We start from the raw sequence: 566,245 nt of genomic DNA on the forward strand, positions 1-566,245 counted from the left end.
CACGTTCATCAGGGATGTATGGGAGTGCATTTCCTCACATCCTCAGCCACAAGGTATATTATCCTGCTTTTTTTTTTTTTTTGAGATGGAGTCTTGCTCTGTTGCCCAGGCTGGAGTGCAGTAGCGTGATCTTGGTTCACTGCAAGCTCTGCCTCCCGGGTTCACACCATTCTCCTGCCTCAGCCTCCTGAGTAGCTGGGACTACAGGCATCTGCCACCAGGCCCGGCTAATTTTTGTTTTTTTTTTTGTATTTTTAGTAGAGATGGGGTTTCACCATGTTAGCCAGGATGGTCTCGATCTCCTGACCTCGTGATCCACCCACCTCGGCCTCCCAAGGTGCGGGGATTACAGGCGTGAGCCACCGCACCCGGCCCCTTACCTTGTTTTTTGATTATTGCCAATCTAACGAGTGGAAAATTATAATTTTATATGTACTTTTTAATTTAATTTAATTAATTAATTTTTTTTTTTTAGAGACGGAGTCTCTCACCCAGGCTGAAGTGCAGTGGCGCAATCTTGGCTCACTGCAAGCTCCACCTCCTGGGTTCACGCCATTCTCCTGCCTCAGCCTCCCGAGTAGCTGGGACTACAGGCGCCTGCCACCACGCCTGGCTAATTTTTGTATTTTTAGTAGAGGCGGGGTTTCACCGTATTAGCCAGGATGGTCTCGATCTCCTGACCTCGTGATCTGCCCGCCTTGGCCTCCCAAAGTGCTGGGATCACAGGCGTGAGCCACCACACCTGGCCTTACATGTACTTTTTTAATGGTTGAGGTGGAGCCATCTTTCTTATATTTAGGAGCGTTTCATGATTTGTTTTTGTTCATTGCTTCCTTTGCCTTTTTTTTTTTTTTTCCCTGAGACAGGGGTCTCACTTTGTCTCCCTGGCTGGAGTGCAGTGGCAGTAATCTTGGCTCACTGGACCCTCGACTTCCCAGGCTCAAGGGATCCTCCCACCTCAGCCTCCTGAGTAGCTGGGACTACAGGCGCCCACCACCACACCAGGCTAATTTTTGTGTTTCACTAGAGACAGGATTTCACCATGTTGCCCACGCTGGTCTCGAACTCTTTGCCTCAAGAGATCCACCCACCTCGGCCTCCCAAAGTGCTGGGATTACAGACGTGTGCCACTGGACCCAGCCTCCTTTGCCAGTCTTAATACTAAGTTATTTTATTATTTTGGGAGAATTGCTACATCGAATATCAGCCCTTTGTCATATGTTTCGAGTATTTTTCTGAATTTGTACCTTGTCTTTGATTTTTTTTCTTTTTTGAGACAGGGTCTTGCTCTGTCCTCCAGGCTGGAGTGCAGTGGCGGGATCACAGCTCACTGCAGCCTCGACCTCCCGGCCTCAAGTGATCCTCCCACCTCAGCCTGAGTAGCTGGCATCACGCCCAGCTAATTTTATTTTTTGTAGAGATGGGGGTCGCACCATGCTGGCCAGGCTGGTCTCTAACTCCCGAGCTCAAGCCATCCTCCCGCCTCGGTCTTCCAAAGTGCTGAGATTGCAGGCGTGAGACACCGTGCCCAGCCGTCTTTAATATTTTTCACCAGGCGGATAGTTCACATTTTTGTGTAGTCTTTTTTTTTTTTTTTTTGGTGCCTTCTAATTCTAATTCTTCCCATTTCTGGGTGTGTACTTAGTCTCTCTGAGCCACAGTTTTCTGCTCTATAAAGTGGGGTGATAATGCTCAGTACACGGTTTGCTTTGGCTCGATGAGAAATCCAGGTCTGAAAGCTTCAGGTACAGCGGCCGGCGCTGAGGAAAACAGCGTTAAGTGAGGCGCGTCAGCGGACACCACCTGCCTGCACATCTGGCTGGCCTCAACTTCCCGCTGTTCGAGCCCACGTGAGTGGCTCCGCCCCATCTGGCTTCTGACCAATGGACGAGCTTCCTAAGGCGTACCGTCCCGACTCCAAGGCGCCTGGCTTTGAGGCGGGCTGCGTCTTGCTCGGAGTCCCGCCCCTTGCCGGGTCGAGCAATGGGCGCCTTCCGTTTGGCGCAGGCCCCGCCCCTGTCGCTCTCCGGCCTGCGGGCCGCAGGGCTCGTTCCGGAGGGCGGGCGCCACGGAGGCCGGAGTGGTCGCAGTTCGGGCGGAGGCCGGGCCAGGCGGGGCTGTAGGGCTGGGGCAGGCGGCGGGCTGCCCGGCGGGACAGCTGCGGCAGCCGGCGGGGGGCGTCCTGAGTTGGCGGTCGAGGGCGCTGCCAGCTCCCGAGGGGCCGCTCGGGCCCCTTCCGGCCCGGGTCTGGTTGGGCCGCAGGAGCAGGGCGGGCTGCGGCGCCCGGGTCTGGCCCTGGCCTACGGGCTAAGCGCCCGGCCCCGGGGCCGCGGATCCGGCAGCCATGTGTGGATCTTGAAGCGCCATGTGGTCTTCTGAAGCGCTTGACAGTTCTAAAGGGCTTTATATTGCAAACTGATCAAAGCGCTTCGTAGCCCCGGAAGCGCTTAGGCATCTCCGAAGTAGCGCTGGGCAAAGTGAAGGCTTCCTGATCTCAGAAGCACGTTGTGGGCTTGGAAACCGACGGCAGCCTTTAGTCAATTTTGGATCGCTTTGACTTCTCCAACACGGTTTGGCATCTCTGAAACCTTGAGAACTGTGATGGGCAGTGGAAAGAAGAGGGAAAGGTCAGTGAGGCTAGCCCCTGGCTCTGCCCTTATGTCTTGCCGTCCTCCTGGGCCCGGGGTGGCGGGAATCTGAGGTGGGGTCGCCAGGAAGGGTGGTGTTGGAATCCAGGCCCCCTGTACCTTGCAGGTGCCCATGGCGTCCGAGCGGGGCAAGGTCAAGCACAACTGGAGCAGCACGTCGGAAGGGTGTCCCCGCAAGCGCAGCTGCCTCCGGGAGCCCTGTGATGTGGCCCCCTCCAGCCGGCCAGCTCAGAGGTCTGCGTCGCGTTCTGGAGGGCCCAGCAGCCCCAAGCGCCTGAAAGCCCAGAAGGAGGACGATGTGGCTTGCTCGCGGAGGTTATCCTGGGGCTCATCCCGCCGCAGAAATAACTCCTCCTCCTCCTTCTCCCCACATTTCTTGGGCCCTGGTGTGGGCGGGGCCGCCTCCAAAGGCTGCCTGATTCGGAACACTCGGGGGTTCCTGTCTTCAGGGGGATCCCCTCTGCGTCCTGCCAACGCCTCTTTGGAAGAAATGGCTTCTCTAGAGGAGGAAGCCTGCAGCCTTAAGGTAGGTGGCTGCCACGCTTTGCAATCGGTGAAGCCCCTTCCACATGGCTTGAGAGGTTGGGGATGGGAATTTTGGTGGAAGGAGACTACAAAACATTACATCCTTGAAGGTCTGGAAGGTCTTTCTAGAAGTCCACTCCCCCCAAACTCGAAGACCTAGCAGTCTTCCAGGCGCGTGGCCTGAAGTTAAGTAGAGAGGTAATTTTCAAACTCGGCAGCACTTTGGAACTACTTGGAAAGCTTTAAAATACTTGGGCCTGCCTCCTACTCCAGAGAAACTGATTTATTGGGCTGAGGTGTGGTCTGGGCTTCCAGATTTTTCAGTGCTCCCCAGGTTATTGTAAACGTGCAGCCCCGTTGGAGAATCACTGCAGTAGAAGGTGGATTATGTGCTCAAGAGAAGAATGTATTTATTTTAGTTGTCAGTTTAAAGAATTGTGTGCCCTTGTACTTTGAACCACTCTGAATCACAGAACCAAGAATTGCGGTTCTTGGTGTAGCTTTTCTCCAAAGTCATAGTTTCCAGCATGTTGGGGTTTTGCTTGGTGGTGCTAGTTTTTTTTTTTTTTCTTTTTTTTTTGGAGGTTAAATTGTTAATTCCCTAATGGAAACATGCAAGAGGGTTTCATAAGTACTTTGAGCAGACCAAGGAGTGCTTCACAGAGAAGATACATTTCGCTCATCTACTCAATCAAGGCTTTGAACAAATATGTGTTGAGGGTTTAGTTTGTGCCAGGCAATGTTCTAGGTGTTTGGGATTCTTTACTAACAAAACAGATCACTTTCCCCTTAGAGTTTGCATCCTAGATTTTGAAGGTCTGAGTCTTAAGAAGTGAGAAGTTCTGCCTGTGGAGGAGTGGAGAAACAGTCTTATTTGGGATCAGATGGGCTGCCTCTAGAGAAAATTACTTTACAAAAGCAATTAAAACAGGCCCTAAGGAATATGTGTTTGTTTTTAAGCCTAGCCTTGGTGGTTTCTTTTGTGTAGCTGAGAAAGGAGGCTGTATTTGACTGTTTGTCTTGGGGACTCATAGGCTAAGTGCCCCTGGTTTTTTCAATGTGGACCTCACTGTCTGAACTCTTGTGTGGGCACGTGGATTTTTTCTTTTTAAATTCACAAATAACAGTGAGTTGAAAAGCCCTGTCTCTAGCGTAGGAATGCTGAATTTGTCTCAAATCAGGTAAGTATGGGACTTTGCTCATACAAGTTAATCTTGCCATTAATCCTTGATACAATTTCAGTAGACTTGGGTACAGCATAAAATAATACCAGTTGATTCAATTTAGCTTCACTGACAATTTGTAGATAGAGTGAAACCTGTTACTGGGAGAGGCAGGAAATTTACTTTACATAGTCTTTCAGGTGTGCTGAATCCCTGGCTGTCCTAAAGACCTGGAACTCAGGTTTGAGGGTGTGGTCTCTAATCTGGGTGGGTCTAATTGTAGGTGGACCCACCTTTCTCTCATTAAGGCTAAAGGGGCCTTGTTTTGCAAGAACCCAATTTAATGGTTTCAGTAGAAGCACTTGAGGGTTATTGTGGGCCACGCACTGTTGGGTCTGGGAGTGATGAGCTTCTAGGGAGCAGTCTGGTGGGAGGGCTGGAGGAGTGGTCGCATGACTGCCCACAATGTGGTATGATGGAGTAGTGAGCCCAGAATGGAGGCTGGAGAGCGAGGTAGGGGGTGGATTGCAGCAAGGTTTTAGTAGCCAAGGGAATTTGGATTTTATCCTAAGGACAATGGATTTTATTCTAAGGGACAATTCCCTTAGAATTGTATTCTCTTTTTTTGAGACAGATTCTTACTGTGTCACCCAAGGTAGACTGCAGTGGCATGATCTCTGCTCACTGCAGCCTCCACCTCCTGGGTTCAAACAATTCTCCTGCCTCAGCCTCCCAAGTAGCTAGGACTACAGGTGTGCGCTACCGTGCCCAGCTGATCTTTGTATTTTTAGTGGAGATGGGGTTTCGCCTTGTTGGCCAGGCTGGTCTCTAACTCCTGACTGCAAGTGATCTGACCGCCTCAGCCTCCCAAAGTGCTGGGATTACAGGTGTGAGCCACCATGCCCGGCCAATTGTATTCTTATTTTAAAAAAATTATTTTATTTTTTTGAAACGATTTCCCAGGCTGAAGTGCAGTGGCGCAATCATGTCTCACTGTAGCCTCAAACTCCTGGGGTCAAGCAATCTTCTTAAATAGGTGAGAATATGGGCATGTGCCACCACACCCTGCAGATTAAAAATTTTTTTTTTGGGCTGGGCGTGGTGGCTCACGCCTGTAATCCCAGCACTTTGGGAGGCCGAGGTGGGCAGATCACGAGGTCAGGAGATTGAGACTACCCTGGCTAACACGGTGAAACCCTTTCTCTACTAAAAATACAAAAAGTTAGCCGGGCATGGTGGCGGGTGCCTGTAGTCCCAGCCACTTGGGAGGCTGAGGCAGGAGAATGGCATGAACCCAGGAGGCAGAGCTTGCAGTGAACCGAGATCAAGGCACTGCACTCCAGCCTGGGCAACAGAGTGAGACTCAGTCTCAAAAAAAAAAAAAAAAAAAAATTTTTTTTTTTGTAGAGATGAAGATCTCACTGTGTTGCCCAGGCTGGTCTCAAACTCCTGGGCTCAAGCTGTCCTCTTGCCTTGTCCTCCCAAAGCGCTGGGATTAGAGGCATGAGCCACTGTGCCAGCTGGATTGTCTTCTAAGCAATTAGAGAATTTATACAGGGCTCTACACAGAAAAGGAAATTGCATTGTAGAAAGATCACTCTTGTCGAGTGAGGGTTTTTATATTACCCTGATTGTCCATCTCTAGGACTGCTGAAGTCTCTTCCTGGAGTATATGTTTGTCAGTTTAAAAACCAAGTGTACAGTACTTGACTCATCTTGATGAATTACAAAACACCTCTTACCTTCCACCTTCATCTGTACCTCTTCCTCCCTTGCTCTGTGGTCATCTGTGAACTTATCTGTCCTGGTCCTAAGTCCTTCAGCAAGCACAGCCGAGGGGTACTCACAAAAATGGCATGTTCATCCTCAGGTCCTTCTAGAGTCCTCTCACTGCTCTCCTGTGTCTGCTCTGTAAACTTTTTTTTTTTGTTTGAGACAGGGTCTTGCTCTGTCACCCAGGCTGGAGTGCACTGGCATGATCATAGCTCACTGCATCTCAACCTCCTGGGCTCAAGCGATCCTCCTGCCTCAGCCTCCCAAGTAGGTGGAACTCAGGCGTGTGCCAACCTGCCTGGCTAATTTTTTTTTTTTTTTTTTTGAGACAGAATCTTGCTCTGTCACCCAGGCTGGAGTGCAGTGGTGCAATCTCGGCTCACTGCAAGCTCCGCCTCCCGGGTTCACGCCATTCTCCTTCCTCAGCCTCCCCAGCAGCTGGGACTACAGGTGCACGCCACCATGTCCGGCTAATTTTTTTGTATTTTTAGTAGAGATGGGGTTTCACCATGTTAGCCAGGATGGTCTCGATCTCTTGACCTCGTGATCCGCCTGCATAGGCCTCCCAAAGTGCTGGGATTACAGGCGTGAACCACCGCGCCTGGCCTGCCTGGCTAATTTTTTGTGTTTTGTAAAGACAAGAGTCTCCCTATGTTGACCAGGCTGGTCTCAATCTCCTGGGGTCAGGCAGTCCTCCCACCTTGGCCTCCCAAAGTGCTGGGATCACAGGCATGAGCTACTGTGCCTGGCCTTGCTCTGTAAACTTTGAGGGTTACACAGTTGACTTTGTTCCCTTCTCCCACCAGCCTTTAACACATCTTTCTCTGTGCCAGGTCACAGAATATTCTGAGGGGAAGGTGTTAGACTGGTCATTTTAGAATCGGTAGAGATCCCTGCTGGCTGACCTCACATCGTTCCCTTCTTACCTCCAGGACAGTTGGAGATGTTTCATGTTAGCTGATGATCTTCATTTACTCTTCACAGAGGAGACTAACTGTGTGACGAGCACCTTCATGTAGTAAAGATTATTTTTACTATGACATCTAAATGTCTACATTCAATTTAGAGTTGAAAGAATGGAAGGGAAAATTTGAGCATGTATGATAAGGCTTGGTCAACTATGATTCTCGATGTTTGATCTATAGACTATCACATAATCCCAAAAGTGTCGTGAAGTAGGTGGTATTATCTCCACATATCCATTAGTAAATACCTTCATATCAATTAACAAATATTTAAGCACCTACTCTGTGTAGGCACTGGGCAGATGAGATTCAGAAAGGTTAAATAAGCTGACCAAGGCCATGCAGCTGGTAAATGGCCGAGCTGTGGGGTAATATCAGATTAGTCCAACTTCAAAGCCAGTGTTCTCTGCACTGCTGCCTCTGGGAGCACCTGCTCTGTTCTAGCCTGGCATCAGATGTAGGGGTGGCAAGACGAAGGTGCCAGGGTCCCTCCCTTGCGGAGCTCTCTGCAGGGTGAGTTAGCCCAGGCACAGTAAAGCACTGGGTATTGAGGCTCTTGAGTGATAGAGCTTTTGCACATCCCCTTTCCTGCATCTCCACTTGGCACATGTCTAGTGCACACGTGGAACACCAGGCTTGGGGCTGTTGTTGCCAAGGACAATCGGGCCATGCTTCACAGACTGAGAAGTCACTCACCACGGGGCAGTGAGTGGAGAGCTGTAACAGGGATGGGTTTGGAGTACCCAAGGGTCAGGGGAATGAGCGACTGACCATCAGGAAGGTCCTCACAGAAGAGGTGACATCTGAGTCTTACTGATGGACAAGGAGGGGGACAGGACATTTCGGGCATAGGGAGCAATACATGCCCAAAATGTCAGGAAATGCTGCTTGTCTGGAGTGCTTGGGGCACTGCTGGCCCTCCCTTCTCTCATCCGTGCTCTCCTGCGTTCCCTGGACACTTGCGTGTTTGGAGGAAGGCAGGAGATGAGGCTAGACAGGAAGGCTGGGGCCAGTCTGTGAAGGGTTCCTGATGAGCTCAGGGGTAGGGATTATTCTGTAGGCAAATGTGGAGCCCTGGAAGGGTTCTAAACTAAGGCTGAAGTGGTGGGGTTTGCATTTTAGAGCTCCTCTGGCACGCTGCAGAGAAAGGGTAGGAGGGAGAAGACAGGGAGCTGGTGAGGAGCTGTTGAAATCCTTCAGGCTACTGGTGATAGGGCTGGAGCAACATCTCCACTTATCTTTCCTTCTTTCCTTTGGAGATGCACAGTTCACCAAGCAGTGCTTCCAGGAAGAACGAACTCTCCCCTTTATGAAGTCAGGTGGTTTGTCTCTTACCTTCTGCCCATGGTCTACCTACTTCTTACCTTTAGAGCCAACTGTCACCTGCTGAAACTCATCCTCGGTGTCGTTGATCCATCTTAGGTCCTCCAGCCTAGGAGAGTGTTTCTCACTTTCTCTCTTTTTTTCCCCCTTCCCCCTTCCTCCTTCCCACTTCCCACTCCCCCTCCCCCTCCCCCTCCCTCCTTTCCTGTCTGTCACCCAGGCTGAAGTGCAGTGGTGCAATTGGCTCACTGCATCCTTGACCTCCTGGCTCAGGTGATCTTCCTGCCTCAGCCTCCCAAGTAGCTGGGACTACAGGCGTGCACCACCATGCCCAGCTAATTTTTCTGTATTTTTTGTAGAGAGGGGTTTTTTTGCCATGTTGCCCAGGCTGGTGTTGAACTTGTGGGCTCGAGTGATCTGCCTGCCTCAGCCTCCCAAAGTTCTGAGATTATAGGCAGGAGCCACCATGCCCAGCCAACAGTGTTTCTCACTTTCATATTTCATTACTCCTTTCCCTTGGCTTCCAGGATGTTAGGGAGAACTTGAGTTTGAATCCCGGTTCTGCCACTTACAAGCCATGTAGCAGTTTCACTTTCTGTAAAAGAAGTATGACGGCTGTAGCACTTCTGTAAATTGTAAATCTGTATGAAAATATAAGGTATATTATTATACTCCTAATTTTTTTTTTTCTCCCCCAACTCCAGTCTTGGTCTTCACAACCAGAGGTGGCAAAACTGCTGGTCTGTGGACTGGATGTAGCCTGCTAGGTCCTTAACAGTATTTACATTTTGAGACAATTCACATTAAGAATTTATGACTCCAGGCTGGGTGCGGTGGCTCATGCCTGTAATCCCAGCACTTTGGGAGGCTCAGGTGGGCTGATCACTTGAGGCTGGGAGTTTAAAACCAGCTTGGCCAACATGGAGAAACCTCGTCTCTACCAAAAATACGAAATGTAGCTGGGTGTGGTAGCACATGCCTGTAATCCCAACTACTCAGGAGGCTGAGGCAGGAGAATCACTTGAACCTGAGAGGCGGAGGTTGTAAGTGAGCTGAGATGGCGCCACTGTACTCCGGCCTGGGCGACAGAGTGAGACTGTCTCAGAAAATAGAATTTATGACTCCAGTCTAAGTCCCTACCTTGAACTGAAGAATTGAATGACATCACCTCCCCATTTTATGTCCTCTTTTCTTATTTTGTTTTTCTCCTTGGCAGTTATCACTCTCTAACATACATATTTCACTTGTCTTACCTTTCTCCTGGTTTTCCCTTCCCTTACCAGCTAAAATGTGAGCTCCAGGAGGCAGACGTTCTTGTGTGTTATTACTATTATTTTTTTTTTTGAGACAGCGTCTCCAAAAGTTTGGAGCGTCTCCACAGGCTGGAGTGCAGTGGCACAAGCTCGGCTTACTGTGACCTTGACCTTCCACACTCAAGCAATCCTTCTGTCTCAGCTCCTGGAGTAGCTGGGACTACAGGTGTGGGTCACTGCACCCAGCTAATTTTTGTATTTTTCTTGTACAGATGGGGTCTTGCTATGTTGCCCAGACTGGTCTTGAACTCCTAGGCTCAAATGATCCTCCTGCCTTGGCCTCCCAAAGTGCTGGAATTGCAGGCATGAGCCACCACACCCAGCCTTGTTTTTTTTTTTATTGAACGCTAAACCCACAGGTCCAGAACCGTGCCTGCTGGCACAGAGTAAGTGCTTAGTAAGTGCTTGCTTAATGGTTGAAAAGTGCACTAAATTCAATATTTCTGGTTTTACTTGAAAGAAACAGAATCTCTAACTCTGATTCTCTACTCTCAAATGGCACCAGTTAGAGGTGAGGAGCAGCTGCCCGTCTGAGGGTGCAGATACTCCTCAGTTTGTTGCAGATCTCACCCTCTGTGTTGTATATGTGGCTACAGCGGGAGCAGAGGGCAGGGGTGGAGAAGCAGTCAGTGGAGATGGGGCCTTAACAGACAGGTGGGAACACAAAATGGGACGGAGGCAAGGACATGGCAAGCAGAGGAGATAAGATGTGCTAGCAAATGTGTAAGAGGGTGTGATGGGCCAAGGGTGGCAGGTGGTTGGTGGCAGGCAGAAGAGGGCACTAGAGAAGTGGGCTGGGAAGTTGGGGCTGTGTCTCACAGGGCAGGCCCTGGGAGTCATCAAATTTATTATTAGTATTAGAGGCCAGGCACGGTGGCTCATGCCTGTAATCCCAGCACTTTGGGAGGCCAAGGCGGGCAGATCACTTGAGGTTAGGCCAACATGGTGAAACCCCATCTCTACTAAAAATACCAAAAAAAAATTAGCCAGGTGTGGTGGCAGATGCCTGTAATCCCAGCTACTTGGGAGGGAGGCTAAAGCACAAGAATTGCTTGAACCTCAGAGGCGGAGGTTGCAGCGAGCTGAGGTTACACCCCGCACTCCAGCCTGGACAACAGAGTGAGATTTTGCCTCAAAAAAAAATTATATATATATATATATATGAATTCCTTAAATATAAAAAGATACAAAGAAAACAGGCTGAGCGCGGTGGCTCACACCTGTAATCCCAGCACTTTGGGAGGCCGAGGTGGGTGGATCACCAGAGGTCAGGAGTTCAAGACCAGCCTGGCCAACATGGCGAAACCCCGTCTACTAAAAATACAAAAATTAGCCAGGTGTGATTGCACATGCCTGTAATCCCAGGTACTTGGGAGGCTGAGGCAGGAGAATCTGTTGAACCTGGGGGACGGAGGTTGCAGTGAGCTGAGATCGCACCACTGTCTCCAAAAAAAAAAAAAACAAAAAAAAAAAACAAAAATGACCCGTAACCTCCTTTAACAAATAATCTCTGTAGACACGTTAGAAAATACAGAAAGTAAGAAAATTTACTAAGTCCACAGAGGTTCAAAATGATAGCAAACACCACCTTTCCTATTCATCTTCGTGAAGTTAGCAGCTGCCAACAGTTTGAGTACTTTCAGGAAAATAGATGTCTATATTAACAAGTATAGATTTCTAAAGGTTTATGATTTTTTTTTTTTTTTTTTTTTTTTTTTTTTTTTTTGGGAGATGGAGTCTTACTCTGTAGCCCAGGCTGGAGTGCAGTGGCACGATCTTGGCTCACTGCAAGCTCCGCCTCCCGGGTTCACGCCATTCTCCTGCCTCACCCTCCCGAGTAGCTGGGACTACAGGCGCCCGCCACCACGCACGGCTAATTTTTTGTATTTTTAGTAGAGACGGGGTTTCACTGTGTTAGCCAGGATGGTCTCGATGGGCCCGCCTCGGCCTCCCAAAGTGCTGGGATTACAGACATTAGCCACCGCGCCCAGCTAGGTTTATGATTGTTTTAAGTTTTATTTTCCTTTGGCCCTTGATTCAGGATAATGATTAAAAAAAAATATGATGTGCTCTTCGGAAAAAAATTTCAAATGATACAAGAAGCTTATAATATAAGCACCTAAGCCTTTGTTTGTTTGTTTGTTTGAGACAGAGTCTCATTCTCTCACCCAGGCTGGAGTGCAGTGGCATGATCTCGGCTTACTGCATCCTCCGCCTCCTGGGTTCAAGTGATTCTCCTGCCTCAGCCTCTTGAGTAGCTGGGACTATAGGCATGTGCCACCACGCCTGGCTAATTTTTGTAATTTTATTTTTATTTTGCTTCTTTTTTTTTTTTTTGAGACAGAGTTTTGCTCTTGTTGCCTGGGCTGGAGGGCAGTGGCACGATCTTGCCTCACTGCAACCTCTGCCTTCCGATTCAAGCGATTCTTTGCCTCAGCCTCCTGAGTAAGTGGGATTACAGGTGCCCGCCACCATGCCTGGCTTAAGTTTTGTATTTTCAGTAGACACAGTGTTTTGCCATGTTGGCCAGGCTGGTCTCGAACTCCTGATGTCAGGTGATCCACTTGCCTCGGCCTCCCAAAGTGCTGGGATTACAGGTGTGAGGCACTGCTCCCAGCCGAGCCTAAGTCTCTTTCTACTTCCCTGCATTCCCCAAAGAGATCCATTATAAACAGTTTAGCTTTTTAGACTTGTTTGCGAATATATACATATAAAGCAATTTTGCCTTTTTTTTTTTGAGATAGGGTCTCACTGTATTGCCTAGGCTGGAGTGCAGTGGTGCCGTCACGGCTCACTGAAACCTCTGCCTCCCAGGTTCAAGCGATTCTTGTGCCTTAGCCTCCCGTGTAGCTGGGATCACAGGCGTGTGCCACCATGGCCCAGCTAATTTTTGTAATTTTTAGTAGAGACAGAGTTTTGACACCTTGCCCAAGCTGGTCTTGAACTCCTGAGCCTAAGTGATCTTCCTGTCTTGGCCTCCCAAAGTGTTGGGATTACAGGCATGAGCCACCGCGCCCCGTGTGTTTTATAGAGATGGGGTTTCGCCATGTTGGCCAGGCTTGTCTCGACCTCCTGGGTTCAAGCAGTCCACCTGCCTCGGCTTCCCAAAGTGCTGGATTACAGGCATGAGCCACTGTACCTGGTCTGTATTTACTTTTGAGAGGAATTTAATAGAAATGACTTAGGAATGCAAATGGGATAATGGTTTACTGCTTATGGAATGGCCTTAGGAGGACATTTGTGGAGAGTTCTTACACCCGGCAGGGATTAGACTGGATTAGAATTTCACATCAAAATAGTCTGGCAAACAAAGTCTAGCTTTTTCTGTGTGGAGTCCTGGAGTGAGTGGGTGCAAGAGGGGGCTGAGGCTTCACTTCCGTCTTGGAGGAGGTTTGTTGTTGGGAGCAGTCTATCTTGACTGACCCTGGTGCAGTCACTGAGAAACTGAGGTATTTTCCAAAACCAAGTTGATTATTTGAGGGGAAGTGTTTGCAGAGAACTTTCAGGAGGCTTTGGGTATGGTGGGAAAAACACTGCACTCAGAACTGGGGGATTGGAGTTCCTGGGGCTAGCCCTTCCCCTCACTGGGTCCTCAGGTTTCCTTTACCCTTAGATATGGGATTGGGCTAGCTGGTTTCTAGGGCCCTTTCCAGTGGGAAGAGCTTGAGCTGCTGTTTTGCCTGAAGTGTAGTCCTTGCCTTCCAGGAGCTTGCAGTCTGGTTTAATGAGAGTGTTCATTTCAGCTCCTTCCGTCCCCTTGCAGTGAAAGGATATCATCTGCTGAGCATGAGAAGGCGAATGCTAAGAAATGGCAGCAATCAGCCCCTCTTACAGTGCCACTTCACCACCCGGAGAGAACCTTTGCCTTAGCCACAGTCACTTTCCCTTTGACTGGTAGAACCACCACTGATTTATAATTTGCCAAATGCTTCATGTACGAAAGTGCCCTTGGAACAGCCCTTTCAATTCTGTTTTTTTTTTCCCAGGTTGATTCCAAAGATAGTTCTCATAACTCCACAAACTCTGAATTTGCAGCTGAAGCTGAGGGTCAGAATGATACAATTGAGGAACCCAACAAGGTCCAGAAAAGGAAGAGGGATAGACTTCGAGACCAGGGCTCCACAATGATCTACCTGAAGGCTATCCAGGGCATCCTGGGGAAATCGATGCCAAAAAGGAAGGGAGAGGCTGCCACTCGGGCAAAACCAAGCGCAGCAGAGCATCCCAGCCATGGAGAAGGACCAGCCAGGAGTGAAGGACCAGCCAAGACTGCAGAAGGAGCAGCCAGGAGTGTCACAGTCACTGCTGCTCAGAAGGAGAAAGACGCAACCCCAGAGGTCAGCATGGAGGAGGATAAGACAGTGCCAGAGAGGAGCAGCTTCTATGACAGGAGAGTAGTTATAGACCCTCAAGAGAAACCCAGTGAGGAGCCCCTTGGGGACCGAAGGACTGTCATTGACAAATGCTCTCCACCCCTAGAGTTCTTGGATGACTCTGACTCTCATTTAGAAATCCAAAAGGTGAGTAAAGCTTGTACCAGGCATCTGACTTTTTAGTTCTGTTGATGAAATGTGTTCCATCTTTCTAGTTTGATCCTAAGTGTTACTAATTAAAAATAGTACTTTACTTAACCAGGCCTCCAGGGAACAAACTGATGGTTTTCTTCTAACATACTTTTCAGATTTTCAGAGTTATTAATAAACCTAAACTAAGTGCTTTTTTTTTTTTTTGAAGGATTTATATGTTAGGATATGGGTTTAGCTGCTGTGTAAAAGGCCAAAATCACAGTGGCTTAAACAGAATATAAGTTTGGCTTAAGAAGGATGGCTCCATCATGTCAGAGATACTGGTACCTTTTGTCTTGATTCTCTATCACCCCTCAACACAGTGTCCATCTCTTGGTGTGAAATGGATACTCTGATAGGACTCAGGGTTTGTTATCTGGGCATTCTGGCCAGTGGGAAGGGGAGAAGAGGAGAGTGCATTCCTTCCCTGTTAAGAGCTTGGCTCAAGAGTTGCACATGTTGTATCTGCTGTTGACAAGAGCGGGGAAACCCGGCTGACACCTGGCTGCAAGGGAGTCTGGAAAATCAGCCTTTATCTAGGCAGACTTGTACCTGGATAACCAGAGAAGAAGGGAAGGATGTCATTGGACGGAAACTAGTGATTTTTAACATAGCTTATAATTGAGGGGAAGCATTCCTCCATCTTTTTCTTTTTTTTTTTTTTTTTGTTGTTGGGACAGAGTCTTGCTCTGTTGCCCAGGCTGGAGTGCGATGGTGCAATCTTGGCTCACTGCAACCTCCACCTCCTGGGTTCAAGCAATTCTCCTGCCTCAGCCTCCTGAGTAGCTGGGATTACAGGTGTGCGCCACCAAACCGGCTAATTTTTGTATTTTTAGTAGATATGGGATTTCTCCATGTTGGCCAGGCTGGTCTCGAACTCCTGACCTCGTGATCCACCTGCCTTGGCCTCCCAAAGTGCCGGGATTACAGGCATGAGCCACTGTGCCAGGCCACATTCCTCCATCTTACTCGTCTCCACCCATCCTTTACTACTGCTCTGCAGGCAGCTTCTCTCATCTTTAGCTCTTTCTTCTAGTACTTACCCCATGTTTCTAAATAATCTTTACTGTTGATCAGTTTTTCAGTTTTAGATGTCTGAGGACTTCTTGCTTGGGCGATGAGAATTTAGTTCTCTATACCTCCTTCAGAAGCACCCACACCCAGGGACACATTAGCTTCCCCTTTCTGCAGCCTCCCTGTGTGGCTTGAATACCTTTTGGGTTAAGTCTGTGTAAGATTTGTTACTGCCATGTTCACAGCTGAGTCGCCTTGTATACTCTGATCACATTTTCTTTCTTGTAAAACTTCATTTTCCTTAAAGTTCATCATTACTTTGTTTTTCCTTTGGTTTTCCTGGTACCTTTCACTAATTAATCCCCAAACTGCGAGAGCTGTAAAATCCTTCTCAATACTGTCAAAATAAGGAATCTGTTTCTTTTTTTTCTCTCTTGGAGGTATACGTCCTCAGCCCTCTGTTGTCCTGCTCTGGTCTGGACTGCCTGCCGTCAGGCCAGCTGGCAGCTGTCTCTCTGGAGCCTCCTTCACATTTCTCCCGGATTGAGTCTTCTGCTACCTATACTCTGTGTCTTCTCATGTTCTTCTTCCTTGGTTTACTCTCACATTTTGGTGGAATACTTTTTCTAGTAGCTTCTTGAGAAAGGGTACATGGAGAAACTTTTTTTGGTAAACATGTGTCTGAGATTGCCTTTATTTTACCTTTAACCTTGATTACAAGCTTGGTTGGTTTTGGAATTCCAGGTTGGAAATTGTTTTGTTTGGGATTTTGAAGGCATTGCTCCTTTTCTTCTGGGCTTTTTTTTTTTTTTTTTTTTTTTTGAGGTGGAGTCTCGTTCTGTCTTGCCCAGGCTGGAGTGCACTGGTGTGATCTTGGCTCACTGCAGCCTCCACTTCCTGGGTTCAAGTGATTCTCCTGTCTCAGCCTCCCGAGTAGCTGGGATTACAGGCACACGCCACCACACCTGGCTAATTTTGTATTTTTGGTAGAGACAGAGTTTCATCATGTTGGCCAGGCTGGTCTCAAACTTCTGACCTGAGGTGATCCACCTGCCTAGGCTTCCCAAAGTACTGAGATTACAGGTGTAAGCCACTTCGCCTGGCCTCTTCTGGTTTTCTTGATGTCTGAAGCTATGCTGGTTCCTGAACCTTGGTATATGATTTTTTATTTTTTATTTTCTTTTGCTTTGAGACAGAGTTTTGCTCTGTCACCCAGGTTGGAGTCCAGTGGCGTGATCTCAGCTCACTGCAATCTTCACCTCCCAGGTTCAAGCGATTCTCCTGCCTCAGCCTTGTGAGTAGCTGGGATTACAGGCATGTGCCACCACACCCGGCTAATTTTTGTATTTTTAGTAGAGATGGGGTTTCACCATTTTGGTGAGGCTGGTGTCGAACTCCTGACCTCATGATCCGCCCGGCTCAGCCTCCCAAAGTGCTGGGATTACAGGTGTGAGCCACCGTGCCCAACCTGTATTTTTTTTTTTTTTCCCTCTGTGGAATCTTGTAGAATATATTTTGATCTCAGGGCTCTGAAATTTCATGGTGGTGGTGTCTACTTTGCTTAGCATGGGACATTCCCTTTCAATCTAGAAACCCTTGTACTTTAGCTGTGGGAAAAGTTCGTGAATTACTGTACTTCGCTGATGTTTTCTTTCCGTATTTTTCTTCTCTCTTTCTCTCTCTAGCTTCTCTACCTTCTTTCTCTTATTTGGATGTTGGATTTTTCAGGACTGGTCCTGTAATTTTATTGCCTTTCTCCCTTGTTTCTAGCCAATTTCTTGCTTTACTTTGTAGGATATTTCCTTTTCTTTATCTTCCAACCCAGCTGTTTATTTAGTTTTACTTTTCTACTGTCATGCTTTTTATTATCCAAGAGCTCTTTTGTTTTTTAATAACATCTCTGTTCTTGTTTCATCTTCTGTTATCTCTTTTAGGGAGTTCATGGTAGTTTTTTGGCTTGGTTTTAGTTTTCTTTAAGTTGCTTCTTTCCGTTTCTTTTGATCTCTTCTGTGTTAGAGGCTGCCTTCACATGTCTGGTAATCTTTGGTTGTCTGTTTATGATCAAGAATGGGAGGATTAAAAAGCTGTTTGGAAGCTCTGAGCGTAAAGACTTTGAGCTTTGCTTTGGGATGATCGGGAGAATATAACCCTCTTCCCCTTGCCATGTCACTGCTTTTAGGAAAGCCTCGAGACTGGTCACCTTGCCCAGAGGAGTGTTTTTCAGCCTGCTTAGGAGGAAAGGTGGCTGGGAGCTGGGTAGCGAAAGGGGCGGCTGCGGGGGCGGCGTCAGCATTCACTTAATCTTTGTCTTTTTGGTGCAGTACCAGTGCCCTCCACTGAGCTGACCAGGCCTTATTCTAGAGATCCTCTTGTTTTACTGTCTTCAAACAACTCACCTTCTCTGAGTATGAGGAGGGAATCTGGGATCTAACTCATTGGAAACCAGATTTCACCCTGTCCTCCTCCTTTTAATGTTCTTCTGTAACTCCAGTTCCTCCAGTTCCCAAGGTGCCCAGTACCGCGAGTGCCTGCTCTGTTCTAAGCTTTCCTGGTGCCTAGCTTAGGTCTCAGCCTTCTCTTGGTCTGCCAGTGAGGTGTTATTTGGCCATCTGCTTTCTAGCCTCCAGTGCGTGATCACTGTAGTCTCTTGTTCTTCCTGTTCTGGTGTTTTTGTTATTGTAGAGGGGTTTTATTTGTTTTTTGTTTGGTTTTTAGATTCTTTAGTTTTAGTGAGGTTTCAGGAAAGAGTAAAATAAGTCGAATTTGTTCAGTACATCCTTAGCCTAGAAAAGTTCTGGGAAAATTTCTTGATTATTTGATTTCTTGTCTGTTTCTTCTTTTTCTGGACCATCTATTTTATGCTTGGTCTTTCGGATGGAAATTCCAATTTTCTTTTCTTCCCAGTGAATCCTTTTTAAAAAATTTTTCTGGATGGTTTCTTCAACTTTATCTTCTTTTTTTTTTTTTGAGATAGAGTCTCACTCTGCCACCCAGGCTGGAGTGCAATGGCTTGGTCTTGGTTCACTGCAACCCCTGCCTCCCAGGTTCAAGCGATTCTCCCGCCTCAGACCCCTGAATTGCTGGGACTATAGGCGCATGCCACCATGCCTGTCTAATTTTTGTATTTTTAGAAGGGACGGGGTTTCATTTTGGCCAGGCTGGTCTCGAACTCCTGACCTCAGGTGATCTATCCGCCTCGGCCTCCCAAAGTGCTGGGATTACAGGCGTGAGCCACCGCGCCTGGCTCAAGTTTATCTTCTAACGTTTATGTTGATTTTTTTTTTTTGGTCTTTTTTTTTTTTTTCCTGTGCGTGGTTTTTTTTTTTTTTTATTGCTGCCAATTTTTTTTTCTTTTTTGTCTTTTTGAGACAGAGTCTCACTCTGTGGCCCAGGCTGAAATACAGTGGTGTGATCTCAGCTCACTGCCACCTCTGCCTCCTGGGTTCAAGCAATTCTCCTGTTTCAGCCTCCTGAGCAGCTGGGATTACAGGCATGGACCACCATGCCTGGCTAATTTTTGTATGTTTAGCAGAGACAGGATTTCACCATGCTGGTCAGGCTGGTCTTGAACTCCTGACCTCAGGTGATCCACCTGCCTCGGCCTCCCAAAGTGCTAGGATTACAGGCATGAGCTACCACGCCCGGCCAGAACTTTAAAAATTAAAAATTTTAGCTGGGCGTGGGGCTCATGCCTGTAATCCCAGCACTTTGGGAGGCTGAGGCAGGTGGATCATGAAGTCAGGAGATCGAGACCATCCTGGCTAACACGGTGAAACCCCGTCTCTACTAAAAATCCAAAAAAATTAGCCAGGTATGGTGGCGTGCACCTGTAGTCCCAGGTGCTGGGGAGGCTGAGGCAGGATAATGGCGTGAACCTGAGAGGTGGAGCTTGCAGTGAGCTGAGATTGCACCACTGCACTCCAGCCTGGGCAACAGAGCAAGACTCCGTCTCAAAAAAAAAAAAAAAAAAAAAAAAGTTTTTGTCATCCAGGTTGGAGTGCAGTGGCATGGTCATAGCTCATTGCACCTTTATTTTTCTGTGGTCCCCTTGGTTTAACTTTTCCAAGCATCAACTTTTGTCCTTTGCTGGGTGGGGAAAGGGCAGGCCATCTGCACAGGGTGGGAGCAGGGGTCTGGAGATCTTGACAGACTTCAGCTAATTCCTATTTTCATCTGCGGCTTCACCCTCACTTTGGAAGTCTGGCACCTCCAATTCCTGAGTCTTTCTGGGGTCCTGTAGTCTGGTTCTGGGTTTTTCCTCACTGAAGGCTTAGGTTTTGGCCATCTGATCTTCTTGGCTGATAATCATTAACCCATCTGTTTTCTATGCTCTGTTATCTGTGAATAGCATCCAATGCTTATTTAATTTGCTTTGCTGTTCATTTTGTGTGCTTTCCCCTTGTAGGTTTATACCTTTTCGGATATATTTCCTGTAACTTTAGAAGGGTTTTTGGGTGGGAAGGACAAAAACTATATGCTATATATATAATTGGAAATTCCCACATAAAGTAGGTTTGTAAGATATTTTCCTCCCAAATATGTAATGGGTGTGTTTTCTGTCTAATGTAGATCATCTTACTTGGTTGCCTCTAATTCCATTGTGTGGATGAATTTTCTAAAGTTATACCCAAACTTCTATTTATGAGACTGGACGACAATTAGGTTTTCTCTTACGTATCTATTTGGAGACAGCACAGTATGGTAGGTGAGCATGTGAGTGTTGGGATCAGACCATTTGGGTTTAAATCCTGGCCCTGCCACTCGAATTAGGATCTTGAGAAAGTCAGCCTCTTTGAACCCCAGTTTCTTCCTGTGTGTAAAATGGGCTAGCTCTTCAAATGTTACCACTTGTAAAAAGCTAATACAGGGTCAGATGCATTTTTGGGTTTACAGCCTCTGTTGCAGCTTTTCAACTCTGCATGAAAATGGCCATAGACAACGTACAAGTGAATGGGCCTGACTGTATTCCAATGAAACCTTATTTACACCATCAGGCATGGTGTTGTTCAGTGAGGTTTCAGGAAAGAGTAAAATAAGATGAATTTGTTCAATCCATCTTTAGCCTAGAAATGTTCTTGTGGGCTGCAGCATGTGGAACTCTGAATTCATACGTGATTACTCTTTGCTCAGTGCCCAGTAGTAGGTGCTCAATAAATGTAACTTTAAATTTTACCATACAGGCTTAAACTAACTAAGGCAGTCTTTTTTTTTTTTTTTTTGAGACAGAGTCTTGCTCTATCACCCAGGTTGGAGTACAGTGGCTCACTGCAACTTCTGCCTCCCAGGTTCAAGTGATTCTCATGTCTCAGCCTCCCGAGCAGCTGGGGTTACAGGCGTGCACAACCGCATTTGGCTAGTTTTTTGTATCTTTAGTAGAGATGGGGTTTTGCCATGTTGCCCAGGCTGGTCTGGAATTCCTCAGCTCAAGTGGTCTGCCTGCTTTGGCCTCCCAAAGTGCTGGGATTACAGGCGTGAGCCCCCTTGCCCGGCTGAGACAGTCTTGAATATCGGCAGTCTCCTCCTATTTCCCCCACACCCCCCGACAAAAAAAAAAAATCTGAAAACATTTTCTTGGCCAACTTGACTCTAGAAACCTTTCAAGGATTTAGATGACATAATTATTATGTCTGTTTATGGTGTATGTTTCTAGTTACATGTGCATTTTTGAAACTGCTTTTTTCCTTACTTTGACATTTTCCTATCCAGTCTGATTAAATTTCCCTGTTTGTTTGATGATTGTTTTGGTTCATTTGAAAGAGGATCCAAATGAGAACTGTATGTGGCAATTTTTAAATGTGTCAAGTCTCTTCGTCTCTATAGATTCATCCTTTTCTCCCTCCAAAATGTTGTAATTTATTTGTTGTAAAAAATGGGGTCATATGTCTCGTTTTTGCTGATGAGAATATAGTACTTTTTGAATCTGTGTATTGTTCTTGGAAATTTTATTCCAAGTTGCAAATAGTCATCATATCACATTGAGGCAGTCTGTTTCCGTTTTTCCTCGAGGTGTGTTTTTGGGATTGCCATAATGTGACCACCTCCAATTATTTTGCAGACATGTTAATGATGTGTTACTGTATATGATAAACATTTTAACTTTCAGGTGCACCTATACAAAAGTAGACTTGTAGTTCCAATATGTTTCACTAGAAAATTCAGCAGGGAAAAAAAACAAAACAGAACACAAAAGCCTTGTCAAACTTAGGCAAGACTGTAATTTTTTATTGTCTGGGTTGATGGAAATTTTCTGTTATAACCGAGATAGTTTTTGAAGGATTGTTCTCCCTTATAGATAAGTTTTTAAAGGTTTTAGGGGAAATTGCAAACATTCAAAGTAAACAGAATAGTGTATTGAATCACCAGATGCCCATCACCCAGCTTCAAGAGTTCAGATTAAATTAAAAATGTGCTACATTTAAGTTAGCTTGCATTTTAGAAAAGATTCTTGTTTGGATATTTCTGCCATTCAAGCAGTAGCTGTGAGAAGTCTAAGGCAGGAAAGTATAAAATGGGAAATGGGTAATTCATTTAAGTGTTGGTTACTAATACTTGTTTCCTGTTAGAGTGTAGTTAGGGGTATGAAATATTAGTACAGCCAACATAAACAGTTTTGTTCCATTTTAATCAGGTAATTCAGCTAGAATGCTCTTTCATTGTGAATGTTTGTTTTATTATGTGAATTACATATACTCATAAAAGTATTAAGAGAACTTTGTAAGGCCTCTTGCTCATCAAGCCTTCTGTCATTGGCAGGTATAGATGGCTGCTTTAAGAAGAAATGATGGCACTTAAATTTTGTTTCCAGCATGAATTGATATTGATGTGCTTACTGTATTTCTCAAACCTGGTCTGCATCACAATTCCGGGGAGAGTTAAATGCAGATTCCTTGGCCCCACCTTGGACCTATTGAATCACAATATCTCAGGGTGGAATGGGCCTTAAAAATCTGTTTTTAAAATGCTACCCAGTTGATGGAGATGTGATGCTAAGTTGAGGCACCATTTATTCTAAAAATTAATTCAGCAGATATTCATGAGCACTCAGTATCTGCCAGGCACTGTTCTAGGTGTTGGGGAGACATCAGTGGAAAAAAAATAAAAATTCCTGATCTCGTGGCGCTTACCTTCTCTAGTAGGACTAAGCCGATTTAATGCAAGGGATGGTTGTTTCAGTCACTATTACTAGTTAGTAGCTTAAAATAACTTTTCTTTTGCTCTCAGTACTGTGGGTCAGGAATTTGGAAAGGCCTAGACTGGGGCAGGTGTTTCTTGGGGAGCCCCATGTAGTTCCTTTCAGATTTTGGCGAGGGCTGTCGTCATCTGAGAGTGTGACTGGGCTGGACATCCGAGATGTTCACTTACATGGTGGACAGATGTTGGCTGTCAGCCAGTAAGTCAGCCAGGCTGTAAACTGGCACACCTACATGTGGCCTCTCTAGCAGGATGTCATTTGGGTTGCCGGACTTCTTACATGGTGCTTGGCTTGCTCCAGAGTGAGCAAGTGGAGTGAACCAGATGGAAGCTACAAGGCCCTTCTGACCTGGCCTTGGAAGTTACACAGCTTCGCTTCTGTTGCATTCTTTTGGCTATAAGTAAGTCTCTAGGTAGGTCCAGATTAAGGGGAGGGGTCATAGACCCCACTCTCAATGGGGAGAAGGGTTAAATAATTCGGGGACACGTTTAAAAACTGTCACAATGGCCAGGTGTGGTGGCTTATGCCTGTAATTTCAGCATTTTGGGAGGCCAAGGCAGGAGGATTGCTTGAGTCCAGGAGTTTGAGACCAGCCTGGGCAATATAGGGAGACCCCCTACCTACAAGAAATTAGCCAGATGTGGTGGTGCGTGCCTGTAGTCCCAGCTACTTGGATGGCTGAGGCAAGAGGATTACTTGAGCCCAGTAGTTCAAGGTTTCAGTGAGTCGAGATCTCACCACCGCATTCCAGCCTGGGCAACAGAGCAAGACCCTGTCTGAAAAAAAAATACAACTGCCACAGCTGTTGTAATTTTACATTTTGAATATATTGACGACAGTGTCAGAGAGGAAAAGCTGGGCACTGCTTTTCTCTAAAATCTCCAATCCGGAGTGTGTTCTAGAGAGCAGTTTTTCTCAAGAGAAAGGGATGCAGGTAGAGCACCACCTTTAGGAGTAGCATGATGAGGCCATGGTCACAGGCCTATTCCCTGAACCCAATACAGCTGTTCACAGCAGTAACTTGGCTCAGTTCTGGACATTTCTGGAAATTGTAAGGAAACCAGGTGACAGGGTGAGCTAATGAGCCAATGCAAAGCCATCACCATGGCCAGAAGAACAAGCCAGGGTTTATGTTCAGCTGATGACAGCCTGGGAGGCCATCTTCACATCGGAAGGCTAACCCACTGTTGTATGCCTTCTTTTCTGCAGCATAAAGATAGGGAGGTGGTGATGGAGCACCCCTCTTCTGGAAGTGACTGGTCTGATGTTGAGGAGATCTCCACAGTCAGATTCTCTCAGGAGGAACCTGTCTCCCTGAAACCTTCAGCCGTTCCGGAGCCTTCTTCCTTCACCACCGACTATGTCATGTACCCTCCTCATTTGTACAGTAGTCCTTGGTGTGACTACGCCAGCTATTGGACCAGCAGCCCCAAGCCTTCTAGCTACCCCTCCACAGGCAGCAGCAGCAACGATGCAGCCCAGGTTGGGAAGAGCAGCCGGAGCCGCATGAGTGATTATTCCCCCAACTCTACAGGGAGTGTCCAAAACACCTCCAGAGACATGGAGGCCTCAGAGGAAGGCTGGTCCCAGAATTCTCGTTCATTTCGCTTCTCCAGAAGCTCAGAAGAAAGAGAGGTGAAGGAGAAAAGAACATTCCAAGAGGAGATGCCTCCGCGTCCTTGTGGAGGACACGCATCCAGCTCCCTGCCAAAGAGCCACCTGGAGCCAAGCCTAGAGGAGGGCTTCATTGACACTCATTGTCACCTGGACATGCTCTATTCCAAGCTATCTTTCCAAGGGACCTTTACAAAGTTCAGAAAAATTTACAGCAGCTCCTTCCCTAAGGAATTTCAGGGCTGCATCTCTGACTTCTGTGATCCCCGCACCCTGACAGATTGCCTATGGGAGGAGCTGTTGAAAGAGGATCTGGTCTGGGGGGCCTTTGGCTGTCACCCTCATTTTGCACGTTACTACAGTGAGAGTCAAGAAAGAAATCTTTTGCAAGCCTTAAGGCACCCTAAGGCTGTGGCATTTGGAGAAATGGGCTTGGATTACTCTTACAAGTGCACCACGCCTGTCCCAGAACAGCACAAGGTAACAAGGCTCTCTTTAGTCTGCTTATAGTTTTAATTTTTCTTTTAGTTGTTGAAGCCTGACAATAAGGGTTTATCTAATTTTAGAAGTAAATAATTGAGAATCCCTGAAAACGCAGTGTGCTTGCTCTCATCCAGACCATCTAGATGCCATTTGTCAAATGCTTTACAAGCTATTTCTTACTGTTCAGCTTTATTATGGAAGATGAGGGAGAAGTACTTTGTGACTTCTTATGGATGATATCAATGTCAAAACATTTGTTTTCTTTCTTTCTTGGGAAGCAATAAACTTTAGGTTTTCTTAATTGATTTTTTGAGAGGGAGTCTTGCTCTTTTGCCCAGGCTTTGGAGTGCAGTGGTGCGATCTCAGCTCGCTGCAACCTCCGCCTCCTGGGTTCAAACTGTTTTCCTGCCTCAGCCTCCCAAGTAGCTGGGATTACAGGCGTGCATCACTACACCCGGCTAATTTTTGTATTTTTAATAGAGACCATGTTGGCCAGGTTGGTATTGAACTCCTGACCTCAGGTGATCCACCCGCCTTGGCCTCCGAAAGTGCTGTGATTACAGGCATGAGCCACTGCGCCTGGCCTGCATTGTTTTTTTTAAATATACCCATTGCAGAATATTTGAAAAAATATGAAAAAATGCATAATTTCCCATTCAACCAGAGATCATGGCTAATACTCTGTTAATATTTTTTTCTTTTTCTTTTTGGAGACAGAATCTCACTCTGTCACCCAGGCTGGAGGGCAGTGGCACGATCTCGGCTCACTGCGGCCTCCACCTCCGCCTCCGCCTCCGCCTCCTGGGTTCAAGCGATTCTCCTGCCTCAGCCTCCCGAGTAGCTGAGACTGCAGGTGTGTGCCACCTTGCGTGGCTAATTTTTGTATTTTTAGTAGAGGTGGGGTTTCACCATGTTTGTTAGACTAGTCTCGAGCTCCTGACCTCAAGTAATCCACCTGCCTCGGCGTCCGAAAAGTGCTGGGATTACAGACCTGAGCCACTGCGCCCGCCCCCTGTTAATATTTTTTTTCCTCCCAATATTTTTTGAGCATAGTGCTTTGGCAGGGTAAGAGTTGTAGTATTTTAGAATTTCTTTTCTTTTTTTTTCAGAGATAAGGTCTTTGTCGCCCACACTGGAGTTCAGTGGTGCAGCCACAGCTCACTGCAGCCTTGACCTCCTGGGCTCAAGTGATCCTCCCACCTCAGCCTCCCAAGTAGCTGGGACTGCAGGTGCACACCACCACGCCTGGCTAATTAAAAATAAAAATTTTTTTGAGATGGAGTCTTGCTGTGTCACCCAGGCTGGAGGGCAGCGGTACGATCTCAGCTCACTGCTACCTCCACCTCCCCAGTTCAAGTGATTCTCCTGGCTCAGCCTCCTGAGTAGCTGGGATTACAGGTGCCTGCCACCACACCCGGCTAATTTTTTTTTTTTTTTAAGGCAGAGTTTCACTCTTGTTGGCCAGGCTGGAGTGCAATCGCATGATATTGGCTCACTGCAGCCTCCAGTTCCCAGGTTCAAGCGATTCTCTTGCCTCAGCCTCCTGAGTAGCTGGGATTATAGACTCCCGCCACCACGCCCAGCTAATTTTTTGTATTTACAGGATCACACCTGTAATCCCAGTATTTTGGGAGGCCGAGGCAGGCGGATCACCTGAGGCCAGGAGTTGGAGACCAGCCTGGCCAACGTGGCGAAACCCCGTCTCTATTAAAAATACAAAAATTAGCTGGGTATAGCTGGGTGTGGTGACTCATGCCTGTAATCCCAGCACTTTGGGAGGCCAAGGCGAGCGGATCACCTGAGGCCAGGAGTTGGAGACCAGCCTGGCCAACATGGTGAAACCCTATCTCTACCAAAAAAAAAAAAAAAAATTAGCTGGGTGTGATGGTACATGCCTGGGGTCCCAGCTACTCAGGAGGCTGAGGCAGGAGGATTGCTTGAGCCTGGGAGGTTGAGCTGCAGTGACCCATGATTATGCTCCAGCCTGGGTGACAGAGTGAGACCCTGTCTCAAGACAAAATTATCAGGGTCTCAGGTCTGCACTTAAAGGTCCATGGGGCGACCTGCACAACAAACTGAACTAGAAGCGATAGGCATAGGGGGATAAACACAGTCTTGAAGATGTCATTTGGCTTGGTGAGATTTGACTCAAGACTGGAAGATAATGAGTCTGAGGAGTTGCTGGCTGGGAGAGGGCTAAGCTGCCTGTAAAGGGGAGGAAGACTAGAAAATATTTGTCAACACCAGAGACTCCTAGGCTGGGTGGGGGATATGGACACTGTTTTGATGTAAATAAAAAATTTGGCACCCAAATGAGGTGAATGGTGGTGACTGGCAACTGCACCTAGTTGGATGTCAGTGCTGAGTTGCATTTACCTAAAAGAGCAGTTAGCAAGTTCTGGATGTGTCCTGCTGAATGTTTTATCTTGTGAAGGGAAGAAGAAGAACCTATAGAGGGCTGGGCGAGGTGGCTCACGCCTGTAATCCCAACACTTTGGGAGTCTGAGGCAGGAGATTGCTTGAGCCTAGGAGTTCAAGATGAGCCAAGGCAACATAGTGAGACCCCATCTTTATTACATTAAAAAAAAAAAAGAGCCTGTGGAAGGTCTGTATCTGGGCAAGATGATAGGGTGACAGACCCTGCTCATTATAGGAGAGTTTGGTTGATGTACCTAAAATTTTCTGGAAGGATTGGAAAATAGAGAAAAGCAAAACAATTGGGGAAAGAATGGGTAGTTATAGTTATTCTGCTGGTTAGAGCAAATTACTGTTAACGTTTTCTTTGTTGATCTGTGGTGTTTACAGATTAACTATGTAACTCATAAGAGTTAGATCCTGAATAGTTTGTGTGTAAGTTGCACATGTCAGCATCTGGGAGGGATGCCAGGGAGAGTAGACTGTCCTTCCCTACCCAGGCTGTATCTCTTTACTTGTGTTAAAGAGGAATTAATTAATTATTAAAGTAATAAATATGCAAGAGATGCCTGGGGCAACTCCCAGGAGAGACTAACTCTGGAATCCCTGGAAATAATGGATCAGTTAGGAAGCCAACCTTATGCAGGTAGAAGTGAGTAATTATACTGGGTAATAACTCATCTGTACTTCCTTCACTCCTGTTGTTTTTCAGCTGGGTTCCTGGTGAGGACAAATGCTGCAAATAGCTCCTGTCCAACCACAAGTTCCTGCATTCTAATGAGTTCTTCTTCCTTCTTAACATTTTTGAAATCTGGATGTGTTTCATGAAACATTATAAATGTAATGTTATTGTTCCTTGGAAAATTGCAAGGTACAATACAATTGCAAGGAACAGTTGCACAGTGGCTTGTCTTCCATGCACCTGTCGTAGGTTGGATGTGTGTGCTTGTGTTAAAGAAAGAAATTAGGAAATTAAATAGTTTTAAGTGTCTTTTCTACTCGTGAAATTTTCCCATTCATCAGCTATACTTTGAAAAATGTTTAACAGCTGTGTAATATTCTATCCTAAAGCTCTAATAGTTTATTTCACTACTCTGAGGGATAATTTTTTAGAGGCAGGAATGAAATGTTGGAATTGGAATCTCTTGAAACCTCTGCTGCCTGTGTGTAGGGGTCGGGGAGGGCAGATGAACAGCTTAGCAGATGCAAATAGGAGGGGCTCCAGCCACCTATTGATAGTGGAACTGGCCAGGCTTTAGATAAAGCCTCTGTCAAGCAGTCTATAATTTTGATGTCTGTGGTCATTTTCCTTTCTTTGAAAACACAGATTAAACAAAAGTTACATCAGAATTGGTATTGGCTTAGTGTTGCTATTTTGAGAAGAGGCAGTACAGGTGTTAGACTTGTAAATATTCTCAAGTGAATATCACCTGACTCAAATTACAAAAAGTATCTCATTGTTTGATGCTGAAAACATAAACACAAATTATGTTCCACAGTTGTAGAAACTACTCATGGAAACATTAATATGAGGTAATTTGCTTATAATGAATTAATTTTTTTTTTTTTTTTTTGGAGACAGTCTTGCTCTGTCCAGGCTGGAGTGCAGTGGCATGATCTCAGCTCACTGCAGCCTTTGCCTCCCAGGTTCAGGGGATTCTCCTGCCTCAGCCACCCAAGTAGCTGGGATTATAGGCACCTGCCACCACACCCAGCTAATTTTTGTATTTTTAGTAGAGACAGGGTTTCACCATGTTGGCCAGGCTTGTCTTGAACACCTGACCTCAAACCCGACTTGGCCTCCCAAAGTGCTGGGATTACAGGTGTGAGCCACCACGCCTGGTGAATTAATACTTTTCTTTGTTCTAAACCTGGGCTCGTTAGAGGAAAGAACAGGTCCTAACTCTACTTTTTTCATTTAAATTAACAATAGTGAAGATTTAAAAGTGGGTAGTGTTATAAAGAGTAAAGTATATTTGTAGTTATTGACCTGCGAGGATACGCGATTTTGATTGAGTAAAGGAAGCAAATTGGCCGGGCATGGCGGCTCATGCCTGTAATCCCAGCACTTTGGGAGGCTGAGGCGGGCAGATCAGTTGAGGTTAGTTTGAGACCAGCCTGACCAACATGGCGAAACCCCATCTCTACAAACAAATACAGAAATTAGCCAGGCAAGGTGGTGCCTGCCTGTAATACCAGCTACGCGGGAGGCTGAGGCAGGAGAATCGCTTGAACCCAGGAGGTGGAGGCTGAAGTGAGCTGCAATTGCACCACTACACTCCAGCCTGGGCGACAGAGCAAGATTCGGTCTCAAAAAAACAAAACAAAACAAAACAAAAAAAAACAAAGCAAGTTGTAGAAAATAAGTGTAGTATTTGTTTCTTTAACAAATATTTGAGTACCTTCTGAGAGCCAGGCACCTTGCTGGAGATGCACACAAACACCACGCCCTGCCGTCCCCAACAGCTCTGCATAGGAGAGGTCTGGAAGTTGGTATCTCTTGAGAGCGGAGGTGGGGACAGTGAGGTGAGGGACATTAACTTTGCGCTTTATGTTCTTGATCCCTGCCCTGCCCCTGCCACCCCAGGTCGGCATCATATAGTGGTTACTGTGTGGAATGCCAGGGTTCAAGTTTGGATCCTGGTGCTATAGCTGCTGGCTGCAAGTTAACTTGCCCTCACTGCATGCTGCGCAGACAGCAGCACCTGCCTCAGGGTGGTTGTGAGGACTGCAGGTTATGATAGACGTGCAGTGCTTTGGGCACTACCTGGCTCTATTGTAAGTGACCAATAATCATTAGCTATTATTACATTATATAGTTAAAAAAAGAGAGACACAGGGGGTGCCTGCTGGACTGGGCGTTCCAGAGGTGATGGACTTCTGAAGTGCTGCTAACCAACAGGGGTTGTCGCTGTGTCCTCTCCTAGGTATTTGAGAGACAGCTGCAGCTGGCTGTGTCTCTAAAGAAGCCCTTGGTGATCCACTGCCGAGAAGCTGATGAAGATCTGCTAGAAATCATGAAAAAGTTTGTGCCCCCTGACTACAAGATCCATAGGTTAGAAGACTGGAACTTCAGCGGGCAAATGAAAGAAACACTTCCTCTGTCAAGTTGATGAGGACAGCAATGATCGTATTCTGTCATTATACACTATCTATTCTTTTTTTTTTTTTTCGAGACGGAATCTCACCCTGTCGCCCAGGCTGGAGTGTAGTAGTGCAATTTCAGCTCACTGCAACCTCTGCCTCCCGGGTTCAAACAATTCTCCTGCCTCAGCCTCCTGAGTAGCTGGGATTACCGGCACATGCCACCACGCCCAGCTAGTTTTTGTATTTTAAGTAGAGACGGGGTTTTGCCATGTTGGCCAGGCTGGTCCCGAACTCCTGACCTCGTGATCTGCCTGCCTCGGCCTCCCAAAGTGCTGGGATTATAGGCGTGAGCCACCGTGCCCGGCCTATACACTATCTTTTCTAAAGAATTAACTATTAGGTTAAACCACTTGAAATTTCTCATATTTGACCTTTTTTTTTTTTTTTGCTCACAAAATAGTAACTTCGTATGGTTTGAACTAATAACCCTAAATCACCAGTGAGCACAAGGGGCCTTTTGTGCCCCCATCCTGGGGATGGGCAGAAATGGAGTTTCAGTTCTCAGCAGTGAGGATTGCTGATCTTGAGAGGTTGCTGTGGGGTGTGGTGGCTTAGCACACAGAGCATCTTAGGGTACTTGAAAGGACATTTTCTTTCCTCTTTTGAACTTGAAAGCTCCTTTCTCCCCAGTTATGAAAATCAAGGTCATGTTTTATCAGAATGGCATCTATGGGTGCTTAAGTTCAGTTTGGTAAACTCTCTGAACTTCTGAACTCTTGCCACGTGTAGGTCCTGGGCTTTGGCTTGCCTCTGGGGACATCTGGAGGTGCTGCCAGGAGACAGGTTGGATGGTGGCTTCTGCCTACATAGCATGTGGGACTGGGTGGTCATAGGTGCTGTGGGAGCCACAGCAGGGGCCCATTATCATAGCCCAGCCAGAAGACTCAGGAGGTGATGCCTGGCCGGCTCCTTAAAGATGGTTGAGAGGGGTTGGCTGAATAACAAGGACTCTAGCACCCAAATCGGGTCTTGTCAGATGGCAGAAAAAGGAGGATGGGGCTGTCAGGGCCTTTGGGTACCTAAGCAGAATGAGTGAAGCCTCTGACCCCTGGCTGCTGCACACACCAATGATGAGGCAGTCAGTTGGCTTTTCTGGGTCGGTTGGTTTTTCATTACTTCATTTTGGGCTAACTTTGAAGGAAATGTAATGGTGGCTGGTAGGCCAGGGCTAAGGTGACCCAACGAGGTGGTATTGCAGGAGGAGGCCCTAAATTTACAGATTGGTAACTATATATATGGCACCAAGAACATGAACAGGTATCAGATTAAGAAAATCCACCTGTAGTTCGACTCCCCAGTATTTTGTTAGATTTCCTTTCAGTTCATTTGACTACTTGGGCATAGTTTTTATATGCTGTCGTTGTCATCATAGGGGCCACAGTTGTTGATTTTGCTCCTCTTCAGTGTTAGAAGCATTTCCTATCCCAGTGTGTTCTCTGTGGTGGTCATCTCAGGGGACTGCAGAGCACTCTGTGGTGTGCGTGGTATCTCTGAGTGATCTCTGATCACTCACCAAGTGCCATCTCGGGGCTTCCTGTGTTGGAGCCAGCCCTTGTCTGTGTTTACTGTGGAGTCCTTCCCTAGGATGCAGTCTTTCCATTTCTGGGAATCATTGAAAAGGGGTGATGGGTGTGGGGGGAGCTGGGGGCTGCTGCAGAGGGGACTGTGAGCAGCCCTGATGTGGAGTTCTGTCTCCAGGCATTGCTTCACCGGCAGCTACCCGGTCATTGAGCCCCTGCTGAAGTACTTTCCCAACATGTCTGTGGGCTTCACGGCAGTGCTGACATACTCCTCTGCCTGGGAGGCCCGGGAAGCCTTGAGGCAGATCCCACTGGAGAGAATCATCGTGGAAACGGATGCTCCCTATTTCCTCCCTCGCCAGGTAAGGGGGTCTTCAGGCTGAGTGGAGGCACCGGAGGGAGAGGGTGGGGAGGTGGGTGGTCACCCTTACAAGGTTGGCAGGGCCAGAGCCCCAGTGACTTCCAGGTCCCATCCTGGGCTGTGTAGATGCCTCCTTGCTGTTACTCTGCAGAACCAAAAGTCTAGGGGGCTGAGAAGCTGAAGGGTAACCACTCTCTTCCAGGCAGTGCAAAGCCCTACCCTGTAGAGGGTAGTCCAAGGAAGCGTGGGACCCTGCTCACCCAGAGCCCCCATGACTAGGACTCTCCCTGCACCTGCAGGTAAAGGGGTCTCTACAGGGCAGCCCCAAAGAGGTCCTTGCTGGGGAAGGGACAGGGAGGGAGTTCTAGATTATGACTGTGCACACATGGCACAATGATGTTATGACCACTTGATGTCTTCCAGGTTCCCAAAAGCCTTTGCCAGTATGCCCACCCGGGCCTGGCCTTGCATACGGTCCGAGAGATTGCCAGAGTCAAAGATCAGCCACTCTCCCTCACCTTGGCTGCCTTGCGTGAGAACACCAGTCGCCTCTACAGTCTTTAAGCAGAGAAGGTACAGTCCTCGGGAGTCTCCTAGAAAAGGTCGTAAAACTCACATTCTGTATTTTTTAAAAACCAGGACAAGTCTTTTGTTGCATTTTGTTAATGTAAAGAATATAAACATAGTATGAGCATTAAGCCTGATTTGTTTTGAGTGACATGGTTTGGAACCTTCTTCTTTTTCTCTTCCACCCTCCAGGGCGACCAGCAGCCTGACAGAACACAGGCTGGCTTGAAGTCTGTGTCTCAGGTCGAGGATGTGTTTAGAGAGCTGATTGGAACACAGAAAACCAGGACAGGATGTTTTCCTCCAAGCGGGTCATAAGGCTTCAGCTTCTGGGTGGTGGGTGGGGTGGGGTGGGCATGGAATGAGGGGTATGGGGACTGCCTGTAATAGCACTGGGATTTTGCCTCCCAGCCAAAATGCTCCAGGGTAGGCAGCAAAGAAGAAAGAGTGCGATATGAGGGTACAGTGAGTTTGGCAGTCCAAATTCTGTTCTCTGCAGCCTGTTTTTGAGTAGTTGGTGAATAAAGTCACCCGCCTACTTGTCTAAGCACATGTGGGTGTGTAACTCAGTTCCTGGTTCTCGGTTCTAAAAACAGACTTCCAACTGGGAAACTTTTTGGGGGAAATTAACTGGACACCTATCTCGGAGGTTTATTTTCTTGCAACCAGTGAAGTCGTCCTCCTCCCTTCCCTGGATAACTCTTCAGTTTGACTGTCACTGTTCTGGTGTCAACTCCAGCGTCGGCACAGGCAGAAGGACTTCAGCTGCTGGTCTCATTGGTTCCACTGCCATTGATATGGGGGGGTGCAGAGGAGCACTCATTGTCCATGATGGAGATCCAGGACAGACTGGGGGACTCCGGGAAGAGGCTTTCTTGGGGAAGAGGACCCCAAAGGAGGTACTTCCTCCTCACTGATGCCCTCAGGGCTGCTGTGTGGGTGTGTTAAGCTGATAAGGTTCAGTTTGCGGCGGAAACTACCTGCTAGTCTTGTGTCAGGGGCTGCCAGCCTCCTTTTGTTTCACTTTTGCCCCCTTCTTGGGAACATTTGACCAAAAATAATCCTCATTTCATCTTGTGTACAGTCCTTTGTGTACCCCGCCCAGGTTGAGAGGTGAATCAGCGTAATTCTCCGAAGCTCTGCTGGGCAGCTCAGCCATGTTACATTGTCTATGCAGAATAAGCAGGCCTGGTGTCTGCAAATGTACCAGTCCTTCTCCCGCATCTCCTGGGTGCCCCCTTGGCTTTGCCTCTCCTGTGTCCTGTCTTTCTGCGTTTTAGAAGTGAGAGCCTCTCCTTCACCTTTTGAGCAACTGAGTCATCTCAAGTCCTGAGCTCTGCTCTGCCGCCTGCTGGTGCCTTGTAAAGGTATACTCGTTACAGGCCCTAGAGGTTCTAATGGTCCAGGGTTAAGTGAGAGGAGACTGTACTTTGTTTCAAAGGATCCTTCACCCTGATCTGCAGTGAGGTGGATAGATCACCTGGAGTCCCTCGTCTGTGGTCTTGGAGGCTTAAATTGTAAAATACATCCCTTATGGAATCCTAAATTCCTCTAGGTGTTTTTGGAAGGCGCATTTGAGCCTTGTGAGCTAAAATGGAATGGATTTAATATTTCCTATCTGGCATTTCCATCTTGCCCCTGGTACACAAGTCACTGGCCTGGAACTCAGCCTTGATTCACTGTCCGTCTTCACGGATTAGCTGTGCTGTTATGTTGTCTGTGCTGCAGATTGGCCCATGTGGGAAGTCGGGGGGGACCTGATTTCCTGCTTGGAAGACTTGGGGGACTGCCGAGCATATCAAAGTGTTTATAGTCACCAAGTGAACTGCAGCACAACCATCTCCTCTCCAGCAAGCCCTGAAGTCAGTAGTGCCTGCAGGTGAAACCAACCAGCCCTGTGTTAGAGGAGGAAAAGCGGAGATGACATGGAAGTCTCCAAGCCTGTGCCATCCACCTGCCAAGGAAAAGCACAAGGTGCTATCTACTTTTCTCTCTAGGATTTAGATTATCATTTATGTGCTGTTGCACAGTGAAACCTCACCTGTGTGGGCGTGAAAGCTGATTGGCATTGTTTTTGATTCAGCTTTTTGGATGGCTAATTGTTTTCACTGTGCTGTGGGAATGCCTCTGTATTTTTTCCCCTCTTTGGCCATCTTTTTCTGAAAATAAAGTGATGGATCCTCTAGCCAACCCAGTCTCTCCGTGTTTGTATAGACTTACCTGAGTGATGCAGTGGTTTAGTCTGGTTGTTGGCCAGCATTGTAACCCAAGAATCCAGGTAGCTGGAGACTTTTTTTCTTTCTTTTTTTTTTTTTTTTGAGAAGGAGTCTTGCTCTTTTGCCCAGGCCAGACTGCAGTGGCACTATCTCGGCTCACTGCAAGCTCCGCCTCCTGGGTTCACGCCATTCTCATGCCTCAGCCTCCCAAGTAGCTGGGATTACAGGTGCCTGCCACCGTGCCCGGCTAATTTTTTGTATTTTTAGTAGAGACGGGGTTTCACCGTGTTAACCAAGATGGTCTCGATCTCCTGACCTCGTGATCCACCTGCCTCGGCCTCCCAAAGTGCTAGGATTACAGGCGTGAGCCACCGCGCCCGGCCAGCTGGAGACTTTCTTGAGTATCTATGTGGCTCTCTGTAAAATTAAACTGCATATAAGAATTCTTAAAGTTCGGCCGGGCATGGTGGCTCACTTCTGTAATCCCAGCACTTTGGGAGGCCAGGGCGGACAGATCACTTGAGGTTAGGAGTTCGAGACCAAGCTGGCCAACATGGTGAAACCCTATTTCTACTAAAAATACAAAAACTAGCTGGGTGGGGTGGCACGCGCCTGTAGTCCCAGCTATTCGGGAGGCTTAAGCTGAAGAATCACTTGAACCCGGGAGGTGGAGGTTGCAGTGAGCCAAGATCGCAGCACTGTACCCCAGCCTGGGTGACAGAGCGAGACTCTGTCTTTCCCCTCCCCCCGCCTCCCCCCAGAAAAGAATTCTTAAAGTTCTACAGCCTTAGAGTGTTAAGTAATTTTACTGTCTGGGAACTCAGATGCACTGCTTCTTTCTGACCTATGTAGGTACTTTCTTTTCTTTTTTTTTTGTTTTTTTTTTGTTTCCAGCTCAAGGCTGTAGGAGGAAGAAAAATCTAGTCCCTGGGGGTACTGATGAATCAGTTGGATGGTGGGCGTTGGACTGTGAATTCCTGATGCCTCTGGGTAAACTCTGGAGGAAATTCTGTTTCATTACTTGCACTCAGCCCTCCTATTTTGTACTAAGGTATTCTTGAATACAAGTGCACCGGCCAAAAAAGTAAACTTACGCATAAAAAGAAAGGCTCTCTTCCTTCCAAGAATGCTGAACACCTTTGAAGTCTCTGTTGCTGCCTCATCTTTTAGATACAATCATTGATTATGTATTTTTGGCATCGTCCTGAACTTTGTTTCATTTCCTTCACAGTTGAATGTGCAGTTGGCTTTGTCCACTCAGTGATGGTCCTTGTGACTGTTCTTGGCTTTTCTGTTGTTTTTCCATCTTTCTATAGGAAGCTTGAGACCGATACTCATCGTTTGCTTTCAGCACCTTAATTTTGCTTTGTTCATTTTTGTAAAGTAAGGGCAAATGGCCACCGGAATGTACAGTGATTAAAGAAGCAAACTCTGTCAAAGATGGTGATTAGTGGCCAGCCAGTCCCTCTCAGGATCACTGTATTAAAAAGTGCTCATTTGCCAGTGACATTTTTTTTTGGTTTTGGTTTTTTTTTTTTTTTTTTTTTTTGAGACTGAGTGTCACTCTGTCGCCCAGGCTGGAATGCAGTGGCCTGATCTCAGCTCACTGCAACCTCCACCTCCCAGGTTCAAGTGATTCTCGTGCCTCAGCCTTCTGAGTAGCTGGGACTACAGGCGCCCAATACCATGACTGGCTAATTTTTTTTTTTTTAAATTTTAAGTAGAGATGAGATTTTGCCATGTTGGCCTGTTTGGCCTTATACTCCTCATCTCAGGTGATCCACCTGCCTCGGCCCCCCAAATGCCAGTGACATTTGTAGGTGGATTCAGATTAAGGTGGGTAGCTTAGTTGAGGCGTCTCAACCCTTTTCTGTGCACTCTCTCAAGATGATTTCTGAACACACAACTATAAGTGCATGAGAACTTAAATACGTGTGCTCTTATGCTAATTATACACAAAGTAAAAGTTTTTTCACAAGGAGAATTTTTTTCTCCAGCAAATAGCTCGCTCACCCTAGGGGTACATACACCCCACTTTAGAGACCCTCAAGTTACAGTGGTATCATTAAACGATCCATAAAGGAGTGGGTTTAAGAAAGCTGATACAGGAACATGTTTGAAATAATACATTTTCTCAAGGGTGTCCTCCAACCATTTTCTTTGATAAATTATATTTCTGCCCATTGTTGACTTGAAATTGTCCTCACCCCTCTACCAAGTTCACCCAGTGTATTCTGAAGGAAAATGAATGAATATGGAAACCTCTCTCATCCTAGGCAGTAGAGCGAGGGAAGCTGCACTGGCTGAGAGGCTGTGGAACCGGATGAAAAAGCAGCCCCTGAGTCCTGTGGCGTTGGCTGTGAGTCGGCCACGTGCTTGCTGTGTGCTTTAGGAAAGTTACTTAATTTCTCTGAGCTTTAGTTTTCTCCCTCATAAGTAGGCTTGCTGTGAAAATGAAGTGAAATCACATTAATCTGCATGAGCATTTAACACGGTGCCTGGTGTACATCAGGGGTGTGACAGTGAGTGCTGGCTGCTGTAGTAATTGAATGCTTAGCTACGTGCCGGGCCCTTTGCCAGCTACAGCTCATGTGAGACCTCATGTTCAGTCTTGGCAGTAACCCAGCAAGGTAGGCATTTTACATGTGAGGAGCCTGAGAAATTCAGTCTTGGCCTGGATCACAGAGCTGGTATCCAAATTCAGGTCCGAGGCCAAAGCCCAGATCTTTGCACTACACCTTGTTGCCTGGCACAGGTGAGAGTGCCCAGCCCATAGTGGGTGCGCAATATCTGTTTCTATTTGAATGACCCAGGCAGGCGGTTAATAATGCTTGTGATTTCTTTGAGAGAGAAGTAAGTTCTTGTCTTTGGTGGGGGAAGCATCAGGTGACCAGCATTTGTCCAGAGCCTGGTACCCATCCTCTCCCAAGCCCAATCAGTGGTGCTTTCTCAAAAAGAAACCATCTCCTGACCACTTTGGCCATATTGGGCCTTTGCTCCTCTTCTGTAGCTATTGATAAGAGGGCTGTGGGCAGTTAGTGATAATCAAGGTCGTATCCCAACTAAGTGACAGAGCTGAGACAGTTAAGTTCCAGGACAAGTGTGTTGATCTCTGTACCCACTTGTGCCAGGTGCCTGGGGAGGTAGGGGCATGGCTGTCTGAGGGTGGAGGGGTGAGTAGGGGGCCTGCAGTGTGCTGTGACGCCTGGGAAGGGGATTCTAAGCCATTTCCCATCAGCCGTTTACTAAGTAGCCTGGGGATCTTGTTAAAATGCAGATCCTGATAGATTAGGGCTGGGGTGCTGCCCAAGATTCTACATTTCTAAGAGTCCCTGGATGACGGTGGCATTCACAGACCACAGCTTCTATGTGAGGGAGAGCAGTTGGGTTTCTGTCTGCCTGCCGCACCTGATCAGTAGTTAGTGCCTGCATGTGTGGCGGCCAGAATTTTACTTGGGGAGACGCTCGGCTCCTAGCACCCTCTGTGGTAGGGGTTTTCCAGAGTGTGGGCATTACCCCAACTGTCTCTGCAGACGGCTTCCTGCATGTTTCCCACAAGCGCTCAGATGGCTGAATTGGCAAGTCTGTGGTGCTGCTCTTTGGGGCCACCTCGTTCTTTGCCTTTCCCTCCCCTTAGCGATGTGTCCCATCCGTTGCCTACAGTCAAGTCAGTCCACATGTTTAGGCTAAGGTGGGCATGACCGAGTGGCCTTCCCCCGGGAAGACCAGTGTCGTAACTGGAATTAAGTTGTGGAACATAAGAGTCAAGGCTCGTGTCTGCTGTGAACTGGAGTTGAGGGAATGTTTGGGGATCCCACCTGGTATCAGTAAGGGAACCATGGCGACGGCCAGCCTTGCCCATGTGAGGCATTTGCTTTGTCAGGCCTTCTCAGTAGTGGAGAAGGGAGGAAGGAGAATGCAGCTCTTTCAGTGCTGTCTAGCAGTGCCCAAGAGCCGTGATTGGGCACCTCACTTAACGTCTAACTTCAGATTCACTCTTGGGCATTCCTGTCTTCCTCTCCAATCTTGAATGGATGTTGGCTTCGATAATGTCATCCTGAAGTTTCTTTGTCCACACAGCCCTGGCTGGTTGTTAATAAGCTGTTAATGCAGCCTTGCACTCAGGAAGCCCTGATGTTTAAAGGAACTGTGTCTTTGTTCTTCCTCTCTTCCCTCTTTCTCTTAGTCCCACTTTATCTCTTCTTTCTCTTCCTCTCCCTCCTCCTTTTCCCCTCTCCCTCCTACTCTCCCCCTTTCTCTCCTCCTTCTCTAAGAAACCCAGTCTTAATTCCACACAATGCATGCACATGCAGTAGCTTCTCTGCTTGAGTGAGCTGGTGTGATTAGGTTTTCTAAACATGCACATTGGCCTTGCTACTTGTCCTTTTATTCCCTTCCCACAGACCATAAACCAAGAATTATTTTTATTTGTATTATTTTGATTTTTTTAAAGTAAAATATTAACTTTTCCTCTTTGAAATAAATTCCCATTTGGAACATCAGCATACAGTTTGAACATTTATTCGCCTCCTGAGCTTGTACAACAGTCGTGGGAGTTGCTGCAGAAGCAAGCGAAAAGCCAGATGAGCGCTTCTAAACTTAGAGAGAGGTGAGTAAGGCTTGTGGGCGATCACTTGTCGGCTGGGGCCTCTGGAAAGCAAGAGGTTGAGTAAGAATGCTGGGTGCACCGTCCTGCTAGTGCTTTTCTTCCACGGTGGTGAGATTGGAGGTGGGATGTAATGGTGGGGGTTGTGGGGAAGCACTGGCCTTGGAGTCAGAGGGCGGCACTCAAGTGTGGACTGTTGTGCCCTGGGCAAGTCACCTCAAAGCTCTGAGTCTTGGTTTCCTCGTTTGCACAGCGGGGTGAATGCTACCCCTGCTGTTCCCCAGGGGTGACGGGTCACCGCCTTGGTGAGGACAGTGCTTTGCAGATGTGCAGGTGTTTCTGCCACCTCAATCAGTTGGGCGGTTTCTTTTTTTTCTTTTACAAGGTGAGGGGATTCAAAGCAAACCCTTTGCTTAACTCAGGAAGCTCTAATATTTGAAGGAACTGCTTAACAGGCTGCAGAACCTGTTCTGAGTGCTATTTTGGCACCAATTCCTTTTTGTTTGTGGAGTAAAGTTACGCAGTGAAGACGGTGTAACACCAAATAATTGTAGACTCTCACAATAGGTAAAATAGCTCCATTTTACAGTTAAGGAAGCTGAGGTTCAACTGAGGCCCCAAAGCTAGTTAATGTACTAGTTCTTAGAACATTCTTTGAACACAAAGACTATGATGAACTCCCTTCTGAGCCACTCACAAATACTAGCCAACCACTATCCTGCAGATCTTTGGGAAAGGGAAATTAGAAGTTCTTTTGGAGAGGCAGAGGTTGGGGAAAACTCATCACCCACAGAGTGAACTCCCATGTGGGGCTGCAAGGAAACCGAGCAAACCCAGTCCAGGCAGGACTCACCTTTGGCCTCTTCCCAGAGGATGTCCTGAAGAAACTTCCCCAGGGCCTGGCTGTGCTGCTGGTACTGAACCCCTGACAGCTTGATTCCAACATCAAAGGGGGCGTTGAACTAGGAGGCAGGGCAGGGAGGACCCAGGAGATGTCAGAGGTCATGCCCATCCCCATCTCAAAGGGGGCTCTGGGCTCTCTGCCTCTCTTCAGGAGTGGAGAGGGAGAATGGCCTTTGGGCCCCAGCAGGGACTGCTGAGTGACACCTCAGCCAGGTTCTCTTCCTTTCTCAGGACCACAGCTCACCTTCCCACTCACCATCTTTCAGACACTTACCTTGCACTCTCATGCCTCTCAGCCTTAGCCTCTAATGGGATTGCTGATAAAAGCTGTGGTGCCCCCTAGTGTGAGATTTTTTTTCTCCCTTGCAGTTTTGAAGACAAAAGGTTGAGTCACCAATGGCAGCATTTCAGGCCCTGGCAGGGGGTCTGCCCAGCATTCTCAGCACTGGCCTGCTGGCCTTCTATTCCTTCCCTGCTCCCAGCTCTTTCTCCTTTCTCTCTTGTCTGTTTCTTCTCCTTTTTCTCCTTCCCTAGGTATTTTTTCTCTCATATGCATAGACCTTTCTTTGATGCCTGGAAAATCAAAAGGAAGTTGATGTTTTCCTAGAAAGAGGCTCTGAGCCAAGTCCTTTCTGTGCTTCCATTTCTTCCCCTCTACAGGGAGAGCGCCTCATCTCTTCCATTTTCCAGGTATTCCTGAGATGATTTATTGGAGCTCAAAGCTTTGGGTAAGTGGGAAGGAGCTCTGCTGCAGCCACATGGCAGACTTTCCTTGAGAGCAGAGATTGTCTCTGCCAGTGGCTACCTCGGTGCCTGGCCATATTGGGCACTGACTTATCTGAGTCAGGGAAGGATCTTAGTGCTGGGTCATTTGGTCCTCACAGTAGAAGCCCAAGGAGTTGGAGGCCAAGGACTAGAATGCAGGACTTTTAAACCCACTTGGCCCTGAAAACTGCTTTAGTCCTATTGCCCTTCCTCTGTGTGAGGCCAGGCGTCCTCAGTGCCTCCCTGTGGGGTAGGCGCTACCACTGTGCCCATTTTACAGGTGAGGACAGAGGCGCAGAGAAGCTATTAACCAATAGCTATGCGTTCCCTTTTCGAAATCTCCCTCCCCTTAACTCCACCATGAAGGTGGACCCAGTGGGGAATGACATGATTGAATTTTTTTTTTTTTTTTTTTTTTTTTTTAAGGAGAGTTGGGGCCTTCCATTCCCTCCAGTAAATACTTGTTTTTCTTCCACCGCTGAGGCAAATGCGGGGTGGCTGATCACCTGGCAGACATCTTAGGAAACAGGAGCACCGGTCTGGGAAACTGCTGGCCTGGCCTAACACCTGGCGCTGTGGTGCAGGCAAGTGAGTGGTGACACAGTGCTGGCTGGTGGGGGGCAGCTTCCCTCCTGGCCTCAGTGGCCCATCTGTTCAATGGGAGTGGGACTTGGTCTCCAAAGTCTTCTACTCTGAAACTTGATTTTGGGAGGGAAACGTTTGGGGGGAGGTAGAGGGGCCTGAGATGAGAGAGGTGGGTGGGACACTCGGTTGTGAGGGGTTTGGTAGTGGGGCGCTCCAGGTCTCTGCAGCCACTCCTCTTCTGGCAGCCCCAACACCCCCCAGGCGTTTGACTTCTGGTTCCAGCCAAGGCAGTGTGGGTCACATGCTCCAAGGCTAGCTTTCACAGAAACTGCAAAGTTCCCGCTGTACCAGCCCCACCTTGCGTCGTCAGCCACCAAGACCTCTTTCTCATCTGGGTACTGGGCAGCTCCTCTGGCTGGGATGACCATGTGTGGAGCTAGCCGTCTCACCAGCAAAATATCCTGGTTTTGGCCTAAGGGTATGCAGCTCTTTCAGATGAGAATCTAGTGGATCCCACCGTGTAGAGGAAAGGTCTGAACACCGCCAGGTGCTGGTGAGGATGAAAGCGAGCAGGGGCTGGGGGAGCTTCCGACGGCTTTATTCCTCGACTGGAGAAGAGTATGGTAAACAGGCAGGCAGAGGCCAAGGCGGGCACATTTCACTCCTCTGGAAGGAAGAGGCCTCCCCTGGGCCACTGTGCGCTGTCTCTGTCCATCAGACCAGTGAGGAGGAAGAGGGCTTGGGGACTGGAGTCAGCCCTGACCTTGTGTCGCGTCCCTTCCACACACCGCTGTGGTACCTTGGGCAAGTGAGTTCACCTCTGAACTGTTCCTTGGCTCTAAAGTGGGAGTAATGCCAGCCCTGCTTACCTCACAGGTTGTCGTAGGGAGGAGGTGGGGCAGTTAGAGGTGAAGTTGGTATCCTCGGGCACAGCGTCTAATAGCTGCCATTATTAAGTGCTACCTTGGGGGAATCCTGCCTTAGCTGCGAAATGGTGTCACCAACCAAATATTTAGAAGAAACCATTCCCTGAACCACAGCCACAGGAAGGTTGCATAGAAAACCCCGTAAAATCCTTTACTCCCTCCTCCTCTCCATCCTTGGGTTGTCTTAACTTTCTCCTTGCCCCACGCACGATTTGTCAGAGCACATCACCCACACCTGCCCCCTCCTTGCCTCCAGGCGAGGTGAGTGGGTGCCGGAGCCTGGGCTGGCGCCAGCCCTCCCATCCAGGGTGCTGTTCGGAAGCACTCCACCCCACAGTCCAGGCCCTGGAAGCCCCTGAGTAAAACATGGTTTTCTGCAGAGCAACATCTTCAGTCTGGGCCTGCCGTTTATTTCTGGGTGTCTTTGTCTCTGGGCACTGTATTTTCTGTCCCCTTTGAGTCGCCTGGAGGCTCTGGCACCCTCTCTCCTCTGCCCAGGCTCCTTCCGTCCCTATTCTGTTGTAGCAAAGTTACTTCTTCTAGATATTTTTCTCTTAATGGGTAAAGACCTCACAGAGCCCAGGGCAGAGCTCAACTCCTGTGGTACTGGTTTTATAGTTCTGGGGAGCTTGTAGTTGGGACCCTGTTCACTGCCACCTCTCCCTGCCCTCCCTCTCCCCTGACCCCACCCTCCTCGCTGCCACAGAAGCATAAAACTGCAGAGGTACCGACCCGGACTTCCAGTTCATCCTCTGCCCCTTCTGCTTGACCTCCATCTTCCGGGCGGAGCCAGCCTGCTAGAGCTCGGGGCTGCAGCTTGGCTGGTGGCTTCTTCGACTCCTTTCTCTGCTGGAAGGGGGAAACAGTCTGTTTAGGACTCTAAGCCCCCATGTCCTTCCAGAAACAGTGAGGTCAGACCCAGAGTCCTTTGTGCTCTGGGAGAAGACTGAAGCCCAGAGATGGCGCTGCTGCTCCAGGTCACAGAGCTGGTTGCTAAGTGGCAGGGCTGGAACAACATGTGGGGCTTTGTGGGGAGGTCTCACCTGGACTCTCTGGTGTTCAGGGCTCAGGAAGCTGGAGCCTGCCATGGCCAAGTCCAGCCAGAGCATGCCGAGGAGCAGGAGGCTGCAGACGGTCCCTGGGGAGGGCATGGCCTCAGCTGGGTTGCAGACAGGTGGGCCTGGGGGAGAGAGGGTCTCCAGGCAGCTGCCTCCCCTTCTCATGTGCCTCTGAGCTTGCTCAGGTAGGAGCCCAGCAGATGGCGTGAAGGGCTTTACCATCTGGGGTCCTGACTGCTGTGTAGAGAGGACCCCCGCTTCCACCTCCCAAGGTAGAAGATGATGGATGTGTGTTCTCTTCTCCAAGGCCGTTCAGGGCAGAACACCTGGCAGCAGGACTTGATAGGGGCTGGGGGTCCTCCCCGGTGCCTTTTGTCCCAGGCTCTGAGAGCTCATGGCGAGTCTTTTCATGAGGAGGGAGGAAGCTGAACCAGCAAGGGCCCCAGGGCACTCAGCAGGGAGGGGGTTAGAGGTAGCTCCTAAATGAAGCTCTGTCTTCCAGCCAGACAGTCCGACATCCCCCGTGTTTAGAGGGGACTCCTGAGGCCCAGAGAGGTTAAACGGACGGGCAGCAGTCACGGACAATAAACCTGTCAGCAAACGCACACGGAGAGTAGAGAGAGCTTACCTGCAGTTCCTGGCGGAGGTGGTGCCTGGTGGCTGTCAGGTCCTTATATAGGATGACTGGCGTTTGTTCTAAACCAGCAACCCCATCCCAGAGGTGGCCTAGCTTCCGTGGGGCTGATGTACATTCCTTGGGAACTAAAAATGTTCTTGTCCTCTGGGTAGAAGTCAACAGTGGAGGTCAGATGCCCTGCGGAATTGCTGGGTTGGCGAGGGAAGAAGCATGTGCTCCAGCTGTCCCTGGAACACGGTGGCGGGGTGCCCCAAGTGGGCATGGCCCTGGTGGAGGAGGGAGGGAGGAGAGTGGCTCTGGGGTCTGGGTGCAGCTTTGTTGCTGTGTGACCTTAGCTTACTCGCCCTTTCTCCCTGGGTAAAATGAGGCTGTCATCACTAGGAGAGCTCTGAGACCTCCCCAGTCCAGCGCCCCGTTGTTTCCCATGTGCTGTTGCTGCTCTGGCCTCTGTGAGCCCCGGGAGTCCGCAGGGAGCCAGGCTGGTGATTCTACACCTTCCCGAGGAGGAGTCCCACCTCCCGGTTGAGCAGACTGCTCCTGATCATCCTCTCCAGAGAGTGGGTGTGGGGATAACTTCAGCCAGTGGCTATGCTTCAGTCATTTCTGCCAGGTGTGACATGACTGCCTGGCCTGGCGTTTTTTCACATAGCAGCTTGCCTTGCCTCCCTCCAGCAGCTTTGGTCCCTATTTTAGCGGATGCCTCTTCTGAGAGGGAAGTGCATTGGACCTGGAGGTGGAAGATCTACGCTTAGCACGGGCCTGGCTCCTCTCTCATTGACTGGCCTTACGCCGACCACAAATAATTCCCCTTACCCAGAGTCTTTGAGGGTGAAATGAGGCGATGGGGGGAAAGTGGCTTCTAACCTGTGAAACACCCTGCAGATGACAATGGTTTCATACCAGGCCCATAGGACTTCCCAGCATAGGCCAAGGCCACTGCCTCATTTCCCTCGGCCCCAGGAATTTCTTCCTTTCTGGAGTGCTTCATCCAACTGGGTGCCCAGGCAGGAACCCCTAAGGGCCAATGAGTTGTCTGCAGAGAAGTTCTAGCAGTTCAGGAGAGGAGCTCACCTTAGGCTGGGGCTTGCGGCAGGGATGTTAGCAAAGGCTCCAGGAAAGAGGCCTGTGGTGAACTCGGGGCAGGGCTTTGGAGGGAGGGCTTTGCGGCAAGCAGAGGGGAGGTGAAGGCGTGGGTAGAGTACATCAGGGCAGCATGGAGAAGGCTGGGTGGCTTGGGGGAGGGTGGCGATGGGGTCATAACAAAAACATAAGAAGGTGGTTTGGGGCCAGGTGATGGATGCCTTGGGAACTGCTAGCCCAAGAAGTTTGGGCTTTTTTTGCAGGAGGGCAGCCACTGAGGATTCTTGAGGAGAGAGAGACCATAGAATGAATGAAAGAGTTGGAAAGACTTTAAAGCTCTGGGAGGCTGAATCCTTTATTTCGCTGGAAGAAAAACTGAATGCCAAGAGGGCCTCACTTTCCCCAAAGCTATACAGCCATCAGGGGCAATGCTGGGATTCCCCCATGGATCTCTTGACTCCTAATACAGTGCTCTTTCTGATATGCCATCTGGCTCCATAATGAACATTGTGTTCCAGGAAAATCAGTCTGCGCTGAACAGGATGGAATTGGGGCAGGACGTCCAGTGAGGAGGACATTGAGGCAGTAGAGCAGTTGATTGCCGAATGACCACCTACCCTGACTTAAAAGATCAACCTCAGGGAGGATTGGAGCTTTCTAGAGTCTCTTGGGACAGCAGAAGCACAGGCCGGGTTGGACTGAATCTTTAAGTGGACATGAGGGACAAAGTACCTCCTGTTGGTAAACATCTCACCACCAACCCACTGTGGTGGCTAAAATCCCACCTTTAGTCCCAGCAACATATGAGCATGTCACCAGGAGGTCTTCACAGGCCTGTCTGCCACCTGAGTGTAGACATCTTTTGGCCCTGGAGCCCAGAGAGGCTGAATGTGGAGAGGGTGGAGAGAGGTCTGTAGTCCTCAGAGAAGACTTGCAGCTTTTTCAGAGCCACCAACCCATAAAAAAAAAAATCCCCAAACAGAAAAATCCTAACTGTGGTGACCAGGTACCTCCTGAGACATGAAGCCTCCACTTACCTGGACCCTGGAGGCCTCTCCGGGCACAGCTGCCAATGTTGATCTTAGATAAGACCACCAGCAAGTAAACATCCACTGTGCAAAGCTGTGTTATCTTTGGGGAACTGAAATGTCCCCTGGGAGTTGGAAACTCCCCTAGCCACATACCACAGAGTTGAGGAAGGAAGAGCTGATGGACGGAAGAACCATGGCGGGAGGAGTCATCCGGAAGCTACCTCGCTGCCCTGTCAGTTACGGAACAGAGGAGAGATGCCGGCTGGAGGACACAGCAAATTTGAACCAAGAGGAGCTTGGAGGAAGCCCGAGCGACCTGGAGGGGACTGGCTGACCTTCCTCATTCTTTTCAAGTGTGAATAATAACCAAGCCCAGTTTGGCAACTCCTTGAGGGTGAGGACGAAGCCCCATTCTCCTTTTTGGAACTTGGTGGGGCTCAGGAAGCAGGTTCTCTCCAGTCGGTGGCTTTCCTTTCTGTTGCGGGTCTCTTGAGGGCCTGCCTTCATGAAGGCACATGAGTGACTCATCATTTGTGAATTAATTGCTATATGTGAAGGGCATCTGAGAACAAATTATCTTCATAGACTTTTCATTATAATTTTATTTGTACTGATAATTAGTTGGTTTAGCAAGCTCTTTTTTCATAGATTTGGCTAAACTTCAGTCTGAAAGAGGCAAATTCTGGGGTTCTAGAAAGAGATTTTATTCTTTGATATAGGGCTATTTGGTGGGGTTGCTTTTTGTCCTAGTTGTAGCTTTTATAATTTCGAGATTCACATTTTGCAATAGAAATATACAGGCATACCTTGGAGGCATTACAGCTTTGGTCCCAGACCACAATGAAGCAAGTCACACGAATTTTGTTGGTTTCCCAGTAAATATAAAACGTATGCTGATACCATACTATAGTCTAAGTGTGCAACAGCATATGTCTAAATGAATATACATATATATTTTTTTGAGACAGGTTCTTGCTCTGTCACCCAGGCTGGAGTGCAGTGGCACTATCATGGCTCACTGCAGCCTCCACCTCCCTGGACTAAGATGATCCTCCCACCTCAGGCTCCCAAGTAGCTGGGACTACAGGTCACACCACCACACCCAGTTAATTTTTGTATTTTTTGTAGAGACAGAGTCTTGACATGTTGCCTAGGCTGGTCTTGAACTCCTGGCTTAAGTGATCTGCCTGACTTTGCCTCCCAAAGTGCTGGGATTACAGATGTGTAGTCTTTGAAATCCAGTGTGTGTTCTTACAGTGCATTTCAATTTGGACTAGCCATGTTTCAAATGCTCAGCAGCCACATGCGGCTCATTCTAGATAGGCGGCCATCGCTCTTAAATCCTCCCTGACCTTAGCCATGCTCTCTCATCCCTCCTCTTCGCCAAGCTCTGCCTCTCTCACTGGGGCTTCCCTAGCCTCCGGCCATCTTGGGGCCAAAGCTCTAACACTTTGCCTCTCTCGTGTCTTCTGTTCCCCTCCAGTGGCTTCTGCTTTCTGCCTTAAAATACACCCAGGTTCCTAATCCTGAAAACGTCTGTTGTGCACCGATCCCACCCTCCCCTCGTGTTACCATCTCCATTTCCTTCCCCTTTCCTTGTGTCCTCTTCTTTGCTGTGTCCTGGCCCCTCAAAACTTGACCTTGCCTCTCATCCCCACTGCTGTACTGAAACTGTTGTCTCAGCGTTGCTGATCATCCAGCCTTTTAGTCTATGGACCGCTAAGAGCCATAGGACGACCTCAGGGTGGGACGTGGCTTGGAGGGCCATCTCGTCTCAATTTCCAGATACAGACCTGTGTTGGGTTGTGTTGGATTCATGAGGAAAGCTTCATAAGTTTTATGCACGTTTATAAGACTCCATCCTTGGATTCTGATCCAGTAGCTCTGGCGTGGGGGCTTTAGAATCTGTTTCAAGTATCTCAGGTAATTTTGATTATAAATTACCAAGTATCCCAGGTAAATTTTGATTATAAATGCTTGCTTCCAGCAGAAAATATAAACATATGGAAGATGAAATCTTTCTCTCTGAATAACCCAATTCAGTTTCCACTCGTGAATATCTTATATAACCGTAGTACATTTATCAAAATTAAAACACCAGTGTTAGCACATTACTGTTAATCTCCAGACTATTTGTAAGTCACCAATTTTTCCATTGTCCCATCTGTTCTTCCTTTTCTTTCTCTTGTCATAACCACTTTTAGAGGGTTTTGAATGGTATCATTTTGTCTTCACCGTCGGCTTATTAGCTATACTGTACTGTTCTATTCTTTGAGTGGTTGCTCTAGGATTTACAAATATGACTTCAACATATTGCAGAATACCTTCAACAACTACGATATCCTTTCACAGATAGTGTAAGAACTGCACCACAGAATGCTTTCATTTCCCCACTTCTATTCTTTGTGATATTATTGTCACACATTTTATTTTTACTTAAGGTATGAGCCCCACAATGCATGTTAAATAGCCAAAGTTTTTAGACAGATTAAAGAAATTAAGAAAAAGTCTTATGAACTCAGGTATTTACTATCGTGTTGCTCCTTATTCCTTAGTGCAGATCCATTTTTCTTTTCTTTTTTATTTGAGACAGGGTCTCACTGTGTCACCTGTGGTTGAATGCAATGGCGTGATCTCAACTCACTGCAGCCTCCACCTTCTGGGCTCAACTGATCCTCCCACCTCAGCCTGTAAAGGGATATTTGCAAAGGGATATCGGAGTTGTTGAAGGTATTTGCAATATGTTGAAGTCATATTTGTTTTTTTTTTTTTTTTTTTTTTTTTTTTGAGATGGAGTCTTGCTCTGTTGTCCAGGTTAGAGTGCAGTGGCGTGATCTTGGCTCACTGCAACCCATACCTCCTGGGTTCAAGCAATTCTCCTGCCTCAGCCTCCTGAATAGCTGGGACTACAGGCATGCGCCACCACACCCAGCTAATTTTTGTATTTTTGCTAGAGATGGGGTTTTGCCATGTTGGCCAGGCTGGTCTTGAACTCCTGACCTCAAGTGATCCATCTGCCTTGGCCTCCCAAAGTGCTGGGATCACAGGCATGAGCCACCGCGCTGGGCCTGAAGTCGTATTTGTAAATCCTAATTTTTGTATTTTTTTTTGTAGAGACAAGGTCTCACCATGTCGGTCAGGCTGGCCTCACACTCCTGGGCTTAAGCAATCCTGCTGCCTCAGCATCCCAAAGTGCTGGGATTACAGGTGTGAGCCGCTGTGCCCAGCCTGTTTTTCATCTAGTATTTTCCTTCTGCCTGAAGGAAACTTCTTTGACATTTCTTGTAATGGCAGCTCTGCTGGTGATTAATTCTTTCAGCTTTTATTTGAAAGAGTCTGTATTAAAATATATATATATTTTCACTAGGTATAGAATTTGAGGCTGACAGGTTTTTTTTTTTTTAATTTTTTCAGTACTTTAAAGATGTTAATTTTCTTATGGTTTGCCTACTTTCTGATGAGAAGTTGGCTGCTGCTCCTTTTTTTTTTTTTTTTTTTTTGAGACAGAGTCTTGCTCTGTCGCCCAGGCTGGGGTGCAGTGGCGTGATTTCGGCTCACTGCAACCTCCACCTCCCGGGTTCAAGCAATTCTCCTGCCTCAGCCTCCCGAGTAGCTGGGATTACAGGCACCTACCACCATGTCTGGCTAATTTTAGTAGGGATGGGGTTTCACCATCTTGGTCAGGCTGATCTCGGACTTCTGACCTCGTGATCCACCCGCCTCAGCCTTCCAAAGTGTTGGGATTATAGGCGTGAGCCACGGCGCCTGGCCTGCTGCCACTCTTATATTTGTTCTTCTGGATGGAATGTCTCTTTTTTTTCTGGTTGCTGGGAACATGGGCTATTCCCACCCCTATGTGAGCTCCAGCTGCTTGGTCTATTGGTTTCACCCTTCATATATGAAGGTTAGTACTTGTCCAAAGACTCCAGGAGACTCTTCAGCTCTCAGGAGCTTGCTCTGTGCAGCTTCCTCCTCTCGTCCTCTTCTGCCTTCAGTTCTGCCTTGGTCTTTTTTGTTTGTTTGTTTGTTTTTTGAGACAGAGCCTTGCTCTTTCGCCCAGGGCAGAGTGCAGTGGTGTAATCTTTGCTCACTGCAACCTCCGCCTCCCTGGTTCAAGCAATTCTCCTGCCTCAGCCTCCCGAGTAGTTGGGATTACAGGGGTGCAACACCACGCCCGGCTAATTTTTGTATTTTTAGTAGAGACAGGGTTTCACCATGTTGGCCAGGCTGGTCTCGAACTCTTGATCTCAGGTGATCTGCCCGCCTTGGCCTCCCAAAGTGCTGGGATTACAAGCGTGAGCCACCGCGCCCGGCCTGCCTTGGTCTTCCTGAACTCTGACTTCTGTCTCTTCAACTCCTGGAGACTACTAGACTCTGGAGTCTCTCTTTACCTTTTGGCCCAGAAACTGCTTCTGGGTAGTAGTAACCTGGTGCATTTGTTGTGCTTACCTGTTTCCCTTTTCCCAAACACTGCCTGTTGTCCTATGTCTGAAAGCAGTAGTTGTTTCATGTACTTTTCATGATTTCCTAGTTGTTGTTTTTTTTTTAAATTTATTATTTTATTTTATTTTATTTTTTTATTTTATTATTGTTATACTTTAAGTTTTAGGGTACATGCGCACAATATGTGGGTTAGTTACATATGTATACATGTGACATGCTGGTGTGCTGCACCCATTAACTCGTCATTTAGCATTAGGTATATCTCCTAATGCTATCCCTCCCCCGTCCCCTCCCCCCACAACAGTCCCCAGAGTGTGATGTTCCCCTTCCTGTGTCCATGTGTTCTCATTGTTCAATTCCCATCTATGAGTGAGAATATGCGGTGTTTGGTTTTTTGTTCTTGCGATAGTTTACTGAGAATGATGATTTCCAATTTCATCCATGTCCCTACAAAGGACATGAACTCATCATTTTTTATGGCTGCATAGTATTCCATGGTGTATATGTGCCACATTTTCTTAATCCAGTCTATCATTGTTGGACATTTGGGTTGGTTCCAAGTCTTTGCTATTGTGAATAGTGCCGCAGTAAACATACGTGTGCATGTGTCTTTATAGCAGCATGATTTATAGTCCTTTGGGTATATACCCAGTAATGGGATGGCTGGGTCAAATGGTATTTCTAGTTCTAGATCCCTGAGGAATCGCCACACTGACTTCCACAATGGTTGAACTAGTTTACAGTCCCACCAACAGTGTAAAAGTGTTCCTATTTCTCCACATCCTCTCCAGCACCTGTTGTTTCCTGACTTTTTAATGACTGCCATTCTAACTGGTGTGAGATGGTATCTCATTGTGGTTTTGATTTGCATTTCTCTGATGGCCAGTGATGATGAGCATTTTTTCATGTGTTTTTTGGCTGCATAAATGTCTTCTTTTGAGAAGTGTCTGTTCATGTCCTTCGCCCACTTTTTGATGGGGTTGTTTTTTTCTTGTAAATTTGTTTGAGTTCTTTGTAGATTCTGGATATTAGCCCTTTGTCAGATGAGTAGGTTGTGAAAATTTTCTCCCATTTTGTAGGTTGCCTGTTCACTCTGATGGTAGTTTCTTTTGCTGTGCAGAAGCTCTTTAGTTTAATTAGATCCCATTTGTCAATTCTGGCTTTTGTTGCCATTGCTTTTGGTGTTTTAGACATGAAGTCCTTGCCCATGCCTATGTCCTGAATGGTAATGCCTAGGTTTTCTTCTAGGGTTTTTATGGTTTTAGGTCTAACGTTTAAGTCTTTAATCCATCTTGAATTAATTTCCTAGTTGTCTATAGTGTGAGGGAAATTCTTATTTATTATTAAAGAGACAGGCTCTTGCTGTGTTGCCCAGGCTGATCTCAAACTCCTGGGCTCAAGAGATCCTCCTCCCTCAACCTTCCAAAGTGCTGGCCACTGCGCCCAGCCAGGGAAATTTTTTTTTTTTTAGACAGAGTCTCACTCTCTTGCCCAGGCTGGAGTGCAGTGGTGCAATCTCGGCTCACTGCAACCTCCACCTCCTGGGCTCAAGCGATTCTTGTGCCTCAGCCTCCTGAGTAGCTGGCACTACAGAGGCACACACCACTGCACCTAATTTTTGTATTTTTAGTAGAGATGGGGTTTTGCCATGTTGGCAGGCTGGTCTTGAATTTCTGGGCTCAAACATTCCGCCCGTCTTGGCCTTTCGAAGTGTGGGATTACAGTTGTGAGCCACCATGTTGGCTGGGAAATTCTTACAATCGTTAATCCTTTATATGCAGAAGTGGAAGGTCTCCCCTTAGTGTTTCTGGGCTCACTTGTAAATGGAAGCCTGTGAATCTTCTAGTTTTGGGAGTTGTTTTCACAGTGGCTTGCTGAGTTTTGCACTCAGAATGGATGAGTATTTGATGGCAATTTTTGGGGTCTCTGGCTTATAGCACCATAAAAACTCCCTTTTCTTCACCCTGCTGATCTCTCAGAGGTATTGTGTCTATGAAGGCTTTGGCCTGCTCCATGTTCTAGGGTCTGTGGGTTTCTTTTGCTGTCCCAGTTGCTTTGTTTTTGCAAAAGGATTAAAAACATATGGCTGCTAGCGCCATCTGGCCCTAACCAGAGCTCTATGCCTTTTAAATTTCCCTTACTTTTATCTCATTTGGGCTTGACAACTGCCCGGCAAGTTTTACAGATAGTATTTCTATTTGACTAGGCTATTTTGTGGTAATAAATTTTGGGGTCTCCTCTTACCCAGGAATGGTTAATGTGTTGCCACTCTAAGTATAAACAACTATTATGGTGCCAACTTCATAATTATCTTAACCAATCCTTGGTGGTGGGAGTTAAAATAGAGCACACAGTCAGGGACCCATTAACCTACCACCAACCCAGAGTGACACGGGACTAGTTCCTTCTCGGTATTTTCTTGGCGACAGCAGCTGGCACCATAGGAAGCCCAGGCCCAGGCTTGAGGAGCACAGAGCGTATCAGGGAGGCAGACGTGGATATGGTTCAAGGATTCACTGTAGAACTCGACACTCAGTAGTGCACGTGAAGGTGCCTTCCTGGGCTTTGCTTTTCTGAGTAAGGGAAGGAAGGAAGCAGCTGTTTTCATGTTGGTCTCAGAAGGCTTGGGCTTTGTGGACTGACTGGAGGCTGACTGGGCCAGGCCATGGCCTCTCTGTCCTCACCTTTAACCAAAGCAGTTTCACTTTCTTCTATGTTACATAGTATGATCAAAGATTTTTTTTTTTTTTTAAAGGGGATTTTGCTGCTGAAAAAGGAGGGAAGGACAAGAAGTAGGCAGACTAGGGGGCCTGAGGCAAGTGGGCTGACCTTTTATCTGAATCTATTCATACAAAGGTTTGGTGTGAGAAACATCCTTGTATTACAGCTGAGGAGAGCCCCCCAGCTCCCACCCTGATTCTACAGTGGGGAGTAACTGTTGAGATGGGCCAGGCCCTGACGCTGGCTTTACGTTTGCACAGTCCTGGGCAGGGCTTCTACCTTCTGAGCGCTTCCTCATCAGTGAACTGGGTACACCCACACGGGGTTCTCGTGTTGCTTAAATTAGCGAATGTGTGAAAGATCCAGTGTAGGGTCTGGCTCACCGCAGGCTCACTGATGGCTATGGCGATTGTCAGGGTCACAGGGCCTCCGCTGAAAGGTGATACCTGGTTCAGGGTCAGTTAGGTCTCCCATCATGGGGCCCTCCTTTTCCTGACAGGGTCAATAAACTAAATGAATCGTGCCCACTTTCTGGGCCAGCATCTTAACTATTGGTGTTTGGTTAATACCACGTTGCACCTGCGTGGCATTTTGTAGGTCACCAGATGCACTAGCGTGTTTGAATCTTGCAGCCATCCTGTAGGGCAGACTGTATTAGTCCCATTCTGCAGAACAGGATGTGTACCGAGAGGGTAAGTAGCAGACCCAGGGCTACAGTCCTTGTCACCAAAGGCTGAGTCCAGTGCTCTGTATGGTGCTTTCAGTATAAACTGAATCAGAGATGCTCATGCAGTGACAAGCCACCTTTGTGCGTGGGGTTAAGCCAGGCCATCACAGCCGTGGCCTTTGTGAATAGTTTGTTCTAGTGCGTGGACCGACAAGAGTCAAACTGAGCTGGTGGGGTGGGGTGGTTAGGATAACGCAGCAGGAATTATAAGCAATATGACTTTATTTAGTTCCTTTGGAAACAAAACCCCCCAAATAATGCCTGAACCCAAAGGTACATAAAAATGACCCAAAATAGATTTGAACATCACTTGTAGTTTCTTCCTCGTAACATGAGTGCTTTCAGCTGGACAGTAGATTACAAAGCATCTCCGATCACGTTAAGGCAGATGATCAATCTGTGGCTGCATCTGTAACTCCTCCTGGGAAAATAATCCTGTTGGAGTTGGGGGCTCTTCCCAGTTGTCTGGTTAGTTGGCCCAGGAAGGGGCAGTCCTGGAGCTGGCGGGTGGGGAGCCAGGCCCCACCTGTCTTGTCACTGCTCGTTCTGCTGGCCCTCTGTCACTGATGCTGATACGGAGCCCTGGCCCTTGTTGACATCACTGATGCACACCCACTGCCCATCAACTGACTCCTTCCACAGGGTCACCTGCGAGTCAGTGCACAAGCAGATTATCACGGGTCTGTGCCCTTCCCTCTGCTGTCCCCTAAATATGAGCCTCATCCTCATCAAGAACCACTGCCCAGAGGCTTGTGGGTGAACAGAGCATGTCCCTCCTCCACTGAAATCTCACCAAAATGAGAGTCCAGGAATAAAAACTCACAGAAAAAAAGGAGTAACAATAACAGCAGCTGTGGATGATGATGTCAACACAGGATACTGTTTTCAGCAAACTGTGACAGAGCTACAGCGAGAGGATATGGGGTGGCGGGGAGCAGGGTTCGCAAAGTGTGGTCCCCAGACCAGAGCAGAGCATCGGTCACCTGGGAGCTTGCTACAACTGCAGATTCTTGGGGCCTGGAACAACTGATTAGGAAGCTCTGGGGGTGGGGCTGGCAATCTGTTTTAACAGGTTTAACAACACTGCAGTTTGAAAACTACTGTGGTAGAGGAAGGTAACAGTTCAATATGTTGTTTCTACACTGAAGTAAACTGTATAAGAAATAGCTAAGAGCTGAAAAGGTTTGCCCCTGGAGAGAAAATTAGGAGGCTGCATTAAAAAAAATCAGTCTAGGTCGGGCATGGTGGCTCACGCCTGTAATCTCAGCACTTTGGGAGGCTGAGATGGGTGGATCACCTGAGGCCAGGAGTTCGCGACCAGCCTGAACTGGTGAAACCCCATCTCATCTCTACTAAAAATACACACAAAAAAACTAGCAGCCACCTGTAATCTCCCAGCTACTGGGGAGGCTGAGGCAGGAGAATCGCTTGAACCCAGGAGGCGGAGGTTGCAGTGAGCCGAGACTGCGCCACTGCACTCCAGCCTGGACGACAGAGCGAGACTCGATCTCAAAAAACAAAACAAAAAACAAAAACAATCTAAACCTATGTACATATATTAGTTTGATTAAAAATGAAAATAACGATTTTGATTTTAAGAACTCTTGCTTTAGGGACAAACTATTCACTCAACACACTGCAGAATGCTCTGGGATTGAAAACATACTAAGTCCTTTAGGTAAGGGTGCTATGGAGACAGCGAAAGGAAACAGGCTTGTAAAGAAGAGCAAGAAGCCTAAATGCACAGTGACGGGCCCCACAACACTGCGTGCACAGCCAGGCACTTGCTTACAGCCTTGTAAAAAAGTCACTGGGGGCCTGCTTGAGGCAATCTGGGTCCCTTGGTCTGCCCTGAGTGCCATCAACCTGGGTTCTGGTCCTGACTCTGGCACTCACTAGAAATATGGCTTTGAGAGGGGGCCTGCTAGATCTTTCTGGGACCACTGTAGATGAAAGGGACCCTCGGCCAGAAAAGCCGCCTGCAGAGGCTCTCAAGATCTGCACACCCATGTTCACAGCCACACTATTCGCAATAGCTAAGAGGTGGCAGCAGCCCAGGTGCCCTTTGGTGGAGGAATAAGTGTAGAAACAGGGTGTGGGCTGTCTATACAATGCAACACTACTTAGCTTTACAAAGGAAGGAATTCTGACACATGCTACGTACAGCATGGAGGAACCTTAAGGGCATACTGCTAGTGACATAGTCGCAAAAGGACAAATACTGTATGATTCCACTTAGATAGGTCGCTAGAGCAGTCACATTCACATAGACAGAAAGGAGAAGGGTGGCTGCCAGGGCTGGGGAGGGGCAATGGGGAAGGGAGTTATTTAATGGGTACAGAGTTTCAATTTTGCAGCTGAAAAGAGTTCTGGAGACCAGCTGCTTCTCTGCCTTGCCTGTGTTGGTTGTGCCGTGAGCCACACAAATGAAAGGTAAGACATGGAGCCAAAGTGGCCACTGGGAAACAGTAAAAGACCAACATAGGCAAGGGAGAGAAGCAGCAAGGGCTGGCAGGATCCAGACCAACTCGCACTTCAGGCGCAGAGCAGATGTGCCTGAAAACGCAGCACAGCCACTCCACGTGGAACTGACCCTGCGGCGTTAGAGATCCTCTGTCTTATAGGGGAATTCAGCTGGGCAGATGGCTATGGCTTGTTACTGCTTCCTTTCTGCGGGTAGCTTTTTTCCTTCTAATTGTAAAATACACGTCACATAAAATGACCTTGGCCACTTTTAACTGCACAGTCCAGTTGTGTGAAGTACATTTGGGTCCCTGAGCAGCTGGTCTCCAGAACTCTTTCAGCTGCAAAATGCAAACTCTTCCAGTGCACCCACTGTGTACCTGCCTCTTACCAGCATAACAAGTATTCATAAACTCTAAAGGTTTTTAAAAAGCCTTTTCAGTGTTATGGACAAAAAATATCCCCAATCTTCTTCTGTTTATGGGTTCTTATACACTTGCCTTTTTGGCACAGCTAACTGAACATCACCATGAGGTGACCAAATGCTTAGTAGGGTGATGGGCCTGACTGGCTCTGCCACCTCATAGTTTTGGGACCCCCATGCAAGTCAAATCGCCTCTGTCAGCTTCTTTCCTCATCTGTGAAAGGGGGACGTGTTAATACTACCTCAGGGGCTGTGACATTAATGATGTAACTAAGAGGCACACTCAAAACGCAGTCCTGGCTAAGGCTCCTGCCCAGCCTGCAGTCAGATGGGAATGTCAAGTGCCCTCTCTAGTGGGCGGGGTGAAGACCAACAGGCTGTGTCCACCATGCCACGGGGAATGGGTATGTACCTTATTGTCTCCACCAGAGACAGCCAGGATGTTGGCTGTGATGGACCAGCTCACATGCCACACCACATCGTTGAACTTGTGCAACAATTTAGGGGACCACGTATTGCTTGAGGCATCATCACAGGTCCAAATGAACACACGACCATCCTAGGAAGAAACAGGATAGAGTCAGGAGGTGGAGTCAAGACTCCTGCGTTTGTGATGTGATGTCCTCCCAGTCTAGAGCCACCCGGCACCTCTCTGCAGGAACAGGGTGGGGGATTCAAAGGGGAGCCGAGGACCTCTGGGGCGTCCACAGCTTTGTTTCTGTCTCTTCACACTGGTTAAGAGTCTCCCGGATTCCTTTTCTCATCCGGGTTTCGGAGGTGGACTCTGTCTGCATTGCTAACTCAGATTTTCTCTGGGGTTTTCCTCATGCCTGCCAAGTCACTTCCACTGGCCGTCTATACCTTCTCAACTGAATGGGCAGAGCTCTCCAAAAACCAAGCTCCAAGAATGAGAAGGCACAAGTAAAAAAGCACAAAAATCCCAAGTTTAGAACCAAACCAAACAGGTTCCCATGATGTGAAAGGCCTAGCTGGCTCCCTCTAGGGTGGTGGTGTATAACTGAAGGCTCACCCTTGGCCGTCCTTGCTGTCTGGGAAGGGTGGCTTGGTAGCTAAGCGTATAATTCCCATCCAACCCCATCGTTGCTTGGGAACACTTGGAACTGCACCTGGGCACCTCGGCGCCCTAGTCTCACATGGGTCAGAAGGGAAAATTCATCCCGAATCCGCCTCCTTCTTGGTGCCGGTTCTGTTGTAGCTGTCTCATCTCAGTGGAGGCAGGCCACTTGTGGCTTCTGACCAAGACTTCCCCACACAATGACCTGACTCCCTGTGCTCTGGGCCAAAGGTGCCTGTTGCTCTCCCTTTACCTTCCCAGAGGACTTTCTGCTAAGGAGACTAAGAGCTGATGGGCCTGACTCGAGACTAAATGACAAGGGATACTCATGGCCCTGGGCTGACCTGGGAGCAGCTGGCGATGGTGCTGGTGGGCAGGCCGATGGAGGGGGCCCAGGCCACATCTCGAACCCAGTCACTGTGCGCTTCTAGCTTCTGCTCCTCCTTCCACTGGCCGTCCTCCTCCTCCCTAACAGTGGGGACAGAAAGAGAATCAGCAGGGGGCCGTTCCCACACCTCAACTCCTCCCCAACCCAACAGGCTCTGCCTGGGGTGGAGAAGCGATTCCATCTTTCTTCTTTCATTCATGGAGTTTGTGGCATTTTATTCCCTTCACCCCAGCTGTAAAAAAAACCCTCCAGAAAATGCTCTGCTTCCACAGCCAAAGAGTCAGCTCCAACAGTTGGGAATTAGGTGAACAGGTGTTGTGTTGTTTTTCAAGGATGTCCTCCAACAGATTGAAAACAGTATTTTACTGGCAGGAGGGAGAAAGAAAGGTGACCTTGTTTCTTGTGAGTGTGGCTGAGTCATGGTGAGTAGGGTAAAGGGTAGAAGTGTCCCCTCAAAGAGAAGGCCACACATCCCTACTTACTTCCACAGCTTGATGAGGTTGTCACAGCCACCTGATGCAAACCTCTTGATGTAATTGGGTTTCTGCCCCGATGGGTGGTCTATGAGGCTTCCAGGTACAACAGCAGGGGCCCAGCTGACGGCATTGCAGCCAATCTGTAAAGATGGGACACATGGTGACTCTGCCTTGCAAGAGAACACTGCTTCTGCAGACCCAAGCCTGCTGTCCCTCTCCCCTCCGCTTCTCAGGACTGGAGTGTGTGTGAAGGCTGACATGAAGCACTCATCATGGGGTCCACTGCTCAGAATTCTCCCTCAAGGATCCCAACAGTGTGTGCATTTTTCTGCAGTGTGCGCTAAAAGTAGAAATTAAGAACTCCCACAAGTTTAAGAAACAGGACATTTTCTAAACACATGAAAGAATGGTACATTGGAGCTTTTTTTTAAGAAAAATCTTTTATTATAAAGTAATAGATCAAGAAACAAGAATTCTGCCACCTGCCTGAAAAGCCCTGTCATTATGCCCTTCCTAATCACAGCTCCCTCTTCCACTATAAGTAACCACTGCCCTAACTTCTAACCCATTTTCCCCCCATTTTATCACCCAAATGTGCACCCCTAGATACTATAGTTTAGTCTTGTCCATTAAACATTTTTTTGGATGTTTTTTACATCTCCTACTTTGCAGATTCCTCCTCTGATTTTTTTCCTTACAATTTTTCTGCTGAAGAGAGCCTAGTCTCTCGGTCTGGGTTTTGCTGCTTCATATGCAGTTCAATATGTTCCTCTGAATTCCTGAAAACTGTCAGCTGGAGCCAAGACTGGACAGACTCAGGTGTGATCCCTTTGGCAAGACTAGAGCTGGTGCGTTCTCTCATCAGGAGGCACGTTAGATTGTCTCTTATATTAACAGCTGTCAATAACTCAGGCCTCTCTTAATTCACTGGGGCTTGTAAAATGGTGATACTCTAATTCCATCCTTTCTTTGTCATTTATTCCATGGAATGCTCCAGATAGGGACACTTCTTCTCATTAACTATTCAGTTACCCAGGGATAGAGGTCTGATATGGTTTGGCTGTGTCCCTACTCAAATCTCATCTTGAATTCCCACGTGTTGTGGGAGGGACCTGGTAGGAGGTAATTGTATCACAGGGGCAAGTCTTTCCCATGCTGTTCTCATGATAGTGAATAAGTCTCGCTAGATCTGACGATTTTAAAAATGGGAGTTTTTCTGCACAAGCTCTCTCTTTTGCCTGCTGCCATCCACGTAAGCTGTGACTTGTTCCTCCTTGCCTTCTGCCATGACTGTGAGGTTTCCCCAGCTACGTGGAACTGTGAGTTCTCCATCCTCTTTCCTTTGTAAATTGCTCAGTCTTGGGTATGTCTTTGCCAGCAGCGAGAAAACAGACTAATACAAGGTCAAAAAGGAAAGGCTGGATAAACGCTTGATTCTTTCTGAACTGGTTCTATCACTTTCCAAAGATGACTGATTCTCCTCTTTATTTATTATTAACAATTTTTTTTTTTAAAAATTGAGACAGGGTCTCACTGTCACCCAGGCTAGAGTGCAGGCTGGTAAGATCATGGTTCACTGCAGCCTCAAACTTCGTAGGCTCAAGTGATCCTCCCACCTCAGACTCCCAAAGTACTGGGATTATAGGTGTGAGCCACTGCCTTTTTTTTTTTTTTGAGACAGAGTCTGGCTCTGTTGCCCAGGATGGAGTGCAGAGGCGCGATTTTGACTCACTGCAACCTCCACCTCCCAGGTTCAAGTGATTCTCCTGCCTCAGCCTCCCGTGTAGCTGGGACTGCAGGTGTGTGCCACCACGCCTGGCTAATTTTTGTATTTTTAGTAGCGTCGGGGTGTGTTAGTCCATTTTCACGCTGCTGATAAAGACATACCTGAGACTGGGCAGTTTACAAAAAAAAGAGAGGTTTAATGGACTTACAGCTCCATGTAGCTGGGGAGGCCTCACAATCATGGCAGAAGGCAAGGGAGGAGCAAGTGACATCTCACATGGATGGCAGCAAAAAGGGAGAGAGAGCCTGTGCAGGTGAACTCCCCTTCATAAAACCATCAGATCTTGTGAGACTTATTCACTATCAAGAGAACAGCATGGAAAAGACCTCCTCCCATGACTCAACTCCCACTGGTTACCCCCTACAACACATGGGCATTCAAAATGAGATTTGGGTGGGGACACAGCCAAACCACATCATGGGGCTTTGCCATGTTGGCCAGGCTGGTCTTGAACTCCTGAGCTCAGGTGATCCGCCTGCCTCAGCCTCCCAAAGTGCTGGGATTACAGGTGTGAGCCACTGTGCCTGCCCTGGGCCCAGCCTTTTAACCCTCATTTCGTCTTAGTTCTCTACAAGTAACTATATATTTATGCTGAAGTCTTTGTAGTCATTTTAGTTGTGTGACTTGTATCCTCTAGTAGATTTCTCAGGAAGGGCTCCTAGAAACAATAGTCCCTGAATTCTTGCATATTGATAATAGTTCATATCCTTTACACTCAAAAGCTAATTTTAAAAACAGCTTTGATATAGTATAATTGACATAAACTGCATATCAAGTGCATGATTTGGTGAATTTTGACAAAAATATATCCTGTAGGATCATCACATCACCTCAATCAAGATAAGGAACATGCCCATCATTCCCAAAAGTTTCCTCGGATCCCCTGGTAATCCATCTCCCCATCCTGCAGCCCCCAATCGTGGTGACCATGGGCCTGCTCAGCTGCATTTCCTAGATATTACAGCAGTGGAATCACAGTGTGTCCTTTTTCTTCTTTTTTTCACTCAGCATAATTATTTTGAAATTTATTCTTCATCTTATTTTGTTAAGTCATTTCTTTTTATTGCAGTCATTTCTTTTTATTGCTCGCAGTATTTCCAAAGTATGGATATATCACAACTTATCATTTACCTGTTGATGGACATGTGGACTATTTCCAGTTTTTGGCTATTAAAGCTGCTATAACCTTTTGTGTATAAGTCTTTGTGTGAACTTCAAAGTCAATTTTCCTGGTTATAAATCCTTGGCTCACACTTTCTTTCCTGGAGTATTTTAAACATGTTATTCTTTTTTCTTCTGCACCAATCCTTACTATTGAAGAGTCTGACAATAATCTAATTGTCTTTCCCCTTTAAGTCACAAGGTTCCTTTTCTCTAGAACCCCCCAAAATTTTCTTTAAAGTCTAATAATTTTACTAGAATTATATCTTTTTGTTGGTGATGCTGAGTTGAATTTTTTTTTTTTTTTTTTTTTTTAGAGACGGGGTCTCACTATGTTGGCCAGGTTGGTCTTGAACTCCTGGCCTCAAACAGGAGTTCACCTCGATCTCCCAAAGTGCTAGGATTACAGGCTGAGCCATCACGCCTGGCCTTGATTTTTTTTTTTTTTTTTTTTTTTGAGACAAGTCTTGCTTTGTCGCCCAGGCTGGATTATAATGGCGTGATCTTGGCTCTCTGCAACCTCTGACTCCCGGGTTCAAGCAATTCTCTTGCCTCAGCCTTCCGAGTAGCTGAGATTACAGGTGTGCGCCACCACGTCTGGCTAATTTTTGTATTTTTAGTAGAGACGGGGTTTCGCCATGTTGGTCAGGCTGGTCTTAAACTCCTGACTTCAGGTGATCCGCCCACCTCAGCATCCCAAAGTGCTGGGATTACAGGCTGAGCCACTGCGCCCGGCTGATATTGTTAAGTGTGGGGTATGATCTCTCAATCTCAAGTTTCAAATCTTTGTTTTTTAATTTTAAGAAAGTTTTCTGGATTACTTTTTGGTATTCTGTTTTCCTTTCCAGGGACTCCTGGTATTCGTATGTCTGACCTTTCTGCCTGTCTTTACTTTTGGTCAAAACCTTTTTACCTCTTCATTTTTTTGCTCTTGAAATGTTTCCTTTTTCACACTGTTTATCCTTTTCAGGCAGGATCTGCTGTGTTCATCGACACTTGCATTTCGTCTTAGTCTTTCTTTACTTCTGAAATGATTTTTAATTCTAATTCTTTCCTGAGTTCTGTCACCTTATTTCTGATTTTTAAAAAGTTGATTTACACTATTCTCTCTTGTTTTGTATTGTTAGAATGTCACCTGGCTTGATTTGAAATAGCAGGTTACAGCTTGGCTCGGTTATGTGGGCATGTCTTTCTAATGTGCTCTCATTGTCCGCAGGGAGGTTATTTTGCATATTCTTGTTTCTTATATAACAACTGTATGCAATTTCACTTCAAATACTTTTCTGTTATTTTTAGGTGAGATGAGTTTTCCTGATAAGAAAGGCTCAGGAAAGTCTAAGCTCAGAACTCTCCCTTGTTTCTGTGTGGTGTTAAAAAACGTGGGAGATGGCTTTCAGGAGTTCCTGTCTTTGTTCCTCTTCCCCACATTGGTCTACATCTCATCCTTCCTTTCCTGTGTCCCTATCCAGCTCAACTGTGATTTCATTTCCTGCAGTTCTTCCTCCTGAGGGGCCCTGTCCCAGAGGCTTGCTCTGGAGGATCACAGAGCTCAGATTTCTTCCCGCCCCTTCAGCCTTTCTTATTGTGGGCCGCTTCCACTCACTCGGTGTTACAGAGTGCAAACCCCTCCTGGTCATTTCTCCAAAGGCCCCCAGAAGATGCTCACCATCATCTTTGATTAGCAAAATGCAAATAAAAATCACAATAAGGGCCGGGTGTGGTGGCTTACACCTGTAATCCCAGCACTTTGGGAGGCTGAGGTGGGCGGATCACTTGAGGCCAGGAGTTTGAGACCAACCTGGGCAAAATGGTGAAACCCTGTCTCTACTACAAATACAAAAATTAGCCGGGTGTTGTGGCGTGTGCCTGTAATTCCAGCTGCTCAAGAGGCTGAGGCATGAGAATTGCTTGAACCTGGGAGGCGGGGGTTGCAGTGAGCCGAGATCATGTCACTGCACTCCAGCCTGGGTGACAGAGCAAGCCTCCGTCTCAAAAAAACAGAACAAAACAAACCCAAAAAATCACAATAAGATACCACCTCACATTCACTAGGACAGCTGTAACCAAAATGACAGACATATGTTAGTGAGGATGTGGAGAAATTAGAACCCTCATACACTGCTGATGGGAATGTAAAAGGGTACAGTTACTTTGCAAAACAGTTTAGCAATTCCTCAAAAAGTTAAACACAGAATTACCATATGACTCAGCAATTTCACACCTAGGTATAGACCCAAGAGAATTAAAAACATATGTTCATGCAAAAACTTATCTGCAAATGTTCATAGCAGCATTATTCATAAGGCCGAGAACATCCATCATCTGATGAATGGATAAACAAAATGTCTATATTCACAATGGAGTATTATCCAGCCATAAAAAGGAATGGAGTGCTGATACACGCTATGATATGGATGAAACTTGAACTCATTATAGTAAGTAGGAGAAGCCAGTCACAAAAGACCACAGATTGTCTCATTCTATGTACAACTGATCCTCAATTTCATTTCATTATAATGCTGACAAGATTAAAAAAAAAAAAACAACTCCCAGCGGGGGCCCCTGCCTGTGTGGAGTCTGTGTGTTCTCCCTGTGTCTGCGTGGGCTCTCTCCTGGTACTCTGGTTTCCTTTCACACAATAAAGATGTGCATGTTCACTTCAATGGTACGTCTGCATTGTCCCAGTGTGAGTGTGGGGGTGTGTGTGAGTGCTCCTCTGGTGGAATGGTATCCTGTCCAGGGCTGGCTTCTGCCTCATGCCCTAAGCTGCCAGGACAGGCTCCAACCACCTGTGACCCTGAACTGGAATGAGTAGATTAGAAAAAGAATAGATACAAATTATTGTAGAATTAAACTCATAAAATATCCAATAATCATACAGATGCATGACAGCAAACGATGTGGCATTAGTCATATGAGCCCCCCACATTGGTTATTGTTGGTTTTTGAACTGTGTGGTGGTAGGAGGTAGGACATTGATGTTCGCTTTGCAAACATTTATTCCTTGATTGAACCACCAACATCACGACCACTGTCACTCGCTGATTCACCAAAAGTTGGGTAAAGAATGACCTTGTTTATATTAATCTTTCTTAAATGTATGCATAGCTCACATACTTTTTAAAAGTTTTAATAACACCACTCCATTCTACAGGGTCCCAATGACTACTGCAGGGCATGTCACCTGGAGGCAACCATAGCTAAGGTGGCAGTGAGCAGGCTGCTGCTGCACCAGCCCTCCCCTGCTTGGGAGCACACAACAAGGAAGCAGTGCCAAGCCCTGCCTGGTCTGGCTTCAGGGCAGAGAGGCTCAAAGCTGCTCTAGAGCAATCATGTCTGGTCAGCTGACCACTCCCCGGCCCACTGTCCAGCGGGGACCCTCCCGTGCCACCCTCTAGGGAGGCTGCAGCAGACACGGGGCAAGGCAGGCGCTCTCACTGCACGAAAGGCAGGGGATGGACTCACGGTGTGAGCGTTGTTGATCTTCTTTACTTCCCATTGGCCTTCCCCGGTGTAAGTCAGCAGGGAGATGGCCCCATCCGAGCTCCCACAGGCCAGGATCAGGCCGTAGTCATGGGGGGCCCAGCACACCGAGTTCACTGCGGGAAGAGGGAGAGTGCAGTGAGCAAAGCAGGGAGACCGCGGCCCCAGGTCCCGCCTTCCACAGATTTACTGTTTTACTAAATGTCTACAACAAACAACTGTAGGAGTCACCGGGGGAAGCTGTAACTTGGTCAACTGAGGACACAAAAAAACCCCATCACCTACTAATACCACGATTTCATAACCTACAGTCTATCTAACAAAAAAGTGGGTAGGAAAACAATCTGAGAATGAAGGGTAGTCCTTGCAATGAATAATCCTGAAGAGAAACTCACCTGTCTTTTCTTATTTGCTTTGGACTGGCTTTAGGTCTTAGGGCCTTACTCAGCTGAGGACAGAGTAGCAGAAAAGCCAACCAAAGCTCAAGAGACAGACAAGAGGCACCACGAGGGGCAGGGAGCCAGGGCTCCAGCCGGGACAGAGTCCTTTTTTACCCAGTGGTCCCCTTGCCCGCTCTGCTGCCAAGCTCAGCATACCTGAGGAGTCGTGTCCCGCATGCTCGTGGCTCTTCTCCCAGGTGCCGTTTTCCTCTCTCCAGATAATGACTTTCCGGTCATAGGAGCACGATGCCAGGATGTTGCCGTACATGGGGTGAGCCCAGGCCACTTGCCACACAGGACCCTCATGACTACAAAGGGAGAGATAGGCCAGAGGAACCCACAGTGCCTCTGCAGGCACTACTTTGGACAGAACTAAATGGCTCCCTGAGACGATATATCAGGGCAGAATTGCTTAAGAACTTCAAAGGGAGAACTATACAATGCCATTGCAAAAGGGGTGCTCAGTGGACAGTGAGGAGCCTGAGGTCCTAAGAGGTTAAGCAACCTAAGGTCACAGAGCCTTTGAGAGAGAGTTGAGCCTCTGGGTCAGCCTTCCTGTCCTGGCCAGGCAGGAGCCTCACTTGCCCAGACTGCAGCCAGCACTGTCTGTATGTGCTGTCTACAGCATAGTCATTAATTGGTCCAAGGTTTCCAGCCAGAAGTGTTCAGGAAATATTTGTAGACTGAATTGCTATTCATCCTTCCCGACGGTCAGCTTCCTGAGGAGGCATTATTGGTTTCATTTTGATGTTTTCCACTACTCTTTTAATTTGTTCGAAAGGCATGTCTTTCCCTTCTCTTCTGATCTTTATCCATTCACCTGATAACAGGTGCTATCTGAGCACATGCTCTGTGCCAGGCTTTGTACGGTGACCATTTCTCTGGCCCAGGGAAGGTTTTGCACCTTAGCACTCAAGAGGTAGAGTAGCATGGTAGAGTTAGTGGTTAGGAGACCAGACCCATTCTCCCATTCACTAGCTCTTGACTTTAGGCAAGGATATCTTTGTCTCTTTACCTGAAAATGGAGACATCAATAAGAATTCTTTCATAAAGTTTGGAACAATGCTTGGTAGAAGGAAAGAAAAAAGCCACTCAATACCCATTAGCTATTAGTGCTGCTCCTGGTTTACTCCTTCACCGTGGGCTGCACACACTCAAGTCTCCTCCTCCCTCTGGCTGGGACAACAGGACATTCCCAGTCCCTACAAAGCTGCTGCTAATGAAACTGAGTAGACTCAATCTTCCAACAACTAGCACAGTTTTTACTAAGGGGAAAAAAGAATGGGGTGGGAATTTTTTTTATCCCTCCAATATTTCACATCCTTTGAATGTAAGAAAAACAGCAGAAAGGACAGAGTCACAGCAAACATAACTGCCTTGGCCAACACGCTGCACTGCAGCAGCTCTCTGCCTGCCTGGGGGGCTCCTGCATAGAGAAGCTTGATTTGGCTCCTCAGTCACTTGATCATTTGACACTCAGACAGAGGGGAGCTTCTAGGCCCATTTCCCCAAATGGACACTGACTTAGTTTATGCTTTTTAATTCAGTGAACAAACACATGCTGAGCACCCACCTGTCATGGCTCTTAATCTTTTCTGTGCATTCTGGGGAAGGTTATGGACCCTCATCAGACTAATGTACAAAACACACAGAACTAGGCTTATAAAGAAAATTCAATTATAAATTATACAGTAATCAACTTTTTTTTTTTGAGAAGGGTTTCACCCTGTCATCCAGGCTGCAGTGCAGTGGCACCATCGTGGCTCACTGCAGCCTCAAACTCCTAGGCTCAGGCCATCCTCCCACCTCAGCCTCCCAAAGTGTTAAGGATTACAGGCGTGAGCCACCTTGCCCAGCCTGTTATCAAAATATTATAAAGCAATTTATGAGATAGTGATGCATGTACTTCTTTGTTAACACTTCAAGCAACAAACCCTAGCGGCAGGTCTAATAACCACTGTAATTTCAAAGTTGTGATGAGCATAAGTGGTATTTTGAGGTAGCTAAGTAACCGTGATGTGTGATGACAATATCTGTGAATTCTACTGGTGACAAAGTGACAGGCACTACAAATACTACTGAAGTTTCTGGCCTACATCCATAATTGAAGGAAATGCTAAATATCAGAGTCACTGAAAATGCATTTTTTTCCCCCTGTCCCAATTCATCAACCCCTGAACTCTATTCACAGAACCCTTGGAGATCCACGGCACCCAGGCAAACCCACAAATACGTGAAAGGCAGTGAGCTGAGGGAAAGCAGTAGAGATGTGGCCATAAAAATGAGCCAGGACTTCCTCAAGAATCTCAGTAGGGAGCAGGGCAGGTCAAACATTTGTAAATAATCACTGAACACGTGCCACGGGCATATAGGCAGAACAATGGGATTTATAAAATGATAGCATTCTTACATTATTCTTACGGTGATGCTTTTGTGACACTTTAGGTCATACTGGCTAAACTTGAACGAAATGGTACTGTTTACCACTTTTAAAAGTAGCAGTAGCTGCCTGCACTAAAGACTTACTGTGTCCTGGGCCCTGTGTCAGGGCCTTGCATACACTAGCTGGATAGGAGGTAGCATTGGCCCAATTTTGAGGATGAGCAGATGAAGGCTCTGAGAGAGAAACTGAGTCACTTGCCCAAGGTCTTCTGGTGGGTACACATAAAGTGGCAGAGCTGAGATTCACACCTGTATCCACCTGTGCCCTTAACAGCATCATCCCTGGGGACGTCCGCTGAGGACAGCCAGGCTGGCTGGGATCCCAGCGTCCTCTCCGCTAAATGTGCTTTGGGGTTGCTCTGAATCTGGGCTCCCATGCTTTGCTCCCACGCTTGAAGCAGGGCCTGAGAACCCACACCATTCCTGGAGCCCTTCCCTGGGCTCGCCAGCACTTACCCCCTGAGGTCGGCGATAAGGATCTGCCCTCCATTGCGCACATCAAAGATTTTGACGGACCTGTCTGATGAGCAGGTTGCCAGGCGGGTGCCATAGTAGTCCATCTGGGCGTCGTGCTGCAAAGGGAGGACAGCTCGGGAAGCCTGCAGGCTGGGTGGGTGGGTGGGTGGGGTGAGGGCTGTCACTACACAGAGTCTAGTTTGGACCAGAATCTCCCTGAAATCAATCTGATCTCAAAGTATCATCACCCTCAGGCAGGAAGCTAGCATGTGGACATTCTCACTTCACCTATGGGCAGTGTCTCTCTGAAATGGACAAAGCAAGCCATGCCCAGCTGGTGTCACAGACCCTTTACATACCTCAGGGAAGGGCTCTTCCATTCCTGTTCCGCAGGGTGGGTATGGGAGAAAAAAAGTTGGCCTAGCTGCCCTCTTCTTCCTCCATCCTCTCAGGCCCTATTCAGTTCTTAGGCTCTGTGGGCTAAAGGGGAATACCCCTGGGTTCAGCTCAGCCCTAGCACCTGATGCTAATGCATGGGAGCAGGCCAAAGGAGTGGGCCTCTGACTGCCTGGAGTCCCCAGTCAGGTCTTCTGTGATGCAGCTCTGGCCTGCACACAGGGTTCCATTCAGATATTTGGGCTCTTTCCAGCCCTGGCCCTGGATCCTTTGTGGACCTTTGTTTTGGGGCTTCTGCTCGACCTTTTCCCTAGTAGTGTGCCCAGAGCTTCCCAGACTTTCCACCCAAGGAACACAATGCCTTAAGTGTCGCTGCTCTCACCACTTGTGAACCGAATTCCTTGATGCTGACTGAGCATGCAGAACTAGGCCTGGCCCCTACCTGCAGATCCTTGTCCGCAGGGTGATGGTCTCTGAGGCACCATGCCTCCTGCACCACTGAACACCCTGGTCCCTTCTGCTTGCTGGCCCTGCCTATTCCAATGGATGTCCCTTTCCCCAGCTGTCCCACCCTGGGAGTTTCAGGACTATCAGCTGCACTCCCATGGCCACCAGGGGCAATTATGCCCATTCAAAGGCACTCATTCTGTCTGGCTCAGATGGGAATTCTCACCTCCCTACGCAAGGAACACATCCTGATTTTTCTTTGGGAACTCCCTCCACTGTATCAGGCCTTGGTTTCTTGGAGGGCAGGCAGTAGAGGAGTGTTTCTGAAGCACTTCTCATGCTTCTCAGTGGAAGGAGGCAGGACATAGTACCTTTCAGATCTAAATCCTATCTCCTTAGTTTACCTGCTGTGCAAACTTTGAAAACACTTCATCTCCTTGAGCTTCAGTTTCCTTATCTTTATTATTTACCAACATCCTATGGGCCTTAGTTCCCTTATCTTTAAATAAGGCTAAAGATAGCATCTGTCTCAACAGTTGTTATGAAGGTTAAACAAGATATTGAATGAAAACTCACGCCTGTAATCCCAGCACTTTGGGAAGCTGAGGCGGGCGGATCACCTGAGGTCGGGAGTTCGAGACTAGCCTGACCAACATGGAGAAAACTTGCCTCTACTAAAAATACAAAATTAGCTGGGAGTGGTGGCGCACGCCTGTAATCCCAGCTACTCGGGAGTCTGGGGCAGGAGAATTACTTGAACCCGGGAGGCGTAGGTTGCGGTGAGCTGAGATCACGCCACTGCATGCCAGCCTGGGCTACAAGAGCGAAACTCCATCTCAAAAAAAAAAAAAAAAAAAAAGAAAAGTACTTAGCATGGGGCCTGACACTCAGTGAGCATGCAAATGTTTGTCATTACTACTTGGCCTCATCTAGTTCTCAAACCAAACTCATACGAGTAGGTAGCATATCCATTATTTTTCCCGTAAGTAAATTGAGGCTGGCTCAGAAAAGTTAAGATATTGGCTAGGGAGTCTCAGACTGGGTCTTCCTGCCCATGATTCCATGCTATCTCCAAGGAGGTGTGGTCTTACAGCTAGACCACTCATGACTGAATCCAGAGAACATATACAACTCTGGGACCAGACAACCTCTCAGAAACCCAAAAGCAACTGTTGGTGGACAGGTTGTGAGGGCAAGAACCCTGACATGAAACACTGTCAGCCAGCTGTCCTGGGTCTTGCTCAAAGGCTGCTTGGCCCTGAATGAAGCAGAGTCTGTGTTTTTCCTGCGGTAGACTTTAACCTCTGGACCTTCTCCTGCAGCCCTGTCCTCTTATACTGAGCCTTGTGTTTACCTCTCAGGAAATGCCCTGAGTGTGGACTTCTGGTTCAAAGGGCCTTGTCTGGCCTATTGTCTTGGTGGTTTGACTGGGCTCTGCCTGGGGCTTTCACTGTGGCTGCCCTCTGCCTTTGTATTGAGTCATCTTTCTACACTCTCTTCTTTTCACCCCCCTTTCCAGTGGGGCTAAGAAGTGACAGCAGGAGGAAGACAGGTGGGAAGACTATTGTCAAGCCTCCGTACCCACTCAGCCTTCATCCGAGAGCAGGTTATTGTATTGGCTGGAAGACTGACAGCCTAGAACTACAAATTATTCCCAGGTTCCTCCCAGCAGAGAGTGATTAGACTGCCACAGTCCTGACAACTCAGAGGGCACTGCTAGGGAGCCTGCCATACCCCGAGATTACAGGCTGATAGGCAACCACTGCAAAGCCACCCTGGATCCATGAATGATCAACAGAAAGGGGTAATGAAAACCCCAAATTGCTTCCCTCCCACAAAAATGCCCATGTCCACACCCCTCCAGGGAGGGTGATATTAATACTTACAATCATGTCCTCATGGGAGGTATCCACAGTGTTAATTACTGACACCTAGAACCAAAGATATCACTGGTAAATTAACTCATGGCAGTTAGAATACAACCATCTCAAGTTCTTGACTGCATTTGTTTGTTCACTCACTCATTCATTCATTCATTCAGTAAGCATTCATTCTAAGTACCTTCTTTCTGCCAAGCACTGTGCTAGGAACTGGATATACAGACACAAATAAGAGGAACTTTTTGCCCTTGAGAAGCTCGCGAATAATGCTAGTGTCGCAAGATAAATTATTTAATGGTGGTTTGTGTGTCCTGTAGGAGCCTGAGGGGCTGGGGTGGTAGACACGAATTGAGCCCTAGATGATGGGTAGGAATTTGCAGGTGGCACAGGGGAAAATACCAGTCCAAGCAGCCAAGCAGAGGGAATACACGAGTAGAGACAAAGAGGTCTGAGAGAGCCTGATGTGTGTGGGGAAACGGCAAGCAGTCCTGGCTACCCTTAAGGTTGAGGAGAGACCCCAAGGGAGCTACAGCTGGTGTTCCTTTCCTGGATGACAGAGCCTCTGATGTTCCAGGCAGTTTATGCATAACGGGGTTATTACTTCAGACTGGGAGACTTGATTCGAGTGTTTCCTGAGGCTGCTCCCTGGTCCGTCACGTAGTGGGATCCAGAGTTGAACAGTTTGTAGGGCTGGAACATGGTGTCATGGTCATCTCCCTCCTATCTATTCTTTGAGGTCCAGCTCAAAAAGGGCCATCCATCACCTTTCTTGAAGATTCTCAGACCCTCAAATGGCTGGACTCTCTTGCATATCTTCAGCAAGGAACACATACAACACTTTATGCTGTTTCTTCTCCCCACTAGAAGGTGAGCTCCTTGGAGCCATGGTCTGAGCCATCTGCAGTTTCAAATCCCCTCAAATCATCCAGCACAGTGCTTTGCAAATAGAAGGAACTCAGCGACTATTTGCTGAATGAATAAGTAAATGAACAAAAGCTGTTATTTTTTTTCTTTGCTCAACCACTCTTCTCTTAAATTCTTGGGATAGAAAAGAGGACTTAAAAGAAGTTTCAGTGTGGAACAGACATTTCTTACCATTTTCCCCATTTCATCTTTTCCAGCACAAGCCCTGTAGGTATAAAGTTTGACTTGTGATTTCAGAAAGGCAGACAGTGGAAGAGGATGGCTGCAAAGCAGTTCAAGAGGTACACACCAAGTAAGCACAGGTTCTCTCATCAGATTCTAGACTCTCTAAAAACCAGGTCCCCGAAGTCTGCAAAGGCAAGTAAGGACAATAAGGAGTTTCCTCCATGTGCCGAGCTGTATAGGTTACAAAGTGCACAGGAAGGCGGGGAGGGCAGGGTACCAAGGGCACAGTCAATCAGAGACCTGCGACAGACTAAGGAAATGAAGAAGCCCAGAGAAGAGAAAGCACTTGCCAAAGTCACAGAGCTAGTTCAAGGCAGACCTGGGAAAAGAGCCCCATCCCCTAACCTTCTAATGCTGAGTCCACAAAACTTCACTCCACCAGGCTGCCTGTCTAGAATGTAAAGCAGTTGTTACACTGAGTTCTGTAAAGCTGCGGTTAAGTAGGTTCACGAAGAAAGTTTACTGAGAGGTAGTTTCAACCAGGTTACCAAAGGACCTTAGAAATAATCAGCATTTAATTCTAACCACTCTCACCCACCAGTCAGGGTTGATGAACCACACTTCTGAATGAGAGAGAGAGAGAGAGAGAGAGAGAGAGAGAGAAGGCGGGGGGGGGGGGGGGGGAGGAAAGAGGGAGGGGGAGAGAAAAGGACGGAAGGAAGGAGGAAGGGCGGGAGAGAAAGGGAGAGGGAGAGGAAGGGGGGAGGAAGAGGGAGCGGGGAGAGAGAGAGAGAAGAGAGGGAGGGGGAGAGAGAGAAAGGGAGAGGGAGAGGAAGGGGGGAGGGAGAGGGAGTGGGGAGAGAGGGAGGGTGGGGAGAGAGAGAGAGAGAGAGAGAACTTCTTAGAGTACTTCTTCCCAGGGACCTGGTATTATCTGGTCCCTGTTAACACCTGCACTCAAAATAATTCACCTCTTTGAGATCAGATAATGAGTTAAAAATTCATTTAGGATGAGCTGAATGTCAGAGCATAAAAGCCTCAACTCTAACCTGCAGTGGAAGAGCCAGAGGTGAGTGATTTACACCTAACCCTCTGCAGAACAAGAACACAGTGTTCTGATTTCTAGGTTCCTGCAGGTTCCCTCAAACCTGCTGCTGAGACACACCCATGTTTCTAAAAGAATGCATGTACTAGATATTCCAGGCTCAGCCCAGATACTTCCATTCTTTAGTTCTCCTTCAGTCATTCATTCACTCAAGGAGTAAGTGTGGAGTGAATGTACACTGCAGATGCCACAGAGACTTAAAAAACCCTGAGCCCCTGCCTTCGGAGGGTCGTTCAGGCCATCTTTACGTTTCCCGAGGTGCCCATCCTACCTGGGGGCCCTACCCCGAGCAACAGTTCAATCATCTCTGCTGGGAGCTGCAGTAGGCGGCAGAAAGGAATGGTTAGGAGGGTTCAAATCTCGGCTCTACTACCACTTAAGCAGCTGTGCAAGAGGCTCCACGTCTCCGAACCTCAAGTGTCCTCATCTGTAAAGTGTTGAGAAGAATAGCACCTTCTTCACAAGGCTGTTAGCAGGCGGAGATTACGAACAATGCTGAGGGCTCGGTATACAGTAGCTCCTCTGCTGTTCCTCGTTTTGTTTTCAATTGTTGACCGAAAAGAAGGAAGGGAGACTGGCAGGAGACGCAGGAGCGGCGCGCCCCGCAAAGTCAGGGAGGTTCCTCGGCCTCACCTCTGGACTCCCCTCGGAATGGTCCGCAAGGACGGGGCCAGAGCCCCCCAAATCTCTAAGCGGTGGAGGGGAGCTGAACGGCTCCAGCTTGGGATTTGGGACTCAGGACGGCCGAGGAACCCGTGAAGGCCGCGACCGTGGCCTTCACCCTGCTAGGCCTCCTCAGTACCAACACTCACCATGATTGCGGCGGTGGCTGCTCCAGGTCTCGGACGTGGCAGCTCCCGGCGGCGCCTCGGAACAGCTCACTTCCGGCGCCGGGCCCGACGGGCCGTGGCGTAGGAGCCTCCGGGCAGCAACGCGCTCGGCTCGCACAGCAGTTCCGCGCCTTCCAGAGGGCGCGCCCCGCCCTCCCGTGGCCCAGCCCCTATCCTCCAGTGACGTGCGAGACCAGAGGGCTGGGGCTCTGGTTGCCGCAGTTACCCTGACCCGGAGGGCTTTGGAATCTGAAGCTCTGGTGGGTCTACTCTCCCGACCAAGTCTGCCCTTTTCCTGAGATCCATAAATGAAAGAAAGGATTAATATAACTATCGGCCGGGCGCGGTGGCTCATGCCTGTAATCCCAGAACTTTGGGAGGCTGAGCTGGGGGGTGGATCACCTGAGGTCAGGAGTTCGAGACCAGCCTGGCCAACATGGTGAAACCCCGTCTCTACCAAAAATACAAAAATTAGCCGGGCATAGTGGCGCGCGCCTGTAGTCCCAGCTACAGGCTGAGGCAGGAGAATCGCTGGAACCCGGGAGGTGGAGGTTACAGTGAGCCGTGACTGCACCATTGCACTCCAGCCTGGGCAACAGAGAGACACTCTTGTAAAAAAGAAAAAAATCTATCTATCTATCTATCTATCTATCTATCTATCTATCTATCTATCTATCATCTATCTATCTGCAGCTTCACCCGCCTCACTACGGCTCTGGGTGCGACTGGTCTTATGATGAATGTTGTAGGATGAGTGACATCTTAGGAGTAAGTAGACTGTCCTAGTGCTTCCTTGTTGTAGTCTCCCTCTCAGTACCCAAGGACTGGGACCAGGGCAGAGGAGGCCAGGGAATGCCCCTCGCCAGAGGCTGGGACCTCTGGCCCTGCCATCCCTAACCCCTATATAGGACTGCCCCTTCCAAACCGATCCCCTGGGGTCCTGAGTAAGTCCCATCAAGGAGACCCCCCTAGGCAATGAAGGATCTCAGCCAGGCTCCTGCAGCTAGAGCCCCAGACCTAATCCTCAGGGTCCCCAACCCCAGGTCTCTGGCTTCACAAGGTAGGGCAGCTGAAGGCTCCCCACAAGCGCAGTGAGAATGCCACACTGGAGGACAGAGCCTGGGCTCCCCGCCTCAGCCACATATGGTCTAGCCCTGGGCCCCTTGTGACATTAAGGAGGCAGATGAGCTGGGGGAGGCCTTGGCTCCCCTTGGGCAAGTCACAGTCCTTCAGTTTCCTCTGCTGAAACTGGGAGTAAGGACCCTAGCTGGAGATGGTCACTGCTTGAAGGAAGATGTTAAGGCTCAGAGAATGTGATAGACCCAAACTGTCAAGGAGCTTTGGAGGGGAGGCCAGGGGAGTAGGGTGTTAGAATTAAGGGCCAGGCCTCTGGGCAACTCTTCTACCCCACTGCAGCTTTCAAGATTTTTTATTGCCCTCTAGTGGAGAAATTGTTGCAGGGGTGTGAGGGGGTGGTGGTTAGGTTAGAGCAGGGAACAAAGGCAGGTTTCAGGGGATCTCTTGGATCTCCTGTTGTTTTTTTTGTTTTTTTTTTTTTGGAGATGGACTCTAGCTCTGTTGCCCAGGCTGGAGTCCAGTGGTATGATCTTGGCTCACTGCAACCTCTACCTCCCGGGTTCAAGCAATTCTCCTGCCTCAGCCTCCTGAGTAGCTGGGATTACAGGCATGTGCCACCATGCCTGGCTAATTTTTGTAGTTTTAGTAGAGATGGGGTTTCACCATGTTGGCCAGGCTGGTCTCAAACTCCTGACCTCTGGTGATCTACTCTCCTCGGCCTCTCAAAGTGCTGGGATTACAGGTGTGAGCCGCTGCGTCCTGCCAGATCTCCTGTTCTTCAAGGAACAGGCTCTGGCCTTGGCTCTATAGCTGCACCACTGACTTTCTAGGTGATAAGGCCAAGTCACTTTTCTCTGAGCCTCACTTTCTTTGAGTGGAAAATGAGGACAAGGGCATATTAGATGTAAATATAATGCATCAGGCATAATTGTGATTAAAAGAATTTCCTTGTGTAGACACTGATGTTGAAGAGATTGGGGATTTGTGACAAGCAACAGAACTGTATCTTATTCATTAAGGTATTTGCTGTAAGGTATTTGGCCCATAAGGCGCTGTAATATGGCAGTTTAGAGTACAGATGCTGGCATCAAGACTGCTAGGTATCAGTGCTGGATCTCCTGCTTACCAGGTGGGCATGCTCTTCACCTCTTTGAGATGCTGTCTCCTGCTCTTTTGAGTGAGAATTATAATAATACCTCCTCTGAAGGTTGATATTGGGATTAAATGAACCCTTGGATATGAAACTGCGTATGGAAGTCAGATGGGCCTATGGCGCTTGATTTGGGGATCAGTTCAACCTAAGAAGAGCTGTGTGAGTGTGTGAGTGTGTGTGTAACTCTCAACCCTTGGGCCAACCTTAGGGATTACTTGTTGGTCTGGGCATATTCTCTTTCTCTGCCAATGTTCAGCAGAGGTTTGTGAAGTCCAGACTCCTCAGGTGCCAGGCTTCCCTCTGCCTTACCCCTCTCCCCAGTAGGGGGGTGCCACCTAGATCCAGTGTCTGTATTCCGCATCTCCTCCCTCTGGTTAATCCAGACCCCAAATCAGGCCAACTTTCCCTGATTTTTGCCCCCCCACCCCTTGCCCCCAAACCTCCTCCGCTTCGTCCTGAGGCCCCGTTCCCCAGTCTTCTTCTATGAGATGGTCAACCATTCCTCATAGGTTAATGGCTCATGGCAGGGTGAGCCTGTCTCCCTCAAATGGTGGGTGTTCAAAAGGTGTGATCTAGTGGAAGGAGAGAGACTGCCCGCTGAGCTGTGGGCCCTTGGGCAAAGTGCATTTCCCTCCCAGGGACTCAGTTTCCCCCTGAGTTCAACTCCACGAAGGGCGGGGACCCAGCTGTCCTTCAGAAAAAGGCCTTGTGATGTGTACCGTGTCTGCATTTCCACGTGTGCATTTATTGTTATTGCTCAGTATAGTGTTGAAAAGGCAGACAAATCCCATTAATTACAAAGAGCACAAGCCAAAGATACAGAGAAATAAAGAGTGTACAATAAGAGCACAGTCACTTCCCAGCCCCGATTGTCCCAGAGCCCCCCAGAGCCCGGGCAGCTTACGGAAGCTGGAGGCGGCACCATTCCCTCGCTACTCTATTATAAAATATGTGCACACAAGAGTTAGCAAAGTGTGGTGACCCCCGAGAGGAAAGGTCCAGGAGGGAGAGCACCACAGGCATTACAAAACAGACTTAGGGGGCTGAGAAGGGCAGTCCCAAAGCAGCCTCCAATATTGTTTTCAGTGGAGGGGGTGATGGCTGCTGCCTGGGGCTGGGGACCCTCCTCCCCCACCTGGGTTGGTATGATCTCTACATTAAAATCAGGAGAGCTTGGTTTGGAACTTTGAAAAGGCCTGGGGACTTCCTGCTATTGTCTGACTTCCCTCCTGGCTCTGGAAGGCCTAAAAGCCTTCAAGAAACGCTCTTCCCTACAAGAGCCTCTAATGGTGGGATTTTGGACACAATGGCAGGAGAGAGATTTGGGTGGGAGGCTTGTCAGAATGCACCAGGTTGGCAGCCTCCTGCAGGTAGCGCAAGAGTGGGCTAGGGGAGTGAGGGTTCCGAGAAGGCCCAGGCAAGAACTGCCTGCATCCCAAAGGTACTGGAGACTCCAAATTAAAGAGCAAGAAACTATCCCCCCAAAACAAAATGAAACAAAAACAACAAAAAACCAGTTCAGGAAAGGGAGATAGGAATAAAGGTTTCTCCATGATGAGAATTAGAAGTGCAGACAACTGGGCCACACATTCTTTCCCAGCTCCAGGCCTAGGAGAGACTCCTCTTTCTCGTCTGGACCAGGGACAGATGGCGGGTCCACCCCAACACAACCAAGGTGGGTGACTTTGGTTCCCAAGCTGAGATTGAGTGGGGGCCTGGTGACCTCTCATGACAACTCCTGGGCTTAGGGGGCAGGTGAAATGATGGGAGGAACAGCAGGCTTCTCTCAAGATCAGGATGCCCTTTTTGTCCCTCTTTACAGAACATAGTCTATTTCACAGCCCTGAGTGGACAGTAATTACAATGGGGGGAAGATGATGGCACAGGGAATGACAGAGCCCAGAATTTGGGGGTGGGAATGGGACAGGGGGTGGAGGACTGGGCACAATTTAAAGTTTATGTGGAAGAATAGATGTGAGAGAATAACTAGGAAATTTTGTAAAAGAAGAGTGAAGGGACTCATCCCACCACATAATAAGACATTAGAAATTGACAATAGTTAAAATTGTATGGCTGGTGCCAGATGAGACACCCAAGTAAGCGAAGAGAAGAGAAGTTCCAGAAATAGATCTAAGTCTATGTAAGACATCAGTGTGTGGTAAAGGTGGCATTTCAGCATGGTTGGGGAAAAGAGTGGCTTCCAACAACTGGAGGACCCAGGACAAGACAGGTTCAGAGTCCTTTGAGCCAGTGCAGTCATTTTAATTGGTCCAGTCTCAGAAATAGGACTGCCTCTCTCTTGTCATCTCTATGCTATGGTTGGGACAAGGGGACAAGGGGCCATGGTGAGGGGTTGGCGGGAGCAATGGAGGCTGCTCCTGAGTTAAAGAAAGCTCCGCCTGAGTTGCAAGAAGGAAACTCCTCAGAGCTCTCTCTGCTCACCTCCAAAGATGAGTGATTCTGCAGCGCCAGGAGTCACTGAACGGGCTCCCTGCCCTTCCCTCATCTGTTGAGGGGGAGACAAGTTGGTGAGCTTAGCTCTCAGAACCAAATCTGCCACTTACTCCTGGAGCCCTTGTCTAGAGGACAGAAAAGAAGCTATGTGGATGATGCAGTCCCAAAGTAGAAAAAAGTATACATTACAGATATATTTACTATGTTCTGTTTGATGTTGTTTTTTGCTTTTTTTTTTAAACCACAAACATTTCAGAACCACACTGCACGAGTCAGAAGAGCCAGCGATTGAAAGCATAACCATTGCATAGTATTAAATGAACAGAGATGGTGAGTTCTTTATTTACATTATTGTCTAGATAAAAAAATTCATAAAAACAGATGAATGGTCATAAATTATTTACCCCCTAATGGAGTGAACTGCCAAACGTACCCCATGCTGCTAGATATAGGACGCAGAGTGCAAGCTTTATGTACTACAGTGAGTTTTGACAAACCAACCATTTCGTGTGTGTGTGTGTGTATGTGTGCAAGTGTGAGAGTGAGGGGGTGCATGTGTGCAAGCATCCTTCATTCCTGACAAGAGAAGACCAACGCTAATGTTGGCATTCTTCCATCGCTCCCTGTTCCCTAAGCCAGGCTCCACTGAGAACCCCTCCTGGCTCCGAATGAACATGGAGCATGGTGTGCAAACACAGCTATCCTGATGTCATGGAACGAGGTCACGGACACATGACTGATCAAAGAAGTGGGGAGATGGAAAACTGTGAGAAAGGAAACTCCAAAAAACACCATGTTCCAAGGCTGCCCCATGTTTTACACGTGCAGATCTTTCCTTCCTTGTAGGAGAGCAGTGGGCTGGCTTTGGTGGCGTTTGTACTGGAATCCAATAAGCACATCTGAGGGCTGGTCACCCCTTTGGTTATGCAGTTCCTCTCCTGGATACATTCAGAGATACTTCTTCACGACATTCAGGTGATGCGCTCTTGAAGGTCCTCCTTCCAGGAGGATTTTGCCAGGTGGGATGGGCTGACTTTGAACCCCAAACCCTCAAGTTTTTCCACCGCCATCCAGATGTAGGCCCTCCCAGTTGACTATGGCTCTTTTCCCGAGTGGCTCTCATCTTGTTTGTGGAAGAGTTCTCTGGGCCTGGAGAAGGGAAGGGGCTGGGCTGACACAGCCATCGTGAGGAGGGTCAGCATGAGGAATGGATTTTGCAAGAGAGGCGGAAAGTGTTTGGTTTTCCTCGAAGCATGGGACATCATCGATCATGGTATTCAAAATGTCTTTTGCACTGTACAAGTTTATGGAAAAAAGATCATATGCTGAAAAGTCTCAAAGCAAACTTTGTATTAAATACAAAAGTTCTTTTATGAAAAACGCTGAGACCCACAAAGTGCTTAGCAGTTAAGAGGCTGACATCCAATTAAATAAGCTCTTATTAAGTGGGATTACTAGTGCTGTTGTCTTGGGGAAAAAATAACCACCTTTTCTCACCTGTGATACTGTAGGGTTTCAGAATGGCTTTCTGTTTGGGAAAGCAAGACTTGCTGTTAAAAGGCTACAGTATATATTGTGACTACAGGAAGACAATTTGGTTTAAAATCACACTGAGTACATCTCAATATACACATCATAAGGTTCATTCGGATCTAAATAGTGCAGAGAAAAAGGCTATTCTTCTTCAAAAATAAAAATAAAAGCAGCAAGCCATACTGATCCTCATCCAATATGCCAACAGCTCAGATGCTGCCATTAATAAGGAAACAAACCTGTAAGTTACTAAATAAAAAAAAAAATCAACACAATACCATTTATAATATTTCAACACTACCTCAATCTCTGTACAGACAGTGCCAAAGAGAACCTATTTTTGAAATGCTCTTAGTAAACTCAAGCGAGTTTCATTGAGAGAAAAGTCTTCGAGCAGTGCTTTGCAGATCCTGGCATCCTTGGGCCGGATGGCCGTTAGTGTTGCAAACCCAGGAAGCCTTCTCTCCTCCTCTCCCTTCGTCTACGGAGCATGTTGTTAAACCCCTCAGGATGGCAACTCGGTAGCATTTGGCTTCTGCCTGAGCCTCTCACGGTAGTGACATTATTGAACGGAAATAGCAGGCAAAAATCAGAGCATGGCTATCATAAAACATCCAGGATGCAACCCAGGGGAAGTGTCTGTTGGGCCGAGCTGTTTTTATAGCATCTCAGCCACCAGTGTTCTTAAACCATACAAATAGCCAAAGACGTTATCTACAGGTTTGTAAACAAATTACATTCTTCTTTTAGGACATAAATAAGTTAAAATAGAGCAATTTAAGCGGAAACAAGGCAACATGCCGGCAAAGAAACTTTATATATCCATGTATATATATTTATATATATATATATATATCTACCTATCTATATGGACGTATACAGTCTCGGAAAAGTATACGTTGATATAGATACAAAGAAATGGATATAACCTTGTGAGTGTCTATGAAGTTCTTCGGTTCCATTGGTGCAAATCTACTAGGCGAGTTAAGCTCTGCAATTTCAAAAAGTTATTAAATTAATCTATACAACTGAGACCATGCTGTGCAAGCATTTCAAAAACTCACAGACCAGTGGATTGGATAAATAGTCTCAGAAAAGAGTCTGTTTGCAGTTCCCGCCTAAGAAAACAAACAAACAAACAAAAACCCCTCCCCAACCCCCAAAAACCAAACAAGGGGAGGATTGAAAGTGTACAGTACATTCATGCGGGGGACGTGGTGGCTGGGCGGGTGCATGGCTGGTCCATGTCTGGGTGGGAGCCAGGAAGGGCTTGTTTTGGGAAAACCGCTCACTCCCGTAAGCCCCCAGTGGAGATCCCGCCCCTTGCCTTGAAGTGAAAAAGAGTTCAAACAGCATCGCAGCCAGAGAAAGGGTCTGTGGGTGGAAACGTTGGTTTTCTCTCCAGTATTTGGTTTCCGATTGTTGCTCGTTGCTGCTTGGGTGAGTTGGGTGCCTGGATGGATGGGTGCCCGGAAAGCGGGTGGCAGCGGGGTCCATGAGGGCGGGCGGGCAGGCGAGAGGGTCCTCAGCTAAAGCGACGTCTCCAGGCTGTGGATGGGGCTCCCTGGACTTGAAGAGGTAGCTGATTTGCTTGTGTCGGTCGTCAGGTTGATCCCACTGTCGATGGCGCTGTTGTTCTTGTTGAGGGATGACGGCGGGCTCGAGTTCTGCTTGAGCGCGGCATCTTCTTCCAGGTCGGTGTCATCAATGAGGGGGATGTGGGGCTGGGAATCTTCGATCCGGAATTCAGGATGAGCCATGAAGTTATGGATGGAGGTTCGAGATTCAGGCTTTTCTAAACCTTCATAGAGAGAGCTACGGAACGCCTTCACGACGCGGATCTGCAAGGGAAGCACAGGGGTCAGGAGCACTGCCCAGGGACCACAGCCAGGCTCGGGGGGCTCACAGGAGGGGCGGGTGGGAGAAGGGTTAGGGCAAAGCAGGTGGCTGGAATCCATAGTCGCTGGGTGTTATTAGCATTGACAGGATGGGGGAGAGTGAAAAAGGGGGCTCAGGTTATAGGCATCCTTGAGCTGGTTTTTAAAAATCTCTTTGGTTTTGGTAGAAACTAGTGTTAGGACAGGAGGAATCACCAAGCACCATCAAAGAGATGATGGGGAACAGTGGTTAAAGGAAGCACAGTCGACTCCTGCGGGCACCCACACCTAGTGAGAGACTGAGCCTTGTTCACTTTAAAGCAGAGGTTCAACCATGCAGACAGGGAGGAGGACCAGGTGGGAATCAAGTAGGAAAGAGGAGAGGCTATTAAAAAAATTCATCTTAGGAAAACCACACACAGTTAAGAAACCATACAACATGGAACATGTTACGTGTCACAAACAGAAAAGGCACAGAAAGGAGAGACGGTTGGATGAGTTGGGATGAGAGAGACACATGAGGGCCAAACAGAACGGGAACATCAAACCAAAGGCAGCAAAGCAAACCAAAGCCAACCCAGGGCTTTCTGAGGTGCAGAGCAGAGGCAGCCAGAAAGCACATGGGAGCTGGCGGACAGATGACATTCGGGGGCGGGCTGCATGCCACGGGGAGGCCGGGAGCCACATGGCACACACAGACAGACACACGGCTACACTTGGAAGCCTGGACAATGTGAACGGAGGTCGTTTGTACCCAGCGTTTCTTTCCTTCATGCATTTGGGAGGTAAACACTCGAGTATAGACTCAAAGCCCTGGCCGGCCAGTTATTGGAGCTTGCTTTGGGGTCTCTTATTTCCTGGGGGATTTTGTTTATTTCTTTATTTGTGCTTTGAAAACACAAAACCAAAAAACGAGGCTGGAATCAGATGGCCAAACCCAGCCCCAGTGGGATTCTGGGGTGTGTGGAACTGAGTCACAAAACAGCAAGTTCTTTCATTTTCTGTCTCAGTTGTGAACCACACGTCCTGGGGCCTCAGTTTCCTCCGCTGAAGAATGGGAGGAGGCTGGTCATTGAGTCTTCAAGGCTAGTGGAAAGAGCACTGGACTTGGAGGCAGAAAGACCCAACTTGCATCCTGGCTCTGCCACATCTGGTGCCTTGACTGTGGACAAGCCACACTAGCTCTCTGGTTGTCCTCTGTCCTGCCTCACAGGGTGCAGAGGGACGGGACCCTCACTTGGAAGAGAGGTGTCCCTTCTCTGGACTCCTGGGAGGGGCAGCAGTGCCTGTCATCTCAAGAGTCTGATGGGACTTGGGACAAAGGTGCCTCCTCCTCTCGTCCCAGCCCCAACTCGGAGTGGAGTCAGAGGTGGAGAAAACAAGGCGGCGTTGGCGCCTCCAGGACAGAGCCTTAGTCGGCTGCTGTGTGCAGGCCAAGTGGCACCCACCTGCAGAGCAGTGGCTGCCCTGCACCACAGGCCTGCGGGGAGGCAGGGGACTGGACGAGACGGTCGTGGGGAGGCCCCTGAAGTCCCAGGACTTGAGCTCTCAGCGGAACCCAGGGGTAGCTCCTTTGTGAAACCCTGGTGGGGAAAGCCCTCTTTTATGGAAGTGGAGTTTCTAGGTGACTGTGGTTGATGATTTTAAGTGTCATCGCTGAAGGTTTGTTTTACTGTTGCAGAGGGAATTCTTTCTAAAGCATGTCATACGCTCCTCTGACTTCTAATTTAGAGTGCACAGAGAAGAATTTAACATAAGCTTTGTCAATTATCCTTCTTGGTCTTAGGTAAGACCCCATGGATTGTCTTGTTTTTTCTCCCTTGCTGTCAGTCATCGCTTACTAGTTAGTGCTGACTTTTCTGTTTTCTGAAAAGCACCTCTGTCCTTTCACCTTGCATACTGTGAGCTGGGACTCCAGGGTACCCCACTTGCTGGAATTGTGCTTTAAATAAGAGGCAACAAGTGCCAAATAAGAGCCAGCCAGACACGGCCTTTATGCTGGTGCTCCATCATGGCCACTGTGGCTGCTCTGAGCTCTTTCCCCCTGGAGTCCCTCTTTGTGGCTCTGCAGAGATGGTTCATATTCTGATCTCCTGAAAAGTGAGCCGTTACACCTTGATTAACTGAAAACAAAGAAGGCGCTGCAGGCCTCAGCTTTCTTGTTTGTAGAATGGGAATAGCATCAAGGCTGTAGCTGCCTAGCCTGGTGCTCAGTGTGTTCTGAGGTTGAAGTGCAATTCAGATGCTGACTGGAACACCTAGTGTATGTGTGGGGCAGGGGGATGGTGGCAGGACCCTGTCATGTGACTGACAACGCAGAGGGGATGACACACAATGAGATGAGGCCCCTCCGCCCTCCCCGTGGCATGGAGACAACAGAAAAAATGAACTGCTCTGGACAAGACTGTGGGGACGAGACTTTTTGGGACACCCCGCCACGGCCATCTCAAGTCTCCACTTCGGTTCTCTCCGAGGCTGAAATGGAAAAAACTATGGGAAAAAAAAAAAAGGCTCTTCCATCTCCCCTCCCTGCCTACCCTAAAGGTAGGAATTTTTTTTTTTTTGGCATAAGCTGCATTTGGGCGTGGGGGTGAGGGGAAGGAGAGGAAGGGACCTGGTGAGCGGGGTTTCAGATGTTTTGGTTTCGTCAGCACAAAGGGAACAGGGAGACCCATGCCCGTTGTCAGAGGGCTCTGAGAAAACGCACAGGCCCTGGTCTGAGATGGGTTCTACATACTCGAATGTTTACCCGGCTTCAAGGAAGCCAAGAGTCTGGGATTGATTCACATTCATTTCAGGCTCAAGGTTAAAGACTCACAACCTCTTTTAATTTCACTCTCTCTTGCTGAACTCTGTGTCCAGGGTTCTCTAGCCCTCTAGGGAAACAAACACATGGAATATTCAGACAGTGGAGAGGTCTAGGGTTCCCCCCACAAAGCAAGCCATTTTCTCGCCAACCCAAGGTTGCACTAAATTAGTTACCAAAACGCTAATGAGAAGTCCAGCTTTCTTCCCTTTTTGTTGTCTTCATTTCTCCCCCTAACAGTGCAAACTCCTTGCCCTAGGAGTCGTCAGAACCAGGAATCTGCAGGGGAAGTGGGAGCAGGAGGTGCCTTATCTGTCTAGCAAGGTACGGCGTCCAGAATGTGGCTTGGACCTGGCTTATGGGGCTGGCTCTTGGCTTGGGTGGTTTGAAAGAGCAGGACTTCCACTGATAAACACGGAGCCTGCTACAGACTTGCTAAGCACAAAGATGGTTTGAGATGAGTTAGGAATTTGAGGCAATGAGAAAGAGAGGCTGTGCGGCTTTGCCTTGGATCGAAGTGTGGGATGCTAATCTTGTCCTTGACCACCAGTGGGAAGGTGCCCTTCTCCCCAGTCTTGGCCACGCTGGTAGAAGTTCAAGCTGAGAAACAGCTTCCCTGGCCTTCCCTGGAGGACTGACTCCTTTTCACGATATGAGGCTGTGGGCGTGGGCACTGGTTCCGGAATGGAAGTTCAGCCTCTGTGGCTCCAGGTCTGTGGGCCTCCTGGGAAGCGGTGTGACTAGTGGGAAGAATGAGGGACTCCGGAGTCTGACCTCTTGCCACGCCCTTGCTGTGGTCACCCTGGCCTCATCAGTGTCTTTCTCTGCGAAATGGATGTGTTGGCAGGTCCTCCCCTCCCACAATTCAGTGGTGAGGCATCTGTGAAGTAAAGGGAGTGGGGAACTGCTCTGGAAATGTTGAGTGGGGCTCAGGTATAAGGCAATAGGGACGTGCCATTAAGTTTCCGGGGCAAAAACAACCTCGTTTTTGAGTTAGTCAGAAGAGTGCACCAATTCATTCCCTCCCGAGCATCCTCGTGCCATGTGCCTTGTGACTGCGGTCAGGCTTACCATGTGCGTCTGTCTGCTGAGGCCTTCATCTTGCGGTGGTGCCGTGGGGAGGGGAGGGCCTGCGATGTGTTCAGGGGTTTTCCTCACTCCAGTGTCCCAGGTCAGAAGTCAGGCCCTGTCCCAGGCCTTTGTGGTCAACTCTTCATAACCCAGGGGACAGTGGATTGACTCCTTCCAGGGCACACTGGCTGCAGGTGTTTTTGCCTCAGCAGGCACATGGGCAGCCTCCTCTGCTGGGGAGTCCCCAGGAAGCAGATCCCCCTCAGAAGGCTGGTGGGGTGCGGTGGGGGTGAAGGAGTTGTGGGGTAGTGGGGCGGCCCACTTCCTCATCCCATCAAATTGGGGCCCTTCTGTCACTTCCTGGCCACCTGTTTAAACCTCCCTGTGGGAGGAAAGCACACTGGCTTCTGCAGGGACCTTGGCTGGTGTTTAGAGGGTCCTCAGAGTCCTTGGAGACCAGAGGAGGCAGCACTGTTGTAGACACTACTCAAGCAAAGGAGGCACGAGGCTGTGTTGTCCAAATGTGTGTACTGAAACCACAGAGGCTGTGATCCTGTCTGGGAACCAGTGCCCTCAGGCAGGGGTTTGGTCAGGCTCTTTTTAAGACTATAGGCTCAGGAAGGGTCTCAGGAGGCACCCAGAATTACAGGCTGGATTCTGTCACAGAGGGGGAATGCGAGATTCTCCAGGAGGCATGAAGAGGGAGAGGCAAGATGGTGAGCAGGGTGGGGAGGCCCTGGCCAACCCTGCCGGGTCCCCTGAGAGAATGAGGGGTCAGGGCAAGGACTGTCAAGTTGGCTTTGGCTGAGCCTCTGCCTGGGCTTCTTTTCCAAGACTGTTCCAAAGTTGGGGTAACCACGGGCTACAGGGGACTGATCTGGCCTCGAAGGAGGTCAGTGTAGACACATTCCTGTCTAAGCATTTCTGCAGAAATGAAGAAAAGGGCATTTCTGCAAAGAAGTGTTGTTCCCGGACGGGCCCTATTGAATGGCTTTGCAAATGAGGCAGAAGAAAAGCTGAGAAAGAAGTGGCTGAGGTTTGAGCGGACAGCTCTAGCTTCCAGGCTGTGAAAGCTAAGATGAGGGGCTGACTCGGGGACGACTTCCAAAGGCAGTGGGCCTGCCCAGCGATGTCAGGTGTGCTCCGTCGTGGCCAGGGTGAAGTGCTGCCCTTCAAGAAAGAGGCTCAACTGGGATGGACAAAGAACTGGGCCTTCACCCAGAAGCCAGACTGCTAGCAGGCAGCCCCAGCCGGAGGGCCGCAGGAGTCATCGGGAGGGGTGGCAGAACAGAAGTGGATTCTTCCCCATGTAGCTCTCCCTGCCGGGACACTTGGTTACCGCACCTCAGGATAGGTGGGGGTGCTGAGCAAGGCCAGAGCTGAGTTGGTGCAGAAAGGAGCTGGGAGGTCAGCTGGCTAGGCTGCTGCTAAGGTGAGAGCTCTCTGGTCTAAAGGGGAGGAGGATGGGACCGGTGTTGCCTTCCCCGAGAAATCCTGGCAGTGACTGCCTAGTGACGGTATCTCATGGAAATGTGACTCAGCCACCATCTGCTGAAATGCATCTCCATTTCATCTTGGCTCCCCGGTCCTCCCCAGCACTGCGTTTCTGTGCTGACGAATGAGCACTGAGAGGCTCCTTCCCTGCTTTCTGCTTCTGTCCTGCCGCTATGGGTCGTGGACATTTGCCATCAACAGGCTCCCTGTGGCCCGCGCCTCCTACTGGAGGCACTGAGGGAGGCGCTCCCACCAGCACACCGGGTTACCTGCTTGGCTGCAGGGGTTGTGTTGTGGGTGTTCTGGTTTTGGATGGGGGTAGAGGCCCTTTATAAAGTTTCAAGGGGTGAGCTGGAGTCTACTTCTCATCAAAGAAGCTGGAGGCTAAGACTGACACTATGCCAATTGGAGAAGACCAGAACCAGGGGCTCCCCTGCAGATCAGAAGCGCCTGACTGGAAACATAGCAGGGCGATGGGAGGAAAGACAGACTTGTTCCCTATGGGGCCCGAAGCCATGGGTCCGGGAAAGAGCTAGACAAAGCCAGCAATGAGTGATCTAGATCAGAAGTGGTGGCATGAGGAGATGAGCTTGGCAGGAGGGAGATGAAGGAGGGGCCACAGTCCCAGGCTATCTCTCAGATAAAGGAGGGCAGGATGCTGAAGGGCATATCAGGTCCCTCTGGGCCTGCTGGCACCCAGGCAAGATGTGAGGCTCGACCCACCATTTTCTACCAGGGGTCAAGCTGAATGGGCCAGGGACCTTGTCCTTTCCAGGAAGGGCTTAGAACTTCAGCAAGTTCCAAGCTCAGCCACAGGGAAAGGTGTCTGCAGGGCAGCTGATGCAGTCAAAAGTGCAAGGGGAGGAGTGACAGGAAGCGGGCAGAGACTCTGAACTGCTGGGGTGCAGCGTCTAGGCTGTGAGCTCCTAGGTGGCCTGGGGATCCCTGGCTGACTATGACCTCTGACCTGCAGTGACCTCTTGGCTCAACTGTCCCCCTTGACCATGACCCTCATTACTGTGGGTGCCCCCTGACCAACTGGGAAAGTCTGGTTGACGTGACCCTCTCCTGGGTGGATCCCAATGTGACTGACTGGGACCCTAAGGGGCTTGCTCCCCTTGACCCACAGTGACCCTTCTGCTGACTTTGACTGCAAGACTGGGACCTCTTGTCCAACTCCAACCCTTGCCTTGGTGGTCCAGGCTTTTCCTGACCACATATGACCCTAGGCCAGTGGGACACTCTGTGTCCCCTCCATGTCTGTCCCCCTCTGGCTGCCGGGACCCTGTGGTGGGTTGGGACCATTTGGTCACTGATGTCCTCTTGACCAAGGGTGACCCCTTGACTGAACCAGACTTTTTGGCCACTTGGGACCCTAATGACCCTCTGACTGACCCTGGTCCACTGAGTGACTGCCACCGCATGACTGGCTACGCTCTCCTGACCAACGGGACCCTCTTCGGTGGCTGGGACCCTTCATCCCCCTGGGCCTGATTGTGACCGGCTGCCCCCCATGTCCTCTGGTGCCCCAGCCCCTGCCCGCCTGGGAGCTGGCGTGGGCAGTGCCAGCCGGAGGCAGTAAGGAGTCACACTCACGCCCGGCTGCAGCAGGAGGAAGGCTGGTCGGAGAGGAAAGAGCATTGGACAACGACACGCGACTAGGGCTAGAGAGATTGGCTACATCCTGGCTCTGGCTGGTGACCGAGGACTGTCTCCGCAGGGCCCCCTGAAAGGAGGCCCCGCTCTTGAAAGTATTGACTACTTCAATCTGCAACGGAGGAGAGAACGAGACAAGTTGCGAGAAGAACGAGCACAACGGCTACATGACTGACAGGGCAACGTCACAAGAACAGCCGCAGCCACGGCAACAACGACAATGTCACTTAAATCAAAACAAAAATACCAGACACACTCCAAGGCTCTGAAAAACGTCTGCTCAGCTCTGGGCCCACCTGCAGGCCCCAGGGTCCCCGGGAGGACACAGGGGGTCCGGCCTTTGTCCTGTGCTAGTGGCTCAGGGGCCAGTGGGCTGGCCAGTGGGGGAGGCAGTGATTAAACATGGTATCTGGAGGGAAGAGAGCAGTGTTCAGCCTCCCTCAGGTACAGGCGTGGAGGTAGAGGGTGTGGTGGGGGTCCTGAGGTGGACAGAGCTTGGCCTAAATTCCAGCTCTGTCACTTACTAGCTAGCTGACCTTGGGCAAGCCACCTCTCTGAGTCGAGTTTCTTGTTCTTAAGAAGGGTCAATGCCACCTGCCTGGCAGGGTTATCTGTAAGTGGCAAAGCACCTGACCCGTGTTAGCATTCCGCAAGAGGCAGGCAAGACAGGCGCCCCTGCCCACTCAAGAAATCGCAGTCCTTGCTTCCTCCCGTAATCTGGAGACCCCTGCGTGGCTTTGCCGCCAGGGCAGTGACAGCACCAGGGACATATTCACTGAGTTGTCCTGGACCTCCCAGGAGGTGGGGGCAGGCTGGGAGGGGTGGCTGCGGGGCCCTAACCAGGGAGGGTGAGCCCAGGCCCGTGTCAGGCACCTCCGGGTCTGAAACCGGCTTCCAGTCCCCACCCCAGCTGTGCCAGCTCAGTAGAAGGGGCCATCTCCTGGACCTTGGTAACCTCTAAAACTGGGGGAGTCACATCTACCTCCCAGGGCTGTGAAGGTCACATGAGGTGAGGTTTGGGACAGGGTACAGAGGGGTGGGAGGTGACCCAGGTGAGCTCTCTGCTACATCGGATGGAAATGAGGTGCTGGGCCACAGCTGGCAGGATGGTGGCCAGGTGGCTGCTTCTACACTGCACTTCGCCCAAGCATGCTGGGGCATGGAGGAGCTCCCACTCCAGCTCCCCAGATGGTCTGGGCAAGAGACCCACAGAGTCCCTTCTGACCCTCCCCTCGCAGGGCTGTGACAGCACTTGTGAGCTACAACACCTGCTCCAGGCATAAGGGGACCATGTGAGAGCATGTGGTATGTGTGTGGGGGGGTCGGGGGAGGCGCGCAGGTGTGTCGTGTGCCACGTGGCAGCCATGCTCTCTCTGCTCTGGGGAAGAAACCTGCTTCTGGCTGGCTACGCCCTGCACCTGTGCTCCCCTGGTGTGCTTGGTGTGTGCATGTGTGTCTGTGTGTGCTTGAGGATGACTGACCTTTGCTCCCCAGAGCCTCTCCACCCCCTAGGGGAAGCTGGGGAGAGCAACTGAAGCCCCCGTGGAGGCGGCGGACCCCCTGACCACCACGCCCTGGGGGACCCTGGGCGACCTGGCCTGCAGCTTCTGTCCAGCCTCACACGGCCCCTGTGGGTGGGTGCCCCCAGCCCTGAGCGACAGTCCCCTCACTCACCTCTGCCCTCAGAGCCACCCTTCCCCACCCTCTCAGGGAAATCCCCCTGGAGACCATGGTGGGTGTGACCCCTACCACTTCCCCGTGCTGCCCTGAGAGGGCACAATGGGACCTCTCTGAGGAGGCCGTGCTGTTCCTTAGCAGCCACAGGAGTGGGTGTGCAAGTGGCTGGTGAGAGCTGGCCGGGACCCCTCTGTAGCCACCCTCCCTCAGCACCAGAGCTGGGCCCTGGGGGGCAGCACAAGCACACTCACCTCCATCCCCTGGCCCGCCCCGGCCAGGCCTGGGCCCAGCCCCCAAGAGCCTCCTGTACCTGTGTCTGGATCCGATTCAGGCCTCGGAACCACAGGATCTGGCCCCGCCGCAGCTCCCGCTCCGCGTGGTCGATCTCCTCCACGTCCTCGTTGAGCTCCTCCTCCGGGATCTCCTCCTTCTGTGTGAGCCTGCCTGCCTCCTTGAGGAACTTGAGTCTGCTGGTCGGGATGGTGGCGATGACCTGCAAGGGACCCTGTCTGTCAGGACGGTGGGGCTGTCCTTCCCAGTGGCCTTCTCTCCCTGACACCCGCTCCTCTACCTCCCTCCTCCTACCCGCTCACCCAGGCATGTGATCAATCTACTCCTTCACCCACCTCACCTGTTCCTCAGCCCAGTCTTTGACAATGTCTTTTTTTTTTTTTTTTTTTTTTTTGAGATGGAGTTTCACTCTTGTTGCCCAGGCTGGAGTGCAATTTGCTTTTTAATTCATTCATTCAGAGTCAGGGTACATAGTGGACAATCTTGGCCTCTAGGAGTTGGACAGATGTGGCTTTGAATACCCCAGACAACCCTGGTCCTGTGGCCTCGGGCAAGTCATTTAACCTCACCGAGCTTTGGTTTTCCTAGCTGTAAAGTGGGGGCCGCTCTGGGCATGGTGAGAACTGGGCACGGTGGAGGGTCTAACTCGTCCTGCATGAGCCTGGCCCGTGGCTGGCCCTCGGTTCTCCTGGGGTTACTTATTCCTCTGTCCCTTATTCCTCCTGAGGTCACTGGACCCTGAAGGCAGCCAATCCTGGACTGGGAAGGCAGAATGGGAAAGAGCTATGCCTTCATTCCTAATCTTCCCCAAAAGGCTTGTCCATGGGGCTGAGGACCCAGACGCAGGCCCTACAGGAAAGCTGCGGTGGCAGATATCAGAGGCCCCTTCCATTTCCTGTAGGAGCAGTCAGGCGCTGGCATGAATGCAGCCTCAGGGGGCTCCCTGGGAGTGTAAAGTCAGCACTGCCCGCTGGCATTAACCTTTGTCCTCTGAATCCTTCCCTCAGTTACTGGGCCCAGCCCCCAAGAGCCTCCTGTAGGGGGTGGGCCCCAGTGGGATAAAGATGGCCTGGCCCCCAGGGTGCCCAGGGGTTTATCACTCTCCAAAGCAGCCCCAAAGGTTACAGGAAGTCCTTTTGGATGAAACTAAACTTTCTTATTTATCTTTTAGTTAATTTTTGCCCCCGTAGCTTCTCACTCTAGCCTGCAGACAGCTTGAAGGCAAGAAAAATGCCTCCCACCCATGGGGTCCCACTGCCTGGATGTGTGAGCACCTTGGGAATCAGGCCCCTTAGGCCCTGAGTTGGTTCTGGGCCCTCCTCCCAAGCCCTGTGTCCTGGGTCAGGAGCCTTTGGGCTGCATGCTCTCAGAGCTGTGACAGGGTCTGGAACTTGGGCAAACGTAGAAAAACGAATTGGTGGGAGAATATTCTGGGACAAAGCTGGAAGGGCCCCTAAAGAGCATCCAGCCCAAGGAGCCCCAGAGCTGGGGCAGGCACAGCACTGAGGCCACAGATGGCCACAGGCACAGCACTGAGTAACACCGCAATGTGGCAGAGTGTGTCCTGCTTGCGTTCCCTCTGAGTGCTCTAAAGGATCCTGATTGACGCCAGCCGGCCACCAGCGCCCGCAGACCACTGATTCATCTCCCTTCCTAACAAGCTGCTCCAGCCTTGAATCCCTGGCAGGCCATGGCTTCTAGCTGGAGTTTAATAATGTCATTCTCATTACATTAATGTTTTTGTTAGCTTCCATTTATGACAAGTGATACTGATTTTTCAGTTGTCTTAGTAACAGGACGTTGCCTTTAAAAACAAATTTAAGTTAAAAAAGCTGACGTGATTGAGAGAAAATATTACATAAACAACAGGAGCAGTGGTAGATAGATATAAGGCAAAAATCAGAGCAGTAGTACCCAGACGACCAGTATAGGACCTGGGACAAACCCCCTTGCTCAGATGTCCAGAGATAGGGAGGAGCTTGCCTGGGGTCTGGCAGCCCATTCCTGGGGGTCCTGGATTCTCCATCCAGTGCTGTCTCCCTTGCCCTGCTAACAGGCACCTCCTGCGACCTACCAGGAACTTACCTGGCCCCAAACGAGCTCTCCTAACCCAATGAATATGCACCACATCCACTGGTCCAGCTGCAGTGGAGAGCAGCTGAATGGCTTCCCTCCAAACTGCACGATCACTATCTGGAGGTCACAGGGGAGCAGAGAAAGAGAGAGAGAGAGGCCATCAGGGACCAGCACAGAGGGCTGGGCTCTCAGGGTCCTGCCCAGGGGCTCCAGCCGCTTGCTGCCCACCCCGGGCCTGGTTAGGGTGGGGGCCTCACTACCTGGATGGCAAAGGTGCCCAGCACGATGGTGCAGAAGATGGGGTTCCGGAAGATGCCGTCAAAGACATTGCGCTCGCCGTGGATCTTGCGGGCGTTGATCTCGTTGAAGAGCTGCATCATGACGAAGGTGTTGAAGATGATGGTGTAATGTTCTGAGGGTGGCGAATGCAGGGGCGCGTTCCTCCCGCTGTCGATCTGGAACATCTTCTCGCCTGCCAAGTGAGAGAGTGGGGCTGGGCTGAAGGCAGTGGTGGGGGAATCAGAGGGGAGATGCCTGGCCTTTCGTGGGGGCCTCTTCTGAGCAGTGACGTGAATCCCCAAGACATCAAGGCATGCTTGGACAGTGGGGGGCCAGGGCTGTGCTGTCAGCTGGTCAGAGACTAGGACTGAAGGGTCAGCAAAGCCCTTTCTCCTCTGGGGAAGAAAGGCCTTGGGCAACTGTCTTCCACTTTTTCTGTGGAAACCCGATAAAGGTGGACGGCCGGCTGTGTTAAAGGTGGGCGACATGGCTTCTAAAAAGTGACCTCAGACTGGAAAACTCATTCTGGACTGCGAGGACAGGATACCTGCGGGAGGTTTTGCGCTGCCCCGAGAGTGCTGCTTCTTGTTCCTGAGCATGTCCCTTGCTGAGACCTCTACAAGCTCATGGGGCTGTTACTAGAGATGCCAATTCCTATATGGAGCCCAGGACTTCTGGGCTAGGCTGGCTCTGGACCCTCCCATGTGGCTTCATTCTAACACCTGAGCTGTCACATGGCAGGGCACTGCTGTGTAGACGCTGCTGATAGGGTGTCTGATGCAGTCCTGTATCCTTTTTGTTTTGTTTTGTTTTGTTTTTGAGATGGAGTCTCGTTGTTGCCCAGGCTGGAGGACAGTGGCGTGATCTCAGCTCACTGCAACACCCGCCTCCTGGGTTCAAGTGATTCTCCTGCTTTAGCCTCTCAAGTAGCTGGGATTACAGGTGCGCACCATCACGCCCGGCTAATTTTTGTATTTTTAGTAGAGATGGGGTTTCTCCATGTTGGCCATGCTGGTCTCGAATTCCTGACCTCAAGTGATCCACCCGCCTCGGCCTCCCAAAGTGCTGGGATTACAGGCATGAGCCACTGCACCTGGCCAAGTCCTGTGTCCTTTTGCACAGCTGAGTAAAGTGGTGCCAGGAGGCTTGTGGAGTTTTCTGGGTGTGAGATGTCCCAAGACTACCCAGGGTAGGTGCTGCTCAAGTGGTCAAGCCAGCAAGCCGACCAGGACCCCCGCTCTCCTCTCCTCTCCAACCCCTCCACCTCCTCTGAGTCTCTTCTAGTTCTGCATATAAGTGGCTTCCTCTAAGCTTTTTCATGATAAGTTTTACAACAGTAAAATGTGTCCTGACAACACACTACTTTCAAAATTTATAAAAGGCAACTAACTGCCTTTGAGGAATGGATCCATGCCCACCTCCATCACACTCTGGGCTTTGAGGACAAGTGAAAGGCCAGCTCCGGGAGGCTCCTGTAAGGAGAGAACTGGCCCTGATTCCATGTGGGACTGCGGGCCAGACCCTTCCCCTCTCTGGGCCTCTGTTTCCCCATCTGTGACCTGGGGATAGGCTTTGTTGGGATTGCCTCCGAAGCATCTGTGGAAACCAGGCCAGTCTTGGCCCCAGCCAGACCTGGTTCTGTGCCCAGACTCTTCCTCAGACTGGCTGTGTGCCCTTGGGCAAGTCACCTCACCTCTCTGAGCCTTGGTGCCCTCGTTTGTAATGTGGGGTGGAGGCAAATGTGCTTGCCTCACTGAGTGGAAGACCCAACCAGGCAGCCCAAGTGGAAGCATTGTGAGAGTCGGTGGTGGTGTGAGCGTGTATGCCCTGCCCCAGGAAGCCTTGCTGAGGGTCCCTTCCACGGGGCCAGGATAAGGTGCTGGAATGGGTCAGAGAAGGGGTGAGTCACTCCCCTCCCAGCCTCAGGTGCCTCTGGGGCTGCCATGCAGTGCTTCAGCACCCGGTCAGGGCCTTGCACGGTCTGTACTTGTTGCCAGGAGCTGTCACCAGTGGAGAAAGCCACTGATGGCTTTAGGGTTAGCCAGAGCTGGGACAGGGCCAGGCCCTGTTCAAGACTTGCTGGTGTGACCTTGGGCAACTTACTTGACCTCCCTGGGCCTCAATTTCCCCATTAGCAAAACAGGAGGGGGTTGTGACTCGAGAATGCTGGGTGAGAGCCATGGTGCACCCAGAAGGTGATGACCCCGCCTGGGAGAGGCGTGGGTGGGCGAGGCGCTCACCAACAAAGAGCAGGGTGAAGATGAGGGCAAGCTGGTAGACAGCATGGCCCAGGATGTTCTTCATCATGGTCCTGGAGATGAGCGGCTTGTTGCGGCCGTACGGCTTCCTCAGCAGCAGGGTCTCCGTGGGCGGCTCAGTGGCCAGTGCCAGCGAGGCAAACGTGTCCATGATGAGGTTCACCCAGAGCATCTGCACGGCCTTCAGAGGGGAGTCCTGGGGACGGGCAGGAGAGGGCTGTCACCTGTGCGCCCACCTGCTGCTGTGAAGTGCTGGGCGGGCTCATGGTGTAGTGTCCGCAGGCTCCTGCTGGAGGCTGGAGTCCGACCTGCCCCTTGGCTCCCCAGCAGGCATGGAGTTGTTCTCTGATGCCTTCTCTGGAGAACAGTGCAGACCTGCCCACCTCAGCCACATCTTCCCTGCCAGGAGATAAGTGAGTCCCCCCAGGCCCAATGGCCACCAGCTCCCTGCCTTCTGGTAAATTCAGCTGCATCTCACCATCTTCCCCTCTCCCCTCCAGCCCCCGAGGAGGGGGTCTCTCCTGGCTGAGGCCAAGACCATTCCCACCGCCTCCGGCATGGGCTCCTACCTCCTCCCCCCACTGCCTCCTCCCCCTCGGGCTTTCTATCCTACAAACAGTGCCCGTCCCCCACCCCCCCAATGTCTCCTCCCCTCTTATCCCGCCTTACCTTAAAAAATTATTGTGCGTATCTATGACTCAAAAATTAATACATTTCAAGGTAGGAAATATGGCAAATGAGGAATAGCAAAAGCAACTAAAACTGTCAAGGACCTCACCACTTTTAGGTCACCACTGTCCAGGTTCTGGGAGGGACCCTTTCAGACCTGTCTCTTTGGCTGAGAGGAGCTGGTTCTTCTGTCCCCATCCTTCCTCACACCCCCACGTATCTTGTCCACAGCAGCCAGACTTTGGCCCCTCCACGTTCCCAGAATGCCCTCCGCCCACGTCACCAGCACCTTCTGTGCCACGAGTTGCAGGACCTCTTCTCGGCCAGATGTCACTGACCTCGCCCCTGCACTCCCACTTGTAATCCTGACCCCACTCTCCTGGTCGTCGTCCTCCCTTCCTTTTAAATCTGTGTTCCTGCCTCAGCCCCATTCTCCTCCTCGTCCTGTGGCTTTAGTTACATCCGTCTAGTGGCCTGTGGAACACCTCCTCCAGGAAGCCCCCAGACCCTGTAAGCTCAACAGCCCAAACCCGATGCTCTTCCCACCTCTGTTCTCTCCCAAAGCCCCATATACCTGCATCCCTTCCACTCATCACCTCCCAGGTTTCATCACAGCCCCTGCTCCTGGCTTTCTCTCTCACCTCCTCCTTGCCTCAGCCTCGCTCCCCTTGCCCCCGTCCTCCCCACCCCGGGCTTTCTCTAATTCCATATACCTCAGGGTCAAGTGTGCCCGTCTTCTTATCAATGCTGCATGGCCTCGCCACCAACTCAATCAAAGACCTCAGGCAAACTGATAGTGGTCTCAGAATCTCAGTTTCCCTATCTGGCATCAAGACCTTCTGGTTTCCAAGTTGCTGGGGCCGCAGGAGTGTTCCTCAAGCTGCCACTAGAGGGAGTGTCTCATCCACAGGCCAGGAAAGAGGGCCCTTCTGAGCAAAAGGAAGCCCCCAGCCACCCTCCCAAGGCTCCGATTCTCAGGGCTGGGGTAGCCGGAGCTGCCACCTATATTCCCCCAGCGCAGGAAGCAACAGAGGGGAGCAGTGTTCCAGCGCCACACAGCTCTTGGGGCAGTGCTGCACTCTGGGCCTCTGGGGGCTCCTGTGGGCATGGGCTTGTCTGCCCAGGTGGCTACTGGGAGTGTTGGGCCTTGGGGATCCCCTGGGGCTAAGGGAGACCCATTCTTGCCTCCCTGGCCAGGCTGGTCAGCCCCTGTGGGGAGTATCAGGAGACTGCAAGAACAATGGCAGGTCCCTGGCCAGTCCATCCTCTGAGCCTCAGTTTCTGCCTCTGTAAAATGAGGATCATCACAGTTCCCACCTCATGGAGCTGCATGAAGAAGCAGTCAGTCTGCAGACATCTGGGGCCTGCCTGCCAGGCTCAGTGCATAGGGCTGCTCCAGACCCAGTCGTGGTATCTGGCCAGACTCCTCTGTGACCTTCCCAGTGAGCAAGATCCCCGACTCCCTCCAGTTATCCCCACCTAGCACCTCCTAAGGCACTCCACACTCCAGTCCAGAGCCAGGGCCCCAGGGCCCCCACTGGCTCTTTGTCCTCACCTGGATGCCTGATCCCCCTTGGGCCCTGGCCTGCCCCTCCCTGCCTCCCTCTGCCCTCGTGGTGGCCAAGGGCCCTGCCTTCTCTTGAGGATTCCCTCTCCTGCCTCCTGCAGTGAGGGCCAGGCTGTGAGCCTGACAGCTCCCATTTGCTGGGTGACCTTGAACAAGTCACGCCACCTCTCTGAGCCTCATGTCCTCGACTCCCCTGGGGCCAGTGCCTGCACCTGAGCTCTGTGATGCAGTTCCTGGCCCCCAGCAGGTGCTCCATCGATGGGTGCCTCATCCCCGGCTGTTCTGACAGGGACAACCTGGAGTACCCTAAGGCCCCCGAGCCTCTGTGGGGGGTCTCCGCCCTCCCCCAGGCTTTGGTGTGGTCTCCTGCGGACCCACCTGCGTGATGCAGGCGCCTGTGAAGGCCACAATCACGGCCACCACGTTGACGGTGAGCTGGAACTGCAAGAATTTGGAGATGCTGTCATAGACGTTGCGGCCCCACATCACTGCCTTGACGATGCTGCTGAAATTGTCGTCTGTCAGGATGATGTCTGAGGCCTCCTTGGCCACGTCAGTGCCTGCGATGCCCTGTGGGGACAGGGACAGGAGGCTGGGTGGGGTGGCCGGGGGAGGTGACCACTTCTAGCATCACCATCCTCACTCCCTCCACTTCCTCAGTCCTACACAACTCCCAGTGGGCCCAGCACAGCCAGACCACACAGGGACACCCCACTCTTCACGCTCCTCACAGACCCAGCTCCCTTCACCCTCAGGAAGCCTCACCCTGGCCCCCTCTCCCCCTCTGTTATCTTCCTCCTCAGCCTGCAAGTGCCCCCCTTCACACAGCTCCCCCAGAGCAAGAAGCATCCTATGCCTTTCCAGGAAGACCTCGGGGTCAGGCTGAGTCTCGAGAAGGGTGGGCACCCACGGCAGATGGCGGGTGGGCCAAGTGTGAACTGGGGCTCCTGAGTAGCCAGCCCAAGGTTGTGTAGTCCAATCTCCCCAGCCCCCACCACCCCAGGCCCTCTGTGGGCCGTTCCTACCATGGCGAAGCCCACGTCGGCCTTCTTGAGTGCAGGCCCGTCGTTGGTCCCGTCCCCCGTCACGGCCACCACCTGCCGCTGCTCAGTGTGTGTGCTGTCGATGATGCCTGTTGGGGCAGGAGTGTGCTCAGGCCCTGGGCCACTCAGGTGGGAGGCAGCCTGGGCCAGCCCTGGTCCTCGGGAGGGGCCTGGCTGGGCATGGCTTCCTCTCTGGTCCCTGTCCAGCCGCCCCCTCCATCCAGGCTCTTCCCAGCTCCAGGCTGGCCTATAGCTGCCAGCAGGTTACAGTGGGCTCCTTACTGGGCTGGTGCCGACTTGGGGCCCCCTGTGGCCCGGGCCCTGCTCACCTCTCCAGCCCCCTCTTTGCTGTCTGCAACCTGTGGCCACATTGGCATCCATCCTAACCAGAAACACTGTATCCTCTAACTGTGCTCAGGGCCCCCTCTGCCTCAGCAGGGCTCCCAGGGTTTCAGCAGGACCTCACCATCTGTTCCTCCCGACACCACTAGCCAGCACTTTCTCCCTGGGGAGTCCAGGCTTGCTGAGGAGGCCTTGGCTTTGTCATTTGCCAGTGACCTCTGCCCCACCATTCTGGCCCTGACCTCCCTCCAGACATTCATCTTCAATAAAACATTCAACGAATAACAGAATGAACAAATGACATGTGGCCCCAGTCACTGAGCTGGGGCCAGTGGAAAAGGGTGGGTGAAGGATGTCATCGGTGGGGACCTGTGGAGTTTGTGGGACTCCTCATTCATGGGGCTTGCGAGCAGGGATGTCCATGGGCACGACAGGAATTTGGGTATCAGCATCCATGGGTCTCTCATTCTGCACATTGAATGTATCACCAAGGCCTGCCAATTCTGGCTCCAAAATCCCACTGAAACCCTTCCTTTTCTCTGTCTCCACCCTCTGCCACCAGCATCACTTTGTTTCCTCTCACTGACTCTGGACTCCCCCTCCAACTTGCTTCCCCACAGCAACCTCAGGATCTCTCTAACACCCATGTCTGAACCAGTTCCGTCCCCCAGCCATCCCCGGAATGTCGTTTTCCTGCTTCCCCCCTTGGTCTCAGGATAACATCCATGTTCTTAGCTCCACTTATGAAGTCCTCTGTGACCAGGCCTCACTCACATCCTGACCTCTTCTCTTCTCTCATCCCCTGGCCACCCCCAATCTGTGCTTACGGTCCCACAGAGCTAGCTCTCACTGGCCCTGTGTCTGGGCAGGCTGTTCCCTTGGCTGGAGGTACTCCTGTCACCCACCTGTACTGTATTTTTGGCTCAGAGGCTGCTTTTCCCAGGAAGCCTTTCTGACCCTCTGAGGATCCCTGCCTGCCCTTAATCAGATCCATGTAACTCTATGTGCTGCTCCATCCTTGCGCATCTCTCTGCTCTGTGCCTAGCAGACGGCAGCAGCCTGTGGAATGAGGCGCTGAGTTCCATAACCTGGGGCACTGTGCCCCCAACCTGCTCCCTTGCAGCTCTACCCTCTTTCAGGCCCAGCTGCAGTGCCGTGTGTTCTGGGAATCGTTCTGGGCTGCTCCCACCCAGCTGTCGGTGACCCCTCAGTTCCACCGTCCTGGACTCAGCCTCCCCAAGCTTGTCCCCTTGGGACATTAGGCCTGAGTTTCCATAGTTCCCTCAGTCAGCCTGGGGGCTCCTCCAAGGCAGGGACGGGTCAAATTTCTGCCCTGTGGCTCCCAGGTGGTGCGGACCGTTGCGTAGCTCAAGCTGTGCGGAAAGCTGGGAGGAAACCTCTCCCTAGACGCCTCCCTGCCTCCAGTCCTGGGGTGGCCTGACTGTGTGCAGTCACCAGGGGCCTCCCTGTGGCTGCTTCCTATGGTCACATTTCTGTTCTGTCCCCGCAGACCTCTCAGCAACTATTTCCACCATGGACCACACCTTCCTCCTCCACAGGCCTCCTTCCTTGTCTTCCCGGCACCACTCCCCACTGACCATCCTCCTGCCCCTCTAGCCTCCTCCCCTTGGCCTCCTCTGTAGGTTCTCAGCCTGCACCATCACTCGGGCAGCTCTTGGCTTCTGCAGCTCCTCTCTCCCCACCCACATGTGCCACCCAGGACTCTGTCTCAGGCCTGCTCTCCCTCCTCGCTCGATGTCCAATGCTCTTCTCCAACAGGTATAGACTGATGGGATCCCAGACCCTCCTGCTCCTCATCCCTCCATGACATGCAAACCACCACCCAGCCCAGACCCCTCCACTACCCAAACTTTCTCAGACCCGCACCTGGCAGCTCCACTTGAGGTGTCACCACTGTGGGCAGGTGACAACTCTTAAGCAGGACAATCCTACAGGTCCCTCCACTGCCAGGCCGTGCTCTGCACTGCAGGGTAAGTTTTCTAAAATGATGCTTCTACCCTCTAAACCCTCCCATGTTCCTGTGCCTGGTGACACGGTGCAGGCCATGACGGGGTGCTCGTGGTGGGCATTGGCGGCCCTGCAGGATCTGCTGCCCTCCCACCTGCTCCAGTCTCCTGTAGCTTCCCTCTCCCACCCCGAGGTCCTGGCCCAGATCCTTGAAGGCATCTGGGGATCTTCTGCCTCTAGCCCTTTGCAGAGCAGTTCCCTGCCTTGCCTCAAGCACAGGCCCTACCAACCCTGGAGCCCATCCCACCTTCCATGGCCTGTGACCTAAAGCCTCCCTAGTCCAAGTTAGAGGCAGTGTTGGGTCCAGAGCACCCCATGCCAGCAGTGCAGCCTTTTGCTCTATGCAGGGACCACTTATTCAATGCCTGCTGCGTGCAGCCTGGCCCATGAATTCCACGTGGGCAGGACCAGGCCTGTCCTGAGCAGGGCTGGCACCTGGCAGGACCTCAGTAAACAGTTATGGAGAGAATGAGTGAATGAATAAGAATAAGGATGGGCTGGGCGCCTTCTGCTCCCTTGTGGTTCTGGGGTTCTGGGTTTCTCTCCCCAGGCCAGATCTGCTTCCATTAATGTCCTTGGGCAGCACCTTTGAAAGAGGAATCCAAGATGTTCTAGGGCTGATCTCCAGTGGAGCCCTGCTCCCATAGCCATTTTACAAATGAGGAAACTGAGTCCCAGAGTGGGATTTGCCCAAGGCCACAGAGCAGGTCAGTGGCAAAGCCAGGACCACGTGACTCTAAAAATACCCAGTTGGCTGGGCACAGTGGCTCCTACCTGTAATCCCAGCACTTTGGGATGCCAAGGCAGGAGGACTGCTTGAGGCCAGGAGTTTGCAACCAGCCTGGGCAATATAGTGAGACCCTGTCTCTATAAAGAATTAAAAAAAATTATCCAGGCACGTTGACACATGCCTGTAGTCCTAGCTACTTGGGAGGCTGAGGCAGGAGGATGGCTTGAGCCTAGGTGTTTGAGGTTGCAGTGAGCTATGATCACACCACTGCACTCTAGCTTGGGTGACAGAGGGAGACCCTGTCTCAAATAAAATAAAATAAAAATAAAAATAAAAAGTGCCCAGGACCTGGCCACCTAGGCTCAGCAAGTGGTGTGCCCTCCCTCTGGAGGGAGGAGCAAGACTTTGGCTTTTGGTCTCATCCCTCAGGTGGCTATTCCCAGGAGAGCGCATCCCTGAGGTCCTGGTCACAAACGTTGGTTGGGGGCCTCAGGGACCAGACAGACCAAGAGACTTAAAGCTCTGAGACCAGACTGAGAACGAGTGAAGTAGGCTGAGTATCAGACAACAAGCAGCAGTAAGGACTATGTCAAAGGTGAGAGAGCAGGGTCTGCGTAGTCTTTCAAATCCATCATTTAAAAAGGCGCTGTACCGGCCACATAGAACACGTCTGTGGGCCCCATTCAGCGCTGAGCCAGGAGTTTGGGACCCCACACAGGCCCAGGTCCATTGCTTCCTAGGGGAGTTGGAGGCCCACAGAGAAGACTTAGCCCCATCTCCTTCTGGCCCCTTGCAGGCTCCTGGGGCTGAAAAGGGGGTGACATAAGGCTGTGCCCAGGTGTGGAGAGTCAGGGGCGAGGGGCCCTTCCCTTCTGGGAAGAAGCTGCAAGTGCCAGGAGAGGAGGGCCCAGCTTCTGGCCTGGTGCTGGGCTTCAGGATTGCCCGTGCCCGCCCAAGTCTTACCTTTAACCAGGGTATGCTTGTCCGTTGGGGAGGAGCGAGCCAGCACCCGCAGCTTTGGCCAGATCTTGTCAATTCGCTCCTGCTCAATCTGGAGAGGGATGGGGAAGGGGGCGGGTCGGTGGGGTCGGGGAGAGAAACTGAGGCCTGGAGAAGGGAGGGGACATGCCCAGAGTCACTGGGCTCTTAGCAGCACACTGGCTGGCTTCTGTACAATCATGCAGCACCCTACCTCCCAGCTCCCATCTGAGCGCGTTCCCCTGAGGATGCTTTACGTTGGGACACGCACCTCCCCCTTCTCGTTGCGGATCCTCCTGTTGAACTCCTTGCCCTCGAGGCACAGAAAGTCCTCCCCAGGATGGATGATGCCACACTTGATGGCGATGGCCCGAGCCGTGTTGATATTGTCGCCAGTGACCATGCGGACCGTGATGCCTGCCCGCTGGCACTTGCGGATGGCTTCTGGGACCTGGGCAGGAGGGCAGGGGCCATGGGGGAGGGCACCACCTCAGGCAGACTCCCCCTGCCTTCATGGATTCCAGAGGAGCCCTTCTCACAGGCAGCTCTACTGAAAGGGGACTAGATGACTATGAGATGCTGATGACGCACATGGCATATGGGCCACAGCCTCCCTTCCTGTGCCAACGGCAGGCATTGTTAATCAATCACACATCCTTTGATTAAACCCTGATGTGGTTCTCATCACAGAGTCCCAGGTCGCTACCACCTATTGACCATGACGGTCCATCCTGAGACAGAACCATTGGCTGTCTCGACCTGGGCGAAGACTTTGGAAAGACTTCCATGAACGCCTCCTCAGATCTGGCCCCAGGTAAGCTTGGCCAGGTGAACTTCTCTTTGCCTCATCCACATACATAGTTCCTGCAAACTTGACAGATCTATTTGTGTATTTTCAGTTTCTTGGGGGGACATTTGCATTTGGGGGCATTTTACTTACAGAATGTGACACGGATTTAGAATATGTATAAAGGATTATGCTTCAGGTAAAATACGCCATTTCTCTGCAATAATAAGGATAGGTTCTGTCCTCTCTGACTGTAATGACAGACGGATATCTGGGACAATCAGGCCGGATCAGAGCCAGCCAATCAGAAGGCACAAGGCTTCCCAGCCCCGCCCCACCCTACCCCAGCAGCTGGCCCTGAGCAGAGCTGAGGGTTTCCCCGAGGAAACCAGCCTGGAGCTGGGGCACCCCTTTATACACAACAGAAATCAATGGAACGAGTGATTCTTACCCGAGGGCAGTGACAAATAATAAAATAATATTTGCTGCAGAACGTCTTTCAGTGGGAGAGAACATGTCAAGGGCAGGAAATCCAGTTGTTTGGGAGGACCACAGCCTGTTAGAATCTCCAGCCTGGAAGGGCTCAGTCTGACGTTCCCTCCCTGCACACCCCACAGTGACCAGGAGCGCACTCCAGCATCCACCTGCCAAGCCACTGCTGAGGGAGTTGGAAGACTATGGATTGAGTTGTATTCCCCCCAAAAGACAGACTGGAGCCCTAAGCCCCAGTACCTGTGTATGTGACCTTGCTTAGAGATAGGGTCATTATAGTGGTAAATCCAGCTAAAATGAGCGCATCACGGTAAGCCCTAATCCAACAGGAATGGTGTCCTTATAAAGAGGAAATTTCGACACAAAGATATGCAAAGGAGATGCCATGCAGAAATCGGGGTGCTGCTTCTACACTCCAAGGAGGCCAAAGGTGGCCAGCAAGCCACTGGAAGCTGAGAGAGAGGCAGAGACAGCTCCTCCCTATCGTCACTGGAAAGAGCCAGCCCTGCTGACACCTTGGTCTCAAACAGATGTACAGCCTTCAGGACTGTGAGACAGCAAACTGCTCTTGAGCCACTCAGTTTGTGTGACTTTGATACGGCAGCCCTAGAAAACTAGTACAAAGAGTTAGAAGGTGGGGCCAAGCCTGACTGGGACAGCTCCTGCCTGGGGTCTCCTTTCTGCCTTCAGCAATGGTAAAAACAAGGAATCGGCCTTGACTATCTCGCCTGTATCCACCCCATTCACAGCACCTGCCACTCCTTCAGCCCCCACCACCATCGTCTCAAGCTGGGTCATTGCCCAGCCTGCCTCTGGGCAGGAGGGCAGGGGCCATGGGGAGGGCACTACCCTCCCTGTGTACCCTGTGCAGAGGGCACTGCCTGGCCCCTCTTTCCTTACCCTGGCCACCAGTGACCTGCCTGAGTGTCAGCCTGTGGGGCTGCTCTCTTTCAGGGGTTCCACCCTGATGCCTTCAAGAGGAAACCCGCAGTTCTGAGCGTGGCTGTCTTGTGGCGTGAGGAACGGATGCTCTAGAGGGGCAGGGTCCCAGTAAGGAGGCCTCTCTAGCTACTGGAGTTGTCTAAGAGACCGGCTCTGTGGTGGCAGGTAGTGATCTCCCCGTTGTTGAAGGGTTAGAGCAGGGCCAGCTGACCACCAGCCTCCTCTGGGGCTTACTTCCAGGGCCTGGGGAGAAGCCTTCCAGTGCCCACTCGGGGTTTGGGGGCCACGTGAGCAAGGCCCCTGCCTCGTGCCACAGCGGCTAATCACATAAGCAAACGTGACCTCATTCTTACAGGGCTGGAGGGAGTGGGAATGTGGAATGTCCAAGATCTTGTTTATATAACTTACTAACATCCTCATGATGGCTGTAAACTGGGCTGTGGCCCCCTGCTGTCTCCTGCCCCTGAGAACAGCAAAGAGCTGCTGTTTCCTGGGAACGCACACCTTATCTGGCTCCTGCCTCCAAAAGGAGGAATTTAGGTTCTTGGTTTCAAAGACGCTGGAGGACTTGGAGTTGGAAAGGGTTTTGGGTCATTGACTTTGACCCTCTGCCCATTCCCTAGATCCGTTCCCAGGTGTCCTCAACAGATGGGCTGGTCAGCCTCTGCTTGCACACCCGATGACAGGGTGCTCCCTCCCTCTAATGCCCACTGCTCCACTGTGGAACAAGTCTAGCTGATTTTTTAACACAACCTTTCTTTTTTCAGATAGCAGAGCATCACCCTGTGTCAGACCTGTACTCTGTTTGGAGGCAGGGTCTTTGGCACAGGTCTATACAAAAGACTCTGGGAACACAGAAGGGGGTTTTGTGCTGCTGAGTATAAGGGGGTTTTGTGCTGCTTCAGTGCCCTTTGTGCTACTGAAGGAGCACAGAGGGCACTGTTGCTTTAGAAGAAAGTGGGTGGGGAGGAGAAATCAAGGAGGACTTCCTGGGGGAGGGGATGTTTGAGCTGCCAACTGAGGCTCTGGTTCCTGGCATTGTGCCAGGGCTGAGGCTACACAGATGAACACAGATTAGTCCTGGCCGCAGGGAACTGTCCACTCTGCACTGGCAGAGAAGGCCTGAGGTATGAACGGGCCTGAGGGCCACGCTGCAGGTGATCTGGAGGGGCTGAGGGAAGATGTGGGGTAGGGACTGGAGACCATGAATTTGGAGAGGGGCAGAAGGTTCTGGACCAGGGATATGCTCCTTCAGGCACTGGGAACTGTGGGAAGTTCTGAGCCAGGAATGAGGTGATTGGTGCTGCGTTTTAGAAATACTCTCACTTTCAAGACTGTCTCCCAGAGCCAAAATCAGCCATCTTCTGGGCCTCTCCAAGCAAGCTGGCTTCATGAGAAAAATGAAGCTAATTTTTACGGACCCTATACTTTCTTCTGTGCAGTGGAGAGAGGGCTTGGGGACCAACGGGCTGGGCTGGGCTCTGCTCTAGGGTCTCACATGAGCCCTGGTTTCCTCATCTGTAAAATGGGTACAATAGTATCCACCCTTCAGCAAGGCTGGGAGGAACTCTATGACAGGGCACACAGAGCCCACGCACAGGATGGGCACGTGCACACCTTTTCCAATTCCCTTTTCTCTCATAAATGCAACAGGGCATTCACGAGGCCCCAGCCACTCTGCATCCCTTCCTGCCTTCTTGCCCTGCTCATTCTGTCCCCTCTGCCTGGAATGCCCTTCCTCCCTTAGCCTCTGTGTGTCAAGTCTTTCCCATCTTATAAATGAAATGCTCTCTATTCCTGAAGCCATTCCTGATTCCTGCACCCCAACAGGATGTTTTCTTAAGCTGCTCTCAGGACTTAATTTTGTTGCTCACTCATTTACTTATTGGACAAACAGCTCTGGCGCATCTAACTGCTCTGGACACTGAGGATCCGGAGATGATTACGACTCAAACCCCAGAGGCATCGATCCAGTTGAAATATGCTTCCCACATCGATAAAATTACTGTGAAATTAAAAATAAATAAATAAGTTTGGGAAAAAATGACTTCTCTCGCTAAAATTATCCTAGATATTTCTCACTGAGGGAAAGCAGCCAGGAAATGGGTGCTTCCTGTTTTCATTAAATAAAGGCTTTTAAACATCTGTTGTTTCTGGTGACAGCCGTTGTCTGTGACTCCGAGGGCTTCAAACACCCCCGGATAACCCGGCAAATCCCAGACCGCTGCTCTCCTGATGGCTTTATCAGCACTGACTTCAATCAGCCTTGGAAAATGTACCCACTGTAAGGGCTGGCAGTGGGGTGCTCTGGCAAGGGTGTCTTGATCTGTTCTACCCTTTGGGCTTCTCGTGGGAGGAAGGCAATGTGGAGATTCAACCCCTTGACAGCCAGGGAAACCGAGGGAGGTAAAGATTGTTTTCTTGCAGTTGCAAAATGAATCTTAATGTGTCTGCAGGACCCTAGAGATGGCCCGGGCTGAGGTTTTCCCTCTGGCTGAGCCTCCTAGGCTGGAGGCACCAGGAAGGGAGTTCACCTGTGAGATTTACAGAGGGTGACAAATAATTCTGCATAAAGGGACGAGTCCAGGAGGACAGAGCTCTGGGGTGCTTGACAAAAACACGGCCACCATAAGCACACACGTTCCCTGAAGGTCGCCCCTAAAATCTGGGGATAGTGGTTACCTCTGAGGTGGGAACCAGGGGGCTAGAGGGGGCAGGAATGACCTACCTAAAAAACAAACAAATAAACAAAGCCATACCCACCCGTCTCCTTGGGTCCTGCATCCATCCCGCCCCACTCGGAGGTGCTGAATCAACACGTCTGAGCTCTTATGCTTGCACGTGGTGTCACCTGTAACCCTGCTGTGTCCCTCACTGTGAATGCTGGACAGTCTGATTCTCTCAGTTTTCAAGTGGGGAAACTGAGGCCATCTGTGAGGGAGTGGCAGGGGCAGAATTAGAACCCATGTCCCTTGAGTCTGCTGTGTCACTTGAGTAAGTTGCTGCTGTGAGACAGTTTATGACTCCTATATAGACATCCCAGGGGTGAGCCAACAGGAGAGAGCGTGGCCCATGTGGATGCCCTGACTGAAGGAAGTGAGGGAAGATGGGAGGGTAAGTCTTCCAGTCAACTATCGCTCTCTCTGGGGACGTCAGAGCTTGGGAGGGACCCAAGGGGCACCTGGGCTGACCTCCCATTTCATAGCTGAGAACACTGAGGCTCAGAGAGGGAAGTGGCTCGTTAGCGGCAAAGTCGGGGTTGGGGGTTGGCTCCAGGCCCCCCTTTCCCAGAGTCTGTGCCTGCAGCTAACTTCTCTGGATGACCATGCTGTCAACAGAAAATGCCAGGAACCCAGCTCTGCCCCCTCAGGCCCTGGGCATGGGGAGCTCTCATCCTTGTCCTCGTCTGCTCATCCTCTTGACTTAGAACTACTTGTCCTTTCCGGCCGGGCGCGGTGGCTCACGCCTGTAATCCCAGCACTTTGGGAGGCCGAGGCGGGCGGATCACGAGGTCAGGAGATCGAGACCATCCTGGCTAACACGGTGAAACCCCGTCTCTACTAAAAAAATACAAAAAATTAGCCGGGCGTGGTAGCGGGCGCCTGTAGTCCCAGCTACTCGGGAGGCTGAGGCAGGGGAATGGCGTGAACCCGGGAGGCGGAGCTTGCAGTGAGCCGAGATCGCGCCACTGCACTCCAGCCTGGGCGACAGAGCGAGACTCCGTCTCAAAAAAAAAAAAAAAAAAAAAAAAAAAAAAAAAAAAAAAAAAAAAAAAGAACTACTTGTCCTTTCCTTTGTGCGTGTGTGCGTGTGTGTGTGTGTGTGTGTGTGTGTGTGTGTGGCAACCAGGCAAAGGCCCTGAGGCAGGGAGGCAGAAAACCTGTTCTAATCTGGGTTCACTCAGCCACTTTGGGCACATCACTGTCCCCCTTTGGGCTTCGGTGTTTTCTTCTGGAAATTGGGGTTTGTGCGGGAAGGTGTTTGGACTAGATCAGTCACTCAAACCTCAAGTCATGCCCTGTTAGTGACGTGAAATTTGTTTAGTGGGTGGTGACCAACATTTTAAAAAAGAAACAAAGAAATAGAAGAACAGAAAATAGGTAAGTGCATCCCATTATTTTGTGAAATTCTTGCTTTGGTGAAATGTGTGTGTTTACTGAGTCATGACATAAAATACATTTCTTATTGTGCGTCATGGTCAAATAACAGTTTGGGCCTGCCTGTGTCTTCCATTCACCTAAGGGATGTTTCCAAGGCAGGGTGGTGAGCCAGGAGCTCTGGGAGGGCCCGGGAAGGGGGAGGCTGTGGGGTTGGGAAGGACAGGGGAGCCACAGGGTGTAGGCAGGCCAGCCTCAAGTGCTGTGCAAGGATGAAGAGTTTTCAGTAACGAGATAACACATCACAGTGAGGCCTGAACCCATTAGTGGCTGGTAATGAGCAGGTGTCCCACAGGGAGGCTGATAAACGGCCTGTCTGTCCATGGAGAGAGAGGTTTGCAGGAAAGCACGTGTGGGCTCCACTGCCAAGCTCCAGGGGCATTAATTGTCTTTGCTGTTTTAGGATCTTGATAGGAGTGAGGAAGCCACAATGACACCCCCAAGGAGGGTGTGTGTGTATGAGAGAGAGAGAGAGAGAGAGAGAGAGAGAGAGGAGCACTAGGCATGGTGTGGAAGATTGGGGTTCCAGTCCCATTCATTCTTATTCATTCATTCCGCAAACACTCATTGAACACCTTTGGCAGGCTAGGCTGTATGTCTAGGGCTGTTACGTGTCCCTGGATCTAGGGTAATGAAATCTACTGAAGAGGGCATGAAGGAAGGGGACCCACGTATGTAGGCCGCCTATCTTGTACCAGATACTCTGCTTGTTGCTCGTAGATGCATGATCTGAGCCTTCATGATATCCCAGAGGGGGTGTGTGTGATACTATTATTATCCCCAGTATGCAGATGAGGCTCAGAGAGGTTATGTAACTGGTTCAACGTCACACAGCCAGCTGTGCCGGCACTCAGGATCACAGATCTGTCTGATGTCTGAGCTCACACTTTGAACCCTCTCCCTGCTGCCTAAAATGTGAAATGCCTGTGACCTCCTAGTTTCATTTTTCTTTGGAATGCAGAATCTTATAACATCAGGGCCAGGAACTTGGAGGTCATCTTGTCTATCCCTTTTACCTTAAAGAGAGGGAAACTGAGGCTCAGAGAGGAGTAGCAAATGGCCAGAGACCCCCAGAGAACAGTGTCAGGGTAGGTCCATTAAGGAGTGGAGGAGGTGGGCCCTCAAAGCATCAGCACCAAATCTTACAGCCAAGGCCAATCTGGACCCAGCCAGGGCCTGGCCAGGGCATCCGGTCTGGACCTAGCAGCTGAGTGAGTCCTGGGAGGAAGTGGAAGCCAGCCCCTCCTGCACGCTGCCTCATGCCCATGGTGCTCCCCTGGGGCCTCACAGTGTGAGCTGACTCACTCCGCCTGCCATGCACCGTTTTGGAGATTCAGGACAGCTTCCTCTGTTCCCCACAGCCTTTCTTCAGCCTGGGAAGCACCACAGACCACACACATCCCATCCTCCCCTGACCCCGGCAGCTCCAGCACTGAGTTCTTGGTCTTCCCCCTTCAGGTGCAGATTCAGCTAAAGGAGAATGAAGACCTACTGTGTGCTGAGCACCCCACTAGGTGTACTGATAGGCATCGCCTCCCTTGATCCTTGTGAAGTGGGTGCTGTCAGCCCCCTTCCCTTCTGCTGGAGAATGTGACCTTAACTTTCTAGCTCTGTTCCCCTGGGAATCTGATAAAAGTAGACTCTCAGCTGTGTTCCTAGGCCAGCTTGCTGGGGTAAACTGGCTGGTAAACTGCATCTGCACTGGGAGAACTATAAATACTGACAGGGACACCACACTTCGGGTTCTCCTGAGTGCAATGCCCTTGCTATTGGGTGTGTCCTTTGTAGGGACCCTGGAATCCATGTTTGTGGATTTGTTACAGGAGATCCTGGCTCCTGCAGGGCAAGAGGTTTCTAAGGCAGGGCAGCCCCTACACCTGTCCCTTGGGGGACCAGAGGGAAGAGCTCATGGTGGCTGGCTGGACAGCTCGAGGACTGCCCCCATGGCAGAGCAATACCTGCTGGCAACCTGTGGGTTCTGTGTCCTTCTGGGCCGACCCATGCCACATGTGGTCTACACTGTTTCTCATGGGCAATCCTCTTATGAGGATCAAGGAAGGAAATCCCCATGGGCATTATGTGGAAACTGAGACTCAAAGAGGTGAAGTGACTTACTCCAGGTCACCCTGGTGGCTGGCCTCCCAGCCTCATCCCCTTTCCCTGAGCTCGCTGGCCCTGGGGCCTACCTCTGGCCGCACCGGGTCCTCGATGCCCACCACGCAGATGCAGGTGAGTTCGTTGAGGATGTCATTCTCATTGTCCCAGTCCGGCTCCGGGCTGCTGGGGAAGTCGCGGTAGGCCACGCAGATAGTGCGGAGCCCATCGCAAGCCATGGGCTCAATCACCTTCTTTACCATCTCGTCCCGGTCGCGGGGCCGGAAGACACGAGGCTCTCCCGCCCCATTGAGGATTTTGCAGCACCTAGGGGAGGATGGAAGGGAGATGGGGAGCCCAGGGAATGCTCCTTCTGAAAGGCTTAGAGACCACCTCCCCACCCTCGTGATGCCCAGCTAGCTGTGGCTGGTCATCCAGTGCCCATCTAGTTCATCCCCCAGGCAGGGTGAAATCAAGCATTCGTCCTGCAATTTTTGCCCAGGCCACTCAGCAAGCGGAGCCCCACTTTGATGTATTATATACTCACAAGATTCATCTGAAATAACACTCCCACAGCTGAAATGGTTTACAAAGCACATAAAACTCAGGCTAGTAGTTCTTGACCCTGCCTGCACATTAGAATTGCTTGGAGGAGCCTTTAATAAATACCCACGTGCGAGCCTTGCCCCAGAGGTTCCAGTTCAATTTGTCTGGGGTGAATCCAGGAATCAATGTTTTTTTAAACACTCCTCAGAGTGATTCCAATGTGTACCCAGGGCTGAGAACCACTGGGGGCTAGACTAATTGCCTCAATGTACAAGTGGGGAAACTGAGGCCAGAGAGGGGAAGGGATTTGCTTAGTTCACCAGGCTTATTTCCAGCACTCCTCTGGAGTCAGAGGAGTGTGGCTAATAATGAAAATAGCTACCATCAACCAACTCTACGCTAAAGGAAATGAAATAAGAGAGATCTAAGTGTGACAATGAGTAGAACTTCCTGATGAACCAGCGGCTTAGGGAGGAGAAGGGGGAGGACTCTGGCTATAGAAATGTTTAAGAGGATATAGTGGAAAACACAGTGGCCAAGGGGCATGCAAGTGAAGATGAGTCTTGCTGGGTGACCTTGGGCAGGGCCCTCTGTGGCTCTGGGTGCTAGACGGCCACTCCAGCCGGGCAGGCTGCTGAGCCTGGCCTGGATGGCGGCCAGTGCTATATGACCCTGACATCCCCAGCTCCCTGCACCAGGGCACAGCCCTCAGCCCCGGTGCCCTGCCCAGCGCTTACTTCTTGAGCACGATCTCAGAAGCCCCCTTGCTGTACATGCGGAAGCTCTCGTCGGGCAGCTTGATGACAGTGCTCATGGACTTGCGCACGGAGTTGAAGGTGTACACTTTGTACAACTTCTCCTCTGGCATCTGGCTGCGCACGGGCTCGTAGTCCTGCTTCAGGTCCAGCACGAAGCCCAGCAGGCCGCACTCCGTCTTGTTGCCCACCTGCCGAGGCAGGGCGCCCTCCTTCTCTGGGGGCTGCAGAGAGAGGAAGGAGCGGCTGGCACCTGGTGGGGCCTGTGTCGGGAGCCTCTGCCCTGGCTGCCACTGAGGCTCTGGGACTGCCACTTAGGTGGTCTCTGGGCTGGGGGCTGAGCCCTCAGGGAGCCCTTGGCCCATCCCCTGCACCCTCAGGGCTCTGCATCCCAGGTCCAGTCCTGACTCCGGGTGAAAGGAGTGAAGCAAGATTAGCTTTTAAAAAAATTATGAATTATTTCAAACATGAAAAAGAGAATGATGTAACAAAGTTACGTGCCTATCATCCAGCTTTGTAGCATCTTAACATTATGCCGTACTTGCCTCAGATTTTTCTATTTTAAGAAGTAAAACATTACAGATAAAGTTGAATCCCCTCCGCAAACCTCTCCCCATCTGCATAATTCACTCCTTGTCCCAGAAACAACTTCTGTCTTAAATTTAGCATTAATCATTACCATGTGTGTATTTAACTGTTAATTCCGAGATAATTGTAATTCACATGCAATAAGAAACAATACAGAGATGCCGTATACCCTTCATCCAGTTTCCCCCAATGTCATCACCATAGTATTAACACAAGTACCACAACTGAGATGGAGATGCTGACGCAAGGAAGCCGAACTTGTGGAGAGTTCACCGGCTTTACATGAGCTTGTGTGTGGGTGTGCGTGTGTATTTTCTATGCAATGGCACCACATGTGAGTTAATGTGGCCACCACCACTGTCAAGATTCAGGACAGTTCATCACAAGGGTCCTTGTACTACCCTTTTTTTAAAGCTATGGTCACCTCTCTCTTCCCCCGACTCCCTGGCCATGGCAACCACTAATCTGTTCCCCGTTTCCAAGCTTTCATCATTTCCAGCCTGTTATATAAATGGAATCATACAGTCTGTAACTTTCGGAGCTTGGCTTCTTTGCTCAGCAGAATCCCCCTGAGATCCAAGCAAGCTGCTGTACGTGCTGATAATCTGTTCCTTTTGATTGCTGAGTGGTATTTCATGGGACAGACAGACTGTCCCTCATGAGTTCAATTAGGTTGAACCAATGGAAACTGCTATTTTTGAATGTCAAAAATGGTCAAATATGGGCAAGTTCATGCAGTTTAACCTAATGAGACTCCTGACCTCAAGTAATCCACCTGCCTTGGCCTCCCACAGTGCTGGGATTACAGGTGTAAGCCACCATGCCCGGCTGTAACTGCGCCCGGTTGTAACACTGTTTCTGAGATTCATTCATGTTTATGGCTCTAGTGTGTTCCTTTTTAACTGCTCTATAGATGCCATGATATGAATATGCTGCAAAGACTTATCCCTTCCCTGAGTGCCTCCCTTATTTCCTTCTCCCCTTCACACATTAGACACACAGTCTTTGGCACCTGCTTCATGCTGGCCCTGTGCCCGCCGCAGGGCCGTGTGAACACCATTAGCTCCTGTCCTGGAGACTCCCAGAACACCAGCTGCATCTCCCCAGCACCTGTCACTTCCTCACATGGCTGCCCGAACACGGGCTGTTTCATGCCTCTGTGCCTTCACCTCTGCTGCTCCTCCCAGGTGGGTCCCTCTCCCTTCCCTGCCAGGCAAACTTCCTCTTGTCCTTTAAGGACCAGCTCAAATATCTCCTTGTTTTTGAAAACTGCCATGTGGGTCTTTCTTCCCCTGTGTAAACAAGCTGAATTCTATTCCTCTCTGGGTTCTCAGGGTCAGTGCAAAGCCCAGCACACAGCAGGTGCTTATTAACTGTTTGCTAGATGGCTTAATGCAGACCAGAGTGGTGGGGGAGACTGGTTAATGGTAAGGACGAGATGCCTCCATATGGGCACTGATGTTGGATTCACAGGAGGCTGTGAAAGTGCAGATTTGCAGGTGGCTCCCATGTGCACCCCCCAACCCCAATGCACACACCCACTCATGCCACTTAATAACATTGAGACAGGTGACTCAGGTGGAGCTGGCTTCAGGGGTGCTGAAAGACAACAGAGATAAACCCAAACTCTAGAGAGATTCTGAAGACGAAATAGCTATGAACACGCCTGTGTCCCCCTGAAGTACCAGATGAACCTCTCACAAGGAGCCCTCTGCATCCTCGTCCTCAGTCTCCCTCATATTACCCAAAAGAGCAGCCCAGACAGGAAGAAGGTGGACTCAGGAAGATGTCAGCATGGACTGGCTGTGCAGGGACAGGGAGGACCCTCTGTCAGCAACTGGATGTATCCCTGGCCTATTCTTCCCTCTTCTGCAGCTAGGGCTCGGGCCCAAAGAGCAGACCCGATTCACATGGGGGGAATACAGGCATTGACACGCAGTGGTCCTGAGACCTGGGGATGCATAGGAAAAAAAAGAGCCTTTGAACCTAAACCAGGTCCTCAGTTTCCCCATCTGTAAGATGGAGAGGCTGGAGCACATGCTTTCTAGCTCAGAGAAATATCAACCCTCTCCTTAAAGTGGATGTGGTGAGGGAGGGTAGAGTGAGGAAGAACTGCAGGTCCCTTGGTGGATGGTACGGGGGCCGTGGATAGGGAGCAAGGCTCAGAGCACCTCCCCGGCTCCCATGGCCATACTGACCTAAGGCATCCTGTGCCTTGAAAAATGCCCCACTCCCAAGCTCTTTGATAGGTTTTACTAAGAAGCAGAGGAATATTTGACACAGCTTCCCATGTCTGAAGTTTGGGAAAATAAGTTCTAAGATCTTCCCTTTCTCTCTGCAGTATGCTGTTATTGTGTGCTATACATATATATACATATACATATATATATATATCTCACACACACATATATATTTGCAATTTTATAATTAACTTTCTGTTGATTTCCAGAGTTTTATGTATTTTCCATAACAGTTTTTTCTCCCTCTACTAATGAAAGAAAATGACGACACAGAGGACTTAAATAAAAATGCCTAATTACTTATTTGCCCAAGAGAGCTGAGCAGTCCTGCCTGCAAAACACTCAGGATTTTATTACCCTCTGTGAAATATTTTAATTTTCCTCTAAAAGGATTTCAAACAATCCGTGGTTGCAAATGGCAGAGCTGCCTCCTCCGTAATTCAGTTTGTTTCCATGAACTTGAGCTCTGAAATTGCCTACGTGCATTACTAAGAATCAGGGACCCTCCCCTTTTCTCTTCTGGCTTTTTGAGATCCTGACAAACCCAGAAGTTTTGCTCCTGCTGTAAAATTTCCACGAGCCTTTTTATCTCCAGGGCTCCAACTCTGTAAGGGAGTTAAGGCATTGGTATTGTTCCTGTTTTGAGGGACGGAGAACAGGCCCTGGGGAGAAAAGGCACTTGCTCCTAGTCAGGGACCTGCAGAGGGTCAGGCCTGGGACTGCCCCAGAGCCCCTGATTCCAGTTCCAGCTTGGTCCAGCACATTTCTTGGCATGGTGTTGGGCCTTTAGGGAATGCTGGGTGCAGCCATGGTCGTACCTTTGAGAGGACAATTCGTGCTCTTGTTTTGGGATGCTGGGAAGTGAATGGAGCTAAGATCAATGAATGATGACTTGAAGAGCTACACGTTACGGATAACATTTGCAAAAATGGGATTAAGAAAAACCATAGCATATATCACCCATTAAGATGGCTACTGTTAAAAAAAAAAGAAACAAAAAATAATGTTGGTGAGGATGTGGAGAAACAGGAACTCCTGTGCACTATTGGTGGGAATCTAAAATGGTACAGCCACTATGGAAAACAGTATGGTAGTTCCTCAAAAAATTAAACATGAAATTACTATATGATCCAGAAAGTCTGATTCTGGGGAATATGCCCCAAATAATTGAAAACAGGTACTCAAAGAAATATTTGTATACTCATGTTCAAAGCAGCATTAATCACAAAGTCTAAGAGTTGGACACAACCAACGTGTCCATCAACAGATGAATGGATAAACAAAATGTCATTTATCCATACAATGGACTATTACTCAACCTTAAAAAGGAGGGAAATTCTGATACATGCTACCACATGAAGGAATCTTGAGGACATTATGCTAAGTGAAATAAACCAGTCACAAAAGGACAGAAACTGTATGACTCAACTTTTATGAGTTACTGGAGCAGTCAGATTTACAGACAGAAAGGAGAATGGTGGGTGCCAGACATGGGAGGAGAGGGGAATGGAAACTTACCATTTAATGGGTACAGAGTTTTAGTTTTGCAACCTGAAAAGAGTTCTGGAGATGAGTTGTACAACAATGTGAATGTACTTAATACTACTATATACTTGAAAATGGTCAAGTTTGTAAATTTTATGGTATATATATTTTATGCAAATTTTTAAAATAAAAAATAACTTAAAAAGCTCCTAAACAGGCCAGGTGTGGTGGCTCACATCTGTAATCCCAGCACTTTGGGAAGCTGAGGTGGGAGGATCACTTGAGGTTGGGAGTTTGAGACCAGTCTGGCCAAGATGTCAAAACCCCGTCTCTACTAAAAATACAAAAATTAGCCAGGAGTGGTGGCAGGCCCCTGTAATCCCAGTTACTCGAGAAGCTGAGGCAGGAGAATCACACAAACCCGGGAGGCGGAGGTTGCAGTGAGCCAAAATTGTGCCACTGCACTCCAGCCTGGGCGTCAGAGCAAGACTCCATCTTGGGGAAAAAAAATAATAATAATAAAAATAAAAAAATAAAAAAGCTCCCAAACGAACCCCATAGCATGGTAAACGGCAGTAACTGCAATGTGATGATTTTTCTAAGAGGCCATTAGAAAACAACTTTATGCTAATTGGCTGTCTCTGGTGACCTAGCCAGTATCCTTTAAGGACAGGCATCAGCAATGACGTCTCCCCTGATGCCTGGAGGCCCAACCTCAACAGCTGTAGCCATGCCCGTTTCCCCAAATGCCTTCTCTGCGCTCACCACTCTGCTGAGTTCTTCACGTGCATCACCTTATCATAGGCTCACAGCTGCCTACAAGGCAGGGGCTGCTCTTTCTCTCATTTTAGAGTCATGCACAACTGAGGCCGGGAGAGGCAAGGCTGCATGGCAAGGAAAGGTCTACTTGGCTAGGAGCCGAAGCAGGGGGTCTGGGCCCTGAGCCCGCAGAGCACCTCTCCCAGAAGCCTGCCTCTCTCCCTGGCAGAGACCACTGGCTCAGAGTCACCAGGGCAGGGCAGTTGGCCTCATTCATGCCCACATCCCCACCCCACCAATGCCATAGGGCCTCCAGTGAACATCTGTCCAGTGAATCAATGAATAATTTTGTGTTTGTGTGTGGGGTGCTGCCAACAGGACCCCAGGTGGCACGAAATTTTGGCAGAACTTGGTTCCCAGAATCATCCTCTAAAGGCCTGGCTTTTGAGGAGAGTGAGGTGGCTGTGCAGGGCCAGTGAGCCCTGGGGTCTTCCCCAGAGTGGGGGAGGGCAGGAGGTGGGTGCGGGTGTCCGGGACGACAGAAGCCCCCTGGAATGCAGAGGCGCTGCACTCCGGGAGAGTAGACCCCAGGAGCCTTCCCCAGCTCACCAGTGCAGAGTGTGTGTGTGTGTGTGTGATGCATGGGGTGTGTGTCTGTGGTGTGTGTATATGTGTAGTGTACTTGGTATGTGTGTGGTGTGTGTGTGTGTATATGATGTGTTTGGTCTGTGTGTCTGTGGTATGTTTGGTGTGTGTGTGGTGCATGGTGTGCGTTTGTGTGGCAGGTGTGTTGTGCGCTGTATGTGTATGGTACGTACTGTGTATAGTGTATGTGTTGTATGTGCTGTGTGTGTGTTGTATGTGCATGATGGGTGGTGTATGTGTGGTGTGTGTGTATGTGTCACTGTGTGCATATCAGGGTGAAAGGACTAACAGCTCTGTTCAAAACTGGAATTCCCCATCTGGAGTGATTTCCTTTAAACTCTTCTTCCAGAGACGGTGTTCGCCAAAAAAACCAAAAGCAAAACCCTTGTTGAATTCGACACCCAGGCCCCTGCTGTTTCACATACCCCAGGGCCCACCTCCGGACCTCAGTGCCCTGCTAAGTCCCTTCCAGTATCTTCCACACCTTCTGACCCTCTTGGCTTGGCAGGAGCCCAGTCTCAGGGTATGGCCTGGCTTAGGGGGACTTTGAGGCTCACTCGAATATTAGATCGAGCCCTGGGTTTGGTCTCAGGAGATCTGAATTCAAGGGCTGTCTCTGCTTCCCCCCTTCCCCTTTCTCCTCGGCCCTCCCTACTATCTGCTAGGTTTTAAGATTTATGGGAAATACAGCACAGCCAACCCTCCTCCCTTCTGGGGTTATTGGCCTCGTGGCCACCTCCATGTAGAATGGGGTGTACTGGGGACCTGGGGCTTCACCAGGCGAAGCTTGGCTTATCTATTCAGGAAAACCATCCTGCAGGGGGAATCCTTCCTTCAGAACCACTTCGGGGGCTCCAGGGAGATTTGTTTTTCTCTCAATAGCTTATGTTTCAGAAATACGCCATAAACTCCCAACAGTTCAGCTCCGCAAGTGCCCATCCTCAGTTTAATAGTTCAAATGTCAACTGCAGTATCAACCTCCTCTAAAAGAGGTCTAGTGAAGTAGAAAATGTAAGTCCGCTCGGGTGGTTCCAGTACACAGAACAGACATGGGCAGAACAGGGGGATGTTTTCCCAAGGAAGCGTGGTGCCTCCAGAGGTCGAGGAAAGAGCTATTTCCATCTGAAAGCTCAGCTGTGGCTCGGAGGAGCAGCAGGACAGCCAGAGCTGCTAGTGGAAGTCTTGACGTACAAAGCACCGCAGACCACAAAGGGAATCTGAGGGTGTGCCAGGGTTTCTGAGGCAGGGAAGCAATTTCTGACTAAAAGATGATTCACACAGCTTCCCTCAGAGGGCAAGTTTAGTTACTGATGATTAGAAATAAGAATGGAAAGAAAAAAGGCTCTGCCATTCTCAGAAAGGATGGGGCACAGGGTGGGGCTGGGCCCCTGAGAGGCCTCCCAGCCTGCAGCCTCAGCCCTCACACCACCCTCCTCCACCCGTGCCTGGGGTGGTTCTTCTGAGCGCTGGGAGGAGAAAGCCCATTAGGGGCTTATTTGCTACCACTGGCTCCCCCCATTTCTCCCAGCCTCACCTCTTGTCATTCTGGCCCTGCAGAAATGCCCAGGCCACAAATCACCATGTTTCCTAAGTGAGCTACACATCTTAAGATCTCTGGGCCTTTGCAGGGTTGTGCCCCCTGCCTGGAATACTCTTGCCCCCTGCCTGCTTGGTGAATTCCTCCAGAATTCTCTGGGCCCAGCTCTGCCACTTGGTGGTGAGCAGCGACCCTGGTAGGTTCCCTTCTGTTTCTGCAGCGCGGTTTTCCTAGCTGCGAGATGGGAATGGTCCTATTTGGCCAGCTGATCTGAAGGGGATGTTGAGGGTCAAGAAAGACAGTGGCTGGCATAGCAAACTACAGAGGGGAAAGCTCAGAAAGAGCAGCAGAGGGAAACAGAGTAATGACTGCCATGGATGAGCACCTGCCTGCTCTGTGTCAAGTACTGTGCAGGGTGCTGTACACACCTCAGTTCGTCTAAGCTTCACAACAGCCCTCGGACAAACAGCCTCATGGCAGAGGTGTGGCTCTGCCCTGAGTGGCAGGGACCTGGGCCTGGGCTTGGGATTGTACAGATCTGGGTTCCAATCCTGGCTTGGCCTCAGATCTGCTCGGGTACTCTCGGCATGTGGCTTAACTGCTCCAACTGCAGGGTCCTTATCTACGCATTGGGGTGTGGTGTCACCCACTCTGTGGGTTGTCATACAAAGCAAGGTAGGGAAAGCACTCAGCATTGAGCCTAGCTAAGTAAATGTTAGCAATAATGATATGCTCACTTTATAGACTGAAAAACAGAGGCTCAGAGAGGTTAAGTAACTGGCTCAGGATCACACAGGTGATGAGTGTTGGGGCTGGGATATGAACCTGGTCTGTCGGACTTTAGAGCCAAACCTCTTAACCATTGCTTCCTGAGCTAGGTATTGGAACACCTGGATTCTAACGTCACTAACCCATGGGGTGACTTGGGACAAATCCCTTCCCATTTCTCAGAGTAAACTGAGGGGGCTGAACTAGGTGGTCTCTACGGTTTGTGAGTCTTGTAGACCTTGCAATCTATCCTTGCAAATACTCTTTTTTTTTTTCAGTAAAAGACATCGGCTAATTGGGAGGTCTATGGATCAATGCTGCCTGGATGGCTGAGGGTAGTTGTGGAAGAGACCAGCTCAACAAGCTGGAGGTAGTGAGAGAGCACTGGTATGGGCCATGGGACTGGATCCAAGGCCAACTTCCTGCCTCTTGCTGCCATACAAGAACAAAAAATTAGAAGGTAGAGACATCAGTCCTGCCTTAAGACTCCTATAAATTCATAGTCACCCATCCACCCATTCACATATTCATCCATCCATTCGTCCATTCATCCATCCATCTATTCATCCACCATTCCATTCCATCAAGCAATCAACACATCTACCCATCCCATCCCATCCATCCACCCATCCACCTACCAGCCAATATATCCATGCATCCACTCATCCATCCGCCAATGAACACATCCATCCATCCATTTACCAACCATCACATCCACCCATCCATCCATCTATTCATCCATCCACCCATCCATCCACCTAACCGCCATCCATCTGTCCATCCACCCATCCACCCATCTATTCATCCACCCACTCATCCATACACCCATCCATGCATTCATCCATCAATCCATCCATCCACTCATTCATCCATCCACCCATCCATCTACCTACCCACCACTCATCCATCCATCCCCCCTTCTCCCTACCTATCCCTCATCTCATTGATTGCTCATCAACACATTTATCCATCAGTCCATTCACTTACATCACCCATCCACCCAGCACTTCCCAAAAGTCTATCCAAGGGGGATGAGAGAAGACTCAGCTGTCTCCTGCTCTTAAAAAGCCCACAGCCTGGCATCAGACAGCAAGAAGACACAGAGGAACTGGCCTCCTTGTGGAGGGGGAAATACAGCATATGGGAGCCCAGCCCTGCCCAGGGTCTTATTTTCCCAGTCTAGGCTCATTTCCCAATTAAAGCTGATGGGTAGTGAAGCTGGTGGACATTGCATGCCCTTCCTGCCCTGTCTCCTCTTGTATGGGTTCAGAATGTCCTGCAATCTAGATTTCCTGTCCTGGTTTGGAGGGTGGCCGGATGTCTGCCCTGAGCAGAGCAGCTTGGGCCTCTTCTCAGTCTTCATCTGAACCTAGAAAGGGGAGCCCCTGAGAGGCTTTTTGCCCCACATGGCTGGCAGGCCCTGGCTGTGAATCTCACCTTCTGGACCCCAGACCTTTCTTCCCAAGCAGACCGTAGGCTAGAGGTGCTGCAGGGTTGGTATCTATGACCAAAAACCTAGTCTGGACATCAGACTCAGCAGCTAGCTTTAGGGCATCCATGGGTCAGTTTTGCTGCTAATTGGCTGAATGGTTTTGGGCAATAGCCTTTCCCTCTCTAGCCCTGATGTCTCTGCTCTCTTTATTTGTTAACCTCTGCATTGCTACAAATGGAATCCTCTTTCGGTGGGTGATTTTATTGCTGAATAACAACAATACTAGTCATACTGAGTGCTGTGTGCCGAGCACTTTCCATTAACTAACTCACTTTATCCTCACAACAATCCAAGATTCTCCCCCTCCCCTAGGAAACTGAGGCACCAAGAGGTTAAATAATTTGTTTATATTCATACAGCTGGTGAGGGATTTGAACGAAGGCAGTCTGGCTCCAGAGTCCAAGTTTTAACCACTACCCAGTCACACAGAGGCTCTGCTGTCCTTCCCACATCGACGGCTGTCAGCTCCCAGCAAAGAGAATAATGTGGCCAGGGAACTTACAAGAAAGACCCAGAAAGACAGGCGCAGGTATCTATGATGCCAGGGTTCCAGGCACAGAGGGGACTCTGGTGTCTGAGAGGTAAGGGATCTGGCCTGGGTTACAAACCAAGGACCCCAGTTCCCAGGTCCCTGACCTCCTCAGATGGACCGACTGACCCCTGTCCTTTATGCCACCTGAAAAGACTCAATCCACCAACATCTGGAAATGACATTTCAGCTTTGCCTCCGGTGCTAAAAAGCACTGCTTAATTGAGACTCATCACTGTGGAGAGGTTTCCTCAGCCTTCCTGGCAGATCCCAAGAATTCTTTTTGACTATAATTGCATTACACACATCTCAATCCAAGCCCACCCCACAGGGCTGTGCCCACATGGCTGAAGCCCGTTCTGGGAATCGCCCTGTTCCCCTCTCTGCCAGGTCTGCAGGAGGAGATCATTATCAGCATCCCAGTTATTTTAGGAAGTCCTGGGGAGCAGAATAAAGCATCGCTGATCTCCCTTGATTCCCAAATTGGGTGGGGTGGGGGAAGAAGACAAAAACGTCGTCATGTTTGGCATCACCGCCAGGGTTCTCTATCACTGTCTGCATGGGTCCTCTGACCTACTTTCCCCGTTGTCAGTTCTGCCTCCCTTAGCCTGCTGCTCCAGGATGATGCGGGTGGCTGCTCAGCTGCTGTGGAGGGTGCAGGAGCCGCCTCCTCCTCCTTCCCCTACCAGCCCTTGGCTCTTTGCTGCTGACTCACGCTCTCTTCCCCATTTCGATAAAGCTGCTAGCAGCTCCTACAAACCCAGCCTGATCGAGAAGGTTGCAGCTGGCTCAGGGGCAGAAGGAGGAGGAGGTCAGGGCTCAGCACATTGGGAGGGTAAACAAAAAAGCTTAGCTGATCACCCAGATGCTCTCAAGGCAGAAACGTTCTACATCTGGGAGCTGATGGACATCTGGATGGATGAAGTTTGGGTTTCTCTTCATCTAGTGCTGAGGCAACCTGTGCTTCTAAACCAGATAGGGTTTACAGCATGGTGAGTCTAGACAGCTTAGCTGAGACAGTAGGTTGAGAGTTTTTCTTATCAAAATGAATAATATTACTACTATTAGCAACAACAACATCATCAGTGGTAGACTGTGAAAATGGCCACAATTATTCTCCTTTCTGAATCCATGTCCTTACAGCACCTCTCATCAAGAGGTGAAGTTTATTTTACCACTGTGTGAATCTGGGCTGGCCTCCTGACTTACACTGGCCAAGAGAATGCAGCAAAAAGTGATAACGTGGCGGTTCAGGCCTCAAGAGACTTGCACACTTCTGTCCTCTCTCAAAGGCCTGTTGTCGCCATGTGAACAAGCCCAGGCTAGCCTGCTGGAGGAGGTGAGACCACACAGGGCAGGGATGAGCCAGCCCAGCTGAGGCCATGCCAAGTCAGCCTACAGTTCTGCCAAGATCAGAGGAGATGTCCACATGAACCCCCACAGATGCAGGAGGAAGCCTAGCTGAGACCAGAAGAACCATCCAGCTGAACCCAGCTTGAATTGCTGACTCACAGGACTTTGAGTGAAATACACAGGTTTGTTTCAAGCCACTAAGTTTTGGAGTAGTTTGCTATGCAGCAAAAGCACACTAATGAATGTTTGTCTGTGTGTGGGCAGGGGGAGTGGGGGTTCAACGACAGGATTTAAAAAGCATAATTAACAATAAAGGTTTCTTTGTCACACAAACATTGTAGCAATATTAATAGTATATTAACTCAAACAGAAACATGTTGCTTACTATCTGACCATACCAAAATATATTAGCAGGATTTGAGACTATGAATCACATTGCTCAACCTGCCCAGTACCTCTGTACCATCCCATGGATGTTGCTCCAGGTGGTGGATGTGCCTGGTCCACACTTACCAGAATCTTGGTGGTGTAGGCGCTGTTGATGGCGATGGCATTGATCAGCAGCTCCATGGTCTTGGTGTTGATGGAGCTGGGGTCGGGGATCTCTTTATAGTGGACGTCGCCGACATAGGCCTGTACCACTGTCATGCGATTGGTGGTCAGCGTGCCTGTCTTGTCTGAGCAGATGGCTGTGGCATTGCCCATGGTCTCACAGGCATCCAGGTGGCGTACCAGGTTGTTGTCCTTCATCATTTTCTGGGAGAAGGGGCAGGTGAGAGGGCAACAGTGAGGAGAGGGGCTGGGGAGCATGGGGTGCCTGGAGGCACTGGGTAAACATGCAGTAAATAAGGCAGAGCCACCACAGCCTGCCCCTTTGCTTCCGGCACTTGTAAAGGATCTTGGTTGCTGCTGCCTCCTATACCTGGGCTTCTTTTGTCTGCGCGTGGCCCTTTCCTTTCTCTGTTAGTATCTGAACCATTTAAAGGACTCAGTTAATTGAATTTATTAATTTGGATTACAGAAGTAATCTACATTCTTTACGGGAAGAAGGGGGAAAGATAAATAAGGTTGGTTCCCTCTCTGAGTACTTTAAGTATTTTTCTCTTATAGACTAACATAAGTAACTATTCCTTATTTGGTCATGAATTTTCTCAAACCTATTATCTTTCACTGGCGCCTGGCTTTCATTCTCATTTTAATTTTACCAAAAGTAAATAAATTAGGATACAGGAAAATATCTGGAAAAATATCAAAGTATTAATGTCATTATTGCTAAGTGATAGAATTACAGATTTTTGTCTTTTCTATGACTAACATATATCACTTGCATAATAAAAACCACACATTTCTTTAAAAAAATACACAAAAGGGAAAAAGAAAACATATCAACTATTAGCTACCATCCAGAACTAGGTACATCTTGTATATCAACATCCTTTTTTTTTGAAATTTATAACAAAAATGGAATATTCCTATACACAATATTTTCTTCTATCTGCCTTCTTTTCTCTCTGGCCCAACTCCACACTCATACCTTCTTCTAGGCTCTCAAACAAGTAATGCAAATGAAGTAATTCTCAAGGAAATACTGTTCTTCATGCAGGCCCTCCTGACATAGTAGCTGAATCAGATGGAGTTCTAGGCTGTGCCTAGGAATTTGATTTCCTTTATTTTTGCTCCTCATTATAACTCTTTATAACCAGGGTAAAAAAGAATAATAATTTTAATAGAGCTTTATGTTACTAAAAATGAGTATTAGTAGGATTATATTCTCTGGCAGTTTCTCCTACTATAACTTGTGATAATAGTAATAATAAACGCACGTTGAATGATCAACAGCAACTTGAATTTGCAACATGTTACAGTTTGCAAAGCCTTGTTGTGAATTACTTCTTGTCCGATGTTTTAAGAATTCTGTGGCACAGGAAAGGATTCTGGTAATCCATTTTGGCAACTGAAGAAATCTAGGCAAAGTGACCTGACCAGGATCACACACCCGGAGGGGTTTAAAGCTGGGATTTGAACCTACCTCCGTTTAACCTCACAGCCTGGACCTTTCTATTGGGCCTCAGCCCACCTGTACTCTTTGAAGAGGGTTTGTCTGTTGGGCTCAAGAATCTTTAAGTCCTTACTATCCAATACGGTAGTCACATGTATTGTGACTACACCTATAGGGTACTGAGCACTTGAAATGTGGCTATTCTGAAGTGAAATGTGCTGTGAGTGCAAAATATACATCAGATTTAGAGGATATTTTGAAAAAATGTAAAAGTAGTAGTTCATTTATAATTTTTATAGTGATCACACATTGGATTGATAATAAGTTGGATAATAGTGTTGGATTTGACATACTGGGTTAAGTACATTATTAAAATTAACTTCACTGGTTTCTTTTTCCTTTTTTAAAATAATGTAGCTACTAGGAATTTTTTCTTCTTTTTTAAAAAATTATTTTATTTTGTAGAGATGGGGTCTCACTATTTGCCCAAGCTGATCTTGAACTTCCGGGCTCAAGCGATCCTCTTGCCTCGGCCTCTGAAAGTGCTGGGGATTACAGGCATGAGTCACCACGTCTGGCTGCTACTAGGAAACTTAAAATTGCACACGTGGCTCACATTCTGTCTCTTTTTGGGCAGTGCTGATCTAAGTGGTCAGTCATCTCTGTGCTCTTGATGGTGGCTCCCAGGTCCAGGCTCAGAGAGGGCACAGTCTGCCTCTCCTGTGTTGGGGTGCTCTCCTAAGTTTATCAAGTGACTGTAAAAGTACCTAACTTTAACACTACCTAAGATGAGCGAAGGTAGCGGGTGCCAGAGATACGAACTGCAGAAGGCGCAGAGGCCTAAAAGCATCTGTATATGATTCTCCCAAACCAGCTCTGTGCAACTTTCAAGGACATCCCCGGGCTCAGTGAAGTGGCTGTGGAGGCCCCCTACTCGTGGCTCTATAACAGTCACCCTCTGCTGGCCCTGGGTCCCAAAGTAGCCTCTTGTTGTGGCCTGTTTGGGCTTTGGTTTGTGGGGATGGAGTTTCCTCAAGAACCTTAAAACAGGAAGACGATAAGGGCCGTATTTGTTACACAGAACTGCCACTTTCTGGCGTCTGTCTAGAGATCTCTTTTCTGTATGAAATTACATCGGAGAGCCCAGCCCAAATTCCAGCTTGGAAACTGATGCTCACCATGCCCTCTGGAGGCTCTGCCAATTTCTCAGAGTGAATGCCTCGTTTATAAACATGGCCACGCCTCCACCCTTGCAGGGACATTCTGGCATGGGGCACTGGGAAACAGAAGCCCTACGCCCGGCCCTTCGAGGTGGAGAAAACATGGGGCAAAGGGAAGAAAATGAGACCCGGGTGTGAGAACCTGGGGGTGACCCAGTAGGGTCAGACTCGCAGTGACTGGGCACTGCAGACAGTCATGGCCTGGGTGCAGGTGGAGGTGCAGCTCTGCCATCAGGGTAGCGCTTAGAAAGGTCCCAGACCAAGCTTCCCCGGAAAACATTCATGACCCCAGCTCTTCATTTAACTGCTTTAAAATTTCTTATATTTTTAGCCTCTTTCCCAAGGGGAGGAGGCTTCTATGAAATCAGACTTCCTTTTTGTTTTTGGCTTACCCCTCACACTTCAGGGAGCCACCTCTGTGATGAGTTTTACAAGCGCTACAGTTGCCCGCGGGGCCTACGACTGAGACCGCCAGACTTCTACGTAAATTTGGTGGGGTAAGGATGAATTCTGGCTTGCACGGTGATGTCTTTATTATTTTTTTAAAATTTTTGAGTTGATTATCAATGTCTAAAAATCACGAGAGTCTACATTAAGTCCAGATTTCTGGCTTCTCTTGGAAAAAGGTGACAATGTGGCAATGCTGGGCCTGCACCCCTGCAAGGCGGCGTGTGGCTGGGCTGAATAACAGCTGCCTCTTCAGCCAGGGTATGGCTCTCTGGTTTGCTACAGGCCCCTGGACTCTATGAAAGCGTCAGAGTTTTGGGGTCCTGCATACATTCTTCTTCCAAGCTCCTAGGGGGTCTATGGGGCTTCTTCGTTCATCTCCCAACCCCAGCACCAGCCCCAGTGATTCCCCCAGGCCCTCAGCTGCAGCTGCATCAGCCGGCTGGTCCTGCTCTCCTCCCCTCTCACCTTCACCGAATAGGCCAACGAGATGGTGACGGCCAGAGGGAGCCCCTCGGGCACGGCGACCACCAGCACCGTCACGCCAATGATGAAGAACTTGACAAAGTACTGCACGTAGACGGGCGTGCACTCAGGCAGCCACGGCTTCTTGTTGACCACGAAGGTGTCCACAGTGAAGTAGAGCACCAGGATGATCACCGTGATGGCTGACATCACCAAGCCTGCAATGTGAGGGACACATGCTTGGGGGGTTCCAGGAAGTGGAGGCTGGGGGTGGTGTGGACCAAATCTTTGGCTGAAAGAGCTCCGGGTCAGGCTGACCCCAGCTCACCTCCCAGCTCTGCCACTCCTTGCTTTATGACCTGTGGCAAGTTCTTGAGACCTTGATCCTCACCGAGCCTCAGTCTCCTGCTCTGTACAATGGGGATGCATACTTCCTCCCCAAGATTTTGTAAGGCTCAAATGTGGTAATAACGCATGCAAAGTGCCCAGCATAGTGCTCGGCAATAGTATGTGCTCGACACATAGTAGGTGCTCAAGAGATGTGTGCCGAGTGACTGTGTGAATAAAGGAGGAATGGTTTGCATTGAGCTTTCACACAATAATGACGTGAAGTTGGTATCATTTATTTATTCATTTATTCGACAAATACCTTTTGAGCACCTATGACACGCCAGGCACATCTTAGTTCCTAGTTTGGGAACTAGGACACAGCAGTAAAGAAGACAAGAGTTCCTGCCCTTGAGGAGCAGACATTCTAGAGGAGGAGGAAGACAAGAAACAAAAAAACGAATACATGAACAAGACAGTTTCAGATATGGTGACACATTGTGAAGAAAAAGGCCAGGATGATGTGATAGAAAGTGACATGGGGGACAGGGGTAGGGAGTGGTTACTTTAGCTAGGGTGGCCAGGGAAGGCTTCTTGGAGGAGGTGGTATTTGAGCAGACACCAGTCGCATGGTGACCTAGGGAAGAACATTCCATGTAGAGGAAACAGCAGGTGGCTTTTTTTTGGATGAGGAAACTGAGGCTCAGATAGGGGAAGTGACTTGCTTGCAGCCACAGGCAAGAGAAATGCTGTAACGGTAGGAACGCAGCTGGGGACCCATCCTGATCCCCTGGGGCTTCCTCTTCAGTTTAGCATGCCCATCCCCCATCTGCTACAGGTGCTACTGCAGGTGCTGCGGAGACTGCTCACACCCGCAGACTCTGACAGAGGAAGAGCCTGCTCAGGTGACTGGGTCCCCTTGTTGGGAAGTGCCTGGGAATGCACTCCCATCTTAACCTGATGGCCAACATCCAGTGGCTGACGTGTTAGTCCCAAAGCCCAGCCATCTGCTTTGAGGTAGGACAGACCCTAGAGTTCTGGGCAGCCATGGACTTTATCCTGAAGACAGTGGGAGTCACGGAGGAGGTTTGAGCAGAGGAGGGCAGGATGGATTTGGGTTGCTCCAGAGCTCCCATGGGATCGGGAGAGGCTGGGAGTTCTCTGGAAATCTCAGCTGCCCCCGGCTTCTTCCCTAGCGTGGACCTGTGCCCCTTGCAGGTCTCACCTGAGAGCACCCTGTCAATAGATCCCCTGCCTACCCATCTCAGGGAATTCAGCCAAAGAGAGAGGCAGAGATGGGCTGTGAACCCAGGAGTGCTTGACTGTGAACTCCATTCTTGGCAGGGCCGAGGTGCAGGAGGGAGAGGAGTGAGGACTTTGAAGGCCATGGGGTTGTTCTCATCGCTTCGTTCCCGGCCCTGTCAGTGCCATGTTTCCATAGAGTCTTCTGCCTGTGGCGGTGGCGATGGCGGTATAGAGGATAGAGGAAATCCCTGGGCCCATAGCTCTCCACCCCCACCTCCAGCTGCGGAGCCTCAGAGCCGGCTCCATCCCTGTCTGACAGTCGGAGGGGCTGGAAGCCAAGCTCCCAGCTAGCCGGGAGCTGTCACCAGGCCCCCAAGTTTAAATTTAGACAGCCAAGCCTGTAATCTGCTTCCCTTCCCCATGCTGTGGTGTCTATAATTAGAGCTGGGGAGACAGCCACAAAGGATCGAGCAGCCAGGTGGGAAGGCCTTGGCATTTGCTACCTCCTTACCCGGGAGGGGAAGCCTAGGCCGTGCCAGAGGGTCGGGGGCTCACTTTGCAGCTGGGCCAGCGGGGCTGTCACCAGCCATCACCTGCAGTTACCACTTTAGTTGGGATGCCCAGTTTGTTGTGCGGGGGCTCAGACCATGGGTTTCTCCCTGGGCTCTTGGCAATGTCCTTCAACCTCTTCAGTTTTTCCTCTGCACTGTGGCCAGGGTGGTCATGATAAAGCCCAAACCCATTCTTGTCTTCCTCTGCTCAAGTCTCTTCCATGGCTCCCACTGTCCTCAGGATAAAGTCTGTGTTGCTTGGAACTTCAGGCCCTGCACCCTCTCCAGCTGCTGCACCTGCCAAGTGCTAATGCTTTGTATGCAGAGTCTCCTTTAACTCCCACAGCAGTCTGTGAAGTGGGGACAACTATTATCCTCATTTTACAGATGAGGATACAGAGGCTCAGAGCTAGAAGTTACTTTCCCAAGTTCTCACAGCCATTGCCGGACAAGAAGGCAGGCCGTCTGCTACCAGAGCCTTGGATTTGCTCGAGCTTCACTCTTCTGTATCACTGAGTGCTAATGGAGTGCCTTCTGTACACAGGACTCAGACTGGGTGCTGTGGTAGAGAAAGGTGGGCTTCAGGCACTCATTCAAGCCCCCCACTTTGCAGATGAGGTAACTGAGGCCGAGCATGGGGCAGGGCTCTGCCTGGGGTCCCCCTGTGAGCCCTGTCCCCTGCCTCCCACCTGCTGCACTCACCCGCCTTCCCGATCTGCACAGCCAGCTTGGTGAGCTTGCCCTGCAGCACGGACTTCTCCTTCTTGTGCATGCTGGCCTTCTTCCTGTCGTCAGCGTCGCCGCCCTCGGCACTCTTGAGGGGCTGCATCTCCATGGCGGCTGCCCCGTCCTGTTGTTTGGCTGCAGGGGGCAGATCACGCACGTGCATACACACAGACACATAGACACACATGCAGGTCAGCCCACAGGGTGGAGACGCTGGCACCCACCCCTGCCTGCCCAGGGTAGGTGCTGACTGCCTGGACTGAGCCCCGCATGGCTGGTGCAGAAGTCCTGTGATGGGGGCCTGCCTCTTCCAGCCGGAGCTATGGATCCCAGTGGTACTCGCTGCCTCAGACCTGGAATCTGGGACACAGCAGGGACTGATGCTGTTACCCTGGATCCCCCTCTCGGCCTGAACAAGCCTGTGAGTCCTACCCTAGGTGGTCCCTTGTCCTTTCCCACATTCAGACAAGACAGACAGGCTTGGGCTCTACCCAGCTGGTCCTTGGGACCTGTTGTGGGATATTAAGTAGCCACTCGACAGGAGGGACAAAAAAGGAGGCTTAGAACGTAAAAGAGGGCAGCCATGGGAGCCAAGTCACTATCCCAGTTGGCGTGGCCTCTTCATGCAGGATGGACTGGAGGGCCCGTGACCCTTTTGGACAGAGACTGAGCCAAACTCCCTACCCCTCAACCTCTAAGGATCTCAAAGTCTTCAGCTGAATGGGGCGCAGAGTTCAAAGGCTAGGGAGATGCTGGCCCATGGGTATCCCCCTCCTCACCGGTGGACACCTCTTTATTTGGCCTGGCACCATGCAAATCACAGCTACACCCCCAAGGTCGTCAGACACCTGTAGGAGTGGATGTGTCTGCCTCTGGCCCTTGCCAGTCTCTGTCTCTGGTGTGACTGTCAGAGCCGGTGGGGAGGGGCCTCAGGGACGACAAACGCCGGTTAAAACAAAAGGGTTACCTTTGCTCTGGCTGGCGTCCACATTGCCATCCTGCATTTTACCTACACGACAAAGAATTTTAACAGACAACAGAGAACAGACAACACATGGTCGGTCATCACGAAGACGCAACAGGCCACAGACATTAATGTCACAGATGAAGGGCGGGCCGTGCTGACTGCATCCCTCTGTGTGGGGATACGGGTTGGGGAGGGCCCTGAAGCAGGAGCAGGCCTGGCCGCACCTTAGCTGTGGGGCCTGCCAGCCGGGCAACTCTTGATTCTCCAGGGGACTCAGGAGGGAGGTTTCTGCTGGAATACTTTTGGCCTTGAGCGTGTTACAGATCAAAGGGAAGTATCAGAGGGTGCAGGGGATTAGAGTCTGCTGGAGGAGGCAGCAGAGAAGCACTCAGGCCCCCACACCAAGCTTTTTGTGACCGATTTGGTGTTTTCTGGGTTGAGAGAAGGCAAAGGGAAGCTTGTTCAGTTACGTCCTTTTCATTTTCCCACAAAAGAAAACATGCAGTAGAGAGAGGGGAGAGGGGGAGAGAGAGAGAAAGAGAGACAGAGAGAGAGGAGAGAGTGTTTCTAGAATGGAGAGGAGTTTGGACAAGGCACTGAGGTCAATGTGTTCCTTAGTTTTGGCCTTCAAGAGGGATGATCTTTCTCCTTCACACTCTGAAGAGTGTGAAGCCACCCAAGGATGACCCCTTGCCCAATGCCCCTGAGAGTGACCAGAACAAAGAGTGATCAGGGGTCCCCATGGTGGTATACGAGGGACCTCAAGTGTGGCCGGGTTCTTGATGAAGTGCTCTGGTCCCCAATGGGGGTGCTGACCCCTTGGTAGGGGTATGGCTCAGGCTACAGCAGCAGGCTAAGTAGTGTCCGTGGGCATCCCCTTCCATACCAGGGCCTGGTGCTGCATCTGGCTGCCCCCCACCGACTCATCAGAGCTGCCTGGGAGGCCCCCACTCCAGCCTTGGCCAGGAGCTTGTGGGCTGGGTGTGCAATGTGGGCAATGGAGGCCTCTGTCTCTTGCCTAGCACACCTGCCTTCGCCAGCACCCTCCCATCTACTGGGCCTGCACGCTCACCCAGAGCTCTGCCTGCTCTGCCAACAGGCCTCGCCCCCTTGGGAGGGGTCTGAGAAGGTTGGCCACCCTTGGATGATGGCTGCAATGGTGATTCTCACAGCTCACATTCCAGGACAGTCCACCACCATGTGCTGGGCACACACATAAGCTCTGAGATTCCATCTAATCCTCGCCACAGCCTCACCTATGAAGGGTGTGCTTGTATTATACCCATTTATGGATGAGAAACTGAGGCTCAGAGAGGGAGATGAGCTGCTTGGGTCTCAATGGGTAAATGGAGAGCTGGCCCCAAAGTGCGTGCCTACTTCCGTCCTGCCATTGCTTCTCCAGAAGCTGCCGTCAGGGAGACCATGGACACCCCTCAGCCCCTCTGAGCCCAGGGGAGGGAAGTTGAGGTGGCACTGCTGCGACAGGGTTCCTGAAGTCTTCATTTCACCACCAACTAGCTGCTGGCTTTCTATCTCCCAATCTCATCAAGCTTCCACTTTCATAAAACAGGATGAGACATTCACCTCCCAGAGTGTCCCAGTTACCTTCATCATAATCACTTGCACGGTTCAGCCTTTTGCAGTTTCAAAGGGCTTTTGCAAGTGTCATCTCTTGTCAGTCTTCCCAGTATCCCTGCAAGGTGGGGCAGGAGGGATTTTCATCACTCTCATTTTATAGATGGGGAAACTGAGGCCAAGGGAAGTTCAGAGGCAGCCTGAATTTAGGAGCATCCTCGGAATAGCCCCATGGCTGCAGGATTAGTTCATCACTGTCACTGTGCCCACTTTCTGGGTGACTCAGAGGGGAGAAGTGGCTTCCCCGAACCTCGCCCAGCACTGTCTGTTCAAGGGTAAGTGCAGAGCTGTCCCCATGGCCTCCCATGGCAAAGGATCAGTTGCCCATCCTGGGCTTTAAAGTGAAAGACCCCCTGTGTCTCTACTGTAAAATTCTTTCTACTGGATTAAAAAACACAAGAGAAAAAAGCTTTTTAGAGTAAGCAGGAATGAATAACAACAATTATTTTTATTTTCTAAAATAATTTTACTGACTGGGCTCAGGGGCACCAGGGGACTCCACTTCAATAGTTGGTTTTAGAAGGCTCAAAGGGGCCTTTATTTGCATTGCATATTATCAGATGCAATAGCCGGTGTGTGCACTCATTAAGCCCAGCTAGCACTTTCCTCTTTTATTTCCAGAGTGAACACGTGATCAGAAAAATAATCACCAATGCATATGCTGGAGGAAGGGAAGGATGTTCTGGGAGTGCTGAGGCACAGATGGCCTGGTTTCTCAGAAGCGAGGGACTTATTTGGGGCTCTCCTGGCCAAACTGGTGCTCGCCTGGCCCTGAACTATGGTGGAACAGCCAGCTTTGGCCCCATGTGGGATCTGGAGATGGGCTGTATTTCAGGAGAGCTAGGAATGGGGTCCAAGACTGAGCCCTCAGGTGGGGTCTCAGAGGCCCTTCTCTGTATCTGGAGTCAGATGCACCTTTTCCAAATGGGTCTATTCTCTCTGTGCATCACAAAGGGCATGGGTGTGAAGTGCATGGATTGGGAGGATTCCTGGTAAGCTGACCTGATACACAAGCTCTGGGGAGAGAGACCACTACCTGGGAGACTTGGGAAATACCACTTCTCTTCCCTGTGCCTCCATTTTCTCCTCTGTGAAATGGATATCAACTAAGGTGATGTTTATGAAAGGCACTGGAAAATCACTGTGTAAACGTTGGGAGTTAGTAGTAATGTGTTATTATTATTGTTGCCCAGGCTGGAGTGCAGTGGCGTGATCTTGGTTCACTGCAACGTTGAACTCCTGGGCTCAAGCAATCCTCCTACTTCAGCTTCCTGAGTTGCTGGGAATATAGATGTGTGCCACTATACCCAGCTAATTAAATTTTTTTTTTTTTTTTTTTGTAGAGATGTGGTCTCACTATGATGTCTAGGCTGGTCTCAAACTCTTGACCTCAAGTGATTCTCCTGCTTCGGCCTCCCAAAGTGTTGGGATTATAGGCATGAAGCACTGTACCCAGCCCATGATGTATAATTTTTTTTTTCTTTTTTGAGACAGAGTCTCACTCTGTCTCCTAGGCTGGAGTGCAGTGGCATGATCTCAGCTCACTGCAACCTCCACTTCCTGGGTTCAAGCAATTCTCCTGCCTCATCCTCCTAAGTAGCTGGGATTACAGGTGCCCACTACCATGACCGGCTAATTTTTTTTTTTTTTTGTATTTTTAGTAGAGACAGAGTTTCACCATGTTGCCCAGGCTGGTCTCCAACTCCTGACCTCAAGCAATCCACCTGCCTTGGCCTCCCAAAGTGCTGGGATTTCAGGCATGAGTCATTGCGCCCGGCCTCATGATGTATAATTAACTGTGATTATAACCATGATTACAGGTCATGTATTACATAGTGACACACTAGTAATGTAAAAGAAAAATAACTAAATAATAATGGCAATCATAATGCTTCCAAGATGAATGGACCACACCCATTTTTCAGTTGGGGGCTTGGGGGAGCAGGGTCAAAGGGAAAAATTATCACCCTAATTTTTTTTTTCCATATCCAAGTCATTGTGATCTGGCTCAGAGGAAGGAGGGGAAAGAACACTTAATTCTCTCTCAATCGGCAAGGTTCCACCTTGTGCCTCTCCACCTGTAATGTGCTCTCACCTGGAGTCTGGAAAGCCTGTTAAAATGCAGATTCTCCTTCAGTTGGTCTGGGGTGGGGTCTGAGATTCTGCATTTCTTTTTTTTTAATTTTTTAATTTTAATTTTTATTTTATTATTATTATACTTTAAGTTTTAGGGTACGTGTGCACCCTAAAACTTAAAGTATAATAATAATAAAATAAAAAACTGAGATTCTGCATTTCTAAGGAGCTCCCAGGTGATGTGCAGGCTTTGGGTCCTGTGATCACATTTTGAATAGCAATGGCTTAGAGCATTATTTCCCAGAGTATATTATGGGGCAGACCAATTCCACAGGATTCAGCCAGGAAAGGTCTTGCAGTCAAATCAGCCTAGGAAACTCTATGTGACTCTGTAACTCTCCGCTACACACCAGCATATTCAAGGCTCTGAGCAGTCCTGTAACCAGGACTAATTCTGTAACCAGGAAGAGATCAATTCAATCCAGTGGTTCTCAAACATCTTTGACCACAGAATCCTTTTCTTGGGGTAAAGCCCTCTTAACATCCTTGTGAAACTTACAAGACACACTCCACTGGGAAATCCTGGATCAGGAGGAGAAGCACACACTTTAGAGCCAGCCAGGTCTGGGTTCTGGGTTCAAATCCCAGCTCTGCTACTTTCTAGCTCTGTGACCTTAGGCTAGTGTCTTGGTCTCCTTGAGCCTCAGTCTCCTCATCTTTAAAGTGGGGACAATAAAACCTGTATCATGGGGGTGTCATGAGGATTAAATGAGATGGTGAATATGAAATGCTTTCAGCAGTGCCTGGTATACAGTAGGTGGTCAAGAAATGAACGTTTCCTACAGTTTCTCTTGGGATATTTGGGGTTTTCTGCTGCAGTCTGGAAGTAAAGCTGCCCTTTTTTCTGAGACTGGCCAGCCTGGATGGGGTCTGTATGTTCACAAAGCTCAGCAGGCTCACTGCCGGGGTGAAGTGGGTGCCCCCTCTAGGTTCCTTCTCTCTCAGCCATGGGTTTGCCCACATGGGTTCTCCTTGTCACCCTCAGCCACCCCTCCCTGAGGCATGACACCTCCCACTCCCCAAGCTGTCATCCTTCCTCCTCCTGTGCCTGAAATAGAGCCATACCAGAATTAGTCCTTCTTGGCAAGGCACTGCTCGCAGAAGTGCCTTACTCAGCCCCGACACCTACTAGGTGCTTCCATCTTTGGGCACTTTGAATGCAGGTGGCTTGGGGAGAGGTCTAGGGCAGGGGATGGGAGGCTGCGGGGAACAAGTCTCCATATTTTGCAGGAGTGGTGAGAAGTGAATGATATGATATAATGGATGAGAAACCCACAGCCCAGTGCCTGGTATGCAGAGACGGTGGGAAAAAGATTTTCCCCTGCCCTCAGCTCCTCTGGGGCAATGTTTTCATGATGGAGCCCTAATGGCTCTCAACAGTTCAGGAGTAGCCTGGGGGACTATTATGTCACTTTATTTGGGGATAGGGGTGGTATCTGAGTAAACAAAAGCCTTGTCTGTTGCTCTGAAGCCAGAAGGGGATAGAAATCCGAAATCTTCTAAAGGCTTTGGGGGCAAGTGAATGGAACTCCTTCTTGCTTGCGTGTAAGGAGATTAAGATGCAGACACCAGTACACAGTGCCAGCCCCTCTCCCCCACCCTCCACCCCTGTGACCCAGGACAAACGCTCCAGCACAGGCAACAGCAAGAAACACCAGTCCACATCCGAAGGACAGAACCAGGCCCGAGCCCAAGCGAACCCCCTGCCCGTTGGCTCCGTGAAAGAGAAGAGGAAAAACTGTTTACTGCTGGCTCAGCCATGCTACAGGACAGGGCCAAGGAGCTGAATCCCGGCCTGGGTCCCCTTGCCTCGAGGAAATTTTAGAGTCGAGGACTAGAGCCTTTGCTGGGGACCCAGATGCCAGCTTCAGCCCAAGCCCTGATCCCAGGCCTTCTTCCCAAAGCCAGGGCCAGGAATACACTTAGGAGAGGGCCATGCCAGGTGGGACGCTCCTTCTTGGGAGCCAATCTGAAGCCAAAGTCTCGTCTCTTATCTGGGCTCCATGGGGAGTCAAGGGCTCGACAGGAGCCAGCACCTTTTTGGCAGCTGTGAGGCTGACAGGTTGCAGAGCTGACTCCCCCGGCTGTGGCTCCTGTCTTAAGCGCCTGCCCCATGTGAGAAGGTGACTGTCCCAGCGGCCCATGCACATCCGAGATCTGTGCAGTCCAGAACAAGGAAAGAAAGCCCAAAGTTGGGGTGGGGGTGAGAGACGCCCATCCAACCATGACCAGGAGCTCGCCGTGGGAGACATACCATTGACTAGGCTGGCATTCGCACTATCTGCAGCATTTGAAGCTGCCGCACCGTCTGCTGCTGCAGGGGGGTGGGAGGGATGGAAAATGCAGTGTCACAATGGAGAAAAGCAACAACGACAAAGACATGAACCAACTTGTGGGGAGATAACATGACTCTATTCTTAAAAAAAAAAATTATCCTTTGGAAACCAAGAAACTCAAATTTGGGGTGGGGGTGAAATGTTCCATAGAGATGCCGCAGAGGTTGAGGGGAGAAACTCAGACATGGAGGGTCTTTCAAATAAAGCATGGTGGATGACCAGGGTGGTTAGCTGGGATGGTGCTGGTCTGTGCTGAGGTCTGGACCCTGCTGGTCCAACCAGTCAAGAGAGTCCCCTGGAAGAGAGGGCTCCATGAAATGAGGAGATCTGGCTGCCCATTGGGGGCCAGGAGTGGAAAAATATTCACTAGGCAGTGCAGCGTGGGCACGGACCACTCAGAATGAGTATTCTCCATGACCACCATCTCTGTGCATCAGGGTGTTCTGGAAGAACATTTGCTAATGGTGATGACTTTGACTTAACTGGATTCATGCCCTTGATTCAGGCCATTGCCTCCTTCCTTAACTGGCATTCCAGAGACTGCTTTGGGAACTCCCATGTGAGATGCCCCCCAAATTTAAAAGGTGACATCAAGCATGTTGCATTTTGTATATGGGATGGAAAAGGCACTAGTGAATTTTTCTTAATTTAGAAATTAAAAGTGATATGAGATGGCTAAATTCACACCTTTTGCTCTTTCTTGTGGGTAGGGAATAGTGTTCTATGGGCAGGAAGAGGCCCCACTGGGTGAAGCACACTGTTGCGTGAGGGCATGGGCTCCCCAGGGGTGCTGGTGGGGAGAGCAGGGCCTGAGGGGAGGGTCCTATGATGGTGAGCAAGCTTTGCATGCTGGTACGCAGGGCTAAGGGTGGTGTAGAGATGGGGGTGGTACCACTTGGCATTGGCTGGTAGGGTGAGGCACTGTAAGGGCAAGAGGGTGGAGTGGGGTGTTGGCTTGTCCCACAGGGCTGGCATCACAGGAGGGCACAAAGGAGGGTCTGGGGGGTGGAGCCACCCACAGGCATGTGGCCTCCTCCAGCTGTGTGCTGGTGGTCTAGGGGCAGGGCCCAATGACCAAAGCCTGCTGCTATTTCTAAAAGCCCATCTACCCTGAGGGTGTCTTACTGTACCTGGTAGCTGAAGGCCATCCCCCTTCTTCACACCTGTGTGATGATTTTTGAGACATGTTAATGAAGGAGAAGCACACAGCCTCATCTGCCCATGCGCACGCGCACACACACAAACACACATGTGCATACACACATGGCCATACACCTAGGGTCATCCTGAAATGGGGACATGTGGCGGGCTCTAAGCAATGTTCCTAGTGGAGGTGATGGGATGGGAGGGCAGAGGGGGCCCAGCTGAGGCCATGCTGCTCATGGTGGCCTGAGATGCTGGACTGCTCCCCCAGGCTTCCTCTGCCACATCCCTTCCACATTCCCCATCTTCCTTCTACATGAGGCTATTTTTCTGACATCTCCATCTCACAGGAGTGCAGGTGCATGCTCAGCGAAGGACCCTGAACTGTGCTTCTGGGGCAGTTGACACTTGTCTTCCTACTGGCATTTAAAAACCACAGATCTGGCCCTGCTAGCATTTTAAAAACCACAGATCTGGCCCATAGAAGAGTCTGGGGGCGTCTTCCCCTCACTCAAGCCTCAGTGAGGTGAAGACAATGAGTACAGGCTGCTGCATCCTGCCTACCTGCTTAGATCTGCCTAACTGCTATCATTGTGGAATAGGGCTCAGCCATCCTACCACAGATTCAAACCCAGCATGTGCACACTCTCCTTATGTCCTCTGGGACTCTTAGTCACGACTCTTTCCTCAGTTTCAGCCTCAGCACCCCTTTACTCTCTCCAGCCTTCTAATTTCCCAGAACACAGCTCAGCCCCATTGTCCTGCTGGAGGGGCCACCATAATCTTAGGGGACCCCCTAGAAAATGGATTTTGCCTTCAGGAACAAGTAATCTTCAGTCTCGACCTAAGCTCTGTGCCTGATTAGCCTCTGAGAGCTGGAGGGAGCAGGGCTGCCCCTAAAACTCAGTGGGGGAGGCATCTGTCCTCTCATCTCCCTTCTGGGGTTCTAGAAGTTCTGAATGTCACAGATCCTCCCTTTGTGCTTGAGGAAGGAGACAAAAGACTGAAAATGTGAAAGGGGGGCTATCTTTGAGATCAAGTGTGGGGACAGGTAAGGAGTCAGCTGTGCTGGGACCAGAAGCCTGGGCCTTTGGATTTGGGCCTGGCCTGAAGAGACTTGAGCTTTTTGTTTGAGCATCTTTCCCTCTGTTCTGAGAGACAGTTTTAGCCTGGGTGGTCAGCTCGCTGCATTGAGGAGAGCCCAGTGAATAAGGAATCTTATTTTCAAGGAGGAGGAAGAATCAGAACTCAGACAAGATGGTAGGTCTGGGAGCACTGGAGAGTAAACTCATAATGGTTGATTTGGAGCCATGCATCTGGCTACCTTTCCCAGAATCTCCTCTGCCCATGTCTTGGATGAATCTATGCTGGGTGGATTTTCATTTCTGCTCAGTGGAGTTGACAATATTGGAAGGAATATGCTTCCAATGGGTGGGGATTTCTACTCAATACTGGAGTGATGATGGGACCAATTGATGCTGGCTGTTTCCACCACTTGAGGCTGGAGACTCAACAACATGGTCAGCATCCTTGGCCTGGCCCGGAGGGGAAGGAGGGGCCTCCATGACATGATTGGACAAGACAGAGACTGGGACAAGACCTGGAGATGGAACAGACAGAGCCTACCTGGCCCATGCAGGCCTTAAGGATGCAGGAGGTGGCTGTCAGCACAGGGTGCGGACGTAGAAGGCACTCAATAACTATTTTGTTGAGTGAACAAATAAACAAAAAAAAAATGTGGCCTTAAGAGCTCCTCTCCTGGTCTGCAAGGGGATTAGGCTTACCTTTTTTGTCTTTCTTCTCTTCCTCTTCACCACCAGCCCCCAGGAGGGTAAAGATGATGCCAGTCTGAGAGTTCACACCCACAGCAGTCACCAACATCCGTCCTGAGCCCTCCATCACGTGGGTTCCTGGGAAAGGGGACAAAAGCCAAGTTACCATTGCATGGTTGAAGCCGTCTCCCCAAAGGAGTGAAAAAATGTGGTCTCAGTCAGCTCCTGGCTCTTTGCCTGCAGAGGTCATGGGGCATCACCTATGGTTAAGATTCACACTGTGTGTGTGGTGGGCTCTTTCAAGATGCTTTCACCTCAGGACAGTGCTGGGGTGGAAACACTGCTACCTATCAGTTCTCAGGTACCCCAAACATCTCCAGGCCCACCACCTACTACCTGCCCTGGAGGGTCACTTCCTCCTTCTGTCTCCTTCTCCCCACTCCTCTACCACCCTTACAGATGTAGACATCAAACTCCAGGAGTGTTATCAGTGTCCATGATGCCACTACACACATTACAAAAATCACAGATTTTTTCATATCACTTTACAGCTATTGCAGCATTGTTGGTGCTCATCTCTATTTTATAAATAAAGTGGTTATGCAACTGCTTGCTAGATCTTGTTATTCAGTGTTCTAATAAAGTACACTCATTACTATACCACATATTTTTTTTCTACTTTATGCCAATATAATTGGTTTCCTTTGTGACCTCAGTGGGATCTTGTGGGACCTCATGCATTTCATTTTATGCATTTCAAGGCTTTATTTGGAATAGGTGTGGCACATGATGATACCAGACTACTCCAGGGGTCTATGCTGCAAGAAAGGTTAAGAACCACTTTCCTAGAACTTTAGATTTCTCAAACTGGGTTCCAAAGGACCCTGACATTCTTTCCAGGGGCTGGAAGTGTAGCTATGGTGGGTGAAGGAGGCCTTTGGTCAGGATGGCTCTACTTTTATTTGTTTTATCTTTGGGGCTTCAGTGTCAGCTATTGTTTCATGAGAGAGCCTTGTTGCTGCTTGCAGGCAGCCTCTCCACCATGCAGGCTCAGAGAGCAACTTGTCCAACAGCAAGCAAGGGCTTCAGAGGGAGGATAAGCTGAAGAGAGGGGAGAAATATGGTCTATACACTCAATGGAATATTATTCAGCCTTAAAGAGAAAGAAACTTGAACACAGGCTACAACATGGATGAACCTTGAGGATACTGCAGTAAGTAAGTGAGCCAGCCAGCCACAAAAGGACCATAAATACTATATGATTCCACCTGCATGAGGTCCCCTGAGTCATCAGCTTCAGAGATAGAAAGTAGAATGGTGGGTGCCAGGGGCTGGGGAAGGGAAATGAAAGTTAGTGTTTAATGGGTGCAGAGCTTCAGTTTGGGAATATGAAAAGAGTTCTGTGGATGGATGGTGGTGATGGTTGCACAAAAACGTGAAGGTGCTTAATGCCATTGAACTGTACACTTACAAGTGGTTAAAATGGTAAATTCTATGTTATGTGTATTTTACTATTAATATAATTTTAAAAATTGGAAAAAAAAGCCCCCTGAAGCCATGGCCTCACTGGGGAAGCAAAGGTGACCCCAGGAGGACAGCTGGGACCCAGTCTGGGAAGTAGACAGCAGCTATGCCCACCCAGTTCTAGCAGCGAGGGAATGCGGCACTGCTGGTCCTTTGTCCTTTGATTGGTGCTGGAAGAATCTGGATGCTGGAAGGTTGGCTCTCCAGGCACACATTTTTTTTTCCTGTTTTTATTTTTTTGCTACTCTGGGTAGAAAGCTGTATATGATGCAGGACACACTACCTTCTCAGATGGGGGAGTAAGAATTCCACCCTGGCCTGGCTGGACAGTGTCACAGAGGCCTTGACAGCCATGACAGTGACTCTCCGACATGCCATGCCTTGCTTCTGGAACTCACTTCTGCTTTTCAGAGTTCTCTTTTCTGTCCCCTCGAGACTAGGTGCCACTTCTTCCTGTTTTCAGCATAACTTATCTCTCACTGTGTTTTGGTTTGCCTCAGATTTGAAGTCTATGTCAGGAAACTCATTAGAATTGTATCTAAAATAAGGGTTGAGGGGTTCTGGGTCAGACCTAAAGAGCTTGCCTTAAGCAAGGTATCTGTTTTCACTTTTTAAGTGGTATCACCCACCTTGTCCCTTTCCTTGTAGGATCTGAGTGATATCCCGATGTTGTGTGTGTGTGTGCCTGTGTGTGTGTGCGTGCATGCTTTTGTGTGTGTGTGTGTGTGTGTGTGTGCGCTTGCAACAATCTAGCCTCTTGGTCTCTGGGGTCTCAGGATCTCAAAGTGCTTTACAGAGAGACAGACACTCTCCAGTGATTCCTTTCAGGCACGTAAATGCCAGCCTCTCCCTGCACAGATGCAGAAACCAAGTCATGAAGGCTCACAGAGGGGGTGTGCGGAACCCAGATTCTCAGATGGCAAGCTCTTTGGCCATTCCCAGGACAGAAGGACAGTGCTTTTTTTCCCCCTTGGCAGGGCACAGTGGGGACCACAGAATGAGCTCAGACATTGGCTCTAGGCTGAGCAGCCCAGGCCTGGTGGCTTCTCATCACAGGCAGACCCTGGAGCACCCCACCCTGCTCTGTCACCCTGCTGAGGGCCAGTAACAGGGCCTTGTTCATTATAATAACTTGCTGACAAGATGCCTCCGTGGGCACCAGCTCGGCTTGTTAGGGTGCTAGGAGGAGGGGCTGTTACATATCAGCATTAGACAGATAAGAAACTGGGGTCTCATGGCGGGTATCACTGGAGACTCTTCAAAGGAGAGGAAGGAACACTACGCTGCATTCATAGGGCACAGAAAGCAGTAACAGCCACCCAAGCTGACCTCTGTAGAACACCTACTGTGTGCAGGGCACATGCTGCCCTCCACGCTCAATGATCTCATCTAGTCCTCAAACTGGAGGAAACTGAGGCTCAGAGTGGAGGGGTGGACTGCCGAGTCACTCTGCAGGTGAGGGGCAGAGCCTGGACTTGAACTCTCTGCTGTCCCTGAGCCTGTTGTCTTTGTTACCTTCCACTTAGCCTCCAGGGGCAAGGCCCTCACATTCTGGTCTGAGACACATTCTGCTCTGAGTAGAAAGGTTCGCTGGAAATGAAGGCATTGGTTCTCTGGCTTAGGTGGCAACCAAGAGGCTGCTCCCCACCTCCCAACCCAAGACAGGATGGAAAAAGATGCAGGGGGCCAATTTCCACCCACGATAATCAGACTCCCAAATCACCTTCTAATCTAATCACTCCCATCGCAGCAGGGAGCTGGCAGCTCTACACCCACATCCGGAGGCAGGGAGGTGGCAGGAGGACGTCAGGGAGGGGCTTAGGCATAGTGCGCTCCCCGCCCAGACCTGGAGATGCCCCAGGGTGTCCTCCAGAGCTGAGCAATAGCCAGGGCAGGGGAGACGGGGCATCTACAATCCCCAGTCCTCCCTCCCTCTGTCCTCCGGTATCCCCAAGCCTCTGCTCTTACCTGTCTCCCTCCAGTTCCAATCCCTTCTTCGAGGGTTTGGAGGGCTCCCTGAGGTCCAAACCACTCAGTCAGTGTCCCCTGGATGAGACCTCTGCCTTCTTGGCCCTGGACACTGAGTCCTGTCTCGTGGCCTCTGCCTTTGGAGTGTGCACAGTTCACTGGGCCTTGGTGTCTACCTCCCTGGCCTTTGCTCACAGTGATCACCTGAATGCCTTTCCCTCACCTCTTGCTCACAACCTCCTCCACAGGATGAATGCCCTTCTCCTTGGGTAGCCCTCCTGACTCCCACTAGGGGACTTCATCTGTCTCCTCTGAATCACCTGAAGTCTCCTCTGGGGGTGCTTCCAGGCCTGGCTCCTCAACCTGACCATGAGCCCCTTGAAGGCAGTGTCTGAGTGGGAGTGTCCTCTGGGCCTCCCCCGCACAGCCTGGTTTGGAGCTGCAACTCCAGCACAATTTTTTGTACTATTTTGAACTTTCCAGGGTGGGTATGTATTACATTTATAATTGGGAATACCAATGTCCCTAATAAATCATCTTTATGTTTTGCAGAGGGTCACATTCATCCCAGCTGTGCCCCCTCCTGCCACACCTCACTGGGCTGTGCCCTGTCCTCTCCCAGGCCCTCCTGCCAGGGGAAGACTCCAAAGGACTGGGGCATTCCCTAGACCGTTCCCCTTCAGCTCCACGAGTCCCCTGCAGAGGGCAATGCTTAACACCATGGCAGAAGCAATTAATGGCAGAGCAACAGACATCCAAGTCAAAGCGCAGTGGGCTAAACCTCTCAAAGGACGACCACAGGGGCAGAGGTGGGAACCTCTTGGGGATGGAGGCCCTGATAGGGCCTTGTGGGACCTCACTGTCCACAGTCCCTTGGGCAGCACTCTGTAGCCCCCACCTCCTCTAACTGCCCACAGAGCCCTTCAGAATACAAGCACGGGGAGGGGTAGAGAGAGAGCCCTGGACCCAGAAGAGGGCACCTGGGACATGGTGTCTAATTCTGATTGCTATGTGACCTTGGGGCCAGCCCCTCTCCTCTCTGGACCTCAGTTTTGTCATCTGTAGAGTGGGGAGGGAGCTGGCTTAGGCCCCATATCTCAGCAATAGTGTCTTGACACTGTCTAAGGGAGACCAGCCTAGGGCATGTCCTGGGTAGGGTGGACAGCTACATCTCGGGAAGAAGAGGGTGTGGAGAGGCCGGCAGAGGCCCGTGTGGACAGAATGACCAGATGGCGCCCCCCTTCCCCAGCTCCACAGTCCTTCACTTGACGGACAGACATGGTGGGGTGTCAACTCCATGCCAGGCTCTCGGGTCTGAGAGAGGTCCCCCTGTGGTCCCTGCCCTCCAGGAGCTCACAGTCTAGCTGGGGTCAAGGAGAGCAGATAGGCACACAGATCCAGAGCAATGCAAGACAAAACCAAGCCAAGGACATGGCGGGCCGGAAGGGACACAGCCAGGCAAAGGTGGGAGGTGGTCCAGTGTGATGGTAGCGGGCGGGCCGGGCCAAAGCTCAGCGCCCACGAAGGGAGAAGGTGCCTGAGTGGAGGGTGACAGAGTGGAGTCTTTGCTTGGTGTTCAATAGGAAGCCGCTGAGAGTATTTTTGGGTGGAGGGGGAGGAAGGAAGAGAATATCTTTTGAGCATTCATGATGTGCCAAGTTCCATCTGAGCCACTTTTCGCTCAGCTGTCACAGTCTGTGAGGTGGTCAGCCTCACCCCATTTCACAGATAGGGCATCAGCTCAGGGGGTCACCTCTGCATTCAGCCCAGGAAGGCAGAGCTGGGATGGGAGCTGGTCTGTGGCTCCAATCTTGTGCTTTTTCCACCTTGTGGACAAAGTTGGTGGGAGAGCTGTCTGGGGCAGCCCCAAGGAGAGAAAGGGGGGCCAGAGCGTGGTGGGGAGCTGCCAGCTATCCCATGAGTGGGAGGAAATGGGAGCCCAGGCTCAGGGAACACTGTGGTTTCCGTGGATGGTACTGTCTGTCCTGTCCTGCCCAAGCTTCTGTCCTGTCCTGGTCCTGTGGAGGGGATGTTCCTTGGTCTCTGACCTGGCAGCAGAGAGTGGCCAGGACCTTCCCAGCTGCAGGCTCAAAGCCCATCCTGGCCTTGGGCCTGTCCTGAACAGCAGGAGGTGGCTTTCCCTTGCCCTGAGCTGGTCTAGATGGTGGCAGTCTCGGAGTCAAAGCCTTCTGCTGTGGCTTGTGGGGTATGCTGAGCCATAGGTAGCAGAACTGGGAAGCCTCCTTTTACAAAATGGGGTTTCTGAGCCCAGATAAGGCGAATGACTGAAGTTGCAGAGGGTGTAGGACAGTAGGGGCTGGACCTAGGGTTCCTTGATCTCTTGCGTGTGACCTTTTAGGCCTCTCCCTGGATAGGGAGAGGGGAGAGTTCATCTCTTCTAAAAGGGTTCCTTCAGTGGGGAGAGGCTGTGAAGAAGGGATGGAGGCTATTTCTGGGGGCTATTATCTGCCTCCAGGCACAAGCACTAAACAAAGCCAAAACGATTCCCAGCCCAGACACAGTCCTTCCATTATTATTGTTATTAATGCAGTTAATAACACACGCTCACAGAGCACGAGGCAGTAGGCAAAGTGTCCCCCTCACAACAGCCCCCTGAGGTAGGTTTTGGCGCAAGTTCAATCCCCAGCCCCTCCACCCACCACTTTCTGGCTCAGAGAGCTTGAGTGATGGCCCAGGGTCACACAGCTGTGAGTGGTGGAGCCGGGACTTGAACCCGTGCTCTATCCACTACACCCCGCTGCCTCTCATGGAGAAGAGGCAGGGTAGTGTAATGGAGAGAGTGCGGGCCGAGTAGCAGACTGGGCCTTCTGCAGTCACGGTGTCGTCCTAGGCTCCCTGGAGACGGTGGCAGTGGTGGCAGGTCCGGCTCTCCCATGCCTGGCCTTCTGCTTGGTGGGGTGGGCAGCAGGTCCTGGGATGTGGGCAGAGTCCCAAGAGGGTTTACCGATGTCCTGCATGACCTCATGCTGTTAGTGCTCTGGCTGGCAGGGGGAAGGGAGGAGGGTGTGTCGGGGTCTCGCGGGGGTTGAGCCATCGGGCCTGCTGGAGCCAGGCCTTGCTGTTTTTTGAAGACAGCCCCGCCATCCTGGCCCCCTGGCTCCAGCCCCTTCCACTGCCACATTGATGGCATCTAGTCTAGTCCTGCATTTCCCAGTGGAAGTTACTACAAGGAGGCAGGCTCCTGCATGGGGGCTACAGGAAGAGCCCAGAGCTGGGGTCTGGCTTCCGCCCTGCCCCTGCCCTCTGTGGGGCCTTACACTTCTGCTCTGGGTCTCAGTTTCCCCAGCTGCAAATTGGGATAGGACCAGGGTCCTCTAGGGATCATTGAATCCCCTGAAATGTTGCAAGATGAGGAGTCTGGGCATCTGTTCCTTATAAGAGGGGTCACTGCTTTAGTGGAACTCTCACGGAAGTTCATGACCTAGGAGGGTTTAAAAAACACTGGCTTTCCATGAAGACAATGAAAAGATGAGGCGCTGCTCCATGCAGGAGACCAAAGAGGCAGGACATCCAAGTGGCATGCAGGACCCCACATGGATCCTGGCCTGGAGAACGCTGCAGGCACAATTGGCAGAATGTGAATATGGATGGCACAGCAGGTAACAGTACCGAATCAATGTCAAGTTTCCTGAATTGATGGCTGTGTTGTGGTTATGCATGAGAATACCCTTGCTCTTGGGAGACACACCTGCAGTGTCTAGCGGGAGAAGGCCATCACATCTGCATGATGAGGAGGAGAGTGAGATTTGTCAGAGAGCAAAGACGGCAAAAGGTTAGCAACAGCCGAATCAGAGTGAAGGGCATGCCCGTATTCTTTGTGCCATCCTTGCAACTTTTCTGAAAGTTTGAAATTATCTTAAAATACAAAGCTAAAAAATAGGCCTAGGTCAGAGTTTGCACTCTAGGTCCCACCCATATGTGGCTTGACCCATAGGGACCTTAAAATGTGGGAATTTCTTGCCAATACTTAAACATTGAGAGCTGGTACAGGGAAATCTGGATTTCTGGCTCCTCTTGCAAAGTGAGCACTGAGGTCAGATTGGGCTGGCGCTTCTGCAGGCAGCAACAGGAAGCAGCTGTGGTTTGGGTTTGGCACCTGTGCTCTCCCTACCTGGCCCTGCAGACATATGAGTTTGCAATTTCTGAATATTTTTACTCTGTCCCGTTTGAAGATACACCAGACATGGGCTCGTGTCTGCCTGTCCGTCCCTGGAGGGTAGGAAGGTAGGGGAAACCTGCCTGGTTTTGATGATTTCCTTGGTGCCCTGAGTGTTGAGGTCATTTGAGTCTTTCTGAAGGCTGGTCTGCCCTCACTTGTCAGATGGGGAAACTGAGGTTCTGAGGGGCAGAGGCCACAGTGGGAGCTGTTGGAGGGCTGGAACCTGGGCATTCTGCCTCCAGATGCCACATTCCTTCCACACCATACAGCACCTCACAACCGCAGGGTTTGTTTGCAAAGGACAGTCACACGTGTGCATGCCTGTGGTCCCCACAACAGCCCTGTGGGGCAGGCAGTGGAGGCCTCACCAGCTTCCCCATTGCACTGACACAGACACAGAGGCTCAGAGAGGTGAAGGGACCTGTCCAGGGTCACAGGCCAAGCATGGTTGGACCAACTGACCAGAGCGGAGTGTTTCCTGCCCTCTTCTAAGCTGAAACAGTGCATGAGATGACACTAGGGCTTTCTCAACCACCATAACGACACCACAAATGCCCCCAGCCTGGTCTCTCTGTGTTGTTCCTCAAGGATCATCAGACTGGAAGGCCCAGCAAGGCCTCCCCGCTGATGTAAAGGGCCCATGGTGTCTGGTTGTGCATAAAAATGAGCATCCAAATGGCTGTTATGCAGGGAGTTCAGAACACTGGGGAAGAAACTAATCAAGGAACACCCCCTGGGGGAGGCAGGCTGCTGCAGGCTGAAGGTAGGGAGGAGTTGGATGATGAAGAGGAAGGGGGTAGCCCAGAGAGGTGGGAAAGGGGAGACATTTGAGATGAAGGATGAGAGGGCGAAATGGACATTTCTGGAGGTTCCAGATTTCAACACAACCTCATGAGCTGGGGCTATAATCAGAAAGGGGGGGAAGCTTGTTGGGGGTCCCTGGCTAAGGAGTAGAGTTGGGATTGGAACCCAGTCTGTTTCACCCCCAAGTCCAGGCCTCACCCAAGGAATGGGGAAGGGAACCAACTTATGTTGAGCCTCCCTGTGCAGCACTGTGCTAGGGGATCCACTTACATCATATCATGAATGACACTCCTATTGTCCTCCCAGGGAAATGGGCTCAGAGAAGTGAAGCCATGTGCCTGAGGCCACACAGCAAGTTCGCTTGAGAGCTCAGGTCCTGTTCAGCTCAGCCTGACACTCTGCTCAGCTTCTCCCCACTGCCTCTGGAGGACAGAGCCTAAGGTCTGCAGGGCCCAGGGGTGAGCTGGGCACAACCTCCTGAGAGCTTCCAGTTCAGAGCTCCCGGCTGCTCAGACCTGCGTGGGCAAGAGGATTGTTGCAGAAATGACACTACATAGTAGTGTCGTCTATCTGCATGTGGCCAAGGACAGCAGGGCCTATAAAAGTGAGACCAGTGAGATCCGGTTGGGTGGTGGGATGGTCGACAAATTTTGTTCTTCATTTTATTTGAGATGGTTTGTGCAGTGCAAAACTCAAACACCATGACGAGGCTGTGTCTGTTTGGGTCAAGCACAAAGTGGAGTGTCACAGGCTAAAAGTGGGTCCCAGGTGGTCAGGGGGTGACTGCCACAGGGCAGTGGTGGTCAGGGAAGCCTTCATGGAGGAGGTGGGGCTTGAGCAGATGGAAAAAAGTTAAGTGGGCAAAGAGGAAGAAATGAGACTGGGAAGAGAGGACAGCCTCAGCAGAGGCAGATTGAAGGGAGCAAGACAAGGTGGATCAGTAGATGGTGGGGGCAGAGTGGCAGACAGGGCATGGTGAATGTACTCTCAGGGCTGGGAGGGGCGCTGAATGCGGTGCCCATTCAGTAGGTCACCCTCCAACATCCCCACCTGCAGCCTGTCTACATCCTGCTCATAGACAGTCGGTGACGGGGAACTCACTCTCTTACAGGCAGCCTCTTTTGTCTGATAATGGTCCCAACTGTTACAGAATTCTCTTTCCAATTATACTGCTTTCTATGGAGCCAGCTATGCCCCTTTATCACTTTCTCCCTATGAGTTTGAGCTGAGCCACACTCCTTTGCCCTGCTGACTCCCACGCAATTGCATTTCTGATGCCAGGGCTTCAGGCTTGCCAAGGAGCTTCACTTTCTTCCATCTGGTTCATCCTGTGTCCTGTGATCATCTTTCTGGATCCTGACACTTGCTTTCTTTTTGCCACTCCCTTGTGCTTGTGGGCTCTGAGAGACTGATGGGAACACTTTGCACATTGCAACAGGATAGAGCTCCAGGGAAGGCCACTAGAAACCATCCACCAGATTACCAGCGACCCAAGAACCAGCACGAACCCACTGAGATCTCCAGGTTCCCGCATGCCCCTCTCCTTCCTGCCCACAAGGACATCCTGGAGACCTTGGCTGATGTCTCCTGACATCTAGACGCCCCAGGCGTCTTCCATCAACCCAGGCTTCCAGCCAGATGGAGACCAAGGCCGCTGGTTCAGCTTGGGCTCAGAGGGCCTGTAGTGGCTTTTTGCAGTCACCCCTTTCTCATCTCAGTGCTCACAGGCCACCATTCCAAGATGACTGGGAATCCTGCCAAAACCAATGCTGACCCCAGCAGCCCAGGCTTCACGGGACTCACTGGGATCCCTGCTGAGACATGGAATGCCTTCTGTCTGTCCCCAGTCCCCTTGTCCTTCCCCACTAAGGGGTGAGCTCCCTTCTGAGTCTCCAAGGGCCTGCAGGCCTCAGCTCTCCTGGAGGATCTCTTGGTCTCCTGGGACTTCTGGCCTCCCTGGAGACACACCGGCCTCTCCAAGTTTTGAGGCTTCTTGACAGAGAGTTGGCACACACAGCCAGAGAGCTCCCCAAGCTCCCCAAAGCACCTCCTCACTCTCCCCTTATGCTTCTTGTCCTGAAATCTCCTGCTCCCATCCTCTGCCTTCAGCATCGTCTTATTTTTGGCACCTCTGTTCCCTCTGGGCCCTCCTGCCCCTGCTCCGAGACCCGGCCACCCTATGACTCACTCCAGGCTGGCTGGTTGGCTTCCCATCCATCTCTGCCCGTCGTATCTTTTCCAGGGTCTCTCTGCACCTGTGCCCTCCTCCTTGGCTGGTTTGTGATGCTGTCAGGCCAGTGATTCTGAACATTCTCTCTCCAGCTTCCTGCCAGCATCCTCCCCTTTTCCCTCTTCCCCAAACTGTCTGAAGTTTCCATCTTCTTAGGCCCATGCCTGCCCCGGGCTTCCACATATCCAGAGGACATACCTGGCCACTGCCCCCAAGGATGCTCTGTCTGTCAACCACTTCATCCCGGAGGGCAGGACCAGGGCCACAGGGCTGTAACAATTTATTGAAATCTCATGTGGCCCTATGTTCTAAGAGGTCATTTGGGGCATTCCACGGTCTCTCAGTGAGACCCCGGGGGCTTTGCACTTGCTATCTCTCTGCCTGGAATACTTTTTTCTTCTCACTGTTCTGATTTTAGGTCAAATGCAACCTTTTCAGACAGGGCTTCCCTGATGAACTCAGATTCCTGTGCCTTTCCTGCAGGTCTCTATACCTCACTACAATGGTGGAACATCTTCATCTGACTTACCATTATCTGAAGTTACCTTGCATATTTGCTTGCTTATTACTTTATTGGTTCTCTCCTTTACTAAATTCTAAGCTCCAGGACAGCAGGGACCTTGTTTGTTTCCTTAACCAGTGGCACACAGTATGTGCTTAACAATTGTTGGTTGAATAAATGCTGGATAAATAAATGCCCCCACCTCTATTCTCACTCCTACCATCCTGTCCTGCAGACCTGTTTGTATTTCCAGGACATTGCACACTCCTTCAGACCTCTGTGCCTTTGTACATGGTTCCCTCTGCTAGGAGGGCCCGTTCTCTACAATTGGACTTGGAAAGCTCCTATTCATCCTTCAAAACCCAGCTCAACGCCACCTCCTCCAGGGAGCTCTGCTCCTTCCTTGGCTTTCTCACAACACCTTCCTCACACGTCTACTGTGGGATTAGCTGTTGGTAGGCCTGAATCCCCAAGGACATTCAGGCTAGGGGCTCCCATGGGCAGGGGCTGGGCCTGAATCACTGGTGGGTTGGGGGTGGAGATAGTCCCAGCACTTGGCCTGAGCACCCAGAGTAGCTTTGCAGAGGGTGTTTGCTGAGCACTGCTGGACAATAAGGCCTTTTGGGCGTCCCTGTGAAAAGGGGCCTCACCTGGCTAGTGTCTCACCCCTGCAGGGTTTCCCCACCTCTTCTCTGCCCCTGTAGCTGAGTGAGCTTGTAAAAATGTAAACATGATCAGCTCACTGCTTAAAACCGTTTCAGAGAATCCTCATCACACTGGGAGTAATTTCCAAATGCTGACCATGGCCCATGAGGCCTGACCTGTGGCCTCTCCACTCTCTCTATTTCACTGCAGCCTCCAGCCAGTCCTGCTTCTGGGCTTTTGCCCCTGCTGTTTCCTCTGCCTGGTGTGTTCTTCCTCAGATAGTCACAAGGCCAGCTCCTCCTCATCACCCACACTCAGCACACCTTTGCCCTGTTTGTTTTCTTCACACACTTCTCTGCTCAGGAATTTTCACATCGCCTCCCTGCTCCTCACTCCGCCACAAGCTCCTCAGGGCTGGGCCTTCCCTGCCTCACTCACTGCTGCAGCCTTAGTGCCGGGCCCAGTACCTGGCACACAGCTGGTGGCCAGAATGCTTATCACCTGACTGATTCTTTCTCATCTCTGATGAGAGTGGGCTTCGGTGTTCAGCTTTTTAGTAAACCAAGTCACTAGAAGGCCAATGCCATGAGGGCAGGGATGCTTTGTCTATTTTATTCGCCGCAGTCTCCCCAGGGCTGGGGTTGCTGAGTGCACAGTAGGCTCAATGTGTGTTTGTGAGAGAAAAGGAAGGGAGTTCTCACTTGGGGCTGAGCTGGCTGGAGATACCAGAGCCAAGGATCAAAGTCTCTGAGTCCCTTCAGCCTCATGAAGGGGACACACAGGCATCCCCTGTGCATGGCGACGGGAATGGGCCCAACATCAGGCTGAAGCTCACCTGACAGCAGCATGGGGTCCTTGTCCACGGACTTGCGCACCTGGTCAGACTCTCCAGTTAGGGAGCTTTCATCAATCTTGAGGTCATTGCCCTGGATGAAGAGGCCGTCGGCAGGGAGGAGGTCACCTGGCAAGAGGAAGGGCAGGGGAGTCAGCAGGCTCTCAGGTGACTAGAGGGCTGGAACATTCCCTTAAAGGTGCGATTACCAGGGAAGGTTTGCCATCAGGGACAGAATGCCTAGAGCTCCCAGGGTGTAGGAACCAAGATGGTGCCCATAGAAGGCCCATGTACAGCTCAACACTGGAGCTAAGGTACACAGCACAAGGCCTGGAGGGCTGAGGTTGGGGCCCTGCAACCCTCGCTCAAGTGGGCATGTACTTTACAAAGTGTTTCTCTTGACCTCGCCTGAACTTGGAGTGCAGGTCTCCCAACAATTCGTTCTTCTGTAGTCTCAGTTATGGTTTAGGGGAAATATTTTGGAAGGAACCAGTCTCTCTTGGCTAGGTTTAGAAGACCGCAACCAAGTCACATCGTCAAGGGGATGTGTGCCTTTTAGGGCAGAGTGAGGAGGGGCACTCCAATCTCTCCCCTACCTTCTGCCTCACCTTACCTAGGACATATCTGGCTCAAACTCCCTTTGGTGCCAGCCTGCCCGTTTTCTCCATGGCAGTAGCACAGGCCCAGAATATTCACTTATCCACCTACACACTTTCTAACATCTCCTCTAGCCCAACAAGCATCCATTAACAGTCAAATCAGGGATGGGAAATAGGTTTCATCTAATAAACCCATTCTGAGTATTAGTGATTGTTGGAGTGCTGTGCTGAGAAGGCTTCTGCGGCTGTATCCAGGCTCTGAGCTGTGACTGATTAGTAATGTCTGCTATGGGTGGAAGTTTGGAGAGTGGTAGCACATGTGCCATGTACTTGTCATTTCTGATTTAAATGGATTCTGGGATTGTACCCCCTCCAGGAAGTACCCTTCCACCTCCTAAAGGATCTCAGAAGACATCTTGGTTTGGGATCAGCCTTCAGGAATGCATCCCCTTCCTTGAGCCAATCTCTTTGCATCAGCCTGGCCTGTCCCACCTCTGCCGGAATCCAGCTTTAGAACCTGGCTCTGTGGCTGGGACACTTACCATATTTGACCTGGGCTATGTCCCCAACCACGATCTCAGCCACAGGGATCTGGACCACCTGGCCAGCCCGGACCACGGTAAATTTCTGTTCCTGCTCGATGCGGCTCTGCAGGCCCCGGAACTGTTTCTCTTTGCTCCAGTCATTGAAGGCCGTGACCAGGACCACACAGATAACTGAGAGGAGAATGGCGGCCCCCTCGATCCAACCTGCCTCTGCCTCTCCTTCATCCTCTGCCCCACCCTGGGCCGTCGCACATCCTGAAAGACCAGATAGAAGCAGGCAGAGTGAGGTCAACCAGACAGGAGAGGCCTCATGGGCCTGGATTTACAGCTCAGCTCTGCAAAGTAACAAGTGTTAAGAATCAGATGATAATTATCCACTTACTCAGTGTGTCTGGGTACCAAGCCCTGTGGAAAGTGCTTCACGCAGATCATCTCACAGGGTATTCCCGCTGCCCATTTCACAGATGTGGAAGCTGAGGTTTCTCAGAGAGGTCAGGTGACTTGCCCAAGCAATGAAGGGCAAGTAGGAAGCTGGAATGTGAACCCAGGCAGTCTGGCTTCAGAGCCCACCATCTTAGCCCCTTCAGTTTTCTGCCTTGGTTCTAGCTGTGAGATCTTGGGCAAATGACTCCCTTTCTGAAACTCATTTTTTCTCATCTGGGTAAGAATATTCTCTATCTCGGGGACCTATTGTCAGAGTTGAAATTTAATGTGGTAAAGTTCACAGACTCTACAGCACAGACAAGGCACAGAGGAGAGAAAAGAGAATTTTCTCTAATTGATGAGAAAAGACAAGGAATTTTCTCTAATTCATGAGAAAAGAGAGTAAGTGAGGTATTTTTCTTTTTTTCCAGAACAAAGGCAGCCAATATTACACTTGCTTTAGGGTCTGAAAAGGCAGTTTGCCGCTGTCCTCTTCTTCTGTTGGAGTCTCATTACATTGCCCAGGCAGGTTGGGAAGATGAGCTGGTTCTAATCCTGCTGCTGCCTCTGCATGATTTTGGGTAAGTCATTGCCCTTCCCCGGCTTCAGTGGCCTCATCTGCAAAATAGGGATCACTGAGACCACCTTCCAGGACTCAGGGAGAGGAAGGTGGAAGCTCCTGGCCAGAGCTCAGCACACAGGAGGTTCTCTAACTCCGTCCTTGTCAGACGTCAGCTGAGGAGTGAGCCGCCCTCCACAGTGAGGACACTGAGGCTTGAGCTGCAGGCCGCTTGTCTGACTTACAGTGACCCTGCATCCCAACCGTTGCACCACTGAGCCTCCCAGTCTAGGCCCCAAAAACTCTCGAGGTCTGCCAGGCCCACGGGGTGAACAGAAAAGGAAGAACCTAGGCACATCTGATCTGAAGGCATCAGACCCAAAGGCAGATCCTACTCATGCAGTGCTGGGCCTAAGGCCCTTCCACGCCCCTCTCTCATCCCCACAAGGGTCCTGAGAGCAAGAGGTGGAGGCCCAGGAGGTGAGGTGCCACAGCCAGGACGCACCCAGGCCTTCATTTCCTCTGGGACCTGGGGAGCGGCCATTTCCATGGAAAGGAATCTCCAGCAGCATCGGATCATCCTTCCTGCAAAACTCAGAGCAGTTCCCCTCCACGGGGGCCAGGTGGGGCACTGGATACCCTGCAAGGCCTGCTGTGCACCCAGCATCCACTTTAACCCTCAAGCTGGCTGAGAGAAGGGTACCTGTTCAGAGAGAAGCAGAGACTCACCTGGGGTCACATGGCAGATAATGGGGTTTGGATCCAGATCTGGGATCTGACACCAGACCTGGCCTGTTCACTCTCCCTGAGCCTAGCAGCCCCCTCTGCCATGTGTTTGCCAAAGATTCATGGCTGAGCATCTGGAAATCCAGTCTGTCTCAAGGAACAGAGAACAGAAGCTTCAAGAGACCCCAGTGGAAGCTTCTGGAAAGCCAGGGGTCAGAAGCAACATGACAAGAAGTCCAAGTGACACTCAAGGAATGTTTATGGGCATTGGGCTCCTGGAAGGGTGGGGCCCAAGCCTGGGGAGATATGGAATCACTGTGGCCCAGCTGCATGCACCCCTGGAAAATTCCAGGTCTGGAATCACTGTGGCCCAGCTGCATGCACCCCTGGAAAATTCCAGGTCTTGCACTGAACCAGCCGTTCCCTTCGGGCCAGTAAACAATGCCATCATGTGGGGTTCCCAAAGCCACCTTTCTCCCCATCTTGGGAGTTTCAGACTTCCAGTAATTTTAAACTGTTTAGCAGGACCAGCCTTGGAGTAATGGTAATCATAGCTGTCCTAATGGTAACCAAGTTTGAATCCCAGCTGCGCTAACTGCTGTGTGCCCATGAACTTGCTATGTAACCACTGTGCCTGCCTTGTTTTGGTTTTTCTCATCTGCAAAATGGCAGGTGCTCTCTCATAAGGTGGTTGAGAGGATTAAGAGAGAGCCTTCGGGTAAAACACCCACTGCAGTGAGCACACAGTAAATGCTCAGTTAAAGCTGGTGATTCTTACTTTCCAGTGTGTGGGTGAGCATTATTGCATTCAAGTTCCACAGCCTGGCTTTATGAAGCCCTGAGGCCCACATTACAGAAGGAGCTCCTGCTGGATTTGAGTGACATATGATGACGGGAGGAGAGGAAATGGTGAACGGTGCCTCCTGTACCACCATGAATGACACCAATAGAGACTCCAAAGACTGGGAGACACAGGTGAACCTTGCTAAACAGAAACCCAGTATATGGAAACGCATTTTCTTGGGGCTTAGAGGCATGGAGGGGGAAGGAGTGGGATTACAGAGCCCCATGCTGCATTTTACAAGACTTTTGTTATCCCCTGCCCCTTGCTATGTGCTCTGGAAATGGGAAGGCTGTTATTTCCCCTGCTGTGTGCTTCCTCAATGGGGCCCCCATTAGAGCAGTTACTGGAGCATTTGGACACTTAGAGCAATGACAAGCTTTCGGGTTCTGGAATCGGAAAGACCTAGTTCAAGTCCAACCTCTGCTGTGTGACTTTAGGTAAGTGACTTGGCCTCTCTGAGCCTCAGATTAGACAGCTGTGAAGTGGGATAACCCAACGGATTTGTGAGCTAAGGGCCTGGCACATGATAGATACATGGTAAAAGTTAGACCTCTCCCCTTTTCATGAGCTTTTTTCCTTGGACTGGCCTCTGAAAGCCAAGGGCACAGTGACTGAGTGGGATATGCACCCTATTCCAACTCCCAGCCCTACCTGCTGCCCTTGCTGACTCAATACCAAGGAACCCTCTGGGCCTTGGAGGGCACTCACTCTGCCAGCAAAAGCCGATTAGCTATTGTCTCCAGAGAACTGTCTGCTCGTCACGCGGTGCCAAGGGATGACTAGAAAGTGGGAGTGCAGATCGCTGGGGTAGGGATTCGGCCACCTGGAAGCTGTCCGACCCTAGGAACAACTCCTGCTGCCCCTGGAGCAATTAGGGAGAAGAGAATAGGAAGGGGAGGGAAGAGGGGAGTGGGTGGGTCCTGCTGAGGTCTCCTCTGGGGCTCCCTTGGACTGGGGCAGGGACAGGATCTGGAGACAGTGGCCATAGGGTCCAGGGAACTGCAACTGCTCTTCCTGGACCTGCGGCTATAGAGGGTGTGGCCTCTCCCTGTCTGTGTAAGCTTGGGGAATCCGCTTGGCCTCTTCGGGCCTGTCTGCATGTTCACCAGTACAATGGTGAACCTGCCTCCCAGATGGCTACCAGGGCCTGGTATCCAACAAAGATCCTCAAAACTGGTTGAGCCATAAACATTTTCTAAACACCTACTATGTGCCTATCACTCTTTTGGCACTCTGGCACTGGGGGAGCTGTCACCAGCAGGGGGTTAGGGGCACTGAGTGTGCCAATCCTAGCCCTGCCATGAACATGCTGTGTGACCTAGGACAAGTGCCTAGAGGTCTCTGAGCCAGGTAATCCTTCATGTACAAAATGATGTTGGTAGAGGACTAACAGGCTGCAGAGTTCTGCAGCACCCATAGCCCTGCCCCAACTGCTTTCTCAGTGATGAGTATGAGATAAGACCTTCCCAAGGTTACACACCAGGAAGTGATATAGCCAGGACTCAAACGAGGGCTCCTGGCTTTAAGTTTGGGGATGCTTTTATACCCCCTCACTCCTGTTCATCAGGGGGCATCCAGCCCAGGCTGGCCCAGCTTGGCCCAGTGGTTTTAGGGAAAAGAATGAGATGAAGTGTGGGGCAGAGCCCCAGGAGTTAGGCATTAGGTAAAACTAGACACTGTGTACAGATAGCAACAGTGTCACGGCTGGACAAGGTCCCTGTGGTCACTCAGCAAACATAGTCATGAGCCATGCAAGGCCGTTTCTGTCAGTGACAGACTGCATTTACCGCAGTGGTCTCATAATATTATAATACTGCATTTCTACTGTACCTTCTCTATGTTTAGATACACAAATACCATTGTGTTACAGCTACCTACAGGATTCAGTCTGGTCACATGCTGTGTAGGTGTGTAGCCTAGGAGCAACGGGCTGCACCATACAGCTCAGGTATGTAGCGGGCTGTGCCATCTAGGTATGTGTAAGCACACTCTACAATGTTGGTATGATGATGAAATTGCCTTAGAACATGACATGTCCCTGTCGTTAAGCGACACATGACTGTATCTACTAACCATCTACAATGGGCCAGGCACAGTGAGAAACTCATACACTCATTGCGTGTGTGACTCTAATTCCACCCATCAACATTGCCACTGACCAGCCCTGTCTTACAGAGGGAGAAGGTAAGGCCTGGGCAGGGGCAGTCACTTGCTGGGAGTTGCTGAGCCTGGATTTGAACCCACATCCCACTGGGTCCCGAGCCCCTGCTTTGTCATCTGCTAAGAGCAGGCCTCCCTCTCGGGAAGACGTGTCTTCTGGTGGGGGTGGTCAGCCCTGTAGTGCTGCCACCATGTTGTATTTCTTGCCTGCCCCCAGACCTGACCCTGGAAGGAGTCCAGTTGCGGGTCTTTCATCCCTGGCTCTTGAGTTTCTCCCCAGTGCGGGAAGCCTGAGGCCTGACTTGGGGTCCTAGGCCACAACTCTGGGTGAGTCCCCACCCTCCCCTCTTGGAGCTCCAGTTCCCTCACCTGCCAGATGGGGTGGGGGTGGGGATGCTGTGTACCTGGCTAGCATCAGAGCTCAGGGCTGAGGATGTCCATTCCAAGGCACTTAAGAAAATGGCAAGTGATAAATAAAACTGAATGAGTTCAAACACAATGTGAGCACCAGGGATCTGGTGAAGCCGGTGGTGGAAGTCGTCCATCTTTCCTATGGGTGCCAGGTTATAAATAAGTCCCTCCCTGCCTTCCTTCTTCCTTTCCTTTTCCTCCTTCCCTCTGGCCTGCGCTCCCTCCTTCCTTCCTTCTGCTGACAGGGCCGGCGTTGCTCCTTCTGTAGAACTTCCTGAGTCTGTTCTGTGCACAGGGCTGCCCGCCCTCTCAGAAGCAAGGCTCTCTGCCTGGCTCAGGCCTTAACTCCTGGATCTTTAGACCTGGGGCGGAGGCGGGCAGTGGACCTCTGAGGACTCAACATGGCAGGGGCTGGAGGCAAGAGTGACAGGTGCTGGGGCTTTGGAACCTGTGGCTCTAATATGCTCACACTGTCCACCCCTGCGTTGCTGTAGAGGATACTAGAATTGTGGGGTGTTGAACGTGGCCACTTTTCCAGAAACCAGGAGCGATCGGCCACGTGGGGAGTGACACCTGCTTCCTGAGGTTTGCTCAGGGCTCCATGATAAGCGCTTTGCATTATTTCCTTCAATCATCACAAGATCTCCACAGGGCAAGTGCTATCATTCACCCCCTTTTATGGATGAAGACACTGAAGCTGAGCACATGGAGGGCCGGCCTGGGTCCAGGGCCAGACAGGCAGATCCAGGCCCTGTGCCTAGGCTCTGATCACTGGACTCTGGTGCCTTCCAAGATGTGGCAGCTGTTGTCAAAAAGAAATTGGGTGCATTTCATGATTTCAAACAAAACTCACTAGCACCATAGCAATGGCACAATTTCAACACTGGCTGCTCAGGGAGGGCCCTGTTGGGGATCTTTGACCGAAAGTTCCTGGTCTGTGAAATGGGTGTGAGGGTTCACTGAGAACCCGGACATAAAGTGCCACGTGTGCTGGGTGCTCAGTCACAGCTGGGCCCCAGTCTCTGGAAGGCTGTGTGCAGGGAGAAGGGAGCCAAGAAGGCCACATAACTGTCCCTGTCAACTTCCCTGGTGAAACTGATGTCTGTCTCAGGGTTTTTTGTTTGTTTGTTTGTTTGTTTTTGCACTTGGTGGCTGGGGATTGATGGAGCCCCAGCCTGACTTGGGGCACAGGAGCCCTGGAAACATGGAAGGCCCAGAGCTCAGATCTCAGGCCAGGGCGTGGGCTTCCGGAGAAGGAGTTAGGATGGTCACAAAGCCCAAGAACTTTTGATCCCAGTGAAGCTGGACTGTGTGAAGCTGCCTTGGACCAGGGGCGGCCTGAGCTAGTGCCCCAGCCAGAGGCAGGGAAGAGCCTTGGAAAGGGCCAGACAGACTCGGGTTGAAAATCCTGCCCTACAGTCTAACGTAGCTTTGTGACCGCAGGCAAGTCCTTCCCCTCTCTGGGCCTTGGTTTCTGAATCTCTAAGATGGAACATCGCAGCCATCTGTCTAGAGGGTGAGAAGCTCCTCCTGGCACACATGAGGCGCTCGGTCCATGTTACCCCTCCACCCCCTCCACCACCTGCTATCTGAGTTCTAATCTTGTACTGAATTGGGTTGCATGAGGCCATGTATCCGAGCTGATTCAGTCCTGTCCCTCTCTGAGGAAACGCAGCTGAGGGACAGGACCGAGGAGCCAGAATGCTTTGGTCTGAGTCATGGTTTTGCTACTTTCTAGCTGTGTGCCCTTAGCAAGCGATTTGCTGTCTCAGGGCCTTGGTTTCGTGGATAATAATAGCACCTATCTATAGGGTTGTTGTGAGGACTGATAATTAAATGGACTTCTATCATAATAGCTCCCAACTAGTGGTAGCTATAAAAATAGTAAGAAGTATTATCATTATGCATTTGTGTTACACTCTTAGCTTTGTTCAAGGCTTATTCAAGTCGTCATGTACTACCTTCTTTCATATTTGGTATAAAACTTCTTCAAAGAAGGCTGCCTATTGTGCATTTCTTATAATGTCCTATGTGAAAGTTGATCCCAGAATTCTCGTAAAGAGAAATGTCATCTTCCTAAATATTTTTCCTCCTTGTTGATAATTTGAGCTATGCAAATCTACCTTTTAGTTTTTAATTTTATTTTTCATTTTAAAATTTTTGTTTTATTATTATTATTTTTTAAATTCAGTACTCTTTAGTATATTCCAGCAAATCACCCTAATTCCCTTTCTGTCTTGGCTGCCAGGAACCTCAAGTCAGATTTAAATCTCAATCATGGCAGCAATTACAGCTGGTTTCTTTGCTTCCATTCCTTTTCTGGCTGGCTTTCTGTTTGACCGCATCCTGTGAGATGTATCTCTTGTGTCTTTAAACCCTCTATGGGAAGAGGTCATGTAAGAAATCAACTTATTATGTGTAAAATTGAGGTAGTTGGCCTAATAGACTTGGTTATTCAGTTTCTTGGGCAACTTTGGCTTGGGAGGGGGCAGGACAACAGATATTCAAGGGACCTCAGAGACCACCTTCTTATTTAGGGAAAATGAGGCCCATAATGTTATTTCTTATGTGCTATTAACTTTTAATTTGCTTGTCTGAAGGTGTAGTAGGGTTATCTATTTATGCAGCACATTCATTAGGAAATGTTGAATCACAATGAATCACAAAAAAGTATTTACAATATCCTACTGACTGAAAAAGCAGATTATAAAACAGATCAGCCTGCACAGATGTCAGGGTCGCCCTCACCTGTGTGCTTATTAAAATCCAGCCATCCCTGGACTCTGGAGAGAAAGAACCAGGCTCTCTTAGGATGGGGCCTGACAACGATGTTTTCAAAAGGCTCCACAGCAAAATCTGAGGACTCTTTATTAGCTGGTGACCTCGAGCAGATTAACCCCCTTTTCTGTGCCTTGGTTTCCTCATCTTTTTTTTATATTTTTTATTTCCATAGGTTTTTGGGGAACAGGTGGTACTTAGTTACATGAGTAAGTTCTTTAGTGGTGATTTGTGGGAATTTGGTACACCCATCACCCAAGCAGTATATACTGAACCCAGGGTTTCCTCATCTTTAAAATGGGCATTACCATGGCAGCTACCTCAGGGGGTTGTCAGGGCGACATCTCAGCCCAGGGCTTAGCACACTGTAAGTGCTCAAAAATGCTCACTAAAGTGATTACTGTCACCAGTCCAACCCTTGTGCATTTCACACAGGGAAAACGGGGCTGAGGCCTGGCTCGGCCACCCTTTGGCTGTGTTGGCTATGGGTGGGGCCCTGCCCCTTGGACCTCGGTTTCTTCCCCTGGGAGGAGAGGATTATTTGTGTGAGCCGTGAGTGCCCCCCAGCGTGGATGCGGTGGCCAGGTGTGCGGGGCGGTTCGTGGGTCTGAGGCCCATCTTACCTTCGTTGCCCTCGCCGGGCGGGTGGTAGAAGGACAGCCCCAGGGAGATGATGGCGGCAATCTCCAGGATGATGAGCGTCACGTCCTGCAGCGCCTCCCACACGAGCTGCAGGAAGGTTTTTGGCTTCTTTGGAGGTATAAAGTTTTGCCCAAAAATTTGCTTTCTCTTTTCCAGGTCTGGAGCGGTGCCCGGCAAACCTGTGGACAGAGAACAGAGAGGTTGGCTGGGGGCCTGGGAGAGATGCAGGCATGTTCTGGGAATCTAGGGGCAGAAAAGGAGAAACAGAGCAAGAAACTTGCTGGTGGCTGGCCCAGGAGCCCAACATCTCTTCATGCTTTGGGCCCTAAGTTGGTTCCTGCCAAAAGCCAGAGACACCGTGCAGTGGGTTGAATGGCAGCCTCCAAAATATATATCCACATCATGATCCCCGGAACCTGTGAATGTGACCTCATTTGGGAAAATAGTCCTGTTGTTGTACTTAAGTTAAGGATATCACGATGAGAGCATCCAGGATTATCTGTCTGGGCCCTAAATGCAATGACAGGTGTCCTTACAAGAGACACAGACACAGAAGGATGATGGCCACGCAAAAACAGAGGCAGAGTTTGGAGTGATGCAGCCATAAGCCAGGAAATGTCTGGGGGCACCAGACGCTGGAAGAGGCAAGGAAGGATTGTTCCCTGGTCTTCAGAGGGAGGTGGCCCTGCTGACACCTGATTTCTGACCTCTGGCCTCGAGTCATGAGAGAATAAAATTCCCTTGTTTTAAGCCACAATCAGTCTGTGGTCATTTGCTGTGGCAGCCATGGGAAGCGAATCCACACTCCTACAGCCGCCTTGCGCTGGTACCCTCCTTCCGCTCTCCCTCCTGTCGAATGCCGCGCAGTGGTTAGAGAAGAATCAGAAGCCACTGCCTGGATTAAAATCCCAGCGTGATGGCCCTCGCTCTCTGAGCCTCAGTACCCTCTACTGTAATGCGGATGGTGATTGTACTTAACCCATGGGTGGTTGTGAATATCACATGAGGTGATTCATGTGGTCCATGAGCATTTATTGAGCACCTACCAAGTGCCTGGCACTGTTGCAGACACTGGAACAGAGCAGCTCACCAGACAGAAGAGTGCCCACTTAGGAGTGGCCCTCACCGTGGATGCCTTGCAACGTGCTCGGAGCGTGCCTGGTGGACATGCAGCTGACACTGGTACTTTCTCCTCTTCTGGACAAGGGAGTGAGGTGTAGCCAGGTGCACCCCTCATCATGTGGGGACCGGACAGAGTGGTAAGGGCCCACTTCCACCCACCATCTGCATTTCCAGATAATTCTTCCAGACTTGCAAGTCCACTCTCACGCACCTGCTCAAAGGCCTTGGGAGGCTGCTCACTGTCTTTGGAATAAAGCCCGTGTTTCCCAGCCTGGCACCCTGGCCCTCTCTTCTGACCCGCAACCTGTGTCTGCAGCCTTGGCTTTTGCCATGTGGCTTCCACCCAGCAGAGCCAGGCCAGCACTTTGCCTTCCTCCTGCCACACTGTGCCCATGCTGTGCCCTTCCCTGCTCTGGCACTGGCCACTGTTTGCCTGTCTATACATCCCCTCCTAAACTCCCTGGTACTGGGGTATGGATGACCCACAGTTGACAAACCCCAGGTGTATTTGTACCTTGGAAGAGGGGCCTGGAAGGGTGAACCTCTCATGGAGGAAATTCAGGCGTGTGACCAGGAGGTGCGTGGCTCTGGTGGGGAAGACTCCCTCTGTCCACTGTCTGCTGTGCCCCTCAGAGGCCGGTGCTTCTCCTTGCTTCAGCCTTCCTTTCAAGCTGCCCCATGTCGCCCCAAGTAGCTGGTGTGCCACTTTATTTTTCCATGACAAGTGTCCTGTCACACCCCCAGGCCTTTGCTCCTGCTGTTCAGCAAACCGGGAACAGCCTTTCCTCCACTCAGCACTGTGAGCCCCTCTCAAGGGCTGAGCAGCCTCCCCTCCACCCCAGGAGGACAGTGGCCCTCTGCCTTTACTTGCCACAGTCTTCCCCGCAGCAGGCTTACCACTTCCCCAGACCCCTGTCCTACTTGGGCCGTGGACCTTGGGGACAAAGACCAGTCTGATTCCTGTCCCTCAGGGCCTGGCACCTGAAGCCTTACAATTGTCCCACCCACTAAATGCAGGTCCGAGTGTTACGAGCCTGGCCCGAGGTGTGCAGCCTGGCCCAAACAGTACAGCAAAAATGGGCCCCGCAGCGGGGCAACGACAGTCCTGTCATTGACCCAGCAAACCCTAGCTCTTCTTGTGTCTTAGTGAGGACAGATGGGGGTGGACAGGGAGGGGCACACACCCCTCATCAAACCTATGGCCTTCAGTCTACTCCTGTGAACAGCACTAGCAGCACACTGGGGTTGCAGGACTGGACCATGTGGCTGATGGGACCTCATGGTCTAATATATGGTTTTAGGGTTCTAACAGTCTGTTGTTCATTGCCTCTTCACCCATTCATTCATTCAGTTTGCATTCCTGGAGCCCCCACTGTGGGCCTAGCCTGGTGCCAGGTTCTGGGGAGTGTGATGTGCATGCAACAGACCTGGCTGCCCGTGGATGTCAGAGCTCAGTGGTTCCGGGAGTCCAGCAGCCTGTGGTTTGGGAGTCTGTCTTGGGTTCTAGATGCGGAGTCTCCTCAGATGCTGACCATGAGATCTCCATCAGGAGCCTCCAAGGGCCAGGCTGGCTGAGACACTCCCACTGGGGGAGCCCAGGGATGGCTCCCTCCCTAGGAGACCTCACGCCAGCCTGCTTGTTGGTGCAGGCAAGCTCTTGGGATCCCATGTCCTGCATGCAGTGAGAACGAATGAACCCAGAGCCAGGTTAGGCTCATTTCACAGATGGGGAGACAGGCTGCCCTGAGACCAAGCTGCTGCTGTGGGGCAGCTCCTAGGCCCTGAGAGCCCAGGGTAGCCTTGATCTAAGTGCGTGGGAACACTTCCTCCACTGTTCTGTGCTGGGCTGGCCATCTGGGAGATCCATGTACAGAGCGTGCAGGCACGGCACACTGTAGCACGATTCCAGGAACCGCAGGAAGCTTCCCTGTCTTCCTCCTTTTGTCCAATTCTACCCATAGCCAACACCTGGAATTCCTCTACTTGACCTTTATTCCTTTAATTAAAAGCTCCAATTCCTTTAGACTTTCTGGGAGGGGAAGCCATCATCAGTTCTGGATGCCATGGTGTGAATGAGTTTCATTCAGGCTTTTTCCTGGGAATGAGTTTTGACAAGGGAGAAGGGAGAGTTCAAGAGGGCCGTGGGCCTCTGAGGGAGGGGCTATGACCAGCCAACACTGGCCTGTTATGGCAGTTTGCTGTGGCTTTGGCCAGCCAATTCCCTTCTCTGAGCTACAGTTTCCCCATTTCAACAATGGGAGTGTTCAATAAGATGGGTAGGTCCTGAGAATCCCAGGGGATCTGAGGTCTGCAGGCCCTGAAATGGTTTTCCTGGGGTCTGTTTTCACATTTTGGAGCTCCTCATAAGATTTGGTGCAAATTAAGGTTTTTGCCAAGAAAAAGTAGGTGAGGCCAGCCAAACTTCTGGGCCCTGCCTGATTGATTCCAAGAGAGGGGGAGTCTCTGAACCTTCTGAGTTCTGCGATTCAGAAGTTCCGGAGTCCACAGTGTAAATAGTTGATAATGTGGGTGTTCCATTTTGGAAGTCAGGCCATATCATGCTGGGGCTCTGTCATGCTGGGAATCCACAGGCCAGGCATTGAGATCCTGAGTCCCAGGACAGCAGACAGAGCAGGGGCTGCAAATTTGAATAGGTGTGGGGGTTGGGTGGGTTTTGTGAATGAGTGAAGTAGGTGAGTGGGAGACATTAGGGAGTGGTAGAAACTGGAGCAAACTGAAGAACCTTGGCCCTTCTGAAGAGGACAGCTGCTTCTCAGCTCCTGTGGGGGAATGTGGGCCCAGTGTGGCAGATCTTCCAATCTTCTAAGAGAAGCTGGACATCTGGAATTTGATGTAAAATCTCCCCATTAAAAACATGCCAGGGCCAAGAACAACATATCTGTGGGCTGGATTCAGCCCCTAAGTTGCTAGTTTGAGACCCCCAAGGCTATGGATTGGGACAGGGCGATGTGGCTGGAAGGGTGAGGGGTCGGCACAGAGCAGCTTCTCTGTCCCTCCCTCCCTCTTCCAGGCAGCTCCTTCCCCAGCCCCCGCCCTTGCCCACTCCCCACAGACTTCCGAGAGGCCCTCTGTTCTTCAGAAATAACAACTCAGGGCATAAACACATTTGTGTGCTCTGCTAGGACTGTTCCCATGGCAGTTTCCACTACGAGCATCCCAGAATCAAAGTCCAAGGTGGGAACCCTGGGCACTGAGGCTCACATGGGGCCTCTGAGAAGGTGGAGGTGGTCATGACGTCTCGCTCACTCCCCTCTTCTCAGTGGAAGAACAGCCAAGCCGGAGCTGAGGAAACCAAGCCCCAAGAACACAGGTGGGGTTTGAACTTGGATGGCCTGCGTTCAAATCCCAGCTCTGGGTGACCTTGGTTAAGTGCTTCACCTCTCACTGCCTTCATTTCTCCTTTTGCAGGCAACAGCAGTGTCTATTTTACAGGGTTAGGGTGAGGCTTCAACACGATGTCTCACGTAAGGAGTGTAGTGCTGTGCCTGGCACCGGGTAGATGTACTGTGTCATTATTACCGCCCAGTTTTTAGGCCAGGTGGGAGATTAAGCCAGACGTTCTGGAGAGGAAGACTTTGAACTGGCAGGATTTTGACAAGATAGGAAGGGGTCAGTCAAGGTGAGGAGAGGCACAGTGGAAGGGCCTTGTGACTGCAGACAAGCCACTTCTCTTCTCTGGGCCTCAGTTTCCCCACATGTGACATGAAGGATTGGTCTGGTGGAAGGCTAGGGCTGGTGGCTCTGGTACTTGGTATCCAAAGACAGGGGTTTTGAGGACCTGCAGGTGGAACAGCTTGCCTGGTCCAGCCTACCTGTCATGCCCTTCCCAGGAGCTGAATCTTGTGGTCTCCTTTCCTTTCTGCTGAAAATTAACACACATATTTTTGGGAGCAGAAACAACAGAGGCTGGTGTGAGAGATGAATGGCGTTCGAGATTCAATTTAGATTAGAGAGCATCTCACCATTTCGCATATTAAAAATTAATACAGTGTGTCAAAGATTACCGGACAAAGGCAGCGAGGCCCTGAAAATTCAGAAACACAAATGTCCAGACAGATGCTATGTGGGGTTGTAGGCTTTCAAATGTCAATTTTCTTTCTGTGTAATTATAAGCAGAGGTCAGAGCACTAGAGGAGGAGCCAGGTTTTGGTCTTTGTTCTACCACTGACTTGTGAGTGAGCTTGGGCCAGTTTCACCCCTCGGAGACTCAGTTTTCTCATTCATAAAATGGGAACAAAATAACCTCTAGGCTGGGGAAACCCAAGCACAGAAGAATGTGTGTGAAGCTCTCTAAACTGTAAAGGCATGCACTTTTACTGTGAAGGTAAAAAAACACTCCAACACTCTCCCAGATTTTTCAACTGTGGGCAGAATCTGTGTGTCCTACCATGTATGTAAAAGAAGACAGCCACGGCGCAAAGTGAGGGACTGGCTGTATAGGAACTCCCTGCTGTCACGGCTGCTTGCTGTCAGTGGGTATTTGAGGAGCCTTGGCCTCAAAGTGCATCTGTATCCAGCTGTCCTGGATACAAACTGGGCTCTTCCCCAGCCTCTAAACCTCTGCCCTGGCCATTCCCATTCCTTTGCTTGGGGTACCTTCCTCTCTCTTTTTAGCCAATTCTGGCTCCTGCAAACTGCAGTCTCAGGCCATTAAAGAGGTTTCATTTGGTCTGCCCGGTGTTTTTAAAAAAATGGAAATTTGTTACAAACATTAAAAAGTCAATTCCCATATAGAAATCTTGACATCTAGCTCACCAAGGGCATGTGCCCAGACCTATTAGAGTTGGAACTCATGTTTGAGAGCCGTCTGACAAACTCCAGCCCCACCTCAGCTCTGTTAAGCAAAGCTCGAGGGACAGTGGTTCTCTTGGGGGCAAAGGGAGCCTGTGCTTTGGCCCCAGAGCACAGAGCTGGCGACCTGGAGGAAGAGGTACAAGGAGGGGCCTCTGGCTTTATGAGAGGGAAGGACTTTCTTTTTCTTTTTCTTTTTTTTTTTTTTAATTAGAAAGTAAACTTTAATGTCGAAAATGCAAACGGGGAGGGCAGAAAGATCACACAAAAGGCTGTGATTTCACACTTGGAGAGTTGCACAGCGGCCAGGCAGAGGCGCTCCTCACTTCCCAGATGGGGCGGCAGCCGGGCAGAGGCACTTCTCACTTCCCAGATGGTGGGTGGCGGGGCAGAGCGGCTCCTCACTTCCCAGATGGTGAGTGGCCAGGCAGAGGGGCTCCTCACTTCCCAGATAGGGCGGCAGCCAGGCAGAGGTGCTCCTCACTTCCCAGACGGCGGCGGGGGGGGGCGGGCAGAGGGGCTCCTCATTTCCCAGAAGGTGGGTGGCCGGGCAGAGGGACCCCTCACTTCCCAGATGGGGCGGTGGCCAGGCAGAGGGACTCCTCACTTCCCAGAGGGGGCAAAAGCTGGGCAGAGGCGCTTCTAATTTCCCAGACAGTGGGGCGGCCGGGCAGAGGGACTCCTCACTTCCCAGAGAGTGTGGGGGCCGAGCAGAGGTGCTCCTCACTTCCCAGACAGTGGCAGGGGCTGGGCAGAGGGGCTCCTCATATCCCAGATGGTGCAGCAGCCGGGCAGAGGCGCTCCTCACTATGAGAGGGAAGGACTTTCTAATGGGTGAGCTGAGGATGGATGGATTATTCTGGGAAGGAGGGAGGGAGCATGTTTACACAGAAGCTGGACGGCCCACAATGGGTGTCCTGCACCAGATGCCAGGCCCCACTCAAGACTCAAGATCCTCCTATCTTAAGGAGGTCTGAGTTCCCCCACCCTTCTCAGGCCCTCTGAAGCTAGAAAAGGTACCTAGGGTCATACTAAATAGTGCACATCCAGTCATTCATTTACTCATTCAATCAATCACCGAATTTTGATTGAGCACCTACTATAAGCCAGACTTTGTTCTATATGTTGGGGACACTACTGTAAGGAAGACAGGAGTGTCAGGAAGGATCGCCTGGCAGAAGTGTAGTTGTAATTGGGTGAGCTTGGAAGGAGTGAGGGTTGATCAGATGAAGGGATATGGGTGGGGAGAAGGGCTGTGAAAAGGCAAGAGAAACTCCAAAGGTCTTGGGAAAGGCTAGAGTGGCTGAAGCATTCCTGGTTTGCTCCTCAGAAGAGGGGTCAGATGGTCCTCAAGGAAGAGGACACATCTATTGTACCCTTTGTCCCCAGTGGCCAGGAAAGGCTGGGAATAGAAACTGAATTTATAGCATGCCACATGGGGTCAGGCTTACACAGGCCTTTGGGGTGAGAGTGAGAGTGTTCTCTAATGGAGACTCTGGCTCTTGTAACTCATCTTTTTGCCATCTTCCCCTTGCCTGCTTGGTAGCTCAGTACTGAATACGCAGTTCACCTCTGTGAGCTACACCAGAGGACTCAGCAGCATGCATCGAGCTGTCAAATCTCCATCCTATTTCTCCTCTCCTCTCTTTGTCTGGATTTCCTAACTTAGGGCATTTAAAGTCATTTTGTATGAGACAACTTTTATAAGCTACTTATAAAGTGGAACATGGTTAATTAATCAGAATAAAGAAAAGGCTATTGAGGTAGGTAAAGGAGCAGGGGCTGGGTTAGAGGTCAGAATGAAGGGGCGAGATGAAGGAATGCAGACATTTAACATATGGCTTACTTTCTGCTCTAGTGCTGTACTTGAGGGCAGGGCAGGGTTCTGCTCTTCCCATGTGTGGGGCACCTCACACTGAGAGGCTGGGCTGTATCAAAAGTAGAGCCCAACTGGGAGGGACTCAAGGTGAGTTTTCCAGGCCATCCAGGTGACCACTGACCTCTTCTCCCCTGTTCTGAGGCCCCATGGGGCTGCACGTCTTTATTTCCAGCAAAGTGACCCCAGAGATTGTTTTCGCCCCTGGTGAGAGCAGGAATACACTAACTGCCCTCTGAGGCTGGCTGATATTCAGGGGCACTGTCTGGCTGAGCGGACCTGCCTGCAGCCTCAGCAAATGATTTCAAGAAAAAAACCCAACAATAATCACGTCCCCCAAACTCTCCATCCACTGCTCAGAGCTAGTGTGAAAACAGATTGCTCCCCCAGAGTCACCCAGGCCACCGGGGTAGCAGTGAGGGGGTGGAATTCAGTCGAGGGCAGAACTGTTTCCAGGAGTGGGGGGCTGGGAGCTGGGCGCCTTGTCTGCAGGGCCGGGGGCCATCAGCTGGGATGAGCTGCATGGTGTGTGACAGCAGCAGGCTAATGGGTAACCTCAGCCCTGGGTTCAAATCCCAGCAGCTCTTTGGTTCAGTGCTGGTGACTTGGGCAAATCATTTCCCTTCTCAGAGCCACAGTGTTCACCTCTGTGAAATGGGAATAAATGTGCACCAGCACACAGCAGTCCCTCAAGAAACCTCCCTCCCCTCCTGCCTTTCTGGGGACCAGAGATGGGGATGTGTGTGCTGAGGTTGTCCAGAAGCCCCTCCCACCACGGGTGGCCACGTGCCCCCTGTAAGAGCCACTTAATGGACTTGGGACAGACAGACAATGCCTCTGTGGGAAAAAAGCCCTGTCTCTGGCATCCCCTGCAGTCTGGGGTTGACAGAGGATTGGGAATATGATGTGTGGAAATAGTGCTTGGCATATACTGGCCTTCACAAAGGATAGATGCAGCTGTCACTACCACCACCGTACACCACTAATGTTACTCTGGGCCTGGAATATGCATTGCAGGAATTTCTGTCTGTGTTGCCGCTGTCTTAGCTTGTGTCACAGAACACCACCACAGCCATAACATGCCCCTACCTAGATCGGGAGACCTGGTTGGCATCTACCTTTCCTTCCTATGTGACCTTGAGTGGATCACTCAGCCTCTCCGAGGGGCCTTGGGCTGTCTCACTTGAGGATCACACAGAACCAAGGCTCTGACAGTGCTTTGTAGATGGTAAAGTTGCTCTATGTTGAGCACCCATTATGCAGATGCACACACTGAGGCACAGGGTTCTTCTGCTGGGAAGGCAGCCGAGCCAGGCCTCTTGCCACAGAGCTCAGCGGCCACCCTGCCCTGTTCCAGCCTGATCTAGTTGGGGGTAGGCTGTGTCTTTCTGCAAATGCCCCACAGTGACCCTATCTGGTGAAGCCAATGTGAATGCTGATTCACTCCAGCTTGATCCCTGCGACAATGGGGTGCTCAGGAAATTTCAGATAAAACGAATGGTGAGTGCTTTCTGGGGAAAAACCACAAGGGTGACCTCGTGGCCCTGCTTCGTATATTTAAAATGTAGCCTGAGAGGCACCCAGAAGGCAGGCATGGGCCTTAGTGCCTGTGAGAGGCTGTCAGTGCATGCATGCGTGCCCGAGGATGTGGCTGAGTCAGTGTGCAGACGCGGGCACACAAAGGTGTGTGGCACAGGCTGAGTGGGGGAGGGCACCACGTGCTTCATATCCTGTCAGAGGTCAGACAGAGTGGGTAGCTTGCACAGGCATCACTGCTGGGACTGTGGGAAGCCATACCGCTTCAAGACAAAGCAATGAAATGGGACAGCGGATCTAGGTCTGGGCCTCACTAGAGACTCCTTCCAGCTCTGTGACCTTGGGCGGGTAACTTCCCCTCTCTGTGTCTTGGTTTCACTTTTTTTTTTTTTTTTTGAGACGAAGTCTCGCTCTTGTCCTCCAGGCTGGAGTGCGATGGTGTGATCTTGGCTCACTGCAACCTCCGCCTCCCGGCTTCAAGTGATTCTCCTGCCTCGGCCCCCCGAGTAGCTGGGGTTACAGGTGCCTGCCACCATGCCTGGCTAATTTTTGTATTTTTAGTTGAGATGGGGTTTCACCATGTTGGCCATGCTGGTCTAGAACTCCTGACCTCAGGTGATCCACCCGCCTTGGCCTCCCAAAGTGCTGGGATTACAGGTATGAGCCACCACGCCCGGCCTGGGCCTTGGTTTTTTCACGTGCAGCCTGAGAATAATGATAGTGCCTGCCATACAGAGTTAAACGAGGTCGCATCTGGGCACCTGGCACATGGGAAGGCCTTGACTAATATTAGCTGCTATTGTTGTTGCTATCACTGAGCTTTCTCCAAGGCACTAGTTCCTAACTTGGTTGTACACTGGAGGCACCAGGGAGCTTTAAAAAATATGAATGCCTAAGCCCCAAACTAGAGATTCTAGTTGAATTGGGCTGGGGCATGGCCCGGACCTTGGGAGTTAGAAGAGCTCCCCAGGGATTGCAATGTGCAGCAGGGGATGAAAACTTAGTGGTCCCTGGAGCGGCGGCTTCAGCATCACCTGGGGACTTGTTAGAAATGCACATTCTCAGGGCCCACCCAGACCTACTGAGTCACACACTCTTGGATGGGGCAGGGCCAGCTGCATTGTCCTTGGCAATGGGGATACAGGCTCAGGTTGAAGAGCCACCAGCCTGAGGGAGGAGGGTGAGGAGGAAGCCTAATACTTGCCAGGTGCTTTCGGCACAGCATCACCTTTGAGCCTCGCCAACAACCCTGAGACATGGGGCTTATTGCTGAGGCCTGTCCAGGTCACACAGTGGGGTGGTGACAGAGCCTGCACTCAGCCTGGGTCGACTGTTCCTTTTCTTCTGTAGGGGCTGCCAGCTCCCACAGGGCCCTTCTCCTTCCCTGAAAGCTGCCAACAGTCAGGCTCACAACCTCTCTTCCTGCAGCAGAGGAGGTCATGAGTGCTGTGGCTGACAGACCCAGACTTGAGTCCCCAGGTACACAGAACACTCTGACCCTTTGTCTCCTACTGGTGGCTGCAGAAGGCTGGAGAAGGAGAAACTAGAAGCTGAGTGGCGAGAAAAAGGAGACTGGAAGAGGAGATGAGGCAGTGTGGGGCCAGGAGCTGGTCTTCAAGTTCGGCTGTCACAGCATCCCTGCCCTGATCCGCAACCTTCCATGGCTCCCCATGTCCTCACAATCATCCAGTTCCTGGGCTCACAGTGGCCTCTCTGTGAGGTTGTCCCAAAGGACTCCTCCTGCCTCACCTCTAGCCATGCCACATTTATCCCACTCTCCTACCAAGCCACGGGTCTGCATGTGCCGGGCATTTGCCTCTGACTTGGCACATCTGGCTTCGAACCCAGGATGCCCAACCCTCTGTCGACTTATTTAGTTAGTCTTGAGAGACCCAGAAGAACATTTACTATCACTTCCTGAAAGGCTTCCTTGATTTATTCAGCAAGAACAATCTGTCCTCATCCTCCCCTGACAGCATTTGTCACCTGGCTCATTTATTCACTAACACACATTTACTGTGCATCTCTCCTGTGCTGGGTTTTGGCCCTGGGGGTCAAACACCAACTGAGACCCACCCTTTGCCACTACTGTCTTCTGGTTTCTGATTCCACCATCCCCTAGAGGGAGGCTGCTTCCACCAGCACACAGCAGGTCCTTAGGAAACCTCCCCTGGCTCCTGCCTCTCTGGGGACTAGAGATGGGGATGTAAGTGCTGAGGTTGCCCAGATGCTCCTGCACACATGGGTGGCCACGTGCCCCCTGTAAGAGCCACTTAACAGACTTGGGGCAGAGAGACAACGCCTCTGTGGGAAAACAGCTTGTGTTGCGGGCATCTGCTGTGATATCGGTCTGTATGGGCTGTCAAGGTAAGTTCAGAACCAGTCTGATGGTCTGCTATCGTCTGGTGTGCATTGCAGGCATGTATGCAATGCCTAGAGTTTATGATCACATCACGGTGTTGACGGTTCCTGATGGGCAAGGTGCAGGGTAAGGGGTGTCTCTCTGATACCTAGTGGTCCTAGGTGGGGTTTCCTATGAATCCAGTCTCTGTCATGTGGAGGGGGCAGCATTTACCTGATCCTCCCTGATAGCATTTGTCACCCAGCTCATTCACAGTTATGTGCTCATAGCAGACCTGACATCTAGACGTGCACATGCACACACAGATGTGGCACACAACTGTGGATGTGGCACTAGATTGTGGATTTGAATGTGCATAGTGCAGCGCTGGGTGGTTTCTTTGCAAGCATGTGGACGCAATGTCCATTCGCTTATGTGCACCCATGTGGACATGGCACAGAACGGGCACACAGAGGCTGTGTTCCTGTAATTCAACACACGTGTGGACACAAGTTTCCACTGATTTAAACCTATCACCTGCCTTTTCTCCAAGTCAGGCTGAGTTCCCACTCTTCTCTCCACTGTGGGAATTCTTTACTAAACTTCTCCACTCAGGGCTCCAGACTTCCCACATGGGCAGGGAAGTGGGTGTGGGGGCTGGGGATCTGAGTGGAAGGTGGTGACCAGGACTCATCTAGAAGCTGTGAAAACATCAATGATCTGTACCAAAGAATGGGGGGATCTAGTGAAGCTGGGGCCCCTGAGAAAGGTTTACTGGATAAAATATAGGATACCCAGAGAAATCTGAATTTTAGATAAACAGCAAATCATTTACTACTAATTAAAAAATTAACAAACTTATTGTTTATTTGCAATTCCAATGTCCCTGGATGCCCTGTATTTTTCTTTGTTAATCTGGCCACCCATCCCTAAGGCTCCCTGTCCCCTCTCCTCCACATCCGGTGGCCAGCCTCTCTTACCCTCCCATTTGACGGTTGGGAAAATGGAGGCCCAGAGACGCGGAAGCGACTTGATCCAGGTCCAGGGAGGTTCAGCTCCCTGGGGCTGGACCCTGACCCCTGGCCCAGGCCCTCTCAGCACCCCACAGACACGAGGGAAGGGAACAACGGCTCGGCTTGCTTGAATGGAGCCTTACTACACACACAAATGACGGCCATTTCATATTCCCTCTGTATCAACCTCACTGAAGAGATCTGGTTCAGCATGCCCAGAGGTGATCTCTGAGAGGTCTTTGTCTCAGCCCTTTGGGAAAATGGAGGCCAGAAAAGCCCCTTATTCCTCCTTCTGGGGAGGGGCCTCCATGGTTGAGCGCAGACAAGAAGCACTTCCCTGTCCCTCCAGGTGGGGACGCTTTGCAGAGCTGCTACCTGTAGCCTCCCAGGACGCCTTTCAGAGGCAGTGGATGCAGAGTTCCAGTCTCCACCCTGACACTTAGTGAGAGCTTCTGCACGTGGTGCCCCTTCCCTGAGCCTCAGTTTCTTTATCCACAAACTGGGGGAGAGGGACAACCTAGCTTCGCCTGCTGAGGTAGATGAAAGAAAGTGCAAAGGGCAGTGGTGGTGGGCACACAGCTGGCGCCCAGAGCCTGGGTGGAATATCCCTCTCCCAATCCCTTTGAGCTCAAATGTTACCCCCCGCAGTGCATCGACAGCAGTGGTGGCATGCTGGTGTCTTCTCACTGTTCTGTGATCTCAAGTGGCTCCTTCAATGATGCAGGACCAATGCCCCTCTCATAGGCCCCACTCGGCTGGGGCTGCAGACAGGCCGGCAAGAAATGAGCACATGTGCTCCTACATGATCATCACTTTATACACGGGCCTTGCATTTCCATTCTCCTGGCCATTCTGTAAGATAGGGATTTTAAACTTCATTTTACGGACAGACGGACTGAGGCACAGAGAGATAAAGAGGCCTGCTCAGGGTCATACGGCTAAAGCTAGGATTTGAACTCAGGTCCCTGAGGCTCCGAACTGTACTGTCTTCACACCCTATCATGTTGTCTGCTTCAGGATGCAGCACTGAAATCAAAGCTGACAACTCTGCCATTTTCCTTGTTACTCTTGAGACAGCCTTTTGCTATAAACAGAGACTTGGCAATAGACAAGAGCTAGTTCCTAGGGATGCCAAGCACCTGAAGGAAATTGGGAAAACTTAGTCACCAGACTGGGTGTTGCTAAATATTTGTGTTGTCACTGTGGTGTGGGTTCCTCCATTAGCATAAATAAAAATCTTATATTTCAAAAGCAAAAAATCCACAAGTCCTTCAAAAGCTACATCATTTATAGAAAAATGCATTTCTGTCTTTGGAAAGCGAGTGGGCTAAATAAACGGTGGTACATCTATTCCAAAGAATACTACACAACAGATTTAAAAAATGAGATCCATTTATATGTACTAACATAGAAGACTCTCCAAGATAAACTGCTGAGTGAAGAAAGCAAGTTGCAGAACAATGTGTATAGTTTTATTCCACTTATGTAAAACAGAAAACTCTACAAAACAATAGTCTATTTTTTATGACTATATATATGTAAATGTGTAGCAAGAGGTCTGTAAGGATCAGCTCAAACTCATGAAGGTGGTATCTCTGGGGAAGGGAAAGGGCACTATGATTAGTTGCAGTGGTTTAGGGGACTCTAGCTGTGACTGAAATATTTTAATTTTGGCTGGGCACGGTGGCTCACACCTGTAATCCCAGCACTTTGGGAGGCTGAGGCAGGTGGATCATCTGGGGCCAGGAGTTTGAGACCAGCCTAGCCAACATGATGAAACTCCGTCTCTACTAAAATATATATATATACGTATATATATATAAATTAGCTGGGCGTGGTTGTGCACGCCTATAGTCCCAGCTACTCAGGAGGCTGAGGAAGGAGAATCACTTGAACCCAGGAGGTGGAGGTTGCAGTGAGTCGAGATCGTGCCACTGTACTCCAGCATGGGTGACAGAGCGAGATGCTGTCTCAAAAAAAAAATTAATTTTAACCAAGAGAATGTTATTTAAATAATTCAGACTTTAAAGGGGAAGTCAATATGAACTATAAGAAAATAAAGGTCTGTTTCCATATAACCTTTGGATGAAGTGGATTTGGGGACAAACATTCCTGGGTTAAAATCTCAGCTGCCTCACTTACTACCTGTGTATCCCTGAGGGAGTCACTTCACCTCCTCTGTACCATAAGCTGTGGTTCCTAACCCACGGCCTGGCTGTGAAGATTAAAATAAGGTAACGAGTGTGACGCGCCGGGCACACGGTAGGTGTTCAATGTGTACCCCCATCATCTCTTCTTTTCCTCCATGTACTGTCTCTGTCTTCCATCAGAGTCCACTCCTGCCTCCTGTACCTGTTACACCATCCAGCAAAATTCAAGAAAAACATCTCAGATATGACCACATCCCTCTGCCATCTGCACACTGGTCCAGGCCACCATCCTTGCTCACCTGGATGGCCTCAGCAGCCACCTTGCCTGTCTCCCTGTTCCCACCACCCTCAATTCGTACTCTACCCTGCAGCCAGAGGGACATTTCAAATGTGTAAAGTGCAGTGTGCTCATGTCAAGCCCTTGCTCAGAATGCTCGAGTGGCTCCCACTGCAGGCAGAGAAAATCCATTAGAGAAGATCCAGAAGGCCCTGCACAGAGGGCCCCTGCTCTCCTCTGCAGTCTCATTCCCCCTTCCCATCATTGTGCTCCAGTGACACCAGCCTCTTTTCTGAGGCTTCAACACAAGTGCTTTCCTGCCTTAGGGCCTTTGCTGTGCTGTTCCCTCTGCTTGGAATGCTCTTCCCCCTGCCTCTGTACCTAATTCAGCACTTCTTTTGGCTGAACCCCCCTCCTAGATAGGTTACACCCCCTTCGGAATGCTCTCATAGCTCCCTGAAAATCCCTTTCCTTTTAATCATTATTTTAATAATTATTAATGAAATTGGTTTTTCTTAATGCTTCATTCCCTTGCTGACTCTAAGCTCCATGAGAACACTCAATAAACATGTGGCCTCTCCTAGACACACCTGCACAGGAAGAAGGAAGGTGAGGAGTGGTCAGTGCTTAACTCCAAAGCAACGTCTGCTCTAAGACAGGCATTTTCAGGCTGAAGACTGGGGAGCTGGAGAGATACTCAGGGTCTCCTGGAGTCACTCCCTTCTGTGCCAGAGACCACATAGCAAGCGCCTCAGTGGACTCCCGTGTCCTTGCTGTCGACAGGAGGGATGGAGGCGCCTCCAGCCAGACCCCCAAGGCCATGAAGGCCACAGAAGGACTTGGGGAAATGCAATCTCCAGCCTGGGCCTCAGCCTGGGATGTCACTTGAACTTTCCATTTAGGTGCGCGAAGTTACTACTGGGCGAAAAAGCTGTTGGTGAAATCCAGTATCAGAAATAAACGCCAGGAAAGCGGAAGCCTTCATTTCTGTGACAGTGGCTCCTCCCTGCTCTTAAAAAAGAGAGCTTATTTGAGGATCAGGAGCCGTTTCCTAGAAATAGATTCCTCCTCAGGGAGAAAGAATTTTGCGGGGGATAGGAGGGTGGGGTGGGGGTGGGGGGAAGATGGTGATGAGATGGTGATGAAGCAAATCAGAAAACCCACAGAGACCCCATGAGAGAAGGTCCCTCGTGAAAGTTGATTTAGAAACCGCATTCACATCTGTGATTGCATCTGAGTCTCAAGACTGCAGGGCCTGCATTAAGAGGTTCAAATTGCAGATGAGGAAACTGTGGTTTAGGGAGGTTAGGGAACCAACCCAAGGCCGCACATCTAAACTTCAAAACAGATGTGGGTTAAGGAAATAGGGATAAGCAGTGTCTCTCATCCCATCTTCTCTCTCTTTCAATCCCTGGTCCAGGATTTCATGGGATCCACAAGGTAAGCTCCACTTGATTATCTACGTCTCCAACTCAGCAAGTCTAAGACCAAACTAATTGTTTCCTTCAAATCTATTCCTCTTTCAGATTATATTGATCAGCCTCCCCGGGGTTTCTTGGATTTGACCTTTCTTTACTTTTGGGGTCATCACACGAATTCGGACTCTCGGCATCTCCCATCTGGCTATTCCTACAACGGCTCCTTAGTGGGTCTCCCTCTTCTGAGGCTCACTGCCTTCTGACCCACAATATACGCTGTTCTAATCACTCTGAAATGCTTTACTAATAATGTCTAACACCCATTGTGTGACAGTTAAGCCTAACCTTGGTCATTCATTCATTCCCCTTCCTTTTCTTTTTCATTTAATCTTTATTAAACAGGCATTTTGAGATTGCTGCATCCAAAATATCAGGTATGTGGTGTCTCCTCAGGACACAAAGACACAGTCTGGGATGGTGAAGGTGGAGGGAGACACCTAAACAATTAATTCCAATCGATGGCCACAAATTTGTCCATGTTTTCCACCTGAAATACCTCTCCCTCCACCTTCAGTTCTTTTTCCAGGCCTGGTCTGTCACCTCCTCTTGGAATCTGCCTCAATCCATCCTCTCCTAACCATGTTTCCTTCTCTCTCGTGGTGCCTACCACATTGCTAACTGTTATGAAGGCCTGTTTGGGTCTGCCTACCTTCCTGTAACCCCTTTCTGCCAGCTTGAGCGTTCTGCCTCATTTCTATATAAGGTCAGTGGTCCAGCACATGGTAGACCTCCAATAAGAGTAGAATGGATTCAACTCCAGTTTTAAAGTAAATCCTTCATGTGTTCTATTTCTCCTCACTGACACCCAATCCGATTTCCTAGACCTGCCATCCATCCATTTGCCTTGATGCTGGGCTCAGGGCTAGGCTGCCTGGCCTTGCTGCGTATGGCCTGGGCATGTTAACCTCCAGGTGCCTCAGTATTCCCATCTGAAAAAAGGGGATTATACTCGAACCCTAGAACCCATCTCGCTGAGTTATAGTGAGGATGAGATGAGTCAGTAATGCCTGTTAATGTGCTTAGAACAGTGTTTGGCATGTGGTAGAAGGGTGAGCCACAACTATGGTCATAAAAGGCTTTTCCAGTGTTTTTGGAAATAGGCACTTTTTTTCTATTTTTCCTTTAGGGCTGAATTCATTCAGTGTTGGTTTGGAACTATTACCCTCTCCTGCCTTGTATTTCATCCCCGTCCTGTGAGTTCCGGGGATCCTCTTGCCTCCCCAGGTGGCGTTGTGCTATGAGGGGACGAGGGGAGGCAAGGGTGGCTGGACCAACCACTTCTGTCCGGGAAGAATCACCAACCCCTCCCCTCACTGGGCCAACACCTGGTTGCCTAGCAACATCTCCGCAGCCACTTGAAATTTTATGGGGAGACACAATGTTCCCATTGAGCCCTCAAATCACAGTCCATTGAGTTCTGTGTAGCCTGAGGCTCAGTGAAAAAAGCAAGATGAACAGAAGAAAGCACCAAGCTGTTCAGAGGACAGAGCACTGTGTGAGGAGACTGTGCTGGGGTTCCAGCCACGCCTACCCTGGCAGGCTGAGCAACCCAGGGCAGTGTGAGGTGTCACAGAGGCCTTCGCCCAGGTCTGAGTTCCTAAAGCGGACTTGTCACAGCCTCACCGGGCCAGCTGTTTCTCCTCCCAGATCCCTGGCCTCTTCTCAGCTGTGAGAGTGAGGATTTAGCACCTGCTTGGCAGGGCTTTAGCAAAAATGAAACGAGATGATGCATCATGTCTCTCCCTGACTCCCTCACTGTAGAGGAAAAACCCACACAACCCATGGTGCTCCTGCAGCCTCCTGTTGTCCAGCCCCATTCAGTCCCCTGGCTTCGTCTCCCACCCAATCTCCACTCAGGCCCCACCTCCCAGCCTTTGCCCACCTTCTCCACTTTGCATCCTCCGGGTCTCCTCTGTCTCCGGATCCCAGGCTCTGAGAGGCTCCGCTCTGTTATTTCCTACCCAGCCCTTGTCTTATTTCCTCCAGAGTCCTTAAGACAGTGGAAAATCTCCATTATTTTCCCATTTACAGGCACACCTACTTTATTGTGCTTCACAGATAGTGCATTTTTTCACAAATTGAAGGTTTGCGGCAACCCTGCATTGAGCAAGTCTATAGGTGCCATTTTTCCAATAGCACATGCTCACCTCATTTCTCTAAATCACATTTTGTTAATTCTTGCAGTATTTCAAACTTTTTCATGATGATTAAATCTGTTGTGGTGATTTGTGATCTTTCATGTCACTATTGTAACCGTTTTGGGGCACCACAAACCATGCCCATATCAGATGGTGAACTTAATCAGTCAATGTTGCATGCATTCTGACTGCTCCACTAACCGGCTGTTCCCTGTCTCTCCATCTCCTTGGGCCTCCCTATTCCCTGAGACACAACAATACTGAAGTTTGACCAATTAATAACTCTACCATGGCCTCCAAATCACTTTAAATCAAAAGCTAGAAATGATTAAGCTTAGTGAGGAAGGCATGTCTCACTAAGATAGGCTGAAAGCTAGGCCTCTTATGCCAAATGGTTAGCCAAGTTGTGAATGCAAAGGAAAAGTTCTAGAAGGAAATTAAAAGTGCTACTCCCGTGAACACCTGAATGATAAGAAAGTGAAAATGTATTGCTGAAATGGAGAAAGTTTGAGTGGTTTGGATAGAAGATCAAACCAGCCACAACATTCCCTTAAGCCAAAGCCTAATCCAGAAGCCCTAACTCTCTTCAATTCCATGAAGGCTGAGAGAAGTGAGGAAGATGCAGAAGAAAAGTTGGAAGCTAGCAGAGGTTGGTTCATGCGGCTTAAGAAAATAAGCCATTTCTGTAGCATGAAAGTGCCACAGAAGTGATTCCTTTTGAAATATTACTACTCATTGACAATGCACCTGGTCACCCAAGTGCTCTCATGGAGATGTGCAAGGAGATAAGTGCTGTTTTCACACCTGCTAACACAATATCTATTCTGCAGCCCATGAGTCAAGGAGTCATTTAAACTTTCAAGTCTTATTTAAAAAATACACTCATAAGGCGATAGCTGCCATCCATAGTGATTCCTCTGATGGATCTGGGCAGAGTAAACTGAAAGCCTTCTGGAAAGGATTCACCACTCCAGATGCCATTAAGAACATTGGTGGTTCACAAGAGGAGGTGAAAATATCAACATGAAAAGGAGTTTAAAGGAAGTTGATTCCAACCCTCATGGATAACTTTGAGGGGTTCAAGACTTCAGTGGAGGAGGTCACTGCAGATGTGGTGAAAATAGCAAGAGAATGAGAATTCTTAACTTGTTCATTCATAAGAAGCAACTCCTCCTCCATTCAAGTTTGATCATGAGATTGCAGCAATTCACTCACTTCTTCATGCTCCACTTATCTTTGGGTATCCTAACATTCCCAGTCCCATCCCCCTTCTCCCACCTCTTCCTCACTAGGATGCATTTGGAGAAATCACAGTATCAGAAATAGCACCCCCTACTTGGTTAGAACTTGGAGCTGTCAGCTGAGCGAGAGCCAAGTCCCAAGAGGCCACTGAGTGTCCAGTAAAGAAAGGGTTTTAATAAGGCTTTTCTGACATGCCTATTTTCCCTGGGGTTGGCCACAGTTCTGTGACCCCTTTTCTTTACTGGACACTTGGTGGCCTCTTGGGGCTTGGCTCTCACTCAGCTGACAGCTCCAGGTTCTAACAGAGTAGGGGGTGCTATTTCTGATACTGAGATCTCTCCAAATGCATCCCAGTGAGGAAAGAGGTGGGAGAAGGGATATAGGACTGGGAATGTTAGGATACCCAAAGATAAGTGGAGCGTGAAGATATGAGTGAATTGCTGCAATCTTGTGATCAAACTTGAATGGATGAGGAGTTGCTTCTTATGAATGAGCAAAGTGATTTCTTGAGCTGGAATCTATTTTGGGTAAAGATGCTGTGAACATTGTTGAAATGACAACAAAGGACTTAGAATATTCCATACCTTAGTTGATTGAGCAGCGGCAGTGTTTGAGAGGACTGACTCCAATTTTGAAAGTGGTCTACTGTGGGTAAAATGCTATCAAACAGCATCGCATGCTAGAGTAACCTTTCATGAAAAGAGAGTCAATCTACACAGCAAACTTCATGGTTGCCTTATTTTCAGAAATTGCCATTGCCACCCCACCTTTAGCAACTGCCACCCTGATCAGTCAGCAGCCATCAACATCGAGGCAAGACCCTTAACTGGCAAAAAAATGACGACTTGCTGTGGGCTCAGACAATTGGTAGCATTGTGAGTGTGTGACTCACTTTATTGTGATATTTGCCTTATCGCAGTGGTCTGGAACCCCCGTTATCTCCTAGGTGGATGCCTATACTTGCTTTTTTGCTTGTCACACGCACACACAAAGCCAAAATATGCAAGCCCCATGAGGGCAGAGACATTGTTTTGTTGTTTTTGATCACTACCCTTTTATCTCCAGGGCCTAGAACTGTGTCTAGCACATAGTAGGTGCTCAAGAAACATCTACTGAATGAATAACTTAAAAAAAAAAAAAGGATTTCCCAGTGTCTGGCGCTTGGTAGGTATTCAGAGGCCTTAGCTCTCTTGTTTCATTTTAGGTTTTGCTTTTCCAAAAAGGGGGTGGGCTGGCACCCTGAAACCCCACAATGCTTGATCCGGCATCTACTGGAGGCAATTCTTTTAAAGCTATTTATAGCAAAAGATAAAAATAGCTCTTAATGAAAGCATGGTAGAAGAAAATCATCACTCCCGGCACTTTTCAGGGACAAAATTTCAGGACAGAGCTGGAATGACAGGTCCTAGAGGCTCTGAAATTTAAATACATGAAATAGGGAGAGGAAAAAATATCTACAAGCTGAAAGCATCTGGAACACATTCAAAGAGCAGGGGCTTGAGCCAGGCAGGCGCTGGTTTGGATCTCACCTCTGTCACCTGTCAGTGCATGGCCTCGGGCACACTGTGCCTCAGTTTCCTCATCTGTAGGACAGTGATAATACCGGAAGGAGATGCCATAATAAAGGGCATGTCCTTCCTCCTCTAGTGCTCAGAATTAAACCCCAGGGCTGGGACCTGCCCCTGACTCAGGCGAGATCTCCATCAGCCTCCCACATTGAGGCTGCACAGGCCTGAAGCCTGGCAGGCTCCCAGAGATGGTACTTGTTAGACAATTTAGGAAAGCCCTGGGGCAGGTATGGGAGTGGGGGTGACAGAAAAGCTGGCAGTTCTAGATCAAACAGTCAGCAGTTCCAGGAGCCAGAACATGAGAGGGAGAGTTTTGCGGCCTGGCCTCGCATTAACTGCAGCGGTTGAAAAACTGATTATTCTAAACCCCAGCGCTCACTTGCTCAACACTTTCCCCTCGCCTAGGTAATTAGATCTCCCAGGACTTCAAGAGGATGCTGGCGGCTTCACGCCAGAAGCGAATCTCACTCACGTGTCCTTGAGGCTGGCAAGGAGGTGGCAGGGGCATGTCTTCACTAGCTTAGATCATAGCCCCTCTGGGCTTAGGGCTGTCTCCCTGGGACCTGTCTCTTGACAGGGGACAAAGGGACGCGGCTTTCTACATTAGGGACAGAGGGAACGACAGGGAAGCCTGGCCAGGGCGTGTATAAGGAGGCGGTGGAGAGGTTGCTGTTGGCTTTGGCCAGGGTTAGATTCTCTGATGTCTCTGTGGCCCCCAAGTTGAGCTGGACTGGGGGCTCTGGCTGGGGTAGGGGATGGGCTGGGGGAGCTCTCAGTATGCAGACAGGCACCTCCACACACATGCATCTGCTCCTGTTTTCATTTACTTAGAATCCCTGCTAGGGCTGGGGTTTCAGAGGCCAGTGAAGCTGTCTTGGTTCAGGAATCCAAAAGCCCAGGCTGGTGCCTGTCTCCCCACCAGATGTGCTCCAGCTGCCTCTCTCAAGTGGACGGGAAACCCTTTAGCCACTTATGGGCTGAGGCGAAGTGTGGGAATAGAAAAGCTACCCTCTGCATTCTACAGTTTGCCTCTGTAGGAATTTTTTTTTTCTGCAATGGGGCTCACCCAGGGATTTTCCCACATGCCTATTTTCTCAGGGATTGGCCATAGTTATGTGACCCCTTTTCTTTACTGGACACTCAGTGGCCTCTTGGGACTTGGCTTTCGCCCAGCTGACAGCTCTAGGCTCTAACAGAGTAGGGGGTGCTATTTCTGATACTGTGATTTCTCCAAATACATCCCAGTGAGGAAAGAGGTGGGAGAAGGGGGATAGGATTGGGAATGTTAGGATACCCAAAGATAAGTCCTGACTCTGTCACCCCCTCGCTGTGTGACCCTGGACAAGTCACTCTCTCAGCCTCAGTTTCTTTACTATAAATGGGAGGTAAAAAGTGTGTGTCCCCCTGAGCAGCTATGTTACAAGACGAAACCATGAAGGTTATAGGGTCTTGTAGAGTGCCTGGGAGAACCCAAGGAATGGACATAGGGGATTTGAAAATACTGAAGAGCAGAAGCCCCACTGTTACCCACCTTCAGCAATCCATGGAAGGTAGTTCCTAGGCACCCAGCACGTCAGCTGATGCTCAGGATAAATGTCACCTCCACAAGGAAGCCTGTCTTGATTGCCCACCTAAAGCTGCCCCTCCCTCAGTCACTCTCAAAGCACTTATCCACTCGATATTTTGTTATTCATTAATTTATTCTGTATTTTTTTTTCTGGACCCCTGGAAGCTTTGTGAAGAAGAATATCTTTGTTGGTTTTGCTCACTGCTATATACCTAGCTCCTAGGACAGCATCTAGCACCAAGTAGTTACCCAATAAATTGTTCTTTAAAGTGTAAAAAAAAAAATGCAGCAGCTTATTTGAATTAGTAAATGAATGCAGTGATTCTCAGCTAGGGGGTGGGGCATACCCCACTAGGGGATGTGCCAAAATTTCTCAGAGAATAGTAAGAAGCAGAACATCTATACTCTCAGGGCACAACTTAAACATGATCATCATTTATTTTCAGTTACAATCTTTAACTTATTATGGAATCTCAAATGACATTAGCAGACGGGGGAAAGATCTGTAGTTTCAAAGGAAGCTCTGGGTTTCTACAGATTGGGGACTTTGATCTCCTGTGGCCCTGGCAGCCTGTCCCTGAGGCCCTCCTGCAACAGGGTATGGCTGGATCATACCAGGCCTGCAGGCCACAGTGAGGAGTTTTGATTTCATTCTGAGAGCAGTGGGAGCCACAGGGTTTTCAGCAGGTGGTGGCACAACCTGACTTGTATTTAAGTTTACTCTGGCCATAAATGGGAGAGGAAGAAAAAAGGGAGGGGCTTGTAATACATTATTCTCATTTAATTTTCCTAACAACCTTGTAGGTAGGCATATCTGGACCCCTTTTTCAGATGAAGAAACTGAGGCTCAGAGAGGGAAAATGATTCACCTGAGGCCACACAGTGAGTGAGCAGAGGAGCCAATGCTGGACTCCCAGTCTCATGGTGCCCCATGGCCAGGCCCTGTCAAGTAGCTCCAGGGCTGACAGCCTCCAACCCCTGGGTCTGGGACTTTTGATTTATCTACTTATAGCCCATGAGGCCCAGGCCGAGGTGCCCTTGAGGATGTCACTGGCCAGAAGGAGGCAGATGAGTGAGGCCTGGAAATTGGGGTCAAATTCTCAGTTGCCCCATTGGCAGATCAGGTATCTTCCTGGCCCCTCCCCTGGCCCCTCTTCCTCATATTTGGGCCTGAGCCCCAGTGTGGTTTGGAGCAACTGAAAACTTTCAGGCTTCTGAGCCAGCATCCTGTGCCCTCTATGGGGGAAGAGAGTTCTAGGAATGACCCTTCATTCCCTTTGACAAATGGTTAAGAGCACAAGGTCTGGTCTCATCCAGGCCTGCCTTTCACAGCTGTGCGACGTGGGCGAGTCCGTCAACCCCTCTGTGCCTCGGTTTCCTCACATGCAAAATGGGGGTAGGAGTGGCATCTCCCACGTCAGGGCCTGAGCTGTTGACACAAGGTGGTCACCCCCCAACCGGACCATTACCGGAGCATGGGGCAGCACTTTCCCTCCGGCTCCCATCCTAAATCAGATCCCCTGGTCTTCTGCTGGCCACCAGGTGGTCCCAAATAAGGAGGAAGCAGGGGGGTCTGAGGTTCTCATTGAGGGGGTGGTATGGTTCTTCACCCTGGCCACCTGAGCTCCTACATCTTCCTGGAGGGTCCACAGGCCTCGCAGTCAATCATGAATTCACTAGGCTTAGGATGACCACCCTGTCCCCATTTTGAGGTGAGGCCTAAGCCTTCAAGAGCACTTCTCCAGTATCTGGGCCACTCCAGACCTCTGAGGCTCCCATTCACCCTCATCTGCCTTACGGGTATTTGTGAAGACTCTGCCCTAAGATACTTCTCAACTTGGGCTGCCTATGTTCTTTTGGGGGACTTGTAAAGGTGGACTTTCAGGCAGGGTGACAGGTGGGCAGGAGGTTTAGCTCATTTACTTACACTCTGGAGAAGGTGGGAGGGGTTGGGAAGTGAGGAGGTAGAGGTGGGTATGGCTGCTCTGAGCCTCCGTACCTCTCCTGGCTGGGTCCTTCAGTTCACTGTTCTCAGAATTGAGCCCTGGAGCCTTTTTAAAAGACTCTGGGACTTCAAGCACTATGAATTTAAAAAAGAAATAAAAAAGATATTATAAAAGAAAAAACTACAGCTTAAAGAAATTATCAAGAAGAGAAGCAAAGGCCTGTGTTGAGTTTTGGCTGTCCAGTGGCATTCTGCTTTCCTTTAGGGGATTTGGTCTCCCCAACTGGGAAGAGTCTTGGTGACGATCAGTCAAAGTGTCCCCACCTTCCTGGCCTAAGCGTGGGCATGTGATCAAGCTAGGCCAATCACCTCCCAGGGATGCTGTCTCCTGGGACGTAGAATCAGTGATTTGCTGGTGCCAGCTCACACTTGCTTGTGAGAGCTGATGGCTAAAATTTCAGGTATTTTGTGAGCTGGTTGTTAATTATAGCCATCATTAGAAATCAATTATATAAACCTACAATTATATAAATTATATTTTAAAAGGCAACAAATACCCCAAACTTATCACCTCCTAATTATTTTACTACATTTCACTATTATCTATTCTCTCTAGTAGACAGTCTATTGTATCTGCATGGTAGAAATACCGTATAATGGTGTGCGGCTGCGCCTCTCGTCCCAACTCTGTGTTTAATGATGTCACGTGGGTAACGTGGTGGTATTTACACCAAGGAAATCAGCACCCACTGCAAAAGAGGATTCCCTCGCAACTAGAGAGCTGGGGTTAACATTCACCAGCACAGGCTGCTTTGGAATCCTGAGCTATACAAGGACCAAAAGAAGCTTTTGTAGTGGATTTTTCCCAACCTGCAGTTCCCCAAAGGGACATTTACTTAGTGAGTCGTGCCACTGATCCCTGCATGTCCCCGTTTCCTTCTGGAAAATTGAGCTGGGTTTTCCAGCCTTTGCTCCAACTTGGAGAGCCCACTCCTAAGCTGCCCTCTTGCCTCCACTATGCTGCCCAGTCAGCTTCTGTTGTTTACGACCGACGTGCCTTAGTGGAGCGACATCGGCACACAGGCAGAAACAGGCTGAGGAAAGAACCATCACCCCAGTCTCACCCTTCAGCCACAACATGGGGTACATTCTAGATGTTTCCTGCCAGCCCCTTTCCCCTTGCATCTGTCTTCGTGGAGGTGTTGCCATTGTCAGGACATACGATGCTAAACCCACTTTTTCAACATCACATTATTTCTTGAGCCTCATCCACGTGGCTTTGCATTCTCTGTAACAATCTTTTTCCATAATGTCCCAAAGGCACGTGGAGAAGCTAAAAGGTACTTAGTTACTTTCCTAATGTGGGGCACTTAGGAATTACTTGTCTTCTTTTCCCCTTTAGTGTCACATAGAGACGTGGTTGAAAAATCTGGGACTGTGGATTGGGAGACCTGAGTTCTCATTTAGTTTTGTGCCAGATGGCTGTGTGAGGCTGCGCAAGATGCCTCCCTCTCTGGGCCTCAGCTTCTTAACCTATATAATGATGATGATGATAATGATAATAGTAATAGTAATAATAATAATGATGATGGTCTCCACTTCCAGGGGTTTCCTGGGCAGTGCTAAGTGTGTTGACTCACATCAGCTCATTTATTACTTCTCACAGCCCAGGAATAAGAATGATTTCACAGACTGAGTAAACAGATTCTGAGAGGTGATGTCATTTCCTCAGCACAACATAGCTAGTGGGTGGCAAAGCTGGGGTTCAGACCCAGGATGTCTGCCTCTTAACTCTCTCACCACACTGCCACTTCCTAACGCCCACTTCTTAACGCCCACTGAGCATCGGGCTTGGGGGACAGACACATCAGTACAGCAGTGAGCGTGTCCCTCATTACAGTCCGCTTGCTGTCCTGTTCATGTCCCCACTTTACAGAAGCGAAAGCTTCAGTTCTGAGGACTGAAGTGGTTTTCCCATGTCAGAGTGTTCTGGGCTGAATCATGCTCCCCCAAATCCATATGTTGAAGTCCTAACCCTCAGTACCTTAAAATTGTGGTGGTATTTGGAGATAGAGTCATTGTAGAGATAGGGACACTGCAGATACTAAATTAAGATGAGGCCATTAGGGTGGGCCTAATCCATGCTATGATTGACACCCGTATACAAAGAGGAAATTTGGGCAGAGAGACAGATATGCATAGTGGGAAGATAATGTGAACAGACACTGGGAGAAGATGGCCATCTACAAGCCTCCAGAACTGTGAGAGAATGAATTTCTGTCATTTAAGCCACTCAGTCTGTGGTCTTTGGATGGCGTGGCTGAGCTGAGGCTCTGCAGGGAGCCAGGAGGTTGCAGGGGAGAGCAGGGAGGGGGGTGGCGGGTGTCTCTGCCCCCTGGCCCATACCCACTGTGTGCTGGGCAAGTCCCTTCTCTCCTGGGTCTCAGTCTCCCCATGTGCACCCTGGGATTACTGAATCAGATGGTCCTTGAAGGCCCTTCCAGACCTGTTGTCTCATGGGTCCATGAGTCTCTCAGGCTCCTATTCCAGCTGCTCTGACCCCACTGAGCTGGGGTGTGCTGAAGGGGGAGGCCCCAGGGAACACTCCATTCTGCTGTTCTTTCCAGCAGAGCTTTCCCAAGGGCTCACCCAACAGCCTGCCCTCCTCAGTGTGGGCCGTTTCTCCTTCGTCCTACTTCCTGGCGACTGCTCTGTCCAACTGCCTGCCAATCCAGTGTCAGATACTCTCATCACACTGTACCTGCATGTGACACTCTCCTCCGACCTCTGACATCTTCTTTGCCTGCTGCCTGCTCTCTCCCTTTGGGGTGGAGGCTAGGGCAGGTGGGTCCTAGGGAGCCATCGGCTGAGGCACTAATTTCCACTGACTATAAATAACTCTGGGTCTGAAACCACAGCAGGGGCCTGGATTGCACCAGGAGGAGTAAGATAATCGTTGTGGGGTGAGGAGGGCCTGTATAAATAACTTACCCGCCCTGTCTGGGCCTCTCGGATGACAGGCAGGCCTGGAGGCAGAGGATCTCTCCAGCTGAACTCGAGGCGTTTGTGGGACCCAGGCTGGGTGGATGACTCAGGTCCTACTAGCATTCGAGACGGCCCGCCTGCAGTTATACAGCAACATTTCTCACCCCTTAGGCCCGTGTGACAGATGAGGAAACTGAGACCCAGGGAGGAGAAGTAATTGGAAACTGGGGTCTAGGCCCCTGGGCTTCTGGGAGCTAGAGAACTGTTGCCAGGGATGCCCAAATTCTGGTCCCCCGCTAAACCCGACCTTTGGGAGCCAGCGTGGGAGGGCCCTGAAGCTGCTTGGTAGAAAAGGACTGCTGGGCCAAGGCCTGGGGCAAAGGGCCAAGGGCCAAGGGCACTGCCCTGGCCTGGGCACTGATGGGCCAAGGTTTTGAGGTCACGAATTTTCAAGTGAAGAGAGGCCTGGAGTCTGGCTGTGAGTCAGCCACCCTTTGACCCATCTGATGTCTACAGAATGGGGGCATCAAGGCAGACAGTTTCACAGTAGTAGAATGTCTGAGCCTGGACAAGCCTCAGAGACTACTAGACCAACCTTCTTTATTTTCCAGATGGGGAGGCTGAGGCATGGAACAGGGTGGAGGGAGCTTGGAGAGGGTCTCAGTCGATAAGGGCCAAAGTCAGGCTGGTCTCCGCCCCTGCCCAGCATGGGTGGACTGAGCACCCTTTTCCTGCACAGTCACATGCATCCCCTTGGGGCCCCCGCAAAGACCAACTTCGCCTAAGACCCCTGGGCCAGGCACATTGTGTGTTCTCTCATTTAATCCACAGTCAGTGTGGCCCCTGGAAGCCAGACAGTGTCTGCTCCATTTCACAGATTTAACAAATGATGCATTAAGAACTTATGTGATCTGTGCCCCAACCCAGGCTTTTGGATACTCTAGTTTAGCATTTTTCTCCAGTATCAGAGGTTTTCAATTTTTTTTTCTTTTTTTCAACACTTTGTTAAAAAACCAAAGTCTTCAAAGCATTTAAAAAGGAGTATCAGGCCGGGCACAGTGGCTCATGCCTGTAATCCCAGCACTTTGGAAGGCTGAGGCAGGAGGTTCGCTTAAGGCCAGGAGTTCAAGACCAGCTTGGTTCACTGCAATCTTTGCCTCCCGGGTTCAAGTGATTCTTGTGCCTAGCCTCCTGAATAGCTGGGATTACAAGCGTGTACCACCACACCCGGCTAATTTTTGAAACCCTGTTTCTACAAAAAAAAAAATTACCTGGGCATGGTGGCACATGCCTGTAGTCCCAGCTACTTGGGAAGCTGAGGTGGGAGGATCACTGAGCCCAGGAGGTCGAGGCTGCAGTGACCTGTGATCGTGCCACCGCACTCCAGCCTGGGCAACAGAGTGAGACTCTATCTAAAAAAAAAAAAAAAAAAAAAAAAAAAAAAGGAGTGTCTCTGTCTCTGGTTCATGGTGGTGGGTGAGAAGCCCCAGAGTCCCATCCATTCAGCATCCCCTTGTCCTGTAGGGCACTTCTGTGGAACCTCAAGGCACTGGGGAACCCAGTGTGAGAACCATTTCCCCAACCTTCGGTTTCCCTGCATTCAGTGAATTCACTGGCTCTCCATGCACCTGGAGAAGGCTGTACTCAGGGCCTCATCTTATGGAGCTGGAGGCCCATTTCACACTCACAGGGACATAAACACTATTATCCAACCTGACAGTCTACATACACAGCATGAACAAACAGACTAAAAACCAGAGTCTACAAAAATGAATCTGTAGTTCATGGGCTGGAGTCCTCTGTGCTTTGCGATCTGTTCTAGGCTCCAGGCACAGCGAATTCCTCACTGTTCCCTGTACACATCCTGGTTGTCATCACAGGGCCTTTGCTCACGCCCCATTAACTGCGTGTGCTTCCCTCCCCATCTTTGCACACTCAATTCTGCCCTGTCCTTTCAGGCCTCACTCAGAGGAAGCTACTCCTGATTTTGTCCCCAATCAGGTGGGGATCACTCCTCCTTCATCAACCTTTAGAACATTTCCTCTTGCAGTAGTTATTTTTGTCAATAGAAAGCAGCAGACCGAGGAGGTCATGTGTGCACATTTGGGAGCCAGACAGTGTAGGCACCAATCCTGGCCAGGTCACTTGTTAGACGTGGTGCTCTGAGCCTCAATTTCCTCATCTGTAAGCTGGGATGATGACAGTTCCTGTTTCACAGGGGTGATGTGAAGATTATAGGAGAAAATGCCGTGAAGCCTCAGCAGGGAGCCTGGCTGCTGTTAGTGTTCAATGCATGTTAATTATTCTCTAGTATCACAGCTATAACTAGCATCGTGGCTAGTAACTAGTAGCACAGCTAGACTGGGACAGTCTTAAGGCGGGAGCAGTTTACAATCCACCTTTGCACCTCCCTTTCCTGGGAATCTATAGGGAGCTTTGGAGAGTAAGGGGATCTGGAAGGGGTTCCTCCTTCCTCCCCCTGGCTACACTGAGGCCTTGGCTTCCTGCCCTTGGCTGCCATCTTTCCTATTGATTCCTGCCTGCCTCTGTGCCCCTGGAGTTGTTTCCTGTCTTTTTGTTTTTTTTGAGACAGAGTCTCACTCTGTCACCCAGGCTGATCTCGGCTCACTGCAACCTCTGCCTCCCGGGTTCAAGTGATTCTTGTGTCTCAGCCTCCCAAGTAGCTGGGATTACAGGCGTGCGCCATCACACCCAGCTCATTTTTGTATTTTTAGTAGAGATGGGGTTCCACCATGTTGGCCAGGCTGGTCTCGAACTCCTGACCTCAAGTGATCCACCTACCTTGGCCTCCCAAAGTGCTGGGATTACTGGTGCGAGCCACTGCACCCGACATTTCCTGTCTGACATCCTCTGCCCCCTTGAACCAAGAAGGGATATCCTTGAAGGCCGGCCCTGTCCCCATCTGCCCACCTGTCCTGTGTGTAGCCACATCACACAGACACTGCCCCTGAGAAAGCATATGGGAGAGATCTGGGTCTCTTCCCAGAAGAGTACATGTGGCCCAAGCCTGCACATACTAGGTGCATAACATATATTTGTCCAATAAATAAATGTGTGTCCACCTCCATCACTGCTTGGCATATTAGAAGCAGGGGGAAGCAATGGAGATGTTCCATCAGTTCTAGGAGGTGGGTGTTATTATCATATCATTTACAGGTGGGGAAACAGGTTCAGAGTGAGGGGATGACTTAAGGACTTAGAAGGTGAAGCTGGGACTCAAAGTCAATGGTCTCCATATTCCTTCCCTTTTCTGGGCACATAGTAGGCACTTAGTGATTAGTGCATATTGATTCTGCAAAATGATAATGCCTTCATAGTAAGAATCAGGGCCCCCTTCCTCTCCAAGCCTTTGTGTCCTACTCAAGGGGCTGCTGTGAGGATCCCAGGGAACAATGTGTTGGGAAGGCCTGGCTCTTAGTTCGCTCACAGTAAATGAGAGCCAGGGTAGTTTTGGGACTCAGGCCTCTGCATGGTGGGTCTGCCTAATGCTCTGCCTAAAGTGAGGCCCCGTGGAAATGCTGCCCTTACAACCCATCTCTTCTACCACCTCTCTGGGTGCCTGATTACGGGAAGCACCTAGTGAGCCAAGCAGCATCGCTCACGGGACATGAAGACTCCCTAGTCTTGCTGGAATCACCGGGAAGCCCTTCAGTCAGCTGCCGGGCAGGATCTTTATCTATCTGTCCCGTGCTCTCCCTGCCACCCCGTGGCCTGCAGAATTATTTGCCCAGCAGACTCTACCACCCCAGCCTATGACCATCGATAGCATGCATTGATTAACATGTAGGTTTATTTTATTGATGATTCAGAAGGATATGCAGGCAGCATTCTGGAAAGCATCCACACATGATTCATTGGAACTTCACATTAAACTGTGCTTTTGAAGGATTTTTTTTACCCCATGGTAGTGGTGATGGGGGGAGGTGTATAATAAGCATTGCAAATCAAATATGGGGCTGACATTTTTTTTAACCAAGACTCACATGCATTGCTCAAGCCCATTGATCTACCAAACAAGCTGCCTTTCTCTTCTTCACTAATTAAAACCCAACGTCTCCCTTGAAGCCACACAGAGAGTTCCCAGCAGAGAATAATAACAGTAATGCTGAAATAACACCTACCATGTGCCAGGCACTAAGTGCTTTGCACATATTACTTTAATGCTTACAGCGACCCTATGAAAGAGGCACTGTTATGACCTCATGTTACAGATGAAGAAACTGAGGCACAGTTAGATAACTGGTCCAACGTCCCACAGCTGGATAAGAAGTGGTGCCAGGATTTGCACCATGATACCAAGTTGGCCTCTTCCCCACTGTGACACTAGTCATAGACCCAGTCAGCCTGGACGGTCCCAGCTCATGCCTAGCACCCTGGTGTAATTACTAACGGTGCCGTGGTTTGGCTGGTAGAATCTTTAGCCATGTTATATTTCAGGTGGTTCTGAATCCTACCTTCTCTCCTCAGCTGTCTCCTCAATTCTGTTTTCTCCCAATCCAGGCCATGCTCTCCTCAAGAGCAGGGAACCTTTCTGATCTTCCTCCCCAGCACACAGTACAGACCTTCCATTCTGCAGCAGGTCCACAGCCTCTCCTCCATTTTCCTTCCCTCTTCCAATCTCCTTGGGGTCTTGGTGGACTGACCCGTGCCCTCTGGTTGAGCATGTGACCAGGTCTGATCTATCAGCCCACTCCATCTTTAAGCTGCAGGGATTGGCTCAGGAATGGCCATGTGACTATAAGTGGCCCAGTGAGAGCGTAGTCTGGGATTTTTAATGGGGCGGGGCTTATGAGGAAAGGCCTGGCTGCCGCATTGACCGGGATGGGAGGATGTTAACCCGAAGCTGCCGGAGCCCCCATGTGCTAAAACCCGCCTGAAAATGAAGCCAACACAGAGGACAGCGGAAGTGAAAGTAGGAGAGGGAAGGACAGAGTCCTCTTGACAGCATTTGAGGTCCTGGAGCCAGCCGTGCCGGAGGCCAGACCTATCCCTGGAGTTTTCAGTTGCACAAACCAGAAAACTCCTTTTGTGCATAAGCCAGTTCGAGATGGGTTTCTGTCAGATGGAGCCCTCATGGATAAAAATGCTCAGCAAATACTGGGCCTAGATTCTTCTGTAAAAGCACTTTCAACTCACGGTCTACAAAAGGCAGAGAGTGGAAGTAGTACAGTTCTCATTTCACAGATGAGAAAACTGAGGTTGTCGGAGACTAAGTATCTTGCCTGAGGTCTCCCACATACTTAGTGACACAGCTGAGGCTGGGACACCTCACCAGTCATCATGTCTTCCCCTCCACCCCTGCATTTATTTGAGAAGGCAGCTGTGTTTCCTCAGCCTCTTGCATACTCAGGAGTTTTTCTCCTCTCGGCCTCATACCTGACAGAGTCCTGGGCCTTAGAATGGAGCATGGGCCGCTTCACATGAAGGCGCTGGAGTGGGGCAGCAAGGCTTTCCCACTCATCTCTGGCCAGGCAGTGAATTCCCCATGCCGACTCCGTGTCTGGGGAGCCCCCACGCATGACCCTGCCCAGGCTTCCGCCGAGTCTGTGGCTCCCCTGGCTTCCCTGTTGACCTCTCAGGGTCTCAGTGATCCTTGGGTTGACAGAACACAGAGGGAACTAGAATGTGGCAACAACACACGGAAGACCCCTGCCCCTGCCTCCACATCCTCCTGCTGCCCAGCTAGTGGCAGCCCCATGGACGTTCTCGTTCAATATCATATTCACGTGCAGCACAAAGTACCCGCCATCTCCCATGATCTGCTCTCTCGTCCTCCCTCAGCCCCGCTCTCTCCTCCACTTGGGCAGGCTGTGGGATTCATACAAAATTAACCGGAGGTTCCGTTTCACAGCACTCTGCAGTATCCAGTTCCCACTCCACCCTGCTGCCGCCCCATCTTTGTCCCCCTTATCAACCCCGCCAGGAAACATGCTACGTGGCAAACACCCAACAGCAAGCTATCATCGTCACCCTTTCTGACAACCCGAGGTGGGTGCAGGTGTCAGGAAGTGAGCAATGAGGGCTGTGTGTGCAATGGCTCAGGGCAGCGCAACGCTGGGCTCAGGGAACTGGAGCCATCTGCTCCATGGGTGACACAGGGTGTCCTGTGTCTGTCCCCAAGCCTGCAGCCTTCTGTCTCATGAAAGGAGGGGCACTGGGACATCCCCTGCCTCTTCTTTCTTCTTCCTTTTCTTCTTTCCGTGAATATTTCTTGAGCTCCCAGGCAATGCATCAGGTGTTGGAGACATGGTGGAGAATAACACAGAGCTCCTGCCTCTAGGCCTCCCGGACCACCTGGCACTAGTCGCCCATCTTTCCATGTCCTCTGATGGCATGTTAACTCTGCATTGGGCACCGCCAGTGTCTTGTCTGACTGCCTAATTCTTTCAAGGGGATGGGGCCCATGCATGTTTTTAAAAGAAACACTAGAGTATAATAACAATGATAATAAACACCACTCTGTAGGTGTCTAGGGTCTGCCTTGCACAGTGGCTTATCTAATTTAATCCTCACACCATTTGCATGAGGTGGGTACTGTTACTATCCTCACTTCACAGATAAGTTCATTGAGGTTCAGAGAGGTTAAATTGAACTCTCGCAGTGTCCCTTGAAGAGAAAGACACTCAGGAATGGAACTCAGGTTTCTGGGATTTTAATGTCCTTGGCTGAAACAGTGTGGAAGGAAAGGGAACAGTAGAGGTAAGAAGATAAAGGCGTTAATTAGAATGGAACAGAACCAACAGTGGAAGAGGAAAGGAGTGGAGCTTAGATGGGGGTAGAGGCTGCCCTTGGCCTCACAGCCTCACAGGGGGGCAGGTTTACCCAACAGGTGTCAGGAAAGTAGGGTCTCCAGGTGGGACATCCAGTACTGCTGGGCTGTGGGAGCCACACCCTGAGCTGGCTGCCAGCCGTGCCCTGGGTGAGCGCTGATTCCCTGTGGCCTCAAACCCCATTTGTCACTTTCAGAGATCTTTTTGCCTAAAATTAGCTGAACTTGAATGGGAAGGCTAATTTATGCGTGGCCTGGAGCATTTCCTGCAGTGTGACTCAGAGGCCAGCTCCCTACTCGTCAGCAGATTAGGGGTAGGGGGTGTCGGGAATGGTCAAACTGAGTCCCTGTGTCTGGAGCTGGCACAGCCCAGACCACGGAGCTTTTAAACTGGGGCTGGGGCTGTGCCAAGGATTTCTCTAAATCAGAAGATGGCCAAGCAGGGTGGGACAAATGCTCCATATGAGACAGAGTAAAGGAAGTGTCCCTTGGCCCCACCCTATTCAGGCCTTGTCCTACAGTGGATGCCAGAGGATTCTTCCCAGGTGGCCGTGCTTGGCTCAGGTCTGAGCATGGGGCTGAGTTCAAAGCCTGCTCTGACCTGAACTGTGGCAGTGACCTCGAGCCCTCATATCCCCCTCCATAAAATGGGGTAACAGCACCCGTTTCCAGGAACATGTGTCATAGAGATGCATAACAGCCTTGTACAAAGTGTTTCTCATGTGTGGACACTGGCCACCATTCCAACCTTTCCGGAGAACGTGCCCACTTTTTCCCGAGTGATGATACTCATCATGAAAACAATGACAAGAGCTGACATTTATTGAGCACTTCGATGCTGGGCACTTGACCTGATTTTATTCAATATTCACAGCCTATTTTATTGATGGGGAAATGGAGGTGTTTAGTTGCTGGGGCTGAATCCTACCACACAGAACTACCCGTGTGTCAGGGACTGTTCTAAGCTACTTCATTTTGTCCTCCCCCAGCCCTGTGAGGTAGTCACTATTACTATCCATGATTTACAGATGAAGAAACGGGGGCACAAAGAGTTTGAGTAACTTGCCCAGAGTCCCACAGCAGGCAAGTGGCAAAGCTGGGATTTGAACCTGGGATGCCCAAGTTTGGGTCTGTGGCATTATGCTCTTCTGCCTCTCCCCAAATCTCTTCCAGCCTGTACCTCCCAGCCCCCTGGGAGATGCTTCTAGGGACCAATGTGGCAGGAGCTGCAGGAAATCCTATGATGGGCTTCCCTTCTCCTCAGAGATCTTGGCCATCAGAGATCTCATTAGGTTCTCATGAATGACCAGGAGACCAAGGCTCAGAGAGGTCAGACGAAAAGGCCCAAAGGCACACGGCTGGCAGGTGGCAGAGCAATAGAGATGTCATTATTGTTTCCATTTTACAGATGAGAAAACAGAGTTCTTTACTTTTCACCTGAAGCCTCACTTCTTGCAGCATACCAGTTATTCTGTGGGATCCCCTCTAAGAAATGCTGCTGTAGGCCATACTACATGCTTTCCCTTCTCTTTCCTCCATAGCCAAGTCCAAACACCTTCCCTTCCATGAAGCCTTCCCTGACCTTCACTGCCCACCAGCCTCACTAGTGCTGAGTCCTGGGGTCCTTGCTGCACTTGGTCTTGATTATCTGCAGCTTGGGCTACTCAGCTGTCTGAGAGCTCCCCCACCTTAGGCTGGGACTTAGTAGCTGTGTCTCAGGGTTTTACCGGGTCCTCATCTGTGCCAGGCATGAGGTTGGGCATGGGATGTACAGAGAGAGCAGATAGGGTTCCTGTCTCAGCTAGGCAATACTCCCTCTAGCAGTACAGAGCGGGCTCCCAGGAACCAGCCGGAAATGGCCCTGCAAGGTTGCTGGAACTTGGCCGTGAGCTGCTCAACTTCCCAGCTCTGGGGAGCCTTTCTGGTGGGAGTGGTAGGTGGTTTTCTTAACTAGGGTCCACAACCCTGCTTTGAGGGGGTCTAGAAACCCACAAATAGTGTGAGCCACACCTGTTGCGTGTGGTTGGCTGATTTTCTGAGAGAGGGGCCACAGTGCCCATCAGCTTCTCCCCAGGGACTGGGGCTGAGAGACATTTAAGAATTCCTGATTTGAGGCAATCTCCCAGTCCCCAATCAACAGGCAAAGGCCACTTGAACAACCCTGCCTGCCAGCGTCCTCATGTGCCAACCTGATGGTGGAGGGGAGCACGGACCATTCTGCCAGGGATAAGTGAGCACAAGAAGCTGGGACCCAGAAGTCTCCAAGCAAAGCCGATGCCCATTTTACGGCCACAAGCAGCTGTTTTTAAGCCTCGTGCCAGAATCACACTATGAGGAAAGGTTACTTTCTCTATTCCCACCCTCCCTGCCAAAACAAAAAAATAGCACCCAGTGAGAAAAGGTGTTTCTAAACTTCTGCCTGGGCTCAGGCGATGGGCAAAATGTCAGTGAGAACAGTCAATGTGGGAAGAAGAACCAGTTTTAGCTTTTCTTTCTGAACCAGGAGAGCAGACAAAGAGGGACACAGACAGCTGGGAGCTGCTGGGTGTAGTGGAGTGTAGGCACATGTGACCAGTGGACTGCCAGGCAAGCCCTGCAGGAAATGCTGCCAGGGCTAGAGTCCAGCAGGGCCCAGGGCTCAGAGGACTGGACAGAGGAGACAGGCTCCTTTTCTGTCATGAAGGATAACAGTTCAGATGCTGCCTGCCTCCCAGGTGGTGGTAGATATCTGGGGAAGGACTTGACATCCACTTCTCCTTAGAATAATCATGGCTGCCACTTTGAGCACCTACTGTATGCCCAGCCACGCACTAGGCATTGTCAGGTAGGCATTGGCCCATTTTCCAGGAGAAGAAAACTGAGGCTCGGTGCAGCTTTGCACAAATGTTCAGGATTGGGAGTGTCACTGCAGAGCCTCACACACATGCCTGTAGGGTTAACGTAGGGAATGCTTCCTTTCCATGGTGAGCTGAAGGTAACTTGTGGCAGGTAACCCAAACCATGAGGTCTGGTACCCAAGCTGGGCTGACTTCCCTTGTCTCTGTTTTGAGGCAGAGGACCCAGCTTTGGTCCCTTCCAGAAAAGCCCCCAGGAGCTGAAACACACTGTAGAGATTCCAGGCCTGCTCAATTTTGGCAGTTGCAAGAAAGCCCCACTCCACCCTCAAGGCAGGACATACAAGGACATCTGTCACCCTTCCTATCACATCCATCTTCCTACTGCTTTGTCTGCCCAGCAACCCTAGAGCTGTGATGCCCCAGAGCCCCAGCGATCCCCAACCAGAGTCTGGATTTGAGAGACAGACTTGATTCCAGCCCAGTGGCAGGGAATTGGCTGCACATTAGTCATGCTATGGTTCCACACTCAAGCCCACACTAGGGAATTCCTGGGGCCTGGGGAAGGAAGGACCGGGCCTGCATGGTTGGAACCCCCAAATCCATCCACTGTGGGCTAAGCGGGGAAAGCAAAAGCCCCTCCTGGGCCTGGGTGCAGGTTCCATGTTTGTTCTACCCAGTGGCCCTTCTGCCTCTGCCTCAGAAACTAGTGCCTCCCATAGTAACAGAATGTTGAACTCGCCACTCTGCGGCTGTGGGGCTCCTTGTCTCCAGAACACAGTCTTGACCCAGCTTTCTTCCTGCCATTCTCTCTGCAGGTGGCTTGGGTCATGCCCAACCCCTGATGAAGCCCTGCTCCCCAGCCTATCCAGAGGGGCTGATACTCAGCTAGAATGCACTACAATGGCCATTCTGGCATTTCAGCCTTTCTCTGACACATCCCTGCTGTTACATATTATGAATATGGTCCCTGTGGCCAATTCAGATGGTGGCCACCTAGGCTGCAGCCCTGGGTTCAAGTCTTGAACACTTACCTTCAACAGGTGAGGTTTTGAGGCGCCGGCAGATGGCTTCGGTGTCCCCATAAGTCTCCTTGATCTTGACCACAGCCTCAGTGCCCCGCAGCTCCATGAGGGAGCGGAGCTCCTCCATTGTGCACCCGAACTCGCCCCCATGGCTCGACTCATTTCTTTGGTTTTTGGAGTAAAAGTCGCTGTTGGTCATGTCACCCATGTTTGCTGCGGTCCTTGCTCGGGCTGGGCCCAAGGGTCAGCGCTGGACAAGAGGCTGCCGGGTGATGGCTGCTTGTGGCTGTCCTCAGCACACCCTCACTGGTCAGCTGTGGCACCAGGCGGCCGACTCCGGGTCCCGGGGGGTGGGGGTGGCCGAGGCGGGCTGGTGACAGTGGTGGTGAGCTCCAAGAGGTGTCCTCCGGTGTGGGACGAGGTCCAGGGGCCGGAGGGGCTCAGGGCTGTAGACCCAGGAGTCTCCATTCAGTGGGGCCCATGCTGCTCCCTGGAACTGGCATCTACATGGTCAGGGGTGGTGGCTCCTGTGGGACAAGCACAGAGTGAGTGACAAAGGCCAGGCACTGGAGGCCACATGGGACAGGTGCTCAGGAAGGCCCCAGGCACACGCACAGCAACCTAAACAACACTGACTACACCCATGCCCCCTAACACACCAGCTCACACTGTAAATCCAATGCTACTAGCGCCAACCCAGGCACTCCACGATATGCCACCCTCAAGGCATAGCCCCATAACACACTCTAACTCCCTATTTGTGTGTTGTGCTGTGGAACACACTGGCTTCACAACACACACACTGTGTGTACACACATCCCCCGACATATACCTTCTGGCATGTCCTTGTGTCCTGTGCCACTGCCACACACACGTCAACACCCAGGCCCCATGCACCAGCTTTGAGCCATACAACTTAACCTCCCCACCCCTTTCCCTCAAGAATTGCTGTGCTCACAGGCCCTCTGAGCACACCCAGACTCCATTTCCCTCTTTCTCTCACTACCCTTAACATGTTTACACACGCCCCATGCCCAAATAATCTGGGACACTCTCCCCCAAATACACGGTTCCCAGGTTCCCCGCCCCTACAAATCCTCCCTCCACCCATGCCACCTGTGTCCACCAATACACTCTTCTCCCACATCCCTCCCCACTCAGGTCTCATAGGCATGGGGATGGGAGAAAGCCCCCACCTGCACCCACAGGCCCCCACCATATTAATCGAGGCCCTTGGCCTGGCCAAAGAAGCCAGGTCATACATAGTCACAAGAATGTCATTGAGCCCAGAGCTTGGTCCCAGTATGAGTTCAGGTCCATGGAGCCCTCACCTGGCAGGGGGAGGGGGGTCCCTATGGACCAGCACCAGGGACAGCGGCTTCCCGTCCCTCTCTGGAGCCCAGGAGGAGGTGGGAGCTCTGGCTTCTCCCTGCCCGCCCGGCCACCCTTACAGGAGTGCGGCATCTGTGGGGCTGCCAGGAGAGAATCCAATCCACCCCGACACCCAACACCAGAGGCCGAGGCCCCAGCAAGCGTTGGGTGACAAAGGGCCCCAGCTGAGCTCGGTTGGGTCTGGCACAGGGAGTGGCCCTGCCCCGCAGTCATGGACAGCTGGCCATCCTGGGCCCAGGACGGTGAGGGGAAGGGCTGAGAGAAGGAAGGCAGGACTGACCCCCTCCTCAGCTCCAACTCCTCCCCTGCCTTATCACCTTCATAACCTTTTCGTCTTTCACACATTTTAGAGCTGGAGGCATTCTAGGGCTAAGTCACTTTCCCAGCCGGGAACTTGAAGCTCAGAGAGGGAAAAAGCACTCTTCCAGAGCCGCACGGAGTGAGAGTGCTGAGGAGTGCAGAAGGAGATGGTCTCCTGGCTCATAGCCCTGGGCTCCTCCCCTTCCCCTAGGGGGTGCTCCCGCGTTTGTCTCCGAAGAGCCCTGGTGGGTGGGTGGACTGTGCCAGGCAGCCGCTAAGAACACAGTATCTGGCATTGGAGCGATTTGCGTTCAAATCCTGGCTGTGGGACCCTGGGCAAGTTCCTTCAGTTTTTGGAGCCCTGGTTCACTCATCTGCAAATTGGGGGCAAAACAGTCTCTCTTCCTTACCCCTACCCCTGACTACTTCCCAGTTTACTGAGAACTAATTATAAACTGTATTCAAATCCAGTGTGTTTCTGGATTTGGGGCTTCCCAGTCTTGGGTCACTGGGTGCTGGAGCCACAGGAGAAACCTTAAATGTCTTACACAAGGGACGCTTTTACTCAGGGATGCAGTAGGAAGATTATTTTTACACTGGGACTAACAGATCTCTTATGGAATAGAACATAAAATGGATGTGATACCTCAAGAAGAGGCACAGAGACATGAGACACCAAAGAAACTGCACGCTTGGTGCTCCCACCTACAATACTCAAAAGAGGCCATGTTCCTTGGCCATGGATGGAACACACACCATCCACAGAATCCATGAGTTTTGACCCCAACAATGTATTCCTCGGAGAAGCAGGTGAGGCAGGGACCAAGAATGTGAATAAAAACAAACAACAATACTCCCCTGCCATTTCTTAAGCATCTACTATGTACCAGGCACTGTGGGATGAGTTCTGTATCATCCATCCAAGGTAAATTCTATAAGGGTTGACCAGAAAAGCACTTGGCTCCTTGTAGCTACCTAGTAAACAATTGTTAAATGAATAAGTGAATGAATGAAAAGCAAACAGACACTGTCTCATTCTGTGCAACACTGTGAAGTGGATACTAGAATTACCTCCATTTTATAGACCAAGCGAATGAGGTTCAGAGGGGTGAAGTCACTTGCCCAAGGTCACACAGTGGGGAGATGCCACGGAGTGGAAGATCTTTTCAACCTTAGACTTTGGACTCTTGTCCACTACCCTGTAAGAAGGGCCTGGCAGGGGCCTGGTCTAGGATGCTGAACCTCTCTGGGGAGAGTGTTGGCATTTGGGTTTGGGCCGAATGCTCTCCTCCCCCTGCTACAAGCTAGTGCAGAGCCTCAATACGGCTCCCTCCCCAGTCTAGGGCCAGCCACAGGAGGCAAGGAGAGACCTCTGAGAACATGTGGGCCCTTGTTCAGGGTTGGATGAGGCACTAGGTCCGTGCAGGGATGGGGCGGGAGCTTTTACATTAAGCAGTGCTCTTCCTGCTGCCTGCTCAGTGTAAATGTGTTTGGTGTATGTTCAGGAAGCTGGGTAGAGAAAATCCAAATGGCAGGAGTAAGACAAGGATAGAGTGAGGCAAATGGGCTACAATTGGGGCAGAAGGAAGGAAATGAGGTCAGGGGTCCTTCAGGCCAATGCAGTGGCTGGGGCTTGTAGGAGAGATGGGTCTCAGATGCTGGGGGAAGGCTGAACCCCGCTGGAGGGGTGAGCGCTGGGGAGGTGATTTGACTAAGAACTTTCCAGAACAGGCTTTGCTTACTCAGGGAAAAGAATTGAGATGAGGAGATGCAGACCTTCTGTCCAGAAGGAACTTGGGACTGACCTGGAGCCCCAGGAGGCCTCAGTCCTTGACGCTTAAGCAACAAGTCTGGATTGGGTGAAGGCAAAGCTGGTGAACATTTACCACCCACACCTGCACTAAACTTACTGGCAGTAGAAATCACCTGTGATTCTGAGCTAGTCACCTGGATTCTCTGTCTTAGCTTCAGCATCTATAATTTGGGGCTACTGATATATAACATTGCCTGACTGGCACATGATAAGCATTTATTGAGTGCTTATTAGGTGCCAAGCACTCTGAGTGTTTTACAGAAATATCTATCTCAGAGACGCTGCAAGGCGTTATGCATAGGGCTCTGGAAACCACTCATTCTGAGTTCAAATTCTGGCTCCTTCATCTCCCAGCTGAATGGGAAGGAAATTAACTTTGATTTCATTATCTTACAAAAAGCAGAGGGGAATAGGAGTATCTACCTCATAGATGTTATGAGGCTTAAATGAGTTATTTCGTTTAAAATACTTAGAACCAAGCCCAGAACATAGTCAGCACTCAAATTATTGTGATTATTATTGTCAATCCATAAAAGCGCTTTATGAGACCTATTATCCCTAGAACATATGAAGAAACTGAGGCCAAGAGAGATGAAGTAAATTGCTCAAGATCACAAGATTAGTGAGTGGTGGATCTGGGATTTGAACCTAGGCAGTCTGGGTCCAGAGACACATTCCTAATCAGGATGCTTTTCTGCTTCCCCTGGTGAATCTCCCTCATGAGGTTCTTATGACACTTAAATGAAGTGCCATATGTGAATGAAAGTGCTTTGCAATCCACAAGGGACTTTCTAAACCCGAGCTGCTGTTTTCTATCTGTGCCTGTGCTACCTGCGGAGTGGCTTACAGGCACTGATAATTACGTCTCTGACAGTACAAGCAAGCTATGAGAATCGTTAGCAGCAATTATATCTGTGATCACAACAGTAGGCATGAGTTAGTGGGCTACTGTTGATTTTAATGACTACTGTGATAAGATGAAAAATGATCTTCAACCATCTATCCACCCACCCACCCATCAATCCACACACCCACCCATCCACCTGCCCACTCACCCACCCTTCCATTCATTCATCCATCCATCCACCCATCTACCCACCCATCCACTCATCCATCCATCCATCCATGCACTCGCTCACTCACTGACCCTTCCATCCATTCATCCACCCACCCACCACCCACCGACCCATCTACCCATCCACTCATCCATCCATCCATCCACTTACCCATCCAACCATCCATTCAATGATTGTGTTTTGGGTACTACACAGTGCCAGGCACTGAACAATCCAGAGAGGAACTCTGCCCTCTACGAGCCCACAGTGAAGAAGAGAGACAACTAAATTAGTGATTTCTATGACTTGAAGAGTTTGCCATCATGGGGACCCCCAGGTGCTGTGGACACACAAAGCAGGAAGACCTGAACTGGCCCGGGGTAACCAGGAATGCCTTTCCTCTCAGCTCCAAGTAGGGATTTTTTTTTCTTCAGGTAAAGAAGGACTTAATAAAAAGATGAATCATGAAGAAACTGAAATACACAACTGTCTGCTAGTAAAAGGTGCAGAAGGAAAACAGTGTGAGCCAGTATAGAGGGACAGAACTCTGGGATAACAAAATCAATTAAAAATCAGAACTCCACCCTGAAGGCGACTGATCTCATACTTCCTTCTCTACCTCTTCTGATGTGGCTTGTTCCCTAACCCTGCTTCATCTCATGGGTGCAAACATGAGGTCACCCCTTTTCTGGGCATTTTGTTTTTTCATTCCAAGCTGTAGAGCCCACTTTGGTGCTTGCTCTGACAGCAAGATTTGCTGGAAAAATGTGAAGTCCACCAGCACAAAAGCTACTTGTATGATATTATACAAATGATCTTTTCACAGATTGACAGAACTGAGGACCCCATAGTTTGCCTAGAATACCTCAGATGCCTGACTCCTGCAGATGTGCCATGTGTCTGTTCAGAACACTCTTCACTACCTGGGCCTTTGCCTCCCTAACAGCTGCTGTCCTGTTCAGCCTCAGTTTCCCTTCCTTGGAAGCCTTTCCTGACCACCTAGACTGCATAAATGCTCCTGACTCCCAGGTGCCTCCCAGATTGTAGTACACTTCACACTGTATTGCTTGAGCCTGCTTAACTGTTTTCTTTCCCCAGGATTCTGAGAGCATCATGTGGGCAGTTGCTATGTCTCTTCTGTACCTAGTGCAGTGTCTGGCATCCAGAAGGCACTCAATAAATATTTGGTGTTGGGTCTACTGCCTGTGGAAGCTGTGACTTTAGATAGGTCCTCAGACCTCAGTTTGCTCATCTGTAAGATGGGCTAGTGATTCCTACCCTGCCTACCTTAAGAGTTTTCTGGGGGGTCAGGAAAGATAACAAAATCAGCAGTCATAGTTTTTCTTTGAGATGCATGCACTGCCCTCCACTGCCCAGTTTCCCCTCTTTGTAATGAGGCATCAGAGTGAGGGTGAAGCTGGGACGACTTCCCTCAGCCACAACCCCAGAAGATTCTCAGGCTCTTGCTGCCTCATCCAAATATCATGTGACCTACCACTCTATGGCTGAGAGACTAAATGAACTATGTGACCTTGGAGAAGTCATCTAACTTTGCTGGGCTTCCTCTGTAAAGTGGGGATGACCCTGTTTGTCTTACAGGCTGCTGCAAGGACTCAATGAGAGCCAGCTCCTGGCCCAGAGCAGAAAATGAAACACTGGCTTCCTTGAGTCCCCCCTGCTCCCCTCCTCCTAGTTATTAGCAAATGTTCCTCCCTCATGGTTGCAATGAGGTTCACTTGCAGTCAGCTCTCAACACTGCACAGGTGAGCACCCCTGCCCTAAGCAATGGGCACACAGGCCTGGACAGGGCATATAGCCAGACCTGGCCTAAAGAGGTTGAGCAACACACTAGGGGTCACACAGCCAACTGAGACAAAGCCCAGTGAGAATCTCCTCCTTGTTTTCCCAGCTCCAGTGGTGTGACCCTGAGCAAGCCCCTTTCTTCTCTGGGCCTCAGTTTCCCCATGTGGGAAGTGAAGGGATTGGATTAGTGCTCTCTGGAGTCCCTTCAGGCTCTGATGTGCCAGGCCCTTCAGAATCCAGGAGAACATTCTGACAATATTGGATTTATGCATTTCAGTTTCATCTTATTAGCATTTAAATTACTCTGTATTGTTACATTTCAATGACTCAAGAATAGGTTAGGGGTGCCTTAATAAAAAGTCTTTGCCAGAAGGGAGGTTGGGAGAGGAAGGAGCAATATTTTTTTGTTTGTGGAGTTAATTTAACAAAGAAGGAATCTATCTTTCGAAGGAAGAATAAAAAAATAAACAAAACAAATCCCCAAACCAACAGCTTTTCAAATCCTAACTGAAGGATGGTAGCTGGGACAGTCGTACATGAATTATGTGCTAAAAATAACTTCTGGATGCCAAATTCTTCTGTTTTAAGACATGCTGAATTTAAGTGCCACCTTAATATGTATTTTTAAGGTCACTTTTCCATTGAATCATCAATGACTGAGGTGGGGCACAAGTCTGGTCTGAAGATCCCCAGTGATGGAAGCCTAGCTCTGCCAGTCACTAGTTATGTGACTTGGGCAGGGCTCTTAATCCTCTGTGCCTTGGTTGACCCTCCCCAACATGGAGACAACCCTACAGCCTACCTCACAGGGTTTTGTAAGGATTGAGATAGAGCTAGCACAGTTTCTGGCAACGAGGAAACACTTGTTAAATGGTGACTCTCCTATGAAAATTTAACTTACTCCCTGCCTCCAATCGCTCCCAGACCAGCATGTACCCCATAGTGCCATATTTCAAAGGGAACTCAGCTCTGACTTTCCCATGCCCACCAGGCTCCTTGTCACCTCTCAGGTGGCTGGGGAGGCCTCCAGCTTGTTGGCACAGCAAACAAGGCTAGTTTCCCTTCTGTTCTGGTCTTGATGAACTACTTATAGTTCCCATGAGGTAGGATGTTTGCTTTCCTCTCCTGGTTGCAAATTCTGGCCTTTCTGTAGGGGGCCCACTGCCCCAGTGATGGGGAACCCTCTTCCTCCATGCTGAACCCAAGGAAACAGGTGAACTCAGCCTGCAGTTGGGGGTGGAGGGCCAACAGCTCCTCCCTTGTCCTCACCCAGAGAGCCTCAGCCATTCTCTTAGATATCCTCTCTGGGGGAGGCAATTTCCTCTGCACGTGTGTGTAAGGAGGGAGAGCCTGATGGTGAGTGTGGATGTAAGCAGGCATGCCAATGTGAGTGTGCTAGATCAGTGTGTCTGTAGGGTGAGTGTGTGAGTGTAGGGTAAATGTGGGTGTGCAGGGTGGGTGTGGGTGTGTTAGACCAGTGTGAGTGTGCATGGCTAGTGTGACTGTGCAGGTTAAGTGTGGGTGTGTAGGGTGTATGGGCGTACAAGGCATATGTGGGTGCAGGGTTAGTGTGAGTATGCAGGGCTAGTATAGATATGCAAGATGAGTGTGGGTGTGCAGGGTCAGTGGGAGTGCATTATGGTGGTTTTCTTAGTATGAGTGGGACAGGGTCTGGGGGCACACCTGTGTCAGAAGAAGTGTGCAAATGCTGGTCTTAGAGTACGCCTGTAAGTGACCGTGCTTTGTGTGTGGGAAAGAGGGTCTCTATGATGTATCAGTGGACATGTGGTTGGTGTGAGTGACCCCAAAGGACAAGGTGTGCCACACAGGTCTACTGGAGCATGTCAGCATGAGTGTGCGTGTGTGTGTGTGAGAGAGAGAGAGAGCAAGCCCAAGATATCTGTGCCACACCTGTCTCTGGGTGTGCAAGCCCCATGATGTGTGAGTGTCTGTGTATGTGCTCAAAGCTGAAGAAGACAATCTCACAAACTCTCACAGTTGAGAAGAGAGAACAGGGAAAGAGGAAGGGAACTGAAAATGAATACCTCAGAAGCAAATTTAGTGCTATTTTTAGACAACTCCTATTCTGTTAACCAGAAAAGGAAAATCTAAAAAAAAATCCCAAAGAAACCGCCTTGCATCAGCCTTGAAGGCACAGGTGGCAGACGTAGGTCTAAGGGGCAGGCAGTGAGAGGGATCCAGGGCTTCCTGTGGAGCTTCTCACCCTCACGCCTGGCCTGAGGAAGGGGAGGTCCAGCCCTTACCTTCCTACCAGGGTCAACTCACTCCACTGTCCTCTGTTCTCAGAGGAGTTGCCAATGTTAGATGGCAGGAAAAACCTTCCATTTCTGCTCATCCATCCATCCAACCATCCATCCGTCTATCCATCCGTTCGTCCATCCTTCCATCTGTCTGCTTGACCATTAGCTGTCTGTCCATCTGTCAATCCATCAATCTCTCCATCCATCTGTTCATCCACCTACCCAATAAAACTAATGAGCTGCATCACAGGCCCTGCCCCGGGCACTGGGACTATGAGGAGAGCAAGAGAGACACTCAGATCCTTTTTCCTGCTGTTTAACATCTGCTCACTCTGCCACACAGAGCCCCCCAGTAACCTCAACCCCATGGTCAGGATGTGCAGGCTGGGTCAAGTGATTTCTGCACAACTTTTGGTTCGGGTTTTCCCTGGGAATCAGATCCACTCAGTTTTGATCTTGGTGTGATGACTATGATGAACAGCAGGAATCAGATCCACTCAGTTTTGATCTTGGTGTGATGACTATGATGAACAGCAGGAATCAGATCCACTCAGTTTTGATCTTGGTGTGATGACTATGATGAACAGCAGGAATCAGATCCACTCAGTTTTGATCTTGGTGTGATGACTATGATGAACAGCAGGAATCAGATCCACTCAGTTTTGATCTTGGTGTGATGACTATGATGAACAGCAGGAATCAGATCCACTCAGTTTTGATCTTGGTGTGATGACTATGATGAACAGCAATTGCTTAGCAAGTGCCTTCCATGGGCTGTGTGGTGTTGCTGTCCCCACTTTATAGGCAAGGAAGCTGGGGCTCAGAGAGGCCACAATCGCCACGGCCATATGGGTAGGACTTGGCATAGTTTCAGTATGTCTTCTCTGTCCAAAGCCTCTGCCTTTCCTTTGCATCCCCTTGTCCTTCAACAACTTGCACTATGGCCCTTCCTGCCTCAGTTTCCTCTTCTGTAAAATAAGGGTGCAATCTGGACAGAAGCTCAGTGTTGAAGGGTTATTTTAGCCCCACCCTCAAGGATCCTTGCTTCTTGGGTCATGCACAGTTCCCAGGGCTTCCCTGCTGCTGCCTTGTGTCTAGCAGAAATGGACATCCCAGTTGCAGGTCAAGTCGTGCTTGGCTGGAGGCCGAAGGAAGGAGAAATGCCCTAGAATCAGGAAGGCATGACCTGACCGGAATTCACCTTCTATCTGTGACATCCACTGCCCACCCTTGGGCTTCTGACTGCGGTGCCTGCCTTCCAAAATTTGTACCTTTTATGTGTTCCATGTTTAGAAATAATTTCCTTAAAAAATATTTGTGGAGTTTCTAATGAGGCTAAAACAGTAAAGTCACTAGCAGATCCAGACAAGATAGCCTGTTTGAGGCAGAAAAGTGTTGGGGAAGCTTCACTTTGGGCTGCAAGAGAGGGAACATGCCGTGGGAATGCTGGGGATGGTGGCCCTGCCTGGGATGGGCCAGCGGCTCTGGACATTGTACTCTGGTTTCAGCCAAATGCCTCAGCCACATCCCACCATCCTCTCTTGCACTGCCCAACTCTTTCCCTACTGCTGCACTGAAATTCTTGAGGTCTTCTTTGCAGCACTGGCTGCCTCCAGCCTCCAGGTCCTAACTGGCCTAACTGGCCAACATGACACTGTCCTCTTCTGCCCTCATCCCCCTCATTCTCTCCCACTGTCTGCTCCGTCCCTGTGGATTACAAGAAGAGGCTTGGAAGAAGAACAAAAAATGATAACAGCAACACCAACATCATTCCTGCTAGGTGCTCAGCACTGCTTTATGCACTTAGCTTGTTTAATCCTTCACAACGATGCTTTGCACTGGTACTCCAGCCCCGCCATTTATACAGGAGAAGACAGACTGAGTGTGCAGTGATTGGTGTAAGGTCTTATGGTTAAGGGGTGGCAGGGCCAGCCCTCTCTCATACACAGGCACTCTTAACAGCAACCTAGGCTCACACCCTTCTGTCCAGCAGACCAACTTCTTTGCCGTTTTTCCTTTCTGGTTTCTACAGTGAGGCACAGGGTTCTTCTGCGGTCAGTATTCTGACCACACACAACAGGTCACTGGCTGGTTGGTGAGGCCTCAGGCTTCACCTCTGACCATGGAGGGCTGGGGCCTAGGGAGCTGTCTCTGGGAATGAAGTGCTGATGGATGGACGGAGGTCAGTGCTGGGGAGGGATTGGATAGCTGAGGTCAGGGAACCTGATAACTACAGGCCCCCTCTCTCCCCAGCAGGTTGACTAACCTAGGCTGGGAGTGAGAACTGCCCACGTGGTCCTGGTGCTGAAAGACAGTACCCCTGGGGAGGACAAAGCTGGCAGTGGGGAACTGGCTTCCCTGGGAGCTGTCCTCAAGGGCACAGTGCTGATTAGGGAGGTGGAGGTGGGTGTTAAGGACAACATGTGAAGGAGCTGTCCACACACTGAGGTGCTGACACAGAGCAGGATGTTATTAAGTGCCCCTAGGAACTCTCCAGGACAGCAATGCTGACCAATGAAGAGTGGGGTTGGGAAAGCCAAGAGAAAGGTGCAACCCCCTTCCAACACCTAGGGTGCTGGGTGTAGGCGCTGGGGAAGGCACTGGGCCTTTTCCATGAGTTCTGTGAGCAAGCATGGGGAGCTGACCCCATATTTTAGTGCTGATGCTCAAAGCCTGTTTTTTAGGCTTTTAGGGGGCAGGACTGAGCTAACAAAATGATACTGTATAAAAGGTGACTCAGGGTCACTGAAGTGCATGCACTGTGGACCCACTTCAGTCCATCAGTGCCATCTGCCACTGATGCCAGAAATTCCACCATTAGTGATTCATTCTTTTGTACTGTGCGTGGTCCTTTCCTTCTGATTTCTGCCAGAACTGGGAGCATATTTAAGTGGTAGCATCTCAGTCTGACTGAGCTTAGTAAATTATTTCCTCCATGGGGTGAGGGAGGAAAAACTCACCCACAGAGGTGCCAGGGGATGTGTCTAAGTTGGGATATTACTTTTGGATAGTTGAGTGAGTCCTTTGGGGTCCAGATCAGAGAAACAGGAAGCTAAGGCTTGGAGGAAAGTCTTTCTATGTGTTCCAAGAATGCGGATGCTAGGAAATCTAGCTATATTGAGAAAGAGGCATTAAAACAGCAGAAAGTAGGACTCTTGGATTCAAAGGAGTGAGGAAATGAGAATGATGCAGGTACCAGCAGGGATTTGCGTATGTGCATGGGTGGAAGTGTCTTTTAGCTTCTATTTCTCACTACTGTGGCCAGACACTGTTCTACTTCTTCTAGACTAAAGCAGAGGTGCCCCTGGTTTGGTGACTGTGCACTCATCTTCCACACTTGAGCCCTGGTTATCTCCACCCAGAGTCTCCTTGGCAGAAAGCCAGAGATCTCTGTGAGGCTACTGACTTGGCCTCAGATCTGAAGGAGGAAAATCAAAAGGCCAGGAAGCCAGAGGAGCAGCTGAGAGCACGTGGGGATAAGCAGAGGTTTGCACTTGGGTCTGCACCCTCCCTCATGGTAAAGGTGTTCTCTCCTTCCTCTCCTGATAAAGTCTTCTCTGGGTGCGGCTCAAGGACCCCAGAACAGGGCTTCTCAAAGTGGTTCCCTGAGGGCTACCTATGTTGGCATCACTTGAGGGCTGGTTAAAACACAGGTCTGCAGCCCCCACCCTGCAGAGATGAATGAGCGGATGGTGGGGGCTGTGAATTTTAAATGAGCAGAACTCCTGTCCTCGTGCTTTGGGGCTCCTGTTCCTCCATCTCTAGGCTTCCTTCCTCTTGTAGCCCACACTTTCCTGGTTTTGGGTTCTAAAGTCCTGCCTTGCTTTTGTGACTCAGTCTGTGGCTCAAAATAATCTCCAACTCCCTGGCCCTAACCATCCAAATGCCACCTCCTGGTAGGCTAGGCCCTTGGGTGGCTTCTGGTGAGGACCCCCACTGGCAAACTCCAGGGCCCTTTTCAGTCTTCACGTCCCTGCCCACGGCTGATGGCACCTCCCTTCCTTCTTCCCACTCTCCTGTGCTTCTCTGACCATGTCTGCCCAGGCCTCCATGGCTTCTCTGTTTTGGGGTAACTGTAGGTTTCCCCATGGTCCTGCCCTCTTAATGCCTTGCCTCTCCCTGGGCAATGACACCCATCTGGCATCAACTTTCACCCTAACATGGGTGGTTCCCAGACCGACCTTTCCACCACGGCCTTTCTCCCAAGCTCCAGAACCGACCTTCTTGTGGTTGCCAAATGTCCCCTCCAAAGGTCCTCCAGGCCCTCAGGCTCTCCTAAGTCTCCTCATTCTTTTGTGACCCTTGTGTTACTAAGGGCATCCACAGCACTATCTGGGCCACTCTTGACTCTAATCCTTCCCTCATGTCCAGTCCGGTGACCAGACCCAGGAAGCATCAGCATAAAGGCTCAGCCTAACTCCTCTTCCTCCCCTCCCCAGGCTCCCAACTCTGGTTTAGGTTCATCCACAGCCCCTCAGCCCCCTGGCTCTCTAGCCTTACATCCTCCTTCAGTGACCACAGAGTGAAGCTGACAGTGACTGCCATTTAGAGTGGCTTCTGCATGTCAGAGGCTGTGTGAGGCTCTGCTCATACCTTATCCCTCAACAACCCCATGAGGTAGGTATTATTATGCATATTTTACAGATGAGGAGACTGAGGCTCAGAGAGGTAAAATAACATTACGCTCAAGCTCACACAGCTAATGAGGAGTGGCAGATCTGGGAGTAGAACTGGGCTTTTCTGACTCTGAAGCTGCCACATTATGCTGCCTTTTGGATTTGAGCATGGCTGTCTCTGGATTAAAAATTTTCACTGGCTACCAGTGCCTATTTAAGAAAACATATTCGTGACTACAGCTTCCCACATCCCACCTGATTGGCTCTGAGCTGGCCTCTCTGGGGTCTGAGCTGGCCTCCTTGGGGTCCGAGTTGGCCTCTCTGGGGTCTTGTCTAAGTTAACACCCAGTGTTGGGTCCCACTGAGGGACCTTATGGTCCTTGCCATTTTCTGAACAACTAATGCAAGTTCCTGCCTTCCAACTTTTGCATATATGTTCCTTGGATCCAGAATGGTCTACCACCTGCTTTTCCATTAATCCAAACCTCACTCTCCAAGATCTAGTCCTCATGCCAACTTCTCTGTGAAGTTCTCTCCAATTCCTCTGCTCCAAATTCCAACTCTCTTCCCTCTGCCAGCCCGTCGCGTGTGGCTCACTCCTTAAATCCATACTTTGACCCTCCACCCACTGCCTTGGGGTGGGTTTTGCCAGCTTGCCTCCCCAACTAGGCCCTGAGCTCCCCAGGAACAGGGCCTCTCCAGTCCCCAGCACAGAACAGGCCTCCACCAGGTCTGGTTCCATGACCGAGAAAGCAGTTGGACTATGGAATGACATGGGAAGCGAGGAATATTAGGGTGACACCTGCCTTTCAAAGCAGAAACTGGCCAACCAGATGGTAGGAATAACTTATGCCAAATGCATTCTTGCTGAGGGCCGGACACGTGCCACACTTTATAGGCATCAAACCAGCAAATCCACATATGAACCCCAGGAAGGAGCTTCTATTGGTATCCCCTTTCACAGATGAGCAAATGGAGGCTTTGCAAGGTTAAAGAGATTGCGCGGGGTCACGTAATTGTTGGATTGGAGCCCAGGCAGGCTGCTTTCAGAGCCCCTGCTCTGGATCACAGTGTTACACAGTGGCCCCTCAGGCAGTGGAACACACTGCAGCATGTGGGTCAGGAGTGGGGAGATGTCCTAGTCCTCTGGGCTACTCTGGCCAGGCCGGTGTCTTCTGCCACACCCAGTGCTGGGTCCCACTGAGGATCCTTATGGTCCAGCCTTTGTACTTTTCTCCTTTGCCTATTCTCCATTCGTCCCTGAAACCTGGAGGTCAGGGCCAGGACACTCTGATCTGCCAGGAGGCAGCCCTTGGGCCCAGTCCCAGGGACCAGGTGGGGTGTGGGGGGGCACATGCCGCTGCCTACCTCAAACTCATCCTCTGCGTCCGCTCTCCTGGCCCCAGAGCTGCCCCACTGGCAGCCCCAAGCCCCAGACCCCAGACCCCAGACCCTGGAACCCCATGCCCTGTGCGCATGCTGATTAGTGACCATCCTGGCTGAAGTGTGACCATGGGGGGGCCTGACTAGCTCTGTAGCTCTTCCCCTGACTTGGCATGTCTGTCCCTGGCCACTGCGGAGACGAACAGAATCCACCCGGCACCTTGAACAGATGGTGCCACTTCTAAAAATAATGCCGCACCACACTCCCCAGCGCAGCCGAGTCCTCGCGACAGAAGGGGGTGCGGGTGGGGGTGGGGGCTGCTAGCTGTGCTCACCAGCCATCTGCGCGGGGACAGATGCGAATGCAGCCTCCCAGGGGACACAGGCCCAGGGGACCCTAGCCTTGATGAAGCTGCACAGAGCCAAGGGTTTGATGCTGAGGCTCCAAGCCCCCCAAATAAAAGCAAGCCAGGACACGGCAGGGTATAGCTTGGCTCCCTCCATTCCCACAGTCTATGGCCCCCACAGCAGCCCTAGCTCCACACCATAGCATGACCAAGATTGCTATCTGGAATGCCCTCTCCTCTCTTCTCTGCCTGTTACCACCTTATCCATCTCAGGGTCCCTAGATCTGCAACCCCCAGTGCAGTCTCCTCCTGGGAACTTCCTCCATCCCCAGAAGCCTCTACCTTCCATGGAAACCACTTAAGTCGTTCTCTGGCCTTAGTTGTCACTTCTCTGAAATGGAGACAATCACAGCCCCTCCCTCCCAGGGTTGTTGGGAGGAAAATGTGAGTTAATGCAGGGCACAGGGCTCAGCCCAGAGCCTAGCCAGCGAGAGAAACTAGAAACTGGGATGACAGTGATTTCTAGATGGGGAAATGGAGGCCCTCAGGTGGAAGGCTCTGGTGCAAGGCCATGGAGCAGGTGCTGGCAGAGCTGGGCTCAGGCCCAAGGCCAGTCAGAGGACTCACCTTCCTAAGCCTGCCACCCACCTCTACCCCAGGGATGGATGCTCCAGGAATGTGTCCCACCTTCATCCTTGGGCCAAATTTTCCCTGAGTGCCAGGCCCTTCTCCAATCTTGGGCTGCTCTGGGGAGGCCTAAGGGATACCTTGAAGATACCCTGTCCTCATGACTTGCCAAGAACCAGCCCCAAGCCTCCTCTCCCCTGAGCCCTGGTGTGACTCCTTCAGCTTCTCAAGTAGGTTCAAGTCCTGCCCAGATCCCTCAGCCAGAACGTTTAAGAGTTCAAGTGCCAAAGTGCTTTCAAGGCTCCAGGAGACCCCAAACCTCAGACTCTGGAGGTATTCATGTCCAGCAGCCTCTCCTTGTCCCCAGCAATCAGCAATGGCCCTGCCAAGCTCTGCTCCCTTCTGCTTTCTCAGCCTTGCAGTTGCCTTCTTTCTCTGAAGCCCTGGGTCTGATGACAGGCAACTTGGCAGAGAAAGAGTGGGAGGTGCTGTTTGCTTCCCTCTTTCCCAGTGGGGCACAGCCCCAGCTCCTCCAGTACCATCCTTCTGCATTTCAAAATTCTCCTGAATCCCAGGCCTCATGTCATGCTGCCTCTAGGATCTGTCCTCTGTGAGACATGATCTAGGAGAGTTTAGGTTTTGGGTTTAAGATGTGGTTGGAACCTAGGTTCAAATCTTCAAGTCAAAGGATCTTTCTCCAGCCCACCATACTTACTCCCTGCCCCTGTAGATATTTTTGTCCTGAGACCTCCTGCTTTGTAACATTCAAATCAGGTCTTCACTACTTCTGACTCCTTGTTATAAGGGACTGACAAGGCCGGAGCTGCCACCTCTGTTTCTTTCTCCAGGTTTGGGCCTGCTACGAAATGGGTGCTAGGTTGGGGGGCGTGTGCAGGTGTGTGCATCTCTAGTGGCTGACCCAGATCCTGATGGCACCAGGCCTGCACTGAGTTGGTCCCTAACCACCAGGTCCTTTACTGTGATGGTACCGCAGGAAGAAGAGACACTTCTAGAACAGAGGCCACCAAAAGGGAACAGTGTTTACAAAGCTCAGAAGAGGCCCTGACTCCCCAAACCTGCTTGAATCCAGAGATCAGGAGGGACCTCAAAGGTCAACATCCCTGTGATGCCTAAGCCCTTTACAGCATCTCTGTTAAGCCCTGCTTGTGTTTGCATGCCCCCCTTGACAGGGAGTTCACTCTCTTTGTCCAGGATAGTCTGTGTCAATGCTGGTGGTCACAAAGCTTTTTAGGTTGAGCTGAGATTTTCTTCATGCTAACAATTTTTGTTGTTGTATATTTACTGAGTGTTTTATGACCTACTATCAGTGCAGCACAGAATAGTCCTGCTCCCTCTTGTCCACTGAAGTTCATGTCTACGTGTGCATGCATAGATGCGTGTCTGTGCAGGCCAGGATGTGTGTGGTTGTGTATAAGCTAGCCTGCACACGTCTGAGTGGGCTGGGTGTTGAGGTGTGCAGAAAGCATGTGCATTTCGGAAATAAGACTCTGTCTAGACTATGTGTGTGTGGTGGGGTGTGAGGAAGCAATTAGGCCGAACAGTTTTACTACCTGGAGTGGGGGTCTTAGTGTCTCAGTTTGGAAGGTGGATGGGTAGCAAAAAAGGGGGCACCCATGAAGACTCCAGAAGAGAATAAAAGGCTAACCTATAGCAGAAACTTCATCACTGCCTCTGGAGCTGTCTGCAGGGTGGCCCCTGAACCCCCAAACCATGCCAACAGATGACTTTAGCTTGCAGGAAAATCTGCCATTCAGGTTTACCCTGAACCCAATGACAGAACAACAAAATGGAATTATATGAGTGTTCATTAGATGCTTTTCAGTTTTAAGCTCAAAAGGATCCGTTGACCATTTCCATTTCACAAGTAAGAAAACTAAGGCTAGAGATATCAGGGGCCTGCATTGCATCCCAGAGATAGCGACATCTCCAGGGGTGACCGTGCAGCTCACAATCATGAGCAGAGCATGCGGCCCCACAGCTGGTCACACCCACCATGGGTGGGTAGGCATTGGGCAAGCCTGGTAATGAAGTCTGCCATTAGCTGCTCCTGCTCCACCTTCTTCTCTTTTTGGCCTCAGTTTCCCCACCTGAAAACTAAAGAGGTTGGGCTAGATGGCTTCTAAGAGACTTCTACATGCTGACTTGTGATAAGTCTTTGACACTGGATTGGAGCCCAGGGGAGGGGCCTCTCTGGTCATGACACCCTCAACCTCTACTTTGATGGGGTTGTCTGTGTCCTTGGATCAGACAGAGTAATATTCTGGCCACTGAAACATCTACATGGGGAAATTTTCTTGTTTTAATAATAAAAAACCAACTCAGAGCTGCCTTGTGGACCACTGGTTATGCCTTAGCACAGGCTATTCCCTGCCTTCTGCTTCTCTGCTTGGTGGACTCCTATTCACCCTTGAGAGCCCCGCTCCAGGGGCCCCTTCCTGAGTAAATCCTATGCTAACCCCACTCTCCGGGCAGTCAGCTGATCCCTCCATGGGGCTTGACCGCTCATGCCCTTTAGGGTCCAACCATTTTTGAGTTCCCAGCACACCTGGCAGACACAGTTGGCACATGGCAAAAGCTAGCTGAGTGGGCACGTGGAAAAGTGGCCACGGAAACTTGTGGCTGGACCCCAGAAACTGGGAAAGAACAAGATTTCCTGGGTCAGGACTCATCCCCTCCTTCCACGCTTATGTTTGAATAAAAAGGCAGAGGACATGCACTGGGCACCTGCTGTGTACCGAGCCCCAGCCTACAGGTAGGATACCGTTACTGAACCGGAGGAAACGAGGTAACATTTTTGGCGGGGAGATGGCCAATGTTGTAATGGCATTGGAGGAGCAGCGGCAGTCACAGAGATGAGCGTGAGAGCAGCAAAGTTTTATAACCACCCCCTGCTGCTCCTTGTCTCCACCTTTTCCCCAGGCAGTATCTCAATAATCCCGCTCTCCCCTGATCCCAGGAAGGTACCCTTATTTAAGCCGAGGTGCAGGGAGGTGGGATGACTGGCCAAGGTCACAGAGCCAGGGAATGGCCCGACCAGGATTTGCATTAGGCCCTGAGTCCCAAGGCTGTGCACATGACCTCGACACTCAATAGGCTCCTGGATCTGGAAGGAGCACTAATGGGGCTGCCCCTTGGTGGAGATGCCAGGGAAGTGGGAGGCGGGGTTCTGGGGGAGATGGAAAGACAGGGCCACCCTGCTCCCCTCCTCTCTGCCCAGTGTCCATGTGGGCTGTGGGACAGACAGGAGGATGCTTTCAGGGTACCCCCAGCTTCAGCATCCACTAAGGGAACTCCTGGTGGGGCTGACAGGTGCGAGGCCAGGGCCCTTAGTGGGGCACAGTACAGGGGCCATGGCTGGCCCAGCGGGCTGGGTGTGAGGGGTGGGAAGCAGATGGCAGCCCCTTCCTGTTTGGAAGAAGTCAAGGATGAAATTTTGGCACCATCAGCCTGGCCGCATCACCTGCTGTTAGGAACGGCCCTGGGCCAGAGGGCTGGCGGCTACCCAATGTTGATTTGCTGACGCATGGCAGGCCCCAGGGAGGAGCGGCCACCAGCCCAGCCCTCTCCTACAGCACTGTTATCTTGCTATAAATAATTACTGTTATTTGAGGGAGTTCATCATAGTGCAGCCTCCTTTGTCTCACCTGTAACCCTGGAAAGTGGGAGCAAGGTGCCCATTTTACAGATGAGGGGTCTGTGGCTCCAAGGGGACAAGTGACCTGCTTGATACAGGTCACTCAGACGGTGCTGGGACCAGGGTGAGGCCAGTGAGGCGCTGAAGGAGTGAAATGAAAGGCAGGTCTCGTCTTGGGTTCCTATCAGTGCCAAGTCCTGCTTCCTCTGCCATCTGTCTGCCTTGCCATTTAAGTCAGCCTGACGTACTCATGGGCCCACTTGCTCCACCCCACCCCAATCAAAGGGCAGAGACTGAAAACTGACAAAGAGATTTCAAACACACTTCGGTAGTTTTGTGGATGATGAAGCCGTTAAGAGAGCCTGAGGAATACCTGGAGCTATAAAAGGTGTTCAAAGCTAACGTCTCCACACGAGCTGAGTAATGAATTTCAGGGCAAATTGTTCATTTCTTATTTCCACTCATCTCGCAAACTTTTGCTGTGGATCGACTTCGATGTGTAATGCAGTGTGGATGGAGAGGAACCAGATACAGCCCTTGTCCTCAGAAAGCCTGGTACTGCTCCCTCCTAACTTGGCATGGGGCCTGCACATGATAACAACTGAATAAAATTAATGATAATAAGCTAACATTTATGGAGCATTCTCTATGTGCCAAGCCCTGCAAGAGGCACTTTTTACACGTCATCTCATCCGATCCACATCACATCCCTATGAGGCAGGTATTCTTATTATCTCTATTTTATAGAAAAGAAAACTAAGGCAAGTAACTTGCCCAAGGTCACTCAGAACACAGCGGAGCTGGGATGGATACTCAATACAGCATTTGTTAGGTGAAGGAATGAAAATACAAGAGGTCATGCAGGGAGGCTAGGTAAATATAAGGGTGATATGATTTGTTAAGCGTGGCTCAGGGCCCGTGCAAAGAGCCCTGGAAGCTCCAGAAGCCAGCGTCAGGCCCCCTGAGGGGGTCAGGGAATTCTCCATGCTTTTGGGCACACTTAGGCTGCAGACTTCCAGGAAGAGGGTGATGGTGACAGCAGCTGTATCAGATAGCAGTGCAAGGAGACTCCAGTTTCTCTCTCTGAGCCTGACCACGTGCTCCATCTACAAAAATATCCCAGGCCAGCAGCCCCTTTCACCCTGAGAAAGTGGGTTCCAAGAGAGGGTGGACTTGAGCAGGTATGAGAGGAGGGGCAGTCCTTCCTGGGCTAGCCAGGCAAAGATCTGCCCTAAGCCCTCTTGCTCCCTCCAGCCTTTGGGGAGAGGGCTGCTGATGGACACCCTGACACCCAAGCCTCCCAGCTCGCGCCTTGGTTGCCTGGCAACCATGCAGGATGTCACTCACACCAAGCTCAGATTTCAGGAGCCCAGACCCAGGTGAGGGTGTCAGTATATAATAATAGAACAGCGCAGCCCCCGTGGGGGCTGCTTAAGATAGGCAGATCTCAGCGCTGGGCAGGGCCTGAGTGGTCCTGTGGTCATTTTGCAGATGGGAAAACAGACCTGGGAGGGAAAAGGAATCACTTGAAGTGACCCAGGGAGTTATCAAGGAAGGCAGGGCTGTCTCTGACGAGGAGGTTGAAATAGAAATAGCAGTTCGGAAAGTGACAACAATGACAAGTATAGCTGCTACCTTCAGGACCCGGGGCTATGCACCTTCTGCCACTGTTGCCCATCTCACCCTCAAACAACACAGGTGTAGGTGTTGTTTTCATGCCCATTATATAGATGGGGAAACTGAGGCTCAGAGAGATTGAGCAACCTGCTTAAGATCACCTAGCTGGTGAATGGCAGAGGTCAGATCTGAACCCAGGCCAGTGTGATTCCAAAGTCTGTGAGCTTCACCCTGAGCCACACTGTCCCCAGGGACTAATGAGTTAAGTACAGGACTGAGGGACCTGCCTCCCAGCTGGTTGACTTTGATCTCCTCAGTAACACTGGGGCAGGGGGTGAGGGGTATGCTGGGCTCAAGAGGGTTAAATGGTGGTCCCAGGATGAGCTAAGCAATAGGTGAGGATGAAGGATTTCCTGTGTCTCTCTGACTTCAAGGTCTGGGCCTGACCCACTGTGCCAAGTTCACTGGCAGAGTCCTGGGGTTGTGCCCCTCTGCCAGGCCTCGGGGCATCTCTGCCTCAGCTTCCTCCAGCGTGGTGAGATTTCCAGGGGACAGGACCCCACTTCCCAGCCCCCAAGAGAGTCAGCAAGCCCCAGCACAGAGCAGTGACCTTTGATTCCAGGCCACTGGACCTGTCCCTCAGTTCCCCCACCCCCATGTCTCGTAACCTGAGACAGGGACATGCAGGTTGCTATGGCGACAGCACATCGGATACTGACCTGGGACCCACTGACAGCACGGGGGACAACAGGCCTTGCCTCAGAGCGATGGCTGGAGGGGTGGAGAACGGGGGGCCTGGGGGGCCCTGCGGCAGCCCTGGTTGTTCTCTGGGCCAGGCCAGGCACAAGCTGCTATTTATAATTCTGCTGAATGGGCCCAATAACCCGATCCGCAGTCCGACCTGCCCAGTCCAACTTGCCCGGGAAGCACAGCAGCCACACGCAGCAGGGAACCCGCTCAGAAGCCTCCTCCCTGCCCCCAGCACAGTGTCTCCAGCGCGCGGCTGTGAGGGTGCGGGTGAAGGCCAGGGTGCAGGAGACCCCCTCCCTGCCATTAGCCTCAGCACACACCCCTTCGGGCCAATCCCACCCTCTTCCCTGTGTTCCAGGCCACGGGAGTCTACAGCTTGGACTTTGGTTTTAAAAGGGGTTCAGGAAACCTGTGTGTGTGTGTGTGTGTGTGTGTGTGTGTGTGTTTGTGTGCGTGCACGTGTGCGTGCGTGTGCATGTGCAGATGTGTGTGTGTGTGTTCTAGGAAGCCTCTTACTGGAGGGAGTTGAGCAGAGGGAGGGTACGGGAGGAGGGGAAAGAGAAAGGAAAGACACAGTCAGGCAGAGAGGAACTTGAGAGGCTAGGAGTGGGAGGAGAGGGAGGGAGGAAAGGAGGCGGAAGAGGGAGAGGGGAGAGAAACAGAGACTGACTTCAAAAGAGAAATCGATATTACCATAAAAAATGATAGGCAAGGAAGGTGACGAATATGTTAATTAGTGTGATTTGATCATGCCACATTGTGTGTGTCTGTATACATCAAAGCATCATATTGTCCCCCATAAATGTATACAATTATGATTCATTAATTTAAAAAAATTAATAATAATTTTCTTTTAAAAAAATAGATACTAATCCCAGCACTTTGGGAGGCCGAGGCGGGCGGATAACGAGGTCAGGAGATCGAGACCATCCTGGCGAACACGGTGAAACCCCGTCTCTACTAAAAATACAAAAAAATTAGCCGGGTGTGGTGGCGGGCGCCTGTAGTCCCAGCTACTCGGGAGGCTGAGGCAGGAGAATGGCGTGAACCCGGGAGGCGGAACTTGGAGTGAGCCGAGATTGCGCCACTGCACTCCCGCCTGGGCCACAGAGCGAGACTCCGTCTCAAAAAAAAAAAAAAAAAAAAAGAGATACATCAAGACCTAAGAAGGGAGGGAGAGGGAGGGACGCAGAGACAGAGGAAGACACAGAGGAACTGAAGCCAAGACACAGAGACCGAAGCAGGAAGATGGGAGCCGGGAGGCCCGGAGGAAAGAGTGAGGGCAGTGGCCAAGCTCTGAGCCTGCCCTCTTGCCACCTGCTGGTCTTTGGTCAAGGCACTGGTTCAGAAGCCCAAATGCAAAGATGAGTTGGGTCTCAGGAGAGCCCAGTGACCCATGTGCCAGGGGAGAGAGGGCCTGTCTCTGTGGTGCCTGCACTGACTGCCCAGACCTCTTGCTGGGGGGACGCTGCGGGGCAGGGCAAGGACTGTTCCAAGGTCGCAGGAACCTGGCCTGAAATGGCATAGCTCCTGAGGCTTGCGGGGCTGTCCGCCCTCGGATTCGGGTTATTTTGAGAGCTGAGCAGCCAAAACACACCGCTCTTCTCTTGTTCACGGGCCAGTGGCTGCTGACTCAAAATATTCTCTCAAGGAAACTGTCTCCCCGAAATCCAATGTCACTTCTGGGAGGCCTCCCCTGATTCTCCCAGAATTAATTCTCTGCCTGGTTTCTACCTTCTGTACAGTGGATCCTGGGGAACTACAGACAGGTAAACATCTCCCACCAGACTGTGAGCAGGGGTTGGTTCAGGTTCCCCGGGTATCCCCAGCACCAAGTGCAATGTCAGACACACATAAGTTGCTTAAGTGACAACCCTACAGTAGCAGTGTCGGCTAATGTTTATTTCACAAGAACTTGATGTGCACTGCCTCATTTATCATCTCAGTAGCCCCAGTTGTAGGATCTTCAGCAGGTCCCATTTTACAAAGGAGGAAACTGAGGACCCATGTTGGTAAGTTGTTGAACCAAGATCTGATCTAAGCCTGTCTGATTTCAGAGCCCATTTACATGACCACCAGGCATACAGCCTTCCCTGTACTAATGATCATCTCCATGTCTGTGTCTCTGCTCAGGAACCTTCTGTGGCTCCCCAGTGCCCCTAAGATTAAATCCAGACATCTGGCCTGATGCTGGTTCCTTTCCTCTATTTGCATTGTCCTTTCAGGTCTCACTCTCTCTTGCCCAATCTCCTACTTCTAGGTCCCCTTCTCTTATTCTCTGATTTGTTCACTCCACAGTCATTTAATGAGCACCTACTGTATGCCAAGCATACTGTACTTGCCTCTGCACTTGCTTCTGTTAGGGAAGACAGACTGAAAAGTGCTATGAAGAGCAGGCCAGGTGTGGCGGCTCATGCCTGTAATCCCAGCACTTTGGGAGGCGGAGGCAGGTGGATCACTTGAGGCCAGGAGTTTGAGACCAGCCTGGCCAACATGGTGAAACCCTGTCTCTATTAAAAATACAAAAATCAGCTGTGTGCGGCGGTGTACACCTGTAATCCCAGCTACTCAGGAGGCTGAGGCACGAGAATCACTTGAACCCAGGAGGCAAGTTGGCAGTGAGCCAAGATTGCACCACTGCACTCCAGCCTGGGTGACAGAATGAGGCTCTGTCACACAAAAAAAGTGCTATGAAGAGAATAAGGCATTATGACTGAGACTGTCCAGGCATCTGTTTTGCCAGGGGGATGTGCAAAGAGCTGGGGCAGTATGTTCCAGGCAGAGTGAACGGCATAGGCAAAGACCCTGGAGGTGGGAAGGGGCAAGACATGCTTTTAGTAACTCAAAGAAGGCCACGTGGCTGGGGCTTGTGATGAGAGAGAATCAGGCAAAGTGAGTTCAGAGAAGCATAAGGGCCAGATCACACCAGGCTTTGAAGCCGCTGGGAACTTGGATTTTATTCCAGGTAGTGAGAGATGCCTCTAAAGAATTTTAGGTGATAGATTAACGTACTTTTCCCTTTTTCACGGATCTGTCATGCATTGGAGAATGGACTGGCAGGGTGAGATTGAGAGCAGGGAGGAAGTGAGGTGGCTACTGTGTCATCCAGGTGGGTAGGGACAGGTCTTGCCTGCAGGGGCAGCAGTGGTGTTGGAGAGGTGTGGGTGGGTGGGTTAGGAAGTGGAACCAGTAGGCTGATAACCTGAGCTATGCCATTAGGAAGAGGGCGAGTGGATGGTGGCACCATTTACTGCAGTGGGTCGGGGAAGGGAGCAGGCTTTTGGGGGTGGGTGGAGAAGGTTGGGTAGGCATGATGAAGAATCCTGTTTTGGACTTGTTAACTTTGAGATGCTTGTGAGACGTCCAAGTAGAGATGCCAAGTGGGCAGTTGGATGCATGAGTTGGGAGCTCAGAAGAGAGGCCCTGACTACAGATATAAATATGGAAATCAGCAGCTTAAAGATGGTATTTAAAGCCATGGGATGGGATGAGATCATCGAGGGACATAGCTCAGCCAGAGAAGGGAAAAGACTCAGAGCCCAGCCCCAGCCATTAGAGGTCAGGTAGAGGAGGAGACCGGAGCCACGCAGCCACCCTGGCAGACCTGACTAGGTGCCTTGCTTGGCTCCCACTGCCCTCAGAACAAGGTTCAAAATCCTTAGCCTGACACACACGCCTGCCTGCTTCTTCAGGCTCATATCCTTCCACCCGTTCCTTGTAACCTTCCCTCCTGCCATAATAAGCACCTTGTAAGGTTCCACACTTCCAGGCTTTTGCCCAGGCAGTTCCCCTGCCATAAATGCCCTCCCATGGGCAAAGGCAAATGCTTTTCTAAAGTGCTGGCCAGTGAAGCTTTCTCTAACCTCCTGGGCAGACTTTCCATGGCCTTCTGGACACACTACACTATCACTGTCTTTCTGGGAGCCCCTTGTGGGGAGCGGGCTGACCTGTCTCTGTGTCCCTGGCCCAGCATGTCCATGGCTCATGGTGAACCCTCATGCATTCAGTGTCCCCATGTCACCACCCCACGTCTGAAACGTATCATCACAGCTTGGGCTGAGAATGTCCGAATTAACCACTTCCAGTTTCAGCCTGGGCTTCTGCACTGAACAGACTCAGAGGAAGGACGGTTAAGAGAGGGAGGAGGTGAGCGGGCGTCAGCACGAGGGGTGGCCACACTGAACATTTGCTGAGCCTCCCACCTGCCACTGCAGTAGGAGGAGGAAAAAATGAAGAGACAAAAGCAAGAAAAAGAGCAATCAAGTTCATCTTTCTTCACTACTGCTCTGCGCTCATGACAAGAGACTTTATTGTGTAGGAAATCAAGTAGCACATGGGGGAGGTGGGGGACTTGTCCTGCAGGGGTCATGTCAGAGCTCCCCCACCCTCTGGGCTACTATTGCTCTGTCTTGTTTAATGTTACCACCTGCAGGCTCCTGCAGAATGCCTCTCTGGCTGGGGAACAGGTAAGGGGAGAGGGACAACTGGATGATTTATTGAGCACCTACTATGTGTTGGGCACCACACATTTGGTCATGGGCACGGATTGGGGTTAGGCAGATCTGTGCTCTGATTCCAGCTCTACTACTTGCCACATGGCCTTAGACAGGTCACTGCCTTGCTCTGGGACTCAGTTTCTTCATCTTTGTGATGAGGGATCACTACACATGCCTGCCTAGGCTTTTATAGGCCTAACCCTGTTAGAGGAGTTCTGCAGTTCCCATTTTATAGACAGGGAAACTGAGACTCAGAAAGAAAGGCTCAGAGGACAGAGCCAGGGTGGACAGAGCTGATGTCTAAGTGCGTTTCTGCTGCCAAAGCCAAAGCCCCCTTCCCCGTCTGCAATGCCTCATGCTGTCTCCTACTTGGCCCTGCAGTCGGTTGATTCTGAGCCTTGAGTTGGATGCTGGGGACTTGAAGGTGATTCAGACAAAAGCTCTGTCCTCCAGGGGCTGCTTCTCTGGTTAGGGGGTCAGGGTCTTCGACCACTACTTTATAACCCCATCCTCCCACTCAGATCAGCCAGGTGTAGGGAGATGGGGATTCCAGACTGCACAGGAGGAGAAGGTGAGTTTGAGAATTCCTGGTTTATAGGTCCAGTTACTCCTTTAGGGACCAGGCAGGAAGCATGAGTTACCCCGCTAAGCAAGTTTCTCTGTCTGCAAAATTCGCATAATCATATCACCCCCAAAAGATAACCAGCTGGTGAAACTGGGAAGCATTTGCAGGGCCTTGGCATTATGACAGGTTGCCCCAGATCAGGCCATCTTTAGCTGAAGCCGTGGAGAGCTTCAGAAGGGGCCATGAACCTACCAACATTCTTTGTAAGAGGTTGTGTTTTTCTGGGGAGGAAGCCTTTGGCTCTCACTAGCTTCTCAAAGGAATCCCTGAAGCCCTCACCCCACAAGGACTCAAAATCAAGGCCTAGTAGGACCAAGTCAACTCTCTGCTTTTCAATAAAGGCCGTGTAGAAATAGCACCAAGATGGCAGACCCAGAAAGCATGGGAACAACGGGTGCGTGGGGATGGTTAGAGAGAGCAAGGGTCAAGGCTGGGGCCCCATGCTTGGAGACCCCCAGTAAGGTAAAGCACTAGAGAATCACCCCTCACTGTGAGTCTCCACAGCTTTTCTGTGGCTGCATGGCACAGGATCCTGTAGTCAGTAACTCCCCTCCATGCCAGCTTGGCGGGAGGGAGAAAGGATGTGGATGGTGCTCTTTCCCAAGCAAACGCAAAGCTAATTATTCCAGACACCAAGTTCCTTTAACCATAATTGATCAGCCTCTAGTTTAGAGGAAATTAAATTTTTTCTGCCTCCTTCATTAGCCCTGAGGAAGGGGGTGAAGGTATGACAGAGCTGGGCAGAGAGCAGCTAATGCAGATGAGCCCTAAGCCTCGCCAGTGAGGAAGCAGATGGAGGGTCTATGCCACACCCTGGGGGTGCTGGGTCTTAGCAGAACAGGCACCTAGGGAAGTACTCAGAGGCTCATCTGCTTGGGCATCTGCAGCTAGAGCATTCTAGAAGCCACTCAAAGTCACTTAGTCTAGTCTGGTAGGTCATAAGAAGGTGACCTGAGGTAGGCTCCAAATGCAGATTTTGGCTTGAAATGTTAGCTGAAATAAGGAGCCTAATGTGTGGCTTCCTCCAGGCCAGGCCTCACCATGCAGCAGACACCAGTGTCCTGCCTGGCCTCTCCTGCTAGTTGTCCCCACACTTCAGCTTCAACAGATCTCAAGCCCAGTGTTTCAGCTTTCCCTCTTAAGATTGGTGCTTTTGTGTGTGTGTGTTTTCTCTGAAAAATCATTCCCTACTTCTAGATGGGGAAGATGCTCTTCTGCGTTCGCTCTGGAAGTTTCATAGCTGTAGCTTTTACAAGTAGGTCTATGAGCATTCTCAATTTAATTTTTTCATCTACGTTTCTCTTTTTTGTGGTTAAGTCTACATAACATGGGATTTACCATTCTAGCCATTTTTAAGTGCACAGTTCAGTGACATTAAGTGCATCCTCATTGTTGCACAACCATCTCCACAACCCATCTCAGAACGTTTTCCTCTTCCCAAACTGAAGTTCTGTCCCCATCCAACACCAACTCCCTTTTCCTTTCCCATCCACTGGCACATGCACCATTCCATTTTCTGTTTCTATGAGTTTGACTACTGTAGCGACCTCATATAAGTGGAATCATAACAGTATTTGTCCCTTTATGGCTGGCTTATTTCACTTAGCATCTCAAGTTTCATCCATGTTGTAGCATGGCTCAGAGCTTCCTTCCTTTTTATGGCTGAGTAATATTGCATTGTATGAACAGACTACATTTGATTTATCAGTTGATCCATTCATGGACACTTCGATTGTTCCCTCATTTTAGTTATTCCAAAGAATGCTGTTATGAGCATGGGTGAACAAATATCTGAGTCCTTGCTTTCAATTTTTTGGGTATCTACCCAGTAGTGGAATTGCTGGATCGTGGAATAATTCTGTTTGATTTTTTTGAGGGACCACTATATGCTTTTCCACAGCAGCCGCACCATTTTACAGTCCTACTAGAATGCAAGAGTGTTCTAATTTCCCCACGTTCTGGCCAATACCTATTTTCTGTTTTTTGGTGATAGCCATCCTAATTGGTGTGAACTGGCATTTCCCTGTGATTTACATTTCTCTAATAACTAGTGGTGCTGAGCATTTTTCGCATGCTTATTGGCCATTTGTGTATCTTCTTTTCAGAAATGTCAAGTCAAGTCCTTTGCCCATCTTTGAACTGGGTTGTCTTTTTGTTGTTGAGTTGTAGGAGTTCTCGACATATTCTGGATATTAATCTTTATCATATATGTAATTTGAAGATATTTCTTCTCATTCCATGGGTTGTCTTTGTACTCTGTTGATAGTATCTTTTGATGCATTAAAGTTTTTAACTTTGATGAAGTCCAATTTATCTACTTTTTCTTTTGTTGTCTGTGCTTTTGGTGTCATAGCCAATAAATCATTGCTATATTCAGTGTCATGAAGCTTTCCCCTATGTCTTCTGTCTCCATTAAATTTTGTGTGTGGTGTGAGGTAGGGATTTAGACTCAACGTATCTGAAATTCAACCTCTAAGCTTTCCCATCCAACCTCCTGCTCCCCTGGGATTTGCTGTTGCCACCAAAGGCCTCATCTTCTCTCCAGGTGGTCAGCATAGAATCCAGCAGCCACCCCTGCCTCTTTCTTCTCCATCATCAAAGTCCTATTCATTTTCCTCCTTCCTACATTTCTTGAAACCCATAATTTCCCTGCACAGCCCATGTCCTTGTCCTAGTTCTTCTCATCTCTTGCCTAGGTGACTGCTGTGGCCTCTAACTGGCTGATGTGGTTTGGCTCTGTGTCCCCATCCAAATCTCATCTTGAATTGTAATTCCCATGTGTAACCTGGTGGGAGGTGACTGGATCATGGGGGTGGTTTTCTCCATGCTATTCTCATGATAGTGAGTGAGTTCTCACAAGATCTCATGGTTTAAAAGTGGCACTTCCCCCTTTGGGCGCTCTCTCTCTTCTGCCACCATGTAAGATGTGCCTTGCTTCCCCTTTGCCTTCCACCCTGATTGTAAGTTTCCTGAGGCCTCCCCAGCCAAGAGGAACTGTGAGTCAATTAAACCTCTTTTTAAAAATAAAATTACCCAGTTGCAGATAGTTCTTTATATCAGTGTGGAAACAGACTAATACACTGGCCTCTCTGCTGCCACTTGGAAAAGCAGTGCTGATCACATCACAGCATCCTCCTGCCCACTTTGCTTTTGGGATAAAGAAAACACTCCCACATGTGATCTTCAAAGCACTGGGTGGCCTGGCCTTGCTCCTTCAGCCCCCAAGAACCCCATTCTCTCATTTCCTCTGCTTGTCCCCCACCACATGGCCTTTGTCTGTTCTGTTCCTTCTGCCTAGAATGCTGTTCCCTCCCTATCATCACCTAGTAAACTCCTACTCTTCCTCCTGTTCTCAGCTTAATCCCAACTTCTCTGGGAGGCCTTCTCTGATTTACTTACGAAATCACACTCATCCTGGTTGTATTTTAAACATGTTTGTGTGACTGTTGGATTGTTTGATTTTAGATCACTGACTAGATAAGAACCCTTATCACCACCTCCTAGGCCCAGACTCTGCAATAATTTAAAAAATAACAGTTATAGCTATTATGCATATTATATATATACTTACTGTCTGTCTCCTTTCACTAAGGCCTGTGTCTACGTTTTCATCACTACTGTATTCCTAGGGCCTAGCAGTGTCTAGCACATAATAGATTATCTGCAAGTAGTTCAAGGAGGAAAGGAAGAGAGAGAGGGAGGAAAGGCTAATTTGCATTGAATAAAAAGCCTAATTCTGGCTGGGCTTGGTGGCTCATGCCTGTAATCTCAGCACTTTAGGAGGCCAAGGTGATTGCTTGAGCCCAGGAATTTGAGACCAGCCTGGGCAACATGACAAAATCTTGTCTCTCAATACAAAAATTACAAAAATTAGCCAGGCGTGGTGGTGCATGCCTGTAGTCCCAGCTACTCGGGAGGCTGAGATGGGAGGATTGCTTGAGCCCAAGGAGTTTCAGGCTATAGTGAGCCATGATTGTGCCATTGCACTCCAGAGCCTGGGTGACAGAGTGAGACCCTGCCTCACTAATTTGCTTCCCAAGGTGAAGGTTCTCAGATCCCTTGGAACTATAACGTTCTCCAGGGGGAAGGGTGTATTCACTTTCTATAAATTTTGGGTTTTCTGAGAACTTATTATGTAACAAATGCCCAGGCAGGCCCTCTCTCAGAATCAGTTTCCTCATCAGTAAAATGAGGCTAACAACACCGACCGACAGCGTTGCTGGATTAGAAAAGATGATGCATATGAAAGTGTCGAGCACCAAATAGGCGCTCCATAAATGACCTTGACCTTGATCCCAGCCACACTCCCAAATACAGCCAAACCCTCCTGGGGTATCTGGGCCTCAGTCTTCTCTCCATAAGCTGCCAGATCTGGGCAGGGACACATCCCCAGAATGGTACAGGGAGACCTGAGTGTCTCTTCTGAAGCACACAGGCTTTGAGAACTGCCCCGCGCCTATGTGGGACTAGTTCCTGCCTTGTTCCTGGACAGAACTCCCTGTCATATGCCAGTTCCTTCAGGCCCAAGACCCTGTCAAGCTTTTGTCAGCACCCGCAGCCCCAGCCTAGACCCCTAGCTTGGTCCAGACTTTCTCCTAGGTTCCTCCCAAGTCCATCTTGTTCTCGCCATTTCCCCTTCTGCCATCAGTGCCCGCAAGGCCTACTGCATTAGCCTCCTCGCCAAGCCCTTGAGGACCCCTCCCCACTACAACCCCTTCTGCACATGGCAACCAGAATGATCTTCCTAAAACATAAATTGGATCACATCATTGTCCTGCTTAAAACCTCCCAGTGGCTTCCAGTACATGCAGAGCTAAAGTCCTCAGTGGGGTCTGCAAGGCCAGGGCCAGAGGGCCCCGTCACCCCTCCCTCTCTTTATCTCACACCACTATCTGCTCCACCCGCACCAGATCTCAGTTCATCCCGCCTGCCACCTAGTCTCAGAGCAGACCCTCTCTTTTTGTTCAGTTACACACTGGTAGGAAGTCTGCCTGGGGCTACCAGGACATTCCTGAGAATGAAGATAACACAGAGGCAAGCAGAGCTGGGAAATGGAAAGACTTCATTTGAGCACTAGGATCCAGCCATACCTGAAGCCAACAATCCCAATTTTTTTCTGTTAGGTGAGCCAATGCATCTTTTTTGCTATAAGCTAACTTGAGTTGGTATTTATATCACTTGCTTCTAAAGGTAGTCCCAATGAATCCAACTGGCTGATCCTCCCTCACCCCACCCCCTCTCTTTTTCTGTTTCTGCGGCACACCAGCATACTCCACCTCAGGGCTTCTGCCTGCCCTGTTTCCTCTGCATGGAGTGCTCTTCCCCCAGATGTCTGCACGTTTCAGTCCCCCACCTCAGGCAGTGCCCGCTCAAATGGCACCTCCTCAGAGAGCCCTGCCCTGAACACCCCATCAAAAATAAGATGCCTTGTCATCACGCTCTTCCCGCTGACTCTGCTATATTCTATTTTATTTTATTATTTTATTTTATTTTTTTGAGACACAGTCTCGCTCCGTTACCTAGGCTAGAGTGCAATGGCACAATCTCTGCCCACTGCAACCTCCACCTCCTGGGTTCAAGTGATTCTCCTGCCTCAGCCTCCTGAGTAGCTGGGATTACAGGCGCCCGCCACCACGCCCAGCTAATTTTTGTATTTTCAGTAGAGATGGGGTTTCACCATGTTGGCCAGGCTAGTCTCAAACTCCTGACCTCAGGTGATCCTCCCGCCTTGGCCTCCCAAAGTGCTGGGATTACAGGTGTGAGCCACCATGTCCCACCTCTGCTATATTCTAAAAAATAACACTTACACCCACTATGATGTTATATATTTACTTATTGTCTATGTCCCTCCACTAAACTGTAAATCCATGAGGGCAGAGATTGTGTTAGGATGACCAACTGTCCTGGTTTGCCTCGGACTGAGGGGTGTCCTGGGATGTGGGACTTTCAGTGTTAAAATCAGGAATGTCCCAGACAAACCTGGACACGTTAGTCCCCCTAGACTGCTTTCATTTGCTGTAAAATCCCACTGCCCAGCTCAGTGTTGGTGCGCGGTAGGTGCTTAATGTCTAGTTGAGTGGATGAGTGAGCGCAGGCCCTGGGCTGCATTTACGTGCTCTGTCTCATGGCATCCTCATAGCCAGCCTGGGGGTGGGCTTTACTGTTGCCCCCATTTTACTGATAAGAAGCCTGAAGCTTCAGCTGCTTGCCAGGCCACATGGTGAGGGCAGCAGAGCACCAGCACTGGCACCCAGCTCTACCACACTCCAGAGGCCACACCCTAACTGCTCTCCACAGCACACCTCTGTCACTGTCTGCTCTACTCAGCCAACTGATCCTGGGCCCCTGCTGCCTCAATTGCCACCTTTGGGCCATCCCTCCATGCCTCACCTGGGTGTGTGAGCAATGGCCTAAGGCAGCCCTTTCCTGGCCAGGCTGATGGTGAGGAGAAGGGGAGAGAGGGCAGTGCCATGGCTAGGGTCAAGCTGCCCCAAGGCTGGAACCCTAGAGCATGGTGGCCAGCACAGGTGGTCTCCCTGACCTGTGTGTCCCTGGGGCACCTCTGGCTCAGGCCCCACCAGTGCCAGGTCTCCCCCCTGAGGCCTCGCCAGTCACAGCTGCCTTCTCAGCTGGGCCCCACCTGAGCCTTCTGACTGAGAGTGAGGAAGTCTGAATTCTGCTCACCCACAGGAGCCTAAACTGAAGAAGGATATATCCCTCTGCAGTGAAGGAAAGGCCTCCGTCTGCCATCCCAGGCCTGCCACCGCTCCCAGCCCTGTTGAACATGCCTGTGCATGAGGGCCCTGCCCATCCAGGTCAGAACAAGGGGATTTGCACTCGGGGAAGCAATGCTTCCTCCCACTGGACCCTGACAACCAACCCGTGCAGCAGGCACTGTATTTTCTACCCATTTCATGGATGAGGAAACTGAGGCCCAGAGAGGTGAAGTCGCTTACCCAACGTGACACAGCTCATAGGGGCAGGGTTAGGATTCCCAGAGGTGGATTCAGGTCCATCTCCCTCACTCACGTGTCATCTATCCTACCTTCTCTCCCTGGTGAGGGTAATGTCGGGGCCGACAAAACTGCTGCCATTTCTGGAGTCAGACCCTGCACACACATTGCTTCTTATTTCAGGCCAACTGGTAGGATAGGTGTGACAGTCCCCATTTTACAGATGACGAGGCTGTACAGCAGAGGAGTTAATGACTGGCGTAGGTCCCAGGGCAGGGAGGACTCCTAAGGGAACCTGTCTTATTTCGCCTTCCCTCCAATCCTTCCTTCCTGTCAACCTACCTGTGTCCCTACCTATCTAACAACTAATCCACATTTTTTGAATGGCAACAATGGGCAAGGCCCTGGCCTGGTCTGTGCCGACACCACCCCGAGCACTGAGAGCAGAAGGCAATCCTGGCTCCTGGCCCTGAGTGGCTGGAATCCCTTCCTGAGGGGCAGCCTGGATTTCCAAACCAGAATATCCTGAGTCTGATGAGCGATCTACCTGGAAGCCTCTTACTGGGGAATTCTCTGCGGGCTTAATTCTAGGATCTCAGCTGCTCTGTCCCCTGCCTGGCCACCAAGGAGATGTTTTTCAAAACAAAGTGAGGTGGGAGAAGGGCCACGGGAGGTTTTAATAATTCTATGGTAGGAAATTTCCATGGTGATGGAAAAGACCCACTGGCTGGCCTCCAAACGCCTTCCGGAAAAAACTTCCAAAAAGAAACTGTGGGACTGGCCCTCTCCAGTCCAGACAGATGCTGGAGCCACCCACGGAAGGACTTGGGGGCCGGTGCATTGGCGTCAGCCCCCGGCACAGGGCCGGGCACCCAGAGGCCCAGGGATCAAGGCGGTCCAGGGATAAAGGGGTCTCCCCTCGAGGGATTCATGGAAGAACAAAGAAAGATGCCCCCTGGGGAGTGAGTCACAAGCCCAGGCTCCATTTCTCTGCCACCTGCTTGCTTTGTGACCTTGAGCAACGACTAGGCCTCTCTGAGTCCATCTCTGCTGTGACAGGCAGCATTGGCGGGGTGCTGTCTAAGGTCTGAAGCATCGTGATGGTGCTGGCCCTGGCTTTGGGTTTCCCAAGGTCCCTGGGGATGAGTCCAGGAGGGGTGCAGAAAAACTGAGTTCCTGGAAACTCTGGAGGCATCTCCAGGGACCAGAGACTTCCAGGGCAGGAGAGAGTGACCTGAACACCTTGGGGGCAGATCCTAAAGAGCTCACTGAGGGGTGAACACACAGCCCCCTCCCTGCTGGCCACTGTCTGCCTCTCCCGTGGGCACAGGCTCCTCGGGTGAGATTCTAGAAGGGACAGGCTGAGGGGTCTGCATGCAGGTGAGGATCCTGGGGATGCCCTCAGTGTCTCCCCGTACCCCCACAGCCACCTCACTGCTGGCCGCGGGGGTCTCTGTGGCATTTTGAGCTCTCCATGACCCACCTGCTGCTGCCACCACCCCTCTGCCTGTATGAGTTCCTCACGGCCTGTCCCCAGGCTTCCCATGCTGCGTTTTCACTCCACTTGCCAGTGGGCTGGTCTCTGCACGTCCCAGCCCTGTCCCTGCCCTGCCTCACATCCTGCAGGGCCCCCATGGCCCTGGGGGTTGAGCCGTAACTCTGAGGCTGTAGCTGAATTGCGCAGTGCACCAGTACATTGCCTCCAGATGCAGAAAGAAATCTTACACACCAGAGGCCCATGATATAATACAACCTCAACCATCAGCCAGGGAAGAATCCCCTGAAGGAGAAGCAATGAGTCTGTGTCCTACTTAGTTCTGCATCTGGGTACCAGCTCACGTCTGCGCAGATTCCTTCACAGTGCTGAGCCTCAGTTTCCTCAGCTGTGAAATGGGCTGAAGCTGTTTCCTTTGCACTGGAAAAGTGAGAATAAGAAGGCCCTGGGCACAGTGCCTGGCACTGACAGGCCTTAAGCTGACCTGACGCAGACCCCCTCTGTGAAAGGGGCTGGTTGAGGGCTCAGTCTGGGTCTTGTGTGCCTTCAGGAAGGGGTGTGAGAGGAGGGAGACAGAGGCAAGGGGCAGGGGACAAGAGGTGAGGGGGTCTTCAGGAGGCCAGTAGCCAAAGTCATCACCACCACCAGAAGAGTGGCACCTGCTTTTTAAAATCAGCACTTACTATGTGCTAGGCACCAAGGGTGCCTTCCTTCTGTGGTTTTCTCATTGAAGTCCTGTCGGGAAGGTTTATTATCCCTATTTTACAGCTGTGGAAACTGAGGCTCAGAGAGGTGAGGTTGCCGAGCTGGTGGGTGACAGGGCTGGGAGCTTTGCCCCTGAGCTCTGTGCTGGGCGAGGGCACAGGAAGGAACAAAGGGTGAGCAGAGGGATTGGAAAAGGAGGTGGGGGATTGCGGGAGCTCAGGGCAAGCCAGGGCACACCCAGGCACAGCCTCCTCTCGCCTTGGCAGTCCCGCAGCAGGCTCCTCTCCTGCGCCCGCTCCCTCCGCTTCTCCCTGCCTCCGTATGGAGCTTTCTAAAGCAGGCCCCTGTGAATCAGAGCAAAGACACCAAATTTACTCTGCTCACTGCCAGATTTTCTCCAGAGAAGGGGGTGGTGACGCGGGAGTGGAGTGGGGAGAGAGCCTGTCCATCTGCCTACTCACCTCTGCAGAGAATCGCAAAGCCTGGGGTCTGAGGTCTGGATGTTTTGTGCGGTGGGGGCTTCCTGGCTCTGGCTCAGGCCTGCCTTCCCGGCTCAGGTTGGGGCTTCCTGGCTCTGGCTCAGGGCTGTCCCTGAGTAAAGACTGTGCTCTTGGGAGTCAGGAAGGGTTGCTCTGGGAGGGTGCTGTGTGCCAGAACCCTGTGAGATCCATGCTCTGAGCACCCACCCCACAATGGCCCTGAGCGGATGTGGGGGCCAGGGCATCATGAAACTCAGCCAGCGCCATTGCGACATGGGGCCGAGGGGTGGTAAGTGAGGACAGGAGGCCACAAGTGGGCATGGAGGCACCCAAGTCAGGTGCCGGGACTCAGGCATCTCCCCTCAGCCAGTGGCCAGGTCAGCATGCTTCCATCGCACTCATACAACATCATTCTGCTGCCCAGGAGGCTTTGTGGGTGCCCGCTCATCGAGCATAAGATTTGGTCAAACTAACCTTGCTTTGCCACCCACTAGCTGAGCGACTCAGTTTCTCTGTCTGTAGAATGGGGATTTCACCATCAAGTGCCTAGAACTGTTGCAGGGATTTAATGAGATGACAATCTGTTTTTCAAACAGCAGCCAGGTGTGTGTGCGTGCGTGTGTGTGTGTGTGTGTGTGTGTGTGTGTGTGTGTCTCAGCCCTGCATAAGATGCTCCTATGTCAGGATCAGCCCCAAATTCCACAGGGTGATCTACAAAGCACCAAAAGATCAGGCCCCTCTCTACTTCTTCCACATCATCTACCTCTCTCCCCTTCACACATTTTGCTGCAGTCACAACAGCTGGAGTCTTTAAACGTGCCCAGTATGTTCTCACCTCAGGATCTTCGCACTGGCTGACTCCTTTGCTGGGACTGCTCTTCCCCAGATGGTGGCATCTTGAACATCACCTACTAGCAAGGTCCTCCCTGACCACGCTAGTGGCAGGGAGCCCCTTCGATTCTCACTAATTTTCTTTATAATAATCACCCCAGCTGGAATTATTGTTATGATGATGATGGTGATGATGATGATGATAGAGTCTCACTCTGTCGCCCAGGCTGGAGTGCAGTGGCATGATCTTGGCTCACTGTGACCTCCACCTCCTGGGTTCAAGCAATTCTCCTGCCTCAGCCTCCTGAGTAGCTGGGACTACAGGTGCGAGCCACCACACCCAGCTAATTTTTGTATTTTTAGTAGAGATGGGGTTTCATCTCTACTAAATGTAGGCCAGGCTGGTCTCGAACTCCTGACCTCAAGTGATCTGCCTGCCTTGGCCTCCCAAAGTGCTGGGATTACAGGCGTGAGCCATTGCGCCCAGCCCCAGCCAGAATTATTAATCTTAGTTATTAATGAGAACTCCTCTGTCTTGTTTACCACTATGTACCCACTGCCTCAAATGTACCCAGCATGTAGCAAGCATTCAAGAAATGTTTGCTACAGGAACAAATAATATGTACTGAGCCTGAAACATGCTGGTCCCTTCCTTTCCTTTACACATTCCTAGCACAGCCTCTCCCCACAAGCATGTGTGTGCGCACACACACACAGACATGCACATACAGAGAGACACACACACACAGACAAACACAGATATACACCCCAAAACAAATCCCCAGATGAGACCAAAGAACAAAAACCCCAAACAAGAAAGCCCTGTGCTAGAAGGAGGATGCTAGGGGTTACCAGGGTCATGAGTCCAGTTGTCAGGTCCTGCCTGGCTTACCTTAGGATCTCCACTGAGGCTGTGGGAAGTCAAGGTCACTGGCAAGGGCAGAGAGCAACTCATCAATTCTCAGCATGAAGCCAGTGGGCCACAAAGGCCTGTGAGTCTTTAGTTCCACAGCCCTGATGGGGGTTGAAGAATGTGTCCTACAGGCAGGGACTGTGTCTGGTTTATTCACATCATGTCCCCAGTGCCCTCAGCTCAGAGTAAGTACTCAATGAAAACTTGCGAATGAATAAATGAATGAGGATGAGGGGTTAGACAGCGGGAAAGGAAACAGAGAGAATTGGCCGTTAATGTTCATGGGAATCACGAGCTTGGGCCATGGTGCCAGGCACCACTGAAAGCCACTATCTGAAAGTGCCTCCAACAGTACTCGCATCCTGTCATGTCCCTGTACAATAACCTGCAATGGCTCCCACTGCCTCTGAGTAAAATTTTCTACTTATTCTGGCAATCGAAGTCCACTTGTTTTCTTCTCTCTCTGCCTCACTATCTTTTTGCTTCTACCCATTCATCCATTCACCCATATACATATCTTCCTGCCCATCCATCCACTTATTCTTCTGTCCCTCCATCCTTTTGTCCACCCATCTACTCACTCATTCATCCATCTCTCTCTCCACTCCTCCACCAAACCATCCACCTATCCATCTATCCATCCATCCAGCCATCCATCCATCCATCCACCCATCCATCCATCCATCCTCCCACCCACCCACCTATCCATGCATCCATCCATCTACCCACCCATCTATCCATCCACCCATCTATCCATCCATCCATCCATCCACTCATCCACCTATCCATCCATCCATCCATCCATCCATCCATCCATCCATCCATGCATGCATCCATCCACCCACCCACCTATCTATTCATTCACTCACAAATCCATCCATCCATCCATCCATCCATTCACTCACCCACAAATCGATCCATCCATCCACCCATCCATCCATCCATGTGCCCATCCACCCACCCATTCATCTCTTCACCCACCTATCCATCCATCCATCCACCACCCTACAAATTCCTTCCTTCCTTCCTTCCTTCCTTCCTTCCTTCCTTCCTTCGTTCCTTCCTTCCTTCCTTCCTTCTTTCCTTCCTTCCTTCCTTTCCTTCCTTCCTTCCGTGGTTCAATATTTACTGTGTGCTTACCAGGTTCTACCAGGTTCTAGACAATGCGCTAGGTTCTGGGGTCAACCCAACTCTTCAATTCTAAAATAAAAATTATCTCATTAAATACCTCCTTGCAAATCCTGTCTGCTCTACCTCTGAAGCTATCCTGAATGTGACCCTCTTTCTCCACCTCCAGTCTCCACCCTGGTCCCAGCCACCATCCTCTCTCACCACACTCATTGCAGTAGCCTCCTTCCTGCTCTCCTTCCTCTCACCTCACCCCCCACAGTCTGTTTTCCACACACAGTCAGACAAAAATCAAGTCCCTCTTCTGCTCACAAGGCTCCTGTTGCTCCTGTCATTCTTCGAGGAAAAGCCAGGGTCCCTGTGATGGCCCACGAGACCCTGCGTGATCCTGGCCCCCAACTTGTCAGCTCTCTGAATTCATCTCCTACCCCTGCCTCCTCACTTTCCTCCACCCCACTTCTCCCTTGCTGTTTCTCCAACTCACTGAGCATGTCCCCATGTCAGGGCCTTTGCACTGGCCATTCCTTAGTCTGAAACCCTCGCCCCAAACAGCCATGAGGCTCCCTCAGGTCTCTGCTGAAAGGCCACCTTCTTAGGAAAGTCTTCCCTGACCTGATTCAAAACAACCCTCTTCATCTCCCTTCATCTGCTTTATTTTTCTCCTTGACGATCCACTCATTTATGTCTTTGTTTATGGTCTCTCTCCACCTGCTCGAATGCAAGCTCCACAGGGCAGTGAACAGATCTGTTGTGTTCAGTGTGGTATCCCCACTGCCTGGCACACAGTAGGCCCCCAGACAGCGTTTGCTAAATGAGTGAAAGCTCCCCGCCCCTTTAGGTAAGGCTGGTTGCTTTCATTCTATGGAGGACTTGCATATGCCTTTTGCCAGTGGTTCCCAAATGTGTCTGTTCATAACCCTCCTGGCCTCTCATTAAATGGATTTGCAGGCCCTTTCCCAGGATGGGATTCATGGTTTTTTCTGACTACTTCCCTTCTCACCATCTCTGTCCCTTTCTGAATGCCACCAGCTGGGACTCACTGCCTGCTGTGACTCACCATGCCTCCCCTCTCCCTGCCTCCTATCAGTCCCAAAGCCCTGTCAGCCCATCCCATGCCCTGCTCTCCTGGGAACCTGCCTTCAACTCAGCCTCTGCCCTACCCCAGCTGCACCGTGAGCCTCCAGCCTCTAGCCTCCAGCCTCATCCCTCCAACCCATTATCCTCACTAGGATCACTGTCCTTGCAGGATGCTCTTAAAGGGCCAATCTGGCCACATCACTCCTCAACTTACAACCATTTAGCCTGCAGCCCTGGGCTTAGCCGGGCCACCTCTCCTGCCAAGCGCTGGCCACCCCGGCCTGGTGCCTTCTGCCCTGCACTACTGGTGGTGGCCTCAGTGCCTGCTCAAGTGGTGCCTTTGCCTAGAGCACCCCTCCCTGGTCCCCTGTTTTTCCAGCTGGCTGGCTGTTAGCTAGCCTTCCACTTGCCCTCGTGGGGCCCTCTTGAGGTTGCCCCCTGACAGCCCCGACAACAGGCCAGGGCTTCCCCTGGGCTCCTGCATCCCCCTGGCTTCCTCCAGCCTGGCTGTTATTACACTGACTTACAATTACTGGTTTCTCTGCTAGACCCCATGGTCTGAGTCCTAGTGCCCTTGACCTCACGGTCAAACCAGCTGGCTCAGTGCCCATGGACAGGTCACTGTGTATCAATGACCCTCAATTTCCTCATCTGTAAAATGGGAATAATAACTGCTAGAGGGATATTGTAATCAAATAAGTCAAGCAAAACACTTGGAACAATACATGTCAGTCCACGGCATTCTTTTTTTTTTTTTTTTTCTCTGAGATGGAGTCTCTCTCTGTCGCACAGGCTGGAGAGCAGTGATGAAATCTCGGCTCACTGCAACCTCCTCCTGTGTTTAAGCAATTCCTGTATCTCAGCCTCCTGAGTAGCTGGGACTACAGGTGCACGCCACCATGCCTGGCTAATTTTTGTGTTTTTAGTAGAGTTGGCCAGGTTGATCAGGCCTGGCTGGTCTCGAGCTCCTGGCCTCAAGTGATCTGCCCACCTCAGCATCCCAAAGTGCTGGGATTACAGGTGTGAGCCACCGCGCCCAGCAATCCACAGCATTCTTATCCAGAAAATCCTACAGACTGGGAGCTCAGGAGCTGCACCCAGTAGGTGCATGTAGCTGACCTGGGCCTCCTGCAACTGGCAGGGGTGGAGCCAGGGGGACTGGAAGATCACTTTGGCCTCTCTGTGACTTTCTCCTTAGTAAGAAGCCTCTATCTGCTCCTGTTGATATTTAAAAATATCTGTTATTTGATTTGGGGGTGAAGGAAGCAGCTTTTCAGCTTTGTGTTGTTTGCTATGCTGTTTTCTCTTCTAACCTTTGAGCCTGTTTTCTGACTTTGCCTTCTGCTCTTGTTTTTGTGTGGCTGTTTTTAGCTGACCTTTTGCATCTGACCTTTTAATCTGAGCTCAGAGTCCCTGCCCTTGCTCTGGGTCTCAGGGGTGCTTGGTTGGGGAGGGGGCAACAATGCATCCTACTGTGGCACACCTTCCACAGGGAAGCTCTGACTCCGGGCATTCACCTGGAGCCCGCCTGTGTTGGGCACTGCACATGTGCTGGCTCCTTCATTCCATTTTTTTTTTTTTTTTTTGAGACGGTGTTTCACTCTTGTCACCCAGGCTGGAGTGTAGTGGCACCATCTTGGCCCACTGCAACCTCTGCCTCCCAGGTTCAAGCAGTTCTCCTGCCTCAGCCTCCCGAGTAGCTTGGATTACAGGTGCATACCACCATGCCCGGCTAATTTTTGCATTTTTAGTAGAGACGGGGTTTCACCATATTGGCCAGGCTGGTATGGAATTCCTGACCCCAAGTGATCTGCCCACCTTGGCCTCCCAATGTGCTGGGATTACAGGCTTGAGCCAATGCGCCTGGCCTGGCTCTTTCACTCCTTAATGGGGCCCATAGCGGGTATCCTACAGCTGGCAAACAGTAGGGCTGGCAGCAACAAGGTCCTTGTCATCTACACGGGCTTCTGCCACTTCTCATTCCATGACTGCTGAGCCACCAGGATGGCCATGGTACATTGCTAAGTGACAAAATAAAGCTGTGGGCTACACATAAAATGATACCATTAAAAAAAGAAATGAACCCCCTCCAAACTTGTATCTGCCAGTATATGAAAGAACAAACAAGAGAAAGAAACAAGTTACCAGATTTCCTCAGATTTAAGTCCAATGGTAAGTCGAGCCATGATTTTATGTACCATGAAGAAAGAAAAAAGGACTTCCAATAAAACTATGACGTGCTGTCAACTGCAAGACATATCCTGACTTCAGAGATGTTAAAATGCGGGGAAAAAAGTGCATCCCAGAATTGACAAAATAGGGTATCGACAGTGTGGTTACATCAGGTAAATGTGGGATGTGAGGAGAGGAAAATTATTCATTTTGCCATAGATCCTTCTGTATCATTCCATTTGTTGCGACAAGCATGCATTATTTTTGTAATTCAAATGACTGTAGTTTAAAAAAGGAAAATAGGGTTTTCCAAGCTGTTGCTGCCTGGTTTCTTTTCTGGCCACCCTGTGGGTTGGGGACACAGTAATTGCTGGCTTCTCCGGGGTGCTCTGCTGGGGGAGAAGCTGGGGGCTTTTCGGGGGGTGGGGCAGGTAAGCACCAGGCAAGAAGCACCAGTCTCTTTCCAGAGCTTGGCCTGCATGGGTCTAATCAGCAGAAATTTCCCTTTATTAAGGCCTGGCCCCCAAACCCCTCATTAAGGGCTCTTTAAGCTGGAAAGTACACAGTGGAGCCACAAACAATGCGACAAAGCCGAAATTTCCAAAGAACGGGACAGCTGAGTGCTCTTCCTCCCTTGGAGACTCTTTCTCTGAGCCCCACCTCCAATCTAGAGCCTTGCCCTCTTTCTCTGGCCTCCCTCCATGGCTGCTACCTGATGTCAGACTTGTTCCAGATGAGCTTCTGTCTGCACTGGCCCTCTCCCCAGCTAGAATGGATGCCACGGGAGACTGTGAATTGCAGCTGCCTCATTTGCGACTGCACCCCCTTTGCCCATGCTCTCCCTCTCACCCCGCTTCCTTCTCCCTCTGGGGTGTCCAGAGAGACTCAGGAAAGGCAGGTGGATCAAGGCGGGGGTTTCTAGGCAACCTCTCCACTGTCATTTCTCTCCTGTCTTGCAGATACCGGGTCAAGTGTGATGGTGAGGGAGGATACTGGTGTCCCTTTCACAGCTGCGCAAAAGAGAGCAGATGGAACTTGAACTTGGCCGAGGCTGCCACCCAGGATGGCTTTCAAAGGACATTTTCTAGGATGGCGCCTCCTCCTCTGCTCCCACTACCTCCCTCGAGAGAAGGGCTGTTCTGGGTTTATTCTTGCCTCCCCTGTACCACCTCTCCATATCTGGCCAATTCATTTGTTCATTCATTCATTCATTCATTCATTCCACACAAATCTGCTGAGCACCTCCCCTGTCCTAGGCCCTTGAATACAGAAGTGAATGAGACAGATATGCTTCCTGCCCTCAAGCTACTGATTGTCTAGGGAAGACAGACAGACAACAAACAAGGGAATAAATACAGAAAATAATGTCAAGGGTGGTACATGCTATTCGAAAACAAGTGCCATGACAGGGAATATAGGTGAGGGGGTGGGGGAGCTCTTTTAAATAGATCAGGGATGGCCTTAATGAGGAATTACCACTCAGCTTGATGAGAAGGAATCTATGAAATAAACCGAAGGGGAAAGTGTAGTCTAGATGGGGAAATAGCATGTGCAAAGGCCCTGAGACAGGAAAGAGGCTGATGAGTTTGAGGTACAGAAAGAAGGGCAGTAAACGAGAGGAAAGCCAGGAGAGGGGTGGGGAATGAGGGTCAGACCCAGAAGGGCTTACAGGCTGCAGAAAGGAGTCTCGACTTGTTCCTGTACATCAAGGGGAGGACTGTGGAGTTTCAAGCAGGAACACTACTATCTGATATATATTCTTAAAAAAGATTCCTCTGGCCACGCAGGAAGAACAGACGATTGAAAGGGCAAGAGAGGATCTGGGGGACCAGTAGGGAAGGCCCCTCCCTTCATCTATTCTACATGCATGCACTCAACAGTGTTCTAATGAAATCACTGAAAACAAACACAAACACAAAAACAAACAAAACACACTGGCTGGAGATCATGACTCCAGAGGCCCAGAGTGTGTTGCCCAGGAGCTTACAACAAAGAGAGGGGCAGGAAGGCCCTCAGAAGGGGGAGACCCTTAGGTGGGGGTTGAAAGTCAGGCAAAGTCTCAGAGGTGGGGAAAAGGGTCAGTGTGAACAGGGCCTGTGCTCCAGTTCATATCACATGGCCACATTTCTAACTGACCTGACAAAGGAAAAGCGGCATGAAGGTGAAGTGTGGGGCTGGGAAGGTAGGGTGGGGACAGGCACTCCATCACAAATGCACTGGACACAGACCGAGGAGTCTAGGCTTTATCCACTTGGCAACGGGGAGCACTGAAGACTTTGACCAGAGTGACAGGCCTGGTGGACATTCTGAGAAGTTTCTCCTGGTGGCCATGGGGGGTCTATGGGGAAGGCTAGGGTGAGATTAAGGGAGAGATGGTGAAAGGTGCTCCCTCCCTACTCTGATCCCACGACTGCTGCTACCACTGATAGCTGATTTTTTCATAGAGATTCCCTTGCATCAGGCATGGTTCTAGGCTCCTTACATGTAACTCATTTAATCTGCACTAGAATCCCATGAGGTTGGTACTAGTATTTTTGCCCATTTTACAGACGAGGAGACTGAGGCACAGGAAGTTAAGTCATTTGCTCAAGGTCACATAGCTCGGAAGTGTTGGGGAATCATGCCCAGGCCCTCAAGCTCCAGGGGCTGCTCTTAACCACTGCCCTGTGCCTTCTCCTCCAGTTAAGATGCCACAATTCTGCATCCTGGGATTTAATCTCCTTGGCAGAAGAAAACTCTCTTTGGGAAGTGCCCTTGGCTGCCCTCTGAGGCCTCAAGAACACCACAACACACTGCTCAAAGGACACTAACTGACCAGCACCCAATCATGTTCTATTGCTAACCTGCTGTGTGACTGGAGACAAGTCCCTGGACCTCTCTGAGAATCTGTGCAGTGTAATAAGAATGTCTCCTTTACAGAGTGGCCTTCAGCCCCACATGCTGCTACCTGGGGTGATAATCACCACCCTCGGCATTGGGTGGGGGCTACGTACATATCTCGAATCATCTCCACAATGGCTATGGTCATTTCCCCCCAAGACAGAGGTCAAAACCCTGAGGCTCAGAAAGGAACAGTAACTCACTGAGGGGGATACAGCTTGTCAGTGGCAAAGTTGGAATTTGAACCACAGTTTCCTCAATAGCAGCTGGCAGGTGCTTAAGACATGTAAACCACCTCTTCCCCAAATGTGGAGCCAGTGTGGCTCCAAACCTTCAAGAGTCACCTGCTGTCTTGTAGGGAGGCAGGATAAAGACCAAGGACATGGTCAATTCCTGGGGGCCAGGCCTGTTGCTGCTGAAGAGTCAGTCTCAAGGACACCCTGAACTTGTCCCCGTGGGCAGTTGCATTGGGACATGGGCCAGGTATGAATCACCCTATTCCCAGTTTGACGTCTGGCCCAAGCCACGCCTTTTTCCTGGAGGGTTGGGGGAGGGGCTAATACCATGGACAGGGTGCTGGGCTTTGGACTCTACTCTGCAACCTTGGTCAATTCCTCTCCGGCCTCAGTCTCCTCTTAGGTCCAATGCAAAGGGGCAGGAGCAGAGGGGCTATTCAAGAGGCCTTGGACAAGCCATCCCACATCTCTGAGACCATGTTGCTCATCTGTAAATGGATCCAGTCGCAGTGGTGAGAGTAAAGGAAACTTTTGCACACGGAGCCCCTAGCATCGAAATTGCTCGCTAAACGAGAGCTGTCTTGGTTATGACAGGTTACCCGGGGGCTGTAGTGAAGCCCACTGTAGACGTTCCCAGGGCCAGGGAAGCTGATGTCTCCACTCAGCTCAGAATTTCCTTCCCCTGAGGTCATGGGGCAGACTCAGGCCTCTGAGAGGGCAGAGAAGTGCCTAGAAACAGCCCTGGGTCCCAGTGCCAGGTCTCGCTTAATTTTATTGCTACTCCCTGAGTGCAGGAGTGGCCCAGGCCACATACTCTTCACCACACTGACCCCATTTTGTAGATAAGGAAACTGAGGCTCTGGAAGCTCTAAATACTGTGGTGGTGAGGCTGAGTCTTGGTCCTGGAAGTTATTCATGGCCTAGCCCCCAGGCAGGGCACCCGCAGTCGTATACCACCTTCTACCTGGGGCTGCCTCCGCCTCCCAGCAGGAGTTGTTTCTGGAGCTGATTCATCTCTGAGCTCAGCAAGGAGCCCGACAAACAGCCTGGTCCACACCAAATACTTAGCTAATACTGGTTTTATTGATTTGCATTCTATGCCCTCTTCAGGATGCTCTGAGCTCAGAAATCTGAAATTGGCTGGGGGTGGGATGGGGAGAAGGGCTTCATTTTAATCTGAAGTGAGTCATGTAAGTTGATAAATTTAGAAGTGGCCTAAAGAGCTCTTAATCTGCTGCCTTCAGATAGTTGCTAGGAAGAGACTGGCACCCAGCAACCTTTGCATCCCAAATCCACATAACAGAGTGGACACTGTTGGTGCCCACCCTAGTCCTCCTTACCGGTCTGCAGCTTCCACACCCCAGCTGCTGGGAGCTAGAGCTCCCGGCTGCCCCTTCTTTGCAGGCTTGCCCTGGGAAGAACAGGAGCTCCTGCCCGGGCAATTGCACACAGCATCCCACTCAGAAGGCAGCCGTGGCCAATAACTATCTGATATGGGGTATGAAAGGCCAGCTTTTTTGCTTCAAGGCAGAGCCAAACCTGGGGCGCAGTTCATGCCCCACATCCCCCAAGGGATCAGCTGAGGCCACACGCTTGTTTATCTCTTTCTCTCCCTACCTTGTTTCCTTTCAGCCCCTTTCTCCTGAGCGCTGTCTCATGCTTGCTCCTAGTGAGTCCAACCCAAGATCCACACACATTGCACTCCACACGCAGACACTAGCTCCACCCCTCCAACCCCGCCCCTTCCCCCGTGACCTGGACATCAGCAATGTCCAGGCAGCTTCGAATTTTAGACATTTAAAGTCTCAGGGGGCCCATCTGGCTCCAAAAGGCTTGTTTCAAAGATGGGAAACTGATGCTCAGAAAGAGACTGTGACTTGTCCAAGGTCACTTGAAGTGCTTGTCATGGCTGGCTGCACCCAGGTCTTTGTCCTCCCCCCAACTCCAATCCACTTTGTGGCCCTAGCCTGTCTGGTGGCTGGACCAACGGGCCAGCCACGGCTTTTGCTGTCTCCAGGAGGGAATTTTGCTGTGTCAACTCTGCAGAAGCCACTTGGAGGCCAGGAGAGTGCTGGCTGGTGGGCTTGCAGGATGGTTGGCAGGCTCTGCTGACCTTGGGCAGCTGTGGGCAGGGTGGGCATCCCAGTTAGGCCCCTTCCACTGTTTGTGGTGGTCAGGCAGAAAATTGAGGGAAGACAGAAACGACTTCTAATGAGGGCCCTAATTACCCTGTGGATCCCTGAAGCACTGGTGATGTATCTGCTGGTGGCTTCTTCTAGAAACCCTCCTCTCCATGGCAAGAACTGCTTTCTCCATAAGAGAAAGAGTCCTGAACCAACATGGGCAAAGAGGCAGCATTGGGCTGGTGCCTGGACATTGGGCTGTGGTTCCAGTCTGCTGGGAGCTGGCTGTGTGATCCTGGGCAAACCAGCATGCCTCTTGGCCCTTGGTTTTCTCAGCTATAAAGCAAGTGCAGCCTCAACTGCTATTATTTTATTGAGCCTAGTGTTTATTTTAGTATCATTTATTGAACTAGAAGAGACTCATTAAAGTTCATCAAATAATAATTGCTTACACTTCTGCCAAGGGCTGTCCTAAGCACTTTAATTTTACTTAATCCTCACAACAATCCTATGAATTGGACACTTTTGTTATCCCCATTTTACAGATGGTGGGACTAAGGCACAGAGAAATTAAGAAACTTGTGCTGGGTCACACAGCATGGAAATGGTGGAGCAGGAATTAGAATCCCAGAGTCTATGCTTTAAATTCCTCCTTGTACTACGGTCTTTGCTGTTTGTTTTGCACGGCCATTTATTAAGCACCTACTGCATATGGGGACTCTGCTGGTCACGTAATACACACAAAAGTTTGCCGACTTCTCACAGCTGCTCCGGCAAGCAGGTGTTCTTTTGCTGATTGTTTCAGAGTGGACACAAAGGACCCAGTGAGGGACTCACCGCAACTGAGCTGGGGAGGCAGGTGGCAATCCTGGCTTCTTCCCACCAGCCTGGTGGCTCTGTTCTGAGCCCCTTATAAAACTGATCTTATTTATCATATTTTCTTGACTCTAACCTGTATCACTACTTTACGTATATTTAAGAAATAAAAGGCATGGCTGGTTCCACTGTGGTGTAACACCAGTTGTCAGGCACAACCTGGCTTCAGAAATGTCAAAATGTATATCTTGGAATCCGCACAGTTCAGTCTCCGACACAACGGCCTGATGAGGCAGGCAGTGTTGTCATCTCCATTTGACAGTGGAGGGAACGGAGGCTTGGAGATTAAGGACATGCAGCTGGTCAGCGGCCAGGCATTGGATGTGACCCCAAGCAGCCTGGGCCCAGATGTTGTCCTCAACTACTGCGCTACATCAACGCTAAGTCAGGCCCACGTAGGATGGCGTGCCCTGCCCATGGGCACAGATCAAAAAACTTCAGAAGGATCAGTGAGCTGGAGGCCAGCACCCTCTGCTCCGGATGAGCCTGGGGGCCTCACTCAGCGTGGATGCCTCAGGCATGCAGGAGGCACCCCAAATGGCTGCCACAGCATTCCCCGCCCACTGCCTCCACAGCTCCCTTGGGCCTGCAAGGCAGGTGTTTGACAGAGCTGGGCTAGAATGAGTTCATCCAGATGACGCCCCCATGGCTCCCACAAAATGGTCCCGGGGCAGCCAGACATGGCCCGGTAGAGTAGCCCAGCCGGCACAGGAAAGGCACCACTTTATAGGAAACTGCCTTCAGAGGCAGCACAGAAGCTTGCAGAGACCTGCTTTCTTCCTTCAAAGCTACATGGTGCTTGGACCCCAAACGGTGTCATCCATTCACTGCTTCTCCCATAGGCTCCACCAATCCCATATGCTCCACTATGGCACGACTGCTCCCAATTTTCCCAAATCAAATCCACCCTCCTTGGACTAGGATGTGCCCCTTCTGGGGACATCTTTAAGATGCCCACAAGCAGGGCAGAAGCTCAACATATTTCGAATGCCTGGCATGATGAGGGTTCCATTTGAGACATTACCTACCCATCATCTCGTGGCACAATCTTGTGAGGCAGGTTTTTCCCACTCCACTTTGCATATCAGGATGTCAAGCTCAGAGAAGCAAAGCTACCTGCCCAAGGTCACACAGTAGTAAACACTGGCATTAGGATTTATACTCAAATCTTTCTGATGCCACAAAGGAGGCCACTTTCCATCAATTTCTGGCGAGGCCCTGAGCCAAGTGCTTCCTTTGCATTACTTCACCAAATCCTCATACAACAAATAATAGCATCATCATAATACTACCACTATCCCATCTTACAGGCAAGAAAACATCCGCTGAGCCTCTACCTGGACCACACCCGGGCCAAGCCCTGTACTTGGATCCTGTTTGCCTCACGTGACAACCGGGAAGATGGGTGCTCAGCTAACCCTTGGTTTACGGAGGAGCAAACTGAGGCGAAGTCACTGGTTCAACCACACACAACCGAACGCACATGACTGAATAAGCAATTCCCCTCCCACGCATTACATGGGAAAACAAAAAGCATTTGTAAAGTGCTTGCGGACACATTTTAGCGATTAGTACTATTATGATGAACATTTCGGTACTTGGCAATTACCCCATAAAGTCAGTGCTGCTGCCCCTATTCTCCGGAAGAGCACAATGACGTTCACAGAGTCAGTGGCAGAGACAAGGAACTGTGGCTCTCAATCCTCTGCCACATGTTGGTCTCCTGGGACCACGGCTGGGCCCCTTCACACCTTGAAGCTCCCCTGCCTGTCTCCAGCCTCTCTCTGGTGCCCAGGAGCCCCTGCAGACCTGGGGTCTTCATAGGGCTGGCTGGAATTCCTGCCCCATGGATTCCTAGCTGTGGGCCCTAAGGGGTCTCTGGGCATCCCCCAGCCAGCTACAAAAAGGTGGAAAGGTGAAGGAGCACCAGGGACCTGGGTTCAAATCCCAGCTCTGCCCCTCACTTGCTGTGTGACTTGGGCACATTCTTTTTTTTTTTTTTTTTTTTTTGAGATAGAGTCTCACTCTGTCACCCAGGCTAGAGTGCAATGGTTCCATCTTGGCTCACTGCAACCTCCACCTCCCAGGATCAAATGATTCTCCTGTCTCAGCCTCCTGAGTAGCTGGATTACAGGCATGCACCACCAGGCCCGGCTAACTTTTTTTGTATTTTTAGTAGAAACGGGGTTTTGCCATGTTGGCCAGGCTGGTCTCGAACTCCTGACCTCAGGTGATCCACCTGTCTTGGCGTCCCAAAGTGCTTGGATTACAGGTATGAGCCACTGCGCCTGGCCTGACTTGGGCACATTCTTAATGTCTCTGGGCCCTGGTTTCTGTAATCCGGAAAATGGGTGATGGTGAAGAAGAGATAAGACTGTGTGCAGGTCTTATGAGCAATAAACACCTCATAAATCTTAGTGACTGCAGTGGGTTGAACGGTGTCCTATCCAAAGTTCATGCCCACCTGGAACCTCAGAATGTGACCTTGTTTGGAAATAGGATCTTTGCAGATGGAATTAGCTAAGGATTTTGAGATGAAATCATCTTGGGTCTAGGTTGGGCCCTAAATCCAATGACCAATGTCTTTAGAAGCAGAGGAGAGGACACCGAGAGACACACAGGAAGGAGTGAGGTGAAGATGAAAGCAGAGATGGGTGTGACGCAGCCACAAGGTGAGGAAGAGCAAGGGTTGCTGGCCACTGCCCGTAGCTAGGGAGACAAGGGACAGGCTCTTCCTCAGCCTCTCCAGGAAAAGCCAACCCTGCTGGCTCCTGACTCTAGACTTCTGGCTTCCAGAAGTGGGAGACAATACACGTCTGTTGTTTGAAGCCACCTAGCCTGTGGTCATTTGTTATGGCAGCCACAGAAAACAAACACAACGGGCTGTCCCTGCAGTTGCTCTCCTTGCTACTTCCTGAGACTTGCAGTGTTTCTGACCCTTCACCCCAAGGGGCAGTGGGCAGGAGAAGCTGCCCTCACCAAGGACACTGGGGGGCAGGATCACTGACCCCTCTCACAAGGGGAGAGCTTGGGACCAGAGGGCTTACACAGCTTTTCCAAGGTCACTCGCCAGTGATGAGCCGGCCTGGGACCCAGCTCTCCTGACCCTCAGACCAACACACTCTCCCCCATACCCAGGGACCTCTGTTTCTTTAGGAACCTGAGCTGTGGCCCCTGCTCGGGCCTGGTCACTTGCCCTCCTGGTCCTGCCAGCCGTGGTCTCTGGCCACATATCTGGAACTCTCTGACCCTGCAGAGATTTCCTAGACTGTGAATGACACTTCTAAGGCTTTTACCGTCACTCCCGCTTCCCCCTGCCTCCCGCCGCCTCCATCCAGACTGTCAAGTGAAGACCGGGGTGAAGCCGAAGCCACACTGCCCAGCAGGAGGTCCCAGGAGTTTTCCATAGCATAACCCATTTTTTAAACGGTTTTTTTTTTTTTTTGAGACAGGGTCTCGCTCTGTCATCCAGGCTGGAGTGCAGTGGCACAATCACGGCTCACTGCAGCCTTGACCTCCCGGACTCAAGCGATCCTCCCACCTCAGCCTCCTGCATAGCTGGGACGACAGGAGTATGCCACCACACCCTGCTAATTTTTAAATTTTTTGTAGAGATGGGGTCTTGGAGAGTGCCCTTGGAGCATGGCTCCCAGCTGTCTGCTGAGAAGATGGCCTTGTTTTGGATTTGAGGGTTCATCGGTCCTCAGGAGGGCCTGATTTAGCTGTGCAGGGTGAAGCCAGGGGCTAGGGGTTGGTAGGGGACTGGTGGGGAGAGGAAATGAGTTTCAGTCTCATTCAGTCACCCACTAGGCTGGAGACCTCAGTTTCCCCACGTGTGACAGGTACAGGCAGAACAGCATGGTGTCTAGGCCACCCCCAGCTCTGAGCGCCTATGTGCTCCACCAAGCCCACTCTTAAGCACCTCAGCTCCCCAGGGTGCGGAGTGAAATGGGTGAAAACCCAGGGGTACCTGTGGAAATGTAGCCCCTGGGACCTCCTGATTCATCAAGGTAGGGCCCAGAAATCTGCCCCCATCAGGTGATCTTTAGGTTAATTAATGCATTAATGGGTTTCCTGACCCATACCTGTGGCTGGGCAGGGGGAAGGCAGAGGAGGGCAGTGGGACAGCAGGCGGATGGGCCAGTGTTTCAGGCTCTGCACATAGCATAAGCCACAGGCAGCTTTTCTGACCTCCGATCTGCAAACTAGAGATTTCTTTCCTTTTTTCCCTTTCTGATCTCAGAGTTGGCCAGTTGCAGCAGCAAGGTGCTCACCTGCTCCGGCTCCTGATCCTGATGCCAATCACACCTTCGTGCACAGCCCTCTACAGTGTCCAGGGCTCTCTGGCAGCTGTGGCATAAAACAGGGCAGAGATAGGCCTGCCTGGCCACAGATGAGAAGATTGAGGGCAGAGAGAGGAAGTGACTTGGCCAAGATCACACAGCTGGTCAGGAGCAGGGCTGGGCCCAGGGCTCTCATACTTTCCACCCACAGTCAAACACCTGGGGAAAACCAGGGGCCAACACAGGCCTCTGCTGCTTCTTGTCTGGGGCCTGAGAGCACTTGCAAGAAGCCCAGGTCTCTACAGAACACGGTGTGACCTTGGACAAGTCCCTGTGCCTGGCTGGGCCACAGTTTCCTTTTTATAAACGGTCCCAGCTAGGTGGCCTCAGAAGGCATCTGTCTGCTTTGGCTTTCTAGGCATCAGCAACTCCATAGGGTAAAGGGACGACACAGCGGTCCGGCTGCCTAGGTCAGGGCCACGCCCGCCTGGGGAAGGCTCCTCCGCCTTCACCCATAGGAGATCCTCTTCACTCTTTCTCGGAATCTTGCCACAAAATTCTAAGTTCTTGAGCTATAGGTTCCCAAAATTTTGGTACCCCAATTTGAACTGGCCTCATGCCGAAGGGTCAAAGAGGGTAGTTGGGCACCTGGTGGCCTGCCTTCTACCTCCCCTCTGCCACATGCCAGCTGTGTGACCTTGGGTGACACAGCTTCACCTCTCTAGATACAGCGTCCTCATCTGGGACGTGGGGATAACAGGGCTATGGGCGTCCTCACTGAGATGATACGTGCAAAGCAGTTAGCTGGGTGAATGCTAGCTGGATTACTATTATTTACTTGGGTCCCCTGACCCATACCTGCGCCTGAGCTGGGGGAACGCAGAGGAGGGCAGCGGGACAGCACAGGAGGGTGCCAGCATTTCAGGCTCTGCATACAACGTAAGCCACAGCAGCTTCTCTGACCTTCAGTCTGGAGGGGACTTTGGAGTCTGCTGAAGGTGTTCCAGGCCCCAGCTCTCAGAGACCCCATAGCAGCGGGCTGGTTTCCTGATGCCAGGGAGAGGGCTGGTGGGGCCAGTCTGGGCTCCTGGCGGTCTGGGCCACGGGCAGCAGCTGCGTCCCTGGCCGCCTCTGTCTCCTTTCCAACTTTGGGCAGCCTTCTCTGAAGAACATCAATAACCCAAGATGGCCTTGCTGAGTCTAATCACAGCTCCCTGGGAATACGGGCTGGCCCTCCCCCAACGCCTGTGTGAGGCTGTGGCGGGCACTTAGGATCCAGTATCCCTCTGTCCTCATCGGAAGTCCCTTAAGGGGCAAGCTCTCCCTAGCACCCACAGAGCCACCTTGCCTCCTGGAAGCTGAGGGGGCGGGTGTGTGCACGCAGCATCCGCAGAGGTGCTGCATCTGTGTGCCTGTGGCCGTCTTCTTATGTGTGCAACTGACATTCACCTGTGGGCACATTCCAGCATGCCATGTGCCTGCCAATGCACGGGCAGGCACGCAGATGGCATTCAGAGCCCCACATGTGTGTGCCTGTTGTTTTCACACCTGAGCCAGCCCTCAGGTGGGTACACACATTTCTGGCTGTTGCAGGGCACTGTGTGCAGCCTACTGCTTTCCCGTGTTAGTGCTACATGCATGTGTGGGCAAGCTGCATGCACAGGTGTGTATGTGTGTACTGCATTCGTGTGTGTGCTGTGTTTTGCACGTGAGCATGTGGTGTTCAGGAACGTGGGTTGTATTTACAGGTGCTGGGGTGTGGGCATGGGCATTCCATATGTGTATATATGATTTGGACATATATGACGCACTACTTATGGGTACTATATTTGTATCTGTGCATATGTGTGAATTTGTGGGCATGCATATGCCCTGATGTGAATGGGACTAGGGTGTGAAGGTGGCTAAATAATGGTGGCCATCAGCATCTTTCCTGGACCCCCAACCCCCCACAGGACTCCCCAGAGCTGCAGCCCCTTCTTTGCCACTGCTCCTTCAACGAAGTTAACAGGCGGAGGCCCCCAAGGCCTGCGCTCCAAGCCCCCTCCTACTGCACACGTCAAAGGAGAATTTCTCCGGATGGCGCCCGCTGATCCTGGAAATACCCCAAACGTCAGCTCTGCCTCCTCCCAGCGATTCGGAGAGCAATGCAGGAGAGGAGGGAGCCCCTTCCACGCTGGGCTCAGGGCATGCAGCGTCGCACTAAGACCCTCTGCCGGCTGGTCGGGCTTGCCTGCTCACTTACCCTTCTGAAGGTCGAGCCAGGCTGGGCCTCTGCATGGAGGGCCCGAGACCCCCAGGGCCCTTGCCTGATTGGGGCAGGCCAGTCCAGAGCACCCCCCCAACCCCCAACCCCCAACCTGGGTGAGCAGAGGACAGCCGTGGTGTGGAATAGCTACTTGGCTAGAAAGGGGTTGCTGCTGTCCGCAACCCACCCTCAGGGAGTCCTGAGGCCCCCTGCTGCATTTTCCCATCCTGACCCTGCAGGGGGCAGGGAGGAGCCTCAGGTGCCCTATCCCTCAGCTGGAGACCACTGAGGCTGGCCTAGGAAGTGGGCTTCTGGGCAGAGGGTGCCGACTCCACCACCCAGCATGACTGCTGCAAAATGGCCTGGCCACCCGTTCCTGCCACCCTCCTGGCCATGGAGGGGACCCAGGAACACGTCCCTGCCACCACATGACCCGGCTGGCCTGACCCAATGAGTCCCAGCACACAGCTGCCCACCCCACCAAAGGGACGCTTCACAGGGGCCTCCTCCTGCCTCTTTCCTGGGACTCTGACCAGGGTGGGCAACGGGCACCCTCCAGTCCTCTTGGTCTCCCTGGGACCGGCTCAGAGAGAAGAGAACCTTGTCCCCTGCCACCAGCTTGCTGGCCCTTGCATAACATCCTTAGGGGGCATTTGCAGTCCAGAGGCTGCCGGAATCTACCTGAGACCCTGGGCATCCGCTTGTCCGAGGCCCCCCTGTCCTAGTCCCCAGCATCCAGCCGTCCCCCACAACACGCGGACCCTCACACTAGTGTCTCCCTCAGCGGCGGCTCCCAGTGCAGCCTCGGCTGCTGCCAGATAAACAAGCCCTGCTCCCACCCCCCCTCCACGCTGCCACCGCCACCACCATCAGCACTGAGAAAAATCAAATGAAATGAAACAAAATAAAATGGGTGAGGGAGGAAGGGGAGAGTGGAGTGGGGCGCTTTTTATTTTTTATTTTCTCATGCTGGGGGATGCCGGTACTTACTTGGCTATGAAAATCACCACCAATCCTGCACGGTTTCCCGGCGGGCAGCCCCGTAATCGCGGTGCGGCAGCTGGTGCCGCGGCTGAGCCCAGCCAGCGTGCCCGGGCCCCTCTGCAGACTGTACCATCCTGCCCGAGCGGGTGGGGGGCGGGGGGCGGAGGCGCCGGCGCCGGTTCTAGGAGAGCATCTCGCCGGCAAAATGCAATCTCGGGGGAGGCAGAGGCCGCCCCTGCCGCTGCCGGAGGCTGGGGGATGGGGGCGGGAGGAGGGAGGGAGGGAGGGACACAGGGAGGGCCGGTTCTGGAGGGGGCACGGGGGAGGAGAGTGGGGGGCGGGGGGGGTGTGTGGACCGAACCACCACGCTGTTGTTTGCGGTTTTAATTCCTCCCGTGGGATCATGAGGAACCGAAGCTGGCAGAGTCCCAGGAATATGCCCGCTCCCCAGAAGCAGGAGGGAATGTCAAGGGCACGGAGAGGGTAGGGCTGGGCTGTGCTGGAGGGAAGGGGGTCCTGAGAGTGGTGGTGGGGAGAACGGGAGCAGAGAGGGGAGGATTTTGCTCAAATGGCCCCAAGTCGTCCCTTGCTTTCTGGGGGACTTATTTGGTCAGGGGCTCTGGCCCCCCTCTTTGCAGTCAAGGCACCCCCAGACCTGGGGGGCAAAGGGGCAAAGGTCGCAAATGGGGAGAAGTCGACTCAACACATTTTAAACACATCTGTGTTTCCAGGGCCAGTGGAGCTGAGCCCGCAGCAGCTCTCTGCTGCCCTGAAGCGCTACCCCTGCGACCCGCCCTGCCTGTGTGCGACCCCACCTGCCCTCGGGGGGGTGTGGTGGTGGGGGCTGGCTTGGCAGAAGGGCCTGCCTCAAGAAGGTGCCCACCAGCAGGGGTGTCTGCATGTCTGTACACCCACCTAATCTTCAGGACATCTATGATGAGTTGCAGGCCGACTGTGGGCTGACTGACACTTCCACGGGAACCCAGGGACCCCGGGTGAGGAGTCGGTAGGGTTGGAAGCCCCTAGCCAGCTGCTCACCTCTTCCTGCCTAATCTCTGCCAGACTTGCTGCTCTTTCAACTCCAGATGGGTGGGAGGAGAGCCCTAAGAGCAAGGTTAGGAGGTCACCGGGGGCGAGGGGCTTCTCTAGAATTCTGAAGCCTTGGCCTCCACTGCCCTGCCCCCTCCAGGAGGGGTACCCTGCTTGGAGGGAGGGCACTGAAGGTGGAAGGACCTTCAGGACCAGTGTCTCAGGGCACCTGTCAGGGTGGAGGGGTGCATGGGGGACAGGGGCAGGGCTGGAGGCGGCCCCGGGAGGCAGTTCCAGGCAGAAGCTGCCTCTTTCCCCTGCCCCCACCTCCTGCCCACCTCTGAGCTGCCCGCCCGAGCGTCCCGAGCTGCCGCTCCATCCCTGGGCTGGCACAGAATACCAATTTGTCTCGTTAAGCTGAAAGTCTGCACTGCACCAAAATCAGAACCCGGCCGTGCAGAGGGGCCACGGGAGGGAGACAGTTGGGAGCGCCTGAGGTGGGTCTCCCACCAGTAGGCCATGCTGAGACCTCCTTGCTCCTCAGCCCCCAGCCCCATGGAAGGGTGCCCACCTGCCCCTTAGCCCGCAGGGTGGCCTCAACGCAGGGAGGATGCTGCGAAGCTACGATGTCAAGGGCCGGGTGGTCATTCAAGGCCTTGGCCTCCACTGGGGCAAGGGTGTGAGTCAGAGGCCAGGCAAGGCTCCCTGCTGGGGTTCTGACAGAGCAGCCCAGGACACCCCTCAGGGAGGCTCTCGACCCCACACCAATAGCCCAAGACTGGGGGCTTCCAAAGCAGCCTCATCTCTGCTTCATCTTGCGGGTGCAGATGGGAACTCTACCCCTCTTAGGGGTGTAGTTGGGGGGATTCCACTGGCCACCCCTCTAGGTGGTCTTCTAAGTCAGCAGTCCCTAGTCAGCTCCACCCCAGGGACCAGGGCCAAGCATCTGCCCTTCCCCAAGGCCCACAGGCTCTCCGTTCCCCAAAACAGGCCCGTGTAAAGCTGTTCCGAGATGTTGGAGCGAGGGTGGGCAAAGACGGGCAGAGGCGGAAAGGCCCATTGCACCTCCCATCTGTTGCCAGCCTACATGTCTGTGCCAGGAATCCCACCATTATTACTTCAACATCTTTGGCGGTAAACTGCTTTCCCTGCTTACAAAATAGCCCGAGAAGCAGCCTGTTATGAGCCACACATTTCAACAATCACACTGCCTTCTGTGTCCGGCACACTTTACAGTTTGTAAAGGCCACCTACAAAACAGTAAATCATTTGATCCTCCCAACTACCTCTGGGGTGGCTGCCGTGAGCACCCAAGGTACAGATGGGGAAGCTCTGTGTAGTTCAGGGGGATGTGGTGGCCAGGGCAAGGTGGCACAACCAGTAAAGAGTAGACCAAACTTGTGACGGAGGCCTCTGGACTCCAAGCCCAGGGCTGCCTGCATGCGCAGGCCATCATGAGTGTGGGCTCACTGGGAGCCCTGACACTCGTCCGCTCCCAAGTCTTGAGTCTTACCTTCCCGGTGGTCCCTGTCTGAGACGGGCTGGGCTCTCACCAACGCACACTAGCAGCCAAACTCTCAGGCAGTTGTGGATTTTGGTTTTCAGACCCTAAGACTAGAACTGCCACCTGGCCGAGTTCCCATCTCCTTGACATTCCAGATCCCATGTCTTTCAGCGCCTGCATCCACCCCGCAGTGACTGGATGCCCCTATCTCCTGAGGCAGTGCAAATATTGAACAGCAAAGTTTGAAGGTTTTTCCTTGTGGGTATACCCCAGTTCTAGGCCCACCCTACTCATTCTTCGAAGTCCAACTCAAATTCTGCTTCCCCAGACAGTCCTTCCTGATTCCACCAACTGAGTTGGTTCATGCCTCTGTTCTACCTCTGACCACACTGTATTGTGATGGTCTACACGTCTGTCTCCCTCACTGGGCTGTGACCACATCAGACATGTCTCCAGCATTCCAGGTCTCAGGTCCCAGCATGTGTTAGATGGTGCAGTAAAGGCTTGAATGAGTCTGCTGGACCCTTGAGAACTCCTATCCAATTCTCCCATTTTACAGTTCAGCAAACCGAAGCCTCAAGAAAAAGATCAGGGCTTGCCTAAGGTCATTCTTGAGGGTGGAATCTGGCTGCAGACATCTGTCCCTTGCCCCGTCCCCTTTGCCTTCTCTTCCTGCAGCAGATACACCTGGGTCATCTGGCCTGGCCTTCCAGGATGTGTTGGGGGGCAGGGGGTATTGGACAGGCAGAGGTGTTGTGAAATTAGACAAACAATGGCACTAGTGTTGCAACTCCAGGAAGGTTGGAAATGACAGGTCAGGGTCAGCCACAGGGAAGAGGGGGAAAGAGGCAAGAGGCCAGCTGGGAGGATTACTGATAGCTTCTGCCTCCAGCATGATTTGGCTTATGGTGGACACCGATTGAGAGTCAGGGTTAGGGAAAGGTATGAGACATAGGGGAGGGGGACGGAAGGAGGAGCCAGCCAATCTGATTTTTACTCTGTGTTTAGTTGGCCAGACCATGTTTTTCTCCCTTGGGGAGGGGTCCTGGAGCTGAGACACAGGGTGAGTGAATAGGGTCAGTCTGTCTAGGAATGGGGACACAGAACTTGGCCCAGGCTGCTGGAGGCTCTCTGCACAAGGGCAATAGAGGAGGCTCTCTGCACGAAGGCAATAGAGGAGGTAGGTCCAGGCAGGTCTGAGGGGAGAGGACTGAATGTAATTAGAGGCCAGCTGTGTCTTCGGTATGAGACGTGGGCTCTCTGTTTTTGCTCTTCTTTCTGGGAAGCATGGATGAGGGCTACCCCTGCCCTTGCCTTGCCTGGCTCGGGGTCTGTAGACACCTGGGTAGGAGTTCTGGGGCAGCTCTCAGGTCACTGCTGCCCCAAAGAGCTGTCAGCTGGGTTCCCCGGGGGATAAGAAGGTATTTCCAAAGGTCTCTCACATTCCTGTCTCCTCTGACCCCCACAGATCACCCTCAAAGAGCCCAGGCTTCTTCCCATTTTACAGAAAAGAAAATTGAGACCTGGAGACCACAGGGCCTTACGTGAAAGTTACAGAGCCAGTGAGGACCAAAGCAAGATTGAGGGTCCCACTCAAACCCTAGGCCCCTCTCTCTGCGCCTGCCTAAAGTTACCCAAGTTTGAAGCACACAACTCAGGATCTCTAGCCCCAGACCTTGACGGGCCGTGGACTGTGGATCCAGGGGACCACACGGGCTGGCTTGCCCGAAATCTCCTCTCCAGTCACATGGAAGCCTCGCATCCACTCCCCACTCCCACCAAGGCCTGAAACTCCCTCAGCCAACCAGATCTCGAGTGGAGGCTTTGTGGCCACACAGACCTGGGTCCAACTCCCAGCTCTCTCACTTACAGGATGTGTGACCTTGGGCAAGTGACTCGACCTCCCTGAGTCCCAGGTTTTTTTCATCTGCAAAATGGGTATGATAATACCTATTTGGCGGGGTTGCAAGTTAAAGGAGAATGGCAACTGTTATTAGTGGAAGAAACAGAAGGTGAGAGTCTCCAGCAGGCCCCAGGGAAAATGCTGGCGGAGAGTAGGTGGCTTCCAACTCCTCTGGCTGGTAGATAAGGGTTCCCAGATAGCATCTGCAGGGCTGAGGCTGGTCTGGTCTCTAGTCTATTGAGATTTGAACGCAGGTCACCAATTCTCCCCTCCTCCTACTGGTCCTTGCTCCCTCAGGGAGGAGGTTGTAGGCCTGGCTTCTGGCGAATTCTGGCCAGCCACCATTCACACTGACATCCTACTATGTGCCAGGCATTCTGTGCACACACCTCGTGTGTTCCTCACAAAACCCTGGGAGGTGGATCCTATTTTTATTCCCATTTTACCGATGAGGAAACTGAGGTACAGGTAAAACATTGTAGCGCAAGGTCACAGAGTGAGTAGGGGAATTGGAGCTTGAAATAGGAACTGCAGGAGGCCCTGTGGCGAGCCCAGAAACGCTGTGGGAGGTGGGGTGAATCTGGGTCCTGGAACTGCTTGGGACCTAGGTTTCCCAAAGCAGTGGGCATATCTTCCCGGCCACACAGCTTAGAAAACCTTAGCCCCGTGAGGGTCCACCCTAGGCTCCCACCTGTGTGGGGCAGGTGAGTGGTGATGGCTGACCCTGCCTCCCTTCTGCAAGGCCAGAGGCCAAGGTCAGAGCCATGAGCTCACAGTGTTACTGTGGAAACAATGAGGGATCTGGTGCCTTTCCTCCTGGAAGAACGCAGAGCTTGGGGAAGCAGGAGCTACTCTCAGAGGACTCTCTGGGGCAGACTGCCTTTCCCAGGCACAAGGCCATGGTCTCATCTGCGCTGCCCCTCAGAGCTAATACCTCCTTGGTAATGCGGAGTCATACATGCTGCCCACTCCCGCCCATCAATCCTGACTCCTAACTGTCCTCCCCCCTCCTCCCCTGCCATCCCCTGGCCATTTCCTAACTCCCTGCAGCCTTGGGGAGCTGCCTACATTCCTCCAAACCCTTCTTTGGCTCCTTTGTGCTCTCAGCATCAAATCCAAACTCCTCACTGTGGCTCATGAGGCCCAAATAACCACTCCAGACTGCTCCCATTACCCTCAGACCCCACAGTGGGTCTTTGTTGCTCCCAAAGACACTCTTGCATTTCCGTGCCTCTGCGTCTTTGCATGTGCCACCCCCTCTGCCAGGGATGCCTTCCCTTTCCACTTCTCTGCCTGGAGAACTCCTACTGATCCTTCAAGACTCAGCTCCAGCAGCCCCTCCTCCATGAAGCCTTCCTTGATTTTCCCTCCGTCCCCCTTTTCCCCATGCCCCAAGAAGAGTTTTTTGCAATTAACCTTTTTATATGCATCTGTGTTGTCCATCTGGCTGGGGTACTCCCCAGGGACAGGAAACTGGGTCTCATTTGCCTGAGTTATCCCTAGCACTGGGAAAAGATCCTCAATAAATATTGATTGAACTGATAAATGCAGGTTTGTTGAATGAAAAAGCAATTCTGCTAGTAGTTTTGGATGGTGTTTGCATCTCTTTAGGCTCTGGAAATATTCTTTGGACGCATTTAGGGGTCCTGGCTTAGGAGTTGCTATTTCCTGAGCTGTCAATGAATGGGGCTCCCTCCCCATGCCCAGCTTGGGAAGGGTAAAAGGAGACCCCAACTCCACTCAGATCCCACTGCCCAGAGATGTCCCAACTGGGACCAGCGTGCTTGAGCCCAGGGCTGGACTCAAGGTGAGTTGAACACCCAGGAAGGAGAGCCCCTATTCCTAAATGGCCCCTCCAAGCTACCTACAACCTGACACTCCGCCATTCGTAATTCATTTCTTTGGATCATTCAGGCAACAGATATTTATTCACCTCTCACTGAATGTGAGGTCCTGTACTGGGGTCCCTAGCTAACATTGACGTGTGTGTGTTTTCACTCTTGCTGAAAGGCTGCCTCCCTGAAGAAAGAAGAGGTGAAGAAAGGAGGAAAGGGAGCGGGTGGGGATGATGAATCCAGGAATGTCAGAAGAGGAAAGGGAACTTGACATTTGCTGAGCACCTACTGTGTGCCAGGCTCTTAACTACTACCCCAGGAGAATTTGATGTTATCAGTCTTCAACGTAGAGGTGAGGAAACGAGCCCAGAGAGGGTGTGTGGCTTGTTCAAGGGTGCATAGCTCTGTGGCACAGGATTGAGGATCCAGATATGCATTGTCTTCCCTGAAGCCTGTGATCTCTCTGTCGTCTTCCTGCTGAAGAGGGTTGGGGACCCAGCAGGGAAAGAGGATTCCTAGAGCAGAGGGGTGACGACTGAGAATGCTGTGAGCTGGCAGGCCTAACTGCTGACTCACTGGGTGGCCAACACTGCTGGGAATATGACCAGTAAGAAGTTAGGGAATAAAATGTGGTCATCCCAGGGGCCTGCATGTCCAGCCTGAATGGCTCAGAGGCCACAGGGGCCACATCAGCTACCTCTGCTGAGCATATTCCTGGGTGCTAAAGTGTGTGCGCACACACACACACACACACACACACACACACACACACACACACACACACACACTGTCTGCCCCCAACAGTCTTGCTATGTGGAGAGTATCACCCCCACTTTATTGATGAAGAAACTGAGACTTAGAGAGTGGAGCTAACAAACCCAGTATGACACACCTGGAGTTAGAATGAGAGCTTAGATCTTTCCTGGAAGGCTTGCAGAGGAGCAGAGGGGCTGCGGGCTCACTCCCTGTGAGGTTTGCAGGCAGCCAGGGTCTCAGAACAACCACAGCCCTTCCCTGTCACTCCAGCCCCACCCTCTGGGACTCTGCCTCAGTCCTCCATTGCACCCACAGGCGGCAATTCCGAAGTGGTGCAAAGAGTTTGGGAGCTGGAGTCTGGTGGCCCTTGCTCAAATCCCTGCTTTACCGTGATGGGCTGTGTGACTTTGGGCAAGTCTCTCAACCTCTCTGGCCTCAGGCTCCTCATTTGTAAAATGCGCACGATGCCATGTGCTTCCTGCTTCTCCATCGACTTATTTATTTCACAAATACCCATTGAGCATCTCCTTCCCAGGTTCTGTGCTAGGTGCTGAGAATACAGTGGTAAGCAGAAACACCCATGGTGTCTGCTCTCAAGAGGGTTTAGAGACAGCCATGAAATGAAATGATCACACAAACCAAAGTGTATTTACAGAGGGGTGAGAGCATGCTCAGCAGGAGGCCCCGGTGTCTCTGGCAAGAGCAGGAAGCCTCACAGAGGGTTTCCTCGAGGGGGTGATGACTGAGCTGGGGTCTGCAGGCTGGAGTGGGAGTTCAGTAGGTAAGAGGAGAGGCAGTGTTGCCGACAAAGGGTGTGGCTTGTGCAAAGGCCCTGAGACTGGAAAAGCTTAGCAGTTCTCAATGAATTAAAAGGAGGCCCGGATGGCTGGGGGAAAGTGTGGGCAAGGGACAGGAGAGGCAGTGGGGGCCCCTGTGGACCACTGTACAGATTTCTGTCCTTACCCTGGGAAGGGGGGCAGCTGGGAAGGGTTTTCAGGATGGAACCCGAAGATGAACACGAAGCCCTCGGTGAGGGCCCTGCGTGTAACAGCATCTGCAATGCGGCAGTGCAGCACAGTCATGTCTTGCCTTCCGCAGGTCCTATGATCCACTCAATGTGCTGTGATCTGGGGTGGACTCCGAGCCCAGGACACATCAGCAAGGAGGAAAGGGGCCCTGCTTGCACAGGGCCACAGTTGGGAGGAGAAGAACAGCCAGTAGACATTCACAGAGTCGCGAATGTGCAGGGGGCTGAGGGGGCACCCTGGCATAAGGGGAGACTGAGGCCAGGGTCATGGGCAATTGAATGAAAGCTGTAGGCTCAGGACTCTCAATCCAGTGCTCCCTCCAGGGGCTGGGAAGTTCCCTTGACTGACCTTAATGGTAGCCCTGCTTGATAGAACCTGGTTTTTTCCCAACCCCCCAGGGCAGCTGGGTAGGAGGGATGCAGAGACGGAAGAGGGGACACGCCCGCAAATGATAAATGGCCCTGAGACGGGGACATGATATTACATGCCAGGTTCTGTTTGTTCTTAGAACTTTTCATGTGTTGACTCATTCAGTTCTTCCCAAAGACCTTTTAAGGTGGCTTTGATGATCACCCTAATTTTACAGGTGGTGAAATGGAGGCACAGAGATGTCAGGCAACTTGGCCAAAGTTGTCCAGCTGGTAAGTGCAGTTGGGATTTGGACTCAGGCAGCTGGCTCCTTAGTCCCTGCCTGTTCTTCCCTACCCTGTGATAGGTCTGGGGAACACTTGGGTTCTGCCAGGGTGTCCAGTGAGTGGTTGAGGGGAGCAGGGAAGAGGTGGGATGGAGGGCCAGAGCCAAGCCTGAAGGAGGAGGACAGACAGGAACTGGCCGCCCTTGGGAGATGGTGATGCTGATGGAGTCTTGATGGGTTCCTTAGACCCACAAGGGTGTCATATCTCCCACATACTCCCCAGAGGATGCTGGGCCCAGAAAACTTCTGGGAATTCCCTTTGGGATCTGCCTTTGGGGCTGGTTTATGTGGACTTGCGGCGCATCAGGGCTGGAGGTGCCGCTGCATTCCTGTGTCCAGCCCTAGCTTTCCATTTTACAGATAGGGATCCTGAGGCCCACAGAGTGGTCACCACCGGCCTTGAGCACACTGCAGCCAGGCCAGGGCTTGGAGGCAAGTGCTCACTCCAGGGCCGCCTGTTAGCCCCATAAGGAACCCCCCTTATGTGGGGCTACCTTGCTCAGGGCTCATCTTCATCAGACACAGCTCCAAAGAGCATAGGCTCTCCAAGGAGGCCTGCCACCAGCAGCGGGGAAAGCCCCAGTCTAGTGGCCACTCTGCAGGCCCTCTATGGATGAGACTTCCTGAAAGGCTGGGCCACCTCTCTCACTGCACATCCCCCTGCAGGTGGCCCCAGGGGGTTGGAAGAGCACTAGATCAGGGGTTATTGGGCAAGACAGCCGCAGTGGGCCGGGAGAGTGCTGACCTTGTCCCCCCAGCCTTCCTGACCTCCCCAGGGGCTGGTTAGCAGTAACCAAATAAAAGAAGGGTATGGAAGGATCTCTGTAAACTGTAAGTAGATTCTCAGATACAAGGTGCTGTTTCTTTCTGGGGGACACAGAGCATAGAGCAGGGGCTTGGGCATCAAAGAGATGTGGGATTGAAGCCCAGCTCTGCCACTTACCACTGGGTGGCCTTGTGCTAGTCACTTGGCCAATGTGAACCTCAGTTTCTATTAATACATCTGTAAAGTGGGGCTAACAATACCTGCAATTATGGGAGTGTTGGGAGGCATAAATGAGTAATACATATGTACATGGCACATAGTGGGTGTTCAGGGATGTCTAGCTTGCTTTTTCATCTCTATTCTGCAAAGGTGACAACACTTTTAATTCATAGACAATCTGATCTAAACAAAATGAGAGGGAATCTGAAGATATCGTTCGTTCATTTCTTCAGCATTAAGAGGGTCATTTCCTGCTCTGCTCTCTCCCCATGGGAGTGTCTCAATCTTCTCAGGACCTCCCCCAAGGGTGGTAACCATTTCCCCTGTGACTTGGTGGGAGCTCTCAGCTGCCAGCCCTGCAGAGGAACCCACCCATCAGCCTCTGCCTGAAAACCCAGCCCCAACTGAGGTCCCAGAACTACCCGGGCTAGAGGCCAGGTGGTATATGTCTGGGGCACAGGCTCTGAGTTCACACAGGCCTGAGCTTAAGTCTGAGCTCCACCACTCACTGAGCTCTGTGATCTTGGGCAAGTCAGTTCCCCCTTCTGAGCCTGGTTTCTTCATCAGTAACATGGTGATGATATCTACTTTGGAGTTGTGTCCTGAGAATTAACTGAGATACTGCCTGTAAAATACTTTGCCTATCATGTGTTACATGCACAATTAATGGTAGCTTAAAAACTACCTGTAAGCCCCTTCTCTTTTCCCTTGAAACAAGCAGGACGTAAGTATCTCCATCTTGTGTGGCATGGTGTGGCAGCAGTCTTGTTCTGGAGTTGCTTATACTGACTTGTGAGAGCCGATTGTGTTGTCAGTGATCTCATATTGGCAGCTTACAATCTGCCAAGGTGGGAGCATTGACACCACAGAAATTGGCAAGCACTGGAAAGCAGGACATCCACCTCCCTGAGAGCTGGTTGTGAAACACTTACCAGCACACCACAGAACCCTGGGCAGGCCCGCAACATGGTTACCTGGAGTTCATTACCTTTCAAGTTTCAGGACCCCTTTCTGATTTAGTTGCCTTTGACCTGTTCCTCCCTGCTGCAGGCTGCCCTGGCCCCAGCCCCTGGGCCTCTGTCGGCTCTCATCCCAGTGCTGATAACCTGCTCTTAGCCCTCCCACCATGGAGCCTACTGACATTTCCCACTCTGCCCAAAGGAGGGCAGTGCCGGACGAGGTGACCCTGGCATGGCATTGTCCTAAAAAACTGTTGGCCAGCGATCTTCTATCTTCTTCTCCTCCTTTTTCCTCTCTTGTTGCTGACCCCAAAGGCACTTCCCAAACAGCCACTCCCTCTTAGCTGCCAGCACCTCAGATACCATCCTGTCGTTCCAGTTCTCATCCCATTGTCCCCATAACATCCATTGCCACTCCTCTGACCTTTCCAGGTCTAACTCTTCTTCCTTCAGCCCCAGCCAGGGGACTCATGGACTTGGAGAAAGGTGGCCCTGGCATCTGTCCTGCTTCTCTTCCTTCTCCTGGCGTGGCACTGGACAAGTTACTCAACTTTTCGGAGATTCAGTGATAAGGAAAGTGATATTTACAGGGCTCTCGCCACGTGCCAGGTGCCGTGCCCACAGCCTTCCTGGCTGACTTCATTCCTTGTTTCCTCATCTGCAAAATGGAGATGATGGAAGTGTCCACCCTGTGGAATTGTACGGTGAGCTGAAGTGACAGCTTAAATGGGCTTGCTGATTGTAAAGTGTCATGCTAATGCTGTTATTCTACTTTGAAGGGCAATGCTTGTTTAGATCTACAATTTTCAGATGTGTGTGTGTGTGTGTGTGTGTTTCTTAAAAAAAGCCACAGGCATGCTATTTATAGCCAGCTCCTGTACAGGTTTTTATCATTCCTTGCCTGCTCTGCTAAAAATAACAAAACGACAAAGGTCAAGTCTGCTTCTACCTATCTGAGGAGTCTACAAAGAATGAGCCTTTTGATTCACTGCCTCGGTGAAGTGAGGACTCTCCTGCCAGCTCGGTGCAGGCCACAGCCCTGGAACTCCTAACCAGGTCGACTGGGTCTACACCGAGGAGCTGAGGAAGGCTGGGGGCGGGGAACCTGCAAGTGTCACACTGGGCAGATGCATCTCGCCTCGGCCACCCCTTCCCCTTCCCCCAGCCTGGGGAGGGAGGTGGTGGTGGAGCACCATAGACTGAAGGACAAATATTCTGGGTCCTGGTCCCAGGGATGCAGTGTGGGCCATGGTTTCCCCATATTCAAAATGAGAGGGGTTGGGAAAATAGCCACTGAGAATTTTCTCTCCAGCCTAAATGCATACATGCTCCATTCTTTTTTCTCTCCCCTTCAGCCTATAACACTATGGACTCATTTAATGAATATCCACTGGCCCTTAATAATGACAATAGCATTGATGATACTGCTACTCAGCCACTACTTGTGGAGTGTCCAGAACATACCAGGCACCGGGCTAAGAAAGCCTTGAGGTGGAGTAAACTCACTGAATCCGTGCAACCCCACTGGAGAAGGAAGCTTGTCATCCCCATCTGATACATGGGGAGGTGACTGAGCCCAGAGCCTTGCACATGCACAGTCTCGCACCAGGCAGTGACAGCTCCAGGATGTGAACTGGGTGTCACGTCCTGGGCCTGTGCTTGGCTCTAGGCACTGTGCCGGGCACAGCAGGTAGGAAGACAGACACAGAGCTTGCTTTCCCTGTCGTTGAGGGAGCGATGGCTGCAGATAGGATGACCTCACACAGTGTGGGAAATGGCAGTAGACAGACGGGGGATTGGGCAGCCTGTGCAGGTTGCAGGGAGGAGCACATTTCACCTTTGCCAGTGAGGCATTCCAGGTAGCAGGCACAGCAAGAATGAAGGTAGGGTGGGGTTGGGGTGGGGAGGGCTTGAAACCTCACAGCAAAAAGATTTGCATTTAGTCTGTGGACCAGAAACCCTCAAACTCCAGTAATGATGTTTGCCAGTCTGCAAGTTCTAGCATATACTTTGCATCTGTCCTGAAATCACCTCCCTTTTAGAAACATATGTATCTCTCTACTTAGTGTTATCTTAAGCATTCATAGTCACAATATCATGGATTTGCCTTGCCAGTTGTATTTTTCCCCTAACACATCAAAGTAAGTGCACAGGTATTAAACTAGAGAGGATGTGCTTGCCCCCCTCCAAAATGCGGACTCGCGTCTGCCTTTGGAAACCAGGACCGTGGGTTTAGGCAGCTTGGAGGCTTGATCCGATCTGGACTACAGAAGGATTTCTCGGAGGTTAGAAGGGATAGGGGAGGCATTCCTGGGAATCTGCCCTTGTCCCATGACAAAGGTCTGGGGGTGCCAGCATGCCCCCAAGCTGAGAGTGCCACTCTTGCCCCAGCAAAACCCCTCCTTGGCCTCAGCTCTCTGGCTTCACCTGAGCCCACTCCTGATCCGCTTTCTCCCAGCCAAGCGCCGCTGCGGCCGTGCTGACCTCAATGACTAACACACATTCCTGGCCTAGTTACAGAGCCCCTCGCCTCGCGTATTTATAGCCACCTCCCAACTCCACTCATGCCTCTGAGGGAGGCCTGGCCCTTCTTTGAAAGCTCCTTTCACTACCCCTGCCCTGCCCCGGGCCCCGCTTTCACCGGCAGGTGCTGTCAGTCTCCCCTCTGTCGGGGACAGGTGTGGGGCAGGGATTTTGTTCTGTGTGGCCATGGGAAAGTGGCTTCCCCTCCCTGGACCTCATCTGTAAAGTAAGAGCCATCATACTCTCCGGCCAGGCTGGGCTGTGGTGAAGATAAACTGAGATATTCATTCTGAGATCATGAGTAATAACTAATGTTCATGGAACACCAACTGTGCACTAGGCCCTGTCTAAACACTTGGCACATTATGAACTCATTTAATTCTTACAACAACCCCACAAGGGACATACTGGTATCATCATGCCAATTTTGTAGAGGAGGAAACTGAGGAACAGAAAAGTTAGGCAGCTTGCCCAAGGTCAAACACCTAGCTGGGATTCAAACCAGACTCCAGAATCTGTACTCCGGGCACTGTGCTGAACTTGACACACAGAGTGGTCCTCAGCCATACTGTGGATTTGCCCTGTTTGTTTCCTGCCTTTGGGGTCCCCTGAATTAGCTAAGCACATCACTCACCGTCTGCAATAAAGTGGCCGAGGCGGGAGTGAATAATGAAGGTGCAATGTGCAATGTCCGGGCCTTTCAAGGGGCTATTGAGGACTTGGCTAATGAGGGAACAGAGCAAGAAAGAGAGAAGAGTCACAGCTGGGACTCCTGTCAAGGTGCCCAGCTTTACAGAGAGGTATGCTGACGCATGGCAGCATGGCAGGGCAGGCTGGCATCTGATGGTACGTGAGAGGCGTTGGAGTTCTAGGAGTGGAGAACTCAGTTCCTGTGTCCCCTGCCCCTACCCCACCTCTGACATCTCTCACCCTTGATCTCAAAGGAGGAAAGCTTCCAATGAATGTTTTGATAGAAAGGTTTTAGGAACTTAAGCCACCTCGTCCCATGAATGTTATAGTTCCAAAAGAAGATTCCAAGAGGGACAAGAGAACAAATATTGTTTGGGTGTTTACTGTATGTGTGGCACTGAGCCAGGCACTCAGCAGTCACTTGTTCATTCAACAAACATTGGCTCAGAACTCACTCCACTCTCTGTGCCAGCACTGATGCTGCCTGCCTTGCATGTGGAGACTTCTGGACCAGGATACCTGCCTAGCAAGTGGCAGGACTGGGATCGAATGCAGGGGTTTTTCTCACATCATACAACTGCTATTGGTGGGTGCAGGGACATCTGACTTCACCTCCTCATACCCTTTACCATATACATTTGGCTGCAGCCCAGTTTTTCAGGTCCCCACCCTGATCCCTCATGGTCACTGGGACATGCTGCTCTTCCTAAAATCAGCCCTAACAGATAAAACTCTATTCCCAACCTCAAAGGAAGCTCCAAGCCATGGTTTCTGGATTCTGGAATTGAAGAGAGGTGTCGGCTGCCTGTCCTTAGCCAGAAAATTAATGGCCAACCCTGATTTAATTAGCTTTTCCTTACAATGATTTAGGGAAGCCTGTAATTAGCTCAGGGGCCTGGAGGGAGAGGCCCAGGTGTTGGAGCCAGTGCTGGAGCAAGCAGCAGGGGAGGGGGGTGCCGGTTTTAAGATCAGACTCCTGCCCTTGCGAGGTAATAGTGGAGGCTGGGAGAACCCCTCACCTCCTCACTGTGGGAGGCGGGTGGAGAGAAATCCTAAATGAATGCAGAAGAAGAGAGGGTGGACTTAGAGATTATAAAAATATTCTTTTACTTTTTTTTTGTTTTGAGACAGAGTCTCATTCTGTCACCCAGGCTGGAGTGCAGGGCACAATCTCGGCTCACTGCAACCTCCACCTCCTGGGTTCAAGTGATTCTTGTGCCTCAGCCTCCCGAGTAGCTGGGATTACAGGCGGGCACCACCACACCCAGCTAATTTCTGTATTTTTAGCTGGGGTTTCGCCAGGTTGGTCTTGAACTCCTAATCTCAAGTGATCTGCCTGCCTGGGCCTCCCAAAGTGCTAGGATTACAGGCGTGAGCCACCACACCTGGCCTCTTTTTTTTTTTTTCTTTTTTTTCTTTGCCTACCCAAATAAAAAAGAGTGCCTTTCTATTTTGATTTGTATTGGAACAAACTATATGGCATACGTGGCTTCGGCAGGCCACACATCACTGCAGGTTCAGAGTGGCAACTAGACTATGTCACTGCAGATAAACTCTCCAAGCCCCTTGCATGTGGCTGTGGCAATCCTCCCACAGTGTCAGGTGTTAAAGCCAGACTTTTCCAGCTAATAACAGGGCAGACTCTGTTTGCAGTTCTGAGGAGGGGGCTCCCAGAACAGGGTCTGCATTTCGTGCAAGGTAAATGGATATTAGCCAGACATTGGACAAGGTTTTGCCTGAGACCCTTGCCAGCTTCAGACTTCCGGGGCACACATCCCAAGGAGTAGATTGTCCCTCTGTGGCACCCCAGCCCCTGTGTGACCCACCTTAGTGGGTTTCCTGCCAAGCCCTGCACCTGCCCCCACACAAATCCTCACAGGGAAGCAGAGCCAATCCTACCACTCAAGAATTTAGCCTTGATCTGGAGGCATCAGAGAAGCCCCCATAAACAATCAGTCAAGTAACAGTGAAGAGTTTGCAGGCTATCTTTGAGGATAAGATGGTATCCAGGACCAGAAAATCCTTCATTCATGAACTTTCAGTCTGGGAACTTTCATGGGCATGAATAAACCCATAGCCAGTGGATAATGTCGGTGATTATGGACAGGTGTTTAATCTCTGGGCCATTTGTTCTTGATCCAGAATGATTTGTCTGTTGATGCTCCTTTTTAAGGTGTTTTAAGGACATTGTTAATCCCTCCAAGTCCAACCAATATAGAAGCAGCGAGAGTGTGGAAACTGTGTAAAGTGATTGTGGGAACGGAGGTGAAATGTCACTCTTTAGAGATATATACACCCAAGGTGCTTGTATTGTGATATCTGAGATGTAGAGACAAGTTGATTGTGAACTCCTTAGGGAGTTAGTCTGAGTGTGAGTGGAGAGCCAGAGGTGGCCATGGGCTACATTTGGAAGGAACAACAGCATTTCTGCTGCCACTTTCAGAATGCCTACTCTGTGTCAGAGGCCACGCCAGCCACATACATCATCTCTAACTCTTACAGCAACCCTGCTAGGGAGGCAATATTAGCCCATTTACAGAAGAGGAGACTGAGAGTCAGCGAGGGGAGGTAACTTATCCAAGACTATCCAGCCAGGCAGGGCAGTGTTTGGACTTCAACCCACGTTTGTCAGGTAACAGTCTGTGTTCTTTCACAGTTCACAGAGGTGGGACAGTGGGGTTGGGGATTGAAAGACAAGGGGGATTATGTGGGTGGGCACAAGGCAGAAAGGAAAATGAATGTAAATTTTTATTTTTAAAAATGTATGCTGTGTACCTACTGTGAGCCAGGTTGCCAAGATGAAAAGTGCAGTGTCCACCCTCCAGCTCCTCGTGGTCCCGTGTATGTGTACTGCTGTGCCCTATTTGAGGAGGCTTCCTTTTCAGTACGTGTGTATTGCCTTTTCTCAGCTGCTGTGCTTATCCCCCTCATCATAATAACCCCCTGTGTGAGGCTCAGAGAAGTTAGCTAGTTGTCTCAAGATCAGACAGCTAGTAAGTGGAGGAGCTGGGATTTGATCCCATATCTGTTTGACTGCACAGCCTGAGACCTTCCCTGGGATCCTCTCTTCCCTGTGACCATCATGCCTATCTCCCTTCTACCTCCTGGTCATTCCACTGGAAGTAACTTTCTGTGTGCATAGCTTCTGCTGAAGCCAGTGTTGGACTTGTTAGCTGGAGAAAGGAGATGTGTTTGGAAACCACCCAAGAAAAAGACACTTGAAATAACTTTTCTCAGTAGCCCTTACTGCTAAAATGTGCTGAATCCCGAACAGGAGTAGGCCTCTGAAGGACTCACATCCACACCATCCGTTTGTCTGGGATCTACAGCTGATGGTGCACTTTTGAAGTCATTACCTCATAGAGCCTCACAGCAGCCTGGGGCAGGTGTCCTGAACCTCCTTTTACAGATGAAGAAGCTGGAGGCTCAGAGAGGTAATGGGGCTTGCTCAAGGTCACACTGACACCTGGGGGTGACCTTGGATGCCTCATGTTTTCTCCCAGAGCCTGAGGTTCTTCAGCTGCAGAGATGGTGACGATGATGTCGGCACCCAGGGTTGCTCTGAGGACTACAGGAGAGGACACAGGTGGAAGAATTAGCACAGGACCTGGCACACAATAGGTGCTCCACAGCTGATAGATGCACTGGACTCTTCAAAGTGAAGGTCACAGATGTGGATAGTGAGGGTAAAGAGAGGCCAAGAGTGAAAGGCTCTTGAGCCACTGCTTGTGCAAACAGGTGGGCTGGCAGCTGCTGACAGTGACAATGGCTGGTTTTTATTGTTTAATCCTCCACAAGTGTCATATTCCATCCTCATCACAAGCTGTACAAAGTGAGTTATGATTTTGTCTCCATTTTGTAGATGGGAAGGTGGAGGTGCAGGCAGGTTGAGTAGGTGGGAACCAGACAGCAGTTTTCAATAGAAAAGAATAAAACAATCCAAGTTCAGAGTATGACAAGCTTTTAACTTTCTATTAAAAAAATCACTCTTAAACGTTTCTCCTGAACATGTCCCCCAACTTTTGTTAGCCTCTCTAGCATTTACTTTGTGACTTCCTTCACCATAGAACTTACTCCTCTCTGGCAGGCCACCCTAGCCCTCATTGCTCATGGAAGGCGGAATCCTGGTGCCCAGCCTGCTGGGCCAGGGCTAGAAGTGAAGTTGGGTTCCATAAATTGCGAATCTTTGCTACAGCTTTGGAAGTGGTGAAGGCTCCTGCTTTATATGCAGCAGCACCTCTGACACATGGTGCAAATGGTGTCTGGCTAACCTAAATCATATTTCAAATATGCCATCGGAAAAACCGTGGTTCACAGGAAAAATGCCCCCTTGATGCTTCCTCCCCCGCTTGATTATTCGGGGATCCTGGATGTGGCTGGTAGCAGGGGAGAGGAGAACTTGGCTCCACTAAGTGGTCAAATATATCAGAGCCCAGGCATTTATCTCTAGGCCCCCGTTTCCTCTTCTCTAAAATGCAGAAAAAAAAAAAAATAAAAGAAAGTGAACTGGCAGGACTAGACTGGAGGGAATCTACAAACCAGCTACTTGTGAGAGCAGCCCACTGAAAATACATTTGTTTGTTTTGCTCAGAGCTTAAAATAAAATTGCATTAAATGCCAATGTTTAAAAATGGGGGGATTGTGCATAAGAATCCAGATTTCTGTCTTCTCTTAAAATATCGTGAGCATTGCCCATCCAGAGTTGGCTGGAGGCGGATGAGGCCACAGAGATGAACATGTGGCCACTAGGTCATCCCCTCTCCAGCTGACTTCATTAAGGGCACTTTCTGCCCTGGACCCAGGAGGTAAGTGAGTCTGTGACGCCTGGACCTGCATCCTGAACGTGGGAGCCTCTTCAAGGGAGGGGGTGGGCTTCTGGCACAAAACCTTTCCTATTTATTTAAAACGCACTCATGATATGCCAGGGTTGTAGTAAACGTATCAGGTACAATTCTAAGCACTATACCCACACCAGGCAACTATTTAGTTCTCATAGCCACGTCCTGAGGCGAGTGCCATTGCTATCACACCCATTTTGTAGATGAGCATGCCGAGGCACAGAGAGGTTAACTCACTTGGCCAAAGTCACATGACCGGTAAGTGACGGCATTGAGATTTGATCCCTGGCAGCTCTGCCTCCAGATCTGTGCTCTAACCATTGTACAGTGCTGCTCCTCTTCCTCTTTTCTGGGAGAATGGCCAGTCTTATGGCTTTGTCCAAGTTTCCATCTCTCAATATGACAACTAATTCATCATCTCCCCAGCTCTCCTTCCCTCTTCTATTTATTACTTCCCTCCCTCATGTCAATCAACTCCTTTAACCTGAACAGCCCTCTAAGGACAGGTATACTATTTTCCCCATGTTGGGGCAAGGACATTGAGACACAGAGAGGTTAAGTAACCTCTCCTGGCTAGAGGTGGGAGAGTCAGGGTTTGACCCTGGCCATCTGTTTGCAGAGTCCATGCTCTTGGCAGTCTCTAACACCCTGGAATCCCCTCAACCACCCAGCTTGCCATTCATTTCTTCCATCCTTCATTTTTTCACTTACCTATCCATCCAACACTCAACCAACACCTTGTGCTCATGCCACCCCTGTGCTGGGCATGGGAGGCTCAGAGATACCTGCATCGAGACTGGCAGGAGTGGAACGGTGACATCCTGCTCTCAGAACAGGAGCTACCTATGAACACTCCCTCTGGGGCCAAGGCCAGTGGGAGAACTGGTTTTCAACAAACAGCCCTGGACAGTTCAGGAGGAGGCAGCAGAGGGGAAGCTGTGTAGCCAGCTTCCTGCAGAGGTGAGTCTGCTGTAAGGCACTTACAGATTCAAGAAGACCTCAGCACCCCTGACACCCTCATCCCCTAACTCCACCCTTGGCAGCTAAAGCACCGACCAGCCTTTTGGTTGTAGTTAGTCCACTGCTGCTGTGGGGCCCTGAGTAAGAGGCTTTGCTCTTCTGGGCCTCAGTTTCCTTATCTGTACAATATCTTGAAATAACCTTTTTGTTTTAGAAGAGTTTTAGATTTACAAAAAAATTCCTAAAGACAATACAGAGAGTTCTTGTCTGTCCTGCATTCAGTTTCCCCTATTATTCACATCTTCTATTAGAATGATACCTTTCTCATAATCAATGAATCAATATTGATATGTTGATACTAACTAACACCCGCACTTTATTCACATTTCCTCTGTTTTTGCCTAACACCCTTTTCCTCTTCCAGGTCCCCATCTAGGGTGCTGCATTGTATTTAGTCACCATGTCTCCTTAGGTTCCTCTCGGCTGGGACAGTTTTGCAGAATATTATTTGGAAAAAATAAATTCGAATACCTCAGAAGGGGTATTTTGGGCTACAAGAAATATTTTAATCTGGGCGGTGGTTACACCAGTGTAAACCCGTGTAAAAAGTGGTACATTTAAAATTAGTGCACTTTATCTACTATGTGTATCATGCCTCAATTAAAAAAAAAAAGGTTCTCCAATTTGCCACAGTCCCCAGGACTCCCTGTTATATTTCACTCATTCTCTGTCATTGTTTTGTATCATCTGCTTCGCAACTGTATTCATTACACAGTAGATGAATAAGACCCTTCCAGTTTACTCATCTTCAAAGTGGGTATAATAATTTTCTACTTGATAAGGCTGTAGTGAAGATGAACTGGGACAGTATATATCAAGTCCTTAACACAGTGCCTGGTGCACAGTAAGTGTTCAATAAATAGGAATGATGAGGATTATTGTGTGTGTAATATTTGTATTATTAAAACAGGTGTGTGAGCCTTCCTTCTCCTTACAGCAAACCCCATCCTCTCCTTCTCCTCTCTCCTCTGCCTCCTCTTTTGTCTCTGTTCATCTCTGCCTGGGAGGGCCAGGAGGTGGGAGAGACAGAGCAAAGCCTGCAAAGACGGTGTGTACCGGCCAACAGAAGCAGAAGACCCTTGAGCATGACCCCCAGACTGTCCTCAAAGCCCAGGGAAGCTTTGGTGGAAGCTGGGGTTCCAATCATTCCCTATTTAAGGAGTTCCTTGGGGTGCAAGGAGCTTGAGGAGCTCTGCAGTTCCCTGACAGCTTCCTCCAAAGCTATATCCCGCCCCCTCAGAGATTTCCCTGGCCAGTGATCCCTGGACACAGGGATTGGGAGGGCTTTTAGAGGGGTGCTGTGGGTCACGGGGACAAGGTAGCCTCCAACCTGGGCTGTCTGCTGGCTCAACCTCTTGGGGGGATGCCAGATTCCCCTGTGTGGCACCCCCAGACCCATGCCCAGAACCAATGAAGTCAGCGGGAGCTGTCTGTGATGAGTGTGCGGATGGCCAAGAAGGACCCATTAGGGCCAGTGAGGGGGTGTGGGGAGTGGAAAGAATAGGGACTGAGGGGTAGGAGGACAGGACTGGGTCCTGCCTTGCCCTCTGACTTGCTACATGACTGCTGGCGAGTCCCTTCCCCTCTCTGAGTCTCTATTTCCTAATAATAATAACAATAATAGTAACCATGATGATAGTGATGATGGTGGTGGTGGTGGTGACACTAGCTCCCAATTTAAGTATAAGGCATGGGATAAGCCCGTTATGTGTACAGCGTAATTTCATCCTTATACATAACCCACAAGCTAGGTCCTATTATTATCCCCATTTCATGGGTTTTTAAAATGGGGTCAAAGGGTCGAGAGCGTGTGTAAGCCTTCCCAGCTAAACCGTTTGCAAACACAGGATTCAAACTCCAATCTGTCTGACTCAGAAACTGACACCATGACCTAGGTCATCTCCTCTGTATTTGCACCTCTGAGCTGGGCAGGTAGTTTTCCTTCCAGCATCAACCTTGCTGCCTCTGAGGGCGGCTCCCATGTTCAGGGAGGGAAAGGGGGCAGCTCAGAGCTAGCACCTACTGGACACTTGCCTGTGTTGAAGGGCTCCCTCGCTTATCTCATTTGATCTTCACACAGCCTTATGAAATAGGAACTGTTACCACCACCCCCATTTTACAGGGTAGGAAACTGAGGCACAGAGAGATGGAGGTAAATGTCCAAATGGACACCTGGGTGTCAGGATTTGAACCTGGGTCTTCTGGCTACAGAGCCCACGCTCTTGTACTCTTTCACCGCCCTCTGGAGGGAGCACTCCTATGGAGCTGGGTGAGGCCAGAGACAGTCCCTCCTGGGGCTCCTCATCAATACCTACAGAGCTTGCCTGGGCCAGGGCTTGCCCTCCACTCTCCCTCTGAGACAAGGACTCAAAGCCTCACAGGTTCCTCTCCTTATACTCTTTCCATCTCAGGAACCCCCTACCTCCCCACCACTGCCCTGCCCTGAACTGGAGACCCAGGCTTCTGAGGAGACCAACCAGTCCAGGGCTGTGGGGAGTGCCTCGCGAACCCAGCCTCCCATACCTGGCCAGAGATGGCGGTGAATCACCCGGTGTCCCCGCTGGGTTTCAGGCCACGGACACAAGTACCCTCTCTGACTGCTCGGCTCCAGCACCTACAGTCACTGCAGAAGTCTGCAGCGTATGGCCACACCCTGCAAGGTGGCCACGGCACCGAGGCCTGGCTGCCAGCAGGGCTGCCTCCCTTTCTGGCCTGAGGATCGGTGAGGAGGGAGGTGGGGTGGGGAGGGGCAGGGGAGCAGGGCTGGCCACTAAGGTCTGTGGGCTGGCCTTCACAGTGCGGTAATCGGCAAAACAGTGGTCTCTGTCAAAAGCAACATGGGTGGCGGGCATAACTCTGTACCCCTGGCTTCTTCTTGGGCTTTTGTTCTCACGAGCATGAGGCTCCTGATCCTATCAGCAATACCCTGGCTTCAGCCCTGGCTACCTGGAAGTTCTTTTGTTCTGAGGACTCTCTGTACAACTGGCTGGCATGGAGCAGCCCTGGGAACGTGGGGAAAGGGTGGCTACGACGCGTGCATCTGGCCCAACCCAAGGAAGCTTCCACTGAAACAAGTCACGTGGGGAAATGCCAGGCCAGGAGAGCCTGGGCCAAACAGCACAGAATCTTGCTTCCTCCAGGAAGCCTCTCTGGACTAAGGGGAAAAAAGGGTAACAGAGTCCCCCACCCACCTTGCCTCTGGGCCCCATGACACTCCTTGCTTGTGCCCTATAATGTGCCTGATCACTTTCTCTTCATAGAGAAACAGGAAGAAAACATTTATTGTTTCCTGCTGAGCAACTTGTCCTTCCTCCAGCATCCTTGGAGAAGGGGCACTTTCCACATGAGCAAGTTTCCTAGCCACTGTAATCTTCCTCCTTCGTGTGCCAACGTGTGTTTTATCTTAAATATTTCTGGTGTAAGGAACACACCCCTGAATATATTTTTCACTTTTATGTGAATTGATATTTTGCTAATCACAGCAACTCCTGTTTGACAAATAGCAGAACATCTATGCTGCAAACATATTATTTAGTCAACCTAGCGACTTCCTTCGCTTCCCAGCCTTTTGCTTTTAAAAATACGGTTTAAGCAGGTGCGTTGGCTCATGCCCGTGATCCCGGCTACTTGCTTGGTGCTGGTGTCAGTGTGTGAATATGGATTGTAGGCTCTCAGTTCAAGCAATGTGGGAACTGCTCATATTTGGGATGGGGAAGCTTAGTTAACTTTCCCAGATCCATGAGATGACTTGGGAGGAAAAAAATGGAGAGCTGGCAATAAAGGGGGTCCAGCACTGACCCCCCACCTCTCTGGGCATCCCAGCCAAGCGGGGGTGATGGGCTCATGTCTCTGTGCTACTTCCCACCTTCCCGGGGGAAGACTCAAGAGCAGGTGTTATCTCAGAATGAAAGTCAAGTGACTGATGAGAGGGAGTAGGGGCTCCCCAGAGGTTCTCAGACCACCCAGGAAGGACATTACTTCTCTAGGGAAACAAAGACAGGAGGTGACCCAGGAAGAAAACCTCTTTCTCTCACGCTTTGAAGATTATTTTGGGAACGATCTTCCTGGTACTCCCCTATCCAACAACAGCCAGTTGCGTACTTACCTGTTTTGTGGCCTTCCTGCCTGTAACCACCTTGAAAGCTAAGTCCCTGGCTTCCCGTGTCTCCAGAGTCTAGCATATAGTTGTGCTGAGAAAGAGCTCAGCTTCAAACTTACAGGCTCTTTATGTAAGACAATGACCCCACAGTCTCAGATTGGAGTTTAAGATGCCAATGGGCATCTCCTGGAAGCTAAGATATCAGTGATTTTTAGAAGGATGTCAGACTTCTAGAGAATGATGTAAAATATTCTTCGAGTCTATTTGGGAACTTAAATATCATGAAAGAACTGGTGGTCTGTCCAGAATCAGCTTCAAATCATTATGATAGGGATAAGGGTTGAACTATGTCCTCCCAAAAAGATAGGTTGAAGTCCTAACCCCTCATACCCCAGAATGTGAGGTACAGATGGGCGTTGACAGAGGGTGTTTACAGAGGTGATCAAGTTAAAATGAGGCCACTAGAATGGGCCCTAATCTGGAATGATTTGGTGTCCTTACAAAAAGGGGATCTTTGGACACAGAGGCACTCACTGGGGGAAGACGATGTGAAGGCAGGGGACTAGAGTGCTACTTCTCTACTCCAAGGAGCTCCAAAGATGGCCGGCGAACCACTGGAAGCCAGGAGAGAGGCCGGGAAAGAGTCAGCCTCCCCATCCTCGGAAGGAACCAAGCCCTCTGACACCTTGATCTTGGACTCCTAGTCTCCAGAACGTGAGACAACACATTTCTGTTAGTTTGTGGTCATGTGTCACGGCAGCCCTCACAAACTAATACAGATGACAGACTCTCTTTTCGCAGTGCTCAGGTGGCTGAGAGCGACCGACACAGTCCCAGCAAAGGCGCCTGAGGTCCTCACCATTTGAGGCGATTGTTCCCACCGGGGACCACCAAAAGAACAAAACTCACTGAGCAGTTGTCAATATTCCAGGCCCTAAGCTGGGCATATCCTATTTTCTCTTCCATCGAATCCTTCCGACATCCTCAAAAAGGAGGACTCCCATTTTAAAGAATATAAAACTGAGGTGAGAAGCACTTAAGTGAAACTTGTCCAGGACTGCACAGCCGGGACCTGCACCTGGCAGAGGGGAGACGACCTGCGGCCGGAGTGTCCCACCGCACCACGCTTCCTCCCCAAGTGAGGCCTAGTGCGACAGCTCCCTGGCTCTGACGAGTGGTTACCAGAGGTTTGGGGTGTGTGTTGATGCAACCTCTTTGTTCCCTTCCCTGAGTTTTAGACTGGGGCAGTCTGGCCACAGACAGGGCTCACGTTTTTTTCCTTCGTTCTCTCGTTGAAGAGAGCAGGATTGCAGGGAAAAGTTCAAACTCCCCAAAAGGATAAGCTGTTTAAGAATCCTCAAGTCCTTTTAAAGCCCTACTTTGTGCCAATTTCCACCTTTTACAAAGGGCTCCCATCCCCCAGCAAGGCCCCTCAGATGGGAATTATTGCCCACATTTTAAGGAGGGATGAGTCAGTTGCTTTGTAAACTGGTGTTGATTACAACTGCCTAATACGTTGCTGACGTGGAAATTCTGCCGATTGAACTTATTTATAAGGAAAGATGCCTGTCATTTTTAGTTAGAAAGGGTTTCTGCTGGGGAGGATTTAGTTGTCGTTCTGGCACAGTCTTGGGGTAAAACATTTTCCATAAACGTTTTCTGACTCCACAACTTCCCTCAGTTGGTTTTCCTCTCTGGATGTTCCTGCTGGCAAAGAGAGTGACAAGATTCCCTGATTCCCTTATTGAGGCAGTGACTCGAGCTGCTTTGTGGTTGGAACATCTTGGCAGTTGCAGGAGGGGCAGCCTCTGGGAGGACCTTTCACTCTGGCTCCAGAGAGAACAGGTCAGCCCTCAGGGTTGAGGGTCTGCTGGCACACACTCCCTCCCCTCGGGCTCAGCCCAGGCCTGCCCCAAAAGTAGTGCTGCTGAATGTCCCATCGACAGTGAGCCAGTGGCTTTGACCCCAGACTTGGAAACGCAGACAGTGCCGGGTCAGAGTGCTGGTTCCCAGCAGATGCTACTTCTTCCACCTGCACTTCATTTTACTGAAAATCTGAACTCCAGAGCCATACTACCTGGGTTCAAATCCCAACTCGGGTGGGATTAACACTGAACACTCTGCTTCAGTTTCTTCCTTTGTACAATGGGGATAAGAATGGTCATGCCTGTCTTATGGGGCTGTTGTGAGGACTAAATGATTAAAAATTTTAAAGCATTTAGAACAGGCCCTGGCACAAGGCGAGCCCTGCATTAAGTGATTGCTATGGTGATTTTTGTGACTATGAATTCATTCAACCAACATGGGTTGTATGTGTGGAGAGAGATGCTACTTCCTGGCAATCCAGGCGTTGGACTTAACCACTCTGGGCCTTGCTTTCCTCTTCTGTGAAATGAGGATAACAAAATTGTACATGCCACAGGCTGGTAGTGAGGACAAGGGGCTCATCGCAATGCCTGGCACGCAGTGGGTACTTAGGGACTCCTAGGCACTGAGATGATTATTAACATTGGTGTGACTGTGATTCCTACTGGCCATCAGGTCAGGTCCTCCATCGCTGCCCTTGGAGAAACTTAGAATCACCTTGGACAGACCCACTTCTGAGGCTACAAGTTCATCACTTAGGGTCTGGGTGGCCCTCATGTCCTCCTTGGATTCTCCCCGCCCCACCACCCTGGCACCCCCAACCTAGAACTGTGATCTGGCCCTTTCTGATGTGCCCCTCACCCCCCCATCCTCTCCTGGCTTTGGAAGGATGTTTCTCAAACATTGATCGGACCACTGGAAACCCCCAATAACTTCACCACTGCACATAGATTGTAATTCAAACTCCTCACAGGGGCCCTCTGCTCACATTACCACTTTATCTTGGGCCCTGTTCATCCCTCCCCAGTCCCACTGAGGCCAGGGGTCTCTTTGTCCCATTCATAAAGGCACATGAGAGGTGAATAAAAGTATAACAATGACCGCACATAGAGAGTGCTCAATAAACACTTGTAACCAAATAAACAGGTAGCTAAGCCCTGGCTTCGAGCATCCTTTAGAGAGAAGATGATGCATCTTTGTTATTATATAACAAAACAGGTTGAATTCCATGGTGAAAATTCCACTACCTGGTTTCCACTGATGGGCATGGGAAGCCTTTGTCAACCCATTTCAGGAGGAGGAGAGGAGCGACGTCACCGCCTCTCCCTGAGGATGGCTTGTGGATGGCTCTCCTCAACCTCCTTCCCCACCTATGCCTGTCAAAAGCTGCTGGGTTTAGATGCTCAAGTTTCTGTTCTGTATTATGGGTCATTTAATATTCAAGAGATGGCATTAAATAAATATGTGAGCAATTATGTAATGTGTTTGGAAACAATCTGGTTCGTCCCAAAGTGCTTGGGCAAGAAACCAAACTTTAGCGAAGCAAGAGGTCTGGGTGGTGTCTGAAGGCTGAACAGGGAGGCATGTGGCCCATCTGCTTGTTTGCTCCCTCCCTGAGTTGAGTCTGTGGTTACTCATCTTCAGGCAGGCACAAAGGCAGTAGGAAGCCAGTGATGCTTGCTTGCACAGTTAGAAGCTCAGGGTTGCATGCTGGCTGCAAAGTTTCTTCTCTCTGGGCATCAGTTTTCTCATTTGTGAAAAGGGCTAATGGCGGCTACTGGGAAGGTCAGATGAGATGGCAACTCTAAGCTCTGGCTCCGAGGACAAGCTTGTGCAACGTAAGTTGTGTCTGATGCTGAAAGATGAGCAGTGAGAGCTCTGATCTCTTACATGTTGGGTCCATGGGGCATGCACTCCAAGATTTGTATATCACCCTAATGTAAGGTTGGCCAAGCAAGGCAAATAGCAGAGGCCCCAAGAAAGGGCTTCAGGAGCACAGAGGAAGACATGGTTGATTTCAGCAAGGAGCCACAGAAATCTCACAGAGCTGCTGTATATGCTGGCTCTGGAAGGTTGAGTGGTGTTCTGGCCTCAGAGAGATGGCTGCCCCATTTAACTAACATGCATCATGCACCTAGAAGGTCTATTCATTTGGTAAGTATTTAATGAGCACCTACTATGTTCCAGCTACTCTGCTAAGCACTTTACATGAATCATCTGCAAAATGCCGTTTTACAGATGAGGGATCTGAGACTCAGAGGGGCTGTCCCAGTTGCAGAGCTAGTATTTGAACCTGGGACTGAGTCCAGCTGCCAAGCTCTCAATAACCAATAAACATACTACTGCCACTCCTGTCCTCTCTGTCAGCACTTAGCACATGTCCCAGTAAGCCCACCTGACTACCCCAGCTCCAACGCTTCATGTGCAGGCTGGGGCATGGCCCAGAGGGTAGAAGAATGAAGCAGGACCAGGTGAGGTGGCTGGCTTTTCATTCAGGCACCGGTCTATCCTCCCAGGGCAGAGGCAGTGTCAGATCCGCCTGGGCTCCCCAGTGCCAGTGCTGGGACAGACCCTGGATTGACAACCATCCACCATGTGACATGATGGGGCCTTCCTCCTCCACAGTCTACACCATGCTCCTAATTCAAATGCCATAGGGCTTCCAGGGAATTTCCCCAAACCAGCCCAATGTTGCATAAATAATACACATGTCCCCAATAGGATGACAGAGAGGACAGCTGCTTTTAAACACTGGGTTCCTGCTCAGTTGACCCTCCATTGGCAACCCCCACCCCCAGCAGCTCTCTTCCCAGGCTGATACCCCCCAGTCAAGCCCCCGTCTCCAACTCACCCCTCCACGTCTTCTGGTTAAATGAGAGGTGTCAGGGTCTGGAAACTGGGGCCCATGTCTTGCTGGCTCTAGGGACTGGGTGACGAAGTTCAGCTCTGGAAAAGGGGAAAGATGGCATTAGTTAGGGGTGGGTGACATGACAGGGACCCAGGTCAGAAAGGAGAAGGGAAGGTAACCGTGGTGTGGAGTGTCCCCGATGTGCTGGCTCTAGGCTAGGGATGGGTTTGACAAGGACCTGGCCCTTGCCTTCTGCATTCAGACCAGCCTGGGTGGGCTTTGCCCCTCCTGGGTCCAGAGACCATCTCAGGAGTGCAAGTCCACCTGCTGGCAGGGGTCTCTCTGTCTGATACTGGGAAGGTTGAGTGGCAGGCCCCAGAGAGAGGGCTGCCCCTTTCACTAACATGCATCGGGCATCTAGCCATTCTATTCATTTGATAACTATTTCATGAGCACCTACTACATTCCAGCTACTCTGGTAAACACTTTACATAAATTATCTTTGCTGGATCTTCATAAGATGCCACCGTTGTCCCCATTTTACAGATGGCCTGTGTGTGGCCTGTGAGGGCAGAGGGGGTGTGAAAGAGTGGTCACAGGTGTGTGCCCTGGAGAGACAGAGATACTTTCTTGGGCAAGTGACTTAAATTTCCTGAGCCTCCTTTTCCTCATCTGGAGGATAAAGATCATAATACCTATTTTTCAGGATTTTTGTGAGGGGTAACTAAAATATAATATGCATAAGTGCCGTGGGTCTTAGAAACGCCCGACAAACAGCAGCAGCAGAGGGCACTGGATGCTATAGGGCTCCCTATCAGCTTCCTTCTCTCTCTCTCTCTCAATCCATTTATTCATTTATTTGGTTTTTTTTTTTTTTTTTTTTTTTGAGATGGAGTCTCACTCTGTCATCCAGGCTGGAGTGCAATGGCATGATCTCAGCTCACTGAGATCTCTGCCTCCCGGGTTCAAGCGATTTTCCTGCCTCAGCCTCCCAAGGGGCCAGGATTACAGGCACATGCTGCCATGCCTGACTAACTTTTTTGTATTTTAGTAGAGATGGGGTTTCACCGTGTTGCCAGGCTGGTCTCCAACTCCTGAGTTTAGGTGATCCACCTTCCTAGGCCTCCCAAAGTGCTAGGATTACAGGCATGAGCCACCGCCCCCAGCCCTATTTGTAACTTTTTATTTTAAATAGTTATCGATTCAAAAGAAATTGCAAAGAAATGTACAGAGAGATCCCATGCACCTCCCTCCAGACTTCCCCAAGTTTAACTTGCACTACTGCAGCATGCCATAAAAACCAGTCTTGTGACATCATACAATCTACAGCGCTTGCATGCAGCAGTTTGATGTGTGTGTGTGTGTGTGTGTGTGTGTGTGTGTAGCTCTATGAAATGTTATCTGTAGTTTTGTGTCACCACCACCACTACAATCAAGATGTAGAACTGTTCCATCCCTACAAGGCTTCCTTGGGCTACCCTGTTATAGTCATGCCCCTCATCCCTAACCCCTGGCAACCTCTAGCCTGTTCTCCATCTCTCTAATATTGTTCTTTCAATGATGTTATATAAATGGAGTCATGTGGTATATAACCTTTTGGGACTGGCTTTTTTCATTCTGCAGAATTCCCTGGAGATTCCTCTAGGTGGTTGTGTGTAACAAGAGTTCGCTCCTTTTTATTGTTGGGTAGTATTCCCTACGTGGATGCATTACAGGTTGTTTAACTATCAATCAGTGAAAGGACATCTGTGTTACTCCTAGTTGTGGGGTATTATAAACATTTATGTAAGGTTTTTTGTGTGAACAAATTGTTTTCATTTGTTTGGAATAAATGCCCAAGAGTGCAATTGTTGGGTTGTATGGCAGTTGATTTTTCTTTTTTCTTTTTTTTTTAAGAAACTGTCAAACTGTTTTCCAGTATGGTAAATGACTGTAGCATTTTACATTCCCACCAGCAATGTACAAGTGGATCCAATTTCTCTGCATCTTCATCGACATTTGGTGTTGTCACTATTTTCTATTTTAGCCATTCTGATAGGTGTGTAATAATATCTAATTGAGGGTTTATTTTGCATTTCCCTAATGACTAATGATGTTGCACATCTTTTCACGTGCTTATTTGTCATCTATATATACTCTTTGTTGAGATGTCTTTTGCCCATTTTTAAATTGGATTTTTAAATTGCTGAGTTTTGAGACTTTTTTGTATATGTTAGATACCAGTACCTCATCGGTTTTGTGGTTTGCAAATATTTTCTTCTAGTCCATAGCTTAGCTTTTTATCCTTGTCACAGGATTTTTTTTTTTTTTGTCTTTTTATCCTTGTCACAGGATTTTTTTGCCTGTTTTATGGATTTGCTTTCCTCTTCTTCTTCTTCTGCTTCTCTTCTTCTTCTTCTTCCTCTTCCTGTCTTTCTTCCTCTCCTTCCTCCTTCCTCCTCCTCCTCCTCTTTCTCCTTCTCCTTCTTTTCCTCCTCCTCCTCCTTTCTTCTTTCTTCTTCTTCTTTTTGAGAAAGGGTCTCACTCTGTCACCCAGGCTGGAGTGCAGTGGCATGATCATAGCTCACTGCAGCCTTGAACTCCCAGGCTCAAGCAAACCTCCTGCCTCAGCCTCCTGAATAGCTGGGACTACAAGTGTGCACCACTATGCCCAGCTAATTTTATTTATTTTTAGTAGTGACAAGGTCTCACTAAGTTGCCCAGGCTGGTCCTGAACTCCTGGGCTGAAGCAATCCTCACACTTTGGCCTCCCAAAGTGTTGGGATTACAGGCCTGAGCCACCACACCCAGCCTCTTACTTTTTGTCTACAAGCTTTAGAGTTTTACATGTTATATTGAAGTCCATGGTCCATTATGAGTTAATTTTTACATGTGGTGTGAGACTTAGGTTGAAGTTATTATCATTTTCATTATTTTTTCCTACGGATGTCCAATTGCTCTAGCACCATTTGTTGAAAAGGTTATCATCTTTACTCCATTGAATTGCTTTTGTACCTTTGTTAAAAATAGGTTGGGCATATTTGTGTGGGTTTCTTTCTGGGTCATCTACTCAGTCCATTGATCTATGTGTCATATCTCTGTCAATACTACTGTCATGATTTCTATATAATAAATCTTGAAATCAGATAAACTGATTCTTCATTCTTTTTCAAAATTGTTTTAGATATTCTAAATTCTTTGCTTTTCCTTATAAATTTTATAATCTTTTCTACATCTATACTGATTTTTCTGAGATTTTGATAGAAATTGCACAGAACAGACATCTTTGCTATGTTAAGTCTTCCAATCCATGAACACAAGTCTCTTCATTTATTTAGGCTTTTAAAACTTCTTTCATCTGTGTTTAATAATTTTCATCATACAAATCCTATAGATTGGTTAAATTTATACCTATTTCATTTTTTTGAGTGATTGTAAATGGCATTGTATTTAAAATTTTGGTGTCCACGTATCCATTGCTAGTGTATGAAAATACATTTTTTTTTTGTATGCTTAGCTTGTATCCTGTAACTTTCCTGAACTCACTTATTACTTCTAGGAGGTTTGTGTTTTTAGATTCCTTGGGATTTTTATGTAGACAATCAAGTCATCTGCAAACAGGGAGAGTTTTATTTCTTCCTTTGAATTTGTATATGTTTTCTTGTCTTTTGCACTAGCTATAGCTTTTAGCACTATGTTGAATATAATGATGAGAGCTGGCATCCTTGTCTTGTTCCCAATCTCAGGGGAAAGCATTCAGTAAGTATAACATAGTTTTTAAAAATGCTCTTTATCAAGGTGAGGAAGTTTCTCTCTATTCCTACTTTTTCTGTGTTTTATGACGAATGGGTGTTGAATTTGCTTTTCCTACATTGATGGATACCATCATGTGATTTTCTTCTTTAGCCCGTTAATATGGTGGATTATATTAACTGGTATTTAAATGTTAAGCCAACCCTGCATCCCTTGAATAAACCCCACTTGGTCATGATGCATAATTCTTTTTACACAGTGTTGAATTCTGTTTGTTAATGTTTTGTTAAAGATTTTCACATGTATACACATGACGGATGTTAAGTCTGCAGTTTTGTTTGTATTGTCTTTGTCTGGTTTTGATATTATGATAATAGTAGCTCCTTAAAATATATTGGAATTGTTTCTTCCTCTTCTATTTACTGGAAGACATTGTATAGAATTGGTGTTAATTTTTTAAACACTTGGTAAAATTCTGCAGTGAAACTACCTGGTCCTGACAGATTCACAGCCGAATTCTACCAGAGGTACAAAGAGGAGCTGGTACCATTCCTTCTGAAAATATTCCCATCAATAGAAAAAGAGGGAATCCTCCCTAATTCATTTTATGAGGCCAGCATCATCCTGATACCAAAGCCTGGTAGAGACACAACAAAAAAAGAGAATTTTAGACCAATATCCCTGATGAACATCGATGCAAAAACCCTCAATAAAATACTGGCAAACTGAATCCAGCAGCACATCAAAAAGCTTATCCGCCACGATCAAGTTGGCTTCATTCCTGGGATGCAAGGTTGGTTCAACATACGCAAATCAATAAATGTAATCCAGCATATTAACAGAACCAAAGACAAAAACCACTTGACTGTCTCAATAGATGCAGAAAAGGCCTTCGACAAAATTCAACAGTGCTTCATGTTAAAACTCTCAATAAATTAGGTATTGATGGGACGTATCTCAACATAATAAGAGCTATTTATGACCAACCCACAGCCAATATCATACTGAATGGGCAAAAACTGGAAGCATTCCCTTTGAAAACTGGCACAAGACAGGGATGCTCTCTCTCACCACTCCTATTCAACATACTGTTTGAAGTTCTGGCCAGGGCAATCAGGCAGGAGAAAGAAATAAAGGGTATTCAATTAGGAAAAGAGGAAGTCAAATTGTCCCTGTTTGCAGATGACATGGCTGTATATTTAGAAAACCCCATCATCTCAGCCCAAAATCTTCTTAAGCTAATAAGCAACTTCAGCAAAGTCTCAGGATACAAAATCAATGTGCAAAAATCACAAGCATTCCTATACACCAATAATAGACAGAGAGCCAAATCATGAGTGAACTCCCATTCACAATTGCTTCAAAGAGAATAAAATACCTAGAAATCCAACACACAAGGGATGTGAAGGACCTCTTCAAGGAGAACTACAAACCACTGCTCAATGAAATAAAAGAGGACACCAACAAATGGAAGAACATTCCATGCTCATGGATAGGAAGAATCAATGTCGTGAAAATGGCCATACTGCCCAAGGTAATTTATAGATTCAATACTAACCTCATCAAGCTACCAATGACTTTCTTCACAGAATTGGAAAAAACTGCTTTAAAGTTCATATGGAACCAAAAAAGAGCCCACATTTCTAAGACAATCCTAAGCAAAAAGAACAAAGCTGGAGACATCACGCTACCTGACTTCAAACTATACTACAAGGCTATAGTAACCAAAACAGCATGGTACCAAAACAGAGATACAGACCAATGGAACCAAACAGAGCCCTCGGAAATAATACCACAAATCTACAACCATCTGATCTTTGACAAACCTGACAACAACAAGAAATGGGGAAAGGATCCCCTATTTAATAAATAGTGCTGGGAAAACTGGCTAGCCAAATGTAGAAAGCTGAAACTGGATCCCTTCCTTACACCTTATACAAAAATTAATTCAAGTTGGATTAAATACTTAAATGTTAGACCTAAAAACCATAAAAACCCTAGAAGAAAACCTAGGCAATACCATTCAGGACACAGGCATGGGCAAGGACTTCATGACTAAAACACCAAAAGCAATAGCAACGAAAGCCAAAATAGACAAATGGGATCTAATTAAACTAAAGAGCTTCTGCACAGCAAAAGAAACTACCATCAGAGTGAACAGGCAACCTACAGAATGGGAGAAAATTTTTGCAATCTACCCATCCGAAAAAGGGCTAATATCCAGAATCTACAAAGAACTTAAACAAATTTACAAGAAAATATCAAACAACCCCATCAAAAAGTGGGTGAAGGATATGAACAGACATTTCTCAAAAGAAGACATTTATGCAGCCAACAGACACATGAAAAAATGCTCATCATCACTGGCCATCAGAGAAATGCAAATCAAAACCACAATGAGATACCATCTCACACCAGTTAGAATGGTGATCATTAAAAAGTCAGGAAACAACAGGTGCTGGAGAGGATGTAGAGAAATAGGAACACTTTTACACTGTTGGTGGGACTGTAAACTAGTTCAACCATTGTGGAAGACTGTGTGGTGATTCCTCAAGAATCTAGAACTAGAAATACCATTTGATTCCGTGATCCCATTACTGGGTATATACCCAAAGGATTATAAATCACGCTACTATAAAGACATGTGCACACGTATGTTTACTGCAGCAGTATTCACAATATCAAAGACTTGGAACCAACCCAAATGTCCATCAATGATAGACTGGATTAAGAAAATGTGGCAGATATACACCATGGAATACTATGTAGCCATAAAAAAGGATGAGTTAATGTCCTTTGTAGGGACATGGACGAAGCTGGAAACCATCATTCTGAGCAAACTGTTGCAAGGACAGAAAACCAAACATTGCGTGTTCTCACTCATAGGTGGGAATTGAACAATGAGAACACTTGGGCACAGGGTGGAGAACATCACACACTGGGGCCTGTCGTGGGGTGGGGGGAGGGGGGAGGGATAGCATTGGGAGAAATATCTAATGTTAATGATGAGTTAATGGGTGCAGCACAGCAACATGGTACATGTATACATATGTAACAAACCTTCACGTTGTGCACATGTACCCTAGAACTTAAAATATAATTAAAAAAAAAAACTACCTGGTCCTGGGGATTTTTTTTTTAGGAAATTTAAAAATTACAAATTCAATTTCCTTAGTAATTATAGGGATATTAAATTATCTGTTTCATATTGGGTGAATTGTGGTAGTTCGTGTTTTTTGAGGAATTGGTCCATTTCTACTAGGTTGTTAAATTTATATGTGCAGAGTTGTTCATAGTATTCCTTATTGTATTGATGTCTGTGGGGTCTGTAGCGTTATTCTTTGTTTCATTCTCAATTTTGGTCATGTGTGTCTTCTCTTTCTGTCTTGTTCTCTTTTTGGTTAGTTTTGCTAGAATTTTTTGATGTTATTGATCTTTTCAAAGAAATATCTCTGTGTTTCATTGGTTTTCTCTGTCATTTTTTGGTTTTCAACTTTATCGATTTCTACTCTTAACTTTATTATTTCCTTTCTTCTGTTTGGTTTGGGTTTATTTTGCTCTTCCTTTTCTGGCTTCTCAAAGTAGGGGCTTAGATTGTTGATTTCAGAATTCTTTATTTGCTAGTTATGCATGATGCTATAAATTTCCCTCACAGCAATGCTTTAGCTGGTTCCACAAATCTTGATAGGTTCTATTTTAACTGTCATTCAATTTGATATATTTTTAAAATTTACATTTAGACTTTCTCTTTGGCCACAGATTATTTAGATATGCATTATTTAGTTTCTAAGTGATTGGATATTTTCCAAATATCTTTCTGTTATTGACTTCTGGTTTGATTCCACCGTGGCCAGAGAAAATACTCTCCATGATTTCAATTCTTCTAATTTTGCTAATGTTTGTTTTATGATCCAGGATATGGTCTACCTTAGCATATGTTCTGTGGGCGCTTGAAAACAGCATGTATTCTGTTGCTGTTACGGGGAGCATTCTATATGTGTTGATTAGATTTTATTGGCTCATGGTGTTGTTAAGTTCTTCCGTATTCCTGCTGATATCCTGCCTAGTTGCTGTATCAATTATTGGGAGATGAGTGTTGAAGTCTCCAATTGTAATTGTGGTCACTCCTATCAGTTTTTGCCTTACATATTTTACAGGTCTATTGTTTGGTGTACACATATTTAGGATTGCTATGTCTTCCTGATTGACCCTTTTATCATTATATTATAATAATATCCTTCTCTATCTCCAGTAATTTACTTTGCTCTGAAGTTGACTTTATCTGATATTTATATAGCCACTCCCACTTTCTTTTGATTAATGTTTGCATGTGATTTTTTCTATCCTTTTACTTTTAGCTTGCTTATATTATTACATTTGAAGTGAGTCTCTTGTAGCTAGCATGTAGTCAGTCATGTTTTTCAATCCACTCTGCCAATCTTTGTCTTTGAATTGGTGTATTTGGGCCATTGATATTTAATGTAATAATTGATATATTAAGGTTTAAGTCTGTCATTTTATATTTTGTTTTCTGTTTGTTCTTTCTGTATATATTTAGAACCACATCAGACTGTGTTACAATTTTTGCTTCAGTTGTCAAACATAATTTAGAAAACTCAAGAAGAGAAGGAAAGTTTATTGCATTTACCCATATTTTTGCTTATCATGTTCTTCCTTCCTTCCTGATGTCCCAAGAATTCTTTTTAAAAAATTGTCTCCTTTCTGTTTGGAGAACTACAGCCATTCTTTTAGGATAGGTCTTCTGGCAAAAAATTATCTTAGCTTTCCTTCATCTGAGAATGTCTTGATTTCTCCTTCATTTTTGAAAAATATTTTTGCTGGATATGGGACTCTGGGTTGATAGTTCTATTCTTTCAGCATTTGAGAAAGGTGCCACTTCCTCCTGACTGTAATGGTTTCTGAAGAGAAATCTGCTGTCATTCAAAATTTTTACGCCCATAGGTGAGATGTTCTTTCTCACTGCCTTCAAGATTTTTGTTTTGTTTTTAGTTTTTAGAAATGTATTTTTTGTCTTGATGTGGATTTCCTTGGGTTTAACCTCTTTGGAATTTGCTCAGCTTCCTGAATCTGTAGGGTTGGTTTGTGTGTTTTTACCAAATTTGGGATTTTTTGGCCGTTATTTCTTCAGGTACTTTTTCAGCCCCATCCTCTTTTTCTCACCTCCTTCCAGTAGTCCAATGACACGAGTGTTAAATCTTTTGTTAAATCAAGGCTCTGTTCATTTTGTTTTCCAGCCTGCTTTCTCTTTGCTATTTTGATTAGGTAGGTAGTTTCTATTGTTCTATATTTCAGTTCAATCATTCCTTCCTCTGTCCCTTCTGGTCTGCTACTGATTCCTGGCAGGCCCCTGGCTTAAGTCAGAACATAAAATTTAAAAAACTTGATGAATGTGCTTAATAGCAGACTGCTTTTGAACCTGAACTTGGACTTCCAACCTCCAGAATTGTGAGAAAATAAATTACTGTTGTTTAAGCCACCCAGTCTGTGGTATTTTGTTATGGCAGTCTGAGCTTGAATACACTGAGCTTGTTGAGTTTGGGAGTGTAGTGTCAAAGAAAAGTATCTACAATTATCTGAAAAGGCTATTAAAATACTCCTCCTTTTTCCAAAAACATGTCTATGTAAGGCTGAATTTTCTTCATATACATCAATTAAAACATCAATCATATCATAATAGATTGAATGCAGATGTGAATAGGAATCCAACTACCTTCAAGTAAATTGTTAAAGAGACTTGTAAAAATATGAAATAACTTTAATCTTCTAATTGTTTTTGTTTTGGAAAATATAGTTATTTTTCATAAACTATGTTACTTCTGTACCACAATAGATTTGTTATTGTTGTTTTTAAATGAATTAAGAAACAGTATTAAAATCAGTTTTAATTTCTAGTATTGTAAATTTGGAGAGATATAACCTACACAATCAACACTCTTTGAGTGTTCTTCATAATTTTTTTTTTTTTTTTGAGACAGAGTCTCACTCTGTCACCCAGGCTGGAGTGCAATGGCATGATCTCAGCTCACTGCAACCTCCACCTCCTGGGTTCGAGAAATTCTCCTGCCTCAGCCTCCTGGGTACCTGGGACTACAGGCACATGTCATCATGCCCGTCTAATTTTTGTATTTTTAGTAGAGATGGGGTTTCACCACGTTGGCCAGGCTGGTCTCCAACTTCTGACCTCAGGTGATCCGCTTGCCTCGGCCTCCCAAAGTGCTAGGATTATAGGCGTAAGCCACCACACCTGGCCCTGTTCTTCATAATTTTTAAGAACATAATGAGTCTTCAGAAAAGAAGTTTGAGAATTGCTGATTTAGGTCAGCATTTCTCAAACCTCAGTCAATCAAATATGACTGCCATCATGGTCACTATCTCTTCTATCATTGAGCTCATGAGTGTTTTCCCTAATCTGCTTGATTTAAGTTTAAACAATTTTCTTAAAGGGAAAATTTCATCATTACCATCGGTGCAAAACCAGTGCCACTCACCACAAATAGGAGATGAGCACAACAACGAATTACAAAGAAAACAACAGAACATCCTTATGTCTGACAGATCCTATCACCTGCCTAGGGGCCTAGGCCAAAAGTCTGGTCTCTCATCAAACAGAGTTTAACAAATATTTGTGGGGAAGGTCATTAAAAATAGACTACTTCCAGCAGAACCTTTTGCCTTGATGGACCTGGAAGACTGAAAGAGAACTGGAAATGGACTAGTTTTCCCATCAGGTGATGAGCTCTTTTTAATAACACCTAGTATCCTCTTAGATACCCTGGAAGTAGACACTCCACACTTTGGGAGGCTCAGATTTTAATGGCACCAAGATGAAGAGGTGTGTGGATCAGGCTCCCTTCACAAACGATGCTTCTGCCTCTTTGAAGGGGTGCACAGAAGAGGGCTCCACCTGTGCTCAAGAGCCCCAGATCACTGACCTTGGCAGCTAAGCCTGAGTTAAGTGCTCTGCAGCTCAGCCAAGCCCACAGATGATGCTCCTGACAGTCTTCCTCCAAAATCAAATCAGCTCATGTCCTGCAGACACTTCACTTCAAGCTATATTTGCTCAACTCTTGTTTCCACCCGCCCCTTCCAGAATTTGTTTTTCCTCCTGTGTTCCTTTACTAGGAAAATGGCACCATGGCTGAGAATGTCTCCAGCAGTATTGTTTGAAAGAGCCAAACCCTGGAAACAACCATATGCCCAACAGCCAGAGAATGAACCAATAAACTGTAATATCGTCATGGCAGGGAATATTGCACAGCTACGAAAATGCATAAACCACACCTGCAGGAACCACAGGGAGGAGTCTGAGAAACAATGTTTCCCAGTAGAAGAAAGTCGGAAAGAAGCGAGTCTCAGAAGATTACATACTGTATGATGCCATTTTAAAGGACTAAGACAAAAGTGAAACTAAATAATATGCGTTGTAAGCATACACACACATGAAAGAAAACCATTTTTAGGCCGGGTGCAGTGGCTCATGCCTGTAATCCCAGCACTTTGGGAGGCCAAGGCAGGTGGATCACCTGAGGTCAGGAGTTCGAGACCAGCCTGGCCAACATGGGGAAACTCCGTCTCTACAAAAATACAAAAATTAGCCGGGCATGATGGTGGGTGCCTGTAATCCCAGTTACTTGGGAGGCTGCAGCGAGAGAATCGCTTGAACTCAGGAGGTGGAAGTTACAGTGAGCCAAGATCGTGCCTTTGCACTCCAGCCTTGCTGACAGAGCAAGAATCCATCTCAAAAAAAAAAAAATTAAATAAATAAAAAATAAAAACAAAACAAAATTTAAAAACCCAACCATTTTAAGAAAAGCAAAGAAATGGTCTGTTTCCTCTGGGATTGGACAGAAATTTGCAAAATTGGAATATGCAGTAATTGGGAATGCAGACATCATTTGATCATAAAGATGTTCATCATGGTGTTCTCTTATTGTTAGCGGTGGTTTTTTTAAATCATGGCAACAATTTGGACACAATCTAAATGTCAAGTCCTAGGGGATTAGTTAAGTACATTACTGAGGAGTCATAGGATAGAATATTAGGCATCTATCAAAAAACATGTTTTCAAGTAATTTTTATGACCTAGGAAAATATCTTAATAACCTCAAATAAAAAATGCAGAGTAGAGAACTGAAATGATATAGGGTCTCAATTCACACGATTCCAACAAGAAAATTACTATGGTTATGGTATGCAAAACAAGATATAAGGGGAAAGATACAGTATTCCCCAAATGTCAATGTTGGTGGGGTTAGGATGTTTGATTCTTAAACAAAATGTCTTCATTTTCCTCATTTTCTATAGTAAACGTGCATGGAAGAAACCATGTTAGTACGCACACAGGCACATGCATGCCGGAGGCCAGTTGTGCATGCAGCAGGCTCTCTGTGTGCCAGTCTCTCTTCCACACCCATCTCTCAGCCTCCCCAACTGCCCCCTGGAGCTGGGATTCTGCGCAATAAGACCCCATCTGCCTGACTCCAGCAGGAGGCAAGACAGGGAGGTAGCACGCTGAGAACCCTCTCCCCATATCCACTTCTTTACCACCTTCAGCCTCCCCTACAAATGATGCCTGTGTGTCCCCCTCACCCACCTTAGCCGGACACCTCCTTCCCTTGGGCCCACCCTGCCCAGCCCCTCTGTCCAGGGTTACCTACTCAGAACAAAGAAAGGGGCCTGTTCCCAGGACTTTGCCTGGTCCCGCCCCAGCTGCCAACCTCTCCACCCCGCTGGGGCCACTCAGCCCCTACATGGGGTGTGAAGGGGCTGCACCTTGGACAGCTCCATTCCAGACCCTGACTTGGGCCTGCAGGAACTCCTCCCTTCTGAGGTCCCTACCTTCCTATGGCCTCTTCTTCTCAGAGCTATAAATTAGCCCCCAAAGTCCCACCACCATATATTCATCTTCCTCTGAGAGGCCACTAGCCTGTCAAATTGATGAGGTACAACCTATTGATCTTGCAGCCTCCACTTTACAATGGGGAGACTGAGGCTCTTAGAGGAAGACCTCGTATCTGAGAGCACACAGCTAACGGTGATGAAGCCAGGATTTGAGCCCAGGCGGTGGGTCTTCCAAAGCCAATAGATTAATGCTGTCCCATCCTCCAGACCCTCCGCTGCCATCAGTGAGCACTGAGCATCTGCGCAATGTCCTCTCTGAGTCAAAAATAGACCCCAAGGCTCAGTTCTGCTGTGCCATCTGCCACACACCAACTCAGAGGCAAAAATGTTGACTTGCTGCAGAGACGAACACTCCAGCAGCCGGGAACTGAGCAGCGAGAGGCCCCTGTGCCCTCCGAGACTTTACTGGCTGGGGCAGGTCAATTGTATCGGTCTGGGGAGAGGAGAGCAGCTCGGGTCAAGGGCGGGGGCAAAGAGGCAGGCGGGTACAGCTCACAGTAGATGTAGGAAATAGCAGTGGGCTGGGACTCAGCGGCTCTGGTTGGGGCCCAGAACCGACTGCCACTGAGGCTGTGTGGCCTCAGGCAAGTCCTCTCTCCTCTTTAGGTCTCAGTTTCCCTGCTACAAGGGGTTGGAACATGAGTCCTTTCGGGCCTGGTAAAGTCATATTCTATGGTAGTAAGACACAGGGGGCTGTCTTCACATTCCTGGCCCTTGAGGATTTGACCACACGCAACAGGGAGAAAGGATTCTTAGAGAGAGGAAGTCGCTGGCCCACGGTCACACCTTTCCTAACAACAGCAACAACAGTAACGACAATGGTCGTATCTCCCGCTCCATAAGACACAGTTGGCTTACATTTCCCAAAGCACTCTTATGCCCATTATTCCACTCACTGTACCCATTTCACAGATGAGAAAACAGGCCCAGAGAGGGAGAGAGAGTTGCCTAAAGCCACACAGCTGGTCCGTGTCAGGGAAGACAGATCCTTGTTCTCATGCATCTGTTCCATGAAAGTTCTGAATATTAGTCCTCAGGGAGGCTGCAGGCATGGACTTTCCAAGTCCCTGTCTAGGGAAACTGAAGTCCCTTGTAAGGCAAAATCATCTTATGCCAAAGTGGAAGGGAATCTCCCCAGGAAATTTCTCAGTTTAGACATTTGCTGAACATGTTTCCTATGCTACAAAAATACTCACTGGGCATCCCAGCTGGACCATTTTCCCAACACCCTCCACATGTGTGACACCCCTTTCCATGGCATTTGGGAGGAGCACTGGGCAAGGAGTCTGGGCACTGCCTCTGTCATTTCTTATTCATCTTCTGTCCACCTGGTGGGGTCACAAACATTGGAGGGCTGGTCAAGCTCATGGCTGTGTCCCAGCACCTGACACTCAGCAGGACCACATCACCGTTTGTAGACTGGTGATGAGGTTCTAAGGAGTAGAGCCCAAAGGCATCTGTTTGTATCACACAGAGAGTGCTAGGAAAAGCCCCTGAAGGCTGCCACTCATAAGGGGCTTAATCTGTGCCAAAGACCATTCTCCAAGCTATATAGAAACGAACCCACTTAATCGTCATAGCAACACTAAGAGCTGGTGCAGAGATGCTGTTATTTCCTTGTCCACAATCCCACAGATCTAACCACCATGGGGCAAGCTGGTTTGATACCACACACAGCATCTGCCTGAGCATGTTCTTTGGTGAGCACATGCAACTCACCAACCCCAGCAGCTCTCAGCCAATGATTGACGGGTGTTGGGAGTTGGTGTATAGATAGTGTATAGATATCCCAGCTCTGTTCCCTCTCAGCTAATGATTGATGGGTGTTGGCAGTTGGTGTATAGATAGTGTATAGCTATCCCAGCTCCCTTCCCTCTCAGCTGGGAAAACCATGAGCTGTGGGTTTTACACTAGCTCCCAGATCCAGGTGCCCACAGTGATAATTAACTTGCTTGATAACACCTTGTTCCCTTTCCTGTCTCACTTCCCTACTCCCCTACCAGCATTCCCACGCCTCACAAATAAACTACTTGCACTTGAATCGTCATCTTATGATCTGCTTCTGGAAGAACCCAGTCTAAGGGAGGAAGGCACCAATATTATTCCCATTTTAGTGGGAAGAAAGCCAATGCTTAGAGTAGAGAAAATGACTTTCCCAGCGTAACATGGAAAGCTCATATTTGAACCCAGGCTTGTTTAGCCTCAGAGGTTTTGTTTTAATCATTACATATGCCAGGAAGATGGAACTAAGAGTGAGACTGAGCATCTAATGAGATAAATGACCAGGTCCATTCATTTATTCAAAGACTTTTTATTGAAATCAATTGCCTGTCAAGCCCCAAACTAAGTGCTGAGGGTACACTGATTAAATGCACTGGCTCTGGGATTGTGGGGATCAGGTTAAAACCATGTGCCAGCTGTGTGACATGGGTGAGTGACTCAACTTCTCCTATGAATCATGATTTGTTGTCTGTCAAATGGAGGTGCCTGAGCCATGTGGCTTCCTCCCCTGAGTTCTAGCATCACTAGGTAAGGTCAGATGCCCCTCCTCAGTGGCCCCCTTCCCTGTGCTGGCCTTTGTTCACCACCCTGTGCTGTACTGTTCACTTTTCTATCTTCCCTGGACTCTGAGAGCTCCCTGCAGGCAGAGTCTTTGTCACATCTGTCTCAGCACAGGGCTTGGCAGGGAGCACAGGGCAGGGGTTTGAGATGGTTGAGAAAAAGAAAGAAAATGTGCCTACCACACAGGTTCCTGGGAGAGCAAACAAGCTCATGCATATAAATAAGTGCTCAATGTGTGTTATCTGTAAGATGATGGCGACACTGGTGCTGAACATTGGAAAGTGAGAGGCAGCAGCAATACTAGCATGTCCTATCACTTAGGCCAGCCAGTGGTGAAATAAATCCGAATTGCAAAGAAGTTTAAAGTTTGCATTTTCCATACTTTTTATTCCTTTCTCTCTCCTTCCCTACCTCCCTCTCTCCTTTTCACTTCCTTTTCTGTTTTCTTTCTTTTTCTCAACCATCTCAAACCCCTGCCCTGTGCTCCCTGCCAGGCCCTGTGCTGGGACAGAAATGACAAAGACTCTGCCTGCAGGGAGCTCTCGGAGTCCAGGGAAGATAGAAAAGTGAAGAGTACAGCACAGGGTGGTGAACAATGGCCAGCACAGGGGAGGGGCCCACTGAGGGGCCCACTGAGGAGGGGCGTCTGACCTTACCTAGTGATGCTAGAACTCAGGGGAGCCACATGGCTCAGAGAGGTTAAGTCACCTGCTTAAGGCCACATAGCAAGAAAATGGCCTGACTCCAAATCCTATATATTTCTCATATCTTGCTATGGGATCACATTCTGTCAACAGCCCAAAGAAGCAATAATGACAATGACTTGTATCACATGACAGGTCTTGGGAACTTAGCCCAAGGGAGTCTCTTGTGGCTGGCTAGCTACAGAGAATAGAGCCTCTGAAATTTCAACAGAAAAAGCAAGTGAAGATCTGAGACCAATATGAAAGCAATAAGTGTTTACTACAGAGGCTGATAAGACATATTAATTTTTTTTCTGAAACCTAGAACGGAAGTAAATAGCAATAATGCAACAGAACAATTTCCTGAAGATCAGGACCATATTGGAATGTAGACAGAGTGTTTTACCTGGCCATGGAATAGTATTGGTTTCTTTTTCTTCAGTCTCCTCAAGATGAACTTAACTATATAATAAATTTTGATTTTTCCCTTTTTTATTTAGCATAGAAATAAACTTGATCCTAATATTATAGACCAGTTTTTTTTACACCCCAGAAAGCACATTTTTTGTCTATGTGATAGTTTTTTAAAAAGGTCTAGTGCCCTCTGAAGTACAGCTGCATCAAACATTTCTCCCTTCCAGCAGGACACATTCTCAATGCTCCAATGAAAGTCAACAGGAGTACAGGTTCTGATGCACAGAAATCCATTTCACGGGAACCCTGTCAAGTCTTAATGTATCCCTCCAGGATCCCAGGCTGCCTGGGCACCAGCTTCACACACTCCTCTGATTATAGCAAGGATCAATGTCACCCCGGTCTATGGAACGAGTTGCAGAAGAGTTTTAAATAGTAGGAAATCCATGCCGGGTGAGGTCATGGTGAAGGCGAAGGGGAAACATTCACAGTTGTTCTGGGAGAGACAGAAGCTGTTATGCACGGTCGCCAAGGCCTGGCTGCAAAGTAAACCCTCCAATCAGGCAGGTTGCTGGCAGGATACGGCCCGGCCTGCTGTTCCTGTGGCTGAATGGTACAGTCTGGTTTTACCCAACTTGGATCAGGCAAGTTTGAGGCTCAGACAGCACTGAGGCAGGTGGGAATGTGTGTGGAGACCTTCTGCTCCCTCTACTCTCATTTAGGTCTCTTTCTGGCCTGGGCGAATGTTTTACGAAGGGGACTCCAGCCAGAGACAGCAGGGCATACCAAGTCGCTCAAATAACTACACGTATTTTCTACTGCCCCCTTCTCCCAACACATAGCCTCCTGGAGCTCAGCTCCTATTCTTAAGGAGCTCATGGGACAGTTAGAGTACCTGATGGAGGAGTGATCAGTGAATTCAGTGGGGGAAAGATGAGAGACGCAGCCTGCAGTGAAGCAGGTAGTATGGCTTTAGGACCTGGCAAGGCAGTGGTGAATGGACGTGCCGATTATCAAGCCCACCATGGGCACAGATGGGGCCAAAGCGGCCAAGCTCAACGTCTCAGATGCGGATCTGTGATCACTGTCAGTGCTACTTGCAAGATACAATCCCTGATGCAGTTCCTTCCTCTGTAACACCCCACTAACACGCATGCATATTCCACAGCCCTGCTTTGGCAATGCAAAGTTTTGTATAAAGAAATATTTTGCTGTAAACATATTTCTATTCTAGGCTAACTCAGATTTAGAGATAGATTTTTCTTTCCTTTTAAGAAATCAAGAGTTCAAACCTTCAGCCCGGCAACTGTACACAATTGCTCACAATTATGTTTCATTCAAACAAGAACACAATGTATCAATCATATTTACCTGTTTTGGTCTGTCTCCAATTCCAAAAGCTACCTTGGTCTGCCAGTAAAGGGGAGTCACATCTGGGAATGTCCTGGCCATGTGACCCCAAGCATGTCTCACTTTCCCCATCTGTTGAAAAGGGGACTCTAGCTTCTTCCTGGGCTGTGGGAAGCAGGACATGAAGTCTAGGCTGGGCCAGCTCCCTAGGGCCCTCAGCAAATGGAAGTTGCGAACATTAACGCTGCTTTTGAACAATGCCAAGGTTGCATAAGAAATGTAGCCATGCCTATCATGGGGCTGGGTTTGGGCTTTCTGTAACACTGATTCCGAACAATGTCAAAAGTTGCATAAGGAACCTCACTGTGCCTATCCTGGGGCCCAGTTTTGGCTTTCTAGAGCTCGCCTGTGGCAGCATTTCTGCAGCCGGAGAGGGAACACCCTTCCCACGGCCGCCGCCTCGGTGCCGGTTGGTGACTCATAGCACTGGCGAGGGGCGTGGGCGGGAAACCACATAGGCATCACCATGGCATCTGACAGATTTGCCCCTGTGGAGCTACTCTGTAAAGAAAAGGGGAAGAGGGGGCCCTTCTCCTCCTGCAAGGTGAGTGGGGCACAGAGGGAACAGCTTTCGTCAGCCGAACCCCCTTGCTGCAACGTGGCTGGAAGCCAACCTTAGAGAAGGTGGCAGCGTCCTGCCTTCCGCCCAAAGTGAGTGCTGGCCTGGCTCCTGGGGTGAGGGAAAAATCCCATCTTGTGGGTGCTGCCCTCCATAGCTCCCTCTCACACAAACACGTTCAAAGTCTTCTCACATACTTAACATCAGAAAGGCAATCCAGAACCTCCCATTTGTGAGCAACAGCTATGTGCTGGGTTGGCTCCCCTCAGCACTGCTTTTATGTTATTTGCTTCCTTCCATCCTCAGGATGACTTGTTCTTATCTCCTCTTACAAATGAAGAAACTGAGGCTAGAAGTTGCCCGAGGCCACAGTGCTGCCCTGAGGCAGAGCTGGGGTTCCAACCAAGATGTGTTCCCTGTGCTCAAAAATGGGTCAGGAAATTTACAAATGGGTGTCTGTGGGCATGTGAGAAGCAGGTGAACTGGAGAACATCCAGGAAGTGCAACTGCTGAGGCCACAGACAGCTCAGGGCAGAAACACTCATTTTAGGCAGCTGTCACTTTCCAAAGGACTTTCTATGTGCTGTCTCATTTACTTTCCATAACAGTTCTATGAAGTGGGAGCTAACATCTCCATTTCGAAGGCAAGGAGGCAGAGATTGAATTGCTCCTCAAGGGCATCCAACTGCTCTGTCCTCTATGGCCTCCAGCCTCCAGTTCCCCATCTGTGCAATGGGAATATATTAAAATCACACCTTCAGATGATGTCAGGGTTAAATGAGGGAACATAACAGAAATGCTTTAGAAACTGCAAAATGCCACCGGAATTCTATGGAGTATTATTATTTACTAAAATAGCTTAGTGAAGACAACACAAATAAGTCTGAGAATTGCAAGGTTCTAGATTCAGACCTAGATTTCTGCAGAGTGTTTAAGCGGTGTTCTTTCCCGGACTGGAAGCTCCTGAAAGCAGGGACCACGTCTGGTTTGCCTCAGTTTCCTCAGCGCCCTGTTCCATGCCTGACACAGAGAGGGACCTTGAAAAAGCTAGGTGAAACTATTCAGGATTAATTCAGACTGGGAAAGAGGGTGGAGGGGAAGAACAATGGGATTGAGGGCTGGAAGTGGCCTTTTAGAGGTGGGTGACCAGAAGGTTGATGTTCCAACTCTTGAGAATGAAAACGCCTCTTTTAATAGTCTTGATAAAATGGAACTGTTCTGGGCCAGCAGGGACATACAGTCATACTACTTAAATATTTAGTACTTATTTAGTCTGATCCCCATGTTGTGGGGGAAACTGAGGCCCTCAGAGGATTGCAGAGCTGGGGGGGAAACCCAGGACTCCCTGCCCCTCCATAGGCCTGCTCTTGGAAGAGCCAGAGCAGCAGCTCGGAGTGGGTGGAGCTTGCTTTTAGTGCCTGCAGCTCTCTGGAAGGAACTGGGTGTTATCGAGATAATCCAAAGTTTCTGTTGGGTAAATATCAACACTTCTGGGCCCGTTACTAAGGGCCTGGGTGGTTGCTAAGCGGCCCTATGACCTCATGAGGGGGCCATTGTTTAGCACTCAATAGGCATCCTTGAGTGACATCCCCCAGCTCCCAAATCCCAGGGGCCCCTGGGGTTTTGTGAAAAGAAGCAAGAGATTATAATGAGCAGGAGCGGTACACAGACCCACGTTTGTTTTCTGGGGGTCTAGTGGGGCGGGGGTGGGGGCTGCAGCTTTTCAGAACAAGGCATAGGAAGGCATGAGGGCCCGGTGAGAGGCTGCCAGCTGCCATTGCTGGCAATAGAAATACCCCAGGAATAAAGAATTAACCCCATGTATGGCGCTTGACCCTTTGTAACCCACCTGAACACTCATCCTCTCACTTTGTTTTCAAAGCAGCCACACCATTTCACAGAAGAGAAAAAACTGGGTCCAAAAAGGGGAGACAGCTTGCCCAAGGCCTCTCAGAAATGTCTCAGTTTCCAGGTGTGGAAGGCAGAATAATGGCTGCACAAAGACACCCACATCCAAACCCCCAGAGCCTGTGAATATGTCAGCTTATGGCAAAGGGAAATGAGGGTGCAGATGGAGTGAAGGTGTCTCACCGCTGACTTTAAGACAGGGGAGATCACCCTGGATGATCTGGGTGGGCCAATGGAATACAAGGACCTTTAAAAGTGGAAAAGGGAGGCAGAAGATTCAGTGTCTGTGAATCAAGGAAATAGGCAGCCTCTAGAAGATGGAAAAGGCCCAGAGACAGATTCTTCTCCCCCGCAGCCTCCAGAAGGAATGTGGCTCTGCCTCGATTTCAGCCCGGTAGAGCTGTGTCAGACTTCTGACTACAGAACTGTCAGCTGATCAATTTTAAATCCCCTGGTCTATGGTTTTTTGTTACAGCAGCAATAGTAAGCTAATACACCACACTTAGAAATCTGCAATGCCTAAGCCAGAAGCAGGGCCTTGAAGATCACATTTAGCTTTTTGGAGTTCAGAAAACAGAAGGCCCAGGGGAATAAAATGATTTACTCAAGGTCCCAAAGCAAGTAACACAAACAGTGACAGGCACCTCTGGGTGTGGGTCAGACCTTGTTGAGGCTACTGAGGCCACCTGCCAGGGAGTTGGAACTTCTAGGCCCCTTCCCTGCCATTCTCTGCCAGCTGGCCTGATCAGGACCCCAGACCCCAAACCTATCCCCTCTGAACCTTTCTTGGGCACAGGCAGGTCAGAGGCCCATTATGTGACAGGCAGGAGGGTACTCTCCTCCTTTTCGCCCCTGCCAAGCACAGGCAGCCCAAAGCCTATGGCCTCAGTGCCTTTCTTTGAAAATGGGAATAGCACCTTCCACATCAAACGGCAAGGATAAAATGTGAGCACACAGTAGGTGCTCAATGCCTGCTCTTAGATTTCTCTCAGCCAGGCCCAGGCCCTGCTCTGTGTTTCACAGCAACTGGCTGTTTCCTCTCAGCCTTCTTTGGAATCTGAGGGCTTCATTCCCAGAAGGGCATTATCTCTGCCCAGCACACAGGAGTACAATGATTGCCTGTTGAATGGACCACAGGATTAACACCTATTATGCTTCTGTCTCCTCCCCTTCACCTAGAAAACTCCTATGTATCTGTCAAGGTCCAGAGCAAATGCTGCCTCCTCCGGGAAGCCTTCCCTGACCTCCCTGTGCAAGGTCACATTCATCTCTTTGTGCTGGGCTTCTGGCTTCCTTGTGGCACCTTGATGTTGGTGCTAAGGGCTCCAGCCATGGTGGCCAACACATCTGGGCTCCAATGCTCCAACACATCTCTGGCCCTGACAGAGTGATTCTTGACTAGTTATGCCTCTTCTCTGAGCTTTGTCTCTTCCCCTGTTGAATGGGAGGAATAGCAGCACCTCCATTGTGGGGCTGGTGGGGAGAAGCCCATAAGATGCTGTGTGGGAAGGGTTCCTTACAGGGTCCAGAGTGAGCATGCAGCAAAAGGCAGTGGCTGTTTTCACTAGAATGGCTGCTATCATCCCAGATGCCTGCATAGCTGGCCTGATTAGGACCCCAGAGCCCAGATCCCACCTTCTCTGTGGCTTTCTTTGTGAGAGACAGGTCAGAAGCCCTCTTATTTTATTTTGGAGATGGAGTCTTGCTCTGTCACCCAGGCTGGAGTGCAGTGGCACAATCTTGGCTCACTGCAACCTCTGCCTCCCGGGTTCAAGCAATTCTCTTGCCTCAGCCTCCTGAGTAGCTGGGATTACAGGCACCCACCACCACGCTTGGCTAACTTTTGTATTTTTAGTAGAGACGAGGGTTTCACCATGTTGACCAGGCTGGTCTCAAACTCCGGACCTGAAGTGATCTGCCCTCCTTGGCCTCCCAAAGTGCTGGGATTATAGGCGTGAGCCACTGTGCTTGGCCAGAAGCCCATTTTATGACAGGCAGTGCTCACGGAAAACCCAGGTTCTCCAGGCCAGGGATATGTCTGATTTGTCTATGTGACTGCTCTCAAATTTTTACTGAGCACCTAGTAGGTATTAGGCTCTCCACTAGCACTGGGGGGACAAGGGTGAACAAGGTCTCTGCTCCCTCGAGCTGTCTTTCTAGTGGTGGGGGAGACAAATGCTGAACAAACTAAACATTAAATAAAAATTGACTGTGTCAGGAGAGGATTGCCGTTGTGAAGCACAAGGCAGGGCGAGTGGCAAGTGACAGGAAGGGCTTCTGTCTTATAGAAGGGGGCAGGGAAAGCCTCTCTGAGGACGCGGCCTTAAGCACAGACTAGAGTGAGCAGCACAGATGTTTGGAGAAGAAGGCTCCTAAGGGAGGAGAAGAGCAAGGGCGAAACCCCTGAAGGTGGGGTGTGCCTGGCGTGTTTGAGAAACTGCAAGGACACCACATAGTGTGTGCTCAGAGAACAGATGCAGAACTGAAATGTTATTCTGTCATTTATATTGTTTTATTAAACTTTAATTACTCCTATTTATGTATTCTTTCTTATTTTATTAATAACAAACTCATATTCATTGAGCCTCTTTCACATATCTTGTCACTGAATTCTTACAGCAACCCTCTGGGGTGGGTACAATTGTCCCTATTTTGCAAGTGTGCAAAAGTGAGGCTCAGAGAGGTGAAGTGCTTTGCCCAAGGTCACATAGCTGGTAGGCAGCTAAGTCAGGATTTGAATCTCAGACTAGGCTATATTTCAGTTCATGCTTTTTTTCTTTCTCTCCAGACACCAGGCTGTGATGGTGGTGAAGCCCCCAGACTGTCCTGCCATGAGTCACTCTGAGTCCCGAGAAGTGGTTCCCTTCTCCCTCTCCTGGCTAGGTGTTTCTAATTGGCATCTCTGGCCTCCCAGCCTTGGTCTCTGCTCTGAGATGCAGAGGTAAATATGCAGCTTGGGCCCTGGGTGGCCACTGCGTTCTGGAAGGCACAGTTCCAGGGGCCCAGAAATGTCACCCACTGAGGAGATAAATGAAGATGCCAGAGAGTAGGCAGACGCTTGGGAAGTGTGAACTTTTGAGGACTTATAAAAAGTTCATCAGAAAAGTCAAGCTGCCGATGCTTTGCCAGATGGGCTTGGGTCTCTCACCGCCTTTGCGGCATCTGGGCTGCCTGGACGAAGCTAGATTCCCAGGGAGTTTGTGCCCCTGCTGCAGCATGATGGAAGGAGGCAGGAGAGCCTTCTGGTAGGAAAGCCGATGCAGGAAAGGTGGACAGAGCTCCTGGAGAGGTCTGGCTGGAGTGAGACCCAGGAGCTGGGGTTCCTAGAGGAGCAGGCACTGGAGCTGGCCTCTTGGGAACAGAGGAGAAACGGACTGGGCATTTAGGCAGGGACTGCAGGGCACAGTCACTGAGGGCTGAGTTCAGGGAAGGAAGAATGGTCTGAAGTGACTGGAGTGGGGCCTGTGTACCAGAGGGTACATTCTACACCATTATTCTGTTTTTATCTTTCACCCACTGTCATTTATCTCAGTACCTGGCAGGCATGGGTTTGAACTCCAGTCCGTGTGAGCCTGCAGTCCATGCTGTTGCTATACCATCCTGCTAAGAACAGGAAGGTGAGTCATCATGGTGGCAAGGACCAAGCTTATAGGGGAGGAGGGCAAACTCGAAGATCAAGTGGTGTGGCCAGGCATGCCTCCAGTGTGGGGATGCATCTTGGTCAGAGATGGTAGCATGAAGGCCCCTGGCCAGGCAGTGATACAGGGACATAATGTAGAAATAAGGCAAGACAAGGAAGGAGACGACAGGTCATCAGTAAGCTCCCAAGCAGACTGAAGTGTGCTTCTGGCATGTCCTCAGAACTTATTCTCCATATAGATGCCAGTGGGGCCTCTGCTGGCATTTACCTCCTTCTTTGGGTCAGAGCAGCTAGAACTGCCTTTGGGGAAATGCTCAACCCCCCAGCACCCGCACTCTCAGACTGTGAGGCTCTGATGGGGCTGACCCTGTTGGTGCTCCCAGGATGGGTATGATTCATCCCAGCCTTGACCAAACCAAGCTGTGTAGCCTCCAGCTAGTGACTGGTTCATGGAAGTGCACGTGGTCTGTGAGCCACTGAGAGGCAGCCCTAAGATCATTGCTAGGACTGCAGGGAATTAAGTGCTCCCTTCTCTTTTTCTGCTCGGTTGGCTAAGCTAGGAAGTCACCTAAAGCTTCTGAGAAGGTGGGAGGAGGGGGGCACTTTTACCACCACGCAAGGAGAGGATGTCTGAGGGTGAAGCCAGCATAAGGGAGTCAGGACTGAGAGATGGAGAGGAAGGGGTGAATACATTCTGGACATCTTCCCAGTCCCTGGATCCAGCTGTGCCTGAAGCCTGACCTCCTATGACTGTTCAGTTACTCAAGCCAATAAGTGGAATAATGGAAACCCCCAGTTTAACCCTTAAACCCCTTTGTGCTTAACCCAGTTTGAGATGCATTTGAGAGAAAGACTCCTAATGTCTACAGCTCATAGCCTTTTTGGAACAAGAAAGAAAGAACGGAACTCAGAAGCAAAATATGGAGAAAGATGGATGAGGGGAGAGCACGGAATAACAGCAGGAGAAGGAAAGGAAGACAGGAGAGGGGAGGGGAGGAAAGAGGAGAGGAGAGAACGAGTGAGGAGAGTAACAGAAGGTGGCCCTGCACCCTCCAGGAGTGAGGCCAGCTGCTCCTGTCACCTCCTCTGCTATTTATATACCTTGTGGCTCTCAACATAACCTCACACCTGTTATCCCTGCCCTTCAAACACTAATTTGTTTTCCAACATTTCAGAAATGCTTTTCTTCCCTAAGAAACACTCTCTGCTGATCCAGGCTCCTCAGTTTTGAAATGCAAGTCCCCCCAGGAGGGGTAGTAAGATGAACGATATTAACTGCTGATGGGTGTGATGCTTTCATTTACAAAGCATTTTCACACTTTATTTAAGCTTGGAGTGAGCTCGTGGAAGTAGAGAGTAAAACTGTGGCTATTAGAGGCTGGGAAATGTAGTGGGCGGGGAGGATGGGGAGAGGTTAGTTAATGGATAGGAGGAATAAGTTGTAGTGCTTTATAGCACTATCGGGTGAACATAGTTAACAATAACTTATTGCACATGTTCAAAAATCTGGAAGAGAGGATTTTGAATGTTCCCAACACAGAGAAATGATAAACGTTTGGGGCGATGGATATGCTAATTACCCTGATCTGCTCACTACACACGTATGGAAATACCACTCTGTACTCCATAAATATGTACAATTATTGTGTGTCCACTAAAAAGAAAAGGAAAAAAAAAACTAGTGAATTAGACAGGGAAGTCTTTAGGCCTATTTTACAGATGTAGATCCAGGGTACAGAGAGATGTGCTCAAGGTCACCCAGCCCAGGGTGCTGGAGTTTGCCTCCAAGCCCCCCGACTTCCAATCCCAGCTCTCTGAGAAGCTCTGGGAGTATGGAGATAATCTGCACAACTCATTGGCTCCTCAAGATTTATCTTGGGCTTGAGGTTTAAAGAACATCCAAGGAGACACAAGTTCCACCAGTGGTAACTCTGCACGTGTTCCTTCCGCGGGGAGCTCAGAATGAGTCCCGGGTATTCCATTTCCAGAGAGAAAACGATTTAAAGATGCAGAAGGCAGTTCAAATGCTAGGGCTAGCTGAACACTCTTTCAAGTTTCTACACTGAGTGATATGGTTTCTGTTTTGGGAGGAGTAAAGTTGCTCCGATTTTAAGGAGCTGCCAACACGAAAGATGCTGGCCTCTTGCAGCCTTTGATCACAGTGCATTTCACTCTGACTTCTCAAACCTTAACAGTTGGCCCAGACCCTTTCAAATCTAGCAGGCAATTAAATTTTCACAAAAAGAAGTAGAAACTCTGGGGATAATGAGATGGGAGCAACTCAAAGGCAGTCGCTGGGCTTCTGAACAAACCAGCGAAAGGCATCGTGTAGTAGCTGTCTTTTATAATGGCGTGTCGCAGGCAGGCCAGGGCGGGAAACCTCATGTGCTAGAGCTCCACAGTAGGAATGTTCCAAGCTTCTGATGACGGCTGGAGTCAGCCCAGGGCCTGTCCTCCCAGGACGGATGGAGCTCAGCAGATGTTCCTGGGAGGTGCGGCCAACCTGGGGTACCTCACTGAGGCTCTCACTCTGATGTAATCAGAACACCAAAGGAACATCCCCTCAGCTGGGCCGTCTTCTGAGAGCTGAAAAGCACTTCAAATGCCCCATAGCCCCAGCTGAGCCCCATCTTTCTCTCTAGTATGCTTCTCCCTCAGTCTTCCCCATCTTGGAATATGGCCCCACAGCTGGTCAGCCTGCTGCCTGGCTCCCATCAGCCCCTTGCCCCATTACCAAATCCTGTAGATTCTATATCTAGCACCTTGCACATCCTTCCCTCTGCTACCACCTCCTTTGCCAGCTCGCCATCCGCCTGAAGGAATGCAATACCCTCCACCTGGGTCTCCAGGACTGCCCCCTGTGATACACTCCCCAACAGAAGGGGCTTCTGGGGGCTGGATTCGAGCACATTGTAGCTTACATCCATTGACGGCCCTCCTGCAGTTAGATGAAATCCAAACCCCACACCTCTCCCCAGCCCCTCACAGCACCATCTCTTGTTCTCTAGGCTCCAGAGCATCTGTCCTTTTTCAGTGGCCCCAGTGCACAAGACTCGTTCCCACCCCAGGACCTATGTATGTACTACTCCTTCTGCCTGGAACACTCGTGCCCTGCTTTCTTCCAAGAAAATCCTTCCGATCATCCAGGTCACTGCTGAAGAATGACCTTCCATCACCCTCTAATCAAAAGCCACTCCCATTGTGCTCACATAGGGTTCTGTACAAGTCTCCCCTTGCACTTAGCCTGGAGTGGTCATTGTGTAGTTATCTGTGTGATGATGTAATTTCTGTCTTCTCCACCAGGCTGAGAGCTCCTGTGAGTAGAGAACATTTTTACTGTATACGATTACACCCTCAGAACCTAACACTGCACCTGGTATACAGACAGTGCTCAACTGATTGAATGAGTAATGGGAACAAGTCAGTGGATGTATGGACATATAGCCAGAGTGGGACGAGGTGGGGCACAGCTGCCTTTCATGAGACATGTGCTATGTTGCATGGCATCATACTGGTTAACCCCCCAGCGGTCCCCTGGCATTTAAATAAGTGAATCCCTGCAATGCCTGGCACAGGGGAGTGGATCAGAATGTGTCAGCTAGTATTATCATTATCCTCATTTTACAGATGAAGAAGTTGAGGCTCAGAGAGGTGAAGTGATTTGCCCAAGGTCACTGATAACGGTTTGGTTGTGTCCCCACCCAAATCTCATCTTGAATTGTAGCTCCCATAATTCCCATGTGTTGTGGGAGGGACCTAGTGGGAGATAACTGAATCATGGGGGCAGTTTCCCCCATACTGTTCTCACGGTAGTGAATAAGTCTCACAAGATCTGATGGTTTTATAAAGTGTTTCCCCTTTTGCTTGGCTTTCATTTTCTCTTGCCTGTCACCATGTGAGACGTGCCTTTTGCCTTCCGCCATGATTGTGAGGCTTCCCAGTCATGTGGAACTGTAAGTCCATTAAAACTCTTTCCTTTATAAATTACCCAGTCTCAGGTATGTCTTTATTAGCAGCATGAGAATAGGCTAGTACAGTCACAGAGCTAGCAAATCACAGTCAGGATTTGAACCCAGTCTGACTCTGCACTTAATATCTTGCCTCTCCAAGGGGCTGAAGAAGACCACCCAGCATCTCATGCAAAAGCTGTATCCCTTGTTCATTTTAGAACATGCCTCTGTGAGGAACTCGACAAGACAACGTTCCTGCTCTTAGAGGACTCAGAATGTGGATGAGGTCTGCTAGTATATGAACAGTTGTGACACTGCATCTGGGAGGTGCAGTGATTCTCTTGAGTGCCATGGGTGGGGAGAAAAGCCCTTATGGTAGAGAGATCAGATGAGCTGCACCTTCAGGTGCTTACCAGGGGCTAGAGGCAGTGAGGAGGGCTCCTCAGGCTGGCAGGACATCAAGAGGAGTCCCATGGCAGTCTGACTGGTACGAGGAGGAACAGTGAGTAGCTTGGTGTGGCTGAAGAGTTGGGCATGAGCTTGTGCGTGGGTGGGGGAGTTACTATTCTTAGTCTCCTAAGTGGTATGTTCTCAGAATGAGCTGCCCTCCAGGGGTGGGGCTTCTGCCTCATTTTCCCTCACTAGTCTATGGGTCTTCTCTTGCTGGGTCTTGGGGAAGGAGGGAAGACTCAGTGGGCAACAGCAGCTGGATATCTGATTCCCTGAATCACCCCTTTCCCTGACCCCTCACCTCCAGCGCCTTTCAATCTCTAGTCCTCCATCTCTTTTTAGGACCTCCACCCTGCCCAAACAGTCTTTTTCCTTCAGGAGGACTAGGAATTTTTGGACCTCAAGTTGATCATTGAATTGGTAGCAGTGTTATGTAAATATTCAAGAATTGGGCAAACATATGAGTACTAGAATATTCACTGCAACGTTGCTTATTAGAAAAATTGTAAACAACCTAAATGCCCATCAATGGGGATTCGTTAAATAAATTATGGAATACCCATCCTTATAATCTATGAGGAATATGATTTTCTTTGCATAAGGTGTGTTGCAATTATGTATGTATGTATAATCAATTTGGTTTTCCTCTTTGCTTTGGCTGCTAGGAAACTCAAAACCAAATTTAAAGCATACATGCTTTGAATGAACCTTCTTATGGTTCCATCCTATTTTCTACCATTATGTTCTGATTCCCTAGTTAATTTCTTTTCAACTTTGTCATATTGTATAAATAGGCTGACACAAGTCCTTTCTGTTTTTCCTTTTTTAAAAATTGATAGAGCAGTAATGATATAGGTAACTTATATTGAGGGTTGGCTGTATGCCAGGCACTGAGCCGGAACTTTGCATGTATTATTTCACCTGATTCTCACATTAAGCAATGAAGGAGACGCTATCAACACTGCTTTACAGATGAGGAAACTGAAGCCCAGAGGGGTTAAGTGACTTTTGCATGGTCACACTGCTGAGCAGTGGCTGGATCAGGAATAAAGCCCAGTTTCACCTGACCCTAGGAGCTAGCATCCTAACAACTCTTCCGCACTAACTCCTGGCAAATCAATAATCCAATTAGGCCACAACAAAACTGCTCTGACCCTCATTGGATGGGTAAACAGGATGTTATGTGGCTTTCCCCCTTCCACTCTCACAGGTGAGATGGTCAGGCATTGTTGGTTTGGGGTTGACGTGTAAGGTCTGAGAATCAGGGCTTCCTTGCACCTGGAGGGTGGGGAAGCCCAGAGGCTGGGTATCCAGCTCCCGCTACTTGCATCCTTTCTTTGCATCAGCTGCACAGTCTGACTACAGACAGGGCAAGACTGGGGCTGATGCTGTGGCTGCTGCCTCTGAGCACCCAGTACTGTGCAGCCCAGGCTTCTGAAAGAGGACAGGAAGTAAACTAGGCCAGTGTTCCAGCCACCTGACTATGAATATTTCATTTACTCTCTGAAAACAACTCTCAGAGGACAGTATTAGCATCCCCATTTTGCAGAAGAGGAAACTGAAGCCCAGAGAGGCTAAGCAACTTGTCAAAAACCACACAACTTTTGGTCCAAGAACACACAGCAACTTGTCCAAGAACACACAGTGGAGCCAGGTTTAGAACCAAGTCTGTTTATGCCTTAACTTCCCCACCTGTGGAACTCAGTTCCACCTTGTAACTACAGCAAACTAGCTCACACTTCTGACCATGTGTTTTCATGGGGCTGCCACTCCAGGAACTTACCCCAAGCCCTGGTGAGAAAGAAACTTCAGGGTACAACCAGATCCATTCTAGGTCTAGCCTTGGCTCTGAGGCTTAGAATCTCGATCTTGTCAGCTGAGTCTAGAGGACCTGTCTGTCAGAAAAAGACTCATATAACCAATCCCTTGGGGGCTGATCAATAATACCCATAGGCTGGCAGCAACCTTCTTCTGTTGCTGCTCACCTGGGCTGTCCTATTTGGCTTCAGCTCTTTTGTTCCCGGTGCAACCAATTCCCTGCATTAAATTTCTTCTGTTTGAAATACCTGGAGTGGATTCTATTTTCCTGATTGGCTCCCTGCCCCTCCATCCCTATTCTCCAGCTAAGTCTGCTCCACCGGTGGCTATTAAGCCAGCAGCTCCTCCCATCCTCCTCCCCAACAGTGGGGGCATGCTCCTTGCCAGAATTGTCTGCCTTTAGCTCAACCCTGGCTCCAGGCTGATCTTGTCTCCCCCTGTCTAAAACGTTCCCTTCCCCTCCCCTCTCCCCTACAGATTCTAGTGTGTATGACTTTTCATTTTGGAACTGTCCCAGGATGTCCCTGATCTCTTCCACTGTGAATTGATTTTGTGGCCAGAGCCTCCTAATTCTTAGAGGCCTTGCTACTCCTTTATGTGCCACTTACACACCCTTTAGGAATGATGGCAATGACACCTACCATTACTGGGCTTCTACCTTCTGCCAGCTGTGTGCTGCCAGGTGCTACAAGGACATGATCTCATTTTTTTCTGATGATAACTCTGCATCCCAACAATTCCCAGATAGGACAGATTTCCTATTGTTCTCTCAAATGCACTCTCCTACTCTCCCAGAGTAATTGAGAGTTGTCTGGGTACACGGCTGCTTAGATAGACCACATTTTCCAGCCTTCTCTGCAGCTAGGTGTAGCCATGTGACTAAATCCTCATCTGAATGGAAGATGAGTAGAAATAATATGTGTCACTTCTAGGACTTGACTTAAAACACTGGGGGGTGTGTGTCTTCCACCTGGTCCCTGGAACTGTGAATGCAATGTGCCTGGGACACAGATCCCACCATGTAAATGAGGACAATATCCTAAGGGGTGGCAGAGCAACAGAATGCAAGGAACCTGGGTCAATGCATGACCTCGTGGAGTAGAGCACTCTTGGCAGGCTAGAGCAGCCAATTTAGACCCTAGAAAAAGTTTTCTACCCTGCTATTTGGAGGTCTCTTTGTTGCAGCAACCTAGCCTTTATTATCCTAACTAATACATTCTATGAAGGAAGCACAGCTTGGGAAGGTAAATGACTGTGTCCGGGTTTCCCTAGACCTCTGTGATTTCTGCTGTTCCCCATCTCTCGCGTGGGCTTAGTCACCAGGTCCTGACAACTCTAATTCTGAAAGCCTCTGGAATCTGTTTTGCTTCTCTGCCTCCTTGGCCATATCTCTGGCTCGAGTCCTCATTGTCTGTTGCCTAGACTACTGCAACAGCCTCTTGATCACTGGGGTCCCCTCCAGCCCAGACATTACATTGTTGGGCAAATTATTTTTCTAAACTCAGAACTGATGGTGTGACTGCCAGATTTAAACCCCAGCTGCCTGAGGTCTGGGGTCCTGTGGCATTCATAGTTGGTCTTCAATGTGGAGCCTCCAGTCTTCAGGCCAGAGGGGTAGTAGAGAATCAGACAAACCTGGATTCAAATCTTGGCTTCACCTATTGCTAGCTGGTGACTTGGCTAAGTTACTTCAACAAACGTAATACAGTGATTAAGAGAATGAACTCTGGAGTTAGAGTGGCTGAGTCCCAGTCCTTCTTACTAGCTGTGTGGCCTTGGGCAAGCGAATAAAACTCTCTGTGCCTCATCATTTGCTTTCCCTCACTTCATCCATCCATCCTTCCACCTACCGACCCCCTCAGCTGTCTATCCACCTATCTACCTTCCCATCTGTCCACCCACTCATCCACCCACCCATGTATCTGTCTGTCTGCCTACTATGTCTATTCATCCATGAGTCCAGATGTTCACCAGCTATCTGCCCATGCACCCACCCCTCCTTCCACTGATTTCTCCACCCACCCTCCAACTCTCTTATTCATCCATCCACCTATCAGTCCATCCATCCAGCTTATCCATCTGTCCCTCGATTCCATTATCTGTTGATACCCACTGTTCACCCACTAGTTAGTGGGGAAACCAAGTTCAATAAATGACTTCAGAGACCCGGGGTAAGAGCTGATGTTCATGCTCATATGCAAGGTCCTAGCTAATTAGGAGGCAGGGCAGGATTCAGTACAGGGCCTTTGTTTCTATCCACTGTGCTGGTGGCTCTTGGTCCCATTGGATCCAACATCATTTTACTTTTTTTCTTTATCTTCCAAGAAAATTCACACATCATATAACCTACCAATACACATAATTTCAAAAAGGCATATGATGCCCCAACTGTAATAAAGAAGAGAAATAAAATGAAAGTCATTTATAACAACAAGATGTGCTTTTCCAGTGTGACTATAATGAGACAGTCAGATAATGGATCCTACTTGGGATGAATTAGTTTAGATTGAAGAGAAGGCAACGTTCAACGGAATATTGTCGCCTCTTTTCTTTATAGTTGACATTTTGATGTGAGGGCTAAATAAATACATTCATAGATATACATCAAATCACTGGAAATGTGACAGTTACTAACACAGACAGGGTGGCTGTAACAGCAGTGGGACCTGAGTGACATGCTGGTTCTGAGTTTTTAACATGGGGCCAGTTCTTGGTGAAGTTCTGAACAAAATGAAGGACAGTTTTCCATCAATTTCCTTGATTGTCTAATTCCTGGAAATTTCAGGATATATTAGTGGGTTAAGATTTAACACAAAGTCAGGTTCTGGGTTCAGATACGTACAAACAGGATTTCCACTGATATAAACATCCAATAAGACATCCGACACTGTGCCAGTTGTATGATAGGTCTTCAATGTGTGGGGCCCATGCTTGGTTCTTGTGCCCTGCCACTGTGACAGCTTAGAACTCTCCCATTCCCTCTCCTCACCATAACTGGGGAGACCCATTGATATCTAGACCAGCCCCTCCTTCTAGAGGTGTCTCTCCTGGTGTCAATCTTCCTCCCAACCACAATCTAACTGGGGCCAGAGGCTTCATTTTAGCCATAGCTAATCAAAGCCTACCCAGGGACAGAATGCCCTTTTGGAATTTAGGGGGCCACATGTTGCAGTGAAAGTGGGTTTGCAACCACAAGTCCTGAAACAAAAGTCTCAGCTCTATGACCTCAGGGAATTCTGCAGGCCTCTCTGAGCTTCTGTTTCTGGGATCACCAAATGGACATGATAATGTCTCCTGTGTTAGGAGACAGGCAAATCTAACCTGCATTTGCTCAGTCTAATTTTGTTGATGCTGATAGGAATGCCATATAGGGGGGTGTGGGCTCAGGAGCCTGCCAGCCTGGCTGTGCAATCTGACAGCCTCCCTTATCAGCTGGGTGGTCTTGGGCATGACTTCTGTGAGTCTCAGTTTCCTCTTCTGAAAAATAGAGATGATGACAGGGGCTGCTTCACAAGATCATTGTGAAAATTTCATGAGAAAATTCATGCAAAGTGTTTTCCACAGGTGCTTCGTTTAGAGCAAGCCCTCAATAAGTATTAGTTATTCAAGTTATTATTTCTATTGATAATTAATCATGGAACATGGGGAATGTGTGCTTGGCTTGAGGAATAGGATGTGGTGATGGAAAACAATACCAGCCTGGGAGCTTCTTGAGGGCTGAGACTGCGTTTCATCCACTTTGGCCCTCTCAGTGGGTGCTCAGGGAACAAATGAATGGTTATTGGTTTCATGGTGAGGATTGATGAATGGTCAAACTGTACCGATAGGGACCATGAAGAGTGAGTAAATTGTGTGAAGGTGGCAGCATTGACTGTCTTCTGAGAAGGGCTAAGACAGTATATCCTGTTTGGCCAACTCCAAAAATGACACCTGTACCCAGGTGAGGGGAAGGCAAAGGTGAAGAGGCCCTTTGTGGCTGGAGCAGGCTCTGTCCCTCAGCAGAGTTAAGAACAAAGAGGGCGAGCCTGGTCCTGCCCAGAGTGGGCTCAGGCTGTGCCCCTGACACTGTAGGTCCTGCAGCCTTAGGTGCAGGGCTGCTGCCACACCAAGGACAGCTCGCTTACCTCTGCCGGCCACAAAGGAAGAATGGGGAGGCCCATGGGGTGCTTTCCTGGACCCCGGTACTGTGAACCAAGCCAGCTTGCTCATCCAGTGCCATATTCTCCACCCTCCACAACCATACACCAAAGCCATGAGTGTCCAGGAGGTTTTCAAAGCAGCTTTTAGGCACCTGGTAGGATCAGGGCTCATGGGTGTCCCATGGTGTGAAAACCCACACACTTGATGTTCAGAGAAAGAAAAATCTCCTGAACATGAGGCCCAGCAGAGAAAGCCTAGATTCTCTAAGCTTGAAACAGACAGGTTCAGGAGGCTGAAACTCAGGGGGAAGCTTGCTTCCTGCACTTCAGTTCTGGCTGTTGAACAATTAGTCTACTACCAGCTATTTATGGTTTTCACTGCTTCAGAAATGTCCCTTTGGACTCAAGGCCTCAGGAAACCACGGCCTCCTGTTCAGTTTGGGAATCGTGTGTGACTTCCTTATAAGCTCAGGCAACATCCCTGAATAACCACTCAGATGCTTTTCCCAATGTGTTCCCAGGCTCAGCCATTGGCTCCAGACCTATAGCCGTGTCTTTCTGTTTGCCTGGTTTCCACTGCTCAGAATGCAGACAAGCAGCTGTGGCTGTCACATAGCCTCGGTCTTCCATTTTCCCTGCCTGGCTTTTGTTTGAACAACAGACAGGCAAAATAAAACCCTACCAGCCGACAGTGTCAGGGACAAAAAGAAAGAATATAGAGTTGCCATCAGCTAGAAACAACAACTTGCCGAATATAACTTCTGCAGCTGCTGCTATATGCAGACTCTTCCCCATCTCGATGGATCCTCCTCTTAACCCTGGGACGTGGTATCGCTGTTCACTTTTTCCAGATGAGGAAACTGAGGAGGGGTGACATGAATGATCTGAGCTCACACTCCAGGGAGTATCAGAGCCAAGCGTCAAGTCCTTATGTGGCCCCAAAGCCCTTGCTCCACCCAAGAGAAATAGGGAAAAATGTGACAATTATAAAAACAATCGCTCCTCTTTATTGAGCACCTACTGTATTCAAGACACTATCCTGGCTACGCAGGTGATATATTTTAACGGGAGCCACCCCTCACTCACATCCCTAGTGGGAAGAATTAACCCTATTTTGCAGGTGAGGAAACAGAAGCAGCAGCTTGGGAAGGTGAAGTGACTTGCCCTCGGTCCCACGGTGAGGAAGTGCTAGAAATAGGATTGGGGGCCAACTCTTTTCACTCCTTTCCTCTCCCAAGGAGTGATACAGATGCTTCTAGATGGCACCCTGACCAGTATTTTTTTTCTTATTTTAGTAGTTATAGATTATTTTTATGAACCAGAAAAAAAATGTGCAACTAGCATGTAATCCCTGACCTCATGGATATTAATCCTTAGGATGAAGCTAAGATGGACAGTGAGGACAGGGAGTCAGTTCAAGGAAGAATATTAAGGTGTACCGTTCAGAGCTTTTTGGAGTGTGTGAGCTTGAAGGGGCTCAGGTGTAACACTCTGGGGTGAAAGTGAAGGAGGTGAGGCAAGTCCCGAAGTGAAGGGACTTGCTGAGGGTCAACAACCGGAGGCTGAACCCTAACACCCACTAAAGCTAGGTTCACAGCATAGACTGCTCTTTTTGGTCCCAGGCTTGCCTCCACCTACTGGCTCTATTTGCCTAACACAGACTGGGATACCTATTTGGCCAGAAGTCTTTAGAGAAGTTCCAGGAGTTGAAAGACAGAAAACAAAATTGGGAAGCTAAACTGGTAGCCTAGCCTGGGGCCATTTTGATGGAAGAATATTTAAAATCCAGCCCGGCCCACCAGATTGCCCCTAGGACACTGGTCATTTACTTTGGATGCCTGATGTCTGAACCCCTTCCTCTGTTTGGGGAGCTGCCCATCTTGTGACTCAGAACCCACCTTCCCATTGAAGAAGCTGCAGATGCCTCTAGCGTCCTTCACTGTGCAGGGTCAGACTCGAGTTCCAGCTCTGCCACTAATTCACTCTAAAATAAAGGGCCCGTTCAGGTATCTTCCAAGAGCACTCTGAGCTGGGAAATTGAACTAGACAGGTTCCAAGGCTAATTACAAGCTGACATTTTATGATTTGATGACTAAAGTGCTCATTGTGGAATTGCAGGCGGCAGCAGTTTGGTGAGTGGGAGGGATTTGCAGCAGAGGGAGCTGCCTGGCACCCCTCGACTCACATCACTAAGGCGACCACCCACTCTGCTTAGCTGTGAGGTCAGCTTGGTCCATTGTTAGTGATTTTAAGAAACCAGTGTCTCCCCAGTAGGCCGGGCTGGAGCCATCATGGGCTCTACTTGTTGCACCTGAAACAATGAAATATTTATCAAAATATCTCAGTTGATTTTTCCCTCGTAATTAAGGCAGGGTTAAGAAGGTGGATTCCTCACTTTCTCCAGCCAAAGTTATCTGAACACAAAGGCTGGCCTCTTGGTGGAGAGAGTTACATGGAAACCCCTCTGGCGTGTTGAGCAATGACCTGGCACAAGTCAGTCCCTGCTGGAACCCAGCCCAAAACTCCATTGGCGAGAGGCAAAGGCTCCCTGCCCCCTGCAATGAGACCTACTCTCCCCAGGACTTCGCAGCACCTCAACGCCCTGCTGTACTGACCAAGGCCTGAAAGGCCCTCCTCACTGCCATGCCCCGAGAGGCCCACTTTGCCCATCTGAGGCCCCTACTCTCCAATCCTTAATGAAGATAAATTCTCACTGCCATTACTGAAGCACACAAGGAAAGCTAGGTTTAAATATAAAATTCTGGGTCAGTGAGTTGGCCTGCTTCATTCTTTTCACATATCCCAGGCCACAAACGAAAAGAGACAAATTTCTCTGCATCTCCGTTGCTCTAAGAATTTACATTGAACTGGTGGTGGGGGAAAGGTGGAAGTTTGGGGAGGAAGAAGGTGTTCTGGAAGTTTCTTCATGCTGTGGTTACATGAAGTGAAGAAGGCAGAATATTCCCCAAACCAACTTGGTGTCCACAGGGCCAATGCCATTGCCGTGGGGTTCTCTAGCTCCCCCAAGATGGGCAGAAGCTGGGGAAGGTCCTTGTATGAGGCCAGGAGGACTGCCTGGTGGTGCCAGGAACAGAGCCTTCAGCAGGGATGCCAGAGGGCCAGGTAGGTGACTCGTGGCCTCACGCCCCATGGGCTGTGAGAACCCACTGTACCACACAAGGCCAGGGGAGCCAGCATGCTGCCTGGAGTCCCTAGAGGTAGGTTGCCTGGAGGAGGGGCCGCTGAACTGGCTGCAGAAGCCTGGGCCGTTTCCATAAGAAAGAGTCCACGTGAGCAAGGCATGGACATGGGCATGGGACCATCAGTCTGGCAAGAGTTGGGGGCCTAGAAGGAGAGGAAAGCCAGATAAGCTCAGCCAGGCTACTCAGCTCAGCTCCTAGTAGCACTGAACGCCAAGCTCAAAGCTTTGGATGGGCTTGGAAGGGGTTGAAGAAAGTCACAATCACTGTGGTGGGGAGGTCGGGTGCTCCCTTGTTTAAATGCACCCTGGATGACTCCTTAACTGAAGGAAATGAGCATCGTTGGGTTCCCACTCAGCACCCAGCAGTGTCCTGTGTCGCTTCTGGCACCTTGGCCAATCCTTTAAACAGTCTGGTGAGATAGCAATTCCTTATCTCTAAAACGGAGCTCTGGAAGATTGTGCAATTGGCTCCCATTCCTGAGCCTCCCCAAAATTCATGTCTTTTGCTAAGTGACTTTGCAGTTTCTCCCATTAAGGGGGTCAACTTCCCCACCCCTTGGCTTTCTGCTTGGCCATGTGACTTGCTCTGTCCAACAGAACAAGGTGTGCCAAGTTGGAATCTAGACTCTAAGAGGTACTGTGGGTTTCCACCTGCCCCCATGCCTCTGCCATCGCCATAAGAAGAGCATCCCTATTTTAAACTTGTTGGTTGCAGGCGGAGGCTCAGAGACAAATGAAGCCAGCCTGGATCAGCTGCCCGCTGGCCCATCTGCAGACTTGGGAGCTAAGCTAAGAAGTGTTTACTGTTGTGTTACTGTATCTGGCTGAAGAACTATGGTTGTTTGTTACACAGCATCAGTATGGCCACAGCTAACTAATACACAGGCCGAAAAACAGACCCTACCTCCTAGAGTTCTAGGGAGGATTCAATAAAAACAATCCACATAAAATCCTTAGACAAGAGTTTCAGTTGGGGAAGATGAAAAATTTGTGGAAATGGGTGGTGGTGATGGTTGCACAATAATGTGAATATATTTAATGCTGCTGAACCACACACTTATAAATGGCTAAAATGGTAAATTTTATGTTATGTGTATTTTAGCACAATTAAAAAATACCACATAGTGCCTGGCACATACGAAGCACTTAGTAGATATTAGCAATTATTAGGAGCAGGAGGGGGTGTGTGGTGAAACTACATACTCCAACTACACTACATGGAATGATAGATGAACAGTTCTGGAATGATGGTGCCTGCCCCCACTGCTCACTTCCTCCAGGAAGGGGCAAACGCTCATTCATATTAATGGGTTGAAGGGGCATCTGCAGGGGCCACATGAGAAAATGTCAGAACTGGAAGACTTCTTGGCAGTGTCTAACTTCAGTCTCTTCATTGGGGGAAACTGAGGCTCACAGAGGTAACCCAAGGTTTCTCAGTAACTTAGGGGCAGCTCTAAAATTGGAAGCTGCATCTCTCAGCTCCAAGTCCAGTGCTCTTTCTATTCTACCAGAGACAGGAACACAATAAGGCTTCATCTAATCACTAATGATGGAATTTCAGGCATCTGCAGACGGGACGTGCAGATTCCTGGTGCATCTCAAATCATGTGAACAAGACAATCAACACACAAAGCAATTTCTGCCCGCAGGTTCCTTTGACACAATGATAATGAGATAAAATGGTTTTTATTTTCCTCTTCTTTCTTTTTAAAATCAAGCCAAATACATTTTTTTTTTTTTGCATGGAATATACTCTAGTTTTGGACAGGGTTAATTAAAAGAAAAAAATACATATTAAAAGGCCAATTTGATTACTGCTACACATTAGTAATGCAATGAATAATTGATTGAATGTCTATGTTAATTGCTTCCTGAATCAGTGATTTTGCTGCTGAATTTCGAAGAGCTGTTGCTATTTTGAAGTTAGTGATAAGTTCACTGCACCAGGATGGCAGAACTTGGCACAGAGAGTAAGCTCCTGCATGGCACCCCACCTCTACTTCCTGTTCACCCCCTGCCTCCCTGACTGCATGCTCAGTCTCTTCCCTAGAACTTTGATCACTACCTGTTCCTGAAACAAGAGGGTCTCAAATTTTGGTCAATTTCAGATTTCTGGGGGAGCTTGTTGAAATGCATATTCCTGTGTCCCCATCCAGGTTTTGATCCCAGGCCTGGGACTCTGTATTGTTAACAAGTGTCTCAGAGGCTTGGTTGGGTACCATCCTTCAGCAAGAACTGGCTGGGGTAGAAATAGCCTATGCTGAGCCAGGCTCCAGACTCTGAGAGCAACGCCATCTTACTCTCTGGGTTCCTATCTACTGCTTCTTTGCTGGTAGAGTGCCCCATTCTATACAAACTGTTCCACTGGGACGTCCTGGAGACTCCCTGACTAAACTCATCTAAAAAGAAGCCTTCTTCAATTTGCTTTTCCTCTGGGAGCTGTCAGCCCAGCAAATACGGCGTCTGCCTGGTCCTGCTTGCTCAAACCCAGATCCTTTCTGGTCTCTCACTGGTCCTTCCCCAAACATTCACTCAGCAGCCAGACTCTGCCTGTCTCCCCCCATTATAAATCCTATTGACACGTTCAATTCTGCTATTTCAAAAAAATTTGTTTCCAGAGATTCTTCTTGTTCTCCCAGGGGTCCTTTTATTGCTTCTCCCTCTTGTCTTATCTCCCAGCAATGTTAATTAATTGCAGTGGGTTTTGGAAGTTATCTTCTGCTTTCTGCTTTGCCTCTATTTTCTCCCAGTTTCTTTCTTCTGGGTTTTGGTTCCTGCCTCCCTCCGATGCCCGCTGAGCCTAGGAGTCTATTCCACATAAGGGGGAAACATGAAACTGCTGATTGTGAGCTCTGTGGGGTAAGGTGGTCGCTGAATGGTGGGCTTCACCGAGGTGGCTGAGCTGTGCCCCGGGAGGCCCCCACACAGCAGTGGTGATGGCTGTTTCTTTTGGTGCTGGTGACTTTCCCTAGAGCAGAATCATCTGGTCCTCTGCCTGGAGGATCTGCCTGGGCCATCTGTCTGCCTGGCGTTCTCAGAGCATACTAGGCAAGGGGCATTCTCCATATCAACCTTTTCTTCTATTGATTTTCAGTCCATCTCATCCTTTTAACAAGGTCTAGATGATGCTTATCTCCCTGGTGGGCATTTTGGGTAATTATTAGTTTCTTTTTTCCTTATCTCTAATTTATAATTATTATTTACATTTCTCTATACACAAAGTCACTTGTAAAACATGGAGCACACATATTTAAAAGTAGTAATATCTACTTGGAATGATCTTTTTAAGATTAAATTAGATCATGAGTGTAAGGAACCCTGCAAAGCTTACAATATTAATTTAAAAAGTAAACAGGTCTCAGCTGTGTGGGGGAAGGAGGAGTGGACTACTTCGGGGTGGGAGACTGCACGGTAGGGGAAGGATGTGTGGGTATGGAAGACCCGGTGAGGAGGGGGATATGAGGGTGGGATTCTTGGGTTTGTCTGTCCCTTGCAGGGAGTGTGGTGGGAACAGCCATTCACAAAGGGCTGGCTGACTTGACACCTGGGCCTGTGTCTCAGGGCCTGCCGGGCTGGGACACACCCAGACCCCACATGTCAACAAGGGCCTGAGTAAACCCTGGTATTTCTGAATCCTTGGTGAAGTCCCCGCTGCCGACTGCTCAGTGCCTGGGGTCACAATACAGCCTTTCCGCCCGGGGGAGAAAGCTGAAAGAAAGAGCTGGAAGTGGGGATAGGTTCCCCAACCCCTCCTCCCACCACTTAGGCTCCAGCACCAGAAAAAGCCATCTGGATCACAATTCAGAATTGCTGGGCAGAGGGTGTACCTGAGGGGAGGTGCAAGAAGGCTGAGCCTGAGGGCCCTATATGTCTGTAAAGCTCAGAGGGTTATTATGCCCCATTTTGCAGATGAGAAAACTAAGGCCAATGGGGCTCAGACAAAATAATAATTATAGAGAAGAGGTCATTGGGAAAATGACCTCCTAGAGTTCTAGGGAGGATTCAACGAAAACAATCCATATAAAGTCTTTAGATAAGAGTTTCAGTTGGGGAAGATGAAGAATTTGTGGAGATGGATAGTGGTGATGGTTGCACAATGATGTGAATATATTTAATGCTGCTGAACTACACACTTATGGGAGCTATGGAAGGCTCTTGAGCAGGGGCAGTGATAGGTGGACACTGACTTGAGAAGACTTAGCTGGCAGCTCATGCATGCTAGGTTATGTCTGGGGTAGAGAGGATGAGAAATGTGCATAAAAACACCAATACCTGGAGAGGAGAATTTCCCCTGGGCTGCTGGCTGGCAGCCCTCTGTTGTCTCTGGTGTCTGAGGGAAGTTGTGCTGGCAGGGAGGCTCTATGTAGGGTTGCATTTGGGAGTTTTGCCCAAATCTATGGGCTTCTAGGATAACCTAGAGAAGCGCTAGTTATTTGAGGGAGAATCTGACTTCTGGAAACTGTCCAAAATCTGGGCCTTAGAGACCCCATGTGTTCAGTTCTGAGCAAGATAGGAAACCTTAAAATTGTCCCTCATGTCCAGGGATGCGTGGCCCTTAACAAGCACTTGGCATGGATGGCCTCACTCCCCTGCACAATGACCCTGTACCGCAAATGCTGCTAACGTGTTCATTTCACACATGGCGAAGCTGGGGCTTTGCCTAGGCCCTACAGCTAGTTGCTGGCAGAGCAAAGTTACAAAGCCAGGTTTGCTGACTGGAGGTGTCCAGGCCTCCAGATGCCTTAGCCCCTGTGCTGACTGCCCCCGTGGATGGACCTGGCACCAGAAAAAGGGCAGGGCCGAGGATGTCCTGCGCACACTCGGCAGAACGTCCTTGCAGGCATGAGCATGCTTCTCCTGCGGCCTCACTCCACACTCCGAGGCTTCCCTTCTCACTCAGGCTGCTTAGGCCGAGTGTACGGTGAACACTGAGCTCAATCAGAATGATTGTTCTTATTATTATTGTTATTTTTTGAGACATCATCTTGCTCTGTTGCCCAGGCTGGAGTGCAGTGGTATCATCATGGCTCACTGCAGCATCAACCTCCTGGGCTCAATCAATCCTCCCACCTGTCTTCTTAGTAGCTGAAACTACAGGTGTGGTGCCACCTTTCCCGGCTAATTTTTAAATTGTTTGTAGAGATGGGGTCTCACTATATTCCCCAGGCTGGTCTTCAACTCCTGGCCTCAAGTAATCCTCCTGCCTCGGCCTCCCAAATTGCTGGGATTACAGCCATGAGCCACCACACCTGGCTCAGAATGATTATTTAAAGGTCCAGAGTCCTTTTGAAGAGCTGGAGGGAATGACGAGCTTGGCATAACGTGGGAGGCTGTCTTCAGGACAATATAAGAAGCTGGGGCCGGGCGCGGTGGCTCACGTCTGTAATCCCAGCACTTTGGGAGGCCAAGGTGGGCGGATCACAAGGTCAGGAATTCGAGACCAGCCTGGTCAATATGGTGAAACCCCGTCTCTACTAAAATTAGCCTGGTATGGTGGCGGGTGCCTGTAGTCCCAGCTACTCGGGAGGCTGAGGCAGGAGAATTGCTTGAACCTGGGAGGCGGAGGTTGCAGTGAGCCAAGATCACCACTGCACTCCAGCCTGGGTGACAGAGTGAGACTCTGTGTCAAAAAAAAAAAAAAAAAAAAAAGAAGCTGCCTGGGTATGGTCCTTGGGCCAGCAGCCTCATTGTCACCTAGGAACTTGATGGAAGTCCAGGCACTGAGATCCCATTCCAGATCTACTGAGCTGGAATCTGCAGTTAGCAGGATTCCTGGAGAATCACATTCACCTTAGGACTTGAGAATCACTAGGCTGGGAGGCCAACAGGTGTGGCAAAACCGCCAAGTTGCCATAGGGAATCTTGGGAGGCTCTGGGGTTCCAGACACTGGCTGAGATTCCTGGCTTCTCATCTAGTCTTTCCATTTATGGAAAGTGGCAAGAGTTCAGAGATAGGAGGTAACTTTCCCAGTGTCACCCGGCAAGACAGGAGCAGAGCTGGTATAGGATCTCAGACTTTTGGTGTCCTCTTCCTCAGCTTTAATCCCCAAGGCCATCAGGGGATCCCAGGGCTGCAGAAACCATCGGCTGGGCCAGGGCCAAGCAGGAGTCTCCTGAAGCTCCATCATCCTCATTAATCTCCCAACCTCAGAACGGGTTGTTTTCCTGAGAGGAACAATCAGTGCCTTTGGGGACAGAAAACCCCTGGGAGGGGGACTCAGAGAAGGCCCTGGGCTGCACAATGTAGATGGTGTCCTGCCAGCTCCCAAAAGAACAATCTTTCTTGGCAAGCTCATGGGGATGCATTCCCGGCAGCGTGACTCGGAATGGCAGGGTTACCGGGGAACCTGGGATCTCCCTGGGGATGCCAGAGGGAACCCGAGGCACTGTGCCAGAGGAGGATGAGCACTGAGCTGAGAGTCCACAGACCAGCAGCCTGGTCCAACACTGCTGCTGATGGTTTTCAACCATCCACTTCCTGTGCAGAAAACACTAATAACTATTGCTTATATTCTGATTCTGTCCATGAGCTCCATGACTCTAACTGTGGCTGTGACACAGTCCCGAAATCCAGAATCCCAGAGTCCAAGTCTCTACTCTGTCTTCAGTAACCCTGTGATCTAGGCCCTAGATTCCAGGGCAAGGGGCTCAGCATCTCTGAGGCTCAGTTTCTGCTTCTATGTAATGGGTATGATCACACACCTACCATAGTGGCGAAACCTATAATGACTGACTGTATCAAGTGTTGCTGGAAACATGGAGCAACAGAGGCTCTCATACGTTGCTGGTGGGAGTGTGAAATGGAACAGCCATTTTGGAAAAAGTTTTGGTAGTTTCAAGTAAAGCAAAACCTACACCTACCCTATGGCCCAGCAATCCCACTCCACATAAGAGAAATAAAAATATATAGGAGATCGAGATCATCCTGGCTAACATGGTGAAATCCCGTTTCTACTAAAAAAAATACAAAAAATTAACCAGGTGTGGTGGCACGTGCCTGTAGTCCCACCTACTCGGGAGGTTGAGGCAGGAGAATTGCTTGAACCCAGGAGGTGGAGGTTGCAGTTAGCCGAGATCTCGCCACTGCACTCCAGCCTGGGTGACAGAGAGAGAGTCCATCTCAAAAAAAAAAAACAAAAAGAAAAACATATATATGTATATGACCACCAAAGACTTATACACAGATATTCATAGAGACTTAATTCACTATAGCTTAAGACTGGAAACAACCCAAATGCCCACCCACAAGAGAACAGATGAACAACTTGTGATGTAGTCTGACAATGAAATACTACACGGCTCTGAAAATGAATGGACCATTGATACCTGGAGCACATGGGTGATGGATGAATCTCACAATGTTGAGTGAAATAAGCCAGGCAGGAAGAGAACACACCATGCGATTCCATTTATATGAGGTTCCAGAGTAGGTGAAACTAATCTACCGTGGTAATGGTCAGAGCAGTGGTCTCCTCTGGAGGGCAAGGAGGGATCCACTGGGAAGGGGCGGTGGCCTCCTGGGGAGGTGGCAACGTGCTACAGCTGGATCTGGGTATTGGTCATGCATGTAGAAACAGAGGTAAAAATTCACCCAGGAGTGCACTTGAGATTTGCTCATTGTACTGTGCAGTTTTACTCAATGAGAGAAAGAAAGATTAAGCCATGTGGGAGGGATGGGGAGGACCAGGCCTACCTCCCAGGGAAGTTCTGAGAATGGTACTAAAGAAGACCATGAGTCCTGCTCATAGTGGATGCTCAACCAACGATTGCTAAAGATAAGTTGAAGTTTTGTAGGGGAGGCACCTCTCATTCTCTTGGGCCTCAGCTTCTTGCTCTGTAAAATGGGAATAATGAGCTTGCAGCTCGTGGAGATGATGCTGCAAATGTGCCCAGAACAGGGCTCGCCTCCTGAGTGGCCAAGGTGGGGTCTGTGCAGCTGCCCTTCACTTAGAAACAGACTGAGAAGGGCCCAGTGCGGTGGCTCACGCCTGTAATCCCAGCACTTTGGGAGGCCAAGGCAGGCAGATCCCCTGAGGTCAGGAGTTCAAGAGCAGCCTGGCTAACATGGTGAAACCCCCATCTCTACTAAAAATACAATAATTAGCTGGGCATGGTGGTGCACACCTGTAACTCCAGCACTTTGGGAGGTCGAGGCGGGCAGAGCACCTGAGGTCAGGAGTTCGAGACCAGCCTGGCCAAAATGGCAAAACCCTGTCTCTACTAAAAAATACAAAAATTAGCCAGGCATGGTAGTGAATGCCTGTAATCCCAGTTACTTGGGAGGCTGAGGTAGGAGAATCACTTGAACCTGGCAGGCAGAGGTTGCAGTGAGCTGAGATCATGCCACTGCACTCCAGCCTGGGCAACAGAGCGAGACTCCGTCTTGAAAACAAAACAAAACAAAACAAAACAAAACAAAACAAAGAAACAGACCCAGAAGGTGGGCCTCAAAGTGCCGCCCCACAGTTTCCCCTTCCATGAATGTAGCACAAGTGACTCCATTTGGCTCAAAAAAGTTTCTAACGCCTCCTGGCAGGTGGAAGTTCTGAGCACCCTGGTCACAGAGAGGCCCAAGGGATTCAGAATGCAGTGATCCAGGGGCTCTAATGGCAGGGATAGGCTGAGGTCCCACCCACTGACAGCCACTCTTCCGGTCATCCTACATCAACAGGGGGAGTGTGGATTACGGGCCATGTATAGGCAGAGGAACTGAGGCTCAGAACAGGTGACAGGGCTGGATGGCAGGGGAACGAGACTCAAGTCCTGGTCAGTGTGACCCCAAATCCTGTGCTCATCTTAATATATCAATAGGAAACGCGGAATACTCTAAAAACCAAAGAACACTTGTGTACCAGCTACATGACTCTGGGGGAGTCATTAGCCTCTCTGGGTCTCAGTTTCCCTGCTCCACTGGAACCGAAGCTCTTATGAGGGCAGGGGTTTCTGTGTGTCTTGCTCTTCTTGTGGCCTCAGCACACAGAACAGTGTGTGGCATAGAGCAGGTGCTCAGCAAATACTTGTTACATAAAGGAAGCAGTGATTCTGTGGATGAGGGTGGCGTGTAAGGTCAGCTTGGCCTGGTCCCAACCGACACCTCCGGCCCTTCCCACGATACCCCTGCAAAATGCTCAGTGCGGCTCCTCCCCTACCACCCTCCTCTGCTTCCTCATCTTTGGGCCTTATCCCTGTCCGCAGCCCCTCCTCCCTGCCTCCCCCTCCCTGTCTCCCTGCTCCCACGCCTTGTTCTTCTTCACAGAAACTTTCATGCCTGGGAGTGGGGCGAGAACTCTCTCTTCTCTGATCTTTTATAGCATTTCAGAGATCACATAGGTTTCTCCATAGACCAGGTGCTGGCCCAACCACAGCCTGTGGCCACATCAGGCTTCAATTGCTTCTTGTAAGTAAAGTTTTATTTGAATACAGTCATATTCATTTGTGTGTATCCATGGCCGTTTTCACATATTATATAGCAAAGTTGAATCATTGCGACAGAAGTCATCTAACTTGCAAGGCCTGAAATATGTAATCTGGCCTCTTACAGAAATTTGCTGACCCCCGTCATAGATTAAGTACAGGCTATGAGACTTTACATGTATTATTTTGTCACATTTTCACAACAACCCTACAGGAGCTTGGGGACTACTGTTCTGCCCATTTTATGGATGTGGAAATTGAAGCCCAAAGATGATGGCACTTGCCCAAGGTCATGCAACCAGTAGGCAGCAGGGCCAGGATTTGAATCCACCATGCCATGTCCCCACATTCTGCAACAGATTCTATTGCAAACACAACAGGACTAGCTTGCACAATGCAAGTAGATTCCACAAGTGCAAGAGAAGAGAAGTTCTGAAGATGAGGGTAAATGGGGCCAGAGGAGCCCCACAAGGCTCTGGGAAGAGGCAGAATCTGAGCTGAGTCATTCAGGGAGAGGAGATTTAGCTGGATGGTGGGGATGGTAAGATGAGAGATCTGGAAGAGCCCACAAAGGAAATCCAGAAGGGTTGGCCAGAGAACTGGGGCAAGGCAGGGGCACGAGCCAGCCGGGGAGCGCTGGCCCACAGCCACAGTGATGAGGAACTGCAGAAAGACTCCAAAAATGATGTTTGTGGGCGATTCATCCACAGGGTCCCAAGAGGCTGCCAAGTCCACAGGCAGGAGGAGAAGGGAAATGCTGCAGAAAATTCCTCACTAGGCATCGCAAGGAATTCTGAATTCCCTAAAAAGGACATAAGTGAAAGTGCATAGCTTTTTGTAGGGCTGGTTAGAAACAAGGTCTTCCCTATAGCCAAAATGTTGGAAAAAACTCCTCCAAGGGCACAATCCATCTGACCCTGGTCAAGTGATTTAACTTTCTGAGCCTCAATTTCCTCATCTGTAAAACGGGGAGCATCATGGGCTTGTGTGAGGGTTGAAGGCATTGATATTTGCAAAGCAGATCGAACAGTGCCTGGCACAGAGTAAGTGCTAGAGAAGGATTTGTTAGGTAAACACAGAGCACAAATAAGATCCAAGTTCAGCAAATATCAGCTCCCAACTTTTTCGCCCCAAATGATTCCCACACTGGTCGGAATTTGCTGGGCGCACAATGTGGTTAATTTTAACACTGAGGCAGAGAGGTGAGCCTGAACCGCATTTCAATGAACACAAATCTTATTTTTAACGAGACATACTTTGGCGCTTGCAAGAACATTTAAAAATACCTTCCCTGTTCCAAAGCAGCATTGTGTGGCAGCCAGGTCCAGGGAGAAATCCTTAGTTTTGGGGTCGTTGTTTCTTGGGGGGACCGGGGATCTGGGCGTGTTGGCCAGAATTGCTGCAGGGGCTGCTGAGGGTATCCGTGGCTGAGAGTTGGAGACAGACCTTGCAAGTTGTTGATTCAACCCCCAAGTTGACGGCCATTGTTCTGTCTGGTTCTCTCTGGACTGAGGGTCCTCAAGGAGACATTCTACATCTTTCTTTCAACAACACACAGGGACACCTGATACCTGCCTGCACTGTGCCCATCCAGGGATGGACTCTCGGACTGACGTTCCAGTGGGGAGACAGATGATGAACACAGAGATGAATAAACTATCGAGATCATTGCAGAATTATATGTGCTTTGGAGAAAATTAAATAAGTGGGGTAGAGAGAATCCTGCACGTGTGGTTGGGGCAGAAGGTCTGCAGTTGGGCAGTGAGGGCCTCTCCTCAGAGAAGGTGATGTTTGAGCTGAGAATGGAATGAGAGGGAGGAGCCAGTAAGATCTGGGAAGTGTGCTGGAGGCAGAGGGAACGGTAAGTGTAGAGTCCCAGAGGGGGCTGAGCCTGGTGATCTAAGAGAAGGGCAGGGCCCTGGATTGTGATGGGCTACCAGAGGACTGTCTGGGAGTCAGAGGGAGAAAGAGGCAGGTCAGACCACACAAGACACCAAGGGCAGCCACACCACATGGCTCCAGCTGGTACCATGCATTCTGCATCTACCAGCAGCATAGATTGCTTACCCTGGCAGTTCTGTCCTGGCACCGTGCTCAGCACAGAGTAGGTACTTAGTAAATGTTTAATGACTAGTCATAAAACCCAGCTGAACTTCCATGTCAGCAGCAGGCCCTCAATCTCTAATTAAAGTTTGCTTGTTTTTAAATCAGGCACCTGCTTCCTGCATTTGCTTTCTTTCAGAAGATTCTTGTGCATTTGTCATCACGACCTCGGTTTGCTCAACTGTTGGGCAAAAGGAGTACATGATATGATTTAGACTGTGCAGCATCTTGAAGCCCTTGCAAAGAGGCTGTGATATCTTGGCTCTGACACCTAGAAGTCCCGTGGCTTGGAAGGATTGCATTCTGTGTGATGCTTGCAGTTGCAGTGAAATGTTGATGTCCAAGTGTTTAGGGAACAACAAAAACAAGAGAGCCTGCCCATGAACACATTATTTCTTTCAGTACTTCCCCAACTCCCAATAAAGTGCCTGTGGAGTATTCCACCTAGCTTGCACTATATCCAAACAGTGCCTTATAAAGGAAAAGCTGGTTCCTTGACCCTAAGCCCTGTTTGTCCTAGCCTGAGCAGGTATAGATCCTTTACCTGGGACCTCTCTCACTCACCCAGTGGGAGAGTGCTGGGATCTTAGGATCCGTGCCCTGATTGCATATTTCATTCAGGAATCTCTCATTTGAGGTGGCTGACTGCAAAAGATGCAAGTTGTTTTAAATATACTTCATGAACGTAGGACAACTTTGCAAGTGTGATCCATTTAATCCCTGCTGTGAGGGAATTAATGACTCCCAATTTACAGATGAGGAAAGTGAGGCCTTAGGATGTCATGGGATGAACAGGATGTCTCTGGTGGGTTCGGACTGACCTGGGTCTTCTGACTGCCGGTTGCACCCTGTTTCCCACTGCAAGGGGCCAATACAAATGCAAAAGCTCAGTGTCTTGTCATGGGGCTGGGAGAGAGTTACATGGGACACTGATCTCCCGCCATCAGAAACAACTCAGCAAATACTGGAAAGCAAACAAAGCAGCTGTGCCCAGGACCCTGACAGCAGCTCCTTGGCAAATTCAAGGCAGTAATCGCTGGCCAGGTGCCTGCTGCTTGCTGGGCCCTAGGAACATCGTGGCAAGCAAGGCAGACACAGCCGCTGCCCTCCTGCAAGGGACAGTCTGAAGGGATGGTGGTTATTAAGCCAAAGAAACTTGCGAGGAAGAGAGCTTTCCGCTTGGACTTGAGGCAGAGCAGGAGCTGCCCAGGTGGAGATGGGGTGGGAGGGGGCAGAGGCAGGGGCTGCGGGAAAGCTCAGGGAAGGCAAGAACACAGAGGAGGGAGGCAGAGGCCAGCTTGGCAGGAATGGGGACCAGGAGAACAGGCAGGGGATGAGGCTATGGAGGCATTTCCTGCAAGGCAGCGGGAACACCTGGAGTCCAGCTAATCCCCTGGGACATGAAGTTTGAGTTCAGAGAGGGCTTTACCTTGGGAACTTTCTTGTTCCCTTCCTGGTGGCCTGACCCAGCCCACAAGTGTCCCCACACAACCATGGAGGCTCTACAGGTGCCACCCTGGATCTCTGTAGGTGCATCCTCACACCCATGGGCGCTTCTGTACCTGGTGGTGAACTGCATGTACTGGAGAAGCACAGGTCACAGTCCCGAATGTCCACAGAGCTGAGCTGCCCGCTCTTTCCAGAGGGAAAGGGACATTTTGCTCGTGACTGATATTCACGTAATATCCTCCCAGCCACTGCTTGCAGAAGCTGCATTCCCTGAACTTCCTGCCTTAACTCCTTAATTATTTTCCACTTCTGAGCAATGCTAAGGACCTAACTTCCCACTCCACCACTTCCCAGCACTCATTCCTGATTCCACACACAAATACCCACCTGCTTACTCGTGTCACTGTGGGATATCTAACAGGCATCCCAAGCATAACACAATTTCACCTGGTTTAGCCTTTTCTTCCTCTGGGTTTCCCACTTTAGCAAATGGCCACTATCTTCCCAGTTGTTGAGACAAAATCCAGGAAGCTCTCTTAGACCCCTCTGTTTCTGCATGCCTTGCACCCATCCACAAGTCTTGCTGGTGCTGTCTCCAAATAGATCCTGAATTGGATCTCTTCCTCCTCCTCCCCTGCCACACCCAGGTCCAAGCTGCCATCACCTCTGGTCTGGATGCCGGCAACTCTCTCTGGCTCACACACCTGCCCTGCTGTAGCCTGGATCCCACAGAGCAGCCAGATGGATCATTCCAAAGCACAGGTCACGCCACACCTCTGATCAAACTTCTCCAATGGTTTGCACTGTAATTAAGATCCAGTGAGAGGCCGGGCAGGGTGGCTCACACCTATAATCCCAGCTTTGGGAGGCCGAGGCTGGAGGATCACGAGGTCAGGAGATCGAGACCATCCTGGCTAACCAGGTGAAACCCCATCTCTACTAAAAATACAAAAAGTTAGCTGGGTGTGATGGTGGGCGCCTGTAGTCCCAGCTACTCAGAGGCTGAGGCAGGAGAATGGCGTGAACCCGGGAGGCGGAACTTGCAGTGAGCCAAGATCATGCCACTGCACTCCAGCCTGGGCGACAGAGCGAGACTCCGTCTGAAAAAAAAAAAAAAAAAAAAAAAAGATCCAGTGAGAGCTCCATTCGCTGACCTGCAAGACCCGACTCTACCCATCTCTGCAGCTTCTCCTGTGCCTCACCTTCCCTAGTCACTCTCTCTACTGGCCTTCTTTCTGTCTCACCAACATGCAAGTTTGTTCCTGCTTGGGGCCTCTGCACTCACCATTCCCTCTACCTGAAACATGTTCCCTGAGATGTGTGTCTACCTCCCTCTGTGATTCAGAGCTCAGCTCCAGGGCTCCTCTGCCAAAGGCTTTCCCTTACCTCCCTCCCTAATGCTTTTCCCCTCGTCATTTTCCATCACATCACACTGTTTGGTAGTGCCCTCAAAACTAACTTCTCTATTTGCTTTCGTGTTCCCTCTGTTCTGTCACTAGAATATAAGCTACATGAGAACCTAGACTCTCCAAACTCTCTGTTTAACCATGGGCTATCTCCTATCTCCAATCTAGAACCTTGCCTGGCAAATAGTAGGTTTTCAATAACAGTTTCTGACATACTGACTTTCTCCCTGCCTTTGCCCAGCCTGTGTGTTCCATCCTATAGTGCTGTCCCCTTAGTGGTCATTTTTATTAGTCAAAGATATTTTTAGAGGAGATAAATAGTGGTATTTGTTTACTTCTGACCGAAGCCATGATGTCATCATTTTTACCCAGTTATGTCCTTGCTCTGTCATGATTGAAAAAAGTGGCATTGGAGACTCCATTGTCCCACATCTGTAACCTGGGGCCCTTAGCTCAAGTCATCAGCAAGGATGAGAGAAGGATGCTGGGAGCAGAGGAGAGGAGAAAGGAAGGGGACCCTGCCAGCACCTGAGGTGCCAGGCTCCAGGCCAGGAGCTTTCCTTGGGTCATCTCATCTGAGTCTCCATCATCCCAAGAGGCAGATCTTACTTTTGCCGTTTTGCAGATGAGCAAACTGAGGCTCAGAAGTTTAAACAACCTTCCCAAAGTCACACAGCTTGGAAGTGGTAGAGACAGAAAGAAGGCCAGTAGAGAGAGTGACTAGGGATGTGAGGCAGAGGAGAAGTGATGGGATTTGGCACTAGTCTGTCTCCCCAGGGGGAGAACCTCTGAGGTTCCTCGAGAGAATCTTTGCTTTTACCCCTGAGGATCTCATCTTTAAATGGATGTGCATCCTTCTGGCCCCTTCTCAGAAGGAGGCACAGCTTAGAAACATGCCACCAGCCTCTCCTCAGAGGGGTGAGAGGGAGCATCTGGATGGATTGCATTTCCAAAGCAAGAACTCCTGCCATTCCTCAAAGCTTGATGGAGACCTTCCAGAGAAGGTGGTGCACATTTTGCTTAAACACATGTGGCATCCAGACTGAGTCCCTTTGTCACACCCCACTGCCCAGCTCTGCTCCGGTCCCTGCTCACATGGCACCTCCTCAGTGGGCTCTCCCCTGGCCAGCTACACAGTCCTCCCCATCTCTGCCTCACATCTCGCCCTGACCTTGAGTGAGTTTACCTCACACACTTAGCACCACCAGATAATCTATTGTGTTATAAATATCATAGCCTGTAATCCCAGTACTTTGGGATGCCAAGGCAGGTAGGTTGCTTGAGTCCAGGAGTTAGAGATCAACCTGGGCAACACGGCAAAACCCCATAGCTACAAAAAAACAAAAACAAAACAAAAAATTAGCTGTGTGTGGTGGCACATATCTGTAGTCCCAGCTACTAAGGAGCCTGAGGTGGGAGAACCAGCTGAGCCCAGGAGGTCCAGAGTGCAGTGAGCCGTGATCATACCCCTGCACTCCAGCCTGGGTGACAAAATGAGACCCTGTCTCAATATATATGTATATATGTCTCAATATATATGTATATATATAAAGAGACAGGGTTGTTTAGTTGTTTTATTTAATTAATTTATTTTTATTTATTTATTTTTTGAAACAGAATCTCACACTGTCACCCAGGCTGGAGTGCAGTGGTTCGATCTTGAACCTTTGCCTCCCTGGTTCAAGTGAATCTCCTGCCTCAGCCTCCTGAGTAGCTGGGATTACAGGTGCATGCCACCACACCCAGCTAATTTTTGTATTTTTAGTAGAGAGAGGGTCTCACCATGTTGGCCAGGCTGATCTCGAACACTTGACCTCAAGTGATCTACCTGCCTTGGCCTTCCAAAGTGCAGGGATTACAGGCATGAGCCACCGCGCTGGGCCTAGTTTAATTCTTCATTGTCTTCTTTTGCTAGAACATAAGCTCCAAGAAAGCAAGTGTTTCTGGTTTTTTTGTTTGTTTGTTTGTTTGTTTGTTTGTTTCTCACTGTCATGCTCTTAGTGCGTAGAAACAAGGCTGGCAAATAGCCAGAGATCAATAATATTGGTTAAGTGAATGAATTTGGTTGCTGTATATACTCAGTTCACATTTTATGTCTTCCTAATGTTATTCTGAGTTTTCCTCCTTTAAATAAAAGTTTTATTATATAAGCAATACAAATCCATAGTGAGAATTTTTAAAAAAGAGGAAAATAAGAACCTTCAGCAATTTCCCCGTGCCACTAGTACACTGAGGAGTATTCTCTCGTGGATTTTACTTATTCATGGATAGAATGTATTTTTGCAAATTCATTCATTCAAATATTAGTTATCACATGTTCACCGTATTTCAGGTGCTGTGCTCAGCACTGGGATCTTACTGTGCAGTTGACATTTAGGGCTAGAAAATTCTTGATATGGGGCTGCCCTGTGCGTTGGCCTTTACTCGCTGGATGCCAGCAGCACCTCTCTAGTCATGATGGTCAAATGTCTCTAGACATTGCCAAATGTCCCTAGGGGTAAGGGTGGGCAAAAGTCACCTTATTGAGACTTGCTGGTCTAGAGGAGGAGAGGGAATATTTGTAAAGGATCAGTCATACTGTATGCTGTCTTGAGTGCCCAGCAGTGGGCACTCACCAATATTTGTGAACCCCTTCCACATCCCTAGATGCCTTCTGATGGCAACCTGGTCCACAATTCACAGCAGCAGTTCCACGGCCGGGCACTGAGGCCATACACCTGACTCTGCTTCAAAGGCAAAAACAAGAGCACATCACCTCCTCTGCCTATCTCTGGGCCGGCATCATCCAGCCTGACTCCACCAGTATCCACCAGAATGGAGGGAAGCATGGATCTCTGGAGGAAAGGATCTCAACCCACGTATCTCTCACCCAGCACCCACTCAGCACTTCCTCTGGGGCTCCCTTGCTGAGTGATTGACGGGCACTATTTCACGGAGTCTCTACCACAATCTTAAGAGGTAGAGATGCTTTTTATGCCCATTTTTACAGACGAAGAAAGTGTGGCTCAGAGAGGTTAAGTGACTGGAAATTCAAGAAGAAAAGAACTAGAAATAGATCCAACTGGAAATAGCCTCCCTTTTATATTTAAGTCCATCTGGATTCAAAGAGAGTTGTCTGCGGCTGGCAGTGCTGCGTGAGCCTGTGTGTTAGATATTAGGAGGAATCTGGGGCTGGTATCAAGGTTCCCAGATCCCGACATCTTTTAAGGGCATAAACTGGGCGGGCGGCAAGAAGGGGACAAAGTTCACACACCTGGGTAGGGATGCATCTGACTCTGGGACTCCAGTCACTGGGAGGACCTGGACCTGTAGGTGGGGATGGGTCAGGGTGGGCCTCCTTTGAGATCTTGCTGGCAGAGCAACACATGGCCTGGTCCTCCTGAACTCCAGCCACTCCCATTTGCCCATCCCCACTCTAGGGGATAAATGGAGTGGCCCAGAGAGGCTGTCAGAGTCCTAGAAGGCTAGAGACCCACTATAGGATTTGGTCTCTCTACAGGCTTGCTCATTAGTAAGTTCATTAGTAAACTTTTGTTGAGTGTTTCCCAGGCCTGGAGATATAGAGATGACTAAGGTACAGCCCCAAAGAGGGCTTACAGACCACCAGAGGAGACAGGGTAGAAATGGTTGTGCTGAGAAGCGTGTTAGAACACTGGAAGAGATGAGCCTGTTGCCAAACGCAGTTCCGCTGCGATGCAAGTATATGTTAATGCTGTCCCTGAAGAATGGCGCTGTGGGACAGGGTCTGCTTTGGATCAGGCAATCAAGTTTCCAAACACAGGACCAGCCCTTGTCCCACAGGATCTCAGAAACTCTTGTGGGCCTCAGTTTTCCAAATGGGATCATAGACCCAGCCCTTGATGAAATCATGTGCAAAGAGCACTTAGTTCAGTGCCCAGCACTTGTGAGGTACTTAGTAAAGTTCCTAACACCTGTCAGAATGGCTAAAGTAATAATGAGAACGAATAAACACTGCCAACAATCCCAAGTGTGGGTGAGGATGTGGAACCACTGGAGCTCTCATCTGCTGCTGGTGGGAAAGTAAAATCGCAATGCCTACTCTGAAAAAGAGTTTGTGCAGTTTCTTATAAGGTGTGACATAAACCTACCACATAATTCAGCAACCCCACCCCTAGGCATTTACCCAAAAGAAACAAAAACTTATTTCAAACAAAAAAATAAAGTGTCTCTATTCATCATTTCCCCAAACTGAAAACAATCCTAATGTCTCTCAATGGACGATGAGATGAATGGATAAACTACCTCTGGTGCATCCCTCCCATGGACGCTACTCAGCAAGAAAAAGCAAGGGACTATGATACATGCAATTGGATCTCCAGCCACTGTGTTGACAGAAGGAAGGCCCAAAGCTTACATTGATATGATATGATTTTTGATATGATTCAATTTTTCAATGGTATTATGGAAAAGGCAAATCTGTAAATCAGTGGTTGCCAGGGATTTGGAGGAGGGAAAAGGGTTGACCACAAAGTGACGAGGGGTAAATTTGGGGGGTAATGGAACTGCTCTGTGCCTTGATTAGGGTGGTAGTTATACAACTGTATGCATTTGTCAGAATTCACAGACCTGTACGCTAAAAGTATGTTTTACTGTATGAAAATTATTTCTTAATTTTAAAAAATAGAACAAAAGCCTTCTAGAGTGTCCTTCAGCCTCGCTGAAGGCTCCAGGGCCACCTCCTGGGCCATTTCTTCCTCCTGTGGGTTGCCTAGGGCTGGCAGGTGCCTGCCTCCCCTGCATGACAGCCCAGCCTTTCCCCTCCAATGTGAAGAAAGAGGCACAGCTGCTCTTGGATTCACTCTGCGTCGTTCTTAGTGGAAGACTGCTCTCAGTGGCCACCCAGGGCCATGGGAGCAATGGATTTCTGTGGGTTCTCCTGCCCCAAGGCACTCTCCCTGCCTAATAAAACCCTTGAAGAGGAAGGAGGCCAGTTGTGCTCACAACATCAGCGTGGAGGAAGAGCCTGAAGCATGTGCACCCGTGCATGTGCCTTCAAGACTTGGGAACTGAGGACCAAGTTTCAAAGGCCAGCTGTTCATGTCCACTGACACAAGGCTCAGCTCCTGGGCTCCCTGACCTCCTAGTCCCCACACTTTACAAGCTGGGGAGTGGTGACACCAGGTGAGGACTTCCTACTGAAGGCTCCAAAGCACCTTCTTGTCCCCGTGCCCTGTCCCTGTAGGTATGTGAGCTTATAACTCCTGGTCTACATGCGCTTTATCTCAGCAATCCCCTGCTTGCCTACAACTGGAATAACTACAGTGCTGGTGACCCCTAAGTCAACTCACCCTTCTGAGAGGAAGATGTCTTGGATTTTCCACCATGAATGGCCCTCCCCAGTAGACGTCCCTGAGGCACTGTAAACAGGTCTTCTGTGAATGTGTAATTGACTCATTAGTCCATGCAGGCACTGGGGATTCAGTGCAGTGCACACACAGCCCCCTTCACTTGCATGTTCCACAACGCACTCTGTGGGCCTCCTCAAGTGGACTTGCCCTCATCAATCTGTCCTCCATACAGCAGGCACCAACCCCATGCTCAAAACTCTCCAATGGTCCTGCTGATTTAATGATCAGGTTCAAACACACTAGCTGACCCCCATGGCCTCTGAGGCCAGAGGTCACTGAGAGCAAAGCCTTGCACAGAGCTCACCACTGTGGCGCCCTGCTCTCTCCCCCTCAAATCACCCCTCATGCTCCTCTCCACTGGATCACTCAGTGGATCCATGGATCCACCACTTCCAAGCATGGCATGTGCTCACCTGTCTTAAAAACACGCCTTTCCTTGATCTCAGCTTCTCTTATTGCTCAATTTCTGTTTTCCTCAATGGCTGTAATCCTCTCCTATAATGCTTGCTTCAAAAGGGATGAATAACTATAATGCCAAGAATTCTAACAGCCTCGATGGTTCAAGTTTGGAAAGCACTTTATAACACCAAATTGGTCCGATCCCAGACGAGGGAGCTTAGGCTTGCACTGCTGAAGGCCATTTAAGTAGTGCCATAGAAATCCATGTTTCCTGACCTTCAATTCCTGACCTTCAATTCCAGGGCATCTTCATCAGCCAGGGATCAGGGCAGACCACAGGGACTGAGACAAGATACCCAAAGGTAAGGGGCATCTAGAATTAATAGGGGTCAAGTTCTAGAAGGTGGGTGTGCATGCAGAGGCCAAATTTGAGCAGGAAGCAGATCAGAGGACCTCAAGGTGGAGAAGGAGATCTGAGGCCTGCACTGGTCCAGGGCTCAACCATGTGGAAGGTTGGGAAGAAGAAGGAACTCACAGATATGGAGAACAGCCATGGTAAGGACTTGATCCTTCTCTTCCTGCATCTTCCTAGTGCTTTCAGTATCTCTATCATCCCTGATTTTCAGCTTAGGAGGCCAGGACTAAGAGAGGTGAATACTTAATAGTATTGAGTGAATACTCAATAGAGGCAAATAATACAAAAAGAAGGGAAGTGGATGGCAGAGAGATTTGACAAGATTTTTTCAATATGTTTGAAATTATGTATAATTATAAGTCAAACATAAATAAAGTCACTCACCTATGTGGTGGAGCAGGGATCAGAGGCCAAGCCTGGGGGACTCCCACACCCATGGCCCTTCCTCTCTGCCCCACAGAGACTCTGCCCATCCCAGGTTTGTGCTTTTCTGTTGGAAAAGTTCCAGGCATGCAAAGGCCCAGAATGTCCTTCTTATTTCCCCTTGAAAATGGAAACTTGAGTAATAAACCTTGCAGACATTTTTTTTCCTCCCATATCTCCAGGGCCTTGTCCCTTCTAAGAATGGATCTTTGTCTTGTAATCATGAACATGAAACACCCACGGCCACACCACTTCCACCTCTCCTGAGAGTGATGGTGCTCCCACAGTGGCCCTGTCTGCTCAACCCAAACACAAGTTAGTTTTCATTTCATTTCCCACTGCCACCCTGGAATATGACTGTTTGCTTCCATTTACTGTCCCCTCTCCCAACTTTTTTTGGGACAGGATCTAGCTCTGTTGCCCAGGCTGGAGTGCAGTGGCACAATCATGGCTCACTGCAGCCTCGACCTCCTGGGCTCAATCAATCCTCCCACCTCAGCCTCCTGAGTAGCTGGGACTACAGGTATGCACCACCACCACGCCTGGCTAATTTTTGTAATTTTTGTAGAGATGAGGTTTTTCCATGTTGCCCAGACTTGTCCCAAACTTCTGGGCTCAAGCAATCCACCTGCCTTGACCTCCCAAAGTGCTGGGAATACAGGCGTGAACCACCACGCCCAGCCCATTTGCTATCTCTTCTAATGGGTCTCAGGGAAGCATCATAAACCTGCTATCAGGTTAGAGATGGATTTCAAATTCAATTCTATTTTTAAAAGAAAATGAAAGGGAAGGTCACCTGAAAAATAAATCAAAATCCATAAGTCTCCATTGGGCACTTACTAAATTCTAGTTCTTAAACCCTACTAAGTCTGCAGTATTAGCCCAATTTCACAGATGAAAAACTGAGTCTTAGGGTGGTTAAGTCATTCACAGCCATGAGAAAACAGAGCTGGAATTTGAACTAGGTTTGAGGGACTCCAGAGTCCATGCTCTCATTACCAATACCCCGGCCTAGAACAGGCTGTCTCTGAGAGTTGACTGTCTGTGCAGAAACATGTCTATTTGATTCCCTACTTAACAAATGGTGCTGGGAAAACTGGCTAGCCATATGTAGAAAGCTGAAACTGGATCCCTTCCTTACACCTTATACAAAAATTAATTCAAGATGGATTAAAGACTTAAATGTTAGACCTAAAACCATAAAAACCCTAGAAGAAAACCTAGGCAATACCATTCAGGACATAGGCATGGGCAAGGACTTCATGTCTAAAACTCCAAAAGCAATGGCAACAAAAGCCAAAATTGACAAATGGGATCTAATTAAACTAAAGAACTTCTGCACAGCAAAAGAAACTACCGTCAGAGTGAACAGGCAACCTACAGAATGGGAGAAAATTTTTGCAATCTACTCATCTGACAAAGGGCTAATACCCAGAATCTACAAAGAACTCAAACAAATTTACAAGAAAAAAAACCAAACAACTCCATCAACAAGTGGGCGGAGGATATGAACAGACACTTCTCAAAAGAAGACATTTATGCAGCCAACAGACACATGAAAAAATGCTCATCATCACTGGCCATCAGAGAAATGCAAATCAAAACCACAATGAGATACCATCTCACACCAGTTAGAATGGCGTTCATTAAAAAGTCAGGAAACAACAGATGCTGGAGAGGATGTGGAGAAATAGGAACACTTTTACACTGTTGGTGGGAGTGTAAACTGGTTCAACCATTGTGGAAGACAGTGTGGTGATTCCTCAGGGATCTAGAACTAGAAATACCATTTGACCCAGCCATCCCATTACTGGGTATATACCCAAAAGATTATAAATCATGCTGCTCTAAAGACACATGCACACTTACATTTATTGTGGCACTATTCACAATAGCAAAGACTTGGAACCAACCCAAATGCCCAAAAATGATAGGCTGGATTAAGAAAACGTGGCACATATACACCATGGAATACTATGCAGCCATAAAAAATGATGAGTTCATGTCCTTTGTAGGGACATGGATGAAGCTGGAAACCATCATTCCCAGCAAACTATCGCAAGGACAAAAAACCAAACATTGCATGTTCTCACTCACAGGTGGGAATTGAACAATGAGAACACTTGGACACAGGAAGGGGGACATCACACACCGGGGCCTGTTGTGGGGTGGGGGGAGGGGGGAGGGATAGCATTAGGCGATATACCTAATGTAAATGACGAGTTAATGGGTGCAGCACACCAACATGGCACATGTATACATATGTAACAAACCTGCACGTTGTGCACATGTACCCTAGAACTTAAAGTATAATAATAATAATAATAATAATAATAATAAAAGAAACACGTCTATTTAATTAGCATCTATATTTGTCTGGCATTTTATTAGATTACTTCAATTTTTTAGCTCATTAATCCACACAGGCAAAAAGAAAGAGGTATCATCACCCCCATTTTATAGATGAGGAAATGGAGGCGTAAGCGGTTAAGGTCACCAGCTGGTTAGAGGTTTTAACTTAGGTCTGCCTGATATCAAATGCAGTTATTTTCCCAGATACTCACACTCAGTCCAGATGCAGCAACCACCATCAATTCGAAGACCAATGCAATCGGAGACAGACCAATTCAAAGTTAACTGCAATATTTCGGGAGCCCCCAGCTGATCAGGACCTTGGATAGCTCCAGGTGCCTCTGAGTTGATTGGCTCCAGGATGCTGACCGCAGTGCATTCCTAGATTCTCATAGGCCCACACTGGACAGATCCCTCCCACTCCAACCCGGAAGCCGTTGAAGGGCTAGCATCTGCTGCTGTAAGTGGGCCTTTAGTTACAGGACACTGTCAGATGTCTGGGGGCCTTTTGGGGAAGGAGGCGTGCTGGAGGTTCTCAGGTCATGAAGCGGGGTGTTAGTCTTCTTAGATATTCCAGTGGGCATCTCCTCTTCTAGGTGCAATCTAAGGTCCTAATTAGTAAGGTGTACCTTAGTGAAGAGTTCTCAGTGGAATAATACACGTTTCCAGCTCCATCCCACCAGTTTATAAAATAATTATTTGTGGCATTATCATTTTCCATCTTCACAACAGCCCTGTAAATAAACTATTACCCTCACGGTGCAGATAAGGAAACAGAGGCTCAAAAATAGTAGATGACCTGTCCAAAGTCACACAGCTAAGAAATCTCAGAGCTGAAACTTAAACCCTGGTGATCATTATACCAAGTTGCCACATCTCATATAAACAGACCACATTGCGCTTCCATTAAGCATATTACATTTATCTTAATTATGTTTACTTGATGCTTGGAAATTTTGTTTTGAGAGCCACCTGTAAATATGACCATACTCCATCACATTTTCAGGATTCAAACATCATTTGTTAATCGACACAAATGAAGATTGCTTAATGGAATAAAATCCAAACTCCTTTCCATAGCCTACAAGGCTCTATGTGAACTGACCCCTGCCCAGCAATCTGACCTCGTCTCTTATTGCTGTCCCCTTTGAGCACCATACTCTAGCCACATCAAGCTCCCTGCTGCTCCTCGAACCCACCACGTTCATTCCCAACTTGGCACTTTTCACTGACTGGGTCCTCTGCCTGGAATTCTCTCCTCTCAGATCTTTGTAAGCTGCCCGCTTGTCACTCAGCTCTCAGCTCAAAGGTCCCCTCTGCAGAGAGGCCCTCCCTGACTACCCAAGCTAAGTAGCCTCTGTTCACTAAACCACATCAACCTTGCTCTTTATCCTTCCCAGCACAGACGCCTGCCAGCACCTTAAAGACCCATTTAAAGCAGAAGACCCCAGCCCTTCAATGGCTTCCAGGTCGAGGTGGGAGGGATCTGTTCATGGCAAACTGAAACAACTGAGTTGATTTAGTAGTGCATTTTCTTTCTCTCCTATTTAGAACCAAAGTTCTATGAGGGCAGGGACTCTGTGGGTATGAACATCACTGTCTTTCCAGCATCATGTGCAGTGTAGACACTTAATAAATGTTTGCTGAAGGAATGAACTTCGTAACCGGTCTCATGCAGTGACCACAAATTTAATTTTGCATGTCTTCAATGTGTCTCTGATTTCTTCAAGGGAGATGCCAAGGCTTTGAAATCAAAGTTCTTAGAACATTTTTAGTAGCATGCCCCATATAACAGATGCAGAGGGAGAAGCTGTCACTGTAGAACGGTTAAGCATCACTTTAGTAGCAATCAAAAAAGCTCATATTTCTTCAAAGAGGAAAACAGAAAGTCCCAGACAGGATTGTGAATTCCTTGGCGTTTGCTCCTCCCTGGCTTAGTTTCAAAAGAGAACCAGGGTTTCCTGAAGAGGGGCTCAAATTATTCTGAAGGGCCACTTCTCTCTGTCCTTTAAGATGAAAACTCTACAGCCAGCTGCCAGCAGCAGCTCAGGGATGGGAGAAACACACAGTCAAGAAAATCTTTCCCAAACGAAGGAGGCTGCAGGGAGCCAGAGAGAGCTCTGATGTGTGTGGCTTCCCCCAGGCACACTCTCTATGAGGAATTCTTAGCAAACCAGGGCACGTGGCACACCACAGGCGAGTACGCGTGCACACACACAGGCACACGCACACGCAGGTGCACACGCACACAGGCACACACGCACACAGGCACACACCCAGACACACACAGGTGCGCACACACACAGGGCCACACACACACACACACACACAGGCACACAGGCACAGTCACACATACACGCACACACACATGCACAGGCAAACAGGTACACACAGGCACATACACACAGGCACGCACACAGGCACAGGCACACAGACATACACACACAGGCACAGGAACCTAGGCACACACACACAGAGGCACATACCCACAGGCACACACACAGACACAGGCACAGGCACACACACAGGTACACACACACAGGCACAGACACACAGACACATAGGCACACACACAGGCACACACACAGGCACAGGCACCTAGGCACACACACACAGAGGCACATACACACAGGCACAGAGGCACACACACAGGCACAGTGTCTCAGGACTTCCATCGGCCCCTTCTACAGGGAGTTGCAGGCATGGCAGGGAAGTTAGGAGGAGCCCCTAGGTTAAGAAGGAAAGAAGGAGGAAACCACGAGCAGAGCTAAAGGAGGGACGAGTAACTGGCCATCAAGCCATCCCCAAATATTTGCCAAGTGCCCCCTCACCCCTATAGCCAGCTGTGTGGCAGCTGAGTGAAATGGTTCAGAATGTCAGGTCTGGAGCCAGACTTAGTGGGTTTGAATCTCGGTTCTACCTCTTGCTAGCTGTGACCTCTGATAACTTATGGCAAAGCTCTGTGCCTCAGTTTCCACATTTGCTGAAAGAAAACAACAATAATAGTATCTATTGCATATAAGTAAACTCTACATACATTTCAGCTGCTGCAGTTTGTTTTTTATTGTTGCCATCGTCCTGAAGCCTTTGAGCCTTGGTCACCTCCTCTGTTAAATGGCCCTCAAGCTACCACCCCTCAAAAGGACATGACAAGGATTAAATTGGAAGATGACATCATCTATTGGGTAAACATCACATTTCGGGAGCCGATTTGAACAGGATGCTGGATTAAACTCCAAGTTGGGCTACTGGGGGGCAGGAACATGGACAACACAGTTTCTGCTCAAAGGCAGATATCAGGGGAAGGTAAGTGATGAGACAAACGGGAAAAGACCCCTCAGAACACAAAAGTCTCATGGGAATTCAGGGAAGGGACAGGATTCTCTGAGAGGTATTCCAGAAAGGCCTCACAAAGAAGTGAACTGAGCATAATTTGAGGTAAATGAAGCTTGCTGCAGGGGTATGTGAAGAACGTGGTAACTCCGTAGTGATTAAAAACAGGATGTAAGGGCCAGAGTCCCTGGGTTCAAATTCCAGTTTCTCTGCTTCCAAACTGTGTGCCCTTGAGCAAATGGCTTAACGTCAACTGTGCCTCAGTTTACTCACCTGTGAAGTGGAGGTAATTACAGTACTTTCATTGGTTGTTACCAAGATTAAGAAGGATGACACAAGTTATACATGTAGCCTAATGTCACAAGCTTTGTGTTCTTAAGTGACAAAATTTGGAGGGAATACAAAGAAGTGTGGCTTCTACGCCTCCCAACCATGCACGCTCCTGAGAAAAAGAGAATGCCACCCTGAGGCTACAGGGATTTAAAATGAATGACCCTCAACTTCCTCCACAACTTACTCTAGACGGCTTCTTACCTTTGAGCTTTCATCCCTGCACTCCCCACACCTACTTAAGCTCTAGGAGTATCTCTGGTTGAGTAGATCAAAGTAAACAAGGAAGCGAGCAAACACATGGAAACCTGAGTCTGCACGGAATAAATGTTTGCTGATTGACTGCATAAATGCATTTAACCAAGAGGAGGGCATTTCCAAGGTAGCTTCTCAATCCTAGAAACAACTGAGCAGGGTTGATGACCTGCATGCAGTCCCCGGCCTGGAGCACACACCAAGAGGACACAGATGTGGCACCTGTTCTCTCAGCCATGGATCTAATAAGACGTTTATTTTATCCCCTTCAGGGAAAAGCATATCTGATAACAGGTAAGTGATCCCACCTGCCCTGTGTTACTGCCCCGGCCCTCTGCCCAGGCCTGCAGTAACAATTGGCTTCAGAGAGGGACCCAGTGCCCAGGATCATATTCCATTTTCCCAGGGGGAGCGGAAGCAAGCCCTGAATCCCTGGGGCCTTAGTCCACACTCTGTGAGGCTAGCAGAGGAGACTCAAACATGTAGCTCAGGCAGCTCCCTGCCCCTGCTGAATAACCTTCAGTAGCTACCCACGGCCTTCAGAACAAAATCTGGAGGCTGGGTGTGGGTTTGACAGGTCTCCGCCTACCCCACACCCCTGGGCTTCACCTGTTTCCACTGCTTCTCGCCATTGGTTCCCAGAATTGGCCTCGCCCTCCTGAGCACTCCACCTTTGGCTCTTCTGTCCCAGGTAGACTCCTGCTCATGCTCCCGGACCCTCCTCTTCACTAGGAAGCTTTCCCCTCCCTGCAGGGGCTCCCTCCAGCCCCCACATCACCTTGTTCTCCCAGTGCACTCTAATTTAATGTCTTTCACCTGGATTGAGAGCCCCTGGAGGGCAGGCATGGCGCCAGCTTCATTTCTGTACCCTCAGCACTGTCCAGCATGGGCCCGCCACCGAATCTGACAGGGGCTCAGGGAACCTCTCCCAACTGGACAAGCTCCAGCAACGTGGAGTTCACAGTGGACTTTGACACCATGAAATTAGGTCACATTTTTAGGTGGAGTCTTTGCCCCCACGTATTACCTAAGTGTATTCATTCAACCGTGACTGAGTACGTGATCTGTGCCAGAACTGCATGAGAAAAATAAAGCCCTGTGCTCATGGAATGGAGCTCGTGTTCTATAAGGGGGTGGGGGGTGGGGCGGCAGGCAAGAATTCAAATGGATAAACAAGATCATTTTTGATGGAGGAGGAACGTAGTACGTGGGGTGGAAGGCGATTACCTGGATTCTGGAGGGCTTCTTTGAGAAGAAGACATTTGAGATAACACAGAACCAAGGGGAAGGTGGGAGAGGTAGCTTGTGCTAGGCTTTCCCACAGGCCTTTCAATTCAGAGTTTCATCTGTACCGCCTTGCTGAACAGTGCACCATTTCTGTGCAAGAAACCACCAGGTGGTAGGAGCACAGTATTGGAGAGCAGAGGGGCTGGGGCTGGTGGGGGGCCATGGGGGCCACACCCCTGCACTGCCCTCTACTAGCTCTGCCCTGAGCCCCTGCTGGGCCTGTGTAAAATCAGAAAATATCTTTCTCTTGGCCTAGGGGTTTCATTTCCCAAGTGTGTCCCCAGAAGTGCCGTTAACTGGATGCCCAAGGAGAGCTGGCACCTTACAGAGTGGATTCCTCCACACTGAGTAGTAACCCATTGCTGACTGGCAGCCAGTCACCTGCCCCCAGGCTCTGTGCCCGCCCCTTGCTCACCATTTTCTGGCTGGACAGAGTCCAGACATCGGACTTCCATCTACCCTATGTCATCTCCCCCTACCAGCCTGGAGCTGAGGGTGAGGGCAGCTTGCTCAGCCCTAGCAGCTGCATATTTAATTAAAATGGAATCACAGTTCACCCAGGAACCATGGGGTAAAACAAAAGGCCCTTTCACGGCGAGAACTGGCTCTGCTTACAGGCATTGGCCGTGGATTTACTCACAAGCCTCTGGTTTCAAACTCCAGACGGGGCTGGTGCTCTGGTTCCTAATCAGTGGGATCTGCCGCCCCCTCCCTGCCCCTGGCCCGGCAGTGCTGACTCTGGCTTGCACAGGGGCCCTCTGCCCAGTTGAGAGCCTGCCTGCAACTGTCCTGAGGGCACCTGGGGATCACTCACCTTGCTTCCCAGAAAACCAACCTTTTCCCTCCCTGCAGAGGGCTGAGTGAGGGCATGGGGAGGGAGATGAGCTGGAATGAGGGGGTTGACCATAGAAAACACATGGCGGTCAGGCAAAAGCCCAGATGAAGTGTTTGGGGCAGGGCAAGACTAAGAAGTCCCTGGGAAAGAGGTCGGGTGTATGGTTGTGACTCACCACCCAGCAACACCCCAGCTTCCAATACCTGGACATTCTCGGAGCCTACAAAACCAGGAAGCACAGGGTGCCAGCCAGGAGACCCCTGTGGGTCTGTGAGCCTACTGTGCACCAGGTCCGGCCTTGCGGGCTTGCCCTGCTGAGATCTCTCAAGAATCTCTGAGGACAGAGGGGATAGTGTGCCAAGTGTGGTAAAGGGCAGGAGAGTGGCCACTCTCTAGGCAAAAAAGAAGAAGGAGTCCCCAGAGGCCATGATTGGTGCCCAGCGTGAGCCAGGACACTCCAGGAACACTCAGAATTGGCACAGAGGAGTCCAGTTCGGTCATACCCTGAGTCCTGGGCCCATAATAAGGGGGGCAGCCACTGGCTGGTCCCTGGGACAGGCTCCAATTGTGGCTTATTCAGCCTCAACCCCCTGAGTGGAGGAATAACACGGGGAGGGAGGCCTTGCCTGAGTCAGAGGCCTTGGATCTGGCCTGGCTGTGCCCCAGGCTGGCTGTGAGAGTCTCCCCTTGCTGGGCCTCGGTTACCTCATTTATAAATGGAGGTCATAATTTGAACCCCTGATTGTGGAGGAACAGTGAGTCAGAAGGTCTCTAAGACCTGTTCAACCTAGCATTCTCTGTCTGTCTCAGTCATTTAGTACATATCTGGCTCCCAGTCTTCCCCCAGGCACCTCCTCATTAAGACTGGTGGCTCACCAGAGCCTGGCAGGGAAGGACCCCGGGGAGGGGAACGCCCAGGAGCCTGCATGTACACACAGCAGCTCACACCTGACATCAGCAAGAGCTATGGGGGAGACCCACACCTTAGAACTTGGGCAGGGCCCAAATGGAGGCCCCTGGAGTTCAGGGCTGAGGGGAGCCCCACTAGGAGCCATCCCCCAAGTCCCTTCCAGCCATGGCCCTCCTCCCTACCCTCTTTCTTATTTGTCTTCATTTCCCCCCAGCTAAGCCTGCTCTTGGGCACATAATTCATTAATATGGGATTAAAGGGATCCAGGCTGCCTAACCCTGAACGTGACCCTGGACAACCTGAGGCCCAGTGGTGAAGAAGGCCCAGGATGTCCTCCCCGCGCCTGCAGAGGAAGAGCTGAGGCTCCAGCGGCTCTCCTGGCAGCCAGAGGCAGTGCTGGGTTGAAGCCCCCTCGGAGCCCCCTCCCCACTTCCTGCCCTGGCCTCTGCCCCCTCCCTGCCCTCATCAAAATGGAGAAAGCACTGAAAAATTCTCACTCCTTTGGTCACAGAATGTGGGGGTCTGTTCTGGAATCCCACCCACTCTTCACCCCCTTTTTTCTCCTTGTCAGGCTGCTCACATCCCGGGACTTTCCCAGACTCTGCCGTTGTGGAAGTTTCTAAGATGACGGCTGGCCCTCGCTTTCCACAGAGTGTGTCCTTAGACCATGATGCTCAGAGAAGGGATTTCAGGCCACACAGTCAGGACATGGTGCCTGCATCCTTTCATTCTTGGGAGGTTGTCTCAGGGAGAAAAGAACTGGCTCAGGGTTAATGTGCCTTGAACACCTCTGACCTTCTCCCTCCTAACAGAGAGACACAGAGCAGAACTCAGGCAGCGGCAGCGAGGTGGAATTTAATCATAGGATGATTTTTATTTCTTTGTATTTATTTTAATGCTTAGCTCCTGTTGATGACAAGCGATATTATAAACCACTTAATTGCATTAAAAAGTTTCTTTTAAAGAGAACATAATCAGGTAAAATGGTGAACTGATGAAAACAAGACTAAATGGGTAATCGCGTGGGTTGTTTACAGATAAAAACAAATGACTGAAGTTGGAGGGAAACTGACATGGAGGCCAAACTCCACCCTTCACAGGTGGATAAAGCATTTGCCCAAGGTGAGCTCCTGGCAAACTGGGCTTTGAACTGGGCCACACCTGGTACCACACCTCAGAGCCTCCCTCCTCCTCCACTTTTGGGGCTGTTTCATTTCTCTTCTCTCTGAACTGAGCCTCCTTCTTTTCTTAACTTCTCAGCACCCTCTCTTTCACTTTCTCCCACATCCCCTCTGTTCTCTCAAGGCTGTGAAGCCCTATTTAAGGCCATCCTTCCACTGGCCAAGAGGCAGAAACCTGAACTGGTGAGAAACGATGATGAGGTGTGTCAGGAAGAACTCAGACCCCGCATCCAGCCCTGGTGACCCCGGCCCTCTTGAGCTGAGCAAGCCTACAGCAGCAGTTCACCTTCTCTGGGCCTGGCTTCATTTCCTTGGTAAGAAAATAATGACTTCATCCCCCTGGGGTAGAGGCCTAAATGAGCCGATGCCTCTAAAATGCCTAGCACGGTGCCCGGTGTGTTTGGCAGATGCTCGATACACGTCAGTTCTCTAATAGAATCGTTTCTTTTCAAAAGGATCACAGCATTGCTGTGAGTGTCCTTGGTATGTTCAGTGACATTCTTGACAGCAGATGAGGAGTCTTAAAATCGCTTTAAAAATAGAGAAGTAGTCATTTATAATTTGCACACTCATTGTTGGAATGCAAATGCTGCTGCTAAAAGCCTGCTCTCCTAAGTGGGCTTGTGACACCGTCAATCTGCTTAGCAAAGCCTTTGCTTCTGTCAAGTGCAGGTAAGAGCCCTCTTGCAAGCGTTCATGATAACAGAGTTCAGACTTAGCTCCTGGAAATGAGATTTTACTGATGTGGTTACTGTGGGGCCCCGGTAACCCAGCTGTTCTCTACCCTCTGTTCCTCCTCCCCCAGCTGCCCAGATCACGGGGGTAGGGCTAAGAAAAATGAATCAGAGCTGAGGTGTTCACAGATCTTCGTTCTGGCATTACATATCAATCCACCTTCTCCTTCAGTCTTTCCAGGAAAAAAAAACAAATCTAAGCCCAATAAATAGACTTAACTCTCAGACGACAGAGCAACCACAAAGGAAATGAAGGTCTTTTGGGTCCCTGGAGGAGGGTAAGACCCAGTCAGGGTGGAGGTATCATTCTGTCTTCAGCCCTCCCTCCCCTGAGAGATATATGTTTGACTGGGTGGCAGGTCTTCCCTTGGGAGTCCCACAGGCATCTAAACTTAACATGGTCCAAGCTAGAGTTATCACCCCTCCTCCCTCTGCCTCCATACTTTTCTCCTCCCAGATGCCCCAACTTGGTGAGAAACACCACTGAGTTACCCAGGTGGGTCAGGGAGCTGGCAGGCACCTTGGCCTCACCTCCCTCACACTCTCCAAGTCAATCTCTGCATAAATTTGACCCTTCTAGGATCTCTCCTCCCCTCTCACCCCGTAGCCATGGCCCAGGTCACCATCACCTTCTGCCTGGAGCCCTGTTAAGACATCCACCCACCTCCCTAGCTGCCATCTCTTCTCTCCAAGCCAGCCTCCACATGGCAGGTGGGCTAAAGTCATACAACACACTTCCCATTGTTTCACTTCTCTGCCCCAAACCTCACAGTCTCCCCTAACCTTCCGGATGAAGTCCAAACTCCCTAACTCCTCTGCAGACCAAGTATTGATTGGGTGCTTCTTGTGGGCCAGGTCTTGGCCCCCAGCTATCAGACACAAGCCTGTCTGCACAGAGTCTGGAATCCATAGCTTCTCATATCACCTACCACCACATGCCCCACTGTTGGGTCTAAACTAGGACTGCAAACTGGCAGCCCCCTTCTATTCTGTTTGGTTTTCCCAGTGTTGGCTCAGTGTTTTGAAGTCAAGAGATTCCACATAAAAACCTGGGTCCCTGACATCTCTGGAAAACTTGGAAGACCAGGTAACACTAGGCCAGCTTCTCTTCATATTAATAATTGCATGGAGCAGAGTCCTACTTCCCTTTAGAGCCATCAAGCCCTTTCCAATTGGCCACAGTCTCCACCACTCCATATTGTCTTCTACCCAGCCTACTTTTTTCACAGCTCGTGGGTGTGGGGCCTGTGGATATTAAAACCTGCTCCCCCTCCTCCATGTACAGCTTTCCCAGTGCATTCAACTGTTCTTGTTCTGAGCTTTAGCCCCTGCTGATCCCTCCTCCTGGAATGCCCTTTTTACCCTGTCTATTAAAAGTGCTCCTGCTGCTTTTAATAGAATATGCCACAGCCTTCTGTGTCCCCACTGTACAGACATCCTTCCAAGCATCTATTGCACCAAAGCATCCTCGTTTATTAATACTTCCATCTCTGCCACTAGAGTATGAGCCCACTCCACATCTCTAGGGAATAACACACTAACTACTTCACAAAATGGGTCTTCAGGAAATTGTTCATGGGTGATGGGCAGATGCTGACAGTAACAAGAAAATAGCGACAACAATACTAGCCTATGTGCTGGGCTCCAGGCTAAGCATTTCCATACGTCCTCTCATTTAATGCTCAACAGAGGTCAATGTGGGATGCTAGTATCATCTCTATTCTACATATGGAAAGACTGAGGCTGGAGCCCAGGGTCTGATTCCAAAGCTGGCCTGTTCACCATCCCTGGGCAATAGCCTCCTTGCCTCTGTTAGGCTCAAAGTCTTTCTTTTTCCCTGCCTGACAAGTCATGGACCAGAGAGGGCAGGCTGGGGGGAAACTGGGGAACAGTTCTGGGAACCAGAGCTGGGGCTCCTTAGCTTGTCAGGAAATAAAGACCTAAGAACAGTTTGTGAGGCTGGAGCTGGAGGATTGCTTGAGGCCAGCATTTCGAGACTAGCCTGGCCAACACACTGGGACCCTATCTTTACAGTTTTTTTTTTTTTGAGACAGAGTCTCACTCTGCCACCCAGGTGGGAGTGCAGTGGTGCAATATCGGCTCACTGCAACCTCCGCCTCCCGGGTTCAAGTGATTCTCCTGCCTCAGCCTCCTGAGTAGCTGGGACTACAGGCATGCATCACCATGCCTAGCTAATTTTTGTATTTTTAGTAGAGATGAGGTTTCGCCATGTTGGCCAGGCTGGTCTTGAACTCCTGACCTCAAGTGATCTGCCTGCCTCAGCCTCCCAAAGTGCTGTGATTACAGGCGTGAGCCACCATGCCCAGCCCTCTACATTTTTTTTTAAAATCAGTTGGCTGTGGTGGTATGCACCTGTGGTCTCAGCTACTCTGGAGGCTGAGATGGGAGGTTTGCTTGAGTCCAGAAGTTCAAGGCTGCAGCGAGCTACGATTGTACCACCGCACTCCAGCCTGGGTGCAGAGCAAGACTTTAATCTCTAAAAACAAAAACAAAAACAAAAAAACAACCTAAGGACTCGGGTTGCTGTTTCCAGTGGAGGAGTTCAGTGTTCAATCTGGGCTCTGCCGCTTGTGATCTGCATGAGACCCCCGGTGAGATAACGCAGCTCTCTGAGCCTCAGTTTTCTCATCTATAAAATGAGGGTAGTACTGTACCCATATACTCCACGGCCAGAGTGTATGTGAGAGGAGGCAATGCATGTCAAGAGCCTGGCTTGTGTTTAATAGATGGTGGCAATGACTCTTAGCAGAGTCCTTGGGCAAAGCTGTAGTCCGCACCATCTAACCCCAAGATCTCAGCCCCTGACCAGGGGGGTGGAGTTAAAAGCCAGGATTAAGGTCCTTTGCTAGTCTTTGGTGAAGTAGGGAGTGCAAGACTTCCAATCCTCCTGGCTTGTATATTGGGTTGGAGGTCCAGTTCCCTTACTTAGTTAACTCTGGAAGTCAGTCTGAATCCTGTGGGTGGACGTGTGTGCAGCGGAGGTACACATGTGCATGCAGGGGAGTTTTGGAGATGTGTATCTGTGTGTCTGTGCCAGGTAAATGTGTCTACTTTTACAACGGTTTGGAGCACTAATGTGTGTGTCTGTGTGTATGTGTGTTTTACACACCTGCTTATGTATAAGACCTTTCCCCATACTCCTATCCATTCCTCCCTAAGTCTCCCTCAGTCACTGCTGTATCCCCAGGGCCTGGCACATAGTAGGTGCACAGTAAACGTAAGTGTAATGACGGAGTCTAAACACACACACACACACACACACACACACACACAGAGAGAGAGAGAGAGAGAGAGAGAGGGAGAGGGAGAGGGGGAGGGGGGGAGAGAGAGAGAGAGAGAAAGAAAGAGAGAGAGAGAGACAGAGAGAGAGAGAGAGAGACTGTTCCCATCAACCTTTGTCTTAAAAACATTTAATTTGGCAACTCAGGTATGAATCTCATACTTTTTAAAAATGTTCTATCTTTTCCAACTTCACACAGAGACAAGATGTGGCACTGGCTTGGCGGTCGGCAGGAAGCTGGTTGACCACGTACTGGCTGTGTGACACTGGCCAGTTGCTTCTCCTCTCTGATCCACTTGTGTGAGGGTTGAATAAGCCCAGGCAGTGGAAAGCCCAGAACAGAGCCTGAAACAGTGGAGGAAGCTGCAAAGGAAGTTGTTTAGTTGCAGTACTTCCAACCAGGAATCCCCCACAAAGCTGGGCACTCCCAGACCTCCAGCCCTGGACCTTAGAAACCATTGCTCCCTGACATTTCCATTTCTCCTAAGCCAAGGTCTTTTCCAAAGCCAGGCAGAGTCCCTGGACTCCCTGGAGAGGGGTCAGTGGTGAGCCAAGGCAGTGCCCCATTAGCCATCCCCCAGGTATCCCTGACCCCTGCACACCTGGCACCCTGGCCAGGACACAGAACCTTTCTAAATGATCCATTTCTAGGGTAGGCTCTGCACAACCAACCTGCTCAGTGGCATTGCCATTCAATACCTGAAAAATCTATCCACACTAGGGACATGGCATCCACTTTCCACACTTGCACTTAGATGGAAAGGGGGTGCAACCCCAAGCAGCGAGGGCCAAGCTAAGCCTGCTGTAGGTGCAGGGTGAGATCTTTCTGTTTGAGTGTGGCAGCTATCACAAGTTCAGTGACCACATGTAGATTTGGAGGGTGTGTGGATGATAAATCTGGCATTGACTCAGCATCACCAGGGTTTACCATGAAGCTTGCTAGGGCAGGGGTCTAGGGGGGTGATACTATATCGAAGTCAGGTCCCAGTGTGACCAGATTTGACCTTATGACCTCCCTCCCTCTCTCTTCCACCTGCTCCTTCTCCCCTTGTCCCCTCTCTCATCAAGAGGCAGCATCACCCACCCAGGCCTCACTGTCCACTTTGAAATCATCCCTGACACTTCCTTTTCCTTCACGATTGACCCTTGTCACTCAAACTCGGAAAAGAGCAGAGCTGTCCCCTGCTGTCTACCTCCTGACTCCACTGCCTTGGTCTAAGCACTGGCCTCTAGGATTTTTAAGTCATAGCTTTCTTCTCTGGAAGGTCCCTGTCTCCCTCCTCACTCCATCCACACTGTAGTTTTCTAAGATGCAAAGCTGACCACATCAAGCCCCCATTATAAAGTCTGCAGTGCCACTGGGCATGGTGGCTTGTGCCTGTAGTCCCAGCTACTGGGGAGGCTGAGGTGGGAGGATCACTTGAGCCCAGGAGTTTGAAGCTGCAGTGAGCAATGATTGTGCCACTGCACTCCAGCCTGGGCCACATAGTGAGACCTTACCTCTTAACAAAAAAATTAAAATCTTCAGTGTCTCTCACCTGTCTGTAAGACCAAGTCCTGACTCCCTCAACTGGCCTTGGAGGCCTTTGGTGATGAGGCCCTGTCAGTTTCCTCTGCTGGCTCTCTGCAGCCTCTGCTCAGACCTGCCGAGCCCGTCACCACATACGATCACATTTTGTATGTTCAAATCTCTTTGCAGTCACTCATAAGATTTTGGCTGCCCTTTGTTCCCTGAAGAACTCTTACTCATCTGCCAAGACCTGGTTGAAATGGCCCTTCATCTGTAAAATCTTCTCCAGCACCCTGAGGCCCCACTGGCCTCTTCCTCCCCTGGCCAGACCCTCTCTTATCACACCTCACATGGTACTACAGTTATCTAAGAAACCATTCTCTTGGCAAGACTAGGGGCGCTGCTGGGGAGAGGCCTATTTCAGTCCTACTAAATCCCCTGGTGCCTAGCAGGGAGCTGGCGTGCACAAGGCCCTCAATAAACATCTGGTAAAAAATGAGGGAAAGAGCTCAGGTCCTTTGGGGAAGTCCTATAACCCCCTTGCCTTGACTGCAAGCCAACAGCAACCTTCCTTCCCCGGAATTCCGGGCCACCTTGAGTTTTGGCAGAGCCAAGTCCTGCCGCTGCTTCATGGAATGAGCAGGAACGGACTCTGAGCTGTTTCCTCCTCCAATCGAAACAGCCATAGCCCTGGCACCAACAGCTCTATCAGCTCTGTCTCAGGACCCCGTGGCTCTACTGCACCCACGTCCCTCACTTACCCTCCTGGGTGTGTACCAGGCAAGCTGTAACCCAGGAGCAGGCCTCTCCTGTGCCCTGGGCTCTGGGACTCTGGGCTGAGGGTCTGGAGGGCAGGGAGCTGTCTGGAACTCTGGCTGCCAGCAGCAGGGCAGAGACACAGAGAGCCGCTGCTGCAGAGCCCACAGCCGCCCCCACCCATGACTACGGCTCTGGCAGCCGCAAGGAGCCTCCCGGCATCGATCAGCCCTGCTACTCCAAGCCTCCTCGGCGCGCCTGGCTGAAGCCGGGAGCTTTCCAAGTGTGTGTAAAAAGAAAGAAAATGAAAGAAAGTCAGCCAACAGAGGCCATCGGTGGGGGTTGGATGGTAAAGCACTTGCCAGTATAGAAATGCCACTGGTTGGGCAGCGGGAGATCCTCTGACAGGTGTGTGCAAGGGGAGGCCTACCTGGAGGTCCAGGTAACTGAGGGTTAACCCTTTAAGAGCCAGCTCCTCTGCCAACTAGGTTTTGGGTCTTGTTTTGTTTTAATGGGAATGCATACAAAATCACAAGGTGCAGCAGCCCTCACTGGTACTCTCAGCATCTTTAGATGGCTCAGGGCTGATGAGGTGGACATCACTGTCATCCTAAGGGGCTGGGGCACTGCAGTGTCTCTGATCAATTCACGGGGGAGTGGGCTGTTTGGCCTGGCACTGAGTGACCCTTCAAGGACTGCAGCTCCCTCTCTCCCATCCTCGGCCACAATGGGGCTTCTGATGTCACCTCACCATCTCCATTTCCGCCAATGGGCTCATCGCAGCCCTGGAAAAATCCTGACTCAGTCTGACCATTCCTGGTTCCTTTGCTCCTTCCTGTTTCTCTTTTTGTCTTCTTGTGCTTCTCATACACATATACATATACACACATACACACACACACACACACACACACACATATATACACATATATGCATAAATATATATATACATGTATATATATATATATATGACAGGAAAAAATATATATCGTGTGTGTGTGTGTAAAATTTTTTTTTATCTGGCCCACTATTCCAAGCTCTGGCACTGGAGGTCTGATGATCACATTCCTTGAAGCCGAAGGGCATGAGCCTTTCTTCCAACCCTAAATGGGTTGGAAGAAAGTGCAGCTCACTCACGGCTGGCCTCTAGATCACAGATACTATCCATCCCAGTTCCCCACCCCCAATTTTTGAGCCCCTTTCAAATACACGTGTGCCCAGGCACAGCAGGATGTCATGCCTTCGAGGCGGCATCACTAAGCATTTTTCTGCTTCTAGCTGCTTCTCCTCCCCAGCCCACTCACCCCAAGAATCTGCAACTAAACCCCTAAACGTATTCACTGCATGAGGTGAATGGAGTAGTGGGGTTATGGACTTCCGGGTAAAGTGATGGAATGATAGGTTCCAAATTAAGAATGTTCTTGGCCCTGTTCAATCTTCAAGTTTCCTTCTCGCAAGCAAAAGTGAGCCTCCATCCTCCCAAATCCACATATCTTCCTGGGTCTCATCCCTCTCCCCATCTCTTTTCCTTTTCCCCTCCCTTCATATCTCTCTCCTCTGCTTTCATGCTATAAAGATTTGGGAAGGAAATATCAACACATGCTGGAGGGAACCTTAGGCTGGTCTCTCTGGGTCTCGGTCTACCCCTCTGAGAACTGGGAGGCATGGAAGACCCCTGCAGCCCTGGCATGCCAAGAGACTGTGTCAAGCCCAGCAGAGGCTGGAGAGCTTCACTTGGTGACCACACGAGGTTATAACAGTGCATCCTGCCCGGCTGGGCTCGCTGACAGTCCCTCTCAGCAGGCAACCTGCAGCCTGACTCAACCAGGATGCACCCTTTTCACAGATGAGAAACCAGAACCTGAGGGCTCGCAGGGGTGTCTCCATAGATCAGAGACATTTCCAAATCAAACAGCTCCAAATCCACCCTCAGGAGGCACCGTCTGCCTGTTAGAACGGGTGGTTCCCACCACTCCTGAATGAGGGTGTGACTCCTGGTTTTGGGGGGACATTTCTTCGTAATGCTGTCTCCCCACATGTTGTTTTAGGTCATAATTACGCTCCCTGGCAGGGGTGGGCAAGGCCCTCTGACCCTGTTTAAAGACAAGGAACTGTGAGGGCTATGAGCAGGGGCACCTCCCTGGCCTGGGCATGTTTGGCGTTGGGGTGTGGCTGCGGAGAGCTTGGGCAGAGGGGTGTGGGAAAGTATTGGCAAAGGTCAGGGATACATCGGTGTCGTCCAGCCTCCACTCCTCTCCCCTTGAGCTCTCTCTTGCTTCAGTCCTGTCCACCGACATCTGCACTCTCCCCTGGCCAGAGGAAGGCAGCCCAAGGGGTCAAGGAGCTCCCTGAGCCTACACCATCAGTGACATGTGCTTGGGGGGCACTGGGTCCCTCTTTTGAGCGACTCACATGGGACTCACGTGTTCCACTTCTTCTCTGACTGGGTCCTCACCCAGGATCTCCCAAACTCACATAGGCTTCTCTTGTGTTTGAGTCCTCATTTCTGCCCGTCTCCTCGCCCTACCGAACTTTGCCTATAGACATCCTTTCCCATCGTCATTCACTTCTAACTCTGGCAATTCCTAAGAGTGTAACGTTGGACCAGTGACTCCATCTCTCTAAGCCTTAGTTTTCTCACCTGTAAAATGGAGACACCACCAGTGTCATAAGTGTTAGATAGGAGAATGCATTTCAGGGGCCCAGCATATTCCCAGGTACACAGAAGATGCTCAACAGAAATAGCTATGGTTGTTACGCCTATCCTGATTACCCCAGTTAGAAATGGTTTCTCCTGTCTACATTTCTGCCAGCCAGCATCGCATTTTACACTCTCTGTTCTAGAGTATGGATGGTGACTCCCATCTCTCCTCTCCAACCACACTCTGAGCTTCCAGAAGACACCTACAACTCCTGGCTCAGCACTGGGCACACGGCAGGTGCTGCATATGCTCTCTGGCCACCAGGTGTGCTATGACACCTGTGCTATGAAAGCTCCCACTTTAACCCCTCCCCAGGTCCCCAGCCCCTCTGGGCTCTTCACTCCCTATCTCTGCTTCCTCACTAACCGTTCCCACCTTGGTCCTCTTCAATTAGCTTTTGTCACCTCTCCTTTCCAGAAGCAACTCAGCTCAAGATTACTGTGGCCCTCATCTTGCCGAGTCCAGAGGCCATTTCTTGGTCCTCCCCTTCCTTGGCCTGTAGAAGCATTTGACACTGCTGCTCACCCTTCCTTGCAAAGCACTTGCCTGGGGACCCCTGCGTACTCCCTTGGTTCTCCTCCTACCTCTCTGGCCCCTCCTCCTCTATTTGCTTTGCTGGCCCTTCCTCTCCCCACTACTAAGTGTGGGACACTTCAAGGCATAGCTGTGAGCTCTTTTTTTTCTCCCTAAAGACACTGGCTTCCTCAGTTATCCAGCCCCATGGCTTTAAATACGATCTATATACTGATATCTCCCTGAGCTGCAGAGTCATAACTCCAACTGCCTGTGCCACATTTCCACTTTGATATCTAATGAACATTTTAAAGTTAACACATCCACACCATTACCCTCTGTTTTCCTGTACCAAACCTATTGCCCCCTCTCTGGTCTTCTGCTGGTCTTAGTAAATAGCACCAGCCTCCAACTGGTTATATGGTTGTATAATAAAACTTTGACAGGCTTTCATCCCTGGTTCCTGGAAGGCAAACTCTAACTCCTTGGAAATTCCCACATGGTAGGAGTATCTTTGTTATTCATGAACCCCTTAGAGTTTATGCTAAGAGATGAGATGAGTCAGGATGGGGGCTGGGCACCAGAAGGAACAACCATGCCATTACAGAGTTGGGGCTTTGAGCCAGCCTGGCCTCCACCGAGGGGAGGGGGCTGAAGATTGAGTTCAGTCTCATGGCTGATGATTCAGTCAATCATGTCTATGTGATGAGGCTCTAATAAAAACTCTGGACACCAAAGCTCAGTGGAGTTTCCAGTTGGTGAACACAATGATGTTCCTGGGAGGTGATGTGCCTTGATTTCATGCCCTGAAAAATGTGTGGGAGCTCTGTGTTCAGGGCCCTTCCAGACCTCACCCTGTGTGTGGCTGGTCCTGATTTGTATCCTTCACAGCAAAGTGGTAATCATAAAAGCGGCACTTCTCTGAGTTTGGTGAGTCATTCTAGTGAATTATCAAACCAGAGGGGGTTGTGGGAACCCCTGAGTTTGTTGCCAGCTGGTCAGAACTGCGGGCAGCTTGGGGACCCTCCTGGTAGTTGGCATCTAAGTGGGGGCAGTCTTATTGCAGACTGTGCCCTTTAACTTGTGGGGTCTGCATTAGCTCTGGGTGATTAGTGCCCTTGATGACTTATAAAACACCATTGGTGTCAAAACACACCCCATCACCTTTGATTCTTCTTTTTCCTTCTAATCTCACCCCCAGTGTGAGACTAGGTCAGGTCAGCTCAACTGTCACAGCTGTTTGGAACACAGCTACTTCTCTCCTCCACTGCCACTGTCCTGGCCCGGCTGCCATCATCTCTTACCCGGATAATGGTAACATTCTCCCTGCTTCCGCCCTTGCCCCCTGCAGCAGACTCTCCAAACAGCAGCTTGGGGAGCCTGTATCCCCCACCCAGCCCACTCAAGACCCTCGAGTTCCCCACCTCCCCTGGAATTAAGGCACAGCCCCTCACCTAGCTCTCTGACCTCACCTCTCACTTCTCCCTCCCCTGTGCTGTCCTTTGTCTTCCTGGCTTCCTTGATGTTCCCCAAACATCCCAAGCTTCAGCCTGCCTCAGGCTTTTGCTTGTCCCTTTCCCTGGAATGTTGTTCTTGGTTTTCATTCCCTCATTCCAGCCTGAAAGGTCACCTCCTCCAAGAAGCCTTCCCTGAGCACCTTATATAAAGTAGCCCCTCCCCCTCTCTCCTCTCACCCAGCTGTATTCTCCTTGACAGCCTTTACGGCATATTACATATGCATTTGTTTATTTGATTATTGTCCATCTCCCTTAGGAGAATGTCAGCTCCCTGAAGGCAGGAACCACGTCTACTTTGTTCACTGCCGTATTCCTAGTGTTTGGCTCCGTATGTATTTGCTGAATGAATGAATAAATTACGTGCCACCAAGAAAACTGGCCAGCTGGAAGAGGTATCATATAAATGATCTGGTACCTCCTGGAACGTTTTGCTTTCCAGCTGGTTGTTATAAGGATTTATTTACACAGATGTGGCAGGAATCGCTGTAGGGCTGTACAGTTTCAACAGCTTGAGCTCAAGAGAAAAAGTGCTTTGTTAGTAGGTAACAAACAGATGCTCTGAAAGCACAATGCGCCAGGTCATTTCCTTCAAAAATCACAAGATTAAACATAGAAACACAAATGAGAAAAATACATTGAATTGCAGTCTCGTGACTTGGGTTTTAATCTTTTCTCCCGCATCGTAGTTGGGTGAGCTTTGGCAAGTGGCCTCCCCTCCCTGTGCCTCAGTTTTGTTGTCTGTAGAGTGGGGATAATGGTAATACCACTGACCTATGTCCCAGAGTGGCTGTGAGGGTTCTATGAGAGGCAGGATGGAAGCAGGCCCACAGGACTTTATTTGGTTGACTCCCTTGCTAACATCTACCACAGCACGGAGTCCCAAGACATTTAGGCAAGAAATAAAGAGTCAGTACCAAGTAGACCTCTAGGAATAGTGACCAATTTTCAGTCTCCCAGAAAAGCTGCTGAGAGAAGAGACTTTGCTATAAGAGAATAAGAGAAAAATGCTGAAACCAAGTTGTCATATGTCATGGGGCTGTTTTCTCAATCAAGTGTCCCCTCAATTCCAGGATCTCATGCACGGTCCTGGATTCTACCCTGTGAGTAGAGTGAGAAGCATTGGAGACATGGAAGCTGAGCATCACTTGGACACAGAGAACAGGGGGCTGGTGGGATCAGAGGCCAGAGGTGAAGGCAGGAAGCACCCTAAACCACTATTGTCAGGAGAGCTTGGATTTTAGCCTCAGGACATCAGGAAGCTGCTGGAGGGTTACAGTCAGGGAGTGATGCGAGCAGATCTGTGTTTTCAAAGGACCTGTCTGGCTGCTGCCATGGGGTGGGTGATCAGGGACAGGTGTAGGAGCGGGAGCAACCAGGAGGCTGACCCAGTGGTCTAGGCAAGACATGGTGGTGACCTGGATTTTGTGATGTCCCCAGGAGTAGATAGAAGACAATGACAGTCAAGACATGAGCAGAAACGAAGGGAGGGTCAAGGATGACTCCAAGTTTTGGATTTAGGCAAAGACAGGAAGCAAGACATTTGCAGAGATATTTGAGGGTATCTTTGCCACACTCTCACCTTACACTGAGCTCCAACAGTCCAACGGCCAGCCCCTCAGAGTGGTTTTGACCCACAGTGATCTAAGAAGGTCAGCTGACAAGGGACAGAAGGACCTTGAAGCCAGTGTCAAGGTCCACAGAGGTGAAGCTTTGTTTCTGCTAAACTCAGCAACCATCACCATCCACATCCAACTTGCTCATCCTAGTCCTTCTCTCCACCACTGATTTTATAAATCAAAATCACTTTGGAGTTGATGCTAAGAAAAATTATTTTTTATATTCAGATTTTAATGTCCAGAAGCCCATTTCAACTATCAAATTGTTTATCTCTAACTCACTTCTTCTCACTTCATGAGAGTTTCTTAGTAAAATTAATGTTTTCAGGATGAACTATTTTGCTATGGCCTTGAGCAGCCACTCTGTGATAGATGGGCTCAGCTGGGATGGTTGTACTGTTGCTTCTGGGTCTCGCTGGGAAGGTAAGGTGGTAACCAAGTGCACCACCTACTTAGGTGTCTGCATCACACCTCTCCAGAGATTTATTAAGGATGGAGACATGAGTTTTCCTTCCACACTTACCTCCCTCCCCCGATCCCACTACAGTTCCAAGTTCAGTGCTCTGCAAAATAAATGGTCTCAGTTGCCAGGAACAAGCTGTCCCTGTTACAGCCTGAATTGTGTCCCCCAAATTCATATGGTGAAATCCTAACACCTGCCACTTCAGAATGGGACTATATTTGGATATAGGGTTTTTAAAGATGTGATTAAGTTAAAATGAAGTCGTTAGGGTGGGCCCTTATTCAATCTGACTGGTGTCTTTATAAGAAAAAATTTGAGCACAGACATATTCAGAAGGTGAGGATATAGGAGAAGTCAGCTGTCTAGGAGCCAAAGAGAGAGGACTTAGAGGAAACCAGCCCTGCCAACACCTTGGTCTTAAACTTCTATCCTCTAGAACTGTGAGAAATGAATCTGTCGTTTAAGCCCTCCAGTCTGTGGCACTTTGTTATGGCAGCCCTAACATGAATACATGAATACAGGCTCAAAGCCAGCTCCCTCAGAACTGCAGCTCCAGGGACAGAAGGAAGACTATGTGACATTGACCTTGGCTTTGAATAAAAAAATTTGTTTTTGAGAAAAAGAGCACTTTAGAATGAAAAGTGCCAACATAACCATTTTTCTTATACAGCTGACTAGCAAAATGCACACACACACACACACTCATTGGTGGGGGCAGAGGATTTTTTCTTAACTCTAACTCCTCTTTGTGATTATATAAACAGTGAACATTCCACTAGGGGAAATTTAGAAAGTGCAGAAAAGCACAAAGAAAAAAACAAGTCACCTGTTATCCTCCCACACTTTTGTATCTGTTTCTTCTATCTTCTCTTTCTCTCTCTCCCCACTTCTTTCTCTCTTGCTTACTTCTGTTTTTGTCTACCTATTTAAAAAAATACAGTTTAATTTTGGCAAATTGCCTTTTCACTTAATACTGAAATGTGAACATTTTCTCCTCCATTATTAAAAATTCATCTCAAACAGTTTCGATGGCTGCCCAGAATCTTCCTTCTGTGATCTATATTGCCACAACTGACTCCCAGTTCCCTGCTGCTGGCCATTGGCATTGTTTCCTATTGTTAACTAATATAAATACTGCTGTGATACACATCGTTGTAGATCAATCTTTGTATACATTTTGGGTTATTTCCTCAGGGCAAATGTCCTAGAAGTGAAATTACTAGTTCCTTATATTTTGAAAGAGGAAACTTTTTAAAAGCCTTTAAAACTTTCTAGTAGGTTATGCCACTCTCAGGGGTATAACAATGTCTCATCACACATATTAAAAGATTCCCAGGGTTTCTGTTATAATTTTAGATAAAATAAAAAGAAACAAACAAAATAAAACCCAATCTACCCGCCTATAGTCAATACAAGAAAGTGACAGCCATCCCCGGCTAAAATGAAGTTGCCCTTCAGGTGAGAGCCTGGTTACTTAGGAAGGGAACGAAAGGAGGTGGCCTCGCTGTTTGCTCAGCATTCTGTGGAGTGGACACCCATCTTACAGGTGAAGAAACGAAGGCACAAAGGGGTGGAGTCACCCACATGCCCAAGGCCATGCATAGCTTGAGAAGGAAGCAGTCAGGATTAAAATTCAGTTTTGCCTGTCTCCAAAGACCAAGGGCTTAGCCGTTATTCCAGAGGGTCTGAGAGTGCTGGTCTTCACACAGGGACGAGCTGCTGAGCAGGGCAGCAGCAGGACGGCTCCCAGATCCAGCCCTGGTGTCCTGTTCTGCCTTCCCATCTTGCCAGCAACATGAGTGTGCAGGACCAGGAAGACGCAAAGCTGGTGTGTGCCCCAAGGGAGCACGAGCTGGTGTGGCCCACCTGGCCCCCACCAGGTGATGGCCAACATGCCCACCTGGCCATTTGCTCATCTGGGACACAAACCCTTATCGCTGTGTTGACCCCACTAGAATAGCCACAGCTGTGTAACAGCCCAGACAAGGATGCACTAATGAGACTGTGTCTAAGAAAATACATATATAGATAAAAGCAGGAAGGAGAGCAAAAATACCCCAAACATGCCGTGGCAGGGAAGTGAAACTATGAATACATTGTTTTATCCATTGTCCAGTCTTTTACAAACGTAATGTTATTTCTGCAGGGATATGGTGGCAAAACAAGGTATTTGAAGTCAGATGGACTGGGTTCCAGTCCTGCATCTTAATGGTCAAGTGACTTTGGGCAAGTCACTTCACTTCTCTGAGCCTCAGTCTCCTCGCCTGCAGAACGGGGATAATCATTGCGTCTTGTTCTCAGGATGAACCTATGTAAGAGGTGAACCTTAGTACTGTGCCTGGCACATGGTAGGGCACGGCAAATACCAGTTCCCACGCAAATTAGCACCTCACTGAGCCCCAGGCATGAACAAGGAGACAAGGCCCTGCCTTGGGAGGAGCTGAGTGTGGAGAGGAAGAGACAAGGCTATCGAGGTGATGAGCAGTGGAACAGAAGTGACAGATCAAGTCCACATTATTTTCAGAAAATTATCATGCTTTGGGTCTTTAGCTCACGGCAGCAGCAAAATCGGAGGAGGAAGCATGCTTCGCCCCTGCCAGCTCTTTAGTCTCTCCCCAGCATCACCTTTTGCTTTTCCACCAAAAGGTACCCACGCCCCAGCTCCCAGAGGCCTGCTGTCTTCTGGGGCCAATCTGGTCAGATCACTACTACAACACACTTGTATGCCCATGGGTTTCTAGACCTCCCCAGAGAGCACTTGGGAAGAAACCATGAAAGAAACATGTGCTTATTACATAAAACTTAGAAAACACAGAAAACCCAAATTGCCCATAATCTCTAAACTTAGAAGTAACCACAGCTAACCTATAGATGATATTTTGATGGAAGCTTTCAAGGTTTCTTCCCCATCCTCTTCCAAGGAGTGACAAGCATGGTGGTGATTTGGGCACTGTGACAGGTTTGCAGGGAGGGGGTGTTGGGTGGGGCAGGCTCTCTCTTGTCAAACCTTGGAGCAGTGGCTAATTCAGCCTAGGAAGGAAGCCAGTTGCACACACACCCACCCCCAAGGCTGTCAGGGAAGTGCCACCCAGGAGCCACTGGCAGGGGATCCTCTGTGGCCCATTCCAGAGAACTGCCAGATAGTCCCCCAGGGTAAAGTGGCTGTGTCTCCTAAGACTTGTTTGTAAACAGATGGCTCAGAGCCTCAAGCTTGTTTTCTCGGGGACACCATGATGGTGAGGGTTTCAGGCTAGCCCACAGTGGCTCCATCAACCCAAGACAGGGGCCAAAGACTGTGGTCCCAGAGCCAGCTCAATTCAAAAGGCCACTGAGCTCCAAGGACCTCTGCAGGCTCCCAGGCCCCATCCAGGCTTCCCCTTCTCAAGGCTTCAAACCGAAAATGCCCCTCAGTGGACTGACCTCAGGGAGATAGTAATTGAAAAACCATCTGATGGCGTTAAAAGATACTGACGTGTAAATAACAGATATGACAGCCACAGAGCCCACACAGGAATATTGCTCTTTATCCCAAAAGGACATTTAGTAAGCCAAGTGCACTTCTCTTTTGGTGGAATATCACACCAAGGTAAAGTGGCAATGCGTAGGCTCTGCGAGGACAGGGGAGGCGGTCACCGGCTGGAAATAAGCCCGAACTGCAGCTTTCAGACCTGCTTCTGCCTTTACTCCTCCTCTACTAATAGAAGGAGTTTTTGAAAGCCACTGCTGAGGGCTTCAGTTTTGGGAAGTGGGCTAGGGAGGCTGAGTGTTGGGTAGTTGGGGTGGATGATTTCACAGAGAGGCGGTTTGCAAACTGGGCGTTTCTAAATCAAGGCTGCCAGAAGCTCTGGGTGCACACAGATGCTAGTGGGCTTCTATGGGTGCCCCCAGGTGAACCAGGGCTCATGGCTCTCACACTCACCGTCTGCTTGGGGGTTCACAGTCCACGCTCTAAGTACAGGGAAACCTAAGAGAAAACGAGAGCAGAAAAGCACGTTAAGGGGGCTTGTATTTTCCAAGTCACAAACTGGGGGCCAGGGATTCAGATCTGACTGAAACAGTTTTAAACGTACTGTTTGAGCCAATCCCAGTATAGAAACCAGAGGATTTCATGCAAAGTCAGGCTTTCTGGCTCCGCTGGGGAGGGCTGCATCTCTGGGCCAGGTGCCAGCAGGATGGGCTCCCCTCTGCTCTGGTGTCTGATGCTGTGACCTGCACAGCTCAGTTGCGCCTCCTTCCTGGAGACAAATCTCCCAGGCTTGGCTGGGCATCCTCCCCTCTTTGCTGGATCCAGACATACAAACTGGGAACTCTGGAGGAAGACGGCTGGGCTTGTCCCTTAGAGAAATCAAGGGTGAGAAGGTAAAGTCAGGCTCTGGACAAAGTCTGGGGTTGGGGCCCTTTGCAATATTCCTGGCCTGTGGCTCTGGGGACTGAATCAGTCAGGGACTTGGGGGTATCCCTGTCATTTGAGGAGGGTTTAAGGGAGGAACTCTACAAAGGTGTGGCAGGAGTAGGGAAACCTGGAAGGACGGTGCAGCTCCCGGGAGAAGTGAAAGCAGGGGGGATTCCTTTCCCGCACCCCTAGTCCCGAAGGAGATGGGAGGACGGGGTGGCTTCCAGAGAGGGCTGTGCAGAGCAGATGCTTGATGGGAGCTGTCACCTGTGATCAAAGCATCCAGCCAGCCCAAGGTACCCTGACCCTGAGGGAGGGAGCTGGGAGGCTACACATACTCTAACTTCTCTCCCGGTCACTCTATATCTCACCAGAGCTTCTCATTGGCCAAACCTAACATGAAGCCAGAGGGAGAGGGAGCCCATTGGTGCAGCCCCTACCAGCCACCTCCCTGGACACACAGCAGGCAGGATACCAGTGCTGAGCAGATCCTGAGGGGCAAATGGCAGGTATCCGGCACAGTAGCCCTGCCTCCCTGTGTCCTCCTCACTCACAGGGTTCACACCCTCAGCCCCCAATCCAGGGCTAACCAGGTCCTGAGAAGTGTCTGAAGGCTCCATTCTACCTCACTGACCATGAGATGACACCGGGCACTTGGTGCTGAGCTCTCCTGAGCCCTGCTGTGCTGCTCAGCTGGCCTGAGCCTGAGCTTTTGCTCTGTCCTCTGGCACCCCACCCTTGCTACCCTCACCTTAGCACCTGGAGCTTGCTGGGCCCTGATCCTCCCTTCCCCCTCCCTCCATCCTGTTCTCTTCTACTGCACACCCTTCAAATTCCTCCCACTGTTGAGCCAGCCTGTCCCCTTCCCAGAAAAACAGCCCATCCCAGAGTTCACAGAGATCCAGGAGCAGAGTTGCAGGGAACCCACAGCCACGAGGCCAACACAGAGCAGTCACGGGGCCAGCTTGGGAGCCCCAGAGCTCCCCGCCCCAAATCTTTTCTGGGAAAAACACGAGCCCGACAAGAGGCAGCCAAATGCAGGGTTTCTTGGAACCTGGAGCTAGAAGTGATCGTCAGCTCCAGCAACTGCTTTGTATAGATGGGGAAACTGAGGTCAGGAGAAGGGTGGAGCTTGCAGCGGCCACACAGCCAGGGAGTGGCAGTGCCAGTGTTTTGTTTGCTTACCAGGCTGTCCCTTCCTTCTGGCCTGGGATCCATGAGGCTGCGGCCATGTCAGGAGACGGGGAGTTAGCTCCCTTTGACAATAGCAATCTTACTAATAAGGCCAACCTGGAGGGGTTCCTTTGAGCAGGCACAAAGCTAAAATCTGAAACACCTGAGCATTTACTCCTCATTCCAACTCCATGAGGCGGGCACTGCTATTACTCCCACATTACAGATGAGGAAGTTGAGTCCCAGAGAAGTTACATGGCACTCACAGCACAGAAGTAACCACGTCAACATGACGATAAGAACAACTAGCATCGCTGACCAGGCTGTGCTCCCGGGCTGGCCCTGTGCAGAAGCCCACACACGCAGCGCCCCATTAAGCTTTATCTGGAGCAGCACTAGCTGCACGGTCATTGAGACACCCTCTGACTGTTTTGCTCCACACATTTGTCTGCTGACCCTCTGTGGGCCTCTTCCTGATGTCTCCCTGATGCCCATATGAGGCAGAAAGCTGAAAACTGGCCACCTGTCACGCCCAGCACCTTCCAGCCGTGCTCCAGGGGCCCCCCTAGGCTCCCCTGGGCCCACCTGCTCCCTACCCAAGGCCCTGAACTCCTGTAGACTGTAGTGTCATCCTAGAGCTGTGGGCGGCCAGGCCTGTCTTTATCAGCCGTGCCCCCATCTTCTCCACGGGGACTTTTGGGATGAAAGATTGATGAGCAATCTGTCCTCACTAGTGAATTTTTAATTATGGAAGAAAGGAGACCCCAGCCCCTGGCCTAAACCAGGACTGTGAGGAGGATGGTTCTTGGATGTCACCACTGTTAAAATTTCATCTGCATTGACAGCAGCCATGAACTCTGCATCCAGGTTTTTCTGTCCATAAATAAAGGTGAAGGCCTGGGATGGAAAGTAATTGGTGAAATTGGAAAAATCCCCTGACTTCTAACATAGATGGTTCTGGAATGATATGTGAGTAACTGAGCTTGGGACCCCAGAAGGCCAGGGGCAAGTCCAAGCAGAGCAGGCAGTGGATGCGGGAGGCTGAAGCCATCCCAGCTGTTGGAATCTATGATTCTTGCCCTTCTAAATTGCAGGTGACCGCACTTCTCACCCTGGATCCTCTTACAGTCAACCAGCTGAGATGGGGCTGAGCTCAGAGCATGGCCTGGGGGCCTTGCAGAGGCTTTAATCAGGATCAGGGCTCAGGTGAGCCACTGCCCCAGAAGAGCAGGATGCCCGTGGGATTATCCATGACTCAGGTGGGCCTAATTTCACAGGTCGGTCAGCAAAGGGAAACCATTGCCTGGGCTTGAATCTCGGCTCCATAGCTTCCTGGCCCATGTTCTTGAGCAAGTCACTTCAGCCTCCTGAGGTTCAGTTTTATCTTCCATAAAATGGGGGTAGAAACAACCCCTGCAGAGGGCTGTGGTGAAGGTAAAAGGAAAGGATGTATGGAAAACACTGAGCACTCTGCCTGGCCTTGGTCAGCTCTTTTTTTTTTTTTTTTTTTTTTCCCTGAGGAAGGGGCTCTCTCTGTTGCCCTGGCTGGAGTGCAGTGGTGCAACCATAGCTCACTGTAACCTCAAATTCCTGGCCTCAAGTGATCCTCCTGCCTCAGCCTCCTGAGTAGCTGGGAGTACAGGCACATACCACCACACCCAGCTAATTTTTTAAAAATGTTTTTTGTGGAAATGGGATCTTGCTATGCTGGTCTCAAACTCCTGGCTCAAGCAATACTCCCACCTTGGCCTCCTGAAGTGCTGGGAATATAGGCCTGAGCCACCGTGCCTAATTGGTGACTGAGTTCTTGATCAACAACCAAACAAGGAAGAATAAACCACCCATTCTACTTTCAAATGGTTTATAAACTAGTGAGGATCTCACACAGCCCAAAAACAAAACTTGAAAGGAAGAATGGAAGGGAAGAAATCAGGGGTGGAGGTAAGGGATCATTTTAACTTGGGGTGGCAATCAGGGAGGCTTCATTGAAGATGAAAATACACCTCCAAGCACTTTTATCCTTCGAAAGTTCAGGGACTAATCTCCTTGGGCGGAAGGCCTGCCTGCATCCTGAAGGTCTCTCTAGGAAAACTGGGTGACAATGAGGTTCCAGTATGTACCTGGTTCTCTGTGATACCACTGTTCAGTCAATAAAGTCATGAGTCATTGGCTCCAGGAGCCCCAGGATTTCCACAAGTTCTGCCTCCTCCAGGAAGCCTCCCAGGATTGCTTCAGCCCACGTGAACCTCATTCTTCTCATGTGCCAGTAGCACCCAAGGCCCAAACAACATGCCCTAAACAGCCTGCTTCCAAGGGAGAAGCCTTGGGTTCTAATTCCAACTCCACCCTCTACTCCCTGTGAGATGTTAGGCAAATGCCAGCTGCTCTTGGGGCCCGAGTTTCCTTGTCTGTGGAAAAAGGGTTGGACTAGCTTAGGGTCACTCAGAGTGATCTCTGGGGAGCACTAGTCTTTCAAGAAGCTTCCTGTAGCTCCCATCCCCCTTGTAGATTTCACAAGGCAATGACTAAGGCTCTGATAAGTCCTGCATCATAGAAACCAGCTTAGTTTGGTTTGACCCAGTATTTCCCATATTAACTTGACCTTGAAAACTTTTTTTGGAATAAACTAGCATTCCTTAGAATATACTTTGGGGAATGGTGGCCTCAAAGATCTCTCAGGTACCTTCCTGCTCTGTCATTCAGAGATTTAGTAAGTCTAACGTGTGGAATTTCACCCCCTCAGTAACTTTTCCAAAATGTCTTTCCTTTATTTCTGGCCGAGATATGAGGCCCCTCTGCCTCTTCCAGCTCTCAGGACAGGTGCTATGTCTGGGTCTCCATCACAAGAATCCCTGTGTTGCATTGGTGGGTGTGTCTCTGCCTGTGGTGGCCATACGCTCTTGAAGGAGGGATTGTGCCTGGACACTGGTGTGTCCCAGGGGTTGACAATCTCAGCGCCTGAAATGTCACTGTGTGCTCAATCAATGTTTTTGAACACAGGGGTGAGGTTTTAAGTATTTAGCAAGCAGCACGGCTTTGTCATGTGCCAAGGGGGACACTAGCTATAAATAACCAACAGGGCTTTCCTGACCCTGCTTGTCAGTCAAACATCAGCCCTGGTGGAATGAATGAATGCATGAATGAATGAGTACGAATGCATGAATGAATGCATGAATGAATGAGTTGTAAGACCCATATAAGAGGTTGTAACTATTAACTAAAGAGGAAAAGCACTTTCTGAGGAAAAGCACTTTCTAAGGCAAAGCCCAATGTTGTGTTTTTTAAATGTTTTCCTTTTTCTGGACTTTTCTGGCTTGGCTGTTCAGATGTGGGGGTGGGGGCTTGGTGGTGCAAAGATACCCGACCCCCACCATGGCACCAGGCTGGAGCCAAGGCCAGATGGGAAAGCGGGCCTTTCTGTGTCCTTAACAGAGCTGGCGGCAGCTTTGGTATTTCAAATGTCCTTCTGAAATCTGAATCCAAAATGGAACAATTTTTCGAGTAAATAATACCATTGATGTCAGTGTTGCTGCAGGAGGTTCAGCAGGCCCCAGAAACTCAGAGGTGAGGACGTGGTATTCTGGCTACACAAGGTCTCTGGCTGCACGAGGCCACCTGCCTTGCAGGGGAATGAACGGTCTGTGGGTACTTAAGGCATTGGCCTAGCTAAGAGACACATTTTCTTTTTCCTGATTATACTTGATAGTGCCCCAGGGACATTCAAAAATGCCATACCTTGGGACCCTATGCTGTCATGGGCTTCGGGGGCCTGGGTCAAGAGTGAGAAGGTGAGGGGTGGTGGAGCCAGGGGGAGGAGTCTTGCAGCTGCAGGGGAGATAAGAACGGGTCAGGGCCTTCTCTGAGTGATGGGCTGCCCCTGGCTCCCGCTGAACTACTGAATGGGATGGCTTCAGATTCCCATATTGGTTTCCTACTCCGCCAGGATTTGACGCAGATACTCCCCGGTTTGAGTTACAGAATCCGGATCATGGCTTCCTGACCCTTGGCTTCTTGGGCGGTTTGTGGAGGAGGGGGAGGTGTTGAGTTTTCAAGAGGGGCCGGGCCCAGAGTGTATTCAGAAGGCTTGGAGGAGAGTGGCCAGGATGCAGCCAGGGCTACCCCTCTGTGGTGGGAGTGGTGCCCCCACACTCAGGGACCCTTCAGCAGGGACCCCCTCCCATTGCCACCCAAGGATGGGAGGCACACTCTGGGACACCTCTCCAAGGAGAAAGTCTGAGTTTAGTGCGCGTATTGTATGTTTAACACCTCCCTGACGCTTGCTAAATTCTCTCTTAAACAAGGAGAGCAGACCTCCACTGGTAGGATGCAGTATCCACCCAGGATTTAATAGCATCAGCAGTCTGCCTTCTTTTTCTAAAGTTTTTTAAAATTGTTACTTTCTATTTATGACAGCTGTTACCATTTTTTTCCCATTTATGGTAGCAATAAAGTTTCACTCTAAAATAAGTTTATTTTGGTTGAAAAAAAGTGAGCTCATTTGAATAAAGATTTTCAGTACTTTTTAGTACAGGTGTTCTGATCTCCAGGTGTGGAGGGAGGGAAAGAAACAACTGGAGTTTGGGAAACTCTCATCTAGTCCAACCTCCCCACAGCAGAGATGGGTACACTGAGTCCCAGAAGAGAGAGGCATTGCCCAAGCACACACACCTCGTTATAAAAGACTGAGACAGGGTAAAGGGCTCAGGGTTGGGGACTCCGGCCTTTTTCCACTTTGCCATCTCTTCTTTGTGAGGCCAGGATGTGAATGTCTCTCTTGGTGTGATCCTCACAAGCAGGGGGAAATGTGGGCTCATAGATCTGCTGCTGCCAGGGTCCTGGGGGATCTGCAGGGGCTGGAACTGAGTGAGCCTTTTCATCTCTACCCCACAGAGCCAGTCACAGAATTGATGCTTAGTGAGAACCTGGTGAAAGGATAGATGGATGAATGGATGGCTAGAAAGAAAAGTGGATATATGGAGATACAGATGGAGAGAGAAGGGGATGGATGGATGGATGGATGGATGGATGGATGGATGGATGGATGGGTGGATGGATGGATGGACTGGTGGATGAATTGGTAGTTAGAGAGGCTGATAAATGAATAGATGGAGAAAAGGATGAGTGAATAAATGGATGAATGGAGATGTCAATGAATAAATAATTTGGCTGATGACTTAGGATTCTCCCTGTCCCATTACCTACCCAAGGTTATTTTCATTCCTTTAGAGAGCTAGCAGAAAGTTCTCTATGAGAAAAAGAATTAATGGTGATATTTCAGTTACCTTGATAGACTGGTAGTGAGACACACACACACACACACACACACACACACACACACACACACACACACACACTTTTCATTTACCAATGAGACACTGAGGCAAACATAAATGACACTGCCCAGGAGTCCAGGGCCTGGGCTTCTCATTTTGCTTTTGAAACTCACTCCCCAGACTCGGATGAGTTGTCTCCCTTCTCTGGGCCTCCATTTCCCCATGTGTAAAACAAGAGTGGGTGAGTCAACTAATTCTCACCCTCCCAGCATCCTGTGGCTCCTTTAAGGCCTGCCAGATGCCAAAGCTTCCCCATGCCCCACAGTGTGGATGGCAGGTTCTGAATCTGTCAGATTGACTGGGCTTCTCTAAGAGGCGGGTGCTTTCCTGCAAGGAGATGTGCCAGAGCCAGCCAGACAAGCAAGTGGTCCCCGGGGGCAGCATCAGCATGGGCTCCATCTCGCTCTGCCTTTGGGACCAGCTTATGGAAAGGAGAGAATATTGGAAAGACTGGTGACATGAGGTCAAGGCCTCAGTACCCTAAGGGATGCCTCCCTTCATATATAAAACTGTAATATGGAGGCCTGGACAAACAAAGATGGGAGGACAGGGCAGGGGCAGGAGGGAGAGGCTCCTGGGTTAGCCAGTCCTGGGTTCAGATCCTGCTCCTGCCACTTCTTAGCTATGTGACCCTGGGCCAGTTCTCCCAGCCTCTCTGAGCCTCATCATCCTCCAAAATGTGAGAAAAATGACCTCTCCCCCTCGCTGGATCCTTGTGCAAGGTCGGGTGTAATAGATGCTAGCTTACTGTCCTTCCAGTCGGTGAACCGCAAGGGAAGAGCCTGGATCTTCTTCATTACGAATTTCTCCACTTACTAAATGTTTATTGAGCACCTACCATGTGCCAGGCCCTCTCCCCTGCTCTGGGAATGTGGTGGTGAGCTAAGGTAGACCCAGTGTCTGACCTCGTGGCCTTCACAGTCTGATGGCCGTTTATCAAATGGTCACTTATATAAGTAGGAAATGTCACCTGAGATAGGTTCTGTAAAAAAGGTGGGGTGGAGGAGGGGCTACATCATGGGGCCCACTTTGTGTGATGATCCTGGGCCAGGGTCATCAGGGAGGCGACTCAAGCTGAGACCTGAAGCTATGCAGGTGGGGAGCAGGTACAGGTGTTGGGGGCAAGGGAGAGGCTGGGCAATGCAAAGGCCTATTGCGGGATGGGCGTGGCACATTCCGGGACCAGCAGGGAAGCCAGTGTGGCTGGAGCAGGGGGCGGGGACCTGCATGGCCTCACAGGAAGCTAGAGACATGGCAGAGGCCCGACAACCCAGGGCCTCAGGGCCCATGGCCAGGGCTTTGGACTTTCTCCTGAGAAAAATGGGGAGTCATTAACAGATGTACAGTGGAAGGGTGAGAAGTCTGGCCGCTGTGGGTAGAGAGTGGATGCAGGACTCCCAGAGGGAGGCTGAGAGCAGTGAGGTGGCCATGCCACCATCCAGGCAAGAGGCAATGGTGGCCAGACTGGGTGGTGGACACAGAGTGAACAGCAGCCAGGAGCAGCCCTCCTCCAAGCTCTGGCGAATGATTAACGTGCAGGGAAGAGATGCCTGTGGAGTCCTCTAGGACATCCTCTGCCTCCTTTCGCAGCTCTCTCCTAATGCCCTAAAGCTCAACAACAGCCCTACACCCGGAGGCAGGCCTCAACGCAGGACATGTAGTAGGGCGTCCATGCAATAGTGAAAGTGATGGCATTCACAATTCCGACCCATGGACTTCACTGTTTACAATCTCCTTTCACAGCCTTTACCATAGTTGCTCCTCATAGCAACTGCCACGGTGGGAGACCCCAAAACCAACCTCTTTCCTGCATCCCTTTGGAAGCAGAAAGGCAGTCACCACGGTAGGGACTGTGGTTATACAGTTGATGCTGGTTATTTCTGGTAGTTCTGCTCTATAAAGTCACTGTGGGTGCTGAATTGTCAAGTACTGAACCTTTGCTCCTAGGAAATACAGGGTCAGGTTCCTGGGAACTTCTGGTCACAACATTTTCACCAACTGATCAGTATATAACCTTGTTTTAAGTATTGTTTGTTTGTTTTTGTTTGTTTAAAGATACCTTATTTAATATCTATCGTTGGCTCATTAACGTTGGGCTCCCGGCCAACGGCACCATAACTCACGCCTGGATGAAGCTGCCTAACACACGGTTTTCTCCGTAGGGCACAGCCGGGCCTTCTGGGCTGAGGAACACAAAACAGCACGGCAGCACCACGCTTCGGGGCCATTTCAAACAGCAAAACCACCAACAGAAAGCACACAGATGGGGAAATATGCGGTACTGCACAGACTGCAGAAGGCACCCCTGCTTATGGGACGAGCTTGAAGCAGGAAGGCAGAGCGTCACCTGGCTCGACCTCCGCTGGGAACGCGCTGCGGGCAACTGCCATTTTCCACCTCTGCACACGTCTACAAATCACCGCAAAAGCACCATGAGTATTGATCTGGGTATATACATTATCTGGGTACATACATTATCTGGGTAAATACATTTTAAGGAGGAGGCAAACTCGCACATATGGACTCCACAAAGAAGGAGGATGTGTTGATCATTCATTTGTTGATAGGGCACATTTCCCGCCGAGGGCCTTCCGTGTGCCACATGCCTCTCCGGTGCTTGGGAGACCACAGGCGTCGTCTCAGCCGATCCTCACCTGCCCTGTGGGTAGAGGCTGTTGTTTTTCAGAGGCAGAGGCATAGAGGTTTGGTTGCAGGTGGAGGGTCCCACAGCTGGGAAGTGGCCGAGTGGGGATGAAACCCAGGGATCCTTCCTCCAGAGTCCAGCTCCACTGCCCAAGCTTCACCTGCATGCGCTCATTCTAAAAGCTGTTTTCACACCAAATCTCCGCAAGCCCTCTTTATTTCCCACTTCCTGCCAAGTAAGCAGTTCAGCTCACAAACTATATTAATCTCTGGCATAAATTCATTTAAACAAAATATTGCCAAGCAACGCAAAAGCAGAAATCCTCTTACAACCCACATGGGTATCGATGCTGTGCGTGTGGAAGGGCTGAGCCTCTTAGTGTCTGATTGTAAACACACCCAAATCTGTGACAAAGACTGGGCAAAGCCAGTGGAGAAGCCATCAGGACAAACCCCTTATCCTCGGGGACAGACTGACCTCTCACTGTCCGTCCAAGGCTGGGAGTGTGGGGCGTTGCTCTTCGCCTGCTGATTTGGCTGAGTCTCCCCAATCCTCACAGACAGCAGCAGGCAACAGTTAAACACGGCCACCTTTGAGTGGTAACACAATTTCATTTTAAAATTTTTTATTTTTAACTTTTAAGTTCAGGAGTACATGTGCATGTTTGTTACATAGGTAGACTTGTGCCATGGGGGTTTGTTGTACAGATTATTTCATCACTTAAGTATTAAGCCCAGTACCCATTAGTTACTTTTCCTGATGCTCTCCCTCTTCCCACCTTCCACCCACCAAGAGGTCCCAGTGTCTGTTGTTCCCCTCTACAGGTCCATGTGTTCTCATCATTTGGCTCCCATTTATAAGTGAGAACATGTACATGCGGTATTTGATTTTCTATTCCTGCATTAGTTTGCTGAGTATAATGGCTTCCAGCTCCATCCATGTCCCTGCAAAGGACATGATCTTGTTCTTTTTTATGGCTTCATAGTATTCCATGGTGTATATGTACCACATTTTCTTTATCCAGTCTACCATTGATGGGCATTTAGGTTGATTCCATGTCTTTGCTATTGGGTAACACAGCTTTATGATCCTGCATATTTAATTTTCCAGAGCCCCAGTTTCCTCATCTGTAAAATGGCTCAGGTGAAGTTATTGTTATTAATACTCTGCATTTATACTGCACTTAAAACTTTATAAAGCACTTTCACACCCAGTGGTTGACTCCTTGTTTCTCCAAACTGAGAGGTAGGTAGTGCTATTAGCCCAATTTGGCAATGAGGAAAGCAAGGCTAAGTTTGTGGCGGGGGGGTGGGGGGCGGTGAGCACACAGCCAGTGGGAGGCAGGGCTGTGATTTGAACCCATGTCTTTGGTTTCTCGATGGCACAGTCTTTCAACTACTTCCTCGGGTAGAGAAAGAATTATTTCTTCTTTTGGTGGATCAATTCCAAATTGGAAAATGTGTTTCAGAATAGAAGGGAGTAGTTATGAGCACAGACCCCGAGCCACACAACTTGGTTTGCAGCCCAGCTGCGTGTCCTGGAGCAAGTTACTTACTCTGTGTGTTTCAATTTCTTTATCTGTAAATCTGTAAAGTATCATCTACCTGGGAGGGTGGTAACAAGGTTTAAACGAGTCAGTATTTGTAAAGTGTTTTGTACAGGATCTGGCACTTAGTAAAATGCTACTTAAATACCTAGGCATAAATCAGAAGAAAAAACATTTGCAGAATTTGTTGTTGCTCAACACTTTTTATATCCGAATGTGGCTGAACTACATGTTGGTTTGTTGCAATTAACATTACTGTTAATAGCCAAGTGATAGGTCCATCTTTCCTTTAGGATAAACATTATTAGCCCATTTTACAGATGAGGAATCCTGAGGCTCAAAGAGGTGACATGACTTGCTCAAGGTCACACAGTTGGCAAGTGGCAGAGCAAGGCCTCCAATTGAGCTCATTCAGCCTGTGCTATTAATCAAGCTGCCACCCCTCTAATCAGTGGCATTCAAGCTACTTGAGGTCCAGGCTTTGGGAAGGGAGATCTTTGCAAGGGGGCTACTGTGGACATGGTGGGACAGACCATATAAAGTGGCCCTCACTCCCAATCCCAGGCTGGCCCTGCACAAGTCCTGGCAGCCTGGAAGACAGACTTGGGTTCCATACAATGGGCTCCTCCTCCCTTAGAAAGGAGGCCAGCGTCCCCTACATGCTAAGAAAGAAAGATCAGAAATGCTTCCATATCAAATACAGCATCAGGATTAAAATCAGAGCAACATTTGGAAAGTGCCAGAAGATTTAACATAGCTTGCTGCTAATTTCCCAGTTTTATTTCTTATAAAAGAGGTTTCAGGAGGGCTATCTTTACCCAAAGTGAGTTGCTACCAAAGATGAACTATTGTTGCACATCCAGAAGAGAGAATGGGCTTTGAACTTAATGTGAAGCAGGTCCCGAGGTCCTCAGCCTGGACTGGGACCCTCAGGTTCTAGGCTTGGCTTGACTGCTATCTCTGTGTGACTTTAGAAAAAATTTTCCCTTCTCTGTGCCTGAGGAGCAGTGGGGCAGGAGCCATGGGCTGAATCCAGCCTGCAGATGGTTTTTTGTGGTGGGCTTGGAGAGAGTTTTAAATGCTAGGAAAATGACATATAAAAGTGTAGATTTCTGTACTTTCTTAAAAAATGGGAATACCAGGTTCCTGGATCTCACACTCCCTATAAGATTAACAACTCTGGTGCTGGGTGTGACTACTCCCATAGAGAGGCCGCAGTCTCCACCACTCCCAGCTGCTCGTCTCCCCGTTTTCACGCAGCATGACATCAGCATGGCCCTGGAGACATTTGAGTTTGCCACCCCGGGGCAGGCCAGTATCCTCTATGGGGCCTTTACGTGTTACAGTTACTGTTTTCAGGAATGTCCCTACACTGTATGTGTTTGTTCTAAGGCTCAGTGAAGTCAGGGATCTTACACAGGGATCCTGGCACACAGTAGGTGCGTCACAAATTTCTGGTGAAACGCTCTGAGACAAAGTTAATGACTGTGGCAAGCTGGAGTAAACATTGGAGGAGGAGTTGGCAGGGCTTAGCATCGAGCTCTGGCCTTGCCACAAAGGGACACTGGGCATGGGTGGGTCCTTTCCCCTACCCTGGGTCTTTCTCTTAGCATCTAAAGAGGATGAGCCAGCTCTGCCAGGTCCTCTGCAGGTGGCTCTGGGGACACAGCCCTGCACAGGGTCGGCCACTGAGCAAGTCCTGGCTGTGTCCCCGCAATGTTACTGGGCCTCTTTGTGGTGACAGCCCCGGAATAGTGAGGCCCAGTGGAACTGCTGCTTATCCCTGTTCCCCTGGTGGCTGTCCTGCTCTCCTCCTCTCACCCTGACTGGCTGGAGGGCACAGCCCTGCCATAAGGGCATCTGAGGACACTCAAATGGAGGGGGGCACATCTCTGTGTGACTTCTGACCAGGCCCTCAGACAGCCTTGCTGAGCCAGGGCTCCCTCAACATGAAGCTGATAAAAAGTAAGGAGATGCAGGGGCTGGCTGGGAACAGGGGCCCTGAGCCATGTGGGCCTGGGAGTGGAATCCTTGCTCTTCCACCTCCCAGCTGTGTGACCTTGGATGAGTGACTTGACCTCTCTGAGTTTCTCTCCCTTCATCAAGAAAATGAGAATTCTAATGGCTGTCTTATAGAATCGCTGTGGGGGTTAAATGAGTTAACACATATGAGTGCTTCCATGAATGCTATTTCTCCCACCCTGCCTCCGCTTCCAAAAGGTTTCCACACCAGGGTTGCCATCCACTGATGCAATAACAGCAGACAGGATGCCCTCCATCCTGGATTTGCCGCTCCTTCCCAGAAACAATCTGTTTCTCTTAGAAGTCTCACCCCACTGGAGAACTGTTAATAATGTTTCATTTTTTTTAAGTTAACAAGTCTTCATGTATTAATCAACAGGGACCAAGAAGGGCATCTATTAGTCACTAACACTTTAGTATGAATTTCTTCACATCAAATGCCTTCTTCTCTGATGGTAATACATGGGGATAGAAATTTTAATGAAGGAAGGCCATGATATTGAAGCACTAGGCCCTTCACAAGGGAGAACAGTATGCAAGAAAAACTGAAAACCTGCCAGGGGAGGTAGACTAACTTAACTTTTAATATACCAGCACTTTCTGAAATAATAGCTCTGAGCAACAAAGCTTAGGTAAGCCTGCACCCTTGGGCACAAGATCCTCAGTCCAGTTTCCATTCTATAGTTGAGGCAGGGCAGCCTGTATTGGCTGTCCCCCCAACAGTTATTCTCCTCCCCATTCTCCATGCTGCCAAGACATAACAGAGACAAGAAATGCCTGATACTCACTTTCCTAGATTCCTTCCCAGCTAAGGGTGGCCATCTGACCCATTTTAGCCATTAAGACTTCCGCTCAAAGGATCCCAGGTAAGAATGCCCCACCGCCCAACCCGATCAAGAGAGAGAGAGATGCACAAGGAGAACCCTTCTTCCTTGCCGCCTTTCTGCCTAACTTTGGACGCTTCCCTGTGAGGAGGTGGGGCTTGAACCCATGGCAGCCATTTTGCAACCATGAGGCTGACACAATGAGATGGCGACTGAGTTCCTTTCTGAATCAACCCAGGAACCTCCCACTACCAGGTGCTTATTACTTTATTACTTTCAATCACATGTTCTGTTATTTACAGGCAAAGTGCTCCTAAGTGATGCACAAGGCATCTGAGGCTACGTGACTTGTTTACGGCAATCTCACTGTCAGTTGGTGGCAGCTGCATGGTGAGACCCTGGTTTCCATGGTTCCAATATCTGCCATAGCACCATATCCCAAGGTGACCCCACTGGGGGCCGTGTCCAATTCAGCCTTGGAGACATCCCCAGGGGTGGCCCAAACAACTTCTCCACTAGGAAAACACAGCTTCCATGGCCTCTCACAGATGCCCCAAGCCAGTCCCTGACTCCAGCCAACTGAACAATCTCCCTGATTCCAAAAATAGCCCCAGGATCTTCTCTGTGGCCTTGAGAAAACACAATTTTGGGGTCGCTGTGACATACAGAAAATATAAACCACATCTTTGGGAGCCTCCAGTCATAGGCTTTGAGGGCTGAGCCCAGTACAAGTCATTTGAGTCAGTCCCCTGCCTCCAGCAGGGTGACCTGTCTTCTCCACAGAAGAGTGCATGAATGCCTTCTGAACCTTGACCCCATGACAAGTCACCAGGAAGGACCTTTACTCCCCTAAAGGAGCTCCCCTGTGAGCCTCCTGGCAGCCAGAACTCCACCATTAGCATGCGTGTCCTCTGCCAAAATACAAATCTCCTCTATTCCTAACTATGAGCTTCAGAGAACTTTCTTGAGGGGCAGGTTTGGTGGGGAAGTCCTGTTATGTGGAACCAGGGCTTTTGCTCAAAGGATCAGAGGGTTGGGGTGGGTGTGTCAGGGAGACACAACAGCGTATGGGATTGGTTGTTCCTACGTGATAGAAGAAAGAGCCTTCCAACACTCGCAGGACCCCGAGATAAATGTCCCTGGGAATTGGAATGGTATCACTGGCCTCTCTGTGGGAGACAATACGGAGCAGGAGGTACTGTGAGGATATGGAAAGTGTCACTACTCAGCTCAAGGTTGCCTGAGCTTCCAATTTTCAAGAGAAGTTGGAAATCCAGGTACTTCCATGGCATCTCTCAATTTGGGGATGTTGGCAACTAATTCCAGTTTAAAACCCATAACATTCAACATAGTCACGGGATTTGCCTGAAGCCCCGGGTTTGGAGTCTCTGGTTGAGAGTTCCAGTGGTTAGGAATGTTGCACCCCAAGTAATCAGAAAACAGCTCTAAAAGCCTCCTGCATTTCCCTTCCCTCCTCCAGTGACAGACTGAGGACACCAGGCAACATGACTTTCCAGCTCTTAGGTGCCTACAGCGGTGAAATTTCTCCATCCTGCTTACGTGCCAGAGACTCTAAAGCCCATCCTGTTCCCCTCTCCCTCTCCAGTGTTCTGAGCCCTCCAGATGGCAGGGGGAGACAAGAATCAGAAGCAGCTGCCTAGAATGATCTGCCACAATTTGGCCCTAGTGGAAAATTCCACTAGCACCTCCCAGGTAGCATTTTGCACGCGACAAGGACGCAGCATCCTCAGGCCTCCTTCCATACAGCCCTGTGCCTGCCTGACCAGGATTGTGCCCTCTCAGTCATTCTCATCAATCCCTGCCAGCTTTGCACTGACCAGGCTGGGCTGGAGTCAGCAAATGATCCCCTGGTGGGTATTTCATAAAGCACTCCCTGGCCTTAGCTCAAAGAGATTCCTGCTGGCAAGGGAGGCTGCAGTGGCGGCTGCAAGTGTCACTCCCAGGCCTTCCTGCTGAGCCTCTCAGGGATGAGCCTCCAGGCAGAGGGCCCCCTGGACCTACCCAAATGGATGCCCAGGGCCCTAAATTCTGCACAAGTGCTCAGGGATGCAAACTCTGCCATTTGGCAGCCTGGAGACCTCTTACACTTAAACTTCTAAGAGGCGGATGAAAGCCTCTGCCTGCCGACCCCACAGGGGTCAAGATGTGGATAAGACTGGCACGTGATGTGCTATTCCAATGTAAAGGCCAGTCTCTTCCTGCAGCCCATGAGCATTCTCCCAGCATCAACTCCCCTGCTTTTGCCAATAATGACATGCCGCTTCACTCACCCAAGCACTCCTGCCTCAGAGTGCTAGGGACCTGCAGACAGAAATGCAAGGTGACAGTAGGGCAGGCTGTGTCATTTCCCAGGAGATGCACAGCCTCTCCTCTTGGGACTTGTCTTGAAAGGCTGGCTTCATACTCAAACCTCCTTCCTGGGCTGCAGGAGGCTAGGAGATTGGGCTCACTCAGGCCAAGGGGGCTGGATGTCTAAGACCCCAGGGAGATTAGGAAGAACTTCTAGAAAGAGGAATTGTTCTAACGATCAAACTGTTTCATTGTTTCCCTGATTTAAACTGCTTGGGAAACTTCTGTTTCCAGCCAAGAAGGAGCGACAGAGACCAGATTTGCCCTCTCACCTGCAAAAAATGAAAAAAATGAGCAAAATATACAAAACAACAGTTTGTTTGCACGATGCTGGACATCAGACAACAATGGTCAATGATAACTAGAGATGAAAAACAAAATAGGTAAGTCAGTGATTGCCCCAAACACTGCCTTGAGAGGGTTTCAAGGCCATGGTTCAAACTGGGGGGTACCCAGGTGGAGCCCGGTGGACTCTGAGTTGAGGAGATGGAGCTAAGAGTCCAGGACAGAGCATCAGAGGGGAAAGAGCTGCAAAGAGCTACAGAGAGAACTCTGGAGACCTGCAGAGGGTCACTCTTGAGTATTCAGCTAAGTGCTAATCAGGGCCTGTGTGTGAGAAACTTACCCAAGTCCAGGGAAGGAACCACTGGAAATAATTAGTGGGAGCAAGGCCTGGCAGTCAGACAGGGCTGGAAATAGTGCCTATTGCCATTAGCCAGACTGGGACACCTCAAGATTCATGGACGTTGAGTTGAGTATTCAGAAGGGTCTTGCCTCAGCAGTGGGGAACAATTAACACTAGACTTAGCACTGCTCTATCCCTATCTAACAAGTATTAAAAACAAGACCCAATAGGATCAAACTGTCTCCAAGTATCTTAACTATGTCCCAGATGTAGCTCAAGAATATCGATAAGATTACAAAAATATCTAGTACCCAATAAGGTAAAATTCACAGTGTCTGATATCCAATAAAAACTTACCAGGTATGCAAAGAATCAGGAAATTACAATCAAAGTGAAAAGATAAATGAATCAATAAAAACTGACTCAGAACTGAATCAGATGTTAGAATTAGCAGACCAGGGCATTGTAACAGTTATTATAACTATATTCCACATGTTCAAAAAGTTAAGACATAGAAGATATAACAAAACCACAAACCAACCTTCTAGAGATGAAAACTATGATGTCTGAAATGAAAAAGACACTGGATGGGCTCAATAGCAGATTAGACACTGCAGAAGGAAAGATTAGTGAACTTGAAGATAGCAATAGAAACTACCCAAAATGAAATACAGAGAGAAGAGAGAATAAGAAACTGAAAAGAGTATCAGTGAGCTGTGGGGCAGCTTTAAGTGGCCAACCACATATGCAACTGGAGTCCTCAGAGGAGAAGAGAAAGGAGAGGCAGTGCAGAAACAAACATTTGAGAAATAATGGCTGAAAATTTTCCAAATTTGATAAGAACTATAAACACACAGGCCTAAGAAGCTCAAAGAACCCCAAGCACAAGAAACATGAAGAAAGCAACACCAAGGCACATCAAAATCAAATTGTGGAAAACAAGTGGGAAGGAGAAAATCTTAGAAGCAGCCAGAAAAAAAAAAGCATTGTAACAGAAGAACAAAGATAATGATGACAGATTTTTTCACTAGAAGCAATGCAAGTGAGAAGACAGTGGGGCAACATCTTTAGATGAAAAGAAAAAAGAAGAAACACACTGTATACGTACCAGTGAAAATATCTCTCAAAATCAAGGTAAAATAAAAACATTTTTAGACATAAAAAGCTGAAAGAATTCATCACCAACAGAACTGTACTATAAGAAACGTTAAAGCAAGTCTTTCAGACAAAAGGAAAATAACAGATGGAAATACAGCTCCTCATAAGAAAGGAAGAGTATTTAGCAACTATGTAGGCAAATATATAGGATTTAAAAAACATTTAAAATGTTAAAAAAGATAATGCTGCCTACACAAAAATGACAACAAAGAAGTATGGTGTTTAAAATACATGCAAAAGTCAAATGTATGACAATAACAGCATAAAGGTTGAGGAGGAAAAATTGAAGTATACTTTTGTAAGGCATACTGCATGTGAAGTGGTATAATATTACTTGAAGGTAGACTGTGATAAGTTAAAAAAAACCACTAAAATAACAAAATACAGAATTAGAGATAATAAGCTAACAAAGGAAATAAAATAATATAAAGATATCCAATTAATCCCAAAGACAACAGGAAATAGGGAAAAAGTGCACAAAAACACAGGAGACAAATAGCAAGATGATAGATTTAAAGCTAACCATATCTATGATCCCAATAAATGTAAGTAGTCTAAACTTCCCAATTAAAAGGCAGAGATTGTCAGATTGGATTAAAAAGCAAAGTACAACTCTATGTTGTCTATAAGAAATGTGCTTCAAATATAAAGACACAAATAAGTTGAAAGTAAAATGATGGAAAAAGATATGCTATGCTAACATAATCAAAAGCTGGAGTGGCTACATTTATATCAAAGTAGATTTCAGAGCAAAGAATATTAGCAGGGATAAAGAAGGTAATTTCAAAATGCTAAGGAAGTCCATTCATAAAGTGGAGATAGCAATCCTAAATGATTAAGCATCTAATAAGGCAGCTTAAAATGCATGACGCAAATATTGATGGAAAACAAGAGAACTAGAGAAATTCACAATCATCGTTGGAGATTTCAATACTTCTCCCTCAATAATTGATAGAACAAGGGACAGAACTATTGGGGTAAACGTTTGCAACTTTAGGCAAAGTTGGGCAAATATTCGTTATGTACATCACCAAAAGCACCATCCATAAAAGAACAAATAGATAAATTGGGCTTCATCAAAATTTAAAACTTCTGCTCTCGGAAAGACACTATTAAGAAAATGAAAAGTCACCAAAAGCCCAGCAGAATTCACTCCAGATGGCTCCAATGAGGGACTTTAATGCAGGCATGGGGTTATGGGAAGAATATTGTTCATTCTGGCTACTATAACAAAATACAATTAAGTGGGTAGCTTATAGGCAATAGAAATGTATTTCTCACAGTTCTTAAGGCTGAGAAGTCCAAGGTCAAGGTGCCAGCAGATTTGGAGTCTGGAGAGGGCCTCAGACACTGCCTTCTCACTGTATCCTCAAATGGTGGGAGAGACTGGCTGGTTCTCTGGAGTCTCTTTTATAGAATCACTAATCCCTATCATGAGGGCTTCTCCCTCAAGACCTAATCACCTCCCCAAGGCCCCACCTCCTAATACCAGAACCTTGATGGATGGGACTTCAACATGGGAATTTTGAGGGGTCACAAACATTCAGACCCTAGCAGATATCAAGGCACCCAGAGACTAGTGACTGGGTGCGGAGTTGTTGCCACACCTAGGCCTGAAGGGACAAGGAGGAGAAAGAGTGTCAGTGGAGGCCGGTGACTGCTGGAACCATGGCAGAGGCCTCAAATCAGAAAGGGGGTGAGGAAGAAATGCCTGACCTTTCTCTCTCCTGCCACCTTCTAGTCTCCTGCTGATGTCTCCCATTGCTTAAACTCGAGCTAAGGCTGGAGGGCAGAAGTGCTCAGGGGTGCAGTCCCTAGAGATCAGCATCCCTGGGCACAGAGCAAGGTGAAGAGGGGAGAATGGCTCTGAGTACTGACAGAGGGGGCCGTACATCCAGGCTTTCTTGGGTACTATTGGTGTTTTTGCACTGAAAGTCTAGACTTTTCCCAGGAGACCTTTTAGGCTCAGGCAAATTAGGATGGTTGGCCACCCCAGTGTGGTAGTGAATGGGAATCAGCCAGCACTGGGTGATGTTGTTATTCCCCTTGTACTGACGAGGAGATTGAGGTCTGAGAGGCTGAGCTACTCATCCACAGGACAAGGAAGCAGGATTTGAACCGATGTCTATCTAAGGTGCTCTTTCACCCTACTGGACTTGCTCTGAAGGTAGGGAATGATTGGGGAACTACGTCAGAGGTCAGGACAGAAAGGACAGGGGTTTCCAGGGGACAGACAGACACAAGTGGTCCAAAGGAAGGTGAAGACAGCACAGCACCTCTCTAAATCGGCCTCTTCCTTCTCTGTCAAGGAGAATCATTTTCAGGCTGCAAATACTGCAGAGGGGGCACTGGAGGCAACAAGGGCAAGGCACTGGCTTGGGAACTCTTGGTTTCTCTAGGGGGCTTGTTGTTTTGTGGCCACTGAGATGAATGACATCCTGGAGAAGTGCAGGCATTGTGATGTGATCTCAGGGATCTGAGACCTGGGCGAGGCCAGAAGGCAGGAGAAGGCAGTTACTTTTACTGGGATTCCCAGAAAGCTTCTGGAGGAGGAGGGCCCTTGTAATAAGGAAAGAGTGTGGGGAAGGCTGTGATGTCCTCACCCCAGCCCCCATTCCCCACCCCATTCCCCATTGCTGCCTCCTGCCTGCTTTCCTAGGGCTCTCCAGGCAGACAAGAGTAACACGGAGGCATGGTGTTTGAACATTCAAGGTCTCTCCTGATGTTTTGGAGGAAATGTTGTGGAAAGGAAGGCCAGATCATAGTACAGAGGGATTCAGAGTGGTTGGATGATCAAATGAATTGGAAGTGTTATCCCAGAGGGGCGTCTCTGATAGCATGCCACGTGGCTCTGTCCTCAGAGCCCCTTCAACATGGCCATCAGTGATGTGGAGGACAATGTGAATGGATTCCTGACCAACAGTGGGGGTGTGTGACCCCAGGCAGGAGGGATTGGGGTACACCCAGGATGACTAGCAATTGAACTCAGGGAAACTAACAACCTTGGGACAACAATTGAATTGGAAGGAAACACACAGAGGACCAGAAATGGAACAGGATACACTACAGCAGGGGTGCAGGTAGAAGATGGGGCAGCATAGCTTTTGTAGACAACTATTTGCTCAGAAGAGCCTAAGGTAGGATGCTGTAGCCAAGAAAACTAATCCCACCTGGAACCAGCTGACTAGAGGAGTAGTGTCTAGACTGGGGATTGCAAACTCAGGCTATCCAGGAGACAAGTTGATGACAAGTGAGAGGGCTGAGTGGGGACTGCTGCAAATGGAGAGTCTCAAGTCTCATCTCACATGGACAGCTGACCCTCAGCCCTAGCCAAGGGTGGCCCCGTATATGAGGGCCCAAGTCCCTAAATTTTCCAATTTTTAAAAAAGAAGCTGGAAATCAAAATTCAACTCTCTGATTTTTAAATACTAAATATTTTTTCTAGTTGTTACTGTTGTTTTCATCTGCTTTTGGTCAAAGAGAAAACATCCAGGGGCCAGATCTCGCCTTTAAGATGCCAGTTGGCAATGTCTGGTCTAGAACAAGAATGGAGATTATTCTCTTTCTGGTTGCTCAGCTCTAACTTGGATGCAGCTGAGGGTTCATCTCTGGGAGGGAGATGTGCTGTGAAAGGAAGGAGTTCTGAGGGACCGGGAAAGGAGGGCATGGAGATGTTCCCGGGGAGAAGCGAAGTCTAAAAGTGTAGGAGAGAAACAGATGAGCCACTGTGTCTGGTTGACTCATCTACCCATCTATTCATCCAACCATCCACCTACCCACTCATTTACCTACCCACCCATCCATCCATTCACCCATCCATCCATCATCCACCCATCCATCCATTCATACATAATAAAACCATTCACTCACTCACCCATCCACTCATCCACCCACACACTCATCCACCCATCCACCCATCCACCCATCCACCCATTCATCCATCATTCACCCCTCCACCCATTCATCCTTCCATCCCTCATCCACCCCTCCACCCATCCCTTACTATACTGTTGTAGTTAAGAGCATGGACTCTGGAGCAAGACTGCTTAGGAGTGAATCTGGCTTTGTCACTTCCAGGTTGTATAAACTTGGGCAAAGTAGTCAACTTCCCTGAGCCTCAATTTCCTCATCTATAAAATAGGGAGGATGAAAGTAGGGTTTCGAGGATTAGAACAGTCTATTCATGTACAGCACTTTGAACAGTACCTGGCGTGTTGCAAGTGCATCATATAGGGGAGCTATACTTGGCCATTAGTGTTGACCCAAGAGTCATTTACAGAGTCCCAGCCAGGGGCTAGGCACTGTATTGGGTGCTGGGTCATGGATAAAGCAGGCACAGTCACTGGCCTCAGGAGCCTATAGTCTCTTGGAAGAAACAGAGCAGCAACCAGATAACTTTACAATCTCACCCTGTAGAACAAAAAAGTCACTGTGTACATGTACACCCACACACGTACACACAATGTCTGGCCTGTGTAAAACCCATCAGAGCTCTGTGCTCACATATCATCAAAATCATCCATTTCTATGTTTAAAAAACACATGATTTTTCATGACCCATTCACCTGGAAATAATCACAGGTATGCATAGAGATTTAGCTAAAAAAAAAAAAAAGGTACGGCATGAAACAATGCCCGTGGATAATCTGCTTTGGGTCCCTGCCATGGTGGGCTGGATGTTTCATATGTGTGACCACAGAGGATTCCTAAGCCCCACAATAGGGTAGGGAAGTAGCTCTGGCCCCCCAGCCCTGAGCTCAGCACCCCCTGCTTCCTCCCCATACACTGAGGGAGTCTACCAAAGGGGTGTGCTCGCCTGGTGCCCAGGTCTTGGTCTCTAATTAATCATTTTCCTCTAACAGGAATCAGAGATCCTGGGAGAAATGGTTGACAGCAGGACTGGGGCAGGCCAGGTTCAGGATGAGCCAGGAACATCTTGTTATGCCGGAAAGTCAAGGAGATGCTTAAATACGCACTCACACAACAACAACAACAACAACAACAGCAAGGCAAAGATGAGGCATGTCACAAGGACGCAAACGCCAGCTTGTAAGGACTCCCAGTGGCCAAATCTGGGATGATGTGAGCACCAAAATAATTAATACGGTAATTAACTATAAGTCTCTGGGGAACAAAACCCTGAATTCATGAGTTCACATAGAAGAGTGGATGCATCTGTGGATCCATGGGAGAGAACGGAGAGCTCTTGCTTGAAGGAGCATGCAGAGGCCTGTTTGATAAACGTGGAATGCTGGAGTTGCAAAATCAGCAATCATAGTAAAGATGGATCAAGCAAGAATAATCAATGAAGGCCAAGCCTAGGGGAAACTTTGTGGAGAAGCAGCATTATTTACCTAGTCTTCAAGCATCTCCCCACAGATTGGGGAGAAAATAATAATGATGCAGTGGAGAAATTAAATGACACCTTGTCCGGATGGTCAAAATTCCCATCTCCATTGTGGGGCACATGGCATCACATGCCTGGGAAAGACAGCACCACCAAGGTGGCATTCCAGCTAAGAACACGTAACTGGAAGTTAATCAAGAGGAAACAGACAAACCCCAAATAAGGAACATTCTATTAAAAAGCACAGGGATTATATTCTTCAAAAAATTTCAGTGTCATAAAAGGCAAAGAAAGGCTGGGCAGATGTTCCAAATTAAAGGAGGCTTAAGAGATATGACAACCAAATGCAGTATCTGATCCTAGACTGGATCCTGTGCTGGAGGAAAAAAAAATGGGTCAATTGACAAAGTTGACAAAATAAGGGCATCAGATTAGATCAAAGTATACATCAGACACCCAAAGCAAAAGCAACAAAAAGGAAATAGATAAATTGGACTTCATTAAAATAAAGCACTTTCATTCATGAAAGGACATTGTCAAGAAAGTGAAAAGACAACCTACAGAATGGGAGAACAGGCTTGCAGATCATTGATCTGATAAGAGTCTAGTATCCAGAATACAGAAAAAACTAATACAACTCAACAATAAAAAGGCAAACAACCCAATTTAAAAATGGGCAAAGGGCTTGAACAGACATTTCCCCGAAGAATATATACAAATAACCAGCAAACACATGAAAATATACTCAACAACTTCACCATCAGGAACATGCAAATCAAAACCACAATGAGATCACACCCACTAGAGTGGCTGTAATAAGTTAAGGAGAAAAGTTTTGGCAAGGGTGTGGAGAAATTGGAACCCTTGTACGTTGTTGGTGGGAATAGAAAATGGTAGCTGCTAAGGAAAACAGTTTGGCAGTTCCTTAAAAAGTTAAACATGGAATCATTATCTGACTCAGCAATTCCACTGCTAGGTATATGCCAGAAAGAATTGAAAACAGGGACTCAAACAAATATAGATACACATATGTTCACAACAGCGCTGTTCACAAAAGTCAAAAGGTGGAAGCAACCCGAATGTTCATCAAATGATGAATGGATAAACAAAATGTGATGTGTACATGCAATGGAATATTATTCGACCATGAAAAGGAATGAAGTACTAATACATGCTCCACCTAAATGCTAAATGAAAAAGGGCCAGACACAAAAGGCTGCATATTCCATGATTCTATTTATATGCAATGTCTAGAATCAATAAGTCCGCAGAGACAGAATGAGGATTGGTGGTTGCCAGGAGCTGGAGGGAGAAGACATGGGGATAAACTGGTTAATGCAGGTGGGTTTTCTTTTGGGGTGATGGAAATGTTTTGGAACTAGATAGAAGTGGTGGCTGCACAACAATGTGAAAGTACTAATTGCCACTGAATTATTTCCTTTAAAATGGTTAATTTTATGTTATGTGAATTTCCTCTCAACAAAAAAGTATCATATCATATCAAAATGTTAATTTTATAGAATGTATAAATTGCACTACAGTTATATAAGAGAATTCTCTCTTCTTAGGTAATATACCATGAAGGATTTATGGGTTAAGGCGTATGTTGAATGCAAGTTATTCTCAAATGGTTTAGGAAAAAAATACTACGTATGTCGGGGTGGGTGGGGGAGAAAAGAGAGAGAGAGAGAGAATGTGTGACTATGGTAAAGCAAGTGGGGTAAAATGTCAACCATAGGTGAAGCTGGGTAAAATACATGGTTGTTCTCTGTAGTATTCTGTGAGTTTGAAATTATTGCTAAGTAAAAAGTTAAAAATAAAAATGGAGGGGGGTTGTACTCAAAATAAGCTAGTGGGAGAAAGCTTTGAAGGACTTCACTGGGGCTGTTGATGATATGTGAGTATGAACAGTGGATTAAGCAATAGCAGTGGAATAATGTTAAATTTGCAAATTTTGATCATTTCACAGGGCTTATCAGAGAGTGTCTTTGTTCTTAGGAAGTGTATACTAAAGCATTTAGAGGTGAGGTGTAAGGAGGTTTGCAACTTATTCAAAAGATGCATCTCTACATGTGTGGACGCACACAGATAAAGCACACGAGGAAAGTAGAAACAATGGTGCTTCTGGTTAAAGGACACAGGAGTTCTTTGTATTGTTCTTGCAATTTGAGATTTCACCCAAAAAAAGTCACAAAAGTGAAAAAGGAGTCAAAGTGGAGGCAGGCCTGAGGGATGAGGTCTGTGAATTGAGTCTGCATCTGTCTCCACTAATCATCCTGTATGATGCCTGGAAAATTCGTAAGCATGTCCCCTAAGGTCCCAATTTCTTCATCTTTGGTTAGTTCCAGCTGGGGTGATAATTGGGTTCCCTTTCATTCTCAAATGTTTCAAAGCCTCTTATGTGACCAGGAAAGCATCAAAGGGTGAGCTGGGAGGCTCCACACTTCTCCTGTGTGTGACAGAAGACCTGTGGCATTGTGGCATTCACAGGATCTTTGATGTGTTCCCCTCGAACCTGGGAGGACCCACTTGATCCTGGGTGGGACCCCCGTTGCAAAGACATTGACACATGCAGCCTGGCTAGTTGGCAGCTGCTGTCTATCACAGGCGACCTGAGAGCCCCAGTGAAGACCCCGCCCAGAAACTTCATCCAAAGCCCACTCCTTCTGCCTATCTGGAGAGAGTTCTGGCCGATATCAATGTTTGTGAGAGCCTGTACAAATTGTCTATTTGGGCATGTCGATGGCCTTCCCTAAATCGCTAAAGACTCCTAGGTTTCTGCAAATCAGAGTGGTTTCTGTCCTTCTCACGTTGTCCTGGGGATACTTGAGAGGTCACAAATGCTGAAATGATGATGCTGGCACCTGCATTGCTTCACTCCCCAAATTCTCCTTGCCTGGAATCCTTTCCTCTCTTCCTGTCCCATCCCAAACCGTCTCATCCTGGAGACCCAGCTCAAGTCCTTCCACCTCCCCAAGTCAGCCTGGATGCTTGGGAGACCATTAAGACACCCCCGATCCTCTGGCTTCCTGTGACGTTTGCGATTCCTCTTTCATGGCTTAATTCCATATATGTCTTTTGCTTGTCATCACTTCCTGAGTGTGTTAGGCTCTGTGAGCTCTTAAGAATGGGGGCCTCTATCAGCTGTTTCTTCATTCACCTCCTCTTTACCCCCAAAGCCCCTCCCTGGCGCCACCCACCCAGCGGACATTCAATGACACTTGCTGACTACAGCGAGGAAGCAGAGTGCGTTACATAATGGGAATGATCCTTGAGAAAAATTTTTCTGACAGCAGAATAAAGGATGGGCTAGAGAAAAACCAACAACAAGCCCATCAATCATTGTGTGTTTATTGAGCATCTCCTGTTTGAGGCGCTCCACTAAGAGATTCAGAGGATTCAAAGACAGATAAGGCACCCCTGCCTACTCCCACAACTCCCATCGGAACAGAATTCAGGTTGAGGAGACAACATGTGGGGCGTTACATAATCATACAAGGCAAGAAGCGCCCTGCAAGTGCACAGCATCAGAGGTTGGCACAGCAGGATGTGATTAATTGCCAGGTGAATGATGGACTACAAAGGGAAATTATGTGACACTGTGATTCAGCAAAGCAGTGGGGTTCCAGGGCTTGGTGGGAGCAATGGGGGTAGGGGGAATGGGGGCAGCCCCTTCTGCAGTACAACGATTTGGGAAAGGAAAAGATTGTGGAGAACAAGGAATCTGAGCTGTGTCCAGCCCATGGGGAGGGTTTCCATAGGTGAAGACAAGAAGGCATGACTGGCAGGGAAATGGGCCCACTAGAACAATAAGGAAGGAGAGGAGATGGGCTCAGAGGACTTGGGCAAACAGGAAGTCAAGTGGTGGATGTGAGGCAGGGAAGGCAGAGTGGGGTGGATGGGAAAGGGTGCTGACATCTCACCGTGAGATCAAACAGGCCCTAGCTCTCTGCTTTATTTTGTTCGGTTTTTCTTCTCTCGCTTCCCCTAAGCATCTAGGTTCAAAACTTGCCATTGAAGAAGCCAAGGCACAGATTTTCATGAATAAGAGGATGGCTGGGACTGGTCCCCATCCCATGTGTTGCATCAACTGCTGTGGGGAAGTGGGGAGGATGAACATGAGGAGGGTCCCCTGTATCTGTCCCCAGCAAGGAGATGGCCCTGGTAAGGTTTCGGAGAATGAGGCAGGGGGCGAGCAGCCGATGGAGAGCTCTCACTTGGAAACTCAGACTGGGGAAGCCAAGGAGAGGACAGTAGATGTTCCTAGGACAGTGAAGGCATCAAAGGAAGGAATAGTTTTTCCTCAATAGAGGAAGTCTGAAGAGGTTTGAGAAGAGAGAAAAAGAAGTTGATGGTGATGAATAAAAGAGCAGGCAGGTGAAGAGATAAAACTCCATGGGCAAAGTCCAGAGAGGTGCACAAAAGAACTCTTCTCTCACAGGGGAAAGGGAGGCAGACATCCAGAAAAGGTGAAGGGAAGAGGATGAATTCCACACACAATGGTCTTCATCTTCTGATTCCAGGCTGCCCTCTGCTTTCCCACGTAATGCACCTGAAAAGATGTCAGCAAGAGAAAGTGGAGGACTGGCAATAGAACAGGGAGTGCAATTGGCTGTGGAGATGGGAGCACTTGGGCATATAAGTTGGGAGGAGAAGGTGATTATTGTCAGCAAATCAGCAAGGAGATCAGCCTGAGGGTTGCCGGCTGTCCCCAGCTGGTTGCCCTTGAACTAGGTCACCACTGACTTCTGCACCCACACATCCGATGGCAGTGGTTCTGTTCTTAGCTGGATTGACCTCTCACCTGCTCTCAACCTATTCCCCACCCCTCCACCTGGAGACAATCTCTTCCCTTGGCTGCCCTGACTAACACCTTCCCGGCTTTCCTGACTAACAGTTTCCTGGATTTCTTCCAACATCTCTGGCCATGCTTTCTCTGTCCCCTTTGTGGAAACACCTTTCTCCTCCCAGCATCAATGTGGGAGGCCCCTGAGGCTTGGGCCTAGGCTTCCCGCTGTTCCCTGACTCTGCCATCAAGGCCCATGGCTTTGACTTCTACATATTCACAAATCCAACTTTCTATCTCCAACCCATACTTCTCGCCAGAGCCCCAGTTTCTTAATTGATATTTCCACCTGGACAACTCAAAAGCCACTTATGCTCACTGTGACCCAAGCCGACCTCAGGACTCCCAAACTCCCCCAAACCTGGTCCTGGGTTCCTTCCCTATCTCAATGAAAGTACCACTTTCCATCCCACTATGTCATCCAGAGACATAACCTGGGAGAAACTCCAAGAGCTTTGCTTCCAAATCACCAACACTTCTCCCAGCACCAAATCCTACCAGTTTTCCATCTCTGGTCTTTCCCAAATCTCTTCACTTCTCCCTACCTCCATTTCTGCCCCTGGTCCTAGGCCATACTGCCAGTCTTCTTCTCTGGGCCACAGCAGAAGCTTCCTCATTGAGTCTTCTTGCATCCTCTCATCATCTTTCCAATTCATTTTCCACAGAGCAGCCAGAGATGACCATGACCATGTTGATTCACCTGTTGCATAAACCCTTCATTTGGCCTCCAGCCATTTTCAGAGTATAGACCTGCACCTCCAGTGCAGCAGCCACTAGCCACATGTGGCCATTTAAATTTTTTTATTATTATTATTTATAGAGACGGGGTCTTCCTTTGTTAGCTGGTCTGAAACTCCTGATTTTAAGTGATCTTCCCACCTTGGCCTCCCAAAGTGCTGAGATCACAGGTGTGAGCTACCACATCTGGCATAAATTTCAATTAATTAAAGTGAGACATCAAAAGTTCTGTCCTTCAGTCATACTCACCACATTTCAAGTGCTCATGTTGGTCAGTGGCTATTATACTGGACAGCACAGTCACAGAATATTTCATCATCACAGAAAATTATATTGGATACCACTGGTATAGACAGAACTCCCTAAAGGGTCCCATAAGCCCACAGAGTCTGCCCTCTGCTCACCCCCGCCAGCCTCATCTTATGTCATCCTTCTGCCAATTTCTCTGATCCAGCTCTACTGGGTGACAAACTCTCTTCCAGCACAGGCCTTTTGCATATGCTGTTCCCTCAGATGGAGCATTCCTCTCTCTTATTAGACTAGTTAACTCCCATTCTCTCTGACCTCAGCTCAGGAAGGGAGGGGATGAGATGGATGGGTGAATGGACAGATGGGTGGATGGATAGGATAAATGGATGGATGGATGGTGATATGGTTTGGCTGTGTTCCCACCCATATCTCATCTTGAATTCCCACATGTTGTGGGAGGGACCTGGTGGGAGGTAATTGAATCATGGGGGCGGGTGTTTTCCATGCTGTTCTGTTCTCATGATAGTGAATAAGTCTCACAAGATCTGATGGTTTTAAAAAGGGGAGGTTCCCTGCACAAGCTCTCTTCTCCTGTGTACCACCATGTGAGACATGCCTTTCACCTTCCACAATGTTTGTGAGGTCTCCCCAGCCACGTGGAAGTGTAAGTCCAATGGACGTCTTTCTTCTGTGAATTTCCCAGTCTCGGGTATGCCAATAAAGATCGGCAGCGTGAAAACAGACTAACACAGTAAATTGGTACCAGGCTTGGGGTGCTACTGAAGATACCCGAAACTGTGGAAGCGACTTTGGAATTGGGTAACAGGCAGAAGTGGGAACAGTTTGGAGGGCTCAGAAGAAGACAAGAAAATGTGGGAAAGTTTGGAACTTCCTAGAGACTTGTTGAATGGCTTTGACAAAAATGCTCATAGTGATATAAACAATAACGTCCAGACTGAGGTGGTCTCAGATGGAGTTGAGGAACTTGTTGGGAACTGGAGAAAGGTGACTCTTGTTATGTTTTAGCAAAGAGACTGGTGGCATTTTGCCCCTGCCCTAGAGATTTGTGGAACTTTGAACTTTGAACTTGAGAGAGACGATTTAAGGTATATGGCAGAAGAAATTTCTAAGCAGCAAAGCATTCAAGAGGTGACTTGGGTGCTGTTAAGGGCATTCAGTTTTAAAAGGGAAACAGAGGACAAAAGTTTGGAAAATTTTCAGCCTGACAATGTGATAGAAATGAAAATCCCATTTTCTGAGGAGAAATTCAAGCCAGCGGCAGAAATTTGCATAAGTAACAAGGAACTGAATGTTAATCTCCAAGAAATGGGGAAAATATCTCCAGGACATGTTGGAGGTCTTCACAGCAGCCCCTCCTATCACAGGCTTGGAGGCCTAGGAGGAAAAGATGGTTTTGTGGGCTTGCCCCCCTGCTCTGTGCAGCTGTCAGAAGAGGGCTACCATCCTCCAGACCCCATAATGGTAGGTACATTGACAGCTTGCACCGTGCACCTGGAAAAGCCACAGACACTCAATGCCAGCCCCTGAAAGCAACCAGGAGGGGAGCTATGCCCTGCAAAGCCACAGGGTTGAGCTTCCCAAGGCCACGGGAGCCCACCTCTTGCATCCATGTGACCTGGATGTGAGACATAGAGTCAAAGGAGTTCATTTTTAAGCTTTAAGGCTTGACTGCCCTGCTGGATTTTGGACTTGAGTGGGGCCTGCAGCCCCTTTGTTTTGGCCAATTTCTCCCATTTGGAATGGCTGTAGTTACCCAATGCCTGTACCCCCATTGTATCTAGGAAGTAACTAGCTTGCTTTTGATTTTACATGCTCATAGGCAGAAGGGACTTGCCTTGTCTTGGATGAGACTTTGGACTGTGGACTTTTGAGTTAATGCTGAAATAAATTAAGACTTTGGGGGACTGTTGAGAAGGCATGATTGGTTTTGAAATGTGAGGACATGAGATTAGGGAGGGGCCAGATGTGGAATGATAGGGTTTGGCTGTGTCCCCACCCAAATTTCATATCAAATTTCCATGTGTTGTGGGAGGGACCCAGTGAGAGGTAATTGAATCATGGGGGCAGGTCTTTCCCATGCTGTTCTGTTCTCATGATAGTGAATAAGTCTCACAAGATCTGATGGTTTTAAAAAGGGGAGGTTCCCTGCATAAGCTCTCTTCTCTTGTCTGCTGCCACGTGAGATGTGCCTTTCACCTTCCACCATGATTGTGAGGCCTCCCCAGCCACATGGAACTGTAAGTCCAATAAATCTCCTCCTTTTGTAAATTGCCCAGTCTTGGATATGTCTTTCTCAGCCACATGAAAATGGAGTAACACAGATGGGTTCATGGGTGGATGGATGGGGGGATATGGATGTATAGGTGGATGGAAGGGTGGGTGAATGGCTGGGTGGTAGATGGGTGGATGGAAGGGTGAATGGATGGATGGATGGATGGATGGGTGAATGCATGTATGAATGGATGGATGGATGGATGGATGGATGGATAGATGGATGGATGAATGGATGAAGGTGGTAGTAGATTTAGCTAGTGTCAAGGATTATAACCTTCTGGAAAGCCTTTGTCCATTGTGAGATGCAGTTCTTTAGCTTAATGCCAGTCATGCTCCATCTGTCTTACTCCCCTGTTTCAATTTGGTGCTGTCTTCTGATGCCCATTAACCTTGTGAACTAGAAGAGAATGGACTATACCAGGTTCAGGTTTCTGTTTGGGGTGATGATGGGTCCCTGGCAAATCAGTACAATAGTCTCCTCTTCTGATTTGGATATGTATGGAGCCTGAGGCTTCAAGGGGAGACTATTCTATTCCAGATAATGGGGCTATTTTTTGTGGCAAACAAATAAATAGGCCTTCTTCTGCCCACCTCAGCCCCAGATGTGGCCTGGCTGGTATAAATCAGCTTCTCTGGGCTGATGACCCCACCACGTGGCCCAGAGGGAGTCCCTGAGCCCCAGATCAGAGGGGCAGACACCTGGGCCATCCTCAAGCAGAAAGGTTTTCACCATTTTCAAGTGAAGTCCACCACCCTTCCCTAGCTACATCAGAGAAAATAAAATGATGGGCAGTCCTCTGCAGGAGTCAGAAATGAGGTGAGGCTATAAGGCAAGATCTTTAAAACACACAAAGAAAACTAGACTTTAGCTATGGCTTAGTCACTTAAGTGTCATTATAACACCATGCATTGATGTTACAGGGCGCCCTGAATCCAGGGAGGTCTTGGTGCATAAGTACTGTATGTAGAGAGACAGAACCAGCATGACGATTCCTTGAAAACTTAAACTTAGAATCACCACGTGATACAGCAATCCCATTCCTGAGTATATACCAAAAAGAATTGAAAGCAGGGACACAAACAGATATTTGCACACCCATGTTTGTGGCAGCATTATTCACAATAGCCAAAATATGGGAACAACGCAAGTGTCCATCAGTGGATGAATGCAGAAACAAAATGCAGTATACACACACAGTTGAATATTGTTCGGCCTCAAAAAGAAAGGAAATCCAAAGGATGAATGTTGAGGATGTTATGCTGAGTGAAATAAGCCGGTCGCAAGAGGACAAATACTGTGTGGTTCCACTCATGAGGTATGTACAGCAGTCAAAGTCATAGGGACAGAAAGTGAGTGGTGGTTCCTGGGGGCTTGGGGAGAACAGGGATTTAGTGTTTAATGGGTACAGCGTTTCAGTTAAGGAAGGTGAAAAAGTTCTGGAGATGGATGGTGGTGATAGTTTCACAGCTATATGAATACACTTGAGACCACTGAACTGTACACCTAAAAACTGCTAAGATGGTACATTTTATGTTATGTGTATCCCACCTCAATAAAAAAGTCAAAGTGAAAAAATAAATTTAAAGGGAAGAGTTCTCAGATAGGTATTTCTAAGGCAAGCCCCAGAGCAGCAGGCCTGCACGGCTCCTCCATGAGGTGTGGCATGCTCACCAGGCCAGCCACCAATGACCCCCCTTTGCTTATGTGAAAGCCACGCAGCCACTCTTATCTGCTGCAGCCCATCACCTCATCCTGGAAACATTGTTTCCAAGACTTCAAAGTGCCCAGTCTTCATTGGCTGTGGGTGAATTTGCTTTCTGAAGAGTCCAAAGGACTCAACCACACCTGATGGAGACAGGGCAGGATGGGGAGGGAAGGTGCCTGAGTTGAGGGACCCACTTGGGGGGCGTCAGAAACCAGGCAGGGCCTCAAGGGGGAATTGATCCACTTACCCACAAGGGAACTCCCAATGCAGTTTCCAGAATGCTCCGCCAAAGGCAGAATCCCTGGATGTAAATATGTGCACCTTAGTCACTCACCAACGAGTATTTCTTAGCCTCAATAACAGCAGCCCCAGCTAACCCTTACTGAGTGTAGCATACTGAGCTCCCATGATTACTTGATCTAATCTTCACTCTATCTCCATAAGGCATGTGCCATTATTGCCCTCCCTTTTCAGAGGGGGAAACCTAGGCTTAGTGAGAGTCTCCAGCCTACGTCTTACTATAGCCTACGATATCCTCCACCCTCCAGCTTTGCTGAGCAGACCCTACAGCACTTTTTCTCGTGTTCTATACTGTTCCTGCTTCCTGGATTGCCCTTCCTCTCCTTTCTCTACTCAACACATTTTTTCTCATCCTGTCCCTCCACTTCCAATACCCCCTTCTTCTGTGAGGCCTTCTTGATAATTTTAGGCAGATTGAGGAGTCATTCCTTCCTACACAGCATCAACCTCATTATTGCTGAACTCTTACTTGGCTCCTGGAAATGAGTTAGGCATTCTGTACTCATTCTCTTACTTGTCCCTCCCACAAACCCTCTGAGGCAGGCTTTGTTGTTCTCCCTTTTTTAAAGATGAGAAAAGTGGAACATAGAGAGGATAAGATACTTGCCCAAGGTAACAGATATTGAGGGTGGACTCGGAACTTAAACCCTGGCAGCCTGACTCCAGAGTCCTTACTAGGGTATTTTTATTACTGTATCCGTGCCTCTGTCTGTCCCCCACACTAGACTGTGAGCTTCTCTAGGGCAGTATCGGTTCATCTTGTAACCCAGGGCCTACTTAGAACCGGACACATAAAAGGTCTTGATAAATATTTGCTCAATTAGTGGCTGGCTGACTCAAGGAGGAGACAACAGAGTTTCCAGGCTGTACAGGCTGAGCATCCGAGTGGATGAGGCGGGAAATGAACATAGACGAGCGAAGTGGAGGAGACATAGGTATGGGTTGAGAGGCTGCCTGGAGGGTGCAGGTCCTGAAAGAAAGGGTGGGGACCTCCCAGGAAGATGTGGAAGAGGGGATTCCAAAAAGCTAAGAAAGGAGAACCTATGGATCCGCCTCCCTCCAGCATAGATTTATCCTGTGCAATCTAGTGCAGAAGGTCCCAGGAGGAAAGTGGTAACAGGAGTGCTTGGAACTGTGTGGTGTGCAGGGTTTTGGGAGGCTGTCTCCATAGGGGAGTGGTCCTCAGTGTATTGAAATCTCTTGGGAAGCTGGTAAAAAAAAAAAAAAACGCAGACTCTGGGGCTCCCTGGAGAGTCACAAGGCCTTGGGCCAAGGAAACTGCATTTTCACAACGCCCAAGAGATTCTGCTGAAGCTGTCCACAAACCACATTTAGAGAAATACTATCGCAGTGACTGGTGTGTGGCCTCCTCATCTCCACATCACTATTGTAGGGGCTGTCAGCGGGGGCCTCTCAGCCTGGAAGGTGCTTGGAAGACCTGCACAGTTTAAAAATGCCAGAAGAGCACAGGATGCTTCCACGTGAGCTTTCCTACAAGCAGGAACTAGTCAATAAAAGCACATATGCCTGGCAAAACATGAATAACCAGCTTGCGCAGAGGTCAAGACATAATATGAAATACTGCTGGTCAAATGGAAATGACAAGCTATGTGCTGTCTCTCATTCACTCTCAACTACACCAATCCCTCTGTCGCTTAACTCTGCTCTTCCCTTTCTCAACCCCCTCCACTCTCCTCCCTCTCCTATTGGGATTTGAAACCTGTTAAGACAGCTGTGCCTCTGAGTTTGTCAACGCCCCTGCACCAAGAACAGCAGCTTGGAAGCTTGTTAGAAATGCAAATTCTTGGGCCTCCCTCCAGACCTGCTCAATCAGAATCCCCCAGGTTGGGACCAAGTAAATTCTATTTTGTAAATTCCCTGGGTGCTTCAGAAGAACCTAACCTGGTTGCAAGCCACTGTACTCCAGTCATCCAGACCCTTGCTACTCAAAGTATGGTCCCTGGAACAGCAGCATCATCATTGCCTGGCAATTAGTAGAAATGCCAGGTCCCAGAGCCCATCAAATCCACAGTACAAGAGCCCAGGTGATGGCTACACACATCAGTCGAAGAAGAACAGGCCCCATGTCCCTGGACTTACGTGGAGTCACCTGCCTACACTAATTCCACCTTCCCACTTAACCATTTCAGAAGTGATTCTTTCTCTCTATTTCTTCCTACTAAGAGAAGTTCCTTCCTTCCTTTGAAGCAGGCTGACTCAAAATTTGCTTTCAGGAGTAACAAGAGAAAACCTCCCTCATAATAAACTGTGGAAACCTGATTTTAAAAATCTACCCAATTCAACGTGCCTCCTCCTTCTTCATCGATGCTTTATTTACCATTCCTTGGTATATTTAATAACACTTTACAATCCAATGCCTTGAGAGGACAAAACGTTTCTTCTCTTGGAGAACATAGCTGAGAGAGCGGGGAAAACAATCCCTGGATTGATGAGTCCAAACAGAATAAGTCTTCAGCGTCCACAGGGGTGGGGAAAGGTCTGTCCTGGAGAAACTTGAATAGGTGTCTGACTTATTTCAGAGGCAGTGGGGATGGCTGGGAGTTTGGAGGAGGGAAGGTAGGGGGTGAAAAAGGTGGTGAGGAAGTTGCTGGGGACTAAAGAGATGAAGGCCTTGATGTGTGGGAAGGTGTGAAGGACCCAAGGGTGTCAACCAGGGGTCCAGCCCCACTTCATCGCATCATTTCTCTTTTGTACCCCTTAAGACAGGATGGGGTCAGGGACTGAGCATGGGGAGAAGTGAGCAGCCCATTTCAGGATTGACAGCCAACCTGTCTAGCTCTCAACATCCCAGAGCACTCTGCAGATGTTGTATCTTTCCTTCCTTTCCCCTCAGGAACTGGCTGAGAATATGACCTCCACTGGGAGCTCCTTCTTACTCAGAGGACGATGTCCAAATGCTGTACCTAGACATTCAAGGCCTTTCACCACCTCACCCTGGCTCCTGCCCAACCTCTGGGCCTTCCGCACACACCAGTCAAATGCAGTAATTTTTCAGGAGCACCTACTTTGTGTCAGGCACTGCTAAAGGCACTTGGGATGAGGAGGTGAGAGAGATAAGGTCCCTGACCTCACACAGCTCAAATTCTAGTGGAGAGATGCAAAATGGACAAGAAAACAATGGCACCAGTCTGATGACTAGAGATGTTACAAGTGTTTTGAAGGAACCAACAGGGCAATGTGCTGAGGTGTGACTTCTCTAAGACATGGCATAAACTGAGACCTCAAGGACAAGAAGAAGCCAGCCCTGGGAAGTTCCGGAGGAAGGGAGTTTCTTCCCCTAGAAGAGGGCACAGCAAATGCTAAGGCCCTGGGGCAGGAGCAAGCTTTCAGAGGACAGAGTCAGCCAGGGGCTGGAGTGAGTGAAGGGGAGCAGGGAAAGAGATGAGGCCAGCGGCTGGCTGGACATGGAAAGGGGTTTGGGTTTTTTTTTCCAAATGGGAGAGGAAGCCACTGAAAGGTTTTATTGCTTGTTTGTTTTTGTTTTTGGAGAAGATGCTCAGTGAGACATGATCATATTTACATTCTTAAAAGACATCTTTGGCTGCTTCTGTTTGGAGAATAAGTTGGAGAGACTCAGGTGGAAGCAGGGAAGCAGTCAGGAGAAATATGATGAGGCTGGAAGACGGGGTCACAGAAGTTCCACCAACAAGCAGTGCCTTTTACACCCCTGTGCCTTTGCACATGCCGTTCCCTCTTCCTACAATGCCATTCCCACCTTCTCCATCTGAAAATTCCCACTTGAGCTTCCCTGAGCTACACAGGGTCACCACCCACCCTCATGTCTAAACATTACAATTTGTTGCCCCTTCCTTTGCCCTTTTTTGGAAATTGATGTCTCCCTCTGCCTTTGGAGGCAAATCATGACAGGTCCAAGGCATGCCTCAGCTACCACCAGTGGTGGGGCATTCAAGAAAGTGGCTGAAGTCAGAGATCAAACTGCCAGGCGGCAGCGAGGCTTGGGGAGGGGGGCCTGCCATTGCTGTGGCTTGAGTAGGTAAACAAAGCGGCCTGGAAGCTTGAACTGGGTGGAGCCCACCGCAGCTCAAGGAGGCCTGCCTGCCTCTGTAGACTCCACCTCTGGGGGCAGAGCATAGCCGAACAAAAGGCAGCAGAAACCTCTGCAGACTTAAATGTCCCTGTCTGACAGCTTTGAAGAGAGTAGTGGTTCTCCCAGCACAGAGTTTGAGATCTGAGAATGGACAGACTGCCTCCTCAAGTGGGTCCCTGACCCCCAAGGAGCCTAACTGGGAGGCACCTGCTAGTAGGGGCAGACTGACACCTCACACAGCTGGGTACCCCTCTGAGATGAAACTTCCAGAGGAACTGTCAGGCAGCAACATATGCTGTTCAGCAATATTCGCTGTTCTGCAGCCTCTGCTGGTGATACCCAGGCAAACAGGGTCTGGAGTGGACCTCCAGCAAACTCCAACAGACCTGCAGCTGAGGGTCCTGAATGTTAGAAGGAAAACTAACAAACAGAAAGGACATTCACACCAAAACCCCATCTGTACGTCACCATCATCAAAGACAAAAGGTAGATAAAACCACAAAGATGGGGAAAAAACAGCAGAAAAGCTGAAACTTCTAAAAATCAGAGCACCTCTTCTCCTCCAAAGGAACGCAGCTCCGCACCAGCAATGCAACATAGCTGGACGGAGAATGACTTTGACGAGTTGAGAGAAGAAGGCTTCAGATGATCAAACTTCTCTGAGCTAAAGGAGAAGTTCGAACCCATCACAAAGAAGCTAAAAACCTTGAGAAAAGATTAGACGAATGGCTAACTAGAATAACCAGTGTAGAGAAGTCCTTAAATGACCTGATGGAGCTGAAAACCATGGCATGAGAACTATGTGACAAATGCACAAGCTTCAGTAGCCGATTTGATCAACTGGAAGAAAGGGTATCCATGATTGAAGATCAAATGAATGAAATGAAGCAAGAAGAGAAGTTTAGAGAAAAAAGAGTAAAAAGAAAAGAACAAAGCCTCCAAGAAATATGGGACTATGTGAAAAGACCAAATCTACATCTGATTGGTGTACCTGAAAGTGAGGGGGAGAATGGAACCAAGTTGGAAAACACTCTTCAGGATATTATCCAGGAGAACTTCCCCAACCTAGCAAGGCAGGCCAACATTCAAATTCAGGAAATACAGAGAATGCCACAAAGATACTCCTCGAGAAGAGCAACTCCAAGACACATAATTGTCAGATTCACCGAAGTTGAAATGAAGGAAAAAATGTTAAGGGCAGCCAGAGAGAAAGGTCGCGTTACCCACAAAGGGAAGCCCATCAGACTAACAGCGGATCTCTCGGCAGAAACTCTACAAGCCAGAAGAGAGTGGGGGCCAATATTCAACATTCTTAAAGAAAAGAATTTTCAACCCAGAATTTCATATCTAGTCAAACTAAGCTTCATAAGTGAAGGAGGAATAAAATCCTTTACAGACAAGCAAATGCTGAGAGATTTTGTCACCACCAGGCCTGCCCTAAAAGAGCTCCTGAAGGAAGGACTAAACATGGAAAGGAACAACTGGTTCCAGCCACTGCAAAAACATGCCAAATTGTAAAGACCATCGATGCTAGGAAGAAACTGCATCAACTAATGAGCAAAATAACCAGCTAACATCATAATGACAGGATCAAATTCACACATAACAATATTAACCTTAAATGTAAATGGGATAAATCCTCCAATTAAAAGACACAGACTGGCAAATTGGATAAAGAGTCAAGACCCATCAGTGTGCTGTATTCAGGAAACCCATCTCATGTGCAGAGACACACATAGGCTCAAAATAAAGGGATGGAGGAACATCTATCAAGCAAATGGAAAACAAAAAAAGGCAGGGGTTGCAATCCTAGTCTCTGATAAAACAGACTTTAAACAAACTAAGATCAAAAGAGACAAAGAAGGCCATTACATAATGGTAAAGGGATCAATTCAACAAGAAGAGCTAACTATCCTAAATATATATGCACCCAATACAGGAGCACCCAGATTCATAAAGCAAGTCCTTAGAGACCTACAAAGAGACTTAGACTCCCACACAATAATAATGGGAGACTTTAATACCCCACTGTCAACATTAGACAGATCAACAAAACAGAAAGTTAACAAGGATATCCAGGAATTGAATTCAGCTCTGCACCAAGTGGACCTAATAGACATCTACAGAACTCTCCACCCCAAATCAACAGAATATACATTCTTCTCAGCACCACATCGCACTTATTCCAAAATTGATCACATAGTTGGAAGTAAAGCACTCCTCAGCAAATGTAAAATAACAGAAATTATATAACAAACTGTCTCTCAGACCACAGTGCAATCAAACTAGAACTCAGAATTAAGAAACTCACTCAAAACTGCTCAACTACATGGAAACTGAACAACCTGCTCCTGAATGACTACTGGATACATAACGAAATGAAGGCAGAAATACAGATGTTCTTTGAAACCAATGAGAATGAAGACACAACATACCAGAATCTCTGGGACACATTTAAAGCAGTGTGTAGAGGGAAATTTATAGCACTAAATGCCCATAAGAGAAATCGGGAAAGATCTAAAATCAACACCCTAACATCACAATTAAAAGAACTAGAGAAGCAAGAGCAAACACATTCAAAAGCTAGCAGAAGGCAAGAAATAACTAAGATCAGAGCAGAACTGAAGGAGATAGAGACACAAAAAACCCTTCAAAAAATCAATGAATCCAGGAGCTGTTTTTTTGAAAAGATCAACAAAATTGATAGACTTCTAGCAAGACTAATAAAGAAGAAAAGAGAGAAGAATCAAATAGATGCAATAAAAAATGATAAAGGGGATATCACCAGCGATCCCACAGAAATACAAAATACCATCAGAGAATACAAGAAACACCTCTACACAAATAAACTAGAAAATCTAGAAGAAATGGATAAATTCCTGGATACATACACCCTCCCAAGACTAAACCAGGAAGAAGTTGATTCTCTGAATAGACCAATAACAGGCTCTGAAATTGAGGCAATAATTAATGGCTTACCAACCAAAAAAAGTCCAGGACCAGACGGATTCACAGCCGAATTCTACCAGAGGTACAAGGAGGAGCTGGTACTATTCCTTCTGAAACTATTCCAATCAATAGAAAAAGAGGGAATCCTCCCTAACTAATTTTATGAGGCCAGCATCATCCTGATACCAAGCCTGGCAGAGACACAACAGAAAAAGAGAATTTTAGACCAATATCCCTGATGAACATTGATGCAAAAATCCTCAATAAAATACTGGGAAACCAAATCCAGCAGCACATCAAAAAGCTTATCTACCATGATCAAGTGGGCTTCATTCCTGGGATGCAAGGCTGGTTCAACATACACAAATCAATAAACGTAACCCAGCATATAAACAGAACCAAAGACAAAAACCACATGATTATCTCAATAGGTGCAGAAAAGGCCTTTGACACAATTCAACAGCCCTTCATGCTGAAAACTCTCAATAAAGTAGGTATTGATGGGACTTATCTTAAAATAATAAGAGCTGTTTAGGACAAACCCTCAGCCAATATCATACTGAATGGGCAAAAACTGGAAGCATTCCCTCTGAAAACTGGCACAAGACAAGGATGCCCTCTCTCACCACTCCTATTCAACATAGTGTTGGAAGTTCTGGCGAGGGCAATCAGGCAGGAGAAAGAAATAAAGGGTATTCAATTAGGAAAAGAGGAAGTCAAATTGTCTCTGTTTGCAGATGACATGACTGTATATCTAGAAAACCCCATCATCTCAGCCCAAAATCTCCTTAAGCTGAATAAGCAACTTCAGCAAAGTCTCAGGATACAAAATCAATGCGCAAAAATCACAAGCATTCTTATACACCAATAACAGACAAACAGAGAGCCAAATCATGAGTGAACTCCCATTCACAGTTGCTTCAAAGAGAATGAAATACCTAGGAATCCAACTTACAAGGGAAGTGAAGGACCTCTTCAAGGAGAACTACAAACCACTGCTCAATGAAATAAAAGAGGACACAAACAAATGGAAGAACATTCCATGCTCATGGATAGGAAGAATCAATATCGTGAAAATGGCCATACTGCCGAAGGTAATTTATAGATTCCATGCCATTCCTATCAAGCTACCAATGACTTTCTTCACAGAATTGGAAAAAACTACTTTAAAGTTCATGTGGAACCAAAAAAGAACCTGCTTTGCCAAGTCAATCCTAAGCCAAAAGAACAAAGCTGGAGGCATCACACTACCTGACTTCAAACTATACTACAAGGCTACAGTAACCAAAACAGCATAGTACTGGTACCAAAAGAGAGATATAGACCAATGGAACAGAATAGAGCTCTCAGAAATAATACCACACATCTACAACCATCTGATCTTTGACAAACCTGACAAAAACAAGAAATGGGAAAAGGATTCCCTATTTAATAAATGGTGCCGGGAAAACTGGCTAGCCATATGTAGAAAGCTGAAACTGGATCCCTTCCTTACACCTTATACAAAAATTAAATCAAGATGGAATAAAGACTTAAATGTTAGACCTAAAACCATAAAAACCCTAGAAGAAAACCTAGGCAGTACCATTCAGGACATAGGCATAGGCATGTCTAAAATACCAAAAGCAATGGCAACAAAAGCCAAAATTGACAAATGGTATCTAATTAAACTAAAGAGCTTCTGCACAGCAAAAGAAACTACCATCAGAGTGAACAGGGAACCTACAGAATGGGAAAAAATTTTTGCAACCTACTCATCTGACAAAGGGCTAATATCCAGAATCTACAAAGAACTCAAACAAATTTACAAGAAAAAAACAAACAACCCCATCAAAAAGTGGGCGAAGGACATGAACAGACACTTCTCAAAAGAAGACATTTATGCAGCCAAAAAACACATGAAAAAATGCTCATCATCCCTGGCCATCAGAGAAATGCAAATCAAAACCACAATGAGATGCCATCTCACACCAGTTAGAATGGAAATCATTAAAAAGTCAGGAAACAACAGGTGCTGGAGAGGATGTAGAGAAATAGGACCACTTTTACACTGTTGGTGGGAGTGTAAACTAGTTCATCTATTGTGGAAGACTGTGTGGCGGTTCTTCAAGGATCTAGAACCAGAAATACCATTTGACCCAGCCATCCCATTACTGGGTATATACCTAAAGGACTATAAATCATGCTGCTATAAAGACATATGCACACGTATGTTTATTGCGGCACTATTCACAATAGCAAAGACTTGGATCCAACCCAAATGTCCATCAATGATAGACTGGATTAAGAAAGTGTGGCACATATATACCATGGAATACCATGTAGCCATAAAAAATGATGAGTTCATGTCCTTTGTAGGGACATGGATGAAGCTGGAAACCATCATTCTCAGCAAAGTATCACAAGGACGAAAAACCAAACATTGCATGTTCTCACTCATAGGTGGGAATTGAACAATGAGAACACTTGGACACAGGAAGGGGAACATCACACACCGGGGCCTGTTTTGGGGTGGGGGGAGGGGGGAGGGATAGCATTAGGAGATATACCTAATGTAAATGACGAGTTAACGGGTGCAGCACACCAACATGGCACATGTATAAATATGTAACAAACCTGTACATTGTGCACCCTAGAATTTAAAGTATAATAATAATAATAATAATAAAAGAAAGTGGCTGAAACTTCCCAATCCTCAGTTCCCTCATCTGGAAATGGGAACACAGTTACACTTCCTGCTGACCCTAAGATGGGGGAATTTACAATGGGAGCACTCCCAGGGGACACCAGCCAGGGACAGGGGAAAAACAGGCCCTGGGAGAAGAATGAAGCAAAAAAGGTATGGCCTCAAGCATGACTCTAGTAGGGCAGCTGCAAGCCTGATGCTGAGGGGGAGCTCTGGGGTAGGTCACATTTCAGCAGTGGTCCAGCCCAGGGACCCATACCCACCAGTCACTTCCTAAGGGGCCCCGCACCAGAGTGACCACACGCTCCCAGGTGGTTTTGGTTCTCTGCAGGTACTGCCAAGGCGACTCCAGTAACCCTCTGGGGGCCTGCTAGAGAAGAGTTTCTGGCAGCATGGGCACTAGAAACAAAAGCAGAGCTGCAGGAGGGGAGTGCAGACAGCGGCATAGAGGGGGTCCAAGCTGAGCCCACTGAGCCACACACCTTGTTTTCAGGATATGGCAAGGACCACCTCCCAGACACCTTCCTGGCATGGGGCTTCCCCTGGGGAGGCAGGGACTACTAAGACACACCCATCTCTTTCAGAAGACTTTGGACTCTTCGAAGACAGGGTCAGGTCTCCTCTATCTTTGTATGTTTCCTGCTCTGTCCTTAGGAGTGAAAGAATGCCTTGGGGTCACTGATATTGTTTAACAATGATGCCAACTAACCCCAAAGCCTGCGACCCCACAGGACAGCAAGCATCTTACAAGTGGCCTCGTTGACTGCTCATGTCCACCCCAGAATCTCAGTAGTGCCATTACCCCCATCTGACAGGTGCGGAAATAGAGGCTCAGGGAGGCTGAGCAGAGTCTAAGAGCCAGGGAGTGTTTTTGTGGGGATGGCAACCCAGAATCACTGAGCTCCAGAGCCGGCACCCTGCTCCCTTTTCCTTTTATCACCTGCAGCTGTCACCCCCGCAGCATGTTTCTAATGAGAAGATCATTAGAAACCACTTCCTGGAAGCCCCCTGGGGTCTCACACTAAAGTGGTCAGCGGCTGAGAGGATTTGGTTTATCCTTAACAACAGAGTAGCTTCTGGGGTCCCCAAGGAGACCTGCACCACATACCCCCTCTCCCACAAATCAAAGCCCCTCTCGCCTGGCCCCCAACTCCAGGGCAATTAAACTACTCACAAAGGCTGGAGTTCCTTTTCTGAAAGATTTGTCTGCAGCAACAACAGTGTGTCACTCGAAGGCACCTCTGGAAGGCTCCTTGGTCATGGGATTCGGCTTTTCCGCAGGTTACACAGCTCCCCTCCTCCTGGCATGGCCCCACAAGGTTTGTTGGGACTTAGGAACTAATCCTATTCACCAAAACACTTTTGTGAGCCTGGGATCTGGGTCTGTTGGGCGCATTTTTAATATGCGTGTTCTCAGAGGTAAGAGAGATGATAAAAGATTGTTGGAAACACAAGAGCAAGGTATTTGATCTAGCGGGTGCCTTGAAAAGGGAAGGCAATAGAGAAAGCCACCTTTGCCTGATTTGGGAAAGAAGGAAACATTGATCTTTTTTTCTACCAATTCTGGTCTTCCTCCAGTCCCTCCCATCTCAGGAAAAGGCACAAGCAACTGCCCCCATGCCTATCCAGAAACCTGGGAGCTATTTGGACACCTCCCCCAACCCACTCCATCACCAATGTCAAAGGTGCTCTCAGACCCAGCTGCTCCTCTTTGTTCCTGCCACTGCTGTCTCCTCCTCTGAGCCACTAGCATCTCCAGCCTAGGCAACCATGGTGGCTCCCTGTTGGGCTTCCTGTCCACCCCATCCCTTTACCATCTGATCTTTGAGGAATGAAAATTGATCCATGTCACTGCATATACCTGCTACCCTGCTCTGAGCCCCCTGAAGCTTCCCTTTGCATTGAGGATGAAGAATAAAATCCATACAGCTCCTGCCTGGCACCCACGCACCTCAGCCTGCACCATGCCCTTCTTGCTTATGGAGCTCTGGCCACAGGCCCTTTGCACAGGCTGAGCTCTCTGTCTCTGTAGTCTTCCCTCAGCCTAGCTAACTCCTCTTCATCCTTCAGACCTCCATTCAGTGTCACTTCTTGGGGAAGCCTTTCCTGAGCATGCTGGCTGGGCTGTCCCTGCTGTCCCTTACTAACCTCCCACAGCTCTGTGCACGGCATGCACCTATCTCTCAGCAAGCACAACTTGACACGTAACTGTGGGGTTCCTGGAATAGGGGCTGCCTCCTGGCTGGGCTGGGAGAGACCCTTATCTGGTTTTGCCCGTTGTACCCCCAGCACATTCACAGTGCCTGGCACCTACTAGGACTCTATAACTACTGCCTGAATCAATGAACAAAAGCAAAGATGTGTGGGAATTTACAGCTGAAACTGCATTTGAGGTTGCTTGGAGGGCATGCCAAATCTCAATTTCTTCCTAAAATTTAGGCTCAGCTCCCCTCCTGGCATCTAAGCTCCTGAAGGAGTCACAGGCATGGTGTCACCTCTCATTCTGGGAGTCTTGCCCGCCTCCAGCAGGGGATAAGCTGGTATCAGAGCTGGCAGCAGAGGGAGATCAATCACAGAAGGAAAAAGAGACCAGGGCTGCTCCACTAGACCAGAGAAGGGCTCTGCTTCTGTCCTCATCAGAAAAACCTAGAGAGGGATTCTTTAGGGTGGAAGAGTCTTCTTAGGGATATCCTGAATGCCCCTCACTATGCATTTCATAGGGAAAGAAAGCAAGAGTCAGATACACTTAAGAACTTGCTTTTGGTTTTAAAAAGTCTGTGGCGCCACAGGGACAGAATCGAGTTCACCTGCTTAGAGCTTTCCTGCAGCATGCAGCACCCCTGGCTGCCCTACCTGAGTCCCCTGGGCACGGAGTCCCCAAATACACTAACTCAGAAGTGCTATCGGTTTTGGTGGGTCAGACATTCCCTCTCCCCTGGCCCTACAGCTCCCTGCTACTACGCTGCTTTTAAAAGCAGAGACTTGGCCACAACGGAGAGAGATGACCAGAGTGGGCACGGGCAGCAACTGTTTCCTTCGGGGGTAAAAGCATAACCACCCCTGGCCTTGAGCCAGATGCCAGACCTGGAACCTTGCTCCTCTGAGCCCAGAGTTCCTTTCTGTCTCTCTCTACAACACTGTTTTCCTTCTCCCTGATACCCCAGGTACTGATTGGCACTGAGTTGCTTCAGTAAGTCATTGTACTCTCCACACCCCACCAATGCCCAACCAATCCCTCTTCTTCCAGGACGCCTGCCCAGAGGCTGGTGGTGCCCAGCTCTCACAGGTGCAAGTCCTGCGGCCTCTTGTTCAGTAAGGGATTTCTATGCATACACCAGATAAGGAAACTTTGAGCAGATTCCATCTTCTCTGTCAGCTGAGCACATAGTAAGATGGGTGGAAGCCCAGAGAACAGGCCAATGGATGAATGAAGGAGGCTCAGTCCCTCCAGCTCCGGAGGCCCCTACATGTGTTTCCTCTTGCTCCACTGGAGGAGTGCCCGGAAGTGGCAGAGAGGCACGAAGCCCCGCCCTGAGACCTGCTTTTCTGCAGAGCCTGGGTAGTGACGGCTGGCCAGGGGAGGCTCTCTAGCCCTTTCAGGAACACAGTGTTCTGCCCCCACGACTCTCTGAGTTTTAAAATTCCACCACCTGATGTTTTCCAGGCTTCCCACTTTAGTGGAGTTACCAGGCAACCAGGACTATTTCTTCCACTCCTTTAGATTCCTGTAAGGGTCCAGGCAGAGTTCCCATCCTCACTGGGGCTCAGAGCCTTGGATACCCAGGAGATCCTGCTTGGCCTCTGGCTGACTGTGTTTCCTCTCTTGGGCCTCAGTTTCTCTGTCTGGAGAATGAAGGGACTGGGCAGGACCACCTCCGAGGTGGTCTCCACCAACACCTACTCCTTGTTGGACATTGTCCAGCAGTCCTCACAATGGTCAGAGGAGTTAGGCATTCTCCCTATTTTATAGATGAGGAAACTGAGGCAGAGAGGTAATGCCACTGGCTCAAAGTCATCCAGCTGGTGAGCAGTGGTGGGGAATTTCAGCCTGGGCCTCTCAGACACCACAATATTATGTCTTTGGGTGATTCAGAGACATCTCTGGAGGCTGAGGGGGCTGGGTGCGTCCCTGAGACTGCCCTTTCTTCATAAAAATCCCCCAGAAGCCAGGTAGCAGGGAAAGGCTGGGTGAGAACGCATCCTTCTGGGGTTTCCCGCACTCGGCGTGTCAGCCTGGGCTGCAGTCTGCATCAGGAAGTCCCACTGAAGTGCCACGCCATCAGAATGCTCTGCCCATGAGCTACTGACTGGAGACTTTCACAGGGACCATTTCTGGTCTTTATAAAAAGCCCGAGGGCTCAGCAGGACAAGTGAAGGTAACTATTCTACAGAGGTCGAGGGAAAGGGGCTCCTTGCCTAAGTTAACGTGTCCCCCAGTGGCAGCCCAGACCCCTTCAACCCCAGATCCAGCAGCGTGCTCTGAGTAGGAGAGCTGCCGTTAGAAGGAACAAGATGGGGAGACAGGCAGACACGAACTGGTGGCCAAAAACCTCCAGCAGTCCAGGACTCTCTCCAGTCTTCTGGGTAAATTTCAAGCTCCTTTCTTACTATGCAAAATAAACAACTGAGACAACCTCATTGGAGGTAAAGAACTCTGATCTATTTTCAAAATCAAGGGCTGTTGTTTCCTTTCTAAAAAGAAATCACTGAACGAGGACAGATAGTGCAGGGGTGGGCAGGGGTGGGGGCGCTCAGTGGCCACAGGGTGGCTGCTGGGGCCCCATCCTGGCTTCCGACCTCCTGGTGCCGCGTGACCTTAGGCACATGGCCTGTGGCATTGGGGTGTGGCCTCCCAGCCTGTAAGATAGGAGGGCAACGCGGGCAGCTCACAGAGGCTCACCAATGTCCTGCACGTTAGAGTCAGCTCCATGCTTCTGTGCATTTGATCCCCACAATAAACTTGAACTATAGGTCTCATTGTTGTCACCATCGGGTAAAGGTTCAGAGAGGTTAAGCGACTTGGTCATGGTCACACAGCTTGAGAATTAGAGTTGGGATTCAAACCCAGATCGATCTAACTCCCGAATCATGCCCTAACTGCCCCGTGCTTGAGAAGTGAAATCCTGTGACTCTACCAGGAATGACAACACCGGTAAAGAGAGCCCATCATGAGAATTTTGAGCAGCTTCTCTGCACATTATCCACCAGGTCACTTTAAACTGACTCTTGCCCCCAGGCGTGCCCCTGCCTCAGGGCCTTTGCAGTAGCTGTTCCCATCCCACAAGATTCTTTCCCAGATATCCTAAGGGCTGCCTCCTTCACCTCCTTCAAGTCTTTGCTCAGTTGTCACCTTCCTTGACCTCCTTTTTAAAATTGTACCCCCCCACCCCTTCTGCACTTCAAACTCCCAATCCCTCGGTCCTATTTTATTTATTTTTCTCCATGGCACATCCCACCATCTAACAACCTCCTGCATTCCGCTTGCTGTCTGTCACTATGAGAATTTACCCAGCTCAGGGCAGGCTCCTCGCCTGCTTGCTTTCTGCTGTATCCCCAGCCCCTAGCATGGAGCACAGCACAATGGGCAGCATACAGTAGGCAGCACACAGTAGGCGCTCAGTGGATCATGCACAATCGTGACTGCTCACACAACCCGAGGAGAGCCGCACTGTTCTGTCCCCTCCTTACAGATGGAGAGGTTAGAGGATCTGTCCTGAGTCACGTGGCTTGCAAATGGTAGAACAACTGCTCTACATTCAGCCTCAGGAAGCAAACATCCAACAACAAAATGCTCAGAATGTAAGAGGGGAGGGGAATCCTTCTCAGAACTGGGGGCTGGGACCCTCTGGGAAGCCACAGTCCTTGAGAAACCAGGGTTTGGGGATATTTGCCAAATGCTTTTCTCTTCCTGTCCCAAAGAGGACTTGTTGGGACCCCAGGCAGGACATGAATGGCGTCTTGAACCCAGGGCCACATCTTTGGGGTTACAGCAAGGAAAGGCTGCAAGATTTCCCTGAGCAGGGCATGACTGGGAGGTACAGCCTCGGCCAGACCTCCGCCCAACACAGTCTCCTGGGAGCCTCTTCCTGGCCCCAGATCTCCCCAGCCCATACCCCATTCCTATTCTGCAGGTCCAGAGGGCCCCGCTCCACCCTCCTTTCTCCTCACCTCCCAGCTCCTCCCTGAACGCTGTGTTTGGGGCTCACCTCTCAACCTCATCTCTTTCACCCCTTTAAACTGTGGCTTGTGTCAGAATCACCTGGGGAGTTACAAATACAGGAGCTGGGCCCCTCCCGTAGACTCTGGGTCAGTGAGCTGAGTGGGCCCAGGCACCCATAAATATTTTTGACAAGTTCCCAGGCAATTTCAATGCGGGCTATCCACAGCCTCCCTAGACGAGGGCTCCCTCAGGGACTGTGCCCAGAGACCCTGGCCATGGTTTGCATCGCCTCTGAGCCCTGGAGGTGAGTCCTCATTTTATAACCAAATTGTCACCCCCACCCCCCAGAGACAGGAACACATGCCACACTTATGTACTCTGACCCTGAACACCTGCATAGCTGCTCTGTAAATTTGTGTGGGTTACCCGAGGTCAGTCCAGTTGGGAGAGATGATTCATTCACAAGGTAAAAGCCAAAGTTAATCCCAACAGGCGGAAGCACTGGGCTGGCCATAGAGAAAATGGTATTCAAGGATAGATAAAAGTCAGGCATCTGGACTCAAAAGAAAATTAAGTACAGATCAGCTGGGAATTTGCCTGGTGGTAGTTTATGCAAGAAAGATTTGAGAATTTGAGAGGCACGTTTGACAGGGTTAATATGAGTTAAGAGTGTGATGCAGTTGCTTAAAATAAAAAAAGCCAAATTAAAATTAGGTTGCGTTAAGAGAGGTCGAGTATGTATTCCAGCACGGTAATGATGCCCTCTTTGCTGGGCTGAACTAGCCTTCGCTGGAGGATGCTGCTTGACTTCCTTTAAAAGGGTCATCGCCAGGCGGCTCTCTCTCTGAAGATAATGACCAAGATGGTAGTTTGAGGTTGCTGCTAGGAGTGACATCTAAATATCATTTTTACCCAAAGAACAACATTTTTTTTAACGGGAAAGATTGGCTTAGAGAAGGTAAGTCTTGGTCCTGATATTGGGTTTTTTGTTGTTGTTGTTGTTTTAGACAGAATTTCGCTCTTGTTGCCCAGGCTGGAATGCAGTGGTGTGATCTTGGCTCATTGCAGCCTCTGCCTCCCGGGTTCAAGCAATTCTCCTGCCTCTGCCTCAGGAGTAGCTGGGATTACAGGCGCCCGCCACCACACCTGGCTAATTTTTTTGTATTTTTAGTACAGATGGGGTTTCCACTATGTTGGTCAGGCTGGTCTCGAACTCCTGACCTCAGGTGATCCGCCTGCCTTGGCCTCCCAAAGTGCTGGGATTATAGGTGTGAGCCACGGGGCCCGGCCCTGATATTAGTTTTTAAATATCTAAAGGATGTTCGTGTGGAAGAAGGCCTGGACTTTCTAAACTACTCCAGAGAGCAGAATCCGGATTGGTACATAGGAGGTGCAGCCAGAACAGAAATAAATCTAATATTGGAAAAGAATACAAGAACAATTAGTGTTTTACAACAACAGAGCTGCTGCCATATGAGGTGGTGACTTCCCCATCACTACAGACATCCAAAGGAGAGCTGGCTTTGGTGCATGGAGGCTGTAAAAGAGTTTTCTGCATTGAGTGGGAGGGTGTATCAGATGACTTCGAAGGTCCTTTGATTTCAAGATCCTAGAACATTTTAGCTCCAAATGTGGTCATGTCTCATCTAAATAGAGTTCTCTTCTGGGGCAGCAGGCATGATCAGCAGGCTGGCCTGAATCACACTATCCTGGAGATACCCTAAGATATTAGGATCCCTCTTGAATCTCCCGAATCAGGATTTTTCCCTGAAGAAAGCAGAGTTGGAATGCAACGGGAGGTGGTGGTAAAAGGGGTGGAGTGGCAGGCAGAAAACCAGGAGTCCGGAGAACTGGTTCCAGTTCAGCTATCGACTGCTCTGTGGTTTGGGGCCCTCTCTGTGCCTCGGTTTCCAAATATACCTTCAGGCAGTATGGGCTAGGCCATTACTTCTCAAAATTCCACATGCACACAGATCATGTGCGGCCCTTGTCGAAGTATAGATTCCAGCTCAGTAGGTCTAGTCCTCGGCCCAGTTTCAGCCCCGAAATCCCACATCCCAGGAAGTCTCTTAGTCCTGGACAAACCAGGATGGTTGGTCACCCTAGGGAGGAGTCTGAGAGTCTTTATTTATGGAATTTATGGAAAGTCCCCAGGTGATGCCAATACTGCAGGTCAGAGGCCTGCACTTTGAGCAGAAATGATCTAGCAGTCTCAAGGTCTCTTCTTGTTTGGAGTCTGTGATCCTAGAATCCCAGTTTGATTCTAGTGCTTGGGGTGGATGCCCTGGTGACTTACTAAATGCCCCTTCTTCAAACTAGGAAACTGGTGGTGAAGCTCAAAAGCCACCTAGTGTGGGGTGAGGTGATGAACATTTTTGTCTGCTTAGTCAAGGAGAGACCCAAAGACACTGGTGGCCTCGGAAGGAGTCTGTACCCCGTAGGAAAGCACATCTCCTTAAAATCACCATGATGCCATATTTCCATGAATTCTGAATAATCAATAAAGCCAAAGTGACTGAGGCCCCTGCAGTTTGCACTGTGGGCAGAGGGTCCTGAGTTACATAGTAATATTTATGCAAATGTATGTATTTGACTGCTAGAGAGCCTCGGGGCAAAAGCAATATGATTTTATGCAGTGTGACAGCCATGCAAACAATTGATAAGGTGTTTTGGGTCTGCAAACTCTTGGCGATCATTGGAGATAATACGCCTCCACTGGTTAAAATCACAGCCTCAGATTTCTGCTGGGAGAGAACCACAAACAAACAAGATGCCCAAAACACAAGTCAGTACAGCTTTCCAACCTCCTGGCGCTCCAGCTTCCAAGCCCATAAGCAAAGTGTGAATACACCTGTGGGTTCAGAAGAGGCCTTTGGATTTTGTCCTTAACAGCTGGGTACGGGGCACCCTTTATTTCTGTCATCCTGTTCTAATGACATGGAGGGACAGAAATGCGCAAAAGGAAAAGATCAGGCAGATGCAGCTAAGTTTGGTTAACAGCTGGTTTAATGGGCTCTCTGGAAAGCCCTGTTGTCTTCTAGTTCCTGCTCTTTCTAGGATCCCCAGCCCAGTGGCCTCTGTCAAAAACACAGCTTTGCATTCCGCACAAGGCAGTTTGGACTAATTATTACGCATGCCATTCCCATCACTTGGAGCAGGACCTCTGGCGTGGGCCCAGGATGCTGTCACTACATTTTAAAGGTTTGCAGATTACTGGCCACCGAGCAGTAATCCAACCAGGGTGTGCTGAACAAGATTATTAGGGTCATAAATTTTTATTAAAGGTCACTAACAGATTTATAGAAAGTGCTGTAAAATGACACTTGTTTTTATTAGCACGAATCCTACCACTTGACTTGACAATGTTCCTGGGCTGAAGGGAAGCCAAAGGGCTTTCTCTAACAACAGAGGAATCTTTGATTCACATTCTTATAATCCAGAGGGGATCCACGCTGACATCCCTAGGGGTCTCAGCCAGTCGGGGGAAAGGATGCTCCCAGAACTATTCAGAGAACACCCGCTGTGACACCCAGAAACTGCACTGGGTGTGGCTCAGCTCCTGCCTCTGCCAGAGGTTGGCTGGGTGACCTGGGTGCATTTTCTCCTTGCAGAGCCTCAGTTTCCCCCTCTGGAAAATGGGGGTAGTAATGTCCATGCTTAGGAATGTTGTGAGGCTTAAGATGTGAGTGCTGATATGAGAGTATCTGGAACCCAAGGGCCTTCCCATCAGTTCCGTCACCATTGCTTTTGTTTCCCACAAATGCATCGGCTGCCTGAATAGACTCAGTTTACCAAGTGGTAAAGGCAGAGCTGGAACCTGACATCCAAAAGGATTAATGCCAAATTCAGGCCAGCTCCCAGGACATCGCTGCAACAGCTGACCCTAGGTGCTCCCTAATGGAGTGTGTCCAGGTAGTTCTTCAAGGGTCCTCACATCTAATTTCAATATGTAAAGAAAAAGGAAGAGACAGAGAGAGAGAGAGAGAGAGGAAGAAAGAGACAAAGAAAGAAACAAAGAAAGAGAGAGAGAAGGGAAAAAAACAGAGAGACAGGAAGAGAGAGAAAGACAGAGAGAGAGAGAGAGAGAGGCCAGGCATGGTGGTGCACACCTGTAATCCCAGCACTTTGGGAGGCTGAGGCAAGAGGATTGCTTGAGCCCAGGAGTTTGAGACAAGCCTGGGCAACATAGCAAGACCTCGTCTCTACCAAAAATAGAAACAAATTAGCCAGGTGTGGTGGCATGTACCTGTAGCCCCAGCTACTTGGGAGGCTGAGGTGGGTTGGGAGTATCGCTTGAGCCTGGGAGGGTTAGGCTGCAGTTAGCCGTGATGGCACCACCGCACTCTAGCGTGGGTGACAGGGTGAGACCCTGTTTCAAAAAAAAAAAAAAAAAAAAAAGAAGGAAAGAAAGAAAGGAAGGAAGGAAGGAAGAGAAAGCAAGCCTTTGGATGTGAAAAAAACATATGAAAGAGAACATACAAAAATGATGGTATCAGGGTGGAGGTCAGAAGCATTTTTCCTGCTATTTTCTCACACTTTCCATAATAAGAAAAGTGGTTTTATAAAAAAAAAAAAGAAGCCAATATTAAGCTTTGGGGCAGGCAGATCCAGGTTTCAAATCCCTGCTGTCCTTCCCTTGTGAAACTTTGGAAGAATCACATAAGCTCTCTGAGTTCCTGAAATACACAAGGAGTACAACCATCTGCCTTGTGGATTACATGCCTGTGTGGGAACCATTTGGGGGTGGCCTTCCTAGCATCCTTTCCCCTCTCCCTTTGGGAAATTTACTCTCTACCTGGTTGGTCCTCTCAGCCACCTACTGACCTGGAAGAGAGCGTGTGTCTAAAAATGAAACCAAACCAGAAGAGGCAGAGCTGAGAAACAGAGGGAGAGAAAATGGGTCACGTATTTTAGGTCCTGGATTAAGCTTGACCTGAAACCTATTGCTCCTGGATTGTTCAAATATGTGAGCCAATAAATGCTGCAGTTATTTGATTGGATTCTTACTACTTGTAAAGACCTAGGTGACTCATGAGAGTATACACAATGCATAGCAAGTGCCTCACAAAGCAAGGGACACACAGCTGCAAAGTGATGAGTGATAGGGGTTTTACTTTTATCTAAAATAGGAAGTAACATATTTTTCTTTCTTTTATTTTGCAAATTTTTATTTTTTAACATTTTAGTTCTACAGATTTGCAAGAGCAGTGCAGTAAATACTCACATATCCTTCACTTACATTCACCAGTTGTTAATGTTTCCTCTCATTTGTGCCCTCTGTCTCTCTGTACCCTTTGTTCTTGAGCCATTTGAAATGCCAGTTCATTTCAATTCTGAGTGCTTGAGCATAAGAACAAAGACATTGTCCCACACAACCACAACTCACCCATCCCAGCCAGGAAAGTCAACAGGGACGCACTGTATTATCTAGTCTACAGCCCATATTCAAATTCCCCCAGTTGTGCTGATATCTTTAAAGCTACTTTTGTCTCTCCAGGATCATGTCGTGTGTTTAGCTACCGTATCTCTTTATTTAGTCTCCTTCAATTTAGAACGGTCCAGGCTTTTTCTTTCTTGCAATATTGATATTTTGGGGAATTCCGTTACTTTGGATTTGTCAAGTTGTTTCCCAATGATTCAATTCCTATTAAACATTTTAGGCAAGAACTCTACATAGGCGATGTGGGAAGTGGGATTTGCTTGTAGTAAACATTTTATTGAACTAGCCCAGACATTCAGAAAAGTGACTAGATACTGCAGTTTTTCGAACTGAGCACACCTATGTGTCCAAACACAGAAATGACTAGCATTCCAGAACGCCCACTTTGTGCCTCTGCTGGGTCCCCTGTGATTTCAGTCATCTCAGATTAGTTTTGCCTGCTCTTGAACTTCATGTGAATGGAATCGTTGACCACGTTCCCTTGTGGGTTTGCCTTCTTTCATTCACCATGACTTTTGTGAGCTTCAACCACGTAGCTATGTATATCTGTGGTTCATACAATTTCTGATTATTGGTATATTATTTTCACAGGAATAAAGAGTGAATCAGGCCACATATGTTTTCAGCCATAAAAACAAATTTGAGGCTCTGGTGCAGTCCTGGCGCCCCCATCAACAGACCCCTCTTTGCTCACAAGTGGAGCAGCAACCACCACCAGGAGTTCCGGTGTAGCCCAGGGTGCCTGTGACTTGTCCCTGGCTTACTCTCATCCATGCCAACATTGCCCTGCTCACATCTTGGCCTTGACCCTGAGCTGGGCCACCCACCAGTCTCTGCATTTGCTGTTCAGAACTGCAAGTCCCTGGTGATCGGCCTGTCTTCCTCCTCCCTGGGCAGGGGACACTCCAGCCACATGCAAGGCCACAGCCTCAGGGTCTTTGCACATGTTGTACTGTCTGCCTGCAATGCCCTTTCCCCACCCTTTTCTTCACAATCTCCTATTCATCTTCCAGGCCTCAGCACAAGTGCCAATTCCTCAGAGAGGTCTTCCCTGATGACCAAGCTGAGGGTTCATTCCCCACTGCTCTCTCCCATAGCAGTGCAAAGCTTTCCCTTTGTGATTGGATTACAATTTGTGATGCTGTACTTGTGAATGTATGTATTTAATATCTGTCTCTTCCACTGCTTCCATAAAGGCAGAGATTGGATGTGTATTGTCTTTATGGTGCATTGAACACTTAGCACAGGATCTGGCAGTTTCTAAGATCAATGAAGAAGGAAGAAAGGAAGGAGAGAGGTAAAGAAGGAGAGAGAAAAGGGAGGAAGGAGAGCAGGATAAAAGCAGGACCCCAGTCTCTGGAACTTGGTTTGGACCTCAGATCCAAGGTTTTTGCCTTGGACCTCAGCTGGATCCCCTTTGTGGGTTCCAGCCATTTCTCCTGACAGGGATGGGGTGCCACTGAGCCTTGAGGAACTCTGTGGCCACCCACAGTGGTCTAGCCTCAGACCTTCTATGAGCAAGACATTGGCAGCTGGGTGATGCAAGGAGCTGTCACAACCACAGAACTACCATCATCCTGGCTCATCTGTTGGGCAGGTAAGTTTAAACACTCATCCCCTAGGGATGGGGATGGGGAGGGAGGAGGGACAGAACCACACACACACACACACACACCCTTGATGAGCAGTAAACCAGTAGCAAAGGCTTTCTGGGAGACAATTTGACTTCATATTCCTGGCACCCAGTAGGAACACTGCAAATATTTCTCCAATAAACAGAATGGCTCTTTGGTCCATCAATCCTAGTTCTAGAAAGTCCTCCCTAAGGGGGAGAAAATTAACGATTAAGGATATGCACAAAAACCTACTTATGAGGCAGTTCCCTATGCTGTTGTTTATAATAGTTAAAGAATGAAACTACACCTGAATCCAAAATAAAGGATTGCTTAAATAAATTATGCGGAAGGTGATTCAGCCATTTAAAACTATGTCATGGTACAAACCTAGTAGAATGGCCAAAATCCAGAACACTGACAGTACCAAATGCTGGTGAGGAGGTAGAGCAACAGGAACTCTCATTCACTGCTTGTGGGGATGCAAAATGATGCAGCCACTTTGAAAGACAGTTGGGCAGTTTCTTACAAAACTAAACACACTCTTACCATGTGGTCCAGCAATCACACTCCCTGGTATTTACCCAAAGCAGTTGAGAACTTATGTCCACACAAAGTTCTGCACACAGATGTTTATAGCAGCTCTATTAATAATTGCCAAAACTTGGAAGCAACCAAGATGTCCTCCAGTAGGTGAATGGATAAACCGTGGTACACCCAGACAATGGAATATTATTCAGTGCTAAAAAGAAACATGCTATGAAGCCATACAAAGACATGGAGGAATCTCAAATGCATATTGCTAAGTGAAAGAAGCCAACCTGAAAAGGCTGCATACTATAAGGTTCCAAGTCTATGACACTCTGGAAAAGGCAAAACTATGGAGACAGGAAAATGATCAGTGGTCAACAGGGGTTGGGGGAAGGGAGGGATGGATAGGTGGAGCGGGGATGTTTGGGGCAGTGAACCTACTCTGTATGATACTATAATAGTGAATATGTTGTTATACATTTGTCCAGACCCACAGCAAGTACAACACTTGCTATGAACCCTAATGCAATAATGGGCATGATGTGTCAATGTAGGCCCATCCATTGTAATACATATATCACTCTGGTGGGGGATATTGGCAGTGGGGATGTTGTTTGATGGGGAGGGAGTCTATGGGACCTCTCTCCTATGCCTTCCTTTCAATTTTGCTGTGAACCTAAGATTACTCTAAAACAATAGTGGCTAAAAATTTATTTTGTAGATGAATATTTGTTGGCAAAGAATAATATGTGACATGAAGAAACATTACAAGGTAATATATGAAATAGGATCCTGTTTTTTATCAAAGCAACATTCATGACTAAGTTGTATGGCATGAGTAAGCTTTCGAGCCATAAAGCTCTCTGTATGCCAGGCCCTGCTCTAAGTACTTCTCTTGTGTTATCCTGTTTGCTTCTCCCACAGCCCTAGGAAGCAGGTATTGTGGACATGCCCATTTACAGATGAGAAAACTAAGGCACAGAGAGGATAAAATACTGTCCAAGGTCACACAGCTGGCAACAGAGAAGCCATAATTAAACCCCAGGAAGTGTGGCTCCAATGTCCATGCTCCCAGTTGCTACACTGCCTGCAGGTAGACACCAATGTGCAAACCGTGGTTCTCACATACTGGGATCGTAAAAAATGTTTTAAATTTATTTTGCTCACTGGTATTCTCTATTCCAAAATGAATATGTATTGCTTTTATAATAAGGAAAAGATAATAAAATGTTTAATAAAGGCTGGATGGGCATCCCCAGGTTTACTGAAACATCGTGCCTTCATCGAACTGTTTGTGAAATGAGATTCTGTAGCATGAAGCTGGTATTCCCTGGACTCCTTTCTTGGCGTGAGAGATGTGCCCGGCACTTCCCAGGGGTGGCCAGCTCAGAGGGAGGAAAGGAAAAGACAGGCAAGCTGCCCACAGCAAGCAAGCATCTGCTGAGCACTTATTGTGTGTTTGTTTGTGGGGGACCAAGATGCTGGCCCTGGCTTCTGGGGGCCCAGGTCTAACCAAGAAAATGGCCCTTCTCCTAGAAGGGGCCTGGGAGCATGGAAGGCTTGTCTGTTTATGAAGCCTGGGGGCCTCTCAGAAAAGTGTTAAGAGCTCCTGGAAGCAGGGAGAGAGCTTGTACTCCCAACTCAGACTTGAATTGGGATCCCGGCCCCACCTACCTGCTTGCTGTGTAACTTGGGTTAACCCATTAACTTCACTGAGTTAAAGTGGGGATAATAATAGTACCAATCTGTGGTAGGTAGAATTCTAAATCATCCCCCAGATTCCCAGCCTATGGTGTACATACCCTAAAAATCTCCTCCTGGGTGTGGAGAGGGTCTATGAATATGATGGGATATCATCCCGTGGTCATGTGAGGTTATATAGCAAAGGTAAATAGATTTTGCAGATGTAATTAAAGTTTCCAATCAGTTGACTTTAAGCCAAATGTAGATTGTTGTAGGTGGGCCTGACTTAATCAGGTGATCCTTTAGTATGGGATCTGGAAGTCAGAGACTTCTATCTCTCTCCTGCTGGCCTTAGAGAGAATCAATGCACCATGAGGTCTACAGCTGCAAGGAAATGAATTTTGCCACCAACCATGTGAGCTTGGTTAAGGACCCTGAGCTGGTAGATGAGACACCAGCCACATCCTGGATTGCAGCTTCGTGAGACCCCAAGCAGAGGATACTTGCCTGCACTATGGTGTATGGAAACTGTGAGATAATGCATGTATGTTGTTTTAAGCCACTAAGTTTGTGGTAAGTTGTTATGCAGCAATAGACAACCAATACCTTACATCACAGGAATGTTTATGAGAAAATGCATGTGCTGTCTCACATATACACATCCACCCTGTGCTCAACTATTTGATCCTCTTTCCCTTACAAATGGCAGGGACCCAGACCATCTCTAGGGAGGTCTGTTCAGTACGAATGTTCTGATATTACCACACCCTCCCATCACACCCACCATCCCAGTCTGGGATCCCTGAATAGGCTTGAAGGAGCTTCCAGATCTTGTCCAGTTTGGGGGATAGTCAGGAGGGGCCAACACTGAAGTTAAAGTTGGAGCAGGAGGGAAACTCTTGCCCATTTGCACAGGGAGATGTGCCCAGGAATGTTCACTGTGGCTTTATCTCCAGCAGGAGAATGGGTGAACACATTGTTGTATAGTCACACCAGGTAATTCTATACAGCAGCACAAGATGAAGCAGATTCATGTGAATATGCACTCAAACAATAATGAGCTGCAGAAAGATATGTGCAATCTGGTGCCATTTATGGAAAGCTTAAAAACATACATCTGGTGCCTGTGAATGGTAAACCCAATGCAGGATTGTGGTATCTCCAGGGTGAGAGAAGAGGGGAAGAAATAAGAGAGCAGGAGGGTTCAATGATATTGATATTTATAATGTTTTCTTTCTTAAGCTGGTGGTCGGTATATGGTTCGAGGATGTTAATAACCTGTCGGTTCCACGAGGGATCTTTGTCTGTTTTGGTCATTGCTGGAGCCCCAGCACCTAGAAAAGGATCTGGCACATAGTAGGTGCTCAGTAAACATTTGTTGAATGAATGAATGAATGGTGTTGGTTACATTGTTCTCTGTCAGATCCTGACATGCATCTTAAAAATAATATCTTGAAGATCCCTGGCACCAGAGACATCCTGTGTCCACCCACCAGTTTGCTCTATGGCCCTAGGGGAGATCACTGGTCTTCTCAGGGTCTCCACTTTGCCATTTGTAAAGTGGGAGGCTGCATGGGCTGGTCTCAGTTTCCTCCTGCTGCAAGAGCCTGTGGTTTCTGAGGGTTCTGGAGGCCCAGGTGAGTGGTAGGTTGGCCTATGGAGGTTGTCACAGACCAGTGCAGCCAATGTCTGTCTCTGTGGGAGCGACCTCTTTATCGAGCTCTTAAAATTCCCCTCATTCCTTACAGGGATCGGGCCAGACTTTGCTGGGATGTGTGGTGGTGCATGTCAGCTCTGGTCCTCACCAGTGGAGTGACCTTGGGCAGGCCATCGTGTCCTGATGCCTTGGCATCTTCATCCAGAGGATGAACAGTGAATCCATACTCAGCACACAAGTCAGAGGCTAGGACCCGGGGGACATTAGGTCTCCTTTGGTGTCCCCCAAATGTAAGGGCCAGGGTGGTGGTTACTGATCCTCTCATTGATTAATAGAAACCTTTTACACATTCGTCCTGAGCATAGCTCCCTGGGATGTATGGCTTTCCTGGGAAAACAGAGGCACCCTTAGGACATGTCTGAGGTGGGCCTCCTGAAGGCTGGATGTCCCAGTCAGCAGATTCCTACACCCCTCCTGATAGAGTCTGGATGTTGTCTGCACCGAATCTCATGTTGAAATGGGATTCTCCATGTGGAGGTGGGGCCTGGTGTTTGGTGACTGAATGGTGGCGGCAGATTTCTTATGAATGGTTTAGCACCATCTACCTGGTGCTGTCCTCTTATAGTGAGTGTGCTCTCGCGAGATCTGGTGGTTTAAAAGCATGCGGCACCTCCTTCCTCTCCCCTGCTTTCACCATGTGATATGCCTGCTCCCCTTTCACTTTCCGCCATGATCGTCAGCTTCCTGAAGCCTCCCCAGAAGCTGAGCAGACATTAGCATCATGGTTCCTGTATTCTCAGTCTGCAGAACTATGAGGGAATTAAACCTCTTTTCTTTATAAAGTAACCCATCTCAGTTATTCCTTTATAGCAATGCTAGAATGGCCTAACACATTCCCCAACCTTCCCTGTGTGGCCACGTCCCCCAGCAGCTCCACGCTTGGGGGTGGTGGAGGCCTGGCCCCAGGCCCTTGTCACCAGAGGCAAAATGATTGCAATCTCTCTGCTGTGTGCTGGGAACCTCCTCGTTTCCAAAGTGCTGTCATGTCCCGTGCACCCCCATTGATCCTCACAAGCTGGAAGGCAGACAAATGTCTCCCCATTTCAAATATGAGGGGCTTCACAGTCAAAGGGGTGAAGTGCCCAATGCACTCACTCACTCGCTCACTCACCTGTTCATGCAAACATTCACTGAACGCCCACTGGGTGCAGGCACTGTGGTTGGTCCTCAAGATACAAGTATGAAAAACAGACTTCACAACAGGTAACATTGACTAAGCACTTACTACTTGGTAACAATGATTGGTTATCTACTACATTCAGACTATAATTTTCACACCACACTATAAGATGCAGGTCCTATTATTATTAGGCCCATTTAACAGAGGGGGAAACTGAGACTTATCAATGTTAAGGAACTTGCTCTAAGTCGTGCAGCTAGTAAATGGAGAAACCAGTATTCAAACCTACAGGCTCCAAAGCCTGCAAACTGAACTACTCTGCTGACCCAGTCCCTGTCTTTGAGAATTTGCAATTTGGTATAGAGAATTCATGATGTTCAGGCACACAGTAGATGCTCAGAATGTACTTGTTATATGAATGGATGATTGGCAATGTAGGGCGATCAGAGATACCTGAGGCAGTCAGGGAAGGCTGCCCTAAGGAGGAGGCATTAGAGCTGGGTCATGAGGGATGAGTAGGAGTTCACCAGGCAAACCAGCAAGGATCTGAGCCAGGACTCCATATTCAAATCCCTTGTTCTTTCAATATTGATTCCATAACACGAGACTGATGGAAAGAAACCTCGAAGGCATAGTGTTTCCATCCATGCCTCATAAATTTTGCCATGGACTTTCCATCTGCCTCCACCACAAAGTCTGAAATCCTCTTTGCCCTGATAGCAAGTTTGGGCCACTGACTCCCATTTAAATGAATGTGTTACCACCAGAGGTAGGGAGGACTCCCAGATTAAAACCTGAGAAAGGAAGCACAAATCACAGCACTGTGGTCTCAGATATTGGCTGAGACTATGGGCTTAGCTTGCACCCCCAGCTCCTTCATGCACCTGGAGTTTGAATGGCTTAACTTCTCTGTGCCTCAGTTTCTTTGCTGTAAAAGAAATGTGACAGTGACAATGCTTCTCTTGTAGGGCCATTGTGATGGTTAAATAAGTAAGTAGATGTCAAATCTTTACAAAGTGCATGGGAAATGCTTAGTGAGTGTAACCTATTAAGAGGACAGACCTGGGAGATGGGTGGCATTTAGGGGTACGTTTCCTGTGGACTCTGAGTGCAAGAACTTCCCACTAGGGCAGAAGCAAGTCCAGTGAGGGTCTAGGTGAATGGATCCAAGGCTAACACAAGAAACCCCCAAATCCTCCATATCTAGTCTGTCCCTACCCAGAGCAGATGCTTGGTGACCATTGGTTAAACAAAGAGCTGAAAGTGGAAGGCCTTACTGGGTCAGGTCATGATCCCACCGGCTTCTGATGGGACAACCACAGGCACATGGCAGGGGGCCACAGAAGCAGCTTTGTAACCAAAGAACAAAGGTCAGAAGAGGAGGCAAACCCATTCATCGTGTGCACACACTCCTGCAAACGGTAATGTGCTGTGCCCATGTTAGCCCTCTGTATGCAATTGGGTAAAAGACAGGGACATAAAACGAATGTGGATACTAATAATAATCATGCAAATGGCCACTGAGTCTTTGTATGTGTACTTCACCTCCATTATCTCATCTGACCTTTACAACCCCTCTGCCAGGGTTTTTTTTTTCTTTTACTTTTTTATTTTTTAATTAAAAAAAAATTTTTTTTTTTATTTTACTGATGAGGAAACTTGGGCTCATAGAAGTCAAATCACAAGGGAGAGTTCTGGAATCAGAACCCAGGTTCATGTGGCCACAGGGCCTGCATTTGTAACCACACTCTCCAATCCTTTGGATGAGTCACAGAAAGAGGCACAGAGGGAGGAATGTGAGGGAAGATACCGCTAATTAATTGTGATATTGGAAAACTTCCTCATGGGTTGGGAAGGCAGGAATAGGGTCAGTGTTGCTTGGGTTTTGCTGAATTCATGGTACTACTCATTCTTCATGTGGAACTGGGGAAAGGGGAATATGGTAATTGAATAATATAAACTCCAACCTTAAGATCCTCTGCCAGACAAAGCAGTCCCCAAGAGAGGCACCAGATCAGTTATTTCTAGGTTGCTAGCAATGAAACTATCACTGCCAGCACCACTTTTAAGATAAGTGGTAAATCATTCAATAACTTGTTATTTTATTTATCTCATTTTTTTACCCAAAGCCTTATAGCTAGAAATATATATATACACATATGTATATGTATATATGTATATACATGTGTGTGTGTATATATATGTGTATATATATGTGTGTGTGTGTATATATATATATATATATATATATATATATATATATATATATATGTAAAGAGACAGGGTCTCGCTCTGTTACCTGGGCTGGAGTGCAGTGGCATGATCATAGCTCACTCACGGCATCCTCGAACTCCTGGCCTCAAGCAACCTTCCTGCCTCAGCCTCCCAAGTAAGTATCTGGGACTTAAATTATAATCTTTATTAGACTACCCTTCTGACACTGTGCTCTTTCCAGAAACCTCATCTACCCTTGTAGTGAGCAGCTCCATTGGAGAATTGTCCCTTTCCCATCCAATGGGGCTTGAGTAAAACTGTCAATCACATGCTTCCCTGCCTTCAAATCTCATGGGTGGGCAAGTGACCCAGGTCTGGCCAATCATGGTAGCTCATCCTGTGGTACTCAATGATTGGTCTAAAGGGATGGCACATGACCTAAGCAGGGCCAATGCCAGCCCCTTTATGGGATCTGTTTATGGATAAAGGAAGGAGAAGACTAATCTTTGTTTAAGTTTGTGAACTGGATATAAGAGCCACATCAGCCCTAGAACAACTGGTGACCACCTGGAATGCTGAAAAGCAGAGCTGAGAGAAGGAGAGGAAAACTGAGCCCTAGTAATATGATTTCAGCCTCTGGATTCAGCTGTGCCTGACACCCTCATCCTTGTACTTTGCAGTTATGTGAACCAATCCCTTTCTTGCTTAAACTAGTTTGTGCTGCGATCTGGTCACCAGCAACTGAAAGAGTCTTATTAAACATCACCCTCAAAGGTTTCACAAATTAATAGGTTCATTCAACAATTATCTATTTAGTAGCCACTCCAGGCCTGCCACTGATATGCTATCTGTCTCAATGAAAATCAGGATGAAGATTTATCATCGTTAGAGTATCTGGGGCAATGGGACCTAAGCTCTGAAAGCAATTTCTAAAAAGAAGCATCCAATATGTCCGGATCAAGGTCCAGCTCTTAGGAGCAGGTTTGTAGCAAATGATGACCATGGCAATGGCCACAAAGGGGTCACACTAGCAACAAAGTCTAATTAAGTCTATGGCAACAAGTTCCAAGGGTGATCTTTGCCAATTGGATGGCTATTTTACTCGAGACAATGATAAAATCAAGACAGTGCTTAAGTCTCTGCTGTCGTTAAGTTCATTATGGAAGATAGTTGGTCAGGATGGAGGTTCAGGTCAGAGGGGACAGGGACAAACTAAGCCTGGGAGAAGATGAATGTTCACAGTTTTGAGGGAATTTAGCAAAAGCCAAACTGAGATCACTCAAGACCAGGCGATGGTAGACAGACTCTCTAAATCCAGGCCACCGATGATGTTCTCCTTCTCTGAGGTTCTTCTCAGAGAACATTTCCTCATCTGTAAAACGGGTGTGCTAAGTCCCCACTGTTTAATCCCTGGGGTTGCTGTGAGGATCAAATGAGGCACTCTGTAAACGGCAAAGGCCTGAGGCTTGTTTTCCAGCAAAAGCAGGTATCTAACGGCAGGAATAAAACTGTATTCTGAAGTCAAGCCAATAAGTGTGCTCGCTGGGACCAGACGGGTCCTGAAGAGGTACAGAACAGAACAGATGATCTTCAAGCAGGCAGCTGAGCAAGCAGCGTGAAGCTGTGGGTTTTGTGGAAGTGACTCTTGGAAGGCAAGTACTGCTGGGTGTTCCGTGGGGACTCCAGCTGAGGTGTCTCCAGTTCACTGTGAGATTACCAGACCTTGGCTAAAGGTCTCCTCACTTGCCTGAGAGAGAGAGAGAGAGAGTGTGTGTATGTGTGTGTGTGTGTGTGCACGTATACCCCTGTGCAGGACCACACACTCCTGGGCAGAGAAGAAGAGGGGGCTTCTATCCAGCCCACTGTCCACTGGCCAAGCAATGTGCCATGTGGCTGCTTCCACCCAGAGGGGGCTGCCTTTTCCTAATGTGCCCCAAAGCACCCTATGGTCTAGTGGTGGGCATGTGTGCACATGCAGGAACACACATGATCCCATACATGTGTGACAGCAGGGACTTATGCCTGAACGTTTATGATGGACACATCTTTGACAACCAGAATTCTAGTTCCATTCCTCACTGATTTCTTCTTTAAGCCCTATATGAGAAGGCTTCCCATTTCTAAAACTAAATTTCTTTTTACGTGACATCTGTGACCACCTTCAATCAAATGAATCCATTTGCAGCAGGGGTGACTGTTTTAATGTGTCTCTCATTCTCCTCTTGGGGCTAAGCTGCAAAATGCTTATTCCAGCTCGTCTTTCTTCCTGGTTCCCTGTCTTTCTTTCCTCCTTTCTTTTTTTTTTTTTTTTTTTTTTTGAGACGGTCCTCCTTTCTTGATTCCCACTGGCCTAATGCCTTGTGGTTGCCCTCATCTGAAGCATATAGGGTGGAAATTTTAATTTCTCTAAACACAGACAGGTCAATGCCTCTCTGATAAAAGACAGCCTGGGTCACACTGTTCCCCACAGAAAAGCACCAAGAGATCACTCAAACTCTAGACAGTTTCCTCAAACTGATGTTAGTCTTGTGGAGGACAGAGATTATGTCTTGGGACACCCATGAGTATCTGTGACAAGTGTCTCAATAGAATAGTATCACGTCTGTTTTTAAAAGCACACAATTGGCTGGGCGTGGTGGCTCAGGCCTGTAATCCCAGCACTTTGGGAGGCCGAGGCGGGCGGATTGCAAGGTCAGGAGATCGAGACCATCCTGGCTAACACGGTGAAACCCCATCTCTACTAAAAATACAAAAAATTAGCCATGCGTGGTGGTGGGTGCCTGTAGTCCCAGCTACTCGGGAGGCTGAGGCAGGAGAATGGCACGAACCCAGGAGGCAGAGCTTGCAGTGAGCCAAGATCATGCCACTGCACTCCAGCCTAGGCGACAGTGCGAGACTCCATCTCAAAAAAAAAAAAGCACGCAATCATTCAGCACTTTTTGTGTTCCAGGCACTGTGCTAGGTGCTTGTTGCCTTCCCACTAAATCCTCAGAATCACCCTATTTCACAGATGAGTAAATTGAGAACAGTTTCTCACCAGTAAGCCCTATACCTTTTAAGAAATAAAACCAAGAGCAGATGAAGTGAGCCTTGATTCCTGAAAGCCACTAAGCCACTAGTTCTGAATCACTGGGGTGGGAGTGGCATGTAGTACAGATGCCACCTAATATGTCCATTTTACAAATGAAGAGACTGAAGCCCAAAGAGGAGTCTGGGATATTAGAGAGGCACAGTTGAGGGGCTAGAGCCCTGCCTTCTGAAAGCCCACAGGCTACTGAGAATACACAGCTGCAGCTGATAGGGACCACGATATGGGTCATGCAAGGCCCAAATAAGCAGTACAGAAAAGTTGCAACTACATGGAAGGCCTTGTAATACCCATACACCTTAGGGATTAAAGAGCAGGAGTTTGGGGATCACTTCTGCCTTTTACTTGCTGCCTTGGGTAGCCACTTAACCCTTCTGCACCCCAGTTTCCTTATACTTAACATGGGAACAACACAAGTACCTTTCCCCAAAGTGTTGCTGTGAGGATTAAGCAACATAATCCTCATAAAATGCTCAGTACAGTGCCTGGTGCAGACGGAGTGCCCAGGCATTGTTAACTTATATTATCTTGGTGGGCTAAGGAATGTTTTTGATGCTTGATTTTCAAAATGAATCAAATGTAAGCTGCCTTTCCAGTAGTATTTCAGGTCAATATAGTTTTCTTCAGTTTAGAATCTTCTGGGAACAACTTTGGAGAAAGCTCGCTCTAAGCAGACTTTCAAATTTTAGTGGGAAAACAAAGAATTAGGTGATTTAAAGATGGAAATAAAAAGAGCCATTGGACCCAGATGAGGTGGCTCATGCCTGTAATCCCAGCACTTTGAGAGGCTGAGAAGGGCCAATCATTTGAGGGCAGGAGTTCAGGACCAGCCTGGCCAAGATGGTGAAACCCCATCTCTCCTAAAAATACAAAAATTAGCCAGGCGTAGTGGTGCACACTTGTAATCCCACCTACTTGGGAGGCTGAGGCCTGAGAATTGTTTGAACCTGGGAAGTGGAGGTTGCAGTGAGCTGAGATCACACCACCGCACTCCAGCCTGGGTGACAGAGTGAGACTCTGACTCAAAAAAATAACAGTAAAAAAGAACCATTGGGCCGCAAGACATCTGCCAGTTATTAGCTGGGTGACCTTAGAAATAATAATAATAACAGCCAAAGCCAATATTTATTGAAAATTCCTATGGGACAAGCACTGGTTTTGATATTATATATATAAAATACACACATTATCTTTATTCATATTACATATTCATTAAATTCTTACCATGACCCCTATGAGGAAGTTATTAGATGTTGTTTCCATTTTCCAGGTGAGAAAACCAAGGTTTATCACTTTCCTGCCTCTAGCTTCAGTTTCTCCAATTGTGAGAGAGGCCAGTCCACACCTGTCTGCCTCATAAGGTTCCTAAGAATGCCCAGAAGACAAAACATACCAGGTTTGCGTTTGCTCCTCAAATGCAAAGACCCAGAAAACAACCAAGTTTGGCTGCTGTTCTCCACTGAGCTCCAGCCCAGCAGAGGGCCCCAGTGGTGGGTCAGAAGGGCACATCAATTTCAAGGGGAGACACTGGCCCCTAAGGAGCTTGTCATCAACTGCACATTGACTCTCCAGAGTGAAGACCTAGAATGGGGGCTTGTCTTACTTCATTCAACATGTTTCTTTGGGGCTTTTGCCTCTAATTCCTGCTGTTCAAGATCAGCAGGGAAACCAGCTACTCAAAAATTAGTCCAACTCCATTTTAGTTATAGATGTGTCCCTGTTGGCTTGTGCCAAATGACCCAGGTCCCCCAAGAAAGCCACCGGAGAAAGAAAATTTGCTCTCAGACAGGGACAACGTTAAGGTGAGCAGCCCTCCACAGTGGTGTGATGTCTCCTGCGCCAGGCCTCCTATGGCCAGCGGATGCAGCCAAACCAGCAAAGTCCTTTACAAAACCCTCAAAGTGCTGACTCACCAAAATGCAAGCCATTAACTACCCCTGGACACTGGACCAGTGGGATGGAATTCCTCGCTTGACTGAGGATGGAAATGCAGTGAAGACATCTTGGGATGCAGCCCACAAAGGTATTAGGGTGGCCTTCGGTTGAAAAAGGCAAAGTGAAGCAATCACCAGGCTCTTTCCCTCCATGGTGCAGATGTGGAAACCACCTGGCCAATGTCCACCCTGTCATTACCTGGTGTGGGGGTGGGGAGGAGGGCAGGTCCATGACTAGTAGAGATCCTCTTTGGATTGCATGTGAGGGTTTGACCAACACAAAGGATATCAGATTTGAAGAGCCAAAGCTGTAGGCCCACGTGTTAGCACCATTCAGCTAATGGGGACACCTGAGCCTTCCTGTGATCTAGATAAGGAGCAAATCCTTGCGTTACCTGGTGCAGATCTCCATATATTCTATGAGCTCTACCACCGTTAGCCATTCTGAGCCTCTTTTAGAGTAGTCTGGAGCTTGTGGGTGGCGGGGCACATGAGGGTTTTGGTAGGAGTCAGAACCAGGTATGAAGCTTGCCTTTGCTGCTCTGGGGAAGTGCCTCTCCACACCTTAGTTTTCTCAACTGTGTGACGGGAAAGGCATCTATTTCACAGAATTGGCAGTAAAATTAAATAAAATAACACCTCCTGTCCAAATAGAATAATTCAGTGTTTCCCAGACTTAAGGATGTCTCAGGCCAGTAAAATTAACACAAAACAAAGAAAACATGAACTAAGTCAATCTAGCATTGCCAGATACCAACATTAAAAAAAATAAGACCTCCTTGGTCATCAACATTATAGAAGAAAGGCCATTTTAACACTGAAAGAGTAGAAAGGCCACAACCTCAGGATAAAAGGGCCTCCTTTCTCTTAGCTTTCTAGAAAGCTCTCACCATCCTCCTCATCCTGCTGAGGACGGGGAACCCTGTCATGGACCAGCATTGCCCTGGCCTCGTTTGGTTGCCGGGAAACCACTCAGATGCTGTACTCCAGCACGTGGAGGGAGGCTGGTGGATGTGAGTCTCCGACCTGGTTTATCACACTCTGACGTGCAATCCAAGCATTGCTGCGCACCCTCCACCCCGAGGTGGGCTTGGGCAGGCAGGTCCACAAAGTAGGTCCTCAGTGAGGGTAGGGTGAACAGAGGAATGGGGAACACCCAAAAGGGAGCAGTGGGCAGCCACAGAAGCTCTACAGAGAGTCCAGAACCAAAGGGAGGGTGCCAGTGCCTGCCAATCCACTGCCAGTCCACCGCCTATCCCTGTCCCCCACATGCAGAGGACTCTGTCCTCCAACTGCAGAGCAGACACAAAGGCTCTGGGGGCAGTCAAACAGCAACAACAATGTTCATGTCAAAAGCATACAATTCTTTGTTTTGAAAGGGCAAAGAGAAAGCCACAGCTACAACTTTGTTCTCCGTCCAGGCTTGACATAGGGGGGGACAAACTGCTGATTCTCGAAGGAGGCCCCTTTAAAATCAGTAAGAGACACAACATCCAATCCACTGCGCGGGCAGCCATTGCTGCAGAACAGCGCCCCGTCATCCTCCTAACAGCTGGCACCTCCTGAGAATTTGCACATGCCGGCATAGACAGAGCAATCAGATAGAGATAGAGAGATGGATAGAGAGCTAACATATAGAAAAAAACAGAATATCTATATCTATATCTATCTATCTATCTATCTATCTATCTATCTATCTATCTATCTATATATCTCCTTCACCCCTTAACAAAAGTTACTATTCTCTCCATTTTACAGATGAGGAAACTGAGGTTTCTAAAGGTTGCCACCTTACTCAAGCTCTTAAGCTACTTTAAACTTTCCTTTTGATGATTAAACGGCATGAGGCAGATGCATAACACTTTTCTCAGAACCACCCCCAGAGACAGAAGAGTGGCTGAGCCGTGCAGGGTTTGTCCGAGTGCACCAGGGCTGTGTGGAGAAGAAAAGAAGGGCAGCAAAATCAGATCCTAGAGGAAAATCATTCACTTATTGACGGGCAATGTCAACTGCCCTGGTTATGAATTATATGAATTATATGAATTCTCACCTGGTTATGAATTATAAGAGGCCCACACCCATTTTAAGAAAGACTTAGAATCAAATTCTTCCAACTCAAATCCATAACCACCTATTAAGTAACCACTTTATTCGTCGATGAATCTCAAATGCCTAAGACAGTGCCTGGCACATAGTAGGTGCTGAACAAGTATTTGCTGTTTCTTTATTGAATTGCTTATCTGTGTGGAAGGCACTTTCCAAAAGCCTACTCAGGGTGTCCAGTTCTTTCTAACCAGATGCTTTCAAATCAAATATGAATGCTTCTTTTAAAACAGGAATGGAAACAGCACAAGCCTTGCAGGGAAATTCTGACCTGGCCCCTTGCAGGCTGTGTGACTTCTAGAAGGTTCCTTAGTTTCTTGGAGCCTCAGGGGTCTTGTCTGCAATATGGGGATAGGAATAACTCTACATCTCTTGTTCATACAGTAGCGATCATAAAATAACCGTACAATGGATCATACCATGAAGAAAGGTATTCTGTGCCATGAGTACGATGAGGTGGGTCCCCAGGGCCACCACTTTAAGCCTCTTCCCTCTCTGGTTTCCAGGCCCCACATACCTCAGTAGTTATGGGAGGACCAAGACTAGTTGTCCCTTCTGTCCTGGAGGGGCCTGAGGTCCTGGGCTTTTCCAGCTGTGGTTCCTTGGACTGAGCATCCAGACAGCTCCTCTGTGGGGCCCTAGGGCTTCACTCAGCAGTCTGCTCCACCACCACCCAGCTCACGTTCACCTCTTCTGTTTCTCCACGTCAGCTCCCCGACTCTGGGCCTGACAAAGCCAGAAACCAGGAGGAGAAATGCTCTGGCTTATCCATGGAAACAAACTGCTGCTTTTCAGAGACAAGACATCACCCAAACACAGGTCTATTTCCACAACACTTGAGCCCAGCGCTGAATGCCAGCTCCAGAGGGCACCATGGGTTCTCCAGGGTTTCTACATGTCTGCACTTAGGAGGTGCTCAGGGAAAAGTAGATGATCCATGAACACCATATTTCCATAGTTGCAGAAAGGGGTGATGGTTTCCTTTATGTCTAAGAAGTCTCATATCCAAGGAATGACAGGTGCTAGGAGCTTTCCCACATATCTTGCTTCGTCTTCCAATACTGCGATGGTCTGATCCCCACTTTACAACTGAGAAAACTAAAGCCCAGAGAGACCTAGTTACAGTTAGAAAGTAAGTCAGAATTTGAACTCATGAGATTCCAACTTTATTTTACTGGGTTTGAGAAAGTTTTTACGAATTATATTAAATCAGAGAGAGAGAGAGAATTGATTTTCAAAGTGGCTCTATTTTTTATTAGTTCAAAATCTGCATATTTTTATAAGACATACAAGCCTGGAGGTGGCAAGCAAACAAAATCCAAGCCAATGTGATTTCAATTTCTGTTCAAAGGGCAGGCAGAGTTAACACATAGATGCAGGCATTAGGATCTGCTTTGGCAAAGTGAGCCTAAAATAGCTGCTGTCCTATTCCCTGCCTCTCCCCCCAACCGTCATTCATTAATTTCTGCTTTGTGGGCGCCGAGGCTTGCCGGCTGCAGACAAGTCATCTGGCCTCGCAGACTTTTTCTGCAGCAGGGTAATAAATGTTCACAGGGACCCGACAGGAGATGGATGAGGGGACACATCGAGGTCACGATCACAGTAGCTACTGGATGCGCACGTTCTGGGGGGATCCCTGGGTCTGAAATGATTCTCTTGGTGACCTCAAGAGCATCTTCATGTTTCATCATCTTGGCTGGCACTTGAAAGGATGGTTTATGATCCTCTGATGGGAACAGTGAGGAGTGGCAGCACCTTGTGGGTTATGAACCTCCAGGATGTGGGTTCCCGGCCTCCCCAGGGCAACACTGGGTAGACCTTATGCCTGCTTCCCTGTCCTCCCAACTAGCCTGCAAGTTTATGAGGACAGCATTAGGCCTGGTTCACAGCGATATGCCCAGGAGCAGTCACTGACCCCAGGACATGTGGTGGGGGACAGAATGAGCCAGGAGCAGAGGAAAATGGGAGCCCACACCCGCCAGACACTGTGCACTCACTGGGGGATTCCTATGTGGGTGGGTGGGTGGGTGACTGGGCCTTACTCACTGGCAGCCCTGGATCCTGCAACAGGCTCTTCTGCTTCCAGTCACCTGTCATTGTGTGCCTACAAACTTACATCAGGGGCTGGGGCCTGGGGGCAGATAGAAGATGTATGAATGTCCATTTTCTTCCAGACAGGATTGATAGGCACATTAAATGAGATAATGCAGGAAGGCCTGCCTGACACACTGTATCGCAAAACACAAAAGTGTGAAGTCATTCCACAACCAACAACCTGTGGATCTAAGGCTTGACAATCACACTTTTTGGGGGCTGGGGAAATATGTTTCTGATGACACAGTTGAAAGAAACAGTATCTGGTATTTTTAAAGTCATGGATATTCAACGCACATTTCATAACTCTTATAGTGGAGAATCCAATATGCCATGGCTAAGGGCCTCCTGCTTCCATTGGCCAACCTGTGAAATGGGTACAATCTACTCTTTTCCCTAGCAGATATGTGAGTGCCTCCTATGTGACAGGCCTGCTCTGGTGTGGGAGCACTGCAAGGAACAAAAAAGACAAAACCCCCTGCCCTCACAGGCTTCCATTCCAGTTAGGTGGACAGGATTAACTCCCAGTAAAGTACACAGCAAAGCTTGATGCTTCCTTCATTTGACTGTGGCTCCTTTGCTATTTTTAAAACAAATGGCGTAACAAACGCCTGATTCTGCTTCTTGCTGTTTCTTTGCGGTGATATGTTCCAGAGATAGAACCATTCTAGCAATAGAGATATGAGCCTACTTCATTTCTTTGTTTCTGTTATGTGGAATCAGCTCCCTCTTGTGGGGCAATCACTAGAATGCAAACTCCACGAGGACAGGAACTTGGTTTATTTTGGTTATGGTTATATCCCCAGAGCCTGGCACACTGCCTGGCACATAGTAGGAAGCCAATAGATGATTATTAGGTGAACAAATACATCTAGGTCATTCCAATGCCTTGATATCAAATGATGTTCAGTGATCATCTCTGCATAAGCCTCTCTGGGCGTGGGACCATGTCTCTGTTGCAGGCACCATGCAGTGGGCTTACCAGGCCAGAGCACCTGTGTCTTTATTTATAACTTTTTATTTGGAAGTAAAGGTTCACAGGAAGTTGCAAGGAAATGTACAGGGAAGACACATGCACTCCTTCCCCTAGCCTCCCCCAAAGTTAACATTTGCATAAATAAAGTATAATACCAAAACCAAGAAATGGGCATTGTTACAATCCACAGAGCTTCTTCAGATTTCACTAGTCATACAGGCACCCATCTTTGTATGTGTCTGTGTGTGTGCACAAGTGCATATGTAGCTCCATGCAATTTTATCACATTACCTTTGCATAACCACCACCACTATCAAGGTACTCAACTGGACCATCACCACAAGACTCCTTCGTACTACCCCTTTACAGCCGAATGGCTCTCTCCCCCATCCCTAACCTTTGACAACCAGCAGACTGTTCTCATCTCAGTAATTAGGTCATTTCACTAATGTTACATAAATGACATCATGCAGTATGTAACTTTTTAGGACTGGCATTTTGCACTCCTCGAGGTTCATTCAGGTTGTTGTGTGTATCAATAGTTTGTTCCTTCTTATTGCTGAGTACTGTTCCACGGGGTGGATGGACCACAGCTGTTTAACACATGAATGTATTTTTAATTCAAGTAGGTGCTGCTGAATTGCCCTCAATGGGCTGTGGCATGAAAACTCTGACCAGCAGAGTATATGGCACCTATTTCTTCTCCATTCTCACCAATACTTGATAGCATCACATTTTTCAATTTCTGTCAGTCTGATGAGTGAAAATTGATCACTCATTGTTTGGGGATATACATTTTCCTGATTCTACCAATAAAACACTTCTGGAAAACTCTTTGCACATTAAGGGGATCTTGGGCATTACAAAGACTTAAGTAGGGATGTCTGCCTGCCCCCTTCCCCCCTCCCTCTCTGCTGACAGCCCTAGAGGTCAATGCTGATTTTGGCAGCTGTGCAAACTGAAGGTCTCTATGGCCCTAATTAATGGCTGGCCTGTATGCAAGCCATTTCCAGTGTGATGTTGTGGCTGCTTGTGATTAAAAGGGGAAGTCTATGTCCCCACTCTTTGAATTTTGGGTGACCCTGTGACTTGCTTTGGCCAACAGTGTCACTAGAAATGACACTGCTGTATGAGTCTGTTTTCATGCTGCCGATAAACATATACCCAAGACTGGGCAATTTACTGAAGAAAGTGGTTTAATGGACTTACAGTTCCACGTGGCTGGGGAAGCCTCACAATCATGGTGGAAAGCAAGGAGGAGTAAGGCACATCTTACATGGATGGTAGCAGGCAAAGGAGGGAGGGAGGGAGAGAGAGAGAGAGAGAGAGAGAGAGAGAGAGACAGCTTGTGCAGGGGAATTCCTCTTTTTAAAACCATCAGATCTTGTGAGCCTTATTCACTATCATGAGAACAGCACATGAAAGACCTGCTCCCATGATTCAATTACCTCCCACCGGGTCCCTCCCACAACACATGGGAGTTCAAAATGAGATTTGGATGGGGACACAGCCAAACCATATAAACTGCCAATTCTGAGCCTAGGTCTCAAGAGTCCTTGCATGCTGCTTGCTCTCTCTCTCTCATAACTCTACCACTGTTACGTGAACAAACACAGGCTAGGGCAGACACTACATAGAGTAAAGGAGAGTTGTCACAACTGAGGTCATCCCAGACCAGCCTAGAGCCAGCCAACCCCTAACCAAGTGAGAGAGCCCGCCAGGATCCACAGAGCTACCTACCTGACCTACAGCAGACTACAGACAAGTGAGAGAACCAGCCAGGACCAGAAGCATCATTTAGCTGACCTGTAGATTTTTCAGCAACAAGACATGCTTACTATTTTAAGATGCTGACTCTGGAGCAGTTTGTCACATAGCAATTGCTAATAGTGATACAGCAGTGCAGGAGGCAATCTTCAGCTAGACAAAGCTCCCTGAACATGGTGACATTCCCACAAGACAGATCTGAAAAAGTCTCTGGCAAAGTCAGTCTCAGATGTCTTGGTTGCAACATACAAAGTCCCACATAAGTTCCCCACCTCAATCCCAGCCCCCAGCCACCCACTCTGAGTAAGGAACTTGAACAACTTCTGTCAAAGATAGTTCTCGTCTTAACATAACAGTGGGTGAGAAACCCAAAGTGGTGAAACTGCCTCCTCCCCAGCCTCACCCTATGAAACACGGTGTTTGCAGATAAAAATACTCTTTCCCCTCCTCTCCAACATGGAAACTGTCCAGGGTCAGCCTCCCACACACTTCCACTCAATTTCTGACTCTGGTTATAAAACCTTGTGCCCAAAAATAGATTCCAAGGGGATTTCATAGACATGTTCTCCGGCATAATTGCAGTGTTCCTGCAAACTTTGGGGAAATTCAATTTCAGTCTTTGAACACACAGTCTTCAAAGCCCTGCCTCCCAGGTATTAAACATCAGGATGAGCTGCGATTGATTCCTCTCTCTCTCTCTCTCTGGTTCTCCCACAGCGAGGGCAGGTGTCAGATGCAGATGTTCTCCATGCTCTTCTGCCTCCTTTGGTTTCAGCCTTTCCTCTCCGTGCCCACCTCCAAATGGCCTGGCGCAGGGTTTCCGCAGCTGCCTGGACTTGCTGACTCTGTAGCCTCCTCTGGCTCCTGGTTGCTCTTCCTTCCATCCCCTGCCCTGCCTTCCCTCTGCTTCACAGCAACAAAGGCAGCCCTGACACCCCCTCACTCACTTCTGATCCCTTTAGTCATTGCAGCTCCCCCTTTCCACCTCACACAAGGGCAGAGTTTGGGCAAGAGAGAATGCTAGAAACCAACCATCCCAATCCCTTTACTTTTTGGGTGAAGAATGGAAAGCCAGACTGGCAGGAAAGCCAATGAAGTCAAGGTGAAATGTGGAGGTGGTAACCAAGATAGAATAGAAGCCCAGGGTCCCTGCACCAAGGAGTCGCCATTAGGTCTGGTTACCTACCAAGTTCCAAACCAATAACAACACTATTGATAGTAAGAATAGCTCCATTATTAAATTTTTATGATATGCTTGGTACTGGAAACATTGAACTATTATCATCATTTTACAGATGGAAAATTGAGGTACAGGGAAGGGAGTGTTTTCCCTAAGGTCACATAGCTGTTCACTGGCAGGGCAGGGATTTGAAGTCAGATTCGATGCCAAAGACCATGGCTCCTCAAGCCCACCCTGAATCCTATTACAAACACCTCTCCCATTGTGCTTTTTTTCCTCTGCATTTTCACTGCACCACGCCTTTCCTAGGCCTTCTTGTCAGTTTCCAGGCTTCCCTTTCAGTCACTCCACCACCTGCTGGTCTCATGTGGGCCCTGAATAGTCATCACAGCCCCTTTGCAGAAGGGAGCCAGCTTTTCAGAACAGATCTGTGCTGTAAGTCAGATCCTATGACCTCCTGGCTGTGTGACTTTGGGCAAGCAACCTCACCCTCTGAGCCTCAGCATCTATAAAATGGGGACAGAAGGATCTACTCCATAGAGACACAGGAAAGATGAGATAAAATAAGTATAAGGACAATACCCAACATACAGTAGGCCCTCCAGAAAGAGTCCCCTTTAGGCTCTATCGCACTCTCCTCCACTGTTTGAGGACAGAGATGTTTTTCTCCACGACATACCTCTGCCCATCTCTGGGGCCTCTTCCTATGGATGTATTCCCTGCTCCCCACCCCATGGCACATACAGTCTGCCTTAGAGGCCAGGCCTCAAGTCCAAATTTTTCTTAGGTTCTAGCATTTTCTCGACAACTAAATTGCAACATCTTTGAGGACAAAGCCATTCCTATGCTCTCTGAAGTACCTAAACCATCCCCTCAAATTGACAGGCGTGCAGCAAATCCTAAATCTCAGGGTTTGATGGAGAAACATCTACTGATTTCACTCACTCATTCGTTCATTCATTCAGCCAATACTTTTCTCAATACCTACCACGTGCCTTGCCCTGTGCTAGCCTTCAAGGGACTTGGGAAGGAATAAGTCTCAATCCTTGTTCTCACAAAGCTCCCTGCCTAGATGGGAGGCAGGAGAGTCAGCGTACAGTTGGGGCAGATGGTAGGGGCTGCTCCCCAGTGGACACTCCCTCCTACTTCCTGGCTGGCAGAGCCCTGACTGTGTCAGTTTCTGCCTGTGCTCTCAACTGACTCAGAGATAAGTCCTGGTCCATTTAATCCCTGCTGGGCTCATTCCTCGGCCATGATTGGTTTAGGCATGGCCACGTGACCCAATTCCAGCCAATGAGACACAAGAGGAGGTTGGTGGGGATGTCTGGAAAAGAATTCCTCCCTGATAAAAGAAACGCAGAGATACCTCCTGCCTTTTGTCCCTGGGGTGCTGTGAGATATTCAGGGGATGCTCTGGACAGGGATAATGCCTTCTGGTTGACAATGGCAGAAAGACAGAAGGACCATGGGTTTTGATGGCATGGATGAGCCACTGGGTTAACCAACTCCAGAGCTAATCCACCTTTGATTATGTGAGGTAAGAAAGGGCCATATGTTTAAGTCAGCTGAGTCAGGAAATCCAATTCACTGAAGTCAAAAGCAGGCTCCCTGGCTCAACAGTTAGTACACAATTGTTAACACTTTGACAATGACCTGCAGAACATCCCTCCTGGACCCTGACCAGCTCTGCCTTGCTTTGGGTGGTGGGGATAGGGAGTCTGAGGAACAGTTTCACAAAAAAAGTCTCATGTGACCAGTCTTCCTTTGCAAGGGTGAGCAGGAGCTGGCTTCCCACAAGATGGCATCTGCAAAGACTGGAGGCACGAGCCAGCCTGGGGAATGTGCAAAGGATAGGTTTGGAGTTGTGAAGAAGCCCACATACTATAATTGAGGACAACGGCTCCTTTTGCCACATCCTCTCCAGGCCTCGCTTTGCTCCTCTGTAAAATGGGGATGGAGACATTCCTTGCAGGGTGGTGGTGAGGCTCCAAAGGGACTGTGCACATAGAAGCACTTACAATTGCCTGACTCTACATAAATCATAACCGTCATCCACTCTTACCCTTCACCTGTGGGATGGTCTTCTAAAGCCCTACGGGCCTTGAAAACCAGCTCCTATTTCCTCCTCCCTCTCTTCTACTTCCTATATCCTGGTTCCCTCCGGCCTTCCAGCCCAGCCACAATCACCTATTCATCTTTCTTCTGTCAGACCCTTTGCAAGCTGCCCCTAAGCCAGGAAGGATTTCTTTACCTGATCATATCATAGCTCTCTTCTCTTCTTTCACCCTAAACAGTTCTCTTTGATTCAGTGACTCCACTTCTAGGAATTCATCCTCAGAAGATGCCTGGACATGTGTCCAGGGGTCCACATACAAGAATGTTCATCACAGTGTTGTCTATAATAGCAAAATTCTGGACACAACATAGGTGCCCATGAGAAAGGAATACATTAAGTAAATCATGGCAAAGCCACTTATAAAATATAAGGTAGAAGTATATTTATTGATATTTAAGATGACCATTATTACTGAGTGAAAGAAAGGGACAGAAAAACAGAATATCTATTTATCTATCAATCATAGAGAAATGTCTGGAAGGACATTTGACAAAATATTAATGGAGATTAGCTTTGTTTTGTGGTGTTTAATTAGAGTTTTACTTTCTTTTTTGTATTTTTCAATACCCCTTGAATTTTCCATAATCATTATATAACATCTCTATAATTGGGGGATGTGATAGTTTAAGTGTGTTCCCCAAAGTTCATGCATTAGAAACTTAATCCCCAATGCAACAGTGTTGAAAGGTGGGGCCTTTAAGAGGTGATTAGATCATGGGGCCTCTGACCTCATGAATGAATTAATGTTTTTATCTCCAGAGTGGGTTCATTATGGTGAGATTGGGTTTGTTTTAAAAGTGAGTTCAGCCCCCTTTTGCTGTCCTTCACGCTTGCCTTTCCACCTTCCACCATGGGATGATGCAGTAAATAGACCCTTGAAAGATGCCAGTGCCATGCTCTTGGACTTCTCAGTCTTCAGAACTGTGAACGCATACATTTCTCTTCTTATAAATAACCCGGTTTCAAGTGGTCTCTTACAATAGCACAAACAGACTAAGACAATGTGAAAAAAGCTACTTTTATTTTGAAAAGAGAAAAAATACATATATAGTTCCAGCTAAAATCAACCTACTTTGGGCAATCTTCCTGAAAGTCATGTGAGACAGGATTGGAGAGTGTGCTATACTTCTGATGACCTGGATCCCCCTCCATGACACCCACCTCTGCTTGGAAACTTTCTAGTGTGGTGAGCTCATTCCTGTGCCAGACCAAGCTCTATTGGTAACAAACTCGTTCACATTGCACAGGAATCTCACTCTCTGTCCTAAGTGTTCTGCCTTCTGTGCCTCACAGAAAAAGCCCAATGCTCCCCTCTCCCCCACACGCTTGTCTCCACCCAAGCCACTCAACAAATAACATGATTTCCTGCGATATGTCCCATTCTAGGCAGAGCATGAGTAAAGGCCTGGAGATGTGCAAACAAGTGTCCCATTTCAAAGATGTTGTGGACTTGTCAGGCATAGCATGGAGAGATGAGGACAGGGTGAAACTGGAGAAGTCAACAAATGCCATGCACAGTAGGGAGACTAGCCATTACCTTGCAGAGCTGTGTCTCTCCCCCATTTTGTGTTCGTAATACCTCAAACACTAACATTTTTGGCATCATTCTTGAAGGAATGAAAAGACTCAAAAACATCTCCAAACAAGTTGTGATTATTTCAGTCCATGCCCTACTGGCATCTGTTAGAATGGACTGAGTTATGCTCAGTAACAAACATGACCAGTGTGCCATAGCTTAAAACAAAGGCTTACTTCTCACTGATGCTACATGTCCATCATGGGTTGGCTGTGAGCTCTGCCCTGTGTCATTCTCACTCAGAGAACCAGACTGAGGGAGGTTCCATCTCCATGCTGCCTTGATTGCCAAGAGAAGAAATGGGGAAAAATAGCAAACAGCATGGTGGTTATTAAAGCTTCCATCCAGAAATGACACATGTCACTTTTCAAAGCTCATTGGCCAAAGTAAGGCATGTGGCTATGACTAATGTCAAAAGAGGTAAACCAATTCAATTTATCATGTGGCTAGAGAGTAAGGAACTGGAGATATTTCTATAGCACGAATGACTAACCAAACCAAATTAGTACACTAAAAAGAAGAGAGAGAAGAGGAAGAGGGGGAGGAGGAAGAGGACAAGAAAGGCACTGATTTGCTGAGAGAGTAGAACTTTCCTGGCCTCATGCTCTTATCTACTCCTGATGGCAGCGTTGGAGAAATTCCATTCAATGTGGCATCTGTCTCTATACCAGTCTCATATACGAAGCCTCTTATATCCCACCTATATGCTGCACCCTCCTTATACCCTCACCCTTCATGGTTCACCCAGTTCTATATTATGACTGCTAGATGTTCACTTCAACAGTTCATTTCTCCAAATAGCGCCAAAAGCAGATTTTTCAAGTTAATCACGAGTTGACAGCCTACCATGAGTTTCTGAGAAACACTGAACAGCAATCACTTAGGCAAGGTGGCCTCATCCTAGAGAGTTGTTTTCATTGTGGTTGTACCCATCGTTGTTGTTGAGGAGTGACAGTTTGTATTTCATAAGAAACGCATTCATCCAATGTACATTTATTAACCACCTACTATGTGCCCAGGTCTGAGGATGCAATTTTTTTTTTTTTTTAAGACAAGACCCATCATTTCTTTTGTTTGCAACTTAGGTTTGCTTCCTATTTCTCGGGTTGCAGAGCCCTCTGGAAGCCTGAGGAAAGCTATGCAGACCCTCTCCGTATGCCCCTGCGAAATGCCCAGCCTTACAGACTGTTATGTATGATGGAAGAAAGGTGGTCACAGGTTTTAGCACAAACATCTCCAGTCCTCTATCACTCTTCACACACATCTACTATGTGCCTACGTCTGAGCATACAAATTTTTTTTTTTGAAAAAGAAAAGAGCCAGTCAGTCTCACCTTCTGCGAAACATAGTGACAACTGGACAACAGATACTGAGGCCCAGTTTTACTTTTTTGGGTACTCCTTGTTCTTCTCACAACCTCCCCCTTATCAGGGCCTAACATTTCACTGTTTTCCAGTCTCCCAACCTCATGAAGCCAGGAAGTAGCTGATAGCAACATCTTCATACCAGTGGGCTTCCCGCTACCCAGAGTGGCTACCACAGCAGTGAGAGCAGCTTGGAACTGAAAACCCAAGGAACGGATTTGAGATCTGGCTTCATTAATGAGTAGCCACCTTGTAGGGGAAAGGAAGTGGTATTTAGCCACATCACAGGCTTGCTGTGAGGACTAGAAGGTAAAAATTATATGTGAAAAGTGCTCTGTAAATTACAAGGTGATCACGATAGTAACACTAATAGCTGACATCCGAAAGTGCTTACCGCGTGTGCCAGGCACTATTCTGAGACTTTGACTTGTCTTAGTCCTTGTCATTCTCCCAAAAGTACTCATGAGGCAGGCACTCTTAGGATCGCTTTTATAGATGAGGAAACTGAGACAGACAGAGCTGAAGCCACTTACCCAAGATCACAGCGACACAATTAGAAAGCACTGACTCGTTCCCAGGCAGAATGGTATAGAGAGGATGGAGCATCGCACAGGTGCAGCTCATTGCTGATGTTTGTCTTTGCACACGGACACACTAAAAGGACCTGTTCAGCCTTTCCAGGTTCATCTGCTTGCACGGTCATTCACTTGGGCTCTGCCCAGCACAATCTTTGGTCATTTTCCTAAGTCCCACTTTTTATTTTTAAATAAGGAACCGGGTCATTACATCTCCCCAGAATCCTGCCTAGATGTTATGTTACAGTGTCACAGTATTTATAGCACCTGAGCTGCTGCTGGAAAAAACAGGGAGGCATTTTCTGTCCCTGTCATATTCATTCTCCTAAGACCAATGGATATTCCCTTTACTCTGTAATGAGATTAGCGGAGGCTTGTGCATTCCCCCACTCCCATCATTCCTTTTCTCTGTAATTTAGGTCTGCTTCCTATTTCTCGGGTCACAGAGCCCTCTGGAAGCCTGATGGAAGCTATGCAGCCCCTCTCCTTATGGCCCTGTGAAATGCCCAGCCTTACAGACGGTTATATATGAGGGAAGAAAGGCGGTCACAGGCTTTAGCACGAACATCCCCAGTCCTCCGTCATTCTTCAAAGGTCTCTCCCCTGGAGACAATCCTCAGCGGCTCACTCCAGCCTTTGCCCGCCCCTTTCCTGGCTCCACCCTCAGGAGGCGGGGTGTCTTCTCTTATTGGTCAACATGGGAAGAGGGATGGGCTACAATCAGCGTCTCTGCCCTTTCTCCTCCTGGGAGGGAGTCCTGCGCGCAGAAAGCTTGTCCTGGCTGTGCCCTCTGTACCTGAGTGAAGCCTACCTGGGCAGGACCTCCACATGGTCTTCCTTCTAGGGAATCAGTTAGTAGGCCCCCATTTGACCCTCACCCTCACATGAAGCCAGGACCTCCAACTTTGCTTCTATTCTATTAGGGAGAAAATTTATATTCGGCTCCTCTACCTGCCACTCATTTGTTCCTCAAATTGTTGGAGGAGTGTGGAAGAGAGATGCTATTTATGGGGCCCACTCCCACACCATCCCAACATCTGCCATTTCCTAGAACTCCGGATCAGCACACACCTTTTAGCCCGCACAGCCATTCTACTTGAGTGATTCTGGCTGGGCAGTTTATGGAAATCTCTTCGAGTCTCAGTTTCCTCATCTGTCAAATGGGGATTGTAATAACCATGTTTTCTAGCTTCTGCATTTGATGCTTTGACATCTGGGGCCTTGCTAACCCTGGAGGGGCTGTCCCTCCCAGAGAGAGCCAATTACTTGACATAGTGAATGACTGGCCCATGAGGGCCCCTTTCATAAATGCTCAGCCCATCTTCCCAACCGCTTCCTTTATGGAACCCCTGCCCACTGGGCCACACTGCCCTGCCCTAGTCACCCGGGGGCAGGTACCATACTACTAGGAACAGCCACTGTGTCCCAGAGCCTGCTGAAACTATTCAAAGTAGCCAACCCCGAGCCTGCTTACCCTGCCTCACCCATCCCTCCCTGTGGAGGCCACAGTAAAGGCTCTTACCCCATCTTCCCCTCACTCCCTCTGCCTCCTGACTGACCCTAGGGCTTCCCCATGTGGCCCTGTGTGGCATAGCATGTCCTCGCCTCTTAGGAATCTCAAGTAAAATTCTTTTTAGAGGCCATCATTTCCTGAGTGGTTGGCCTCGCCATAACTGAATAATAATAAAACCTATATTTTAAAATGATGATAATATCACCTACGTCTTAGGACTGCCATGAAAATAGATACACATGGAAAAGCATCTCACATAGCAAGTGGCATATGGCAGGGGCTTAAAACCATGCTAGTTTCTCTTCTCTCTGCCCTATCCATAGCTCTTCTCTTCTTTCTACCTTTTTCTTCACCCACCTCTTCCCTGCTGTCTCCTTCCAAGTATCAGCTACCTAATTTGTGGGACCCAGTACAAAATAAAAACGTGTAGCCCCCTGTTCAAAAACTGCTAAGAATTGCAATACGGTGACTGCAGAGCATTAAATCTAGCGGGAAAGCCCTTCTTAGCACAGGCCACACATCCACAAAGCTGGCCCTGCTCCCTCCTCCTTCCCGTCCAATTCTCTTCTGCTTCCCAAATATTTCTAGCCTGATTTTTCAATCCCAAGGCCCCAATAGTTAGCTCCCTTTTTTGGGTTCAGTTAGCAGATTCTAATTTTTAGATACCATAAAGCTTCAATAATTCCACTTAATTGGAGAGGGTGGAAAGGAGGCCAGTTTGAATTAATGAAAAGTCTGAGAAATAAGACATTACTAAAGAAATGCAGTTTTATTACTCTGCAACAGATTTATATGACAACAGGGGAGATACAAAGAAGATGGAAGGGAGGAGGAAGTTAGAGTTTCTTGTATGCAATTTAACACAAAGAAAAGATTTAATTTATAATAAGCATATTCTCTTATTTGCAAATTATGCTACTAAAAATCCTCTCCCTTAAGTAGGTTAATATTTCTCTTGCTGGCAATCAGTTTGCTTAGTGAAACTGTTCTGCTGTTACAAATGCTAGCAAAATTCTTCTGCAGTGATTCCATATAACAAAAAGATTTCCATGACCTTTCAGGCAGTCCATAGTATGGACTGGGTTATAGCAAATTCTTATCAAGAGAAATCCTGCACAACAAATTCTCTCTTTGCTCTCTACCTACAGAACAGTCAAATCTTCCAAACATCCTTCTAAAATTCAGAACTTACCATGTCCCATAGCACCAGGCTTAGACTTAATCTCTGCTGACTCCTGCTGTTTCAGACCTAACTCTTGTCCTGTTGCCATTGGATCTGGACCTATTGTGGGGGTGGTATTCCTAAATAGATCGTATACCCCTACACCTCCAAGCCCTAGCAACCTGGACCTGTAATGTCCTCCCCACAGTCTGTCAAAGTCATAACTCATGTTTCAAGGTCCAGGTTACAGGTTTCCTGCTCCAGAAAGCTGCCTCTGATTTTTCCAGGCAGACTCTGTCTGCTCCCACTGCACATCTATTACATCGTTTGTGCTACTGCCTACAAGTCCTCTTGGAGACAGTGCAAGCACTTGGACTCTGGGTCTCACCCATTTCTAGGGAAGCATGGTAGCCCAGCAGGTCAGTAGCAGAGGTGGTCCCAGCTCTACTACTAACCAGCTGCATGTAGATGGTAACACCGGCTTCATAGCATTGTGAGGATTAAATCAGATGAAACCCCAAAAGCGCTTCGTACACAGCCTGGCAAAAAATAATTGCTCAAAAAATATTAACCTTTCTCCCCAGACACTGGTATATAAACTCCACAAGGTTGCAGAGTGGCCCTGCAGCCCAGTGTGGTTGGACCTTCCTGGTTTATGCTCTGTGGTCCTGGTATTTTTATTAATCGTGCCCTCTCTCACTCTCAAGGTATCTCAGTTTGGATGACAAACTATATAGCCGGCCTACGTAGCTGGGACCAGGTCTGTTTTATTTAGTAATATGCCTCTGGCACATCAAACAGTGCTGAGCACATATTAGGTTCTTAATACAAATTTATCAAATGAACAAATGAGTGTGTCTCTGAGAGTGCTTAGTAAGTGCTTGCACCTGGTAGGAGCTTGATTTCCGCTAGCTGTGGTTGATCTCTCTGTATTTCTAAGTGCCTCCTGACTCACAGAAGGCAAGAATCAAGGCTTAGGGAGTGAGTGAGTGAGTGAATGAATGAATGAATGAATGAGCCTCACCCCTCTGCCATCTCCTCTGTTGCCAATAGTACCCCTGGGGGAAGGAATGACCTCGCACAGAGGTGTGGAGAAGAGTGGTACAGATGGAGGAGGACTGAAGATGATGCTGTTCCCACCAGACTGTATGCAGAGGGGGCCTCTTCCTGGCGCCATGGCTGGGTTTTGTCGTCATTTCCGTTAGACATCAGGTATTGGTTTCTCCCATGGCAGCAGCAGGAAATCACAGCCCAGAGTTAGCCCACCCAGTGGCTCCAGTGGGCTTCTGAGGGCATTGGGATATCTTGTCTCTACCTAACATTCTATAGACAGGCACAGATGCTCAAGAGCCCAGCAGGTGCTGCCCCCTACCAGCCCACACAGAGAAGAGGAAGGCCACGGGAATGATTAACCCTCTCTGGCTTCCCTTCCAGGGCTCAGAAAGGAAATTACACCAGCTGGTAGCCAAAATGTTTTGGATACAGACCATACACTAAGCATGGGCATAACAGTGAGAACTTTAAGAATATTAACTCATTCAGCCATTAGAGTAGCCCTAGAAGGTGGGGAAACTGAGTCAGAGAGGGGAAGCGACTTGCCAGAGGTCACACAGCTAGTAAGAGACAGTGTCCCAGAGCCCAAATCCCTCAGATGTAGGAACCAAACAGCAGTCCTCTCCATCCACTCTAACCCGTTATAAGAAAGCCCAGTTTTCACTCCTGCCCCCTGCTGTGTGACCTTGAGGCCAACTCACCCTCTCTGGGCCTCATGTCCCTTTCCCAAGGCTAATGTTCTAGGAAGCAGTGCTTCTACAGCTAGGACATCACCAAAGGCCAGAGTATCCCGTCCTCCTGAGGCCTCAGGGCAAGGAGGGGTGGCCAGGCCCTGGGTGAGTCCCAGTGTCCCGAAACATGCTATACTGGCTCGTCCTGAGGGCCTGAGGCAACTGCCCAAGTCCACCTTCCGAAGGAGGCTTAGGCACTGGGCTGAAAAATCACGCTGTGGATCTGAGGACCCACTGAATGTGGGACTTCCGAGCTCTTGTGTCACCAGGTGGGGGACCCGTGCGTGCTTGGGGTTAGGGCTGTGGCCAGGGGGGCCAGGAGGAGGGGAGCTAGGAAAAGGTGAGGCTGGAGATGCGGAGAGCACTTGGCAGAGATGCTCTCCTAGCTCTCCTGGCTCCTGTGCTCTTAGCAGCTGCAAATCACGTTTGGGGAAGGGAGAAGCCCCCAGCCTAGGGTGAGTCTCTGCAGCTCTCAACCTGTCCCGAGCCTGCAGGAACTAGAGCCAGGAGAAAGGGGGCCCCCACACTGAGGAGAAGCCAGGTGGGGAAGTCGGAGCCATCTGGGAAGAAGAAATAGGGGGTTCTAGCGTCCCGGACGCCCCCCCAGCTCCGGGGCTGCTCCGAGCCCGGAAAGTTTTCGCGCAGCAGGCGCAAGGCGCGCCCCCTTCCCTCACCCGCAGGCGCCGGGTCCGCGGACGCCCACCCCGGCCCGCCCCGCCCGCCGCCTGGTGCCCGCTCAAGGTCACTGCTGACAAGGCGCCTGCCTCCGCGGGGCGAAGGGACCAAGACACGCTCCGGCTCACGCTCCCGCCCTGGCCCGGCGGGGGTCTCCGGGGCCGAGCGCCCGCGGAAGGGAAGCCAGCAGGGAAAGTGACAAGAGACCGAGCGAGAGGGGAAGAGGCCCAGAGCCCGGGCCCGGCCGCCCCTGCCTCACCTGCGCCGGCTCCGAGAGCGAGATGCTGCCGCCGCCGCTGCCGCCGCCGCTGCCGCTGGTGCGCGCCCGGCCCGGCCCGGCCCCGCTGCGGCTGCGGCTCCTCTGCCGCGGCTGCCCCGCGCTCGCCTGCCCCGCGGCCCCGCCGCCGCCCGCCCGCCTCCCTCCCTCCGCCGCCGCCTCTGCCACCGCTGCACTGCGCTCTGCCCGCCTCCCCCTCCCGCCCTCCCTGCTCACTCCTCCCCGCGCGCTCCCCCTCGGCCCTCCCCAAACTCCTCACGGAGAGCGCCCCGCGGGACCGGAGCGCGCGGTCCCGCCCGCGTCCTCCTCCGCGCGCACCAGTGGGGCTGCGGGGAAGGGTATCCAGTCTTGCCCCGGGGCGTGTCTCCAGGTACCTCCATCAGCACAGGCCCCTGTCCCCGCCCCACCCCCACAGCCAGCCTGGCCCTGGGAGGCATCCTCCCCATTCTTCCCCAGGGGTCAGGGTGCCCCAAGCCTCCCCAGCACACCCGAGCCTGTGAACTGGCCACACGGGGTGGAGCGAATTGGCTGTGGAGTGAATTGGGTGTGGAGTAGGCAGATAGGGAGACCCGCTTTGGAGGAGGGGACCGCTGGTCCAATCCCTGGGAGCTTAGCCTAAGGGCCCTCAGAGGCGAGAAAGGTTAGGGCAGCAGGCAAGGACACGCTTAGCCCCCCAGCCTCCAGTCTGGCCCTGCTTAGGGCCAGGAGGAGTCCAGGACAGTGGCCCTGCCTGAGGAGAAAGTTGAAAACCCCAGACACGCACCGAAAGCACCTCCCCAAAGCAGGCTTCCCCTCCTTGGCTCAGGCCCCAGGTCTTGAAAAGCCGAGCTCCACCAGGAAGCCAGGCCACCTGACTCCCAGTGCCTGGGTCTGCTCCATACCATCAATTAATCATGCCGGCTTGTTTATTTATTTATTGGCTTTATATAAAGCCAAATGCACTGCTCGCAGGAAGTGAGGAGATGGGGAGGGGAGGGCCTGACCATAGTAATTCCCCTTCCCAGGCCTTGCTCTGACGAGTTGAAGAGCTTGGGGGGACCCTGGGGTCTCAGTATCTGGAACATCTGCTTCCTGGGAGTGGCAGGGATGCCCATTCATAGGGCCAAAATTCAACATGGCCTGCTCTCTGCAGCCCTGGGATGGGGCAGAGGACATTCACGCCTGGAGGCTTAGGCATAGGAAGGAGAGAGGGGGCCAGGGAGGCCAGTGGAGAAGGCGATCCAGCAGGTGTGACAGGGGTGTCTCCAGGCCCTTCTTGGCCCAGAGCACTCCCTTCTCGCTGCTTGGCGCTCAGCTTGGCAGGCAGCACTTGCATCTCCTGCCGCGGCCCTGTCCTCTCCCTGGGCACCCAGAGGACATCACCCCAGGGATGCACCCAATCCATATCTCCTCCCACCATCCTCGTGCCAGCTAATGGCACTGCAGTGCCTCCAGATGGCCAGCTCCAGGCACTGTCCCTCAGCCCACCCCAGCACCATGTCCTCCCTGACGGGGCCTGGAATCTGCTCTTCTCTCTGTTGAAGGGCTCTTCTTCAGGTCCCTGACACCTCTTTTCTGGACTCTCACAGCGCCATCCTCTCTGCCTCCATTCTGCTGCCACGCTAGCCTTCATCATGCCCAGTCCTGCTCTAAAACACTTCATAGCTCCCCAGTGCTCTCAGAAGTCTCACAGCCCCAGTATGCCATGCAGGGCCTTTCACACTCTGGCCTCAAGTGCCCTTTCCACTCCTTCCCCACCTGGGTTGCCAGTGCCCCTCCCAGCACACCCTTAGCACTGTACCATGTCTTCCTCTCTCTTCTTTTCCTCCTGTGAAATGCCTTTCTCCTCTCTCAGTCTCTGCCCAGCCACAATGCTGAGGCTTGGCCTTAATTACTATCTTTTATGAAACCTTCTGAAACCAGCAAGCAAATTGAGAAGGCAAAAAGAATAGGCATGAAAAGCCGCACCATGAGAGGTAGCTCAGTGCAAAAGTGAGTGACACCACAAAAGTCCTAGTGACAAAACTCACCTTGGGCATAGCTTCAACTCTGAGCCCGTTGGTTCATCTGTTAAAAGGTGATAGGTTCCACAGCCTCACCCAGGATAAGCACTCAGTAAATGGGGGCTACAGTTCTTTTTCAGCATCTACTGTATGCCAAGGCTCTGAGATTTATAGATTATTGGGTAGGGACTTGGGGGATGGCAGGGATTTCAAACTCAAATATGTAGAAGGACCAGGCATTACCTAGGGAGGTGGGCTGGTTCTGGCTTATGGCTTTCTCCTCTGGAATCTACCAATAAGAAAAAGCAACAGTGTATGTGAGGTGGCAAACAGCAGCAGGCACTGGCTCTGTATGGGGAGGTAATAGGGAGTAGTGCGGACTGTGGCATCTGTGGTGTCAAATGGGTACAGCCACTACCCAACTCCACTGGATGGTGGCTAAGCAGGGATGTGGGCCTGGACTGCCAGTTTTCCATTTTTTTCCAGAGAAGGTGGACATCTGGATTTCTATGTGAATACTCTTGGTTTTTAAATGTCACCAACTGATAAAAAAAATTTTAAACTTTGAGAAGGTCAAACAGAGTTATAGCTGCCATAGTTTTGGCTAGCAGGCTGGCAGCTGCTGGGCTCTGGGTGAATAGGTGGAAGATCAATGTTGTTCATGACACACACAGACATACACACACAGCCCTCTCCTCACTCTGGCGGGATGTCGGGGGTCATGTCCACCTCAGACATGCAGAAGTCATGGGAATGGAGTGGGAACAGCACCTCACTGCAACTGACAGGAGTGGGAAGGGTGGGAGGTGAGGGATCAAATCCCAGTCCTTGTTCTGGTTCTGTCCCTACTGTGTGTGGGAGCTTAGACAGGTCAGCTGTCCTTGCTGAGCCTCAGTGTCCTTCTCTGAGAATGGGCAGGCAATGTGTGTGTGCGTGTGTGTGTGTGTGCACTCGCACACGCAGAATTACCCGGATGGAGCAAAGGTTACGCGAGGTGACCAGCATGTGCAGACTGAGGCCACAGGAGGCTCCACTGCCAACATAGACACACATCTGGTCATGAGGAAGCTGCAACAATCTGGCCACCCAGGAGAAGTCTCAGTCCACTAAAAATAGGGCCCTGACACTCTTAAAACCTGAGGCCTTCTTGAGAGATGGTGAGGGCAGCAGGCAATGGGGGAAGTGGCCACTTTCCTCTGCAGGATGAGGAAGAGACGGGGAAGCGGCTGGTGCTTGGTGAGCAGGTGCACCTGTCATCCCCAAGTTCATAAAGAGAAGAGAAAGGAGCCCTGGTTCCCATCAGTCTGTAGCAGAAGCAGGGGATGGAAATACCCGAGAACAAAACTGGGAATGGCGGGGTGGTCCCAGGGCCAGACTTGGAAAATATGCATGGGGCCTGTGAATGCCCCTTAAACGTGGTTTTCATGTGCTGGAGCTAAAGGTGACTTTAAAAATATGCTAGTTCCCACAATGACCATGCGCTACTATTGTAGCCACAGTAAAAGTGTGTGCCCACACCCAAAATATCATTCTATGAAGCAAAAGGGAGGCATCTAAACTAATTGATAAGCAAGATGTTCATATGATGGAAGCCACCTTTAACACAACGTTCTCCAAGCTGGATTTTCACCTAATTTACCAGGAGAACTTGTTACCAGAATCTGGAAAGAGATTCCTGGCCCTGTGCAGGTCTCCTGAGTGGCAATCTCCAGGGCACGGAGGCTGGAAATGTGTTTCTGACACCCCACCCCACTATGATCAAGAAAGTTTGGCTCAACTCTAAGCAGGCATTTCTCGAGCAGGGGTTAAAAGAATTACAAGCCAGGTCTTTCCCATTAAAAGACTCTAAATGTGGCCAGGAAACTTCAGTTCCTCCTAAACAAGGCAGGATGATATGCTCAAGTTACAAAGTGCCACCAACAAAGATTTAACAGGGTTTTCCTCCCAGGGAGAATGTGGGTTAGAGAGGAGGACATTCTACTCTATTTCAGATCCTGTTACAACAATATTTCTGTGTTTTACTGGTGCAATTTAAAAATTTAAATAAAAAGGACAAATACACCAAGTGCTGACATAGCCTGGGAAAGGAGTAATTAATTCTCTAAATGGCCAGTGGGGAAGACTTCAGAGGTGGAGTTTTAGCTGGGTTTTAAAGAAAAAGTAACAAAATGACAGAAACAATCATTAAACTCTGTTAAATGTCAATTACTCTTCTTAGTATTTGAAATATACTGATTTCATCCCCCCAGCAATGCTATAGAGCAGGTGTTTGTGAGCGAGGCTATTGATACCCCAGCCTCCCCAGCCCCTAGCTCTGTGGAGGTGCCAGCTTCTCACACTTGCTCCCTTCTCCTGGGGATGTTGTCCTTGGCTTACAGGAACCACTGGGTGGCAACAGCCTCCGCACCTCTGCGGTGCAATTCACACACCTGTCGTCCGCATGGGATCAGGCTGAGAGTGGACTTCTCTGGGAACCTCATCTTCGCTGGCCCCTATCCTGCCTGTCTTCTTCTACTATAGATTTCTCCTGTGAGCATACCCCCAGTAAACCCCACACATAAGCATCCCCATCTCAGGCTCTGCTTCTGGGGAACCTGACTTCAGATCATTTTCCCATCCCCATTTTGCAGTTGAGGAAACAAAGTCACAGATCAGCAAAGGCACTGATCTAGAAAGGGGAAGAGCCAGGCCAGCTGACTCCCATCCATCCTAGAAGGATGTTTCTAAGAGCACAAGGAAACAGGAGCAAGGCATGTCAGGCAGACAGAGCACATGATCGGGGCACGGAAACGCATGGAAGGGAAGGGGTGTGAGGGGTGTAGGGCAAAGTGAGGCACAGGGGAGAGGCAGGAGGGAAGGTGAGCTCGCAGCATAGGTTCTGGGAGCCGAGCTGAGGATTCATCCATCCACTGATCCAACACACGTGTTCCTGGGCTCATGGGGAGCCCAGGAAAGAAGATGGACCCACACAAGCTCAGGTTTGCACAAACCCAAATGTTCAGGAAAGCAAACCTGGGCCATTTTAGCTGGGTTCTATAGTAGGGGAAGGTAGGCACAGATAGAGATGGTGGTGGTGGTTGAGGGGTGGGGCTAGAAATAAGGGAAATGCATTTGACTGCACTTCTGCAAGAAAGAGTATGACCATTTGGCTGAACCTAGGCCAGTGTGGCATGGAAGGCCAACTCTGGCTCATGGATATCTTAAAGGGCTGATAGCACCATGGGACTGTGTTTATTAAGATGGAATTAAATGAGGACAAAGAGCCTGTCCTGATTTGTGGTAGTAAGGTTGCAATCCCTCAAGTTCAGATGGAAATCTCCATCTAACTTGAAAGCCATGTATTTGACGGAGAACACTGAGGACTTAAATTGACCATAGATTTAATATTTGCCAGAGTAGCTGCTGGAACGGTGAGTGCAGTTGTAAGCAGGAAACCTTGTCATGTCAGAAAACTGCAGACAACACTGGGGATGGAGAGGAGTCTGCAGGCTGTGTGTGTGGATTGTGATGTCCCAGACAGGCCAGATGCATTCTGTGGGTAGAAAGGGTCGAAAATGGCTACTCAGAGATCAGACTGCTGCCTCCAAAGGGCAGGACCTTTCTGAGGGCTTAGGTTGATCCCCTTTACTGGGTGGGACCCCAAGAAGTAAAAGGAAGAAGGTGGAGGTGAGGAGGGCTGCTAAGTCCAGGGGAGGAAGAAGGGCTTTTCTCCGATAAATATTTGGTCTTTAGACATCATCTTTAGAGAAGATCTAGCATCCTTTTGATGGGGTGACTTTGCATGGCATCCAACAAAGGTGCTGGTATTGCCTCATTCCAATCTTCTGGGCAAACGTGTAACTCTTTGCCTGATAACCCTTTTCTGACAGCAGACACACCATCAGCCCACATACTGGGCAAGCCAGACCTGGTGGAGAGTTGGTACCCGCTGTGAGCAGCCCTCAACAAGTAACTGATGGGAGTTGTTGTGTACATTCTCCAGCTCCCTCGCCCTCGGGGAGGATGACTCTGAGGCCCCGAGGACCCTGGTGGGACTGAGCTCCGGTGGCCCCCAGTGGTGGGTTGCTTAATGATGCATCCTTTGTTGGCCTTTCCTCCCTGCCACTCCTCTCCCCTCACTGGTATTTTCTGGAATCAATTCGCAATTAAACTGCTTGTACTTGAATCCTTGTCTTGGGGTTTGTTTATGGGGAAACAAAATCCAGGAGAGCATCATAGTTAAACTTTGAGTTGTTTAAGGATATCTTAGAAAGCTTCACAGAGGAGTTGGATTAAATTTTGTTTTATACCCTAAAACTGCAATAATTATACTAGTGTGGTCTTGGTGCATGAAGAGATAGACATACCAGTAGAACAGAATAGAAAGTCCAGAAATAGGCTCCAGTTCACCCAGGACGTTAGTATATGATAAAGGCAACATCTTGAATCAGTGGGGTGTAAATACTTAATATATGATGTTGAGACAAACAGGTGATCATGTGGAAAAGGATGGTTCGATCCATACACCATACACCAATGCACACCCCTTGAAATGCCATGTGGACCAAATGTCAAGTGGATCACAATTTTTATTTAATTTTAATTTAATTGCAAAAGCATGGAGGCAGGAAGTGTCAAAGTTTGGGCAAACTTCTTTAAAAATTTGGAGTGGGTAAGGCCTTTCTGATACTCAAAAATTCAAAATCCAGAAAAGATAAGATTGATTAATTTAACAAGATTTAAAAAATCTTTTAAAATTCTATGTGGCAAATAAAACAAAAGACAAAAAATAAATTGGAAAAAATGTATTGCAAAGGTTTAATAACCACAATGTATAAAGAACGTCTAGAAATCAAGATGGAAAAGATCAGCAATCTAATAAAAAATGGGCAAAGGACATGAACAGGCAGTTTCCCCCGAAATAAATCCAAAAGCCTTTTAAATATCTATAAAGCTGCTCAAGCTCCCTTATAAGAGTAATGTATTTAAAAGCGCACTGATAGATCATATGAGTCTGATGCAAGCTATCAGTGAGGCTTGGGGAAACGTGTGCTCTCATCCTTTGCAGGTGGGAATGTGTAACTCTGTTCAGCTCCATGGAGGGAGCTGTGCAACATCTGTCAAAATGATAACTGCAGCTACTCTGCAATCCAGCAACCCCACTTGGAGAAATTTGTTCCATGGATACACCAGTGCACACCTGGAACATGCTATTCCTGCAGCATTGTCCAGAATAGTAAAGGGCTGGAAACACCCCCAAGAGGCCATCAGCTGGAGACATGGTAGATAAATGATGGAACATTTACACAGTGAAATACTCTGCAGCTGTATAAAGAATGAGGAAGCTCTGTATTCAGTGATGGGGAAAGAGTGCCAGGCTCTCTTGAACAAACAAGATGCAAACCAGTATATATCAGTATATGTAACATTCTTTTTAAAAATGGCTTTATTGAAATATAATTTACATATTATAAAGTTCACTCATTTAAAGTAATAATTCAATGACTTTTACTATATTTATGGAGTTGTGCAACCATCACCATAATCTAATTTCATAACATTTTTGTCATCCCCCAAAGAAACTTTAGTGTAAGAAAGGGAGGAAAATGAGAAAATACACACATACACACTAACACAGACACACACACACTCACACATACATATACACACACACAGGTCCATACACACTCCATACATCTCTGCATGTGTTGCACTGCATGTGTTGCACAGGTAAACTCCAGAAAGGTACAGAGGACACTACCACAGGTAGGGTTGGGAATTGTAGGTTCATGTGACATGCTGGAGCTGAGTGTGGTGGGAAGGGCTGGTGGGAAATGAGCCGGGATGAGCCAGCTGGGGCCATATTGTTTAAGGCCTTAAATATCAGGCCAAAGAATTTGGATTTTGTTTCCCACAGAGTCCATGCTGTCCAAAAGAACTTTCTGGGATGAAGTATTCTGTATCTATCCTGTCCAATATGGTAGCCACTAGCCACATGAGCCTATTGAGCCCTTGGGATGTGGTCCATGTAACTGAGGAACTGCATTTCACATTTTATTTAACCTTAATTAATTTACCTTTAAATAGCCATCTGTGGCTTGCAGCTACGGAATTGGACAGCACAGCATAGACCATGGGGAGCCATCGAAGGTTTTGCAGGTGAGGAGTGACACAGCCAGAAATTAGTTTCAGAAAGCTGGGAAAGGATAGATTCCAGGAGAGCAGATGGAGGCTGCAGACAGTTGGAGAGGTGGCCATGGCAACATCACACAGAGAAGGGGAACACTGACCCAAAGTAAGCACCCAGGGCTGGATAAGAAGGGATGGGTTTGGGAAACTTTTAGAAGGGAATATAGATAAGTCGATGGATGTGAGGGTGAGGAGAGAGTTGAGGACGACTCTGCTGTTCTTGTCTTAGTAGCTAAGGGGATCTTCTCCCTCTTCCCCAGCTTCACCTGGCTCCAGCCACACTGGCCTCCTCCCTGTTCCCCCAACACCAAATGCACTTATTCAGATCTCAGCTTTCATCTTGTCTTCTAAGGACAGAAGGCACGCTCTATCTTTCTGTGGCCTGCATCTTTCCCTGAGGGCCCTGCTGTCAGGCCTGTATTTTTCCTCCTCCTGTTGGGAGGGGACTGCATCTTTTGGTCCTCTTCCTCTTCCTGCTAGGAGGGGGCTGTGTCTTTTTTGTCCTCTTCCTCCTCCGGTTGGGAGGGGACTGAGTCTTTCTGGAGCTCTTCCTCCTGTTGGGAGGGGGCTGTGTCTTTTTGATCCTCTTCCTCCTCCTGTTGGGAGGAGACTGTATCTTTTTGGCTCACTTCTGTATCCTTACTGCTTATCACAGAGCCTGGCATGGAGCAGGCCTCTAAACGTAAGTGGAGATGAGTGAATAAGGTGATAGGAAGGAAGGGTTGAGAAAACCTTTTTACCCCAGCTTTCCCAAGAGAACTGTCCAGAGACCTGGGAAGAGGTGCTATGGCCGCCATGGTAACCAGCACCTATGCTGAGGTTACAGGCTCTGGGACGGGCCCAGAGGACAGGGTACTGGTCTTTTCGGCCTCTCTAGGCCAACAGCCGGGATGATTTAGAAAATCAAATCCACCCACTCTATTCCCACTGCTCCTTGCTGAAAAGGGTGTCACACCATCCAAGTAATAACAGGACGCTCATCAGAATCCTCAAGGAGGAGGGCCCAGTGGGCCCCGTGGCTCCGTGCACTGAGCACCATATCATCCAGTGAAGCTAGGAAGGTGAATGGGACAGCCGGGGTCCTGCTGCCCCATTGAGCCGAATGCGATTTCTGGCCCTGCCTCTGGCCCACCATGGAACCTTGAACCTCCATCTTCTCATCTAAACACTGGTGGTAGTGATTCCTATTTTGCAATATTGTTGCCAGGGATGGACATTAAAAATGGAATTAAGAGAAATACCTATTGTAAATGACGAGTTAATGGGTGCAGCACACCAGCATGGCACATGTATACATATGTAACAAACCTGCACGTTGTGCACATGTACTCTAGAACTTAAAGTATAATTTAAAAAAAAGAAAAGAAAAGAAAAAAAAAACACTTGGCACATAGTGTGGCTGCAATCATCGTTATCTATCAGGAAACCCCATGACTCGTGAGGCTTCAACTCCCTAATTAAAAATAGTAGAGAGTCCAGAAGACTAGGGGTGAGCATATTCAGCCTAGAAATGAGGTACCACAGTCAGAGATGATGATAATAATCACAATATTGGCAATTATATAGAGCTTGCTATGTGCCAGGCACTGTTTGGATGTTTTGCTTTCACCAGCTCATTTAATCTCACAACATCCATCAGGTAGATGCCACTTCACAGATGAGGAAATTGAGACAGGGGTGAAGGAACTTTCCCGAGATCACACTGTCCTGACTGTCCGGTGCCTCTGTGCTTTCAGCCAAACCTTTCCCTTACTCTCAGAAAGGACACACTTCACTGTTAGAGCCCGACTCTACCCCTGACCTGGAGAACTGGCCCCTAACAGGAGTGTGCGTAGCCATCTGGCAGCCCTGTGTTTGTTAGGTGCCTGGGGTACCAGGTGGGTGACTTGGGATCAGCTGATTCAGGAACAGTCAAGGTCCCAGGACTCAGGGTTGGAGGGTTGGATTGGTGGAGAAGCTGCCTCACTTCTGAGCCTCAGTTTCCACATATGTAGGGCAAGGGATATAGTACTTGCCTTGCAGGGCTGTTGCAGGCATTAACTGGCCTGCTCTATGGAAAGCACTAAGCATGTCATAGGGGCTCCATGAATGCCAAGTCCCTCCCACTAAGGAACAAAGGCACCTATGTGGAGTGATACTTGGGGGTACTGGAGGTGGAGAGAGGAGGAAGGATTTGGGGTGGCGCCTGGAATGGAACTGGAACCCAAGCACCTGGCAGGGAGGGTTTTAGGAAAAGGGCTGCCACCGGCTCCAGCTCAGGGTAGAAGCTTCCTGTGCCTACCCGGGACTGAGCCCAAGAATGGAACCAGGAGAAATGTTCTCATTAGCAGGGGAAATGCCAAGTTTGTCAGCACTGATTACAACTATTAAGTTGTGTATAAATGTGGACAAGGAGGGCCGGGCACAGTGGCTCAGGCCTGTAATCTCAGCACTTCAGGAGGCCAAGGCGGGCGGATCACCTGAGGTCAGGAGTTCGAAACCAGCCTGGCCAACTTGGTGGAACCCCGTCTCTACTAAAAATAGAAAAATTAGCCAGGTGTGGTGGCAGGTGCCTGTAATCCCAGCTACTCGGGAGGCTGAGACACAGTAATGCCAGTTACTTGGGAGGCTGAGACAGGAGAATCGCTTGAACCCAGGAGGCGGAGATTGCAGTGAGCCAAGTTTGTGCCACTGCACTCCAGCCTTGGTGATAAAGCGAGACTCTGTCTCAAAAAAAAAAAATGTGGACAAGGAGAAGGAAAAATAGAGAATGAAAACAGTTCTGTGTTGTGTCTCTTTTTTTTCTTTTTCTTTAATGCTGCTATACTTTTCAAGAAAAATAAATCGGAAAAGAATGAATCATGATGGCCTTTGTCCTTTTCCTTATATTTTCTGCCCAAGACTTTCTGTTGGCTAAATGTAGAACGTAGCAAAGTCTCCTTTGGAAGGGGACACAGATCAATGAGACACCCCCCGCCACTCTCCATCCAAGCTCACTGGCCTGTATGAGGGGGAAACAAGGCAGGACTGACAAAGTTCCCTTTTCTTAGCCCAAGGTCAGCCAGAGAGGCCTCTGGGATGAGGCAATCCGGAGTTTAATCTTAGGCAGTGAGTAGAGTGGTCCTAGAGGACAGTGTGTGTGAGCACGTGCTTGTGTAGAGTGTCTTGGTCTGTCCAGGCAGCTACAACAAAATACCATAGACTGGGTGGCTTATAAACCACAGAAATGTGTTTCTCACTGTCCAGAGGCTGGGAAGTCCAAGAGCAAGGCGCTGGTAGAATTGGTATCTGTTGAGGCCCACTTCCTGGTTTGTAGAGGACCTTCTTTTCACTGTGTCCTCACATGATGGGAGGGGTAAGGAAACTCTGGTGTTGCTTTTTTAGGTTACCAATCCCATTCATGAGGGCTCCATCCTCATGACCTAATCACCTTCCAAAGGCCTCACATCCTAGTACCATTGCCCTGGGGGTGAGGATTTCAACATAGAAATTTGAGAGGGATATAAGCTTTCAATCTATAGCAATGCATATGCATGCATGTGTGTATGTGTATACGTGTGTGTGCATGTGTCTATGTGTGTGCATATGTGTGTATGTGTGTGCACATATGTGTGCATGAATGGGAGAGAGAGGAAGGGCATGCCTGGAAGTGGGCACGGCAGGAGCAAAGGCAAACAGGTGACAGCAGCATGGGACATGGAAGAAACTGGAAGTGACTCAGCCCCCGGAGTGTGATGCGGGACACTGAAAGCATGGGATACAGGCCGGAATTAGTAGAGGATGGAACACTATAGTCCTCAGAAGACGCATGATGGGGATTTGTTGGATTTCATCCTAATGGACACAGGGAGCCATGGGTGGGCTCAAGCAGCGTGTGACATGATCAGAGCAGCAGGGATGCTTTTCTGGGAGAGTTTCTGCACCTCCACGCACCTTCCCCAACCAACACTTGTGGCCCCTGGACCAAAGCCTTGTCCTGGTTTCCACACTTCCCCAGCTATGGCAGCCACCTATGACCTGATGTAACACAACCTGAAATTGACGGTTAAGGCTTCGGGTTCTGTGAAACAAATCAGTGGCCTACTTTTTTATGTGCTGAGTGAGAAATTTGATAAAACAGGTGCCCCTATAGATTGTCCCAGGAAACACAAGTGGGGCAGAACTAGGGCATGTAAGTTCTAGGGCTGGAGAGGCAGATGTGGAGGTGGTAGAAAGGCAAACTTTCTCAAGATAAGCACTGCCCCGCGCCCAAGTGGTCTTCCATGGGTCACTCTGGAGAGCTGCCCAACAGAGCCAGCTCCCCTGACTCAAACAGGCCTGGGCTGGGTAGTTGTCTGTGGAGGCTAGCACCTTAGCAAAGGGCCTCTCCAAATTGCGGTAATTGTATTCAGAACAGAGACTCTTAAGCGTTTGCTAAGAGCAGTTGAAGACCTGTTAGCAACCCTGAACCCAACTGTTAGAAGGAGTTTGTTGAAAACGGAGTTTGTTTTTATGTCTTTCCTTTTATTTGGTTTCCATATATTTATTATCCCCTCTGGGATTCAACTAGACCAAAAAAAAAAAAAAAAAAAGAATTTGATGGGGAAAAAAGGTACTCTGAATAACAGGTTCTCTGTGGGGAGAAAGTGTTCATTTCAAAAATAACCTGAAAGCAGGGAGTGACGGTCCCCATTTCTCAAAGATGAGACAAAATCTAAATGACTCTCTTGAGCATCCAAAGGACTTTTGTGCAAGGCAGCCAATAAATTAAGCCCTGTTTAGAAGGCATCTTCTTTCTTCATCTCTGGTCAATAAAAGTAGCTATTTCTCCCAGTCCAGTGCTTCCTTCCTGAACAACACCATGGGAAGATGACAGATACGTTTTCTCCAGCCACTGCCAGGCTGTGTCTGATCCTTTCCGCTCTTCTCTCCTTACCACGTTCCCTTGTGTTCTCTGGTCCCATCCCTTCCTTGTCTCGAAGGCCCCTTTGACTGTCTATACCCAGAATGTCTCTGGGCCATGACAGAGAAAGCCCTGGGGTTGGAGTTAAATAGCAAACCAACCTGTGTTCGAGTCTTGGCTTTGCTCCTTGGTGTCCGTGTGAACTTGGGCAAGTGGTTGACCACCATGAGCCTCTGCATCCTCCTCTGCTAATTGCAGTTAGTATTTTCTACTTCCCTGGAGTGTTGGGAGGGGATCATGAGGGAAATGTTGCAAAAGCCCCCGGGCAGGATCTGGCACACACAGCTGCTTGGTGAGCCTGAGTTGAATGCTCAAGGGCCGTACCCTGGTGGGGCCTTAGCTCAAAGTGTGGGGCAGCAGTGAGGGCATTTCAAATAGCCCAGGAACTTCCCTGCATTCCCCAACCCCCTGTGCTATTAACTTGGGACCACCCGACTTGCTCTGGCTGATGGGCCATGAGCCAAGGGGATGCATATCATTTCTAGGCTGACACAGATAACCACTGATGTTCCTCCTTTGTCTCTCCCCTCCTTGCCATGGAGACTTGCAGGGCCCTACCTAAGTTGAGATGACAGAACCAGGAGGTCCCTGAGTCACCACATGCAGAAGAGACTTTGCATGAGCAAGAAATAAACCTTTTATACACTAAGCCACTGAAATTTCAGAGGTTTGTCTGCTCCATTAATTAACTCACCAAGCCAACAAAGCAGGAAATACTTATTGAGCTTATACACATGTGCCAAGCATTGCACTAGGTGCGAAAAATGCAGCGGTGATCAAGGCAGATGTATAGCAGAATTACATGTGCTATGGTGCTATGGTGGTAAGGGAGATGGGGGTCTAACGTGGGCACAGGTGGTGAAAACGAGGCAGTCAAGCTTTCCCGTGAAGATCCTATCTGTTGCAAAGTTTTCAGGAGCAGACTTCTGTGTGGGTTACTCTTAGGTTCAGTAAACCTAAAAGTGGAGAAAGTTCTTGTGCATTTGCTTGTCTCCATGGTGGACTCTGTTCTAATGTGAAGACATTACAGCCTCGGCTCCCTCTAACAGATGTTTATGCAGGTGAAGCTAGGGTGAGGTGGGTTCAAAGGGTGGCAACAAATTAAATTTAAAAAATGTAACTCCAGGCCATTGTTCCTGCTCTCCCAGGGATCCTGCTGTACTGGTCACCTACAGGCAAGATAGGGGGTTATTTGGGATATTTCTCTCTAGTGATTTTTCCTTGTGGGATTGGGGGATGGGCTGATCTTTGTCACTGTAATGGTGCCCTTATGCACCCAATGACTACTTTTCTGAGAGTCTGCTATATGCTGGGTCCGTCCTAAGTGCCAAGGGACAAAAGAGAGCAAAGGAGCATCTCTGAGACCCAGGTGCCCAAATTTAGCTGCCCAGGGATGAAGTCAGGGCCAATGGACATCTCCTCATGCCCCATCTGCGAGCCTAAAGATTGCATGTGGTCCCATACGATGGCCCCATGCAATCTTTATTGGATGTGCAGAGTCCAACAAACCTAGAAGCTTCATTACAGCCTGGGGTTTGCTTTTGAGATTGATGTCTCTGTCTTACAAGCAGGAAGGCAAGACTTGGAGAAGTCACACAGCCAGTTGAAGAGAATGTCAAAACCCAAATGCACACCTCTTCATTCCTATCCCAGGTTTCTTTCCAGTTTACCAAGAAGGAAACAAACCTCCAACTGCATATGAATAAAGAAGGAGACAAGCCCTGTCCCCCCCAACTCTGCAGCATCCTGTTTACACACAGGAACAGCCAACCCTAAATTTAGCAAACAGGACCACATCTCAGCCTCGGCATCAAGTTCCAAAGTGCTGAGGAGGCTATATGCTTTCCCAAGCAAACTGGAGGCACCAGAACGAAAGGTACTATTTGCAGCCTGACACATGAATCATTTAGAGCCTGAGATCCAGTTTGGAGAGTGGCTGGGTGTCCACTCATCCATCCTCGCAAAGCACACCCCAGATCGATACTCGCCTCAGAGCCAAAATCAGAAAAGCAGCCAGCCTCATCGGGCAGGCTATTACTGGAAGCTGCTGAAAGTGGAAGGATACAGGGATGGTGGATTTTGGATGGCGGCCAGCCCTCCTGGGTAATGCCCAATAACAGCACCAAGTACACACAAAGCACTCCTGAGGTTACAATGCTTTTTCTGTCCATAATCCATGGAATCCTACCCAAGAGGGGTGAATGATGCCAGCCCCTTTTGCAAATGAGGAAGCTGAGGTTCAGAGAGGCTGAGGGCTCATTCCAGCTCACAACTGGTCAGTGGCACGGCCACAACAAACAGGGTTTTAGCTTCCTACTGGTTGCTCTTCCTGCTGATCTAGGCTACTGTGTCTTCGGGTTGGCCACAAAAGGGGGAGCAAAGACCTTCCCTGCACCTGTCCCCCACTGCCCTCCCCTCGAGTCAGTTATGGCACTGTGACATTTCCTGCACGCAGGGTGGGGCTACTGATGTCCACAACATGTGTGTGGGCCCAGTGCATCCTCCTTTCTCCACACTGCTGAGAGGTGAGCTGGCTGAGAAAGGGGCCCACAGGTGGTCTGGCCTCACCCTGCCCTGCTCCTCTTAACTTAACCCTCAGGGCCAGGCTTTGGAGAGAATGATGGGAAAGCACTGGGAGGGTGGTTTAGGCCAAACGCAGGAGTGCGGGGGAAAGGTTTGCAGGGAGGAACGTAGTTTTAGTTATGTCTTGGGAAGCCCCCTCTGGCTGTACTGCAGGGGCTGGATTGAAGGGGACAAGACTCTGAGTGTTGGGAAGGAGGGTGGGGGAGGGGGAGGCTGGGACAGTCAGCCAGGTGGTGTACCTGGAAGGTGGAGACTGCTGACAGGAGCTAGAGAAAGAGCCTGATCGGAGTTGGTGGTATGATAGTTGGTTGGAATGGTATGGAAAGAAGGAGCTGAACACTGCACCAACCTCAGTTCCAGCAAAGGAAGAGGAGAAACCTTGTGTAAAAGCAAATGTATTTCTTCATGGCGTATTTATTAAGCACCTACCCTATGTCAGGCCAGGAGGTTAAGACTTTAAAGTCTAGAACTAGAAGACCCTTAGTAAGCAACCAGTTCCAATCCAACATCACACAGGTAACACTGAGGCTCAGAGAGGGCTGGGGGTTGATGAATGCTCACACAGCAAAGGGGCTTAACTGGGAGTCCCATGCAGATCTCTGAACCTATCCGCCAAACATCAGTGCCACCCTGAGGCTCTCCTTCTCAACACATGTTTCAGGGCAACCAGACACTGATTTCTGGGTGCATCTCCAGGTCTTAGACTCAGCCCAGCAGGCACATTCTTAGCCACTAAGCAAAGATCCCGCGTTTACAGACAAGCGCCTAGGCGCAAGATGGCTTTGTCTGGACCTCTCAGAGGCTCAAACCCCCTCACACCGGACACCAGCCCTGATAGGTCCCTGTTTGAGCTCCTCGCCAGGCCTTTCTGGCCTCTGTGTTCTCTGATTCTTCTCATCTTTCCTTTGGAGCTGGAAGCACATTGTGTCTCTCCCAGTGCATTCCAATAACCACAGTGGGCTGTTCTGTTGAATCAATGACTCGGGAAAGAACGAGAGAAAGAAAATAGGAAAGAGAGAGAGAGGGAGGGAGGAAGGAAGGAAGGAAAGAAAGGAGGGGAGAAGAGGGGAGGGGAGGGAAAGGAAGGGAAGGGAATGGGACAGGAGGGGAGGGGAGGGGAGGGGGAGACGAGAGGAAGGGAAAAAGAAGAAAAGAAAGGAGGGGAGGGGAGAGGGGAGGGGAGAGGAGAGGAGAGGAGAGGAGAGGAGAGGAGAGGAGAAGAGAGGAGAGGGAAAAAGAAGGAAGGGCAGGGCAGGGCAGGCTGGGCTCTTTCACCATCCAGCAAAGTGAGCTCAACCAGATTACCACTTCCAGGCCATGGTTTCAAGCACCTGTCTTTAATGAGGCTGTATTTTCTGAACCACAGTTGGGCCACTTGGATGGAGGAAAGCTGTCAGGGAGGCAGGGTAATATGGTGTTCCAGCTTTTTAGCTAGGTACTTCAGTGCTCTGGGCCTCTGGTCCCTCATCTGTAAAATGGAGAGAATGGCACCAGCATGTCATACAGATCCCTGAGCAAGTCATGCAAGGAAGGGTTGGCCTGGAGCCTGCCTGCAGTCCAGGCCTCACACTTCAGCAAATGTAGCTGGCACTACGATGGCTGGGACCCCTGTGGGATGCTCAGGTTGCAAGTTGAAGTGCTGGCTGTTTTGCTGATTCATGGCACCCTTTCTTACACTTTAGCCTGCCTGGAAGTCACCCAAGGAAATTGTTACAATCTACAGTCTCCAGATGGTTAACTCTTCCTGGGTTCAGGCCCAGAGTGACTCAGGCAGTCTGGGATGGGGCCTGGGAACCTGCACTGTTACAAACTCTGCCTGGGTTGCTGTGGATCCCAAAGCCTGTACTGTGAGAAGGCACAAGGTCAGTCACCAGATCCATCCTCAGGTGATCCCATTGGTGTTGGGATCAATGTGGCCAACTCCACATCTTTCCATGCAGAGGTGATAGGACAGGGAACTAGGATGCAGGCAGCATCTGGAAAGAGTGTCGTGGGTACAGGCTGTCCATCAAAGGGACAGAGAGGAACAATGGACATGGTTGGGTCACACCTGGGTGCCCTGCACAGTTCCTCACCCTGGTCAAATGGTGGATAAGGTCCTGCCTCAATTGTGAAGGCCCTAGAGACAGTCACTTTCCTTAGCCCAGCTCCACCTTAGGACGCCCAGCTTTGTGCTTGGTTTAGTCGTTCTTCATTTGCTCACTCAGTCAATCAACAAACACAATCTGAGCTCCTCCACAGTGCCTAGACTAACATGCATTTGGTGCCTCCATGTGCCAGGCTCTGTGTCAGCAAAAGGATCATGACCTTCAACTTGTCACTTCTTGGAACCATCTATATAAAGGACAAAATAAGAATACGTATTAGAGAGTGTTATGGTGAGCATGCAATGAGATAATGCATTTTAAGGGCTCGGGCCCGGCCTACTGAATGTCAGGAGTGGCCAGTATTCCCTATAGCATGTGCCTCCACATTCAAGTTCACCTGTCACCCTGCCCCCAACCCTCTGTATCCCAGGAGCAATAAACTTGCCTCAGGTCCCCAGAGGCCCTGCTCAACTCTCTTGTTTCCAGGCCTTTGTAATGCTGTTGCCTCTGCCAGGAACACTCTTTCTCCCTTCAACCTCTCTTCCACCCGCACACACACTGCCTAATTCGTCCCTGAGGTTGCCACTGTCACTTCTTTAGGGTTGACTCCGCAACACCACCTCCTAACTAGTAGGACCCCCTGCCACGCATTCTACAGAACAGAACTTCTCAACTTTGGCACTTCTGACATTTTGGGCTGGATAATTCTTAGCTGTGGGGCTGCCCTGTGCATTACAAGGTGTTTAGCAACATCACTGGCCTCTACTCACTAGATGCCAGTAGTTCTCCCAAAGTTATGCAACCCAAAATGCCTTCAGACATGAACAAATGTCCTCTGGGTAGGGCAGAATTGCCCCCCTGTTGAGAACTGAGTTAGCGCCTTGCCTCTCTACCTGTGTTCAACACCTGTCTTCCCTAAGAGACTCTGAGCTCTATGAGGACAGGTGCTAGGACTGCCTTGTTCACTAACAAATCTCCGGCATGGAATCACTTCCAGGTGGAGAAAGCACTCGACAAATTGTTGCTGGATAGACAGATGGGTGAATGACTGGATGAATTGATTTGTCCAAAGTCACACTGCTAGCAAATGGCGCGGCTGGACCTGGAACCTGGATCTTTGACTGCAGAGCCTGTGCTCTTTCTACCCTACAATACAGGGCTTTTGATCCTGCACCAGATGACCCTCTCCAGGCCTTAGTAATGACAGCAGCTCAAGCTCACTGAGAGGCCTCTGGAGGCTGGGCTCTGGAGTAAGCCCATCTCATGGCTTATTGGTATAAATACTCAACAGAACTCTGTGGGGTAGGTGCTGCTTTAATCTCCATTACAGGGAGATGAAGTAATTCCATCAAGTCTTGCAGCTAGGGAGAGTCAGTGCTGGGGGCTCCCTGCAGGAGGCTTCTCAGAGTCTGCATCAGACCAGGTATACAGAGGTCAGGGCCAGCGTCCACCTTGCCCTGTCCATGGCCAGGCAAGAGGTCCTGGAGTGCACTCATCAAAATTGCAGGTGTTGAGTGGAAAATCAAAGCCCACCACAGTAGACAGAAACAAAACTCACCTGCCTTGACCCTGCTACTAGATGACAAGAACATGAAATATCCCTTAAGAATTTGTGTTACTTACATGGTCCAAAAGCCTTAAGTGGAAAATTAAATGTAGCAGCAACCAGGTTTGGGACCACTCCCAGCAGACAGCAGAAGCAAAAAGAAATTTGCTCTGGAAAAATTCAACTTAAATCCAGACTTCAAAGAATTAGCAAAAATAAATGTTCTAAAGAAAATAAAAATCTCAGAGTTAAAAATTAAAAAATATATCAGAAACAAAGCACTATAAATAAGAACCAGGAAAACTAACAGGCTACAGAAACAGAACACGAAACGAGATCAAACATTAGAATTATCAGGTACAGAATAGAAAATCTTATATTTATGGAAATAAAAGAAGTAGAGTGAAAGCAGAGAGGAAAACAGCCAACTAGAACTTTTAGAAGAAAAAATATAATATGAATTTTGAAAACGTTTTATTTAAAATAATTAGAGATCACAGGAAGTTGCAAAGCTGGGATAAAGAGGTTCTGTGCACCCTTCACCCAGTCTCATCCACTGTTACATCCCACAGCACTAAAACAACTGCAGATGATGCTGCATTAGCAATTGCTAATACTCTGGGAGAAAAAGAGAACTATCAGTGTGCCCCTGACTAATGGAAAATCACGATCCTGCAAAAACAAAACAAAACTTCACAAAATTCTTGGAGGTGGAAAAGCAATAACCGTAATATTGGCAGGTGGAAAAGTAATGCCAATGTGTGTTTGAGCCCCAGCACAGAAGAAGAAGACCCTGGGGGTCCCAGAGGCACACAGGTTGAGACAGCCGTACGGTATTGTTGCCATCCCTAAGTAGTTCTCCTTTCTTTATCCTTTCCCAGAGCAGGACTAAATTTTACCTCCCTCCAAGCCATGCAAAGCTCCTGATTTTACAGACCTTCTTTGCTCCCCTATGCCTCCAGGCCAAGTCTAAACACATCCTTTCAAACAAGCTCACTGCTAGCTCCCAACCTCCACAAGATTAATTCCTCAAACTACCACATAGACTCTCTTGGTACAGCCAAAATTGTTTCCTGCATGTCCTTCAGACTTGCTGTGACAAGACTGTATTTTCCAAAGAGGAATGCAATATTATCTCCCATTCCACATGCTCTGCTTATAGTGTGACTTTGACTTTCCTTTCATTGAGAGGTGGAGTTTACGTCCCCTCCCCTTCAAACTAGATAGGCTTTTCTGACTATTTTCACCAACAGAGTTCGGTAGACATGACATTACAGTTGACTCTTCAACAACACAGGTTTGAATTGCAACGGGTCCCCTTATACCCAGATTTTCTTCTGCCTCTGTCATCCCTGGGATAGCAAGACCAATCCTTCCTCTTCCTCAGGCTACTCAGTGTGAAGATGATGACAATGAATCATCACCTTTATGATGACCCACTTCCACTTAATGAATAGTAAATATATCTTTTCTTCCTGAATTTTTTTTTTTTTGAGACGGAGTCTCACTCTGTTGCCCAGGCTGGAGTGCAAGTGGCACGGTCTCAGCTCACTGCAACCTCCACCTCCTGGGTTCAAGCAATTCTCCTGTCTCAGCCTCCCAAGTAGCTGGGATTACAGACACCTGCCACCACTCCTGGCTAATCCTGATGGTTTTCTTAATAACGTTTTTTCTCTAGCTTACTTTATTGTAAGAATACGGTAGGTAATACATATAAAATATGTGTTAATCAACTGTTTATGTTATTGGTAAGGCTTCCAGTCAACAGTAGGCTATCCGCAGTTAAATTTTGGAGGAGTCAAAAGTTATGCATGGATTTTTGACTGTGCAAGGGGTTGGTGCTGATGTTGTTTAAGGGTCAACTGTATTTGACCTCTAAGGATACATCATAAAAGGCGATGCAGCTTCCACCTGAGTCTTTTTGGACATTTGCATTTGGAGCTCCAAGCCACTATGTAAGGCAGCTGACTGCTCTGAGGCCACCATGCTGTGAGGAAGCCCAAACTAGCCCACGCAGAGATCACATGGGGAGGTCCCGAGACTACATGAAGACAGAGATGCTCAGGCCGCTGACTCACTGCAACCTAGGGGAGACGCCAAACAAGAACCATCTAGCTGAGCCCTCTTTGATTTCCTGACCCACAGAAACCATGAGAGAGAATAACATAGTTGTTATTTTAAGCCACTAAATTTTAGGGTGATTTATTTTGCAGTAATAGGTAACCAGAACACTTGTCATGCCTGTTTTCACCTCCACACCTTTTCTCACCCAGTCCTTCCTGCCTGAGGAAGGGAAAGAGGATTCTTTCCTTCCTTTCCTCCTTTTGGTAACCTCCTCTTCACTGGGATGGGGGTGTGGGCAAGGGAGACCTCAGTGGAGCTGGCATTTGCCTCCAACCCTGAAACTTGCCTGGAGCTGGGCCCACTAACAACACGTGGGAGAGTACAGGGGCTGAGTCTCTGGAGCCAAGGGCTGAGCTAGCAGTGTGTGGGAAGACAGAAAGAGAGGCCTTGGCTCAAGAAAAAAGCTGAAGCTCAGTTCTCAGAAGGGACCCCATGATCAGTGTGAATGCAGCAAGATGGTCAACTTGAGGGTCTGTCCTCTCCCGGTGACAGGAACTATGGGGCGGTGATGATCATGGTGATGCTGATCTGTCCATTGCTGCATTGTGTTTAGCATTTTATATAGTCTCATTTAAGCCTCACAGTAACCTTTTGAGTTAGGTACTATGACTATTCCCGTGTTATAAATGAGGAAACAGAGGCCCAGAAAGAGGAGCAACTTGCCCAAATTCTCACAGTTAGGGGCAGACACGAGATTCGAACTCAGGCTTGTCAGAATCCAGACTCTCAGTCCCAGAAACAAAAGCAGGTGGGAGAGGGTGGGTTAAGAGATTCCAGGCATGAGCCTCGGGAGGCTTCTGCAGCAGAGAATTCCAAATGTGCCTTGATTTGCATTATCACTGTTTTGGTTTGCAAGAAGGAGAAGCTGATCTCCTCCTTGATAAAAATGGAAAAGAACAAGGTAAGAATATGTGCACTCCTAGCTATCAAGATATAAACTTGCAGTAACTAAGACAGTGTGATTATCTTAGTCCATTTAGGCTGTTATAACAAAAATACCATAGATTGGGCAGCTTAAACAACAAACATTTATTTTTCACAATTCTGGAGGCTGGGGAGTCCAAAATACGGCACTAGCAGATTCAGTGTCTGGTGGAGGCCAACATTCAGATTCACAGACAATGTCTTCTCGCTGTTAGGCCTCTGAGCCCAAGCTAAGCCATCATATCCCCTGTGACCTGCACGTACACATCCAGATGGCCGGTTCCTGCCTTAACTGATGACATTCCACCACAAAAGAAGTGAAAATGGCCTGTTCCTGCCTTAACTGATGACATTACCTTGTGAAATTCCTTCTCCTGGCTCATCCTGGCTCAAAAGCTCCCCCGCTGAGCACCTTGTGACCCCCAGCCCTGCTCGCCAGAGAACAATCCCCCTTTGACCGTAATTTTCCTTTACCTACCCAAATCTTATAAAATGGCCCCGCCCCTATCTCCCTTCGCTGACTCTTTTCGGACTCAACCCGCCTGCACCCAGGTGAAATAAACAGCCTTGTTGCTCACACAAAGCCTGTTTGGTGGTCTCTTCACACAGACGTGAGTGAAACTCGCTGTGTACTCCCACAGCAGAAAGTGTGAGAAAGCTCTCTGGGGCCTCTCTTATAAGGGTACCATTCAGGAGGGCACCACCCTCATGACCTAATTACCCCCCAAAGGCTACACATCCTAATATCATCACACTGGGGGATGGGATTTAAATGTGTAAATTTTGGGGGGACACAAGCATTCAGCCCACAATAGTGATATTAAAACAAAGATGGGCAAAAATGCCAGTGGAATGAAACAGAGCTCAATAAATAGAGCTGGATCAACTGAATAATTACACAGTGAAAAAATGAGCCCAGACCCCTACCTCACTCCACATGCAAAAAATTATGGTAGATGGACTTTAGATCTAAATGTGAAAAATAAGAGAAAGCAGTTGTTACTCAAAATAGCCCCAAACTGGTAACAACCCAAATTTTCATCAACAGTAGAACAGATCAATAAATTGTATACTCACACAGCAATAACAAAGGGCAGATTATTACTGCATGCAACAACGTGAATGTATTTCACAATTATAATGTTGAATGAAAGAGGTCAGATACAAAAAGACATACTGTATGATTCTATTTCTATAAAGTTCAAACAGGCAAACCTAACTGATGTTGTTAGATGTTAGGATATGGTTATTTTTTGGGAAGAAGGTAGTGGTAATGAATAGCAGGGGCACAAAGGGAGGTTTCTAGGTTGCTGGCAAGGCTTTAATTATTGAACTTAGTGGTAGTCACAGAGGTATGTTCACTGTGATAATTCATCAAGTAATTCACTTATCATTTGTGCACTTTTCTATATGTGTATTGCAATAAAATAATTTATTTTAAAGAGTAACAGATGACAAATTATCCACAACAAATTGATAAAGGATAATAGCTTTAAAGAGCAGATAAAAATAAGTAAGAAACACTAAGACATCCTCACTAGAAAAATGAGCAAAGGCTATGTGAACAAAAGAGGCATTATAAATGGCTTGTATATACTTGAAAAAAAAATTTAAAACTTGATAGTAGTGAAACATGTTAGAAATTTAAAGCAATGAGAAACCAGTTTTACCAAGCAAATTGATAAAGATTTAATAACAAATAATAGGAACTTTTTCTTTTGGCCACAGTGGAGTAACAGTGACCAGCTTCTTTCTCTCTCTCTCTCTCGCTCTCTCTTACACACACACACACACACACACACACACCCCCCCACCCACACACACATCACCTTAAAAAAGAAAAACAGACAAAATTATATAAAACAATGGTTTCCAGTTATTGGACAACAGGAGCACAGTACAGTGATCTCTGAGTGGAGAGAAACCAAGGAAGACAGCTCTGTGATCACCCATCTTACTTTGTTTGTGTTGAAAGTTCTTTTCAGGCCACAGAACAGGGAGAGGGAGCCCAAAGAGAGACTGGTAGTCTTTTTGAGTTGAGGAGGGAGAATTAAGAATTCATGGAGGCTAGACTTATCAGGCCAAAGTATCAGACAGTAGAATGCTACAGAGTGCTGAAGAGCTATCAAAAGTTCCCTTCAAATCTTAAGCTGAGTATGAATCAGCACATGCATGTGCAGAAACTACCCAAGGCTTTGGAAGGAACCACTGAAAAGGAGTGGAGAGAACAATTACCATAACCCACACAGAGCCTATAATGGTTTTTGTTCACACCAGCCAGAGTGGGAAGACTTCTAACACACACAGCATTAATTAGACTGCTCAGAAGGCTTTTTCCTCATTAGTGGGGCCAAATTAGATCTAGACTAAAAGATGTTCTGTTCCCACATAACAAAGCTTAAAAGCAAGCCTCAAAAAGTACCAAGCTGTTCTCTAGTAATTTAATTGCAGCTCAGAACAAAGTTCAAAAATATTTAAAGAACATCAACAAAATCTAACACCCAATATAAAATTGACAATACATTTAAAAAAAAATTACCAGGCATGTAAAGAAACAGGAAAATGTGACCCATAATGAGCACAAAACTCATTCAATTGAAATGGTTCCAGAAATGACACAGATGATAAAATTGATAGAATGACATTAAAGCAGCTATTAAACAAATACTCTATGCATTCAAGAAGACAAAGAAAAGCATAGGTATGTAAAGGAGAGATATATAATATATAAACAAGCCACAAATCAAACAACTAGAGATTAAAAGTAGAATGGCTGGGATATTAATAAGATTAACAGTAAATTAGACCCAGCAGAAGAACATCCTAGTGAATTTTATGGAGAGCAATTGAAACTACCCAAAATAAAATACAGGGAGTAAAAGGAAGGGGAGGAGGAGAAATCATCCATCAGCTATGGAACAAGGCACTTAATACTTATATGGAGCCCCCAAAGGAGAGGAAAAAAGAAGGGTTGAGACAGACTGAAAATCTATCCAAAGAAATAATGACCAAACATTTAATGAAAACTATTAATCCACAGACCCAAAAACCTCAACCAAGCCCTAGCATAAAGAAACATTAGAAAATTACACTAAAATCAAACTGCTTAAAATTACTAATAAAGAGAAAATCTTAAAAGCACTCAGAGAAAAAGCATAGGTTATGTACAGAGAATCAAGGAAAAGAAAAGAATAACAGAAGACTTTGCACTGTGAACAATGAATGCCAGAAGAAAGTGGAACATTTTTAAAGGACTGGAAGAAAAAACTGTCAACCTAGAATTCTATGTATAGTAAAAACATCTTCAAAGCTTAAAGTGAACAACCAAGTGCTGGTGAAGATATGGAGAAATTGGAACTCTAATATATTGCTAGGGAGCTTGTAAGATAGTGCCATTGGTATGGAAAACAATCTGGCCATTCCTCAAAAGGGTAAACATAGTTACCATATGATTTAGAAACTCCATCCCTAGGTGGAAGAGAACCCAAGAGAATTGAAAATATGTTTTCACACAAACACTTGTATATGAATGTTCATAATAGCATTATTTTCAATAGCCAAAGAGTGAAAACAACCCAAACCTTTGTTAACTGACGAATGTATAAACAAAATGTGGTATATCCATTGCTGTGGTTTGAATGTGTCTCCCAAAGTTCATATGCTGGAAACTTAATCCCTAACACAGCAGTGTTAAGAGGTGGAGCCTAATAAGAAGTGATTAGGTCCTGAGGGCTCATGAATAGATTAATGTCAGTATCATGGGAGTGGGTTAGTTATCTTGAGAATGGGTTTCTTATAAAAGTGAGTCTGGCCCCCCTGTGTGCTTGCTCTCTGGCTCTCTTGCCCTTCTGCCTTCTCCCATGGAATGCTGCAGCATGAAGGTGCTCACCAGATGCTGGTGCCATGCTCCTGGACTTCCCAGCCTCCAGAAACATGAGCCAAATAAACTTCTATTGTTTATAAATTACCCAGTCTCAGGTATTTTGTTATAGAAACATGAAATGGACTAAGACATCTGTACAATAGAATACCATTCAGCCTTAAAAAGGAATTAAGTACTAATATAAGCTACAACATGGTTGAGCTTCAAAAACATGCTAAATGAAAAAAGTCACATGCAAAAGGTCACACACCACATGATTCTAATTATAGGAAATGTCAAGAATAGCCAAATCTATGGAGACAGAAAGTAGATTAGTGGTTGTGTGAGGCTATGGGGAGGAATGGAATGAGGAGTGACTACAAATGGGTACAGGACTTCTTTTGGGGGCGATAAAGATGTTCTAAACTTAGATAGTGGTGATGGTTGAATCGTACACTGAATTATACAATTTAAAAGGGTGAATTTTATAATATGCAAATTATATCCCAATTAAGCTGGTTTTTTAAAATGAAGGTGAAATAGAGACTTTTTCGGGCATATAAAAGTTGAAAGTCTTCACCACAAATAGACCAACACTTTAAAAAATATTGAAGAAATTCCTTTAGGCAGAAGAAAAATTATAATTACATGGAAAATATGGATATATACAACAGAATGAGAAGTACAGGAAATGATCAACATATGAGGTAATAAAAATATACTTTAAACTATTTTAAAAATATAATTAACTATTTAAAGCAATGATAATAATAAATTACATGGTTTATATACAAGTAGAAGTAAAATGCATGGCAGTGATAGGACGAAAGCCAAGCAAGGTAAAATGAAGTATTCTGTTGTAGGGTCCTTATATTCCATAATATAATTATTATATTTTCAGAATCGTACTTGAATATAGACTGTGATAAATTCAAAGTTATAAGTTGTATGCTCTAAAGCAATCACTAAGAAATTGAGCATATAATAAGCTAACAAGGGAGATAAAAACAAGGGAGATAAAAAGAAGCATAAAAACATTCCCAAAAAGGCAGAAAAAAGAGAGGGAAAATGAACAAAGACCAGATAGGACAAATAGAAAGCAAATGGTGAGATGGTAGATTCACACTAAATTATATCAATATTCACATTAAATTTAAATGATGCTTATTATCTAGTTAAAAGACAAGTGTTGTCAGACTCAATAAAAAAGCAAGACCCAACTACATGCTGTCTACAGTAAACCCACTTTGAATATAAAGATACAAATGAGGCTTCAAGGGAAAGGATAGAAAAGAGTATACCATCAAATATTAATCTAAAGAAACCAGGAGTGGTTTTATTAATATATCCTGCAGTGAAGCAGGATTCCTTGGTACAAGCTGGCTTAAACGTGGATTCCGGGTTCTACCTGGGGATGGGACTAGCCCACAGGATGGAGAGTTGTAAGTCTTGAATGCCAGACTAAGGAGCTGGCATGGATGTGGATAGACAATAAGTTAACTGAAGGGCTTGGGGTGTAGCCTGTGGAATGCCTGGAGTGGGCTGCAGACTGGAGACAGAGACCCAGGGAGGGTTTCAGCTATGGGGTGATGGAGGCTGGGACCACTGCAGGGCAGTTAGAGATGCAGCGATGCCTTTGAGAGGCTACAGACATGGGACTGAAAGGCAGAACATCAAGAACAGAGGGAAAGGAGGAGAGAATTTTAGCCAGAGCTTCCATCACCCCATACCTGAAACCCTCCCTGGGTCTCTGTCTCCAGTCTGCAGCCCACTCCAGGGATTCCACAGGCTACACCCCAAGCCCTTCAGTGAGCCTATTGTTGGTCTGTTTAGCATTTGCTGCCTATCTATTATGTGACAAGCTCTGAGCTGCTGGCACTGTGGAGAGTTCAGAGATAAGGAAGGCACAGACCCCACCTTCCAGAAGCAAACTATGAGTCTGTACTAGTAGGGTTTGTATTATCCTAACTTGCATTATGATAAATCTCCAATAATGCTCTGGAATGGAGCATTTCCCAACTCACTCGACCATTTGAAGAGCAGAGGCATAGCAGGGGTTATCAATTGTTGAGCCTTACTGCAGGCCAGATATTTTATCTCAGCTGAGCTTGAGGGGCAGCACATTGCAGTGCAGCACTAAGATGTGAGGGGTGCCTCTCATAAAACTCCAAATTTATCTCATTTTTTTTTAAACTTTACGTTCTAGGGTACATGTGCACAATGTGCAGGTTTGTTACATATGTATACATGTGCCATGTTGGTGTGCTGCACCCATTAACTCGTCATTTACATTAGGTATATCTCCTAACGCTATCCCTCCCCCGTCCCACCACCTCACAACAGGCCCCGGTGTGTGATGTTCCCCTTCCTGTGTCCAAGTGTTCTCATTGTTCAATTCCCACCTATGAGTGAGAACATGTGGTGTTTGTTTTTTTGTCCTTGTGACAGTTTGCTGAGAATGATGGTTTCCAGCTTCATCCATGTCCCTACAAAGGACATGAACTCATCCTTTTTTATGGCTGCATAGTATTCCATGGTGTATATGTGCCACATTTTCTTAATCCAGACTACTGCAGCACTATTCACAATAGCAAGGACTTGGAACCAACCCAAATTTATCTCATTCTTATGAACGTCTGCCATTCCACAAGCTGGAAGACAGGGAATAAATGTGAGTCCTGTAGGAAGGCATGAGGTGGGAATGCAGACAGGTAATGTTGTACCACAGGTGAGCTCAATCAAGTTAGAGGCACTCACTCATTTCCCTACCCTCTGAGGCAGATCAAGGAATCCCCTCCAGCAATTTCCCAGACCATTGGCTACATGGTGGTGCTGGGGGAATATTAAAGGAGCAGCAGCATTTTACAAATGCCTGGTTTACAGGTGAGGAGAGGCTTTCAGACTTGTCCAAGGAAACACTGCTGATAAGACGTGGGATTTGAACCCAGATCAGTCTTACTACAAAGTCCAATCTCTTACCTCCTGTGTAGTGTGGTTTCCTAGGGCTGGGGGGGTTAGAGGAAAAGAGTTTCCAAAATACTCCTTTGCAGGATAATAAACCCATGATTCCTTTAAACACCGAAAGCAGGTGCAAGAATACTAAATAAGCCTAGAATATCTCGTACCAGAAAATAAGGAAATGTTCAAGGAAGGACGTTGGCATGTTAAAGTGACAGAGGGGCCAGCTTGAAGGGGCTCCCACTGGCCAAAGCCAGGGAAATTTGAATGTCAAAAGAAATAGTCACAGTAATAGATTATAACCCATTAAATAAAACAAGAATCCACGAATCCTTACCAAGTACATATACGAATGAATGAATGAATGGATGGATGGATGAGTGGGGAGAGGAGAGATCTTTTCCTTACAGTTAGATTGCCAACTGATACATTTAGAAGGTATGACAGAGGCTGGGCACGGTGGCTCATGCCTGTTATCCCAGCACTTTGGGAGGCTGAGGTGGGAAGACTGCTTGAGGACAGGAGTTCAAGACCAGTCTGGGCAACAAAGTGAAACCCTCTCTCTACAAAAAAATAAAATTTAAAAAGTTAGCCAGTTGTGGTGGTATGTGCCTGTAGTCCTAGCTACTTCGGAAGGCTGAGGCAAGAGGATTACTTGCCTAGGAGTTAGAGGCTGCAGTAAGCTATGATTGTGCCACTGCACTCCAGCCTGGGGCAACACAGCGAGACCCTGACTCTAAACAAAAGAAGGAGGAGGAGGAGAAGGAGGAATGATGGAATCAGGAAATCACCATTTGGCAACTGTGTTAGTAACAACTTCATCCAGGCAAAAATCCCCAAAGAATGCTACAACTAAACTTTGATGATGAATGACATCATTCCGAGGTACCTCCCCAAGAAAATACTTATTGCTGACAAAGGGGAAAAGAAGAACTAAGGAAAAAATGGCGGACACCACCTTAATAAGGCGATTGACGTTCCTGCACCAGTAATGCGGCAAAGAGAAATTGTGTGCTACCCACTAGGACGCAATGAGAACACAGCATCATTTCTGTGATGTTCCTACTGAAAACAGGCAACCTGAACCCAATAAGAAAGAAACAGCAGCCAAACTGGAGCTGTGGGACCTCCTGCAACATACGTAGCCTAAAATCTTCAAAAGCATCAAGGTTGTGCAAGTCTATGGAAGACTGAGGAGCTGTTCCAGAATGAGGGAGGCTAGGGGGAAATGACAGCTAAATGCCGTGCAGGATTCGGGACCGAATCCCTTGCTCTGAAAGGCATTATCGGGATAGCTGGTTAAACTTGCCTGGAGTCTGAGGATTAGGTGGTTACAATGCATTGATGTAAATTTCCTGATTTTGGTGCTTGTGGTTAGGTAGAGAATGTCCTCATTTGTAAGAAATATCCACAAAATATTTGGGGGGTGGTGGAGTATCACGTTAGTAACTTACTTTTTTCCCCGCTAAAATGGCTTGGGGGAAATAGCTCTTTTTACTACTGCGGCAGCTTTCTGTAAATTTGAAATTATTATACAAACCCGAAGGTGCTTTTGGGCAGTTTTCTCGCCGTTGTTACCTGATGAAGGTGTTACTCGTGGAAAGGAAAGGACTTTCTGAAGAGGGTCGAAGGCCCCCTTTTCCCTCTCAGGCCGGTGAAACTCCTGGGGACTCCTCGCACAACAGACAGAGGACAGCGCCAGCGCCCCCAGAGGTGGTCGGGAAAGGGCCTGGGGTGGACTCTAGAGACCTGCAGCCACGCGCAGCTCGCCGCCGCTGTTGCAAGCTGATTGTCGTCGTCAGCAAGTTCTTCCTTCTGGAATCCACCACTTGGGCCTAAGGGGAGGCTGGTTTGTGTCCTGGAAGAACCGGGTCCCTCCGCCCTAACCATCAGGTCGGCGTTACTTGAGGCGTTCTGATCCCTTCAGCCTTCCGATCCCTTCAGCCTTCCGGTGCCAGCTCTGCAGTGATGGCGCCCCCTGGTGTCCAATGAAAGAGGCGCAACTGCCGTTAAGTGCAGATCTTCCAGGGGAGAGACAAGTATTTCTGCCCGCCCGATTCCGATTCCCAAATTTACTCCTCCTTGGACCAGCCAGCCCACCTACTTCCATTCATTTGGGCATGTGTTCTTCATTTTATTCATTCATCTGTTTGTTCATTCATGCACCCACTGCGTTCCGGGTACCGAGTTTGACCCTGGAAGTACACAGGTAGATCATGGCCAGGCTTTAGCCTCAAGGAGCCCTCAGGCTGACGGAGGCACAGGCTCTCACACCACAGCAGGATCTCTGCCTCCTGAAGGTAAGTGCAAGGGGCTCTGGGAGCACCCAAAGTGATCTAGGAAGTCTTCCAGGAGCAGGTGACCACAATTCAGCTCCTTTTTATTCCCACTGCCACTGCCCTGTTCTCTAAAGCCCCTTGCCCCTCTGTCCTCACAGCTGGAGCATCACTACCCTCTCTTCCAGGGCTTCCGCTCAGTCTAGACCTGGCGGACAGAGGGCTATCCTCCTACTTGGCCACAAAGGCAGGCATAGGCACAGGCAGCCCTGAGGCACAGCTTCCCCTGCTGATAATAGCGTTGATGACAAGGATATGGATATGGATATGGATATGGATATGAATATTAATAGAAGCTGACATTTAGTGAGGGCTTAGTTTGTTCTAGGCACTGTGCTAAGAATTGTACAACATGACACCATCTAATCCCCACCGCTGCCCATAGACATTGGATACTGGGATCATACCCATTTTACAGTGGAGGAAACTAAGGCTCAGTGAAGTTAAGGAGGGAACCTCACCAGTCATCTTCCAGTCAGGGAGTCTGCAGCTTCTCATAATCCATACCTGCCATGCCATGCTCCCTACCTTCCCTGCTGTTCACTGCAGAAGGTCCCCAGTTCTGTCAAAGGTCATCTCTGGACCCATCACTGCATGTTCTAGAGAGCTTGACTGCGTAAATACTTTCTAATGCTAAAGTATTGTTGGAAACCTCTCCTCCCTTCAGAGGAGACTGCTGCCCTCAGGGGGCTGGGACTTCCCCAAACCACAAAGCTACTACATGGCAGGGCCTGGACATGAATAGGGGTCAGAGATATTTCCACTTCTCTATCCCCAAGGGCATCTTCCTCAGTGGATGCTCAATGAATATCTGTTGCTTGCAGAAAACTGCCTCCTATTTAACACCTGATATTGACCTAAAACTATCAGGACTTTTATTTCCAATGCTCAAGCTGGTTTTGTTTGTGATAGCTAGAATCCTCATGCAATGACATGAAGGAGATTGAACTGGCCATTGCGGGGCCATGGCGTACATTTTCCTAGTGCCCACTATGTGCCAGACGTGGTTATACTCATCACATCATCAGTTCCTCATGACGGCTCTTCAGAGGAGTCCATTTGACAGATGAAGTGGAGTCCCAGAAAGCTGAGAACTTTCAATACCCTGGAGACGCTCAGAGCTACTCTTCAGGCCCCCGCACCCTTTTCTGTCCCACTAACACACCAAGCCCATTCCCTTCTCCAGGCCTTTGCACTGGCTGTTCCCTCTATGCCTGCATGCTCTTTCCCAGGGTCTTCTCCTGGCTGGCTGTTCCTCATCATTCAACTCTCTGCACAATGTCACCTCCTCTGGCCACCCTACTGACCCCTGTCACTCGCTACCTCACTACCCTGTCCAGCGGTGGCTGTGCTCTGAGACCCTCATTCATCTATGAGCTTGCCTGTTCATTGAATTTATTTCCCGCATGCATGAGAGCTCCCTGAGGGCAGGGACTCTGTCATCTGTGTCCCAGCATCCAGAACAGTGCCTGACGTATCAGAAGTGCTCAGTGAATATTTGTTGAATGAACGGAATCATTTGCCGGTCTTGTCCATTGGATCTCTGACAGCCTTCTGATGTAGTAGGAAGATGGCCCTTCCTACCGCTGCTGCTCAGCTGTGACCCCAGTCCCTGGGGACCCTGCCAGGTGTCTAAGCCATCTGATAGAGCATCTTTCTAACCCACACTTCTGTCCATGTCACTCTCCTCCTCAAAAAACATCATCGTCATCATTATCATCATAATCATCATCATCATCATCATCATCATCATCATCATCATCATCAATCTGTCACTTGATGGAGACTGTGAAGCTGTCTGTCATCATTGCTATATTAAAAGTCCCCCGTATTTCAAGGTTTTATCCCAATTTAGAGATGGGGGAACAGAAGCTTAGACAGGTTGAGGAACTCGCACAGGCCCACACAGCTGCTGAGTGGGCAAACTGAGATTTGAACGCAGGTCAGTGTGATCCCAGGTCCCCACTCTTAGCGGCTGTCTCCTACCATAGAGCATAGCTTTCACGTGCATCAAACTTGAGCATGTGTCAGAATCATCTGGAGAGCTTGTTAATACGCAGGTTACTGGGCTGCACTCCCAGAGTTTCTGACTCCACTTGTCTAGGGTACGGCCTGAGAATATGCATTTCTAACAGGCTTCCAGGTAAGATGACCACTGGCCTCACACTGAGAGAACCACTGGCCTGGAAAAAATACACAGCAGCCCAAACAAATAGAACTTTGTCTGCAGTTTCAGGAGGTTCATGGATCCCCTGCAGCCTCTCCATGTGCTTTGGGAATAGGGAAGGATCTGTGGACCTCACCTTCAGAACCACTGTTCAAACAAACAATGTAAGTCAGATCCACGACATCCTGAGGCCCTGAGTTCTGTTCAGCAAGTTTCCTTTAAGCAAGGGCCACCAGAGTCTCGGCCTTAGTCCCTTTGCAAATCTGACTCTTTCTTACTAAAGTTAATTATCTGACATTGAAACGTACCCTAGCTGACACACCACAGAAAGGCCTCCACTTGTCTCACCGACGCAAATGATAAATAGAGGGCCCAGAGCAATTTCTCTCAGAGATTTCATGTCAGTATTTTAATAATCATTGAGCAGGGCCCTGGGAGCCAATTACAAAACTAGGACAGATTTTTTTCTAAAACTACTTGGTTTCCAACTCCTAAAACTTGTAGGCGTCTAAAACTGATGGATCTGAAGGGTTCTGACATAGTTTCCCCCAAGGATGAGTCGTGCATAGAATTTGAAATTTAGTTCCAGGAAAGCTGAAGCTGTGATGTTTCCCTCCTCTTCCCCTTCCTCCTCCTCCTCCCGCTGCTCCTCTTCCTCCCTCTCCTTCTTCTCACTCTCCTCCTCCCATTTTCCTCTCCTCTTCCCTCCCCCTTCACCAGTCTCCTTACTAAAACTGAGTTGCCCTGAGACTGGAGCCTGGATGTGGGAAGCCTGCCCGATTGTTGGCTGTGGGCACTGGGAGCCTTCAGCCTTCATCCTTTCTCTCACCGCTCTGCCAGCGGTTGGGGAACCTACACCAACTGCCTGGGCCACAGGGGGACTGGGGGGCCTGGGGCCAGGGTTCAGGGAAGCTCTGGGGCTGGGAAGTGGCCAGCCATGCCTCCCAGGACAGTCTCAGGGTCTAGGACCCTTGGGAACCTTGGCTGGTTTCCCCTCCTGCCTTGGTGAGTTCCGGATTCTAGGCCCACACATGGCAAAGACCTGAGTCCTGTTAAAATCAGGTCATCCTCCCACAGCCCCCATGGTGACTCCAGCACAGGCTAGTAGCAGGTACTCAGTCATCAATACAAGCCTTCAAAAATGTAAATCCGATCATCTTGCAGCCGCTCTCCAATCACTGGCTCCCATCACACCTGGACTAAAACCAAGCCTCCTTTGCAGGGCAGCCCCAGTCAAACCTGCTGACTCCATCTCTCTCCATTCTCTCCCTTGCTCCACCTGCTTGGCCATGCTGGCCTCCTTGCTGTCTGGTCCTCAGGCACTCCAGGCATAGTTCTGTCTTAGGGCCTTTGCACTGCAGTGCCCTCCTCCCCAGACAGCTGCATGGCTGTCCCCCGCCTGATTTAGGCCTCTGCTCAAACATCGCCTTCATAGAGACCCCCAGCTAAAACAGTGCTTCCTACCCACACTGCATGTGCTGCTCTCTTTCTTCAAAGCACCAGTCATTCCCCTTATATTCCGTGCTAACTGTGCATCTATTTATTATGTCTGTCTCAAAAGAAGGTCAAGATCATGAAGCCAGGGGCCAGGTCTGGTCTTCATCTACCATTGTATCCACAGGGCTGCACTCAGAGGAAATAATAAATATTGAATGAATGAATGAATGAATGAGACAATGAATGCTCCCACTGATGGAGGAGTTGATGTGAGCTAGCAGGGTGCTTTTTGCATTGATCCTCTCACCCATCCTGCAAGGTGGGTTTTTTCAGTTCTCCTTGGGACACGATGATGGCTCAGCTGAGAAAGAAGGCTGATGTACCCAAGGTCACCCAGTGGTGAGGCGGCCCTGGGCAAGCGACCCAAGTCTGTGTCACTGCATGCCTATGGATGAGTGGTTACCTGCTGACAGCACAGGCCAGGCTCACTGCAGGTGAGGCGGCTCCTGGGAAGGACCAGTCCCATGGTGATGGAGTACAGGTGGAAGGTGAGAGCTTGGGGGTCAGGCAGCAACATGGTTGGCTGCTGCAAGGAGCCTGGGAGTGCCCCTAGAGGGAGACTGAGGCTGGGCAGGGCCCTAGGCAGACCTCAGAGCAGTCCCCAGAGTGGAGACTGTCTGAAGGCTAGAGCTGGCCAAGGTGGGCTGGTCCCAAATCTTTTCAAACCCTCCACCCTCCCCCGCCACTGACTTCTGGAGCTGCCATGGCCCGGCCCTGCCAGGATGGGCTTGTTGGACGGGGCTGGTGCAAGAGGTGGGATAGAGACAGGGGCCAGGGCTGGGGGTTGTGGACTCCACTAGTGGACTGTAAGCTTCTGGCTGGGGCAACAGAGGAGGTGGCAGAACGATCGGGAGAGAAGGGAACTGGCTCTCTGCTCAGAGCACCCTGGAGCAACACACAGGCAATGAGAAGTCCTGGGCATCTTGACCGTCAGCGCGGTCCAGGGCCCAGCATGCTTCCAAGAGGCAGGCAAGAGAGTACCTGGGGCTTCTCCACTCCAAGCAAGTGTGGCTCCACCCAGAAGGACATAGGGCCTGGGAAGAGGAGCTGCGGTGCTCAAGCAGCAGAACTTCCTCCAGGCTCACTCCAGGATGCACTGCAGGGGACACTGTCCTCAAAAGCAGGACAAGCCTGCCACCCAGTGCTGCCGGGAGCCACCACAGCAGCCAGGCAGGGCGGCTGCCGGTTCCAGCCCCATGGGGGTGTTCCCCAACCTGTGTCTGGCCTCTGGAAATCACAGCGGGCTTTAGGGCTCTGTGATGACTCAAGCTGCTCCCTCCTCACCTAAGAACACCGCCTTGCACCCGATTCTTCACACCTGATTCTTCAATCCTCATCAACTTGCAAGTTTAAGAGGACTTAAAATTCCAGGAGGGAAGCACTGTGGGTCCGGAAGGTCATGGCCTGAGTAAACTAAAGCAGCAAAATGACTGAGCGGCCAGAGGGCAGGGAATGCAATGGAATATCAAGTCTCAGGCATCCACTGCAAATGATCATTGTGAGGAGGGGGCGGCAAGGGGCGGAGGCGACGCTCTCATAAAATGAAGTCAGCCTGAAAACAACATTCTGCTGGGCCCCCCTTACCAGTCAGGTCTGTTCAGAGGGCTTTCAACTAGGTGGAAGGATTGTACCCAACTGGTCTTTTAATATTTTTATTATTATATATTACATAATGTTATGTAACATATTTTATTTCCAAATTATATTATATATTTATATGATATATAATATCATATCATATAATATATATAACATATATAATATTTATCGTACATAATGTATATTTTCACTATATGTAATATATGTTATATTATATAAATATATAATACTATTATATAATATAGAAATAAAATATATTAATAATATGTGTTATTATTAATATATAATATAATATGTAAGATTATATTTATAGTAATAGTTATTAATATATCAATATAATAATATAAGGATATTTTATTATATTAACACGTTAATATAATATATTAATATATTAATAATTAATTTAATATGTATTAATCGATATATTATATATTAATGTTTAATTAATATATTCATAATATCAATATGTTTATATATTATATTATGATATTATAATATGATAAAATATGACATTCATAGATCATATATTAATATGTTATATTAACATATTTATATATGAATATATATGACATATATAATATATTCATGTCATACATTAACATATAATATATTAATATATAATATATTCATTTATGTCATACATTAATATATAATATATAAACATATAAAATACATTAATATATAATATATTCATATGTCATATATTCATATATAATATATAAATATATAAATGTATAATATATTAATATATGACATATGAATATATTAATATATGTCATATAGAATATGATGTTATATATGAATATATCAATACAATATATTAATATATATCAATATAATATATTAATAGATTAATGACTATTAAATATATATTTATGTATATTCATATTAATAGTTATTAACAGTCAAGATATACTTGTCATAAAATCATTAAAATAAAATTAATAATAATTAATCTTCACACTTCCCTATGACCTAGGAACCCCCATTCCCTCACTTTACAGATGAGGAATCTGAGGTCCAGGGAGGTAAAGTAACTGATTCAGGGTCAGAGCTAGAACAAGCCTGAGCCAGGATTTGAACTCAAGTCCCCTGGCCCCAGAGCCCAAGATCCCAAGCCACGATGCCATAGAGGCTTCCTGGGTCTTATAAGTTTTTGGGGGTTATCAATACAAATCTTGGAGAAAAAGATACTTCCTTGAGAAAAATTGGTTTGAAAACGTCTACTAAGAAACAGCTTTATGCATATTTCTCTTTAGTTGTGCTTTTTAAATGGTTTTATATTTGGAGAGGAGAAAGAAAATGAGAGAAAACAGCAGCACCAACAGGGCCAGTCTAAGGCGAATTTGTGGAGGACTCTGGTGTTCTGAAACCTCCACTCTCGCCCTTTCTCTCCCTTCAGAAGGTCCTATCCCCACCCCCAGTCACTCTTTGTGTTTAAAGACTTGCTCTTGTGAAAACTCCTAATCAATGGATCAAAAAGGAGTTATAGGAAATAAGGTTTTAGGGGAGGGCAAGAAAGAGGAAGTGAGGGTGGAAAGAAGAGACGAGGAAAGGGGAGCGCTGATGCTTACTGAGCCCAAAAAAGGACAGATGAGGTTCCAGGGTCACCCTCATGTTTTTTATTTGAACCTTACCTCCACCCTGTGGGATGGGCATTATTTCCCCCACTTAAAAGGTGAGGAGACTGAGGCTGAGGGGTTTGGGGGGCTTGTTTGAGGCCGCCCAGATAGGAAGTGGCAGAACCAAGACTCACACCTCGTCCACTCGACTTCACCCATGTTCTCACTCATCCTGTGGAGTCCACTGAGCCCCTGGAGGTGCCCAGCACCCCGTGGGAGCTGGGAGTGCTGAGATGAATGCAACCCAGCTCCTCATGTCCACCAGTTCAGACCATCATTGGATGTCATTGGCCTGACATGAGGGACATTGGACCCGCATGTCAGGTAGGGCCCATGCCACTGAAGTGGTAACCAGACTCCTAGTTCAGGCTGAGCCTATCCTGGCTTTTGCACTGCTGGAATATTACACATGCAGCAAAAGAACCATGCAGGAGACAGCACTCTCCACTTGGTCACCGTAGAAAAGCTAACAAAGGAAGGAGAGCATGTACCATGAGAAAAGATGAGATTTGGTGTTTTAAGTGACTGTGCCCCAGGTTAGCTGTGTGACCTCAGGCAAGTCACTTCACCTCTCTGTGTTTCAGTTTCCTCATCTGTAAAATGGGGTTGATGTTTTTGGCTTAGCCTACCCACAGGGCTTCAGGGGGCTGTGAAATAACATAATGGGTGTGCAGGCAATCTGTAAACTGGAAAAGTATTTTGCTATACAGGTGATCTTATTACGATCATCAAACATTATTATCAATTACTTTCTGAATCACTCCTGTGAAGTAAACTAGTGCTGAGATCTCAGGCATCAGACTTCCAGAATTCAAGAGTGGCTTTGATCATGGGTGGCTGATTCTCCACCTGCCCCCAGCCCTCATCATTAGCACATGGATGTCTCTCATTGATGAGTTACTCTGTCGATGGGCATCTCCCCCCATTTGATAGATGAGAAAAACTAAAGTCAACTTGCCCAATGTCTTTCAGCTTACAAGTAACAGAATCCCGATCACCAGATTCACTACCCCTTTCTACACCTGTTACCCTTCCCTGTGCCCTCACACCACCACCAACACCTATACAAAGGATTAGCACAAGAGAGGGAGCTGGTGGGGGCTCCAGACTGGGCTGGCATGAAAAGGCAGCCCAGTGGCCTAGGATCAAGATCCTGAGGACCAAAGACCTCATTTATGAAAACGAAAGCGAGTCTTGAGGAAAGTTAATTGAAGTGAACGAAATCCCGAAGAATTTAGCACTCAATTTGAGATACTATTTTTGGCTGAAGCAAGAATGAAAAGACAAAGGAAAGTGCACCGAAATGGAAGAGAAACTAATTTGGAAGACATAATAGGGAGCAAACTTCTCAAATTTCCTCTGAGCCCAGGAGACGTGATTATTCAAGAAATAATTAGATGCTATCCTGGGGGTAATAAAAGCTAAAAATGAAGAGGAAAGAAATTGAAAGCTGCCAGAAAGGTCACAGGCTGCTCTCAATATTGTTTTCCTTTATAGATTTGAAGATGCAAGAATTAATTTGAAAAAGAACAATAAAGCAGTACAAACTAATCGGAGGGGAAATTGAGCTGGGAGAATCTCAACATCTTACCCACCTGGATCACTCTACTGGGAAATGCAGAGCCAGGTGGATTGTGGACCTAGAGAGGGTAGGCAGTCCCTTCCTAAAATGGCTGGAGGAAGGCAAAAGGCAAAAAGGCTGGAAGAAGGCAAAAGGGTGTCTCCGGTGTCTCCAGTGTCTCCTGCCCCAAAGCTGAACTGTCCTCTGACCTTTGGCGTCAGCAAACCTTTTTCTGTAAAGAGCCAGATGGTGAACACTTTTAGCTTTAAGGGCCATAACACTCTCTGTTGCAATTACTGCTGCTGTAGTGTGAAAGTGATAGTAGCCAGTATGTAATTGAATGGGTGTGGCTATGTTCTAATAAATCTTTATTTACAAAAACAGGCAGTGGGCCAGATTTGGCCCACAGGGCATAGCTTACTGCCTGAATTACTGCAGTAACTCACACCTGGGCTTCCTACTTGCAGTCTGACTCTGCTTCCATCCACTAAAAAACATTGGCTACTAAGAAGAATCTTTAAAAAATGGAACTAATGGTAATAATGATGATGATGACAACAGTAACAACATGACAACTGCTAGCACAGGGACACGGAGTACTTAGTAGGCACCAGGCATGATTCTTAGCACTTATGTAGCATCTACTGTCTTTACAAAAACCTTTATGAAGACAGTATCATTTACAGACGGGGAAATGACACCCAGAGAGGTGAAGTAACTGACCCAAGATCACACAGCTAATGGGCATCAGAGGAAGGATTTGAGCAACCCAGACAGTCTGGCTCCAGAGTCCATGCTCTTGGCTTATATTTTACCTTTTTTGTTATATCTTACTTCCTAAAGTATGAATGGCTCCAAATTCTTCAGGGACTTCCCACTGCTTATAGGATCAAGTCCAAATTCCTAAGCTCAATATACCAGGTCATCTGTGACTTGGTTCACCTCACCTCTCCACCCTTTTTCCAAGTCTCATCCCTATGTATCTAGAACAGCTTGAAGAGCCCCAAATTTTCATCTGCATTCATGCTACTCCCTCTGCCTGGATTACCCTTTCCTTCATTCGTTAACACCTACTCTCCCTCCCAGACTCAGCCCAAGTGTCATCACCTCTAAACAGCTTTCTATGACCCTGTTGCCCTTTCCAATTTGATAAGTCACTTCCTCTCTTTGGATCTTAGTTTCCATGCTTATCAATTGATGGAGGGTATTGAAAGGGAGAGAAAGAGTGTGTGCTGTATGACTCCATTTCTTTTGAAAACATTTAGTCTACCTAAGTGTGAAGTACAGCTCAGCTTGGCTGGGTGCCTGACAACCTGTCTTTTCAGTCTGTTTCTCCAGGGACTAAGCTCTTCCCTCTGGACCTGCAGAGGAAGAAAAACTGCTTCATGTGAGCCCAGACTCCCTAACTCCAAGAACAGTGCAATTTTCTCAACTCCATACTGAATCAAGAACTGCATTTGCCAGGAAGGGAAGCTCAATTAAGACATCCCTTCAGAATACCAACTCCTTCTGCTCTCATTCTGATCCTCCAAGGAACCTCTGACCTGTCAATTATCCAAAAAAATCTGTTATCCCCCAATGCACTATTCAACACTTTCACTCTTTTCTCATTCCTTCATTTAAAAGTAACTTTGATTTCTCTCACTTAGCTTGGCAGAAAAACAAATACTGCATGCTCTCATTTATATGTGGAATCTGAAGTAGTCAAACTCATAGGAGCAGAGATTAGAACAGTGGTTCATGGCAGTAGGGGGAGGGGAAAAGGGGGGAGATGTCAGTCAAAGGGCACAAAGTTTCAGTTATGCAGGATGAATAAGTTCTGGAGATCTAATGTACAGTAACAATGTGACTATAGCTAACAATACTGGATTGTATACTTGAAATGTGCAAACATTAGCTTGACTGTGGTGATTAGTTCACAATATATACACATATCGAATCATCACATTGTGCCCCTTAAATATATACAATGTTAATTGTCAATTATATGTCAGTAAAGCTGGGTGGGGGAAACTTTGAATTACAGCTCAGGAGTTGCAACAGACTGCTGTTCTAGGCTATGACCTTCCATCCTTCTATCCATCTACTTTCCCTTCCATCCATCCATTCTTCCTTTCATCCGTCTTTCCACCTATCCAACTATGCATCCATTCTCTTATTCATGTCATCCATTCACTAATTATAGAATTGACTGAGTGCCCACTGTAAGCCAGGCCCTGCACTAGGGTCTAGTAGACAGAGGTGACCCCAGCAGACAAGGACTCACCCTCGTGGAGCTCGCCATGTAGTAGGGAGGACAGAAAATGCTCATTCTCCTTCCACCTATGGATCTCCCCTCCCCTGCCATTATGCATAGGATACCCTGGGTCCTGTTTCCTGGGGGTGCCCAAAGTCCTGCCCCACCATCCTCATGTTCCCTCACCTCCTCCTCCTTGTGTCTCTCTTCTTCAGTGGTCTGCCTTTCCTTCCTCCCCAGGGGATAACACTCTACCTCCCTGTTCAGGCTAACACCCCTCTTCCTCACCTCTGTCCTCTTGATCTCATTCGCTCATGCCTTCTGCAGCCTCTTGATTCTCCGTTAATTACCATCTCCTTTCTTATTTATTTAATGTTTGTATTCAACAACTACCACCTTGGTTTGAGCCACTGGGATCCGCAGTCAAGACTATCGCAATTGCCTCCTCACTGGTCTCTCTTGCCCTCCTGGAGTCTCTTCTCAACACAAGGATCTGCATAGAATGCATCAGATATCAACACATGTCTGTTCCAAACCCTCTGGTGGATCTCCATGTCACTCAGAAAAAAGCCAGAGTCCTTACTCTGTCCTATGAGGACCCACGTGATCCTGACCTGCTACTTGTCTGATTCTTCCCCTACTGTTCCCCCCCACTCACCCAACCCAACCACACTTGGCTGTTTCTCAAGCATGCCTGCCTCAGGGCCTTTGCACACAGTGCTCCCTCCACCTGGGGTGCTCTTCCTCCAGATCTCCCATGGCTCACTCTCTCCATTCATTCGGGACTTCCTCAAACACTCCTCATCAGCCAGGCTTTCTCTGACCACTGGCAAAGAATAGCATCCCACTCCTCCTCTGGACTTATTCTCATGACATGCTCAGCTACTGGACATAGAAGACATTTGTTGATTTATTTTGCCCTATTAGAATGCAAACCCCATGAAACCAGGGGTGTCATCTGTTTTGGCTCACTGCTGTATGTCCAGCACCTGTCGCAGTTCCTGGCACAAGGTATATGATAAACACATATTACAGAATAACTGAATGAATGCATGAATGAATAAATATCCACCTCGCTACCAAATCTTCCCCTCATCCTTCCATCATGTCCAAAGTCTCCATTGTTTAAAACAAACAAAACAAAACAAAAACCTTTCTTTGCCTATTGAACTTATCATCTTTGTTTTTCCTCTCATCACCAAATCACTTTTTGCAGAATTACCACAACCTCATGAAGTCGTGCAAAAATGAAAAGGCTTATATGATCCCATCAGCGTCCAAAATAACTACACATGGCTCTTTTTGTTTTTTACATAAACGCCGTTAACTCGCACATAAATTTTGAGGTCCTCTCCCTCGCCTAATCGTTCCCTGTACATGGTGATGTTAGTTCTAGATGCAAGGTGGCTCAAGGCAGTATTTTGGAATTTTGGAATTTCCTTCATTCTGGTTCCACTTCCCAACTTTTGCCACCCCTGCCACCCTCTTTACACTCTTCAACTCAGTATTCTTTCTTTAAAATAACTCACTTTTTTATTTATATACAACTATTATTATTATTATTATTATTATTATTATTATTGACAGGGTCTCACTCTGTTGCCCAGGCTGGAGTGCGGTGGTGCAATCACAGCTCACTGGAGCCTCGATCTCCTGGGCTCAAGCAATCCTCCTGCTCCCGAGTAGCTGGGACTGCAGGTGTGTACCACCACTCCTGGCTAATTTTTTTTTTTTTTGTAGAGATGGGGTTCTGCCATGTTGCCCAGGCTGTTCTTGAACTCCTGGGCTCAAATGATCCTCCCAAAGTGCTGAGATTACAGGCATGAGCCATGGAGCCCAGCCAGATAAACTTATTTTTTAACTTTAAAACTTATAATACTACCAGAAGTGGGAAATCCGTGTGACTAGCCAAAATTTGAGTGTAACTATAAAAATAAAACAAAAACAATGTGATTAAATGCTAGATGGAGACTGGCTGTTACCTGCTGAAGGCTCTGGTCTGAACCTCCCCATGCCTGTGGCTCTTTGTGAAGATCAGTCAGCTCAGTGAGTGTCTGAGTGCCTTGAGGACCCGGGAGCTCCAGACCGCTGAGACCCTCCCACGGGAGCCATCGGGACCGAAAGACCTTGGCAATGCACTTCCATTCACACAAGGTCCTTCCAAGGCACTGAATGCCCCTGAATTCATGGCACTTGATATCCCACTTGTGTTCCCCCAAAACAAGTGATGCGTGAGCTGCCACCTTTGGAAGGTCTTGTAATGTTGGGAAGAACTAGACTTCAAGGCAGCCTTCAGGGCCAGTTCTTGCCCAGTCAGTTCTTGACTAGTTCCTGGCTTGCTCAGAATCTCAGATAAGTCACTTCTCCTCCCTGGAAGTCAGTTTCCTCATTTCTAAGAGAAGCAGCTGATTTCTGGGATTTCTGACATTTATAATCCACTGGGCATTATGCTTATTATTTTAATGATAAACTTAATATTCCACAAAATTAATATGCCACAACTCACTTAACCCTACTATTTGGCATTTATATTATTTCTGGTCTTTTACAGTTCTAATGTGCTTCCCCCTCTCCATAAAAGCAGGTTTTCTATTTTAAATTATTTCAGGATAAATGCCCAGAACTGGGATTTCTGGTTTAAAATATGTGGGTCTCAACCTCTATTGGCTGACGGCCCTCCCAGAGGCTTGCACCATTTCACAGCTGCACACGCAGGGCCTGGGAGAGTGCTCAGGGGAGAGCCTTGAGTGTGAGCATGAGGAAATCTCTGAAACCCTTTTTAGACACATAAGCAGTCGGAGGCTTTGGGCAGATTGTGAATTGGAGAGGAAGAGCTGGTGCCCCTTCAGGCAAAGCTGTGATTAGGCTTAAAGTTCACCCCTTGAAAGCTCCACTGGCCACAAACATTCTCCCTCTTTGCGCTTCCTCCTCTCTCCCCAGTGCTCTGACATCTGGAACAAGTAAAAGATTTCAGAGGAGGGAACCTTTCCCCCTTGTTTTCTCCTGTGGCCTGTCACTTCCCCTGACTTCCTCCAATGAGGAGGCTCCCAGCCTTGGTCCCACCCATCAGGATGGAAATAAATCCAAAACTGCAGCCAACACCGGCACACTTTGAGATCAGTTTAGATGTTTGGGAATATTTTATTCTTGGGTTCTGAGGAAGGATGTGTGCTTTTTCTAGAGCTCTCTCTCATTCATTTCTTAGATAAACAATTTCTCTACTTCATCCCACAGTGGGAAGGCTTCCCTCTGTATCACAGCATACACTCCCATCTCCTGCATGAGCGTGGCTGCTCCCCAAGGGTGGGGATTTGTGTCTGTCTTGTTCACAGCTGCATTTCTTGTGTGGAGAGCAGTGCCCGGCACATAGAAGAGCCTCCGTGCGTGTTTGTTGAATGAGTGGATGTTGCACCCAAGATCCTCCACTTTGCCTAAGGTGGGCTATGGGGTCAATTGTAGGAAATGGGGCCAATCCATTTCAGTCAAGCTTTCATCCCCAAAGGGCAAGACAGTTTTCTAACAACATGGCAGCTTATGGAGAAATAAGGTTTTTCTAGAATGGAGAACTTCAGGATTATTCAAGTTCAAATTCAGAATGTGAATACAGTGAGGTCTATGAGAATCATTTTTGCAGAAGATAATTAGAACGTGTTTCTTTCTACCCCTGGAAGAAGGAGACACTCAATCTGAGAAGAGAAGAAAAAGGTTAAAAAGAGAGAGAGAGAGAGGCAAGAGGGAGAAGAGAAGGAGAAGAGGAGAAGAGGAGAAGGTGTTACTCGGAGGACAAATGCAATCAAAGAATAAAAAGCCAAAAACTTCCAGACCTAGCTGGAAAATATTTGTTCAATAAGTCATAAAAGCATTGGGGACAGGGAGTAACTAGGTTTAAACTGATTAAACATAGGTTTATAGATGTTTTCCAGGGTGACATGGCAAGGTTGCCCCAGTCCTGCATTCTGCTCTCCAGAACCTGCAACTGAGGAGTCACCTTCAGGGGAAGAGGTGGGCCAGGGAGGAGGAGCCAGCCTCGGGCACAGAGAACCCAAGCCAGGACCCGTCAGGACCCTGGAGAGCTCCGAGCCAGCTGGATGTTCAGTGTTCTGCACCATGCAGCAAATCTGGCCAAGTCGGGAGAAGTCTCCTTTCTCAAACCCCCTTCTGACTTTTAAAGGAAGGGATGCCTTCCACTCTGTTGAGAACTTGTGTTATCCAAGGACGCAGAGGCTAAAAAATAGAATCTTGGAGTGTTGGGGCGGAAAGTGGCTGTCACTGACTTCCCTCTGAGATTCCAACCTCAAATCTGACTACATCACATGATCAGTGGTCAAGTTCTGGTTCCAAAGCTGGTCTCTAACCTCGGGGAGGAAATTTAACACCAGAAAGCCTACAATGGAAGAGCTACTAAAAGAAACAATAAATGGCTCACATTCTGTGAGTAGCGTGTGTATTTGGTTCTAGAGCCCCAGAGAAGTGAAATGAACTAGACAAAGTTACCCCTAAAATGTTCCATATGATTTGGATGTGTGTTCTCTCCAAATCTCAGGTTGAAATGTGATCTCTAAAGTTGGAAGTGGGGCCTGGCGGGAGGTGATTGGATCAGGGAGGCGGATGTCTCATAAATGGTTTAGCACCATCCTCCTGGTGATGAGTGAGTTCTCGCTCTGGTAGTTCATGAGAGATCTGATTGTTCAAAAGAGCATGGCACCTCCCCCCACCACTTCTTGTGCCCACTCTCACCATGTCACATGCTGGCTCCCTGCTGCCTTCCGCCATGATTTTAAGCTTCCTGAGGCCTCACTAGAAGCCAAGCAGATGTTGGTACCATGCTTCTCATACAGCCTCCAGAAACAGGAGTCAGTTAAACCTGTTTTCTTTGTACATTGCCCAGTCTCAGGTATTCTTTTATAGTGACACAAAATGGCCTACCACAACGATGCCTCACATTCTCAAGAGAAACCAAATGTGCAAAGGGTTTAAGAGTCTGTTTGACTCTAACTCCTCCTCAGAGAGCAGCAATGGATCTTTTGGGGTTCCCGCAAGGTATTCCCATCTAATGGCACCAGAAGAGTGGTCCACAAAGAATCTAGGCTTTGCAGTTCTTTGTACTCTACCCTATCTTCCTTTTCCTCTTTCCCCAGTAGAAAGCCTGCAATGTGAAAGAGCTACATAAAAACCAATAAATGGCTCACTGTCTGATTAACTGTCATGGTGCTTATCATAGCTCACTGGACAACGATTGACTCCTTGCAGGTTGGAGAAAGTATGAGCCCCTACTTGTTCCAAAATTTGCTTTGCTTCTTGCCTGGCTACAGCTTAGTTCCTTCTGGGGCTCATCACTACGTGGTAGTTGACTGTGGCTACAGAGGTTGTGAGGCCCTGATGCCTAGCAATTCAAGATAGCTGGATTGTGATGCCAATACAGCTTAGAGAGAAAATGGCTTGCTCAAGGTCAATAGCAAATATGCAAAACCCAGAGCTGTGATGGGCATGAGAAGCTTCGAAATTTGGAAGAGAGACTCAAGTCTCAAAGTAAAGCTCTCATTAATCCCAGGTGGTACATCTCTTGAGGCCTGCAGGATTCCCTTAAATGTGTCTGGCATTGAGTTTTATCCCCAGTGTGTGTCACGAGAAGCATAAAAATGTGATCCTTGTTTGCAAGTGTCCCCTCACCCAGGCGTGATGAGGTCAGAAATTCCACCCTTGCAGACAGCAGGGGTTTTTTGGGTTGAGCATTGACCGTCTTCCTGGACGCTCATTTGGAAGGCAACCAGTGCCTCAAAGACGAAAGACTTCCACAGCTGACCTCTAGCCTTGAGTAGGAAATTTAACACCAATAACTGTACCCTTGGGACAGGACTTCGCAAAGGTCCAGACAGTGGTAGTGGCTTAGTTCCATTCTCAACCTGGTCTTCTAAGACCATTACTGCTTTGTGTTCATTATCTATGAGTGGTTTGCACCTTTGGTTTCATATTAGGACCACTTGGGGAGCTTTTAAAAACCTCAAGACCAATATTCCACTGGTAGTTTCTGGGGATGGAGCTCAGGCCTTAGTAGCTTTTAAAGCTCCCCAGACGACACCAGTGTAGCCAAGGCTGTGAATTGCAGCTCTCCTGGGAGAGCAGAGAATGGAATTGTAACCACTTCTAAGTCCACTGAGCTGAGCACAGTGTCCTGCCCACAGGAAGCAGTTTTTTAATCCATATTGCACTAACGGTGGAAGTTAGATTGAGTTCCAGTACAAGTAAAACTCCCAGGACCTTACATGGCTATGCTGACCAAGCTAAGATTTATTTCAGGAAAAAAATACAAGATATTAAGACCATTAAAATGAGGATATGCATCAGGGCCAAAGGCTGCCTCATAGTGAGGGGTTCTGAGAGTCAGGGGAGAGCTCCAGTTGTTACACTGATGTGGAACGACCATGTGCTTGTTCTTTCAGATCAGGATCTACTGATGCACCTGAGATATTAGAATCAGGAAGCACACAATGGAGGGCTCATCGTGTAGGCACACATGCTGCGTTACCAGCCCTGGCACTGCACAGGGCTCCCTGAGGGAGCCCCTGAGGCCAGTTGCAGGTCATCAGTCTCATTGTGACCCTCAAACAATGCTGACAAGCTGATATCAGACACCCTGAAACTTGTCTCCACCCATGGCCACCAGTCAGTACCCTTCATGCCTTGCCCAGGGGTCCATGCTGTGCAGGCACATCTCTTACTTCAGCAAAACAGCCCAGGCTGATGCCAGACCTGCTGCAATGAGCCCTCAGTGCACCTGGGAGATAAATTCAGCCTGCTTTTCTTGAAACCTTGATACTCAAAGTGAGGTCTTGAATGAAGAGCATCAGGGTGACCTGGGAGCTTTAGAAAAGCTGGATGGCAGGTCCCAGCCCAGAACTACTGAGTCAGAACCCACATTTTCACAATGCACTTCCCCCTCGGAAGTCCTGTGCACATTGACATCTGAGATTCACTGCCTTGAAGGCCACCACACTCATGCTGTTTCTCTTCCCACTGTTCAGGCTGGCCCTCATGCCAGCGAGGCCAGTGTGTTAAGACCAGTGTGAGCATCCCAAGAAGAGGAAAGCCCCTGCATCACGGCCCAGACCCTAAGCCCACCATGTCAGCTCAGGGGGTGCAGAGTGCCTCTATAGCCTGGTCCCCTTCACTGGGAACCATCATGACTGAGGGCTGGGTGACCTTGTGCTGGTGGTGCAGGGTGATTTGTGTCCAGGGAACAGGAGGGCACTCCTATCATTGCCACTCGTCTCTCACCCAACGCATATATTCAGATGAAGTCAGGGCAGAGCTGCAGCCACTGCAGCCTTGAAGGGGAAATTCGCATGACTCATTCACTATTACCACGACCGCTCACAACAATAGCTAACGTTGAATACCCATCTTTGAGTCATCCTACTATCAGCTAGCATTTATTTGGGCATCTGGTATGTGCCAGGCACCATGCTCTTTATTCACACTAACCTATTCATCAGCACAACCTCACTACATTGATATATTGTTCAAGATCACCCAGACTGAAGAGGCAGTGCCAGGATTTGGATCCAGGTATCTGATTCCAAAGACTTCACTCTTAACTCTTACCCTGCTCGTCTTTGAGAACTGGCCCATCCAAACATGTTACAGGAGTGAACACAATAGATACAATGTCTGCCTTGTGGTCTAAAAGGAGTCATTCCTGAGCATGTGTGGTGTGCACTGTATCATTTATTTACACAGCAACCTTAAAAGGTGAGGATATTATGATCCATATTTGACACATTGAGGTAGGGCTCAGAGAGGCTGAGTCACTTTCCCCAGGGTCACACAGCTGGGTCTGGGAGGGGTGGAAGGGGTGGATGACAGCTCCAACTTGCCTCTGTGAGAGCTGAAGGGCTCAGGGTGTGTACGTGAGTACTGGGGCTTTTCCAAACTTCCCTGGCTCCTTGCCAGCTTTCCTCAGCCAGAATTTGGGAGTCCTCAGAACCCCACAGAGGGAAGCTAGCATCTTCTTTGTTACACTCTGGACTTCCCAGAGGCGGTTTCCCTGCCCCCAACGTGCTGCATGTGACTTGATCTCTCCGAGCCCCTGCTTTCCGGTCCGTAAATGAGATCTTGAGTGGTCTCATGTATGGTCACTGGCAGGGTCAGTGGGATGCCCAAATAAAACAGCCCATGGAGGAGTAGCAGCAGCAGTGGGTGCTTATACACGGCGGCTCCTTCTCTCAAATCTCAGGACCGCTGTGAGGTCTGGGAAACCCACACCCCCACTGGGAGAACATTAGCTAATAGGAAGCATCAGGAACTTGTCTTCTTTTTAGAGACAGGGTCTCACTCTGTTGCTCAGGTTGGAGTACAGCAGCACAATCATAGCTCACTGCAGCTTCGACCTCCTGGGCTCAAGCCATCCTCCCACCTCAGCCTCCTGAGCAGCTGGGACTACAGATGTGCCACCCTGCCCAGAGGAAGTTTTAAACTTGACCACTATCTCCTAGCTAAGAGAGGGGCATGAAGCCCAGGCCCCAGAGACACGGTTCCTCTGGCCGCAACCTTTGCTTCCAAGCATCTGAGTAACTAACTGCCCATCAGGGATCAGGGGAAAGAGGCCCTTCCGACACCAGCGCAATATTCTTCTGCTTGGCCACATGAGGGCAGCACACGCCTGTATAAAGCACAGCTCTGGCTACAGCTCCGCCTGGGGATGAGGATGTCACTCAGCTTCCAGAAGAACCAGCTGAGTTCATGCTTGCAAAGCCACCAGATCTCTGTGCCCTATTGTGCCTACTCGCCTTACTCTGCCCAGTGTCCCTCCTCCCACCGCCCTTGTTTCACAGATATCATCCAATCCTCTCTCCAAGGTAAGTGTTTACTTTAAGCGTTAAAGCCATAGGCTAAACAGCCTCCCATCATTTTCCGTTCAGCAAATATTTACTGTGCACCTGCTTCATGCCAGGCACTATTCCTGGTGCTGGAGACTCAGTAACAAAACAGGCAGAGATCTCTGTCATCACTGAACTCAGTCTCATGGAATGTTTGGGCTGCTGTCCCCCATGCAACATTTTATTATGTAAAATGTTCAAACATGCAGAAAAGTTGAAAGAATAGCACTCGTGTAATGAACCCCATAGACCCACCATCTTTATCACATAACTGCCCACTTATTTATCTCCTTATCCGTTCACTCTACTTTTAAATGCATTTCCAAATAAGAAGGAGACATCACAATATCTCTGCTTGATATTGTTACCCAGAGGGCAGTTTATTTGTGCCTTTTAAAAGTAAAATCAACATATAGTGTGATGTACAGATCTTAAGTGACCCATCAAATGACTATTGACAAGTACACACACTTGTCCACCCAAATAGAATCAAGATAGAAAACACTGTTAGCTGCCTTTTATTAGCTCTGCAATTTTGGGCTGGTTATTTAACTTTTCTGGATTAGTTTTCAGAGTTAAAAAAACAAAGTTGTTGAGAGAATTAAATGAAATAATATGTGACAGTGCCTGGGGCACAACAGACACATGGGTTAAGCAGTCAGCCTGCCTCAGTGGAGTTCCCACTCCACTATGTTCTGGCTGTGTGACTTTGGACAAGTTGCTTAACCACTCTGAACCTCTGTTTCCTTCTCGGAAATCAGCCATAACACTACTTTTTAGCAACATTCTCAACCATGGCTGAAAACTAGAATCATCTGAGGAGCTTCTAAATATTACTAACATTTCCTAATTATTTGAAAATCTGTAAATATACTTTTGGATTAGAGAATGGTTAGAGTTAACAGAACTGGGTTCCACTAACTTCTGCTAACATGGGTGTCAGCTCTCTGGGCCTCAGTTTTTCATCTCTAAAATGGCTGCATCATGGGCTTGTTGGGGGGTCTGAGAGGAGGTTGAGAGCTGTGACGTGTTCCACCCTTATTAGATATCTTTATTTAGAAACATTGGCATCAGAAAGGGCCTTCTAGATCTTAATTGGACAGAATTAGCCATTTTAGAGAAGAGGAACCAAGGCACATGGAAGAACCAAACTTTTTATCATACCTTAGAAAATTCAATCTGGCCTTGATGATGCCTCATGCCCCAGGGGTACAATGACCCCAAACAGGTCATATCTTACCTTCCTCAGGCAGCCTCTCCCAATCACACAGGTATCTTTCTCTTTCCTCTCTTGTCTGCTTTATATAGTTAGGAATTTATTAGAAACTCTCGTGTTTTCTACTATATAGGAAAAATGAAATTGGTGGCACATCTACCTCCACTACCCATGCCTGCGCCCCAAACAGACATTAATAATGGATTGCTGAACTTTTTCCCACTGAGTCCATGACTGCCTTAGCTGTCTATCCTACAGAATACTCAAACAGACATAATCAGATAATCACTGTTGAAAGGTTAAATAAAATCTCTTTTGCTATTTTTCTGAGATGAAATTTAAATAAATATTGGCTGGCAATGTCAGCTGCTTTGTTTCCCCAAATAGAGTATCAATTCTTCAAGGACAGGACCATATATTATCTTCTTCCATATTCTAACAAATGTTCAAGCATTTTGGAAAGCAGATATCTTTAAGCTACCTTTCCTTGACTGGAGAAGCAGTGTGCCATGGTGGGCAGCACAGGGTCTCTGGAATAGATAATCCTGACTTTTAAACATAGTTCTGCCACTCGCTGGTTGGGTGACCTGGGGCAAAATGACTTCATTTTCTGAGCCCAGTTTTCTCATCTACAAAATAGAGGAACATACTTGCCTCTCTTTCAAGAATACTGCAAAGAGTTTGTGAGCCCATGCAGGTAAATCTCCTGGCACAGTGATTGGGACATGGCAAGTGCTCAGTAAATGACAACTTTGTCATTAGCACAATTGTCAAGGTGGAGGAAGGAGGATGTGAGCTAAGTCTATACAATCATAAGTCAGACTCACTCACTGGAACCTGACACAAAATAAAAAAGACAGCCATCGGTGCCTGGAACAGGCGAGCACATGATAAGTATGTGTCACTTGCACGGCAATTAATACAGGTATTTGCCATTGCAAAGGTAACGCTTTCTGGGACAGAGCTAGATCAAGAAATGTCTGGGTGAATTTGTGCCTGGAGAGCACATGGGACCCTGGAGAGAAGGGAGTGACGGCCTCACCATGCCAACTAGTCAGAGTAGGGCAGGTATGTCTGGGAAATGACCTGTCTACAGGTGACGGGGAAGAAGGCGAGCCAGGCAGGTGAGACGGTGTGGAGAGGATGGGGGCTGGTGAGCCAGTGTGTGTCCCAGCAGGTGAGTGGAAGAACACAGCCACTTGTGAGAAGCTGAGGGGCAGAGACCCAGGCAGGTAGGTGGGAGACATTTGGCACCAACTGCATGTGGAGGTGCAGAGGAAGTTTCCAGGTTTGGGGGCAGGGATGGCAAAGAACAGAAGAGAGAGACACTCAGTAGGGGGTTGGGTCTAAGAAGGAGGCTTCATTCAGTTTAGCAGCCAAAGGGAAGTGCAAGGTCAGAAAGCTCTGTCATGCATCCCCCAGAATCAGCAGTGATCTGGGGGTGGGTGTGCTGTGAAGCCCCCCCGAGGCTGCCCTCAGTGCTATTGAGATGCCCCAGCCCCTGGCTTCCCCAAGCAGCTCCCTCGTGCTCAGCAGGATGGCACAAACATCACTCACTCTCCTTGTCAGCGGTTGTCACAGCACATTTGTGGCAGCAGCGTTCATCCACGCTTCAGGAAGTCGGTGAGGCTGGGTGCTTCAGGGGATGGCCAGATTTAGCGATGCCTCATATCCTCGGATGACATCAGGGGACTCACTCCCTGACCAAAGCAGTGGAAAATGGGACTGGAAAACAAAAAAGAAGGAAGAATAAATCTATTCAAATGCTACCTCCTTGATTGCATGGGGCCTTTTAAATGTGTCCTGAGCAGGGACAGAGAGAGAGGCCTCAGTTCTCATCCTTAGTTCTGTCATGAAGTAGCTGTGTGTTGCAGAAAATATCAGTCTGGGCTTCAGTCTCTTCACCTGTAAAATGAAGATAATTACAGCTGCCTGGACAAATGGGGCAAAAACGAGGCTCAGATGGAGAGCACAGACTCATAGGCAGGGGTGACAAGTGCAGGTTCTCTTGGGTGTCGACTCTGCCTGGTGGTGGCTGCCTGATCCCTGCATTGAGAAGAACGCTGAAGCTGAGGCCAAGCTGAGCCAGAGAGAGTGCTAGGATCGATTAGCTATGCCTGCCTCAGGTGCCAGATTGGAGGGCGCTCCTGCTATGCTATGTTTGCCATTTCTGTCCTAAATGGTTTTTAGGTATCATTATTATCATTTCTTCTTTACCCAAAGCCAAAAGCACCCTGAGAAGAGGCCAATGGGCAGGTCTGCACCCAGGAGGCTTTGGTGCTAATCCCACAGCCCTCTTCTTCCTTTTTCTTGGTTTTGTTTATTTTTTTTTTCCTTTTTCTTCCTTTTTATTTACTTATTTATTTTTTTTCTGGGTAGCACAACCAGGTGAAGGAGACTCAGGTGAGACTTCAGGATGAGGATCAACAATGTCAAACTCTGAAAGACAGAAGGAACTGGAAGCCAATGTCAAGTTGGCAGAAGTCAGAGGCAGCAGAAAGAAAGCAGACAGCTGAGCCCAGAGGCAGAGGGAAGGCGCCTTTCAGTGGGCAGAGGTCAGACACACCTGAGGGCTGGGGGTGGAAGTGAGCATGAGGAAACTCGGCAAGGGAAGCAAACCCTTCCTCTGCGCACCTGCAAAGAGCCCCAGCTCTGCTGTTGGCGCAGCCCTCTCCAGCTGCACGGCTCAGGGGAGCTACTGCTCTCAGAGCTTCAGTTTCCTCACCTGCAAAACAGAGGTTGTTGTGAAGGCTAAATGGCACTACGTCATAGCAGTGTCTCATGGCACCCCCCTCCCACCAGCCTTTGGGTCCCAAGGTCGTTCTTGCAGGCCCAGCCCATTGGCTCCATCTGGGAGACCCAGGGCCAGAGAAGCAGAGTGGGCCCGTGAAAGACAGGAAGGGTGGTCCGGGCCATCAGACATTGACAGCCTCTCTTGTGCCTGCTCCCAGGCTCTGACCCATTCATCATATCCCTGATTCTAAGTTGCCTGGGATTTAGACCTGTTTCTGCTCCAGGATGTCCAGTCCCTCTAGAAGCAGCTTGGAGTGGTCTGGGAGCGGGGGACACTCGTGGCTGCTCCTTTGTAGCAGTTCTAGAACTTGCAAGCATGGGACAAAGATGATCATGATCATTTCGCTCATCCCTCGGGGCTCTAGCCCCTTCCCGGAGAGTGCTGTCAGGCTCAGGGCCCTGCATTCCAGTCCCGACGGGCCACTTCCTGGCTCAGAGACCTCCAGCACCACTCTGGGCCTCAGTTTCCTTATCTGTCAGCTCCCTCCCAGCTGGGTGGTCATAGGTCTAAATAAGATCACGTGAATATATGAAAGTTCTCTGTAAACTGCAAAGTATTAGCTGTACGTTAACCTCTGTCCTCTCTGAAATTCACAACTCACAGAATTACTGGGGGTCTTTTCTAACAGGACAGTGACAGGGGAGCAGATGGCCCCGGTTCTCTGAGTCACACTGCACGGTCGTCCCACCCCCACAACTGCCTCATTTTCAGCTGCGTCCTCTTCCCTCCACTCCAGTTCAGAGAGCCTTTCAGTTACCCTAATCACACTACACATTACTTGCAGGCCTCGGAGCCTGTGCTCAAGCCATTCCTTCTGCCGGGAATGACCTTTGCCTCCCTGCTTGGCAAACTTCTATGCATCCTTCAAGACTCAATGCCGATGACAGTTCCTGCCTGATACCTTCCCAAGGCAAAGGGTGTGCCTCCCTCAATGGGCTCCCCAGCCTCTATTTTCGAACCAGAGGAGTGAGAACAAACCGAGTTGGCATGACGGACGCACCCCTGCCCCGCACACAGTAGGTGCTTAGCTGATGTGTGGATTTGAACCTGTTGCCTTCCCCTCACTCACCCAGGACTGGTCTTGACATTCAGAGCTCAACTCACATCCGGGGCTGTGTCCAAGCCCTCTATTCTGTTTGGCTCAGATGGCCCCACGCTCCCTGGGGCAGAGCCGTCCCGAGGCAGCCTCTGCCTTCATGATGCTGTGTCTCTATGTGTTGGGGTGTGTGGCAGTGGAGGGGCTGTGGTCACAGAGGAGCCAACCAGGAGAGCTGAAGGCCGCCCGTAGCCATGGAGACAGGGCCCCCGGGCCAGCCAGGCCCGGGCTGGTCAGTGAATGAATAAACGTGGCCCATTTTTCTGCTTTTGTCCGGAGCCTCCCTGGGGCTTCCTGCTGTCAGCCCCAGCTGTGGGGAAGGCGGAATTTGCCTGATATCGCGGAGCCGCCGCCTGGCAGCGCCGAGCCTGGCCTGGGCCGCTTCACGCCAAGATTCATGCCCGGCTAACAAGCCCCACTTTGTTCCTGTGGGAAAGTCCAGCCTCTCAGGAAAGAGCCCTCTCTCCGGCCGGCCCCTGGTCTGGGGACTCAGCGAGGCAAACAAAGCCTCCATCCGCTGGCAAGGATTCTCAGGCCCCGAAGTCCACCTCCGTTCCCCGGCCAGGGGAGGAGCTGCTCTGGGAGGCGGAACTCAAGCGCATCCCTTTGTCCCACTCATCCCGGAGGCCTGAGATGCCACCTGTCTGGCAGGTCTCCCCCACTGCCCCTGCCTCGCCTCTGGCTACAAAGTGTGGGCTCTGTCAGAGCAGCTGGCCTGGGCTGGGGCACCCAAGGCCTTGGGGAGCTCGGCCTGGCCCCTGCTCCCTGGAGTTGAGGCCCAATGTACCTGCAGATACGCCCCAGGGACTGGGTGGAGTCCTGATGGCACTGCTGTCCAGACGGTGACCTTGGCCTCATCACAGCACCTCAGCAGGCTCAGGACAAGGACACTAAGCCCGGCTGCCCCCTCGAGTGTTGGAGTTATCTTCTCTAACCACAATGACAAGGAGTGGCCTTATTTAGCACTGGGCCTGTGCTGGGCTCTCCACCGAGGGCATTGCATGGGTGAACCATTGGAGAGGTTCTCCCATTTGTGAGCTCGGCTCAGACGTCTATAGGGGAGGACAGAAAGGTCACAGGAAGGACGGATGCTGCTCTGGGGTTGGAGCAGAAGGCACTCCGCCCCACCTAGCAAATCCCCAGCAACGCAGCTTTGGCAGCTGTTATCCTGTAGAAACGTGGGTCCAGCCCTGTCTGATCTTCTGATTGTCTTTCAAGGGAGTTGAACATTTCTATTTTGATGTGAAATTTCCCAATTTGTAAAAATGTAAAACGAAGCAATATATCGTGGCTGAAAGCCCTCAGAGTCCAAGTTTTGTTATCTGTAAGGGAGGTGTCAGAAACAGGTGGCCTAGGGACTAGATGCGGCCAGCAAATAGGTTTTATCTGGTCCCCAGATAATTTTACAATAATTTATTATGGAGTCTATGTCATGCATTCCAAAGAGGAATATAAAATGTACATGAAAGGCATAAAGAATCATGAAATACATATCCCTGAACCCACCTCCCAGCTGAGAAAATAGACCAACCCCAAGACTGCCCCTGCCAGCCCCTCCCCCCGCACCCCAGAGAGGTAACCACTGTGCTGAATTTTGTGTCTACTCTCCCCATGCTTTATATGTAGTTTTATATGTAGTTTTGTATCAGTTAGTGCATTCAAGGCCACACAACACAGCTCTCGCTGACTCCCATCTTTTGGGTCCTTCCAGCAGCAGAGCCTGAGACAAGGGTATGAGGGCAGGAGATTCCAGAAAACACCAGCTGGGCAGTGGGAAGTGAGACAAGGATAGGAAGGAGGCCCATGAAAGGTGTATTATCAAGTGGTCCCTGAGTGGCAACTGGAGCTCAGTACTGCTGGGGGCATCTGGGAGACTGGGTAGAGCATGCACCTCAAAGCTATCCTGCCTAATGGACCAGGGAGCTGGGGTATTTATACCCCACTCCCATCAGTCACTGGTTCAGGGCTGCTCCCAGGAAGAGCTAATTCTCCAGCATTTCTGGCCTGCTATTTGGAAGGGCAGAGTGGCTCTAGGGCCAGAGAGAGACCTCAGGAAAGGGATGCAGGGCAGGCAGTGGTAGTCAGGCAGATGTGCACTGAAGGGGTCAGGTGAGGGGCTAGACCAGGACACCACAGTGTCTGCTACACTACTTGAGCTGGCTTTGAATCCAGCGGCTGGGCTTCCTACACTATGAAGTCATTTGCCTGCTCAAATTCACCCACCAGAGGTGCTTTCTATCCCACACCTACTGAACAAAAATTGTGTATGGGGGGACGTCTAGGCAGTCATGTTTTCTACACAGTCTCACAGCATCTGGATACTCACTGAGGTCACGAGCCACTGGCCCAGGAGATAAAGTGCATATGCTCAGCCTGTCGTTCAAATCTGCTACCACACTCTGCTCCCACCCTTCCCTTCCCATCCCTGTCCTGCTCCCTAGGCCACAGTCCCCTCAACCTGCTGGATTGTCTCTCAGAGGAACAGCCAGCCTCAGGAAATGCAACACTTTCAGGGAAGTTCATGTGCACAAATTGCAGACTGGTGGGATTTAAGAAATGGCCCAAATTAAGGGTTTCTGAATTACTCCACTTATCTCTTCTTGGCCTTAAGATTGCTTTTTATAAATTGAGATGATGGAAATGTTTCTTTCTTCCCCTGAGAGGCATAAAGGGAACCAATTCCATTTCATAATCCAAAACATAAGCCTTAATTTTCCATTTCCTCTGCAGCCACAGTAAAGCTGCTAATCCTTAAACCTGTGCTGATGGTCCCCATGTTGGACGTCAAAGGAATCTATAAGCTTACCCTGCTTCCCTGTGGTTTATCTGAATTGAACCCTGTACAACAGACATGGGAAGCAAAAGTCTTGAGATTGTTAGGGGCTCCTTTAAGACAAGGGATGTATTTGCACTCTGTTGTGCAACATTTAGTGAGCAACTACTATGTGCCTGACACTGCACTGAATCAGGGAGACACAGAGGTGAGTAAGTCCCAACCCCTACCTACAGATGGAGCAGCTGATTACTTTCTTACTATACGGTGAGTGGCGAGGTACAAGACGCAGGAGTATGACCCTGATGGTGGTGCTCTGGCCCCATGAGTTACCACGTGATGCAGCAGTCAAGACTTCTCTTTGTCCTACCCAGGGATGACTCAAGATTGAACCTATGTGGAATACAGCTGAGGCAGTTTCTACATTAGCCTCTTCCTCACTCTTTGCAGGTTCAGTTCTAAAGACCACTGGCCCATCTGGACTGTCCTGGACATTCTGTCTGCAGCCTGTCTATTCAGCAGGTGCAAGAAACTGCTACCAATCCACCCCAGCCTCTTCTTGAATGTTGACTGCTAGATCAACCCTGTGGACAGCCAATTCCCAGATGGACCATCCCCATAGAAGTGGTTCCCAAACCTGGCTGCCCACTGGAATCATGAGGAGGATGTGGAGAGCTTTTAGAAAATGCCCATGCTTGTTCTGCCCACAGAGATGGTAAGGATATTGGTCTGGGGTGAATCTTGGCCATCAGGATGGCCTTAAAAGTTCTGCAGCTGATTCTAACGTACAGCTAAAATGACAAACACTGACCTAGAAGGACAAGGCCGTGGCCCCGTGGACTATCTCCTTCTTTAAAATGGACAATTCACTAGGTATTAAAGGCTCTGAGACCCTGTAGTAAAGACTCCTGTTTAACTCAGTGTTTCCCAAACTTATTTAACCATGGAACCCTTTCCTCTCTGAACAGCTATTGACATCGGAAAAATAGCATTCTGCAGAACACACACTAGGGCATGCTGGGGAAGGAGCACCCACGGAGTCAGGGGTATGTGGAATAAAGAGGTTTCAGACAAGCAATCCTTTAAGGTGAGAAGGTCCCGGGAGTACTAGAAACAAAAGCTCTATAGAGGCAGAACTCATTCTGACCTTTGCCCATCATGAAGATTGTATTGTTGATCAAAATATGATGCTCTCTCCATATGCTGACCACTGGCTTGGCCATGTGACTTGCTCTGGCCAATGAAATACAATAATAATGACATTTATCCCTTCCGGGTTGAAGCTTTAAAAGCTGTTGCCTGGCACCATTGAGTTCTCTGGTTTCCTTTCATCATGAGACCTCAACATCCCTGATAGGGGCTGCTCCCTTAACTAAGGTCCCAGGGTAAAGGAGACACAGAACAGAGTACAGCCAATCCCCCATGGACAAGTAACTTCAGCAAGAAAGAAATCTTTGTAGTTGCAAGCCACTGATATTTGGGGGCTCACTTGTTACCACAGTATAGCATAGCTTTCACTGACCGATGCACTCATGGAAATGGTGCTGGTAACATGCTTGTTCTTGCCATAAAGCACTAACATTTAGGCTGAGCATTCAGACCATCTCTATCATTTGAATCTTTCCTCTTGAGCATGTATTCCATTAAAAAAGGAAAATGTGTTTCAAGTTTTACCCTCATAGTGACCCTTGTAGATGAAATCTCTCTTCTGCTCAGGCTGGCAGGGTCAATTGGAAGCTCTAAGTGCATTCTTTGCTCAAATAAGACAACAAAATGCCTTTCCTGGAGGAGATGCCTAACCCTTAAAAAGTATTCTTTCAGAGCTTAGATGTGCAGAAGGGAACGCTTTGGGGGACATGACTTTAAGACCAGTGAATGTTATTTTTGGTATCTGCCCAATACACACAGGCTCTGGGTCACCCACCTGGAGGGGAAATGGCTCAGTCAAAATGTCAAGGCAATAACTTCCACAAGACCTTTTGGTTTCCTGCTCTGGGGACAATTAGGCAACAGAGAGTAATGTATATCCAGCTCTAGAAGAGATGTCCAGGAACAGCATGGAGCTCGGCCTCCCGCTGGTTCACCGAAGTCAGCTGGATTCCCTAAATCTGACCCCTGCTGAAAAACATCTCCCTCACTCAGCCTATCTACCGTGGTGCCTGTGATCCCACATTGCTGCCTTATCCCTTGAAGTTTCCCGTAAAGCTCTGTGACGGCGTTTTGCCCAATGGAGGCCAAAAGTGAGCTGCTGACTTGTGAATAGGAATGTGTGATTGGCATAAGGTTTGAGGATCAAAAGCGTGGTATTATGGGATGCAAGTGAGCCAGAGGCAGCAGCACATGCTGTTCCTTCTGGGCCCAGGCAGGGATGAGGCTAAGACGAAAATCAGCCCAACACCACAGACCTGGTCAGGGCTCAGCAACAGGCAAACTGGGATTCAGCGGGTACACACTAGGACACCTGAGCCTGCAGCTGAAATATGGAAATACTTCCCCCATGTTGTAAATAGCTGCTGTCATTGAGGATTAAAGCTTTAGTGGGGGAGTCCCAGGTGCAGTGACAGGCAGTAGGAGGGTGCCAGCTACTCCTTGAGGTCCCACTCCCACCCTCCTTACACTCCCATCCATGCAGAAACCAAAAGACATGGAGCTACCTGGTTGCCATACACCTTAAAAGTGATTTGTTTTTTTGCCAGCTGAGAGCAAGGCCCATGGAAACAGAACCTAGCTGGTAGGTTACCAAAAAGTGAAAAAGAGGCACGGGGGAGGTAGAGGCAAGAAGAGCCCAGAGACAAAATTCTCCAGCTTCTTTATGTGCTGCAGAGCCACAATGCACTCTGAAGAAGAAGGCAGCATCAAGCTGCTATTGAGAGCTAGAGAGGAATCTCTTGAATGATTGTATTCAATGGGTTTCCATTGGGACCAGAACTCCTGAAGTCTTCAGGATGAACTGTCTGAGTAAGAGGTAGGGAGTCTTCATAAAGGACCTAAATACCTAAACAGTGTCCATCATAAATAAAGAGCTCCTGCAAATCAATAAAAAGACAGATATCCCAATAGACATCTAGGTAAAAGATTCGAACAGGTACTTCACAAAATGGCCAATAAGTATATGTAAGGAGGTTCAACCTCATTACCAATCAGGGAAAGGCAAATTAAAACCACTAACATAACATCAAAGTAAAGAAGCCAGACAGCAAACAAACACTACATGCTGTAGGACTTATTCATATACAGTTAAAGAGCAGACTGGTAGAACTCAGGATAGTGGTTATGGTTGCTGTGGGCGGGGGCCTCATGACTTGGGGGGGACTTTGGGTCAACAGAGACTCTAAGATGCTGGTGCTAGAAGCTTTTTGACCTGGGCGCAAGTTTCATGGATGTCTAATGATTAGTTCGTGAAACCTACTGAGCTATCACTTAGGATTGTGCATTTTCCTATATGTCTGTTAAATTTCAGTAAAGATCGGTGTGGAGAATCTCTCAAGAAGATAATTCTATATTCATTCTCTCAATTTTCACACATCTGGGGGCAGAAAAAGTACTGAGAGAAAGATCTTTCCTGAAAAATATTTACCTGACTACATTTCCACCCCTTTCCTCAACAGTGAGAGAACAGCCATGTCTGCTAGCTAACACGTGCTGTTTGTAAAATGTGTTTGGTGTGCAGAATCTCCACGTGGACAAGCCAGAGGGCTCCCTCTGAGAATTGTTTGTGTGTCCCCTTCTAGGGGACAATTGTCTATCCAGCACCTATGCATGCTGGGAACTTCCGCCTGCGTCATCCCAAATCAGGCTCCCAGGAAGCTGTGACGGAGACTGGGTGAAGGAGAGTTGGCAGCCTGCACTTTACAGCTAAGGAAGCGGAGACTCAGAGAGGGATGGCAGCACTCACGAGACACCCAGCCACTTGCCAGGCTGGGAGGCGAGCCCCCGGGCATCTGGCTGCATGTCCGGCCTTCCTCTTTCGGGTCACAGCTGTCCGTTCTCATGGGAGCAATGTTCTGAAAGTTGAAAGCAATGGAAAATCCAAACCAAGCACCATCGTTTATTAATTGTACACAATTTCCCTTCCATCCATCTATTTCCTTTTAATTCAGGCAAGCATACATCCACATGCTGCCCTAGCAGCCTGCACCCAGGCCTGGGGACTGGGTGCCCCAGGGGCCCCAGGGTTCTGGGGGTGGGTCATGGGGAAAGGCTGACTGGGTCCATGTTTGGGCAGTTCGAGGATGGCTGTGACTTTTTCCTGGAGAGCAGGGACCTGATATCTGTTAAGGGGCCTGACACAGCCTTCAAGACAAACTTACAGATGCTGACACTAAGCCCTGACACTAACTAGAGGGAGGAACTTCTGTCCTACTGCAGAAAGTGGGGAGGGGTTTTCTGACCCTGAGTGACGGAGGGACAGATGCCTGGGATCAGGCGTCAACTCCAGCCTCCCAGAGGTAGGGATGTTCAAGTCTATCTGCATTCAGGTTGGTGAAGCTCTTCCTTTTTCCCTCTCACCTCCTCCAGGTTCCTGGAGAGCCCACACCTCTCTCTTCTCCTGTCCTCAAGGAAAGGCCCAACCACCCTGATGTGTGACCTTGGCCAAGACCTCCTCTCACTCCCAGCTTCAGTCTTCTTATCCAGAAAACAGGAAATCTGGACTCTTCAATGTCACAGTCCCTTTCGGCTTTCATATTCAGGAGTTTTCAGGCTTTGTTAAAAGCAAAATGCCCAGGCCCATCCCCTGTAGATTCAGGATGTGGTGCAGGCTCAGGCCAGGTTTGGGACTTCTGCAGGTTTCAACATCATCCCTGAGGAGTTGTCTGATGCCTATTAAAGTGCACCCTCTATGACAGTGTGTACCGAACATGGCTGAGTCAGTCTCTTGAGAATTCTTGCTGGAAATCAGCATTTTTAAACACCTCCCAGAAGATTCCAATGAGTACAGGTATGAAAAATGCTGGCCTCCAGAGAAGGCAATTTCTGCTGGCCCAAGCTCCCCCATTTGGGACCCAAGTCTAGCTGCCTAACTGTGCCTCAGTTTCCTTATGTATAATGTGGAAATCATGGCTTCCTTTAGCCTCTAACAGGCAGGCAGGAGACACAGCAGATTCCTGGAGCAGTGTGGCAGGGTGCCCGATCCTGGACCCCCACCGGGGAGAATTCCAGCCTCTGTATCTCCCCGACTGGGCAGGGTCGGGCTGGGGAGGGAGGGAAGCAAGCCCAGCCCCACCTCATAAATCATATGCCAGGAAATGCAGGGCAGGCGCCCCTGCCTCCATATATCCCACACATTAGATGCTTCACTGGTGTCCCACAAGCGAGCTTTGTGAAGCCAGGCTCAGGGAAGAGGGGTGGGCAGTTACCAGAAATGAAACCTCAGCCAGCTCACTCCGGGGTCGTCTGGCCCCACAAGTCTCCTAGTGCAGGGGCTGGAAGCACGGCTGTTATTATTTTTTTTCTTTTGGAGGGGAAGCATTTGGCCCCAGGTTTGAGGGCACACAAAAGGCCCTCAAAAAGGAGGCAGAAATCTATTACCCGCCTGGCCAGAAATAGCCCTGGGGGAGGCTGGGCTGAAGCCAAGGCCAGAAGCTGTCCAGGGGACCTCGCAGAGGCCTCTGCCAGGGGAGCAGGGGACAGCTCGCTGACTCCCCCGTGGGGCTGTCAGCTGCAGGGAAGGGCTGTGAGGGATGTTTCAGCCTCAGAAAATCTTGGGTTTCATTTCAGGCTCCCCAACAGGAGGGGTTCCTGTTGAGGAGTGACTCAGGGCATCTGGAAGCCGTGACTGGTCAGGGTTCAGGTGGGCGGGCTGTGTCCTGAACTGAGGGCACTCAGGTGAGGCTGGAACCCCAGGGTTGCACCCACCAGAGAGGGCGCCCTTGTGTCATTCATCTGCCCAGAGTGAGAGCCTCAGCCCCATTTAGACAAAGACTCCAACAGGCATCAGGAGACCCTGAACAGATTTCCCCACTTTGCCTGGCCCAGGGGAATGTCGAAGAAAGGAATATGCCTGTGCACGGTGGCTGAGCAGGGGTCTGCCGACCAGTAAGGGCACTGAGATAGAGACGGAGGGGAGCTGATGTTAGTTAGGCACCAGCAGATGGGGCAGTGGAGCATCAGGCAACAGGATAAGCTGCAAGGACACCCATGTCAGCGCCTCGAGGAGGAGACGCTCCTGGGGTATGCATTTGCTCAGCCTAATTAACAGTGACTGTGCCCATTTGGGGAACACTCACTCTGTGCCGGACACTGTATTAAATGCTATTTAACACTGCATTTGGGAAACAGTTCAACTTAGTGGTTAAGAACACAGATTTATTGTCAGATCTAGTACTTCCTAGCTGTGTGATCTTGGGTATATAATTTCACATCTCTGTGCTTGAGTTTCCCCAGCTATAAAATATGGATAATGTCGTTGCTTTGAGGATTAAGTGAGACAGACCATGCATGTGAAGAACAGAGTCTGGCACACAGTAAGTGCTCATTACATGTAGCTGCTATCTGTATGATCCCTTTAGCTCTTCACAACATGGAGATATGATTATATATTGGCTAGGCTAATGCCAGCTGCTATAACAAATAAACCTCCACAATTCAGTAGCTTAATGAATATTTTTTGCTCAAATAATACAATGCTGGTGCTTCTGGTTAACAGGCAGCTCTCCTCCATGTGGTGATTCAGGGACCCAGGCTTAGAACTCTGGAGTCCCCTGAATGTGGGAGGAAGCTGGGAGAGATGGTGAAGAAGATAAGTTGGCATCTCAACCACACTGGTCTGGAAGTGATAGGCCTCCCTTCCACTCATTTTGTTGGTGACAACTAAATGATAAATAGCAGTCGGTTCAGTGTAAGGAATGCCCAGAAATGTAGTCCCTGCCCAGGCAGCCCCCATCTCATTTTGTGCTATGGAAGAGGGGGGACGAACCATGGGGGACAGTTAGCCATCTCCGCCACGTATCATTTAAGTGTTAAGATGCTGAATCTCAGAGAAATTAACTCACCCAAGGCAGAGCAGCTTGCAAATGGCAGTGCTGAGATAGGAGCACACAGCGGTCTGCCTCCTACTGTTGATATCTTTCCACCAAACACAACTGCCTCAGCCCAGGGCATTTCATCTCTTTCTGCCTGTCTGAGGTCAGGTTCTTCAACCGATAGGAGGGGAAGAGTGAGGACCTGATTCTCAGGTTGCATCTGTACCAGTCTCATGGCCCAAACAGATTCAAGGGCCTTAGTTGATGCTGGGAATGGCTGCCACTGGGACAGATGGAGAGAAGAGTGGGACCCAGATGATGGGCTGTATTTAAGACCTCAGTGGGCAAGACTCCAGCTGGGAGTCAGGCCTCAGTCCTGAAGGTGGCCTGAGATGCAAGTTGGAAAGGAAGTGTAGGGAGAGAGGGAAGCCCAGCTCCTGGGGCTGAACCATGTGGCTGATCAGCAAGGGAGAGTCCTTGGGGGCGCTTATCCCTGAGCTGGGGGCAGCCGCGAGATTCTGGGAATGATGTGTGCAGCTGTCCTGGTTTGGTGCTCTCTGAAATACACTTGAGACAAGCGGTCAAGCATGAACAGTTTATTTGGCAGTCGACCCTAGGAAATACCAGTTGACTAGGGCTGGGGAGAAGGAGGCAGGGGCAAGAAGGCTGTTATGGAGCACGTGACCCTGTGGGTAGGTGGAGCTTAGTCTTGTTGTGGACCTCTGAAAGACACCGTAGAACATCCCTCAAAGCCATCCCAGCAGGGGCTTTACCCACCAGTTCTCCATAGTAAACCCGCCAGCATGTAGAGGGAAAGTGGGGGGTCAGCAGCACCTGCCCACTGGGTGTTACTTTCCTGGGGCTCAGAATTGCCAGGCATGGCTGGATATTGATGCCAAGGCTGCTGGCATATTTCCTGGGTTGGCTTAGAGATTGGGGTGCATGTTCAGGCAGTGAATGGCCGGGTATGACCCATGAATGGGAAAGAAGGGAAGTAAGTGTATCCTCCTGAGGCAGGAACGAAGGCAGGGGGAGGATGACCCAGGAGCCACAGCCATGCTTCCAGGGACTCCCCACCAGCAGAACGTGTCCATTTTCTCTCCCTCCCCTCTCTGTACTTACTAAGTGTACATCCAGGCTGCCTCACTCGAGAGCACACAGCAATTCTCCATGCTGCACATCAGGGCGGTCGAGCAGGTACCCATGCGAGCAGGGAAGCCGGGTGGCTGGGGGCTCCTTCTGAAGTAAGCAGGGCCCCCCATGTGGCCAGGCCAGATCCATAGAGAAGGCCCTTTAAATCACACCTTTGAGGTATTTTCTCTCCTGTTTCAAAAGTTTCCGTGGAAGATTCAGGAATGAATGCCCTATTAAATACATTTTAAGGTAATGAAGTATAATTTCCCTGCCAGAAATACAGGAGGCAGGTGGCTGGTGGGAACAGCAGCACCTTTCAGCCAATTCTTGGGCTCCCAGATTTGTGTCCAGAGAGAGGTGGAGAGTTTGGAGGGGTGAGGAAGGATACTGGGCATGGGTCGGTGACTTTGTCCTACTAGAACAACACAGGGATACTCAGAAGTGCCTGGTGAGTGTAGGGTAAGTGTTCCGTGGACAGGAGATGCGGGCTCACACCAGCAGTCAGTACCGAAGCCCCTTGGCCTGGCTGTAGAGGGCTGAGTGGGGAAGAACGTCCCGATTGGGGTTGAAGGTTCAATGTTCAAGTTGGAGAAAGCCTGAGCTTTGCACCAGACACTATTGGGGTTGAATCCTTGGCTCATTACTCACACGTTCCGTTCCCTGACCTTGACCAAGGAACCTCACTTCTTGAGCAGCAACTTCCTTATCTGTAAAATAGGAACTATGGTTGTTGAATCTACCTTCTAGGGTAGAGGGGGATTAAATGGGAGAAGCCATAGAAAGCACCTGACGCAGAGTAGGCACTTGAGTGTCGTTGATTAAGGAAGACGGACGGTTGTGGTGTAATAAAACGAATAGAAACTCACGAGGTGCCTACTATGCACAGACACTCCCGAATGTGCTCCAGGCATTTGCTCATTTACTTAAGCAAGAAGCTGGGATCAGACAGAAGTGGAGAATGCACAGACTAAGCTGGCAATAGGCAGGGTCCCATGGATGGTCAGCCAGGGACAGTGGGAACACCGCTCCTGGGGTTGGCTGCGGCAGGCATCCATAGAGAGGGTGCCTGATGTTCTGGGTGTGGCAGGAGAATGCAGGCTGCAATGACACTTGAAGTCCAGCAAGCAGCAGATGTGACCTAATTGGGATGCCAGGTCTGTGGCCTGCCTGCCACCACTCTGAAGCCTATGTCTCTGGCTGACATAACAAACCCATTGCAGAATGTTCCCCCTGGGAATCTCTCTGTCCTTCTCAATGAGAGTTGCCAAGTGAAGTTATATCAACCTGCCGCCTTTGTGCTTACAGATGAACCCACAGAAAAAGAGGGTGGGTGTGAGAAACAGAGCCCTTCACCTGATATTGGGGTGCTGCTCTTGGACCCCAGCCTTAAAACAACTTCCCCCTCTCCCCATAACATACACAACCCTGTGGGACAGGATTGACTCAGGAAAGGATCGGGAGCTGAGTCTCCAAGTTCAAGAGCTCCAGGACTGCAGCTGAGCAAAGGCTGGGGCTGGCAGAGGCCACTGACAGCCCCTGGCTCAGCCAGTGCCTCAGTTCCCCATCTGGAAAACGCAGGGCACATGTAGGCTCTCCAATGGCCTCCACATTCCTAAAACCCAGCCAGCTAAGAATGTCTCCAGAGAAGATATTTGTGGCAAGGAGCCCACACTTGGGTCTTGCCCCCAGGAACTCCCCCTGGGAAAAGTTGAGGGTACAGAACTAAGATTGGAAACCTCCACAAGTCTGACAGGAACCCAGCTCCATCAGGCATATTGTGGCATTTCTCAGAGTCTCTCCTGTTCTCCAGCTTCCTCCAAGTGTGAATTGTTCATTTTATGTTTTCCCTGATTCCATCACTCAATTAACCCCATAGCAGGTGCCACCTCCTCCATGCCACCTTTAGCACAGCACAGGAATTACTAGAAACTTCTGTCCTGCGAGGACCGGCATTCCTTCTATTTCATGTTCTGCTCCATCCGGGACACTACCCTCCCCTGCCAGTTTCTCCTGCTCACCACTCATTTCCATGTGTGTCTCTTGTATTTCTTTGCTGTCACTCATCTGAGCTTTCTCAGCTCAGAGTTGTAAATTGTGACTTAAAATTCTTCTTCAACCTGTTTCATATGCATTTTGACTGATGACATATATGTTGATGCCTTTTTTTTTTTTTTTTTTGAGATGGAGTCTCGTTCTTTCGCCCAGGCTGGAGTGCAGTGGTGCAATCTCGGCTCACTGCAAGCTCCGCCTCCTGGGTTCATGCCATTCTCCTGCCTCAGCCTCCCGAGTAGCTGGGACTACAGGCGCCCGCCACCGTGCCCGGCTAATTTTTTGTATTTTTAGTAGAGACAGGGTTTCACCGTGTTAGCCAGGATGGTCTCAATCTCCTGACCTCGTGATCCGCCCACCTCGGCCTCCCAAAGTGCTGGGATTACAGGCGTGAGCCACAGCGCCCGGCCTGTTGATGCCTTCTTAGAGACTGATCATGAGTCAGACTAAGCATGTGCATGGATCTTAGGAAAGGATAAAGGAATTGTGCAGATCACATGCTGAGTGTAGATCACAATGCTGAAGCCATTATTGAGATTGTTTTCAGTGTCTGAAACCCTTTTCAACGCCTCTGGCTTTCTGTTCCCCACAGGTGCTCCTTTCCCCTTAATCTTGTTCATTACCTGCCCAGAATGATCTCTGCCTCTTCCTACCACCTGGAATCAGATCCAGGAGCTGGTGAGTGAGCTCGGGCATAGTGGGAGGCCCCAGAGCCACAAGGGGTGTGAAAGGCAGGTTGCAGCCAGGACAGATGGGGAGGTTATAGGCCAAGGTCAAAGAACCAGGAATGTTAGCTGAGGTTGCAGGGTGATGGTGACAGGTAATCAGTTGCTAAGGCAAAGCTGGGCTGGGCATTGAGAACCAAGAAAACTACATCTTGGGGTAAGGTCTGAAAGCAAAGTCTCCAGGGCCAAAGTCCTCACTGTGCATCTCTCTATACAGCCCAGTGTCACCAGGCAACTTCCCCAGGTGTTTTTGAGAACATACCCCATTCCCAATAGCACCATTCATACGGCAAGTAGGTGTATCACCCTGCACTGCTCATCACTGTTGCATTTGTGGACACCTCATCTTGTGAGTGAGACTGTAAGACTTGGTGAGGGGATACAGGGTCTCTGTCTTCTTTTTAAGGCCCCAGGTGCTCAGCACAGAGGATAGTGGAAGTAGCAGTGATGTAACTCTGGCTGGCCTGGGTTTGGATAACAGGTCTGCTGCTTATGGCTGTGACTTGGGGCAAGTCACCAAACCTCTCTGCATTATTCAGCTCAGGGATGAATAAGGTGCACTGGAAAGGGCTGTTTTGAGGATTGAATGAGATTATATAGAAATCACAGGGTCCCTGGATACACACAGTAACTGTCCATTGTCCGTTCTTCCTTATCAATCAGTATATGTCTACTGATTGCTTTTCTTGAATGAATGATTTATTTATTTGCAAATGTCAGGGCACTAAAGCATAGGAAATGTTCTCATCCTTCAAGCCCCTTCTATTTTGGGGTGAAAAGGAGATTCAGGGAGCAGGAGTTGAATGGCTGCAGCAAGTGTGGTGAATGAGAGATGCCATGACTTCCCAATTCCCACGATCATCTTGCCTTCTGTGTTAGTTTGCTGGGGCTGCCGTAACAAAACACCATCAATCAGGTGTGGGCTTAAGCAATAGACATTCATTTTCTCTGGCTTCTGGAGGCTGGAGGTCCAAGGTCAAGGTGCTGGCAGGGCTGGTTTCCTCTGAGGCTTCTGTCCTGGGCTCCTTCTATACATGGCCATTCCCCAGTATGGGCACCCCTGGTATCTCCTTCTGTTCCAGAGGGACACCAGTCAGATTGGATTAGGACCCACTCTAAGGGCCTCCTTTTAACATAATCACCTCTTTGAAGACCCTCTCTCCAAATCCAGTCCTATTCTGAGGTACTGGTGGTTAGGGCTTCAACATGAAATTTGCAGGGGATGCAATTCAGCCCACAGCACCTTCCCCTCTTGCTAACTACGCCACTGCACAGGGCTTCGTGCCCTCCTGTGAGCTCAGTTCCTCGAGAGTCCCAGCACCCCTGAGCTCTAGCCGCAGGGATCACCTTTTCCAGGCCCTGCTGACCCGGGCTGGCAGCAGGCCTACCTCATGTACAGCTCACTTATGCAGGCTCTGTTCTCTCTCCTGGGGGTCTCCTGGGCCACTCACTCCCCAACCCAGAGGGCCTCCCAGGAACTGCAGCCACCTTCTCAGCAACACAGGAGGCAGGCATCAGGAAATTGCCTGGCATGGAGCTCTCCTCCGCTCTCAGACCCCTGCATTCCCCAGTCCAAGGTCCTGCTCCTGGGAGTGGAAGGAGGCAAATCTCAGCCCCTCCCTCCCACTCCCCATGGCTAGGGTGGGGTATGGCTCATGGATCCCAAACTCCTCCTGCAGGGGCACCTGAACTGGAGTCCAAGCTCAACCTCTGGTGCCTTGTGCTGGGGAGGTGTTCGATACAAGAGAGTCTTTCTAAAGACAAAGTAGGTGGTAACACTCCCCCATGCAGCCTTCAGTGACTGTGGCCCAAGGACCCACCTGGGGTGACACGAGGCTCTGCACCCTGGGGCCGACCTTCTTGCAGGCACATCTGCTGCCACACCCCAGCAAACAAGCCGTCCACGTGTCCTTCTCTTCTGTTTGCTCAAGCAGTCACCTCTCCCTGGATGCCCGTGGCCCTTCTTCCACCTGGCCAGCCCCTGCCAGCCCTGCCCTGTTCTCTGCTCCCCTAGTATGGGGGACAGGGCTTCGGGAACTGACCTCTGTTTCCACCCCAATACCATCACGCTGCAGCTGGGTGGTCTCAGCCACACCAGCAAACATACCAGGCATGCTATTTTTTTTAAAAAATCCCATTTTCAGAATACTGAGGTTAATTCAGACTCACATTCACCATCCTCCCTGTTTCTTACCCATCTTCACAGCCAGCACAATGAAACGCCTGGGATACCTGGCAAACCTTATCATCAAAGACAGATTCAGTGATATCCCCTGGACTCATGGGTGGCCTAAGGCCCTGACTGCCGCTCTGTGGCTGGAAAAAGGGGACACCCTGGGTGTGGGGAGCCTGAGGCCCTTGAGTCTTTGGTGAGTGCTCTGTATGACCCAGCGAGTGAGGTCACCCTCTCTCTCTCTCCCCATCCTCCTTCCTCTCTCACTTGAAAGCACTCTTTGGTGCTCACTCAACACGGTCCCTGTTGGTCATCTCACCCACTTCCTCGGCCTCACTATGCACCCAGGCCCCAATGACATCCAGATATATTTCCCTCTCTGGCCTCTCCCACACACTCCAACCCACACAGCCAAGAGCTGCCTGGACACACCCACCTGGATGCCCTCTGGGCAACACCACTTCATGTGTTCAACATCAAAGTCATCGTTTCCTCTGATGGCCAGTCAGCTCTTTCTCCTGGGCTCCACAGCTCAGGAATGCAGCCTGTATCTGGTCAAACAGGCCAGGGCTTGAGCACTTCATGAAGCTCTTCCTTCACTCACTGTGTCTGGCCAAACCTACCTGGCTTGCGGAGTGGTTCTGTCATCCAGCCCTCCTCGTCCTCCAAGGTCCCTCCCTGATGTAGGCCACCCGCATCTGTCTTGAGGATGAAAGCAACAGCCCTTTTCCTCATCACGTCACAGTCTTCCACTTCACTGTCATCCTGTGATTCTTCCAGAACATAAATATCTGCCCCAGTCATTCTCCTGCTTATGCGAGTGCAAGCTGCGCTTCATGAGAACTGGGACCTCGTTTATTATTTTTGGGGGTCATGGTCCTGGGGAGAGACAATGGCACACACACCAAGCTGAGAAACTGAGGAAAGTTTGGTAAAGGGACCACTTACAAGGATGTGGGCAGAGTTTAAAGAGAACAGCAAAGATGGTGCGACACCCAGGATGAGTAACGGTGGAGATCCATTGCCAACCCAGCCTGGAGGGTCCCGAGAGGCAGCGGTTTCCTTGACCCAGAGAGAGTTGTCTGGAGAGGGCAGCCTGCCAGCAGCAGTGGCCAGGGGATTCAGTCACCGCTGGCCCACAGGGGAGGGGAATGGGGTGATAAATAGCCCATCACTCTCTCCCTTCGCCCTCTGATCTCTTGCTAGTGCATCTAATTTGCCACCTCTAACCAGCAGCCAGAGGGCGGGGGGCGGGGTGCTGATGTGGTTAGCCTCCCAGGTCAGAGGAGGGTGCCCAGAGAACCTGAGGAACCAGTGGAAGATTCCAGCTCACCACTATCTCTCTGGCACCCAGGGACCAACCAAGCAATGAATCAATAAAGGTTTCCAAATGCACGTGAGGATGATGCCAGACTTCTTGGCCTGGCATTTAAAGTCCTTCATGAATCTTACCCTTTCACATGTCCTACACCCAACTTCCTGCTAGGTAGGTACTGCTCCGTCTCTAAGGCACAGCTCAAGTGGCATCTCTTCTGGGAAGCCCTTCCTCACTCCCATGAAAAGTCAGCCATTTTGCTCCTACAGACCTAACTCACCCCTCACCTTTCCAATAATATGTATTGCTTTCTATTCAGATCTCTTCGCAGGTCTCTCTTTCCCAGACATGATGAGCACCATCATATTTATCTCTCTGTCCCCAGCATCTGGCACAGAGTAGGTGCTTAATAAAACATTAGTAAGTTAATTTAAAATGTCAGGATATAATTGACATATGATCATTCCTAATGCCTACAATGGAGGCAGTGACTTTTTCTGTGCAGTCAAAGATGCTTCAGGGTTTTTTTTTCACCTTATGATTTAAAAAAAATGATTGTGATATCTTACAGATTTGAGACAGAAAGTTGATTTAATTTTTTTAGTGTATAATAAAAGGCCCAAAGTAAAAGATCAAAAGGTGCTTCCACTCAGACCCAAGCAAAGCCAAAACCAATGAAGCTGGCACAGAGGGAAAGCTCCCCCATTGACCCTGAGGTGTGCCAGCTTGCAATTCCTGCTTAGCCTTTCAAGCATCATAAACTAATGGAATTGAAAGCCACTATTTGGAAGCAGAGTTTACAGACCACTTACCAATGGAGAGGCATTTTGTGGACACAGGCTATGAAGCCTGTTTTCATTTTGATGTTTTTAAAATCTAATTTCCATGCAAATAGGAAAGGATGTGTTTAAGAGTGTCGACTTTGGGATTTGTTTGACTGTCAAATGGCATGACTAATATTTGGGGACTGGAAAGTGTCCAAGGACACTTAAGGAAATCCAGTATTACAAAGGGAGCCAAATATGTTGTGATTAGAGCATTCACTGTCCCAAGAAAATAAATGAGCTGGCTCAGAAGACAAGCCACTTTGCACTGCCCATTGGCTTCTGAGCAATTCTGTTCCCAAGAATCTGCGATCATGGAAGAAGACCCATTGTTGCAACATTGGTTAAAAACTCATTTATTCAAGTGTTTTTAAAATGAAATTTTAAATATCCAGAGGGGAAAAAAGTTGCCAAAGTTTAGGCCTGAGGGGAAGCGCTGTACTAGTAGAGTTTTAACAGGTAGTTTGTTTTTGCATTGTTTGCAGTGAATAACACTGATAGCCTGAAATTTAAAAGCAGTAGTAAGAAGGGAAGTAAGAATTTAGTTGTCTGGGGTCACTCTCCTGATTAAAAAGGAAAAGAGTCATGCAAAACTAGTAGGAGGAAATTGGGTATGTTTAAAGAATATTTTAAGAAATCTTTTTAGGAGCCAGGCATGGTGGCTTATGCCCGTAAGCCTAACACTTTGGGAGGCCAAGTTGGGAGAATCGTTGAGCCCAGAAGTTCAAGACTAGCCTGGTCAACAGGGTGAGACCACATCTCTACAATAAATTAAAACACAAAAAATTTAGCCAGGCATGGTGGTTCACACCTGTAGCAAGAGGATCACTTAAGCCTAGGAGTAGGAGGCTATAGTGAGCTATGATCACGCCAGCTATGATCACGCCACTGTACTCCAGCCTGGGTGACAGAGTGAGACCGTGTCTCAAAAAAAAGTCTTAGAGTATGGCATACAAGAATTCAGCTTTGCCCTTCAGGTAGAAAAAAAATTATTATATTTGAATAGTACGGGGTAGAGCTGGGGGGCGCGGTGGGCAGAAATGAGGCAAGAGAGGTAGTTAGCATAGAAAATTCTCAAGTTGAAATAGTTTGAAAAGGGTAATTACCTCCTTTTATCTGAAAAGAGAAAATGAATAGTTAAAGGCTTTTTAAAGAAATAACTTGAAATCCTCACAGAGAGAAATAAGAAGTTGAGCAGGGGACCCAGGAGGCCCAGAAAGCCACTGTTTCTTCCTAATGTCACACCAAGGACCAACTCTACATATGCAACATTAGAAACCAGCTGAAGTTTAATACAAGAGGCTATCCAAATTGGATTTGTAATTTCTCTATTTTATTCTAAATCTGATATCAAGACTTTATAGTTTTAGAGTAGTTGAATAATATTTGCCATTGTTCTGATAAAGAGTTGGACCTTTCTAAGAAAAAACAGACACACACACATGCACACACATACCATTTGATCTTAGTTACACACACTGGGTCTATTGCCCCAGATCTTCACGAATCACTGCCTCCCCTAGTGGTCATTTACATAATTGCAGACTTGTGTCGTTTGCCCATTGGCAAAGGCCCCCGGGGAAATTTACTCTCAGTGAATTTGATTTTACAAAAATCCCTGGTTTCTTCTTTGTTCCAGGGCACCACTGACACAGAGGCATGAGTACCAGGGGCTCTGAAGGTTCAAACTGTGATTCCTTATCACATGCCTAGAAACTTCCATTTTGAAGTGGAGCCTCTGGTTCTGGAAAGACATTTGCCTCTTTCTTTATCTAGATTTAAATTTAATTTGCAATTTCTTTCTTCTTTCTTGATTTCTTGGTGCATAGCACGAGAAGTACAGCTATGTAGCCCTTCTCTGTCCCAAGCATAAGTCCCCTTAAAGGGCCAAAGAGCTATTGGTCCTTCCTTCCCAGACAGGAAAGGCTGGTTGAACCCAAAAGGTCTGTGGCTTGACATCTATTGATGTGAATATTGGTTTAATTATTACTCCTGCTCACAAATCTCTCAGAGTGCATTTTTGTCCCCATTTCAGTCTGGTGTCCTGGCAACCACCTCCAGGGTTCTACTCTCTAACAGGAAATGCAGTAGGGATGGAGGGTGGCAGAAGTGTTTCTTAATCACTTCCTCCAGTGTTGGGGAACTCAGTTTTCTGACTCATGCACTATTTTAACAGCTTCCAGGAAATCCTTAGCCTGAGTATTTGGGGTGATTGGAGGAAGTGATTTCTAGAAACATTGGAGGAAACATTGAGGAAAGAAGAGTGGATGTGAGGGAGGGGAACGTGGAGAGAGTGGGGAGAAGGAGGAAAGGAGAGAGGAAGGGAGAGAAGGAAGGGATGATGGGGAGGGAGAGAAAACACGGAGAGAGAAAGGAAAACAAGGAGAAACCACAGCAGGGAAAGGGAGGATTGTGGCCACCAGGCGAGAAGTCACCTGCAGGCCCTAATACCTCAGTAGTGACCCAGGACCAATGAGTGGGTAAAATTGCTGCCCTGACATTTGCCCTGTTCCAGCCAAAGATGGCTCACTCCGTGACCCTGAGAACTTAGGACAGTCCCTGCTTCCTAAATGAGAGGGTTGCGCAGGCTGCTGGGCAGAGTGCCCTCTGTTAGGAGGTGAGTTTAGCTGAGGGACTCATGGCTTGGCCTGCACTTGTTTCTGAACCTGACCTTGCTAGCATCACCCTCAGATCCTAGAGAATTATTTTCTGACATGCACTATTTTAACAGCACCCAGGAAATTCTTGGCCTGAGTATTTGGGGTGATTGGCGGAAGTGATTTCTAGACTGGTTCTTTACCAACCAAAAGGTCAACTCTCCTGATCACTCCTGGTAGTGTGAACATGTACAACAGTTTTCCTTGGAAGTTGAGAGACTTCTAGCAACCTATATTTTCCATTCTATCTTAGCACAGAAGATAGGCTTAGCAAAGGAATGCCTCAGGCACTCTAAAATATATCCCCACCCTGCTGGAAACCAACAACAACCTTTAAGCATACGCTTAACAACAAGTGAAATGTTGTCACACACTCCTGTAATATTTTCCCCCAAAATGTTGAGATGACTTTTCTGGACTTGCCTATTGGCCACAGTTGTGTGTTGATAAGCTAGAGCAAGCTCTCTGGTTCAGGAAACTTAACAGGGAGCTGATGTTCATGCTATCATGCTGAAAGGGGCATGTTATGCCATCATCCCTTGAAAAACACAACTTGCTGAAACAAAAACAGAAATAGTGAATCTGAGCAGTCCTATATTCTTTTTCTTTTTTTATTTTAAAGACAACTCTTCCTACACTTTAGAAAATGCCAATCTTACATTGTCTTTTCCAGAAAACAAAGAGGGAACATTTCCTGCCTTTTTATTTTGAGACAAGCATACACCTGATACCCAAAACTGACAAAGATATTACCAGCAAAGACCATTATAGGCCAATATTTATCTTGAATACAGATGCAAAATCAGAAACAAAATATTAGCAAATTTATATACAGTGATATATATAAAAGGATAACAGCATAACTGAGTGAGGTTTAATTTAAAAATGCAAGAGCGACTTAACATTCAAATATCAATGTATTTTACCATACTAACAGAAAAAAATCTCAAGAGATTTAGAAAAAAAAGCCCTTGAGAAAATTAACACCTATTCATGATAAAAATCTCTCAGCATTAGGAATAGAAAGGAACTTCTTTAAACAGATAATGCATGTGTACAAGATATCCACACCTAACATGATGAAATGTTGCATTTAATAATGAAATATTGTACTTTTTCCCCTGTGGTTGGGAATAATGTAAGGATGTTCATAACCTTGCTCCCAACCTCAGGGCCAAAGCAAATAATTAGAATAAATAAGTGAAATTTTCAAGGTCACTAGATACAAAATCAATACAAAAAATTAATAAATGTAAAATAATTTAAATTATGTAAATCACATTCTTAAATCACAATGGAATTAAATTATAAATCAATATGGAAAGAATATGGAAAATTCCAAAATATTAAAATACTAAGCAACAAAGTTCTAATTAAGCTATGGGTCAAAGGAGAAATTACAAGGAAAATTAGAAAATATTTTGAACTGAATGAAAATAAAAACACAACATATCAAAATGTGTGAGTTGCAGCTAAAACAGTGCTTAAATAAAATTTTATACTAATAAATTTATACTAATGTGCTAATTTTATAATAAGTATAACATTTATACTTAAAAAAGAAGACAGGTTCTATGACCTAGCTTCTAGCTTAATAACCTAGAATAAGAACATAAATGCAAATAAAAAATAAACAGAAAAAAGATAAAGTTAAAAAGATCAACGAAATAGAAAACAGAAAAATAATAAATAATAAAGGCAATCAAAATCCCTTTTTAAGATCAACAAAAGTGATGAACCTCAAGCCAGATTAATCAAAAAAATTAAAGAAGAGAAGAGATAAATTAATACAGAAATGAGAGAGGGGACATCACTACAGATCCTATTGATAGTAAAGTTATTAGAGGAATATTATATACAATCATATACCAATACATTTAACAACTTAGATCAAGTGGAAAATTTCTTGAAAGACACAAATTACCAAAGCTTACTGAAGAATAAATTTATATCCTAAATAGCCCTGTGCCTATTAAATAACTTGAATTTGTAGTTAAAATCCTTCCCACAAAGAAAACTCCAGACCCAGATGGCTTTACTGGTAAATTCTATGAGGCATTTAAGAAAGATAATACCAATTCTATACAAACTCTTCCAGAAAATTGAATAGAAAGGATCACTTCCCAAAAAATTACATGAGGTCAGCATTAACTCAACAGCAAAATTGAAGACATTACAAGAAGAAAAAGAAGGAGGAGGAAGAGGAGAAAAACTACAGATTAGTATCTTTCATAAACATCCTTATAAAAGTATAAAATTTTAATAAATCATAACTATAATATATAAAAAGATTATGACCAAGTAAAGTTTATTCCAAGAATGTAAGGTTGGTTTTACAACTAAAAATAAATTAATTCACCATACTTAAAGACTAAAAGAGACCAAAAAAGAGTGCAAGCATATAATCATCTCAATAGATGCAAAAAATAAGAAATTAAAAAATTGACATAATTCAACAACCATTTATGACAGAAACTATGAATAGAAAGAAACTTCTTCAACTTGATAAAGATGATCTATAAAAACCTAGCTAACATCATCATACTTAGTGGCGAAAGACTAATTTCCCCACTAAGATCAGAACAGGGGCAAGGATGTGCAGTCCCTCTATTTCTATTCCACTTTATACTGGAAGTTCTAGCCAGTACAAAAAGGCAATAAAAAGAAACGTACAGTTTGAAAAGGAAGAAGTACAACTCTACTTATTTGCATGCCAACATTCTATCTTTGTAGAAAATCCTTAGGACTATACAAAAAAATACTAGAACTAATCAATGAGTTTAAAAAGATTACAGGATACAAAGCTAACATACAACAATTAATTATACTTTTATATACCAGCAAGAAACAATTTGGAATTGAAATTTTTTTTAAAAAACTTAACAATAACATCAAAAAATATGAAATACTTTGTGATAGATTTGAAAAAACTGATACACAAGTCGTGTACATCAAAAACTACAAAACACTGCTGAGACAAATTAAGTAGATGGAGAAATACATGATATTCATGAACTGGAAAACAAAATATTGTTAAGATGCCAATTCTTCCCAAATTGTTCTAAAGATATAATCTATCCCAGTCAAAACCCAAGAAGGATTTTTTTGGAGAAATTTGACAAATTTATTATAAAAGTCATATGGAAATCAGAGGACCTAGAATACCCAAAGTAATTTTGAAAAAGAATAAAGTTGGATGACTTAGCCTATCTGATTTCAAGACTTATTATGACTCACACTGTAATCGAGGCAGTGTGGTATTGGCAAAAGATACAACTTCAATGGAACAGAAGAGAAAAATCCAAAAATAGACCCTCAGATGTATGGTCAATTGATTTTCAATGAAGGTGCTAAGGAAGTTCAATGGGGGAAAGGATATCTTTTCAACATATAGTCCTTGAACAATTGAATATTCAAAAGCAAAAATTGAACCCATGTTCTTACCATATTACTCTATGTATAGGCATTAACTCAAAATGGATAATAGACTTATATGTAAAAGCTAAAACTATAAATCACTAGAAGAAACGGTGAAAGAAAACCTTAGTGACCTTGGATTTGGCAAAGATTTATTTAAAAGGACATAGAAGGCACACACTATAAAGGGGAAAAAATAGGCTAATTGGACTCTTTCAAAATTTAAAACTGTTGCTCCTCAATGGATACTATTAGAAAAATGAAAAGGCATGCTACAGACTGGGAGAAAATATTAGCAAAATATACATCCAACAAAGGACTTGCATCTACAACCCAATTAGAGATAGCCAAGAGGTTTGAATTGACACTTCACCAAAGATATTCTAGTAGCAAATAAGTGTATGAAAAGGTGCTCAACATCATTAGTCATTGGGGAAATGCAATTTCATACCACCATGAGATAGATATCACTATGCAGCCAATAGAATGACTAAAATTAAGACTGACCACTCCAAATGTTAGCAAGGATATGAGGCAACTGGAAATTTCACTCTGCTAGTGAGAGTGCAAAACGACATAGTCACTCTGGAAAAGAGATTGCAGTTTCTTAAACTGTTAAACATACCTCTATGACCCTAGTCATCTCATTCCTAGGTATTTTTACCCAAGACAAGAGAAATGAAAGTAAATATCCACTGTAAGTCTTATGCATGAATGTTCATAGCTGCTTTATTTTTAACAGCCCCAGTGTGGAAATAGTTAAAATGTTCATCAGCACATGAATGGATAAGTGAATTGTGTTATATCTGAACACTCAGCAACAACTATTGATACATGAAGCAACATAAGGGATAGGAGTGTGGACAGCAAAGTGGCACAAGGAAACCTCTGGGGATGATGCACGTCTGCATTATCTTGATTGTGTGACGTTTCATAGTGTGTTATGTTCCTCGAAATTCCCCAGCTGTATACTTCAGTCATGTGCAGTTCTTTTGTACCTTAATTATACATTAATTAAGCTGTAAAAATTAATTGTATTCTATTTTACAGCTTAATTATACCTTAAGCTGTAAAAATTAATTGTATTCATCTGTATTTTTATATATTAAGCAACAAGCACTGGGAAGATGAAATTTTAAAAATACCATTTGTAAGAGCACCAAAAATGTCAAATACCTGAAAATAAATCGAATAAAAGATGTGCAATCCCTCTGCATTGAAAGTTAGAAAACATGACTGGGAGAAATTAAAGAGAACATACAAAAATGGAAAGATATTCCGTGTTAATGATAGGAAGACTCAATATTTTCAAGATGTCAATCATCCTCTGAGTGATCTACAGATTCAGCACAATTGCAATCAAAATCCCCAGTGGGTTGAAGGGGTGGAAATTGAGAAATTATTTTTAAAATGTATATGGAAATGCAAAATATCTAGGATAGTTAGGATAATGTTAAAGAATAAGACAAAGTTTGGTGGACTTATGTTACTAGATTTTAAGACCTAGTAAAAAAACTACAGTAGTTAAGACAGTGTGGTATTGGCACAAGAATGAACAAATAGACTGATGGAACAGAGGGTCTTGAAGAGAACCACATGTATATGGTTACACAAGTGTCACTGTAATTAAGTCAAGAAAGGATGTTTTTTCAATAAAGGCTGCTAGCGTAATTAGATATCCACATAGAAAAAAATAATCTTGCCTCCTAGCTCATAACATACACAAAAGTCAATTCCAGATGGTTCACATTCTAAATATGAAAGGCAAAACAATATAACTTTTAGAGGAAAACATAAGAGAAAATATATACACCCCTGAGTATGCAAAGATTTCTTAAACTGAAAAAAAGCACAAAACTTGAAAAAAATGATGAATTGCATTTCATTATAAGTAATTAAAATATTGGAAAGGAAAGACACACAGTGGGAGAAGATATTTGTGTTACATATATCCGATGAAACTCATACTCAGAATTTAATAAGAATTCGTATAAAAAGTAAATTTATTTATTTATTTATTTTTAGTATTTTTTTTTTTTTTTTTTTTGAGACAGAGTCTCGCTCTGTCGCCCAGGCTGGAGTGCAGTGGCGCGATCTCGGCTCACTGCAAGCTCCGCCTCCCGGGTTCACGCCATTCTCCTGCCTCACGCCATTCTCCTGCCTCAGCCTCCCAAGTAGCTGGGACTACAGGCACCTGCCACCATGCCCGGCTAATTTTTTGTATTTTTAGTAGAGACGGGGTTTCACCGTGTTAGCCAGGATGGTCTTGATCTCCTGACCTTGTGATCCGCCTGCCTCGGCCTCCTAAAGTGCTGGGATTACAGGCATGAGCCACCGCGCCCAGCCAAAAAGTAAATTTAAAAGGCAAACATCGAGACCATCCTGGCTAACACGGTGAAACCCCATCTCTACTAAAAATGCAAAAAATTAGCCGGGCGTTGTGGCCGGTGCCTGTAGTCCCAGCTGCTTGGGAGGCTGAGGCAGGAGAATGGCATGAACCTGGGAGGTGGAGCTTGCAGTGAGCCGAGATCACGCCACTGCACTCCAGCCTGGGGGACAGAGAGAGACTCTGTCTCAAAAAAAAAAAAAAGGCAAACAGCCCAATGGAAAAATGGACAGGCAACCTCAACAAGCATTCCACAAAGGGTAATATCTAAATGGTCAATAGACATATGAAATGTGCTAAATGTCATTACCCTCAGATAAATATAAAAAGGTAAATTAAAAACCCAAAACAATACTGTTACACACCCAGGAGAATGACTAAAATGGAAAAGGCAGACAACACCAAGTGTTGACAAGAACAAGGAGCAAATGGAACTCTCCTACATTACTGTTAGGTGTTGACATATAACCATTGTGAAAACTCTAGCAGAATTGACTAAACTGAGCATACATATACTCCATGATTTAACATTTCTGCTTCTTGGGTATATACCCAACAGAAATGTGTGCATGCGTTCACTGAAAGACACATAGAAATATTCACAGTAGCACTTGCACTATCAGCCAAAACCAGAAATGATTCAAATGGCCATCAAACTACAGAATAAATAAATGGCAGTATCTTCACGTCATGGAAACAAACAAAACCATAACTACGTGGAGGAAGCTCAACCATGTGGTTATAATGTTGAGAAAAAGAGCCAGATACCAAAGAGTACATATGGTAGGATTCCATTTACATAAAGCTCATACCCAGGGAAGAGTAATCTACAATGTTGGAACTCAAGGTAGTAGCCACTCTCAGGAGCGGTAGTGACTGAGAGGATATGTGAAGGGGGCTCCGGGTGCTGGCCCTGCTCCATGACTTAATCTGGGTTCTGGTTATGAAGGTGTGTTCACCCTGTGAAAATTCACCCAGCTGTACCACTGTGATCCTACACTTTTCTTATATATGTATGTCACACTTAAAAAACAAAAAGATTGGCTTGGCTTACTGTGGAAAGTGCTGTGATGGAAAACAACAGAGTGCTGGAGAGAGAATCTGGCTGGGTTGGTCAGTCAGGGAGGGCTCCTTGGAGGAAGGGATGTTTGGCTGAGAGCTGGAGAGTGAGGAGGAGCCTGCTATGAGAAAAGCAACGGGGAAGAGCTTCCAAGGCAGTGGGGAACAGATGGACAAAGGCAGGAAGGCTGGGATGTGAGTGAAGCAATGATGTGCAGGAAGCTGGCTTGTGCCATCAGTGAGAGCCAGTTCTGAGCATCTGGCGCCAACTGTGTTCAGTGAGGTCACCATGGTGGCTTGGAATATGCAAATAATGTGGGAAATCAGCAAATTCTATCAATCTGGATTTTTTTTTTCTCAGAAAACCACCAGCTGTACAGCAATGACCATAGCTTGGCAGACCTGCCGTGATTGGTCATTTGACTGTCTTTAAAATTCACTCTGTTACATCCTTGGCTTTCTTCTCTCTCCTGCTAGAAAAAAAAAAAAGTTTCTTTGGATGCAACCAAAGAGAACCTCTGGCATCGGCCTGTCCGTTATTTACCCTTAGTTGTTAATTCTTTTTCTTTTGTGTAAAATTAAAGTCGGCAAACTGCAGCCCTTGTGTCAAATTTGGTCCTTGGCCTGCTTTTGTAAAGAGTTTTGTTTGTTTTTCATATTGTCTATGGTTGCTTTTGCATTACAACAGTGGAGCTGAGTTGCTGCCACAGAAATCTTATGGATGGCAAAGCCTAAAATATTTGCTATTGGTCCTTTAAGGAAACCATTTGCCCACCCCTGTAGCTTGGCAATAGTCATCCAATCCCATGCACCCTTGTGGCCAGTATTTTCTGCACCCACGTCAAACACCCAGTGCAGCATGCTGCTAGTGCATTCCCTTCCAGAGGTACACCCTACCAATCCCCTGCTGGTTAAATGTTTAACTTTTGGGCTGTCTCTGCTTAACAGCCACCAATGATGGGGACCTTCTCCCCAGCCAGAGGTGACGGATCTATTTCCCAGAACCCACCTCCTCACCCGCTCTCTCAGACCAGTCCCGGTGCCAACTGTTGAAGGTTGGTTTCCCGAAAAGTAAAGGCTGAGGAAGATTTTGAGTGCAAGATGCTTATTAGGGGGTCAATATCTGTGGAAGAAAGAGGGAAAAGTCTTGAGGGTGTGATTTTTTAGGGGGAAAGGGGAGCTCTGGTCCAGTCCTGACTACCAGGGTATCTTGCACCAGCTGAAATGGCTGGAGATCTACACACCCAACGGGGAAGGGCACGACCTCAGTGAGGGGTTCTCCACAGCTGAAGCTGACCCCGAAGGAGCCAGTGCTAGAGGCTGCTTGCAGATAGCACTCTGCCACTGGCAGCAATGTGTCCCTAAAGGAGGGTCTGGGCAGCATGCACCAAGGTCTGCCATAATCCGCACCATGGCGTCCCTGATGTCCCCACTTTTTCCCCACCGTGGCAGCCTTTTATCATTTCTTCCCACTTCCTAAAGCACTACTTCTGAAAAACTAACCACACTGATGAAAAGGGAAAGAACTTCTGTCTGTCGGCAGGCTACTGTGTGCCAGCTGCCCTAAAGAGGTGACCTCGTGAGAGAACCCCGTTAATGCTCCACTCTGCAGATACGGAGACTGAATTTCCCCAAGGGGAACTGAACTACCCAGGGTCACACAGCTGGGAAGTGCAGGGCTGGTATTCAGTTATAGTTTGCCTGGCATTTTAATTAATCTACTGTTTTTTTCCGCCCTAGCCCACCATCTCTTATAAAGGAATTATTGTGTATCATAACACTTTATCAATCAGACAAATAATGGGCCATCAGATCTTCTGGCCTGTGTGAGCTGGTCAGAGTCACTCTTGCAGAGACATAGGGACATGCTGAATTGCATGCTCACCAGGTATCAGGTGCCGCACTGAGCAGTCAATGTGGATAATCCCCACGTCAGCCCCTGAGGTAGGTGCTGCTATTATCCCATTTTACAGATGGGAAATGGAGGCTTAGGAGAGGCTGAGCAATCTGTTGAAAGCAAGACATAGGTCTGTTTAATGACTGGACACAACTTCCTCCTTTCCTGGGTGGAAGAAAGTCTACCTCCAACAAAAGCAATTACTGTGTTTTTTTCCCTTGTGTCTTCAAGTGGGGATCTGCATAATCTTAAACTCTTTGAAATATTTAAAGTACCCCAAGCAGTCTCCATCGCCTTCACAGGCCTGCAGGACCCTGGGCACACAGGATGAGACCTACTTGCCTATGGTAATGACAGGGCCTAGGAACGGAGTGCTGGAGTGGTGTCCAGGTATAAGCAGCGGTGTAGGGATGAAAGCCAAGTGATCTTGGGATTCTTTTCTCTCCACTGTTTTTGTTGTTTCATTTCTCCCTTAGAGATCCAGAACTACACAAGGAAGCATTTACTTCACTTTGTTTTGTTTTGCATATATATACATGATGTTGGTAAACAGCATGGGCTCTGGAATCAGGCAGACCAACATTCAAATCCGGATTCTGCTTCTTACTACCTGTGTGGCATCCACCAAATGGCTTCACCTCTCTGAGCCTCACTTTCCTCATCTGTCCGGTCTGACTTAGAACATCCCTATCTCCTGGGCTCTTGTGAGGGAATGTTGATAAATCTAAACACATAGCACAGCCTGCAGGAACCTCAACAAATGGCAGTTGAGCTCTGGCCTCTATGGGACCCCAGGTCTTTGGCCACTCAGGTTGATGCCTCTTGTTTTCAGCCCAAGATCATCCTCTCAGCACAGAAGCATCAGTTCATATGTGGCGTCTCTTCTGCCCTCCTCAATTGCCAGAGAATACTATCTCCCTGACCAAGGATGGATTCTTCCTGTCACTTCTGAAGAACCACATAGTGAAGAAGTGAGGAGGAGTTGGCCCTTGGAGCCAGGCTGGTTTGAGTTTCATCTAAGTCATTTCTTAGCTGTGTCACCCTGGACAAGTTTCTTAACCTCTCAGAGCTTCCAATGTCTCATTTGCACAATAGGTACAATTGTACTCACTTTGTGAGATCATGGTGAGGGATCAATGGGCATCACATGGGAAAGGTCCTTACATACTGACTGGTACACAGGAGGTGCTCAATAGATGCCTGTTCTCATCTCCTTCTGCTATTTCCACTTATTCTAAGCCAAGACTTTCACAAGAGACTCCTAAGAAGTTGTATCCTAGCCCAGGCCTTTCTACAATCTTGGTATAGCTATTTAAAAAGACAAAAATCAGTAATAACTTTGTTCTTTATAATGACAACAATAATAAAATGGCTATAGTATTGCGTATAAAATCAGTTCCAGTTCATGCCCACATGATGCTTACAGTCCAGTGGGGAGAGTGGACATTCATCCACAAACCACAATCTCTGGGAATGAGAGGTACGTGTGACAGTGCACTTACTTCTCAGAAGGACCCTATAAGTTGGAGACTATAATTATACTCACATTTCAAATAAAGAAACTGAGAGTTGGAGAAGTTACGCTTTTTTTCTCTGGGCCACCCAATTGGTAAGAGGCAGAACTAGGATTTGAGCCCATGTTCTTCTTCTCATCTTCTAGCTGTGAAACAAATGTGGGGGCAATAGATAGACCTCTCTGTTAGGCAGAGGCTAGCCATTCAAAATTTTCAAGTAGGAGTCAGCTTCAGTTATTAAAATTGTTATCTGAAGTATATCTGAGAAGGAGAGAGGGAGGACAGACCCCCAAAAAAGCCAGTGCTGTGATGTCTTGATTTATTCACAGTCACAGAGAAATCACTATCAACAGATCACTCTTTGCGGCTATATAGCAAACCCAAGAAAAGACTTTGATTGGTTCTCGTGGGTCACTTGCTTATTCTTGCACCAATCATTGTGGCCAGAGAGCAGCTATAGCAATGAAAAGGAGGGCAGAGCAGACACCCCAAGTGACAGCTCCATCAAAACCAACCATTCCTCCTTGAGATGCCACAGTACTGGATGCTGTTCAGGGCATGGGCATGAATGTGACCTCCTCAGGAGGCTGCCCCCAACCACTTTACCAAAAGTAGACCCCACCCCTGACCCTGTTTGCCTGTTTAATGTTCTCGATAAAACTCACTACTCTGCTATTGTCTTCTTTATTTCTCTTTCCTTGCTAGGATATAAATAAACTCCTTGAAAAGAGAGGCCTTGTCTGATTTCTTGATTACTCTGTTCCTGGTGTCTAGAACAGGACTTTGCTTATAAAGTTGCTTGATAAATATTTTTGAATAAAGAAATGAGTAGGTGCCAAGAAGACACCACAGGGAAAGGATAATCTTTTCAACAAATGGTGCTGGGAAAATTGAACATCCATGTGTAGAAGAATGAAATTGGATCCTTATACCATATACAAAAATTAAAATGAATTAAAGACTTAAACATAAGACTTGAAACACTAAATTCTGAAAAGAGAACATAGAGAAAAACCATGTTGACATTGGTCTTGGCAATGATTTCTTGGATAGCCACCAAAATCACAGAAAACAAAAGTAAAAATAACAAGTAGGACTATATCAAACTAAAAATCTTCTGCACAGAAAGGGAAACTATCAACTAAATAAAAAGGCAACGTATGGAACGGGAGAGAATACTTATAAGCCATATATCTGATACAGGATTACTATCCAAAATATATAGGGAACTCCTACGATGTAGCTGTAAAAACCTCTTAAATAATCTGATTTTACAACGGGCAATGAAACTGAATAGCCATTTCTCCAAAGAAGACATACAAATTGCCTATAGATATATGAAAAAGTGCTCAATATCACTAATCACCAAGGAAATGCAAATCAAAATCATGATGAGATATCACCTCACATCTATTAAGATGGCTATTATTTTAAAAATAGAAGATAACGAGTGTTGTCAAAGATGTGGAGAAAAGGGAAACTTTATACACTGTTGGTGAGAATGTAAATTGGTGTAGCCTCTCTGGAAAAGAGTGTGGGGATTCCTCAAAAAATTAAAAATAGTACTACTATATGATCCAGCAATCCCACTTTTGGGTATATACCCAAAGAAACTGAAATCAGGACCTAGAGAGATATCTGGATTACATGTTGATTGCAGCATTATTCATGATAGCCAAGAAATGGAAGCAACCTCAATGTCCATTGACAGATGAATGGATAAAGAAATGTGGCATATACATACAACAGAATGTTTTTCAACATTTTTTAGAGAAGAAAATTTTGTCATTCAAGAAAACATTGATGAACCTGAAGGACATTATGCTAAGTGGAATAAGCCAGACACTAAACACAAATATTACACAATACCACTTATAGGAGAAATCTAAAATAGTCTCATAGAAACCCAGAGTAGAATGGTGGTTCCCTGAGGCTGGGGGGAAGGGGAAACAAGGAGATATCAGTCAAAGGGTACAATGTTTTAATTATACAACATGAATAAATTCTAGAGTTTTGTAGAGCATAGCACCTATAGTTAACAATATTGTAATCTATGCTTGAAATTTGCTAAGAGAGTAGATCTTATGCTAAATGTTCTTATAATCATCATCACAATAACAACAACAATCATAAAGAGGGCCCCAGGTAGAAGAAAATCTAGGAAATACCATTTGGGACATAGGCCCTGGAAAAGATGTTGTGATGAAGTCTCCAAAAGCAATTGCAACAAAAACAAATTGACAAGTAGGACCTACTTAAAAAGCTTCTGCACAGCAAAAAAAAAAAACTGTCAACACAGTGAACAGACAACCTACAGAATGTAAGAAAACATTTGCAAACTATGCACCTGACAAAGGTCTAATATCCATAATGTATAAAGAACTTAAGCAAATTAACAAGCAAAACACAAAGAACCCCCTTAAAAATAGGCAAAGGACATGAACAGACACTTCTCAAAAGGAGACATATACATGGCTAAAAAGCATATGAAAAAATGCTCAACATCACTAATCATTGGAGAAATGCAAATGAAAACCAATATGAGATACCATCTCACACCAGTCAGAATGGCGATTATTAAAAAGTCAAAAAACAACAGATGCTGGTGAGGTTGTGGAGAAAAGGGAACACTTATACACTGCAGATGGGAATATAAATTAGTTCAGTCACTGTGGAAAGCAGTGTGAAGATTTTGCAAGTAACTTAAAGCAGAACTACTATTCAACCCAGCTATCCCATTACTGGGTATACAGCCAAAGTAACATAAATTGTTCTACCAAAAAGACACACGCACTCATTTATCCACCACAGCACTATTCATACTAGCAAAGACATAGAATCAACCTAGACACCCACAACAGTGGACTGGATGAGGAAAATGCAGTACAAATACACCATGGAATACTGCACAGCTATAAAAAAAGAACAAAATAATGTCCTTTGCAGCATGAAGGATGCAGCTAGAGGTCATTATCCTAAGTGGATTAATGCAGGAACAGAAAACCACATACTACATGTTCTCACTTATAAGGAGGAGCTAAACAGGGAGCACACATGGACACAAAGAAAGGAACAATAGACACTGGGGCCCATCTGAGGGTGGAGGGTGGGAGGAGGGACAGGATAAAAAAGCTACCTAACAAGTGCTATGCTCATTACCTGGGTGATGAAATTATTTGTACACCAAACCCCAGAGACATGCAATTTACCCATGTAACAAAACTGCACATGTACCCCTGAACCTAAAATAAAAGTTGGAAGAAAAAGAAGGGCAGGAGGAAACTTTAGGAAGTGGTGGTTGGGCTTATGGCATAGATTGTGGTGATGGTTTCACAAGTATATACTTCTCTCCAAACTCATCAAGGTGTATACATTAAATATGCACAGTTTTTGTATGTCAGTCATACCTCAATAAAATAGTTTTAAAAAAATGAGTGGGGTAAAATTTTCCAAAGGATCTGGAGGAAGATAAAAGGTGAAGAAACAAAGCTTCTGAGTAGACATATATTACTGCTCACAGCAGCTTACTATGGAGTTCTTGGCAATTCATTTTTTTTAGGAAAATCGATAAAACAATTATTTTTTTCAATCACAGAAAAAAGAACATCGGTGGGAGGTCTGGGATCTTTGGCTTCTCATCTATCTCCTGGACTAGACAGGGACCTTCTTGATGGCAGAAATGGGGAAATTATTCTTCTCTGTATGTTTAGCACTTATCAGAACCTGGCACGTAGTAAGCGCTGAAATCAGCATTCTGGATGAATAAGCCCAGCTGTAATAACTTAGTCTGGGTTTCTGAAATGTTACTGTGTATTTGAATCACCTGAACATCTTGTTAAAATGCAGACTCTGACTCAGTAGGTCTGAGGTGGGACTAGAGATCCTGCATTTCTGACAAGCTCCCAGGTGATGCCAATGCTGCTGGTAGGGACCACCCTTTGGGCAGCACATCTCAGTCTTCTGACAAGTAATCTGTGGGAGTCCCATTATGCAAAGAGGTGAAATAGAGGTCCAAGAAGGGGCTCTGGGAAAAAAAAGTGATAGGAGGGTCAGGAGACCTGGATTCTAGTTCCAGATCTCCTGCCTAGGAGCTGGGGACTGGGGCAAATTTCCACACTCCTCTGAACAACAATCCCAGCAGCCAGGTCAGGATTCCCTGCCCTGACCTGCCTCGCCCTGCCCTGCCCTGCCCTGCCCTGCCCTCTTCACCAGTGTCTGAGCTGCTGTAGTGAAGGCTGGGGCTGAAAGGGCGGCATTTAAAGCTGAACCAGACTCATCACTGCCCTGGATAAGCTCTGAGATCACATACATTAATATGTTTTGCAAGGATGTGAGGAAAAATTAAGATTAACTAACGTACCCTGCAGAAAAGAATGCCTGAACTCTCCCAGCTGCCACCCAGCATGCTGATCTCAGATTTTATATTTAGCCCTACTTCATAAATTATCTGCCATCCATATTCTGGTAGTCGTCATTTTTTCTAAGCCGGCTCTTTCTAACCAGAGGGACCCCTCTTTACTAAGGACCTTCTGATCTCTGACTCCCACCCCACCCTCTTCCTGAAGAAAACAAAATCAAAGCCCCTTTTATACCTTTGTCAATGCCTCACAAACAATAATAAAATCATAGCTCAACATTTATTAAGTACTAACTCTATGCCAGTTCTACTGATAAGATCCTTACCTAGATTATATTAGGGTTTCCCAAAATATGGTAAACATCAATTATAGCATGTGATACAGACACGTGTTGTTTTGATCATTATATTATTTATAAGTTACCTTGTATTTATGGTAACTAGTACTGTCTTTCCACTTAGGGTAGCACTGTAAAGTCTAGTTTAAAATAAATATAAATAAAATGAGTCAACATAAGAGAAAAGCAAATCAAAACCATAATGAGATACCATTTCATGCCAACTAGAATGGCTGCAAGAAAACATATAAACAAACAAAGAAAAACTCAGATACTAACAAATGATGGCAAGGATGTGGAGAGGTTGGAATTCTCATCCACAGCTGGTGGGAATATAAAATGGTTCAGCTACTTTGGAAAACAGACTGGCAGTTTCTCAAAAGGTTAAATAGAAAATTACTATGCAATCCAGCAATCCCACTTCTAACTATATACCCACAAAGAAAACATATGCCCATGTAAAAATTTATACAGGGATCCTCCTAGAATTATTCATAATAGCCCCAAACTGAAAACAACCCAAATGTCCACTAACTGATGAATGGATTAATAAAACACTATGGAACATTATTCAGCATTGAAAGGAATGCAGTACTCATCAATGCTGCAACGTGAATGAATCTTGAAAATATTTTGCTAAGTAAAAGAAGCCAGCCACAAAAGGTCACATATTTTATAATTCTCTTCATATGAAGTGTCCTGAATAGGCAAATCCGTGGAGACAGAAAGTAGATTAGTGGTTGTCTAGGGCTGACAGGAGGAGTTTTAGGTGGGGAGAATAAGGAGTGACTGCTAAAGGGTGCAGGGTTTCTTTTGGGGGGGATTAACAAAAATTGGGGTGTTTGAAAATTTCCTCTGATGGTTTACGCAACTCTGTGAATATACTAACACCACTGAGTTGCATACTTTCAATGGGTAAATTGTATGACATGTGAAGTATGTATCAATAAAACCATTATAAAATATGTAAAGAATGTATTAGATAATACTAGTCAGAAAGCTGATCACAGTCTCAAAAGACACAATCTCCAGTGCCATAATCCCAAATGTTGAAATCCAGAAAGATCACAATCCGAAAATATAATTCTGGAAAAAGAATTTTACTAAGTACTTTAAAGGTATTTATTTACATTTTTAAAAGGAGGTTTGGGGCTGGTCACGATGGCTCATGCCTGTAATCCCAGCACTTTGGGAGTTCGAGGCAGGCAGATCATGAGGTCAGGAGATTGAGACCATCCTGGCTAACACGGTGAAACCCCATCTCTACTGAAAATACAAAAAAATTAGCCGTGTGTGGTGGCGCACGCCTGTAGTCCCAGCTACTCGGGAGGCTGAGGCAGGAGAATGGCATGAACCCGGGAGGCAGAGGTTGCAGTGGGCCAAGATCACGCCACTGCACTCCGGCGTGGGAAACAGAGCGAGACTCCATCTCAAAAAAAAAAAAAAAAAAAAAGGAGGTTTATTCGAAAAACACATAAAACCACAACAGAACTCCTCATAGGACACTTTATATAATAAAAGAGGCAATAATAGATATATATTTTTGCAAAAACGGGTATAACAGTTAAGAACAAATGAATCTTATTGATAAAAAATAGGTCAAAAAACAAAATGTATAAATGCATATCACTACGGTTGGTAATTGTGTGCACTCAGCTCTCTAATTGCAGTTATCTGAAATACAGTGATGGACAACTTAAGTCTTTTGACAAGAGTGGTCAAAAACATGGATGGGTCTGCACTGCATTATCATAGCACCAATCGCCCAATAGTCAAGATCTTGACAAATTTTAACTTTCACGAATGTAGATGTACAAAAAGGACATCCTTTCATTTTCTAAGGGAGATTTAATGTTTTTATGTACCTGCACAATGCTTACACACGAAATCAATGTTGTGACAATGCACTTTCATGGAGTCACATTTGCAAAAAATGCATGGAGAGAATTAAGACTCTGTAAAAGCCTTTTACATAATTTACACCTTCAGGATTGGAGATGATGGGAAGAAATACATAGCATAGTGATTGTAAAAAAACAATGCTGACAATTTAAAACAGTAAAAAAAAGCTAAACAAAAAAACAAAAAAGAAAAAGAAAATTTGACATATGAAAATGTATATTACAGGGGTGGGTAGATTATGAGCAATTGCGCAGAGTTAGTCCGTAAGAGCTGGCCAGCTTTCATGATCATTAACTCTATTTTGAAGTCATGTATCACAATGAATAGCTGCTTTTTTTTTTTCTTTTAGGACATCGCTTTCCTTGGAGAACATATTCATATTCAACTTCTACCTGGCACTTCTCTTTTTAAAATTCTTCTATGATTCGATATACATGGACGTGAGCATTCTCTATTAAGTTTTCCCTTCTTCTGTGCCATGATTCTAATGCTGTTTTGGGTACCCGGAAATCCATTTCATGAGTACTTATACAGACCACAAATTTGGTGGAAAGAATATTGGTGATCAAACAGCAGCACCACTGCATAAGTGTCTTCTTATCCTACCATTTACATAATTATTATTATTATTATTATTATTATTTTTTTTTTTTTTTTTTTTTTTTTTTTGAGACGGAGTCTCGCTCTGTCGCCCAGGCTGGAGTGCAGTGGCGCCATCTCGGCTCACTGCAAGCTCCGCCTCCCGGGTTCACGCCATTCTCCTGCCTCAGCCTCCCCAGTAGCTGGGACTACAGGCGCCCGCTACCACGCCCGGCTAATTTTTTGTATTTTTAGTAGAGACGGGGTTTCACCGTGTTAGCCAGGATGGTCTCGATCTCCTGACCTCGTGATCCGCCCGCCTCGGCCTCCCAAAGTGCTGGGATTACAGGCGTGAGCCACCGTGCCCGGCCTACATAATTATTTTTGAACCAGTCAGTAACTGCTTAATTTCTTCAGACAAATGTAGCTTTAATTCATTAAAAGCTCCTGGAATGTCATCAGCTGGAAAGGAATGCCAATGCAGGAAAATAACATATTTTTAACCCAAAGTTTCCCTCGTATGGCACGGCCGGCCAAGCTACTCATCTGAATTTTCTGCCAAATGCATTGGGCTGAATGAAAAAAACAAACTTTATTGGTAACACCTTGAAATGCACTTCTAGAAACCTTAATCACACCTAATTCCAAATCTGTTACTATGTTTGGAGATTTAAATTCGTTTTCTTCTCCATAAAGGAAATAACAAGGTAATAATTCTTCTTGACGTGATGCAACTATTCTGTGATTGAGATTTTCAGAATTCTAGATGACAGAGATTTTAGACTTTAGGGATTTAGACTTTAGGAAGTTTGATATTTAGGGATTTCAACATACGGGATTATAGCTTTTGAGACTGTGTTTTCAGGATTATGATCCAAATCCCTACAGATGGCACATGAATATTTAAAAAAAAAAAATTGGAGAGGCTGGGCACGGTTCTCACACCTGTAATCCCAGCACTGCGGGCGGATCACAAGGTCAGGAGATCGAGACCATTCTGGCTAACATGGTGAAACCATGTCTCTACTAAAAAAAAAAAAAAAAAAAAAATAGCTGGGCGTGGTGGTGAGCACCTGTAGTCCCAGCTATTCGGGAGGCTGAGGCAGGAGAATCGCATGAGCACGGGAGGCAGAGGTTGCAGTGAGCCGAGATCACACCACTGCACTCCAGCCTGGGCAAAAGAACGAGACTCCATCTCAAAAAAAAAAAAATTGAAGAGATAGTTATGGTAAAGTTTAGGAAACACTAGATATAGATCAGCAGTCCTTCCAATAACCCTTTGAGATAAATGCTACTTTCTTTTCCTGTTATATAGGAAACTGGCTCCCAAGAGTTAGATTACTCATCCAAGGATATAGACTTCAAGTGAGTTTTGAACCCAGACAGCTGACTCCAGAACCAGTGCTCCTACCTGACATGCTACACTGCTTCCAGGGTCCCCAACCCCCAAGTTCAGCCCTAGTCAAACTTTGTATAATGATGCCCCTTGCCAATCTCTCTGACTTGGATCTGACCTATACCAGTGAGCATCACCTACTGCTTGACATAGGCTGTAAGATGACATAGAAAATACTAGTGGTAGTACCAGGCAGTGGGAAAGAACAAACTCATTGTACAGAGGGGAAACTGAGGACTAGGTCATATAGATAGTCAGAGACACCACCAGGACTCCTTGGGAGAGCTCTATGGCCAAGATGGCCAGTTGTTCACCAAATATCATCCCTTCCAAAGGAAGGGCTATCACTGGGAAATGCCTGCTCAGCCAGGGACTTCATTTTCCAGATGCCCTTACAACTACATGTGACCTCAGTGGTAGCCAGTCTTCAAGATGGTCCTCAATGACCCCTGCCCCCTGTGTAGCCTCCTCCCACAGTGAATATGACTGGCTTGTGTAACTAATAGATATTACTACAGAAATGATGGTATATAATTTCTGAGGGTAAATTATAAAAGATATTGCAGCTTCTACCTTGCTCTCCTGGATCACTTACTTTGGGGAAAACCAGCTGCCACGTTCTGAGGATACTCATGCAGCCCTATGGAGTAGTCTATATGACAAAGAATTGAGGCCTTTTGCCAACAGTCATGGGAGTGAGCCACCTGGGAAGCACGTCATCTGGCTCCAGTCAAGCCTTCTGAGCACTGCAACCTCATGAGAAGCCTTGAGCCAAAACTACTCAGCTAAGCTTCTCCTTAACTCTTGACCCACAGAAACCATAAGGTAATAATATTTATGGCTTTAACCACTAAGTTTTGGGATAATTTGTCATGTTGCAAGAGATAACTAGCATACCCTATGACTAATTCTTGCCAATGGAATGTGACCTGACAGGTTATGTGCCGCTGCCAAGCACATATGGTTAAGATACAGTTTCTTCCCCCTCCCAGAGAGATTTTTTTTTGAACAGATATCTATACACCCAGGTTCATAGCAGCATTATTCATAGTAACCAAGAGGTGGAAGCAACCCAAGTGTCCATCAATGGATGAATGGAAAAACAAAGTGTGGTCTACACATACAGTGGAATATTATTCAGCCTTAAGAAGGAGGGAAGTTCTGACACACACTATGTACAGCATGGAAGAACACTGAAGACATTATGCCAAGTGAAATAACCCAGTCGCAAAAGGACAAATACTATATGATTCCACTTATGTGAAGTACTTAGAATAGCCAAATTCATAGACATAAATTAGGATGGTGGTTGCCAGGGGCTCAGGGAGAGGGAATACAGAGTTAGGGTTTGATTGGTATGAAGTTTCAGCTTGGGATGATGAAAACATTCTGATGATGAATAGTAGTGATGGTTGCATGACAATGTGAATGTACTTAATGCTACTGAACTGTACACTCGAACATAGTTAAAATGCCAGATTCTATGTTATGTATATTTTACCACAATAAAAAAGGCATTGTGTGCCCAAAAGGAGTTATTTCTTCTGCCGTCCCCTACACACTCAACTAAATTTCTGCGAGAGCTGGGGCTTGTGGGTTGAGTAACATCTTTTTCTAGCCACTATTTGCTGGGCAGTGTCCTGCTGCGAACAAAAAGGGCAGGATCCCTGTATTTGGGATCTAGGTTCAGCAGCATGTGACAGGTATCCAAAGCAATAGTGGCTTAAGCCAGACAGAAATTCATTTCTCCTGCAGACAGTCTGGTAGTGGCTTAAGCCAGACAGAAATTCATTTCTCCTGCATACAGTCTGGAGGTGACAGTGTCAGGCTGGCTGCTGACTCCGTTCCATGAGGTTATTCAAGGAACCAGGCTCCTCTCTTGTATTCTGCCATCCCTAGGATGTTTCTCTCACCTATGTGGCTCAAGATAGTTTACTACCAAATCCACTTTAAGCAGCGAAGAGAAGAAAGAAGGGAAGAAGAGGCATGTTTTCTGCCTTCAAGAAACCATCATTTTGGGTCTCTGTACTAGAAGTGGAATGCAACTACCACTTGCCGTACTGTCTGTCCCTCACATCCTCCAATGGGAAGTCCCCCACAGAGATCTTGGGAGCCCCATGTTGAATATGATAGAGCCCCAGCATGGGTAGAATCTGGATCCCTGCATCACTGCATGGAAGGCTGTCTGCCAAGCATCTGCATAGGACTTTGCATAAGTAAGAATAAACCTCAAAGGTGTTAAAGTACTGAGATTTCAGAGTTTATCTGGTATAGCCACCAGCATTATCTTAACTAATACAGTCTTATGATTGAAGCTTGGGAAGCCAGATGACACTATAAGACTGAGGCCAGGTTGGGCAATGAAAAGATGGTTCTAGAGTCAGGAGACCCACGTGCAAGTCTCTTTGACTCCACTTACAAACTATGTGGGTTATTCAAACTCTTCCAGTCTTGGTTTGCTCAAATGTAAATTGGAGATAATGAGAATACAAACCACACTATTTGTCGTGTGGACTGAATGAGGGAAACTGCAAAAGAGACAGCTGAGAAAGATCTGCTTGGGGCAGTGACAGACACCTGTACCCTTGCCATTCTCCAAAGAGGAGAACAGATGGGCAGTTAGACTTGGGCACAGCACATCATAACTCACAGCTTGATGTGAAGCAAATGGCCCACGGGGGGTGCCTAATCTCTAAGTCACAGCTGAATACCCAGACTCAGGCAGGAAGCCATCTGACTTGGATTTGGCGATATCTCCAATTTGAGACCTAAAATAGCCCAGCCAAGAACTTACTTGGTTGGCTTCTGGGTACTTAAATTGGGTTTGCAGCATGGGCCGATTTTTTTTTCCCAGGTAGCCCAGGAATGAGAGTCAAGTCCTCCTCTCTTTATATCTCAACTGGACAGTGCTGGCTTAGAAAAGTAGGCATGCTCACTGCTCGGGCTGCCACTCCAGGGAGTATGACAACCACATAGGTGTCAGGGTCAAAGCCACGGATGCTTCAGAGACTGCACAGGGAATGTAAGAGTGGGAAGATGCCAGGGCTCACATAGCAGCAAGTGGTGGGTTTTGTGAGTCATGTGGCACATCAGGCAGGTCCACAGGCTCATTTCATCCCATAGCTGAACAAAAGGCTCAAATCTGAATTTATTGCCTTCTAGTGCCCCAACTTTTCCAGATTGATCCCCATTAATTGAAATATAACATGAGTCACATAAGTAGTATTCTTAGCTTGCTAGGGTGACTATAACAAAAATGCTACAGACTAGATGACTTAAACAACAGAAGTTTATTTTCCCACAGTTCTGGAGGCTGGATGTCCTAGATCAAGGTGTCAGCAGGGTTGGCTTCTTCAGATGCCTCTCTCTGTGGCTTATGGGTGGCCACCTTCCCCTGTGTCCCCACATGGCCTTTCCCTTGGGCACACACATCACTGTCTCTTCCTCTTCTCATAAGGACACTAGTCCTATTGGATGGAGTCCTCCATTAACCCTAATCACCTCTTTAAAGGTCCTATCTCCAAACACAGTCACACTCTCAGGTACTAGGAGTTAGGGCTTCAACATATGAATTTTAGGGAAATGCAATTCAGTCCCTAGTAGTAATTTAAAGTATTCTAGGAGCCACACTTTTAAAAATATGAAGAAAACAATGAGATTAATTTACTTATTTAACCCAATATATCCAAAATATCATTTCAATATGTAATCATTATTAAAATATTAATGAGACATTTTACATTCTTTTAAAAAATACCAAGTCTTCAAAATCTAGACTGTGTTTTATACAGCTCCATTAGGACCAGCCACATTTAAAGCACCTAGTAACCACATGTTCTAGGTACTTGATGCCCTCAAGCCCACCAGGCACTTTCCCATATCTGGTGCCTACACTGTTCCCTCTGCCTGGAATAGCCTTCTCTCCTTTCCCCACTCATAATTCAAGGGTTTAGTATTACATGTTACCTTGCCCCCAAAGTCTTATGCAATCCCCCAGAAGGAGGGTTTCCCTTTTTCCCTGTGTCCTCACAGAACCCCGTACCCATCTCTGTTTGAGTGCCTGCCATACCAGCTTATTATCTTTTTTTTTAAATTATTATACTTTAAGTTCTAGAGTACATGTGCACATTGTACAGGTTAGTTACATTTATTATCTTTTTAATGTCACTGAAAGGCCAAAACCATTTCTGAGCCACCAGCACATAGCACATTGCTTGGCACATGGTAGACACACAATAGTCATTGCTGGTTTTAGGGGCAACTGGGGGCTTGCTCTGAGATGAAGGTATTAGATTACCAGGAAAATTTCTTTTAAAGTTCCCCCATTATTGTGTGTGTGTCTGTGTGTGTGTGTGTGTGTGTGTGTGTGTGTGTGTGTGTGTGTGTGTGATGGGTCACAATAAAGAAAGTGGTAGAAAATATTGCTTAGGGTATTATTGTTTCCAGAGAGACTCTGAACCAAGCAGTTATGATTTGGGGCTGTATGTAGCTTTAACAGTTGTTCGGTTCTTAGTTTACGATCCTCTCTAAGAAATGTTTGGGCCTTGATATACAGCTACAAGGCACTGTACATCTGAAGCTGATGGGCTTATAATCATCAAGAAATACATGATTAATTTCACAAGGGTGGCAGGGCAGTTTACCAGCTGAATGACCTAAGGGCAGTTTTGACCTATAATATGGGGCTCAGGGTCCCCCTGTTGCACAACTCCAGGGGGCACTGCAGAGTGACCATGTGAATGGTGTCCCTGGAGCTGAGCATGCACAGCCTGTGTGGCTGGATGCAATGGTCCTGAAAGCCTACCTGTAGGTGAACATCTATGACAGACCACTGACTTTAGACATCTGAGCCAGGATATCAAGGAGATTAAACAGAGGGAAGCTCAGAACAGAGGGAACTGTGTGCATTCACACACACAGATGCTGCCCACATCCAGAAGAACTGTAGCACAAAGGCCAAGTATAAACTCAGTGTTTTGGAACTTGGAAAGCATTCTCTCACAGAAACAGGGCCCACATAGGGGCTTTTCTTCCCAGGTTAGCATCCAGGACACAAAGATTATTTTTAAAAACAAAATAAAAATATTTCACAATATTGCCCAGGCTTGTCTCTAACTCCTGGGCTCAAGCAATCCTCCCACCTTAGCCTCCCAAAGTGCTGAAATTACAGGCATGAGCCACCACCGTGCCCAGCCCAATGATAAAGTTTTAAGCTGACATTCTTGGGCTTTTCCCCTCAGATAAAAAAAAGGACATGAACTTCCCCTTTGTTCCATCTATTTTCTACTTAAATCAATTAGGGAAGACAAACTTCATGTGGGTGAAACCTCTTCTGGCTAGAAGAGGACTGAAGTGGGACCCTCTAGGATGTAGAGTATAAGTCAGAGAACTGGGCTTGAATTCTGGCTCCACTGTGTGATTTTGGACAAGTTGCTCAACCTAAGCTTCAGTCTCTTTATCTGTAAAGATATTACCACCCCTACCCCATAATGCTGTGCAGCATAATAGAGACAGGGTACATGAGGGCCTAAGCACAGGCTGTGCTAAGTGTATCAGTCAGCTGTACTGCGTAACAATCTCGAAATCTCAGTGGCAAATAACAATGAGCATTTATCTCTCATTCCTGTGATTGTAGGTTGGCTGAGGCAGCTCTACTTCAGGCTATGGATCTGAAGTTTTGGCTAAGTCATCTCTGCTCCATTATCTCCTTTTGGGGCCCAGTCTGGAGAGGCAGCAGCTAAGTGAAGAGTGTTCTTCCCACAGTAATGTAGGCAGATAAGGGGGCAAGCCCAACTATGCAAGCACATTTCAAACCTCTGCTTGGCCAAAGTGAGTCATATGGCTGAGCCCAAAGTCAAGGTCTGGAGAAGCAAAGTCTGTCGACCATGGGCCACAGCAGGAGTGAGGATGTAGAATATGATTATGAGGGAGTGAGAAGTTGGGAACAATAATTCGCTACTACAAATAGAAATAGTATACAAATAGAATTATCACCTGTTCATGTTCACTCATCCAAATATTTCAGTGGAACAAAATGGGCAGTTCTTATAGTATTTTATTCTTTCAAAGAAATGTCTTAGGCATTGTGGCAGAAGATGAGTATATGGTGTAAAAATTTAGGAGATTGCCAATGGGTAAAGGAAAGGACATGTTACCAGGAGAGGTCGCCCCATCCTTCCATCTTGATTCTGGCCCTAACAGTAAAAAGATCATGTCCCGAATCAGCACTGAGGGCATCAAAGGAAGAAATGTTTCTACAGTTACCTGGCCAGGGTAGCTCCTAAATCTGGGTATGTAAAGGTTGCAAAATGATGCTTCATCTTGGGCATTACTGTCATCAAGGAGCCCTGAGAGTTGAGAGGGTAGAGAAATCATTTTAGAATTCATCCAGAAGGTAAGCATTAACCCGGGCTTAAGAGGATGGGTTATATCTGATAAGCAGAGAGGAGCTTTCAGAAAGGGGAAGGGCATGAGCAGAAGCCAATACTTGGTGGCTCAAAGCAGCAGACATTTATTATTGTAGCTTGTAAGTCATGAGGCTGGAGGTTGGCTGATGTGGGTTGGGTTTGCTCATACGTCTTTGAGTCTGGTGAGGCCTCTGCATTAGTCTGGGATTTCCTGGGGGCATCTCAGCTGGGGCCATTCTACTCTGTGTGTATCTAGTTTTCCTCTTGGACCCGCAGACTGACCTGGGGACATCCTTCTGTGGTCATGGCAGAAGTCGAAGAACACAAGGCTTGGGATTGACACATATCAGTGTATCAATTCTGCCTCATTCTACTGGCCAAAGCAAGTCATATGGCTGAACTTGTGTATTGCCGGGGGCGCTGCAAAGTTACATGGCAGATGGCATGCATATAGGGAAGGGTGAAGAATTGGGATCATACGTGCAAACCTACTAGAAAAAGTCTGGTGGTAGTAACAAGATAAGGGTTTTACAGAACATTACAATTGCAGACTCTCATGATTCAGAAATCCCATATCAGACTCTAGTGACTGGGAAGTCCCCTCATGGTATCCCTGCCTTAGGCTATGACAGCCCAGCTTCTAAGTCTACCTCTCCCGTGTGGCTCACCATGCCTGGGGCAGATTATTCTGTCACTGAATGACTTGTAGGAAGTTCTTCCTGGCATCTAACTCCTTCCTGCTTCCTCTCCAATTCTGGTTCGCCATGTAGGCTTTTGGTTTAGCAGCCATCTACACATCTGAAGACAGTCCACTGACCCAGTGGTTCTGGTTTATCACACCCTAAGTGAGACAACTGTGGGTGCATTGGCACAAAGTGGAGGGAGACTTTTACCCTCTCGATGGGCTGCTGTAGCTCTACTAACCCAGGAGATGTTCTTGACATCTTCCCTCCCCTCACCCTCATATCCAGACCTAGTCAAGTCCTGTGAGTTTAGCCTTCAGTATCACTCTCCTTTCTCCAGTCTAAGCTGCCATCACCTCTTGCTTGGACCAGTGCGGTAGCTCCTTCACCGCCCCCCGACCACCACCCCACCCTATAATCTACTTTTCACACTGCGGCAGAAGTCACCTTTCTACAATGTGAATGTGCTCTCATGGCACCCACTGCTAAAAATGCTTCACCTTCAAGCGCATCTTGTTCCACACCATGCTCTCCAGCCTTCACACTGGCGAGCATCCTCCAGAACCCCAGACCCTCCTTGTCCAGTTCACTGTTCTTCTCCCTTCAGGCTCCTGCTCATCTGTCACTTGCTCAGGGACCTCTCCTTTTTCTCCTTGCCAAGGCCAGATTGCTGGGTTACAAGCTCTATAGCAATGCAGCCCTTTCCCTTGTACGTCGCCCAGCACCTCTAACTTTCATTTCTGTGATGGCTTGGTTAACTTCTACCTCTGCCGCCATCCTGCAATGGGGCTTGCACACTGGCTGGGGTGCATAGGGCTGATCTGTGGCACTTGCAAATTCCCACAGTGTAAATACAACCACCGTGGAAGATTTCAAGACACCAACAATGGCGCCATGCAAAATCCCTGAAAACGCAATAATCAGCTGTCATGAGCTAGTCTGAGCCAGCTCTAGCATACCATTGAGGTGGGCCTTATACTTGGTATTGCTCCCTAGTGACTGATATTGCATCTGGAAAATAATTAAAGAGCCAAAGCAAGGCCGGGCATGGTAGATCACGCCTGTAATTCCAGCACTTTGGGAGGCCAAGGCAGGCAGATCACTTGAGGTCAGGAGTTTGAGACCAGCCTGGCCAACATGGTAAAACCCCATCTTTACTGAAAATCCAAAAAAAAAAAAAAAAAAAAAAAAAAAAAAAAAAAAAAAAAAAAAAGAACCAAAGCATTTGGTGAATGAATGAATGAATGAGCAATGCTGAAGTTTAAATGAGCCTCAGGACAGCAGCTGCTGTTTCCAGAAGATGGAAGACATTGAGTGCTTGCCCCAAGAAAGGAATAAGGGAGTTATGACATTTCTGTCCCCTGAAGACTGCTTATAACAAACATGTCTATATCAGGCACAAATCCAAGTGCTTTACAAATACTAACCCACTTAATCCTCATGACAACTAAAAGGTAGATACTACTACTACCCTGATTTTACAGATAAGGAAATGAAAACTCAGAGACATGAAGTCATTTTCCAAGGTCATTTGGAGTTGGCTTTGAAACCAGGCAGTGTGACTGCAGAACCAACATTCTTACCCACTGTGCTCTGTTGCATCAGGGCCAGCCCTGGGGATAAGATGTGTGTCCCATTTGTGTCCCAATCCCTGTATATCGACCCCACAGACAGTGTGTGCTCTTCAGCCCACTGTCCCTCAACAAAGAAATGATGAAGTGGCAAAGGTCTAGAGATGAGGTCCTGCAATGATGAAGTGGATGTGGGCTCTTCTGGATAAGGACAGAGTAAAAAGATCAAGGCTTTTTAAGGGCCATAAAATAACCAAGGAGATGGACTTTAAATATTTACTTACTAAATTCAAATAGGAAATTGACCTGGCTAACTTTTACAAAGGGAACCATTCAAACCTGAGAGGTGAGTTTGCAACATCAGTATTTGTACAACGTTCTTCCCTGAGTGTGATCTCATTTTGCCTTGATGACCACCCTGGAACATGGGAATAATTGTGCTCATTTGAGTGAAACGAGGACACCAGAGCTTAGAGATTG

The 566,245-nt window shown here is 48.6% G+C and overlaps 4 protein-coding genes, 5 long non-coding RNA genes and 3 other non-coding genes across 62 annotated transcripts, besides 45 other annotated features; 5 read left to right on the top strand and 7 right to left on the bottom strand.

Moving 5' to 3' along the window:
• Positions 1,905-2,334: a silencer, noted in NCBI's record as "silent region_14058". NCBI's record gives its function as "represses an Ori minimal core promoter by ATAC-STARR-seq in GM12878 lymphoblastoid cells {active_cell/tissue: GM12878}" and the evidence as "EXISTENCE:reporter gene assay evidence [ECO:0000049][PMID:35858748]".
• On the top strand, positions 2,019-34,778 carry TATDN2 (TatD DNase domain containing 2). The gene is made up of 8 exons (NM_014760.4): positions 2,019-2,627; positions 2,755-3,174; positions 13,697-14,230; positions 23,691-24,575; positions 29,921-30,048; positions 31,839-32,022; positions 32,445-32,623; positions 32,781-34,778. Exons 2-7 carry the CDS (start codon positions 2,761-2,763, stop codon positions 32,583-32,585), a joined length of 2,286 nt encoding a protein of 761 aa, NP_055575.3. The 5' UTR covers positions 2,019-2,627; positions 2,755-2,760; the 3' UTR covers positions 32,586-32,623; positions 32,781-34,778.
• Positions 2,587-3,455: an enhancer, noted in NCBI's record as "H3K27ac-H3K4me1 hESC enhancer chr3:10290711-10291579 (GRCh37/hg19 assembly coordinates)". NCBI's record gives its function as "activates a minimal SCP1, AML or CMV promoter by ChIP-STARR-seq in naive H9 embryonic stem cells {active_cell/tissue: H9 hESC(naive)}" and the evidence as "EXISTENCE:reporter gene assay evidence [ECO:0000049][PMID:30033119]".
• Positions 7,143-9,019: a meiotic recombination region, noted in NCBI's record as "meiotic double-strand break mapped by DNA meiotic recombinase 1 chromatin immunoprecipitation followed by single-stranded DNA enrichment and sequencing in the germ cells of some male individuals with the PRDM9 A/A, PRDM9 A/B and PRDM9 A/C genotypes". NCBI's record gives the evidence for it as "EXISTENCE:chromatin immunoprecipitation-seq evidence [ECO:0000229][PMID:25395542]".
• Positions 7,143-25,640: a biological region, named in NCBI's record as "3p25 TatD DNase domain containing 2 Alu-mediated recombination region". NCBI's record gives its function as "recombination_partner: LOC107303338 | LOC107303339".
• Positions 8,541-8,556: a nucleotide motif, noted in NCBI's record as "nucleotide motif; similarity to the predicted 16-mer PRDM9 C-type binding motif, CCNCNNTNNNCNTNNC".
• Positions 10,909-11,158: a mobile genetic element, noted in NCBI's record as "direction; forward".
• Positions 10,990-11,010: a non allelic homologous recombination region, noted in NCBI's record as "AluSx recombination sub-region, recombines with the AluSx1 recombination sub-region within the 3p25 FANCD2 Alu-mediated recombination region". NCBI's record gives the evidence for it as "EXISTENCE:nucleotide sequencing assay evidence [ECO:0000219][PMID:19280651]".
• Positions 17,424-20,648: a meiotic recombination region, noted in NCBI's record as "HapMap CEU population data shows a slight increase in recombination rates in this region". NCBI's record gives the evidence for it as "EXISTENCE:nucleotide sequencing assay evidence [ECO:0000219][PMID:20981099]".
• Positions 17,424-20,983: a meiotic recombination region, noted in NCBI's record as "HapMap YRI population data shows a slight increase in recombination rates in this region". NCBI's record gives the evidence for it as "DESCRIPTION:nucleotide sequencing assay evidence [ECO:0000219][PMID:20981099]".
• Positions 17,495-17,684: a silencer, noted in NCBI's record as "silent region_14059". NCBI's record gives its function as "represses an Ori minimal core promoter by ATAC-STARR-seq in GM12878 lymphoblastoid cells {active_cell/tissue: GM12878}" and the evidence as "EXISTENCE:reporter gene assay evidence [ECO:0000049][PMID:35858748]".
• Positions 19,780-21,982: a meiotic recombination region, noted in NCBI's record as "meiotic double-strand break mapped by DNA meiotic recombinase 1 chromatin immunoprecipitation followed by single-stranded DNA enrichment and sequencing in the germ cells of some male individuals with the PRDM9 A/A, PRDM9 A/B and PRDM9 A/C genotypes". NCBI's record gives the evidence for it as "EXISTENCE:chromatin immunoprecipitation-seq evidence [ECO:0000229][PMID:25395542]".
• Positions 25,637-25,640: a non allelic homologous recombination region, noted in NCBI's record as "NAHR recombination sub-region b, recombines with the LTR12C recombination sub-region within the 3p25 BRK1 Alu-mediated recombination region". NCBI's record gives the evidence for it as "EXISTENCE:nucleotide sequencing assay evidence [ECO:0000219][PMID:19280651]".
• On the top strand, positions 33,911-34,012 carry MIR12127 (microRNA 12127). Its single transcript, NR_162141.1, has one exon. It is a non-coding gene; the product is annotated as a microRNA 12127 (primary transcript).
• Positions 34,512-47,009, top strand: GHRLOS (ghrelin opposite strand/antisense RNA). Of its 6 annotated transcripts, NR_073566.1 has the most exons (7): positions 34,512-34,562; positions 35,699-35,794; positions 37,081-37,163; positions 39,308-39,413; positions 40,974-41,041; positions 41,505-41,666; positions 45,628-47,009. It is a non-coding gene; the product is annotated as a ghrelin opposite strand/antisense RNA (long non-coding RNA). The 6 variants fall into 6 exon arrangements; NR_024145.2 differs by lacking the exon at positions 40,974-41,041 and having other exon boundaries at positions 35,699-35,855; positions 41,505-41,662; NR_073567.1 differs by lacking the exon at positions 35,699-35,794 and having other exon boundaries at positions 40,848-41,003; positions 41,505-41,662.
• On the top strand, positions 37,979-39,306 carry LINC00852 (long intergenic non-protein coding RNA 852). Its single transcript, NR_026829.1, has one exon. It is a non-coding gene; the product is annotated as a long intergenic non-protein coding RNA 852 (long non-coding RNA).
• On the bottom strand, positions 39,226-46,507 carry GHRL (ghrelin and obestatin prepropeptide). Of its 11 annotated transcripts, NM_001302821.2 has the most exons (7): positions 46,402-46,507; positions 44,800-45,011; positions 44,276-44,550; positions 43,633-43,769; positions 43,322-43,438; positions 40,264-40,372; positions 39,226-39,454 (listed from the first exon to the last, which is right to left on the bottom strand). In NM_001302821.2, exons 4-7 carry the CDS (start codon positions 43,738-43,740, stop codon positions 39,435-39,437), a joined length of 354 nt encoding a protein of 117 aa, NP_001289750.1. In that variant the 5' UTR covers positions 43,741-43,769; positions 44,276-44,550; positions 44,800-45,011; positions 46,402-46,507; the 3' UTR covers positions 39,226-39,434. The 11 variants fall into 11 exon arrangements, 10 of the variants coding, with proteins under 10 accessions (NP_001289750.1, NP_001289753.1, NP_001289752.1 ...); NM_001302824.2 differs by lacking the exon at positions 44,800-45,011 and having other exon boundaries at positions 44,276-44,472; NM_001302823.2 differs by lacking the exon at positions 44,800-45,011 and having other exon boundaries at positions 43,322-43,435.
• Positions 40,545-40,839: an enhancer, noted in NCBI's record as "tiled region #7129; K562 Activating non-DNase unmatched - State 18:Pol2". NCBI's record gives its function as "activates a minimal TATA promoter and a strong SV40 promoter by Sharpr-MPRA in K562 cells {active_cell/tissue: K562}" and the evidence as "EXISTENCE:reporter gene assay evidence [ECO:0000049][PMID:27701403]".
• Positions 41,705-42,320: an enhancer, noted in NCBI's record as "H3K27ac-H3K4me1 hESC enhancer chr3:10329829-10330444 (GRCh37/hg19 assembly coordinates)". NCBI's record gives its function as "activates a minimal SCP1, AML or CMV promoter by ChIP-STARR-seq in naive H9 embryonic stem cells {active_cell/tissue: H9 hESC(naive)}" and the evidence as "EXISTENCE:reporter gene assay evidence [ECO:0000049][PMID:30033119]".
• Positions 44,151-44,753: an enhancer, noted in NCBI's record as "H3K4me1 hESC enhancer chr3:10332275-10332877 (GRCh37/hg19 assembly coordinates)". NCBI's record gives its function as "activates a minimal SCP1, AML or CMV promoter by ChIP-STARR-seq in naive H9 embryonic stem cells {active_cell/tissue: H9 hESC(naive)}" and the evidence as "EXISTENCE:reporter gene assay evidence [ECO:0000049][PMID:30033119]".
• Positions 46,265-46,334: an enhancer, noted in NCBI's record as "active region_19422". NCBI's record gives its function as "activates an Ori minimal core promoter by ATAC-STARR-seq in GM12878 lymphoblastoid cells {active_cell/tissue: GM12878}" and the evidence as "EXISTENCE:reporter gene assay evidence [ECO:0000049][PMID:35858748]".
• Positions 46,345-46,594: an enhancer, noted in NCBI's record as "active region_19423". NCBI's record gives its function as "activates an Ori minimal core promoter by ATAC-STARR-seq in GM12878 lymphoblastoid cells {active_cell/tissue: GM12878}" and the evidence as "EXISTENCE:reporter gene assay evidence [ECO:0000049][PMID:35858748]".
• Positions 46,345-46,699: a biological region, named in NCBI's record as "Sharpr-MPRA regulatory region 4342".
• Positions 46,405-46,699: an enhancer, noted in NCBI's record as "tiled region #4342; HepG2 Activating DNase unmatched - State 5:Enh, and K562 Activating DNase matched - State 5:Enh". NCBI's record gives its function as "activates a minimal TATA promoter and a strong SV40 promoter by Sharpr-MPRA in HepG2 and K562 cells {active_cell/tissue: HepG2 | K562}" and the evidence as "EXISTENCE:reporter gene assay evidence [ECO:0000049][PMID:27701403]".
• On the bottom strand, positions 54,491-74,672 carry SEC13 (SEC13 homolog, nuclear pore and COPII component). Of its 19 annotated transcripts, none has more exons than XM_047448691.1 (12): positions 74,610-74,672; positions 74,171-74,224; positions 72,817-72,876; positions 72,699-72,732; positions 71,610-71,654; positions 68,881-68,996; positions 66,139-66,290; positions 65,525-65,658; positions 59,119-59,252; positions 58,593-58,716; positions 57,586-57,732; positions 54,491-54,934 (listed from the first exon to the last, which is right to left on the bottom strand). In XM_047448691.1, the coding sequence occupies exons 3-12, from the start codon at positions 72,837-72,839 to the stop codon at positions 54,821-54,823; spliced, it is 1,023 nt and encodes a 340-aa protein (XP_047304647.1). In that variant the 5' UTR covers positions 72,840-72,876; positions 74,171-74,224; positions 74,610-74,672; the 3' UTR covers positions 54,491-54,820. The 19 variants fall into 19 exon arrangements, with proteins under 19 accessions (XP_047304647.1, XP_016862509.2, XP_047304646.1 ...); XM_017007020.3 differs by having other exon boundaries at positions 54,491-54,707; positions 74,069-74,224; XM_047448690.1 differs by having other exon boundaries at positions 74,069-74,224.
• Positions 74,338-74,637: an enhancer, noted in NCBI's record as "active region_19424". NCBI's record gives its function as "activates an Ori minimal core promoter by ATAC-STARR-seq in GM12878 lymphoblastoid cells {active_cell/tissue: GM12878}" and the evidence as "EXISTENCE:reporter gene assay evidence [ECO:0000049][PMID:35858748]".
• Positions 74,338-74,980: a biological region, named in NCBI's record as "H3K27ac hESC enhancer GRCh37_chr3:10362509-10363104".
• Positions 74,385-74,980: an enhancer, noted in NCBI's record as "H3K27ac hESC enhancer chr3:10362509-10363104 (GRCh37/hg19 assembly coordinates)". NCBI's record gives its function as "activates a minimal SCP1, AML or CMV promoter by ChIP-STARR-seq in primed H9 embryonic stem cells {active_cell/tissue: H9 hESC(primed)}" and the evidence as "EXISTENCE:reporter gene assay evidence [ECO:0000049][PMID:30033119]".
• Positions 74,828-74,907: a silencer, noted in NCBI's record as "silent region_14060". NCBI's record gives its function as "represses an Ori minimal core promoter by ATAC-STARR-seq in GM12878 lymphoblastoid cells {active_cell/tissue: GM12878}" and the evidence as "EXISTENCE:reporter gene assay evidence [ECO:0000049][PMID:35858748]".
• ATP2B2 (ATPase plasma membrane Ca2+ transporting 2) lies at positions 77,583-461,676 on the bottom strand. 17 transcript variants are annotated; one of them, XM_017006481.3, is made up of 26 exons: positions 444,951-445,145; positions 373,477-373,521; positions 370,384-370,479; positions 287,599-287,693; positions 202,905-203,422; positions 164,178-164,375; positions 155,651-155,908; positions 154,513-154,638; positions 141,837-141,962; positions 140,040-140,072; positions 138,828-138,887; positions 132,803-132,844; positions 131,812-131,970; positions 128,990-129,204; positions 125,369-125,611; positions 113,442-113,683; positions 112,251-112,485; positions 103,958-104,137; positions 103,672-103,759; positions 99,591-99,697; positions 98,944-99,135; positions 96,312-96,525; positions 94,053-94,264; positions 93,802-93,909; positions 91,736-91,918; positions 77,583-82,685 (listed from the first exon to the last, which is right to left on the bottom strand). In XM_017006481.3, the coding sequence occupies exons 5-26, from the start codon at positions 203,101-203,103 to the stop codon at positions 82,374-82,376; spliced, it is 3,732 nt and encodes a 1,243-aa protein (XP_016861970.1). In that variant the 5' UTR covers positions 203,104-203,422; positions 287,599-287,693; positions 370,384-370,479; positions 373,477-373,521; positions 444,951-445,145; the 3' UTR covers positions 77,583-82,373. The 17 variants fall into 17 exon arrangements, with proteins under 17 accessions (XP_016861970.1, XP_006713238.1, XP_005265236.1 ...); XM_006713175.5 differs by lacking the exons at positions 370,384-370,479; positions 444,951-445,145 and adding an exon at positions 461,475-461,522; XM_005265179.6 differs by lacking the exon at positions 370,384-370,479 and having other exon boundaries at positions 444,951-445,112.
• Positions 81,844-82,392: an enhancer, noted in NCBI's record as "H3K4me1 hESC enhancer chr3:10369968-10370516 (GRCh37/hg19 assembly coordinates)". NCBI's record gives its function as "activates a minimal SCP1, AML or CMV promoter by ChIP-STARR-seq in primed H9 embryonic stem cells {active_cell/tissue: H9 hESC(primed)}" and the evidence as "EXISTENCE:reporter gene assay evidence [ECO:0000049][PMID:30033119]".
• Positions 83,789-83,845, top strand: MIR378B (microRNA 378b). The gene has a single exon (NR_036084.1). It is a non-coding gene; the product is annotated as a microRNA 378b (primary transcript).
• Positions 92,847-93,414: an enhancer, noted in NCBI's record as "H3K27ac-H3K4me1 hESC enhancer chr3:10380971-10381538 (GRCh37/hg19 assembly coordinates)". NCBI's record gives its function as "activates a minimal SCP1, AML or CMV promoter by ChIP-STARR-seq in primed H9 embryonic stem cells {active_cell/tissue: H9 hESC(primed)}" and the evidence as "EXISTENCE:reporter gene assay evidence [ECO:0000049][PMID:30033119]".
• Positions 105,936-106,109: a silencer, noted in NCBI's record as "fragment chr3:10394060-10394233 (GRCh37/hg19 assembly coordinates)". NCBI's record gives its function as "represses an EF-1alpha promoter that drives an FKBP-Casp9 reporter gene in an ReSE screen in K562 erythroleukemia cells {active_cell/tissue: K562}" and the evidence as "EXISTENCE:reporter gene assay evidence [ECO:0000049][PMID:32094911]".
• Positions 143,651-143,851: a silencer, noted in NCBI's record as "peak4536 fragment used in MPRA reporter construct". NCBI's record gives its function as "represses an SCP1 promoter by STARR-seq MPRAs in K562 erythroleukemia cells {active_cell/tissue: K562}" and the evidence as "EXISTENCE:reporter gene assay evidence [ECO:0000049][PMID:32103011]".
• Positions 148,049-148,122, bottom strand: MIR885 (microRNA 885). The gene has a single exon (NR_030614.1). It is a non-coding gene; the product is annotated as a microRNA 885 (primary transcript).
• Positions 148,657-149,253: an enhancer, noted in NCBI's record as "OCT4-NANOG-H3K27ac-H3K4me1 hESC enhancer chr3:10436781-10437377 (GRCh37/hg19 assembly coordinates)". NCBI's record gives its function as "activates a minimal SCP1, AML or CMV promoter by ChIP-STARR-seq in primed H9 embryonic stem cells {active_cell/tissue: H9 hESC(primed)}" and the evidence as "EXISTENCE:reporter gene assay evidence [ECO:0000049][PMID:30033119]".
• Positions 213,745-214,039: a silencer, noted in NCBI's record as "tiled region #15222; HepG2 Repressive DNase unmatched - State 9:DNaseU, and K562 Repressive DNase unmatched - State 8:EnhW". NCBI's record gives its function as "represses a minimal TATA promoter and a strong SV40 promoter by Sharpr-MPRA in HepG2 and K562 cells {active_cell/tissue: HepG2 | K562}" and the evidence as "EXISTENCE:reporter gene assay evidence [ECO:0000049][PMID:27701403]".
• Positions 224,040-224,654: an enhancer, noted in NCBI's record as "H3K27ac-H3K4me1 hESC enhancer chr3:10512164-10512778 (GRCh37/hg19 assembly coordinates)". NCBI's record gives its function as "activates a minimal SCP1, AML or CMV promoter by ChIP-STARR-seq in primed H9 embryonic stem cells {active_cell/tissue: H9 hESC(primed)}" and the evidence as "EXISTENCE:reporter gene assay evidence [ECO:0000049][PMID:30033119]".
• Positions 224,655-225,267: an enhancer, noted in NCBI's record as "H3K27ac-H3K4me1 hESC enhancer chr3:10512779-10513391 (GRCh37/hg19 assembly coordinates)". NCBI's record gives its function as "activates a minimal SCP1, AML or CMV promoter by ChIP-STARR-seq in primed H9 embryonic stem cells {active_cell/tissue: H9 hESC(primed)}" and the evidence as "EXISTENCE:reporter gene assay evidence [ECO:0000049][PMID:30033119]".
• Positions 235,771-236,272: an enhancer, noted in NCBI's record as "H3K27ac hESC enhancer chr3:10523895-10524396 (GRCh37/hg19 assembly coordinates)". NCBI's record gives its function as "activates a minimal SCP1, AML or CMV promoter by ChIP-STARR-seq in naive H9 embryonic stem cells {active_cell/tissue: H9 hESC(naive)}" and the evidence as "EXISTENCE:reporter gene assay evidence [ECO:0000049][PMID:30033119]".
• Positions 257,802-258,468: an enhancer, noted in NCBI's record as "H3K4me1 hESC enhancer chr3:10545926-10546592 (GRCh37/hg19 assembly coordinates)". NCBI's record gives its function as "activates a minimal SCP1, AML or CMV promoter by ChIP-STARR-seq in primed H9 embryonic stem cells {active_cell/tissue: H9 hESC(primed)}" and the evidence as "EXISTENCE:reporter gene assay evidence [ECO:0000049][PMID:30033119]".
• Positions 258,469-259,135: an enhancer, noted in NCBI's record as "H3K4me1 hESC enhancer chr3:10546593-10547259 (GRCh37/hg19 assembly coordinates)". NCBI's record gives its function as "activates a minimal SCP1, AML or CMV promoter by ChIP-STARR-seq in primed H9 embryonic stem cells {active_cell/tissue: H9 hESC(primed)}" and the evidence as "EXISTENCE:reporter gene assay evidence [ECO:0000049][PMID:30033119]".
• Positions 307,245-307,539: a silencer, noted in NCBI's record as "tiled region #781; HepG2 Repressive non-DNase unmatched - State 10:DNaseD". NCBI's record gives its function as "represses a minimal TATA promoter and a strong SV40 promoter by Sharpr-MPRA in HepG2 cells {active_cell/tissue: HepG2}" and the evidence as "EXISTENCE:reporter gene assay evidence [ECO:0000049][PMID:27701403]".
• Positions 319,815-323,935, bottom strand: ATP2B2-IT1 (ATP2B2 intronic transcript 1). The gene is made up of 2 exons (NR_046765.1): positions 323,681-323,935; positions 319,815-320,031 (listed from the first exon to the last, which is right to left on the bottom strand). It is a non-coding gene; the product is annotated as an ATP2B2 intronic transcript 1 (long non-coding RNA).
• Positions 325,019-325,518: an enhancer, noted in NCBI's record as "H3K4me1 hESC enhancer chr3:10613143-10613642 (GRCh37/hg19 assembly coordinates)". NCBI's record gives its function as "activates a minimal SCP1, AML or CMV promoter by ChIP-STARR-seq in naive H9 embryonic stem cells {active_cell/tissue: H9 hESC(naive)}" and the evidence as "EXISTENCE:reporter gene assay evidence [ECO:0000049][PMID:30033119]".
• Positions 350,622-351,182: an enhancer, noted in NCBI's record as "H3K4me1 hESC enhancer chr3:10638747-10639307 (GRCh37/hg19 assembly coordinates)". NCBI's record gives its function as "activates a minimal SCP1, AML or CMV promoter by ChIP-STARR-seq in primed H9 embryonic stem cells {active_cell/tissue: H9 hESC(primed)}" and the evidence as "EXISTENCE:reporter gene assay evidence [ECO:0000049][PMID:30033119]".
• Positions 354,372-354,873: an enhancer, noted in NCBI's record as "H3K27ac hESC enhancer chr3:10642497-10642998 (GRCh37/hg19 assembly coordinates)". NCBI's record gives its function as "activates a minimal SCP1, AML or CMV promoter by ChIP-STARR-seq in naive H9 embryonic stem cells {active_cell/tissue: H9 hESC(naive)}" and the evidence as "EXISTENCE:reporter gene assay evidence [ECO:0000049][PMID:30033119]".
• Positions 379,575-380,367, bottom strand: ATP2B2-IT2 (ATP2B2 intronic transcript 2). The gene is made up of 2 exons (NR_046766.1): positions 380,326-380,367; positions 379,575-380,045 (listed from the first exon to the last, which is right to left on the bottom strand). It is a non-coding gene; the product is annotated as an ATP2B2 intronic transcript 2 (long non-coding RNA).
• Positions 382,816-383,315: an enhancer, noted in NCBI's record as "H3K4me1 hESC enhancer chr3:10670941-10671440 (GRCh37/hg19 assembly coordinates)". NCBI's record gives its function as "activates a minimal SCP1, AML or CMV promoter by ChIP-STARR-seq in naive H9 embryonic stem cells {active_cell/tissue: H9 hESC(naive)}" and the evidence as "EXISTENCE:reporter gene assay evidence [ECO:0000049][PMID:30033119]".
• Positions 461,576-462,077: an enhancer, noted in NCBI's record as "H3K4me1 hESC enhancer chr3:10749701-10750202 (GRCh37/hg19 assembly coordinates)". NCBI's record gives its function as "activates a minimal SCP1, AML or CMV promoter by ChIP-STARR-seq in naive H9 embryonic stem cells {active_cell/tissue: H9 hESC(naive)}" and the evidence as "EXISTENCE:reporter gene assay evidence [ECO:0000049][PMID:30033119]".
• Positions 462,078-462,577: an enhancer, noted in NCBI's record as "H3K4me1 hESC enhancer chr3:10750203-10750702 (GRCh37/hg19 assembly coordinates)". NCBI's record gives its function as "activates a minimal SCP1, AML or CMV promoter by ChIP-STARR-seq in naive H9 embryonic stem cells {active_cell/tissue: H9 hESC(naive)}" and the evidence as "EXISTENCE:reporter gene assay evidence [ECO:0000049][PMID:30033119]".
• Positions 507,621-507,821: a silencer, noted in NCBI's record as "peak4540 fragment used in MPRA reporter construct". NCBI's record gives its function as "represses an SCP1 promoter by STARR-seq MPRAs in K562 erythroleukemia cells {active_cell/tissue: K562}" and the evidence as "EXISTENCE:reporter gene assay evidence [ECO:0000049][PMID:32103011]".
• Positions 512,164-512,458: an enhancer, noted in NCBI's record as "tiled region #1605; K562 Activating DNase unmatched - State 12:CtcfO". NCBI's record gives its function as "activates a minimal TATA promoter and a strong SV40 promoter by Sharpr-MPRA in K562 cells {active_cell/tissue: K562}" and the evidence as "EXISTENCE:reporter gene assay evidence [ECO:0000049][PMID:27701403]".
• LINC00606 (long intergenic non-protein coding RNA 606) lies at positions 512,902-517,769 on the bottom strand. Of its 2 annotated transcripts, none has more exons than NR_152730.1 (3): positions 517,621-517,769; positions 516,392-516,482; positions 512,902-515,482 (listed from the first exon to the last, which is right to left on the bottom strand). It is a non-coding gene; the product is annotated as a long intergenic non-protein coding RNA 606 (long non-coding RNA). The 2 variants fall into 2 exon arrangements; NR_027102.2 differs by lacking the exon at positions 516,392-516,482 and adding an exon at positions 516,760-517,057.
• Positions 525,534-526,035: an enhancer, noted in NCBI's record as "H3K4me1 hESC enhancer chr3:10813659-10814160 (GRCh37/hg19 assembly coordinates)". NCBI's record gives its function as "activates a minimal SCP1, AML or CMV promoter by ChIP-STARR-seq in primed H9 embryonic stem cells {active_cell/tissue: H9 hESC(primed)}" and the evidence as "EXISTENCE:reporter gene assay evidence [ECO:0000049][PMID:30033119]".
• Positions 526,036-526,535: an enhancer, noted in NCBI's record as "H3K4me1 hESC enhancer chr3:10814161-10814660 (GRCh37/hg19 assembly coordinates)". NCBI's record gives its function as "activates a minimal SCP1, AML or CMV promoter by ChIP-STARR-seq in primed H9 embryonic stem cells {active_cell/tissue: H9 hESC(primed)}" and the evidence as "EXISTENCE:reporter gene assay evidence [ECO:0000049][PMID:30033119]".

The sequence above is a fragment of the Homo sapiens genome, chromosome 3 (assembly GCF_000001405.40).
Source record: "Homo sapiens chromosome 3, GRCh38.p14 Primary Assembly".
Classification (NCBI taxonomy): Eukaryota; Metazoa; Chordata; class Mammalia; order Primates; family Hominidae; genus Homo; species Homo sapiens.

Excerpts from the sequence above, each read along its gene's own strand:
- SEC13 (NM_001136026.3), bottom strand. The coding sequence starts at position 72,839 with ATGAGAGAACCTGTGCTTACTTGGTGTGTACCTCTTGAACTGCTTTGC. Across the intron at positions 71,655-72,698 it reads AAGATGAAATGGGGAAAATG|GTGTCAGTAATTAACACTGT; the intron begins GTAAGAAATGTC and ends CTTTGGTTCTAG. Across the intron at positions 58,717-59,118 it reads AACCTCATCAAGCTGTGGAA|GGAGGAGGAGGACGGCCAGT; the intron begins GTAAGTAGGGAT and ends CCCCACTGTTAG.
- ATP2B2 (XM_006713175.5), bottom strand. The coding sequence starts at position 203,103 with ATGGGTGACATGACCAACAGCGACTTTTACTCCAAAAACCAAAGAAAT. Across the intron at positions 96,526-98,943 it reads CAGGCGCCTGCATCACGCAG|GACTCCCCTCTGAAGGCCGT; the intron begins GTGGGTCCGCAG and ends GCCCGTCCCCAG. Across the intron at positions 91,919-93,801 it reads GAGAGCTCGTTTGGGGCCAG|GTCATCGCCACCATCCCGAC; the intron begins GTAAGTTCCTGG and ends GGTCCCTTGCAG.
- GHRL (NM_001302825.2), bottom strand. The coding sequence starts at position 43,740 with ATGCCCTCCCCAGGGACCGTCTGCAGCCTCCTGCTCCTCGGCATGCTC. Across the intron at positions 43,439-43,632 it reads CTGAACACCAGAGAGTCCAG|CAGAGAAAGGAGTCGAAGAA; the intron begins GTGAGACCTCCC and ends TCCCCCTTCCAG. Across the intron at positions 39,455-40,263 it reads CCTCTGGGAAGAGGCCAAAG|AGGCCCCAGCCGACAAGTGA; the intron begins GTGAGTCCTGCC and ends CTTGCTTTCCAG.
- TATDN2 (NM_014760.4), top strand. The coding sequence starts at position 2,761 with ATGGCGTCCGAGCGGGGCAAGGTCAAGCACAACTGGAGCAGCACGTCG. Across the intron at positions 3,175-13,696 it reads AGGAAGCCTGCAGCCTTAAG|GTTGATTCCAAAGATAGTTC; the intron begins GTAGGTGGCTGC and ends TTTTTTTCCCAG. Across the intron at positions 24,576-29,920 it reads CTGTCCCAGAACAGCACAAG|GTATTTGAGAGACAGCTGCA; the intron begins GTAACAAGGCTC and ends GTCCTCTCCTAG.